The sequence below is a fragment of the Amblyomma mixtum genome, chromosome 2, assembly GCF_055824585.1.
Source record: "Amblyomma mixtum isolate Tamu chromosome 2, ASM5582458v1, whole genome shotgun sequence".
In the NCBI taxonomy this organism is placed as follows: domain Eukaryota; kingdom Metazoa; phylum Arthropoda; class Arachnida; order Ixodida; family Ixodidae; genus Amblyomma; species Amblyomma mixtum.
In genome coordinates this window covers 84,105,921-84,682,636 of record NC_143013.1, presented here as the reverse complement: position 1 = coordinate 84,682,636, position 576,716 = coordinate 84,105,921, and the positions used below count along the sequence as shown (strand labels likewise).

At 47.5% G+C, this 576,716-nt stretch overlaps 9 protein-coding genes and 2 non-coding genes across 19 annotated transcripts; 7 read left to right on the top strand and 4 right to left on the bottom strand.

Moving 5' to 3' along the window:
* Positions 1–7,272: 7,272 nt before the first annotated feature.
* LOC149359973 (solute carrier family 41 member 1-like) lies at positions 7,273–32,556 on the top strand. The gene is made up of 6 exons (XM_089572078.1): positions 7,273–7,429; positions 14,526–14,862; positions 15,957–16,465; positions 17,462–17,535; positions 18,740–19,023; positions 31,163–32,556. The coding sequence occupies exons 1-6, from the start codon at positions 7,398–7,400 to the stop codon at positions 31,409–31,411; spliced, it is 1,485 nt and encodes a 494-aa protein (XP_089428204.1). The 5' UTR covers positions 7,273–7,397; the 3' UTR covers positions 31,412–32,556.
* Positions 32,557–35,896: 3,340 nt separating this feature from the next.
* LOC149359972 (uncharacterized) lies at positions 35,897–39,392 on the bottom strand. The gene is made up of 2 exons (XM_089569169.1): positions 38,780–39,392; positions 35,897–36,438 (listed from the first exon to the last, which is right to left on the bottom strand). The coding sequence occupies exons 1-2, from the start codon at positions 39,376–39,378 to the stop codon at positions 36,138–36,140; spliced, it is 900 nt and encodes a 299-aa protein (XP_089425295.1). The 5' UTR covers positions 39,379–39,392; the 3' UTR covers positions 35,897–36,137.
* A 32,121-nt stretch (positions 39,393–71,513) lies between these two features.
* Positions 71,514–80,059, top strand: LOC149359971 (MKRN2 opposite strand protein). The gene is made up of 4 exons (XM_089572077.1): positions 71,514–71,980; positions 74,180–74,229; positions 76,239–76,404; positions 77,258–80,059. The coding sequence occupies exons 1-4, from the start codon at positions 71,763–71,765 to the stop codon at positions 77,478–77,480; spliced, it is 657 nt and encodes a 218-aa protein (XP_089428203.1). The 5' UTR covers positions 71,514–71,762; the 3' UTR covers positions 77,481–80,059.
* A 3,995-nt stretch (positions 80,060–84,054) lies between these two features.
* LOC149359970 (diacylglycerol kinase theta) lies at positions 84,055–163,188 on the top strand. 2 transcript variants are annotated; one of them, XM_089572075.1, is made up of 19 exons: positions 84,055–85,657; positions 115,372–115,451; positions 116,654–116,756; positions 118,129–118,217; positions 119,831–119,962; positions 124,378–124,555; positions 125,551–125,646; positions 126,515–126,609; positions 127,471–127,537; positions 128,124–128,265; positions 133,113–133,255; positions 133,347–133,411; positions 135,268–135,418; positions 136,196–136,380; positions 137,780–138,357; positions 139,394–139,549; positions 140,822–140,987; positions 145,313–145,411; positions 159,801–163,188. In XM_089572075.1, the coding sequence occupies exons 1-19, from the start codon at positions 85,393–85,395 to the stop codon at positions 159,933–159,935; spliced, it is 2,925 nt and encodes a 974-aa protein (XP_089428201.1). In that variant the 5' UTR covers positions 84,055–85,392; the 3' UTR covers positions 159,936–163,188. The 2 variants fall into 2 exon arrangements, with proteins under 2 accessions (XP_089428201.1, XP_089428202.1); XM_089572076.1 differs by lacking the exon at positions 159,801–163,188 and adding an exon at positions 147,877–154,981 and having other exon boundaries at positions 84,056–85,657.
* Positions 163,189–186,316: 23,128 nt separating this feature from the next.
* Positions 186,317–190,282, bottom strand: LOC149359969 (mitochondrial nicotinamide adenine dinucleotide transporter SLC25A51). Its single transcript, XM_089572066.1, has 2 exons — positions 189,807–190,282; positions 186,317–189,071 (listed from the first exon to the last, which is right to left on the bottom strand). The coding sequence occupies exon 2, from the start codon at positions 188,985–188,987 to the stop codon at positions 188,082–188,084; it is 906 nt and encodes a 301-aa protein (XP_089428192.1). The 5' UTR covers positions 188,988–189,071; positions 189,807–190,282; the 3' UTR covers positions 186,317–188,081.
* Positions 190,283–190,326: 44 nt separating this feature from the next.
* On the top strand, positions 190,327–223,039 carry LOC149359968 (52 kDa repressor of the inhibitor of the protein kinase-like). Of its 7 annotated transcripts, XM_089572070.1 has the most exons (9): positions 190,327–191,176; positions 193,850–193,926; positions 195,162–195,339; positions 197,727–197,791; positions 199,333–199,365; positions 203,956–204,049; positions 205,806–206,020; positions 218,055–218,186; positions 219,130–221,643. In XM_089572070.1, exons 2-6 carry the CDS (start codon positions 193,902–193,904, stop codon positions 203,979–203,981), a joined length of 327 nt encoding a protein of 108 aa, XP_089428196.1. In that variant the 5' UTR covers positions 190,327–191,176; positions 193,850–193,901; the 3' UTR covers positions 203,982–204,049; positions 205,806–206,020; positions 218,055–218,186; positions 219,130–221,643. The 7 variants fall into 7 exon arrangements, with proteins under 7 accessions (XP_089428196.1, XP_089428198.1, XP_089428197.1 ...); XM_089572072.1 differs by lacking the exons at positions 203,956–204,049; positions 205,806–206,020; positions 219,130–221,643 and adding exons at positions 221,707–221,836; positions 221,924–223,039; XM_089572071.1 differs by lacking the exons at positions 203,956–204,049; positions 205,806–206,020; positions 219,130–221,643 and adding exons at positions 221,650–221,836; positions 221,924–223,039.
* A 4,980-nt stretch (positions 223,040–228,019) lies between these two features.
* LOC149359967 (putative chitinase 2) lies at positions 228,020–232,088 on the top strand. The gene is made up of 2 exons (XM_089572065.1): positions 228,020–229,067; positions 231,260–232,088. Exons 1-2 carry the CDS (start codon positions 228,189–228,191, stop codon positions 231,593–231,595), a joined length of 1,215 nt encoding a protein of 404 aa, XP_089428191.1. The 5' UTR covers positions 228,020–228,188; the 3' UTR covers positions 231,596–232,088.
* Positions 232,089–235,648: 3,560 nt separating this feature from the next.
* On the bottom strand, positions 235,649–498,029 carry LOC149359963 (uncharacterized). 2 transcript variants are annotated; one of them, XM_089572064.1, is made up of 14 exons: positions 497,835–498,029; positions 289,908–293,297; positions 284,352–284,444; positions 279,713–279,736; positions 276,272–276,466; positions 269,997–270,092; positions 253,951–254,061; positions 249,880–250,067; positions 246,496–246,650; positions 244,735–244,777; positions 242,666–242,852; positions 241,049–241,184; positions 239,074–239,137; positions 235,649–238,572 (listed from the first exon to the last, which is right to left on the bottom strand). In XM_089572064.1, the coding sequence occupies exons 1-13, from the start codon at positions 497,878–497,880 to the stop codon at positions 239,089–239,091; spliced, it is 4,713 nt and encodes a 1,570-aa protein (XP_089428190.1). In that variant the 5' UTR covers positions 497,881–498,029; the 3' UTR covers positions 235,649–238,572; positions 239,074–239,088. The 2 variants fall into 2 exon arrangements, with proteins under 2 accessions (XP_089428190.1, XP_089428189.1); XM_089572063.1 differs by having other exon boundaries at positions 235,649–238,523.
* Positions 284,163–284,234, bottom strand: TRNAS-GCU (transfer RNA serine (anticodon GCU)). The gene has a single exon. It is a non-coding gene; the product is annotated as a tRNA-Ser (tRNA).
* TRNAW-CCA (transfer RNA tryptophan (anticodon CCA)) lies at positions 432,970–433,041 on the top strand. Its single transcript has one exon. It is a non-coding gene; the product is annotated as a tRNA-Trp (tRNA).
* On the top strand, positions 491,787–494,042 carry LOC149359964 (uncharacterized; the record flags this gene model as incomplete). The annotated part of the gene is made up of 1 exon (XM_089575296.1): positions 491,787–494,042. A coding segment is annotated over one exon (2,256 nt), but the record flags the coding sequence as incomplete, so codon positions are not given.
* Positions 498,030–576,716: the final 78,687 nt, after the last annotated feature.

Here is a 576,716-nt window from a genome sequence, read left to right as displayed (position 1 = left end):
CAACACACATGCATACCAGAGGGGACGGAGAACATCCCGGTGCTGTGGCGCCACATGCTCTTGGTCGCTCCGCTCCCGCGTAACATGGACATGGCTTCACATGAAGGCAGACGACAAGCGCGGGTTCGCACGCTTGAGAGGCAATATGGGTATAAAGAGGGCGTCTATTACGTGGACATCACAGGGCCGTCGCCCGCGGGATTCTTCACGGCTGCCGTAGTCCACCGGGGAATGAATGTCGATGGGCTATCTTTTCGGGCCCCAAATTCAACACGAGCGGAGGAAGTCGCAATAGCTCTCGCTGCCGCCGATCCAAAATCGAAAACGGTTATTACAGACTCTCGCCGGGCCTGTGAACATTATCTTGCAGGCGAAATATCACCTCTGGCCTCGCAAATTCTAAGACGCGCTCTCGCCGATCCAACTCGCACAAAAGTGATCTGGGCTCCTGGCCACCAGGGTCTACGAGGCAATGAGGCCGCTGATGCGGCCGCCCGAGCGCTCACACACCGGGCTCCTCATCCTAGCTCTCATGGCTCAGAAGCTCATAAACCGCTTCTGCGGTTCCGCGAAATCCTAATTTATTATTGCGACAGCCACCGTCTCTACCCGGCACCTGCCAAGGGGCTGAGTAAGGCGGAGGAGCGAACTCTGCGGCGCCTGCAGACAGGAACCCTTCTCTGTCCTGCAATAGCAAAACACTTCGATCCGAACACAGATGGGCGCTGCCCGCACTGTGGAGAGATCTGCGATATCTTTCACATGGTGTGGGCATGTACTCAGAATCCTCACCTTCCCCCCTCCCCCACCCCCACCCGAGAGGCATGGGAGACTGCCCTCCTCAACTGCTCCACACTGGAGTCCCAAAGGGCTCTGGTCAAGCGGGCGCGAGACGGGGCCTCGTCATGCGGTGTCCCGGACTAAGGATACCGACCATGCAGCAGGGTTATTTATTTTTTTTTTAACCCTCAAGCTCTCTTTGATTAAAGTTTTTCACCACCACCACCACCTCGCAGCACTACAACACGCTGTCGCGTTCCACTTCTAAAAGCGAAGCTTAAGCGTCATTAATTCGCAGTTAATTAGTATTCAGGCATTAATAAGTAATTAATCATTAATTGGTGATTTGTCATCACTTAGTAATTAGTACTCAATTACATGTGACGCCAGCAGTGCCACAGAAGCAGTCAAAGTGGTGCAGAAAACGCTTTCGCCTCTACGCACTTTACACAGTCAAAGTGCCCCCCTGAATTTTAAGGCGGAAGCCTTTAATGCCTCATCGTTGTAAGCAGAAGTTGTCGACAGAAATGTCACGCTTTTCAAATGGCCGAAACGGTCGTGACGTCACAGTGCGCGAATTTCAAACGGGGCCAATTGTACTTTGGCTACTAAGCATGCAACCAATTAAAGGGATCGTATAGTGATGCTCCAAGTTAGTGGGTGGGACTTACTTAACCAATTAACCTAATTAACCTTTCTAGTCAGACCAGATAAATAAAAAAATTTGCGCCTCTCCCGTAACCGAGAGTAGAGTAAGCATGAAATGTTTACGGGCCTAACACAGGCTCCATTGCTCGACTTAAGCAGCTGTGACGGTGGCGGCATTGAAATCCAGGACGATGCAGAAGCGTACGCGGACACGAGACGCAGGCCTGACAAGAATGTATATGCAGCGCGTTCGAATACTCCGCGAGCGTGTATACATCTGCCTGCCAGAGGGGGAAAGGGCTTGAAGGCCAAGCGACCCGTCTTTTACATGCGTGAGTGTGGGACCGCAGCGCCATCCTTGGGGACGGAGCGAAAGTTTTCCGCCGAAAGCCCTTCTCGCCCTCTTCCTCTAAGCGGCCTTCTCTCAAAGCCCCTAACAGATCACGTATGACAACGAAGTGTATTGTGGCATGTATGTGCTTTTTCCACGCGTTATTAGAAATCGGAAATTATAATTCCGTGCATTATCAAATGCACAGCTCGACTGATATCTTGATAAACATTGAGAAGACACTGGCAGCAGTTATTTTTTGTGACTCGTTTGGAGAGCAACCGGCGCTTGTATGCCGGTCCCGTAGGAGGGCTTAGAGAGTCTCGTTGAATCTCGTGAAGTCTCGTACGGTGCCCGGATGTTCTCGTTTCAGAGCCCGGATGAGTGGAATTCAGTGCCCGGATGAGTGGATTTCAGTGCCCGGATGATGGCTCTCGGTCTCGGCGTGACGTCACCACAATTCCGACAACGGGAGCTAAAAGCATTTCATGCTTAATAAACCCGAGTATAATGATATTGGCCGAGCTCGGGAATCGAACCCCGGTCTCCGGAGTGCGAGACGAGCACGCTACCACTCCGCCATGCCAGCTCGTTGGCTTGGAAAGAACAAAGGCGAGTCTAGTAAATACGGTGTCTTCGTTCACTCCCATCTTCCTCCCTTCCCGTTACGGCGAGTTTTAGGTGTCCACCGAGATATGAGAGACAGATACATTTCCTTTCCTCAAAAACCAATTTACCGACCAGCAAGGCGTAGAACTATAGTGCCTAGTAGGCACTATAGTAGAACCGAACGGGCGATGGCGTTCTATGGACTCCCTGGCAGCGTTACAAGACGCTGTCGCGTTCCGCTCTTAGAGGCGAAGCTTAACATCTTAACCACACATCAGTGACACAAGCAGCAACACCGTGCTTAAGGCTTTCGCCTCGCCGCACTTTAGGTCAACAAAGTGCCCCCCTGAATTTTTCTCACTTGCTGTTGCCTTCCAAGCTCTGAGTCGTCACCACTACCAGAACCCGTGCTGAATGCGCCCCTAGCAGAATCCTGTTGGCTGCGGCAGTGAATTTCAGGTTGCTATGGTAGTTCACGCCAGTAATGACGAAGGGTCGCTTGGATGTATTTTCATAAAGACAAAATATATGCAATATAGTTATAGTTCTTCGGCTAGTTGGTGTACTTGATTTAAACTCATAGTTTTTCAGCGCAACGGCACACTGCCAAAAAAAAGAAGCAGGAAGAGAAGAAGGACGAACACAGCGCTGCAATATGCAATATAATACAGGTATTTACATCTCGCGGGCAAGTGTTTTAGATTTATATCTGGTTTTTTACTCATTTTAAACATCGGGTTTTACGAGCATGATTTTGTAAAACAATTTTTCGTGAGTGTCTTTATCCGCTAACCCTGACGCACGGACTTGCTGAAGGTGGAACAATTCGCGTTTTAGATTTAAATATTGTATTCACTGACAACCGCGTACGCTGGGTATATGAACTCCACTCTGTAAGCCTCAACTACAATTTCATTTGGCGCATTCCAACCTAGTCAAGAGAGGCATTGTCAATTCATGTTTCAAGAAGGCCCTAATGAAATCCTGCGAGCACCTATATTTGACCGCAGTTTCGCTCAACAATCGTCTAGACTATCGGCTGCAGGTTACCCGATCGAGCACATGCAGGCGTCTGTTACAGAGTGAAAACGCGAACGTGGTCGTGACACAGAAAATACACAGAAGCAGAAAAGGACTGCAATCATTCCCTACATTCATACTCTGTCCCACTACCTGAAGGAAATAGAGCAACAGGTTCGTGTAGACTTTTCTCTATCGATGCTTAGCGGTATCGGTAGTACCGCGACGAAGTCAAGCAATGCAAGTAAGACAAAACACCAAGACGGATGTGTAGGAGGCTCTGAATCACTGGTTTACGAGCTTCTATTATCTTGAAGAAAAAACATTCGTGGGACAATTGTGGCGTTGCTTGAATGACATTAAGGAAGCACGAAAATGAATTGGCTAATTCTAAAGACGAAAATCTGCCATTTAATTTCTTCGAATGCACGAGGGAATGCAAGAAAGAGTGGAAAAGGATGTTCCATCAGTGCAGGACTTTAAAACAAGCAAGAACCGCATTACAAGAGAAATAATTGAAGCACAAAGTATCATCGCTCTATATGTGACCTCTGCATTAGCATCCCTTTCCCTGTGTTGTCGGGTAAGCGTACTTGGCAAGACGTGTAGAAGGCGATTAGCATCAGTTTTCTTTTTTCTTGCTCATTGTACCTGTTCTTTTCCATCTGCCACGCGTCAGGCCATGTATATATATACGAGGTCTCTTAGAAAAGTATCAGGCCATGTATATATATACGAGGTCTCTTAGAAAAGTATCCGACTTTATTTTTTTTTGCGAACACCTGATGGATATGAGACAAGCGCGCTTGCATCAGGCGACCTTGAACCTTCATGCGCATGCATGAATTTTTTCACGCCTGCCGATAGCGTCAGTCGCTGGGAAGCAGCGTTTGAGTGAGGCAGTGTGCAGTGCTCTCGTCGGTTTTTTATTGCAAGGAAAATGGCGGAGTGAAAGGAGCAGCGCTACTGCAACAAATTTTGCCATAAGCTTGGCGACAGCTGAGTGGAAACCATTCGAAATATTCAGACGGCTTTCGGTGAAGATGCTATGAGCAGCACACAGTTTAAGCAGTGTTACAAATGTTTTAAAGATGGCCGCACATCGGTGGAGAACGAGCCACGCTCCAATCGGCCATCAACATGCCAAAATGACCAGGTCATTGCCGAACTGAACGCTATGGTGATGCGGGACTGTCGCGTGACTATCCGAGAAATTGAGGAAGAGGTGGACATGAGCAATTTCTCCGCACATTCCATTATCACCGAAGATTTGGCCATGGAGAGAGTTGCGGCAAAATTCGTGCCGAAGCTGCTCACGGTGGAGCAAAAGCAGCTTCGTGTTGAAGTCTCACAGGACATGCTGGATTCCGCAAACAGTGACCCCGACTTCATCAACATCATGATCACTAGTGACGAGTCTTGGGTGTACAGGTACGACCCGGAAACCAGATCCCAGTCGTCAGAGTGGAAGCATTCCACGTCACCAAGACTTAAGAAGGCCCGCCAATTGCGCAGCAATGTGAAAGTGATGCTGACTGCTTTCTTTGACACCCTCTGTGTGGCAGACCACGAGTACGCACTCTACAGGGTCAAACAATGACCAAAGAGTACTGCAGGGATGTCCTCCGTTGCCTACGTGATGCTGTGCGGCGCAAGAACCCGGAGCTGAGGTCAAAAGGAAATTGGCGCACCCATCGCGCCAATGCTCCTGCACATTCCTCGCACTCGAATCAGATTTTTTGGTGAAAAACCAGACTCCTGTAGTTCAACAGACTCCTTACTGTCCTGATATGGCCCCTGCGATTTCTGGCTGGTTCCCAAAATCAAAAGGCCATTGAAAGGAGCGCGATTTCAGACAAGGAAGAACATTATGGCTGCAACGACAGCTGAGCTAAACTCCATTCCGAAAAGGGCCTTTTCAGAATACTTCCCACAATGGCAGCACCGCTGGGAGAAGTGTGTGGAGTCCCAAGTAGACTACTTTAAAGATGACTAGGTTTGCAACGCTCCAGTTTTGCAAGTTTTTTTTCAACGGCCAAAGGTCGGATACTTTTCTAACAGACCTCGTACATGTAAATTCGTACAATAAACGCAGCTGAAAGTCAGCGCCGTGTGTGTCCACTCCTGTCACTGTCCGCGTCCATTGAGCTGTTTTAAGACAACGGAAGATGCCGACCCTTGTGACCACCCTATAAAACTCCCTCCAGAAATCGCAGCATGACGAGGTTAAGGAGCCTATATGGGCCGACGTCATTGATCGTAGGGACCTGTTTGGGGGCCGTTTACCACTTCGTCATCTCTCATATGCCTCACTGATGTTCACCGCAGCTTTGTGGCAGTTCTGTGGTATCAGCGAACGAGGTGCCGAATCAACATTTCACACGAAACTGCGAATGTATCTGAAACGATGTGGCTTATACGTGAAATGCGAATGTACACGGAACAGTGTTCCACATATATTTTAGACGTAACGCCGTTCCAGTTGAGACAGCAGCACATGTTCGAAAAAATGTTCCACTTACGAAGTGAAATATAGTCGTGCCTCGTTAATGCGACCCCCGTTAATATGGACGACTCGAATTAAGGACAATTTTTCTGGGGTGTAAACTTTTCCAATGCATTTATGCGTCGTTAATATGGAAACTCGCTGTGCGGACAATGGACAGAGGGAATGTGCACAGGGCCCATTGGGGCCCATGTATTTTTGTCGTGTTAATATGGACAGCGATGAGAAAAAAATCTCTACTACCTCAAACTGATGTCTCAGTTTCTACATTCTGAGCGCAGAGCACCAAATTAATGCAGTGCAAAATTTCAAATTCACTGCTCGAGTTCGTTCCTTTCCTGGTTTTATGCTTTGCAGTGCAACGTTGCCGAGTCGATACCCCTTACCATTTGCCCCTCATATTGCATGCATTGGTGCGAAGAAAACTCCCGGCGAAAACTCCCGGCGGTGTGTGCTACATAAAAAGCCTGTTTAGCAGCTGCCAGCCGACTGACTTGTGAGGCCGTGGGAAGTCAACAGTTGTATTAGGAGTTAGGTCCTCTGGCCATGATACTATGCCATTAAGCGTATTACACGTAGATCAGTAGGCGCATGAAGCTGCACCTCATTATTTCGAGCATAATGACGACCAGGGTAAAGGCCGGGCTCCCAAATTTGTGTCTACTTTCAACTTCACTGACCACCACTGTGCACAGAAACAGGCCCTAATCATAGCGTGTCTTTTTTTTTTCTTGTTATTACGGATGTCTCGCTTTATGTACAATTTTGCTCAGGAACCAAAGTGTCCATATTAACGAGACACTTCTGTATATGTGGAACTCGGTTCAAGGTTTGGAACGGTTAGCCGCGGATCGTCGGGTTGGAGATATCTGGCTTGTAGGTTTGTAGCGAGTAACCGGCGCAGTTCATGCATGGACCGTTCTTAGTTAGCATGGATTAGGGTTCGCGTATCCGTCTTGACAGCTTTAGCGTACCGTGCACCCGTTACTGTTACCGGAGTACCTGGAGCCCGCCCTCCGCCGGTGAACACGCGCTGATTGGTCCTGATGCTGCAGGCGCGCGCGCAGCTGCCTGGTAACTGGCGCCATCTGGCGCCATTAAGGCGATTTGCGCATGCGCATTGGCTGCACGCGTGCTCCCAGTACTCCGGTAACGGTAGAACGGTACACGGTATGCTAAAGCTGTCTTATTCGGATCTCACTGGCAACGACGTGAAGCACGCCGAGAGAGAAGTTGACTTCTATACGTTCTCATTGCGACTTCGCGCGCCTCATCAGCAGGTGACGATAGGGCTCATCCCGAGGCCGGCGCGTGACCGCGAGCCCTCTCTTGGCCGCTGCCATCTCTGGAGAATTTCCCTTCGCCCTTGACACGGTTACGTAGGTGTATACGCACTCACTTGACGGACAGCAAGGAGCGCGCGGACAGAGAGGCTATCGCTGGCAACGTGGGGCAAATTGCGCGCTTATCTTAATTGGAGCCGAGTGGCATCGCAGTCGGACCATGGCGGAGCGGCAGCCGCGCCATGCATCAACGTGAGTCCTTCTCGGCAGTTGTTCACTCGATCGGATCATGCGAGACGTTACTGGTTCCGTGCGAAAGGATTGAAGGAAGGCTGTGGAGAACGGCGAAGCCGACAGAGCCACAGTCGGCGGAAATTGGCGTATCGAGTCGAGACGAATCGAATCCGCTTGGTCGTTCACGGAGCAACGTGGAGAAAGAATGCTGTGGGCCACATATTTTTCGAATTTCCGTACACTATCACGATAGTGGAAGTAATGGCTTCAGTACTATAGGTTTCATCGTTTTCTGCTGCCAGGTAGAGATCTTTCAATACGTCTTGTGATGTGGTGTCTCTCGGGGATTGTTTGGTGCATTAATTACGGTGAATTGTCGCGTCTTTTGCCGAACGAAGACGTCCTGGCAAGAAAAGTTTAGCTGTGTAATCATGCTGTTCTAGCAGGTTCAAAAAGGGCTCTGCCCACTGAGGTTATTAGGCACTAGCACCCCCTTTACCTCCTCGGCCCTTTCGAGCTAGCCAAATAGGCTCTTCGTTTTCGAGTTAAATCACGTTTTACCAGATTACTGTACCTCGAATAGATTTCTTGAAGATTTGGTTGAACCCGATTTCTACCCGAAAATGCGTCTTCTTTAGAGGTACGCATCTTTTCTGGTGCACAAAGGAAGAGACTCCGCGCGTAAAATTAGGGCGTACTCGATGCTTCTTCGAGAGGTGTCTTTTCGCTAAACTAGTGATCTTAAACCTATTTTAACGCTTGTAATTCATGTTTCGGTTTAATGTAGGGATAAACAAAGTACGTTATGCAAGCGAGAGGCCAGAACACGGGCACAGGACGGATGTCTTGTTGGCATCACAGTATCAAGCTTTATACCACGCTAATTACGTCTTGCTTCATGATTATTGTTTCATTTAAAGCGGCCGATCTGATGCTGAATGTTTTCGCGGTGCACAAACAAAGGCAGGAAGGTATTGCACAGATGCGGAAGTGTTGCGTATACGATATTAGTATGTACGCGACGAAGTAATTTTAATATATGAGAGAAAAAAAGTGTGATTTTGTTGAAAGCTTTTTAGTGCAACCACGATTTTCAAGTTTTTTTACGAAATAATGAGCAAAAGACGAGGTATTTTATACCCCGCTCAAATACAAGCGCTTATATCAAATTGTTGCTACAAAAAAAAAAAAAAATGTCCCGAAAAAGCCCGATTTATTGAACTCTGTTTAACAAACCGATTTGTACCCGAATTTGAGCTACAATATATCGCCCGTTATTCTACGCCGGAATTGAGGAAAAAATAAAACACTCGCGTCTCGCTCGCCGTGACTGACTGGCTGAAGTAACGTGCAATATGAATCGTGGCACGAAATGTATGTCGGCGCCTTGCTCTGATCAGACCGACGCTGCTTTTGCCCGTTAACTATTATCGCCATGTACAGTCTTGATCAAAAGTCTACGGGCCACATGGTGTGTTTTTCAGCCGCATAGCGTAGCAATCGCTGCACCCTTGAAATCAAAAGGACCCCGAAAGGTGAGGGCAGCGATCCTCCACGTTTTAGCGGAGTCTACAGCTTCATGGGTGCCTTGAATTATCCTCTACGTTTGTCTTTATCCTTCCGACTTTGCGTGTGTATGTGCCCTGCTTGTCCAGTAGTTTGCTTCGGCAAGTGACGCCTAGTATACGATCTATTATCGTGTTGCTCACATAGACGGTTGTGAGATCCGTCTTTTTTTACTACATTTTCTTTTTTTTTAGACCTCCGCCATCTTTATTTTAGCGTACCTTCTCTTTGTGTATGAAGGTATAGTTTCTGTGCAAGCAATAAACAAGTATCGTTATTTCATTGATTGGGTTGATGTGGTAAGTGCGACCAACTTCCTATTTTCCCCAGCATGCGTATAGTTATACTTTTCGATGAATTTCGATGAAGGCGAAATTCTAGAGGCCCGTGTGCTGTGCGATGTCAGTGCACGTTAAAGAACCCCAGTTGGTCGAAATTTCCGGAGCCCTCCACTACGGCGTCCCTCATAGCCTGAGTTGTTTCGGGACGTTAAACCCCAATAAACCATAAACCATAAACCACAAACTTTTTTTTCTTGTTTGTTTCCTTCAGTGTACTGTTACTAAGCCCACTCCTCTCTACGGCCGTCTTTGAAGGGCGGCAGCATTTATGAAATAATAATAGTAATAAATGCCACCTGCAAGCGAGTAATAAGAAAAAAGCGACACTTAGAGGTCCTTCTCAGCAAACGTGTGGATAGTGAAAAGAGGACGCCCACAAGGACGTGCTCACCTAAACCTAAAACTCAGTTGTAAAGCGTGAAGCCCTCCACGAAAGGCGCTTTCCTTTACTCTCCCCACCTCCCTTTCCCAATTAAGTACAGCGTTCTAATAAATATTTTCTCCTCCGCCTCCTTTATCTGCCCCGCCGCGGTGGCTCAGTGGTTACGGCGCTCGGCTGCTGACCCGAAAGACGCGGGTTCGATCCCGGCCGCGGCGGCCAAATTTCGATGAAGGAGAAATTCTGGAGGCTCGTGTGCTGTGCGATGTCAGAGCAGGTGAAAGAACCCCAGGTGGTCGAAATTCCCGGAGCCCTTCACTACGGCGTCCCTCATACCCTGAGTTGATTCGGGACGTTAAACCCCAGTAAACCAAACCAAACCAGCCTCCTTTATCTGTGAGGTATCAAGAAGCAGAAGTTTGGACGAGCAAAAGTGGCGGGATTTGCTGTTACCCATTGTGCAAAGCGCTACGAGCCTTTGGGGAATGCTTTAAGTATGCATTAAGTACGACGCTGATGTAATCATCACCATATGACATGAGCTGAGTTCCCCTTGAATCGCCTGAGTCTATATATGAGTGTATCGACAAAAATTCTAAATCCGACACACCAAGCTCGACGCTTCGATTCTTATGCTAGAGAGTCTGAAAATCAATCGTAGCACACATAGCTCAGAATATTTTTCCAACTGATTTTCTGAGGATGATGGCTTCCAAAGATCAACTCCTCGTAGCACAGACATCGCCTCGACAGAAGTGGATTACTCGGTACATATTGGGAGCCTGCAAGCTTTCGTGGTGCTATGCGAGGATAAATGGCGTCAGCGTGTGTTCGGTTGAGGGGGGCTGGCGAAAATTGCGGCGATTAGATTTTACACCAGACGTTTCTGAGCGCAAGATGTCATCGGTGCTGACGTCACGGGCACTTGGCGGCTCCTCGCAATCGGTGCCGAAAAACAGTTGTAAAAGAAATGGCGCCATTTATCTTGAGTTGTAGCAGTTACGCTGCCATGCCATCATTATTGAGCAAATAGCTGTTAAGAGACGTCGTATCAAAAAATTCTTTTAGTGGAATTCTTGTGCTTTTTATGTCGTGTTTGGCCCTGATTCAGTCTTCGGCAGGTATGCCGTGAGGCAGAGTATTAATAATGAAATATTTGGTTTCGATAACGTAATAAAGGCTACATTAATTAAACTTGGCGCAAATACAGAACAGTTTGTTACACAAAGGTCTAAAAGGTTAAAAAACAGCCAAGTTGGAAATTTACTTCTATTTTTATTTATTTTGGTTTACACATTTGTCCATTTTTCTCAGAGATAGTTCGCAACAAAGCGCTCAAATTCGCAGTGCGCGAAGGCACACTTATGTTGCAGAATGGGAACTATAATTATAAGCCTACATAAAAAACTGCATTTTTTAATATCATTTTGTCCTTTGTTTTAAAAGTGTGAAATCACTCAAATTAAAGGAAAAATTCTGGAAAATCAAGTTTTTGCTGTAGGTTAATAACTATATTCCCATTCTAACATAAATGCGCCTTCCCGCACTGCTAATTTCAGCGTTTTTTTTGTGAGCCATTTCTGAGAAAAAGGGACAAATGTGTGTTTCAGACCTTTTTGAATACCTATAGTGCTTCTATGAGAGAAGCCAACAGCCACAGAAACCAAGGGGCACAGGGGATTTTTTTTTCTAATTTATTTATTTTGTGCTGTTGTTTGGTTTAGAATATTACTGCATATGTCATCGCTTAAAGCTAATTGATTAGAAAAGCAGAAGAAAAAACAACCACATGCCGCCGGTGGGATCCGAACCCACGACCTCCGAATTACGCGTCCGGTGCTCTATCGCTGAGCTACGGCGACGGCTGTCAAACCTTCTGCTTTCGGGGGTATTTATGTTTACAAATAACCTAACCTTGGGAGTGTTCACCAGCGCCACCCACGCTCTTAAGCGGCGGACGTAGCACGTCCTGAGTTACCGCTGATGTGACGTAGAACGTCATCGAACGGCGAGGGTGGAAGCTGTCTAAGAACCCTCTTATGCTTCCTAAGGCATCAAGGCTGCCAGAACCGAGGCCCTCGTTAAGAAATTAAGCAGAAGGGAAAAGGGGAATGAGGGGCTCGTTATAAATATGAGGGTTCTTACACAGCTTCCACCCTCGCCGTTCGATGACGTTCTACGTCACTTCAGCGGTAACTCAGGACGTGCTACGTCCGCCGTTTAAGAGCGTGGGTGGCGCTGGTGAACACTCCCGAGGTTAGGTTATTTGTAAACATAAATACCCCCGAAAGCAGAAGGTTTGACAACCGTCGCCGTAGCTCAGCGGTAGAGCACCGGACGCGTAATTCGGAGGTCGTGGGTTCGGATCCCACCGGCGGCATGTGGTTGTTTTTTCTTCTGCTTTTCTAATCAATTAGCTTTAAGCGATGACATATGCAGTAATATTCTAAACCGAACAACAGCACAAAATAAATAAATTAGAAAAAAAATCCCCTGTGCCCCTTGGTTTCTGTGGCCGTTGGCTTTTCTCATATTTATAACGAGCCCATCATTCCCCTTTTCTCGTCTGCTATAGTGCTTCTATGCATTATTTGTGCCGAGTTTTATTATTGTAGCTTTGATTACATCATTGCTAGGGAATATTTTATTACTAACAATTCTGAAGTCTCACCGTTAAAAGCTTGGTACACTCTGAACACGAATACGCTTACATGAGAGTAGGGAGTAAGCTCTCCTCTAGCGCACTCTTTTTTATAAAAATGTAATGAACATATCCTGGGTTTTTACTTCTCCCCGAAAACTCCCATAATTGTGGCGCATGATTGAACCTCTTAGTACAAAGAAAAAAATATAATTTCAGAGGAAGCATGCAAATCTTTTTGTGAAGTGAGCTGCCGGGTTGTTTATCGAACCGGCAAAGTGTACATCGGCCAAACGGGCCCATGCTTTTTAGTGTGGGGTACCACGTCTTATACAAATATTAACCGCTTGTATCTCCTTCAAAAGAAAGCTGTACGAAATGTTATGAATGGTGCTCGGCTATGGGACACACTGAACCTATTTTCGATGAACTTCGAATCACCCGCCTACACAGCTGTATGAAACTTTGCTTCTACGGCACTATAAATCCAGTGTTGATAAAAATAATTGCCCTATGGTAAAGCTGTCAGGTCTACAATGCAAAGAGCCAAAGCACTTTACACGAGCGACACCAAAATGGTATGTACAGAGGGCAAAACGCATGTCTAGAACACGCTCTGAGCGTGTTTCGGGCGTAACACGCGATAACTATCCATAAGATTTCGTTAAATATGGTCTTGATGTAAACATGTGCTGTTAAACTCATAGAATTTCATCGTCATTTTTTGCTTTCTTGGTCGCAGCGGCTTTGGGAGCTCCGGAACACACAGTTTGGTTGTTCTAGGCATGCGTTTTGCCCTCTGTACCTAGGATGGAACAAATTACGGCTATCAAATGCTGAGCTACACCCCCCCCCCCCGCATCAATTAAATAAGGAGTCCGAATTGATGTACAGCTAATGCCAAATGTGTTATTTATTTTGTTTGTTTGTTCGTTTGTTTGTTCTTCGAAAGTGCTCTGATGTTGTGTACCACTGCAATGCCTCTGTGGTGTACGTCGGCCTCGTCAAACCTTTCACTGGCTTTTTGTCGAAGCACCCAACATCGACATGATGTTAAATAAACGTGATTCTGATTCTGATGTATCTGTGGCCGCCTAAGCATAAGCTATCGTTGACAAAAGAAATAGGTTTACATTCGCCGCATCACTGTAAGGACTGCGGGAAGGAAGAACAGAAAATATGTGAAGCAAGCCTTCAAGATGCTGGTATTTTGAGCAGAAGTAAAGGCACGATTGCTCGTGAATTAATAGAAGTGTGCCAGATCCCAATAATTGGGAGTGCCCGTTTTAGCAAACCATCGCTAATAATTCGTAAAAATGAAAGTGAGTTCTTGGGTCTGTTTTAAGAAATAGTTGAGTCAAATGCGTACCTTTCCTTAAGTTATTAGAGTTCTTGCTCGTGCTTATATACTTGTTTTTCCTCCTCTCCTATCCCTCAACCCTCTCCTCACGGCTGCATAACCAGCAGCTTCTGGAGTCAATAAAGTGTTGCAAAGTGCATGTCCCGTCGTTCCTTCTTTTGTGTACCTCTTTTGCTGCACTTCATCTTCTCAAGCCCTGCCCATGCAGGTTGTGCTGATGAAACACTGAAAGCCCCAGCGACACTGAACCTGACCATCATCTGCAGGAGTATGTGAGGGCTCCGCGAGATCAATACGGACGAAACAGAAAAAGTTCGTGTCGATAGCCGTTTTGTTTTTGTGCGCCGAGCCCATACAAAGATATCCTATGGCCGGCTATTGTTAATTGGCGCAAATAGCTATAAACGTTTCTGTCTATAGCTTTAGTTTCAGGCGGGTGTACTTTTCAATAGACAACTAAAAACAGTGGTCCCGAAGCTATAGCTTTAGTGGCATAGATTTTTCAATAGGTGGCAATAAGCACCGCTGTATAGATGATCATAAAAGGCCATAGACGGACATACCTTAACATAAAGTTTTTCCATAGGCGTCCATGGGCCTTTTTTGTATGGGAGGGCATAAAGGAAACAAATAATTGCATAGAAAATGGTTCGATAAATGAACGAAGTCCAGAAGGGAGCGATCATGGGGTCTCCGGATGCTGCGAAGTTTTCCTATACTGGAGACCCATTCCTGCCAGGTGCCGTATGCGCGCGAACGTGTGAATACAATTCCGTGCTACCTGATGCGAAAACTCCGCAACAGTACAAACCATGCGGTGGTTGCAGCGGCGGCGGCGACGACGGCTGCGATGGCGTCCGCATGGAGGTCGTCGAAGTGCAGGTCGACACCAGCGTCGTCCGTATGGACACACGTCTCGGAAGCATCGGCGGCGACGTGGAGGACGACCTGTGGTTCGAGGAGTCGATCCAGGCGACCGCGCTGCAGGTGTTCGTGCCTTTCCTGGCGGCCGGCTTCGGCACGGTCGGGGCGGGGCTGCTGCTCGACATGGTCCAACACTGGCCCGTCTTCCAGAACGTCACCGAGCTGTTCATCCTGGTGCCGGCACTGCTGGGCCTCAAGGGAAACCTCGAGATGACCATGGCGGCCCGCATGTCCACGCAGGTGCACTCAACACTCATACTCAGGCGCCAGCATACCTACGCACACACTGGACGCGACGCTGTTTCGCTCGCTTTCTCATCCGTACCACGCGCTGCAAGTTGTGTACTGCAGTTGATTATTTAATTTATATCGCCATTGACAACATATGGTTACGACGATCTTTTGGTCCTTTTCTGCCTCCTCGAGTTTAGTGATAAAAGGATATGCCACTGTCGAATATACACCTAAACTATATGCGTTAGCTCAACCATGCAATCGCGGTAAGTGCAACCCTAAGACAGCGCTCTTAGGCAAGAATAAGGGTGCTCCTAGACTTAATTATGTGCAGCAGGTATCTATGCAGATATCCAGTGGAAAAGCATTGTAAAGAGCGGTACATACCTCGCTTCCTCGTGCTCACTGCGGAGCAAAGAGATTGTGACTCACTGCATACTTTTATAATCCGGACAGTAAGCGTGCCATCCACGAAGACTGACTTACAGCTATTCTGTGCCCGGTGGCCTCTTGCAAAGACACGGGGCCTCGCCAAGGAGTTATTCCGTGTTTATTTCTTTAGCATTAATACTTAACGCCGCAGTGGCGTGGATAATCAAGTAAGCCTTTGACGAAAGAAAGGAATTGACTGGAAGTTTTGAGGCAGTGCTACTTGGAGCGTTGGGAACAGCAATGGGAACGAGCGAAATGCGCCTTAGTGTTCTTGCCCAAGAGAGTTTAAAAGCGACCTGATTGATTGATTAAAAACATCTTTATTTGTTCACTATTCTCAGAACATGTGGGTGGGCCGCCTAGTCCGGTAGTCCATTGGCTGCTGCTGCTGCGCTGGCCCTCCCCACCAGCCAGTGCTGACGGTCAGGATCATCGCTGAGCAGAATAGCCTCCCACTGCTCCTCCGAGGGGTTGGGAATGGGGTTAACTAAGGGATTAAACTGGCATGCCCACACCATGTGGTAGAGGTTAGCTACCTCTCCACAGTGTGGGCGCTGCGGAGAGTATAGTGTAGGGTACCACTGGTGTAATTTAGCTGGCGTTGGGTATGTGTTGGTTTGTAGTCTCCTAAGGGTGTTCTGACCTGGAACACTTTCTTTGCGACGCAGGCCAACCTGGGCAACATGGACACGCTCCGCGAGCAGTGGAAGATGGCCAGCGGCAACATGGCGCTAGTGCAGTGCCAGGCAACCGTGGTGTCCCTGCTGGCGTCGCTGTTCGCCGTCATGATGGGCTTCATCACGGAGCGCCACTTCGACATGCGCAACGCGCTCATGCTGTGCGCCAGCAGCCTGGTGACGGCCAGCGTGGCCAGCCTGGTGCTCGGCTCGGTGATGATTGGCGTGGTGATCCTGTCGCGCAAGCACCACATCAACCCGGACAACGTGGCCATACCGGTGGCCGCGTCGCTGGGAGACCTGACCACGCTGGCGCTGCTGGCCGGGGCCGGGTCGCTGCTCTTCGGCGGTACCGAGGACGTGCGCCTCTACCTGTGCGTGGTCATCTTCTTCCTGCTCTTCATCCCGCTCTGGGTGCTCATCGCGCGCAGCAACGCCTACACCTCGTCGGTGCTGTGGAGTGGATGGATACCCATCATCTCGGCCATGGCCATCTCCAGGTGCGCTCGACTCCATTCGTTCATTCATTCATTACGCAATAAGACCAGCTCACACCCAAAATTTCTGGACAAGGGAATTTTTTTCAACGGAACGTCGTTTATGAACGTAATTTTCGCGCGTATTGTAATATTGCACCATAACAATATATATATCCGCAGATCCCTCCTCAAGACACTTGTAGCTTACTGCTTTTTATTGCCAGATCAAAACGCACGCCAGCAGTTTTTTTTTTATGGCAGTCATAACTCCTCGATGCCAGCGCAGCACAAATTTTAAAAGCAAGATTTTGCTACGCGTTGGAAAATGAGACCATTCCCATCAATGTGTATAAAATAGTATCTTACAATATTTCACAGTTGCATCACGATTAAAGGAGATGACCAGGAAAGCTGGACTTGTTTGCGCTAGTTGGTTTGATCCAGACATAACTGCAGTACCAAAAAACACGTTCACATTAAGGAAGACTCACAAGGACGTAAGGAGCAGCTTCCGTGCGCATGTGTGTATTTCTTAAACGCGAACGTGATTTTTGAAATGAATGAATGAAACTAAATTCATTCATTCATTAATTCATTCATTCATTCATTCATTCATTCATTCATTCATTCATTCATTCATTCATTCGTTCGTTCGTTCATTCGTTCATTCGTTCATTCAGACTGTATTGTCGACAGGTTAAAAAGGTCTTTTGTACTTGCCAGGTGAGTGAGCCTGAGGAAAGATACGAAATGCGCTTCTTTTGGAACCTGCCTAGCATTAAGTCATGTACAGCATGTACAGAGGAAGCCTTACAGAACCATGCACTCTCTCAAAACATGGGATAACGTGTGCACGCTAGCCCGCAGGATGAGGTGGGTCCTCTCTTCGGAGATAGTGAAGGCTTGTTCAGTTTTACGTTTTCCTGGTGTTAATTTTGGCACTCATCTGTACATTATCACCAATAAGGAGCTTTTGTTTGAGGGTGTATCCCCTAACATGAAGGCCTGTCTGCGCAGCCTCGGTGGTTCCATACTGGACATGACGGTGCCGACTTTCGAGAATCTGGCCGTCTTCCAGCCGGTCATCAGCGGTAAGTCTGTGGGCGTTTGTGCACACCCCCAGAAGTCCTCATACTTCCTTGACTTCAATTGTTTTTTTTCCAATGCCACCCCGCCCCCTTTGTAGCTTTGCAGTTGATTTTATTTGACTCCTGGTTTAACACCGAGGAAAGCACTTTAGGAACTCAGGGCTCCCCTACAAAGAGAGAAAAAAAGTCGAACCGAACTCCTAAACTAACTTCTCATTTGCATCCTGATTCACACGTCTTGAGCATGCGCATGCAGAAATGTCCACATGATAGAAGCGTGTGTTGTCTCTTCGAAGTTTCGGGAGCCCTGTATATGAGGCGTGTACGTTATATTTCTTTATCACTCCCTCTACATTGTTTCCGTAGCAACTGCGCAGCAGATGTTGCACGTGCAACACACAGGAAGAGGAGGGGAGCAGGCTGTTAGCGGCAGGCGATATATACAGCCGCGTGATGTAATGACGCCGGTTGCTTCGCTCGATTAATGCACATAGGTAATGCCGCCTGCCAGTGACACCGCGTACGAGTTGTGCTGTCCTGTTGACTGAATGCTTGTAGGTTTGTGAGCCAGGCAGACTGACACATACATGCATACGCCTTCCAAGCACATAACATTGTTCGCGTTGATTTTTTATATAATTTTAAGTTATTGCAACTAAGTTATCACTAAGTTATTATGTATGTTAGCACGCGTCGTGCTAACATACATACAAGAAGTACTAACTCATTGAACAAACCACGTTTTCGCACCTTTATAAATTACAAATGTTGTCTTATAATCTTCCCCATGTTTTAAACACATATCAACATACAACGGGATATAAAAAAGCTGAGCTGCGGAAATATTTTGTTCATATGTCATTCCATGTCTCCACTTCTTGATTTTTGAACGTTTGATTGAGTGTTAATCTACTTTTCCCCTCACTGGTCACATGTATGACCATTTGCAGTGTTGTCATCTTTTTATTTTTTTTTATTTTTATTATTCGAGTCAGTGTATATATGTGTCGAGTGTTTTCTGTATTTAATCTACTACTTTATGTGTGACTGGTTTTTGTAACTTTCTTGTGCCGCTCGTGTGCTACTGCTTGTAGGGGTTTCCTGGACCCAGTCTAGCTGCCCAGGCAGCATTTAGCCAGGAGACCCTCCAGTTGAAACTGGAAAATAAACTTATTGACTTATTGACACACACCGCGCTCGCGCGCAGGTGTCGCTGGCAACCTGGTGGCTATCCAGACTAGCCGGCTGTCCACGTACCTTCACCAGCGCACCAAGATCGGCGCCCAGCCTCTCGCGGGCGGCGGCATCTGCCTGGACCCGTGTTCGGCCTTCTTCGGCAAGGGCCGCAACGCCCGCGCCGCACGCGTCCTCATGATGATGGTGCTGCCGGGACACCTGGTCTTCACCTACACCATCAGCTTCGTACGACCCAGCCGCATGGCCGTCACGCCCGTCTTCCTGCTTGTCTACTTCTCGTCGGCGCTCATACAGGTGCGTCTTTTCGGAGCATCAAGGTTAAAGAGCGCATGGTGCAGGTCGAAGACCATCAAAACCACTGGAATGTCGCGGTCCTACGGTGATGGCGAGGAGCATTCTACGGACGAGCATAGTCCGCATGAAATTTCTAGACGTTTCCAGAAGCTTCATGATTGGTTTGACTTTCGGCGACTAGGTCAAGGTTTTTCTTATCGGGAGACGTACGGTGGGAAGATGTTGGGCGCCGGCTACTACTTTTCTTGTGACACTGTAACGAACACCACCTTTTACAGAACACGGCCCATTTTGCTGACAAATTTTTTCTTCGCTGAGAAAACAATGAGATGAAATTGTTTAACAAGTGCGCACCTATCTGCAAAGCTGCCTACTCTTCACACTCAAAGTTGGCAGGGGCAATAAGGTTAAGTTTAAGGTTAAGGTTAATAAGGTTAAGGTTAAGGGGCCACGGCACTGCTCACGAAATGCCTCGCCACTCACCGTTCCTGCTGTTCCAGGTGCTGGTGCTCACCGGCTATCACCTGCCTGTTTCACCGACTTGCCGACCGGTTCCGCAATCTTGCGGCGCTAGCTGGTTTCTGGACGACTGCGGCTGCTCATCCGATCATCTGTGCGCACCCCTGCCGATTTTGGACACTTTCCACGGTCGGGCCTGGCAACATGCTACATTATCAGCTGACGAGGACACCTACATAAAGCACTCGGATTTCACCGCCCCCTTGGGCCACGGCACTGCTCACGAAATGCCTCGCCACTCACCGTTCCTGCTGTTCCAGGTGCTGGTGCTCACCGGCTATCACCTGCCTGTTTCACCGACTTGCCGACCGGTTCCGCAATCTTGCGGCGCTAGCTGGTTTCTGGACGACTGCGGCTGCTCATCCGATCATCTGTGCGCACCCCTGCCGATTTTGGACACTTTCCACGGTCGGGCCTGGCAACATGCTACATTATCAGCTGACGAGGACACCTACATAAAGCACTCGGATTTCACCGCCCCCTTGGGCCACGGCACTGCTCACGAAATGCCTCGCCACTCACCGTTCCTGCTGTTCCAGGTGCTGGTGCTCACCGGCTATCACCTGCCTGTTTCACCGACTTGCCGACCGGTTCCGCAATCTTGCGGCGCTAGCTGGTTTCTGGACGACTACGGCTGCTCATCCGATCATCTGTGCGCACCCCTGCCGATTTTGGACACTTTCCACGGTCGGGCCTGGCAACATGCTACATTATCAGCTGACGAGGACACCTACATAAAGCACTCGGATTTCACCGCCCCCTTGGGCCACGGCACTGCTCACGAAATGCCTCGCCACTCACCGTTCCTGCTGTTCCAGGTTGGTTATTACGAGTGTTCTTGTTACCGTGATGATGATGTCTGTCTTGTAGCAGTGTCGTGGCCACCCCATATTCTGAAACCTTTCCGCTCGGCGGCAGTGTACATTTGGCGCATTTTGGTCCTGGGTGGGGACGTTGAAACAAACCCAGGCCCTATGACGAAGGGCCAAGAAGAAAAGCTCGAACTGGTATATGAAACTGTTCAAAGGCTTGAGATGAACCACACGAATATCCTCGAAAGTGTTAACAAGATTCTTACAATTCATATTGGCTTGCAAAATGAAATGAAGACTTTAAACGATCGTGTGCATGAACTTGAACTTAAAATCGAGTCTATTCCAGTTCTTCAAAGTGACTTACTGTCTTTAGCTACCCGTGTGCAGGAACTGGAACTTAAAAAACAGTCAGTGCCTACCACAGTATCTGCCACGAGTTGTACACACGATGTATCCAACATTCAAGTAAAACTTGACGACCTGGAAAATCGTTCCCGCCGGTCTAACATTCTTTTTTATGGTGTTCAGGACACTGATGAGTCTGAAACTTGGGAAGACTCTGAGCGTCTTGTGAACGAATTCTGTTCTAGCAAACTTGGTATCACGTTGTCTTCCTTAGCCCGTGCTCACCGCATAGGCCGTTTTTCTCAGGAAAAAAAGAGACCCATTATTGCAAAGCTGTTCAACGAAAAAGAAGTCGAAACACTTATGAGTAAGGGCTATAAACTCAAAAATACCGATTTCAGCATTTCGCGAGATTACTCGAAAACGGTTCGTGAGAAACGCAGCCAACTGTGGAAGTATGCCAAATCAGTAAAAAAAGAAGGTGACAAGGTCCGTTTGTCTTTTGATAAACTGCTTATCAATGGTGTCTCGTATTTCTGGGATGATCAAACCAGTAGCGCAGTGCGCGTGTCCCTTGCCTGACGCATCCCTTCCAGTTCTCGTAAAGTGGCTGGCAAACCACCCGGGCGGCCAAACGCGCAGCGTTGCTCCAATTACGATGTCAGTTTTCTGTACACTAACATAAGGAGTGTTCTTTCTAAAAACGTAGCTCTTTCTTCTTTAATTGATTCATGCTGCTCCTCGGTCATCGCGCTTACCGAGACTTGGTTAAATGACATGGTTCCTGATGATGTCATTTTCGCCTGTGACTCCGAATTCAACATATTTCGTTGTGACCGCACGGGCCGTAGAGGTGGCGGTGTCCTTCTGGCTGTCAGTAAAGTGCTCACTGCTGTGCCTATCGAGGTCACGTCGTACATAGAATCGGTATGGGTTCGGTTGAGTTGTGGTCCCACGGTCGCCATCATTGGCGTCATTTACCGCCCTCCGGACATGAATTCTTCATTCGCAAGTCAGTTTTCTAATTTACTAAGCGATCTTACTTGTCGTTTTCCGAATTCAAGCTTACTTTTACTTGGTGACTTTAACTTTCCGGCTATTAACTGGTCGTCTTTAACAGCTCCTGCCAATGATCCCGAAGCTCAGGCTTTCCTCCAGTCCTGTCTCGATTTCTCTTTGCAACAACTTATTTCTGAACCTACGCGTCGTTCCGCCACTACAGCCAATATTCTCGATCTTATCTTGACAAGTGATCCTTACCTTTGCTCCAACATTGCGCTCTTAGAAGGCCTTTCCGACCATTCCATAATCACGGGTAACCTGAATTTTGTGCCCCATAAAAAGGTAACTCGTACTAAACAAATAAGGTGCTACAACCGAGCAAACTTCGGCGAAATAAACGCTCAGTTGTCAGTCTTTGCTGATCATTTTCTTCACGATTTTTCGTCACGCTCCGTGGAAGCAAACTGGAACCTGTTCAGCGTGAAACTTGCTACTCTCAGTGACAGATTCATACCCGTCATCAGTATCCCCTGCACTAACACAGCACCTTGGTTTAATAGGCATCTACATCGCCTTAATAACAAGAAAAAGCGTCTTTACAGACAAGCCGACAAGAACAGACACTCCGAATCTTGGCAACGGTACAAATTATGTGATAAGGAATATCAGTCTGAGTTGATATCTGCACGTAGGCACTTCTTCACACATGATCTACCGGCAATGCTAACAAACAATCCACGGAAGTTCTGGCAGATAATAAACCCCGCTAATCATCCTGACATTACTCTTACTAACGCGGAAGGCAGCAGTGTTCCAGTGGCCGAATGCGCCGAACTTTTCAATAACGCATTCACATCCGTTTTTACCCGTGAAGATCTCCCTCTACCTCCTGTTTCTGTCAGCACTTCTAATACATCAATGTCCGAAATATTTATCAGTGAGACCGGTATCTTATCCTTACTAGAGAAGCTTAAAACAACATCAGCATCAGATCACCTTGGCTTTAATAACAAAATACTCAAAAATTCATCTGATGGTATTCATCGCATCTTGTCCGCTATTTTTTCACAATCTCTATCATCAGGCGTGATTCCGCTGGACTGGCGCCTAGCTAAAGTTGTGCCAATTTTCAAGTCTGGCGATCGTTCCTCACCACTAAATTACCGACCCATTTCATTAACTAGCACTGTTTGCAAACTTCTTGAACACGTAATTCACTCGCAGGTAATTAACTATCTTGAAGAACATAACATTATCTTTAAATATCAACATGGGTTCCGTAAAGGCTACTCTTGCGAAACGCAACTTGCCGGATTCATTCAAGACATACATTCATCGATTGATGCTGGCATTCAAGTAGACTCCATATTTCTTGATTTTTCTAAAGCTTTCGACAGAGTACCTCACAACCGGTTATTAATGAAACTAGCACTGCTTAATATTCACCCTCTTGTCATTGCATGGGTTAAAGATTTTCTGTTTTCCAGGTCTCAATTTACAACTGTCAATAACCACAATTCGTCTTTCAGCCAAGTACACTCTGGCGTCCCACAAGGAAGTGTGCTTGGCCCCTTACTTTTCCTAATATTTATCAACGATTTACCGGATTCCATTTCTTCCCATATCAGACTTTTTGCTGATGATTGTGTAATTTATCGCAAAATTTATTCTAACACCGATTGCCAATCCCTTCAATCTGACCTGGATTCAGTAACAGCATGGTGCTCAACCTGGCTTATGCAACTTAATCATTCAAAAACTAAATTGATGTCTTTTACTAACCGAATGTCTCGAATTCAAACAGCATACTCCTTAAATAATAGCTCACTCGAGCTAGTCACCACGTATAAGTACTTAGGACTTCACCTTCATTCAGACTTAGCATGGAACCACCATATTAACCTTATGCTTGCATCTGCTAATCGGTCATTAGGTCTTTTAAAACATAACCTAAAGCATGCTCCTCCTCACCTCCGTGCTCATGCCTATACCACTCTAATTCGACCTAAAATTGAATATGCCTCGGCTATTTGGGACCCTTACCAATCTTACCTAATAAATAACATTGAATCATTGCAGAACCGCGCCGTTCGTTTTATTTACTCCGATTATTCACGTAACACCAGCGTCACAGCCTTAAAGAAACGCGCAGGTCTCCAGGATTTATGTCTCCGCCGTAAAATTGCACGACTGTCACTTTTTCATAAACTTTATCATCATCCATCACTTCATAACGACTTTTTTTCTTTGCCTACTTCGATTTTTGACCGCCGCGATCATCCCTTTAAAGTTAGACGCTTCACGTGCAGGACATTTATCTATGCGCATTCATTCTTACCACGCACAATATCTGACTGGAACACTCTGCCTTCACATATCGCAACCACCACTGATCCTGATAAATATTTTAAACTTATATCTTCAATAACTACTGCTTAACTCTTCGCATACATTGTTATTTTCTTTGTTCATGGCTTCCTTTTTTGCAGGGTTTGTTACTAAAAAGATTCATTGTATTAGTGTTCTGTTTGTATAATTTTAATAATGCAGTAATCTTCGTTCTTTGCCGCGCTGCCATTCTTTTGATTCTTTTGCTTACTTATATGTCATGCAAAGTGTCTTATTTGTGCCTTTGATTGATTCTTTTGCTTACTTATTTCATACAGTGTGTCTTATTTGTGCTTTTGTTGTTTGTTTTATATTTGTGGTTTTTTTTTTATTCTGTTCAATTGCCTGTGCCCCCCCCCCCCCCCCTATGTAATACCCTCTCGAGGGCCTTTAGGGGTATTCTGTATAAATAAATAAATAAATAAATAAAAGTGTGCATACTGTGGGGACGCTTTCGTTTCCTGCGTTCGCTTTCCCTCAACGCGCTAGTTCCCTGTGGTTAGCTCCTCCGCAAAGCACTCCTCTCGGTTCGGTGACTTTCCACTAACAGGGGAGGGCGCTCGCGTCGCAGCGACACCAGCGCCACGGATGGCGTTTTGCTGCGCGCTCGCGGGGAGCTACGGGGTCTCTTCTCCCTCGGCAACGGGAAGCGAACGGACGTTTCGCTCGCGGCTTCGCTCTTCGTCGACGGGCGCCCTCGGTCGGAACTTACTCCCGCCGAGCCCGACCCACTCGACCTCGGAGTTCCCTTTGCCCTACCGTGGGCGGACGTTCGCTCGTAGCCGTGCTGGTGAGTCGGACATCCTAGATTCCTCAGTGTATTTTGTTGCTAGCTGGCGTTATTGTTGCTATAGCAATAAATGCCTTGTTTGTGTCAGCCATTGTGTCGTTCCTTTGTTCCCGCAGAGCATGGCCCGCCGTGGTCGGCGTGCGCTCAGTAGCGTACGCGACCACGGGGTGGGGTCAGCGCGGTTTTGAACTGGCTCAGCCGCGCTTAAACGGGGAGAACGTGTTTATCTCCCCCTTTTTAAACCCCACATCTGGCAGCCCAACGTGGGGCCTGCTCTTGGAACATTGGACGACAGTCTGTTCGGTTCGAGGAACGCTCTTTGTCCGGACTTGACAAGTGCTAGGCCTAGAGTGAATTTTGATCGCTAGGACCTGCGGCATGCTTTCTTGAGTGCGAGGTGTATTGCGCTGCGGCATGTTTGAACTTTTCGACATGCGCAGCATGTTTTTTTTGTGAAGTTTTCTTCCTGGAGTTTCTTCAAGAACCACTTGGTCCGCATCGAGGGAGCGCGAGGCCTAGCGCCCGCGGAGTTGCCGAGCCCGAAGCGAGTGAGTACGGAAGCCGCGTGGGTGGTCCGAGTTTTCTGTATATATTTTCTCGCTGTCTCTTTTTCGACTCTGGGAGTCGCGGCTCTGGGAGCCGGGTGGCCTGGGGCCACGGGTGCAGTTACGAGCTCGCTGGTATTGCAGCTCGGCACCGGGCGTTCCGACACCGTCCGATACGGTGGGCGCCGATCACTCAGCAGCTGCTTCGTGCAGTGAGCGGGGAGGACCACCCCACAACGCTGATGTCTCCTCGCGGCTGCGCGCACGAAACCCGTTTCGGGTCTTTCTTTTGTTGGGGGTCGTTGACCTTCACAGTGGCATTGAGGCCTAAGGCTATTCATAGCCGCCTGCACCTTGTCAAAAGTGACACGACCACCGGACCGTGGTATTGAGAGGGGGCGCACTTTGCTGGCCCACCCGTTTTTTTTTAACCTCGCATGAACCGAGCATTCTCGTTCAACTCAAGAAAGGGCTTTGTTCACTCGAACTTTGCGTTGCACGGCCGCCCGACACGTTTTGCTAGCGAGTTGAGCATTGAGCCACCAGGCCTTTGTGTACGCCGTTTCCCCTCCCGTGACCTACGTTAAAGGCGTGCGGAGTGTGTTTTGGCAATCTTTCAGATCCAGCGGGGCCACTCCGGCTTGCTGTCTGGTGCACATCGTCTCGCTGCCGCCTGCTGCGACGGAGCGGCCTGTATCCTGTTCGCCGCATCCATCCGGGGCAGCCGTGGCGAGACCAGACAGCAGCCACCTCTGGCTGCTGTTGCCCTGGCGACTACTGCGGAATCTTGGACTGCAGTGGTCAACCGGCCCTCCTCTTCGCGGGCCTGCGGGCACATAGCCCGCGGGCCATGCGAGTCGCCCCAGCGGAGACCTTCACGCCGCCTTCGGAATACCGCGGAAGACTGCGTGCACCCTGTCGGCGTGACCTCCGCTGCACGACCTGCCTCAAGTGCATGAAGACCAGGAGACTCCTCCATAGCATGTAACTTGCAGGCGCGTGGGTCTATTTAAGGTTGGGGGGATGTGGGGACGCTTTCGTTTCCTGCGTTCGCTTTCCCTCAACGCGCTAGTTCCCTGTGGTTAGCTCCTCCGCAAAGCACTCCTCTCGGTTCGGTGACTTTCCACTAACAGGGGAGGGCGCTCGCGTCGCAGCGACACCAGCGCCACGGATGGCGTTTTGCTGCGCGCTCGCGGGGAGCTACGGGGTCTCTTCTCCCTCGGCAACGGGAAGCGAACGGACGTTTCGCTCGCGGCTTCGCTCTTCGTCGACGGGCGCCCTCGGTCGGAACTTACTCCCGCCGAGCCCGACCCACTCGACCTCGGAGTTCCCTTTGCCCTACCGTGGGCGGACGTTCGCTCGTAGCCGTGCTGGTGAGTCGGACATCCTAGATTCCTCAGTGTATTTTGTTGCTAGCTGGCGTTATTGTTGCTATAGCAATAAATGCCTTGTTTGTGTCAGCCATTGTGTCGTTCCTTTGTTCCCGCAGAGCATGGCCCGCCGTGGTCGGCGTGCGCTCAGTAGCGTACGCGACCATGGGGTGGGGTCAGCGCGGTTTTGAACTGGCTCAGCCGCGCTTAAACGGGGAGAACGTGTTTATCTCCCCCATTTAAACCCCACATCTCGTTGGGCGCCAGATGTGGGGTTTAAATCGGGGAAGATAAACACGTATTCCCCGTTTAAGCACGGCTGACTCAGTTCAAAACCGCGCTGACCCCACCCCGTGGTCGCGTACGCTACTGAGCGCACGCCGACCACGGCGGGCCGTGCTCTGCGGGAACAAAGGAACGACACACTGGCTGACACAAACAAGGCATTTATTGCTATAGCAACAATAACGCCAGCTAGCAACAAAATACACTGAGGAATCTAGGATGTCCGACTCACCAGCACGGCTACGAGCGAACGTCCGCCCACGGTAGGGCAAAGGGAACTCCGAGGTCGAGCGGGACGGCTCGGCGAGAGTAAGTTCCGACCGAGGGGCGCCCGTCGACGAAGAGCGAAGCTGCGAGCGAAACGTCTGCTCGCTTCCCGAATCCCAGAGAGAAGAGACCCCGTCGCTCCCCGCGAGCGCGCAGCAAAACGCCATCCGTGGCGCTGGTGTCGCTGCGACGCGGGCGCCCTCCCTTGTTAGTTACAGTAACCGAACCGAGAGGAGTGCTTTTCGGGGGGGCAGCTAACAACAGTGGGGTGCGTTGAGGGAAAGCGTACGCAGGGGACGAAGGCGTCCCCACATCTCCCCAACCTTAAATAGACCCACGCGCCTGCAAGTTACATGCTATGGAGGAGTGGGGCGCCAGATGTGGGGTTTAAAATCGGGGAGATAAACACGTTCTCCCCGTTTAAGCGCGGCTGAGCCAGTTCAAAACCGCGCTGACCCCACCCCGTGGTCGCGTACGCTACTGAGCGCACGCCGACCACGGCGGGCCATGCTCTGCGGGAACAAAGGAACGACACAATGGCTGAAACAAACAAGGCATTTATTGCTATAGCAACAATAACGCCAGCTAGCAACAAAATACACTGAGGAATCTAGGATGTCCGACTCACCAGCACGGCTACGAGCGAACGTCCGCCCACGGTAGGGCAAAGGGAACTCCGAGGTCGAGTGGGTCGGGCTCGGCGGGAGTAAGTTCCGACCGAGGGCGCCCGTCGACGAAGAGCGAAGCCGCGAGCGAAACGTCCGTTCGCTTCCCGTTGCCGAGGGAGAAGAGACCCCGTAGCTCCCCGCGAGCGCGCAGCAAAACGCCATCCGTGGCGCTGGTGTCGCTGCGACGCGAGCGCCCTCCCCTGTTAGTGGAAAGTCACCGAACCGAGAGGAGTGCTTTGCGGAGGAGCTAACCACAGGGAACTAGCGCGTTGAGGGAAAGCGAACGCAGGAAACGAAAGCGTCCCCACATCCCCCCAACCTTAAATAGACCCACGCGCCTGCAAGTTACATGCTATGGAGGAGTCTCCTGGTCTTCATGCACTTGAGGCAGGTCGTGCAGCGGAGGTCACGCCGACAGGGTGCACGCAGTCTTCCGCGGTATTCCGAAGGCGGCGTGAAGGTCTCCGCTGGGGCGACTCGCATGGCCCGCGGGCTATGTGCCCGCAGGCCCGCGAAGAGGAGGGCCGGTTGATCACTGCAGTCCAAGATTCCGCAGTAGTCGCCAGGGCAACAGCAGCCAGAGGTGGCTGCTGTCTGGTCTCGCCACGGCTGCCCCGGATGGATGCGGCGAACAGGATACAGGCCGCTCCGTCGCAGCAGGCGGCAGCGAGACGATGTGCACCAGACAGCAAGCTGGAGTGGCCCCGCTGGATCTGAAAGATTGCCAAAACACACTCCGCACGCCTTTAACGTAGGTCACGGGAGGGGAAACGGCGTACACAAAGGCCTGGTGGCTCAATGCTCAACTCGCTAGCAAAACGTGTCGGGCGGCCGTGCAACGCAAAGTTCGAGTGAACAAAGCCCTTTCTTGAGTTGAACGAGAATGCTCGGTTCATGCGAGGTTAAAAAAAAACGGGTGGGCCAGCAAAGTGCGCCCCCTCTCAATACCACGGTCCGGTGGTCGTGTCACTTTTGACAAGGTGCAGGCGGCTATGAATAGCCTTAGGCCTCAATGCCACTGTGAAGGTCAACGACCCCCAACAAAAGAAAGACCCGAAACGGGTTTCGTGCGCGCAGCCGCGAGGAGACATCAGCGTTGTGGGGTGGTCCTCCCCGCTCACTGCACGAAGCAGCTGCTGAGTGATCGGCGCCCACCGTATCGGACGGTGTCGGAACGCCCGGTGCCGAGCTGCAATACCAGCGAGCTCGTAACTGCACCCGTGGCCCCAGGCCACCCGGCTCCCAGAGCCGCGACTCCCAGAGTCGAAAAAGAGACAGCGAGAAAATATATACAGAAAACTCGGACCACCCACGCGGCTTCCGTACTCACTCGCTTCGGGCTCGGCAACTCCGCGGGCGCTAGGCCTCGCGCTCCCTCGATGCGGACCAAGTGGTTCTTGAAGAAACTCCAGGAAGAAAACTTCACAAAAAAAACATGCTGCGCATGTCGAAAAGTTCAAACATGCCGCAGCGCAATACACCTCGCACTCAAGAAAGCATGCCGCAGGTCCTAGCGATCAAAATTCACTCTAGGCCTAGCACTTGTCAAGTCCGGACAAAGAGCGTTCCTCGAACCGAACAGACTGTCGTCCAATGTTCCAAGAGCAGGCCCCACGTTGGGCGCCAGATATGGGGTTTAAATTGGGGGGGATAAATACGTATTCCCCGCTTAAGCGCGGCTGACATAGTTCAAAACCGCACTGACCCCACCCTGTGGTCGCGTACGCTACTGAGCGCACGCCGACCACGGCGGGCCGTGCTCTACGGGAACAAAGGAACGACACACTGGCTGACACAAACAAGGCATTTATTGCTATAGCAACAATAACGCCAGCTAGCAACAAAATACACTGAGGAATCTAGGATGTCCGACTCACCAGCACGGCTACGAGCGAACGTCCGCCCACGCGAGGGCAAAGGGATAAACTCCGAGGTCGAGCGGGACGAGCTCGGCGGGAGTAAGTTCCGACCGAGGCGCCCGTCGACGAAGAGCGAAGCTGCGAGCGAAACGTCCGTTCGCTTCCCGTTGCCGAGGGAGAAGAGACCCCCGTAGCTCCCCGCGAGCGCGCAGCAAAACGCCATCCGTGGCGCTGGTGTCGCTGCGACGCGAGCGCCCTCCCCTGTTAGTGGAAAGTCACCGAACCGAGAGGAGTGCTTTGCGGAGGAGCTAACCACAGGGAACTAGCGCGTTGAGGGAAAGCGAACGCAGGGGACGAAAGCGTCCCCACAATACACAAAGATTACACAGCATGTCATGCAGGTCTGTTCCATCGGTTGTACTATAGGGGACAAAAGTGGTATACTCCACGCGGCACGAGCCGGAGCAACGGCAAACTGCGGTATTTTGGCGAGCTAAAGCACGAAACATTGAAACGAGCCAAGCGACATACAAGCTGATACTAAAGGTCACGCATTGGCTGTCTCGATCCCAGATGCCACCTGTAGATGGCGTTGCAACGCAGTTTTTCATTGCTCCGGCTCCCGCCGCCTGGAGTATTCCACGTTTGTCCCTAACTTTTTTTTCTTTATTGCATTTTCACAACGGGTACAAAGAAGTAAAACATGTCAGCAACACTTGCACTGACACGGCAGGTTAAAATTTTTTCAGTTCAACCAAGTCATCCAACACATTTAACCAAGTTGGCTGATCAGGCAGTGCCTGGCACACTTCCCTCAGACGTATGACACCTTCAATGAAATGCTCGCGTGGAGATCTCACAACTACTTCTGCATTGTTGAATTGTGTCCTGGTTTTCCATAAACTATGGAGGCCAAGGAGCATAATAGTGTCATAAGGGATGTCCTGTTTTCCTACCAGTAAGAACCTGATGCCATGCGGGTGTAGCGGTAAATCTTTTTTTAAGGTTCTTTGAAGCACATCCCAGAAGAAAACCGCATCCCAACAATCTAAAAACACGTGATCTAGTGTTTCAGGTTTTTTACATAGAAAACAATCTGTTGACCAAGGGACGAAGAGTCCTTTATCATGCATCCATGTTTGGACCGACAGTGTTCCGGTGTGAAGTTTGAAGAAGGAAGTTCTAACAGTACATGCTCTGAAACTGGAGTTGTGTTGGGTGTTATGGTGCATAGGCAACTAAGGCCATCATGCGTCCTCCTGAAACTATACACCCCGTGCGCCCAGGTGTTCCTGCTGCTGTACCTGTCACGCTGCATGGTCTACTGGATGTGGGCCCGCCAGATCGACCCGGACAACGCGGCCATCCCCTACCTGACGGCGCTCGGGGACCTGCTGGGCATCGGCCTGCTCGCTCTGTCCTTCCACCTACTGCGCGCCCTGGGAGACGTCAACGCGGCCCCGCAGCAGCTCGCAGACGCTCACTTGCCGGCGGACATCATGGCCGTCACGGCATTGCCCGGCGACGACGGCTGACGCAGGCCGTGACGTCAGCGCTGACGCAGACACGCGAAAGACAGGACAGTGTGACAGAGTCTCCGATGTGTTCTGGCCATTCGGCCCCATCTCAAACATTTAGTGGCGGTTATTCGCCAGGAACTCCTTGTTGGTGAGCACGCGCTGTTGGGAGTACTGCGCACAAAATTATCTTAACGCCCTGCAGACAACGGTAAACGCCGTCACTGCGCGCTGTAGCTGTAAAGTTGGCGTGTTTTGGATACAACTTCTGAGGGCTGTGCCGTCGAAACGGAAAAGCACGGTATTGTCAGAGTTTCAGACGACCAGTGATCAAGATGCGCAGAGGTGCTCGGTTACGGGCTTGAAGTGCTTGCGGCCGTGCAGGGCCAATGCGCAATGGAAATGCATCCGTGGCAGGCGTCATACGTACAAAGGCCGCAGCCACCGGTCAGCTAAAACTCTTTCACCCTACGGTCCTTGATTTGCTGTCGATGCTGAACTGAAACATAAGTCACGCTAGTTGCCCCACGTCGGTACGCGTGCTACAATCGCAAAAAAGTGTGCGTTGTGGCTTTAATTTCCATTTCCAACCTTTGAGTGCGTAGTTAGCAACGTCTTACAGAACAGCGCGAAAACAAATAAAAAATTAGTGGGGGGGGGGGGGGGTAGCGGGGACATCGCGGCGAAGCGCTGCATGGTGTGATTAAAATGACACGGGTATATTTTCTAGTGATAAGGAGTAAGAAATATAACTCACACGCTGCCAAGTAGCAACGCACGCTGAACTCGTCTTTGTTACTTTATTCTATATTCAAGCGAATGCACCTTTCATATAGAATGCTGCCATTCAAACAGCGAGCGCCTTCGGCTCGTGTAGTGCTCTGTATGCGATGCAATGGATACGCTGTCACAGGCCCTGTTATTACGAGGGAGTATAGTAGTACAAACAGAGCAAAAGAAGACGGCAGCTACATTTAAATTACAGTTCAACTACATTCCTCATAGTAGCCTAATGGACCCAGCTATGGGCCTTTATGATACAGCGATTCTCTTTGTTTCTGATCCCATTTGTTTATTGTTGCTCGGCAGTGCTTAAGCCGTTGACAAAGAGCGAAAAGAATCCCATTGAAACATTGAAGCCGAAATAAAATAGAATCTCTATATTTTTCTGACCTCTGTCTGTGTCCCTTGGTTTTCTTAGCTCCTGCGCGCCCATCCTGACCAGCTAGGATAACATATTTCTACACTCTGTTTAATCGCTGATTAATCTTTCTCCTAAGACTCTACTAACCACTTTCTGCTTGTTTTTTTTTGTCTTCCTTGATTTCCAGGCACATTCAGCGGCCCCTTCATTTGCTAATATTTTTTTTTCATAACACATGTGTTAAATATTTCCGCCTTGATAGGTTCTTCCGCTTTGATGACGCACGAAAACATTTTTTAGACAAGATAAATACTCCACCACAAGTCACGTCGCTCAGATCTATTTGTTATTTTTATAATTTTAATATGTCTCGCACTTTCGTCCTTGGCAAAAAAAAGAGAAAAAAAAAAGGTAGGCAGAAAGATTAACAACAAACAAAGCTTCTTGCAGTGCATTCTTGGCAACTTAAAGTCTGAGCCCCTTGGTTTACATTTCTCGGTGTGAATTTGGAAACAATTTTCCAGTGAAATAAAGATAAACTACGCTGTTGGATGTGGCATATATACGTGAAACTTCAATCCTAAGCCGCACTTGGAGTGATATTTTTCACTGATATTATCTAAAACCACATACTGTCCCGAGATATCTAGTTTTGGCATTCATACGCTAGCGTTATAGTCTCGCCTTTGACATCATGCTAGTTTCAAGGGGAATAAATGCGCATTTTTCGTATAGCACGTCTGCATGTCCAACATTCTTGGACAAAAATTTTGAACATTGGAAGACTGTAAGGTACTGATATAGAAATGTAGGTAATGGTCGATTCATTCGATATGTAGCAAAATCCTTCTTTTAAAGTGTTTCCACCGCTCGCATCAAGCAGTTAAGACTGCCATAAAAAATCAGTGAGGAACGCTCTTGACGGTAGCAAAAACGTTAATAGCAAAAAAATCAAGCCTGCCGATCGGAGATCTCCGGAGATATTGATTGTCATAGTGAAATCTTACAATAGATGAAAAAAATTGTTCTCATAAGCTATTTCCCGCATAAAACTGCGTTTGTCCTCAATTGTTGGGTATGAGTGTTGCCAGAGACAAATGTAATTCTTTCCGCTTACCTGCTTACTTTTGTTTCAGTCTCTCAAATGCAGAAGCTGGGGCTGTATGCCACTATAGTAGGATACAACTTAAAAAAACAGCAGTTGCTAACACTGGGCCGCGGTCCGCGGCGTCCTGTATTACTCCGGTGGCCAACCGCAACTGTAAACGAAATCAGCTTTTTAATGCTTCACTGTATCAAACAATCCACGTGTCAAAATCCTAGAGCTCATCATATTTTTCTTGGGATAAGCTTCTTGTTTATAGGTAACAAGAAATGTTTAAGCAGCGAACTACTTTTTTGTCGTGGAGGATTTCTGTGCGCGGAGGCTGAATGTGGGCGGAGCTTCACTGCAGACTTAAGTTGTATCCGACTATAGCTGGATCAAAGGCTCCGGCACTTCACAGATGTTTTTCAGATTGACGAATAGGTTGCAGGAAATAAATGAAAGAGCATGAAATGAATCAAGGAATCAACACCTGGTCCTGCCCCAATGAGATGCGGCACGATGTTTTCGACACTTCGCAAATTTTTTTATTTTTGTGCTGTGTCACCACTGTCTCAAAGCAGACATTTGGGCTATTTGGTGTGAATTCATGGTGGAAAAAACAGCGCAAACTAAGACAGAAAACAAAGAAAGGAAACACACTACAGCGCTTGTAGTGTCTCCCCTCTTTTCTGTGTTTTCTGTCTTAGTTTGCGCTGTTTTTTTCCACCATGAATTCATACTACAGCGCTTGTAGTGTCGTGTCTCCCCTCTTTTCTGTGTTTTCTGTCTTAGTTTGCGCTGTTTTTTTCCACCATGAATTCACCACTGTCTGCCCGGAGACATAATTTCGCTGCCAATATCGGGAATTTGCCTCGTGACAGTATAGGAGGTATTCATGTGACGTCACGGGCACTGTTTTGCGGTACAGCGCGCATCTTCAACAGTACAAACCGGAGGTGGCGATAAGCCGATTATATATGCGGCGGCCTTTCGGCGTGCTACATGCACCGAAAAATGGCGGCCTCTGTGACGTCAGTGCACACTCCTTATAGGCAATACCTGCGTAAACGAGGAAAAACAAAACACTACGGGAAACGGGAACTTTGGCTGCTAGACAGTTTTCAGTACTTCAGAAATGAGAGAATCTTGAGAGCAATCTAGTTGATAAAATGGTTGATAAATCTGAAGGGCAGATAAAAATAGATAACAGGGCATACAGGGCAAACCCATGGTGTACCGTATTTGCCAGGACAGGGTTAACTGGAAAGAGATAGGCGAGGCCTTTGTCCTGCAGTGGGCGTAGTCAAGCTGATGATGATGATGACCGTCTATGCCAAAAGTAACCAATCCGCATGGTTTCCTTTTCAGACGTATAGTGAAGCCTTTATGACACCCTTCAAGATCTAAATCTGTGTAGGTAAAACCCTTGTCCTCACCTATCAAGATATTTTAATCGGTATAAGGAAGCCGTAAGGGCTCCGCAGTACGAGTTAGAAGTAAACCATGCTGTCTGGTTACATTTGGCAAAGACGCTACATAAGCACTCACACAAAAGAAGTGGCCGAAATTCATCGCAGCGCTACTTCTAGGCACGGGGATTCGTTCGTTTGGTGCGACGTTTTACTTCTTGAGAGAACCGGCGCCAAACGCCGTTTCAGCAGCGTTGTGGCGCTTTCGTTTAAATGCTGGCGCCGGTGACACGCCAGGCCAGCAAGCATTCAGCATTCAGGCCACTGAGGCGTACGCGCGCTGGTCTCGACGAGAACCACGCCATGAGACAACACCGGAATGTCTTTCACGGTGACAGGCATTATGGCGTCTGTGTGTATTCTCGTCTTCGAGTCTAGATTTGCATCCATGTTTTTTGCATCCAGTATGAAGCTCCTAAGTTTTCCTGTGTATATGTTTCATCAATGAAGCATGTCATATGTGCTGCAGTTAACGTGCGGTAGCTTTCCAGCTTTGGCTAAGTAAGTGCCCACCTTCCACGAAACTGTGCGATGGCTTTATGCTGAAAGCTTGCTGCGCTGATAAGTAAGTTCGAAGAAGAGCCTGGGACGCTTGTGTTGTATATTACTGTGGCAACCGCTGAAGAAGGAAGAGACAGGTATGAGCACTACGGCATCCCAGACGCTGTGACGAACCAAACCCGACTTTGCGCAGGGTTTGTAAAGGAGCCGTCTTCACTCCGTCTCGCCCGAACCCTGCCTGAAGAATGGAGGACAGACAGTGTGCTGTGAATCCTACAGCACCATTTAATGCAGTCGCTTTGATGTCACAGGAATGGAAGCCGAGTTCGTGCAGGGCGTGAAACGGAAGAGCTTCTAATGCGGACTCGGACAGTTTCCTTGTGGATCGTGATAAGATGGCGGTGTTTGTAGTACCTCTCAACGTGATAATACATCTAGTGCAAGGTGGGTTGCAGCAAGGTAACACGAGGGCGTCTCCTCATATGTGCCCCTTTTCGAACGGTGTTGGTGAGTCCATCATGCCAGATGGCGCACAGTCTACGTTCAAGACCGCGCTGCTGCTGCCGCCGCCGCTGTCGCCGCAGCAGAAGAGACGGGTGGTCTGGTGGGCACCAGCACCTGGTCCTGGTACTCGTGCTGGTGCCTGGCGCGCAGGTGCCGGTCCAGGTCACGGCGGCGCACCAGCCTCTTGGCGCACAGCGCGCAGCGGTAGGGCGAGTCCCTCTGGGCGTGCAGACGTACGTGCTTGTTGAGGTTCGAAGGGTCGCTGAAGGGACGCCGGCAGAAGCGGCACTCGAGAGGCTTGTGGCCCGTGTGCGTGCGCACGTGGATCTTGAGGCCGTACCTGCACCCACATTGTGCGCGCAGCTCAGGCTAGCATTGTCACGAGAAACACGATTAGAATAAATCACTGATAGAGTGCATAGAAGGGTCAGGGTTTGGGCTAGTGGGTAGCCGACATGAGGATCCATAGCGTGTTGTGTCCCTTGAATAATGTGCGCTATGGATCCTCATGATGGAGTGCAGCTGTCACTTCACGTTCCAACTGCACTCGACGTAAGAGCAGCATACGCTGTCGCCAACGTTTTTCAGCTGAGCATGTGGGGACGCACTCGTTCGTCCCCTGTGGTTCGCTTTCCCGCAATGCACTCCAACTGTAGTTAGCTCCCCCGAAACGCACTCTTCTCAGTTTGATTACTTTAACTAACAGGGGAGGGCGCTCGCGTCGCAGCGACGCCAGTGCCACGGATGGCGTTTTGCTGCGCGCTCGCGGGGAGCGACGGGCTCTCTTCTCCTTGGGACCGGCAACGCTCGCGGACGTTTCGCGAGCCGCTCCACTCTTCGCCGCGGGCGCCTAGTGGTCGGAACACGCTCTCGCCACCCCGTCCCGTCACGGCCTCAGAGTTTTCCCTTGCCCTAGCGTGGGCGAACGTTCGCTCGTAACCGTGCTGGTGAGTCGGACATCCTCAATTCCTCGGTGTATTTTGTTGCTAGCTGGCGTTATTGTTGTTATAGCAATAAATGCCTTGTTTGTGTCAGCCAGTGTGTCGTTCCATTGTTCCCGCAGAGCAAGGCCCGCCGTGGTCGGCGAGAGCTCGGTAGCGCTCGCGACCACGGGGTGGGGTCCGCGCGGTTTTGAACCGTGTCAGCCGCGGTTAAGCGGGGAGAACGGATTTATCTCTCCCTTTCAAAACCCCACAAGCATGAAAGAGCTTCGCTGCAAGGTTCGCTCATGTATTGAAGCATTGCTGGTGGTACTATAGCGGGGCTCAACTTCAAAAATGGAAGGTTTACTCATGTACTGTAACTTTGCTGGTGCTACTATAGCAGACATAACTTAAAAAATAAAATAGAAGTTTGCAACAACAGCTCATGGCCAGCAGTGGGCTGTATAACTCCATTAACCAATCACAATGGCAAACGAAATCATAATTTTAGTGATCACTATATTAAACAAGGCGAGGCATAGATATTCCTACAGTATTAGTTATGTCTTGTTACCAGCTTGTTGTTTTGGTAACGAGAAAACATCTGCAACGGACTACTATTTCCTTGTCGTGTAGGGGCGGTGTGTGGCAGTCATGAATGCGATCGGGGCTGCAGTGCAGCCTTATACGGCTATAGCGAGCTCAGAACGTGCGTTTGCTTCTGAGTGGAGTGCAGTCCCAGATCTTGGCACTAAGGAGGAAGCCTGAAATACCAGTTGGACCTCGTTATAACAAAATTGAAAGGGCCCTGCGATTAATACGTTATAGCCGTAGCTTCGTTATAGCCCGTGTTGGCCGAGCTTCCAATGGGAATAGTCGTTACTTCGTTATATTCAATATTTAATTATAAGCCGTTTCGTTATAACGAGGTGCAACTGTATATGCTTCCTACTAGCAGACAGATGTTTCTACCAGGTGGTGATATCGTGCGCCGCAATGCACCTGTTTTCCATGGTTTAGACATAGCTAACGGTGGCACCGCAGGAAAAGTTGGAAGGCCAGATTAACGCCCAATACAAAGCGGTGTCTAATAATTTCGGCAGGCATGTGCGGGGAAGTACACGCTACTGTGTTGAAACAGCTCAGCTCTGGAGGACTCCAGGAGTCCTCTGGACTCTAACGGCCATCCGCTAATCTCGTGCACAAAGGCAGACAAAGGAGAAACACCGATGCGAACGGTACAGGACAGACAATGACAGACGTTGCTCGTACGTTGTCTTCCAGAGTACGAACGGAACTGTGGAACTGTCACATCTCACTTCAGACCCGAAGTCAGTTGGGCAACAAATGGTTCGTTGTAGTCCCCATTTTGTACTCAAATGGTGAATGGTAAGAAACTGTCCTGTTTGTTATTTGCTAAAGGAGCAAGAAGAAAACATGCACTCAGTGAAGAAATACGGTAGAGATGCCACGGCACACCGGTACCGGCGATTGAGACAAGTGGCCTCTTCTTTTCTAATTTACTTTTAATTTAAATCACATTTTGGGTTTTTTTTTTGCCCTCGTTTAAGTTTGTGGCAGCTGTGTTCGGGAAGACATCCAATCACTTTTTTTTCTTCCTTTCTTTTGCCGTCTGCAAAAAGAGGGACAGCAAAATTACAAAATGAGGTGGTCGCGCCTTATCGAACTACACTCGCAGGAGTCGATGCTAGGACGTGCTTTGCCGAATCGCGGCCATGCGCAGTAAGCAGCACTGACCTGCGCGAGTAGAGCTTCCCGCAGAAGGCGCACGCATGCCTGGCCGGCGCTGCCGTCGCCGTCGTCAACCTGGTGGATGCTGCACCTCGGCGTCCGTCCCTGGCGCAGGCGTCGAGCGCCAGGTGCGCCTTGAGCGGGTTGGGCTGCTCGAATGCCGTGCCGCAGTCCGGGCACGCGTAGCACCGGTGTCCGCGGATGTGCGCCGGCGTCAGCGCCACTGGCACACCCAGCTCGGCGAGCAGCGCGGGCGACAGCCACGGCCGCAGTTCCTCGCCCGCGCACAGCGCTCGCGTCGTGCTCAGTGAGAGGCGGCCGCATGCCAGCCGCGTCAGCGCGGCGTTCTGCTCGTGGCAATCGCGGGCCAGACGCGCGCACAGAGGGCCGCAGGCCGCGGCGGCGGCGGGTAGCAGCAGCTCGCCGCCAGAGCACGCCACGGGCAGCGGGAGGGTCACGGGTCGCGAGGCGCTGGTGTCTAGAAGCATGCGACGCAGTGCCTGGCTGCATGATGGCGCCGAGAAAGGCCGCGAGCGGCAGCCGGCGGGGATAGGCTGTGCGGCTACCAGGGCCGTCTCTTCCCCGGTGTGTCCGCTGCTGCTCATCGAGGAGGCCTAGCGGTTCCTCTCTCCTTAACCGCCGTGCTTTTGTCCCTAGAAACAAACAAAACAACGGCGGAGGACGTAGCTCCTGGAACAACTTTCGACCTACACGCTCTCTCCCCCTTTGGTGTACACCTTTCGCGTGTATGAGTAAGGCGGCGAATGCTAAGGCGTGTCTGGGTTTTAGATTGCGTGGGGTCTAGCATGCCCTCAGCTGCTATCTCGCTACTGTGGCACCTCCCCTGCATGCACCCTGTGCGGCGACCCCCACGCCACACTCTCCCACATCCTTTTCGGCTGCCCTGCTGATCCTCCCCCGCAGGGACAGCCCTCGTTATCAAGTAGGGAGGACTGGGAGGTCGTGCTCTCGTCTCTGGACCCGCCATCGAAGCTTGCTGCGGTGCTTCGGGGTGCCGACGTCATGAACAAACACCACATGAACGTTCCGACGTAGAGTGGGACCGTGCGGTGGTCCAGGGACCCAAGGGGGGTCTAAACACACTTGCCATAATAAAGTTTCTCTCTCTCTCTCTCGCGTGTATGGATTCATCTATCCGTGTTACCTGAACCGCGGCATGCGCAGCATGACTTTTGGAAAGCAGTGTAAAGCTTGACGTTGACGAAAAAGAGAAAAAAGTGTTTGTGACATCGGGTTCGCGAGGCTCCTTCGCGACGGAGAAGTCTGAAATTAACCGTCTTCTCAAAAAAGGGAACATTAATTTCTCCATTTGCGGCTTTGCGAGAGAGAAATTTCGCGTTCCTGTTCCAGTTGCTTTGTTGGGATCGACCAGGACGGAACAAATCGAGTTTACTGATTAGAAACTTAAATTTATTCTTGGCTGCGGCAGTGCAAGGTTCGGCGCCGGCTTAGCTTCGTTGTTACGTTAACCGACACGAACATCTAAGTAAGTGCGCTGCATGCTACTGATCGCAGCTATGATGTCAAGTGCCTCCAGACGGGAAGCTGGCTCACTGAGGCCATTTATCGGACTGTGCTTGCGCGCGGGTTGTGATGTGCTATGAAATACTCTGGCAGTCTAGGTAAGGGTGAGCGAAGAACGAGAAAGGCAACGACTTTACGCTTTGAGTGTCTCAGGCTACATGATTTTGCTCTTGGTTTTTACGTGTCACGTCAAAGAGTGACACGCAAATGGAAGGGGTTCTGTATGAACTGACATCGCTGCTCATGTTCATAGCTTAGCTTTATGAGCATACGCTGTGACTCCTAATAATCTATACTGTATAACGTAGTGCCAATAGTAAAGTTTCGCACCTGGGCGAAAATGTTCTTTTTCTCTTCCTGCCTTCTTTTGCACCAGGGGTGCCCCGTCGGAGACGGCTATTGATGTATTGAAGGCTGAAGGTCTGCTAGACAATACTAGGCAACAGCAGAGAACTTCCAGCGGATATAAACTGAAGCTTTATGTACAAGTATTTCTATATATATATACAAGTTGAGCAGTGAGCACAACATGGAACTGGCTAACATTTAGGGGAGGCCCCTACTCGGCATGGCCGAAGATGCGTTACATCTATCTCCGTAGCCCAGAACCCTTTTTCCGGGCTCCGGGACCCAGTTTTAAAGGCACATGGGCCCGGCCCACATTCTTCAGCATCCAATCGTGTCCAACTTTAGATACAATTGGTTATTAGCCGTGTGGCCCGCCCCTAATTTCCGTAAGGCACATAACCCTCTCTCAAATATACATAGTGTAAAAAGGACATCATTTTCACTTAAAACATCGTACATTCCGAGAATGGACACACAAACGGATTGGCTCCCTGGGTTACGTGCCACGCCCCACACTTCTACTGTATCAGACCAGTGCACGTTAAAGAACCCCAGGTGGTCGAAATTTCCGGAGCCCTCCACTACGGCGTCTCTCATAGCCTTAGTCGCTTTGGGACGTTAAACCCCATAAACCAAACCAAACTCTCTCCCCTATGGGCAGAAAAGCAAAATACTTAAAAACAACATATCAAAACGCTTCCACTGTATTAGACCAACTCTCTCCCCTAAGGAAGAAAAAGCAAAACACATAAAAACAACATAGCAAGACACTTCCACGGGCGCTGGTCTCCCCAGAACCCGTGGCCTTGACGGTTCTCGGTACTAGGGCAATTATGGGACCCAAACGCGAGCCACGACTGTCGCGCACAACAACCGAAGACACCGAACCGCGTCCCATGCGAGTCCGATTGCCCTGGACTGCGGACCCAGCAGCCGCCCCCCGGGGTCCGGGCGGCGTCATAACTCAACTGGCCGTCACTGTCCTTAATTAAGCAGGTGGCTGCGTCCGCTCTGTCCGGTGGCGTCTTATGAGCGCGCCCGTTTCTTGAGAACTTTTGATGTTTCCAGTTTACAACTTTGGAGCCATCAACGACCACCAGCCAGCTGCACCGTCGCCGACAACACCCGAGGGCGCCGAGCCACGTTCCTATGCGAGTCGGATCACAATGGACTGCCCACCCAGCAGCCGTCCTCCGGGGTCCGGGCGGCGTCCTAACTCAAGTGGCCGTCACCGTCCTCAATTAAGCAGGTGGCTGTGTTCGTTCTGCCCGGTGGCTTCTTCTGCGCGCTCCCGTTTCTTGAGACCGAGTTGTCGAGCCCCGGGGCCATACCGGACGCCAGCCAGCTGCACTGTCGCCCACAACCCCCATTCATCCGGACGCGCCCGACCCCGCTTCGTCTAGCAGTGTTCTCTTTTCAAAAGAAAAGCTGTCGAACCTCTGACGAAGCGTTCGTATTTAAATTGAGCCTCAACTGGTGTTTGTCAAGACGCTGTGAGCCGTCAGCGTACGATGCAGTAGTGGTGCTGACATTTTTATTGCTCTTTGTCCACTGGCGCGAAGCGGTCCCGGCGAGAAACACGCGTCTTTCCCCGAAAGGGGACAATGGGAGGCTTGGGTGAGCCGGCCGCTCCCTCTCTGGCTGCTGCCCGCCCTGAGCGCTAACTTCCGCCTTCCGCTTTGCGCCCTCCCCGCAGCCCCCCCCCCCCCCCCCCCCCACCCCGCCGGGGGCTCTCCGGAGTCTGCAGCGGCGACACAGGAGACAGAAAGATGGGCGCTCCTAATGAGACTGCGTGCATCCACAGATCTCCTTGGGGCCCGCTCAACGGCGAAGCTCACCTTCCTTAGCCGCGAAGAAAGGAGGAAGGGGGGGGGGGAATAAACACACGCGTCGCATGCTAGCCCTCTACACCAATTAACACTAAACTTCGTTATTAAATAAAGATGATTAAGTAGAACGTGTTGTCGGGCTAGTTGGTTGAATACTTCAGACATGGCAGTTGCGCGAAACACACACACACAAGACAGGTTACGGGACGAGCGCAATCCCGTAACCTGTCTTGTGTGTGTGTGTTTCGCGCAACTGCCATGTCTAAATAAAGATGCCCTCGCGTTAAAGAATAAGCACCCCGATCTCAGTCAATCGCGTGCATCATTGGTTTTGTTTGATGTAATTAGCGGCGGAGGCCAACGGGATCCTGGAATAGGGAAGACCGACCACTGAAGCTCCACATCTATCTATCCCCAACCCCCTACTCCCTAAGTCTTCCTTTTGTGAAAATAAATGTTTTTGCTACTACTACTACAGATTTAACACAACTGGCTGACAAAGGTGATGTTTACAACATTGTTCGAGATGTACTGGGAACATGGTACTAACAGAGGTCCTGCTATAACTAAACAAAGGTTTCAATGGAATCATGGCATTAGTCGTTTTAACGTTAAGTTCTCTTAACGGATCTTAACATTGACGTTAAGGTCAGCCATACCGCTCGCATCAGCAGCAGAAGCTATGGTGGCATTGTGTGATGAGATGAGGGCCGCGGAACGGCTGTCAGTTTCTTGGTTTGCGGAAAATTTTGCTCATCGCCCTGAAGCAGTTCGCGAGACTTGCCCATAGCAAAAAGGCTTTGGGGGTACGTAACATCCGGTCTAGCTATTTTACATGTGAAGTTTGTTTTTTTAGCGCGGTTCCAGCGAAGAAACTGCCGACGCTCGCTACGTCTGAGCCATGTATTGTAATAGTTCACTGAAAGCTTGGTAGAAATAATAGAGCAAGAAAGGGCAAAACATATAAAACATATCTAGACCCCGTTTCTTGCCTTCAAAAACGTGCAGTTCGTATAATAACTTATTCACACAATACGTGCCCCAGTGGGTCACTTTTCAGGAGCTTCAAATACTACCAGTACCAATGGCATATAATCTGAAGGTAACTAAAATAGTAAATACTGCAATAAGATCTAACAACCCTCTGCCCATTAGATTATTTAGATTGCCAGTGAAACGAACAAGAGCTGCAACAAATAATCTATTTAACTTACCGCCTTGTCATAATACTTACGGCCAGAGACTCCTAAAATATAACGGAGCCCATGTTTGAAGTTTGAAGTTTATTTCAGTATTATGAGTACTGACGACACGCAGACAAAAAGCCATGCTTGGCTTGACGAGGTCCGCGCTCCGTTACAGAGCATACAGCATAACAGCTTAACAAATTACATTGCAGCATTACATTGCTGCAAATTATTGCATGTGTGGAATGAAGTCCCAAATGGAGTAAAAGAAAAAATAATTTTTCATCATCTCTGAAACATGTTTTGCGAATTTCCATGGAAATTTAGGAATGAAGAAGTTTGATTTGATTTATAAATTTTGTTTACAGCTGACTGTGTTGTGATCTAATCGACCGTATACCCCATAGTTTTGTAGTTCAGCTCTCCAACTTTTTTCGGGAATTACTGGTGTGTGCTGTGACCCATTACTAGTCCTAAATGCTATCGGCTGTTATTTTGTACTATCATGATAAGGTCTGCAAGTATTATTGTGCTTGAGTAAAACACGTTTTCGGGCAAGTTGGTAACATTCTTGATTCATACCGGCAGCGAAGGAACACAAACACAAATAGAAGGAACATGCAAAAGCACGGGCGAGCGCTGTTAAGGTAGTCTTTTCTGCGCCCACCAAACTGTCGTCGCTTTGTTCACGTATCTCTAAAATTAGCACAAAAAGAAATGTAATGTCAAACACCAGAGCATGTTCACCAAATGCACAACCGATGTTGTTTACTCGCTCCCACTGTCCTGTGGCAAGGCCTACATAGGTCAAACAGGTCAATGCGTCAACGACCGTATGAGGCAGCACCGCACTTCGCTGCAGCGAGGCAACACAGCAAATCTGCCAAGACATTGCAACCACTGCAAAGACTGCACCCCTCTGTTCCATAATGTCAAAATCACCGGCCGCGGCAAAACAGAGATAGAACGAGAAATCTTAGAAGCCTTCAAAATCAAGCAGTTAGGAACTGAATGCGTCAGCGACAGCTGCTAGGTTCACGGCAAAAGAGTAGTTTCATGAATGGGACATAGGTTGCCACATGCAATCTTCGGTCGCTTAATCAATTTTGTGTTTTGATAGCGTTTGTGGTTGCTTTCGCGCATGTGCGCCCTGTTCTGATGTTGGCAATTCACCAAGTAAATAATTTTCAGTTGTGTTTCCAGCGTTGTCCTGTGTACTTCTCCTCCTTGTGAACGCGTCCTTTTCGCTGGTTTTCTACTTACCATGCACCAACTGGCCCAACAAGCTACGCTTCTTCATCATTATCCTACGTCTCATCGCCAGGAACATCGTTTCATGTGGTTACCCCATAACGTTAGCGTAGAGTTCAGAGTGCATGCATTAAACTCCTGGGCTAGGCTAATACGAAACGCCTCGCACCGTCGCCTGTACACGAGACAAAGGTTAAAGGGCAACTGCACCACTTTTTGAGAATTCCACGATATTCAAGGATTTCAATCTATATAGACTGAATTCCACGATATTCAAGGATTTCAATCTATATAGGCTGTAGGTAAAGCATGCCAAGTGTTTTTGCGCTAGCATTTCAAATAGTGACGTAATCGACGATTGAACTTCGCGCTTCTCCTTAATGCACCAAAGGAGTACAGAAAAGTTCAAATAGTGGCGTAATCGACGATTGAATTTCAGTCTTCGCCTCAAAGCAGTCGACAAATGCGGGAAAGTTCGGTGTGACGTCACGGAAGATAAGTTATCAAATTACCGGTGCCTTCAACCAAACCATGTTGTGCCTAGTTTGATGCTGCCAAATAACTCTCGGCTTGCTTTTCCTTCAGTGGCGTTGGTTTTTTTCCTCCAGAGCAAGCGTTTATGCGTTGTACATGTACTGGTGCCTTCGATGACGTCATCGTGCGCTCCCCACTTCGCTCTGTGTGCTGCGGAGAAGCTTGAATGCCATCGCGATTTTAATCGGTGATTACGTCACCATTTAGACTGCTAGCCCAAAAGGACTTCGCATACTTTACCTGCAAGTTTCGCAAATTCGACCCCTTTAAGCTCGTCGATTTCTAAGACCTATGCAATTGTCCTTTAAAAAAAAAATTTCTCTCTATCGATGTGGTAAAACGCGGCTTCAAGGATCAGTTAAAAACTTAGCATTGAAGAGAGTATCGTATAAAGCGGTGATTTCAATAAGCCTTTACCTGTTTTAAGTCTAGTCTCTTCACTTTGAAGGTTGGCTGATGTTTCTATTTTTTTTTTAAACATGTGCATAGCAAAACCTGGAATACCTGCACAGTTTTCGTATAACTATAAATCTTCGGCACAGTGGGACTAACGAAAGCGCTGTTAAGCTTAGAATGCGACGTAGATAAAATTTTAAGAGCAGCTAGGGCATGTTCTAGTCAGTAAGTTTTTGTGGGAATGCCTCCGAGAAAGCTCCCTGATTGTTGTCCTGTGTATTCGCGAATACCGCGTACCTTTTATCTCGCTGTCGCCTGTGGGATCAGGGCGTGTCTGTCGCTTTTGGAAAACAAGGAAGTCATGCTTAAGGCTAACAAGTCATTGCTCAACAAAACTAAATACCGGACGAAATGGTTAATTTTCAGAAGTCAGTGCAAAACGGACCAAGAATAAAGGTGGGACAAGACAAGGGCTGGATAAATTAGCGTAATGCTCACAGCTGAACAGTAACCAGATACCTCACTATCTATCTGTTTAGCTAAAACACGGGTGCTGCGTTTCCGAAAAGAAAAATCGAGATTATTTCTCGTCATGCTTTATACACGGTGTCGCATTGTATTTAACACCGGTAATTAGGTTATAATAATTATAATTACAACACGAATTTATGTTCAATAATATATTTTTGTGCCGCCGCGGTGGCTCAGTGGTTATGGTGCTCGGCTGCTGACCCGAAAGACGCGGGTTCGATCCCGGCCGTGGCGGTTGAATTTATTTGGAGGAGAAATTCTAGAGGCTTGTGTACTGTGCGATGTCAGTGCACGTTAAAGAACCCCAGGTGGTCGAAATTTCCGGAGCCCTCCACTACGGCGTCCGTTATAGCCTTAGTCGCTTTGGGACGTTAAACCCCATAAACCAAACCAAACGAATAATATATTTGAACGTATGGTCCACTATCTCAACTTCAAAAGCGGTGCACAATAGCTATTAGAGTATTATTATATTTAAAAATATATTAAAAATAGAAGAGTATGTATAGGAGAGTACTAAAACAGAGAAATTATGAATATTAACGCTGGTAACTACGCGCGAATTCATACACAACTCATGGATATTAGTACGACAAAAGGAACGCTAAATAACTGCACACTGTGGCAAGTTAGAGACCAGTCGAAAAGTCCCGTACTCACCCAGTTCGTTGCCAGTCGGCGGGCTTGACGGCCAAACTCCGGAGTCCTCCAGGACGGCCGCCTTTACGGGAGGCGGAGCGAGCGGCGTGGGCTGGTCCCAAGCGGGGAACCAACCACCCGGCGCTGTTCGAACCCCGCGGCAGAGCGAACCAGCTGCTGGCTCGGCTTGTTTGCGGTCGCCAGTTGGTTTCGGTTTCAGGCTACGCGGGACGCTCTATTCAAGTAAAAATGAAGCTTCAATCAAGAGCTCTCTTTTCGTAGCGGTATCAGACACGGTCGTCAGCACCAAGCGGTGGTAGGGAGAGTTGCAGGTGCGGACAGGTCCTTCCAAAAGCATCGAAGCCAATAGAAAGGAATATTTTTTTTTGATGTTTGCCATCAAGGGACGGTGGTCTGTTCGTGCTTCGTTTAATGCAAGCAACGCCTGCATTGTAAGAAGTGATGAGAACTTTGCAAGCTGTTCCTGAGCTGACTGATGTTTTGTGCATAAAATGCATTTTCATCATCGCGCTTCGTTAAAAACAAGCAAAACACTGAGGCAGCGTATGAGTATCGAGCGTTAGCAAAATTTTCGCTATATCCGGTACAAATTTTTCGTTATATCCGGATATCTACTTTTTATGACAACGTATTTTACAACGCAAGAAGATAAATCGTTTGATACCACTTTGAATGTCCTACGTAAATTAATTTGGCCGTTATGGAAGTTTGAAGTTTCAAGAAGTCACGGCTTGAGGAACAAAAGGTCGTCGGTGCAAATCCCCATAATGCTCGACGCTTTGATTCGACTAGTAATCTTATAATAAGGGAGTAATTACTCTTATGTTCTTATGTCCCGTTAATCTTATCTTATGTTCCGTAACGAACTGAATAGTTTGATATTACTCCGAACATTCTACACCAATTAGATGGTCCCCAATCAGTGTACCAGTGGTACCACCCACTGGTCCCACTTGAATGACCTTGTGAATACTAACGCGACCTTGAGTAATGCGAGTATAAAAGGTGCACTGAAGAGGAATCTGAACTCGTCTATTTGCCGCGGGAGCTCCATCTACACGTTCCGATCATTTTTAGAAACTTCGACTTATTGCCCTGTGTGGCCGATTTCCCTGATTAAATTGAATTAACGTCCGGCTCCCGCCTTTATTTTTTGAATTCTCCCGTACGGTGGGCGGAGTCGACCAACGCGTGGAGTGCCTTTCAGCCAGCTCCGTGGAGGCTTTGCTTTCGCTTTATTTTGTTTTTTAGGTTTACGTGAAATAAATAGTTTCATTCGGAGATAATATAGCCGCAAAATAAACCTGCAGAAATAAAAATAAGCTCGGACTCTTTGCTTCTACGGACTACTACGTATTACTTCGCCGATTGCAGAGCGGCAAGCCGCCATAGGACTGGGTGAAAGGCACTCCACGCGTTGATCGACTCCGCCCACCGTACGGGGAGAATTAAAAAAAAGGGCGGGAGCTGGACGTTAATTCGATTTAATTAGGGAAATCGGCCACACAGGGCAATAAATTGAAGTTTCTAAGAATGCTCGGAACGTGTAGATTGAGTTCCCGCGGCAAAAAGACGAGTTCAGATTCCTCTTCAGTGCACCTTTAAAGCTAACGCTCTATGATAACTTCGAGTTACTAGTAGCGAGGAAGTAAGACACCTAATTTCCACCAGTGGCGTAGCCAGAAATTTTGCTCGGGGGAGGGTTCATGTTGCAGCGTGGCCTCCTCATAAAAGTTGTGTAGGGATCAAACGTAAGAATAATAACTGCATTGCCACTGACAATGCCATTGTGTATTAAATAACGCTACGCGCTGCCTAGAAAAGTGAAATATGTATATTTTTTTTAAATAAAAGGATGTAGTCGCATGTCTTAAAAATCGTGGCAGACATAGCTGATACCAATGCTTCCATGTTTTTGCGTATTTAATAAATAAAGAAAATATCATACGAAGTCTAGAACTATATCCGTCGAAAACCAGCAAAGCAGTGCATGCCGCTGATATGAAAAACGTAAAAGCCATGAAGTGAGCAAGTAGAGGACAAATATTTTAATGAATATTTGTTGTTCAAGAACCTTTACATTTTTGTACATATGCAACGGCCAGGGAAAAATCTCAGTGACGCTGTCCTTCGTTCCAGTGTACTGCGCAGCAGCAGCTGCCACCGGTCATGTATTGCGAGTAATTTCACCAAAATTTTAGTCGCAACAGCGAGCACATGTACAAACGAGGAGTTCTGCAAAATATGCAAAATGTAAGAATAATAAATTGAAGTTCTCGATTTGAAAATCTAAAGCACGACTTTTGAAATCTCAGTGCCGCTTTCGCGTCAAAACTTAATGAGAACTTCATACCCATTAAGTTCCGGAATTGAAATGCGTGGCTCCGTACTCCGCGGCTGCCGCGAGATGCCCCGGCGAGCCCACTTGCCATCGATAGGCCCCTGAAAGTTTTTGCTAGGATGGGGCTCCTTGCGTTTCGTAACTCCAGGTGTGTGGGCGTTGCCACGAAATCCAACCCGAGTTAGCAATGTTCGCGCCAAAATGTCCTTTCTAATCTGAAAAAGACATTGTAGGTGACAAATTCCAGAATGACTTCCGGCACCTGTGGTTGTTTTGGTGAGCGGTGCGTGACAGTTCGAAAAAATTTCGGGGGGGGGGGGGAGGGGGGGGCACACGCCCCCCCCCCCCCCCCCCCCCCCCCCGGCTACGCCCCTGACTTCTAATAGGGCGCGGTTATAAGCTACAAATGAAAGCTTGTTTTCTGGTACAGCCGCATGATATCGTCCAGGCGAATTTAAACTCAACTCCATTCAAGGTACTGGTTTTGTCTCTTATTGGTCTTTGTCCTGCACTCCTGCGCTGTTGAATAAGCTTGTTGTGGTGGTGTTAAGAGGTACAGTGGTGCGCAATATGTGAGAGGGAACAAAATTTGAGCATTCCTTTATCGATCACTCCTTAGATATGTGTTACAAGCACAGTTCTTTATTTTTTTAAAATACTTTTTCTCTTGCCATATAATACCAAAAAGTCATTATCAAATTTATTGCAGAAATAACCACATAATTTGCAATTCTGGGCAAAAAGTTTGTTCCCTCTTTCATGTGAACAAACTACAGTTAGAAATTTGTTCCACCTTCGGGAATTCATCTGATGCGTTTCTACAATGCCGCGCTCGCTTTGAGTGGTTTATCAATTCGGCTTTATATCCTTTAGTCACCCTGGCTATAGCTGAACTGACTGAGCGACTGCCGAGGTCTTGCAGTTGTCCCATGTTCGATCAGCGGCCGACGAATTTTTTTTTCCTTCGGACATGAATGTTTGAGAAAACTAGGTAGCCTTCTTTAGTAGTCGCCGCACGGCGACTACAAAATTTGGCGACTACAATATTTCACAGTGCCTTGGTGGATTTCGCTGGATATTTCTAAACAACCGGTCTGACCTGGTTGAAAATAGCTACGATAATTCCCCCACAAGCGCCTGTTGTGTTAACCCGGAAAACCGTTTTGTGCCGCAAAAGATGACGCTGCTATTTCGTTCGCAGACTTATAAAGTTTGGTGTCAGCGTCGATGTTATGAGTAGCATCAGCAGCATTGTTGCAGTTAATCCCTAATGTATAAAAATGAAAAATTTTACATTTTCTTTCACGCCCACCTAAATCTGGAGTGGTGTTTTTGTTATGTCATCGTATTCTATAATAATTTTATGCCGAATCGCCCCAGTTAAATCGCAGTTCAGCTCTTTACAGCCAATAGCAAAGAGGACTAGCAGTTAAATCAAGGTTTGCAGGTCTTCACACGCAGCTACACGCAGAAGAGTTGATGTAGTGGTGACGCGGCGTGGTCTTTAGTTGTCATTCATACTAACATTTGAGCCATATGCGCCGAAACTTCAGATATTAAAAGAAATTTAAGTATTTTTTTATATAAAATGTTTATTTCCCGTCACGATTCAGAATAATCCTTTTATTAGTGGAAATATGTTTTTCAACACCAACTTTTGAGCAGTCATGCAATGTAGGACACTACAGGTAAACTCGCTGCTTGTTACGCCTGGTAAAGCTTCAAACATTTGACATCTACTTAAAACTGCATTTCTCATATCACGCGGTCGTTTCTTTGTGAGAATGCGCCAAAATTGTTTGTATTTATTGCAAAATCACAATGTAGCCGATGGGGTCGAGTTTAAAAAATGGCGTCTAAGGAGGGCTGGCAGATCTCTCTGAACGCACAAAATGCACAAAACTGAACGATAACACAGTCCTTGCGCAGAAAAAGGTTAGACCCTCTCGAACCCACACTAGCGGGCTCAAGCTTTTACACGATACATTATTAGAGTTACTGCGCAAAATAAGCGATTTACAAAATATAGGACGTTGGGCATATATGGGTGACACGAAGGCATTACGTAAAATAATGAACGTCGTCATCATCACCATCAGGCGGACTACGCCCACTGCAGGACAAAGGCCTCTCCCATGTCTCTTCAATTGATTCTGTCAATCGCCAGTTGCGGCCACCGTATCCCCGCAAACTTCTTAACCTCAACCACCCGCCTAACTTTCTGTCGCCCCCTGCTACGCTTTGCCTTCTCTTGGAATCCACTCCGTTACCCTTAAGGACCAGCGGTTATATTGCCTTCGCATTACGTGCCCTAATGGACGTAATGGGTGAATAACATTCAGTAACGCTCGAAATATGGTGACGTAATGAAGACAAATAAGAAGAGACATAAATGTTTACCCATCATCATTATCAGCCTGACTACGCCCACTGCAGGGCATAGGCCTCTCCCATGTCTCTCCAATTAACGCTGTCCCCTGTGCCAGCTGCGGCCACCCAATCCCCGCGAACTTCTTAATACGCCCTCCTAACTTTCTGCCGCTTCTGCTACGCTTGCCTTCTCTTGGAATACAGTCTTATTGCGCTGAGTATTAAAATAAAGACTATCTCATACATGTCCGAGGTGCCGCATATTTGTAGCGTGCGTCATAGTGAGTCAAATCAACCGATATTCGAGGTTTGCTGCTCCACTTCATACAATTTAGTGTTATTACTCTCACATTTCACACGCAGCTAAACTTGGTAAGATCCAGCGGTATCCATGCAGTGCGACGAAGTGAACATGATTGATTCCCCAGGTAGTTAACCAACAATTAGGAACCAAGGAGCTGTGAAGTAAAGTTAATAAAATGAAGTTAATGAGTGAACAACTGAGGAAATCAGTGTATTAAATATTTAATAACTTCTCGGAATCTGCAAGAGCTCCTCAGCTGGAGTAGCCAACCAGCTACATCGTCAGGTCTTCTGAGTTTCCTGAAAGTTATCTGCTCCCTCTGGACAAGCTTACGTGCGCACGCACACTCGTGTGACTTTGTGATAATCTACCATTTCACGCTTCACCATCCTCATCTGGAGTAGCCAACCATGTACATCGCCAAGCAAGCACCTCCAGTCATCACTAAAGAGCGTCTCCTTCGACGGAGAAGTAAGCGCTGCAAATCAGTTCATGTCGCAAGACTGCGCCTCTGTTTCATGAATCCAACTTCGTTTGGCATCGACCGTCGCCTTTATCTTGTATCGCCTTCGTTTGTAGGCCCCTGCTTGCATGACTTGAGTGGTCATCTTGTGCAGTGTTGTAGGCGTTACCGAAAAAAAAGTAACTAAATACGTTACTCGTTACGCCAAAAAAAAAAGAACGCGTTAGCGCCCTACGTTACCTACAAAAAAGGTAACCCGTTATCGTTACCGTTGGCGAAAAAAAGTATCGCACGTTACTTTGCCGTTACTCCATGGCCATAAATTTTAATCAGTGCGTGTTTGCTGTAAGAACTCAAGATAACAATTTTATAAAGCTCATATTTCGCATAATTCCAACTTCACAAAGAAAACATAGCTGAACTCAACAAATTTACAGTAATTCTGGTGTGCTTCTGCTTACGAAATTACGCGGAAATTGTGTAGCAATAAAGAAATGCTTGAGTGGCATCGAGAGCACCTGTAGATTCTGTTTATTTGCAACATCATTTTCGGCGTTTTCTTTTCTGAAAAAGAGGCGGAGGGGGACAATTGAAATAAAAAGTGACTAGTGACGTGACACCTCACGTTACCGAAAAATGTTAACGTAAGTACGTTACCCGTTACAGTTCCGAAATGGTAACGAGTACGTTACTAAGTTACCGAAAAAAGTAACGCGTTACCGCTAACGCCGTTACCTGTAACGTGTTACCGACAACACTGACCTTGTGAAGGGTCCTCTACGATCAGGCTGGAACACCCTCTCTCGCTACGCAGGATTTCTGCGAACGCTGTTCTTCACCTCGTGAGTTTCTCATGCTTAAGAACAACATATTACAGGTTCGCTCTCGTCGAAAAAAAGCAGCGGATGGAGTCAGCTAGGAACCAGAAAGAAAGATGTATGCTAGCTTTCTGGTTGTTAGTTCGCATCAGTTTATTAAGGTTGACAGGCATCCCTCACGTGTCGGAGTCAAAATGCAAGATTTACTTGAAAGCGATAGACAAGTACAATAGGGTACGTTCATGACCCCTTATTTTCAAAATTTCAAAACTAGGATCCGGAGCAAGTTTTCCTGCTCCCAGAAACCGAAGAGAGTGTTTCAATGGGCGATTTGGATTCAGATCCTGAGTTCTGATCTGACCGCAAAGGTATGGTCCCTGGACTCCAGACATCTTGCTGCTTCATGATTTCGGAGGGCTGATCCGTTTAGCCGATTAAAATAAGCCATTAGTGATCAGAACGCAGTACTCTATTGATACAGGCAGACTTCTATTTGTCTTCGATGTTCCTTAAAGGCGGAGGAAGTGAAGAATAATTGGCATCAGCCTCACACAATTAACATGCCTACATCGGCAACATGGGGCATGGGGCGGTAGAGCGCTCCCACGGCTTCGGGAAGTGGTGGGTTCGACTCCCGCTGCCGGCCCCGTACCCACCGGCTTTCTCAAAATGGGTACGGCTTCCTTGGGTTGCATGGTTTAGAAAACGAGCCTTTGCCTTCAAATTCCGTCACCATGGGCTTGAATAGGCGCACCGCATCTAATCTGTTAGTTGTCTGGTGCAGTTGTACCAGACAAGTTCTCCCAAGTCCACAGCGTAGTTGCCCTCGTCGTATTCATACTGTCTGTTTAGTTAATGAAGGAAAACTGTCACCCCCGAGCAACAAGCGCTATTCAGGTTCAACAGTCTGTCCGAATGCGACATCTGTGGTCACGTGATCAAGGTGGGCTTGGGCCATTCAGGTCAGGCGAGGAGCGATTGACTTACGGTTTCGCCTACAGGGGAAGAGTGAAATACTTGCTTTCTCTTTTGCTTTCTTGAAAGGACAAAAAGGAACCAGTTCACAAAGTCCGAAAAACAGAGAATTCCCGCAAGTATTATATTGACGTAATTAATTTAACAGTCATTGGTGATATTTTAAGCTTCAAGTAAGCAATTTAGAAAATTCCAACTAACAAAAGAATCAACCTGATACAATGATGTAACAATAAAGAGAATCGCACACTGGTTTTCAGGCATATCCCCTGGCGCTTACCCCAAAGGGAGAGGAGAACCAGAATAGGAAGAGGAAGCCTCAATCGAGCGAGTTAAGCTCTTCGCTTGAATACTTCTTCCTTGGTGCCAGCCGTCTTCATCGAAGCCGTGTTGGCTCCGCCGACATGGCATAAGATATCCGGTAATTTAACATCAATTGCTGAATTAACTGGCTGAATAATAAAGTATTGGGACATGCCTCAGTGACTTTAACGAAAAGGAAACTTGCACGTGTAGCACCATGCGGAGCATGCAAGTGAACACAACTTGGTTGCTTTACTATCCCAATTTTGTTGAATTGTTGAAGCTCCTTTCGTTGCGCATTTTATCGACACACCCAACTATGAGGAGGACGAGGCTTTTGCGGTGCACTTCTCTTGACCATTGTTTCACAGCTGGTATTTTACCTTATTGTTTTAGCAAAAACATACAAAATCGAGAAACGCTCGTCTTTGGACAAAGTACGTCACGATACCTGAACAGCGAAATTTCATTTTATTTATTCGATTTCACCTACTCCTGATTGTGACCGTGAACCGGCGGGTTCGATTTCGACGTTTGCGAAGATGCGACTTCTTCGGCTACCCCCCGCCGCGGTGGCTCAGTGGTTACGGCGCTCGGCTGCTGTCCCGAAAGACGCGGGTTCGATCCCGGCCGCGGCGGTCGAATTTCGATGGAGGTGAAATTCTAGAGGCCCGTGTACTGTGCGATGTCAGTGCACGTTAAAGAACCCCAGGCGGTCGAAATTTCCGGAGCCCTTCACTACGGCGTCCCTCATAGCCTGAGTTGCTTTGGGACGTTAAACCCGAATAAACCAAACCAATAAACCAATCTTCGGCTACGTCCTTTTGGCGTCACCACACTACACTTCGGTATCACAACCCTTTCCTTGCACTGAGACAGCCGTCGCTGAACAACCACAGCTCTCGCCGCGTCTCACTTTAGGCACTGACCCTAGCTGTGGCCTCGGGACGGGCAGCGCAAGCCGGTGTAATGAAAAACTAACCCCCCACAAACGAAGATAGCTTCATCAGAAGGAGGGAGGGAGACCGCATCTAATACGTGCCCTGCGGCGGTGCTGGCGGCGGGGTGGTCGCGGTGCGGTCGGGTCGAGGGGTGGCGGAGTCACTGTGGGTGCCGCTTAGTCACGGCGGCTGCGGGATGGGCTGATCCTGCCACCGCCGCTGCTCCCTTCATCGGCGGCGACGAGGCGCACGTGGGGCAGGTGCTGACACAGTCTTTGTGCTGACACAGCTGCGGTCGGCTTTGGTTGCGCGCTCGATTACGGCCTCGTTAGAGACCGGCCCGGCTGGTCGGCGCTTTTGTGCGCGGCGGCTCAGCCCCCTCCCTCCTTCCACTCCTCCTCTTTTCAACGCGCTCTACAACCCCCCTTTCACCGAAAGAACCCGCGGCCCTTGTCAGCACGACGATCGTGTTGTTACACCGGCGCGGTCCGAACAAGTGGCCCGTCTATCTGTCGGAGGGCTTGCGCGCGCCCGCTGATTTTGAAGAAGGGGGCGGTGCGAAACCACGGGGAGAGCAGTAGCGAGGTTGGGAGGGGAGGAGGAAGGGGGGGGGGGGGGGGAGCACCGCCTCGCTGCCGGCTGCTGCCAATTTAAATCCCCGACCTCTCTCTACTTTTCCCCATCTCCCCCCTTCATCCTATCTTGGGTGGCTGCATTCGCGAAGCTTGGTTGCCTCTAGCTGTACCTTTTAATATAGCCACATGTGGTGATAGAGAAAGCAGGGGGGGAGGGGGGTGGGGGTTATTTCTCTTTCTCTTCTTGTCACCGGACGCGCCTCTATTTGAAAAAAAAAAAAAAAAGAGCATTCAATCTACCCGCACCGTGTAGAATTTCCGCTTCGTACTATGACTCGTGATTCAAAGCTTCATTTGTTAACCAAGAGGACATCTCGTAGCCCTGCAGCGTGTTTTGTCCTCGTAACTGCATTAAGTACCAATTTATTTAGAATCAAATGAGATGGCTATTTCTGTTACCATTTTTTAGAAAAGTTTAAGGCTAAATTTCTTTACTACCGCAATAGATACCAGTTCCATAGTGTACTTAGAAAATTGATCACCATATTAACTTGACTCTTTAGCTTCCGAAAAGGACTAGGAAAGGAAAAGTGACCGAATCTAAGCGCCAGAATTTCTGGTAATGTTTGCCCGTATGACTATAGCTGAATAATTGAGCTGTTAACGCGCAGTTGAATGTTCGGCTACCCTCTCTGCCGGAATAGTAGGGGTTCCTGAAGGAGTATAGACACTAAATTTTTGCTTGCGTTTTTTCTTTCAAACGATGCGTTAGACATTAGCATACGTAGATCACCCCGTGGTATTCTCCTACTGCCGCTATATAATAGATAAATATCTTCTTCATGCTGTTTTGGTCTCATCAGCCGAACGATGGCTTTGACGTGTAGTTGGGTGTTTAGGTCCCATGAGGTATTGCAAAAACGGCAGCATAACTGCTGATACACTGTTGGTTGTCATTCCAGCTTATGAATCAGGCTTGCTGAAGTGTTGCAGCGAAATTAAACTACGTATCAGCGATTATATTTAGTTTTTTTTTCTTACCTCACGCATAGGTCGACGGGTTAACTCATGTGTCGACTGACTCGGGCTCACTCAAGCTCACATTCACATCATGATCTGAATCATGAGTGAGTCCAAACTCATATTAAGATCATACACTGAGACCTGTGTGAGTCCGAACTCACATTCAGATCATTATTTGAGTCGTGAGACCGAGCCTAGGCTCAGATCAAGGCATTTGTTTTCGCGATGATGGTGTGGCTTAGTTTTTTGTTTCCTCATGATTTGCTGAAAGCAGAGGGGAGTAGAGGATGCCGCGGACGCGTGGAATATGGCGTTTGGTGCCTTCCTCCTCGCTAGTTCACGTGCGTGCGGATGCGGTAATGAGCAGCAAGGGGATGTGTCGGAAGCTATGACCGAGTTCCACTATGTTGCTTGAAAGGAGGGGGGGAGGGGGGGGGGGGGGGTCGGTCGTCTTGGGGTTATGCCACTTCCGTGCTTCATTGAGTCCATGTGTAGCCTTCAGTCGAAATGGATGAGTGAGTCCGAATGAGTAGTGAATTGAGATGAGCGAGTGAGCCATGAGTCACGAGTCAAAATGAATGAGTGGGCCCAAATGAGTCATGAGTCGAAGTGAGTGAGTGGGCTCCAATGAGTCATGAGTTGAAATGAGTGAGTGAGCCGGCATGGGTCGTGAGTAGAAGTGAGTCGTGAGTCGTAACGAGTGGCTGACCCCGGATGAGTCGTGAGTCAGAGTCTAAATGAGTGGGTTTGAGTTCAAGTGAGCCCGGGCCTGTGTGAGTTTCAGTTTGAGTGAGCGCGCAGGTTTACCAAAACTTTGTGAGTGAACGAGCACTTGTGATTTTGCCGAGGTATGGCATCACGTGACCTCAACAGCACGTCACAGCCATCGTTATATTGATGAAACAAAAACATCATCGAGAAGGAATTCAATAATAAGTTATTTTCGGTCGTAGGATGGCTGTTTCAAGCACAGCCGCCGGTGGGGCTTATGAGGCCCAAGTTACTCTTTCTGAGGAACCTCAGGCGACCAGTCATCAGACTGCCATCTGCCATAGTGGGCAGTTTGCACACACTGGTCAGGGTCCCACTGTTCACGGTGGGCAGTGACGTTACAAGATCACGTGATCTAGGCGGCAGGTCGGCCACCTGCTTCTCTGATGATTTTTCGCTCACGCCACATTCGCCGACGACGACAACGACATATTTTCCTATGTTAAGCCTGAGGACATCATCATCATCATCCAAATGAGCTAAGTGCAGTAGCTGCTGAGAAAACGGATCTTAAATATGCCACAGGATGGAAGGGGAAGCCTCATTGAAAGGCAAAGAAACAGCACCTCTATTTAAACGGGGAAGCTTACTTTGTTCCACCATCTACCTTTCATGCGAGTCCACGGTACAGATGGGGCAGGCAGATGGGATTCTTGACGACTATCTGTTAAATATAACCTTGATTATTCCAAGGCTGATTTTGCGAGCGTTAACTCGCACCGCGAAGGGTTTTTCCACGGTTTTCAAATTTCCATACATACAAGGTCAGTGAACGAAAACTGGTGTCTTCTTTAAAAAAAAAAATCTTATATCTTATAGACGCTTACGTTCCGCTTATCTGCATCCGAGGGGTTGCCGGTTAACCATGGTACTCAAATTCGCCGAGGAAACTTTCAGGAACGAAAAAGCGCCTTTTCAGTAATGCCAAGAAATCAGCATGCGCAGTAAAGCGCATACGCGAATACACGCAGTTATTACGATGTACATAAAGAAAATTCTACTGTCATGATCTCATACCATTATGCGGGTTAACCCCAAGTAGTAGTAGTAGTGGCTTTTATTTGCATTTAATATGGAAGGTAAAAGAGTTTTTGCTACCCCGGCATCCGCTATCGCTGCTGGAAGCACGTGAGCTGGGGCAGCGGAAATAAGGGATAGCAGGCAGTGTGCAGAAGTGAAAGGAAAGAGGTGAGGGGATAGTAGAAAGGACAGGGGAAGGGATACACTGACAATAAATCTATTTACATATACACATGATAAATATAAATATATATACATGTCGCACGCGCGTGCAGGCCTGGTAGGTCAATTAACCCCAAGAAACTTTGTAATTTACTCCAGCGCAATCAACACCATTCATACAATATTTCCTTGAAGGCCCCAGCCGGCTCCTATGTTTCAATTTCTTAGCGTAATTTCTATTTGCATTTCCGACGTAATAAACTCACACTGCCCTTCTGTTTTCACCCACGAGTCAACAGAAAGCAGCCTTTCCTTGCCTAATTTAAATTATTCACCAATGCCACCTGTTACCATCACATCTGAGAGAATTTCAAATCTCATCCACTTCCCGAGGACTAGACAACATACCTGTACAGATACTCAAAGGAACAAAATATTTCTCAAGCCAAATCCTGCAATTCATTTTCGCTCATTTTATTAATACCAGTCAAATGCCGGATGACTGGAAATTAAGCAGAGTTGTTCCAGTCTTCAAAGCTGGAGATCGTACCGACCGCTCGAATTATCGTCCCATTTTACTGACTCACCTCGATCACAACTCTTTTTTTTTTCCCAAGCAACATGGTTTCAGGGCAGGTTTTTCCGCGCTAAACACAACTCTTCGAGCTTGCAACCAATCTCCACCTAAATCTAGATTCTTGATTTGAAACCGATATCGTTTATTTAGATTTCTCCAAGATATTCGATCGTGTCCCTCACCAATGTCTGATGTCTCAACTCTCAAGTCTGTCACTTCATCCTCTTATCTTATCCTGGATCCACTGCTTCTTCGCTAACCGCTTACAGTTCACCGTCATCGCCAGTCAGGCATCTGAAACTCTACTGTAATGTCCGGGGTCCCCTCGCGATCGGTTCTAACTCCGTTACTTCTTTTAATTTTCTTCAACGATTTGCCAAGTGTTGTTTCATCCTCTGCCGGTATTTTTGCGGACGATTGCGTCATTTATCGCCGCATCAGCAATTTCAGAGAGCAATGAAATATTATAGGACGAGCTGAGTCGAATCCAGAAATGGTGTTCTCACTGGCTAATGCAACTTCCAAATTAAACTTCATCCACATCTCACGTAAACGCCACAGTCTTCATTTTACCGACTCCCTCAACTTCATAGCATTGTCTCAAACTAATTCTTCCAGGTACTTCGGCATCGAGACAACAAGCAACTTAAACTGGGCAGATCGCGTAACGAAACTATGTGCTAGTGCTTCCAGATTACTCGGATTCATCAGGAGATCACTTGTCATGTCCCCACCAGCCATCAAAAAACTAGCATACGGAACATATACATTCGCGCTTAATTAGAATACGCCTCAATAATATGGAACTCCCATGCCTACTTGATCGACTCACTCGAGGCCATCCAGAACTCGGCAGCACGTTTCATCATCTCACAGCATCAATCTCGACTAAGTGTTACTGTCATGAAATCATCTCCAGGCCTCAATTCATTAGCGCTTTTCCAGAAAATCTCTATTCTTTGTCTCTTTCACAAACTGTTCTTAAGCTTTTTCAGCACTTGGGACAACCTTCTACGCACTACAATGCGGTCATCTCGCCGCTTAGTTAGTTCCCTCATTGTACACCGTTTAAACGGTCCAACCAATGCATTTAATAAATATTTTCTTCCTATGTGCAACAGAAGACGGGAATAAACTCTTCGAACACACTGTAACTGAGAATAATCCTCCAAGATTTAGGTAGCTGCTAACTGACCATTTTAACGCAGAATATCTATTTTCCTTTTCCCTACATCCGCTAACATGGGCTGCGATCCGGTCAGCCTAATTTTCTCTACCCCTTGCACTACTATAGTATGTAATTCTGTATGTTTTTTCCCACTTCATGTCCTTACTCGACTATAAGAAATTGTTAGTCTTTATTTTTTATTAGTCTTATCTGACTTTTTGCTATGTTATTATTGTTTTCCCTTTCATATGTATGTATGACTGCTGAACGCCACTGTGTCCCTCCCCCATTCTTATGTAATCTCCCCAACGTGACCTTAAAGGGTTCATAAATGGTGATGATGATGATGATGATGATGATGATGACGATGATGATGATGATGAACGCAAAACAAAGTGAACAAAGGTTGAGAGGGGAGTGGGAGCCAAGTCCGCTACTAAACGTTTCGACAAGAGGATTTTGTCTGGCAAGTCCTCCTGTCGAAGCGTTCGCTAGCGGTGAAGATCCCTTTCAACCACTTGCCCGTTTTGTGGTTTGGTTTGGTTTATGGGGTTTAACGTCCCAAAGCGACTCAGGCTATGAGGGACGCCGTAGTGGAGGGCTCCAGAAATTTCCACCACCTGGGGTTCTTTAACGTGCACTGACATCGCACAGTACACGGGCCTCTAGAATTTCTCCTCCGAAGAAATTCAACCGCCGCGGCCGTGATCGAACCTGCGTCTTTCGGGTCAGCAGCCGAGCACCATAACCACTGAGCCAACGCGGCGGCACTTGCCCGTTTTGTGTTGTGACTTCTGATAAAATGTGGCTAACGGACTCTAAGCCGGTTTGGCAGTTTGTTGAGAGTGACGTTTTGCTATGACCTCTGCAAGGAATGCAGGTTGTCATTATTTTGGTTTGAAATGCGTTGGTAAGACAATACGTCTCATTTTCTGGACATAGAGCATATAGAGAGTCAAATCACGCATTATACGGGCGGGAAAATAAGTTACTACTTGTTAGGTCTTGCACCTACGGCAGGCCACCTCTGATGTGAACCAATAAACCCTTTGATAGCGCCGTGAATATTAATGCGAGAAATCGCGCCGTGCGAGGCTTTGCAGTTTCTGCGGCCCCCATTCGCCACCCGAACAAATTAATACCGCCTTCTGTAACCTTGAAAGTAACAACGCTCCCATAAAATCAGTCCCATTTTGAAACTAAGAGTTCTTTTCGGTGTAACTGGACAACGTTTGAGAAATTCTGTACGCTTGATTGCTTAACATTCATAACGCTCAGCTTTAGTTCAGTCACTTTGAATGACCCATACTTGTTTTCTGTATGGATGATACATCTTATTACAGGTCACCTCCCGACCTTGCCGACCTTGCGACCTTGCCGACTTTCCTGACCGTCCTGAACTTCGTGACCTCCCCAAATTTCCCCGACCTGCCCGGCTTACCAAACTTCGACTTCGACTTGAACCGCTTATTAGGCTCTATTCTGGGGTCTCTCTGCTCTAAAAATCACCTTGGCCGGCCATCATTTGTGCCTTTTTTTCCCGTCTAATTGCTTTTTCTTAAATTTTCTTTTGGGCGTTGGCCCCTTTTCTTTTATTTTCAATTGGTTCGCCTGCGATAACCTCTGGTTTGGTGCAGGCTTCCCGCACATTTTTTTTTGTATTTTTGTACTTCTTGAGCGCTTTACAATAAAGGCTCCCGTCGCGGCTTTATCTGAGGCTACTGCAGAGTCACTTCATATTGTTACGGTGCACAGTTGCTAGGCGAAGACGACGTTGTTTTGGACGTTCGGCAGTGGATGACGACGAGGACGTGGCAATTTGTGCTGGAGTGATTTAGCCCGCGGCGTGCCTTCTGACTGTGGCCTGTCCCGTTTGCTGCTGGGCTAACCCCCCGTAATAATATCCTACAGCACTGTATCCTCGCACAGCCCGCATTGTCATTCGTGCAGTGTAAATAGCTCGCATGTTACGAGCGGCGAGGAAAATTAATGTGCTAATCTGCCTGCGCGCTTTAGATTCGCCGCGGTGGCAAGCGATAGCAAATTATTGAAATTGTTTTGCCGTCACTAAATATTAAAGAAGAGAAGAATAAGACCGTGGAGGTCGCTTGATTTCTTTGTTTATTGATATTACTTCGAGTGGATACCGCAATCTAATATTTACTTCGCATTTCACTTTGCGCACCAAGACAGGACGCGTGCCTTTGTTAGCGTCTAATGAAGGCCTTAGAGGCTTTGTGCGGGGTAACCTATCTAGACATTAAGGCCTCCATTCTTGCTAGCAACGCGGAATACTTAACCGGAATCGTTAAATTTACTATACAAGGCAAAATGACAAGAAACACTCAAAAATCAGTTCGTGTCTACAACATGAAAACGCTCATCATGCTTTTCTTACGCTATAAACGACGTATCATTATGAAGGTTAAACAGCATAAATATCAAGGCATCACGCTCGCTTCTGTCCCGAGGTGGGACTCTCGTTTTGCTGCCATCACATCTGCTTCTTTACGGAAACTTTTCTTCATCACGAGGCGCTTACGGCCCACAGCAGTCTCTACTACTAGCTTACACAATCTCCTTAAGGCCAATATTAAGTATTCAAGAATTCAAATCTATATAGATTGTAGGTAAAGCGTGCCAAGGATTGAATTTTGTGCTTCTCCTCAAAGCACCGGAGGGATGCGGAGAAGTTTAGTGTGACGTCACGGAAGGTATGATTTAAAATTACCGCTGCTGTCAGCCACACCCTGCCGTGCCTGGTTTGAAGCTGCCAAACAAAGTTCGACGGACTTTGGTGTCAGTGGCGTTAGTTTTTTTTTTCCTTCTAAGCAGGTTTTTATGCATTGGATACGTACCGGTACCATCGATGACGTCATCACCCCTCCCCCCCCCCCCCCCCCCCCCAGCCGTTGTGCGCTGCGGAGAGGCTTCAAGGCCGTCGCGATTCTAATCGGCGATTACGTCACCATTTCAAATGCTAGCAATGAGCGAAACCTGCAAGTTTCACACATTCCACCCGTTGAAGCCCGTCGATTTTTAAAACTTATGCAGTTGCCTTGTAAGGCTAATTTTAGAATACGCGAACACAGTCTGGTTCCCCCAGTCAGTAATAGTAATCGTAAAACTAGAGGCTATTCAGGGCAAACCGTTACGATTAATTCATAACAAATAAAAGCGCAGCGATTCCCCGAGTTTGCTTGCAGCTTCATCCAGCCTTACGACGATATCATCAAGATCAAAACAAGCACGCCTTAAGTTTTTGTTCCAATTATTACACACCCAGTAAAAAACAGATCTGCAAAAACGCGTAACCTACTCTCAATCACGACCATCGCGGCACAAACACCCGTGCACTCTAACCGAGTATATGCGTCATAATGCACGTTCAAGCATTCATCTCCTCTACATTTACGAATGTACCATAATTTGGATCTAAACATTACTAGATGTTAATCCCCATCTTTTGTGTCAGATATGGAGCGTTGGATGGATGCAGTTTGGTGGATTCACTGCTAACTCTTAAGAAAACTGTCATTTTCACTACTTTGTCGTGTACGCAATGTGGAGTGAATTGTGTCTGCCATTGTCGGTGACGTGTTTTGATATACTGAAGAAGCGTAGCTTGTTGGGCCAGTTGGTGCATGGTACATAGAAACCAGAGAAAAGGACGCATTCACAAGGAGGAGAAGTACACAGGACAACGCTGGAAACACAACTGAAAATTCTTTACTTGGTGGATCGCCAACATCAGAACAGGGCGCATGCGCGAGAGCACCACAAACGCTATCAAAACAGCAAACACAAAACTGATTAAGTGATAAGTGAGCGAAGATTACATGTGACAACCTATGTCCCATTCATGAAAGTGTACTCTTTTGCCGTGAACCTAACAGAGCTGTCGCTGACGCATTCAGTTCCTAACTGCTTGATTTTAAAAGCTTCTGAGATTTCTCGTTCTATCTGTGTTTTGCCGCGGCCGATGATTTTGACATTATGGAACAGAGGGGTGCAGTCTTTGCAGTGGTTGCAATGTCTTGGAAGATTTGCTGTGTTGCCTGGCAGCAGCGAAGTGCGGTGCTGCCTCATACGGTCGTTGACGCATTGACCCGTTTGACCTATGTAGGCCTTGCCACAGGACAGTGGGAGCGAGTAAACAACGTCGTTTGTGCATTTGGTGAACATGGTCTGGTGTTTAACATTACATTTCTTTTTTGTGCTAATTTTTGAGATACGTGAACAAAGCGACGACAGTGTGGTGGGCGCAGAAAAGACTACCTTAACACCGTATTTCATGGCTACCTTTTTAACGTTATGTGAGACTTTATGCAGGTATGGCATTACAGCAGGTCTGGATTCTTCACTAGGCGTTTCATCGCTTTTGTACTGTGACTTAAATTTACTGGTCAAGGTCTCAGCAATAGAAACGAGGACATCCTCAGGGTAGCCCGCTGACATCAAGCGGTCAAGTTGCGCTAAGAGACTGCAGTGTGAATGTGAGAAACTGCAGTCTTTTCTGCGCCCACCACACTGTCGTCGCTTTGTTCACGTATCTCAAAAATTAGCACAAAAAAGAAATGTAATGTTAAACACCAGACCATGTTCACCAAATGCACAAACGACGTTGTTTACTCGCTCCCACTGTCCTGTGGCAAGGCCTACATAGGTGTGAATGCGTCCTTTTCGCTGGTTTGTATGTTTTGATATACCTTTTTGCCACTGCCAGTCTGTCTCTTTTTGTCTAACTGCACTTTTATATTATGCTTGCTGGCTATGAATAATACGTATGTAGTTGTTTTCTGTTTGCAATGCACTAACTGCACCTGCTATGGCCTTGAAACAAGATCGGCAGTATTGTAAATAAATCAGTAAATATTGAACAGCCACGTAGCAAGGATTTTTTGATTCCAGGGGAGGGGGCAACTGAAGGTCACTTCTTTTCAAGTTAGGAGAGCTGGAGGGGGGGGGGGGGGGGGGGGGGGGGGGGTGGCTTTCTATTAGTACAAGCGTGAACAATGCACAAGTTTTGCCATATATAGGCGCGTAAACCTGCAGTGTATTTCACAGGTGCGCCAGTGAGGTACAGCTCTCTATCATTTAACAAAAAAATGAACCAGATCACATGGACTCGTCAAGGAAAGAACCGCAGGAAATTAACCGCCAAGAAGAAGCCTGGACAGCACAAGCGAAAACGTAATTTTTTCCAACGTTTCATGGAATAACCTTTGAAACAAATGAACAGAAAGCCCTAATTGCGGAACGATCATAGTTATTTCTTCTTTTACAAAAATTTCGCGTCCATTGCTCTATGCACTGTCATGCGAAAGGTGTGAGGAAAATCAGCGGAGTGCACAGATCACGGAGCAGTGTCGTGTGCACAACGCCTCAAATCTTTGACTGGGACGGACAACAAGATAGACAAGAGCCTGCTAACAGTCTAAACAAAAATGAAACGCATGACACGCGCAATTATGAATGTTTCCCACTCAAAAGAGACTCCTTTAACAGTCTACTCATTACAATAGACAAGGTTTAGCATCATCACTACCACGGCGTCATAAAAATCGGTCAACGCCAATTGCTGGATGGCCTCCTTTGAGGAGCATTTGCCGCTTCGTTCTCGAGTTTTATCCGGCTATATAGTCCTCTCCTGTTGTTGATAAGTCACTTGTACACTGAATGACCACGCAGACCTACAGCGGGCTCCCATTCAGCCACATTCTGCGGCAACTGTGACGTCAGCGATAGGTGCTGGCAGGAACACCAAACAAACAAACAAACAAACAAACAAACAAACAAACAAACAAACAAACAAACAAACAAACAAACAAACAAACAAACAAACAAACAAACGAACGAACGAACGAACGAACGAACGAACGAACCAACCAACAAACAAACAAACAAACAAACAAACAAACAAACAAACAAACAAACTGAAACGGTTCGCGACTTTAGTGTGCTACTATTCTGTTTTCGAAACGGAGTAACGGACTTTTTAGGCGGGCTGAAATAAGCTGTCTTAGCACTTTTCTAAGTTCCAACTTCAAATAGTTTATGTACTTCGGATGGACTAAGTGTAATGAATAATTCCTTTGCTGACGGGCTAGCGCGTGCGAATTCTTTTTATCCCTTTTGTACTCCTTTTTATGAATGTCTGTGACGGATGTTACACTAGGCACGCACGATGCTTTGATCCCCCCCCCCCTTTTTTTTTCCGCGTCGATGTGGACAATACAGATGAACAGACTCAAAAATTGGCAGTGGTTTAGCTCTGGTTAAACCTGGAGGATTGCGAAAGCAACGAGGAGAGAGAGAGAGGCGAAAGAGAGCGCGTGGCAGCGCCGGCGGCCCCGGCACGCTAGCTATGCGCCGCTACTGCGCATGCGCAACTGGCGAGCGCGGCGGCGGCTGTGCGCCGTCCTCGCGCATGCGCAGTACGGCCTTGCGTCAGCTCCGCGAAATGGCTCGGCGACTCGCGCAGTGTTGTTTTCGCAACGAAAACAGCAAAATCAGAAAACAAGATACAGGACGTTGGATGATAAATCAGAACAAAAACACAGATACTATTTACAACATGAATGTCATTTTGATGGGGTGAGGCACATGCCATTTAGGATTCATGCGCAAGTACGCAGAGGAATGACGAAACCGTTGTGCAGTCAACCGTGTCGGCGGATAACGCATTCCAATAGCAAATAGTGGCCAGAAAAAAAGGAACTTTTAAATGCGTTAGTCCTGCACGAAAAATCTAGGACTTTTTTGGCGTGATACGAGCGCGCAGAGCGGCGGTTAGCTGGCCGAATGTATAAACTTTTGTCTATTCTCAATTGGTTATTATAGAGTAAATAGAAAAATTTCACGTCTCGATGGGAGACTTTCGAGTTCTGCAGCTTCTAGAAGTAATGATGGGGACGTGCGCCAGCTGTATGAGTTAAAGATGAACCGAGCTGGTCTTCTTTGAACTTTTTCAAGTTTTGTAATACTATATTGCGTATGTGGATCCCAGAGAATCGCGGCATACCCGAGGACGGGTCGGATAAATGTTTTGTAGGCCAAACTTTTAATTTCAGGTGAAGCGTTCCCTAACGTACTCCTTAAAAAGCGGAGATTCTTCATTGCTTTCTTGTAGGTGTGTGTTACATTTTCATTCCACCTAAGATCTCATGAAATTATTACTTCCAAGTATTTGTAGCTGGAAACGAAGGGATAAGCACTGGTTGTTAATATTATATGCAAATGTTAAAGGTTTTTTTTTTGCGTGTAACGGTCATCGCAACGGTCTTTTTAAGATTAATAGTCATCTGCCATTTCGAGCACCAAGTTTGTATTTTAGATAGGGAGGTGTTTAAAAGTGCCTGGTCGTTCTCATTACGTATGTCATGATACCGGACGCAGTCGTCTGCGTAAAGGCTGTTCTTGACGCGTATGTCACTGACGGTATCATTTATGAAAATCAGAAAGATGGTTTGGTTTGGTTTATGGGGTTTAACGTCCCAAAGCGACTAAGGCTATGAGAGACGCCGTAGTGGAGGGCTCTGGAAATTTCGACCACCTGGGGTTCTTTAACGTGCACTGACATCGCACAGTACACGGGCCTATAGAATTTCTCGTCCAAAGAAATTCAACCGCCGCGGCCGGGATCGAACCCGCGTCTTTCGGGTCAGAAGCCGAGCACCATAACCACTGAGCCACCGCGAAAATCAGAAAGAATAGCGTACCTAAAACTGAGCCTTGTGGAATGCCTGAGTGTACGTTTGCGGAAGAAGAAGCTGCATCACTGACTTGAACACATTGCTTCCGTAAGGACCTTCTTGAATCCAGTTAATTAAGGTGTTGTTCTTTAGTATGGGTCTTAGTTTCAGCAGCAGTTTGGAGTGAGAGACGCGGTCAAATGCTTCTTTCGAAATCGAGGAATATTATGTCAACTTGGCTTTGCTTAACTAAAGCTGCTGCTAAATTATCAACTGTTTCTATGAGCTGAGTTACGGTGGAAAACCCTCCCCTAAACCCATGTTGTCTGGTATCAGTTAAGTTTGATTCAGAAGGGCGGATATGTGTTCGAATATTATGTGTTCGAGCAATTTAGCACATGTGCAAAGTAAAGAAATTGGCCTGTATGACGTCAGGAGGGACGGATTTTCTGTTTTGGGTATGGGAACGATGTTGGCGTATTTCCATTCGGTTTGGAGTTCTGCGCTTGACAATGACTTCTTGAATATTGAAGTTAGATATCTTGAACACCCCTCGGCGTACCGGAAAAGAATTGCGTTCGGAATTCCATCAGCTCCGGGTGACTTTTTGGCGTCTAGATTGAGTAAAAGCGCGAACACCCCTTCCTGAGTAATCGTGACATCACCAATTGGCAGAATGTGTTCATAGACTGGGAAGTGTGGGCTGATACCGTCATCATGCGTAAACTCCGAGCAGAAGTACTGGTTGAGCGCATCTGCGATATTTTCATTGTCAGCGATAAAAGTATCACCGATACAGAGTTAAGGTGCAACTTTTGCTTTCGGCGATAAGTGCTGCCAGAACTTCTCCGGGGAAGAGATCAGGAAGTTTTTTAGCGTTGTTCTCTGCAAATGTTCTTTTGCGTTTTATGTTTCTTCAGCTAATAATACACGGAAGCCAAGCAACCTTTACACGTGGAAATAGTGGGGCGTTTCTTGTGTTGTTTTCTTGCTTTTTAGCTTACTTTCTAACCGAATAATGTCTTTTGGTACCCAGGGATTGCGTTTCCGCAGCACTTTTCGCTTCACCGGAACAAACTTTTGCACGCATTCTAAGATAAGGCATTTGAAGGAGCACCACAGGTCATCAATTGAATGTTCATTTCATTCACACATAACTTGAAATGTAATAACGGAGTAATTACTCATTGACGTCCACCCGAGCGCAGTCATACGGCTGCGCTCGGGGAAAGCTGCTTCAATGAGTAATTACTTCCTTATTACAAATCGACTCCACCTTGGGGGATTCCCCTAAACGTTTGACCAACTTGAAATGCAGAAAACGAGCTCTCCAGTGCATCAAGTACATCAATATCATTGGCACACGAGAAAATAGGGACGGTTCTTTTTTGTTTTTCAATCTGAAGATCGAAGTTTACTTCCAAAGTTAGGTAGACAGTTTTGTGGTCTGATATGCCTTCGAACACCTGAACTTGTGGGTTTCTGCGAATAACAGCGGTAGTTGCAAGAAAAAGGTTCAGAATTGACAGTGTGTTATTGTGAACACGGGTAGGTTCTTTGACAAGCTGAGTAAGGTTGTGGAGAACTACTGTATCAACGAAATGCTCAGAAACACTTGAAAGGGGCCCAGGAAAATCATTCCAATTGACAGACGGAACATTAAAGTCTCCCGTAAGGAGCACAGCACAGCGTTTTGTCCTGCAGGCGCACAAGAACTCATTAAGGTTTTCGAAGAAGGCGCTGTCGCAGTTTGGTGGACGATAGAATCCTCTGAAATTAAATTGCATACATTCAAGCCTAGTAGCCTTCAACATTTCTTTGAGAAGAATAGCAACGCCACCGCCACGGGAGTCTCTGCCGTGTCTGTAAATTTTGTACCCAGTGGGTGTTATTTCCGAGTCGGTGACGCCACTATGTAACCAGGTTTCAGTTATTGCTATAATATGGGGTTTGTGTGCGGTTACAATGCATTCTAATTCGATGTTTTATTTAGTATGCTCCGGGCGTCAATATTTAGACACCGAAGTTCAGATTTTTCTTTAACACAGTTATTAAGTCAATGCTGTTTAGGGCTTTCAGGACGTGGACTGACTGAAACTTTTGCCATCTGAGCGCTGTCCCACTGATATATTCGTTTCTCAACCATAGTTTTGTCGAACTGAAGCCTTACTTATATACCTGCTTTCCTTTCTTCAGCCGTGCTGTCCCAACGGTTTTTCCTAACCTGCCCAGTCACTGCTGAAAAAATCTTCTGAAACTGAAATAATTTGCCCCTTGAGCTTGTGGCAGTTACGCAGCACGTTCGTTTTTTCTCAGTGGTCTATCAACCTCATAATGGTAGGCCGGTGCTTGTTTGCCTGCATGCTTACGGCCCATCCTAGGAAGTCTCTCAACGGAAGATACTTGAACACCTAGGTATTTAGAAAACACTTTATCATTTAGGGTAGTCATCAACGACTCCCTGCTTTTCGCTACGTGCCTGTCGAAGATATAGGAAGTCACAAACGGTTTCGCCCCCAGTGTTGGCAAAGGGAGTCCCAGATAGTAGAAAATCTTTAGTTGCATCGGAGCCGCTTTGCGGTTAGGCTTAAATGGGATAGTTGACACACCGGTCTGATAGCAAGGCGGGCAAGCTTAACGTGTGCGACAGTCAAAAGGGCAGCGCTGGCTAGAAACGGGTCGCGCTCGCGGTACTATAGCGGTACTCCTGCATTTCCTACTTATTTGAACATCCCGCGCTGGCGCGTGTAATTTTGGTGCTGCTTTTTTAAACAAATATGTTCAAAAAAATTATCAAATGTTTCACTGAAAACAGGTATTTGAAAAGTTAAAACAATGTTTATAAGTAGAGCGACAGCAGGAAGTTTGTTGGGCTCAATTCGGCGTGTAGTGTTTCACCGCGCTACCGTTAGTTGGCCTCAGATGGCAGCACCGTATGCGACGGCCAACTTCAACAACTTGCTTGGTCGGCGCGGCGGCGCTGATTACGGTTGCAACCTTGCAACAGGATAAACTGGCTCCCGTTACCGCATCTTCCTGTGCCAGTTTTCCGATGGCGGAAAGTGAGCTGACGCGTATTTGCCTGCGACCCAGAACTTGGCCCAGCAGCCGACTGCTGTGCTCTTAACCCACTTGAGGCGTCGCATGGAGGTGACATCGTGACGGATTGCAGTGCCACGGACGCGCTGCGCGAAGGTGAAACCATGGGGGACCAGGATCTGGCGATCTTGTGTTTCCAACACTGCGAGAAGCGCGCAAACGTTCTGTGTCTTCGGCTGCCCAAGAGCTGTCCAATATGTGGCCTCGAACTTGAAGACGCCGAGCTCCGAGTGCCTCCGTTCAGGATACCTTATCCATTCAAGAACTCGCAGAAGTCTCCGTGCTGCGTCGTGATCAAGCCATCGAAGGGCGACTTTCTACAGTAAGTGTCGTGTCCTAGTTTATGCCTTCAGCGCGCTCTCGATCACTGCGTAGAGAACGTCGGAATGCAGGGTGACGTGGGGAGCCCAACTTTCACGAACTAGGCGGTCGCAGTGAAATGCGCTAGAGCTTTGCAATGTTAAAGGGTCATTCTGCCCGCTCTTCAGCTGAAATTGCGGTAATGAAAATTTATGGTGGCGCGAAAAAATGATGAGGAAACAAAAACGACGGGACCAGTGCTGACTGCCGACGGTTTTTATGAAACAAACAAGTGATATGTATGCGGGGCAGAAGCATCGCATGACCATATCATGAGAAACCATGCCCCTGCAGCAAAACAAAAGCTTCTGCAGTCATGGGAACCAGGTGACAGATATGCGGACAAACTTGTTCCAACATTCGCTTAAGGAGCCTAGGGTGCATCGCCAAGTTATGGATGAATTCGAAAAAAAAAAAAAAATGGATTGGACGTGTCGTAGCAGAAGCTGCGCGTCAGGGCGCAAAAAGGAAACTTCCGATAAAACACTAAAAACGGAAAAGAAACGGTAGCAAGCAGCGACAAGCCAGTAACAGCAGAAAAGTGGCCAGTCTTTAAAATGAAAGAGGTGGAGTGAAAAAAAAGTTGGAAACGAAGCAGAAAGGGAATCAATTACTAAGAACTTCATTAAAAGCAGTTTACTTACCAAATAATGAAATAATGCTGTTTTCAGACCGGTCACTGGCTTAGATATAAGCGGCTTCAATAATTTCTCTTTGGCGCCTATCTTTTGTGCATGATTTTATCTTTGATTTGAGAAGTTGCGGCTCAAATTCAAATTCACATCTCTCACAATAGTCTGCAAGGCCACCTGCGTTATTACTTACACACTAGCTGTAGTCTCGACCTGTCATTAAAGCGTCATCCAGTTTGGCCAGTATTGTTACCGTCACATGACAGTGGAATTTCCTAAACACAGATTTCACACCTCGTGAACGGCATGGCATGTCTTTGTGTGCCGTCTTACGCAGCATTTTCTTGGACATCAGTGAGCAGACTTTTGATAGTCTACACAGAGCAAAAGAGATTGCATTCACACTGTATTGCTCTAACAACCTTTTTTAAATTATGTGAAAGTTTGTGGTGGTAGGGAGTCACATGCACAGATTGCTGTTTTGCTCTGCGGTTGTGCTGTTTCTTTTCTGCCTTGACTTTGTACAGGATATGCTCAGAAGCACTGGAGCTCACATTTGCTGGATGGCCCAATTTCTTGAAAAAAATTTGTTTTTGAGGAAATGAAATGACGCAGATACTCTCACATATCTCGGTGGACACCTGAACCGCGCCGTGGGGGAAGGGATAAAGGAGGCAGTGAAAGAAAAAAGGAAGAAAGAGGTGCTATTTCGAGCACCTGGGATCTTTAATGTGCACTGACATCGCACAGCATAGGGCGCCTTTTGGGTTTCTTCAATCGCCCCACTTGTTCCTCATAGGTTTCTCACATAGTGTTCACAGCCTTTTGTTACACCACTTTAAGGCTGTTGGATGCTATAGGAGGGAAGCCTTTGTTGTGTGTGAAATGTGGCATTCAAAAAAAGAAATGTGCTAATCTAAGAGCCAAATATTACTGTCTTGTGGTACTTCCCACATGAAAGGCTGGCCGGCATACTTGAAACCTTAAAGGTTCACAGTTGCAGGAATTGTGCCTTCTGTTTAAATGTTCTGTAAGCTCTCAACAATATCGAGAAAGTCATCCACATACCGAAACACCCTTAGCACATTTATTTCTCGAAAGACTCCATCTCCATTGCCTCTGGATAAATGTTGCACATAACGGGAGCAATTGAAGGCTATGTGTTTGTCATAATGTGGTCATCTGATGCTTCTGGTATGTTTAAATATATGGCTTGCTTGTTCTAATAAAGCAGTCAGCAGTCAACACTTGTCCTGTCATTCCTCTATTTCGTGATTGTCCTTGTTTCTTTGCCCTGGATTGAATTTCCTAATCAGTAGTTGACTAGCCCCACTATTTTATTTGGATGAAGTTGCAAAACCGCACTGCATGACATCAGCGTTGGGGTGATTCATTCTCTCTTTCCCTTTATGCCACTAGTACTGGATGGGCTTTCAGTTCATGTTATTGTCAAGCAGAGTAATTTTTTATTTGCCTTATGTTGTGATGAAAATGCTCATTTTTAAATGGTAACTTGTCCTTTACTGCAGTCTCTATTCGAGTTCCCTGGACCTGCACACTGGAGTGACAGATTCCAAAGGTAACTGCTCAATGCATGGTTTATTTAAGACCTTGCCAACTCTGTATATGGCTGTGACATCAATGACCAGTCAGTGTGTTTTGGTGCTGTTTGAGCTGTGTTTACTTTTCTTGCAAGACAGGTGTTAGAGTGTTGTCTATTGCTTGTCTTCTCCATGTTTCACTTAACGGTCACTTAAAAAAATGTCAGCAAGCGTTAGACCTAGTGGTAATGTGAAACCTGTTGAAAATAGTGCAGACAGGGGGACAGTGACATGTACAAGGTGACAGCCACCTGTTAGGTTTAATGTCTCTTAAAGGGACACTGAGGAGAAATTGAAGTTGGCTTGTATCGACAGAATACCAGCTCCTGATTACAAAAACGCCACTCATACTGACAACAAAGCTCTTGTAACGTAGAAAAGAGCAAGAACCAAAATACAGGTATCGCCGTCACAGGCCAAACTCGCAAGTACAAGCGTGGTGACGTCAAAGGACAAAACAGTGTTGCTAGAACCAATGGTTCTAGCAACACTAGGATACTAGAAGCCACGAATCACTGAGGCGCAACCAATGCATGCGCAAATCTCCTTGACATCGCCAGATGGCGCCACATACCCGGCAGCTACGCGCGCGCCTGCAGCATCGGAACCAATCAGCGCCTGCTGACCGGCGGACCGGCGGTAGGCGGGCTCCCGGTATTCCGCTAACGGTAACAAGGTACACGGTATGCTGAAGGTGTCTATTTGCGAGAACTTCTTTGACTACTTCGAAAGCGGGATCCATCGTAACGCTGGCAAAACGCCGGTGCAAACATAAACGAAGCAACGGTAGTGACGGCTGCAATAGCCGATAGATGCCTTCAACGTGCGGCCGGCTGTAGCTTTCTTTTTGGCTGCTGCTAGGCCGCAGTGCTGGCAGCCAGAAATCGCGGAGTCTGCGTTACGTCATGTGCACGTCATGTTTCACGTCACTTAGTCCTGTGTCGTCATAGGAGAATTCCAAGTTTGAATCAGAGCGGCGGGAAAAACTTTTTCAACTTCGAATCCAAATTTCTTAGAAATAAATGCATCTTTCGCTGCCGGCCGAGTGGCAACAAAGCAATGACATGCCGAACTATCGGATTTTGCTATAAAAAAAAATATTAATAGAGCTCTCCTCACTGTCCCTTTAACGTGTGCCACATCTTCACAGGCATGAGTATATGAGTCAGGTGGCTATTTGGTGCTAAATGCTGGGTGTCATAATGTTTTGCTGCCTTACATTTTCACATATAATTGTTGACTGGCACATGTAGGTGTTATTGTTGCTGACCTGCATATGTTTTTGGGTGACTTTCCTCATGCTGTTGCTTGTGCTGTTTTTGACTTTGTTCAAGCTTGCAGAAACTGGCCTAAAACCAACGTTGTTTTGAGGGGTAGTAACTCATCTTAACTATGGTGGTAAGGTACGAACTGTAGATTTAAATACAATGTGTTAGTTTAAGAGCTATGCCTTGTGCATACAGTAAACAGGCCAGAAATTCCTAGATGCAGGGATACAAAAAGGAATACTGGTTACTGTTTTTTGAGTTGTGCGAAACCAGGCGTTATGGTTTTTTACATTATAGGCACATTGGCTGTCAGAAGTAGCACATAAGCCTAGCAGCTACTGGAGGTGAACTTACGACCTTCACTTCTCACTTATATCAGGATATCGTAGGATATGCATTTGATAACTAAGAGACGGGCTCCAAGAGTAATGGAAAATTTAGTGAGAAAGTAAAGTCATTGAGTGCTGTATTCACTAGTCTCTCTTCCAGTTAGGATGCTTGGCTACTGAGCCAGAGTATCCGGGTTCAGTCCTGGCTGCGGCAGCCATGTTTTAGTGGAGGTGAAACTCAAAAGGGGCCCGTGTGCTCTGCAGTATCAGTGCATGTTAAAGAACCTCAGGTTGCCTAAATTAATCCTGAGTCCTCCATTATGGCGTCCCTTGTAGCCCTTACGTCGCTTCAGGGCGTGAAACCACACAATTTTTTTTGTTTTTCCTTAGGCCAGATACATGAGTTTGACAAGGAAGGCCTGAAAGTTGATAAGCAGCCTGCCTGGTCACAGTGCATTGCTGTGCCAGTAATTACGGATGAAGGAACCGCATGGCACGAATTCTGGGATTACACATTATCCGTCACAGAAAGCCAGGATGTGTGGGACAGCAAACGGTGAGTCGCCTTTCTCGGCACTAGAACCTCCCCAACAAGTGCGGTTCACTCAGCAGTTGGGGTTACTGCTTGTTCACTTGTTTTTTAATGCACTTTATGTGCAACATAGCTGTGGGCACCAGAAAGTCAGGTGGGCAAATGAGACGTAGTTTGTGTTAACCTAGTGGCTCCACTTAGTTTGGGACAGAGTTTATTGGAGATCAGGGGGAGAGATCTGTGTCCTGCAGAGGGCATAGCTTGGCTGCTGCTGCTGATGATGATGCTGTAAGAGGTGCTAAATAATGCTTGACTTAGTGTGCCTGCTTTAAGCAAGCAAATCTTGCAAGGTTCATCATGAGTTGAGTTCATCGAAGAATTAGGGGCTTGTCATGAGACTTCGGTAGGACACACTGTGGACCACACATTACTCTAGGACAGGGGTTCTCAAACTGGGTTCCGCGGAACACAGGGGTTCCGCGGGCTGTCTTCTTGTGTTCCGCGAGAACCCTCACTGGCCCTGACCTGGCAGCTGATATGAGACTGGCTCTGAGTGCTGCTGAGCCACGCTTTGACTTGAACTCAAAAGGGAAGCAGTACCACCCGTCACATTAGTATTTGTATTAATCTGTGCAATAAACATTTAACTTTTGCAACTCTCTTTTTGCAAAAATACACTCGACAACATTGCTGGTAAGTGAAAGCGGGTGTGGGAGGGGGGGGGGGGGAGGGGGTTCCCTGGAACTTATTGAAGGCTTTTGGGGTTCCTCCAAGCAAAAAAGTTTGAGAACCCCTGCTCTAGGACATGACAGGCACTATTTCTTTTTAATCAGCTCAGTGCCTGACTTTTGATTTTTCTCTTTTTTTCTTCTTCCAGGTATGACGAAAAGGAGCATAATTGCTACTCCTTTGTGATAGCTTTCCTGCGGAACCTACAGATACCGCAGCTGCGGCCGTCACTGAAAGACAAACTCACTTTCTCTTCCGACTTCCTGATCCCGCAAACGAGGAATGTTGCCCGGTACATTGCACTCTACAGAAAGCTTCTGCAAGAACACACTTATGTGAAAAGATGCGAGCCTCATCGAACGCAGACGTAATAAGTTGCGCTAATCACTTGTTTAACCTGATTGTTGTGCAGACCTCTGGTGGTGACTAATGTGATAAGAGTGAAAAAAATGACAGGAGCAAAACTCTTTACCATTGTTAGCTGAACATGATGGCTAAACTATTTTTGTTTAGCCTACAGATAGCAAACAACTGTTAGCTAAACATAAGAGTTAGAGGTGCATAAATACTACTTCTGAGAACTAACTCCGAACCCAAATTATGCATTTATAGCACATTTCTATTAAAATGCACTGCCTTCATGTGTTCTGTGAATACTGAGACTTAACGAAAAGTCAAAGTTGATTTTATGGGCATTTCATTGTTGTTTCATCCTGGAAAAGTGAAATAATGGTGAAAATTTTGCAGGCAGCCGTTATCTCTTACGCGCTCATTCAGCATTTCAGGTGGTGCAACCAGTGCAGTGTTCAGATGAATTACTGTTCAGCTTAAAGCCAAGTGGCTTTGACACCCCATTTCTGTTTACTGTTTAATATGCTGAAGTAAGGGCTCGTTTTCAGTAATTATCAAAATAATTGTTTTTTTTTTCACCTGATTTCTTGTACTTGTGAAAATTCGTATGGCTTTGTCGGAGGTTGTCGTTGACTACGGTGCATACAGGCATTGTTCTTGAGATTTATGAGCTTGCTTTTCTCTCCCGAGGAGCTTCCTTAGCCTGACAGTGTTATTTCAAATGCTGTTTTTAGTTTTCAACATGCATTCTTATCTTCTCGGTGAAAACAAATATTTACAATGACAATGAATAAACATAAAGGATGAGTCATAATGCTGCCATGTACACAGGATGTGAACTTATGATGTATATAATCACTAACCTAGCCTTGATGTCTTTATATAGCATTCTACTTTGTCTCGGAGCAAGGCACAACGTGACTAACGCCTATGCTGAAAGGTCACAAAATACTAGGGGCTATAAGTTTTAATGCCATTTGTGTTTACATTATATCTCACTGGTTATTTCCCTTGGAGTGGGATACTTTTCAGCGTTAATTTGTAAGGATTGGTGTAGTTGATAAGAAACAGACTGGCCATGTGCCAAGCTGAATTCATTTAACACACTTTTCAGCATAAGCCTGCATATTTTATCTTCAAAAACTGAATCTTTATGTGATTTAATGTTTACAAGGATGTGATGTTGCCATTCTTACTCTGAATTGGATGTGGTTTGTGTGCTTTATGTGATTCGTGAAACTGTGAGCATTAGTCACCCTTGAGATGGTGATGTGAGATGTATAACATTACGTTTCTTTTTACATGCTATGCTGAAAAATGTTTGTTTTTAGCCTGAAGTTTTGTGCATACCGGCAGCACTTGTTTTGAAAATGATGGCAGTATCGACTTTAATGTCCGAAGCTTTTCATGCCATTGTCTTTACCCTCATAACTTGAGTCGTCATCATTATCTTCAACAGCAGCAGCCTGACTACGCCCACTGCAGGGCAAAGGCCTCTCCCATGTCTCTCCAATTAACCCTGTCCTTTGCCAGTTGTGGCCACCATATCCCCGCGAACTTCTTGATCTCATCCGCCCACCTAACTTTCTGCCGCCCCCTGCTACACTTGCCTTCTCTTATAATCCACTCCATTACACTTAAGGACCAGTGGTTGTCTTGCCTTCGCATTACATGCCTTGCCCAAGCCCATTTCTTCTACTTGATTTCAACTAGGATGTCATGAACCCGCGTTTGTTCCCTCACCCACTCTGCCCGCTTCCTATCTCATAACGTTACGCCTGTCATTTTTCTTTTCATAGCTCACTGCGTTGTCCTTAACTTAAGCCGAACCCTCTTTGTTAGCCGCCACGTTTCTGCCCTATAGGTGAGTACCGGTAAGATACAGCTGTTGTATACTTTTGTATACAACAGCTGTATACTCGTACTCTGGTTCCTTTTAAGTTGTGGTGCATTGCTACTATCATACTGCTGCTGAGCGCTATGTCTTCTGAACCCATCTTTGGCCCCGGTGACTAGCAGTATTGATTTCCCGTGCCTCTGTTACGTATTTGTGTCTAGAATGACTACTCATTTGGCTGTCTTTTAAAATTCACGTTAAATGAGCAGGTGAATGATGTTTTCCTTTTTTTGACAAGGAAAACCTTCGTGGATTTTCTGTTTTAGCATTTTTTTAAAAGAACAGTATGGATCTAGCTTTAATGACAGACTGTGGACACTGCTTCTCTTGTTGTACTTATCTTGTGTCTGAACTAGAGACGAATGGGGTGCCTGTGTCGATGTTCCTATTGTGTATGCTCTCTAGATTGGACAAAGGGAAATATAGAAAGAAAAGCGTGAGTGTTCTGACTTGTAATGCTTGCAATATCTATGCTTTCTCATGTCTCATCCTGAGTGCACTTGCAATTTGCCTTTCTGCCACAGTGCTTGTGTCTAACTAATATGTGATCTAAGTGCAACAGGCTGCTGTACTTTTGTATGGGCCCGTGTGATCTTGTACATAAATATCTTATATTTTTTTTTACATTTGAAACAGTTTGTTCCGGTGGTTTGTATGTATGCATATTTACAGTAAATAAATTCCTATTTTTGTAATGCAGCACTAGCGGTCCATTTTTCTCCCTCCGACTCTGCATTGAGTAAGTATGAATCTGCCGCACTAAATGCTAAAACAATATGAAATTATTCAAGCTACATCATTCAGGTCTAAGAGTTGTGCTGGCTACCTGATGAAAGCTTGTAACTTACAAGTATCTTTTGCATGCCATGATGACAGTGATTAATTGTCTGATCTAGCAGGACTTCCATACTCTATAGCTATGTTGTCGCCTTTGTTGCAGTGTAAAGGCCTCTTCCATGTCTCTCCAATTAACCCTATCATCTAAGTAATGTGCCCTACTGGAAGGTAGGCACAATTGCTTTATTTCGACAAAAATTGGAACCGCATCCTCTCATATCGAGATTAGGTTCCAAAAGAGGGAGAGGGTATGGCAGCACCGCTGTGATAAACTGTGCGAGAGAGGGAAGTAGCTTAAATGTCTTCGGCTGCTACGCAATGGCAGAAGTTTGGAGTCGAGCTTTAGAATAGGGATACCCTATTGGTTATAGGGGCGCCACTGCGCACGCGCAGAACTATAACCCACGTGCATGCGCACTGGCACCCCCCCATTTCCCTATCCCCTAACCGATAGGGCTTTCCTATTCCAAAACACCCCTATATCGTCCAAGTGAATCGAAGTGTTTCACATACGTCGGCATTCCGTGGAGGATTGTGCGCTTTTCTGAATAAGCTTTTTCTTTTCTGTGCGCTTCCGTAAAGAAGCCGTGTGTTTGAAATTTCCGGGAAGGTATTCCGTGTGATTTATATCCAGGCGGTGTCTCCTCAGGTTCTGGCAATCGTCTTCAGAAGAAACGAGCTTCCGATGCTACTGCTTGGGCTTGGACGTCGTGCGAAACTGCTTTCCAGACACGCGCACTTGTAGCCTATTCCTCACGTGCGCACGCAAACGAGTTATATTTAGTTTTCGTCGCGTGAGTGTACACAGGTGTGAGCGTACGCGTGCATGATGTCGTGTGCGTGTGTATCATTGAGTGTTAAGGCGGAAGCCTTTAATGCCTCATAGTTGTAAGCACAAGTTGTCGACAGAAATGTCACGCTTTTCAGTTGGTCGAAACGGTCGTGACGTCACAGTGCGCGGATTTCAAACTGGGCCAATTGTACTTTGGCTAGTAACCAATGCAACCACTTAAAGGGATCGTATAGTGATGCTCCAAGTTAGTGGCACTTACTTAACCAATTAGCCTAATTTACCTTAGCCTACCTTAGCCTATTTACCTTAGCCTAATTAACCAATTAGCCTAAGGCGTAGAACCTTTCCTCAAAAAGCGTTGCAATCAAAGGGCAGCGCATCGCGCCGAACGGGTGGTGGCGCTCCGTGGACTGCCTGGCAGCGCTACAACACGCTGTCGCGTTCCACTCCTAAAGGCAAAGGTTAAGCGTCATTAATTGGCAGTTAATTTATGCACCAACAGAATGTAAAGTGAACAATCGCGTAGCCTAATGCAGCACTCAGGCTTTCGCCTTTCACAACTTTAGCCGCTAAAGTTCCTCGTAATTTTTTTGATCGTTGTCATGCTGAGTAACTTTTAAGACGTTTGGCTAGGCTAACCTCCTTAGTAAACATTGCGGAGTGCGTCTCTCCAAGCCAGGTTCCACCTCATTTGTAATGTTCTGAACCGACACTTTTTACGGAACACCCCAGCCGCGGTGGCTCAGTGGTTACGGCACTCGGCTGCTGACCCGAAAGACGCGGGTTCGATCCCGGCCGCGGCGGCTGGATTTTCTTTGGAGGAGAAATTCTAGAGGCCCGTGTACTGTGCGATGTCAGTGCACGTTAAAGAACCCCAGGTGGTCGAAATTTCCGGAGCCCTCCACTACGGCGTCTCTCATAGCCTTAGTCGCTTTGGGACGTTAAACCCCATAAACCAAACCACTTTTTACGGAACACCCTAATTCATTCGGACACCTTCGAACGTGTTGATGTGTGAAACTCCCTACGATTACACCTCGCAAATTTAATAGCAAACCAGTGAGAAAATTAACGAGGAGCAGATTCAAAAGCCTTTTCGTGGTGTGTGTGTGTGTGTGCGTGTGTGTGTGTTGTCTAACAAGCCTCAATACTCAGCCGACTTTATGAAATCTTAGCAAAACCTAAGACATAAATATTGAGACTTTTTGAGTAGCGATTGCATAATGTTATGTGTTAGGTTTTGCTAAGATTTGATAAAGTCGGCTGAGTATCGAGGCTTGTAAGACAACGCAATGTTTCGTTACAACGGTAGTGTTTAGAAGTGTGTGTGCAAAGGAAGTGTTTTAGGGAAGAAATTTGGTGAATTTTCTAGCTTCCTTGAAGAGGCAGATTCACACACGGGTATTTATGGTGGGAAATAGCACTTCAAATGAGCACATATGTAACACCGTCTATTACTGACTGCAGCTCATGAATATATATATTACCTGCCAGCAAGCATGCATAAAACTAGTGGAACTTAAGACTTAAAAAAAATTATTACAAAAAGGATGTGTTATCACAAGCACGGGAACCTTCTGTGAAGAAAGTACTTTATCTCGAGATAGAATAGCATATGTGCATCACGATGCCCTTTTGCATCAAGCATGAAGTTAGCGATGTTTGGTAGATGTTTTTCTTGGATGCGCACTCACATTTTCGGACTAAGAAACTGAGGAAGATAAGTTATCATTTTTAAACAATATTCACGTTAGACTATGAGCACAGTATCAGCGCAACATTTTTCTCGTAATTTTCATGCTACTTTAATGGTTAAAAAGTTCTTGGGTTGCGCTACGTTGTTCCTCGAGCCCTGTGGGCGTCGTTAAAAGTCGCAGGAATGCGCTAAGGTTTAACTACGTACGTCGCGATTCGTTCGGAGGGATATTCATGTTGCCGATAAAGACGCTACATGTTTCAAACAATTCCTCAGCATTTAGAGCACACTGAGCTATATGCGATACTGAAAAACGTCGAAGTTGTTGGGGAAAATACGCAGTCGTACCTCAGTCGATGCCACACCAACGCACGACGATCGCGGTGTCAACGCCCTGAAAAGTTGGCTTCAGCTGATGACATGGTGTTTAAGCGGGAAAGTACCATTGCAGTTGTGAAGCAGTACTTATGTTGTTTTCGGAGATAAGTCTTCTCTGTTTTTCTCTTTACATTTTGTTTTGTTTTTCATTATTTTGATCAATAATAAGTGGCTTTATAAGGAACGCTTAACATTTAACATTTTTTACACGAGAGGGGAGTGTAAAAATTGTTTTCTTTGTTACAACGTTATCCTGGCGCAGTTTCTCTTTTTCATGTGAACAGGCTGGTTGTAATATTGAGGTTTGTAAGCGTTCCAGTATAGCCAGCGCAGACTCTTGGAAGATATGCGCTATTGATTTTTACTTAGCTATAAGTAGGTCACAGTAGAAAGCAACTTCCGGAGCAGGATAGCGTCTGTTAGATTCAAATTCATGGTTGTCGAGCTAATATTTCTAGTTTCCTTAGCGGGACCTGAATCTAAACCTATAGTAAACGTCCGGTGTTCAAACAAATTAACAAACGGAACTGAGATAAAATGTAGAAGGATTGACAGCGTAGCTGAATCGTAGTGCATAAGTAACTTTTTTTCGCAGACTATGGATGCTAAGCTTACAGTTCCCAAAATAACAAAACAATATTAATCTCAAGCACTTCCGCAATTGTGCTGGTGAAACGGGGGCGTGGTGAAACTGGACCTCTAAGAGCGCAGACCTCTAAGAGCGCAGAAGAGAGCGTTTTGTGAGGTTCTGTGCCAACCTCATTTGTATGGTCCATGCTGCGACCAAGTACACTTTTGGATTGCACGCAAAATAAACGATTCGACGCTTGGCGTGCCAAAAACAGACCGGCAGGAACGAAACTACTTCTTGCGCCCGCATCGCCGGCGGTCTCCGCGTTTACCGCTAACGCGTAGAGAGAGAGAGAGAGTGAAGAGCGCGGAGGGATGATCACCGCCTCTCTCTTCCTCCCCCACCGCGCGTCGCCCGCAGCGCCCCCCGCCGCGTTCCTCCCTCGGCTCTGCTCCGCGGATCAGGCCCGACAGGCTCGCCGCGCACCGGTGTCGCCGCCGCCGTTGGGTGTTTTGGGGATGCGACCCGGCCGCCCGTCCTCATCGGTCAAGAGTTGCGACTGGCGCCGAGTGTGACGGTTTCAGCGAGCCGCGGCGGCCGACCCTCGCGAGGGACTCCGATGAGAAGAAGAGCGCAGCGGGAGCGCCGAGCACCGCCGAGCGCCGCCGCCGCCGCCGCCGTGGTGGGCCTCTTCGATCCCGCGGCTGCTCCTCCGCCGACCGTCTGCTCGATGCGCGCCGGCCTCGGCCCGTCCTGCTGTGCGCGACCGAATCGACGCCGCCGGCCGCCCCCGGCGCTGCCGCAGCGCCGGCTCTGACTCCGCGCAAGGAGGGAAAACTGTGCCCGACGACGTGATTGTACGTGCCTGTTTCGCGAGACCGAGGCTCCCCTTTCGCTACACACAACACAGCCTCGGCGCTGCTTCCTCGACACACCTCCCCCCCACCCGCTCCTCTGCTGGCCGCCTCCCCCCTCCCCAACTTCCCCGCTGTGTGTGCGGTGAATGGCGATGGCCCGTCTTCGAGATCGGCCGGCAAGAGCGGCTCGCCAGGACGCGACCCGGATGCCGGGACAGCAGCATCCCGCCGGCGTTGCGCCCAGCCCCGCGTCGTTCGCCCGTGGAGCGGCCTCTGCAGCGGCGGCCTCCGGCGGCCTGCCTCAAGGCGCTAACCCTCGTCCCAAGCTCCAGCGCCGCTAAGCCTGCGCGCCTCTCCGCCGGACCCCCGCCCGCACAGTCAGCGGTCGCTGCCCGGCGGGACTCGGGGCCAACGCGGACGGCCCCATTTCGAGCGGACCCCTGCGCGACCCCCCAAGACTCGAGGGAGGGATCCGCCGTAGAAGTGTACGCTTTTAGGCCTGACTGAGAGGAGGAGGAGGGGGAGTTTTGTGTTGTTTTTTTTTTCCTCCGGTCGGCTCGTGTCTCGCCGAGACCGTCGGTGGCCGCGGCGGTGACGACGCGAGGGGACCCCCAGCCGGCGGCCGGAGCCCGCGGTCCTCGCGTCTTCGTGTCCGCAGTCCCCGCGGCGTGTCCAAGGCGCCCGGCCGGCGCGCGGGCGCTGCGGTGACATGGCAAGCTGGCGGCATCGCGCCGGGCCGGAGTGACGCGTCGCGCCGACGACCGCAGCATCGCGTCGTCGCCGGAGGCGTCGGCGTCCGTCTCCCGCGGGGCTCCAAGACGCCGCTGCGACGCGGCCCCACTGCTACCGCCACCGGCTCGCTGAGTGCAAGCGGTGGCGAGCTGTTTTCGGTGGTGCAGAAACATGGCTTCGTCGGCAGCCAGGCCTAACATGGGCGTCGGTTCGAGCGAGCCGCAGCAATGCTCGGAACCCGAAGAGGAAGCCAGTCCGACGTCGGCGGCCGGCGCTGAGGGCTCCTCGCAACAGGACGAGCAGCAGCAGCAGCAGCCCGAGTACGAGACGGGCCACGGCCACTACTTCACCAAGCGGACTTTCCACAAGCCCACCTACTGCCATCACTGCACCGATATGCTCTGGGGACTCATAGGTCAAGGGTACATTTGCGAAGGTAGGTTACCTCTACGACGCTATCTGTTCGAACTTCACTATACACCGCTGGCCACCCCGTTATTGGGCACCGCTGACCGAGGTCAGGCAAGCGGTTATTCTGCAAGACCGGCTGGTACCACTCATGTGGCGCGTGAAACATTAGCGCTGACATTTGATAATATCTGACGTTCTTGAGATAACCGGTCGCACGTTGTTTAGTGCTGCAGTAAACAGAGCAGCAGGCTTGTTGAATTGGCCTCCAGTAAAAGGAGTAACCTTGGAAAAAAGCGAACGTGCTTTTGCACAGGTTAGGCCTAGCCGTCATGTTCACCCGATACATTCCATTGAAAACACTTGTCAGAGAAAGGATCATGAATATTGCTCTCAGTGTTCAAAGTTTTCTTCTTATATGTCCACTTCACGCATGAGCAGTAACCTCTGAATCCGTTTTTGTGAAGAGGAGGTTCCTGACAAGACCGATACTCTGCTGGAAGTTGTCACGTTGGGCGCTGAGAACTGGGCTGTGCGATTTACGATTACGATGTGTGCTGGCTACCAGATCATCAGGGGCGGGGGCACATTGGGTGAATGGCTTTAATAACGTAGTCATTTGATCGTAACCTTGAGGAAAACTCACCCGCAGTCGCTGCATAGTTTCGTGTTTACGTTTCAGTGTGGGGATTTTTTGCCGCCATATTGCTTTCTGGACATCTCTCATTGCAAGCGCTAAGCACGCGGAAATAAAAGCGTTGCGCACGCAATCTTCTAGAGCATAAACTATTGCTTATCATGTGATGAGCTTAGGCCTAAAGCAAATTCCTGGACCAATTCGCCGGCATCATCATTCCACGACCGCTGTGTTTAGAAGGCTCAGTTACCTGGAAGTTTAGACCAGGCATTACTCTCCACGTTACGTTTTTGTGGACTTTCTGACAGAGTTGACGCTTCACTGAGCTCACGGAGTGGTTCCACTTCGAGCTCTCCGCTGACGCTGCAGAGGCGTAAAAACAAAACGTGCGATTGTTTACCAGTTGTAAACCCTTTTGAGTATCCATGCACGTCCATTTAAAAAAAAATAAGTACGCATAAACGCTGTTTTTACAGAGAAAGAGCGGCTCGTTTGTGATCGTGTAAATTGATGGCCTCGAACTACGCTGTTTATTTATAAACATGAAGGGGCGCCTAGTTAAACTTGGGAAAGTTTAGCCACTGCACCCCTCGCGGTAGAGACTGGGCGGTAGCGACTACTTTCGATCCCACTTTTAACAGCCGCGCTGTTAAGAAAACGCAGTGGAATGCTCACATACGCAAGCGTCTTTTTTCGTCCAGAGAGCCCGGGCACTTCTGGCAACTCGCATCTTTCGCCGTGACCTACGGTGCTATTATGCAAATTAGTCGAGTGCCTTCTACTCTGGACAGCGGCAGAGCTCCCCCGGACTATAAATTTGACGTCCAGTGCTTTCACTACGAGTGAAATACAATGTCTTCTCTTCGCATCACAACTCCTGAAGTCCCGTATGCAAATGGGTCGCACTATTACTTCCTGTTTTTGTTGTTATTTTTTCATTTTCTTTTAGCCTTTATCTTCAAAACTCCCATAAACTACTACTTTCGTCTTTTTTTGAGCGTGTTCGATTTCCAAAATGCGTACCACATCGGAAGTTATATTCTCTTCTCAGATAGTGTGGTATATACGGTTGACACTTTTATAGAGCTGGCACAGTGTTAATGGAGCAACTGTGTATGTGTTCATCGCGTGCTGCTTTTGATAGTAACCTGCTCCTGCCTAGATTTGTCATGTTAGGAAAAACATTCTTACGTCGAAACTTTGTCTCTAGTTGTTTGCGGTACCCAGTGGCTTTGCGAAAACGCCCTATTTCATCCACACTTGAGCTTATTTCCTTTCTCTATATCTTGTGCTTACGATGATTTCTCTTTTGTACTTTTCTACCCTTGGAGGTATAAGCTCAGCACGTCCGCAGGACAAGAGCTTTCTGAGTAGATGAGGCCTCGGACATCGCTTCTTGAAATGCCACCTACTCAATAAAGGCTGATATTTCCTTTCTCTGGGCTCATTAAAACCATATTTGGCCTCTCAGTTGATAAAGAATTTTGATTAGTTTACCGAAAATAAAACACCTTGTCAACTTGTCCCGGCCATCCTCGCCGGTGTGGCTGTTTGGCTTAAAATTAGTCCATTCCGGCCAAGTTTCAGTCTTAGCGTTAGATAGCATACATCAAAAGCCAGCTGTAAAGGCGTTCTTGGTTTAATGAAAATCGGTCATCATTGATCGTGAGTCTTCGCGAGAATAAGAGAAAGGGGTGTAGAAAAATTATCAATGGAACGATATCGCTAATTTCCCCTTAAAAAGTTGGGAAAGAAATAAATGAAATGCAGAATGGCAGATGTGATACTGCAGACACAAGGAAACGTCAGGATTGCAGCTGTGGTGTCCATAGGGATGGCTTTAGGGAAAGCTAGTAATGTCTAGGAATGACTAACCTATTCTTATAACTCCATCGTCTCGAGGGGCGCGCGAAAAGCTTTGAAGGTTTTCGTTGGCTCTCGATTTTCAACCGCATGGTGAATAGTTGGAGGATACATGGTTATAGAGATTAGTTTTGAGGATTTTATTTATTTTATTTAGTATTTACAGTACGTTACATGGTTACATGGTATAATTACAGCAGGACTCCCCAAAAGTCGAAGTTGCAAATAAATACCAGCATTCTGCTTTTCAGAGAGCACCAGCGGCTGTCTCGAGAGTGGAGAAAAGAGGTATCACTGAGGGAAGAGCCTTCGTTCTTTATAGGGTTTGGTTAGCAGTTAGCGTGATGACAATGATGGTATTGGTGGTGGTGGCGTAGGCAGTGATGATGATGATGATAAGCGTCCAGCTCCCCCTCTCTTCTGAAATATTTTAAGTTTTCTATAGTTAAATTTACGACACATTTCTCAAACTATCCCTGCATATTCTATTTCAAGCTGAATTTCGATGGAGGCGAAATTCTAGAAGCCCGTGTACTGTGCGATGTCAGTGCACGGTAAAGAACCCCAGGTGGTTAAAATTTCCGGAGCTCTTCACTACGGCGTCCCTCATAGCCTCAGTCGCTTTGGGACGTTATGCCCCCAAAAATGAAATCTATTTCAAGCCGGGTAGCCAAATGTTTGAAGCGGAATGCGGTTTTCAGCGCATGACGAACAAAACTTGGAAGCAATCGAATGATCAAACTTATCGTATCGAAACGCCGAGATAAATTATCAATTAAGGTTGCGCAAAATTACCTGGATGTTGCCTTATATCTTGCAGATGTAGTTAATTGAGCTTGATTTATTTTTTGTTTTGTTTTCTCAAGAGATTGAGGAAACCTCCTTTGCGTTAGTCATAAGCTTCCATGTACACTACTGAATGTAATATTCACTCTGATCGTTATTTCTTGTGATTGCTCTAAAAGCGGTCAGGAAACTACCAAATTCACAGGAACAGGATAACCGCATTCGCAATATCGTTTAAGGTTACTGTAGAAAGATTCGTGGTTTAAAACGCAGTAAGTGGTTTTCACGAGACAAAACGCTGTCACTAGGATGGCACTGACGTTATGTGGGACCGCTACTTCAGCCTTTGATATCGATTGCTTTGTAGTATATATATCAAGCTTTAGTCATATAGATAGCACTGCTCTCCTCACTTTTAAATATTAAGATAATAGAGTGGCATATGGTATTCGCTTCCTTCCAGTTTATTACCAGAGGATCCCCTTTCAGATAGTCATACTAAGGTTGCTCCAAGTCAGTTACACGGTGTTCTCACACGAAGTGCAGCCGTGCATGAATTACTTACGTGATCCTCTCCTGTACTCGAATCTTGCCCGCCTTTTTTTTTTTGCTGCGAGAGGCTCGGGGGTGATCGCGAATTCGCATTTTTTTGGACACACTTTCCCTGAGAGCATCACTGGCAACCGATGATATTTTTGTAGAGCATTTTTTTGCAGACGCAGTGAAAAGGTTCGTGCTGAAATTAAATCAAAAGTACTGGCATGTCGTTCAAAAAGGAGGTAAACCAAGAAAGTAAATTTCTGATGAAGGCAGAAGGAATTATGCAGCTTTCCATAATTAGCAGTTATAAAAGCTTTTTTTTTCCCCGGGAACTTTGCCAAAAAAAGAAATGACAACTGGTTCGTAGCATGGTGACAGTCCAAAGCAATTCAGATAAATGTAGCAGAGATATTCGCTCTGGCTACTTGTGCGGACCTCACGCGATGGGCATTTTTGGTTATATCTGAATTACTTCGTGCCTATTTCTTGGTTCATTGCTCTTTTTCCATTTATTTTTTTTCCTGCTATGCTTCTTCACATTGACTTTGCTTGGGCAAGAGCGTTTAGCACTTTTCTTTCTGTAATTTTTAAACAAATTTGTTTTGCATATGCCTATTTCTTGGTTCATTGCTCTTTTTCCATTTATTTTTTTCCTGCTCTGCTTCTTCTCACTGACTTTGCTTGGGTAAGAGCGTTTAGCACTTTTTTTTCTGTAATTTTTTAAACAAATTTGTTTTGCATGCTCTACCCGAAAAATTTCCATAGTATAAAAAAAGTCGTTTTTTTGTTATTGTTAAAAAACTATTAAATGAGGCCAAACACGTTCATCACAGCTGTCATTTGCTTTCTGCAAAAAAAAAAAAAGCACGCTGCGATATACCTTGAACGGGAGCGACATCTCTGAGCGGAGTAGGCTAACGGAGCAGTTCGGATGTCTGTTCTATACGGTCGAAACAGTGTGCGTCACTATGCGTCATCGATCTGTTACGCGGAATACAGTTCCACAAGGAGAGCAACTTGAGAACGACTAGCTTTAGCTGCGAAAGGTGTCAGGAGTGATTGTTTTATTTATTTATTTTTTTGCGACAAAGTGTCGTAGGTACAAGGTTTCAAGACTCCGCTTTCTTATTTTTTTTTGTCTTCTGCCAGGCGCTATTCCGGTTTCTTAGGGTGTCATGCTAACGCTGTAGGTTGCGACGCAAGTCCGTACTGACATCCCCGATCCTTACGTCGACCCCCTCTTTCCCTTGCACATCCTTCCCTTCTTTCCTCTTCCCTCTCTTTCGGTTAATGCCTCCGCTTTTCATGTTTCCTTCTCTCTTTAACTCTTTTACTAAACTAATTCGGAGAGGACGAATAGGGGCGCGGAGGTTCGTTCTATGGAATAGGGGATATTCAAAATTCCGCAAGTGCGCTTTCCCGCATAACAATGTTTCCCCAAACAACATGGCTGACCATGCGTTTCCAGCTGAAACAAAGCAAGAAGACTGTTTTTTGTTTGATTCTTCCAAAATACGTTTCTTACATTCTATCCACACCTTTAGCGCCTGTTCTGTAGCCCACGTAGTTCCATGGGCGTCCGGAGGGGGGGGCAAGGGGGGGCGGCTGCACCCCCCTGGAAAATCACTCACTCTAACCGTGAGTGATGGCCGCACACCAGGGGCGGCGGTGCGCTCAGCAAAAAGAGTAAAAGCGGCCCCGCTTCCAGCTTTGGGTCACATCTGCGAAGTGCCGCGTCCGGGGACGCGTCGTTGCAGACATACAGCGGCACCGGCGAGCATGTGTTTCGAGGCGTCTTGAGATGGGTGCCTGTTTCTTTGATCTCTAGAGAGATAGCCACACGGAGGCAGACAGTGCACATTCCGGCCACCGATGAATTCTTCAGGAGGGAGGGACAAATCAGCCGTGTCCACCCCCGCTTTGTCGGGCTGCTCAAGGGCAAGCAGGCGATGAGTTGGCGCCGCCGCCGCTCGCTGTCTCCTCCGATCCACGGGAGAGCGCAGTTCGGTAGAGCGCCGCTTTCAGAATCTTCGGCAAAGGGGATTAGCAGCTGCTTTTGTTCACGGCGACGCAGTCTCCAGAGGCGCCCCCACACCAGCGTTCCTTGCATCTTCTCCGGAAACCAGCGCCTTTGGTCAAGGCAGCCCGATGGCGCCTGCCTGGCTCGCCTGGCTCGCCTGTCACCTCTGGCTGGGCCTCAAATCCCAACAGCGCCCATGTACTGTGCGATGTCAGTGCATGGTAAAGAGACCCAGGTGGTCGACATTATCCGGAACTCTGTACTACTCCGTCCCTCATAGCCTGAGTCGTTTTGGGGCTGTGAACCCCATAAAAACACACAAAACAAATTTTCTGACCGGAGTGGCGAGTGTCCCTTCCCCTCGGAAGTCACGAGGCGTTCCTTTCACCCCCAAAGTGCGTATTCGGGGATAGTGCGGCAAGTAGGCCCTTGCATGTGTGCGCGCCTCTGTGTTTGTGCTTCGGTATTTTTAGTGGCCGGTTGTCAACGAAGCTGAGAACAATCAAGACAGCGGACGAGAAAACGACGAGCGGCGAGTAGTGTGTGTGCAAATACTCGACTGTGCGGTTGCGCGAGCAAGATGGAGCGAGGTGTATGAAGCTGCGAGCGTGCATTTATCTTGTAAATAAGTTTTCGTTGTATATGTAGTCATTTTTTGTTTTCAACGTACGCATTCAACCGTTTTTTCAATCAATGTGTATATATTTTTAACACTACCAACCCCGAAGAACTCCATAGCCAGCTTTGTCTCGCGCGGTTCCGAATGATGGACATTCGGCGCTTCTTCAAGCGTCAGCGGTTGTCTGACGAAGCGTTATCCAAATGCGCCCCTGCAGATTCTGGTGTGATATGTGACAACGGTGTAGCATTTGAACAGAGTGATGCAAGCTTTTATCACCGGACAGTAGCTGATGTCGTCGACTCCATGGAAGGGACTCTGTCAACAGTGAGTTCAGGTAATGCAGCAGGCCGAGATGATTCCATTTCTCCTTTCTTGGGATTTAAGTCCGGATTTGACCAGAGCGATGCAACCTTTCATCACCGGACAGTAGCCGACGTCGTCGTCTCCATGGAAGGAACTTCACCAGCGAGCTCCGGTCACGCAGTAAGCCGACACGATTCCCTTTCTCCTTGCTTGGGATCGAAGTCCGGAGACAACATCAAGAAAACAAATAACTTGCCTCAAGAATATGACTTAGGAGAGTTTCTAGGCAAAGCTAAACTCACTGGCATACCGGACTTTTTGAAGTTACGTCTTCTTACTAAGCCATGGTCGCCAAATGTTACATACGATTTTAAGAAGTATGTAACACCTGGAAAGAGGCCTTTTCGACATCAATGGCTGGGAGATTACGCCCCCTGGCTTGCGTACTCAGCGACAGCGAAAGGCGCTATTTGTCGTTTTTGCGTCATTTTTCCTCCACGTGTTCACCGGGGTACTCAAGGAAGTTTTATCGTGCGCGCTTTCAGTAACTACAGAAAAATGCACGAGGCGTGCAGGGATCACGTAAAATCCCAATGGCACCAGGAGGCAATGACGGCCTCACAGAACTTTATGGATGTGATGAAAGGCAAGCAGCTACCCGTTATAGAGCAGCTGAACAGAGCACTGCACGCACAAGTTGAAAGGAACCGTGAGAAACTATTTCCAATAGTTTCCACCATTGTGTTTTGCGCGACGCATGACTTGCCAATTCGCGGCAAGCAGTCCGATAGTGGAGTCTTCAATGATCTGCTTGACTTTCGTGTAGAAGCTGGAGATACTCTACTTCAGGAGCACTTCGCTTCTTCTGCTGGCAATGCCAAGTACACTTCTGTCCGCGTCCAGAACGAGATCATCACAATCTGTGGCGACACCCTGAAAGAGCAGATAGTTACCGAAGCTAACAAAGCGTTTGCTTTTTCCGTTCTTGCTGACGAAACTGCAGATATTTCAGGAAAAGAGCAGATGTCTATAGGCGTTCGCTTTATTGACAAGGCGGGAGCCGAAGTGTGCGTTCGAGAGCAGTTTTTGGGATTTGTAGAGCTGGAGCAATTAAACTCTGCTTGCATCGCCGCGGCAATCTTGAAGTTTTTACGAATGTCGGGCTGATTCTTTCGAACCTCGTTGGACAGGGGTACGATGGATGCTCTACAATGGCTGGAAAAGAAGCTGGAGTGAACAAAATTATACAAAAACAGTTCCCGAAGGCACTATTTCTCCACTGTGCAAGTCACAAACTAAATCTCGTCATCAACGATCTGAACGACGTCTCTGAAATTCGAAACACAATTGGCATAATCAAACAAACCATAAACTTCTTCCGCGAGAGCGTACTCCGGAGAAAATTGGTGCCGAACATTCCGATGCTGTGTGAGACAAGATGGTCTGCAAAATATAAGTCTATTAGGATCTTCTCTTAGCATTACGTGGCCATAGTCGAAGCACTCGAGGAGCTCGCGTCCACGGAATCATGCTCGAACGCTGCAACTAGACAACGAGCTCACATCCTCTACTGCGCAACAACAAGCTCATCTTTCATCGTCTGCTTGCATATTGTAGCGAAGTACAGCGCTCGGCTCGAACCAGTTACGAACATTCTGCAAGGTGTATCCATGGACTTCCATTCTGTGCATGACCACATCACTGAGCTGCAACGTATTTTTCGCGGCCACCGGACGAACTCTGTAGAGGAGTTCTCTAACATCATGAATGCAGCAAGGGAGGCAGCCAATCACTTAAATGTGGTGATATCTGTGCCAAGACAAGTCTCTCGTCAGGCCCACCGAGACAACTACGGGATTCAGTCGCCGGAGGAATACTACCGTGTGGCAATATATGTGCCGTACTTGGACTCCCTCACTGCTTCTTTAGCTCGGCGCTTTTCTGAAAGCAATGAGAGGAGCTTCAAACTTCTCCAGCTGCATCCATCAAAAATGAAGCACTTGAGCCGTGTTGAGTTCGCTGTTCTCGCCGAAGAACTCCAGTGCTTTTACGGCATCGACAACTTCAAGGAAGAGGCCATCTCTTGGTACGAGATGTGGTGCAACAAAACTGGGGACCCATCAGAAATAACTTACTGCGAGCTTCTACATCAGGCCAAGACATTCTTCCCTGGTGTTGCAAAAGCCATTGAGGTGGCTCTGGCTTTGCCAGTTACTACCTGTACGGTCGAACGCTCCTTCAGTACAATGAGGAGAGTGAAAACGTGGCTACGCTCAACGATGACAAACGACAGACTGGACGGCCTTTGTATGATGAGTGTGCACCGAGAGCGTGTAATGAAGCACAGGAATGAATTTATCACCCGTGTCATCACGCAATTCGCCCAGAAAAATCCGAGGCGTCTACAGTTGCTGTTTACTGACTGACTGTCGTTGCGTGTTTGTGAACATATTGTGCTGTGTGCTGGTCATCAATCCGGGTGTGTCGAGAACCCGTATGCAGCAAGACTGAGCACTCTTCTCCACGAAGTGATAGTATCTTTTTGCATTTTTATTAATTTTAATTGTTTCTTCGTTGATAAACTCCAATGTATCTCTCCTAGCCACGCTTTAATTTGCTGTTTGTAATTTTTCTTTCATGTGTGTATTTTACTTATTTATTTTATTTATTTATAAATAAATAAATTTACTCCGCAAATAGTGCCTTTCTGCTACGAACATACCCCCCCCCCCCTCCGGCGCCAACAGCCAATGGGGCCCCCCCCTGCAAAAAATTCTGCGGACGCCCTTGCGTAGTTCCTTTATAGCGAAGTCCGCCATCTTGTTTGGGCCAACATTGTTATGCGGGAAAGCGCGCTTGCGGAATTTTGAATATCCCGTTTCTAGGGCTATAGATTCCCTGGGACCAGTTGTGCTCGCATCACTCCCAGTTATTCTCGTTGCGAACAAAACCGCTGGTCACGATTCGAGGGCTATCTGTTGCTCTCGCAGCCATTCCCGTTATCGCCCTGTTTTGGCCGGCTGTGCAGTGGGCATAAACAGAGGCAGCAATAAACAGAGGGCGCAATAAACGCAGATAGACGAAGAATTTATACCGCCGAGTGTCTCAGTGTCTCGCGCTGAACTCTTTCGCGACTCATTTGACTCGCTTTTATAACTGCAGAAGCCCTGTTGCGTCGTCATTCACGGAACGCGAATGTCTCGCTGAATGGGCCGGCCGGTAGGCAACAGCGCTGATTTCGCAAGTAATGAGCTATTCGCGGCGCTATCCATGCTCAAAAAAAAATTAAAAGTAAGAAGAAAAGTGTTCTCATCTAAAGAAGGGAGGCAAGTACGTCCACGGATTTTCATTAAAAATAGTGTAGGTTGTTCTTTCTGTAATCGATCATTTTTAGCCAGTATGTAGCAAGTTCTTCGGAATATAACATGCGTGAAAAGCTGACAGACAGCCTAGCTCTCGTGACGTTCAAGCGTTCTTGCGTAACATCGCACGCCTAGTCAGATCAACAGCTGTGCTCGATTAGGGGTTTCCTCGGGCAAATGCACTTTAAAAGAACCGAATAAATCAGTTTATGCGCAGGCTGGTTAAGCAAGCTGTTTCGTAGAGACGACAGCTTGTGAGAGCCTTAAAATAGAATGCGTATTAAAAGCATGCACGGGGAAGGAATGTTGAATGCGCTCCATAAGGATACTGATTATTTTAAAGGTGGAGAGAGAGAGAAGGAGCAATGGGATTAAAAAGGAATGGGGCAAATAGTGCCATTGGACACTGCAAAAAAATCGGAATGCCGCAGTCTCCCATTAAGGGCCGAGTGCTGCACTAAAAAGTAGATGAAGCCACGGTCGCCTTTACTTGCATCCTGGCAACTCACATGGCTAGATGAAGCGGAGTCTCAAAGCACAAGCGTGCCACAAAAGTTAATTTGCTGTCAGTCCCCATGAAAAAAAAAAATGAACGAGTACCACTACTCCCATCGCTTTCTCAGGAAACGAAGGATGTTTGCCGTATACGCGCAACACATACGTTTAGATTTTCCCCCAGATTTGCAATGATTGGTATTAGTCTCCACATACGTGAGATTTTGTTATCAAATCTTCGCACACCGGACTTCTTTTATAATCGTTTTATCTCTCATCTATCCACAGCGAGTTGAAAGGTGGTGGTGGTTTATGGGGTTTGACGTCCCAAAGCGACTAAGGCTATGAGAGACGCCGTAGTGGAGGGCTCCGGAAATTTCGACCACCTGGGGTTCTTTAACGTGCACTGACACCGCACAGTACACGGGCCTCTAGAATTTCTCCTCCAAAGAAAATCAACCGCCGCGGCCGGGATCGAACTCGCGTCTTTTCGGTCAGCAGCCGAGCACCATAACCACTGAGCCACCGCGGCGGCCTGAGTCGAAAGGTGTTGATTCCTAACTGGGCTGGTAATCCCACCTCTCGCCGACCTTTCTCACGTCTCTTTCCCTGTCGCTATCATTACAAGAACGAAAAAGCGGTCAGATCACAAACTGATGACGCGCTCAGTGACACCTGAGACAACCGGCTACGCACCCCGGGTATTACGAGGAAATGAGACGGAAAGCGGGCTTCGAGTGCGCTTCTGCGGATGTGTGCAGCGTTTAAGCCTTTTAATGGCCTCAGGCTAGGCAGCTATACATAGACGCCACCCACCGCCTTCCAGCAGGAGCTCTTGGCTCTTCCACGGGCAATGCGCCAGTCTAATGGCTGGAACGAGGCATGCGCACACTGATGGGCTGCTTTGTGTATATAGTTGAAGAACTCACCGCTCTAAGACGCGCTGGGGAGAAATGGCCGGTGCTTTTTTAGTCCAATAGCATTTGAAGCCTCATCGGAGGAAATAAATATCTGGTCGGTCATAAAATTCGCTGATTGGCTGGACCAATGTGACGTCGCCGGACCGAATAAATCCTATTGGCTCGAGGAGAGCGACGTCACCAGACCGGATTATTCCCATTGGCTGAACGGCTATGACCTCACCAGACTGTAAGTGACGTCACTTCCTAGCTGGTGAGGCCACTCCCCTTCAGTCAATGGGAATTATCTGATCTTCTGACTCCGGCAAAGGCATCAGCACATTCTAATGCTATCGCACTGCCAACACATAATGTAATTAGGTGTCTCTGAATTTTTTCCCCCAAATTTTATCCAGAAGCCCCATCAGTTGAGATGTGGAAGTTGGTATGTAGCTGACCAACAAGTAAACGAAAGGTTGTTGCCGCAGACTCAGGAAGGCGTGCCGCCCTAGCTCCTTCGATGGATTACGTCAAACAGAAAGTGCTGCTATTAATTACCTTTTTTCCAGCATTGTAATGCTGGATGATGATGAATGCGTAACTTCTGCGTAACTCCTGCGTAACTCCAGCTGATGACTGCGTAACTTCAGCAGATTCAAGGATGATTAGCGTGTTTGGCGACGACGAAGATGAAGCAAACACACACATGCATACACGCACGCACACACACGCAGCTTTATGAGACACGGTACGGGAAGTGCTACGTTGGGGAAAGTTGGAACAATAAAACTGTTTTGAGGCTTCGTTTAAGAAATCCTCACACTTCTATCTGCTGGCATCTGCCATCCGACTCATTTGGGTATCGCGCGTGTAAATGTGGAACGAAGGCGTAGGCGGTACAGTTATTGAGGCGTCTGCTCCTACGAGACCCCTACAGGTCAAGCTCAATAGCTCCAGGTGTCAAGTGCTCTGATAGATATCTTTTAGTGCACTAAAGGGACACCACAGGAACCTTGGAAAGCCTTAGTGGAGAGCTCGGGAACTCTACCTGGAATCAGGGGGCTGGGGGGGGGGGGGGGGGGGAGGTCACACTTCGCCACAATCAAAATATGGCTGGTGACGAATCGGTGAGAAGCCGAACTTTATATCTGCTGAGCCACCATGGATGGTCTGTGAAGTGTTTTAAGTTAAAATGTGTACGGCCATGGAGAAAAGTCTTCAGTAGACATGTTTTGTTTTTTAGCCATGTAGTGGAAAGCACTTAAATTATTTTTTATAGGAAAAGTAAAGACGCAGTAACTGTCTAATTTCTCCGTGGACACCTCAATCACGCCGTGAGGGAAGGGATGAACGAGTGCTAAGTTCTAGTCGCTGCATGCAGGTTGAGGGAAACCTTCGTTCTCACTTTTCAAGATTATTTGACCATCAGTGGTACTTTAAGTGTTGCACTACACGGCTGAAAACGAAACCATGTGTCCCGAAGACCCCTGACCAAGGCTGTACATGCTAAGTATGCACGTAGCAGAGTAAGCGGCAGATTTTTTCTTCGTTAAATTAGTGACGAAATCCGCAGTAATGTCACCGAAAGCGCGCACATTAACACTGCTGCCTTTTGCCTGTCGAAGCGAAGCACTCATTTGAGTTCGCACTGGTTTTGAACTCTGTGCTTAGTCTTACTTTAGCGGTAGCTCGCAACAGTTACTTTGAAGGCGGACGGCAAATTGTCTTGCGTCAGGACTCGCTGTACGTTGGCGGTCAAAAAGATGTTAGAATTCTTCGTACTGAGTGCATCGAGTCACATAGCGTGGTTTTGTGTGCTCACGTTCAGCCGTTGAGCCAACGACAGCCTTTCTCGAGTCGTGAGCAAGGAACAGGTTGATTTGTAAAGTGACGAGATCCGCTTGTGCGGGGCTGTTTACGTGTTCACAAAACGACCTTGCAGTGTTCACGAGAAGGGTGCATTACCAAGAAGCCGGCTCGCTGGATCGTTTTTCGTAGGACGATGCTCATGTCTTCTCTTTCAGATGCTCGATAATAATCGAATAAATGCTGACCGAACACGTTATTTCACATTAGCACATGTTTATCTACTCCGACTTGGCCTCTGCTGATGGCTGACCTGCCTATAGAACTGGAGAGCTCCAGCTGGTAGGAACCATCTGGTGACCTCCACTATGGACGTGATTAGTAGGTCACAGTGTTGCCTTGACAGTGCCTTGACGCAGTGTTGCCATTCCGCATTAACCCGCCATTTGAACGATTTTTGTCCTGGAACTCAAAGCGATGTTGTCGGGCGAAAGAATTATTCTATATCAACTAATACACTGATGTATACACGTCCAAACCACTCAGGTCAGTCGATAAACACGCGATGCGTTTACAGTCGTCCTCACATCTCTTTTGAGCGCTGGAACGGCGCGCTCCGTTGTGAATTTATGTCAGCCGCTGCTGCCTGATGGGCCCAATATAGCTTTTAAGGACACGAGTGGTTCTACACGATCGATGGAAATGTGCATGCATGATAAGGCCTTGTTTCTAGACCTAGGCCACTCGTAAATGACGCAAATGCACTCCCCAATGCATCGTTCGAAAGCTCTAGACAGGTGTGGGGACGAATGTACCATGCGTAGCCGGAATGAATGCTGTGTGTACAGGGACGCATCGAAACGGCGTGAGGTCAGGGCGGAAGTGTCATGCGCGACCACAGCTGCGTGGGGACGTGCCGACTATTACATGGATACACAGCAGCAGTTGTTGGCGTCGTTCCCGGACTACTGGTTCTCTCCGGCCCCCTTCCTACTACATCTCGTAAGAAGTGGCGGTATAATTCGGGTAGCAGCGTTCAACGGCAGATGAGCGCCGGCAGGCGCGGGAGCCGGGCCGCGCCACCGCCTCCTCTTATTGAACATGGCGTCGGCGGCCGCCATTTTAACTCCGGCGTCGTACACACGCACTCACTTACGCTCACGCACACACCGAGCTTCCCTCTGCAGCTGGCTGCGGCGGCGAGGAGGAGCGTGTGGGAAAGAGTGTGGGGAAAAGAGGGGAGCGCGGGGATGGTGGTGAGGGCAACTCGAGGGTCGATGAGGAGAAAAGGGGGGAAGCCGCCGTGCGCGCGCGCGCGCTCTTGGGCCGCGTACGCGAGGCGACGCCAGCGGGCAATCGACGTGCTGCTGCCGCTGGCGGCGGCGCGGGTTTCACGTACATTACGCGAAGGAGAAGGACGGGGCTGTGCACGCCAGTGGAGCCCGTATGTGCGGTGGCTCGCGGGAGTGAATTCGGCCGACACTTCTTTGCGGCCGGAGTCGTTGTAGACCAAGCACTGAATGAGTTTGGCGAATCATCGAATTCCGGGTGCCCCAGGGCATCGCTCGTTGCTACTTACCCAGCCAGGCATCCGAGTACGAGCGCTTAGCGCGTTCGTCTTGAAGATGTAAGAAATACTCATACATCCTAGTAAAAATAAAAACAAAAGACGACAGAATCGTGTCAAAAATACAGCAAAATGTTTTGTACTTTTGTCGTAACCACATATTTTTCTGTAGTACTATGGTTATTTCTTTAGTACTTTTCTGTAGTAACTATTCAAAATTCAGTTACTACAAAAATTTATGTTGTTACTACAAGGTTTTGGTCAAAAACATTACAGAAAGACTGTTGTGGAGACAGAAGAATTCCTGTTTTGTTTTTCGACTCGGATACATACATACATACATACATACATACATACATACATACATACATACATACATACATACATACATACATACGTACATACATACGTACGTACGTACGAATAGACGGACAGGCAGGCAGACAGACGCACATAAAGAAAGGAAAGCGCCCTACGAGGCTTGTTGTAAATCCTGGACTACAGGTTCGAGAAAATCTTGTGCAGTTCTGCAGGATTCAAGCTAGACTGATACGAAAAAACGGAGGAGCGACGCAGGCAGTGGAGGTGAAATAAAGGCCATAATCATTATAATCATCTTCAGTCTAACTACGCCCACTGCAGGACAAAGGTCTCTCCCACAAAGGTCTCTCCCATTATGGAATACAAGCGATGGCAGGTTGCTGTCACGATGATGTGAAAACCATGCACCCGTGCAAGAAAGAGCAGGTGTTTCGGGAGCTGTGCAGTAAGAGCGAGGAGCAAAAACACAAACCAAACATTTTGCAGTCGTTTTTACTAAGCTAACTAAATACATGTGAAACTTTGCACCTCCACTTACATCTTCTCATGTGTCAGTACTCCTTCAGTTACGGTACGGTCTATTAGCCAGAATCCCGGACTACCTCTGCGTCTTAGTCACTGTGCGTCCATGGTTAAAAAAATTGGCCTGGCTTAGCTTGTGGTTAAGCCTAGGATGCGAAGCATAGGCCGCCGGCGGAGGCTGCGCGTCCGCAAGCGAGCGCACGAGTTGAGCCCCAGCTTTCACAGCTGTTGTGACGTCATATCACGTGGTGCGCCGATGTAGGTCAAGGGGTAGCTACGCGGCCGCGCGCGGCGCAGCAAGGAAGAGCTCGGTTGTGCGGCTAGTATGCTTCGCATAAAAAGGAATAGAAGCAAACATTTTGTGCTTTGAGTCCTGTGCTTTGAGACCCAAAGCGCATTTCTCTTCTTTTCCGTGTCAAGGGAGACAAGAGGGCTTTACTAATGGCATTTTCCCCGCACACGCGATCGCAGAGCCCGCAATAAACGGCTGTTGATACGCACAACTGGTTCTTACGTCACGAGGCCGCGATATTGCGTGCCGTTTCCGCCTCTTCGAACAAGCACCGTCTGTTGCCCCTCCCGAGGCAGCGTGAACAGCAAGCGGCCCGCCGGTTTATTTTGGGAGGCCGACACCGCGTCATGGCTCATTTCCCGATCCATCAGCGTAGTTTAGCGTGCCTTTGACGAGAGGCGGGGAGGGGGGATCTGGATTCAGCATGTCGTTTCTCCCGTCTTTCTACAAGTCGTAACGGCCGCGTAAAACAGGTTCACGAGCAAGGGAAGTTCAGCATGCGTAAGCGTCCGTGCTGGCGACGGGGCCGGCCGTCGATAAATCGAGCAGCGAGATCGTTTTCTCCTTCTCCGTCTTTCGTTCTTTCTTTTGTCCGTTAACCAGGAGAGAGGGGAGAGGGTGAGAGGCGTACGAAGGAGAAGGGGCGCACGTGTAGGCCACCACTACACACGACAAACAGAGGCGTCTCCTTGAAACTTCGAGTATATACGTCATTTACCGTAGCGTGTCCTTCGCTCTATAGACTGCCCGGTTAGGGGGCGCTGATTGATTTTCCTTTTGCTTTGTTCGGTTTACCATCCAGAAGTTTGCCTCTTACGTACAAAAAAGGTTGTTTTTGTTTTGTTTAGTTGCCACCGTGAGTACTTGTTACTTGTCGTCTCTTCCCAACCGTTTGTTTGGTGACAAGGAACGAGAACCAAAATGTGCGCGAGGGGTATAGGTAGAAAGGATACGCATAAAAAAACAAAACAGGGCCGGGTATAGTGATGTTGCTGTCGCATAGCAGAATTGAATGACGTGTACTTTTTTGCATGTATATAGTGATGTTGCTGCCGCATAGCAGGTTTGAGTGACGTGCACTTTTTTGTATGCGTATGTCGTGACCGATAGAAACAGCGTGTGTATTCTCTTTCGCAGCTTCGTAGCTCTGAAGTGGAAGCTATATAGGGAAACCTGCGCCGCCGCTGCACCGCTGCGATAGTTCCCTCAGCAACCACTCTGGTCGCGATAAAAAGGGAGACCACGTTCTTAACTATGACAGACGCGTGCCCGACAGCTTTCCCGTTTTTTTTTTTTGAGTGTGTGTCTGTGCTCGTTGCGCGGACCAGTCACGCAATCAAACTGCGCGTGGAATCGACGGAACGCGTACGCTCGTGCATCGAGATACGCGAGGGCAGGTGGCGTCGTGATGGCGTCCTGGTCAAAGCTTCTGCCACCGCTCACTAGGCTGTAATGGCGCTGCGATCGGCACGTGAAGCTCCAGTTCATGTTCTGTATAGCTCACGCCGCGGATCAGAAGGCGAACCGTTGAAGCACCTCCGTTTCGTGAGAGTGATAGCTCGGCACACTACAGCGAAATTTTGAAGCGCGTTGAGTTCTAACAAGTGCCGCAACGCAGTGGAGTAATTTGGCACGCAGTCCCTTCTTGCACTGCTGGAAGGGACGTTGAGCGAAGTTTTAGCATGGGTGTACTAGCATAGCTGGTGACCTGACGACGTTGGCTTGAAACATTTACATTGTGTTGTTTTTCGATTAGCGTACAAAGTTTGGTATGTTTGGATACTACGCTGTCCTTTCTGTGAACATCTAATTATTGAAGTATCGAATTTCATGCCAAGAAAGGCTTATTGTCAAGATAAGAGAGGTATGGGGATATTGGCTCAAAGGAGATGTTGGCTATGTGGAAAAGGACGAAGCTTAACGACATTGACACGCTCCTCTAAGATAACCAGCAGCGGAACACAGATATGTGCATAATGGAACGGCATAGAACATGCTGTTTGAGTTCCGCGGGCTTTTCAGACCTGTTTGATTAGGACTTACTGTTCACCGCTAGCCGGAACGGTTTCAAACTGCTAACTGCGGTACGCCAGGAGACAATATCTAATCAGAAAATAACTGAATAATGTGAGTGTTCTCGTTTAAAATTTACCTTCCACTTTAGCGCGGCAGGGGAAACGTCTATGGCGAGTGATAAACAAGACTGCGAGCGAATGAATGTAGTTCTGGCTTCATTTTCAGGGCACATTGTTTGGAGGTGTCTGCTTCATTGTGCGCACCAAGTAGAACTTGAACTAAACGTTAAGCCCGCTATACTACACCTTCTGCGGCGTTGCACCTCGCACACCCTGCAACTGACCAATCATTCGATCAGTGGTTGGCGGATAGCTGACTGTCATCATCATCATCATCAGCCTGACTACACCCACTGCAGGGCAAAGGCCTCTCCCATGTCTATCCAATTAACCCTGTCCTTTGCCAGTTTCGGCCATTGTATCCCCGCAAACTTCTTAATCTCATCCGCCCACCTAACTTTCTGCCGTCCCCTGCTACGTTTGCCATCTCTTGGAATCCACTCCGTTACCCTTAAGGACCAGCGGCTATCTTGCCTTCGCATTACATGCCCTGCCCAAGCCCATTTCTTCCTCTTGATTTCAACTAGGATATCATTAACTCGCGTTTGTTCCCTCACCCACTCCGTCCTCTTCCGATCTCTTAACGTTACACCTATCATTTTTCTGGCTGACTGTAGTCGGATACAACTCGAGAAAGAACCGGCTTTTCCCCATCAAAGGACCCGCTTCCAGCCAATGGCGTTGGCCGATCCTGGGAGAAGCCGCTTCGGTTTTGAGTTGTATCCGTCTATAGAAGGATAAGAATGGGGTGGAGCGCGTATGGCAGGTTCTCTCAGATCATGAATGGCAGTTTGCCAATATCCCTCAAGAGACAAGTACACAACAGCTGTACCATACCGGTACTCACCTATGGGGCAGAAACGTGTAGGTTAACAACAAGGGTTCAGCTTAAGTTAAAGACAACGCAGCGAGCTATGCAAAGAAAAATTATAGGTGTAACGTTAAGGGACCGGAAACGGGCAGAGTTGGGGAGGGAACAAACGCGGGTTAATGACATTCTAGTCGAAATAAAGAGGAAGAAATGGGTTTGGGCAGGGCATGTAATGCGAAGGCAAGATAACCGCTGGTTCTTAAGGACAACGGAGTGGATTCCAAGAGAAGGCAAGCGTAGAAGGGGGTGGTAGAAAGTTAGGTGGACGGATGAGATTTAGAAGTTTGTAGGGATACGGTGGCCGCAACTGGCGATTGACAGGATCGATAGGAGAGACATGGGAGAGGCCGTCGGCCTGCAGTGGGCGTAGTCAGGCTGATGATGATGATGTTAGCTGTATCAGTCATCGACAGGTCAGTTTATTTTTAGCTTTCTAGGTTGACTGTCCATTTGGACATTTTGAAAATTTCCCGTTCGATAACTCATGTACCAAGGGGACATGACTTCGCCTTCATCTGAGACTTGGAGAACAGTGGCATGCAGGGGCACTGTGTACGTCGTGCTGCAGAGGAGGCACAAGCTGCGTGTGGTGCTGTTTTGCGCACTGCGGGGGGGTGCAGCTCAAGTTTAGCTCGGCGAGCGGCCACGGGAACGCAGTGACCCTCGCGCTGATCGATACGGCCGCCCGTAGTCTGCTGAGGCTGCCGGGTCCTGTCGGTGCCGATCTGGTTCCAGAAGCTGGAAGAAGGGCGGTCGCAGTGTAGCGCTCTTGTTTTTCCTTCGTTCAGACTCGGCGCTTGGTAGTCGCTCACATCAGACTATACGAGATTCATCCTGAATATCTGACTTGCGCTTACCCGGTAACACACGGTACATGAGGCACAGCTTCTTCAAGGTTCCCGCTTTGAGAACAACTTACTGTACCCAAACAACAATGTACCTAATACCTAACTTTCTGAACACCAACCCATCTTTCCTAGATATCATACAGGAATATAGATCGCCTGGAAGCTTTAAAAAAGCCTTAAAAATCTGACACGTTGTCTTATTCACTGTCATGAGTATTTTCTGCCTTCTTGCTAGCCCAAAATGTATACATGTTCAAAACATGCGTCTTGTGTTTGTTGTTCGTGTTTTTTCGAAGCTGTTTATTGACATTACCATTTGTATAACGATTTAATCTATCACTTCCACTTGCCGACCAGTGTATGGGTGACAGGGCCCTCGTCAGGCAGAGATCATTTTGCCCTGTTATCCAAGGTCAGCTGTGTCTGAAATAAGGTTACAAATAAATAAAAAAATATCTGGTGTGGGCGATTTGAGCGCTAGTGAACAAAAAAGATTTGTAGTAGGAGTGGAGCCAGACTGTTGTTTACAAGAGTGTTTTGAACTGAAAGATTGGCTGATGTTTCCAAGCATTTCGCTTCAAGAGAAGACAAGGACTAGGCCGGGGGATGCTGGCGACCATTGACCTGTGGGCTGCTGGAGGCATCATGATTCGAACCCACTGCCTCCTCAGAGGATGCGTATGCTACCCTCTTCCAACGAGGAAAGTCAAGCATGCGCGTCGAGTTTTCCTCTTCCTGTAGAGAAACTTCGTAAAAAAAATAAAGGAAGACGACAAAAAAAGAACAAACACAGGGGTACGACTACAGTGCGTGGGTGTTGTTCGGTAGTGCGTGCCTGCCACTTACTCCTCATTACGCCGTCGTGTAAGCTGCATTAGCGCAGCGGCGTATTGTTCAGTCACTTCCTACGACGCGTAATGACAAGTTAAGGGAGACGTGAAGTTTCTGTACTATCCGTCAGGCGAAAGCAGGAGCAGGCGCTGACGCTGACGCTATATCCATAAATTTGCTTTAAGGAGAGATGGCGGGGCTAATGCGAGTCCTAGCTGCGGAAGAATAAGAGAGAGAGAGAAGAGGAGAGTGTGCTGTTTATATACGTACTAAGCTGACGCCAGGTTACTAAAGGGGGGAAGACAAGTTTGCCTCGTGATCTAGCTTTTTTCTACAGCTTTTACAGGCGCCATCTGGTGACTCGCATTGAAACTAAATCCACGCGCATGTCTTCTTTTAGTCCGAAGAGAACTTTTCTCTTCCTTCCGCTTCTCTTCACTTCCTACTTAAAGCAACATACGAGGCGGTACTATTAAACAATAAGGTCTGTTCCAAGAGGTCACACACAAGTTTGCCGAACACAACCAACAGAAACATAAAGTGCGCAGTGTTTAAGGCTTAGTGGTTGCCATAAGCACGGCGCATTAGACGGGCGCATATAATTGTTCCTTTCTCCAGCGGTCATCGTGGGCAACGCGTCAGGTTAAGCACCCGAGGGACGGCCGGGACCCCTGCAATATTGAGAGTCACTCTCACTAATGGACGCCACGTCCCGTTCACAGCTGGGAGGCCGCACGAGGACGCTACGGGTCCTTGTGGTGCGGGAGAACCCGAAGAGCGCACGATGAAAACATGGGAGGTGAGGTCCCAACGTGCGTGCCAGAATAAATATTGCGCCTTTTTCGCAGCCTTTTTTTTTTTTTTCGGAAGAGAGAGTCCGCTGAGTACTCTGCGTGACACTACCTCACTTTCAAGAAGCTTCACGCAACAACAGCGTTTCCTGAGCGTGCTCTTATGCTAAAAACTATTCGTGCAGCAGAGAACGGCAACACAGGTGGAGGGCAAAAATGTGCTGAAGAAAAAAGAGAGCGAAATGCAAGTATATAGCGTGCTCTATTAATAACTTCCCAGGGCTCAGCCACAGCGCGAAACCAAAAGCGGTGGTACTTGTGGAGGCGCTGCTATGAACAGGCATGATCCTTAGAACCACATAGTTACTACGTAACACGCAGTATATTTGCATACCGCGGATACCAGACACACTCTTCTTTCCAACCCTTCTTCTCTAGCGTTATATTATGGCAGTCTACGGCCAAGCTTCACCTGCACTATTAAAAAGAAATCATCATCGTGATCAGCTCCAGCGTTATCTCCTTCCAATGCATTCGGAAGCTGCTTCTTACTGAAATATTAACGGGAAACTATAAGTTAAGTGTGGCTTTCAAACGGGAGGTGAAAGAAAATCTCAATTTTTTTCATGAATTATCAGATCTAGATAAAAACACACATTCCTACGCCACCCGTCACACAGAACCGTGGAGGGTGGTCACTGCGCGGACAAATTATTCCAGGCAAAAAGTGTCATACACACTGCCAACCCTTTTAAATTCATTCCACAAATCAGGTATAGATTTGCATACAATTTCTGTACGAACCCTACGCAAACATTTCATTAACAATCCTTGCTTACAATAACAACTAAAAGTGTTATCTTGCCTTTTGTTATTCACCTCTTGTGACTGTCAAGTGTGCGTGCATTATTTTTGAATATTGTGCTTTCTGCAAGTTTTTTTTTTGTTGTTGTTCTATCGCTGCCTGCTTTGTAGTGAAGCTGCGGGCTTCAGTCTAGTCGCTTGTTGTCAAGCGGCTTTTATCCGCAGTTTCCCCATCACTGATGGAAATAAACAAGTTATTATTATTATTGTTGTTATTATTATTATTATTATTATTATTATTATTATTATTATTATTATTATTATTATTATTATTATTATTATTATTATTATTATTATTATTAGAGTGTTAAAGGCCCCGTTTCCCAGAAATTCCGGTTTTGGCGTTGTGAGAGAAAGATCACGAGCAGGACTCTGGCAGGTGGTCGCCAGAGAGCAACCTAGGAGGCAGGTGGGCCACCTATAGGTCACGTGACCTTGCGACGTCATCACAACCTGCTTACCGGATAGTGAGCTAACTGCGCACTGTAGTATGTCGCAGTTAAATTAATGATCGGTCACTCGGGAAGAGCAACCTGGGCGCCACGAGACTCACCGCTGGGAGCACCTGCCATCGCAGGGTAGTGACGCATCGCTTGACTGCTGCGCCACTGCTTCAGAAGGGGTATGGGGACTCCCAGGGATCTATGAATGTAAAGCAGAGAATGGCCTTCTGCATCTATGGGAGTTAACCCATTACGCTATCGAGTCGTGCCCTTAAGGCGGACCTTAAGTGTCCCGTCCAGTTTTGATGACGCGCGACACACTGTGTCATTTGTTATGGTGGTTTAAATGTAGATGCTGGCATGAAATTCTGGAAGCTGGGGAAACTACCTGGCCGCTACAGGTTACCCATTTCGACAGGGTTCGACACGTTGTGAAAGGTACCACCCGTGAAACTTACCCTTAAATAAGCCGGTCCCAGTTACCGGTGTCGTGTCTATCCTAGTGAAATTCTGGAAGCTGGGGAAACTGCCTGGCCACTACAGGTTACCCATTTCGACAGGGTTTGACACGTTGTGAAAGGTACCACCCGTGAAACTTACCCTTAAATAAGCCGGTCCCAGTTACCGGTGTCGTGTCTATCCTAGTGAAATTCTGGAAGCTGGGGAAACTGCCTGGCCACTACAGGTTACCCATTTCGACAGGGTTTGACACGTTGTGAAAGGTACCACCCGTGAAACTTACCCTTAAATAAGCCGGTCCCAGTTACCGGTGTCGTGTCTATCCTAGTGAAATTCTGGAAGCTGGGGAAACTGCCTGACCACTACAGGTTACCCATTTCGACAGGGTTTGACACGTTGTGAAAGGTACCACCCGTGAAACTTACCCTTAAATAAGCCGGTCCCAGTTACCGGTGTCGTGTCTATCCTAGTGAAATTCTGGAAGCTGGGGAAACTGCCTGGCCACTACAGGTTACCCATTTCGACAGGGTTTGACACGTTGTGAAAGGTACCACCCGTGAAACTTACCCTTAAATAAGCCGGTCCCAGTTACCGGTGTCGTGTCTATCCTAGTGAAATTCTGGAAGCTGGGGAAACTGCCTGACCACTACAGGTTACCCATTTCGACAGGGTTTGACACGTTGTGAAAGGTACCACCCGTGAAACTTACCCTTAAATAAGCCGGTCCCAGTTACCGGTGTCGTGTCTATCCTAGTGAAATTCTGGAAGCTGGGGAAACTGCCTGGCCACTACAGGTTACCCATTTCGACAGGGTTTGACACGTTGTGAAAGGTACCACCCGTGAAACTTACCCTTAAATAAGCCGGTCCCAGTTACCGGTGTCGTGTCTATCCTAGTGAAGTGGGCCACTGCTTGGCGGAACCAAACATACTCTGTGCTGACTGACCAATGCTTTAGGTAGGAGGAAATTGCGTGCGCTGGCGCTCAGTGCGAACTTCTGGAGACTACGGTGCCCTGCGATGGGGTTCACGAACGCTCGTACAACCATGATTAGATCCAAGAAACAAGGACACCAGACAGCATTGCGCGGATGCTTTTGCAGCTGCAGTTTTCAGTGTTATTGTTATAGTTTGATCAAGCCCCGAAGTGGCTTACACTAACAGCGTTAAAAGTACACAACCGTACGCGCTGCTACCGAAGATTTTTGTATAGAGCCCGTTGTGTGTTTCGCCGCAAGCACAACACTCACTCGATAGTTAGTTTCTTTTCCCCCATTTTTGTATGTAAGCATTAGTCAATACCGCCGCCGATTTTTCTGCTGAAGGATCACACTTACACTTCTCCAATGTCGCTTTTATTGTAAGTGTGCCTTGTTGTGGTTTCGCTGCAACATCAGCAACGAAAAACGATGTCAAATTCGATGCGCGATGTGTTTCACGTTCGAACTTACAGAGAAGAGTGTTTTTTTTTTTTTTTTGCTTATGCCCTGAATTCTTACCACGATCTTTGATTAAGAATCTATAGTAGTTGCTGCATGCTGTCGATATGATTCACATGCTTTATATTGGATTTAATTAGGAGACACGTACCCAGCAAGGAGAGAAAATGGGACTGCTAGACTACGCAGGGTGCGGAGGGCAACCTAAAAAAAACAACTAAATGGACACATTGGTGATAATATAAAAAAGTTTGGTTTGGTTTGGTTTATGGGGTTTAACGTCCCAAAGCGACTAAGACTATGAGAGACGCCGTTGTGGAGGGCTCCGTAAATTTCGACCACCTGGGGTTCTTTAACGTGCACTGACATCGCACAGTACACCGTTGCAACTATGGCATATATTTAACTCGCACGTGGGCAAGGCTCAAAAAGCAGTGAAATGACGCATGTTTTGATTTTCCTCTTTACCGCGTTATGAACTCTCGTAGTTCTTCCTTCTTTTCATGTAAATGTCATGCTTTATCGTGTTCTAAGTATGCCTCGTTACGGCCGTCGTCGCTTGATCTCTTTCTATGTTACTGTTCTTTCGCGTTCGCGATTTCTCCTTGTCTCGAACGGTTCGCCCACCTCGTCGATTTCGGGCGCAGTCAATGTTGACGCGAAATACTGAGAGAAAGCAAGCCGCCGTGCCGAGCTATTGTTCTTGTTTTGTTTTTTTCTCTACACGAGGCTAAGTTCATCGCATTTATTTTATTGTTTCCTTTGACGACGAGGAAATGAAAGGAGCCGATTCAGTGCGAGACTGAGGAGACGCAGACACGTTCCTTGAGCGCCTAGTCTTAGCGTTGCCGCGTTGCGCGGCCGACGGGCGAGTACGCGGACGTATTTTTAGTACGGCCATCTGTCCGGCTGCGGTGGATAGGGCGTCGCGTGCTCAACCTGCCGCGCGGAATATACACCGGCCGGCTGAGCGGCCTTGAACGATTATTGGACGCGGGGCGGGGATCAGGTTATCTTTAGGATCCTCGTTAGGTTGGCTTCCTCCATCGGATTGAAGTACTCCGCAGTGCACGCTTTACAGCGGAAGCTTACGTGGGGTAACTTTTTGCACAGAGCTTGAACGAATGTTGGGTGGGCGTAGAAGGAAGGTTCCTGTTTAAATTGTCGTTGCTTTAATTTTTTGTGCGTTTCTTTGTGTGTGAGGGGGGAGAGAGAGAGACTGTGTGTGTGTGTGTGTGTGCGTGTGCGTGCGTGCGTGCGTGTGAGTGAGTGTGTGTGTGTGTGTGTGTGTGTGTGTGTGTGTGTGTGTGTGTGTGTGTGTGTGTGTGTGTGTGTGTGTGTGTGTGTGCCGTGTTGCGAACAACGAAATCTTTCTTTTTTCTAGAGCAGCAAAACAAAAGAAACACTCGTGAAACTGTCAGTGAATTGACATAACAACTCTGCACAGACAATGTGGCAAATATCGCTTGCCTGTATCTTCTGCCTGCGATCGCCTGAGAAGCTCTTTCCATTCAGTTTACGATGATGAACCAACTCGTTCAAAAACTAGTCCCGTTAACTCTCAGTGAAACTTGAGGAGAGAATGGCAGGTTAAAGGAACGCACTTGGCTGTAACCTGGGCAATGTCTAAAGACTGGCTGTTGTTTTTTTGGCAGTTTTCAACACAACGTAGCTATATAAGTTAAGAAAATGAGTGGATGTGGTCAAAGTGAAACTTTAAACATTAAGCAGATTAGATGCTTGTTTTGAGAGTGATTAGTTTTTTTCTCTTTTTTTTTCTTTCGTAAAAGAAGGCACGATCGATGCTGGAAGTGGAATGTACGGGTCCATTTGAAGGCTGCTGTCTGGTCGAAGATGGGGGATAGAAACTTGCAGTCATTTCAACCCTCCGCGTTGTAAAGAAATGTCAGCTGCTGAATTCAGCGTCGCCTATGGCAGGGGAAAAAAAGGCGGCCTGTTCAGTCACTGAGAACGCAACTTTGTAGCAGCGCTTGCACGGCACAAGACTGGCAGAAAAGCGCAGTCTCCCACCGAACCCGCAGGAGGGGGGAGGGGGGGGGGGGGGGGACACTGCGGCGGAGCAGGGACAACGCGCACAGCTTCGAACGTAACGCTAGCTCTCGTGCATGTTTTCTTTTGGTTAACTTCTTTTGGCGCGCTCGCTGTTGCCAGACTGCGGATCAATATTTCGCCCTTCTCCGCTCGCCCTACGCCCTCGTCTCTGCGTTGGAGGCAGGTTCGCGACCGCTGTTCGAGCGCCCCTTTGCTTTCGAGTGGCGCATGTGGTGCCTGCAGTCGAGACTTGCGATGCGCACAGCGCGAGATCTGGTCTTCGGAGAATCGTACCTGTTTTCTTTTTTCCTGCTGATATTGGCGAATAACTGTTCAAGAAACTCGTGAGGGACTTCATAGCGATTTCAGCTGATGCTTCACTCCGAGCGATATGTGACTGCGCCGGTGGAGACAGCAGGGCACGCCAACTGCTACCGGCGTTCAGGCGTTTGCTGTCGGCCATTTGTGGACTTATGCATTGGGGCTCAAAGTGTGCTGGCATAATCATAGACGCCGATGAATAAACTGGCATAAGAAGAGTTTCGAAGAAAAGAGAATTAAGTTTAAAATACACGGTAGAAAAACTGAGCGGAGTTTGGCCCCGAAGCAGTTTATAACGCTAGACTCTGCGTTGTTTTTACTCTGGGCACATATGACGTCCTGCATTAAAGATAGTGAACTGGCCTGATGCTTTCAAGGAGTTTTATCATCATCGCCATTTAGCCGTCATCAAAGAGTGTAAACAGGTATAAATTGTCACGGGAGCACCATGTACTATCTGCCAAAAGGCACAAAGCAGGATTGGGTGCAAGCCGACAGATCGCAGGCAGAGTGGAAAGAGGAAACTAGGGCAAGAAATCAGAAGAAATAAACAAAGGATGATCTTAGCAAATTATGGACGCGCTTGGGCTTGCCAAAAATAGGCGTACTGGTAATGACAAAAAGGTGAAACATACCACGTGGCGCGCTGTAAACCTCGCCTGTGACGTCACCGAAGAGTAAATGTTACACCAACCCACCTCCAACGCTGGCATTAAAGTTGTTTTAGATTCTCCATTAAAGGACGTTCTACTCTGAATACAAAGCTTTTCGTGGGCGACGCTTTAATTAGCTTGCAATATTTCCTTGTTGCTGTTGGGGGTAACCTTTACTGCGGATTACTCACTGGAGTCAGCGGGATGAGACGGGTATTAAATGCGCTCGTGCCAGCAGCCGGGAAATTCCGCAGCATATGCGACGCAAATAGGACAAGCCCACGCGCTTTCGGTCCTTCGTTGGTGTGGGTGGATGACGTTTCCGTGCCTTATTTCGTCAACACGAGTTGCGCGGCTTCTCTCGCTCGCTGAATGCTCGGAAAAACAAGCCCTGGACACGTGACTGTCTCTTCGACGATACTGCTGTTGCTGAACAGTAATGCGAGCTGTTTTCTTTTTTAATGAAGAGGGCTCTACAGAAGACAGCCACTGTGTCTTAAGAGGTAAAATAGCCCCATTGTTCATTTAAAGGGACGGGTTTATACGAATGACGGTGAGAAAGAAAACGGTCAATAGTTGTTTGGTTCATCTTGAAAGGAACGAAAATTGCGTCATCCTACTCACGCTCTAAGCAGAGAGGAGTGAAAAAAAGAGGAAGCTGTCCTCTACCACGCTTATAAAAATGGTCTATAGACAGTCTATAGACTTCTTATTGACTCTATTGACTTCCTATAGATATTGCTTTTTGTCTATTCATAGTCTATAGACTGTCTATAGACAGAAGTCTACTAAAAGTGTGTGGCCATAAATCTATAGATTGTCTATAGACTGTCTATGGCTTTTGTATTGCCTATAAAGTATTGTCTATAGAAAGTCTATAGACTTTATAAACAGAAGTCTATAGACACTCTATAGACTATCTAAAACTTTTTTTGTAAGGGCACACTCCCTTTTATAAAATGAAGGGCGCTAGAGAACAGCTGACTCCCTTTTTTACTCCCATATAGGTGTATTCGTATTTATAGTGCAGGGTAGAAACAGGAGCGAGAAAATATAGCTGGAGAAAAATTGATGGCGGAGGCCTGAAAAGAACTTAAACAATTCATGCCTCTAATGTAAGTCCAGAAGGTTGTAACAGTGAAGTCGACAGTGGCGCCTGGTTGCTTAAGCGGCGTTTGCGAGCTGCTCCAGTTGTACTTTTTCTTTCAATTTGCGCAAACTAATGATTGATTGTTGCTGCTGTTCATGACGAGCTTTTTGCCGGGCTGATGCCACACAAAGAGCAGTCAGCTATCAACAACGCTAGCTAAGAGCATCTTTCGGGTTTATCATCTCTGCTCCAAGAAATGCATTCTTGTGCGCTAAACGCAGCCGAACGATTTCTGGGAAAGATTAGCAGGCCATAATGGCTCGACTTTAAGCAGGCTCGGTGCTTTCGATAGCAGCCTCTCGCAACACATGGCTGTCAGGTACAGTTTTCTGCGTGTGCCAGCTGCTCTGGGATATGGCTGTGCGGAGGATGACCATTTGATGCGGAACGTGCGGGAACTACGCGTGACTCAAGTCGTCACGCATCCGCATTACATGCATTGCATCTGCATTACCTGCATCAGTATATTAGCGCTCCCGACTTCGTCGACGGTAGGCAGAAATGAAGGAACATGAAAGTCTTTACAGCGCAAAGTTCAACAATCAGTAAGGCGCAAAGGCAGGTCATCTTGATGAAACGTTATTCAGAAGACTTAAGCCTTTCCTTCCACCTCTTGTTTTAAAGTTATGCAGCAACCTTTACCGACTGTAGTTACATTATGCGCACATAGGGATGGCCAATGTAAAAGTACAGAAACCGATGGAAACAATTCATAATAAGGGTTTAAAGCGACCCAATGGACATTAGTCGCCCACTTAGCTGCACAAGTGTGCTCCGAATTTTGTGACAGATTTCTGCTCTGCAGTGTACTATACAGTGGCATTTTGTTCTCTTTTTTTCTCTCTTTGCAGTTTGTAATTTTGTAGTTCACGACAGATGCCTCAAGACTGTGGTTTCTCCTTGTTCAACTATTGCAATCAATGTAATCAAAGTAAGTACCACACATTTCTACTTCATTAAATTTGCCTAAATTAGCAGAAAAAAATAATGCGAAAAGCTTTCTTTTTTTTTTTCAGTTCTGTTGTCTATTTTCCTTTAATATATAGTATCTATGACGTGGAATTTTTTTTTTCTTGGTAGGCTGTCAGTATGTGTCTGAATACGAGATTAGACCAAGGTTATAATATTCTTAGCACTGAAAACACAAAGCGTGTCAGTAGATGTGTACAACACCGTAACTTACGCATCTATTCTGGGCTTCAGCAAAACGCTTGTTGCAGCTTCTTTTGTTCTTACTGTAATTTTCAACGGAAATTTTTTGTGTGCAACGTCCCTATTTGGATTGGAAAACGTTTATTGTCAGCACTGAGCCCTAGTGGGCATTATACTAGGTGGCTTCGAGCCCATGGCTCTTGGCGACCTTGTGAGCCCAGATGTCTAGCAGCACGTTTATTTGACGAATAAATGCAAATAGGTAGAACCGCCATTCTCAGTGAAGTTTACACAAGCATAAAGCTTGCATTCATTGCTGAGCGCATTTAATAAGAAGCGAGATTATACAGCGAATTTTTTTCGCTTTAAGAGTTTGGCATATATGGAAAACTTCAAATTTGCGAAGCGCATCGCTAAATCAGGGTATTAATTTTCAGGTGATGTAAAGCGTAGAAGTAACGGAAGTGACAGAGAGAAATCCTCAAGCATTATTTACCCCAGCCGCAGGAGAGAAAGTGCAACCTCTCTTTTAATACGAGCGTATTAGAATCCCCATGGGGCCAGAATGCATCGTCTTTCATAAAAACTCGCTCACTGGCTGAAGGGAACCGACGTCACCACACTGGAGCATTCCCATTGGCTGGATGGAAGTGACGTCAACATGCTGAAGCACTCCCATTGGCTGAATGGAAGCGACGTCATCAGACCGGAGCATTCCCATTGGCTAGAGTGAAGTGACGTCATTAGACCGAACGTGACGTCACTTCCGGTAAAGGCGTCAACAGTTGCTAATGCTATCGCCTTGGCAACACATAATTAAATTGGGTGTGTCTGTGAATTTTTGTATCCACTTTTTGTCCAGTCGCATTTCAGTTATATAGACGCTTTACTTCTTTTTTTTTTGTAGCCGGAGTTCAGTGCCGCACTCACATAGCCATGTTTGCTTTTTCTCATACGTTGATGCCCGTAATCTGTGCGCAGAACCCAGTGCCCCACTGCTGGACGGAAGCAGGTCACCTCAAAAGAAAGTTTTGCAACGTCTGCAGGAAACGAATCGAAGACAACTGTGCAGTTAGGTGTGAAGGTGAGCGACCGACTTTCGTCCCCTCTGTAGATTACTTCCTCCTTTAACTTTCGTCCAATTTTGATCACGGTCTTCCAAAGAATAACTCGTAGCTCTAAACTCACGTAGTTACAGAAGTGAACTGTATAAAGAAAACGAAGCTATCAGGCGGCCACTGGTAGGATACTCGAATGTAAAAGAGCTATGCGTCTTATGCTGCCGGTAAGCTTCATCACAAAACGTGGTAACACACGCTTATAGGCCGCAACAAACTTCCCCGTCAACACCGCCTACAGCGCTTGTCGAGAAATGCTTCATATCAGGCTGTTGTGTTCTAAGCATATTACTGGACCGTTGATATAACATGTCAGCTACACTTAATTACTGCTGTCTGCTGTCTACTACACGAGCACAGAGCGCAAGCGCCGACCAGATGCGGACCTAAGATATGTTCGGAAATCTTAGCGGCTCTGACTCACAAGGTTTCCTGGGGAATAAAGAAGGTCAGGCCAGAAGGTCGAAATTTCCGGAGCCCTTCACTACGGCGTCCCTCATAGCCTGAATCGCTTTGGGACGTTAAGCCCCAATAAACCAAAACCAAACCAGAAGATACGTGCTGGCGTTTTGTGGTTCTCAAGCCGCCTGGATCAACAAGCGAGGGGTACATGCACGGAAAATACGAATCGGAAGGCTACAATCGGCACAGAAGCTATAATAGTAAAATTGCGATACTTAACTGATTGAACCTAGAATGCGAGACGCCATCCCCAATTTGCTCACAATTTTGTGGTAGGGCTCTGTTGTTTGTAATTCGGCTTGGAAGTTTTATATCTACTTCACCAATCCTCTTTGTGACACAACCTTTATAAACAAATACACAGCCTACCGAATTTGCTTCTCAGATATGCAGTGTGACTCTTTTTGCATCACAAGCGTCCCACACTTCCCGAAGATGAGATAATCTCGCGTCCTCACCTTTCTGGAACTGAGGATATCCACGGGTTCTGCAAGAGCCTCACCACGCGGCTTAGAAGCAAAGCACATTCGCTGTATATTTTTGACAAAGTACTACGCGGAAAACGACTCGGTAATGCTAGCGAACATTTACAGGACAGAAAAAACGACGAGAGACATTTATTGAGGCTTTTAAAAAAGGCTTTGAAGCTCATAACTCAGCATGCCGTTTTTACAGTCCTTGCGCTCGATTTACACTTGGATATTTATTTATTTTTGTTTTTTTTTTTGGGGGGGGGGGGGAGGGGAGGGGGGGAAATTACGTCGGCGCCACTTTTCTTACACTTTCAGTGCTTTCTTGCAGCTGAGTCGAAAAGTGAACGCGGCGACATTGCTTACTGACGTCTATTTTGGTTTTTATTTCCTTTCCTCCACGCAGTTTGTGAATACTGTGTGCATTTGGAGTGCCAAGACTTCAGCGTTGCAGACTGCAAGCAGTGTGCTACCTATGCTCCAAGTAGAAATAAAGTGAGTATCACGGGGTGTACAGGGTGTCTACTCTTTATTTTCTTATGAACAGTGCGTGAGTGTGATCTCGCGTAGCATACCATTTCTTTGTGTTACGAAAGCTATAAAGCGCAGTTAAAAGCAATGCACGAAGAGCCCAGGACCCGCGAAAGATAAACTTTGTTTTTCTTTTGCTTCCCCCCTGCTGAAAAAAAGTTCTATGATGCAATAACCTCATAGATCATTCATCATAGAATATCATACAATCTGTATGACATATCATACAATCTGTATGATATATCACACAATTCGTATGATATATCATACAGATTGTATGATATGTCATACACATTGTATGATATTCTATGATGAATGATCTATGAGGTTATTGAATCATAGAACTTTTTTTCAGCAGGGCCGTGTGAATACGAGGCGATATAAGGTGAGGATTCTTTCCCTTCGATCTAATTATATTGCTATGATCCGCCTCACCGAATGGTGCATTCTAAGGACAGCGAGGGCTTGCCTTCTCCCTATTCCAAGGTGAGTGACGCAAAGAAAAAAAAGCTAAAAGCATTTGGAATGCAATCTTTATGTTATCCGAGGCCTGAAGAGTGCAGAGCCTCATTTTGCTGCAGTGTGTGTGTAGACTCATCCGATTCCTAATGAACCAACTAGCCCAAATTGCCACTCTTCATCATTGCCACTCTTCTTCAACATTACATGAACGTTCCGACGTAGAGTGGGACCGTGCGGTGGTCCAGGGACCCAAGGGGGGTCTAAACACACTTGCCATAATAAAGTTTTTCTCTCTCTCTCTCTTCATCATGCGGATCGGGCTTGATTCTGAGCCCAGCAAGCGTTAATCGCGGCGCACAAGATTTGAAATGGGTTATACATTAAGCGAGTAGGCTTAGCACTGGGTGTCTCTTTGCCTCTAGCTACGGAAGTGATAGGAAACGAAGCAAGCAGCTGTTTTCCAACTGCTGCAGGAGCGAATGTAATGGAAGAATATGGGCAGGCGGTGTATGTACTGCGTTTACTAACTTCAGTGCATCTAGAACACCACCATTACTGACGCTACAACGAATCATATACCTCACTTTGCTCCGGGCTGAGCCTCAGACGAGCGTCCTGCAGTCGCATGTTATGTTGTTGAATTTGAGAGTGTGCCGAGAAGGCTGACTGTGCACATGCACAAACACTTCCCTTTGTAAAACAATTGCCATTTCCATTGCAAGCAGATGAAATTGCCGTTCTTAGGCTTCGGCCTAATCAAATTAATCTTGCTTATCGACCGCCTGCAAATGTCCATGGAGCCTGTCACTGGATTGACCAGCGAGTGTAATAAAGAGGCGACCTTTTTAACATGACCCATCATAATGACCTCAACCTCTGATTGCGAGTACTCGATCTTTCCTCCCCATATGAACATTAAACACGACTTCGAGGTTCGTTGCTCGGTACCATTTTCATTCCCCAATGACTCCTGCTGAATGACGTTCCCTACTTTGCGCGTGCTTGTTTGCTCTCGGATTTCCTTATAGGTACATCCAACGTGGGTCTCCTCTCCTATGCACTGAGATGGCGAGTGAGGGTGTGTAGTTCTGATAATGGGCGTCGCTTTTCCGCAGCCGTCGGTGATGCAGTTCCACCACTGGCGGGAAGGCAACTTACCCGCCAACTCCAAGTGCCAGCTGTGTAAGAAGACCTGCTGGTCGGCCGAGTGCCTGGCGGGCATGCGATGCGAATGGTGCGGCATCACGGTGCGTACTCCCTGCTTTCATACTTCCTTCATTTAGAGCACAGCTCTTAGGTGCCCGTTTCTGCGTTTCGAGGCGTCGCCGTTGTCCGTTGTAACCAGCAGTGGACAGACACCCTTTAAGCTGCGAAAGCAAAGGAGCGGGAGCTTGGAAAGGAGAAAGTAAAAGAGCAACCTCCTCCCCTCCTTAGCAACCGACGCGCCAGTGGGAGGCGCAGTTGTGCAGAGCAACCGTGACGTCACACAGTAGCGGTAGAACGAGCGCGCGCGCGTCGGCGGTGGCAGCTACACCGCCGCTCCTTCGCCAGACTTCTCGTCGCAGTCGAGTGAGTGAGACGCATAGCTCCGAAGCGGCCCCATGATTTCGCGCCTAGCGATTCGGGGAAGCGGCAGTGGGTTGGCCACAAGGCTTTTGCCAAGCACACTTTAGAATTTCCAAAGTGTTTTCAGTATTTTTTTTAGGAAAGGAAATGCGCAGTATCTGTCTCCCACAGCTGCGAAACCAATAGAGCGGGGGCACGGAAAGCAGAGGGTAAAATTTGTACACCGGTTTTTGAGGAAGGGAAATGGCGCACTACCTGTCTCACACATCTCGGTGGACACCTGAACCAGAGGGAAGGCGCATAACTGCCCTCTTGGAACAGTGTACACCTCAATCGGGCCTTAAGCTACGTGGCGGTAGTGACAGATGTGCGCTGCATGCTTTGGCATTGACAACGTTGTGCCAGAAACGCTGCCACCTACCAGGGTGGCAGGGTGGGTGGGGACTTTAATGTAGATATAAAGACAGGCGGGAATTTCTTACCACTTATGTGAGAGTCCTCTCGCTCGTAACGGTTCCCACAGCTGTGACAACCTCGCGAAATACATGCGCAGACCTCGTCTTTGAGAACCAGGCATTGGTGCAGCAAGTCGAGCATATATATCCATCTATTTCTCCGTCCACAAAGCTTCCTTCGTGACAATCAAGAACTGTTTGTGGAGTGTTTCTTGAAGAGGGAATATGTGTGAAAAATTACAAGGTGTCTGTAATTGTACAGGCATATGTCTTGCTCGAATTCTTTGCCTCAATATATCGAAAAGCTGAAACAGCTGATCAGCTGCGCTCAAATTTCGCATTAGGAAGTAACGTAATCGTCGGCAATTTTTTCTTGTATTTCTCTCTCTCTTATCTATCCCAGTGCCATGTAACGTTTATTTCCTTTCAATTCACGTCTTCACCCAAACTGTACAGCTAGGCGTCGTCCAACGCATTACACTGATTAGGTTTGGTGCCAGTTGTTACACGTGGCAGCTTCTTCTTTTAAGCCGGGTAGTTTTGTAACGAGATGCATAGAGTGCTGGCCACGTTGGCATCCTATGCTTTAAGATGGAAAACTGAGCGATTTGAAGCTCAGAGTTATGAAGTATGCGAAGGAAGTTAGCTTTAGAAGCCAAAATAGGATGCTGATAAGACGCGAGCCCTCCAGCCTACATCTACGCCTCTGGTCTTTTGCGTTCACTTTTCCCACCACATTTCACATCTGTTACAACCTTGTTAAAACTGCGCGCCGAGGAATTTAAAACGGGCTTCACTCATTTACGGGATCATTTCAGAAAGCTGTTAACACGAGGACTCGGTTTTATTAGTACGTGAATTGACCATAGAAGCGATGGCCGCCTATAGCCTTGTATGCGTGAGGTACTGGGTTCGAATCTCGGCACCGCTGGGGACCCGCTGGTTTCGTAACGGGTACACGCCTCTCCCACTAGACGCTCAGGGTTGAAACGCTTGGAAACCAACAAGCCATTCAGTCTCCTACTAAACTGTATTCATTAACTGGAGTTGGCTATGGCAATTAACCAGTATTCAAGCGCAGCCAATTGTGAGCAGTTTGTGGCGGCTCTGATGAGAAAATGATATTGAGGCTAATTATTTTTTCCTTGAAGTGGGCAGCGTTAAGGTACAAGCGGAAGGGTGTTTGTAAGGACGAGTCATCGCTCCAGCACCCGTGAGAGTTCGTTCTTGCTTTCTTTCGCCGTGCTCTAAACGCTTCAAGCAGCGTCTATATCGGTGCAACAGTTGCTGAAAAGAGCGGTCTTTGTGCAACACGATGTGCTTAGGCGGGAGCGCGCAGCAAAAATATTCACAAAGGTTTGCAGCTATCGAGGAGCTCTGCGCTTCTTCCGCTCTCTCACGGCGCCCCTTCGGTCGGGAAGCGGGTGCATTATTTATTTGTCGCTTTAGCCTCGAGATGCAAGAGAAAGAGCATGCCTTATGTCTCGCCATCCACTCCGCTCTCTGGGCGTTGACGTAGCAAAAACAAACACGCGTCAATCGGCGCGTTCTTGAGACTACGGGAAGAAAAGAGCAGCCGCGCTACACTGGAGCGGACGTGTTACTGTGTTCACACTGAGAATAAGCGCGCTAGCGAGGATGATGAATTATCACGACTTCCCAGTGCATTTTTTCCCGCAAACAGAATACGATTAGGTCATGCTTTTTTTATTTTAGGCGCGGCATTGAATTGTTCACTGTGTAGCCAATCAATTTCGTGGTTATGTGCCAGTGTTTTTGATGCTTCAGTTACAGCAGGGACTAGAATGTGGAAAATAACGGACAACTAATAAAATGATAAACACCCGAAATGAAGAACTTAAATATCAATATTTCTTGGCTTTTTTTGTGATACTTTTTTTTCATTTAGCGTGGTTCGACGAAAAGCAAGAGCTGACGCTTCTTATATTAGCCATCTTGAATAAGCTATTCATCTGTTGGGCATCAAAATTAGTCCTTGCTTTAACGTATAAAGTAAATTTTGTGGATATGGTCTTCGATTAAAGTAAAAAAGGAGCTACTTAGGTAGCTTTTGAAGCTGTATTTCTTCTGTAGTACTTGATCTTATTCGGTGGTTGATCCACCGTGATCGTCATATGAAACGCGAACAGTATAAGTGCAACGTAAACGCACGAGAACAAAGATATTAGCTGCCGAGGAAGAAATACTGGAAGGCCCCAGTAACACTCAGCGGTCTTTGCTGCATCTAACTGAATTAAGTGCATTGATATTCAATATTGCTGAAGTAATATATTGTCGTTTCACTGTTCACTTCTCAGTTTCATTGTTCGCATTTCACTTGGCGCTGACAGTATCATGTCCCGGCGTAAAATGCAGCTCAAGTTTCCACCAGCGAATGTCACGCGCCATAGTGCACAGCGACATGTCATGGTTCTTCAGACCCCCCCCCCCCCCCCCCCCCCCGCCCCAAATAAAAAAAAAAACGACTTCACTCCATTCGATTTCCTTCCACTCCAGGACGGCTACTATGTCCGTATATCCTGCTCAGTCTGTTGAGATCACCGTCATTCTTGGAGCCTACTGGTGATCCTCATTTAGTGTTGAAACACGGCGGGAACTAAGAAGGGTAACGCCAGAAAGCGAAGCACCACATCGTTCCAGATTATCGGAACTCTTAAGGGTTTTGAAAATAAACAGGTCAACCTCCGCGAGCGGCGTTGCTACATGAGTTCCGGCGGGCACTGCCAGCTCGAAGCACTCAAGGCTCTCGCCACTTGAGCCCCGTTGAGAGGTGAAAATTGTTGGTTCGGCCCTGGACGGATAGTCTGTTGAAACAATAACGGAACTTGGCCTTGTCTTCTTTTTTTTTGTTTTTGCGCCACCGGCTTGAAAGAACGCTAAAGCTTCTTATTTCTTGCTTTGAAATAAAAAATAAAGCGCTATTTTGGGCTTCGGGGGTTAACAAGTTGGGCTTGCAATTTCTATCTCGACAAATAATCTGGTGAATGAGCTTTACTTGCACTCGTGCCATCTGCCGTGAACTCAGTCAGTTTGCACCTGGTTGCAACTCAAACCGCAGCCGTTCGTATTTAGTGCCTGTTACTGGTTTTTCTCGTTACTGACGCATGTATGGCATGCCATATACACACTTAAAAAAAAAAAAAAACGTCCTTTGTTCCTTTCTTGAAGTTCGTGGTAGATTTTATCTCATGTTTCGGAAGTACTAAGGCTCGAAAGATCCCGATGTTCTTATCGCCACACTGATTAGTCTCATTTTCCTATTCGTTCCCTACCTCGTTTTCTCTAAATGTTATTTGACTTACTCATTACTCACTACTCACTGGTTTCCTAGGGCATTGAATAGGTCATTCACACTATAAACCTCGCAGGATTACTTTTCTTAAGGCTGATTTGTTTTCTGGCTTCTTCCTGCCGGTGGCTTATTATTGCTGCTTTTGCTGTTTAGCTTATTTATTCGCCAACCTGCACGCTCTCCCACTTATTCACTCATTAACTCACTTACTCTTCTTACTGAAAACCGCTCCTGGCCGAAGATGTGTGCCTTGGAGCTGCTGCGTTTCTCGTAGTACAAGGGGCGTCGCTCACAGTCCCCCCGTCGTCTCGGTCACGTGTCTGCGCAGGCGCACGCCACGTGTTACCGGACCCTGTCCCAGGAGTGCAACTTCGGTGTCCTGGAGAGCATCATGCTTCCGCCGGCGGCCGTCAGCATTCCGCGCACGGACGTTCCCTTGGAAACCATCATCGGTGTGGAGATGCGTAGGAGGGAGACACTAGCAAGGGCCACTTACCCCAGCATAGGCAAGCCTTTAACCCCTTACTTCCCGTCGCTCCTCTTAGATTCGTTTGAAAAGGGACCAGCCATGTCATGTTGCCAGGCCTGCAGTCTTGACAACGCAAACTTGAACAAAGGAAGAAATAGAGGCTTCGCTTCGCTGGTCGATGTTTGGATAAGAGGAGACGTCGGTCGGAGCACTGAGACTTCATTCTGTGCTTAATGTTCAAGTTAGAGATGTAAACAGATATCTGGAGTCGTATCACTTCATTCCGGTGAGCGCACTGTGTCGCGGAAAATAAGCGGAGATTAATGGTGATGTGCACAAGAGCTTCATCTGCGCGGAAGAACGAAGTCAGCGCAGCCGAGATAAGCGCTGAGATAATTGTCGCACTAGTGAACCAGCGCTTTAAACAAGGGTTTTGAGCCCATAAATTCCGAACTAGAATGTTTTTTGGGCTTGCACTGAGTTCACACAGTACGATCAATCTGCCTCACTACCCGTCAAAACGAGAAGTCTAATCAGGAGCTCAGGCGAATGGTGATTGGCTGACGCTGTGGCCGCTTTCACGTTTCCCACCGTAATCCACCGTCACGTAGATGCGTTCCGACTGCCACTAATCCTCAAGTGGAAACAGAGCGGAACGCGTGTATCTGCAGTACAGTGGTTTTATGCGAGCGTATAAAAGGTCTCGTGCGAGAATTTTTAATGTGATCGCATTTGCAAGGCAGTTGAAAAACCTTAGCGATAACTGTGCTTATTAGAGCAACGCTGTAAGTACTATGACCGCGCATTTATACGGCGCCTTGATTAAGCCATGCGCATTTCGATTCCATGGCGTCAAGAAGAAATGCGTGTTATAAGAAGTTATGCGTGGTATGTCATTGCTTGCTGTTATTGGGAGTTAACATAGGAAGAAAAAAGGATTTTGACCGGTACAGTTTTGATTTGGGTGCATATGAATCGCGCGCATGCTATAACTACCGCTAAACTGCTTCTACTTTCACATTCGCCTTTCAGCAAGAAGCATATCGGAGGAATTCTCATCGACAGGGGACCTCAAAAGCAAAGAATTTGATGATTATCCGTCACCAAAGGAAAAAGATAAAGATGAAGGTATGCTGTAACCGAGATGATTATTTTCTTTATTTTAATTTAGGCACATCACCGAAGAGCGTTTACAAAGACGCTGGCTTCTATGTCCGGCACTTTTCCCGAAACAAAATTAACCTTTTTGTCAGTGCAATAAAGGACGGAAACATCTTACTAACACTGTTTGTACCTTTCATCCCGTGTGCATTTTTGTTTCCGAAATAAATTTTAAATATCCGATTCCTTCAGCAAATGCCCTTCCCGGTTCGTATAAGCTCTTCAAGGGATAGCGGCGGGATATGAAGATGCCAAATAATAACGCGAAGTAAATTTATTAAAAAATCCTGATACCATTGGCGACTTTAAGTGAAATTATTTTTACAAGGAGAGGAAATGTTCACTGCTCTTTGGATAAAAGCGGTTGACTTTGATTCACACTTCCTAATTGTGCATCAGTTGTAGCATTTTTCATCCATAATACCCCTTCATTACAAAAATTAGAGCTCTTTATTAATACTTACTGAGTAATGATAACCTGTATCGCGAACATTTTTTATGGTCATTGTTATTTTTGTGGATGCATCTAATATATAAAATGTGTTTGTTGTATATGTCATATTGCAGGGACATGTATTGAATCTCAAACGGAATGATTGGCCCTCTTGTTGTAGTACTTGAGGGCCACGTTCTGTTAGAGGTCGATTGATTTAATTGACCTACGCGTCATTAGTGACAGGCTAGTTTTCTAGGGTATGTTGTCTAGACCGCCTGGACTGGTTTACTTGTTCGCTACTACTTCTAACCATCAGCTGATGATGGGCTTAGTCTTTCCATTATAATAACTGAAAAGAAAGTGATCACATGCGTGCCTGCTTATCCATCTGTTTCCCAGAAATAATCAAAGTATACGACGGCAATGCCTCGATGAAGAGAAGAATGTTCAGGACAATCACCGTATCACGCAATGCAACTAGGGAACAAATCATCGTAAGTACATCCGTGCATGTGACAGGGCTTCGTCATCACTCTTAATCCGAGGCGCGTGCGATCAGCGTTTACAAGTACTTTATCATTACAAAAGCTCCGTAGCTTCTGGTGCTTACATTACTAGTCTTGTTCGAAGGCACTGAAACAGACCCTTCCCTGTTTCTTGAAAATTTTTGCTCACGGATTCGTTAAGAGATAAGATCGTCGTTCATTTCGTATCAGCTATATAGTCTGCCATCGTATGCGTGTGTAGTGAAGCTTAAACTTTTTTTTTCTAAATACCTCTGCTGAAAAAAAGTTGTAGGATGCAATAAACACATACAATTTGACATACAAATGTCATACAATATCATCGAATTGTACGAGATTTGTGTGACGAAGGCTTTCTGAGGTTATTGTAAAATTTTTTTCAGTAGGGACGCGCAGTAGGTTTGCCGGTTATAATACATAATGAAGCCAAAGAATATCGGAACACTTTGACAAAACCGAAAAAATAATGACGTTCGGAATAACGATAAGCGCGGCAACCGTGAAAAAAAAAAATGAATGCAAACATTCAAGGCAGTAATAACATAATTCACCAAACATACATCCTGAAATGTAAACGAAAAGCAATTGATGCATGAAAAAAAAAACGTGTGAATAAGCAACACAGTTAAAATGGTAGGATATTACGGTATAGAAATAAACACATAAGCAGAGAATAGAACACGCTCAACTCAGTTTTATGTTGGTGGCCTGCACTTTCTGTGCTCGTTGTCATTGTAGATTGCAATTAAAAAAACTTTCTCCGCCTTCACGTTTTTGCGATTGCGTAGCAACTGCAGTGCTTTTGATTTTGCATTGTTTCTACCCTTTCAGGGTGCTGCATTGCGAGCATTCCATATATCTGGAGATCCAAAGCACTACTACATAACCGATGTATACGGTATGTGACAATTTTCAAGAATTAGGAATCAATTCGAAAGGCAGCGTATTACGTGGCATATTAAATAAATCACGAACAGCTTCCCACTTAAGGTGCAGTAATTTCACTGCGTACGCGGGTTTTAGAACGGCATTTTTTGCTGTGACTGCGATGTAACTCCAAAGCTACAACTGGGTCTTTACCTTAGATTTAAACCATTGCGTGTACATGCACACAAGGCACGCACATGCAGACTACTTCATGTCGGAGGGGATCAAACGCGGATTAATGACATCCTCGTCGAAATCAAGAAGAAGAAATGGGCGAAATGGAAGGAAAAAAATGGCCTGGCTTAGCTTATGGTTAAGCCTAGGATGCGCATACCGCCGGCGGAGGCTGCGCGTCCGCAAGCGAGCGCACGAGTTGAGCCCCAGCTTTCACAGCTGTTGTGACGTCATATCACGTGGTGCGCCGATGTAGATCAAGTGGTAGCCACGCGGCCGCGCGCGGCGCAGCAAGGAAGAGCTCGGTTGTGCGGCTAATATGCTTCGCATAAAATGCGCCCTGACGTGCATACACGCCTTGCTGAGAAGTTGTCATCTTCCAGACCCCAACGAGAAAGAACTGGGCGACTTCATGCCGGTGCAAAGCCTGACTCGGAGGGAAGGGAAGCGACCTGCCATTTTCCTCAGGTATCGACCTCCCAACCCGGACCAGGGATACGTCAAGGTCTTCCCCGGAAAGCTCAGGTGAGCCCCGCGGTGGCGTCAGCTGCTCGCGGAACTCCGGGAAACATTGGCGAAACAACGCAAGGACACTGAAGCTAGTCGCCACGTATGTGTGATTTTTATGTCGTCCATCGCCCTGCACTATTCGTTGATGTTTAATTGCTCAAGCGGCCACTCTGTCGAGGAAAACGGAAGCGAAATACGCTTGCGAACGGAGCACGACGCCCGTAGCGAAGGACGGCTGGTTAGTTTAGGTGCTTAGGCTGAACGATATGAGGTTGAGTAAAGATAGGTAAGGTAGGAAGGAAAGGCGCGGTAGCTGTATCACTCTGAGCGGACAACTGATCCACGCAATCAGGGAAGGGATAAAAGCGCAGTAAAAAAGCGAAGAAGTAAGTACAGGTGCATATTGCACTCTGCTTAGTGCGTGCGTGAGCGGATCCAATCCACCTGTGTTAGGAACCATGGTGCCGCAACTCATCACATGCAGGTAGAATGGTTAGACAACATTCCGTTCGCACTAGGACTCCTGGAGCATTCAGTGTGTTTTTTCGCTAGCCTCGAAATTTCAGCAGTACATAAACCATCGTCATTCCATCTAGGGCTCTGTGTGATCAAGGAGCCCGTAAGAGCCCCGAAACGTCGTGTGTTTCTTTCCTCAAATGTGGGCGAGTGTAGGTTTATTATTCCCGCAATTTCAGCTCCTCGCCAGATGGTATTCCTTGAAACCATTGATTTGTAGCTCGCAAGATAGCAGCACTGCATATATCTTGGTTTCTTTACGTATGAAATAAGTGATCCTTGCCCGATGGATATCATTTTTTTTTCACGTTTCTTGAACCAAACAAAATTAGAAAACATTCTCGGACTTCGTGCTCTTCGAAAGCGCCACATTTTCTTGTGGATCCTTAAAATGTGTTTCTGTGGGGATGTAGTCGTTGTTAAAACCTGCTTTCCTGTGTGGCAGCAGTTATAAAGGGTGAAATATTGTTCGTTTGTTCTTTGTACGTAAAAAAGTTAGGTGCAAAAAGATCACGCAGAGCGGCACGTCGTGGCGTGTAGACAAGTTGGTTTTCTAACATGTGCAGCGATACTGGTGAAGTGATAGCTGATGTTTATTTCAACAGGTACTGCAACAATTCAGATTGTTCTGCAGAATTGTAGAATGCAGCAATAAATATGCGCTGCAGTTTTTTGCCCGAAGCTAACAGTGCGGTCGCGCAATAAACTGTAGCTCAAAATGAAAGGTTGCTTCACTCCACCCTAGTTTAGCAGACGAGGGTGAGGGAATGATAGGTTTCTTTTGTACTGAAGTAGTATAGTAGTGGTTCACAGCAGTGGGTGGATAGGGAAACAAAGCTCAGAACTGTAACTCACGTCTCGTTATTACGAATACTTGGTTCTCGAGCAAAACTGCCCATCAAGTGATTCGGCCATTATAACAAACTGCTAGAATAGGAAGAAACAAACATTTATTTCGAAAAAGAACAATTTCTCATAAAAGAACGATTAGACGACAAATGCGCAAATAGGCGGGGACTCAGGAAGAACAGACTACAAGGATGGATGGGGAGGACGATTTCTTCTACACTGTCCTTTTCTGTGTGTCACCTCCCAGTTGTGTCTTTTTCCCCGTCTAACTGCGCATATGTCGCCTAAATATAAATCTCACCCCGCCGCGGTGGCTGAGTGGTTATGGTGCTCGGCTGCCGCCCTGAAAGACGCGGGTTCGATCCCGGCCGCGGCGGCTGAATTACGATGGAAGCGGAATTCTTGAGGCCCGTGTTCTGTGCGATGTCAGTGCACGTTAAAGAACCCCAGGTGGTCGAAATTTCCGGAGCCCTTCACTACGGCGTCCTTCATACCCTGAGTCGCTTTCGGACGTTAAACCCCAATAAACCACCAAAGCACCCGAATATGAATCTCAAACTAGTCTCGAAACCAACGCTTTTAATTCTGTGATTAAAGTGTGCCTAAGCAGAAATCTGTGCGCAATGAATTAAAGAGCAGCCTCACAAGCCATGAGATGCGTGACGGCGTTGTCATTGCATCGCTCACATTTTAGGAACCGATAGCACACATCTGCATCGATGGTGCTGAGCTGACACATGCTGAATTCGATCGTCACAAGGGCAGAAGTTGTTGAGTCAGTTTTCTTCGTATGAATTCATGTAATTGGCGAATGGAAAGACAAGCCGACCGGGCACCTTGCGAGTGTAAAGCAGGAAACCGCATAACAAAATAAAAATAAAAAATAAACGCTACTCTTGATACATTTGAACTTTGGCAGCGACTTTCGCTGGTACCCTATACACAGATTACGTGAAAGGAAGTATGGAAGGAAGGTCAGACCAGTCAAGGTTTTGTTCTAATCTCTGTCTTTACTAACGAGGCACAAGTATATGGATCCCAACGAAGCATGTATTTTAACGCAATTGCGTTAAGACTCCCGTTCTCCAGAGAATCCCGCGTTGTCGGTGTCGTCGCCGGTGCTCCGAACACAAAGACAGGTGGCCCGCCTGTCACCTAGGTCACGTGACCATCTGACGCCGTCACAACCTGACCACCAGATTGTGAGCAAGGTGGCCACCGTGACAGGTGGCAGCTAAATTAATGATTCGTCGCGAGCTTGGGAAGAGAAACTTTAGTCTAACGAGCCCTACAGGCGGCAGTGTCTGAAACATAGGTTATATTGGGACTGAAAAAAAATTCAAGAAAAATGTGTCCCAGCACGAGTGTTTGAGACAACCAGCACCACTCCGCCAGGAGTGGTACGACGAATCCCCGCAATCTATGAATGTAAAGTAGAGAATGACCGTTTTCGCATGCATGGCTGTGTAGGCGGAACCTAGACGACAGAGTGCAGTGCTGTGGCATTGTATACTTATGGGCAGGCTAAGCGTTATGTGATGGTGAAAGAAATAACATTGTCTGTGTCTGCGAAGTGATACTCAAAGTGGACCCCAGACCGCTGAAGGGAGCTGTTAACGCTATGGCGTTTTTTAGAAAATTTTTGCGTGTTTTGCGACTTCGATATTAACAGGGATCGTAATAATGGAGCACGACTTGCATGCTAATGAATACTTTACGGATGCCTGCCGCATACAGAAAACTGGGAACCTCGTGACCAGCCAGTATTATCCGAATGGATACAGTTGCGTCCATTTTTTTTCGGCTTCCACATTTTATTGCGAAAGCAATATTACGACCGGTTTCAGCCCTTCGCGTTGGGGCGGCCGCGAGGCACGTTTGACCTTGAAGGGCGGCGCGAGGCGCTGCCCTCGCCGCGCTCTCGCCAGCTGCGGAGTGTGGAGAGGAGGCTGGAGAACGAGGGGGGGGGGGGGTATAAGATGTGTTCGCTCGCTTGCCGGCTCCATCATTATGCCGCCTGAAAAACAGAAAGGGAGGCTACGTCGGCTTGCCGAAGCCAGGAAACGACAACGGGCTTCGGAGACAGATGAAGAACGCGAACAGCGCCTTGATAAGCGGCGCGCTCAAGACGCTGCTAGACGGGCGCACCGCGCCTCTATCGAAACCGAATCGTCTACAACCGGTGATGATCCCGAATGGAACGCTATGGATGCTTACGCAAGCTACCAGGTTTAGCCAAAGCTAAACCTTAGCAACTTTTTTTTTTGAACTTCGTCACCAATAACATACTCATAAAGAGCTGCATGACTGCTACCACAAAGCTGCATCAGATGGCGGTACTGGCACAGTTGTCCAGAATAGGTTGGTTATGACGTGTCAACATAGCCTTTTGAATGCAGCGGCACTGTTTATTAGCATGAAATGCTTTCAGCTTCCATTCTCGGCAGATTCGGCCGAACATGGTCCAGGAACCACGCGCAATACAAAGCCGAACATGACGCCGAACGTGAGCCCGAGCATTCCGAAACTTTACATCCAATCCGGGTTACCGGCTGCGAGAGCGCGTTAGCACCGTCTAGGTTGTGTTTATGTGAGCCCAAGCTTGGGGCTAAACAACGGACGCAGCCCGTCCGTAAAAGAAGAGTGCCTGGTTTATGTCGTAAATCCAACAAAGAATGCTACCGCGCGGCTATCGTGTCAACGCCACTCTCGCCCAGCGCGTCGAGCCAGTGGAGGAACGCGCGCTACTCTGGAAGCCGTCTTCAGGTGGGAGCCGTCCTAGAGTATACTACGCCTTTCCGGCAATGCATTTCATGCTTGACCTTACTCTCGACCATACAGGCTACAGTTTCTTTAAGCATGAAATGCTTTTAGCTCCCGTTGTCGGCAGTGTGGTGACGTCACGTCGAGACCGAGAGCCAACATCCGGGCACTGAATTCCACTCATCCGGACACTGAAACGAGAGCATCCGGGCACCGTACGAGATTTAACGAGACTCATACGTGATGTGTTAGGGGCTTTAAGAGAGAGCCGCTTAGAGCAAGAGGGGAGCTCCAGGGCGAGATGGGCCTTGGGGCTGAAAAACTGCTTCCGCGCCGTCCCCAAGGATGGCGCTGCGGTCTCACACTCACACGTCTTGCGGAAAGCGATTGCTTTGGGAGTGATACGCCGCAGCAGAAGACTGCTCGCCCCTGCCGACAACGCCATGATTATGCGGCCGCTTCCGAAAGCGACAAGGCCGCCACGGTTCGCGGCTGCCTACCTAAGCCCGCACTATTGCAGGCGATCGCTTCGACGCAACAAAAGGGTGTGGTGTGGTGTGTTGAACACTAGACCCATTTCAAGATTTTGACTAGTACCATCTACAATTCAATAGCTGCGAGAGTTCAATAAGAATGCATAAACAATATGTGCAGAAAGAACGGGATAAATTTTGAGGACGCAACCGTCTCTTCGATGAAGTGCAGCTGAACAATGATGCTATTTTTTTTCCCAGGTCTGCAGACATTTACCGTGTGATTCCAGTGACAAGCGACACAAGTGTAGAAGAAATTATGATCCAGGCCCTCGAAAAATTCGGACTGGACTCTTCAGACATCAACAAGTTCAGGCTCTCTGAAGTCACGCTAGACAAAGGATGTACGTAAAGTTTGCGGCCTTGGTTGCGCTTTCCGCCAGTTGTTCACGCTGAAGGTTGCACTGTTTCATTGCCCACTTTTTCCCCTTGCAGCTGTTCATGAGAGAGTGATGGACAATCAAGAAGGTCCTTGGGTGTTACTTAGGAACATTGCCAGAGTAAGTACAAGGAGCAAGCTGACGCAGCTTCGCTGTAGAACCTTTATCAAAACTGGCCCTCGAGGTCTATAGTTCATGTTTCCCACTAGCCAACAATTCTGGACAAAAAAACAATTTTTGAGCGGGAAGCCTTTTATAAACGCAGTTTTACTGCTTAAGCAATACTACGACAGGTTTCAGCCGTTCGCGTCGGGGCGGCCGCGAGGCACGTTTCACCTTGAAGGGCGACGCGAGGCGCGGTGCACTACAGCTGTAGCCGCGCCGCTGCCCAGTGGAGGCGCTGCCCTCGCCGCGCTCTCGCCAGCTGCGGAGTGTGGAGAGGAGGCTGGAGAACGGGGGTTAGTTCGCTCCCTTGCCGGCTCCGTCGTTATGCCGCCTGAAAAACAGAAAGGGAGGCTACGTCGGCCTGACGAAGCCAGGAAACGACATCGGGCTTCGGAGACAGATGAAGAACGCGAACAGCGCCTTGCTAAGCGGCGCGCTCAAGACGCTGCTAGACGGGCGCACCGCGCCTCTATCGAAACCGAATCGTCTACAACCGGTGATGATCCCGAATGGAACGCTATGGATGCTTACGCAACCTACCAGGTTTAACCAAAGCTAAACTCCAGCAATTTTTTTTTATATAATGTAGGATTTCAGTCTAACTGTCATTGTATCCGCAGGTCACCCAACGGCAATCTTGCAATTTTTTTATATTAACGTTTTTGCTATCGTCATAAGTGTTCACCATTGGTTTTCTATGGCAGTCTGAACTGTTCAATGCGATGGACGGAAACACTTTAAAAGAAAGATTTTGCTACATAACAGAAGAATGGACCAATGGACCTTCAACACATCCATAACAGTGTCTTACAATTTTCAAATTTTTTGTCCGATAATGTTGGACATGGCCCCGCAGTACACTAGCTAACAATGCTCTATTTCAATGCTTGTTAAACTCTACCGTGACCACAGACTTATACCGAACCTTTCTCACAAGGTTGCTTAGAACAAATTTCGAGTTGGAAATTAGAAATACGTCTGCGGAGAAAAAATATGATCGTGTTCTCAAACTAGCCCTGCATTACCGGAGCGTAGCTGGTGTCCCAAAAATGACTGATGGATTTTGAACATCAATAAAAAAAAAGACGGAATAAGATAGAATTGTATTGTTTGCGGCCTTACGCTTAGGAAATCACGGAATTTTATCCCTTCAAAATTCAAATTTAGTTTAAATTTCCACCAACAGTTGGCGGGTATTTTCTTTGGAAACTGCGCCTCGTTTCAACAAAACTGTGTTCCAGGCGGTGGAACTCTAACACAATAAACACCCGCTGTTTATGACCAGCTGTACGGAATGACCAGCTCAAATATGCTCCGTTTTAGCTATGCCTGTTCCAGATCGCCTGCAGCGCCACCTGTTTGTGTGAATGTTAACTAAATTTGAATTTTGAAGGAATAAAATTACATCATTTCCTAAGCGTAAGGCCCAAACAATGCAATTCTATCTCATTCCGTTTTTTTTTTATTGATGTTCAAAATCCGTCAGTCATTTCTGGGACACCCGGTAACTTCGCGTATAAGATTTAACGGCTTAATTTGCTACCCAGAGCAAGCCGCATATAATTGAAAGGATGATTAGTAGTAGTTCAGAAAAGAAAAAAATGCTTAAGAGCCTCATACCCAGTCGTGTCTCTTTTACGCAGGGCCTACTCTTTGTCAAAGCCTAAGTGGAGACGATTCCCGATAAAGAACTTTTCACGTTATTTCTTCTTTCCATCTTTCTAAATTTTACGAGGATACCTCTCGCGCTGCCTCGTGCTAACACTGCGTGCTTTCGTCGCCTCTTCTCTCTTTCTCTCCTTCGTCTTCAGGAGTCCATACGGCAGAAAGACCTGACCAGGTTCTACCTCCAGCAAAAGGAGGACTGTTATAGCTCCAGCGTTGCCCTTTTCGTTGGAAACCTTCCGCCGAATTTATCCCAGAGACAGTACGAAAAAATCCTAGTAGACCTTTTAGGAAAACGTGAGTACAATGCACCCTCTATACACATTTTCCCAGTTCGTTACCCGTCGTCACGGTTATAATTTATATTATCTTTAGAGGCCCCTATATCGCATTACGTAAGAAAGAGAGCGGAGAGGGGGGGGGGGGGAGAGGGCAAGATTACCGAAGGAAGGGGCACAACATAATGTAGTTAGTACAGTGCAGAAAGCTACTAATACAAAGCGATACAATACGATGCCATGCAATTCATTGCAATGCAAAATAATGGTGCGAAAAGTTGACCAGTGCAAACTGGTCTGACGACGGGAGTTGATGCAAAAAAATACTGAGCAACGGTAATTTACTTTAGTGCTCATCAGAGAAAGAGAAATGAACTAGTGCCTTCATTGTGCAGTATGTGGTTCATGAAGCGTTCATGTAGATTTGCCGGATTTTATTATTGCTTGAGGCACTTTTTAGTGAGTTCTCATTTTAGGATTTTGCGATACCTTTAACTGCTGGTCACTCTGGCTACGTGAAAGCAGAACTGCGTATTTTTTTCTGTATTTTTATTGTTTTGCTTAACGTTTGTTTACTTGAGGAAAAAAATTATAACCTGTTTCAGGAATCATTTTTTTTTTGCAGAACTTATCGCAACAAAAGTAATCTCCAGCAACAAATTTATTACAAATCAGTTTTTTAACACCTTTCTAAGGATTAAGGTTTTTGAATAACCGTTGTACAAATAAAATAGCCGAAGACGAGGGTCTGAACCTGACAATTTCGTGTTGCTTCGTTCTTTCTCTTCCTCAACAGCTTACAAATTCAAGCAAATAGGTCCAATTTACTATGAATACGGTTCCCTGATCATCACCTACGACAATGCAGACATAGCAGTGAAGGCTTTTTACATGCTGAGGGAGTCGAGCTTCGAAGACAAAAACCTCCTCGTCCTTCTCCTGCCCAACACCATCCCCGAAATGATCCCCGAAGGTGTCAGGGTGAGTGTGCTTCCCATCATCGCGGCGCCATCGGGTGAGGAAAAATGTCACTAATTGGAGCACCAAACTCGGGGTTATCAAGTCAGGACAGGCGGTGAGAGCTCCGTGGCATACGTAGGAGAGCTGTGGCAATGGAGCGAGCCGGTTTCTTAATGCGAAAGCCCCATTAGACGAACTTCGCCGGCGACCGTCTTTATTGTTGAGGCCCAGAGATGGTCCCAAAAAGATGACGTCATCGAGCCGTCTTTAAGCGAGGCGCACGTGTTACGTCACGGCCAAGGGCGCTACAGGAGGAGCAGGTGGCGTCGCGTCTGGGGATAGACGTTTCAAGACCAAGTGAGAGTGTGTCGCCGCCAAGGCAGTGTGTAGCTGGAAGTTCCGAACGTGTGCCTGTCTTCGTGCACAACAAACCACAAAGACGAACCATCTCGCAGAAATAACTTTAATGAAAGAAACTCGACCGGGCAGTAAACTATATGATTTCGCATTCCACGCGTAAGCAGTCTTAAGTGCATCCACCGAATTGTTTGTTCCGAGAAGTGTGCCATAAATCAAGGGTGGAAGGGAATGTAGGAGAAAGAATCAGAAATAAAGGCCAGTTTTACTCAGCCAGTCGAAAAGGTTGCCGGTGGTGTAACGAGACATTTCACTCACGAAGCAGCGCCGTTACTAGCCGTTATGGAAGAGGGTAATCTGAGTGCGTGGGCAGTCCCAGATCACGTGAGTGTCATCACGGTATCCACCGAAGGTCTGCAGAAGTTCCAATTTTATCGTTACGAGGCACCGTGGGCGAGCTTCGGTGTCTAAAGTAGGGGTGCCGCTGAATACATAGTCTTTAGCAGGCGTTTGAAGCTTCTATAAAGTTTTGAAAACATTTAAGGTGAAACAGCTGCTTGTTTTAGCTGTTTTATCACTCAAAGAAGATATCATTTCCAGACAGCGTGCGTCTAGTTGATTAAGATGCTCCCTGAAGGAGTGTAACGGTATTTCCGACATTATTTATTCATTTATTTATTTATTTTATTTTACCATCAGGGCCTTGCAGGCATTGCAGAGGGGAGTAGGCAGAAAATATAGAACAAACAATGGAAAAAAAGGAAACGGGTACATAAAAGATTAATCCTGTGTATGCAATGTTAGCTAAGAGAAAAATACATTAGTGCAGAACAAAATCGTCAGAGTTTATACAACACCAGCCAAAGCGTTGCGAAAGTTATTTACGTTAGTAATAGATACAATTATGTCGACTATGAGGCATTCGGAGCAGTGCAAAGTTCTAGACTGATTTCGACCATTCTTATGGGAAATCGCATGAATTCGAAAGACACGAGATCTAGTTAGTCAATGCGGATCTTTGAATCGCTGCTGATGGAGAGCGCGTTTGTGCTTGCTCTTGCAGCCATTACTGGTATTCGTGAACGTGAAGAGCGGAGGCTGCCAGGGCCTCGAGCTGATCACCTCATTCCGGAAGATGCTAAACCCGTACCAGGTGTACGACCTGGAGAACAGCGGACCCTTACCCGGGCTGTACGTGTTTCGGCACGTGCGCGACTACAAGATCCTGGTGTGCGGCGGCGACGGCACCGTCGGCTGGGTCCTCCAGTGCCTGGACAACGTGGGCCAGGACTCGGAGTGCCAGTCCCCGCCGTGCGCCATCGTGCCCCTGGGCACGGGCAACGACCTGGCGCGCGTGCTGCGCTGGGGCCCCGGCTACACTGGTGGCGAGGACCCCCTCACTCTGCTCAAGGACGTCATCGACGCCGAGGAGATTCGCCTGGACAGGTGGACGGTGGTCTTCCACTCGGATGAAAAGCCGGAGGAGAAGCCCGGATCACTCACCAACAGCTCGGGTTCCACGTCCGAGGACAACACGGCCATATTCGTCATGAACAACTACTTCGGAATCGGCATCGACGCGGACCTTTGCCTCGACTTCCACAACGCTCGCGAGGAGAACCCAAACAAGTTCAACAGCAGGTGCGCCTCTTCTCCTCCAGCTTCACTGGTTGAATACATAGGGTTAATATGTTGAATACGAAAACGGCCAGCTCCTGCTGCGCATGCGCGGCTAATGTTAGTGACGGGCGCATGCGACAGATAGCGGCAGCTGGCTCCTCGTAAAACCAGATGACGCCTGCGTCTCCCACGAGCGTTTGCTTTCAACCAGTAGCAGACGAATTTTCGCCGCTCCCCAGAGGGCGCAAATCTTGTGAAAAGGGCGGGTTTCTGCTGTTTACTTCACTGCTATCAACCTTAAACCTATGAGGATATTGTGTACGAATTTGATGTGAAGTCGCGCTCAGTATTAGCTGCAACACGCCGGCAGTGACCGCATTGTGGTCTGCGTTTTGCAAGTAAGGAAATCGCCGGCCGTGATAAATAGAGCCAAATGGTCGGGAACACTGCAGAAATGCCACTTTTTCTATTAGCAGCTCCTACGACTGCCAGTTGTGGGTTGCAGATAGTACTCAGCGCGATAGTAGTTGTTCGTTACTGATCTATACGTGTCGAATTGCACTTGTGTAAAACGGAAGTTTCGAAGGTAAAATTAATTTTTCCTTCACTTCCTCAGAGTTGATTTAATTTTTTTAAATACCCCAGCAATGTCAATTCGTTCAGTGATTCTAGCCAGCGATCTGCTATTGAACTCTTTTGCTTCAGATTGTTTGTACCTTAATAAACAACATAGCTGCGGTGTCCTTTGCTCTACTGTCAACAGCGTCGACTGTTATAGCCCACCCCTCTCCCCTTGAGACCTCGTGGTCGTCGTCCTTGAAATGGTGTCATCACATAGCAAGGTCACATGGCCAATTAGTGGTCGCATTAATGGATCACATGTGGCCTGACCACTGTCTTGTGACCCATTAATTGTCAATGGGTGATGTGTCCCGTAACCTCTTCACACACACATGACTTCCATGAACACCTTGACAGCTGACATTAAAGCTCATCACTTATGGTATTGTGAACATTCCTTCAATGATTTTTTCCACATTTTATCTCGTACGCGCAGACTTCACAACAAAGGCGTGTACGTGAAGATGGGTCTGCGCAAGATGGTGAGCCGGAAGACCTGGAAGGATCTGCACAAAGAAATCCGTCTCGAAGTGGACGGCAAAGTGATCGACCTGCCCCCCGTAGAGGGTATCATAATTCTCAACATTCTCAGGTGAGAACTCACACGCGACACCCCAGCTGCCTTTCTCTCCTCTATACTGTGCGCAGCGGCGTTGATTGCTTTGCGCGGGGCTGACGCAGCGCTGAGCATGTTGAAGTCGTTTTCAGGGTATTTCTGCGTAGGGTGCAATACGAAAGAAATAACTATTTTTATCTGTATCTTAGTGAGCTGAAATCGGATACACCTAACTCAAAAAATAGGGGGCGAATACACCTCTAACGGAACTTTCCAAACAATTATGTCTAGCTAGCGCCATTACGTCATAGTCAACCATGTTGCACCTGCTAGCTTGGTGCAAGACAGTTGATCGTGACTTCTTGAAAGTAGGCCGATTCCGTTGACTGGAGGGCCTCCTTTGATGGGACTCTGCGTTGTGTCTGACGGCGACACTGCGATTCTGTGCGAGCAGTACGTTCATATTGATGGAAAACATACGGAAGTGAACACATTAGCCTAGATAACGTGCCGTTGCCAATAAGGGCGTTTGCAGCTGAGAAACGTACAAGAAACGGCGAGCAATGAGCAGAAGGTGCGAGATTCTGATTCACGTGGTTAGACCATGTAAAACGCGTGACCTTCGAATTACCTGGTACTAATTAATACTCTCCAGATCTCGAGCCACTCACTGACAGCTGTAAACAAGTCTGTAGCAATTCAATTCCTTCTAACGGCTTATAAGCGGAAATCTCGTTGTCGAAATCGGTCGGTAACCGTAGCAGAGCCACGTTGGTTTGTTTTATTAAAGGGAGAGGGGGGGAGGCGGTAGCACTGAGGACAACTCGGTAGAATTTTCGTTCTTAGTAAAATGCGATACAGTTGGTCTTTTTGTGGCTCCGCTGACGTTTGCTCGACAGCAAAAGATGTATTTTTAACTCAGAGTATCGTTCGTTACAGTTAAAACATTTCTTTCCTGCAACTAGATTCAAACTCGTGACGTTAGTGATGACGTCGAATGCACAGGGTATTCCATGTTCACCGCCGGGAACTGGCTGTCGGTGCGGTCTATCCACAGAGATCAGCCTGCCAAAAATTTCACTTGACGTCATTGCAGTTGGTTTCTAAAAACTGCCGGTGGCGGCGACACCTACCTTCCATTTGCTTTTTTTCTCTATACGTTATGAAAGCTCTGTTCTCAGTTAAAGCAGCATTTTTGTTTTGTCCTTATAAAGAGGTAATCAATCGATATAAGCCACATTCAGTTCCTCTAGCTGCCTCGAATATGCGGACAGGTAAAGGCTTAGGCACCCAATGCTTGCGTCGCAGTTGGGGTTCCGGTGCTAACCCCTGGGGGCCCGAGAAGGAGGACATGTTCTCGAAGCCGACACACTACGACGGCATGCTCGAGATCGTGGGCGTCACGGGCGTCGTCCACATGGGACAGATCCAGAGTGGCCTGCGAAGCGCCATCCGCATCGCACAAGGAGGACACGTGAGTACAGTAATAGGCTTGCCTTGCGCGCTATATTCTTGGTGTGCTGTTGATGCACGGCTACTCTCTCTAATCTTTCACAGTATTAATTCTTCAAAGAGAACTGGATAGCGAAAATGTCAGGCATCCTGCTGCTGACTACGAAGGGACTACGTGTGTGCTCCTGCTGGAACGTGAGGTCTTGAGCTTTTAGATCGCGACGTGGCCTGCATGCTTGCTGAGCGTTCCTTCAAGGGTGCTGAACACAGAGCACCTGTGAAATGTTCTCTAGGACCATGGCTTTTGGATCGCGACGTCAAGCCTTCTTGCTGCGCGTTCCTCCAAGGATGCTGAACACAGAGCACCTATGAAATGTTCTCTAGGACCATGGCTTTTGAGATCGCGACGTCAAGCCTTCTTGCTGCGCGTTCCTTCAAGGGTGCTGAACACAGAGCACCTATGAAATGTTCTCTAGGACCATGGCTTTTTAGATCGCGACGTCAAGCCTTCTTGCTGAGCTTTCCCTCAAGGGTGCTGAACACAGAGCACCTATGAAACGTTCTCTAGGCCTATGCCTTTTCAGATCGCGACGTCAAGCCTTCTTGCTGAGCGTTCCTTCAAGGGTGCTGAGCACAGAGCACCTATGAAATGTTCTTTAAGCCCATGGCTTTTGGATCGCGACGTCAAGCCTGCTTGCTGAGCGTTCCTTCAAGGGTGCTGAGCACAGAGCACCTATGAAATGTTCTTTAAGCCCATGGCTTTTGGATCGCGACGTCAAGCCTGCTTGCTGAGCGTTCCTTCAAGGTTGCTGAACACAGAGCACCTATGAAACGTTCTCTAGGCCTATGGCTTTTGAGATCGCGACGTCAAGCCTTCTTGCTGAGCGGGCCCTCAAGGGTGCTGAACACAGAGCATCCATGAAGTGTCCTCTAGGCCCATGGCTTTTGGATCGCGACATCAAGCCTTCTTGCTGAGCGTTCCTTCAAGGGTGCTGAACACAGAGCACCTATGAAATGTTCTCTAGGCCTATGCCTTTTGAGATCGCGACGTCAAGCCTTCTTGCTGAGCGTTCCTTCAAGGGTGCTGAGCACAGAGCACCTATGAAATGTTCTTTAAGCCCATGGCTTTTGGATCGCGACGTCAAGCCTTCTTGCTGCGCGTTTCTTCAAGGGTGCTGAACACAGAGCACCTATGAAACGTTCTCTAGGCCTATGGCTTTTGAGATCGCGACGTCAAGCCTTCTTGCTGAGCGGGCCCTCAAGGGTTCTTGAGCACAGAGCACCTATGAAATGGTCTTTAAGCCCATGGCTTTTGGATCGCGACGTCAAGCCTTCTTGCTGCGCGTTCCTTCAAGGGTGCTGAGCACAGAGCACCTATGAAATGTTCTTTAAGCCCATGGCTTTTGGATCGCGACGTCAAGCCTTCTTGCTGCGCGTTTCTTCAAGGGTGCTGAACACAGAGCACCTGTGAAATGTTCTCTAGGACCATGGCTTTTGAGATCGCGACGTCAAGCCTTCTTGCTGAGCGTTCCTTCAAGGGTGCTGAGCACAGAGCACCTATGAAATGTTCTTTAAGCCCATGGCTTCTGGATCGCGACGTCAAGCCTTCTTGCTGAGCGTTCCTTCAAGGTTGCTGAACACAGAGCACCTATGAAACGTTCTCTAGGCCTATGGCTTTTGAGATCGCGACGTCAAGCCTTCTTGCTGAGCGGGCCCTCAAGTGTGCTGAACACAGAGCATCCATGAAGTGTCCTCTAGGCCCATGGCTTTTGGATCGCGACATCAAGCCTTCTTGCTGAGCGTTCCTTCGAGGGTGCTGAACACAGAGCACCTATGAAATGTTCTCTAGGCCTATGCCTTTTGAGATTGCGACGTCAAGCCTTCTTGCTGAGCGTTCCTTCAAGGGTGCTGAGCACAGAGCACCTATGAAATGTTCTTTAAGCCCATGGCTTCTGGATCGCGACGTCAAGCCTTCTTGCTGAGCGTTCCTTCAAGGGTGCTGAGCACAGAGCACCTATGAAATGTTCTTTAAGCCCATGGCTTTTGGATCGCGACGTCAAGCCTTCTTGCTGAGTTTTCCCTCAAGGTTGCTGAACACAGAGCACCTATGAAACTTTCTCTAGGCCTATGGCTTTTGAGATCGCGACGTCAAGCCTTCTTGCTGAGCGGGCCCTCAAGGGTGCTGAACACAGAGCATCCATGAAGTGTCCTCTAGGCCCATGGCTTTTAATCGCGACATCAAGCCTTCTTGCTGAGCGTTCCTTCAAGGGTGCTGAACACAGAGCACCTATGAAATGTTCTCTAGGCCCATGGCTTTTGAGATCGCGACGTCAAGCCTTCTTGCTGAGCGTTCCTTCAAGGGTGTTGAACACAGAGCACCTATGAAATGTTCTTTAGGCCCATGGCTTTTGGATCGCGACGTCAAGCCTTCTTGCTGAGCTTTCCCTCAAGGGTGCTGAACACAGAGCGCCTATGAAACGTTCTCTAGGCCTATGGCTTTTGAGATCGCGACGTCAAGCCTTCTTGCTGAGTTTTCCCTCAAGGTTGCTGAACACAGAGAACCTATGAAGCTTTCTCTAGGCTTATGGCTTTTGAGATCGCGACGTCAAGCCTTCTTGCTGAGCGGGTCCTCAAGGGTGCTGAACACAGAGCATCCATGAAGTGTCCTCTAGGCCCATGGCTTTTGGATCGCGACATCAAGCCTTCTTGCTGAGCGTTCCTTCAAGGGTGCTGAACACAGAGCACCTATGAAATGTTCTTTAGGCCCATGGCTTTTGGATCGCGACGTCAAGCCTTCTTGCTGAGCTTTCCCTCAAGGGTGCTGAACACAGAGCGCCTATGAAACGTTCTCTAGGCCTATGGCTTTTGAGATCGCGACGTCAAGCCTTCTTGCTGAGTTTTCCCTCAAGGTTGCTGAACACAGAGCACCTATGAAACTTTCTCTAGGCCTATGGCTTTTGAGATCGCGACGTCAAGCCTTCTTGCTGAGCGGGCCCTCAAGGGTGCTGAACACAGAGCATCCATGAAGTGTCCTCTAGGCCCATGGCTTTTGGATCGCGACATCAAGCCTTCTTGCTGAGCGTTCCTTCAAGGGTGCTTAACACAGAGCACCTATGAAATGTTCTCTAGGCCCATGGCTTTTGAGATCGCGACGTCAAGCCTTCTTGCTGAGCGTTCCTTCAAGGGTGCTGAACACAGAGCACCTATGAAATGTTCTTTAGGCCCATGGCTTTTGGATCGCGACGTCAAGCCTTCTTGCTGAACTTTCCCTCAAGGGTGCTGAACACAGAGCACCTATGAAACGTTCTCTAGGCCTATGGCTTTTGAGATCGCGACGTCAAGCCTTCTTGCTGAGCGTTCCTTCAAGGGTGCTGAACACAGAGCACCTATGAAATGTTCTTTAGGCCCATGGCTTTTGGATCGCGACGTCAAGCCTTCTTGTTGGGCGTTCCCTCAAGGGTGTTGAACACAGAGCACCTATGAAATGTTCTCTAGGCCCATGGCTTTTGGATCGCGACGTCAAGCCTTCTTGGGTAGCGTTCCTTCAAGGGTGCTGAACACAGAGCACCTATGAAACGTATTCTAGGCCTATGGCTTTTGAGATCGCGACTTCAAGCCTTCTTGCTGAGCGTTCCTTCAAGGGTGCTGAACACAGAACACCAATGAAATGTCCTCTAGGCCCATGGCTTTTGAGATCGCGATGTCAAGCCTTCTTGCTGAGCGTTCCTTCAAGGGTGCTGAACACAGAGCACCTATGAAATGTTCTCTAGGCCCATGGCTTTTGAGATCGCGACGTCAAGCCTTCTTGCTGAGCGTTCCTTCAAGGGCGCTGAACACAGAGCATCCGTGAAATGTTTCTAGGCCAATGGCACGGTGGCGCTAAGCTCTCACTAAGAATATTGCAAAACATTGGTGGCTGAATTTCACGTATAAAGGTTCTGGAAATGAGCTTTTCAGTGTCTGGTGTTTGTTTACAGCGCGTCATCACTGCCTGGCTATTCCACTAGAGGGTACGTGCAGGTTGGTTTGGAGGTGCTGCCATTGAAGCAATCTGTCTGGGACTGTGGAGTAAGGAATGAACGGGTTCTTGTATCGTTCGACGGGGACCTCATTGGCGCTGGTTGGGGGATTGTAATGGGCATATTGTATAGTCCTATTGTTGTTTGAGCTAGGAATTGCCTTAGGTCTACTGTTAGTGATTGTAGCGTCACTTAACTACTATGCGGGTCTGGAAGAGGCAAATCTGTTGAATATTGAAGCATATTCATCGTTTTCGCTGGGGCAGTGATTGATACTTCAACGATTCCATTGACGCTTCTGTTTCCGGGTGCTCGTCGCCTCTTTCAGTTGCGGATACGGCTAAACACGGAGATGCCCGTTCAAGTGGACGGCGAGCCATGGATCCAAGGACCCGGTGAGGTTGTTGTGCTCAGGTCGGCACTCAAGGTGAGCATCCCCGCTTTTACCGATCTTAAATACCACTGCTCTGAAGCGAGGGTGTCCCACGGGTGCGCAGCTCGCAGGATATGTGCCGTATCCTAAACGCCTAGGCAATGAACAAGCACGACTACATGTCTCGGGGAGTATAGTGTCCCACAACGGTTTGAGTGCTATTCATGCTTTCAGTTCTTTTTTTTATTTTGAGCGTGCATGTTCCGAAAGAAACGTCAGAGCTACGCCAGAGGCCCATGCCTGCAATGTTCTGCCCAGTTCCAACATTTGCAATCAGGCAACATGCGCAGAGCGAGCAGTACTACATGCAAACGATTTACGTTCAGTGGCAAACTATTAGAAAATGTTAAAAGACGCCATTTCCAAAGCTGAGTTCGGCAGCCGTGGGACACTTTCGTCGATTATTTTAGCACCCTAACGCAGGTCACCAACATCCTTTCTGGTTTGTAAACGGTTACTGCAAAGGTTAAGTGTTTATGCACAAGTTTGTAAACGTACTTACAATATCTTATGTACACGTTCCTGTGCATATAACAGTGTATTTTGTTGCCAAATGCACGCATTGGCAGATCAGTCCTAAATAGATAGCTGCTCGCTTCATGACTCATTGCGTTCCTATGGGTTTAAAACTCGGTAGCATTAAAAACAAATGCTTGTGCTAATGTGTGACAGCTTCGGCAGAGGAACCGCCCCTTTACTTGTGTTGGTTTGGTCGGTGCGTACTCAGAATGGTCCATGAAACCCTTGCCTGCCTTGCACATCCTCTGTATGCTTCCCCGGGAAACATATAACGCATGTGTCGTGAATGCTCCCTAAGACAACTTGACCCCTCTCATTTTGATTGTTTTTTTCTCCTGATTTTAAGCCATGTTTTTTACACGTCCTTACAAGTTAACTTTGAGGTACTTAGACATTTTTGTCTTGATCGAATAGTTTCTAATATTCTGTGACACATAGAAAAGTAAGTTGTTTCATTCGCGGGAGGTTCACTGTCGTTATAGGCTGAGACAGGACTGGTTTTGTACACCGGGGAGCTCTTTTGCATTGTTCTTATGGCAATTTAAATAAAAAAAGGCTTGTAGAACTAGAAAAGGTAAAAACGAAGGCTGGTGGTTAAGAAGTTGAGTTCAAGTTTCGGCTATTGGGCTGTCAAAGATGCCAGAAAATTACAGTGTAACATGACTGAAACAACAGCTGACAAGTCGTTTTGCTGGTTTTAGTTTTTATTGGTCAGTATAGTGACTGCTGCGAGTTAAGACCTTTTACCGCTGAGATATTTGCAACACAATGCAAGATCTATTGTCCTGAAAGCTCTTTTTTCCCTTGCTTGCTATGAGCTGCGATGCAATACGTACTACTGTTTGGCGTTAGGAGTCAAGGGGGCGTTCTTCGTTAAAGGGCTTCGTTAAACGGCGTTGAGATATATTGGGTTATGATGAAAATAAAAGCACGCGGGATAATGACTGAAAGTATTCAGCTGTGTCCTGTATCAGCCTCGCACGCTGATACAGGATAAGTCGTTATTTGTTGATGTTTTGCATTAAGCACTGACATACCGTAACTATTAAAGCCACGCTGATTCGTCAACACTTTTATCAGGGTGCACACTACTTAAAGAGGCGTTTGTATGCGTTCAAATGAGGTGCCACTCATGGTGCCATAGGGTTTTATAGAAAGGCGTTACCTAAGTATTGTACTATTCTATCGAATCTGTGTAATGACGCCGTAAAGCAGTTGACGCGGTAACTTCTTATATGTAACTTCTTAAATATGCGCCCATAATTTCGCTTTCATTTCAATATCATACGAAACGAATTAGTCTCATACATTATCTCGCAGCAAAAAAAATTGCGAGAAGCGAACGTTCTGCGTTCAGTTTGTGTCGTGTCAAGTTAGACGGACCTAATATTCGCAGTGCAATGCAATCCACCGGAACTGCATAAGGCAGACCTAAGTGCCAAAAGCAGGACCAGCCATATGTAAGGCACGGGGCCTAGATATCGTACATTGGTTTTTCTGCTTGGTTTCGCGTCACCGCCAGCCAAAGCACTTGCACATTTTGCTTGCCGCCTTGACGAAGGGCCGTTCTCAGGACCCTCTCACTCACTGTTCTCTCCTTTCCCTTTCTCCTCCCACCCGCTTCTTCTCCTACACCTCCTTGTTTCACCACGTTGTGTCACCGTTCTGCCCACCTTTCTTTTCCCTTTCTCTTCTCCGTTTTTTTCTTTCTCCCTTCACTGTTCACGCTGCGTCGGATTCGAACCTGCGAAAACCTTCGTGCGATCTTTGTCGCTCGCAAAATGGGACATCAACAACAACAACAAAACAATTGTAAACGCACCCGCGCTCACAACGCACACGCCATGAACAAAAATAAAAACACCCACACGAACGCAAAACACGAACACCCCAACCGCAACGCGGCGCCCCCGTCGCGCGGTCGTGTTTTGCGCCGCCAGGCCACCATGCTCAGGAAAAGCAAGATGAAGCGGCGCAACACGGAGCCCATGCTGGCCTCGTCGAGCGGCGAAAAGTCGTCCGAAGACTGACGAGGCGGGCAGCGGCCCCGGCACAAGACGACGACGACGTCAACGACGACGGCGACCAGCAACGCTGGAGCGACCGCTGCAGTGTCGCCCTCTGTGGGGCGATCGCGAGGCGGCGAAGCCAGCGGCCGGAGGCACCGGCGGGATGGCACCCCGGTTGCCCACGGGGTGGCGCTGGCTTTCCTCCACGCCTGCTGTTGCGGTGCAGCCTACCTGCTCGGGCCGGGCGAGCCTCCAAGCGACGACGGCTGAACTGTTGTTTCTGACTCCGCGCCCGCCCGAACTGTTTCTCTCTGAGTGCCGCTGCTGTAGTGCGGGGTATGCTGGGGGGAGCGGGAGGCCGAGGTTGTGAAGGGCTGGGGGCGATGCAGACAACGCCCGGCAGAGAAAAAAACAAAAGAAACACTATGGCCGCCGACCGAATAACGCCCGCCTTTCGTCAGCTGCTGCTCCACTACTCGCTCCCAGGGGACAACGAGCTCTACACCAGGGGGCGCACCGTGTAGAGGCGGACAAAGGGACACCGCCGCTCACTTCTCACTCTTCTCTATTCTCGCTCTGTTGCTCTCGGTCTATCTGTCTCTCTCTATCTCGCCTTGTTTGTACGAAAAAAAAAAATGCAGAGTCTTCTCGGACACCACCGCTATACCCCACCCAGACCTCCGATGACAACGCTAGGCTTGCTCGAACCCCCCTTCACTCAGTTCTTGTACAGGCGGCTGCGCGCGCCTTCTTCTCGGCTACTCCCCGAACCAAAGCCTCCTACGGTTTTACATTGATGATCAAGCACGTTTCCGGACGACCGCCTTCTTCCGCACCGGGAAAGGCACACGCACTCCGCTGTTCTCTTGGCGTGGCGCAATATGTGTGCATGTGTGTGTGAGTGCGCGCGTGCATGTGTGTGCTATGACGCAGCTAGCGTAGCGTTGGCGTTGAGACTTCTGAGCCTGCCGACGCGCTCAGTGCCGTTCCTAATGCCTCCGGGTCGCTTGTAGGTCCCTATTGCCTAACTCCTGTGCCGCTCGACTCTACTGAAGAATGAATTCAGCGACCTACACAGCAATTCGCTGCGTATACCACAGTTAGGATTAAAGAATAGGCTTTGCTAGCCGACGTTGCCAGTTGAGAACCTGCTTGAGCCTGGTATACCCGACACATTCGGTCTAAGGTGGTGGCCACTGGTCACGCGAGAGAGGATTACGTAAATATTCTGGCACCAGCAATTCACCCTTTGTTTTTGATTTCCTTATTTCATTCTGGCCAATATAGAGTGCGCAAGGATCACTGCTAAGCGCCGACGAATCACTGCACGGTGCAGGACTCGTTTGAAACTGGGCTTTTTCCCGCCATTCGGATGTCCGCTTACCGGGCCTTTCAGGCGAACGCATACAGATCAGTTCAGATCCTCGAAAAACTGTGTAAGACTTGCCGCCAAAAGGAGCATCGTTAGATGTCTTCATGTGCTAAACTCTCTCTTGACGTCGCGTGCGTCTATATGGACGATGTGCTTGTAGGCAGGTGGCTGTCCCGCCTTGTTTCCGGTTGTGCGAGTGGTCACGTCGTGACATTATCTGCAGTTGTCAGCACTAATATCCTTTAGGGTACCATTTTGTTTTATTTTTATTATTTTTTCGGCTGTAGAAAGCGCGACGAGCCGATCCTAAGCGCGGATTTCTCAGCCTGCCTCTTCGTTTTACCGTCGCCTGTAGTCCAGGGCGGCGATTCTTTTCATTCGCGTTTTATTTCTTCTTACTTTTTTTACAAGGGTGTAAACCAACTTTCTTGCCACGAAGTGACAATTTACCGCAAAACTTATCCCCCCGCAGACATAAAAATAAGTACGAACTTCCAATATTTTCCAGCATGTTGCGCAAATAACACAAAATGTTTTGGATAGGCTACCTGGCCGCAGGTAGCGTTTGGCGATTGAATGCTTCGTGCATTTAAATTTGTGTTTTAAATAACGCATGGTGCTCAATATCTGACTTTGCGTTTATCTTCTTCCCAGTTTCATTTTCTTTTCCTTTCTTTTCTATTCTTTTCGACATTCCTTTGATCCCGTTCGATTAAGCCAAGCGAGCGTCCGGAGGCCAGTTTTTGTGGATTAGGAGTCGGCGACAGCGAGACATTGGCGATCGCCCAATCTAGACAACCGGGTTCGACCTTCCCGAATCCCTTTCTTTCTTCCCGAATTCCCTTTCTTTCTAACGACTCGTGTCTCTCTCACTGGCTCTGTACTTAATATCTTAGTAACGCTAGTACTAGCCACATATCTAGTACAGCAGTAGTGATATACAGGGTGTGTTCTCTAGTCGCGCCGAATAAAATTAACATTGGGTCAGGTTATGTTCTTGACTTAATAATCGTTTTAAGTGGCAACTGTATATAAGAAGATGGGACAGAACCAAATTAGTGATCTAGTTCGTCTAGTTTTCGGAGGTGGCTTTTGTGTCGCCCATTTCAAGCCACGTGCATCAACTACAAATAGAATTTGTTCAACTCATTTAACAAACGCGTCTTCGTGAAAACAGGTAAAACAGCTGAAGTAATTTTCTCAAGTTCGTCGTCCTCTAGGAAGCTGCTTGTCAAATTTTATAGACTAAGGATCCCGTTGTAATCCTCTACATCTTCTCTAATTGTGACGGCTCTCACAGAACAGCGTTGTAATCCACCTCAACCAGACACAATTTTTCGTATAACTGCAAATTTTGGCGCGACTGAAGAATCGGCCTGTATAGAGCTTAGCAAACCGAAGTGTATGAAAGGCATGGTGTATAAAAAAATGTACATGTGGAAGAAAAAAAATATATCGAGACGAACAAGAACAGCGATGTTTTTCAAATATATTTTTCACACATACGCTTGCGCTTTCTGTTTTCTCTATACGCTGAGAGTATATGCGCGTGACCATAGTCTGCTCGTTTTCTTCCCGTCTAAGCTCGAGCTTGTACATTGCGGTCGCGTAGTGCACTACCGCTTCCGCGTCCCTTTTTTTGTTTTTGTTTTAACAGCGATGCTGTTTAAGCCGGAGGTTGTACCGTTAGTCGTGCGCAGCGGTGGCTATGTTCGCAGTAATGAAGCCACCCACGGACGCCTGACGCCCCCTGTCGGAGCAGACGATAACTATTGCATTAGTTGTCGTCCGCTCCGACAGGGGGCGTAAACTTAGTTGAACCAAATTCAAACAGCATCGGTGTGTCATCAGTCTTACACGAGAGTGTAATCTGCCCTACAATTTTTAAAAGTTTCTTGGCATACACGCAGCGCTGTGCTTTGAACGGTCGTACATAAACAAGAGTTACTGGTTGGTGAATCTGACAGGTGAGGCGGAATTTGAGACAATAGCGCACATAACAGAAACAAGGCATTGGTATATGCGTACACTTAGACGTGCGATGACCTCCTGCGCAGTTTCTTTTCTTTTTTTTCTAATCGGAAAACGTTATAATGCAACCATAAGAGTGCTAATCTTGTTCGCGTACGCGGCCCGGATTGGATGCCAGGAAGAAAATAAAAATATGGGCTTGCGTGGAGCAGTCTTTCGAGTAGTTTCGAATGGTCCACCCTCACCGCCCCCGACCGCTGTACGTACACAATGCGATGAGGAATGCTGCGCGAGGAACGGACTGTCGGCGATTCTCCTTCGTATGGTTAGTTGCTCGCACACACAACCTTAATTTGCTCTCAGATATCCTTACTGATTTGATTTTTCAACTTGAATGTACTTGTTTTTGTCGCTGAGTGTACGTTTGGTATCTTAGGATAGGTTCTGGCTGGAGTTTTGGGCGAAAGTAACAGCAATGGGCAGATTCGCGTACTCTGACAAATTGATGCTTCGCAAGCTCTTTTTTTTTGTTCGCTCTTGACTTCGAAAACGATACGGCTATGGTACAGCCAGGTTCTGTTAATTTATCTGGAACGGCCTAAGAGACTCTATTCCTACTGAAATTCATAGCTAAGTGTCGTTGCCGAGTTGGTTCAGCGTATATCTTCCTCAGTACATGCTCCTACCACAACGACCACGTTCGTGGATTACTCGCAGTCGGCCCAAAACCTAAGCCTTTCAGCTTGACGATAAGTGCAACCGGGGAAAATTCCTCTCGCGACTTATCAGAAACACATTCGCCAAGCATACCAGTGATCGAACCATGACATAGTACGTCTCTTAGGTCGCGATGAGCGAACTGTTTCTCAGTTTCAGTGGGCGCTCTCCCCTAGCACTGTTTTACCGCATAGCCGCTGACTAGCGATCAAAGCCCGTCTTTCTTTTCGCGCTATAGTGAAGTGATGGCTTTTCTTTTCCCCGCTATAATGAAGTGACGGCTTGTTTGCTGATAGAATGAGGGTAGCTTCGTCGTTCTGCGATGTTGAAAAATATTGACTGTTTGTTCATCGAGCCGTTCAGTTTGCAACTTTTCACTTGTTTTGAATCACAGACAGTTATGCGCAAGAGTCATTCCACCGAGTACAAAATAAAGACGGCTATGTAAGTGATATTGAAAAACAGAACCTATTCATATATTGTTATTGAAGGTCTGCACACCTCTTCGTGTTTTGTAGGCATGCTTTCTCGAAGCAGGGGACTTCTCGCGAGAACGTCTCAGTGCCATGCTGCGACTTGCTACTTTTGGCCCTACAAAAAATCTGTATCAAGGAATGTATTTGAAACACTGAACCTGCTTGATTTTACTCTAGGTGGACGTAATAAAGACGTAATAGAGATGGCTTAGCCTAATTCTGCCGAAAGAATAAATGCACGCTTATTATAGCGCTCGCGTGATTCTCATGCTGATTTCGCACCCCCTATGGCGTCAGAAAGGCAGCGCCTTCCGAATCATTTGGACTAGAGGAATACAGGATTACGCCCACTGCATCGAAAATACGGCAAACAAGTTTCTTCCAGAAACCTGCGCGTCAAAACTGCATTTCATTTCGTCCCCATCATTTTCATTTTTTCACTATAGATTATATGTCCAAGGAACGTTGTCATGGTTGCTAGGGTAAACGGTGCTATGCTTGTTCGTTCTCCGTGGCGTCAAAATATCATCTTATTCAAGCAAGGTCTGCAAATTGTCGGCCATGCGTCGTTACACGTCACAAGTGACGTGTAATGACGTAATTCGGAGGTGCAGCGAGTCTCATTTCGAAAAAAGTGAAGAAAACGAAAACTTTTGCGATAGTGGGTTCGAGTGCTACTATCGGTGCAATACCGAATGTTGTACAGCCATGGGAAGTAGCCTTGTGTGATACAAACACTTGGGTTTAAAGAACATGCGCCTTGCGCTGGACTCGTAGAACCTTAAGTTTCGCTTTCCACCTTGACCTTCCCCCTTCTTTCATCCCTTCCCTGAAAATTGAAAATTGGGTTTTGAGGAAAGGAAATGACGCAGTAACTGTCACACATATCTCCGTGGACACCCGAACCGCAACGTAAGGGAGGGGATAAAAAAGGGAGTGGAAGAAGAAAGGAAGAAAGAGGTGCCGTAGTAGACTTCATGCAGTGTTTCAGGCCTCAACTGAAAGTGAACTGAGACAGTTACCGCGCCTTTCCTCTCCTCACAACCTCCTTCCCTACTCTTATCCACGTCTCGTTTTCTATGCGCCGCTTCGAGAGATATTTAGGGGCCTTTAACCTTTCACGAACGGTTATCCACTTTTTTTTTTAATTCCTCTTATCTGGAGCGCGATCGCCGTAAAATCGCTCTCAGGCAACTACATAAACTCACCAGCCTCGAAAGATGAGCAAACGAGGGACGCGCGTACGCCGGAGTCGGGACACTCGATGTGGTGTGCGTTGAAACACAGACCCACTGGTTTCTTTTATTTAATTTTGTACAGACGTCTCGAATGCAGATATCTCCGTTCGCAGCGCTCTCTTCAGTCCTGCTCTTTGAGTTACAGACACGTGTGAATGCCTTCGAGAAGCGCGAGCCGCAATAGTCGCGGTGACAGTTTTTTTGCAGTGCGTGGCCGCCATCTTCTCCTTTCTTTCACTCCCACTGTCTCTCTATCTATCTCTCTTTCTCTTTCTGCGAGGAGTGTATGCGTGTGTGCGTGCGTGCGTGTGTGAGTGAGCGTGTTCTCGTGCGTTGAAAGCTGTAAACGGGTGGCGCGTGAGTATGTATATCACCCGAAGGTGGAGGGGCTTGTATATAGCGGTCTATACATAACAACAACAACACTACTTATTTGTATAGCTAGGGTGTTTTCTTATCTATCGGAGTTTGGATCTTGTGCACCTGACACGACGCTGCGGTGGCGAACGACGCGGGAAGAAGAGAGGGAAAAAAAGAAAGAGAGAAAGGAGGTGAAGGAAGAGGTTACATACCGCCGCCACACACCATTCCTTCGGCTCTCTAGGTTTATATGCTTTGTAGAGTCTCTTTCCTAGTCTCGCCAGGCGTCACGTTTAGGCAGTCATGTGCAATGCACACAATGTGAATATATATAACTTGATAATTGATGTTCTACACGGCGACAGTGAACATGTTCGGGTGCGACGTTAGCAGGTGGTGGTGATGTGTGCCACGCGCGGAGGCGGTGACGGTCGCCTGAGTCTTTGTGGTCTTCTAATCACGCTCTCTCAACGACGGCGCGGTTGCATTTTCACGCTACGTAGGGTCGAGTGACCCTGGGGCGCGGAGGGTTTCGGGAGGAAGTGTGTACGAAGTAGAGCTCTCTTCAATGCCGTAGGTATGTTAATTAAACTGCAGTTTTAAACACGAGTCAGTGTGTGGCAATGTAGGTTATGTTTCAAAAGCGACGCCTGCCCCTGTATAGCGCCGGTCGATCGCGATCGTGGACACACACTTACAAGCGAGAATTCCGGCAAGATAAACAAAGAAACAAGCGAGCGAGAAAAAAAAAAACTATGTTTCGGTGCAAATTGTATAGTATGTGTTCTGATTTCCGTTATGTTTTTGATGCCTCGAGTGTCCATACGAAGGTTCTACCTGTAGTGTGCGTAAGAGAGGTTTGGTTGCTATCTTCTCGAATAAAAAAAAAAGTTTAAGCACTGCGCTGTAAGTTGTGTGTGTTTGTGTCTTGTGTTATTTGCTCACGACGTACTTTCTACTGTGAAAGTATCCGATGTGCTGCTCTCAGTTCGCTGCACTTGTTGCACTTTGCGTTAGTATACTACAAATATAACCACAAATTAGGTGTCACCTCGGCGGTCCAACTAAACGTACGTAACATGGATTAGGCCTCTGTGATGAGTAGGCCGTCGAGGCTATTACGCTGGTCACTCTGCTGGCTAGTTATAGTTTCACGTTTCATTTGATTACTAGGCGTAGGGGCCACGTGTGTATTCCGTGTACTGTAGCGCAATTCAGAGCTGATGAGAACGCTAAGAAAACAAGAAACAGAGCCCTAAAATACGAATACAAAGGACAGGGAACGGCACTCCTTTCAACTAACTCAACCACACATATAATCTCTATGAAAGCAAAATTATACGTGAAGAAAAAAAAAGAGAAGGAAATACCACAATACACCACGATCAAATAACACGACAACACGGTGACAATGAAAACTTCTGTCATGCCAAAAAAAAAGTAGACTCTTGCAAGTCTGGTCAGTGAAGAAGTGATCTGTCCTGTCGTTTGTGTTGGCTTTCGGTGCTCCTGTTTTTCGCTTATATGAAACATGAAAAAAAAAAAAATGTTTTCCAACAAGCTCTGCGAAATTTTAATCTCGGTGCAACACGTTTCAATTTCATCGGTTACCGAGTAGAAAAGCTCATTGGACACTGCTCGTAAATAAACAAACAGCAATAACATTATGTTCTTATCTTATGCCAGGACTGCAGCGTAACCAGTATAACCACTGAAAGGTGCAACACTGTCATGTTTGGTAGGGCGTTCACAAGAGTATAGACAGTATGGACTGTCTATAGACTGTCCATAGACGGCCTTTTGAAATTATTCCAAAGGGAAGCTGAGTATATACACATTTCCTTCTTAGAAATGGTAAAGAACAAAATTCGATCACATAGTTCGACTACTTATTCCGATGCGCCCTTACAAAAATTTTTCTAGACAGTCCAGATACCTTCCACAGACTTCTGTCTATAAAGTGTATAGAATCTCTGTAGACAAATCGTAGTGAACAGTCTACAGGCAATACAAATGCTATAGACAGTCTACAGACAATCTATAGATTTATGACCATACACTTTTAGTAGACTTTTTTGTCGATAGACTATGAATCGACAGAAAGAAATATCTATAGGAAGGCAATAGACTCTATAAGATGTCTATAGACTGTCTATAGACTGTCTATAGGCCATCTCTATAAGGGCGCGGACTGTCGCAAACCCCGAAAACGAGCTTCTGGTGGTCTTAGCTTTCAGTGAACGATGGAATTTACTCCGTTATCGAACCCACGGGTTTCTTCCGTCGAAATGCTGGTGCAACCACGTTCTCCTCACATGTAATCTCGTTGGAAACCATTACATGCTACGAAGCTGGGCCACTTGGTAAACTTGATCCATTGTAGACAGGCGGACGAAGGGGTATGTTCTGTTCACTTGATCTGCCTCTTCTCGGAGCTTGCGTCTCCAATGAAAACTTTTGGTGCCAGTAACTCTTGGTCATATTACTGGCTACCATGGCATCAAATGACAGAAAAGAGAGGCAGCCTAAGATGAGGTTTTTGATACTACAGAAGCTCATTATGTCAAAAGAAAATGAAACCAGGAACGCCGATCAAAAGCTTGGGCTAAAATGCAAAAAAAAAAAACAGCAAGAACACCGGCCGGCTAAAGGTTAGGGTTAAAATGAAAAAAAAAAAAAAAAAACGTTTCGGCTTCTAAACCGAGGCCTTATCCACTGGACGTTCACGCTTCCACAAGGAAGCCCCGTTCTCTGTAATGAGCAAAGGTCTTTTCCTTATAGTAGAGGCAAAAAGTCTTTTGCTCTGTCCATTTTAACAACTCTGTTCCCTTTCCTTTTGACGTGAACTGACCGTCCGACGAGGCTAGATGTCGTCAAACCTTTAATATCGGAAGTATATCATTCGTTTCATTACTCGTGTTGCTAATTTCATTCCGGACTCTTAACTCTTCGCGTACAATTCACACCTGTGGCCATGCTTTGGGACGATTCATTTCCCGATCCATTATTTTGGCTTCTTTGTCAGCTGTCTCTCGTTGCTTCAACGTTAACATCAATAAAACTTTGGTTGGGCCTAGTTGGTACATGTTGTTGTGAAGGTGTAGGTTGCGCAAACACGGGACGAACCACAAAGAAAATACACAGAGACACACACAAGCGCTTGCACACAGGCACACGCTTGTGTGTGCCTCTGTGTTTTCTTTGTGGTTCGTCCCGTGTTTGCGCAACCTATACCTTCACACCAAGGTTAACAGCCAGCAAACAACGTCGTTCGGCGCCTCTGTTATCAAATGCGTAGGGCTGACCAATGGAGAAGAGGGAACCTAAAGTAATAGGAAAATAGGTAACCTTGCAAAATATCGCCCCTGATTTCCCTCCCTCACACGTGGCCACTCTCGTTCTGAGAAGGACGCTCTCAATCAGCCTTTCGTACAAGGCCGCTCTGCGCATTGGCGTCTCGTCTTCTCCGGCTCCACTGGTTGAAAACACCGTGGTTGAAAATGAACCCGCCTGCTCCTACTGCGCATGCGCAGTTCATGTTAGTGACAGGCGTATGCGACAGGTGGCGCCAGCTGTCAAGCACACACACACACACACACACACACACACACACACACACACACACACACACACACACACACACACACACACACTTGCCACTTCGCAGGCGCAGCTGGCTCTCGAGGAACCAGATCGAGCCTGCGTCTTCCACATACGTTAGTTTTCAGTAATTTTCGCCAATCCTAGAGGGCGCCACATCTTGTGAAAAAAAATTGATTGACATGAAGAGTGTGCCGTGCCGCACACGTCGTGCGGCAAAACAGTGTCTACAGCGGCATTGAATACAACAGAAAAAAAAAAACTCATAGAGACGCACCCAGACCGGTTGCATACTTCCCCGCCATTACACGAATACTTTGCCTCTTCACTCATAAAGGAACCGAACATTTGAACCTACACACGAAGTAGAGAAAAGAGCGCAGCTGGAGCCGGAATCGCAAGGCTGTTCATGTGTCTCCTCACCGTAAGATCAGTTGGAGTCCTGCAGTCCGGGTAAAAACGGCGAGGCTTTAGATAAGGCAGGTATCGTGACTGGAATATGCGCTGACTAATCACGACAGCCGATGAGACCATAGCCACGGTCGTGGCTTCTGCCGCTCACAAACAGGTCTTACACAAAACAAGACACACGGACTGCGTTCCGAATGCGGATCTCCGATTTTCGACCGAGACGGTGTTATCAGCTAACTACATACCGTTGTTTAGCACTCTGCGTAGAAATAAAGCACATTGAAAGCAAAGTTGGAAACACAATACTTTATTCTTATTTTTTTGTTATCTTCCAACGGAATGGCACGCACGTCGGCTCATCTGCACCAAACACGCCTGCATGACCCGCTGCTCCGCCTGATACCGTACTTTCAACCACGTAATTGGCTGTAACCGGCTGTTGCACAGCTTGCACCTGCAACGTGTACGAGTCCTCGCCTGTGTTTCGTTCCGTTCTTTCTCACACGAGTCTTGCGTTGGCCCTGCATCTCGCACCCTCATCTTGCAACGCTCCTCGTCTCAGTTGTCTTTGCCCTGACGTTACCTTTACCACTCCGTTTCCGTTATGCGATGCTATCCCAACGTCAGACAAGGGCACACGTTTGTCCTTTTCATCGGTGCTATGCATCGGTTCCCACTTGGTTTCGGCGGGCTCTGCCTCGTTCGCGTCATCCAGTGAATGACTCGAGAAGGTTGTAGCCCCAGAGGCCGACTAGGACTCTCTTTTGCCTTCACACAAACGGTTTGTGTCTTCTGCAACAATAAACTACAAGAGGTTAACAGTCGATGGAAAAAAATGACCACACGGGGGTGTTAGCCGAACAGTTATCGAATAAATACTGGTGACTATCATGCAGACGTCATATCGACAACACCTAGGTTCTTCTAACGACAATGTAGAACCCTATCGGGCTTAACGAGGCTTAACGCTCTAGTGCATCAGAAAACGGAAGGGACTCAGCAGTGCTTCCTATGCTAGTCTGCCTTACACTTTGTGCTAGGCACGTGATCCACCAGTTGCTAGCACTTCATCCCTGGAAGAAAAGAAAAAAAAAACACGAAGAACGACGAAGACCAAGAAGCACTCAGATGCGCTGTGTCTACAGTCGTGTTCAATATAACTTGCAACGCGATGGCGGTGACCGCTTTGTTTTTCATGACATCAAACACGTGGGGCCGCCACAGGGAATGGTCACGCTTGAGGCCGACTTATCTTTTCTGTTTTTCTCGTCCAGACTTTTAATACTGTCACGTGACCCTCCTTCCTTGCTTATTGGGTGGATCGCGTCGGACCATCTTTCACACAGATCTGCTCGTCTTACATCACACCTACCGTCACACCTACCTACTCCGCACCCGAGCGGATATAACGAAACACAGCGCGGCCTCGACTGTAACGACGCCTTGCGGCCAACTAACAAACACACGCATACACGCGCGCGAGTCGCCCACGCTCTTCTTCTTCCCTCCCTCTTTCACCCTCTCTGCGCACTCTCTTCTCTCGCTACTCTCTCTCTTTAGCGTCGAGAAGACCGGCGCCCTTTCTTTAACGTCTTCTCTCTCGCCCTCCTCCTGTCTCTTTTCTTTTTCTTCTTTCTTTTCCTGTCCGCTCTTTTCCTCCCGCTTCTCTCTCCCCCCCCGCCACTCCCTGGCTTCCCTTTCCCCCCGCAGGCCACGATGCTCAAGAAGAGCAAGAGCAAGATTAAGCGGCGCAACACAGAACCCACCATGGTTCTGGCAAGCCTGGAAGGCCCTCAGCAGCCTCCTCCGACGACTAGCACTAGCCACACCATGGGGCCCTTCTGAGGAGGTCCCTCGGTCTCTTCGTGGGACGCTTTCAGCCAGGACAGCTAAATCTCTCCACTTTGCAGTGCGTGTGCATCTTCGTGGGGGGGCCCCCTCCTCCCTGTGCGTGCTGGACGTTGCTACGGTGACGGACCGAGAACCGCAGGTTCTACGTGCTCGGGAGCCGTGTCTAGAACGTTGGCTCTTCTCATCACTGTTCCGTGTTTTGCGGTCGTCGAGCAGTGTGTGTGCCCCGACTTTCCGTTCAGGTGCAGAGGCACCGTTCGCTTTGGCGCAGGGCAAAACGTTGCTGATGATGACAGCCTTTGAAAGAAAGCTGCTCCCTGTAGCAGCACGCGATGCCGAACTGAACAGGTGACCCTTAGGGACGCTGCACTGTGCTTCGAAGCGGACTGCTAAAACTGCACGTTTACGCCTCTCGGGCAAAGCGTGCTCGTCAGGATCGAAGGGGTGTTCCGACGAAGCGCTTCGTGCTGGCTTCCTGGCTAGACACAGTCAGCCCGGACGCTATGCTTGTTCGGCCACCGCTTGCAGCATGTATTAGCCGGTGATCTGTCGCCATCCTGGCCTATAGCTTGTCACACTATGCAAGTGCGTCGTAAGATCCCATGCTCACTTTCGCAGTAGCAAGGAACAGACAGACGAGGACTCAGCATGTGCGGACAGACGCTTACGCTTGCTTTAGTGGCTGTACACACATTCTTTAGAAGTCAGGCACTAAGCAGAAAGCCAGCCGATTTTGGCGCGCCCGTGGCGATAAGATCTTATTATTTTTCGAAGCCAGGTGCAACTAGGCGTCGGGATGCACTTCACGACCCTGAGCAGAATTGCTCGCGGAGGATAGATGATTACGAAGCGCCGACGACGAAGCTTTTCGTGTCCTGTGGCCCGCAGCCCAGCGCAACAGTTGTTGCGTGCTCTGCTTTTCGTGAATTCCGAGAGCGTTCTCCGGTTCTGTTCAATCCTGTCTCAACGCGGATAGCCCGCGTATTCGCGCGATTGTGCTCGTAAATATTATCATCTAACGTTCCCTTAACGTGTCTTGTCGTGTTAGTGCGTATTTCGTGGGGGAAAAAAAAATATGCTATAGAGGCTCTGCGACTTGCATCTCTCTTGCTTTCTCTCATTTCAACGTGAAGTGTGCCGTTCCTCAACGTCTTTGTCCGGCTGAGGTAATACAGCGGATTATGTATTGCGCAAAAGAAGGCTGACCCTCGCATGATGTACAGAGGCCTGTGGAGGAAAGCCCGTCACGTGTCTCAGCTCTGCACTCTTCTTCTCGGTCTTTTAACTCAACCATATCCGAGTCATTCCAGCCTTTGGATGCGTACAAACAGACAGAGAGAGTACACCTAAACTATATAAATATATATACATACTTTCGCTCCAATGTGGTTTGTTGGTCGTGTTCGATGGCATTCTGTGGGCTTGAGCGTCGAGTGGGCTCACCTGCGTTTCAGCACTTGCTTTTTGTAGGCTCTATACATATATATACATATATCCGTATCTGTAATATGTAAATACGGTAGCTGTTACTACAAGGCTTTGTCCCTGAGTTCGCGATAAGACAAGTGATCGTAGCTCCAAGTATACATGGTCAGACATTTCATTATTCGAGGTGTAGTTACAAAGTTTTCTATAGAGCACTCGTTCGTACACCCTGTACCTTTCAGCAGGCTATTCTCAAATTTAGGCAACTATAGGGAAACACCCACTTTTAGTAAAAATGTATATATAGACGTGTCTAACTTCTCAGCTGGTGTTGTGATGGGAAAAATCAGCAGACGCGCCAAAGTGGTGGGGCAGTGCTCGTCAGCAAGCCAATTGTTTAATGGCGGCCGTCGGGACAGGCGAAATGTGTGCGGCTTTGAGAAGAAGAACATTCTGCACAAATGTTTTGATATGCAATACTGAAATGCATTTGTTTGCAATGACTTACTAAAGGGGGATTTAAAAGTGACGTTGATGAGGCGAGCGAGCCCTTGTTCGCACCTATTATACAGAGCCGCCAGAGTATTTTGGTTAGAGGGCGCAAGCGCAGGCTGTTTTCTAGAACGGCATGCACTGTTTTTTTTCTTCGCTGCGCTGAAGTGTAGAAGCTGAAATCTTTCCTGTTCAGCTGAAAGTATATCTCGTGGAGATAACTTATATGGTTTTATCAAGGACCGATTCCTAGACGTCTGTGTGTAGGCTGTCAGTATAGTGACTCAAGATTGCGTTCTTGTACAGCTGGTCGCAGAGTGTATACAGCGCCCCGTTCACGTCATCGGGAGGTCTTGACATTGCAACGCAGGAACATTCGATGCGTGGGAAAAATTGTCGGACAAACTGATGATGGAGCAAACGTCAGACGAATCCATTCAGAGAGATGGACTAGGGGTCGGAATGCTGAATGACCGCTATATCTGAGAACTGGGCATAAATAAACTATAAAAGTCGTGACAACTTCAAGATGGTGTAATTATGCCGTAAATGCCAAAACCAGCTTTAACTTACTATAACGCGTTATGGTTGTGGAATGTTGGTAGTCGCTATACCAGTAATATATGAAGGAAAAAAAAAGCTTGGCTATGTTACTGACATGTCGATTGTGCACATGAAGCATTGAAGTGGATCAGAGTCAACATTACCAGCCTTGTCATATGCTTCGAATTAACACACATTTTCACGCGTATTCGCCCGCCATTACTATAGTCTAATAGCTGATAGCGTCGACCCCTGGCGGCGCCCGAGAGAAACAGATAACTCACCCTGTCTCTCCTTATTGGGCAGCTGTGAAAACAAGCGACTCGTTTTGCGTTCCCCATCTAGATGCCGCCGTGTACTGCAAACCAGTCGAACCCCCTTCCCTTCTGAGAACTGGGCCCCGCACTCGTGTTGTATCCCACGCAGTTAGCCGATGCACTGTCCTCGCTCACCTCTTGCATGGGCACCGTTGAATGAGCGCGCTTGTGCCAGGAGCAATCCTCGCTTCAGTTCAGGCGTAGTGTAACGTAGGAAGACGCAGATGGCGACTCTATTAGATAGACACACACACACAGCCGTGGTGAAACACACTGCTTCGTAGGAGTGCTAACAAAAAGAGGTTTGCAAGGCGCAGTTAACCACAACACACTTTCCTGACGCGACACACGAATAAGGTTTGCAACACGTCGGCTACTATATAGAGTATAATGTAAAAGCGAAAGACTTGTCCACGAGCTGTACACATGTTGATAGGCATGACGCTAATAAAAGATTTATGTCACATAAGCGCGCCGTCTTCCTTTCTCTATGCGATCGGTTGGGTGCCTCAGGCCAGAGGCATACTTGACCGCCACTTGACCGTGGTGAGCACCGTGGAGGCCTGAACGGGTGTTTTTCGGGCACGCTTCATTCAAGGTACAGTGCACTTTGGTTCAACATCTCATCGAAACTCATTTTCGTTGTTGTTGTATAAGAACAATGGATAAAATACAGTACTGAATAGCTTTACCTTGAGACTGTCATCCGAGAGTGTGATCGTGCGGCAAAATTTTAAAAAATTTGCTACTCCTCTAGGACAGACTGAAGAAGGCCAGCTTAAAGGGTTACTGAGGCGGTTTTCGAATCAGCTAATTTTTTAGGGTTTTGAAGTAGTGTCATTGCTGATCACGTCTGTGAAATTATTTTTTCGATTTTGGCTAAAACAGTGGCGCAATCACCAATTAAAAACGCGATGTTCAAATCTCCCGCGCCCCGCGCGATCGTAGGAGAGGAGGACAGCGGAGAGGGAAACCTCGTCCATGTCGGCCAACGTGACGTCACGTTGAGGAGCCGGGGATACTTCGGCGCACCCGAGCGAGCTTTCAGCGCGCGTTGTTTCTCGTGCTGCGTGCGTTGTGACGTACAAAGTGTGTCAGCGGACCTTGAGAATCAGATTCAACACGAAGTGCTACTCTGTGTTCGTGTCCATGAACAAGTACGGCCGAGGCTGTGTCGTCTTCCACTGTTTCTAGCAAGATCAAAAGCTCGCAGCGCGAGCGCTCGCTGCTGTGACAAAGAATTCAAGCTGACCAAAGCAAGCCTACTACTCTGCTCGAAGCACTTTCGTAAGAGCGGCTACATGCAGAGCTTGTCCCTAATGTGACCTCTGGAGATTTCTGTCGAAAAGGCGCGGCTGAAGCATGACACAGTTCCTTCGATTTTCTCGCGCATGAGAGGCGTGTCACCATTCCGAAGAAGCGCCTCTTTTAAAAGTAGAAACATGCTCACTTAGCCCCTGAAGAAACCTTATAGACGCTTAAGCATGTGTCGCTCTCCTCAGCTTAGGTGCGGCCAGACCACCTGAGACGTGCTCAGCAAGGCTCGGTTAGTGATTTTATACTCGGTTCGACGTGTCCAAGCAAGCAAGCAAGCAAGCAAGCAAGCAAGCAAGAGGGCAAGCAAGCAAGCAAGCAAGCAAGCAAGCAAGCAAGCAAGCAAGCAAGCAAGCAAGCAAGCAAGCAAGCAAGCAGAGCAAAGCACAATAAAGCAAAGCAAGCAAGCATCGAAGCTCTTCATATGCGGCATCTCGTTTAATCGTAGCTAAGCAATTAAAATGGAAGCGTTCGACGTTGATTTCGGATGCAAATTTATGAGAGAAATGAATGCCAACCGAGTTTTTGCAAAAAAACACCGCAACCTTACTCGGTTTCTTCATCAAGTTGTGGCAGCGGGCGAGTTGCAGCTACCCAGACAACACAAGTATATCCTCAGGACGTCCTGAGGATTAATTTTTGAGGACATTGTGTTGTCCTGAGGACGTCCTATTCTAATCCTCAAAAGGTCCTTATTTAGTCCTGTTGTCCGGCCTCAGTATGTCCTCAGGACATCCTCAGATTCCCTCTGGAGGACTTTCTCAGTCTGTTTTCAGGACATCAGATGATGATGTAGCCCAGGGAATGTGGGTCACTGTTTTCTTAATTATTGTAGGCAGTGTGCACAGGGGCTGTGAAGTAGCTTTCTTCGTGCTTCTTTTGTCTTGCATTTTAGCAAACAAATTTTGTAAAATTTTCGCATACTCTACAAGTGACTGGTTCGTTCACCATATCTGTTGGCAGTTACAGGTTATTCTCCATGCAATATTTTCCTACAGCAATGACTATATAACTCTCTCAGGAGTTGAACTCTGTCGCCTCAGTGGAATAGCCAATCCGACAAATTGCCCAGAAATTTGCACACACCAACCCCATCAGAAGCATGCAGTACATATGACCAGGTTTGCAAACCAAAATAACTTAAGATATCTCCTGAAGGCACATAATATTTTCAGTCGCAATGGTTTCCTACATTACATCTCTATTGTACACAAGTATCTTTTAATAAACCTGAAGTTTTTACGAAATGAAAGCCGAGTGCGAGAGATAAAGCTGGTTTCATCTCAGTTCAATGCCACAATATTGTCCTGTGATAGGACGTTTGTAGGACATTTGAGAAATTTTCGTCCTGGAGTTGTTCCGCGAAGTACAAACTGAAGACATCCTCATGAGGACATTTTGCTGTGATGCACTCAAAAAGTACTCAGAATGTCCTGTTCGGGATGAGGACATTTTGACCATTTGAGGACGTCCTCAGGACGTTTGGTGTTGTCTGGGTAGCTTGGCTTTTAAACACACGTATAGTTGACAACTACTTCACTGAACCTAAATTGCAAATCTAGGAAGGGCGAACGGTTCCGAGGCAGCGATTAATATTTTCTGGCATCTGCTGAACGCGCCATGAGTGAAGCAGCAGCCTTGTGCGCGTATTTGGCTTGGTTTCCAGCGCACAATGATTGCGTCACTATCCTCTGGTCACATGCCTCAGAGTGCTAGGCCACTGCGCTTCGCTAATTTTGACACCAACTTTGTGCTCCTTCATCGTTTCCTTGAAATACTTTCTTGCCCCAACCTGCAACGCCGGGTACTGAGAACAGGATTTTTTGTACACAGTGCTTTGGGCCTTTTCTTTAGGATGACGCTCTTCCGGGCGAGCCAGGAGGCGTCCGGTGGTGGTAATTGACTTGAGTATTGTTTGCACCCCTTCCTTTCCGAGAATGCAAGCCGAGGTTGTGCTGGCACCTTTTACGCATGGTCTGCATCGAGTCTTTGACGCTGGGGTATGCTTGTGCTAGGCGTAGAATGTTTTGCTTGTGTCTTTTTTGGTTTCAGGCGATACGTGGAATGAGCAAACTGTAGTACCCTTTTCTTCGGAGGTCAGTAAAAAAAAATAGTCGCCGTATTCGCTTTTACAACGACACGGAAAGCTGCGATCTGCACTCAACGCAGCGCCGGATCCGCATCGGCAGCTTCTCCAGTCCTCAAAGTGACGTCACGACCACTCTTGACCAATCACGGGCGGCGGCGCGCCGCGCGGCGTGCCCCGCGGCACAAGCCGCATATTTCGGCTAAAAAAGGCAATTCGCGCTTGTTTTTGCCTCATTTGGATGCGATATTCCAGTATACAGCATGAAAAACTATAGGATGCCGCTGCCAGCCCGATTTTCAAAAAAAGTGCTTCAGTCTCCCTTTAAGGGCAACATTGCCGCATGTATAACGCCGATATATCACGGTGTAAGAGCCAATGTTAAAAAGGCCACTAGTGAAAGGGATGCAGATAAAATATAAACATCCTTTCCTCGGAGAAATATCATTTTGGTGCAAGCAGGTTGGCTGCATGGGCCTGCAGCTTGGAGGGTTCAAAACTTCTGGCTGAATCAAGAGTAAGGTGCTGGCAACAGTGCTGTCTTTAATCTTTGACCTGCGATGCAATGAAACGATGCGCAACTAAACGAAAGTGCAGCAACGCGCAGCCAATTCAAACCAACATGGCGGCGTCGTCAACAAGCGGAACGGCAGCGCTGGGACGTTCTGTGCGGTACACATCACTACCACGCAAATCCCTCTTGCACCAACTGTCCGTTCCCGTAAGCGAACCTCGAGCACCTTCTCTTTCAGCTCCCCATCCAAAAGGCGTTCATGTGCTGTGCGATGTAAGCGCTCGTTAAAAAATCTCAGGTCGTCTAAATTAATCTGGAGTCCTTCACTATACGGCGCCCTTAATTCATAGCCCGTGTGTCGCTTCAGGACGGTAAGCCCCGCAATTGACAGTTCACAAATTCATCCCCCACTTACCCACCGCTCGCATGGAGGCACGCAGCCAGAATTTTGTAGCGAAAGCAACATTAGCCACGAACTTGCGATTTCGCTTTGGCGGTGCTCCGAGGAGTTGTTAGCAAGAAAATATAAAAATGAAGGAACAGATGTTGCTAGCCGCGGCATTTGCCATCGAAGCCTGAAGCACCTGAGCTAAGGCCAGCGGGAATAAAATAAGACGGAGAGGACAGGGAGAAGGAAAGAAAGGGGGGAGTGATAGAAGAAAGGATAGGGGTAGGGCGGAATATACACTATGTACAGTCTTTGTCAAAAGTAACCATGCTCTATGGGTTGCTTCTCATTCGTATAACAGAGCCCTCACGGCTTCCATAAAGACCAAAAAGTTCTTTGAAAGTGTGAACGGGGGTTTTTCTTACCATACAGAGATTTAGAGCTTGAGGGCTCTCATAATAGCTTTAATACACGACTGAAAAGAAAAACGTGCAGCCTGGTTACTTTTGACAAAGACTGTACAAATACATGGTACTGAAATAAAAATAAATGTTGGTGCTGCCCGCGCAAGGTTGTTGAGAGTATGCGGTGCGCGAGACTGACCTTGAGCCGTTGCCTAGCAACCGCCGCGCGCTCACCGCGCCATCTGGCATGACGTCACACCACGCGCCTCGCCGCCGTTTGGTATGACGTCACACCGCTTGCCTAGTCGCGGAGGAGAGCTGACTGAGCCTGGTGGTGGGAGCGGACGCATGTCGGACCGCCTCCCGCATTGTGGGCTAATTTTACCAGGTTAAAACGGACGTGGCCCAACCATTTTTGGTGTGCGAGGAAAGCAAGATATCCGACGCATCTGGATACCAACTTCAAAACGGTAGGCCAATTTTGCGACTTTTTATCGAGTTGTAAAGTTCGCCAGCGAACCGCCGCAGCTAAGCCTAACGAGACGAAGGCCTCCGCTAGACCTCGGCGCTTGCGCCGAGACAGACGCCGACGGAGAGATGCTCGCTAGCCCCAGCGGGAGCGGAAACGCTCCCAAGGGCGTGCAAAGCGAGGATTCACAGTGCGAGGATTCTCACATGGAAGACGAAGTTTCTGAGGACGAAAGTTCTACCGAAACGTGCCGGGAACGCGCGAGCGACGCTAACACGGACGCGGAGGAAAACGACAACGATGGCGCGGATAACTGGACGCCAGTTATGCGGGCCAGGGCGCGACGACGAGAAAAGCTCAAACAAGCAAAAGAAGAAAAGAAAGCCAGAGCGGAAGCCAGGAGGCTACAGACGCCAGTCGGACGGGACGCAGCGACCAATTTGGAGAAGACAGGCGGCAAGGCGCCATCGCGGAGGATACCACCGCTACCTAAGACCGACGTGAAAGTCATTATAAGACCTAAGCAAGGGCTGCAACTGAAAGAGTTTCCACAGTTTCTCATCTCGAAAGCAATCCAGGCGGCTACCGGCCACCACTCAGCATGCGGAGGAGAGAACTTCATTACCAGAATCCGACCTGGGTCCAACATAATCATCACAAGCACGCCATCTGAAGAGACGGCAAGACAAATCAAGCAAATAAGACAACTCAACATCAAGGGCGTCAACTACGAAGTCAACACGTACATTGCGGCGCCGGATGATGTGATCCGAGGAGTCATCCACGGAGTCGAGCCGGGCCTCAAGACCGAAGACCTACTGGCGGAACTTAGAGTCCGAACGCATGGAGTCGAAATCGTCGGGGCGAGAATGCTGGGTAAATCCTCCTCAGCAATGCTACTCTTCGACGGCAAATTCCTTCCCAAGCAAGTGATTTTTGCAGGGGCTGAGTACCAATGCTACCCGTACCGAGTTGTAAGGAGATAGCGCCACCCAGCGGCGTTGGTGAGGAGAAGAAGACAAAGCACGAGGAGCGCGTGCGGAGGGGAACGCGGGGCAGGTCGAAGAGGATTACGTGGCAGAGAAGAGAAGAGCGCGGTGGACGACGGACGTGGACGAGTTCTGCTGGCTCCCCGAGTTCCGGGCTTGGGCCTTAGCCGCAGACGTCCGGGCCACCAGGCCTGGACATCCATCGTCGAGAGCCTCAACCACCAGGCCCAGGCGCCACTCTTCTCCGTCCATCCGTCAGCTGCTCCACACAGGCCGCCTCTGGCGCCTACGTGACCTTTTTCCGGGATACCAGACCTGGGAACCGTGCCGGGAGCCCACGAACGCTGACGCTGCGGTAGCGTTTCATCGACGTTGGAACGCCAAGAGACTCCTTGACTGCCCGACACCCAGCCAGTCCTCCCCGCTCGTTGCTCGAATAAGACAAGTAGTGTGAACTTTCCTCTTTGACTCTTTTTCCTGCATTTATCATAAGCACTTTGTTCTGTTCCCCCGTGTGTTTTTCCCGTGTTTTGTTGCGTTGTTCTCTTGTTCCTTTCCTTTCTTCTCGCTCATATTGTAATTGGTTTCCTTTCCGTTAAAAGCCGCCTCGTTTATTGTTTGTACTTTGGGGTTTGTTGAAAATAAGACCTGTAATCATCTCACAGAGTCCTCACAAATTTGGCGTCCACTACGACAGGACAAGGTCGGTTTTTATTTATTTGCCTGTTGTGTTAATTTAGGAACAATATGAGCGCTTCAGATTTGGTTACTTTAGGCGAGCGCATGGGCTTGTGCGGCGCGGAGTTACGAGCGTGGGTGGAGGACGAGCTTCGTAAGGCACGGGAAGAGAGAGCCGCTGAGCGTGAAGCTGCGAAGCAGAAATTGGAATTAGAGGCACGGAATTTAGAGGCTGAGCGTGAAGCTGCGAAGCAGAAATTGGAATTAGAGGCACGGAATTTAGAGGCTGAGCGAGAGGCTGCGAAGGAACGCTTGGAATTAGAGGCGCGGAACTTGCAGCTACAAATAAGGCTCATGGAGGGTGGCGCAAATCCTCCGAGTGACCGTGGAGAGCGTAGCGTCTCATCGACCAGCTCCATTAACCCGCACAGCCTCATACCACAGTTCAATGAAGCGCGGGATGACCTCGATGCCTACTTAAAGAGGTTTGAGCATGTGGCCACGGGGCAGGGTTGGCCAAAAGAAAAGTGGGCAACGGCGTTGAGCTTGTGCCTTGGTGGCGAAGCACTTAGGGTCTTCGGTCGGCTCTCGCCTGAGGATTCCGTGGATTATGACAAAGCGAAGCTTGCCTTGCTTCAGAGGTTTAGGTTCACCGCGGAAGGTTACCGAGAGAAGTTTCGCCAGAGCAAGCCCCAGGATGGAGAAACGGCCTCGCAATATGCTGCCAGGTTGTTTAGCTTCTTTGACCGTTGGGTCGAGATGCGGGGTGAAGGCCGCACTTTTGAGGTGGTTCGCGAGATGGTCGTGAGCGAACAATTTCTGAACAACTGTCATTCTCGTTTAGCCCTTTTCTTACGTGAGCGGGAGGGCAAGACAGTTTCTAAGCTGGCGGAGGCTGCCGATCATTTTCTCGAGGCACAGCGGCAAAATAACTTGTTGTTCTTTAAAGAGGAGGGTGAGCACACGATAGTTAAAGCCAAGGACGAGGTTTCACGTTCACAATCCCGCCTTCGATGTTTTCTTTGCGAGAAGACTGGGCACAAGGCGTCGGATTGTCGGACAAAGCCGAAGCAATTGTATTGCACCTGGTGCCGCGAGGTAGGACATGATGCCCAGTCATGCAAAGCTAAGAGGCCAGGAGACCGTGAGGAGTCCGCCTGTTGCATGACACCTCGATATTCACATCCCGATAGCACTGCAGTGGTAACGCGCGTAGAGGGCCAGTTGGGGGAGATGGTCTGTCCTTCCAACCCGGTGGAAACTGCTATGCCCGTGGCGCACGGTGAGGTGTTCGGCCAGCATGGTTCGGTATTACGGGATACGGGCAGCACCGGTATTGTTGTGCGTGAGTCTCTTGTACCGCCAGCGGCACTAACAGGGAAAAAGGCTACATTATTCTTGGCCAATGGGACCCGTGTAGAAGTTCCGGAAGCGGAGGTGGTGATTTCTTCTCCATACTTCTCGGGTAAGGCCATCGCGCGCTGCTTGTCTACACCCTTATACGACATTATAATAGGCAATGTCCCCGGGGCTAAACCTCCATTCCCGGTTGACCCGCCAGTTCTCACTGATCAGGCAGTTTCCCTTGCCATGACGGGTGCGGTCGATGTTCCTTCCCTTATGGTGACAGCAAAGGTTTCAGAGAGTAGTAAAAGCCCCACTCTGAACACACTCCACTTGTCACGGCCGGAGTTTCGCCTCAAACAGGAAGAAGACCCGACCTTAGAGGTGTGTCGCAGGAAGTTGGGGCAAATATTTCATGGCAAGGGACAGACCGCCCACTCCTTTGATACAGATGACGGTGTTCTTTTCCGGTCGTACCAAGTGTGTCCCGGCCAAGTCGTTGAGCAAGCGGTGGTACCGAAGGGCTTACGCACGCAAGTTCTTAAGTTGGCACATAAGAGTGCATTATCCGGCCATCAAGGAATACGGAAAACAATAGCAAGGGTGCTCAGTGAGTTTTACTGGCCCGGTGTACAGGCTGACATTAAGAGTTATGTCAGATCGTGTGCTAAGTGTCAACCGACTGTGTCAAAGGAAAGGGAGAACAAAGTAAATGACGCCGTTGTTCCATCGGTGCCGGCGGACAACGGCCGGCACAGAGTGTTTAACATCGTAGGACGGGGACATTTAAAACCATGGTGGAGAACGAGGTCGGTTTGGAGAAACCGGTTTCACAAAGGAAAACGGAAGTACTAGTTGAAAGAGTTCTCGCGACGGTGAAGTGGTTTGATGTGAAGAATGGAATACGGAAGAATATAGCCCACACCTGTTCTTGTTGGCATTATCTGTGTTCATGTTTGTTTTTGAGTGTCGGCTACCTAATTTGTATGGCTTCCGTGTTTCTTCGCCCTCTATGGACGCTTTACGTTGACTTTCCATGTGCTCTCTGTGCTGTGTGTGCGAAGGTCTGTGAACGCTTCGAACATTGACGACCGTCGTATTGTGTGTGGTGTGTAGTGTGCGCGCTGTGGTGCGGTGTTCTGTGTTGCGATCGTCGAACGCGTCTGGTGTCGCTCTCCTGAAGTTGAGTTCTTTCCCTTGGAAAAAACTTCCGAAGAGGGGGCCTTCTGTAAGGAGATAGCGCCACCCAGCGGCGTTCGTGAGGAGAAGAAGACAAAGCACGAGGAGCGCGTGCGGAGGGGAACGCGGGGCAGGTCGAAGAGGATTACGTGGCAGAGAAGAGAAGAGCGCGGTGGACGACGGACGTGGACGAGTTCTGCTGGCTCCCCGAGTTCCGGGCTTGGGCCTTAGCCGCAGACGTCCGGGCCACCAGACCTGGACATCCATCGTCGAGAGCCTCAACCACCAGGCCCAGGCGCCACTCTTCTCCGTCCATCCGTCAGCTGCTCCACACAGGCCGCCTCTGGCGCCTACGTGACCTTTTTCCGGGATACCAGACCTGGGAACCGTGCCGGGAGCCCACGAACGCTGACGCTGCGGTAGCGTTTCATCGACGTTGGAACGCCAAGAGACTCCTTGACTGCCCGACACCCAGCCAGTCCTCCCCGCTCGTTGCTCGAATAAGACAAGTAGTGTGAACTTTCCTCTTTGACTCTTTTTCCTGCATTTATCATAAGCACTTTGTTCTGTTCCCCCGTGTGTTTTTCCCGTGTTTTGTTGCGTTGTTCTCTTGTTCCTTTCCTTTCTTCTCGCTCATATTGTAATTGGTTTCCTTTCCGTTAAAAGCCGCCTCGTTTATTGTTTGTACTTTGGGGTTTGTTGAAAATAAGACCTGCAATCATCTCACAGAGTCCTCACACGAGTCCGAAGGCAGGTGTGCCACACATGCATGCAGCCTGGACACAGAACAGACGTGTGCCCCACCCCACAGGTGAAGGTATGCAAGTCATGTGGAACCCGGGACCCCCAGGAAAACCATCAATGCGAAGAAAGAAAATGTGCGCTCTGCGGTGGTGACCACGCTACTGGAGACAAGGACTGCGAGATGCGGTATAAAAAAGCCAAGTACCAAACGGGGCAACCGAAAGGCAAGACCCCGCCAGGTCAACGACCGCAAGACAACGGGGACGCTGGATCGCCGGGACAGCGAACGCAAGACACCGGGGACGCTGCTACACGAACGAGCAGATCCAGAGAAAAACAAGGGGCAGACGCAACGAAGCAACTGCTTCGTTCAGACAACAACGCAACACTCAGCAGCAACGCCGACAAGCGCACGAGATCGAGGTCAAGATCAGCGATGCGATCCAGATCCAGGTCGACAGCGAGCAAAGAAAACAGCGGGTTCCAGGAACGCAAAGGGGACTTCCCAGGCCTGGCGAGCGAAAACAAGAAGCAAGATCTCAACCAGCCACAGCAGAGACCGGAGAAGAAGGTGAGCTGGCCAATTGGACATAACTGTGCAACCACTGTGTCACACTCTAAGACAATGCAACTTGAGGACAGAATAGTAAAACTAGAACAGCGACTTGCTCAAAGCGGTCAAAGGGTCAAAGAGTTAGAAGAACAAAACACGCATCTTAAAATAGAACTCCAAAGACAAAAAACACAATACATGAACGCACTAAAAAACCTCGAACACGCCAGACAACCCATGTCCATCACGGAGGCCGATCAAGTAGAAACGTACCAACGTAGGACAGAATCCGCAGAGGTGGCCGCCATAAAGGCGGCACAACACCAACTACAAGAAATACAAGAACTCGATCAGGAGATGGTAAGAGCAACTTTGCTAGCAATAATGAAACACCATGTCAAAGTCAGTGAAGACCTGGAGAAAATGGACGGAAAATACAACTACATTAAAGGGAAAGTAGCGACTACAACGAAGGAAGCACACAGCAAACGCATGAGAGAACACATGAGCAATAGGCCCATCCATTCCGACGAGCAGGAAGCAAGAATACAAAATGTCTAACGACAAACACACAAAGCTAAACAAGAAAGGAAGCTTGAAAATTTGGCAATGGAACTGTAGAGGAATAAAAGGAAAACAAACTCAGTTAATCCATCTCATAAAGAACCAAGAAAAACTGCCGGACATCATTGCCATCCAAGAATACGGGGCCAGGACTAAAACAAGCATAACAGGATACGAGATGTATGACGGAGACGGTTCCGGCAAGGCCGTCACCTTAGTACATAAGTCAATTACGGCAATCTGCAAAACCAACATACCGGATACGGACGTACACCACACTGTACTAGAAATTGTACCAGAAAAACCAGCCGATGACAGCGCTTTCATCATAAACGTATACAGCCCCCCAAAACAAAAGAACCCCAGAATACACGAACTGTTCAAAAAAGCCAGCGATATGGCAGGCCAGAAGCCACTGTTGATCCTAGGAGACTTTAATGCGGCAAACCCCATTTGGGGGTACCAAAAACTCAATGCCAAAGGTAAAAGCATAGCAGAAAGCGCAGAAAAATACTGCATGGAGCTAGCTAACGACCCCACAACTACGACGAGGATAGGAAACAGCGTCTGCAAAGACACCACGCCTGACCTAGCCTTCTCAAAAAACAACGAGAATATCCAATGGGAAAATACAATGGAAACCTTAGGGAGCGACCACTTCATCCTTAACTTAGAAATAGCCGCCGGAGAAATGAAGAGATGCCTAGGGACTGCCAAAATCACAGACTGGGAAGCCTTCAGAAACCACAGCGACGAAATAATAAAACCGATAACCAACATAGAAGAGTGGTGCACGGAGCTTATGAAGGTCAGACAAAAATACACGAAGATGATCGTTCGCACGGAACAACACCCAGACGTAGACAGCCACCTACTTCACCTATGGGAAGCACGAAGAAGCCTTATCAGGAGATGGAGGCAGCAAAAACACAACAGGAAACTCAAGCTGAAGATCGCAGAACTGACTAAGAAGGCATCAGAACACGCAGACAACATCGCCACGCAAAACTGGCAACAGTTCACGGAAACACTTAGAGGAACACTAGGCACGGCCCGAACTTGGAATATACTAAGAGCTTTGATAGACCCCACAAAAACCAAAACGGAAAGCGGCAAGTCCATGAAAAAACTACTCCACACCTTCCCTGGAACGGAAGACCAACTAACACAAGCACTGAGGGAAAAATGCTACGGCACAATCATGCAACCAAAGCAAGACCAAGTATACACCGGCGAAAACAACCCCGAGATGGATAGGCCAATCACCGAGGAGGAAGTAAGGGCAGCCATAGGGGAAGCAAAAAAGAATACGGCAGCTGGAAAGGACAAAATAAATAACGCTACCATTAGAAACATGGGAGACACGGCCATCGCCGAGCTTACGAAGTACCTAAACGCTACCTGGGAAAAAGGAATCGTGCCGGCGGAATGGAAACATGCAGAGGTAATTATGATACCCAAGCCGGGTAAAAGACTCCAAATTGAAAACCTAAGACCAATCTCCCTAACCTCCTGTCTAGGGAAGATATACGAGAGGGTGATTAATGAAAGGATCACAAACTACATGGAGGACAAGGGATATTACCCTGATGCCATGTTTGGCTTCAGAAGGGGACTGTCCACGCAAGACGTACTCCTACAATTAAAGGAGGATGTCCTCACTGAAATACCAAGAAGCGGCGAACACATAGTGCTAGCACTCGACATAAAGGGAGCCTTCGATAACGTGGGACATGCGGCCATCATGGAAGGTCTCAATAACATAAACTGTGGAAGCAGAGCCTTCCATTATGTCAAAGCCTTTCTCACAGAACGAACAGCTACGATAGGCATCGGAGATACAAGATCGGAGAGCTTCACGGTGCCAAACAAGGGTACCCCGCAAGGCTCAGTAATATCACCGCTACTATTCAACATAGCGATGATAGGACTCACGAAAGTACTGGACGAAATAGAAAACATCAGCTACGCAATGTATGCCGATGACATAACAATATGGACAACCACAGGCTCCCTAGCAGCTAAACAAGAGCGGCTACAAAAAGCGATCGACCATACTGAACAATACGCCAGGGCCAGAGGATTATCGTGCTCTGCAGAAAAATCAGAATACGTAAGAATCAAAAAAAGGTACACGAAAATACGACTCCCAAATCACCCTGAAACTCGGAAACGATACAATACCTGAGAAAACGGAAGTCAGGGTACTTGGAATGTGGCTGCAAAACACAGGCCGATGTAGCAAAACCATTGCCTCTGTTAAGAATACAACAGAGCAAGTCGCCAGAATCGTGCGAAGAATCAGCAGTAGAAAGAAGGGGATGAGAGAGCAGGACACCCTAAGACTCATTGACAGCCTCGTCACGAGCAGGGTTACGTACAGCCTCCCCTACCACGAACTAAACAAGCAAGAGACTCTACAAATCGACACCATACTACGCAAAGCGTACAAAACGGCGCTCAAACTTCCAATGTCCACACCAACCGAAAAACTAATGGCCCTGGGAGTATCAAACACTTTCGACGAACTACGAGAAGCGCAACGTAGTGCGCAATTAGACAGACTCACTCAAACCAGAACGGGAAGACACCCACTGGAGAAATTACGGCTACCTCTAGGTACACAAAGAGACAAGGAACAGATTAATAATGAAGACAGAAACAACATCCGGGTAAGACCAATACCACGACACATGGATCCGAATTTACATCATGAAAGACGACAAGCCAGAGTCCGAGCACTCACCAGGGAACTCAGCGACAATCCCAACGTAGTCTACACGGACGCAGCAAAGTACCGATACCAACGCAAAACAATCGCCGTTGTAGCAGACGAAGGAGGGCAAGAAATAACCAGCGCAACGATAAACAACCCAAACATAGAAGCAGCTGAAGAAGCCGCCATTGCTCTCGCAATATCGCACGGGAACGCAACAGGACACAACCTCACTATAGTGACGGACTCCAAACAAGCATGTAGAAACTACACAAGAGGCAGGATCGACAGCATCGCCAATCATATTCTACACACGACGAGAAGACACAAAAACACTAAACATAGTATAGTGTGGGTACCGGGACATGAGGGGATGAGGGGCAACGTGGCAGCAGACGAGTTAGCTCGAGGATACGTCAACCGAGCAGACTCAGCACTTTGCACCACAGGCACCTTTGACCCAGTTACCCCCACGTACTCAGATATACTCGATCATTACAAGGGTCAGCGGAAACGCTACCCAGCCCCACACAAAAGGCTCACCAAAGAGGAGGCGGTAGACTGGCGCAGACTACAAACCGGTACCTACCCACACCTTCACAAACTACACAAGATTTTCCCTACACAATATGCAGACGAATGTCCGTGGTGTCAGGGTAAACCTACACTAGAACATATCACATGGACCTGCCCTAAGGCAGACTTAGAGCCAAGAATAAACCCGAGTGTGATGCAGTGGGAGCACTTGCTGGCCAGCGAGGACGAGGAAGCGCAACGATTCCTTGTGCGCCGAGCCACGATGGCAGCAGTCAAGTGCGGCATCCTGGACCAAGGATCGACCACGGCGCCCAGTGACCCGTAAGGGTCAAGAACACCAATTAATTGACAATAAAGTTTTTTCCATCCATCCATCCATCCAGTCGCGGAGGGCCCGTCCTCCGTCCCCTAGGCCTGCGTGCCAGGGACGGGGAGTAGGGGGCCTCCTACATCGGTGGAAATAAAAGTTGTTATCAATCAATCAATCAATCAATCAATCAATCAATCAATCAATCAATCAATCAATCAATCGTCGTTGCGCTCGCCTCCGCTCGCTTCGCCAGCTGTGTCGTATGCCTGATAAGCGTTCGCTACATATATTCTGGCACAGCCGAGCTAAGCTACTGCCAGTTTTTTCGGGAGGGGCCCAAGGTAGTTTCTGCCGAAAGAATTAGAGGAGTGGAAGGATGAGTTTTCACTTCGGGGGAATACGTGTCTGCATGGAACGCTTGGTTTGAGACAAATCCTTTTGTGTATTTGACGATTTTAAGAAGATAACTTGATTTCGGCGACGATACCACGCACAGTGGCATCACTTTACAAATATGCAATGCAGAGAAGCCACCTTAAGCAAGCTTTCAAATGCGTGTTTTCGACGTTCGATATTTCGAACCACATCACTGGTTAAGAAAATTTGAAAACGGATCGCATTTGATGTTGACAGCCTTCAATTTTTGAATATAATCTTGCCGCCTAAAATCTTTAAAAAAGTTGATTAGTGAATTTTAGTTAATTAACCTTCTAAGTACTGAACTCTATCACGTACATAATGTCCGTCTTGCTGTACAATCAACTGCAGTCGGATACAACTCAAGGACGAAGCGACTTTTTCCCGTCAAAGGACTTCCTTCCAGGTAATGGCGCCAGCCGATCGATCCTCATGAGCCTGGCATTGAGGAGAAAGTGAAGTTCGCTTGTATTGATAGAATACCAGCTCTTAAACACAAAAACGCCACTCTTTCTGAAAACAGTTATCGCTCCCGTAAGGTGGAAAAGAGCAAGAACTAAAATATAGGTATCGCACCACAGGCCAATCTCGCAAGTACAAGCGTGATGATGAAATAGGAGAAAAGATACCCGACAAACGTGCATAAAGGTTACGTGTTTGATCGATATTGAAGTATGTAAGTTTTGTTTCGAAATCACCAGTGCATTTTTATCAGGCGAGAAAGACGGAAAAAAAAAGACAACCTGAATGTTGGGAGTAAAAAATGGCTGTGGCTTAGCTTGGTTAAGCCCGGTAATTGCGAAAGCAATATCCGTAGCTACGCCATGGTTCAGCTGGTAGTGTAGCTGGTGGTGGTGCTTGTGGTTAGACTTGTGGTGATGCAGCGATTATACAATCCAATCCAATCCAATCCAATCCAAAATGCTAATATGGTAGCTACCAGCCTCGCTACGGGATGGGCTGAAAGTGCAACTAGTATTGCTTTCGCAATAAAAAAAAGAACAACCTGCAATTGGCGGCGCAACAGGCGGCCAGCTGAGTTTCGGTATGTTTTGAGGTGCCTCGCGGCTATGCGTTCTGCGTGCCCGCATGGTTTCGTTATGCGCCTCGATTTACAACGGCGGAGCAGCAGAGGACCTCCAAGTGCCCCTCTAAGTGCTCCTCGAACGAAGTTCGTACAACGGCACGCAACTGCGAATAGGAAATAGAGCTGTGTATACCAATGTTCAACGCGCCTTCACATTAGCAAACGCACCGCTCGGCGTGTTCGCTTCGTCACTTACCAAGACGCTGGGCTGCATAACCAGCCCCGTGATGACTATTCTTACAGAATTTAAGCATGCCCGCACGTACCAGTCGCTACTCATCAGTCGTGACGGTGACAGCGACGCTGACGACTCCTCGGCGCTAGGATGTGACCCGCCCCGTCAGCCCTCAAAAGCATCGCACGCTGTGAGGGGTTCAGGTCGCTGAATGCAGGCCGCAGTCCCTTTGCGAGATCATCTTTGTCGGAATCGCGATCCATCGTAACGTTGGTGCAAACGTGAACGAAGCGACGACGGCTAATACACGCCTTCGACGTCCGGCCGGCAGTAGTTTTCATTTTGGCTGCTGCTAGGCGGTAGCGCAGCGCTCGCAGCCAGCAATCACGGAGTCCTCGTTTCAGTTTCCGCCGCTTTACGTCACTCCTGTCCTATTTCGTCATCATAGAATCCCGAGTTTTAATCGTAGCGGCGGGAAGAAGTTTTTCAACTTCGAATCCAAAATCTCTTAGCAATAAATGCACCTCTCGCTCCCGGACAAGCAGCAACAAGCAACGAAATGCCGAACAGATTTTACAAAAAAAAAAATTAAAAAATTATAGCGTTGTCCTCAGAGTCCGCTTAAGGTCTGGCAATCATCGAAACGGGGAAGGGGGGGGCTCTATTTAGAGAGTGGTGCGAGCGCAGCTGGAAAGGGGAATAAAGAGGGAGACAGAAAGCGGCTGGCGGCCTGTTTTAAACATCGTTTTATACGAAGGTGGGAAACCATTTTTAAAGGTCACTGTTTGCCCAGTTTATGTCACAGACCTTGAACAATTGATCCTCAGGCTCTTGCAATGTGCTCACTGTTGTTGTGTAGCCATGAAGCTGAGCGACCAGCTCTAGACTGATTCGTGGAGTGAGTACGCGAGCTTCCCTTTTAAGGCGAAAGACTTTAATGCCTCATCGCTGTCGACAGAAGGTTGTCCGCAGATGGTTGTCAGCAGAGGTGTCATGCTTTTTCTAGTCAGACCAAAAAAAAAAATGCCAATGAATATATGTAGTTCTCCTTTTCTAGGACGCTGGACAGTGTTTGCAGAAAGGCGTAGAATCAGACGGATGCCTCCCGTACGCCCTCCAGTGTATCCAGCATTTCAGATTCACAAACAATTGCGTACTTAATTAACGTCTTAACCACACATCAGTGACACAAGCAGCAACACCGTGCTTAAGGATTTCGCCTCACAGCACTTTAGGTCAACAAAGTGCCCCCCCCCCCCCCCCCTGAATTTTTTTTCTTCCACTCTTTATGTAGTGTTGCATACTTTGTAAATTCTCCGTCTCGGGGCTTTAGAAGGCATGTTAATGATTCTTACTAAAAATTACATCAAATTTTTCAAACCGATTGAGAAGATATGTTAGGCCACCACTGAAAAAAATAAAAATGGGTGCTTGCTTCGGATTCACACAGTCTCTCCACTCTAGCACGGGGGGTCTCAGATCCTTTGCTAATATCGGTGGGAGGGTCCGAGACCCCTCGAGAGCTCCCAACTTTAAGCACTGCTCAGCACGTACGCCGAGATCGGCATCGCAATGTTGTGTTGTGCCAGACTGCCGCATAGATGTCAGCCATGGAGGTGATCAGCTATCTAGATCCTGACTCAGCCATATGCTTGCTCATTGCTAACTTTAAATAGGGACTTGCACGTCTTTAACGTCCAGCTCCACGTGATGCTAATACCGAAATGATCTTAGAGTAATCTCTGAAGATGCCAAGGAAGTAACTGAAACAGAATACGACAGGCACCGAACAAATCTAGGAGTGATTAAGATAAAAAAAAAAAGGCTCACAAGCGTGATATCTAGTGTTTTGCTCATTGAGCTAACTTCGCGGTCACTTGGGCAGACTCACGATTGCTTAACTAATAGTGTCATCAGCGAATATTGTCTTGCTCAGTCACTCAGGAGATGAACTCCAAAGCATGATAATTGATGTTTGGTTTGAGGGGGTTTAACGCCCCAAAGCGACTCAGGCTATGAGGGACGCCGTAGTGAAGGGCTCCGGAAATTTCGACTACCTGGGGTTCTTCAACGTGCACTGATATCGCACAGTACACGGGCCTCTAGAATTTCGCCTCCATCGAAATTCGACCGCCGCGGCAGGGATCGAACCCGCGTCTTTCGGGTCAGCAGCCGAGTGCCATAACCACTGCGCCACCGCGGCGGCTTGCATGATCAATGAGTTAGACAGGCAGATCAGAATGGTGGATCAGAATGCAGAAAACCAAGGTAATGTTCAACAGTCTAGCAAGGAAACTGCAGTTCGCAATTGGTAGCGAGTTGCTGCGAGTGGTAAGGGAATACGTCTACTTAGAGCAGGTAGTGACCGCTGATCCGGATCTTGAGAAGGAAATAACTAGAATAAAAATGGGGTGGAGAGCATATGGCAGGTTCTCTCAGATCATAAATGGCAGTTTAATCCCTCAAAATAAAAACATACAACAGCTGTATCTTACCGGTACTCACCTACGGTGCAGAAACTTGGAGGCTAACGAAAACGCAGCGAGCTATAGGGAACAAATGCGGGTTAATGACATCCTATTCGAAATCAAGTGGAAGAAATGGGCTTGGGCAAGGCATGTAATGCGAAGGCGAGACAACCACTGGTCCTTAAAGGTAACAGAGTGGATTCCAAGAGAAGGCAAGCGTAGAAGGGGGCGGTAGAAAGTTAGGTGGGCGGATGAGATAAAGTTTGCGGGGATACGGTGGCCACAACTGGCAAAGGACAGGGTTAACTGGAGAGACATGGGAGAGGCCTTTGCCCTGCAGTGGGAGTAGTCAGGCTGATGATGATGAGTGCCAAGCTCCAAACCACAAGTCAGGCCGGTATGCCAGTTGCACGCGTAACTACTTATGACAGTTTGAGCATAATCTGCGTCTTGTCTGTACGTATGTGTCCTGTTACCCTCCGCGCTGTTTTGCCAATAATTACGTACCAACTGGCCTGGCTATACTTCCGTGATGCATAATGTAGTTTTCAGACATTTAGGCGTGGTCTGCATTGAATCTATACTTCATGCTACGTCAAACGCATGCATCCAGCCTTTGGCGGGAACGTAAGGGGCCTCACTGAACAATGTAGCAGAGGACAATATATTAACTCTATTGAGGATAGTAAGAGACCTATTCCGAATTTTCGGCATCGTTTTCTTGGTGTTCCAGCCTATGCGAGGCACGGAAGGACCTGGGGAGGCAGACTAAGCGTCATGCTTGGTTGGCTTAACCGCAGGATCTGTGTTACGTGGAGAATGCGCACGCCAGAGCAAAGGCTAGCCGAAAATCCGTACTTTTCCGTATGGATTTATGTGCACTGTGTACAGCGCGGTCCTTTGTTTTGCTGCGGTCCTGGTATCCTCAAGATGGTTGCCGTCGTGTAGACCGATGTAGACGCACAGCTCGTGCGTTTGCTGCACGGTTTTACTGACCTGACTGTTTGTGAAAAAAGGTAAGAAAATCCGTACTTCGAAAACGGTATTGTCAGAAGCCCCTTAGCAATGAAATGTGCTAAGTCTGCGGAAAATCAGCGCACGTTACTGTCAACACGGTGCGTTTTTTGTTTGGCACAGCAGAAAGCTTACCGTATGAGGTGCTCGATTATGGAACGGTTTTGTTAGAAACGCTGTAGAAGTTTTTGTCGAGAATTTTTCGAACAGTGGATGCGTCCGCTTTTAGGTATCCCAATGTTGGAAGCCACGATCAGCGAACACGATGTGGATTGTAAGCCAGCGAAAATGAACTAAAAACTGAAATAGTTCAAGCCGTCAGACAATAGAGAGATTGAGCACAGCGCGATCCGCCTCCGCGCGCCGCTAGTGTGCACGCGCGCAGTTGGCTGGTACCTGGCGCCATCTAGTGGCTTCATGGCGGTTAGCGTATACGCAGTGTTTCCCTGCCTGTTGTGCTTCTGCTTCAGCCATCTCTTGAGGAGACCTTTAAGCGCTTCCCAGAGGTGCAACAGGTGGGAGTCCGGCTTGGGCTTGCCATCCTCTTGCTCCACCTCCTTCGTAGTGCAGTTTGAGTCCACGCGTAGCTCCTTGGACCACTCCTCAATGTTTGTAATTTCGCTCAAGCCCCTGAGGGAACCTGACAAGAACACAGCCAAGCTTGCGGACTGGGTGGGAAAGGTCGACCTCCGTTAGGGGGCCATTAATCCCATCCCATTGATCTTTTAGAACAATAAAGTTTCTCCAATCCAATCCATGTTTCCCTGCGGAAGGCGATAGTGCTATGTTAAATCTCTCTATTCATTAGGCAGTTTTAGTACAGCGTAAAGTCTATTAGTGTTTCCACACTCAAAGCTGTAAAGGCACTGCGACGTTGCGGCACTGCAATTTGGTGGACCATGGTTACCACGTCAACCAAGAAATGTGAAACACGTTTAGTAACAAAAGTTTGAAGCTCTGCATTGGCGATGTGAAGGTAGCATTGCTTTTTGTCGAAGGGTGCGCTGTAGCAAGCGTAAACTGCAATAGAATATGATGAACACTCTTGAAAGAAACACTATGCACTTAACCCTTTCAGGCGCTATATACACAATTGTGTAGACATCGAACTCGCAGCTTTTGAAGTGATTTCATTGTTTCAGGTGAATTGAGCTCCCTTCTTGTTGTGATTAAAATGGCTTTTTACGCCATACAGTGAACGCAGTAAAAACCAGTGAGTGAGGTAGCATGTCATCCGCCATTTCTATGCAGACAGATCTTGCCGCCAGTGATAACATCAATTTTTTTCATGATTCCATGTGTGACATACATCTTGAAAACAGAAATTGATTTGGCAATTCTTCGGATGTTTACAAGACAATTCCTGGCATTTCGACGCTGCTATTTGCATCAAATGCGACATTTTGTATGCAATTCTGCACATCATTGTAAATTAATAACCTTTGAGATTATGCACTGGAAAACTAACAAACTATCTTTATTGAGGGCTCAATGTAATATTTAGGCACAAAATCATTTGATTCCGATGGAAACAAAAAATTCCACCTGAAAGGTTTAATATCAAACAACTAATATTTTACTGTAATGTGGTCATGCGGTGGGATACACCGATAATGGTAACATTTCACTGCAATATGGCACTTCAGTTTGTTATGCAATTTTCAATGCCAAATTAAAATTAAATATCCGCTTTTACTTGATATTGCAGTGCTCAATTCGTACAAGAGGCAAGACCTTTTCATTTCCATCATACTCTCGCGACACATTTTGGCCAGTTGTCGATCCCTTTCAGGTGAGCGGTGCTCAGATTTGCATTTTTTTCGCAACCGAAAGTTGCCCACTGGCACCCACTGGCGTTCTGGAGAATGAAGGATGAGGCTAACTGCAGCAAACATAAGCAACTCTAATGCAACATTCAACAAGTGGTGTAGAAGCTCCCTAAGAGCACTAAAATGTCGATAGAGTGGTCGAAACAGTATAGGTGATGTGTGCTTCTCCACTTTTTCACTGTGCATTGTGAAACAGAGCAGTGGACTAACTGGTTTGCTCTTGCAAGACGAAATGAAACGTTGATCATGAAGCAACAGGCATATAATGCTCGTTTTTCTGATATTTGAAATATGGCTAAATAGTAGGGGTGTGCGAATATTTTAGAAATTTTCGAATATATTTCGAATATTATATTTTTAGTATTCGTATTCGATTCGAAATCCAAGTATTCGTGTTCTTTCGAATATTTATTGTGAGCACCGGCGTTCATTTCGGTCCGCAAGCCCTATCGACAAAGACATAACAACATGGCGGCGCCCAGAGCAATGCGCATGGATGAAGGAAAATATTTCCTTCGAATTTTTCCTTCCTCCTAGGGCCATGCCTTAGCTGACTGCGCCGGTGAGCTTTTTTGTGGCTATACCTGCGAAGCTGCTGTAGTCAGAGCTGTGCACGAAGTACCTCGCAATACGTGCTAGGTCAGTGCCAAGTGAGAGGGCATTTTCTGTGGCTGGAGGAGTCGTTCCAACTAGAAGGGAACTACTTCTGCCTGACCATGTGGAGCAGCTAGTTTTCCTTCACGACAACCTTTTATGTTCATCCGAGCAACACGTTTTTGTGCTGATGGCAAACTAGCCTTAATCAATGCTGTGTACTAGCCATCCTCTCTCATATTTCCACTCTTCTGAGAATAATGTTCGAGACTTTGATACTTTTTGTGCAGCCACACACACCTTTTGTGTTCATTTAATGATCGATAGTTGAACTGTGATGTTCTTGGGTGCTCAAATAAATATTTTGTAGTGGTTAAATGTGTCTGTCCTTGATTATTCGATATTCGATTCGATATTCGGAATCAAGTATTCATATTCAATTTGTATTCGAAAAATTTGATATTCGCACACCCCTACTAAATAGCGATGCAGGAGGGTTATGACCTTGTGCCCTATGAACGTGAAAAGGGGGACGTGGGGTAGGAGCTGATGGGATGCTCAGCCTTCTCTGAAAGACAGACCTGAGCATGTTTACATGAGTCTCCAGAATTCCGCCAAAATAGAGCAGGTTGACCACCTTAAGAATTGTTTTAACGACAATAATCCAACATGGTGCAGGAAACTTCTTAACCGCCTTGTTTGCTGCCAATATTTTCTTGTATCAGTTAACGACACACTCATAATCTACTGAACTGCCATGTATCTAAACATTTTCTTTTGGAGTTGACATACTTCCGATCCATTTAATACAAGACACAGCACGTGACCACCTCACAGTACTTTCCAAGGGAGCTTTTTTGTCCCCACACTTGCTATTGTCAAGAAATGGTCACAACCTTGGAAAAAGTCTATGCTTGAAGCACGCAGATGGGCATAATGCAAAATGATTATGGTAAAGTGCTTGTTTTGGTACTGTATCCACAAGTAAGGCCCGAAGGCTTTGAGAGCAGTTGATGTATGAGGCACTAAAGATTAAAGCAAGTGAAACAGCTGTATACGATTACTTAGCACAGTGCACTATTATAGGAGAGCATATGGATGCTAAAGACTCTAAAGCTTAAGCAGTTATGGTTTGGGCAAACACAGCCAGAAACAGGCGATTAGCAATACTAAAATACTGCTTGCTGAGTTCTCTGCAGTTTTCAGTTGAGTAATGAGATACCAGTAGTGCAAAATTCCCAACTCTCAGACGGATGAGTTTATTTATGTGCAACATACAATTTGCTGCTCACAGCTTAAGTAAGAAAGATGTGTAGAAGACATTAAACAGATATTACACTGAACATCGTTAAAAAGCATTCATCAGTAACATGTGTAAATAGTATTGCTTCTTACAGTAAAAACAAGTTTGTACATACTCAAATGAAGCATTATGACTTGCTTAAGCTAGACAAATCAAAGATTCACCTAGCCACCTCAAATAAAGACAGTACTTTAGCCAGTGTAAATATCTCCTGCTGTGCTAAAATTAAAATTTACACAACTACTCCCAATGAACAGCATGACAATATTACAAAAATGAAAGATACATGTGTAAAAACATAATGTACCTAGATTTGGAAATTCCACCCAAGATAAAAAAATAAAAACAAAAGAGAATAAAACTGACGGCATTAAGATGCTAATATCTCAACACTGCATTGGTTAAAGCACCATGGCTAAAAACTGCAACGAAGTAAGTTGTGAAAGACCAAGCAGTCAGTAGCCTTCAGATTTTCACACCATCTTTGCAAGGCTCACTTAGTTTAAAGCTTTCCACAGTTATTTAGACTTACACTGACATCTCAGTGAGCAACTATTTGATCACGCAGCACAGAGAAATATGAGGAGCTAGCATTCACAGCTGCATTTCTCAAGCATTATGTTTTATGTGCTTCTCATAGCACATTAGGCAAAAATTCATACATACTATGCCCTTCTAACAAGAAATCCAGTTTGATACAGAAAGCTGGAACCACCTAAGATCACATATGATTGGTAATTAAGAGTTCACTACTAATTTTCACACATTTCTGCCTCCTGGGGCAAGAACTCGTCAAATGCCCAGTACACTCAACTTTCATATTTACTCAGTTCTACCTTCCATGACAGTTGTGCTAAGCGTTTCCAGCAATAGGGAAGTCAACTTCCACAATGCAATTTCGTTCAAGGGCATGATGTTTCGCATCAGTTGCTGAAGCGATTACGGTAAACACTCAGAAACGTGCACAAGCCTACACTTTTGTGACAGAGGAATATAAGTGAGTGCTCCCATGAGTGTACGACATTAGGTGAATGAAAGAATGAAAAATGCAAGGCCAAATAGCAATTTAATAAACGGTCTTGTATTCATGTAAATACGATGCTTTAACTAACGTGGCCAGATACAGTAAAGGACAGCAAACAAACTAGAACAATAATTCGTAATAACGAAACTAAAGAATGAAAAGTATAGCTTGAAAAAAATGAACTATAATTTCAACAAAAAATCCTTTTTCCATAACAGCGAAATTAAATAACACATTTCTGGTGCAAAGTAGTGTATCTTGAGTAGGCATCAATGAGTGTGATGCCGAGTTTTCAAATATTCAAGCTTCTCGAACAACCTGACATCATTTACGTGGAACTGACGTATTGTGTAGAGTTTTAGCTGCATTAAATTGCTAAAACAAAGATAGTTTGAAAATTAGAAAGCAGGTAACGCAACATATGCCTAGGCACAATACAAGTCGTGCATTAATGATGATAGTCGCCGTGACTATTCGAACAAAACCTTTTTTCTTCCGACAAACACACATATAATTAAAAGAAACCAATAACATAAACCTATCTATAACTTAAACATAACTATTAACCAAACGCTTCTCTGGACATCTTTAGCATATGACTTCACAGAAGCAAGGCAGTCAAAACAGATTGCCACTTTACAACAAGACATGACTTACAAAAGCTCACCAACTGCCATGAGGGCTCTTAACATGCTGCATATACTGCGTCCTTAAAAACTCGTATGTTGCATTGATGATGCCCCAAGACACCAGAGCACGAGTGTAGTTTAGGTGTACGCCATAGAACATTTTACGCAAGGTCTTGCGCTCTGCATATGTCTCCTTGAAAACGGTTAACATGCTAGGGCGTGGAGGACCATACTGCACTTGGATGATCGTCTTAATAACATTAATAGGGTAGAAAACTGTGCTCACAAATGCACCCACCATGGCACCGCTAATGAAGTCACTCAGCGTCCGCTGCCAGAAAACAGCCTTGTCCATCGGCACAAGGCGTCCCATTTCGTCTCTCAGCGTGAAGAACATGAACGTGCTCGGGCCGTTTCGAAGAAGAATGGGCACCAGGCCCCTGTAGTACTCTCTGATGCCGTATGGGGACAGGAATTTAAAAGCCTCAATGGTGTTCTTGAAACGGTGGTGGTGTTCCTTGTCTTGAAGCAGGGCCTGGACCCTTTCCAGAGGAGTGAGTATGGCCTCCGTAGAGCCAGCCATCAGGCCAGCGAGGAACTTCACGGTGAGATCACTCGCCTCGGGCAGATGATGAATCGTAAAACGGCTGTAACCGCTGAACGTGCCAAACATGATGGACACGGAGATGGTCTTTTGCACAAGTGGCGGCAAGCAGCCACGGTAGAGGTGGCGGAAACCTTCACTGCGTAGCTGGTCTAAGGCGTGGTTGGAACGAACACCGTGCAACATCTGTCTAAACATCACTTTGTTCATAGGGAAAGTGCAGATGATGTTGACGAAGGCCGCACCCCAGCCACAGACAAAGGCACACATATCATCATCAGTTGTAGTGATGTGGTGCGTGCCATGACCTTGGTTTTGGAGAGTAACAGACGCCATCTTGGCGCAGATGTCCCAAACGCACACACAGCTTCAAAGCAGGAGGCTGCTATTTTTACACCACAGCAGCTGTAAACGGTCAGCCTGAAAAGAGACACTTGCATCACTGGCCTGCCCTATTGCGAGCAGTGTCCGTCTTCAAGAAACCGCCCGGCAAACGAAACTTTTAAATTGGTTCCACTGCGTTTCAAAGCGCTTTCAGGTACCTTGTGGAGGCCAGCCACTAAAAAAAAATATTAGCAGTGCCACGGTTACGACAACCTTGACCTTCTTCATCAAGGTTAAACAGTAATATCCCACAAGCCACACAAACACAGTGGTTTAATCGCTAACTTACACGTCCAACGTGCTTTTCCTTCGTAAGAAATAGCAGCGGCAGCAAACTCCTTCATGGGTGACAGGTGAGAACGTGTTCAGATAAAATCCGTGCCTCTGCTCTCAAACAGGTTAAACCTCGCGCGATAGCAACATTCTTGGCCCGCTGTAATTAGAAAAACACGAGAAGAAGCTGTTTACACTACGAGCCGCGTCCTTGGCGCAATAACAGCTGCAGGCCACGAGTTTCCCTCCCAAAGCCGCGTCTCACGAGTAGCTTCTGCATTATCTGTGCAGACAGCTCTTCGGTTTCTTGATAGAGATAAAATTAGTGACGCCGCTCAATAAAGCAGAGTAGGCAATGCAACAGCAGGGGCATTACAGCATTGGAGTAATCTAACATAACAGAGCAAAATAAAAAGAGAAGAAAAAAAATCTACAACATGAACGCGCTTTCGATTCAAAACCGCTAATGAACGAAGTATGGATCGGCAGTTGATTTACCATTTGTGCCGGAAGCAGAAGGTGTCTCACGGCGCTGAAATGGCTCACTTCGATGCTGTCGCTTCGTAAACCAACGGCAGCGTTTACTATTAAGAAAACCATCACCTGATTTCAATCACACCACCGTAAAAATACCAGGCGGCAGTCGACGAGCCGCTCCGGCGACCACTGTTGTCTACACGGTGGCAGAAGGAAGAAAACAGCTGCAATAACTCCGTAGTTCAGTCGGTTCTGTACGCACATCTATTTACACAGGAAAACAGCAACAAAAGGCTTTGGGTAAGCTTAACCGAGCACATGCTCTTATGACGATTACACAGAGTTTATATCTGTGAAATTTTTAGGAAGTGCCAGAAGATTGCAGCAACGATATAACAGAACGTCCTTGACATTCTGTGACCTTTTCCGTCGTGATCGCGTAAAGCAACTCCTTTGCTATGCCAAATCTTGCAGGAAACCTCTTTGTCGTGTGCAACTTTGTGCGCATCGCCGCTACAACCGCACACAAAGTCAATCCAGCTCAATCCAATCCACATTAAGTCAAAATTGTCAAAGCGCCAAACATGGAGGAAGGACAACTTTTCCTTCCTCCATGGCGCCAAAGGAATAGTTTTTTGCGGCAGAGTAGCTGCAGGTTAGTAGTAATAATTGTGCCGCAAAGCGTTGTAATGTTTGTTTGTTCATGCTAAAGCCGCCTGCACTTGACTTAACACTTTGTGGCTGGATATGCTACCAGATTTCTCTGAAATGGTTGTAGTCGCGCGCAACTGCTACTAGAGTGATTCTGCCTGCCATTGCCACTACGTGACATCATGTGGAGATCATGAGCCTCGTTTACATGAACCCGACAGCGGCGGGTCGAGTCGGGACCGAGGTGAGCAAGGTCAGCCCAACTCGACGACTACGTGTTTATATGAATTCGATTTTAGCGAGTCGAGACCGGTTCAACAGAAGCGACACGAAGTGTAGAGCCGCAGCAGGAAAGAGCAGTGTCAGCCTCCGATATTGCGACACGACACCGGTGTCTCGCAGGCGCGGCAGCGCAAGCGAAAAACAGTTTCGCATTTATCCTCTCCCCTCCCGCTAACCCGACTCTTCGACTTGACGTTTTTAGAAAAACAGGTCAAGCGAGTTAACCTAGCCCCTGCAGGTTAACTTGACTCGCTCTGCCGCTTATTTACTCGACTCGACAGCGTTTACATGAACCCGACAACTGTTTTTTTTACCCGACAAGCAAACTTGACTCGACTCTATTGAGTTCATGTAAACAGGGCTATGGAGGTGCTAGACCATGGACCTGTTATGCCCCGAAGAAGGACTCTTCGCCGCTAGTCTTCCAATAGCCTGAAAGCCGGACAGCGGTGTTGCAGGTGAAGGCGACGTAAGGCAGGATGGGGTCCCGCATCTTGTGTTCGGTGTCGAAATATATGTCAAGCATGTCTGCGATAGCCTTGTTCAAGCGCTCCGTAAGGCCGTTGGTCTGCAGAGAGAGGGTAGCGTACATGCACAGTCGGCCACCAGTGGCTTGTCTGTTTGTAGTTCAGGATGGCTTCAATCAGTTCTGCCGTGAGCATGGCACCCCTGTCTTTGATGAGCATATCGGGGGCGCCGTGCTGCTGGAGGATGTATTTTGTGTAAAATTTAGTGATCTAAGCTGCTGTACCGTTCGGCAGAGGGCTTTTGCTTTGGCGTATCGAGCCAGATAGTCTGTCGTCACCATTATCCACTTGTTTCCGGACATGGACTTTGGGAAGGGGCCGGGTAGATCCATGCCGATTTGTCGGAAAGGTCTGGTTGGCAGCTGAACTGGTTGTAGATATCCTGCTGGTTTCTTTGGATGTGTGAGGGAGGTGTGGTTCACTTTTCTGATGAGCTCGGGTAAGGCCTGCTACCCAGCTGTACTTTTGATGCTGCTTGCTGCTACACCTCTTCCTGCTTTAAAAGCTGAGGCAAACACGAATGCGTTTTGAAGTGCAGAGGAAAAAGAACTCTTCCTCATTGGAAAGAGGTAATGCTGATATCCGTGCATTGACAGTGCATGTTTTCAATTCCTGCTGTTTGGAGCATCGCCAAAATCACTGTCTAGTAATACACTTCCATGGTTGATGCAGCTTAATTTTTTTAACATGGGGCTTGGGAAATGCATTTGCAGACTAATGATATTACATGTACTTTCAGTTTGCTTTTTGGTAACCACTGTATGAACGAAAAGAGGCTCAAGGTAATCATGTGGATGTCAACTAGGCTCATCATTCAAAATGAGAAACTGATGGGTGCAACATGGCGGTCCATATGCTGTCTAGTTTTCTGCTTTGCTTTCTTCCACGGAAGCACATCTATATAATCAAGCCGCCGCGGTGGCTCAGTGGTTATGGTGCTCGGCTGCTGGCCCGAAAGACGCGGGTTCGATCCCGGCCGCGGCGGTTGAGTTTCTTTGGAGGAGAAATTCGAGGCCTGTGTACTGTGCGATGTCAGTGCACGTTAAAAAACCCCAGGTGTCCTAAATTTCCGGAGCCCTCCACTACGGCGTCTCTCATAGCCTTAGTCGCTTTGGGACGTTAAACCCCATAAACCAAACCAAACCAAACATCTATATAATCTCATAGCTGCAAAGGGCAGAGCCGTTATGTTCAAGGAGCATAGACATCTAACTTTTGGGTGCATGTTTTCTTCTTTGTAATGAGGTGTAAGGCATTATTATACATGGATTGCCATGTGGTACTTTCCTACGGCCTCCAAGTAATTTAGAATCGTATTTCTTTCTTGTGCTGCTTTGGTTTTGGTTTCAACAGCCGACCGATTACTGTGACATCAGTGTGTGGTTAGAGGTCACGTGAGGCATGAAAAACTGCAATATAATCGGTGCTTCTGCATTCTTTGTCATTCTGGCTATTGAGGAAGGCTGGCTTGAGCACTGTAGTGAATTAAAACGATGAAGCAGTGATTATATCGCAGTTTTTCGATGATTCACGTGATTTAAAACCTCTCTTTGACGTCACAGCCATCGTTCAGCTATTGAAACCGAAACAGTATGGCAGAAAAATTCGATTACAAATTACTTAGCGGCCGTAGGCAAGTACCACATGGTGATTGATGCATAGTTGTGTCTTCCGCATCAATGTAGAGGAGAAAACATGCCACCAAAATTTAAGGAACATGAATGTCTCAGGAATCGCTTTGATATATGCTTGGCGAAGGACTGCAAAATGACTGGAACTGTTGCTGTGTTGATAGCTGCCTGTCAGAACTTTCAGTGATAATGGCAGTGCTGGAACTAAGGAAGCATAATCTGTCGACATGTTGACTCGAGCCACCTTGATGCATTCTGGAGCTGATGCATGAAAGTGCTTCATTAAGCCGCCACGGTGGCTCAGTGGTTATGGTTCTCGGGTGCTGACCCGAAAGACGCGGGTTCGATCCTGGCCGCAGTTGCCGAATTTCGATGGAGGCGAAATTTTAGAGGCCGTGCACTGTGCGATGTCAGTGCATGTTAAAGAACCCCAGGTAGTCGAAATTTCTGGAGACCTTCACTACGGCGTCTCTCATAGCCTGAGCCGCTTTGGGACGTTAAACCCCATAAAACCAAACCAAACCAAACCAAACATTGCTGTTAAAATAGAGCTTCAGTCGTGTAATTGCATTTTTGGTCTGGTGCTTCGCTTCTCTTGGATGAAATACTTGGAAAACAGGTCTTTGACCCCACCATCTGTAGAGCAAAATACCTTGTGCCATGGCGCTCTTTTGACAAGCTGCCCTTGTGCCATAAAAATCATCTTACTGCTTTATTTTGACCTTGCAGGAGAGCCATGCTAAAAGTAAGGCCCTCATCATTCCTTTGTTCTTGGGGATCTTCAGAAAACTTATCGCTGAGGCCACTTGACAATTCTTGGGCACCGTTTGAGTTTGTTTTGTTGTTGGAGCTAGAATAGCTGTTTGGTGCTGTCTGAATGAGGCTGTCTTTGGCATTGACATGCGTTATGCAATTTAACCAGCAGAGTCGGCAATGTTTTGTCGTTTCAGAACCTGGTTGCTTTGCTTTGTAGTTGCTGAATGTAGTTCCCGGACATCAATGAGCGTATGAGATGCTGACTCCTGATGGTGTGTCCTAGAAATTTGCAGTGTAAGTATCTTTTTACTGTTCTTGGGACCGAGTGTTTTGAATTATGCACTACTTGTCTTGCACTATGTTAACGGTGCCTTTCGTTGCGAACATATTAATGTGCGTTAGCAGTGGTCCACATGTAGTTCTTTAACCTTTGTGGGGTTTAATGTCCCAAACAACTCTGGGCACCGTAGTGAAGGGCTCCGGAAATTTCGACCGCTTGGGGTTCTTTAACCCCAAGAAATTTCCGGTGCCCTTCACTACGGCGCATCTCATAGCCTGAGTCGCTTTGGGATGTTAAACCCCACAAATCATCATCACCATTCATTTATTCTCTAAACAAGACGAACAACAGCTGTGTTGACTCATCTTGTGCTCAACACTTCTTAACTGGAGACCTGAATCAACAGTCATGGACGGAAATTCTGACAAAGTGTGTTTTTGGATTTAATTCCATAACAGGAAATGGTGCCTGATATGGGGGAGGTCGCTGAACTGCATGATGCATTCTTGGCTGCTGGATTACAATGTATTATAGTCTGTAATATCACTGACTGCAGAGTTGCTGATTGCGTGAGGATTTGTAAGAGCCCATTGCTTTTAAATTGTGTTGTGTGTCATGCAGTCACCATATAAGCTCCTGTGATTCATCTACATGAGGATTTGGGTGAATGGGTTATGTTGTTCCCTTTGTTCATCTTGACAGCTTGTTTGCACTTCTATAATAGTATTGTGAAAAAGAACACAGAAACGGGTGCTTTCTTTACTTTCTTTTCTCCAACCACAACATCCTTCTGAGCTGTATGCTTCCTTGGGTTATATGATGTAAGCGATGACACTTCATGTCATCCTGGGAGGCTGCGTTTTGACGAAATTTAGCGAAACATCTGCAATATGTGGCCATGCTTTGCTTAGCTTCTTGTCTGAGCATTTGCCCACCTTCATAACATTATTACTGTTATCTTTGCCAGCTTTCAGCCAAGACATTGCATTACATTTAGTAGAAACAGTGGGTAGACATATCTGCCTATGCTTTGTTTCAACAGCATTATGGCAGCAGCATTATGATTCGTTAAGAAGATGCACATTTGTGCGAAAGACAAAGATAAACCTGCGCTTATGTGGCATTGCCATCGTTGCATGTCTCTATGCTCAATCTGGCTGACCTCGGACTGTTTTGGCCGCTGCTTGCGTCATCCCAGCTCCTTTAAATAAGCCCCCGTCTTACATTTGGTGGATGTGTCGGATAACAGCCCTGGAACTCCGCAGCCATACTCTACGGGCACATCCGATGCCTGAGGACGTTCAACATCAAGCTGTGCAAGTGGGCCCTGCTGTTGTCTGTGCCGCTTTCTTCACCAACGGGACCTGGTCATCTTCAGTGGGACCGATGAGCATGGTGGGGAAGACTGGCTCGCATCTTATGAACGGGTGAGCCTCTATAACAAGTGGGATGATGCGACCAGATTCAATAACGTTACCTTTTATCTTACCAGCGTTGCTAACGTGTGGTATCGGAACCACGAGGTGACATCCGTACTTGGTCTGCCTTCAAGACAAATTTCTCAAAAGTCTTTGGTCGTCGGGCACTCGGGAAGCTCCGCGCCGAACAACGGTTACGCTTGCAGCATGTAGGCGAAAGCTTTAAAAGCTACATTGAGGAGGTCATCAACTTATGCAAACGTGTAAACCTCCACATGTTGGAAACTGACAAGATAAAACACATCTTTAAGGGCGCTGACGATGACGCCTTTCGGATGCTGTTGGCACAGGAGTTGTGCACAGTTGCTGAAGAGCAACTGTGCAGAGCTTTGAGGAGCTTTGAGGAGCCGCAAGCAGTGGATGTTGAGAGAGAGAGAGAAAGGAATTTTAATGAGAGGAAAAGGTGGAGAGGTCAGTGGTGGATGTTGACTCGTCAGCACCCTAGGAAGGTTGAGTTGCTTGCTGGGCTTATGCCTGCAGCTGACACTTCCTCGCTGCTGCAAGAGATAAAAGACTTTGTTCACAAAGAATGAACTCTGTGTGTTTATATTCCACAAACTTTCTATCATAATGGCCCCAACCTTGTTTGGTAAATTGTGCAAGCACGTCGCAAAACTACTGGAAAATAGCATGTTCATCATTCCAAAAGTGCGTCAGCTTGTTTTCTTTGCAGGGTATTTTCATTTTGAAGCATACAATGGGCAAAAGAATGAGGAAAGGAAAAGAATGTGCCACTGTGTCCAGTTTTCCTAACTTTCTTCCACTTCTTGTCTGTTTTTGCTTCAACAGCTCTGCAAACAATGATTGTCTGCTGGTATGTTCTGATCAGATGTGTTCCTGACTTGCTCAATGAATCAAATAGTGCAGGCTAAAAATTATTCAATGCAATTAGAATATATTCTCATGTTCATTTTAGCAGAAAAAAGGAAATGAAGAATAATGGTTTGGGTTAAAAGAAGACTGAAATTTCGGTTTCTACACGGAACCCTTGTTCACTGCTGTTTTTTACTGATGTCTTTGAACTGTTTTCAAAGGATTGGTTTGAAGAAACATAGTTTCCTTCAATAAGTGTTCCAAAAACAATGTCCACTTTGACTCCACACAGCATGCTGCTGCAATGGTTTGTAGTACACGTAGTAGTACGTTTGTGTGGTGTTACCATAAATGCTCCTACATGACCTTTAAGATCTGATAATGAGGCTTGGCCAAGTCAGCTTTAGAAAACCCTGCTGCAGCACCTGATCTCACATGTCTGATATGACGCTTGAGCCTCTCATCTGCCAAGATGTTGTGCTAGGTTATTCTCCGGAATCATTGATGGCGAGTTAATTTTTCTGTACAAATGACATGACAGAGCTAAATGACAATAGTGGAGGTCATCTCTGTGTCTTTTCACATAATAGCTATAACTCTGTGAGTTGTAGTGCTGTACCACAGTGCTGCTGCTAGCACTTCACTGTTTTCGTTTGCATACCTAAGGTAGTGAATGTTACCTATTAGCAAGAAGTATTTGTATGCATATTTGGCCAGTACTTGTTTCGATGCTTTCATTATTCGATGCGAATTTGATTTGGTTATCAATGATGCCATTCGTATTTGATTAAGCTTTGAAAACGTGTTATTTGCACACCTGTATTGGAAGCTGTTCGCTGTTTCTGCGTTGCTTGAAAAAGGATAGAAATGTAGATTTAATTTGTTTACAGTTTCATAGGAAAGCAGTATTAAGGCAAAAGCCTTTAATGCCTCATTGTTGTCCACAGAAGGTTGTCTACAGAAGGTTGTCAGCTGAGGTGTCACGCTTTTCTAGTCTGACCAGAACAAAAATCTTTGTGTACGATGGGATTCGAACCACGATCCTTCCATTCCGGAGCGGAGCATGCTAATGGCTACGCTACTTCCTGGCAACGCATATATAGTTCTTGTCTAGGACAGTGTTTGTAGAAAGGCGTCGAATCAGACGGATGCCTCCCAAATGCCCTCCAGCATCTCCAGCATTTAAGATTCACAAACAATTGTGTACTACTTAATTAACATCATAACCGCACATCAGTGACACAAGCAGCAACGCCGCGCTAAACGCTTTTGCCTCACCACACTTTAGGTCAACAAAGTGGCCGCCGGAATTTTTGGTTTAGTATCTTTGGCTTTTTCTCTACTTGTGCTTTCTGCTCTGCTTCTCTGGTGTGTCCTGAAGAAACATGGATTTGACACTGGCTGTGTCTAAATAGAAGCAGAGTGTTGAAGGACTCTGATGGAAGTAACAAAATGTGAAGTATATGCACTGTGTTTCATTGAGTGATCAACTGACTTTGGTCTTGGTGATCACTTTTTCTCAGGTGGCCAGCAAGCATACATCCACCCGCTGACCATGGTGTGTACATCTCTATTCCCTCTACATCAGGCAAGTAGCGTTGCTGAACATGCTTATTTGCTTTGAGCTCCACCACTGGAGCGAATGGCATTAGTGGCGACCTTGCACCACCAGGGTTGTCATTTGACTCCTCTTGCTGCTGAATTTCTGAATTTTAAAAGACAGATCACGTTATTCTATGTATTTTTCCGTCACGAGTTCCTGCTTTGCCCATTATATAATCATTTGTCGTCTAGTGGCAGTGACAAATCAATTATGCTTGTCGGGGTGTTTTATTAGTGCCTCAATGCTGGACGTATGCAGCTGAGCTCAGTGCAAGCTCCGATTTCAATCCGAAAGATGGGAACCTGCAAGAAACATGGCTCTTTATGCTGAGGATGGGCAAAAAAGTGAGTTCGTTCTGTCGTGTGTGCAGCAGTCATTTCAGGGAGGTAGATTACGTTCATGTAATTGCTGTTAGACTGCTTACAAAGTAGCAGCCAATGCCGGAAGGGTAGACTGAGACATACCTCCACAGTTTAAGCATTTAAAGATTGCTCTGTGTAGTCCAAAACCTGGTACCATTCCAGGTGTACTACTTGCCTACTCAAAAATGGTTCAAGTGAGAAGTTGAATGGTGCCGCGTCTGCGGGCACAAACTGAAATCAGCTGGCCCGCATTTGATTTATGCTGCATTGGTGTGCTGGCTCAGTGGTTATGGTGCTCGGCTGCTGGCCCGAAAGACGCAGGTTCGATTCCGGCCGCGGCGGCCGAATTTCGATGGAGGCGAAGTTCTAGAGGCCCGTGTACTGTGCGATGTCAGTGCACGTTAAAGAACTCCAGGTGGTCGAAATTTCCGGAGCCCTTCACTACGGCATCCCTCATAGCCTGTGTCCTTTGGGACGTTAAACCCCAACAAACCAAAGAAACCAAGCATTGATGTGCTGACCTGGTGTTCTTCACAGGTCCGCACTTGCCAAGTATAAATTCTCTTTTCAGCGGGATTTAGTGACCTAGTGACCACTCCCCTCTGACTATTGGCATAGCAGCTTGAATGTTGTCCAGAAAAAATGAAAATACAAGCATTTGACGTTCACTTCAACCAACATTTTTCAATAAATCATGGACCTGGAGTAGCTCTTTTTTTAAATGCTTATGTGGTTTCGTTTTGCAGAATTTTTGTCATATAATAGATATGTCTTGGAGTTTTGCTAATCTGCAAGGCTGTAGTAACTAGTAAAGTTGAATTGCATGAAACAAACTCATCGTGTTCGTTTTTTGTGTCCTAGAAAATCTTTTAGGGAGAACTTGCTATCTAGGATTAACCCAAGTGCAACGATACGGCTAGAAATAAACGCCATACAGCTGTCTGAGAAACTTTGCGTTTGAAGAAAAAATCTTCCTGGTATAGCTGCCTATAATCAAATCTACTTCACCTTGGTTTGAATCTCTTAAACTGATTGGATTTGATGAGCATTAAGCAGTAATAGAGATTTTTGGTGGCTTCTTTTCTGTACGAATTTTGAAATTGTGTTGCTTGATGCTATTATACATAAGTAAGTTACTTATAAAAGTTTTGTTTCTCTCTGCAGGAAGCATTGTGCTGGGTCCGTGGAAACCACTTGGTATGTATTCCATTCAGTTACTCTGGGCCTTTAAATTAAAGGTGCACTGAAGAGGAACCTGAACTTGTCTTTTTGCCACGGGAACTCGACCTACACGTTCCGAGCTTTCTTAGAAACTTCGATTTATTGTCCTGTGTGTCCGATTTCCCTAATTAAATCGAATTAACAACCGGCTCCCGCCTTTTTTTTTTTAATTCTCCCCCGTACAGTGGGCGGAGTCAACCAACGCGTAGAGTGCCTTTCACCCAGTCCCGTGGTGGCTTGCCGCTCTGCCATCGGCGGAGTAATACGTAGTAATCCGTAGAAGCAAATAGTCCGCGCGTATTTTTATTTCTTCGGGCTTATTTTGCAGCTATATTATCTGCAAATGAAACTATTTATTCATGGAAACCTAGAAAACAAAATAAAGCGAAAGCAAAGCCTCCGCGGAGCTGGCTGAAAGGCACTTCACGCGTTGGTCAACTCTGCCCACTGTACGGGGAGAATTAAAAAAATAAAGGAGGGAGCCGGACGTTAATTCGATTTAATTAGGGAAATCGGCCACACAGGGCAATAAGTCACGGTTTCTAAGAATGCTAGGAACGTGTAGATCGAGTTCCCGCGGCAAAAAGACAAGTTCAGAATCCTCTTCAGTGCACCTTTAAGTGTGGCAGGGCTGTTTGCATGTGAGCGCAAACATGAGTCGTCAAATTGGCTACTTTAGCTCCTCAGGAATTTACTTGAGCACTTCGGAAGCCGCAAACTTGCTTAAGGACCCACTGTTTTTTTGTGTTGCCTTTTTCAAGGCTGCAGGTTTTATTTCCGTTCATTATGGGTGCATAACATTAGTTGCGAATTCAGAACTGCTGTCATAAAACTATTTCTGCTTGTCCAGGAAACTTGGGCAATGGATATGTGTTACTTAAGTCTCCACCATAGTGGTTGTAGCCTACTGTGTTGCTGTGAAATGTAGACAACATGCAATAAAATATTTCATTAGGTGTAATGCCACCACGGTGCCTCAGTGGTTACGGCGCTCAGCTGCTGACCTGAGAGATGCCGGCCGCGGCGGTCGAATTTCGATGCAGGAGAAATTCTAGAGGCCTGTGTACTGTGCGATGTGAGTGCTTGCTAAAGAACCCCAGGTGGTCGAAATTATCTGGAGCCCTTCACTACGGCGTCCCTCATAACCCGAGTCGCTTTGGCATATTAGACCCCCATAAACCGTAAACCATTAAATGCAAAAAACTGTGTTGGAAGAAGTCTGAATTTAAGTGAAATATTAAATTGGACTTTCTTTGGGAAGATGGACTTTCTTTGTTCTTTGGTCACGGTTATAAGTTGACCCTGTGCGGTCATGATTATAAACTTTGTGAGTTGCCTCCCCCCCCCGCTTCCTATAAATAGTTTCAGACAGTACTATTTCCGGAAAAGGTTGATGTAGTTTCAATAACCATGGCACATGCCCAGATTTCTCCACAAGCAAGCTTTGCCAATTGTGTCACAGCTCACTTCACTGCTGACCCTTTTGTAATCAGACTTGTGCAGGTCATTATTGAGGACCAGTAGTATGTAGTTTTTAATGCTGAAAATCTGTGAGATATCAAGGAAAGATGATCTTTAGGTTGATTCAGTGTGATCATCATTCTGCTGTGTTTAAATATTTCTAAATGCTTGTTGATATCCACGGTGCAAGAATACTGAGGTGTTGACACTGCGCCCGCTCGAGCGTCCAGATTATGTTCGGCCTCGGCGGGGCGGGCCTTGCAGTTCGGCTGCAAGCCGACAGATGGCGCCGATGTCAGCGGGCCCAGTTGAGCGCTGCTGGCGCCTTGAGGTTCCGCTGCTCCAGCTCGATTCTCGCTATGGTGGCGTGAACTGAATTCAAAAGTGTAAGGAAATTCCTTGCTTGAAATTAAAATCAGTAGTGTGCCAGTCTCAAAACTTTGTATGAAATTATCTTGGGTAAAGCAGTTAATGACATGGACTCAGTCGAGCAGCACTCGAAGCCCATTCATGTTTCGCTTCCTCGCTCAGTTGGTGTTTCATTTGATCTACTCATAGATCTAAGCATAATAAATGTAAGTCGGGGTCCTGGTACCATTTTCCACTCGCAATGGTAGAAAATTGCCGCACCGGAAATTTTTTTTGCTTCACTCTTATCGGCCGCCGCGGTGGCTCAGTAATTATGGTGCTCGGCTGCTGACCGGAAAGACACGGGTTCGATCCCGGCCGCGGCAGTCGAATTTCTGTGGAGGCGAAATTCTAGAGGCTCGTGTACTGTGCGATGTCAGTGCACGTTAGAACGATCATAATTTTTATTAAGCTCCTTTCTACAGGAGGCTAAATGGCTCTTGGAGGACTCAAGTGTGCAGGGGTCAGCGTTCAGCTAAGTACGCTTTCGAAACTCACAATGAGGTGAAAAAATATGAGGAAATCACCATCTTAGGTGTTTGGACTGTCCTGTACTCCCACAATTTAAAAACAATAAAAAATTTCAGAACTTTATTAGACACCATATGCCCAGTGCAAACAAAAAATGCAGTAACTGGGTGAATGTTCAAGATATAATCAGTGTCACTGCGCTATAACAGCAGTTTTAGATGTAACCTAAACAGCAAATGTAGCAAAAAAATGGGGCATATTGGAACATATTAATGACAATTCTAGATGAAAGGAATTTTCTGGGTGGCTTCTGAGGTGGCTTTCTAGGTCCCTCTGACAGCGTGAGATATTTGGGACAGTTCAGAAATAAGGCAGGAATTGCATCTGTGGAAAGCACGGGCCTCTTTTCCGTGTCAAGTAGCACTCTTCCATCGAGCTCCGCGTAATATGCCCGGGATATCGCGTCCTCTGCAAAATGCTTGGCGCACACATGGTCAGTGGGCATTAATGTCCGATCTGTCCTAGGAATCGCACGGCGCCGCTTCTCCGAACGAACATTGTCGGAAGGATCTTTGAATAATGGCACACGCTACGCACAAGTCCGGTAGCCCGAATTGCTGTTGGGCACGAAGCACTTTCTTCCCATTGCACAGCACTCGCCAGATGTGGGCTACTCTGCCGACGATAGCCAAACATATGGTCTTGTTGAAAAATAAAAGAACGCGTTTAAAACAGCACAGCAGTGCAGCCGCACCCTCAGAAATGTGGCAGAAACACTTGCGCAGCGCCGCGTCACCCCTCCCCATAGAGTTTCTTACTATTACCTAGAGGGAAAGCTGGCAGCCCGTCTATGGGAGTTTGCATGGCGACCCCTCGAGACCACTTCAGCCACCATGGGCGCTCAAAGCTTCATGGGGCGGTGAGCTACTTGTTGCGGAACTGCAACTTTTGGCCAAAAAATAATCAAGAAATAAAGCTGTTTGATAACTACAAACGTCCTAACATTGAAAATCTTGTCTAATGATTGCAACAAACGAGCATAAAAGCGTTTAAATGCAAAGTTTGCGCAAAATAAGAGACGACTCGCTCTCCTATTGGCCTAGTATTGAACACTACAAAAACTAATATTTCGTAATTAACAAGCACTTTTTTAAAAGAAAATATGTTTTCAAAAAAAATGTTGTTGCTTAGTTACTTCAAGAAGTTTTTTAATGGCATTTCGGAAAAATGAAACCTTTTATTGGCGTCGTGTGTTGTCGCGTTTTCACTACTATGGGTTTTGCACACTGCGTTCGCTCGAAAGTCGTCTGCGCACACACGAACAGCGTTTTCGGAATGAAACGTCTTAGTAGTGCCACTCCGTGCTCCCCAAAAACTACGACTGTCTCGCAACAAGTAGCTCACCGCCCCATGATGCTTTGAGCGTCCATGGTGGCTGAAGTGCAGCGCCGCCAGCTTTCCCTCTAGGTAATAGTAAGAAACTCTATGCTCTGGACCAAGCCGCCAAGCGTGGGCCCGTAGGGTGCCTCGATGCCAGCGCCGCTTTTCAGGGTGGGGACAGCCTTTGTACCACCCTGCGCCGCCTCTCGGCGCCATGTTGGTTCTTTCCCGCCGGCCGTCGACCTGAGCAGACGTGCGTGCGTGCGGTCCGTTTCACTGTCCTCGTGGCGTTGTGGGGCGATAGCTCGCGTTTTGTGTAGCGCCTTGTGAAGTGCGTGCTTGTTAACAAAACATGATTGGCTGTTGTGTCCCTCTGTGCACTGCATCGAGCGCGAAAGGGCAACAGGTATTTCGTTTCCCCCGCGACTCTGAACGAAGGAAGAAATGGGCAGCGCAAGTAAAACGTGACAACTGGGCACCGACGGACACAACGAAAATATGCGAGGTAAGGTAGATGATTTTGTGACACAGCGTTAAGATTGCGTCCCTTTCTATTCATTTTCATAAAGAAGCAGAATGTAATCTTGGCGTGCCTTTTGTAGTAATAAGGCGGCAGTATGGTGTGATCGGTTTGACTTGTTACAACGGCGAGCTTTTTTTTTCTAGCTAGAAGTGTCGGGGAACTTGAGAGCTTGTTTCTTTGATGAGTTTGTTTGTTGGTTTGTAAAGGCATTAGTAGTTTATTTGTTCGACACGGGTGTGCGTGAAGCAAGTGCATTACGATTCTATTCTGCTTGCCGGCTCGTCGTTCAGTGATATACTGTGGTTGGTTTTTCATTGTTACAGCTCCACTTCGATCAGGATCAATTTGAATTGAATCGTCAGGATGGACGACGGCTGCTCAAGTGGAATGCCTTGCCTACTCTCTTCGATTTCAGGCGTACGTAAATCTGAATATTTTTTAAACTTTTGACGTGTGAAATTTCTAAACGGTGCAGTCATATTTCATGTGCTTGTTCCTTTCTTCTCTTATCAATTCTTGAATGCAGTACATGGCTCGTGTGCAAATTTATTGCTTTTGTTTTCCCCCGACTGCACTCGTTTAAGGCTTCTTTGAGCATGTAATGTGCATATTTAACAAGCAAAAGACGTTTAACCCTTTCGCTGTCGGGTGTTTCTGCCCGTGACGCACCCCCAGTGTCGCACACTTCCGGGATGATGGTCCCGCCGTTTCAACGTCAGAATCTGAAGATGCGGCACTCGCCTCTTCCTCGGATGAGACGCTGTCAGAGTCCGAATCCGAGCTCGGCTCGTATTTAGAATCTGAAGAGCCACCGTTCCAATGCGCAGAGGAAGGTCCCGCGCGGTCAGCTATATCCGAAAGTAACTGCGCGCAGCGGGGGTGTGCTTTCAGTGGCCCGCTAAACGGAGAGAAATGGGACGCTGTGTAATAAAGATGACAGAGGGAGATGGAAAAAGGCTAAAACAAAGTTGAGGGGCTTTGCTTTTGCTGCTGCCAGCCTCAAGCGAGGGTGCGACCAGAGAGCGAAAGCAGCGATCGAGTCATGTGTCAGTCTCTTTGACTCTGGGAGTGGCAACGGCGCGCGCCCTTGAACTTGAAGCGCCTAGCTCACACGAAGACAGAAGAAAAATAAAAACCTGCAAAACAGCGGCAGATGGCAGAACAACCCTTGGACCCATAACCACACGCGCGCGTCATGACAGCAAAGAGGGAGGGGTGGGATGGCAGTCGCTCCGTACTCTTCAATACACGTACCAAAACAGTAAGGGGCGAAAATACGAACTTGAAGAAAGATTCAACAGATGGCGCAGCTAGTCCAAGAGCGTCAGCTTTGCGCTCAAGCGCGAAATTTTGAACGCACGATAGAGAACGTACCGGTACGTCAGTGACACTGTGGGGGGGAAGCGCGAAAACGTACCGGTACGTCCGTGACAGTGAAAGGGTTAAGAAGACTTACAAGCTAGTTGAGCAGTGCAAACGTATATTCATTTTGTTTTTAAGTATTTGTTGCTCTAATTGTTAGCAGGCTTTTTTCTCAAAGTTGCTGTCTTTTTTTTTCACCATGAATTTATATGTCCTGAGACTGCACAAACTGCGTACAAGCTTTGAAGCTTGGGCTAGGTTGTTTTTAGACATGTTTGATAATGCATAGGTGGTTTGGTTTGGTAATGGGCTTTAACATTCCAAAGTGACTCTGGCTGTAAGAGACATAGATACTTATGATCAGTATATTATGTTTTGTCAGCTTCCCCAGGAGCAAAACCATATCGAGGCAAAATGAAATGCCCTGCGTTGTATTGCATGCTTTGAGAGATGAAACTTCATTGCAGAGATCTGATACATCTTTGCGGAAAGAAATGTTTCTTCGTAGCATGCTAATGCAGAAGTCTGCTCAAGCATTTGCTGCATAGCAGCTTGAAAGCAACTTTGTTAAGCAACAAAAAGCAATAAAGCGCTGGTGTTTGTCCTTCTCTTGTGTCGTCTTTCATTGCGCTGTTTTTCCAATTCGTAAAACTTTATATGGACATTAAAAATAACATTTTCTTTGTGCGCGGACAAATGGTTAGCGACATCGCCATTTGTATACCTAATATTTACATTTCAGAGAAGTTTCCAGCTCACTCTAATATTTTTGTCGCATTTTCATGATTTTTATTATTTTTAATTTTTCCAGCTCGGCCCAGCCATAGAAAGCCTCCATGTCCACGGACACTGCCAACAGCCCCTGTCATCGAACAGAGTCCACCTCTTCCACAAGGGGATTGTGAGGAAAGTAATGACTCCTCCGACATTACTGAGCACAACAAGAATGTGAAACAATCCAGTGATATCTTTTCTCTGCAACCAAGCGGATTCTTACGATGTCATCTTCGCCACGCCCCACAACAGGTAAAATTACTAGCATATAAATCTCTTGTCAGGTCAAAGTTAGATTACGCATCACCAGTTTGGAACCCTCATCAAGTTTACCTTATCAATGCGCTCGAGTCACTTCAAAACAGAGCAGCCAGATTCATTCATTCCTCCTATTCGTACGATATCAGTGTAACATCTTTAAAAGCGGAATCCAGTTTAGCGCCCCTTTCACTTCGTCGTCGTATTTCTAGCCTCTGCCTTTACCATAAATTTTTTCATAGTTCGCTGCGCTGCGCTCCCTACATTGCCCCGCCAGCCGGCATATCCCACCACATTCGTCATCCTTTCCAAGTGTTTCGCCCCCGTGCCCGTACTGTTACCTGTGCCGCTTCTTTTTTTCACCATGTTTCTGTAGACTGGAACGACCTCTCCAATGACATCGCTACCATCTCATGCCCATCCACATTCGCCGAAGCTGTTACCAACCATATTTCAACATAACACTTGTTCATTTGACTGTTTGTACCCACCCCTTATGTAATACCCCCAGTGGGTCTTTAAGGTATTAAAATGAAATGAAATGAAATGAAATGAAAGTTGATTAAGAAGTTGCAGGACTTGCAAAAAAAGAATACTGCACTCAGTGAGCGGCTGTTACGTTCCAGAAAGAAACTAAAGAAAGAGGCAAAACAAAAAAAGCGTCTTCAAGATAACATGTCTGCTTTGACTTCCAATCTGAAGTTTCTCAATGAAGACCAGAAGTCTGCCTTGCACAAAAGAAACAGAAAGGGATGCGTGTGGAGTGCCGAGACTGTGAAAAAGGCTCTCCAGCTTAAGTTTGCCTGCGGCTCAACGGGCTGTGATGTGTTGTTAGAGCAGGGAAACCCTTTGCCCTCTAGAAGAACTCTTTGTAGGCGTCTTCAACATCTCTCATTCCAGCCTAGTGTCCTTAACCCTTTGAGGGTCGAATTATTTTGAAGAAAACTTTCCCAGGTGGTCAAATTACTTTATTGCGGATCTTGAATCTACAAAATGTATATAATCGAGAATAAACAGTAAAAAAAAAAAATTAGGAACAGTACTTTGGTGACAGCATCACTCACAACTGGAAAATGTTCATTAGAATAGAATAGCAACGGTGATAAGCAAGCTAAGAGCAGCAGCAATAAAGATAGAAATCAACTTTCGCCGCCTCTGCAAAACAGTGCCCACAAAGAGAAAACACGTTTCGTGCGACTCCGTTGCGATCCCGCGGCGAATCAAAACCGCGTAGGCGCGTTGCCACAGAGGGCGAGAATACCTCGCGAGCAACGGTGATAAGCAAGCTAAGAGTAGCGCCAATAAAGATAGAAATCAACTTCGGCAGCCCCTGCAAGATAGTGCTGACAAAAAGAAAACTCAAATTTCGCGCGACTCCGTTGCGATCACACGGCGAAACCAAAACTACAAAAGGGGTGTTGCCGCAGTCTGTGCCGCCGCGCTAAAGCTAGACATAAGTTCTGCTTATCTCCGTAAGAAGGCAGCACAAAATTCAAACACTTCTTGTAAGTCCTAAGAGGTGGCAGCACCCCCCAGTGAGCACGCATTGTTCTTTTGGCGCAAAATTTCAAACGGAAGATCGAAACCGTACCCGTACGGCAAAGACCTTGCGGGACAGAAAACCACCGCCGTACATATACGGCAAACACCTTCAAAGGGTTAAAGAGATATTCGACATCATGGAAACAAAGGTTGCGGCTATGGCAGACATTGAAAAAGACTGTGTTCTTTTTATGGACGAAATGGAAATAAGAGAGGGACTAGAACTCGACCGTGGCAGTGACACATTTCTTGGAACAACGACGCTTCCAGAGAGTGACCAACCTGCTAACCATGCACTTGTGTTTATGGTGGGTGGGATGAACACCCGATGGAAGCAAGTGATCGCCTACCACTTTACTGGGGCATATGTTTCCGGAGACACACTGAAAGACTTCGTGTTCCACTTGATTCATCTGTGCACACAAATATCGCTGCGTGTGTTGTGTGTAACCTGTGATATGGGTTCGTCTAACCGTGCCATGTGGCGGGCTTTGAATCTCTCCAGGTCACGACATTCAGTGACTGTGTGCAGTGTACCACACCCATGTAATGAACAAAAGGAACTTCACTTCATTCCAGACCCTGTGCATGTTCTAAAAAACATAAGGGGACACCTTGTGCGTAAAGATGTCATGCGCCTCAGTGATGACATTGTATCCGAACATGGATTACCAAGTGCCGATGTTTCCGTACAGCATGTTGAACGTGTAATTGATCTGCAGCGAGATTCCCAGCTACAGGTGGTCTCGAACCTTACTGATGTTCACATATCAAATGGCTACTTCACGAAAATGAAAGTTGGCATTGCCGTGCAGTTTTTTCGAGAAGTACCACCAGCTATTCGGTTCTGGATTGAAAAAAAAGATCTTCCTCCTGAAGCAGAAACAACAGCATGGTTTTTCGACCTTATCTTCAAATGGTACACGCTCATGACAGCGCGCCATCCTGTAGTTGCTTTGAGCCATCTCCATGAAGCAAAATATAAGCAAGCCATTTCAACTCTGACTCTTGCTTCTGATGTGATCAGGGGTCTCCACATTGGCGTCAAGGGTGTATGGAAGCCATGTCAGACCGGCGTCGTGATGTCAACGGATGTGATAATGAAACTGCATGCTGTTCTGATCAACGAGCATAGGTACACATTCGTGCTGACTGGAAGGCTTGCTCAAGACTGCCTTGAGAACCTGTTCTCAGTTGTACGAATGATGAGTCCCGTACCGAGTGCATATGATCTGAAAAACGCACTGAGAATAGTGTCGGTGAGTCAATTCCTCAAGGTACCAAAGACGTCAGGATATGAAATCGATGATAGTACCTACCTTGTCGATTTGCTTTCAGCAGAAATTAAGCAAGTGCAAAGCATCACCCAGTCGGAAGAGAGTGATGAGAGAACAGACTTCAATCTCGACTTAGAGGAAGTATCTTCTCTTGAGGAAGATGTGCTTGCCCACTTGGCAGGCTTCTTGTTAATGCCAATTGTCCGTAGTGTGGAACACTGCTCTGTGTGCATGTTCATGCTAGTGGCTACAGAACCTGGACAGGAACATCACCTTACTCAACTATAAATGAATATGTCCAAGGTGGCAGAAATTTAATTTATGCCAGCAGACAAGTGCTGGACTTTGTCTTTCAGTGTGGTAGTGCTTTCAAGTCCTTCGCTGAAGCCTAACCTGCCTGAGAACGCCTTTGAAAACACTGAAAGAAATTATTGCATAACATCTAACCTTTCCAGAAAACCCATGTTGTCTCCACAAAGATGTGATTAGAAAACTTCTGGAGCGCTTTGTCTCCACTCGGCTTCGCATATATCTACGATGGCTTAACACTCCTGAGAAACCAGCCGAGTGTTACGCTAGCAAGACTGTGGCAGGTACGAGCCTACAATAAGGCAAGCAATTAATATTGTAAATAAATTGTGTTTGATTGCTGGAAAATGTTCTTAGTCATTTTTCCTCTTCAAGAGGCACTTAAACTGCTGTCGGTCTACTCATACAACATTTTATTTTTCTTCTATACTCCGTTTCATACATAGCAGTCAACGCAGCCAAGGCTGCGGCGCCTGTTCGCGCTCCTCGTCCGCATCGTAATGTAGTGCGTCGAAAGTAAAAATCGTAATGAACTCAACATTAAAGTAAATGTTGGTTGATATTGCAGTATAATGATAACGGTGTTTTATTTTGCAAAAAGATTGCTTTTTCTTTTATGTTCTACAGAACAGAGTGCCTTAGTTTTTTGGGTTTTTTTTTTCGTTCCCTCCTGTATCAGGTTTTCGCTGCTAGGCCAGCCGCGCAGGCCGGCCGGTCATGTTGTCTGCTTGAGTTGTTCACCTGAAGCATTTCCTTCATCCGAAACCTGGTGCGCTGTTCTCTTTTCTGTAAAAATCACCGACCGTACAACCGCTGTAGGCCACTCACATGATACGCGTAGCAAATGTTATATATACCATTCCATAACCTACAGCATCAGTTTCTACACTCTTGTGAGTTGTGGCAGCAGTGAAAAACAACGATAGTAGATTACGATCGAGCAAATGGACAACTTCAGTTACAAAGATGATATTTATAAAGATTAAAAACATGAGAGCGGATGTCAACAATTAAATACCAGCCACAACGTTCACTCAAGCTACGCTTTCATCTCATTGGTGTGTAAGAAGCTAGAATTTTTACTCGTTTATATTGTTACCACGAGAGGACGATGACGAACTACTGTGTGGAGAACGAACAGCGAGCTTCGTCAACCTCTTTGTGCGCCCTATTCAGGAACCACGGAACCTCGTCCTCGGCTTCTCACAATAACAATGTCAACTGCAGCGGCAAGTGCGCTAATATACGACACCACTTGTTGCGTTCGATGACCTGCGCAGCGGAATCTCTGCTCACTGCCCAAATACACAGTTTTCAACAATCCCCATCTCACCGCACTAGCTCACACCCATAACACACCGAATCCGACATCTAATACAAAACATTACTACGAACGGAAGCAGTTCAAAGAATTTTCCTTGTGACAACAGCTCAAAAGTGGAGACTTCCCGAATCAGACGCCGCTCACTTTAAAGCCGCTGAGTACGCCGATCAATGCCGGGTTGCCGCTAGCCAAGGCTGCTCGGAATAATCGACGCCGCACTGAATTCTATCACCACACAATTAATGATTCATTGTGTGCAGCATGCAAAAGAGTCACTGAACGTCCGAGAACAGCACTTCGCAATCACGTCCGTCGCCAATACACTACACTGCTTTTTCCCTTCGAAACAAGTAAGCAGCGCAAGTAAATAGCGCGGTGTTTTTCAAAGTAGGCATTAGAGTTTGGCAGTTTTGACTTTCTACCTAATGATAATTATAAGAAAAATAAAAAAGAAATGAAAAAAGAAACAGCCAAGCTGGGAGTCGAACCTAGGCCCTTTGTAAAATGAACACACAGGCGCGCGCTTCGTACCACTCAGCCACGACGCGAGGCGGCTGGATACATTTTGCTTGTTTTTTGCAGCGGACTACTTTTGTACCTTTGGCAGCATTGACAGCTATGTATGAAACGGAGTATAGTTACACAAATATGATTAGAAATCTATAATAACAAACAAAATTATTATTACAAGTGCTGCGAACTCAAAACTCCATCCAAGTGTAATAAAAATTGTAATAATTCCAGTGATGTTTGTGGGAAGCGTACGAGTGAAAAAAGTGTATAAAAAAAGGGGTAACCTCGCAAGAAAATATTGCCACCTTCAGGTTGCGATACGTTGCACACCCTCTTTGGAAACGAACTGTTTATGTAAGCAGACTGCTAACCAGACGACAGAGAAGAAAATTTACATTTACATCACGGTGCTATTGGCTTTACACGCCCACCTCCTGCTCTCTGACCGATAGCTAACCTGCCGCCGCAACACACCCAGCGCATTCGAAAGAACCAAGATGGCGCCGAAAGGAGTGGGTGTCCCCACCCTGAAAAGCAGCGCTGGCATCGAGGCACCCTATGGGCCTGCCTTTCGCAGCGCCCTCTAGGTTAGCGACCGGTTGCCATGGCAACACCCCCTCCCTCCCCCGAGCAGGCGGCACGCTCTCGTGCGGCAGGAGGAGAGTGTCAACACCTCAGTACATTATTCTTATACCGTGTTGATATCGATTCCTGTTAGCTGCCAAAAGAGGATGTTTTTAACTAATTTCTTGTGATGAGTGAACGGACTAACAGATATCCTAGGTAGTTCATTTAAATCCGTACGAACAGCTGTAAGTTTAGATAGGTAAGGCTCATCACTGGCGATATTCGCACAAACCTCAAAGATTAGCTCAGCTGCGGCTGCAAGTTTACACTGGTGGTGCACCGAATTTTTGAAAGACTGGTCTCTGCAAGCAACGCCTCCCAAAGGAGAAGGCAGTGTGCCATCATTAGTTCAAAGAAGTGGAAGCAGCTGTACCAAATTGCTGTTTCCACGAAGAGTGGCCATTGGCCTGTATGGGTACCGCTAATTTCTGGCTCACTTCGATAAGTAGTGTCCTCATTGGCTCGGAAGCTTTTTAATATTGATATACGACAGTGACGTCATTCACCTGCAGAAGGTGAATGGTTAATGGAGCTCGCTTATTCTCACAAGTCTGCAATGGGCCGTCAAGGGCCCTGAACCAGATAGCGTCCCGACATTTGCACTGTGCGCCCTTAGCCGATTATTTGTATGTAAACCAAACTTTTGCCACTTGATAGCGCAATTTTGTAAACCACATTGTTCCTGCATTGTGTGCAAACCATTTCTTTCTTTCTTTCTTTCTTTCTTTCTTTCTTTCTTTCTTTCTTTCTTTCTTTCTTTCTTTCTTTCTTTCTTTCTTTCTTTCTTTCTTTCTTCCTTTCTTTCTCTTTCTTTCTTTCTTTCTTTCTTTCTTTCTTTCTTTCTTTCTTTCTTTCTTTCTTTTATTGATGTCCATTTTTACAAAATGGAGTAGGCCGAGGTAAAAGCTGCGACAGTGCAGCTTGAGAGGCTCTCGACCCCCTGTACATGTGGCAGCGCGGAGAAGCACAACATACAAAACACAACACACACAGGTCACCTGTCCGGGAAAAACAATCACCCAGATATACATAGAAGATAAGATGAAAAAGAACTCTTACAACACACTACATAATCGGTCAAAACCACATGAACTCAAGAAAGTCTTGAAATTTGAGGGGCTCATTTTTTGGACACTGATGCCATTTTCATTAAGGGAATTTAATAGGCGCGCTAAATTGTTCTCAAGCTTTTGTTTACTATAAGTTGTCTGGTGTGTTTTAACCTCCCAATTTTCAGAGTGACGCGTACTGTAAGCGGGCACGTTTAAATGCAAATTAGCGATGTCAAGTAATATACAATTATGTTTCTTTGTACCAGAATAGAATTCACGCAGGAGTCGATATGTGTAAATATCTCGAATTTTTTTATGTTATACCTCCGGGAGAGAGGGTCACTATGTTCAGTGTAGGATGCATTGGCAATGCGTAAAGCCCTTTTCTGCATGGTGAATATATTGTTAAGATTTGATTGGGTCGTTGTACCCCATAATGGTTTGTCATGTCTCACTAGGTGAGGCAACTTTTTGTCTGTGGTGCCAATCACAAATCTGCACAGTTTTCCAGGCTTGCCCGGTGCAGTAAGAACCACCCTGACAGTGACTGTCTCCTTCACCTTTTTAAAACAGTCGGTCAGCATGTGAACATAGGGCAGGGCCATGCATCTAGCCCACTGCTGATCATGTGCACTGGGTTTCTTTGGGCAGCTTTTATATGCTTTTAAGGGGGGACCTGGTCTTGAAAACAAAATTTTGATAATCTAGATATAGTAATGAAATTTTCAGGCCATATGTATTTTTGTGTGCTGATTTTAGATATGTCATTTAATTTTGTGTAAAACAATTCCTTGAGCACTTATGCAGCTTTTTATGTAAGTATTTTGGGAAAAGTTTTGAAGAAAAGTTGCTGCATGAAACTTGCTGAAATGCATGCCATTGGGTTCTGTTGACACCAAGGAATGCAATAAGGGTAAAATTATCATCCTGGCTATCATAGAACTTGAGTAATAGGGTACTAAAGCTGCCACTTCAGAAACAGGAATACACACTTTTCTTCTCATTTCTGAAGTGGCACCTTCAGTACCTTATAACTCAAGTTCTATGATAGCCAGGATGATAATTTTACCCTTATTGCATTCCTTGGTCCCAAGAGAAGCCAATGGCATGCATTTCAGCGAGTTTCCTGCAGCAAATTTTCTGCAAAACTTTTCCCAAAATACTTGCATTTAAACTGCACAAGTGCTCAAGGAATTGTTTTACACGAAATTAAATGACATACCTAGAATCAGCGCACAAAAATACATGTGGCCTGAAAATTTTATAACTGTTACTTCAATTATTAAAATTTTTTTTTTCAAGACCAGGGTCCCCCTTAAAGCTTTATCTTTTGAATACCTTTATAAATTTTGAGGAGTCTGCTTTGGCTCATGCATCGCCCCCTTTTTCAATTTATTGGCCTCCTTCAGCCAGTTTGAACGTGTGCATGGCAGCATGTCTTGATAATGGCAAAATTTTAAACATTTTTAGATATTTAATTTAAGTTGAAAAAGAACACCAACCAAAAATGACAAGACGAAAAAACACGACATTTCAGAACCTACTTGGTTCCTTCATCAGGTGTGACTGTGGGCGAGTTGCAGCTTGCCTGTTTACAGTCTCTTACTTGAGTCATGGCATAATTAGCAGACGTAAGGGTATGTTAAAGGTGTACTGAAGAGGATTCTGAACATGTCTTTTTGCCGCGGGAACTCGATTCACACGTTCCTAGCATTCTTAGAAACTGCGACTTATTGCCCTATGTGGCCGATTTCCCCAATTAAAACGAATTAATGTCCAGCTCCCGCCTTTTTTTTTTTAATTCTGCCTCGTACGGTGGGCGGAGTCGACCAACGCGGAGCGCCTTTCACCCAGTCCCGTGGAGGCTTTGCTTTCGCTTTATTTTGTTTTTTAGGTTTCCATGAATACATAGTTTCATTCGCAGATAATATAGCCGCAAAATAAGCCCGAAGAAATAAAAATACGTGCGGACTATTTGCTACTACGGACTACTACGTATTACTCCGCCGATGGCAGAGCGGCAAGCCGCCACGGGACTGGGTGAAAGGCGCTCCACGTGTTGGTCGACTCCGCCCACCGTATGAGGCAGAATTAAAAAAAAAAAGGCGGGAGCCGGACGTTAATTCGATTTAATTGGGGAAATCGGCCACACAGGGCAGTAAATCGCAGTTTCTAAGAAAGCTCGGAACGTGTAGATCGAGTTCCCGGGGCAAAAAGACAAGTTCGGATTCCTCTTCAGTGCACCTTTAACCGCTCCCTCAGAACCCTTCCCCCTCCTCTTGCATCCATGATCTACGGTCAGTGATCCGGCGGCTGACTAAACGAGGGCTTAAAATGGTATGCTGCAACTCATCCACAGTCACACCTGATGAAGGAACTAAGTGGGTTCTGAAATGTTACGTTTTTCGTTTTTTATTTTTTGGTTGGCATTCTTCTCTGAGTTAAGTTTCTTTCCCAACCAGACAGACCTCTGTCGAATGTATTTTTTTCCCAATTTTTTAGTATGTCGACAACTTTTCTGTTGTCGTTTATTGTTGTTAACGCATCTCAGAATCATGACCAAGAGATTTTGGTCTAACAAACTTTAGATTTATTGAAGTCCTCTGCTTGCGTTGTTAATTTTACTCATCAACTTTCTAGCTGCCGTGGTTGCTCAGTGGTTGTGGTGCTCAGCTACTGACTCAAAAGACCTGCCACCGAGTCCACGGCAGTCGCATTTTGATCGAGGTGAAATGCCAAAGGCCCACGTACTGTGTGATGTCAGTGCACGTTAAAGAACCATTGCAATTATCCGAAGCCCTCTACTACGGCGTCCCACATAGCCCGAGTCGCTTTGGGACGTTAAACCCCACAAAAACCTTAAAAAACCAATTCATTCGTCACCTTGCTAAAGAAAGAAGTCTGCAGTTTCTGGATGTTCGTCTTTTCATTTATGACTCACGCATTTGTTGCATTACCAGCCAAGTAGCAAAAAGATAATTTGAATTTTGATTCAGCCCACTCTAAATCAGTAAAAAGAAGACGCCTTCATGTAGCCCTTAAAAAGTCCTGCACACACAAGGCCTTTGAAAGTGTCCAAATGCAGGCAGTGGGCCTGACATAGCCAGGTTTCCCCTTGGGAAGTCTGGCATCCATGGCTAAAAGTCTGATCAAAACTACAAGAGCAGGTTAAAGGATGGTGACTGCTGAGCAACATTGTCACTAATGGGCTAGACGCGTGGCACTATCCTATGTTCCCCAGCTGACCCACTACCTTTAAAAAGCGATAGAAAGAGGCAATGCTCTGGTGGTGCTTACTGCATCAGGCGAGCTTCAAAAACTGTGCAGAGTTGTTAATAGTGCCACAAACAAAATGTTCCCTTGCCTAATAAAGCATGACGAGCCGTTTATGAAATGCCAGACCAGTGTGGTTTGCACAATTGCACTGTCCTGTGGCAAATGTTACATTGGTCAGTTTAATCAATGTGTAAATTATTGGCTAGAGGAGCACATTGTGACTGTTGAGACACTATCCGCTTCAGGGCACTTGGTGGCACATTACAGACATTGTGAGCATAAGTGTACTCCAGTGTTCAAGCAGACATGTGGGATTGCACTGACTGATAATAAAAAGGAGCACGAAATTCTGGAAGCATTCCTTATCAAAAGCAGAAAAAGATTTGTGTATGAGTGCACCCTTGCTCTCTAGCGCAGGGTGCTGGTGTGAATGCATTATTGTTACCTGGGGGATTTAGCCATGTATGCTTTGCCTTTAAATAAGTCTGTGTTTCTTGCAGTAAAGATAGGTACTGTCTAGTGTTTGTCTAGTAGTTTACTCGGTCATTGTGTATGTATGTTGTTGTTAGCTATTATGTTATCCTATTTGAAATACCAACTAGTTCGGCAGTGCACTTTTATTGCTGTGTAGTGTCTTGCTTCGAAAGCAAGCTGTGAACAGGTCATCACTTATTGGCTATATTTTTAATGATGAAAGCAGTGCCAAAAGTTAATTTAGTTGTTAATGACAATTGTTTTTTACGGTTAGCTCGTTATTAATAATAATGTCACATTTCTTTCCTACTTCCTTGAATTTCTGCATCATAACTCGCTTGGATTATGTTTTTGGTTTTATGGGGTTTAATGTCCGAAAGCGACTTGGGCCATGAGTGACACCGTAATGAGGGCTCCAGATCATTCTTACCATCTGGTGTTCTTTAACGCTCACCGACATTGCACAATGCATGGGCCTCAAGCATTTCGCCTCCACTTAGCAAAATGCAGATGCTATTGCTGGGACCTGTGTCTTTCAGGTCAGCGGCTGGGCACCATAAATCATTGAGTCATCATGGCGGCTGTAAGTCATTTAGGGGAAAAGTGTGAATTTCAATTTAAGTTCAAGAGGAACCGCTGGCACTTATGTTGCTATGAAAAGTATGGGAGCTGAGTACTGTCATGTGCTCCACTCTGGATTTCCTGTGACTTGATGTAGGGGCAGTAGGAGGCATACATTAATGGAAACTGGACATGTTAGCCTGGTGGTATACCTGGTATACCTAGTATGGTAAGAATGAAGTAATACACAAATAAGTCATATGCTGAGCATATATTAGCAGCATTTTTAAAGAGTGCTTGAGTTGTCTGCCCCTTGGCCTTTGAAAAATCTTCGGTGGATTCATTGTGCACAGTCCTGTAACTTGGCTGGAGGAGTTATCACACGGGTCATTCCTTTTTTTGCAGATAATTTTATTTGAATAGGCTGTGTATCACTGAAAACCATCATCACCATTTAAGGTACCTAGAATAGAAGTATTGGTTCTAGTTCACATTACGTGCAGTTTACTTGCTCTGGCTATACTTTATAATCCTTTGAAGGATCATTGTTTCATACTCTCACTAAGATTAACTAATCATAGGTAATATGTAATGGTGCTATGTTTCATTAATAAATGAATCAGTAACAGGCAAGTGCAATAATAGAGGGCACTTTACTACATGCCAAAAGTCTAGTTTGTGCATATGGACTCTGCCTTGAGGCAGTGTTTCGGCGTTGGTGATCATGGTGCGTCAAGAGTTCCCAGTCCACAGGGTCTGCTTTTAAACTATATGGTGTGCATTTATGACAGCCCTCAACCTCAAAATTTCTGTAGAGTTTTAGGAAAAGTGTCATTATCACTTCTGAGGTATATGGTAGCTCCATGGGTGTCTTAAGGGCCAGAACATACAGCCGAAAAGCAGACCCTGTGGCTTGGGAACTTTTGACGTACCCTGTACACGTGCATTGTCTACCACGAATTCACCCTTTATGCCTAGGACGTTCATCGACAGAACAGTGACCTGCACTGCATTAGCTACTGATGAATGTGGTTTATCACCAAGCATTGGCGCCAACTTTGACATTTGTCCAGGTGGTAGATGGACACTGGTGCACTGATCGTCTTGTTGTCAGCTACCAATATTGAGACCTGTCAGCAGTCGAAAGGAGCATGGATCCAGCATGGCAGTGGCTGCTTCTGGCTTGCTTCTTACTGCTTTCGTAGGTTAGTAACTCACCTTGCATTGTTACCACTTGTCTTTTGTTTTGCTGGTCCTACACCAAGTATTTTTTGCCTCTCTTAGTAGTCAGTCACAACTTGGATGGGTTGTACGTGTTGTGGCTTTTGTCTACTGCGTCATATTTCGTTTTATTTGTTACTCCTACACCCATGTGGTGCCATCGAGACTAACCCAAGGCCGTCAACCGAGAGACTTCGCTAGTTGGACAGAGAATGAAACAGAACTGGCTTAAGTTGAAAGTAAATGTGAGAAAAGTATACAACAGCTGTATCTTACCGGTACTCACCTATGGGGCAGAAACATGGAGGCTAGCAAAGAGGGTTCAGCTTAAGTTAAGGACAACTCAGCGAGCTATATGGAAAGAAAAATGATAGGTGTAATGCTAAGAGATAATAAATAGAGATAAAGTAAATGTGTTGTAGACGAACACAGCAGCTGTAGTGCGCAACTATGGAGTCAAGAATATCAAGTTTTGACCAAATGAAATGTGTAGTTGAAGAATGCAAGAAACAATGCAAATAGCAGTAGTGGATGCTGTGTGAAGTGCTGGCAAAGGGTGTCGCCCATCTGAACAACCACAGGAGGCGTTGCAATTTGGATTTCTTCGGTATAACAGATACGAAAGCCAATGAGATAAGTAACGAATCGGGAAACCTTGATATGTGTAAATAGAACTTAAGTGTTCAGTTGATAAAAACAGAAAGTAGGCAAGTTCAGATCTGGCAGGGATTGTCCTTAGATAGCGAGTTTCGCTTTATACACTGGTAAGCAGATTTTAAGGATTGCTTGCTAGCTCGAAGGTGATTGTGTGGGCCAAACGTTTGCACTGCTTGGCCAGGGTAATTCATTTGGTGGTCATTTTCCAGATGTTGTTTTTGTGTTGTTATGAGTCTCTTGCCCAAATTCTTTGTGTCGTTGATGGTGCAGGGGTCGGTCTCATGGACCACACCTTGCTGCTTCTCATTGGTGACACGGTCTTCGGTCGGGTACCAGGCGAATTGGGCGCCGTAGAAACGTGATGTCACGGCTGTCCAGAAGCTGTTAAGCCCCCTAATGAATTCGTGCAGGTCTTGGCTGTACGCAAGCGCAGCTTTGAATCAGTGAAGGCGTAGGAAATGTTCTGCTAGTAGCTGTCAATGAAGCTTTGCGCGGCAGACCTCACCGCTGCTGAGGACCTGCACACGGTGAGAACATCGCTCATTTCGGCGCGTGCAAGAATGCAACAAGTGTCAGCTAAATTGTGTGTAGAAGCAGAACTGTGGAAAGCGAACTCTTCTTGGATGACTAGAGTATGTGCACTCCCCATACTGTCACAGTTGTGTTGTGGCCATAATGTTCATGAATTATCACAGGGCAACTACTTTTAATGTATGGACGGACTAATCATGTTCATCAGTGTGAATTCCAAACTGTGGCAGTCTTGGCTGGTGAAATATGAGTATATTATGGAAATTTGCAATGCCACGATGTGACGAGATATGAAGAGGAACAATATTTTGAGCGTGATCGTGCCTCAACAATCAATTTTACAATATGCAATGAACCTCATAATTACAGAAGAAGGAAAGGATCGTAAATTTTGCGTTGATTACCGATGATATGTACAGGCTTTGAATTGGCTCATGCCAGCACATGGTGGATGGAATTTCGCAACTGCTACTAATCTGACTGCCCTTCATGCTATGTACTGTACACTCTAAGAGGGCAGTTGCAGCAACTGTTTTGTCCAATGCGAAGCCTGAGATTCATCAGTTCAGCTGCTTGTTTTATCATCTACAGTTGATATTGATAGCTGGTATTAAGCCCTGACTTTTTTGTTTTGATAACTTGGGTGTATAGGTTGATGTTGCAGCAATTTGCCTGCAGACATTGAATGCCCCATGAGAACGTTTTTCCTAGTAATCAGGCCCATTTGCGTTCTCGGGTTATTTCAGGGAGAAAGAATCCGTTGTTCATGGAGACTAAAAAAAATAATAAATAAGTCGCCTAGCACAGGCCGGTTACCCTTCCGACGCTCTGTTCTCCGTGGCAGAAAAGTATAGAAGCAAGTAAAATCTGAGATGAAAGGCAAGGAAAAAACCAGAGAAAAAGAAGAGGAAGGTTGCTGTTGTGCCATATATACATCGGTATCCCATAACCTAAGAAGAATTGGCAAATGTGCCGGCGACAATGTTGTCTTTTCAGCTCCTAACCGTCTGTCCAACCTGGTCAGGAAAGTTATTTCGGCAAACAAAAAAAACCCGCAGCTGCAAAAAAAGACACGTCAAACGATTTGTAAAGTGCTGGGAAGGGGTAATTTACTCCCCGCTGCTATCATGTGGGAAGCAACACATCGTCCAGACTGGCCGATGTCTCAGCAAAAGATTAAAGGGGCATGAGTATAAGGTCACGCATGTCCCTATTATCGGCCATGTAGCCAAGCACTGCAGCAGCTGCAAAAAAGATGACGAGCATGATGACAGAGATGCATATCAACCTTTGTACAAAAAATGTATAATTATAGGCAGTCATCGCGACCAGCTGACAAGAGAGGTGGTGGAAGCCCAAATGATAGCGAGGCTCTCGGAAGGTTGTAGTAGTGCACTGTGTGTGACAGTGTCAAAAAAAGAAAGAGCTTATCTCAAATGCGAGTGTTGATCCTTCTGTCTTCTCATGTTGCGTGCACCTTGATTTCCTTTCTGCCCTCCAGTGGGGGGTATATATACCAGCTGGAGAAGCAATAAAAAATCAGTTGTCAGTCAGCGCTGTGTTTGTCTTTACATGTTTGTTCTCATCGTGTCCCGTTAATTGCACTGTAGGTATTGAAAAAAAAAGTGTTGGTAATTGCTTACAATGTGTAGGGACATACTGTAATTTAATTTGCTACCAAGAAGGAAGCGTCAATTAACGTAACACCCAGCGTATGTACCAAATGGGGTACAAAGTGTTGAAATGTGAACAATTGGAAATTGTGCTCCCGTAACTGTGTGAATTGCTAGCGTATTTAAAGCAACGGTTTCCTCTAATGTATCTATGAACACAAGACCAACGTGTAAGCTGCCAGAAATGCAGAGCGTGTGCTGAAACATACATTCGAGCAAAAGCGTACCGTAATGGCAGAACAGCCGAAAATTTGTCGTCGTAATGTTGCATTCACAGATTATGGAGATATTTCACATTTTGCACTTCATTTACAGTATGGGCCTGTCTATTTGTGTAAAGTTGTGTGGTCCTTTGACATTTTAGAAATTCTTAAAATTAGCTTAATTCAATTATGGTGTATTTCTTTATTAAACAAGCTAGCTTTAAGCAGTTCTACCTTCGAGGGGCCGTTACTAATGAAATCGGGACAGTTCAAGATTTCTATCCGACATTTTCAATGCCTGGGCATTACAGGGATAAAAGGAGCTCTCTTTGTTGAAGCGAAGTTCGCTTCTTCATAAACAGGTCTTTTGCATGTCACTGCAGAACACATAACCTACGCTTGGAACACCACAATGAAAGCCCCCCCCCCCCCCCCCCCAGTAACACTGATCACTGTGGAAGTCGCAAGGTTACTGATGCAAGAACAGCCAGCGTGCAGGCACATCAACCGCACATCAGTCCAAGGCATGCTAAACTTCGCGCACACTTCTTCTGTCCATGCTGCACTTAGGTGTGTGTCTCGTGAATTACTTTTTCAGCATTATGTGAGCGGAAAAGACACATGCACAAGTCTGATTCATGTCGTGTATCTTTGCAGACACGCTGTGCGGCAGTCACCATTGAATGGAGCGGAAACTACAGATCGTGGCTGAGGACTGTTATGTATGACATTTTTAAACCAGTAGCTAGCGCTCCCTACGTGTGCTGTGCAGTATCTGTGTGGGTGTCCAGTCCAGGGCTTGGACACTGGGGGAACCGGGCAGAGACAAAGAGCGCGGGAACTCGCCATGGCCGCTCTGGCTGCGTACAAGAGTACCTATACATCCTGTCCAGCTCCAACCGCAGTACAACTGTGCCGACGCAAGAAGCCGCCTTCGTGTTCACCAAAAACGACAGCATCGCCACGGTGACAGAAGAACAAAGCCGTTGTCTGTGTTGAAGGAAAAACAGAAGGTGTGGTTCAGACGCCAAGGTCAGTGGATGCGTGGAAGTATACACAGAGTTGGCCCACAGCACCGATCATATCTGATCGTCACACCAGAAGGTGCCATATATCGTCGGAACCGTTACCACATTAGACCTTTATTTGGCATTGCACCGGTGCCACTGGCTTCTCCAGAGAACTATGACATAACTCCATCCTCTGACCATCCATGGCCTCAGCCTGCATCACCTCAGCCTCCACCTGCTCAGCTGGCTTCACCAACATCCCCCACACCAGCAGCATCATCACCTCCACGAGCAGTTTCTTCTAGCGTGTACCATACTCGCACAGGTTGGCGGGTAGTTAAGCCAGCAAGATTTCGTGAATGACAAAACCCAGAAAGCCTGAACACCGCCTTGTGTTGTGAACTTTTTGTTTTTTTAAAAAGGGGCGTGTTATGTATGACATTTTTAAACCAGTAGCTAGCGCCCCCTACGTGTGCTGTGCAGTATCTGTGTGGGTGTCCAGTCCAGGGCTTGGACACTGGGGGAACCGGGCAGAGACAAAGGGCGCGGGAACTCGCCATGGCCGCTCTGGCTTGTAGTACGTAACGTCAATAAACTTTTACTGAAACATAACAAGGACGACAACATGTTTTTGCAGATCTGCCTTACTGAACCATGGCCTCCAGCAGCGAGCAGCTCCTGCAGACCTATACTGCATCTAGCCCTGCACTGCGCGTTATCGCCATTGCATTATTATGGCACAAATAAATTCCGTCAAAAAGAACAGTTCCATTGTTTTCCTGGACAGTACATAGAGTGGCAGCTACACTGCCTGTGGAATCCTCTCTGCTATGCTCCTCACATCGTTTCCACTCTCCGCGGAGGCCTAGTGGCTGAAGCATTCTGCTGCCCAGCCAGAGGCCACAGGATCACATCCCGGCCGCTGCGACCAATTTCTATGGAGGCAAAATAATAGATACTGTCACTTACTTAATCAGCGTACCTGGTTTTTGAAACCACTGATACAACGATAATGCCACGAAAGACTGCCAGCACCACGGAATTGCCAACAACTGAGGTGAAATACATGTACACTGTAAATAATAGCCCTAGTCAAAAACTCCTGGTCGAATTTCATTACCGAGAATGGACTTCGCCCGAAGCCAGAGACGAGTGGTTCTGTTCATCAGTAGGCTCGCTGTCCACACATCGAAGTTCACCGTCGTCTCGCCAGGGAATGGGGACACGGACGGTGCGACACATGAGTCCCGCAAACGAGGAAAGTGGGGCTTTTGCGGAGAGTGTTGTCATGGCCGCGTATCTACGTCTTGCGGTTTCCTCTCTTCTTTTACGGCGCGGTGTTCTTACGCAATTCTCTGTCCCCCCAAAACCGCGATTTTCGATCTTTCGGCCGCGGTGTTGCGTTTCCCGGGGGAATCACGCTATTCCGGGTTTCGCGATAATGACCACTGCCCTTCCCTGCCGTCTTCATTGAACCTGTTTCGATGCACACCGCCACTCCTCACACATTTCCAGCCGTTCACGTCGCGTCCATTCGGGACCGTGACATGTATACCTATGCTGCTTCCTGCGAATTCTCAAACACAACCACTAGAACACTCCGCTTCGCCTACGCCTGTAGTCCCGGCCTGTACTACATCGCTTACGACGCCGTTCGCGTCCGAGATCTGCGGTGTCAGCTCTCCTGCCATCGGAACCCGGTCGCGCTTCACCCTCCCGCACCCTTCCCTTCTGCGATGGCTATGAGCGGTAACTGCGCTCGCGCCTGACCCCTGTGCCTGAGACACTGTGGTACGGCTTGTATCCAGTTGCGCTTATTGCCGTCCGCTACAGCTCCGCCTCACCTGCCGTGATCGCTGACAGCACCCGCGCCTCTGCGCCAGCCGCTGTCGGACGGCCTGTACCCGGCTGCGCTCGCTGACGTCCGCTACAGCTCCACCTCACCTGCCGTCATCGGTGACAGCACCCGCGCCTCCCTGCCTCTGCCCCAGCCGTTGTCGGACGGCCTGTACCCGGCTGCGCTCGCTGACGTCCGCTACAGCTCCACCTCACCTGCCGTCATCGGTGACAGCACCCGCGCCTCTCCCCCTCTGCCCCAGCCGCTGTCGGACGGCCTGTACCCGGCTGCGCTTGCCGACGTCCGCTACAGCTGCACCTCACCTGCCGTCATCGGTGACAGCACCCTCGCCTCTCCCCCTCTGCTCCAGCCGCTGTCGGACGGCCTGTACCCGGCGGCGCTCGCTGACGTCCGCTACAGCTCCACCTCACCTGCCGTCATCGGTGACAGCACCCGCGCCTCCCTGCCTCAGCCGCTGTCGGACGGCCTGTACCCGGCTGCGCTCGCTGACGTCCGCTACAGCTCCACCTCACGTGCCGTCATCGGTGACAGCACCCGCGCCTCTCCCCCTCTGCCCCAGCCGCTGTCGGACGGCCTGTACCCGGCTGCGCTTGCTGACGTCCGCTACAGCTCCACCTCACCTGCCGTCATCGGTGACAGCACCCGCGCCTCCCTGCCTCTGCCCCAGCCGCTGTCGGACGGCCTGTACCCGGCTGCGCTCGCTGACGTCCGCAACAGCTCCACCTCACCTGCTGTCATCGGTGACAGCACCCGCGCCTCTCCACCTCTGCCCCAGCCGCTGTCGGACGGCCTGTACCCGGCTGCGCTCGCTGAAGTCCGCTACAGCTCCACCTCACCTGCCGTCATCGGTGACAGCGCCCGCGCCTCTCCTCCTTGTTCCAGCCGCTGTCGGACGGCCTGTATCCGGCTGCGCTCGCTGACGTCCGCAACAGCTCCACCTCACCTGCCGTCATCGGTGACAGCACCCGCGCCTCTCCCCCTCTGCCCCAGCCGCTGTCGGACGACCTGTACCCGGCTGCGCTCGCTGAAGTCCGCTACAGCTCCACCTCACCTGCCGTCATCGGTGACAGCACCTGCGCCTCTCCCCCTCTGCCCCAGCCGCTGTCGGACGGCCTGCACCCGGCTGCGCTCGCTGAAGTCCGCTACAGCTCCACCTCACCTGCCGTCATCGGTAACAGCACCTGCGCCTCTCCACCTCTGCCCCAGCCACTGTCGGACGGCCTGTACCCGGCTGCGCTCGCTGAAGTCCGCTACAGCTCCGCCTCACCTGCCGTCATCGGTGACAGCGCCCGCGCCTCTCCCCCTCTGCTCCAGCCGCTGTCGGACGGCCTGTATCCGGCGGCGCTCGCTGAAGTCCGCTACAGCTCCACCTCACCTGCCGTCATCGGTGACAGCACCTGCGCCTCTCCACCTCTGCGCGAGCTTCTCTCCTACGGCCTGCGTCTGGTCGCGCTTGCTGCCGTCAGCGACCTGCACTTCTACCACCTCAGCAACTCACACTATGAGGGACGCCATAGTGAAGGGCTCCGGAAATTTCGACCACCTGGAGTTCTTTAACGTGCACTGACATCGCAAAGTACACGGGCCTCTAGAATTTCGCCTTTATCGAAATTCGGCCGCCGTGGCCGGGATCGAACCCGCGTCTTTCGGGTCAGCAGCCGAGCGCTGTAACCACTGAAAAGTAATAATGTATGCAGCCGATACCAATACCTTCTTCTCTGCACATGCCTACTCAAACTAGAATCTTCTGTAAACAATCAGCTTCTACACCTTTCAACACGGTTAAGAAGAAATAGATTGAGAGTACGGGACCTTGTTACTTTTCTCTTGAGGGATATTGGCAAACTGCCATTCATGATCTGAGAGAACCTGCCATATGCGCTCCTCCCCATTCTTATTCTTCTTGTTATTTGCCTCTCGTGATCCGGATCAGCTGTCACTACCTGCCCTAAATAGACATATTTTCTTACTACTTCCAGCACCTCGCCACCAATTGCGAACTGCTGTTCTCTTGCTGGACTGTTGAATATTGGTTTTCCGCATGTTAATATTTAGCCCCACCGTTCTGTTCTGCCTGTCTAACTCATTGATCATGCTTTGCAGTTCATGTCCTGAGTGACTTAGCAAGGCAATGTCATCAGCGAATTGCAGATTACTTTGGTATTCTCCATTAACTCCTATCCCCAACTGTTCCCATTTCAGGCCCCGGAATACTTCCTGCAAACAGGCAGTGAATAGCATAGGCGAGATCGTGTCTCCCTGCCTGACACCTTTCCTTATTGGAATTTTATTGCTGACTTTATGGAGAACTATGGTAGCTGTGCAATGATTATAAATATCTTACAATATTTTCACATAACACTCTTCTACTCCCTGATTCCGCAATGCCTGCATGACTGCTGAGGTTTATACAGAGTGGAATGCTTTCTCGTAATCAAAGAACGCTGTATATAGGGGCTTGTTATATTGTGCGCATTTCTCTATCACCTGATTGATAGCGTGAGTATGGTCTATTGTCGAGTATCCTTTACGAAAGCCTGCCTGACCATTTGGTTGATTAAAGCCTAAGGTTGTCCTGACCCTATTAGCGATTACCTTAGTAAATACCTTGTAGGCAACAGACATTAAGCTGATCGGTCTGTAATCCTTCAAGTCCTTGACGTCTCCTTTATTATGAATAAAGATAACATTACCATTTTTCCAAGCTCTAGGTACGCTCGAGGTCACAAGGCATTGCGTATACAGGGTGGCTAGTTTTTAGAGCACAATCTCTCCTCCATCCTTCAACAAATCTGCTGTTATCTGATCCTAACCAGCTGCTTTCCCCCTTTGCATTGCTTCTAAGGCTCTCTTTACTTCCTCCTTCGTTACTGACGGGACGTCCCATTGCTGTGCTCTACTGCCTCTCTCAGTAACATTCTGATTGCAATCACTACCGCATAGATTTGTGTAAAACGCTTCGGCTACTTTAACCATCTTATCCATATTGCTAATGACATTGCCCTCTTTGTCTCGTATCGCATACATCTAGTTTTTACCTATGCCTAGTTTTCTCTTCCCTGCTTTTAGGCTACCTCCGTTCTATAGAGCATGCTCGATTTTCTCCACGTTAATCTTCCTGATGTCGGCTACCTTGCGCTTTTCGACAGCTCTACTAGTTCTATTTCGTCTATGGAGTTAGACGTACTCATGCTTTGGCGCTTCTTAATCAGATCTTTAGTCTCTTGAGACAGCTTCCCGGTATGCTGTCGACCCATCCTATCGCCTACTTCTACGGCGCACTCCGTAATGATATCTGTGAGATGATCGTTCATTGTTTCAGCATTACGGTCGTCATCTTCAGTTAAAGCGGAAAATCTGTTCTTCAGCGAAATCTTGAATTCCTCTCTTTCCCTCTTAATGCTAACTCGTTAATAGACTTCCGTTTCACTAATTTCCTCCGTTTCCTTTTCAAATCTAAGCTAATACGAGACCTTACCTTCGAAGTCAAAAATCAGAAAAAAGTGATATATGCGAATGACGGCATCGTCACAGCATAGCAGATACTCAGTAGCTGTTATACAACTAGCAGTTCGAATATGGGGGTTCGTGGACCGTTAATTGCAAAGAAACTGACGCAAACACACGCAGAATTTGCAATACAATCTGTGACAAATATGAAATCGAATGCTATTGTATTACTCTCTTAAAGTGACTTAACCGTCTTCACAAATTTTTTCTCGCATGATGTTATCCTCGGCACGTTTCTTGCATCTGCACCTGCTGATTAGATGTGGACTTGCATCTCTAGCCTCGGCCCTAATCAACTGCGTACTGAGCGTAGACTTCCACGCACAGGACTCAAAGCAGAAGAAGAGGAAGAAGAAGGAGCTCAATGTCGGTCTCTCCGCTTTCTCTGCTCCCTTCCGCGGGAAACCTCGACGACACCGGGCGCCCGCTATCTCCCCATGGACGCTGCTCATGCCACTGTGCGTGTCGCCCGCATCAGCCCGCGTCTAGCCGTGTAGTGCGCCCACGCGGTTGCCCGCTATGGGTCCCGGTCCTATCGACGTTCATGCTGGCCGGCCAGTTCGCTCTGCTCGCCGCTTTCTTCCTGGTCCCCTGGGGCAAAACCGCGACGTTGCCGCCGCCCTCGAGCGAACGCAGCAGTCGCAGGATCGCCAACTGCTACCGGCCGGAAGAGAAGAACCGGCTCAGGTACGTTCCCTACCACCTTCTCCACTCGAACCGGAGCCGAGACGTGGACCCGAGCAGGGTGCCCATCTTCTGCGTATTCCGCAACACCGCCTACCGGGACTTCAAGAACGTCCTCTACCGGCTCGGCACGGTCCCGCACTCGCTCTGCACGCACCTCTTGTACCACTCGGCGAGGTACTCGGCCGGTGCAATCGCGAGCCGAGACAAGCTGTTCGACGAGGTGTACCAGGGTTTCACCATCGCCGCCAACATGAGGCGTGTCTGGTCGCACCTCAGGGTCATGCTGAGTGTGTCCGTGAGTGAAGCGGAGACGGCCGAGTTTTCGGACAGCATCCAAAGCGGCGTCAAGATCACCGTGTTCAGGGAGGCCGCGTACACGTGGCTCACGAGGCACAAGTTCGACGGCCTCAACCTGGACTGGCCGTACGCTGGAGGACCTTGCGGCGCCGATTCGGACGTGGCCAGTTACGCTGCGCTGATGAGGTCTCTGAAGGCCCGCTTCGAGTCACGCTTCTTGCTCACGGTGACGGTGCCGGGGGAGCTGAGTGACGTGAGCAAGAGCCTCGACCTGCAGGCGGCGAGCGAGGTTGCCGACTTCCTGCTCCTCAGGTCCGAGAGGCGGAAAAACTGGAAGCCTTACAAGTACGACTGTCCTGGACACGCGGTCGCGCCCGTCTTCTTCGCCCTCAAGGCGCTCGCTCCGACAGCCAAGATTTGCTTCTCGATCTCCTTCGAGGTTGGCAGATTTTTTTTACGCCTTGTCCGTGATAGCGCTGCGTAATTGTTGTCATGGCGAAATTTATTTATTTGATTTATTGATTCATATATTTTTTTACATTCCAGAGCTAGAGTGGGCTGTGAGACGCATTTTAGTGGAGGGCTCCGGAGATTCATATCGACCAGCTTTGGCTATGCATTTAACGTGACCCGAAATCCCGGAACGCGGTCACTTGGCAATTTTCGCCTGCGCTGAAATGCGGCCGCCGCGGCCGGGGTCGCGCCTTCGAATCCGGGCTAGGCAGTCGAAAGCTATAGCTACTACGCCAACGTCACAAATGCCGTTAATAGAGACAGCTCGTTAAAATGCAGGAACCATCAGCCACTTTGGCCTATGGCTGTGGCTTTTGAGAGCTGAGTCTAAGTTCGCGATACCAAATACCAACTGCTGCGGCGCCGTTGTGGCAAAAACACCCGTGTTGACAAAGGCGCAGAGGAAAACAAAAACACAAAGGCAAAAACACCCCTGCGCGGTTCGATGCCAGTAGGTGATGGAAATTACCATTATGGCGCGTCTTAGAATTTATGTGCAGCTTCGGGACGTTATAAACCGCGCACACAATTGCTAAATGCAAGAGGCGTATGTTGAAGACAGAATGCGTCGTGTTCTTGTGTTTGATGAGCGTATATACTTACTAGCACGTGCCGTATGACGTTGTTCACAGCGATGTGTCACATACTGAGTCTACCCTTCTAGATTTTCTTCATGGAATGGGATCATGTTGCAAGGGCGTAGTGCTGACATAAGCTTCGCGCGTGCTCGATCGCCAACCTTGAGGATTGCGTGGTGGCCCTCTATTTGCCTAGGGGCCTGTGCCTAGGGGCAAATAGATGGGCAGAGTTATTGAGTTTTGTGTTTTGACGGGTGCTTGGGAGCGCTGAACGGCCCGAAATAGTTCCACACCCGTTGCAGAATCACGCCACTGACGCGCCAGGGTGGAGCAACACCACGCAGTTTGGGAGAGGTCCCCTTAGACACATTAAAGTAACTGTCCTACTGAGTGGTGTAGGGTTAACTCTACTCGAGTGGGTCAGCGGCTCCGTAATTTCTAAGTGGTCGCAGAGCGCTTGATTAGAATTGCCGAAATAGGATACGCAGGTCACGTGGGAGCTGTTGGGAGGACGATGCATGTACACAGGGGGTAGCGTTTCTTACTCGCCTGTTCGTCGACTAGGAGCGAGAGGAATCGATCTTCTGCGGCTATCAGAGCTCCAGGCCGTAGAAAGACGTCAGTGATCCAGTGCGACCCGATACGACACCGTTTGGTCCACTCAATGAAGACAAACAGTTCCGCCCTCCACCGTCGTGGGGTGTTTGCAGGAGTTTCCGAACGGTTTTCTTTTGGGCATCGTGGAGCACGTGCCGGTGTAGCCACAGCTTTCCACAAGATGCGCCACGACCTCACCCGGAGTAGAGTCACTGGACAAATTTGTCCAGTGACTCTAACCCGGAGTTAGACGGTACACTGCTGAACGGTGTGGCTTTAGCGATATAGATTTAGTACTAAAAGCAAGCGCATGCGCACCCCGACCGCATAGCTTTCAGTTTTGCCTTTTCCGAGTCTGTCTGTCTGTCTGTCTGTCTGTCTGTCTGTCTGTCTGTCTGTCTGTCTGTCTGTCTTTCTTTCTTTCTTTCTTTCTTTCTTTCTTTCTTTCTTTCTTTCTTTCTTTCTTTCTTTCTTTCTTTCTTTCTTTCTTTCTTTCTTTCTTTCTTTCTTTCTTTCTTTCTTTCTTTCTTTCTTTCTTTCTTTCCTTTCTTTCTTTCTTTCTTTCTTTCTTTCTTTCTTTCTTTCTTTCTTTCTTTCTTTCTTTCTTGCTTCATTCCTTGCTTCCTTCCTTCCTTTCTTTCTCTCTGTCTATATATCTTTCTTTCTTTCTTTCTGGAAGAGGGAGAGAGAGAAAGTGGAGGGCACCAAATAAATTCGACCAGCTTCGCTGGGCGGCTTTTGCGTTTCGCCTCCATCGAAACGCGGCCGCCGCGGCCGGACTCGCATCCCGGGTACTCCGGCTCAGCAGCCGAGAACCATAACCACTGATCCAGCGCGGAAGGTCCATCTTTACTCCCTTTCAACACGGCGCAGTGTTCTCGTTCACCGAACGTGAGACTGCAACTTTCACTTAATCGTTGCTGCTTCCATTTTGGCGAAACAGGTGCTCGCTTTCAAGACTTCCTGGAACCGCTCTGTGGTGATGCCCGCTGACCCAACCCCGTACACTGGCACTGCGGGACTGAGGGCGTTCTCGGAGGTGTGCGAAGCGTATGACGTCAGGGTGGACCCCGTCAAGTACTGCACGCTCGCCTCGGCGTCCCGGAAGGTGAAGCTCGCGCTGGAGACGCCCCGCTCCATCAGCCAGAAGCTGCGCGTGCTCTCCAGACCGTGCGTCGTGCTCTGGGGCATGGAGTTCGACGACTTCGATGGTTACTGTTCGCCGGGATCCCGAGACCCTTGGCCGTTGACTGCCGCAGTGTACAACGCCCTCAACTGACCTTGGCCATCGACAGAGAGCTCAGTTAGAGACGCCGAGAATAGATCATACGTGTATATAGCACCGTGCATTTGAGGCTCTTCGACAAAGCTCCCAGACACCCGATTATAATTAGATTATACGTATGTACGAGGCGTATGCTTCTTTTCAGTTTTGAATAAGTTCACAGCCTGCTCTGAGAACCACATGTGAGTAACATGATCGCCACCTGCTGGTCTGAATCAGAAAACTTGATAGCCGCAATTTCAAAAGTTCAACCGGGTGAGAAGAGTGCCCATAGCGAGGCCCGAAAAAAATTGCCTGTGATCTTTACGCTGCGACAAACGAGCTTGGTTGACCCCACACGTCGTGTAGATTGTACGATTTGCTAAATCGATCTAATGAACTGTCGTTTTTTTTTGAAATATAAATATTTCCAGCTGGCGCCATCGATCACTCCACCCAAATCTCTCTTCTTGCACACCATGCACGTTTTATAGACAGGACACGAACGTAGCGATTCCATTTGCACATTAACTAAGTGGTACGGACCCCTATTAAAAATAAAGTGCGTGTCTTCAAGTGCTGCCTTGTCTCCATGTCTGCTAAATAAACCACGTTACGCGCGCAGCATGTTCCAGGGGTCTTTTCGAATCGCAAATACTTTGCGATGAGACGCTGCGCGACACTGGCGACACAAAATCAGACATACGTCACATAATGAAGCCACTTTCTCGGTAAGATTTCTTGAAAGCTGATCCGGTCTGAAAGGTGCGGCTTGCGAAGCGCATACACAGCACCTTCCCAGTGTTTCTGCTATCGGCATGAAGACGTATACTCTGAGAACTTAAATCTGAATTTGAGCTCAGGAAAGTTAATAATAAAGGAATAAACATATATCCGACCTGTAGCTCAAAGTATACGAGGTCTGTTAGAAAAGTATCCGACTTTATTTTTTTTTTACGAACACCTGATGGATTTTAAACAAGCATGCTTGCACCAGCCTACCTTGAACCTTCGTGCGCATGCACAAATTTTTTCTCGCCTGCCGATAGCGTCAGTCACTGGCACGCTGCGTTTGAGTGAGGCAGTGCGCAGTGCTCTCCTCGGTTTTTTGTTGCAAGGAAAATGGCGGAGCGACAGGACCAGCGCTACTGCATCAAATTTTGGCAGAAACTAGGCGACAGCCAAGTGGAAACCATTCGAAATGTTCAGACGGCTTTCGGTGAAGATGCTATGAGCAGCACACAGTTTAAGCAGTGTTACAATTGGTTTAAAGACGGCAGCACATCGGTGCAGAGAGAGCCACGCTCCGGTCGGCCATCAAAATGCCGAAATGACCAGGTCATTGCCGAAGTGAACGCTGTGGTGACGTGGGACCATCGTGTGACTATCCGAGAAATTGTGGAAGAGGTGGACATCACCAATTTTTCTGCACATTCCATTATCACCGAAAATTTGGTCATGGAGAAAGCTGCGGCGAAATTCGCGCCAAAGCTACTCACGGTGTAGTAAAAGCAGCTTCGTGTTGAAGTCTCACAGGATATGCTGGATTCCACAAACAGTGACCCCGACTTCATCAACACCATAATCGCTGGTGACGAGTCTTGGGTGTACAGGTACGACCCGGAGACCAAATCCTAGTCGTCACAATGGCAGCATTCCAGGTCACCAAGACCAAAGAAGGCCCGCCAAGTGCGCAGCAATGTCAGAGTGATGCTGACTGCTTTCCTTGACTTCCTCTGTGTGACACTCCACGCGTACGCACCCCAAAAAGTAAACATTGACCAAAAGAATACTACAGGGATGTCCTCCGTCGCCTGCGTGGTGCTGTGCGGCGCAAGAGGCCGAAGTTGTCAATAGGAAATTGGCGCATCCATCATGACAATGCTCCTGCACCTTCCTCGCACTAAATTTACACTTTCTTCGCGAAAAACCAGACTGCTGTAGTTCAACAGACTCCTTACTCTCTTGATATGGCCTCCTGTGACTTCTGGATGTTTCCCAAAATCAAGAGGCCATTGAAAGGAGCGCGATTTCAGACAAGAGAGGACATTATGGCTGCAACGACAGCTGAGCTAAACTCCATTCCGAAAGGGGCCTTTTCGGAATACTTCCAACAATGGCAGCACCACTGGGAGAAGTATGTGGAGTCCCAAGGAGACTACTTTGAAGGTGATTAGGTTTCCAACGCTCCAGTTATGCCAGTTTTTTTCTTCGGCAAAAGGTCGGATACTTTTCTAACAGACCTTGTATATCGTAGGCAACCCTTCGAAGTGAAGGGATACCCGCGGTGTTCTCGAAATGGAGCTGGCTTACTTGTAACTGATGGTGGTGATGATTTGATTTTAACAGCTAATAGCTAAACGGTAACTTTGGATAAAGGGAGCCCTGGCTAACGTGTTTGGCCTGCACAAGGTGGGGTCAACGACCCATTTGCCCGAGAATTTCACCCCGGTAATGCCGAGCACCAAGCCAGGGAAAAGCGTGTATACCCCTCTGAAAAATCGATGGGTACCGGCTAGCATTGGGGATCAAGCCCCAAACCCCCAGTGTTTTATTTGGAACTGTCGAAATGAAGCTGCCAGCTGTTGTTTTAAGTCTGCTGCTTACCTTTTAATAGAGGCCTGCTTGAAGAGTGCGCAGCATAAGGCATGTCTACATGAACTCGATAGAGTCGAGTCGAGTTTGCTTGTCGGGTAAAAAACCAGTTGTCGAGTTCATGTAAACGCTGTCGGGTCGAGTAAAATAAGCGGGAGAGCGAGTCGAGTTAACACGCCGGCAGGGGGTAGGTCGGGTTATTGGGAGGGGAGAGGGTAAATGCGAACCTGTTTTTCGCCTGCGCCGTCGAGCCTCCGAGACAGCGGTGCCGTCCCGCCATCTTGGAGGCTGTCACTGCCCTCTCCCGCTTGCACTGTTTGGCTCTCGGTGTCGCTGGAGTTGAAGCAGTCTCGACTCGCTGAAACCGAGTTCATGTAAACACGCAGTCGTCGAGTTCGGCTGACCTTGCTCAACTCGATACCCTGACTCGGCCCGCTGCTGTCGGGTTCATGTAAACGCCGCTATAGACGATTGATTACCGCGCTATATTTGTAACATTCAGGTCTTCAGCGTAGACTTTTAAGCGTCAGTGTATCCAATAGCATAAAAGTGGTAACAGGACATAAATAATAGAATACGATTCTAAGACGAAATGTCTTTTGTGGTGCATAAAACAACACGGTTAAGACGGCCTAGGGCGGTTGACGCCTAGGGCGTCGTGCGTGCGTGCGTGCGTGTGTGCGAGATGTGTGTGTGTGTTTTCAAATTGTTAGCACCATGGGAAATACAGGAGGTCGGTAAATTTTGGTCCGGTTCAAGTTAACTGATCCTTTTTCCTTGGTTTTGTTAGAGTAATGAACAGTTTTGGTGGCATAGAATTATATAACGGGCTCTCGCTCAATTCGAACGTCCGGTTTATTCGAATTGAAGTCATAGTCACGCCAGCATCAAATGTATTTAGGCTCTCGTTAATTCGAACTCCACATTTTCATTCTCCTTCAAATTCGAATTCTCGGAGTGGACCGTATTACGAACGTGTCAAAGCTTTTCGTTGTTTTACGCCTGATCGCCACCTCGTATCTCTTTTCAGCGACGTTCTTTCAGCGAGCCTGTGCAAAAAGGATAAAGTAAAAGCATTAAGGAAGGTGCATGAAACGTTTCGCAAACTTCATTTTTTCGCGCGAACGTTGCAACGTACCTTGAAGTGCTAAATCATGCAAATATAAGTGGAGAGCTGTTCCTCTGTGAAAGTTGTACGTAATGACTGGCAGCATACACGCGTGTCTTGAGACGTTGTTTTAGTGCGGAAGTTGTACTGTAGGTAGCGCCATGGGCACAGTGAGGATCAAAGTCGAAGCATTCAAGTCGCTGACGGTAGGTATGCAGGGAGGACCAAGTTTGAACTAAAAAGCTCACATGATCCACGCCATACAAAAAGACTGGTGCGTCAATGGTAGAGTGACGAGGTTGTGCAATGCAGTTATGAACTGGTGTCACCCCGTTGCTGAATAAAGTGAGCCGTGGAATCGCGAATTTCACTATGTCGTTTATTCAACAACTTTTTATCGGAAAATGGTGTTACTTATGAAATTAATAAGAAATTGTGACTCGGAAGTTATCTATAAGTATATAATTATGTCTTGTACAGCGGACCTTGGTTATTAATAATAGAGTATATCTGAATTGGCGTTTCACTCATCCATGCAGGGAGCGTTTAACTCGCGGCTCCAGCGCGGTTGAAGCCCACGCTTACGCAACATTTAGTACGATCGGCAGTAAAACTAGCATTGGCTAATATGTGTGTACTTTATTAGATAATTGAACGGTAAGAAAACTCGAGAAGATTCCGGTACTAAAATTACGTGGGCAAGAAAATCCGTACGCAGATTGTTTGATGCCGGAAACTCGATCGCGGCAGGTTTCATATTCCCTTGACGTTTCTGAACGCTGGGCACCCCAGGTTCAATGCAGTTTTGGGAACATAAACAGTTCTATTTGAACACAGCTGTGCCGCTCAAATTTAACACAGAATTTACTGAGGCGCCACTATCAGCGCAACGACTAAGAGTTGAGTCAGTGTTAAGTTGTGCTGAAAGTAGCTGTACTCGTTTTGTTCACGTTTCAAGAAGCGTTGTTCGTCATGTTTCTTTGGCACTCAATAAATGTTGTTCGTATGATGCTTTTTACAGTTTGGCGTCAGCTGCGGTATTACTTTTAAGATTTTGCCTGCGTTTGCTTCTCTGAGACGTTGTGTAGCTGCAAAGCCACAGCTGTTCACAGTCTACAGCTTGCAGAAAGCTTGGAGAGACGATGTTGTTGCAGGTAGGATGGTTTGTGTCGGGCGGGAAGTACTGAACGAGAACGGCATTTTCTGCTACCTCTAAAGTTCTCGTTTGCAAGCTGCATTTCAAAGCGTTTATTTCTGATCTTATCATGGATACGTGCGTCTGGTTGTATTGTTAGGATGACGTACGAATCAGAGACTGAAGTGCCCTCGCAATTCGAGCTCACCTGAAACAGCGACCTACAAAACAAGAAGGGAGCTTATTTAGTACCTAAGTGTTTTACGAAGATCAGTCGGTTCGCCTTTGCAGAGTGGGGGAGAGGAGGGTTGGAGGTCGCGTGGTATGCGTCGTAATGTGTACTACGTGGCCCTTGGCCTAAACCTTCTCTGCTTTTAATCCTTGCTCATATGCCGATGCAAACCAAGCGCATTCTACATGAACCCAACATTAACGAGTTGTGTCTGTTTGCTGAGCGCGTCGAGTCCACGTAAGCGCGGTCAGGTCGGGCCAATCTGGTTTCAAGGCGAGTACAGGTCAAGTCGTCTGCGTGGAAAAAGTTAAAGTACTTGACACACCGGCTAAAATACACGTAAACGCCATCGGGTCGGGCTGGGCTTACCCGCCATTCAACACGACGCACTGAAGTCAAGTTCATGTTAACGAGGCCTAGACATCTCAATACTTTTCTCTGTTAAGGCCTCTCCTTTTATTTGCTCGGCCGACAGATCAATAGTACTCAGTGAAGTCTTTCTGTGCGACCGTTAGCTGTCTCGCACTCTTCCTTTTTGTGTCATCGTTGCCTCTATCTTCGGGAACAGATGTCCGCGAAGCTTACTGACAAAACATACCAAGCACGGCCGCTAGCCTCACAGCTCAAACTTCCCTTATGACTTTCGATCTCAAGTATCACGAAAACTAACCTAGAGGATGTCATGCAGACACTGATAAGTGTGCAAGTAAGTATAAATGTACCAATCCTTGGTAGTAATACTCGAAAAGAAGGGCCATGTTGTACCGGAGAGGATGACAAACACAACTCAAAAAGGCTGGGAACGAAACGGAATAACTAAACGCTTGAAGGCGGCAGCTATTCCAATGCATCACAGAATCGAAGAGTGGTTTTGCTTATAACAAGCTTGAGTAGTACGGTCCTCTTGGACCTGCTCGTTGCCTCTGGATGGCGTTGCTACACTCGGAACACGAACACGCCTGTATGGAAGTCGAAAGGGGAGTAAACTGTCTTTTAGCACACAACCTTTTATAAATGGTATGCTATACAGGAAAGCTTATTCCCTTTTGCTGCTTTCTGTTTAGAGTGTATCGCTGCCTGTGCTTGAGTTTATTGGTAATCGCTTCTCCGGGGGCGCAGTATATCTGATTCATGATGTGCTCTTACGCGTACCCTGAAGCAAGATATCCCTGTCTCACGATCATCTCTCCCTCGATAAAGGGAGTAACGAAGGCTAATCTACCTTGGGCACGCGCGCGGAGGCTTCAAGTGCGCTGGAGCAGCCGTCATTCGGTCAAGTGGAGAGAGATAGGGGCCATCGAAGTCTATGGACACGCCGAACTGTGAGCGCGTGAGGCGGCGACGCGCGTCTGCTACCCTTTGGCACGCGTCGCTGGTCGAGCCAACGGCAGAGGAGAGACGACGACGACGACAACGACGCACAACTGTCAAAACGAGAGCGCGCTCTCGCGGGCGCTCAATTTCAAGATGCCTAAGTAGTAGTAGTAGTGGTAGTAGTAATGTCTTATAGCTTGTAACGACGGCGACGTCTCAACACAACACTGCGTCGCACTGCGCACAACACAACAAACTGCGCTAAATCTTCTTCGCCGAGGCTTGTAGCGTGTCTGGTTGCGGGGAACATGCCCTGTGTGAGGGTCTCCCCTTAGTGTCCTTGTTCTTAAGTCCAGATGCTGATTTCCAATCGAGATATGTGCATCACTTCTTTGCTTTTTTTCTTCTCTGTCTTTTTCTTCTTGTTGGTCTTTCGTTCTCTCTTCGACCAACGTGACTGTCGACGCTACAGACGTCGTGCGTACTGTCTCCCGTCCTCGTGTCCTGAGTCGTGGATTGGAGTAGTCCAGTCTTGAAGCTGCTTTGGCACAATTCAGCTCTGCAAGGTCAGCAACAAACATCTGCATCCATGATTGGCCCCACTAGGCCTGCTAGAACAGATACACCAGTTAAGCACCAGAACTTCACGTGAACCATACTTTTCAATGACGTTGCTTGCAAGATATTGCTGTCAGAGAACTAGTCATGAATGTGTACTTGCGACAATTAACTCTGTATGGCAAGTAACGCTTCGATGACTGAACCTGTCGCACTATTATCCAATCAGCGAGTTAAAGCATGCTCATCCTAGCAACAGCACATCAGTTAACTGCCATGTCAAGCATAGTTGAGCGTCACAGAGTGGTGTCTCAGCCTGGGTACATACGCCTAAGCATTCCTGCTGCATCATACATCGGCCACTCATCGATTAACATTCATTTAAAACGGCGGCATCTTTAACCAGCAAAACTAGAACTGGCGAAGTGTTTATGTATGCACAAACGCTGTTAGCTGATGCTGTTGAAACAAATAAATTAATACTGGAACAGCTTGCATGAAATGATTATCATATCAAATCAAAGCCCCGGCGAGAGAGGGCTAATGCTTACATGTTTAAGCTACCATCAAACTTTTATCCACCGGTCGATCGAGTACTCCATCGATGCCAGCCACCTGAAAAAAAAAAAGCGATAAATCGTAAGTTCAGCACCACTACATACCCTCGATGTTATGCCAACGGTGCGATCAAGGATCGCGAAGCACTTAATCTCGCGAAACACGTTCGTGTTTCGCCGATATGATTGAGAAGGATAGGTAGGGGAAATGCGAAAACTTCGGAATGAAGGCCTGTTTAAATTTAAACGAGAAATTTCTCGTTCCCTTCGAGCGCAAAAGAAAGCTAAGAAAAGTCAGAGGAGTACACGGCGGGAGCGCTTCTTGGTTTCGTATTGAAAAAGCAAGAGACCTCGTCTTAATCATTGTCGGTGCTCCTCAAGAAAGCAATTTATCACTGACCTCAGCTGGGCGTAGCGGCGTCTTATTTTTGGCTCGCTTCTTCAGGTGATTAGTTTCGCACTGATGAGAAATGAACGCGTTTTTTACGACGCGATCCGTGCTGAAAAACGTCAAGGTCTTGTTGGCTATAGCCCGCAGTCCTGTCTTCTCCTCGAGGCCTGAGCCAAGCGGCCTTACAAAAAAGCACTTTCTGGATCTAAGAAGCTCTTTTTTCTTTCATTTCCGAGTGCACAAATTATAAGAAAGAGAAGTGACGTTGTGTGGAACCATTGATGGTCGAAATGAGTATTTTGCATATATGCTATCGTGAAGCCGCACAGCTTTGGAGTACAAGTTTAATTCGGATAGGTGCCAAGAACATTATGAGGATAGGGTAGTTGAAAGAAAACAAAAGAGCGGCAAGAACCTTGCGGCTTCCTTCAATGGCGTTATGCACGTACTGGGAATCTTACTACGACGTGACCAGGATATAACCATGCTGCCCATAGACAGCCTGAACATCTGCCCTCACAGGTATATATGACGCCTTTTCGAACCACTGACCTCTCTGCGGTCGTAACTGGGGTACTGGGTAACCAAGCTGAGGAGCTCTACAGATGCTAAGAATATTTAGAGATCTCCTCCTCCTCCTTCTCCCAGTTCTTTTCCTGAAGCTTGGAAAGTTTTCACGTGTAACCGCTAGACTGCGCCGTCATCAAACACGCCAGGGAAGAGTCCTACGCGGCGTACTGCCCTCATAAAATCTACTTAAGCAACCTATAAACTGTCCGCAGAATGCATATGGATTGTCTGAATATAACTCCGCAAGGGGTTCGCAAAAGAAGCGAAAAGTAAGGTCGTCTTTCTCTACGCCTTCTAGTATATCACGTCATCATGACTGAATATTGCGGCTTTCTTTGAAAAGGTTGGGCGCGGAAGGGAGAACTCGCAAGGTAGAAGTGGGAGTCGGGTCACCATGAGTAGTGCCGCTGGCCTCTGTATCCCTCGGTAAGCGGAGCGGTGCAGCCTGAGTTGGAACTCGCCGGAAAACGAAATATTGAATTATGTAATGCCCCCCTTATGTAATGCCCTAAGCCAAGGGCCCTTAAGGGTAAATAAATGATGATGATGATGAATTCTCAAGGAGAAAAAAAGCAACTAACCTAATCTAGACAATTTAGTTTAATTCTGCTCCTCATAAAGCCAGCTGAGGAAAATATTGTTGCGAAAGCAACACTACGCGAGTCGCCGAGCCATTTCGCGGAGCTGAGGAAAGGCCATACTGCGCATGCGCGAGGAGCAGTGACGTCATACAGCGCACAACTGGCGCTCCGCCGCCGTCGGTGCGCGGGTGACTCAAAGGTACCACCGCCGCGCTAGCGTGCCGGGGCCGCCGCCGCCGCTGCCGTGCGCTCTCCGTCGCCTCTCTCTCTCTCCTCGTTGCTTCCGCAATCCTCCAGGTTTAACCAGAGCTAAACCACTACCAGTGACAATTTTCCTTCGAGATTACATTTATCTTGATTGATGATAAGGTATGCGGCACAGGGCCCCCTTGAATAATCGGGCGACGCAGTGTCGCAGAATGCTCACCTTTTCTTCTCGGTTTCGGTGTCGGCCAGAAATCGCAGGTGCCGCATCAGAGGCTCGGGGGGTATCGCTTCGAAAGTGTTCTTCTTGCCGGTCATGGAGCAGCTTTGCACGCGATACCCGTGGAGAAGAAATGCGCCTGCAAGGGAAAAGAAAACGCGCTACGCTCAAACGGCAAGCTTCTTAGTACTGGCACGCATCAGAGTGGTGGGTGAATTTAGGGCTCTGTTAGTATGCCCAGTGCTCCTAACAATGGACAAAGTTTTAGGTCCCTTAGCCTGCCTTAGGCAACAGAGACTTGCAATGAACTTTCTATTTACATATTTAAAAGACATTGGACATCTCGATAAGCTTTAAATTCACTTGCTCGTTACCTTCATGCATTCTTCATGCAGTGAACTTCGTCAGCCCATTTGTCGGACTATGCACTCCAACATACCATAGGTTACATCAATACTCGCCATTGCATCCTTAGTAACCTTTTCATGGCCGCATTTTATCTTCGTTTTTTTTTTTACCTCTTCCACACTGCTCTCCTTCTGTCTTTATCTCCCAAATTCCCCTCCCTACGCAGAGTAGCATGCCAGCGATTTTTTAGCGCCGGCTAAATTCTCTGTATTTCATTAAAGAGTCTCTCTCTCTCATCACTTAGCCGAGTGACTTTCTCATTTTCCACTCAATGGATTGAATGACATGAACGGGGACCTTAATGGCTGTAGAATTCAGTGATTTCCTGAGCGGGTTTTACGAGTGGATCGGGGATGATTCGTTTGCTGCGTGCAGGACTATTGTTCGGTTGTTCGGTCGCTCACCCATTACTCGTTTTCCGGTTACCTTCTTTCTAACTCAGTCGGCTTTTCTCACACGTTCACTGACACTTCTAAAATGCCTGACTAGGACTTTCTTCCCACTTCGCTCGTTCGCGCACGAGCAAAACCACTTACTCAGTACCAATCGCCCTTTCCTTTGATCATTAATCTCTCTCACGTGTGTACATGCACATACACGCATACGTGCGTGCGTGATTTCTGGGTCATAGCATAGTTTCTCTCTCTCTCTATCTCTCTCTTTCTCTGGGAGAAAGAGAGAGATAGAGACACACACTCATACACACGCACACACGTGCACGCGCACACGCACACACGCGCACACACACACACACACACACACACACACACACACACACACACACACACACACACACACACACACACACACACACACACACACACACACACACACACACACACACACACACACACACACACACACACACACACACACGCACGCACACGCACGTACGCGCACACACATACACACACACATGCACGCGCACGCACGCACGTACGCGCACGCACACACACGCTGCACACGGCGCGCATGCACCCACACTTACACACAAATGCACGCACGCACACTGTTACTGGTGCCATTAAGGGCATTGCTGAATCGCGAATTTGCATAGAAAAGGAAAGCTGTGTGCCCAAGTTGACATTCGCCTCTGGTGATTGAAAGCGTAAAGCTGAACCAAGCAGCACATATGCTGCCGTCCCCCCGGACGGGACTGAATTCCCTTCTCTGCCCAGGGTTGACGACATCCGGTTCCCATATCTCACTCACCGACGGCGACTGGTGCGTTCCGGTCCTTGTAGAAGTAGAGGCAGGCATCCTTGAGCACGAGGAACCTCTTCCTCCACGATTTCCACTGCTGGCTGAGCTTGCATAGGTAGCCCTGACAGTCGGGGTCCACCAGGGAGCCGCACGGGGCGTGCATGTTGCTCACCACCGTGTCCATGTACGAAGCACCCTGCACACGCCCCGCTCCATCAAGCCCCTACGCTTCTTTCACGGAGGGATTGTCTGTTTGTTTAGATGGAATAGGGTACAAGCCATATGGGGCATTCTGTAGTGTGTTGAGGGGAGTCAAAATAAACTCAGAACAATAGAAAACTATTAGTTACGCAAACAACAAGAAAATATATAATGCGGGAGACAATAATACTCAAAACGTGAGAATAGATAACAATAGAATACTTTAAATAGATGAAACTGCTAAACTAGCCGCCGCGGTGGCTCAGTGGTTATGGTGCTCGGCTGCTGACCCGAAAGACGCGGGTTCGATCCCGGCTGCGGCGGTTGAATTTCTTTGGAGGAGAAATTCCAGAGGCCCGTGTACTGCGCGATGTCAGTGCACGTTAAAGAACCCCAGGTGGTCGAAATTTCCGGAGCCTTTCACTACGGCGTCTCTCATAGCGTTAGTCGCTTTGGGACGTTAAACCCCATAAACCAAACCAAACCAACCAAACCGAAACTGCTAAACTAAATAAATGATTATAGACTGCTTCAACTGGACAGCCACACTTTTACGCAGCATCTGAAGGAGTTAACATTAAAACCGACTCATAGTAAACTCTGTGCTTGTTCTACTTGCCGACGGGTTCCTTTCACTGAACTAAGAAAAATCGTTTTTATTTTTTTGGTGTTTATGTCGTCGGCCAAGTGGCAAGGACATTACAACACGAGTGGCCCGATATCTCGTTGTTTTAAATCACCCTCGCTTCTTTTGACTACTCAAATGATCACCCTTGATCAAATGACCTCAAATGATCCTCAAATGAACACTGTTTCGTGTTATTTTTCTTATTTGTTTCATGACATGTTTCTTTTGTTATTTATGGTTGTTTCCGGCTTCAGTGACGCTTACCGCCATTGCCCACACATTTACCGAGTATTGGCGTCACCTCCCAAATCATCAACAACACGGCACCAATATGCACTGTGGCCAGTCAGTCCATTGTCACCATCGCTATAACGGTCGTCGTCGTCATTATCATCATCATCAATAAACGCCATCCCGCACCAGCCACTGTCATCTTATCCCGGAAAATGTACATATTTCGTCTCTCCACCAGTCTTTTAGCCGTCCTTTGCTACAACGTGACCAGTAATCAGAGTTACTTCATGCTTCGTCGGTCTCATGTCAGGAGACTGAAAGCTAGCAGGAGTTCGGGTGGGGATTCTCGCTAGAACAGATATCGATACGAGAAAGAGTATGACCTCTAATACTTTTACTAAAATGCTGTGGCTACAAAACGGTCAAGGATAAAATCTGTGACCAAAGCATAAAAAAATTACCATTATGTGAGAAAATGAATTATAGGATGGTATGTGTACGGACAAGAATTCAGTTTTTCAACTGCCGAAGCAATGTTTTTTTTAGCACAGTGAGCGGCTTCAGATAATAAATTAGAGGCTACAAAACTAAGCTAAATTCAGTACTTCGAAGAACTAAAAAAAAAAGCACGCGTATTCTCGGAAATTGCTCTTTTTCTGCGGATTATATTCTGAAATTCTTTTACACGTGGCCCCTAACGAGAGTACCTACCTTCATTTGGCGGAGTGTTTTCAAGATCTAATCGATCTGATGTGAGAGACGGCAAAGAAGAAACTCGGTAATTTTTGTAATGAACGCGGAACACCTCCCCGTTTAATTAGAACACTAAACGTAACTGCTACATAGATATACTGTCTTAAGTTTGTTTTGAAACAGTTCATTCAGGGAAATGATAACAACTTACAATTTCTGCTTTCAAGCGTCGTACCGTCGCATGGAGCGAGTTTTCATTTCTCGACAGGTGAGACATGGCCAGCGAGTAATCGTCCTCTTCCTAAGCTATCCTATAACTCACCCTTGATGCGATGCAGGCGACTTGGTTCAAGGCACTGATCCATCTGCGGAATGAAAAAAGATGGCATAGTGATTTTTTTTTGTATATTTCACTTCAGACAAGGGCAAAAGAAAAGAGATTTGCTAAAAATATTCAAAGATGAAGGATATACTGTATAAACTCTCCTAAGAGTCGCGCTCGTGTATGGGCGTCTTGCCCTAGCTTGGGAGCCATGCATTAGAAAAAAAGAAAAATCCACAAAAAGGAGCTGCGTTTCGTGTGTGTATAAGTTTCTTTGCGGGGCACGCTTCAGGGGGAGTGGTGTATACGGAGTAATGTATGGAAGTGTGGATCATGCTAAACAAGGACAGTATCGGATTGTACAACAATAACTGATGGGCACGTTGGTCAGACATGATTTCTTGTGAAACAGCGCAACGGCACAAGGCCAGCGGACAAGAAAGGACGATACACAGCGCTGACTAACAACAGAATGTTTATTCAGTAAGCCATGCTTATAAAGGCGCCAACGACACTGAAAAACAGAAAAAAAAGAAAAAAGGAAAAAACAACAGAAAAAAAGAAAAAAGAAAAATACAGAGAACCATGACAGATATCCCTCCGACCAGGCACGTATTTGATAACACAAGGCTAACACGTGTGCAAAAATTCATGTTCTTTCTGCAAGATAGCTACAGAAGGGGTGCTTACACACCTCTGACCCAGCTTCAAGATCTCAGACGCTTCGATAACTTCTCTAGTCAGCTGATCTTTATGTCAGCTGATCTTTTGTCATACAGAGGCTGGCACGAACAATCACGACAGTGAACACCGATGCGGCGGGCAGCATTCTTGACATCATTTTTGTTGTCCCTCAGCCTATCGTTCAAACAACGACCAGTTTGTCCAACATAGGAACCACCACAACTAAAAGGGATCGAATAAACCAGATTCTGTACGCACTTCACAAATTTAACCTCATGCTTTTTTGTGCTTTTTTGTGTTTTTCAGTGTCGCTGGCGCCTTTATAAGCATGGCTTACTGAATAAACATTCTGTTGTTAGTCAGCGCTGTGTATCGTCCTTTCTTGTCCTCTGGCCTTGTGCCGTTGCGCTGTTTGACAAGCGTATCGGATTGGGCAGCCATTGCGCGGTTTATAGATGGTTGGGGAGCTATTAACAATGCTTTGGGTCGCAGGTGTTCAGATATACTTTTAGGAGAAGTAAGTTTTTGAGGGAATAAGACGGTTTCTTCGTGGTTTTCTTTCTACCGAAAAAGACTAAAAGGAACCGAGAGGATGAAAGGGTGATTAAAAGAAAAGGGAGAAAACTACAGCCTAGATTCTAAAGTGAGGAAATATAACAATGATGGGCAAGATTAGAGGGAATGTGTGGTTAGCAACTGTCAACGAGCACGAAAAGGAAATATAACAATGATGGGCAAGATTAGAGGGAATGTGTGGTTAGCAACTGTCAACGAGCACGAAAAGAACAAAGAAAAGCATTACGATGCCGGTTCCTGAATACATTATTTTCTCTTTCCACCCCAGAAAACCGGAAGGAACCGCAAGAAGAGGAAAAGAAAACGGAAGCAGCAAAACCGGAAGTAGGAAGCACGAAAAACACAGGCAATGAAGGGCACGCCGTTAACAGTTAATGAAGATGAACAGAACGGCAAAGGGGCAATGCGATTCGTGCTGGGACGAGATGACACCGTTTCGAGTGTCAGCCTAGCGAAGAGGGTAAGAGGAGACTGGGGATGAGGGATTGAGGCAGCACGTGCCTTCCGGCAGCCTCTTCGTCGTCGGCCGCGAAGTAGATGGCGTTGGATGTGGTCCCCGGCGATTTGACGACCTTGAATGCGTGCTCAGCCCCGGCCTCGACGACGCGGCTCACCGACACGGCCTCCAGCATCACGGCGCCAACCAGCTCGCAGGCCTGAGCGCCATGCACGGAGAAGAACAGGTCACGCAGTGCGTGAGGCTTTTACTGACCTCTAGGTGATAGTGAAAGTTATTGACCCACAGTGGTCTATGTACACACCGCCTTTCTGTCAAGCAACGCGAAGCTGGATATCTACACGTGTAGGAATTTTTCTTTCTCTCTATTTCTTTACTAATGCTCCTCACCCCAAACGATCTACGCGAGCTGTTGCCCGGGATCGAGCCTCGGATTTCTAGACCATTAGCCTAGCCCACAAATGAGCTCGTTAGTGACCACTAAGAAAGCCGGCCTATTAAACAGCAGAAATTGCCGTGCTGGAAGTGGAAGGAAGATGGGGGTGAGTTTGGGCGAAACAGAGGAAGATAAACGAAACAAGGAGTGCTAAAGCAGCAAGCAAACCAACACAAGTACGCAAATGAAGCTTTTATTCATACCTATAAACTAAACGACTGCTTTCGTGAGTGCGCGGGTCATAAAAAAATATTTTAGCACCGCTTATCAACCGGATGAGCCCATTGAGGCAAAGAAAGGATGCTGTGGCTTAGCTGAATGTTTCCGACATATTTTGGGAGCCACATAAATATTCGCCCTCCCACTTCCTTTATCCACAAAACTCTCCCTTCACTTGCATTGCTGTTTCTCCTCTATGGCGATTTCTTGGCTCTAAATATTTTAGTAAACACCACAAGTTTGTGAGATTGTGGCAATTACAAACTAAAAAGAAAGGAATTGGCATGACCGCAGTGAGTAGGTGATGAACTGTGAATAAGACTTTCTCTACAGGCTGACGTTGTCACAACCGCGAAGTTTTATGTAGTTTGCGCTTTACCTTGTCGGTAAGTGCTTGACACTAGCGGCTTTGCCTTTTACGTAAAGAGACATGCCTCACAGCGCACCAGGGCAGCATTTTTTATTTAAAAAAAAACCGGGAAATTACCACAAATGCGCCAGATATCAATTACGAAAATAATTGCTTTCCATCACTAAAAGTAAATTCAAATACTGTTAGCCTAAAATGAAACGCGAACAAAACATTTGAACTTGACACAGCTACCCGAGATTTTGTTTGAAAAGGACTGAATAGTAACACACCTAATTTTCACTTTGATGTCGCGAAGACCTCTGCGTGAAAACATTGATCTGCCTCGCCTGTATTTTTTCTCTAACAACTTTTTCATGTTCTTGCGCTGGCGTAACAGTTCGCCTGTTCGCGTTTCAGTTGACGCTAATGGTGCAATAAAGCTGGCATGGTCGACTGGTTCGGTGAACATACCGTTTTAGTTTTGTCTTGTTTCTGTGAATTCCTCGACTATTCGTAAACTATTAGAGCATCTCTTGGTTTGTATCCGTAATTTGGAGACAAATTATGCATTCGCGTTCTTACTCAGAGCGTTTGATGGCGTTTTGCGTCTATGGGCAAGTTAGTATAATTTTGCTCTAATTTTCCCGGTACTAGTACAAGTCAAAATTTTCTATTTTTTTTTGTAATTTAAGTGGCGAGCTACTAAGTTTTTTTTCCCCGTTCGTATTGTTCTTTTCCCTTTCGTCATCTCATCTTCCATACTAAAACGCGAAGCAATCGTGTGCATCTGCCTGTAAAGAGTGCTTTGTTGCGTATATATCATTGCTGCGGAGAAGCTCTATTACAGTGCGAATGATATGTTTTTTTTTTTAAGCGTGTAAATAAGGATAACAATATTCCAGGTTAAGGAGCAGCAGGATAGGCTGCCCAATTTAAGTGCTTCTGTCTGCACTCTCCAGCATTTTCGAAGCGAAAATTTCACCTCCTGGCCGCATAAATTCTAGGGTGTCGCGGTGTGTTTCAGTTAAGCGTCTCTGCAATAAATCTTAATAAGGCGTGGGTTCGGGCTTTATAATAATTCATGCTTGTCACAAATCGCACAGCAAACACAACGGCGACTGCAGACAAGTGACAAGCGCTGTCGTCTGCACTTGTCATCGTATTTTCTGCGCGTTTTGTGTTTGCACTAAATAGTCGCCCCGTCAAACCCCCCTTTGAAAGCAGAAAGCGAAATCTAAAATAGCTGTATTTCAAGGAGTAGCACGGTGTTGTGCCTGAACCCTCATTCCGCTGGCCTGTCTGGGAACCAGAGCCGTGCGCCCGCCGTCGCGCAAAGCAAGCCCGGACTCGCCGCCATGGCATGGCTTACAACGAGTCATCCTGGCTCACCGGCGCAGACCCTTCTTCTTCCTCCTCCTCATTATCGTCGGATCGAGCCAATCCGAACGTGTCCTGTGGCGTGACCTTATTTAAGCAGAGGAACGCCGGGCTACCGCAACGGTCACCGGCAGCTATAAGAAGTAAGCCGCGCTGTGACGAATCGTGGCTACGGCCGATTATCTGTTTTTTATGCGAAGCATACTAGCCGCACAACCGAGCTCTTCCTTGCTGCGCAGCGCGCGGCCGCGTAGCTACCATTTGACCTACATCGGCGCATCACGTGATATGACGTCATAACAGCTGCGAAAGCTGGGGCTCAACTCGTGCGCTCGCTTGCGGACGCGCAGCCTCCACCGGCGGCCTAACTCCCGCTCCTTCCGCTAGGGGCGCTGACGTCACAACAGCTGTGAAAGCTGGGGCTCAACTCGCGCGCTCGCTTGCGGACGCGCAGCCTCCGCCGGCGGTATGCTTCGCATCCTAGGCTTAACCATAAGCTAAGCCAGGCCATTTTTTCAGCCAGCGTCCGCTCTGGCGGACGCGGTTGTTGCTGCGACACGCGTCTTTTCTTTCTTTCGCTCTTTCCTCTTATCTTTTAACTCTCCTCTATCTGCACGTGGCAGCGGTGGTGGCTCGGCTGGAGCCAGTTGGCAGGCCGTGCAATTTCCTTTTTCATTCTTCTCTCAGTCGCAACAACAACAACGACGCGCAGCAGCAGACGGGCAGCAGACGCGCCATCGTGCCAGAGAGGCGTTCTCCGCAGGGCCTAGTCCTAGCCCGTTGTGCTCACGGCTCTTGTACATATCTTGTAAAAAGCCTTGTAAATACTGTATATAAACGTCCGTTCACTCACCGTCGCATGGACCGTTCTTCGCTCAGCTCTGCTCAACAGAGGCAGCAGGCTGAGACGCTCAAGTCACAACAGTGGTGGCAGCGGTGTTGTGCCGCGTCTCAAAGTCACAACAGTGGTGGCAGCGGTGGGATTGGTCACGAGGGAGGGCAGTGGACAAAGAAAGAAAGAAAGGAGGAGGAGGCGGTTCTTACGCGCTCGTTCTTGTACCAGTAGAGGCGGTTGTCGGGTTTGAGCACGAACCAGCGTCGGCACCAGCGCTTGGTGCGGCCCCCGCAGCTGAGGCGCTGCAGGTAGCCCCACATGATGGGCGGGTGCTCCTTCACCTTGGGCGTCAGCACGTGGCACGTGCGCGCCAGCTCCATCACCAGCACCTCCGTGCCTGCGCGCGGGTCGTGTGAGTTGTACTGCCCGAGGGGGCTGGCCGCAGGGTGGGTGCACATTCTAAACATTAATACACCTATATGGGAGTAAAAAAGGGAGTAATTTGCCTTCTAGTGTACTCCATTTCATAAAAGGGTGTACGCTAGAGAACAGCTTACTACATTTTTACTACTTTCTGCTTAGAGTGCACAGTGAGTTACGAGACCACGGTTCACAGGAAAAGCGAGTCAGACTCACCCATTATGCGGACTTCTACCTCTCTCCCCCTTTTCACTCTCGTCATCTCTTCTCCCACGATGCGGTTAAGGTGTGCATTTGTAGTGAGAAAGCTCTCGCGCCTATCCACTCTTCATAACTTCTTTCCCCTCGTCTTCCGAGCGCATGCTTCTAACATACCTGTGCGCGCAACGCGGCGCCCCCCAACGCGGCAACGGCCCCCCTTTTACCCTACCTTTATGCACGAGCTAGCTGCCCCTGAACCTCCGCGTTGCGCGGAGGTTCAAGGGTAGCTAGCTAGCAAGGGTAGCAAGGGTAGCTAGCTAGCCACCATAATTTTTTCGAAAAGGTGCGATTCGTGTCCAGTTGCGGCTGGACCGAAACTTCTTTTCTGGAGTAGCATGCAGTTTGCATAATAAAAAAAATGAATTAATTCGATTTAGTTTTATTCTGTCTGCGCGAATTCTTTTGAACAGAATCTCTTTAGGTGCAGGTGTTTCATATCACATCAATTTAAGCATCAAAGCTTACATTTATACGCAAAGAAGATTTGCGAAATTGGCACAATGTGAAGTTGCCTTTTTAACCGGTAGTGACTGGCCAATAATGGTGCAGTACTAGAGTAATGAGTACTCCAAACAGAGGAGGCATACTCCAAAACCGTGCGGATAAATGTCTTGTATGCATTTAACTCCAAATTTTTTGGTGCATGCTGTAATTTTTTTCTCAAATACCATAGTTTTCGATAGGCTTTAGAGCAGACCTCCTCTACATGGATGCGCCAGAACAGATCGTCCTGAATAATTACTCCTAAATACTTAAAGCTACGTGCATTGGACAAGGAGTTTTCACCAATTTTGTAATCAAAGGAAAGCTTGGTTTTCTTTCTTGTGATATGAGCAAACGTCGACTTAGAGTAATTAATTTCCATTCCCTATTTTACGCACCAGTCATATAAACATTGCAGGCATCGGTTGATTTTAATTTGATCAGTTGAATCGGTCCCTCTAGAGTAAATTAGGCAATCGTCAGCAAAAAGTTTGATTTTTACAGGTGATTCAACAACACTAGGAATGTCATTTATATAGACCAAAAACAATAACGGCCCCGATACTGACCCTTGTGGAACCCCAGACAGAACTTCCAGTGAACTACACATGTGGTTTCCAATGCGGACGGACTGTACACGGTCACTCAGGTAAGCTGCAATCCAGTTCACAATATCTGAATCAATACCTGCATTCCGAAGTTTAAACCGCAGTTTACTATGCGGAACCTTATCAAATGCCTTGACAAAGTCTATGCAGATGACGTCAGTTTGTTCGCGGGCATCTAAAGCTGCACAGAAATCGTGAATCGTTTCAATGAGTTGTGAAACAGTGGATAAACCACTTCGGAATCCATGTTGTGACGAACAGAAGAAGTTATTCGCCTCGAGAAAGAGAATGATGTGCTTTGCTATAGCGTGTTCAATAACCTTGCAAGTCACCGAAGTGAGCGATATTGGACGATAGTTGGTAACTTGACTTCGACTGCCAGATTTGAAAACAGGAATCACAACAGCGCTGCGCCAGTCTTGAGGTAGTGAACAGGTTGCCAAGGACTTTCGAAAGATTATTGTTAGGTAAAATGATACCCATTCAGCATATCGTTGCAAGAATTCACTACGGATCCCGTCTGGTCCGCTTGCTTTTTTCGTATCAAGCGCAAGAAGTTGCTGGAATATGCCCGGTTGGTTGATGTCTAGAGGGCCCATTGCGCAAGCGCCAAAATCATCAGACTGATGGTTTCCATGATCTGTTGTTTTTTTTCGTGAATACTGACTGGAAGAACACATTGAAACAGTCTTCTATCTGCGTCTTTTCTGGGATCATTTCAGATCCATTTTTTGTCTGGTCTATTTCTTCCTTTTTATCGCTGAAGTGCCTCCAGAATTTTTGCGGCGATGACTTGAGGAAGCCCGGGAGCGTTTCGCTAAAATAATTTTTCTTGGATTCCTCTAAAGATTTTTTCAGTTCAGCACGCAAAATAGACCCTTCGGCTGAGTTTTGTTTCTTTTTGCGTAACCGTTTTATTCTGCGTTTCTTATGGATAATTTCTCGAGTTACTCAAGGGCTGTGTTGCCTCGTCTTTTTCATGCGGGTGTGTTAGCCGTGTGTGTTAGCCTGATTGGCTCATGGCTTTGCTTTTCTGGGTCGTCGGCGCGTCTGGCGACGATATTAGACTCAGGTCAAGCTCTGATCGAGGTTAACCTGACCTGATCTGTTCGAGCTGCACACTGAAGTTGATGAAGACGACGATATGTAGTGCACAGCGCGATAGTGTGTTGCAGTTTAACACAATATTTATAATTATTTCTGCACCCTTAAGGTCAGGGACGCCACAATATTCTTGGCTGAATTTGACCCAGTGAAGTTGTCATTTCGCGCTAAAATCAAATGGTGATTCACCCCTGGTTGTGCAGATGATCAGAGCTAGCTGGCCCACATTATCTTTTGTTAATGTCCTATAGCTGTGAATGAATGCTGCTGCCACGGATGAGTGCGTGATGATTGTGTTTCATTACAGGTGGGTTGAAACGAGTGCTTGATGGTGTGAAAAGTGTGTTAGAACAGACTTGAGCATCTTGTCGTGCAGGGTGTTTGCGGGCAACGCCCCGAGAGTGTTCGTCTTTTACCCTGTCATAACTGCGCCATGCAGTCATCTCAGGTTTTAACCTTGAGTGTTTCTCGAGCTCATTGCTAGAGGACAGCCGTTCTTGCTCCCATATAGGCGTATTCCTGTTTAGAGTGTACAACCGCGCGCCCCATCTGATAACAGTCAGTGCGAGGCGCGTGGCATGTGCTATGCGCACGGGATGGTCAGTGATCGCGGACGCTTTTCGACTACGACGATGACCACTCACGTGCTGGCCGGAAACCACCAAGGCAAACAGCTCACCGCATAAATTATACTCCGTTTCATACATAGCAGGCAACGCTGCGGAGGTTGCTGAAGTAGCGCGTCCGCGAAACTATGTTACTCCGCCACGTATCATTCGTTCTCCTCGAAACTCTGGTCATTGTTTGGACGAATAGAAACAGCGGTATAAGACGATGTAGTAGCTTTGAAAATCACGGTCGGAGCTTTGAGGCGCTCAGTGTTCGGGCTCTCTGGCCATAGTTTCCACAGTGTGAGCTACTTTTTGGGCGCGGATTTAGTAGAAGCGATTCGCCTTACCAACCGTGTATCATACCGCCACGTGCGAAATCTCGACGAGTCGCAGGACGAAAATGTGGCATGAGGTAAAAGGTAAGTCCAGGAGGTGCCAGTCACGGCACTTGAGATTTGTCGCTACGAAATATGTTTGTGTTTGCTTTGGTTTTATGGCGAACTACTTTTTGCGTGCAGACTTAGCCTGCGCGAACAGGCGCACTAGCTTTGTCAGCGTTGCCTGCTATGTATGAAACAGAGTTTACGTTGAAAAATAGATTGGTACTCAGGAATCTACACTGTATAGAAAATTTTCAGTCAAGGAAGGCACTGCGCGAACCGTTGTCGTTCGCGACTGATATTCTCCTACACTGTGCATAAGCAAACCAGACTTCCTTGCTGTATCAAAAAAAAAAAAAAAGCTCCAAGCGATTTTAGCCTGAGGGACAGAAGCATTTCTCGGTGGCCTTTACCTGCGTGGGCTATCCGAACTACCTCCGAGTGAGAGGCCTCCAGCACGCTGATACCGTTTATGGTGATGATGATGTCTCCTACCTCCAGGCCACATGTCTCGGCTGGAGTTCCTGCGAGGAAAAACGGTAAATATGCAGGTTAAGCACACGAGGCTGCGGATACTGCGTCGCGCACTAGGCCTATTTCAGAGTGACTTTACTACTCTTTCGGAAGCCGCCGCGGTGGCTCAGTGGTTATGGTGCTCGGCTGCTGACCCAAAAGACGCGGGTTCGATCCTGGCCACGGCGGTCGAATTTAGATGGAGGCGAAATTCTAGGGGCCCGTGTACTGTGCGATGCCAGTGCACGTTAAGGAACCCCAGGTGGCCGAAACTTCAGGGGCCCTTCACTACGGCATCGCTCGAAGCCTCAGTCGCTTTGGGACGTCAAACTCCATAAACCATAAACCAACCACTCTTTCGGCAGGCTCGCAGGGGACCTCTCTTTTCGCCTGAACACAGCGAACCCCTTCTGTTCCCTTTCTGGACACCTGTAATCTGCCACACTTGAAAACTGTAGTGTTCGAGAAGCTTCGACTGCTTTTGTGTGACCAGTAGTACTCAAGCGTAAGAACAATCCGCAGTTAAACGGTGCGATTGACTGCGCTGACCAATCAAGATGACCAAGCGCATAATAATGCTTAAATTCAAAGCGGTTGTCGACCATGTTGCGTTTTCCCGTGCGAACTGCGTAGCGAATCGGGTCCCTGTTGAGTTCACGCCTGCTGTGGCTTTCAATGCACTGCATAGTTTTGGAGGGATGAAATGGAGAATCATTCTGACGTATTAAGACGATCATCAGTTTGGTTTGGTTTTTGGGGTTTTTGGTGAGCCCAAAGCGACGCAGGCTATTAGGGACGCTGTACTGGAGGGCTCCGGATAATTTCGACCACCTGGGGTTCTTTAACGTGCACTGACGTCGCGCACTACACGGGCCTCTAAAAATGATCATTGAGAAGGACAAGGCGGAAATATATTGCTGAGAGTTGGGTTTTCAATATCGGAACACAAATGCCTCCATATCATTGACAATAGCGTTTGACTTGCCAGCCACTAAATACGCGTTCCATTTTAATTTCTGCTATGTCCCGTCGCTCAGCGGCCAGTACCTCCACCAATATCCAATTCCTTTCAAAGGCTGGCATCACATTTACCTCATGGTCGGATGCACTTGATCGAAACAGCTGATTACGTTGAAATCAACGGCGGCGCAACAAGGACACTAACAAGAGAGGGGACACCACATGCACCTCTTGTTAGTGTCCTTGTTGCGCCGCCGTTGATTTCATCATGCACCAACTCGCCCCTCAGGCCATTCTTCTGAAGCTGATTACGTCAAGCCTTGCAAAATCATGCTTACTTTCCCCCTTACCTCCCTGTTCTCTGTTAGCTTCCGAATCGCCTTGATGTGACAAACAGTGAAGTGAAAACTGTGGCACCTCTTTTCCTGCCTCTCGGCCCCATTCACGGCCATACTCGCTCCTCGCACAACATGAGTGCGCTGGAGGGGGTCCTTACTTCCTTTATTTCGCCGTACATCGCTTCCGCTTCCCTCATCTCCTTTCGAGGAGCGCCGGCTGCAGCGATGAGCAATACATTATCTCGAGAGCCGCCACTAAGCATCCCTTTGATCTCGTCTCGCCAGGGCTGGAGCAGCCCAGGCGGCAATTAGTGATCGGGCAGCAGTTCAAAAGTCAGCTTGTTTCGGCTTTGGCAGATGTACGGCGCGGCCATGCATCGTGCCAGGCTGGCTAGTAGACGAACGGTGGAAGAGAAGAGTTGCCCGGGCGACGTAATGGGCGGCTCTTCTTATGGGCGAGACCTCAGCTCATAAGAAGCGGCGACGACGGCGCTGAGCCACGATCGATGGGCTCGTTTTGTTGGGCCGCTGAGCGAACCGAAATTGGCCTGGCGGATCCCGCTTTCACCGTAGTCTCCTCCCTGCACAGTTGTCCTGACCGGCGCTGCCGCAGACCGATCAGAAATCGATTCCCAGACTTCACGTTTGGCGAACATTTCTCCCTCTTTGCACCTTTTGATTCCGCTTAAACTCAAAACACAAACGCAGAAGGACGTTAAGGAATTCTCTCTCTCTCTCTTTCACTCTCTCAATCTCTGTCTTTGATTGACTTCCGTACTCAGCACCCTCGCTGGCTCACTCACTCACCTGCTCACTCTTTTATATATCCGTTTGCTCGCTTGCTCTTCTACTTCCACGCTCATTCGTCCGCCAGCTTTCTCGCTGACTCATGCGCTCGCTCCACTCACTCACTCGCTCCGCTCGCTCGCTCGCTCACTCACTCACTCACTCACTCACTCACTCACTCACTCACTCACTCACTCACTCACTCACTCACTCACTCACTCACTCACTCACTCACTCACTCACTCACTCACTCACTCACTCACTCACTCACTCACTCACTCGCTCCGCTCACTCGCTCACTCGCTCACTCACTCGCTCACTCACTCACTCACTCACTCACTCGCTCACTCACTCACTCACTCACTCGCTCACTCGCTCACTCACTCGCTAACTCACTCGCTAACTCACTCACTCACCCACTCACTCACTCACTCACTCACTCGCTCACTCACTCACTCACTCACTCACTCACTCACTCACTCACTCACTCACTCACTCACTCACTCACTCACTCACTCACTCACTCACTCACTCACTCACTCACTCACTCACTCACTCGCTCCGCTCACTCGCTCACTCGCTCACTCACTCGCTCACTCACTCACTCGCTCCGCTCACTCACTCGCTCACTCACTCGCTCACTCACTCGCTCACTCACTCGCTAACTCACTCGCTCCACTCACTCACTCACTCACTCACTCACTCACTCACTCACTCACTCACTCACTCACTCACTCACTCACTCACTCACTCACTCACTCACTCACTCACTCACTCACTAACTCACTCACTCACTCACTCACTCTCACTCTCACTCACTCTCACTCACTCTCACTCACTCTCACTCACTCACTCATCACTCACTCACGCACGGCTGCTACTGTCTAATGATAATAGACGTGACGGTTGTTTTGTGCAAACAATTATCAATTTTACACAGAAAGGATATATAACAGAGGTGCAATAAAATGAGTGAGAATAAGGCAAAGGAACGGAACAATCGCGCATGCTAACAGGATTTTCTCTATTCATGCAAGCGCACCAGTTCCCAGCATGCATATAAGTAGTTCACAAACACAAATGGAAGCCCGCAAGCGCTCACCTATAGGGATTGCTGAGAGACGCTCGAGTGGACGTAGGAATGCTAGCGCAGATCTCCTCGCCAACTCATGGCAACACAAAACGTTCGCCGCTCGAAATGTGGAATAGTCAATTATTTTAATAAAGAATGGACTCATTTAATAGCGACTGAACAAAATACACAAATCCGCTTCAACATAGACGTCCGTAGTCACTCACTACAGCTTGATGGAAGCAATATATAAAAAAAAGAAACCATTGGAAACGCATATTTATAGCGGTCTCCGAAAAACCTTCATTGGCTTTCCAAATCAGCTCGTGGACTGGCGTTGCGGCATTTCATTTGTCGTCACAGCCTTAGGGTGTTTTCATTCCGAACGACAAGGTTTCTTGAAAAATGAATTCGACAAAAAAAAAAATAAAAAGGGCTTCCCGTCTACCAATCTGGTTTTCCAAGTGGAACCAGTGCATGCGATTTATTCCTGCTTACAATCGTTTGACGCCGAAAGACGCAACGGCAACGACATGAAAGCAGAAACGCGTAGTCGGCGCAGTTCCTGCCTTATGCATCAAGCGAGAGACTCACGCTCCAACGACCTTTGCGGCCGAAAGTGGGGCATAACGATTGCGTTGTTTCAGGAGACCGCCAGGGGCTACGGCTCTGAAAGAAAATGCAAGGAGAGACGACAAACGGGAACGGAAGAGCCGCCGATGGGTACTTTGTGTTCTACGTCTATTGTGCCGGGAGAAATCTTTTGTCATCAGGCCTTTTTTGTGCTCAACAAAACGTCCGCGCCGTTTGCCACCATTGAAAGCTTCTCTCTTTCTTCCTGTCTCTTCTCCGCTGCTCTTAGTTAAAACCGTGCAGAATTGGCGAAGCCAGAGCTGGCCTCAGATAATCACGGATTACATTTGAAAAGCTGTTCTAGCATGTGAGAACGGCTAGTGATAGGCCACAGTTCTAGCAGTTGTATTGTCAGAGATTTCATGATTGGACTGTGCACCTGCGCCGGTCACGTGAAAAATGATTGGCCGGCGTCCTGACTATCGAATCGTCACATCCGTTGTGACTGGACAGGACATGTGCGCCGGTCACTTGAAAACGGCTTATGATTGACCTGTGATTTGGCTATTGTATTATCACAGATGTCGTGATTGGACGGGGCACCCGGGTAGATGACGTGAAATAGGCTAATGATTAATTAGCCGGCGTCCTGACTATCGAATCGTCACATCCGTTATGACTGACAGAACATGTGAGCCGGCCACGTAAAAACGGCTTATTGACCTGTGATTTAGATATCATATTATCACAGATGTCATGATTGGACGGGGCACCCGGGTAGGTTATGTGAAAGAGGCTAACGATTAGCCGGCGTCCTGACTATCGAATTGTCACATCCGTTATGACTGAACAGGACAAGTGCACCGGTCACGTGAGAACGGCTCATGATTTACCTGCGATTTGGCCATCCTATTGTCACAGATGTGACTGGATGGCGAACCTGCTCCGGTCACGTGATAATTTATTTATTTATTTATTTATTTATTTATTTATTTATTGTACCCTCAGTGCGAAAGGCATTATAGAGGGGAGTGGGTTAATTAGGATAAAGAACAATGAATATAATACAGTGAAAACAGGTAGTACAGAATAAATTTTCTCCAGATTAAAACAAACAACATTCATAAAGCGTCAATAACATAAAATCAATGTACATAACACAGTGGAAACAGATAAAACACATGATCAACTTCTTTCAGAATAAACAATGTTAGCTATTGCGTCGTTAAAGGTTTTGTTATCTGCAAGGCTGCAATATCGGGGGGAAGGCGGTTCCATTGCACAGATGTGCGAGGAAGATATGATTGAAAAGAAGATTTGGTGTGGCATGTTGGGATGCCAACCTTGTGGCGGTGATCGATGCGACGTGAAATGTATTCTGCGGGTGATATGAAATACTCGTGAGGCGTAACGTGATGATATAGCTTGTGAAATGGTGTTAGGCGACCAATTTTACGGCGAGATTGTAACGGTGGGAGTGAATTGCTGGTGATTAACTGCTGTCCTGACTACCAAATCGCCACGGCGGTTGTGACTGGACAAGACTTGTGGACCAACCACTTGAGAACGGGTTGGGACTGACCCGGCGTCCATGTTATCACGTAGTTACTTCGTGATTTGGCGAGACACCCGATGTCGAACCGCCCTTACGCGCGCAAAACTTTGTGAGCTCGACGTTTGATCAGTTTATCGAGCTACAGCTTGCATATCACTGCATGGTTTTAAGCGAGGAGAGTACAGCGCCCCTGACGCGCTAATGGAAGACTCTGTGGTGAAATGGCGCACACGAAGTTCTCGCTACGTGCTTCGCTTGCTCTCTTCTCTTTTCTATTTCAGCAGTCTTTTCTCCAGTGCACATATCGATAAACCAAGGAGGGCATTAGAGCGACCATCATGGCCGCAGCGACAATCAATGCTGCGTCCGGCCGACGAGGGAAATCCGTTTGCCACAACTGAAAGAATCGTGAACCGCCGGAGCGGTCAGAGGAGGCAGAAGGCCGTCGTTCGTAGAGGATGAAACGGAGGATGGAGAAGAGGCGAGGCTGCCCGCTTACCCTTCTCCTCATCGTGTCTCACTCTTTATTTCGAAAGGGAAGCCACAGTTTTCGACCCATTCAGTAAAAAAGAGGAATTTTGCGCGGAAATATCGCCAGAACACATGACGCCGGAACAGCGTATAGGACGGATGGACACTGCAAACAGACTCGCACGATGAAAAGCGGAAATTCAATATTGCGAAGCTCCCGTAACGTTGCTTATGGGCAGCAGGAAAAGGAAAAGTTAAAGTTGCTAACGACCACTCGATATGCATCTTCGATCACACTATGTGAAAAAAGTTTTCTTGAAGAAGAAATCGGAAAGAAAGGAAACGAAGATAGAGAGAAAAATGAATGAACAACAAAACAGAACAAAAGAAAAAAAACATGGCGTTCGGCGCTTATTTGGAAAGCTTCTATGAATTAGTTCACGTCCAACCTTTTTCTTGCGTTTGCTTAGTGCCCGGAACGCCAGTGCAGCGCGCTAAAAGTATTAATAAGGAGGCGAAGATTGTTCGTGCAAGGGATTCATTATGCGCTGCATAATGAATCGGCTGCCCGTCCTTCGTTTTAGTCTCGCGGGAAATGTTATAGCAAAAGCCTTGCTGCGCGAAGAAAAAAAAAAGAAACAGCAAAAATCATAAAAGCCTGCACAGAGAAGCTGGACCGAGGCTGTTCTCGTTAAACTCTGAGCAAACATAGCGACCGCGTAGGAAGCCCGCGGACTGTGAAAGAAATAAATCTGATCCGAAGGAAACAGGGAGAAACAAACGTGTTTGATTGGATCGCGTATTATAATGACCCAACGCGCGTAGTTGAATACCATTGCGGAAGCGACGCGTGTAGGCGTTTTGAGCCTTTTTGTTCCCTTCGCGTGTTGTCTTTGGATTAGCGTTTCAGCTTCCGCTGGGATTTAGAATGTGCAGTGAACAGCGTTTGTTTGGCTCGCTCGACGTAGAGCGCACGACTTCCACGCGTACGTTCTGTTTGCGAACTCTTCTAAAAGCTATTGGCGTTCTGTTCTGATAGTCGTTCGGACGCGTAGTAATCTGCGCACTTCTCTCGGCATGAAACCTGCGCGTTGTTTACAATGAGGCAAACGCGGTTTTTGCGAAAGATCACGCAGCTGTCGCGAAACAGAATGCTTTTACTATTCATGCGAGTCACGTGATAATCATTCTACACGGTCGATATTTTGCTTCCGCGGCTGAGAAAATTTTAAAAAATGCGGCCTTGTGCCCTCATCACGCCCGTTGTTTTAGAGATAGCAAACTGGTATTTTGGGTAGAGTAGTGGAAAGATCTGTGTGCTGAACGTTAGTACGTACAGTCACGAGCAAAAAATATTAGCACAGATCACTGGTGATCAGAATTGGTATATCTCACCACGCGACGCCGCGGTTCGCAGACCTGCCTATCGGGCCGTTTCCATGTTTGCAGCCTAAGGGGGGACGGCATGCTTTATCAAGCGTGTACCGCCCGAGCGTTGAGGTGCCGACCCTACGTGACTGTGCATGCGGCATTTAGTTTGGCTCGGTTATCATGAGCAAAGATGGATTCTTTTTATTACTGTTTTTTTTTTATGTCCGCGATGGTTTGTCAAAAGGAACTCGCGGGAACAATAGACGATAGCGCTGCTTTTAGCCAGTAATTTTGCTGGTCCGTGACAGTCGGCTGAACCCCCCTAATACTGTAGAATGGGAACGGCCCGGCACTCTCGTTATCAGCCTCATCGCCACCCGCAGCGCCACGCGTTGTCATTCCGGTGCTCCGGTGTTCCGTCATGTGTGCTAATCTTTTTTGCTCGCGACTGTACACGTGTCGGCAATTCCATTCAACGAGATACTTGCCCGGACCTCACATTTACACGCAACATACGACATGCCGACTGGCTGAATACAGAGGACACTCTAGGTAGTGATCACTGTATAATCAACACAACCATTTACATGCGTCCCCTGAAAGGCCCACTAAAACAAGCTCGTATCCCTGACTGGACGACTTTCCGCACCTCTCTACCTATTGTAGACCCCCTCCAGTCGGGATACGACGTCTGGTCCAGATCGCTCACGTCTACACTCACACAACACGAACAGCAGATACAGCTCACAGAAACACAAACAGACGTGGACAACCACCTTCTTCACCTTTGGGAGGCCCGTCGCAGCCTCACGAAGCGATGGAAGAAACAGAAACATAACAGACGCCTAAAGAACCGCATCCTCGAACTCACACAACAGGCAGCGGAATATGCTACTCAGCTAGCCGACACTAACTGGGTGGACCGGTGCAACGCGGCTGCTCGCCAGATGTCTGGCCGCAACACGTGGCGCCTGTTCCGCGCTCTCATCGATCCAATACAAACACGCACGGAAACCCAACGCCAATTACATAGGGCCTTGCACAACTTTACAGGAACGACAAAACAGCTAGCGCACACGCTCAGGGATCGCTACCTGTGCACCACTAAGGACCCCCGGCAGGCGGCGTACTCGTATGCAGGCGAAGAGAACACGGAGCTGGACAAGCCTTTCCAACTCCACGACCTCCGGGCAGCCTTAAGCAAAATGAAGCGGAGCACTGCACCCGGGCGCGACAAGGTTACGGTCAAGCTCTTGGCCAACCTTTCCGACGCAGCCTACGCCGCGCTCCTCAAATACATCAATAGCATTTGGGACGGAGAGACTCCTCTCCCTCTCGATTGGAAATCGGCTCTCGTGACCTTTATTCCGAAGGCCGGCAAACCTATTGATGTGGAGAACCTTCGCCCCATCTCCCTCACGTCTTGTGTCGGCAAGCTGATGGAGACGATGGTGCGCGACAGACTCTCCGGTTTTCTCGAAACACAGCACACTTTCGCGGACACCATGTTCGGTTTTCGCCCTCACAAGTCTGCACAGGATATACTTCTGCAGCTTCACCACGACATCTTAGATCCTGTCGAATGTCCCCACAATGACAAGGTGGTCCTGGCCTTGGATCTTAAAGGCGCATTCGACAACGTCAAACACGAAGTAATCCTGGACCACCTCAGTAACACCAACTGTGGCCACAAAACATTCAACTACATAAAACAATTTCTTACAGACCGTCAAGCCTACATACGCATACAAGATGCGGAACACGGGCCATACACCATCGGCTCGAGGGGAACACCTCAAGGCGCGGTCCTGTCTCCCCTCCTCTTCAATTTGGCAATGCTTCATCTTCCCTCCAAATTGTCCTCTTTGCCCGGGATACATCACGCTCTTTATGCGGATGACATTACAATCTGGGCCACGCAAGGTAACCTGGGTCACATGGAATCCTGCCTGCAAGCAGCGGCGACCCTAGTCGACGACTACGCGGCCTACTGCGGACTCCAGTGCGCCCCATCTAAATCAGAATTTGTGCACATACGTCCCTCCCCTCGGGACACAACTCCGCATTGCATCAGTCTCCCCTCGGGACCGATCCGGGAGTCCAAGGAGATCCGCGTCCTTGGTCTCTTCATACACCACCAACGCAGAGTCGACACCACCCTAGCCAAACTTCGCACGGTGGGAGACCAGGTGGGCCGCATGGTCCGCCGGGTCTCCAACAAGCGGGGTGGATTACGAAGCAAGGATGCACTGCGGCTTGCCCATGCTTTCGTAACGAGTAGAATCCTCTACTCAACCCCCTACTTGCACCTGCGCAAACATGATGATGACCAACTGGAGGTCATCCACCGGAAAGTCATCAAGCGGGCTCTCGACCTCCCGGTCACCACGTCCAACCAGCGACTTCTGGCCTTGGGCGTGGTAAACACATTCCGGGAGCTTCGAGAAGCCCACTTAGTCAACCAATACACGCGTCTTGCACAGACCACGTCCGGTCGCCGCCTCTTGGACCGGCTACACATCAAACATGACTACCATATTGAGGAAAGGGAGAGAGTGCCAGAACCCTGGAGACGCGCCCTCCGGGTCCGACCCCTTCCCCGCAACATGTCCAGAGAAGACCATAGCGGTCGTCGCCAGGCGCGCGCGGAAGCGTTGGCGCGATACTATGGTAACCAACAACATGTGTATTACGTGGACGTTGCCGGCCCACACCACGGGGTGTGGTACACGGCCGCAGTCGTACACAACACAAACACAGTCAACGGGCTCACTTTCAAAGCCTACAGCGCAACACACGCGGAGGAGATTGCCATTGCTCTTGCTCTCACTACTCCCAAGTCGAAACACATCATCACCGACTCGCGAGGGGCCTGTCGGAACTATGAGTTGGGCTGGGCTTCCCCGCTTGCCTGGCGCATATTGGAATATAGCTGCCGATGCGAAGATCCAACTCCACGCAACCTGATTTGGGCCCCCGGTCACCAGGGCCTCCAGGGAAACGAACAGGCCGATCAGGCCGCCCGCGCACTCTCTCCCCGGGCTATCTCCCTGTCCTTGGGCGCCTACTCCCAATCAGACAATCTGGCCCTTACATTCAAACACATCACCGATTACTACAAGGAGGAGCACCGGTGCTACCCGGCCCCTTATAAGGAACTGGATCGCGCTGACGAGCGCCTCCTCATCAAAATTCTTACTAACACTGTACTGTGCCCGGCGGTGCTTAAACATTTCAATACATCCTTTGATGGCGCGTGCCAGTTCTGTGGGGAGGTGGCTGACACCTTCCACATGGTTTGGGCGTGTCAGTCAAACCCATCTATCCCCCCCAACCCCAACCCCACCAGAGAGGACTGGGAGGCGGCCCTGCTCGGCTGTCAGGACCTAAAGACCCAAAAGGCCTTGGTTCACCGGACGCGGGCGGCGTTGCTTGCCAATGGGGCCCCGGAATAGGGGCTCCACCTAGTATTGTTAGGGGAAAGGGCCAATAGGGCCTACCCCAATCACCTCTCTGTAAATATTTATTGCATTATAAATGTTTTTCACCACCACCTACCAACGTGCAAGATATGCGGTAAAGAGGATGTTTTGGAGTTGAACAGAGACACGCGCCGAGAATCCGCGCAACTAGTGAGTGGCTCTAAATCGCAATTTTCCGAGACAAGATTAGCGGCTGCAGACGTAGGATACTGAGGAACCGAAGTGTATCACTGGAGAAGAACTTCAGAACGACGTTGAGTATACAGCTTGATGCGAAAAGCGTAAACGCGAATGCGATGGCACAACACAAAAAAGATTGTTGTCGTGGAATGTTATGCTAGAATTGGGCACTTGGAATAGCCGGGAGTTTAATCGGAGAAAAAGGTGGTATGTGAAATAGAAATGTTAGCAACAATTAGCAGGAACAAGAACTTCACTGCATGCAGCCTTACGCCAGAGTCGGTGTCCGTACTGGTTTGTTACTAAACTGCGTTAAAAACTACTTCTTGGGCTGGTGCCGATCGTTGAAATCCAAGGCTCTCCTGCGTGGACAAAACTGACATTTCGCCTTTAATGACAGCCGCCCGTAAAAACCGAACGAAAGAGCTCTTGCTGACGTAATGCGCGTTTTTAGTTTCTTCATGAAAAAACAAAAATGTTCCAAATTGTGTTTTTATGAGACAACGTAGCGGCTGCACGCTTGACTATTAACTATAAACTTTAGCGACGTTCTCAACATAGTTACTGTTAACGTTGTTACAGCGCCAGCTGTTATTAGCTTCTTGCTCAGATTTTGCGCTGTTGGCGTCGGCGTCCTGATGCCTACCGTTGGTAAAAAGCCCAGTGGTGCATTTCCGTTCCAAAACTTCCTGCACCTCCCGCACAGGAAGCAGATGAACCAATAGTTCGCCACTGAAGTGGCCGGGGAGTTGCTGGTTAGAGCATTCAATCTAATATATGTTAACTCTGAGACGCCTCATTATGCTCGCGACCACCTCCCGCATACAAGCCGGGTGGGCTAACCATGATAACAAGTCAGCTCTAATATGGCTCAATTTCTCTGCGATAAGAAGCCAGCTGACTCTGTATTATTCACATTACAAACCCGTAACCGACCTGCGATTTTTTGTTACATTGTTCGTATGCTTATCTTGGTATAATCTTCGTTGTGATTTCAGGTTAAATGCTTATGTATTAATACTATACAAGCTCACTAAGTGAAAATTATTATAAATTATGCTTTCAGTTACGCTTGTTTGATCCTTGCTTGTTATTAGACTGCACTTTGATTCTTCTCATGGTTATCATGCACAAGAGATCTCATTTCAGTCGCTGACTATGGTACTTCCTCTGGTATATCGCTTTTTGTGATCGGCCTGAAAAATCACTGACAAAATTATGATTATGATTTTGATTCTCCGCAGACAGAAAATGAGATTTACATGCGAATTTTCGCCAAGATTTGTGGCAGCAAGAACCGCGTAAAGTTGCCACAATACGTTCATTAGAAACCCTGCCTAATACTCAGAGCGAGCGGTCTTGTTAATGAGCTGTTTATACGTTTTTTTACGATGTGCAATGGTAAACAGTTTAGAAGAAAGAGAAGGGACCTTATAACGAGTCAACCACGGAATCACGAAAACTGGAAACATTTAAATTGGTAGACTGGACTCGATACACCCGCTCAAGCGTTGCCACCGTTAACATCTTTCCCCAAGTGCTTTCCATCCTTCCTTCGCTCTACGCGGCTGACTCGTCTTCTTCGGTCGAAATTTCTCCGGGGCCGTGACGACAGTGAACTTCATACGTAAAGTGCGCAAGAAAGTTCACACGCGAACGACAAAAACGAAAAAACCTTAGCACGAACCCTGCCTACATTACTCTTCAGAAGCAATTATTTTATTTATTTATTTATTTCAAATACCCTCATGGCCCTGCGGGCGGTATTGAGGGGAGCGGAACAAGCACAGATAACAAAAAATGAATACAATCACGGGTTACAGGACTACATATTGTTCACTGCACTGAATTATTACAAATTTCAACAATTCATGGAAGCCTAGACGAAGAAGAAAAAAAAACGAGAAAAGAACAAAAACCAACAAAAACAAGACTAAAAATCAGAAACACAGAGTTCATGTCGCACTACTAACCGAAGGGCACACATGTCATGAGCAAGAAAAGCAGGCACTCAACTTTTTCTTAAAATGCTCGAGATCGTCGGTGATTGCCACATCTGCTGGCAAGTGATTCCACTCGGACGATGTAGTCGGAATGAAAGAATTTTGGCGAGCAGTAGTGTGACAAGGTGTTCGTCTTTCATCTGACGCTGATTGCGTTTCGGCATTGTCCGGCCATATAGTCCTAGCAGTAATTGGTAAGTTACCAGCCAATAAGAAAACGACCGCATACCGTATTTTCCGGTGTATAAGACGCGGCTTTTTTACGAAAATCTTGCTGGCGCGTCCTATACAAGGGTGCGTCTTATATGCGAATTTTTCATCTTTTTTTTTGCGAGTTCATCGATTACTCCGGTTCATGCTCAAGCTTTTTTCACCTGAAAAATATCACTACCAATAACGCGGTTGTAACACGGTTAATACTTCAATACCGGGACCGCAGTGCGCGACATTCTAGGTGATCTTTATCATGAAACGGCGGGGATGACGACTTCCGGGATCACAAACGCGCGGCTGTTTCGGAGGCCCCAAGCAAAAGTAATGAGAAGCGCCAAATGATGGTGACAATCGCGCTTCTCGCCATTGTCAAGACAAGCCAGCGTTCTTTTTTAGTCACCCTTTGCAACTTATTTTGCTCCGTGTACGTAGTGCATGTTTCAGCCGAGTTGCTTCCAGAAATGGGTGAACCTTTTGATAGCGCCTCTGAAGATGAAGACTTCGAAGGTTTCAAGTAGAAATAAAATGTTGTTATGGACATATGGGGAGCTGTATTGTTTTTTCTTTCTTTTTTCCTAAAACGTGGACGGGTATGGCGTGTGTGTTGCCTTTTTCGATCACTTAGCGTTGCTTAAGAATTGCTCACAGGTACGGTGCATTGCGCAATAGTCGCGCAAGCGTGTTTAATTAAGCCTCACTAGCCTAACTGGGTAAACTGGGGTGCGTCTTATACACGGGTGCGTCTTATATACGAACTTTTTCAGTGACAGCTTGCATATATGGCTGGTGCGTCTTATACAAGGGTGCGTCTTATACACCGGAAAATACGGTACTTACACCTCCTCCGCGAAGACGGATCCCGCTGAAAAGATGAGCGCAGTCTCGTTCTAGTCGCGTGTAGGATACGAAAATCGAAGCCCAGAAATGCATGTGTGCTCGCAGAACGAATTCTCGGCCCCTTCTCATTTGATATTTACGTTGCTCTTTTGATTTATCGTGTGTGACTGCGGAGTCAAAACCGCATCCAGCGCAGTGCTTAACTCGGATGAAGATACGCGGGACTCCGTCGATAGCCGCGGCGCAGCCACGCCCCCATCTCCCCCCGCCGCTCGCTCCATTCGCTCGCAAAGATTAATGGTGGCGGGATGGGTGCGAACATGGAGGAAAAAAAGAAAGTTTTTTTCTCCATGGGTGCGAAGAAGGCGGGCCGTTAAAACTCAACAGAGCACCCATGCGCCTATGTAATGGCAAGAGCGCCCCCTCCCCGTCCCCCTCTTCTCTTTATCTCTCTTTTTTTTTTTACTCTCGTGCCACCGCAGCTGTTCATGGTTTATCGTGCGTTTCATTTTAGTGACAACGATATGCGGTACTGTGTAAGCTGCCCAAGCAAGTATATTGAGAGACGCCCGAGCGAATGCATTCGCGTTTCGGACGCGCGGGTTTTAATTTAGTCTTTTGGGCTTCGCGATCTTTCATGAAGCGTGCCCTGAAATGATGATGCAGCTCGCCACCAATATCGCTCAAGCGCCGCAGCGTGCACAGGACACGGAATTTCTGAAAACGATGTTTCCCAATGTTGCATAATGCCAGTGCTGGAATACGTTGTCTATAAACAGCGTACTTACGCACTAATGCATAAAGTTTGTGGACTTGGTGCATGCACCGAACATCTAAATAATGGCTATGGGGAATATGAAAGTACCGCAGAATAGCATTATGGAGTAACCGCGGCTCAGCCAGTTTTTGTCTATTTTAAGCGCAACAAATGGGGTTCGCGTACCTCGCAACGTAGATCGAGCCCGTGAAAGCAGAAAATTTTTAGTCTGCCTTTGTTTCTATTGAAACGTTTGGCATTTCACCTGACTACCCTAATCGCATGTACAATATCACAAGCACAGCCTGCATTATTTCTTCGAACTTTATGTTCCAGTGAAGCCATTGCGCGTGCCATACTTTAAAATAATGGCCTGCCATCTACTATACTTGCCTCACTTGCCTCGTGCTTAAACTCCGTCAAAAAAACAAAACAAAGTACAACAGGAAGAAAGTAAAAAAAATTGGCAGTGGTTTAGCTCTGGTTAAACCTGGAGGATTGCGAAAGCAACGAGGAGAGAGAGAGAGGCGATGGAGAGCGCGCGGCAGCGGCGGCGGCCCCGGCACGCTAGCTATGCGCCGCTACTGCGCATGCCCAACTGGCAAGCGCGGGGGCGGCACCTCTGAGTCACCCGCTCAGCGACGGCGGCGGCGCGCCAGCTGTGCGCCGTGTGACGTCACTGCTCCTTGCGCATGCACAGTATGGCCTTGACTCGGCTCCGCGAAATGGCTCGGTGACTCGCGTAGTGTTGCTTTCTCAACAACAAAAAAAAAAAAAGGAACCGTGCGTGCATATTGCAGACTGGCACGCGAAGTGCTGGGTGCCGTTTGTGCAGAAATGCACTCCCTGGATTGTCCACAGAAGCGCCTCTTTGCTGGTCTCCTTGAAAGTGCCGCTCGATAAAATGGATAACAAAGCCCACTACCTGCGTGTGCAATGTACGCTGTATACGCTTATCAAGACATACATGGTCTTCTCTGATATCCAACTCTGCAGAGGGACGCAAAAGTGTTGCCGCGGAAATCCGGCTTGCTAGGATTAGAATTCATATCTGCATTAAAAAGGTGTCACTAAGCGAAATTTCTGTTTAAAGTTCTACAGTGAATCAGGAAGAAAGAAGAGGATGCCGCACGCGTATAGCGCCAGCCGAAATCGCCGCCAGATCCCCAGGTGGTCGAAATTATTCCGGAGACCTCCACTACGGCACCTCTTTTCTTCTTCCTTCTTTCACTCCTACCTTCCTCCCTTCCCTTGCAGCGTGGTTCAGGTGTCCGCCGAGATGTGTGAGGCAGATACTGCGCCATTTCCTTTCCTCAAAAACCAATTTACCAATTTACTTTATGCCCACCTTTCTCGATGGCTGAGACGACGACCGGGTGGCTTCCGTGGATGCGGAACCCGAACTCTCCGTTGCTCTTCTCTATCCGCACGGTCTTGGTGGCCTCTAGATGGGAAAAAAGGAAAGAAAAAAAAGAACAAGAAGCCAGCTGCATCCACACAGCTTCTCTCGACTTTGGCGCGGATCTAGAGCGCCATAACTCTGTGCACCTATGTGCGCACGAAGTTGAACTTAGTTGCACAGGACCTCAGAAATTGGATTAGCACGAAGAGAACCCGAGAAGTATTTTTCCCTAGAAATATATGGAGTGCGACCCCTCTTCCCACCTCGATATGGTCCTCCAAGACCGCCCACTCCAGAGCCAGGCTTAGTCAAGTGACGCGATTGCGCACTCTTGATGAGCGCCTGTATGACACCCTTAAGGCCCGATGGATGAACTTTACGCACAAGTCGAAAATACAAATATCGCTGTAAGGTAGGTATGCCATTGTCTGGTACGGTATGGTATGGTATGATTTTTCTTATCTCTCTCCAAGTTGTTCTTGAGCTGCTGTGTCTTTCTTATGTTAATACTTTTGATAATGTTGATAATGTTAATGCTGACCATGAACCCTGTACTTTGTATTTCTTGTTGACGTTACCGACCACTGTATTATGAAACGACTACTCCCCCCTTTATGCAATGCCCTAAGCCAAGGGCCATTAATGGTAAATAAATGATGATGATGATGATGGTATGGTATTGTCACGTAGTGGTCTGGTCGCGTCTTGCATCCCAAACAGAACGATAAAACCACGTGCCGGCAGCTTTTAAGAAAGGACAAACAACCATTAGAAAGCTTTGCGTCGGTGTGGTATGGAACGATATGCTATGGTATGGTATGGTATGGTATGGTATGGTATGGTATGGTATGGTATGGTATGGTATGGTATGGTATGATGTAATGTAAGATATGATGGTATGATGTATGGTATGATGGTAAGGTATGGTATGCTAAGCGTATCGTCCCGGAGCTGCACGTGGGCTATGAGACATCCTTGGGGAGGGCTCCGTGTTAAATTCCACCATCTGGGGTTCTCTAACGCACACTCACACCGCTTTAGCAGCTGAACGCAAGCCACTGAGCCAACACGGTGGGTATACAGTTTTGCAACTGAATTCCTGCTCTACCATCCGCTGACATTCCCGTCTATCGTTCGACTTCCGTATTTGTTTCCAACCACTAATTCCAACCCACGTATAACTTTAATTCCGAATGTGCAGCGCGGCAACCATAAACTTCATTCTATTATCCAGTGTTCCTTATCCTCTGCACGCTTCTTTATCTCAACCCAAAACTAAAAAACATGACTCTGGCACATGCCCAACAATTCTGGACAAAAGCATTTTTGAACGGGAGATAGCTTATTAACGCAGTTTTTTTTTTCATATATTATAAGATTTCACTACAACCATCAATATGTTCGCAGATATCCCGTCAACAAGGTTGCAGTTTTTTGCTATTAACGTTTCTCCAATCGTCAAAAGCGTTCCCCATTTGTTTTCTTTAAAGGGTCAGTCTACTGAATTTTATCGACCATATTTTCTTTGCGGCAACCGATAGCTCTTTACTCAAATTACCGTTTAGCCAGCTGTGTTGCCAAGGAGTGCGGTAGAACATTTTAAAATAGAATTTATTAATGTGGGAACACATCTGTATGAGATGGTAGTCTCATCTGGCAACCATCTGGATTTCCGCCGCGCGGCGACAAACATGGCGGCGCCCGTCGAAACCGGGCCTCTCGCTTCGGACTGAATTCTCGTTGTTGCTGCCTTTTTCAGTGCGTTCACTGGCCATAAATTGGGCGCCGGTCTTTCGCTTCGTTTCATCTCGCCTATAAGAAAACATATAAGAGATAAATTTGCTTTATTTTAATAATTATAGTGACGATTCTGCCGCTCCTAGGCTTAAGTGGAGAGTCGGTTTGTTTACAGCAAAGGTTCCCGTCCTGACAACCAGATGGCGCCACTATAGGCTGAGTTTATTTTTGCGTCTGTGCTAGCATACGCTGTACTAAAAGTGGGAATGTGCCTGCGTTTTGCGTACGTGTAACTATAAATATTCATGTGATTTACAGAAAAAGCGAGCGGTACGCTTTCTACAGTTTACTAGAACAAAACGTGCGTTTCTCTGACATTAGGGCATGCAAATGGTACATAGTATATTCACTTATGCTTCTACAAAAAAAGACTACCACCTCTTGAACAAAATGAACGTTTGGGGTCGCCACCATGCATTTTTACGCGACTTTTAACACCGAAATAAAATATAAATTTCTGCCTAAACCAGGAGCAGTTGCCTCGTTATTGATGTTATAGGGCGCCAACTACCAGCATATGCCATTATTTATACACTCATCTCGATGAGTAGACTGACCCTTTAAGGCAGTCTTAGCTGCTCGATATGAGCGATGGAACAAACTTCAAAATAAAAGATTTTGCTAGACAGCGGAAGAGTGGACCATTACCTTCAATGTTTCCATAACAGTATCCCACAGTTTTTTCAACATTCAAAACTTCTCTTCAGGAATTTTTGAGATGTAGTTGGGCCCTTGGCTTAGAACTGCATAAGACGACAACCAAGAAACATAGAGGGCGCCACGCGCACACGTCCCGACCTCTTTACTGAGTGGATGTCGTCTTACGCTAGCCTTTATGAAGCTGTTTCTTTCTTCATTTCTCTATCTCTCGCCTTTATGTATTGGAAGATAGGCAAGAGTATCAGTTAACACGACATCCCTGCGCCTGTGAGTGAGTGTTAGAGAGCCGCGCAAGCAAAGTGCCGAAACGGGAGAAGTGCGCCGCAAGGGGAGGCAGATGGAGAGATGTACGGAGCGGAGCGGAAAACGTCTCTTGCGGAACAGTAATCTACTTTCAGAGCGCGCGTTAGATTCCCATGCGTCTCTCTATCTCTTTATTATAGAAAATAGGTGCTGGTACGCGCGTGCACTGAATCGCTAAAAGCGTGCAGTGACAGGGTAGCTATACACTCCCTCAGTCGATCAGGAGCTGAAATCTCAAAAAAATTTGCGCTCCTGTAAGAACGAAATCACTTTTTAATGAAGCGCGTAGCACTGACCGCTTGTGATAACTATAGGTAATATGATCTCAATCACCAGCCAATCGCAGTTTTTTGAGATAAGACTGTACAATTACTATCGCACTCAGTATAAGCTGCAGCGCGCAAGACATAGTAGGGGCCCAGTTTATGCAGCAGGCCTGGCCCAGAAACGCTGGAAAATTATACTTTCAGTGGATGATGGAAAAGAAACAGATCAACTTGAATTTTTCTCTATGTTCGGCGCTCTTGTGAAAGCTCATTAATTTGTTATCATGCGGTAATATCAGTCGGTTCACTTCTGACACGTTGCAGGCATTATTGAACGCAGATCATATTGAGCGCGTCTGAAGTGATGCAGTGCAACAATTCTTTTCCCCAACAATTTCTTCAGTCCTTTTTCATTGATCTGTGATGTCATAACTGATGTCTATCAATGTAATTCACTGGCTGTTATCAAAGCCTAAGCTGGCCAGTGTCAAAGATGCAAAAGAATGGATCGCGAAAAGAATCGTTAAAAAATAGACGGTTTTATCCTGGTAGACAGACGCTCCGTCAGCCAATCGCGAGACTATTAGCGTAAAAATCGGCCATGAGCAGAGCCCGTAGCATTATAGTCATTCATAATAGCCTAAGAAAAGTGTAGTCAGTCGGCAGCCAATCGGGATCTGTTCTGATAAGGCACTACACGTAGTACGCTGAACCCTTAAGTCCTTGCCGACCACGTGAAAGCTAGACGTTCTGTCCGCTAATCACGAAAATTCACGAAGCTTTTAGCGCTCATTTAACAACGCCGCATGACCGAACAAAGTTCGTAGTTCTGGTGAACCGATCTAGTTAAGACAAGCTAAGTCGCTAGCTGATCAGCCTCGTCCTGCTAAGGCAGTACAAACGCTCTGAGTTTCTGAAAGTATGCAGCCTATTAGAAGCTCCATAAGCTCTGTCATCCACTCACGACCATTCACAAAGCTTTCCGATTGCGTGCGCGAGAATAGCTTCGGAGCGAACACCGTCTCTCGTGGGATTAATCCCGATGCGTGAACATAGCTATCAGTTCTGTCCCAAGCCGTACCGTGATTGGCTGAAAGCAGTCTAGCTACAGCATCTCTAACACTGTGCGGTTCTAAGCGAGGCACGATATCGGCGATATCGACGCCGAACGAAGATTGGGAGACGTGCATGTAATGGGCGGCGGCCCAAAGTCTGGCCCTCGCAGCAACGGATGAAACTAGCTGTAGGAGCATCAGAAGAGAGCGTCGCTTTCCCATAAGCAGAAGCGACGTGTCTCTGCTGCTGCTACGCTAGATCTCGACTTCGCACCCCCCCTCCTCACGCCCCACGTGCGCTCAGTAGCGCCGGCACCTCGATAATTCTTGCTGACAGCTTCAACGCTGTCATCTGCGCGCGACGCGTATGGGGGCGGCCAACAAATTAGATTGGTCGCCGCGGCCTAAATCGATAACGAGTGCGGCGAGTTCTCGTTCCGTCGCCCCTTCCCCCCCCCCCCCCCCCCCCCCCCCCCTTCCGCTTCACCCTCACTGGCTCCCTCTTTGAGTCACTTTAGTCTTTATTCGGTCGTTGTCGTTCGCAGATCGTTCGCTGCCCACCGTCTGCTTCTTTCTCCTCGTACCTCTCACCCGCGCGGCCCCCGTCTCGAGTGAGTTAGAGCCCATGCGACGCACGTCGAATGTATCTAGCGTAATGAGCGCCCTCGTAATGGGTACGCCGAAGGCTTGCCTTGCGATCGCGCGTTGTACCCAAAGTTCGCCTCCCTATTTAATGCTTATCTCGTTCGGCAAGGAAGTAAGGCTTGGAGTGTGTTTCTAGTCTTAGTTATTAACCGAAAGGTTACTCGTCTCTGAAAAAAAAAAAAAAAAAACTGACTGAGGATGTACGAGAACGTTTTATTTATTTATTTGTGACGCTGAGTGTGCCGCGCGGCATAAAACGTGGTGTTAGTGACGAACGGTATAATACGTTACAAAAACGCATGAAGCCCGGTTGCGTGTAAAAAGTCGCCTAAGCTTCGGGCGTAAATGTTTTTCGTTAGCCACACGTGCAAACTAAAGTCATTGTTTGAATACAGGCCTGCCTCTTGAAGAACTCGAGCGTGCACCAGCGAGGTTCCTGGGCATGTCCACAGTAGGTGGTGGACATTGGTGTCGGAAGCGGCTGCTTCGCAGTGAGGGCATTTTTACGGCGCAGGAATCTTGTCACTTTGCCACAAGACGTCTTCACAAAACGTTTTCAAGAGCCCAGTTTCAAACAAATATTACAGCACAAGGGGTAACGACAGCCAACGTGACTAATTCAACTCTGCTTTCATTATCGTACGAGATGCCTTAAGTCCATCTGAGCGAAAGGACATTCAATTAGAGCGCGTGTTCGCCTTTAGAGCTGCGAATGAGCAGCTGTAAAATTCCAGAGTGGAGCCCTGTCAAGCTGATTTGCCAGCAGCTTCAGTTACTATATTATTTTATAGCGACAGCTACATAAGGTGCTGTACAGATGTCGCTATAAGTTCTAAAGTAACTACGAAAAAAAAAAAAGAAATGCCCAGACGTCTCGCCTTCGTCCGTGCCGAACGGGTGACTGCGATATCAACATTGCCCATTTTTTGTTTACAAAAAAAAGCGCCTGAAATACCAAGGACAATAAAAAAAATTGGCAGTGGTTTAGCTCTGGTTAAACCTGGATGATTGCGAAAGCAACGAGGAGAGAGAGAGAGGCGATGGAGAGCGCGCGGATGGAGAGCTAGCGTGCCGGCGGCCCCGGCACGCTAGCTATGCGCCGCTACTGCGCATGCGCGACTGGCGAGTGCGGCAGCGGCACCTCTGAGTCACCCGCGCAGCGACGGCGACGGCCGGCCAGCTGTGCGCCGTGTGACGTCACTGATCCTCACGCATGCGCAGTATGGCCTTTCGTCAGCTCCGCGAAATGGCTGGGCGACTCGTGTAGTGTTGCTTTCGCAACAAACACTTTACTTCGATCTGATTTGTATATTAGCCATAGAAATAGCGAGTGGCGTTGGGGTGGTTTAAAGTGGAGTTAACCCACCACAGTCGACTCGCGATGCTGATTATCTGCATCGCACCTTATCTCTCCCGCTTACCACCAATCGCCGAGCAACTTGACCAGCGCAGTGAGAAAAGAAAGAAATCAGTGTTTCGTGGTCGGCCCACTCACCGAAGCAGCGGTGCGCTATCCGGCGGTACATCTCGACGCTGGCCTTGCGGTGGATCATGCGGTGCGTCATGGTCACGTACTGGCGTCGGAACTCGCGCTCGGACTCGGTCGAGTCCGGCGAGCTCGGGCGACTCGGCGACGATGAGGACGAGGAAGAAGGCGACGAGTCCGACAGCACGCTGCTGCTGCTACTCTCTGCGCGGACAGCGGGGCTGAGCACTTGACCCCATTGCACGTATACCTCATAAGCTATACGAAATCACATACAAGTGGCGTCATACATTTCACCTAATAAGTGACCCCACATAAGTGACCTCATACGTGTAGCCTAATATGAGGCTCCATACAAGCGGATTCGTACAAATACCCATATATGTACTGTCCAGTCTCAATGCGGGAACTGCTGGCCGACTTAAAGGGGAACCTAAATCAGCGAGCAGCGAATGTGTGAAACTTGCAGGTAAAGTATGCGAAGCCTTTTTGGGCTAGCACTTGAAATAGTGAAGTAAGCGCTGATTAAAACTCGGACGCCCTTCAACCTTCTCCGCAGCGCACAGCGCCAAGTGGGGGGCGCATGATGACGTCATCGAAGGTATCGGTACATTTCTAACGCACAAACGCCTGCTTTGAAGGAAAAAAACAACGCCACCGAAGGCGAATCCTGCCGAGAGTTGTTTGGCAGCGTCTTATGCGTCAGAGGATAGTGTGGCTGACGACAGCTGTAATTTGAAATCATAACTTCCGTGACATCACGCTGAGTTTCTCTGCACTCCTTAGGTGCATTGAGAAGAAGCGCAAAATTCAATCGTTGATTACGTCACTATTTTAAATACTAGTGAAAAAACACTTGGCGTGCTTTACCTACAGCCTACATAGATTTAAGTACTTGAATATCTCGAAATTCTCAAAAACGTGCTGCAGTTGCCCTTTAAGTGCCCAAACACCTGGCGATCGACTTCAACTTAATTAGCTCAAACAAAAATCGGCCGGTACCATCATACGTGAAAAACACAGAACCAGGTCGCATGGGGAATCACTGAAGTGACCCTTTGCAAGCATTTATTACAAACAGTATTTACTGTAGTCAGATACAACTCAAGAACGTAGCGGCAAAGGTCGTTCAAGAGAGGCACTGCAGCAATTGGCGTCGACTGATTCTCTTGACGTTGTAGTTAATCCCCTTAGACCTGCTAGCGTGACATCGCGGGGGTGGCGGATATTAACAAATTAATTCCTATAAGATTAACCGCAAGGTCCTGAAGATAGGTCGCCGCCATTGACTAGACGGCCTCCTTCGTGGAGCGACTGTCGCTTAGTTCTTGAGTTGTACTCGACTATGGACCAAAACCATGAAAGTGGTAAAAACTGATTTACATTCGGAGAGTAATATAAAACACAGAAAATTCTTCACCGGCCAATCAACTCTCTTTCAAATATTAACTAATTTCTTGCAATGAGCAGACGGGCGTTCCTACTACTATTCCTTCTGTATTCACATTCCCTGACGTAATTACACTTGAGTACGGCTCTTCAAGGCACTAAAATGATGTGAAGTAGAGCAGATTGAAGTGAAATGGATAGAAATGACCTTGTACTGTAGCCCAAGTGGCCCCGTCTATTGCTACCGCAAGAAGTAAAGCTCCCTCTCCCGTTCTGTCCGTCTCTCTCTCCATAAAAACCCACCACCATTTGGCTGGTCGAAAGCGATTGGAATCGCACTTTTACAAAGCATCTACTCAGTTACAAAGCTAGCTAGTACTGTCACTTAGCGTAACTAGCGTTAGTATTTTTATAAACTCTATTTCACTTACTCTTCGAACAGGTAAACACCGCAGATACGACGACGATATTAGAGCGAGCGCAATGTTAAATGCAGTCGACTTGATGGGGACTGAGAATTCGTTCGGATAACGTGCAGTTCAAACGCAGTGCAGGCACTTTAATACACCTGACGCTGACGTTTTCACATGTTAGTTGGAATAAACGCTAGGTTCGAATTAAGCGAGTTCAATTTAACTAGAGCCCACTGTACTCGTTCCTGAGTGAGCTCGGCATCTGTAGGCCTCATGTCATGTAGAGAAGCCATCGACTGTTAAAGGTGCACTGAAGAGGAATCTGAACTCGTCTTTTTGCCGCGGGAACTCAATCTACACGTTCCGAGCATTCTTAGAAACCTCGATTTATTGCCCTGTGTGGCCGATTTCCCTAATAAAATCGAATTAACGTCCGGCTCCCGCCTTTTTTTTCGAATTCTCCCTCGTATGGTGGGCGGAGTCGACCAACGCGGGGAGTGCCTTTCACCCAGTCCCGTGGCGGTTTGCCGCCCTGCCATCGGCGGAGTAATACGTAGTAGTCCGTAGAAGCAAATAGTCCGCGTGTATTTTTATTTCTGCGGGCTTATTTTGCGGTTATATTATCTGCGAATGAAACTATTTATTCACGGAAACCTAAAAAACAAAATGAAGCGAAAGCAAAGCCTCCACGGAGCTGGCTGAAGGGCACTTCACGCTTTGGTCGACTCCGCCCACCGTACGAGGGAGAATAAAAAAAAAGGCGGGAGCCGGACGTTAATTCGATTTAATTAGGGAAATCGGCCACGCAGGGCAATAAGTCGCAGTTTCTAAGAATGCCAGGAACGTGTAGATCGAGTTCCCGCGGCAAAAAGAGGAGTTCAGATTCCTCTTCAGTGCACCTTTAAATGCTTCCATTAAACGATAAGAAAAAGCGTCTCTCCCGTTCGTGATAAGCGCAGTATGCTTGAACGTTGAAGCCAAGAGCTGATAAACGCCGATCCACTCGCATCACCATCAGTAAGAACGCAAAGCACATTTCACATGCTTCGAGAGCATGTCCAAGAATGCTTGACCGTTTTTATTTCACTTTTTTATCATTACGTTAATGCGATAGCCTTACAAGACTCATCGGGGGGGGGGGGGATGTGTCGTTGTTCATGAAATTCGCGCACTGCATGGAGGGAAGTGACGTCATCAGACCGGATGATTCTCATTGGCTGGAGGAAACTGACGTCACCAGAGGTGATAATTACAACAGAAATGAATGAGGTGATGCCACCATACCGGAAATGACATCACTTCCGGTAAAGACGTCAACAGCTTCTAATGCTATTGCACTCAACATTAAGGCAATTAGGTATCTCTGTGTGAATTTTTTGTTATCATTATTCTTAAAGCACGAGAGTAACCATCACCCATAGTGGAGCGCTGAATTCACTAGCCAGGCTTCACAGCAGTAAGAATCAATAACAGCTTTACGAAATGTGCACGGACAACCAGCCGTCCTTGAAGGGAATTTACAAATATGTCCACGATCTGAAGTATTTCTGTTCACATTTCTGCACCTTTGGTCCACATAGCAAGCGCAGAAGTATGAAATTAACAAGATTTAATACGCTGACATTCCTAGCGGCAATCAGATACTCACCTTTTCTAGCTCTTCTCCTGGATGCTTGAAATAGAAAGCAAACAAATCTTAGTAATAGATACACAATTCGTGAAAGTGATTGCAATTTAATGACAATAATTTTATTTAATCCAACATTCAGGTACCACTGGAATTCGTTGCTAGGACGGTGTTTGGAAGTAAATGGTTGCTTGTATGCGAAAGGTTAAGCCGTATTTCAGTGTGAAATATTTGACACTGATCTGAGCGGGAACTATAGTGCCAGATGTCGGTGAAAACATTTTACTCTATCCAGACATCGATAACTGTTCTTTGCTTTACAGCAATTTAGTGTAATGAAGGAGGACATTGCAATTTCCATGCCAAGCCACGTGCTGTGATGTAGCTAACTTTGTTCTTCGTGCAATGCCTGTCGAAACGTTTCCGGGAAATAGTAACACGCTCACTCTCTGACTGACCGACCGACCGACTCACTCACTCACTCACTCACTCACTCACTCACTCACTCACTCACTCACTCACTCACTCACTCACTCACTCACTCACTCACTCACTCACTCACTCACTCACTCACTCACTCACTCACTCACTCACTCACTCACTCACTCACTCACTCACTCACTCACTCACTCACTCACTCACTCACTCACTCACTCACTCACTCACTCACTCACTCACTCACTCACTCACTCACTCACTCACTCACTCACTCACTCACTCACTCACTCACTCACTCACTCACTCACTCACTCACTCACTCACTCACTCACTCACTCACTCACTCACTCACTCACTCACTCACTCACTCACTCACTCACTCACTCACTCACTCACTCACTCACTCACTCACTCACTCACTCACTCACTCACTCACTCACTCACTCACTCACTCACTCACTCACTCACTCACTCACTCACTCACTCACTCACTCACTCACTCACTCACTGAGTGAGTGAGAACGCGAAGGTTCTCATTAAGTCACTGAGCTCAATGTCTCCCACCCACTGCTTTGCAAAACTCCAGTATTTCATTTCGTATACGTGCCTCTAAGAAGTGCTCGATTTTTTTTTACAGCGCAGATAAATGACTTCTTCGCTCGGAAACGACTGACTGGCGTCATGACGAGGAGCATTCTCTTGAGAATGTCAGAATCGCAATTGCGACGCTAGCAAAAATTCCTCATCCCGCTGTTGTGGAGCCGCATAACGCCTGGCAAGCTCGCTGCGCAGAGAGCGCTGCGCGGAATACGACGTCCTGCTCCCTAATTAGAGCCGAGCTACTCCACTCGCAGCGAGACAGAGATCGTTGTGCGGGGCCCGCTGAGACGTGAAATTCCGTGCGTTACTCGTCCCTTTTCTGAGTTAAGCCGACCATTATCTTGCGAGGCTGCAGAATTTCTAGAAATTGGAATTGTATGTAAAACGAGAGGCCGTTCCAAACAACTGGATCTCACTTCAAAGCACAGTCCAACCTTTTTTTGCTTTCATTTTTTTTTCAATTCGTAAAAACCTCGTTTTTGTTGCTGTGCAGGTAGCTCACGCCACACACAGTCATGCGCTGTCTGATTGTAGCTCGCATTTCCTAATTAAACTGTACCGCGCAGTACTTACTCTTTTTTTTTCTTTTTGCTTTCAGCCATTCTATCCCTGTGCGCCCGATCTGCAGGGCGGTAGTATTGTTTCCTCATTTATAGTGCGGGACTACCATAGCATGTATTCACATACTTTTCGAGCTTGCACTGCAGGCCTTTGTACTGCATCTGGCAGCATATTCTTTCTTCCAACAGTTGGTGTAGGTATACATGAAACATGTGATATCCGCATACTGATTTCGAAATACGCAGTGAAGCACTTCATACCAAAAATTACGATTGGGCGTAAGTCTGCTTAAGAGCGGTAATGCCAAAGCCTTTCCCTTTCATCTCTTTCTCCCTCCCTTTTTTCATGCTCGAACCCGCGATCTTTACGGAACTCTAACCCCGCGACCTTCACGTGACTCAAACCCATGACTTTGCGGGACTCGAACCCACGACCTTTGCTGGACTACAACTTATCATTTACAGTTCGTGAGGACACTTTTGCGGACAGCCTCTACTGCAACTTCCGTCCATGCCACTCATAAGCCAAGAAAGGCTTTAGCCTTAAAAATTTAAACAGGCAGGTGAAACCTGCCAGTTCTGGGCGCACAATGGAAAATTAGCGTAACTGCTATGGTAAATAAGTGTCACGTGTCAAGTCCGATTAAATTCGTTAACATATGGTCTGGCGTTGTTACAGAACGTTAAAAGCGAAGTAGAATTTGCTTGACGGCGTCACTACCCTCGACGACTTGCTGCAAATCAGAACCTTGTCGCAGGCAGGTGTCGCAAGGCGATGTGTTTTTGAGGCACAGGCGATGATCTAAAAATACCCGGTGTAATTTCAAACTGGGTGTTAAAGCGTTCACGGTATCCCTGCTTCTGGAAATGTACCAGAAAATGCGGCATGTCCTGAAGCGGAGAGTCTGTTCGTTCTTAATAGAGGCTACTGGGCGCTATGAATATCTATTGTTATTTGAGATATGAAATGCACTCGTCACTGACAGGATTTAAATATAGAGATTGACTACCAGCAGCAGACCCTTAGAGTGTCTACAGTGTTACTCTCATTGCATCAGCCGCCGCGATCGCCCGTTTTTGTCTTTCGTACTAACGATTTACAAAAACCAAGGTGTGACATGAGAGAAAATACTGACGACATGACGAACGCTTTTAGCGAAGATCTTGTCACTACTACAGTGGTCGTTAGCAATATTTTAGTGTAGATTAATCAGCATTAATTTATTCATACACATAAAGCTCAATGTAGGACAACATTATTGGCACCGAATTCTGTGAATGCTTTGCTCAAAAAAGTGTGACTAATTCAGTTGCTCTATACTGGGAGTAGTTGACATCCTTATTCTTTTCTTCTTATTTATTTATTCTTTTCGTTTTTGTAATCAATTTAAAGCAGTTGAACACATTCTAAGGCGATTGCAAGTTCAACTGCACAGAACCCACCATACTACAATTAAGCTGACTTCATAGCGAAAATATGCTCTTGGAGGTACCAAGAGGAAAAAAGTTCAATTGACATTGTAATAATGACGTGTTTGTTGCTCAAGCCAATGCCTAGAGAAAGGCATAGAAAGCATTCCATTGCGTTTGGAATCCCTTTCGGATCTCGCAGGTTATAACACAGCTTTTCGTTCGTCTTGCTCCAATGCGCATATAAAGGCGTTATGCCCCCGCGATCTTCGTCCATTAGATGTGTCTTGTTTACGAGATAGGCTTCATTTCGTATTTTTTTTCTGGTTAATCGCTGTGGTAATTGAGTTTCTCATAATGCGCCACAGTTTCTAATTACCCTTTTTGCGCAGTTCGTAGAGCGAAAGTGCTTTCTTTATACAATCCCGACATTCCTCCTCCTCCGCTGATCTTTTGTTCGTTTTTATGCGTCCTTCATGTAGCGCCAAAGCGGGCTGCACTGCACTGGGGGAGGACGTTTATCAGCTTGGAAAGAGGCCATCGCTGGCATGCCGCAAATGCATCGACGATGGCCGCCATTATTTCCGCTGCGGCCTTGTTCGTGGCCGGAATGACCGCATCAACGCAACCGCCCATTCTCTCTCGGTGGCTAGCGGCCGGCGTCTCGGTGGTGAGCGCCGTCGGGAGCTCGAAACCGCCGATGAAAAGGCAGAAAAAGAAACAACAGCTCCTTTGCTTCGATCAACTTTTTTTTTCTTTCAAAATTGTTGCTTGTAGAGCTTCTGCGCGGAAAGTTAGGCATAATGATCCACTCTGCGCAGATAGGGAAGACGGTGTAATTAAATTTGATAGCCGCACAAAATGTGGGGAATGAGTAAGAGCGATTAACGATATAATTTTCGGGAGGTTTTTTTTAGTTTGGTTGACTCAGAGAACCTCGCTCGCAAGCGCTACTCTGCGCGCAGAACCGCGCGTCTTGAGCCAACTACTAAGTCGACGCCTGGCTCGCTCGGCAAACTACTTCGAATCCTGACTCGCTCAGCATTGGCTAACACGCTCGTTCACTCAATCACCAACCCGCTCATTGCAATCAATCAATAAATCAATCAATCAATCAATCAATCAATCAATCAATCAATCAATCAATCAATCAATCAATCAATCAATCAATCAATCAATCAATGAAAAATGACGTGCTGTCAGCGGCGAATAATTGCCTTCTCGATGGAAATGACTGAACAGCGAATACAGACGGGACGGAAGAGCACAGAAATGTATTGTGTTCTCTTCCGTCCCTTTTGTGGTTCATGGTTTATCGGGGTTTAACGTCCCAAAGCGACTCAGACTATGAGGGACGCCGTAGTGGAGGGCTCCGGATATTGCGACCACCTGGGGTTCTCTAACGTGCGCTGACATCGCACAGCACACGGGCCTCTAGAATTTCGCCTCCATCGAAATTCGGACGCCGCGGCCGGGATCGAACCCGCGTCTTTCGGGTCAGCAGCCGAACGCTGTAACCACTGAGCCACCGCGGCGGGGCACTCTCCCGTCCCGTCTGTTAACACTGTCCAGTCGTTTCCAACATGCACCAATCAGCCCGACTAAGCCCTGTTCTTGAATTACCTTCTCACGCGAACACTCTAAACACTTACAGTTAGTCCTAAGATGCTGTCTCCAGGCTTGCAGCTCGTGTTCGCTGCTAATGTAGAGCCAGTTTGTTTGCCTGTAACTTCTTGTGTGTATACCTGTAAGGACAAAAAGTAAGACGCAGAGCTCCGGCTGGTCACTCTAACACGAAAAAAAAAAAATGTTCTCATGCGACGAGAGTTGGAATCGAGGCCGAAACTTTGTGACTAAGATATTATAATACATGACAAAGGTGACCACATCCACTTATCTTTTGTTTTCTGTTCAGCGCTCAATACTCGTCAACTCGTAGTCATTAGTTTTAAGCGCACGCTCATGCTACGCTGCCGTCATAGAGTATATCGATATTACCCATAGGGAAAATGCGTGCTGCGTTCGTTCGCGTGCCGTATACAGGTGCAGGAATGCCGGGAAGCGCGCACTTCTTATCTGGGTTGGCTGGTGTTTGACAAAAAATGTGGATAAAGTCATAACAACACGACTTTTCTCTAGAAATGCTTTGCTAATTGTACACGCCTCTAATGTGAAGCATCCAGTTGTCTAAATTTATTAAATAAGCGAAAAAAGCCCCATTAAAAGAATTTAACCGTCTTACAGTGGAGAGTACAGCGACCTAGCTATGATTCTACAGCACGATCCATGTTTCCAGTCAAGTATTAGCTAAGACAAATAGGAAACATCCTCTTTGTGTCAATCTCGCGATGGGTGAAGATATGTTATAAGAAACTCTCACAGACGGTGGCGCCTGTTTTTCCTCCAGGTAATTTTGAGGAACTCGATGTCTGTCATGCCATCATGTACAATAATGAAGTGGCGTCACTTATCCCTTCTATATTTCTTGCCTTGTTTCACGCAGGGATTGCGACCTCACCCAGATGTTGCGCAACTTTTACGTACGTAGCAATCACGTGACTTCGTTGCTTTCACACTCTCCAATCGCACATGAACTGTATAGGTGCTGAGGATGGGCCATGGGCAGAAAGCGAAAGGCTAAGGCCTAGCAGGGTTTGTAGAAAAGGGAGTTTTACAACTGCGTTGTTTTGTTAATGTTTTGATCGCGTGGTCTCTTTTGCCGTAGTTTTGGAGCCACATTCCTAGGACCCTCAAAACATTAACCAAAACAACGAACCAAATATGCGGAATGATCCGTAGGATAACGAATAAAAGAAACGGGCTAAAGGAGGCCGACGCAATCAGGATAGTCACTAGCTTGGTGATACCACGATTGACGTACAGCATGCCGTACCACAAGCTAAACCGGGAGGAAATCAATCAAATTGAAGCCCAAATTAGGAAAGCATATGAGATCGCGCTAGGACTTCACCCCAGAGCGTCGACACAAGAGCTCATGGAACTAGGAGTATTCAACACCTATAACGAACACAACGAAGCGGTCACATTCTTTCAGAAAGTCAGGCTAGCACAATCCAAGGTAGGAAGGCACCTACTAACGAGACTTGGCCACCGAGACGCAATAAGGGAGATCGAGAATTAGACTGACATACCACAAAAGATTAGGGAAACGTTCGTGGTCAGCCCTATACCAAAAAACATGAGCCCCCTGCGCAACACAGGGAGGAGAGAGGCTAGGGCAAGAGCTCTAGGCCGAAGCCTGGCAAGGAAATCGAACGTCCTCTACGTAGATGCTTCCACGTACAGAGACAGAAAAGAGGCGGTCGTAGCCGTCGTTAACAACCAGGGAAAAGAAATATCCAGCATGTCAGTTAGGACTGGGGATATAGACACGGCGGAGGAGGTGGCAATAGCTTTAGCCATCACGGAATTGCAAACAGAAACAACAAGAGCTACACAATAGTAACAGACTCACAGGTCGCATGCAGAGGCTTCCTAACGGGAAGAATAAGCAAGCAGGCCGGCACCCTCCTCAGGGAGGCGACAAAACTCAAAAACGAGCAGAATGTGGTATGGGCACCTGGGCACAGAGGAGTGGAGGGAAACCTTAAAGTCGACGCGATAGTTCGAGGTTACACAAACCAAGCGAGCGACGACAAGGGGGAAACCAACACTATACTCTGAACAGCTACGGAGAGCTCACCATGTTTTGGAAGTGAGGACGCCGTAAATACCCGCTTCCCCACAAGACACTCACAAGACATCAGGCAACTACATGGAGACGGCTACAAACAAACTCATACCCAAGTCGCTACATATACAATAAGATTTGGCCTACGCAATACTCTCCAGAATGCGTGTGGTGCGGAGAGATAGCCACCCTTTACCACTTCACATGGTGCTGTCGGGCAAGGCCGATAGAGCCCAAAATTACAAACCCGTCAGTCGAGCAGTGGGAGGAGCTTCTGTCCAACTCCGACCCGCAAGACCAGCTTGTGCTGGCTGAGTGGGCCGAAGAGGCAGCAAGAACCAAAGGCATCCTGTACCTAGGATTACCACCTGCAGCTCAAGACTCCAACCCCTAAACCCTGTCCCATTTTTCAGAATAAAGTTTTTACTACTACTACTACAACTGCGTGCAAATTAGGCAAAGACGGCGTTCAGAACGTTCGAACGGGCGTGCTCGCAGTTCTCTGTCAGCGGTCTTCTTCCTCTTTGCTGGAGCGGTAATAGAGGCGGTGCGGAAGATTTGAGTATAGGCATCCTAATCAGTACGATGAACGCCTACGCTAGCGATGCAACAGTAACAAGCATTTCAGTAACAAGTTCACCTAAACGGCTTTAGTGATCACGATCTACTTCAGGTTACAATTAGTGTTCCACTACCCTTTTCAGGGATCTCAAAGAAAATAATACGTGATTATAACAAAGCAAACTACTCTAAAATAAACAATGAACTTGAAGTATTTCTCAACCGCACGCTACTTCCTTCTTTTTATAATCGCTCGGTGGAAGATAACTGGGTATGTTTCAAGAATAAAATGTCTGCTCTAATTAACAAATATATCCCGTTGATCTCGATAGCAAATGACAAAACAAATCCTTGGTTTACTAATGCACTACGTAAGCTCAGGAATAAAAAGAAACGTCGGTACAATACCGCTAAACGCGTCAATAATGCTCCTTCGTGGGAAAGGTACAGCCTTTGCTTAAAAACGTACTGTTCTGCCTTAGCTGCAGCCAAAAATAAATATTTCTCCACAGATTTACCTTCTCTCTTAAATTCGAATCCGAAAAAGTTTTGGCGAGTTATATCACCTGACCGTGACTCTAACAAGATAGCCTTGCATAGCGATACAAATACTCCCCTCCCTGACAATGAGTGCCCCTCTGCGTTTAATACGTTTTTTTCATCGATTTTCAGCCGCGAGGATCATACCAATGTACCTGATGTTGCTGACTATGACTGGCCATTCATGGAAAGTATTGAAATCTCGGTGAAGGGAATTGCATGTCTTATTAATAATTTGAAGATTTCTACTTCATCTGGTATTGACAATATTAGTTCCAAGATATTAAAAAATACCATTTCTATATCCAGTAACATTCTGTACCATATATTCAAGCAGTCTTTGTCATCGGGACAGCTGCCTAATGACTGGAAAATGGCAAAAATCATACCCATATTTAAAACTGGGAATAAACACTCCCCGGAAAATTACCGTCCAATTTCATTGACCTGCATTTGCTGCAAGATGCTGGAACATATAATTGCTTCTCATATTTATAATCACCTAGAGTCCAATAAATTCTTTTTTCGCCATCAACATGGTTTCAGGAAAGGATTATCATGTGAGACACAGTTACTCGAATTCACGACTGACCTGCACCTTAACATGAACAATAACCAGCAGACCGATTGCATTTTCCTTGACTTTTCCAAAGCCTTTGATCGTGTAGCTCATTGTCGCCTTATTGCTAAATTAACGGCACTTCGATTTGACTCCTTCACCCTAACATGGCTTCGAAATTTTCTTTCGAATCGTCAACAGTTCACAGTAGTTAATAATATTGCTTCGTCTCCTACTTACGTTACTTCTGGTGTGCCTCAGGGCAGCGTTTTGGGCCCTTTACTCTTCCTAATTTACATAAATGATTTGCCACTTAATGTTTCTTCTCGCTTGCGTATTTTCGCTGATGACTGCATTATTTACAGATCAATTAACAGTACTGACGACCACCTGGCCCTTCAAAATGACCTTAGCCTAATTCATAGTTGGTGTAACACCTGGTTAATGGCTTTAAATGTGTCAAAATGTCAGGTAATTTCTTTTAGTCGTAAGCGTGATAACTCACATTTTTATACAACGTCAATAATAAAGAATTGTTACATACAGTATCGTATAAATATTTGGGTGTTCAACTAACCGAAAACCTCTCCTGGACAGACCATATTGCAACCGTTTGCGCAAAAGCTTCAAGGACATTAGGTTACCTACGTCGTAATCTGGGTAATTCACCTTCCAACATCCGAAAATTGGCCTATCAGACATTTGTTCGTCCACAGCTCGAATATGCATCATCCATTTGGTCCCCACATCCTACATACTTAACCGACATGCTTGAATCAGTCCAGAACCGAGCTGCCCGTTTCATTTCACGTAATTATAGCCATCACTCCAGCGTAACGCAAATGAAACTCGATCATTCCATACAGCCTTTAGTTCTTCGCCGTTATATCGCTCTGTTATCCTTGTTTCACAAATATGTTTATAATGCCACACAATCCACACTTCATACCCAGACCGCCTCGAACACGTCTCGTCGATTAAATAACCACTTAAGTTTTGCGCGCATGTACGGTACGACACATGCTTTTAACTTTTCCGCACTCCCTACCGCCATTCGCTTGTGGAACAATCTTCCTGATCACATTGCTTCCGAGTCAGATCAAGCAAAATTTCGTCATCTCCTACACGAGCATTTTTCACGATAGCACTTACAAATCACTTTATCTTGTCTCTTACACTTGGCAATCTGCTTTGAACTTCTTGTGATTTTCTTTTTTCATTGCTACCTCGCTCTTGTGAATTGCTATTTTATGCTGCGTCGTGTGTTCACTTGTATGCCTTGTATATATTATTGCTTTTTTGCGTCTTTTTCCCTGAATATCACTTCACGAATTGTACTCCCTGATATGGTCATTTTTTTGTGTTTTTTGCGTTTTTCTTCTTTTTTTTACTTTCTAGTATTAATGCCTTACGTTAAGTTTTACTCATGTTATTTCCTTAAGTGTACCTTGGTGGCCTTTCATTACTACAGTTGTTCCTGTTTCATGTTTTGCTGCTTACTCTGTAACCCCCCTTACACAATGCCCCTATGGGGCCTGTAAGGTATTTTAAATAAATAAATAAATAAATTTAGATATACTTTTAGAGGCATATCGCCAACAAAGCGGCACGGAACCTGAAAGCCGCTATGGAACTTGAAGTGCTTGTCCCGAATTTCCGATAATGGGTATGGGACACGTGACAGAACCGATACAACTGAGCTTGCGCCTGCTGTCCTCAGATTATATTAGGGCGCAGTGGGGGCAGGCAAGGGAGTGCCGGAAATAATTGTTTGATCCCTCCTTCCGCTGCGGGACTCCATCCGCCCACACTGCCCAGTTAAGGGTGACGTGCAATCAATCTAACCGGATCTCTTACCGGCGTCTTCGTCATCGTCGTCGTCGTCGAACATGTCGGCCGAAGCGAAGGGCATCGGCAGCCGCGGGCGGCCGTAGTCGGGGCAGGGCGCCGAGCGGCGCCCGTCCGGACAGTGCCCGCGGCTCAGCGGCCGCTCCCAAGAGTAGGCCCCGGGAACGTGGTGCTCGCGCACTTTCTCGCCGCACTGGCTGCACACGGCCGCGTCCAGGGCCCTGCTCTCGGGGCTGCGCGGCAGGGACCGCGAGCGGCGTCCCTGCTGCAGCTGCCGCCAGTGTTCCTCGGCGGCCACCGCGTGGGCGCACGAGGCGTCCATCGTCTCCCAGCGGACGCGGGCTGCGCGCTCGCGTCGGCGCCGGTGCTCGACGCTGACTCCTCCTTGCTGCTTGGGGATGGCGCCGCCGCCGTCAGGCTGCTGCCTCTGCGTCTCGGGTGGCCGCCAGCGGCTCGTCGTCGACGTGGAACTGTCCGTCACGTCGGTGCTGTCGCCGTTGCGCGTCGAATCACCCTCGGCGGCCACCACGCTCTTTCCATCCGAGTCGGTCGTGGTCGTGGACAGGTTGGACCCGTGGCTCGTCTGGTCGGCGGCGGCCGGAGGCAGGTCCATGTTGAAGCTCCCCGAAGTCGTGGCGCTGTCGAAGCTCGGAGTGGGCACCTCCGAGTCGAGGTATTCGGAAGACGAGTAGTGGAAGGGCTCCTTGGGCTGGTCGGGGGAAAGCGGTGGTGGTCTCTGTGTTGCCGCTGGCCGCTCTGCTGGTGGCTCCGTGGGTGTGTGTCGCTCCGGAGGTGGCGGTCCCTGTTCCGGTAGCGGGTGCTCTGGTGGCCGCTCTTCCGATGGCGGCCGTTCTTCTGCAGGTGGTGACGTGTTTAATGAAATAGGTGGCGGAGGCAACGGAGGAGGCGGTGTGTCCGGCTTGCTGACAACGTCCGGCACCGGCGGCTGGTAGCGTTCGGTGATCTGCTGGTCCGAGTTGCTGTTCTCCTCAGACACCTCGGAAACTGTGGAGAGCTCGTCGTATTGTCGAATCTCGGAGCGGCTGATCGCATTCTGGACGTCGCGGAACGTCATCAAGGGCATCATGATGGGTTCCATGTCGTCTGAGTCATCGTCGTTGCGGGATGAGCACGGTCCTCCCTGGTCGAAGAACGTCGTGCGCGTCAGATCGGGTGGCTGGTGGGGTGCTGCGCATTCGGAAAACTCGTCGGCTTGGGACGTGGGCCTGCTCTCGGCGTCTCTTTCCAGGGCACCATCCTCGTCGTCGGACTTGTCAGTCCTGTCTTCATCTTCATCATCGACTCCTTCGGCGCGTCCCAGCGAGTACTCGCCGGACTCCGAGGACAGCAATTGCTCTTCCTTCTTGGTCGATTCGTCTGACGAGTCGTTGTGGCTCTTTTCCGTCTCCTCAGAGGACAGGGCCGCTTCGTCCGGATCCCGAAACACGTCCTTCGAGGAGGCCTCGTGCGCCTTCGGAGAAGGGGTCTTCGTACGCGCACCGTTTCTCGATGACGGCGAGCTGAAGAGGCTGGCCGATGACGCTGTCTCGAAGGACGTGTCGGTGCCGTCGCGACGTGGCTGGCTGCCACTGCTCGTTTCTGCAGACTCCCTGACCTTGGCAGAGTGTTCGGTAGCCGTGACGTATTCGGAGGTGGTGCTCTCGCTGGTCGTGTCCTGCCGGCCGGCGTCTGCGTTTGCCTCTCGCAGTTTGGCCGCCACGGCAGGTCCAGAACTGCTGGTGGAACGTTCGCTCCGCGAGGATTCGCGCTCCGTGAACTGGCTGCTAGACGACTCGCTTTCCGGGGACGTGAGTCCCTCAGCCTGCGCGGGGTGGGTGCTTCGCTTGTCTTCTCTCCTGTGGGACTCCTTGGAGGGGTATTGCTTGACAGACGACGGGTGTTCCACTTGCGGTCCTGAATAATGGGTGCCGCTCACGTCTCGCCTGCTCTCTCTGCTTAGCGCGGCGTCTTCGTGGTTATGGTTGCTGGGAGCAGTCCTCGAACTGCTCCTGGCTTCCCTGAGCGGGTCGATTTTAGATAGAGCCCTGCTTAGCTCCTCCATGTGACCCTTGGTGCGGGGGCTTTTCAACTCCAGGCCACCGTCTTCGAACCTGACGGGCATCAAAGATGACCCGTCTTGCTTCACCTTTACCTGCTTGTGCGGCTTAGGAGACGGGAGCAGCCTCTGCTGCTTGCTCACGAGGTCTACCTCCATCACGTCTTCGTCGCTGTCGTCGCTAACGGACGTGCCGGCTCGGCGCGCATCCTTGGCCTTGCGCCGCCGGGCGGCCTTGTGCTTGGCCCCTCGCGCGGCGCGCGGCGACAGCGTCAGGTAGGCCGGCAGCGACGCCTTCGTCCGGTAGACAGTCTCGGTCTGCGTGGCCTGCGTCTTGACCAGAGCCCGTCGGCGTCCGAACGAGGATCTCTCGAAAGAATCTTGGTAATAGCGAGCGTCCAAGAGCCTTTCTTGGGAACCGTCCGGCGTGGATACGGCGCGGCGCCCCAGCGGCGTGGACGTGGCGGCGGGGCCCCCGAGGCTCAGCTCGACGTCCTCAAGACCGCCGGCGACCGTGTTGCTGCGCACGAGCGCGTTCGAGTCGAAGCTGACGTGCTTGGCCCGGCGGTCGTCGAGCAGGCCGTCGGGCACTGCGACGCCGCCGTCACTGCGACGCCTCCACGAGGCGTCGTTAAGGGCGTCCACGCTGTGACACTGGCCCAGCGTGACCCGCTCGTACTGGAAGCTCAGGTTGGACGGTCGGGAAGCGCAACGCGACGCGTAGCTCAGGTTGCTGCTGCTGGCCAGGCTGCCTTGGCTCGTGCTGCCGTAGCTGTTGCAGCTCTGGAGCCTCGGACGCGCCGAGAAGGACCTCGAGTGTACCACGACTCGCACCGAGTCGCTGTCGGTGGCGTCGAGGTTGCCAAATCGTAGCTTCGGGTCCTGCAGGCAGAACGGCTTGGGCCGCCGACGGAAGCCCGAGCTGGCGAAGTCGTCATCGTCGTCCTTGCCTCCGGACGGCGGCGGAGGCGGCGGCGGGATGTTCTCATCGCTGGAGGCGCGCTGGACGCACGAGAAGAGGGCCGCGTTGCAGGGGCTTCCTCCTCCGGTGGCGCTGCTTCCGCCCTGCGCGGCCAGGCAGCCGAAGAGGCTCCTGGCAGCGCCTTTGTCGTCGAGGACGGCGATCTCCTTGCGCGTGATGCAGTACTGCTCACGGATGTCCTCTCGCGAGTAGATGGGGTGCCCCTTGCGGCTGCGCAGTGCGCTGATCTTGCGCTTCATCATGTCATCGTCGGAGTCGTAGGCGATCGTGTCGGCCGAGAGGTCTACCTGCGTGCCGGCGTCCACCAGGTCTAGCGGCGCGGCAGGGCGCAGTGTCAGCCGGGACGCGTCCAAGGAGTTCCCTGCGTGACAACGAAACGCGGTCATGAGCAACGCACACGTCCTTCTTTCGTATTCGAGGCAGAAAATGCACACCCTGTGTGGGGCAAGTTGGAAGCTATTGCTTCATAAACGAACACTGACAGTGTATAAAACAACCAGTTGTGAAGAATGGTGGGTATACTAACGTTGAACCTGTTGAATCATAACTGGTCATGGTGGTAACGACGCTGCTGAACTCACTCGGACGAAATAACAAATTCGAGTGCGGCAGAATCCGAAGAAGACTAGCTCCAGTAAAACTTCAGGAATAGTGCTTGCTAAAACCTGCTGAAGCCTGTGTATACATCGACCCGTAACATAGGTATATGTGCCGTGCGTACAAAACACAAATGTGCTGGAAACATCACAAAGAAGCCTCGCCTTGAATTTAAGGAGAAAATTTGCTCCCATTGGAGCGATGTATTCTCGAAAGGCAGTTCATGGCAACGTTTCTTTTTAACCCTACACGCGGCAGGGAACTCGGAGCGTGATGTGCTTGCTTAAAAGGAACACCAGCAAGCGGGACCCCTCGTCGTTGCCGCCACTATGACGGCGTCTCTTCCACGTGCAAGACCTTGGCAGTTTAAAAGCCAAAGTTAAGGGCGCAAACATCGACAAACGCGAGCGAGAACGTGACCCGGTGTCAAAGAGCCGTCTTTCAGAAACTGTCGTTCGTTTCTTCCTTTGCTGCGCGAGAGCCACCGCGGTAAACGAACGGGAACACAACACTACATTTGTTCCCCTACTCGAGAGAGAGTTATTCGACCACCAAGGCCCCACGCGCGCCCCGAATGTGAAATGCAATTCATTTCTGACTGTCCGTAAATCGAATTCTATTTCGGTGGGGCCGTTTTCACGGCGTGATGAATCCCGGTCGACCGCGCGTCGGCCGGTCGGAGGAAGCACTCAGGTTTATCAGCGTTTACGATGGTCTTTGTTTGGAACGGACGCCTGCAAGGAAAAGAATTCAGTAGAAAGAGAGAGCAAGAAGGATGGAAAAAGAAAGTAGCTGGAGTCAGTGGTCGTCTTCCAGAGTCCAAAAGCTAAAGACATAGACAGAGCGACGGCAATGTGTTTGGCGGCGACATCTCCCTTTGCGCACCTCTCTGGGGCATTCCACACGCTTCCATCGGTTTCGCCGCCGTCTAGTTAAATGGCTTGCACAAACACCATCCCAGGGAAGACCCGCTCCTTACCATTAACTGTTTCCCACAATCCGTCAATGCTTGCCTGTTGCCCTGCCGTCAAAGTGGCGAGACAACGCTTTGAGCTTCGACCGCCTCTTTCGAAGCTCGCCTAGAGGGCACGCTGTTGGACGGAACAAGAAAACTAAAAGGTGAGGGAATGAGTTAGGGACGATAATTCGATTGGGTTTCCCTGCGACTTCGTTACGGCGGCGTCGTTTGCGCAGTTCCTGTTTTAGCCTCTAGGTGGCGGAAGTAGTAAGGCGAAAGGCAGTCACGTTTTCTTTCGCTCTCGTATTTTCAGTGAATTTGCCGAACGTTGTGATCTCAGCGCGGAAGTTTCTTCCGCATAACGCGTTGCTTTAAAAGCAAAACACTGCCTGCGGCGCTTCGAAGCGAAGTCGACCTTTGAACTTACAAGCAACGAACAAGCAGAAGCAAGGGTGCGCATAGAATGTCTTCACAATGCCTTCACACAGGAAGCTAAACTTGGAAGTCATGCGCTCGACAAAAAAAAAAGAGAGAGAGAGAAAAATTTTGATTCTGAACCTTTTAAGTATTCTTTATCAAAAGCTCTAAGTCCGACATTTTAAGCATTCTGTACTTGTTAAGGGCCGAGAGGGGAACATATAATCTTGCAAAGAAAACAAGTTGCCGAATCGTTTTTAAGAGCATTTGAAATTGTTGCACAGCTATCTTTTGCGGCAGTATGGCTGTATCAGCTGAATGGTGACCACCATCATCTGTAGTGAAGCAGCAGTTTGGGCTAATTAGTGAATGGTCACGACTAGAGGAACACTAATGCCCCCCCCCCCCAAAAAAAAAAAGCACAAAAAAAAGACATTTAAAATGCGCATGTCCTGTTGTTTACGTGGTGTCTGCGACCTTCTTCAAGTCGATACCAACGTCTATTAATTACAGAATTTGAGAAAAAAGTTACCAGTAAAAAAAAAGACAACTCTCGTCATGTACGATGTATTCTTAATTATGTACCGGCTTTGCTAAAAGTATCCAGGCGACAGGGTTTTGTTTCTTAACCGTGTAGTGTAGTACTTATGGCACCCGTTAAGCTCTAAATCTGTGTCAGGTAAAGACAAACATTGTTCTGGCATTTCTAAACATCTGGGTCTCTACGAGTACCGTAAGGGCTCCTCTACACTGTTGAGAAGCAAGCCCCATTGCTTAGATACTTTTGGCATACCATGCCGACCAGACGAAACACTTAACTCAAAACAAACGAAGAAAGCCAACAGCCATCGAAACCAAAGAAAGCATCGGGGAACGGTTATATTTTTCGAATATATTCGCCAGGATTACTGCGAACTTATCACCACTGAGAAATGCCGGTTAGTTTCACTGGTGACCAGACTGCTACGTTCAAGAGACACTTCTAGTTAAACCTCCCCTGCAACACTTAAGGCTTGATTCCCCGCTCTTTAGTGCTCAACCGGCCTGTTTTTTCGAAGTTTGGATTAAGTGTAGTCTCGGATGCTGAATGATTGGTACTCCAGGTCAGGATCCTTGAGTAGAAAGACAAAGTTACGAGGCTTGAAAACGGTAACTTTTTCGCTAGACAGCGGTAAAATTCAACTGCTGTGCAGATTTCATTCGCATCCAACTGGACGAAACCTTTCAGCCTGGCCACCGATCGCGTGAAGATCAATGGTTTCACAACAAACTGGAAAAGATGGCGTCATGCCGTAAGGACAGGTCTCCGGATGCTCCGAGAGTGTGGCACACAATCTGTCGTCTTACAAGCAAGACAAGGAAAATTTAACAAGCCTCGGCCTAAATTTTGACACTGGTCTCGCGCCTGACGAAAGTAAATTTGTTCGCACTGAGGAATAGGTAGCGCACTTTGTCCGCCGAAATGAAGCCTGCAAACGCCTTGTCAGTGTCTTTTCCTAGCTACGCACTCAGACATCGGTTACCTCCCGTGTCGAGCCTGGAAAAAAAAGATGCTATTAGAGGTCTCCGTACTAATCCTGTTATTGTAATACTCACGGCCGATAAGAATAACTCCACCGTACTGTTCGATAAGCGCGATGGCAGAAAGAAGATGATGTTATCGGAAGACGCTGGCACCAGGAATCGAACCCCGCACCTCCAGCATGTGAGGTGGATGCTCAAACGACTAGGTCACCGCTACGGTTATGAACACTACAAGTGCACTAGCCTCGAGTTCTTCCGCTGTCATATTGGCGAGCATGACGGAAATTGATGCGCCCACAGCTTCTACATGATTATGTTAGAGCAGAACTGGATGAAGATAAGGCGGCAAAAGTTCGAAGAGGGTTGCAGAAGCTGCTGGCTAACGCCTTCGGAACGGTACTCCCACAGCACAAAGCTCTGTGTTACCACTTGGGCCGCAGTGGTTCAGCCCTGCAATCTGTGGACTACGGAAGATACACAGGCTTTGAAGTCGCGTTGCGTCTTATAGAGTTTTTCACGCGCTTCCCCGTCCAAATCGTGTCCGGGTTTTCTAAAGCGAGTTATCTCGCCACTCGTCGGCGGGAGCCCTAGACACATACGCGACGCCTACGACTTCATGGAAAATGTTCCGGACCTGGAAATCGACGCCGGGGAAATTATGGTCTCGTTCGATGTGAAGTGGCTCTTTTAAAGCATGAGCCCGAACCTTGACGTGGTTGTCGGCACCGCCTCCCTTAAAACTAGCCCCATGTTTCTAGAAAGGTCACCAACCGATGTACATGATCTGGCTCGAGTTCTTAGTTTCGGCTTCTTAAACACTTATTTCACTTATCATCCAGTTCTGCTCTAACATAATCATGGAGAAGCTATGGGCGCATCAATTTCCGCCATGCTCGCCAGTATGACAGCGGAAGAATTCGAGGCTGGTGCACTTGTAGTGTTCATAACCGCAGCGGTGACCTAGTCGTTTGAGCATCCGCCTCGCAAGCCGGAGGTGCGGGGTTCAGAGTTGCCAGATGGCTCCGACCTCAGGTAGCCAAATTGGCCTCTGTAGTAGCCCAAACGTAGCCAAAAGCGAAATTTTTGTGTAGCCCAAAAGTAGCCAAAAATATTTGTTTTTGTGACGACATTTCTTAAGGATATTAAATTAATTTTCGGCAGGAATATTTACATATTAGATTTCCTTCCCACACATGACGTCTGAGGGGGTGCGAACGGCGTGTTCTTTCCGTTGTTACGTTTCGCATCCGTCATGCGCGCTAACCAGTGCGGCTAACCAGGTGCGCTAACCAGGTCCTAAAGATGGGGCCGCAGTTCCACTTTGCAGGCGCGGCAGTAGGCCATATCACCTGAGGCGGGTTACGACAGATTCTGCACGCGGAAAAGAACGGAAATGTTCGCGCGCAGATTAGACACATCGACAGTGAAAATACCTTACTGTATACTTACGCAGCCTCACATTTCAATTTTATGCTTTAAGAGAAAGGTTCTCACTGAGAGCGTCACCTCAAAGCATCTAGCATGCGCCTTCTTGAAGCTACATTCTACGATATGCATGAGCTCAGAATAAATCAAGGATATATGTCATTAGATGATAAGCTATGTCGATTTTATCTTCAGTCTAACAGCACATTCAGAATAATGAGAAAAACATATTACCCTTGAATTCCAGCTCATTTTTTCATTTATTTTTGTAGTTCCGGATGTACATCGCCCACTTGCCCATTCTGAAAGTTCTCATAGCGATGGATCTAATCCCATGTCATGCCACTAACTTCCACCGCCTTCGTTAGTTACAGTGGGTTCCTCGCCGCGCCGAAGGATGGCTCCATGGCTCCGCTTGAGTGCACGCACATTACGCAACGGACACGGCGCTCTCGCGTCGCTCGCAATGAACCTCGAGGGCTGCACGTGTGCCGCTTGAGGCTGCAGAAAAAGCGTAGGCTCTTGCGAGTGGCGCGCTTGCTGTGTCCACCACGAGAATAGGAGGGAACAGAAAAAGAAGTTATTAATGCGTAATCATTACTTGCCTCATGCGTATCTTGAGCAGAATGTGTCCACAGAACCAGAATAAACAATACAAGAAAAGGAGAAACCTGGCGGTGAATTTCCAACCAGCCACCTACCGCAGCCGAAGCGAACGCCCAAACCACTAGGCCACGTCTACGGTTAACATGTGAGGATCACGAAACCACTCAACAGAAGCGAAACAGCAGCATTTAATGCTTACGCATTCGCACCACGTAGGGAGACTTAAGTTTTCTTAGTGTTTTCCCTCTATTCTGGTACCATGGTCACCCGTGGTGCACCGTCAATGGGAGAACGCTCTCATGTGCAGATGGCAACAGTCTATGTTCGGTGGCGTTAGTTCGCGGATTAAGTGGAATCCGTGAAGTGTTTCCGGGGGGCAATTTTCACTTAGTGTCCACTCTTTATAAAAGAAATCCAAAGGCCATGATGCTTGACCACCTGAAAAACATAAGTTTTCTCGAACACAGCGTTTACAAATTGTCATTTTGTAGCAGACGCGCTCAATTTCTTTAACCTGCTATAGCCTGCATTTTGATTCCAGCATGCCTTTTATTTATGTCACTGTATAATTGTAACAGAGCACATTATAACTACTTTAACTTTTTTTTTTCACGCATGAAAAAGATGTAGCCCAAAAGTAGCCACATAGCCAAAACGAAATTTCTGACGCCAACTCGGACAAAAAGTAGCCCAATTTGGCTATTAATAGCCCAATCTGGCAACCCTGGCGGGGTTCGATCCCTGGTGCCACCGGGTACCCACCGGCGATACAATGCTCGGCTGCTTTGGGGTGAAATGCTTGGGAAATGGGTCTTTAACCCCATTTTGAGAAGAAGAAACCTTGTGCCATGGCGCTGAGCCGCTTGAGATAAACCTGGATGAGTTTGTAGGCTTATGTCTAAGGAGCGAAAGAACGAGCAGCTGACTCGGAACTCGGCAAGAATAGCACTGCTTGCCATGGCATCACATGTCACAGCCCCGCGCCGTCTTTATTTTATTTCTCGAGCACAGCCAAAGGAGGGCGCTACAGGTTTTTTCCTGTTTGGATTTGCACCCAAACCCTGGCCAATCTCCCATCGTGGGTACGTGGCATCGTTTTTGAGGCAACAACAGCTCTTTGACCACAGATGCTCTTGCGCCAAAAAACTAATCATCATCACAATCACCATCATCATCAGCAGCAGCACTTGTACCGTTCACGCCTGCCCCCAAAGTCTTTCTTTTCTGAGGAGTTTGTGCCCCGAGGAAAAAAAAACAACATCGGATGCTTTTACTGTGCACTTGATTGGTTTATTGGGGTTTAACGTCCCGAAGCGACTCAGGCTATGAGGGATGCTGTAGTGAAGGGCTCCGGAAATTTTGACCAACTGGAGTTCTTTAACGTGCACTGACATCGCACAGTACACGGGCCTCTGGAATTTCGCCTTCATCAAAATTCAGCCGCCGCGGCCGGGATCGAAACCGCGTCTTTCGGGCCAGCAGCCGGGCGCCGTAACCACTGAGCCACCGCGGTGGGGCTACTGTGCACTTGAACAACACGGAACCAGCAATACAGTTTACCGTTCAAGTTCATGACCGCCTTCCTTTCCTGAACGTACTTGTCTCCCCGAGAATCTTCACGACAAACATTTAACGTGATCAGAAAACCAACTCAAACTAGCCGCTATTTTCATTTCATTTGAGTTCCCCCTATTTCCCAAAGGCGTTCCGCGGCTGCCTCGCTCCTTCACCGAAAGGAAAGAACCTGTACCAAACAAGACGATTAGGCTACTGACTCGGAGCACATCGTCCGCCATTTCTCCGATTGCGGCCACCCTGGACACTTTATTGATTCCGAGGAAGGCCAACTCTCCCGCCCAGCTCTCATTCGTTAAACACCGGAGCGTGTGCGCTGCTATGAGTTCTAGTCTGCGCATGTGACAACGCGCAAGCTCACGAGTGAATCAGTGCAGGTAAATGCAAACTGATAAAGAAAAATTGTCAGGCGTTGTATGTTCATTCCTATGCGCGGACTTCGCAGTTGTGCATCGCCTTATCTATTTGTTCACTTCCAGCTAGCTGCGGGTCATCAGACCGATCCAGGCTCTCTCCTATACCATCCTTTCTTACTCTTTCCCGTCGGCCAGCCTTCGAACCTGCTCCATGTCCTTGTGGGAGAGAACTGTCTTGACGGCTTCTTACGACAGAACGGGGATGGACGAAAATAGCCACAAGCGATAGCCGCATGAAGCCTCAAAGATCAGTGCAAGCAGCCGCTCCTAGAGTTGCTGCACATGGCTTACCACCGCGTCACGTGAGCTTATTGAATTAAGCCGTCAAAAGGGCTTTCATTTCGAAGCGAGCAATGCGGCTGGCATTGGAAAAGTAGAGGAGGCGCTGAACGAGATAAGGAGCTCTGAAAGAAGTTTCCGGGGACACTAGAACGACGTGAAAAATGGGCGTGGGGCTTGGAATGCGCTTTCCGAGCCTTAGATGTCTGCCAGCCACAATATCGAATGAGCACAACCACGTGTGCTTGCAAATGAAGAAAACACAACATCATGGTTTTATCTGAAGGCGTTGATAATTAGTTCGACAGTGCCAGAAAGACATGGAAATCTGCAGCTAGCATATGCAATGTCTAGGCCGTCACGCGCTGCATTTAAAGCGACCCTGCTAGTCTTCTCCTTCATTGTGAACAAAGTTTGGTTTGGTTTATGGTGTTTTAACGTCCCAAAGCGACTCAGGGTGTGAGAGACGCCGTAGTGAAGGGCTCCGGAAATTTCGACCACCTGGGGTTCTTTAACTTGCACTGACATCGCACAGTACACGGGCCTCTAGAATTTCTCCTCCAAAGAAATTCAACCGCCGCGGCCGGGATCGAACCCGCGTCTTTCGGGTCAGCAGCCGAGCATCATAACTACTGAGCCACCGCGGCGGCTTGTGAACAAAGTCCTATGTGGGAGCCGAAATGTCATTTCACCTTCATTTTCGTCGCCGTTCATACTTCGTTAATGCTCTGAAGCCTCTAGAACATTTATTCTCAGAGCATACGCGCGCTGAGGGGCTGACAAAAGCCACGCGGGCTTAGCGGAGACGAAATAGCTAACACGTTGATCTTCAGGTCTTTTCATCTGCGTCTGCCTAATGCAAACCCGTACACTCTTTACACAACTTGCTGAGAGTCGTCCGGAATGCGTTTTGCAGCGTCATTCTTCAGCGAGCCGCCTCAGCTCTTACCATTCGCAGGCCGCTTCGAGCTCGCGAGCGATGCTAACGTAATGAATTTCGCGCGCGTTCCTAGGTGGCGCCTGTCGCCCCTTGTGTCACGCTAGCCGCTCGCTGGCTGCGTTCCTCAAGTGTTTCTGGATGACCTAGCGTGTCCCGTGTCTTGAAGCACGAACAGCGGTGGCGGTCGGCGAGCAAGTTTGCAGGGAAGGAGCGTTCTCCGAAAGGCCGCTGTCCCGGCTGCTCTAATTACCGTCTGACGTGCCTTGTCGCGGTCTTCGTGGGCGCGCTGTTGGAATAAATTACCTCGTTACTCTCTACGTCCCGCTGAAAACGGAGTGGTCGGCTAGCAGCAGCACGCCTGTATAATACAAATTGCACTCCTCGTGCGAAGAATTTTTATACAGGGGTTTATACTTTTTACACATCAATTACGTCGCTCGCAAATTAGCTCCTTGAGTATGCAATTTTTTTTTTCAGGCGCCAGAAACCTCGCAGAAGCAGCTCTAAGCAAAGAAGGTTGTTTGAAAGTAGCAGCAGCCTTCACGAAGCAGGCTGTATGCGTGCAGCTCTGAAGGGTCAAGGCTTATTACTATGCAGGAGAATCTCGCGATAAAACCCACCGAGAAATACATTGTGGGAAAGTGAATCTAGAATTAAAAAAAAAATTTGCAAAAAGTGTCTGTAGTGAAGCGGGTAACTTTAAACTGAAGTGGAGCGGCCAAGGCAAGAAATAGAGGTGATTTTTTTTTCTCCTGCGTACGGCACCTGGTTACGTATACTACCTAACAGCTTAACCCCAGAAGCACAGCTAATCGGCCCAATTTTGGAAATGCATTGGAAAATGCCGGCCCTATAAAGAACCAGAGTGAAGCCACCCATTTCCAATACCATGGCCGATTACCTGTTCTGCTTGGGTAAGCTAATGGCGTACACATCCTCTCTATTCCGACATCAAATGTGTAGTATAGACGCTTTTAGAGCTATGCACGAATCCGTGCGTACATTCCTTCGTCCTCCTGTGAATGCGCCTTGAAGTTCGTACTGCCACCTCGAGAATTGCGACTCTTGCACATGAGCCAGCGAAAATTGTGAAATCATGCTTAATTTGTCGCCTATGGGCATTTCACTTTATTTTGTAACGGATCCCTTAACTCCGATACGTCGAATGTTCGGATCAGAAGAAACTAAACAGGCTGAACAAATGAAATTGTTTCAACTGTCTGAAGTTGTATATTATGTAGTGACAAGTGGGCGCAACAGCTGCTACGCCATTAGCTCTAGTGACTGGGCGACTTCACACATCGGCCAACCAATATTAAAACTAATATATTTATTTATTTATTCAATACTGCAGGCCTTTACGGCCCAAGCAGGAGGGGCATACAAATAACATCAGCGTACAGAACGAAGATAGCAAATAATAATTTCAAAACACTTGTTCTTTGGGCAATAGAATATGAGCAAAACAAGGACTAAACGAAATGCAAACCGAGCTCTTCATTTGGGAAGGTCATAAACAAACAGAAGTAAGCCAATTAATGAAATATCCAAAAATAGAATGTCAAACATGCAGCAAGGAAAAAACACGATCAGTTTGGGCAACCAAAAAACAGACAAGAAAAACATTTGAGATCAGCAATTCAAGGTTTCAATTGAATCAATGCTGGTTAGAAGAGGCAGAGGCAAGTTGTTCCAATCTGTTATCGTGCGAGGAAAAAAATAATATTTAAAAACATTAGTTCTGGTGCTGTATGGCGTCAGAGAGTCATCGTGTCGATGTCGTGTTCGGCGTGCCGTAAGTGGTGTTATGTACGGATCAGGAGTTAGGGCAAGAAGGTTATTTTTAAGAAGGAACATGAATTTTAAGCGCTGTATCTACTAACAAAGGCGTACAAATAGCTTTACGAAGATAGCTCTAGATTGTTTTGCTTTAGGAAGCACTAGATGGCGCCACGTTTTCTAGAGCCTTTCTTCTGGGATTGCTACGCTCAAGCACGTATATGAGCAACAACAACACCAACAAAAATAAACGTCATCCCCCATAACTGCCGTTCACGCATATTTGTGGACATGGTAGTAGATAAATGCTTGCTGCAGGGACTGGAAGTATAGTTGCACTCTAGTTGTTAAAATCTATACAATGTATGTTTGGTTTGGTTTACGGGGGTTTAATGTCCCAAAGCGACTCAGGCTATAGGGACGCCGTAGTGAAGGACTCCTGAAATTCCGACCACCCGGGGTTCTTTAACATGCACTGACATCGAACAGGACACAGGCTTCTAGAATTTCGCCTCCATCGGAATTCGACCGCCCCGGCCGGGATCGAACCGCGTCTTTCGGGTCAGCAGCCGAGCGCTATAACCACCGAGCCACCGCGGCAGCTTTACAGTGTATGTACTGTTTTGCATACAGACGACATGAAACCCTGTAAGGCTGTCGGTCGGTGCTGCCGTGTTTACTTTGTGAATGGCCATAAGAGCCAGCGATCCCAACATGACCGTTAATTACACGTTTGCCTGTTGCGCAGCTGATTCTCTTTCTCTTTTTTTCCCCTGCCTCCTCTTATATCGCCACGCGTTATTCCTCTGTGGTTCTTACCGGTACTCGCAAGATGTTGTGTAACAGGCTACAGCATGCGATGAAAAGAAAGCAAATATCGCCATAACACTGCTTATATCTGGACATTTGGCGAGCACGCTAAATGAACTTGTCTGTACAGGGGAATCAAACTTCCAAGACATAAAAACGACTGCCATCACACTTTCATATTCGTCAAGGTCGCCCTGTCTATGTCCACGGCTCTGTCGTTCGTTTTCTGTTCGTCCCTGCATATTATGACTTCGTACTTAAAATAGTGAATTGGGAAGGAAGAGTTACAAAATCCATGCCCTGGCTTCCAAGTTTTAGGTAGTTACGTGCAGTGACCTGAACGCTCCGCGTGTGCTACCTCGGACGATGAACAGCTGGACGCCCCCACTCCAGCTGCTTTGTGCTTTGTGTCGTGCGCGTGTGATTGAACAGTGATCTCCCAGATGTTCACGCGCGTGCGACCTGTATATATGTATATGTTTACCACGTAGATATGTAAATAGATTCATTGAAAGTGTACCCCTCCCCCTGTCCTTTCTACTGTGCCCCCACCCCTTTTCTTTCACTTCTACTCTCTGCCTGCTATCCTTTATTTCGCTGTGCCAGCTCAGGTGCTTCCAGTCGCGATAGCAGATGCCGGGGCAGCAAACATTCTTTTACCTTCCATATCAAATGTTCAATAAATAACCACTACTACTACTACTTCAAGTTTTCGCGTAAGACACCAAACTCGTGTAAGGGGGCAGCTTGGAATCGTTTCCTTCGCTCTAACTCTGAGGGTTAAACGCTCCGGTGTCACTGATCTGAGCCGTAAAAAGCTCTTGCACTAAGCTGTCCTATTTGTCGACCCCCCCCCCCCCCCCCCCCCTCCTTATTTTTTTGAAGGAACTTCCATTTATTTGCTTCAACCTGCAGCAAAGAGAAAGAAACGGCTTTCAGAACTTTTTGTATTGAAAAGTATAGCGTGAAAGAAAACAAAACTAGAGGCAGACCGTTGCGTCAAAAGTGGATGCTCGGCTTGAACGCGAACGAATCTGTCCTCAGGGTGGTTTAGGAAATCGGATGAACGGCCCGACTACAAACGCTCCCGGTGCTGCCCGAACAAAGTAATCTCGGTGAGTGCAACGGACGAGGGCTCAGAAATGTCAAAATAAATTACCTCGCTTCTTTCGGTGGTTTCGTGCGCAACATTTCGCAATGTTGGGTAACGCCGAAATGTGCGGCCCCTTTTCGGGTGTCATGTCACGGGGCCGGGCGTTGCGTTACGAAAGTGACACGCTGTCATTTCGGGGCGGGGGCGGCCCCGATTGTAACGCAAACCCTGTACAACGCGTCTTGTAACAAGGTATAAAGGACGACGTCATCCTAGTTCTAGCTAAGATTTCGTTCTTGTCTTGCAGGACAGCCGCTGTGTAAGAGAACGCAATGAATTAAATGCTCAGTGTCTCACCCCGCAAATGAGATGGTTGTTGTTGTGTGTTGTTGTTGTTGTGGAAAACTTTTATTGTGAGATGGACAGGTGATAGCGTTACATGCAAGCTTCCTCTGGCGGTTTGTTTTGCGAGCATCCCCGGTCGGAATTGTTTACTGGCTTATTGGTTTATTGGAGTTCAGTAGGACAGGCCTTTGCCTAGAGTGGCTGTAGTTGGACTCATGGTGATGATGATGATGATGTCTGAGATGACGCGCACAGCTGCCGTTACCACGATGCCTGTGAGGCGTAGTTGATGAGCGGACAGACAGCATTCACCGCTATGACAGACGAAATACCTAATATGCTAGCGAGCGTAGGTAAAGAACTTTGACAAAAGAATCTCTAACGAAGATCGGCATGTAAAGGGGGGCTGAGAAGAAATAGCGGCGTTTACTTTCTTTTTATGACACCACGCAATATTTTCTTCGCAGTTTTCTTTGACCTCGCACCGTTCCAAATTATTTACATCATTTCGCACTGTTTGTTTTTCTGCATTTGATTCGTGATTGAATTGGTTCTTCATTTGTATGTTTTCCGCATTTTTTTTGGGTGAAATATAGGAACTATAGAACCGGCAAATTATCGTGACATAAAAGGCTTCCTTAAGTTCACAAACTCTTGGGCTCTTATTCGCCAATCTTGTTATCACGATGAACCCCAATCGCCACTACTATGACAATCCCTTCACTTGTAAGGCTAGCCCCGGTAATAAACTCTCGCAGCGTGTGAGGTAATACAAACGCTGGACTGTTCGCTTGCGCAAAATATTTAGGTGTTTTCGCATTCTTACGGGGCTGTAGTACAGCGGCACTTCCAAATGATGCTCGGGCATCATATACAATTCTAGAAGCTGCGTAGGCAGAGCAGTTTATAAGAACAATAAAAAAAAAACAGTTTATTGAAGCAAAACAATGTAGAAGAGCGAGAAGCCTATTATCATTTAAGAAATATTTTTTTCTACATAAGAACGTCAGGGTCGTGAAACGTATTCGCATAACCTTTAGAAAACGTCGCAAACGCGCGGTGTTCTGAAAATTTTTATCTTTCGCACGAAGCATGCCCGAATATCTGGAACATTCCTGCGTTTTCATCTCCCTTTCGCGTGGGTGTAAAGCGAACATTGGTTCCTTGTTCCTGCTCTGATAGCAGCCTACGGTACGACGGCACTGTCATTGCGCACTACACGCTAAGTATACAGGCACTGGATCCACTTTTAGGGGAAGCTCGTAAAAGTAATATCGCGAGCGGTATAGAGGGGCAATGCAGAGCGAATACGATTGCTCGTGGCCGGGTCGCATTTATGGCTGAACCCGACGGGTAATGGTTGCATACATGGGCCGAGAGGAAGCGTAATACTAGGATCAAACGCATGCGAAACAACGAAAAAGAAAATAAGACGACGACCTCATTTTTTTCTTCTTCCGTTTTCTTAGTGGCCGGGTCCCAACGTTCGCCGATAGCGACTACACATTCGGGGCGATGTAACCCGGAATGGCTGAGCGGTCTGTCTCTAGAAAGCACGATGCGCAGAATGAGAGAATGCAGTGAGCACAGGAACGCAACTAGATGCTTTATGAGCGATTGGAGGAACCAGAAAAGAGACCCGGAAACATTATGACTGACCCATGACTACAAAGAAAAGCGATAAGAAGAAAAAAGCAGTTGAGATGGGCAGGAATGAGAGAGCCTGCTTTAGAGCCAATAAAGTTTAAGTTCAACAGCCACAGCCCTGGTGCGCAAAGGGACTAGCCGCGCTTGTGTTCTGTTCTTCTTGCTTTGTCATCTTTCTCATTGCCTCCTTTTTTATAAATTCTTTAAATACAACGTTCAGGAACATCATAATAACCCGCTCTTTTTCGTTTGCTGTAAACAATACTATATTGCCTGCTTAGATTCTTCAGGCCCGCTTACCGTTTCTTATCAAGACATTCCGTTCAAGTTGCGTTTGTTCAACAGGGAATCTAAGTGGGTATGGCTGTTTTTTGCAGCTGTTTTAAACTCTTTGGTATAGCATGATGTGGTAAGGTACGGTAAAGTATGTTGTTGTGTGGTATAGCATGGTATAGGACGGTATGGTATGGTGTTTTTGCTGTGGTATGGTGTGGTATGGTAGGGTATGATGTTGTTCTTGAACATGCTCAGAACTACACTGATATGAATAGTAAACATTTCTGGGGAAAGGTGAGGGCTTTATATCTTAAATAATACTGTAAAAACAAACGAAAGGTATACAAGGACCAGCTCTTAACCCAAGCCATGCTCTTGGATGACCCTAAATATGCTAGACAGCTGCAGTGGATAGCCTAATGTAATCTGCTGGACAAACTCTGCGACCAGCTTTCCATACCTTTGTGAAGCTTGTGGAGGTACCTGCGGCTCAGATTTCTTTTTTACTTTTTCAGTTTCAAACTTCAAATTTTCGTTCTCTTTTGCGATTCTACCTGCACTCGAAGTGCGTCACATAAAACATGCGTCACGGTGCCGACCGGCGCAATAATCACTTTATTCATTTATAAAATGCCCCCGGATAGAGCTTTTGAATGAGTGGTGGGATGCTTTAGTGAAAAAGGATTCGTTGGAGAGGGTGGGGAGATACGGGCATATTGATGGCATGTGGAGGGTTTATTAATTTTTGGTGACACTGCGGCAATAGTGGAGGAAAGTGGACGACATGATAGCGTTATCACTTGAACTGCGATAAAACATGTGACAGAGATTAAACAAGTGATCGTTGTGTGGCACCTCGTACAATGTTCGTATTCGAATTAATCAGAATAAATGTTCTCTCACAGCTTCGACGTTCTTTTCTTATGTCAGCTGCATTGTCATTTAGCGACCACACAGTGCATGAAAAACTGTCGGCTTCATACTTGTTCTTCCATGACGTAAACCTTAGCAGAGCCAAGCTGCACGACAGCATATTCAAGAGGCGATAATCTACGCACCTCGAAGGGTAGAAGAAAAGAACAGGCGGTCATTATTGAACGCTCGAGCCGCGCTGTAACCCCTGGTGCTCCGACGACATTCTTTTATAAGCGCCCTGTATTGACACGCTCAAGCTGCAAAAAAGGTGCGACGCCTCAGGATGAATAGGCTTGTCTTACACAAGTCGGCTTTCGCACTTAGGAGGCCATCGGAAGAGGGACGTCGGCTTTTGTCCAGACAATGGGTGCGCGCGCGAAAATTCCTTGCCTTCAAAAGAGCAAGCCTTCCCTGAACGCCTTTTGTGACGCCAGATACTTGGGGTAGCTTTCGCAACGGAGGCGTCGGTGCTCTCCTTTGTGGGTGACCTATCCGTGAAAACAGAGGCGTCCTTTAGTGGCGCGTCTTATAAAAGGGAGCCCAAGGTGAAATCACAATGTCTATGGATCCAAATGATAATGGTAGCTTGAAATACTGACACCTCCGTATTCGCATGCTGGCATCAAACTGAGATTATCAGAAATCAATCAATCAATCGATCAGTCAGTCAGTCAGTCAGTCAGTCAGTCAGTCAGTCAGTCAGTCAGTCAGTCAGTCAGTCAGTCAGTCAGTCAGTCAGTCAGTCAGTCAGTCAGTCAGTCAGTCAGTCAGTCAGTCAGTCAGTCAGTCAGTCAGTCAGTCAGTCAGTCAGTCAGTCAGTCAGTCAGTCAGTCAGTCAGTCAGTCAGTCAGTCAGTCAGTCAGTCAGTCAGTCAGTCAGTCAGTCAGTCAGTCAGTCAGTCAGTCAGTCAGTCAGTCAGTCAGTCAGTCAGTCAGTCAGTCAGTCAGTCAGTCAGTCAGTCAGTCAGTCAGTCAGTCAGTCAGTCAGTCAGTCAGTCAGTCAGTCAGTCAGTCAGTCAGTCAGTCAGTCAGTCAGTCAGTCAGTCAGTCAGTCAGTCAGTCAGTCAGTCAGTCAGTCAGTCAGTCAGTCAGTCAGTCAGTCAGTCAGTCAGTCAGTCAGTCAGTCAGTCAGTCAGTCAGTCAGTCAGTCAGTCAGTCAGTCAGTCAGTCAGTCAGTCAGTCAGTCAGTCAGTCAGTCAGTCAGTCAGTCAGTCAGTCAGTCAGTCAGTCAGTCAGTCAGTCAGTCAGTCAGTCAGTCAGTCAGTCAGTCAGTCAGTCAGTCAGTCAGTCAGTCAGTCAGTCAGTCAGTCAGTCAGTCAGTCAGTCAGTCAGTCAGTCAGTCAGTCAGTCAGTCAGTCAGTCAGTCAGTCAGTCAGTCAGTCAGTCAGTCAGTCAGTCAGTCAGTCAGTCAGTCAGTCAGTCAGTCAGTCAGTCAGTCAGTCAGTCAGTCAGTCAGTCAGTCAGTCAGTCAGTCAGTCAGTCAGTCAGTCAGTCAGTCAGTCAGTCAGTCAGTCAGTCAGTCAGTCAGTCAGTCAGTCAGTCAGTCAGTCAGTCAGTCAGTCAGTCAGTCAGTCAGTCAGTCAGTCAGTCAGTCAGTCAGTCAGTCAGTCAGTCAGTCAGTCAGTCAGTCAGTCAGTCAGTCAGTCAGTCAGTCAGTCAGTCAGTCAGTCAGTCAGTCAGTCAGTCAGTCAGTCAGTCAGTCAGTCAGTCAGTCAGTCAGTCAGTCAGTCAGTCAGTCAGTCAGTCAGTCAGTCAGTCAGTCAGTCAGTCAGTCAGTCAGTCAGTCAGTCAGTCAGTCAGTCAGTCAGTCAGTCAGTCAGTCAGTCAGTCAGTCAGTCAGTCAGTCAGTCAGTCAGTCAGTCAGTCAGTCAGTCAGTCAGTCAGTCAGTCAGTCAGTCAGTCAGTCAGTCAGTCAGTCAGTCAGTCAGTCAGTCAGTCAGTCAGTCAGTCAGTCAGTCAGTCAGTCAGTCAGTCAGTCAGTCAGTCAGTCAGTCAGTCAGTCAGTCAGTCAGTCAGTCAGTCAGTCAGTCAGTCAGTCAGTCAGTCAGTCAGTCAGTCAGTCAGTCAGTCAGTCAGTCAGTCAGTCAGTCAGTCAGTCAGTCAGTCAGTCAGTCAGTCAGTCAGTCAGTCAGTCAGTCAGTCAGTCAGTCAGTCAGTCAGTCAGTCAGTCAGTCAGTCAGTCAGTCAGTCAGTCAGTCAGTCAGTCAGTCAGTCAGTCAGTCAGTCAGTCAGTCAGTCAGTCAGTCAGTCAGTCAGTCAGTCAGTCAGTCAGTCAGTCAGTCAGTCAGTCAGTCAGTCAGTCAGTCAGTCAGTCAGTCAGTCAGTCAGTCAGTCAGTCAGTCAGTCAGTCAGTCAGTCAGTCAGTCAGTCAGTCAGTCAGTCAGTCAGTCAGTCAGTCAGTCAGTCAGTCAGTCAGTCAGTCAGTCAGTCAGTCAGTCAGTCAGTCAGTCAGTCAGTCAGTCAGTCAGTCAGTCAGTCAGTCAGTCAGTCAGTCAGTCAGTCAGTCAGTCAGTCAGTCAGTCAGTCAGTCAGTCAGTCAGTTAGTCAGTCAGTTGGTTGGTCATTCAATTAATACACTAATCAATCAATTAATCTACCAATCAGTCAGTCACTTAATGAATGAGTGAAATAATTATTCATTTAAAATAATCAATCAATCAACCAATCAATAACTCAGTCAATAATTCAATAAATGACTGAATGACTCAATGAACTAATTTTTCAGTCAGTCAGTCAGTCGGTCGTTCGGTCGGTCGGTCGGTCGGTCGGTCGGTCGGTCGGTCGGTCGTTCAGTTAGTCGAACGGACGGACAGATGGACAGTTTGGCGATTGCTCGGTCGGTCGGTCGGTGGGTCGGTCGGTCGGTCGGTCGGTCGGTCAGTCAGTCAGTCAAATTATTGAAGCGGGACTCTGAGATAACGCAAGCCCATGCACCCATGCAATGGTGGGCAAAAATTTTCCATATCTTCCACACGGGGTTAGGCGCACACTAGAGGAGCCCCAGTGGCGTTCCTCGGAGTGCGCTCTCGTATAAAATATTGCGAGAATGTGCCTCGCCGCCGCGTGCAGCGTTTGTGAATATTTACCATCTTGGGCAGCGGCGTGTCTCGGGCGGCGCTAAATCGAGATCCACGTGGAGCGCAACAGGCAGTGGCCCTTTCCTTTCTCGCACCTGCTGGGCCGTTGGCGGTCGCTTCACGATGAGCGGCGAGTAATTGCGCGGAAGCGCGCGTTCTGCATAATGCAGCAGCCAGAGCTGGGCCGCACTTTCCGCGCTGCCTCGTCCGAGCGTTACGTTTCTGTCTCTCTTGCAGGTATTTTCATCCCCGAGTCCGTGCATTTATTCCTTTGCTTATGTTTTAGTGCATTGGTGTGCATTATAGAACGGGCACTGCCCATGGGTTTTATTGTGCTAACATTGGGTGCTTTAGGTATTCACGTTTACGATAACACCTTTCCTCCCCAAGGAACAAAGCCTACCTGTGCAAGCCAAGAAACACAAGGCGAGGGGAGAGCCACGAATGTGTTTTTTCCCGTTAGTTGTAGAGATCACTTAGTGATATACTGCACGGTATTCTTGTGAAGCTTTACTGTTACTGCGTGATCATTTCGCCCCACCATACTTACTGTCCCTATTGATACCGTGTGATGTTTACTGCACGATGAAGACGCTACTGCATATCACGTTAAGTGAATGATAACAAACCGCATAACTGAATGTCTTAATGTTTTCCTTTCACATGTCTGCTTAATAGTTTAACGAGGGCCTCAAGTCTTTCAGTATTTATGCCATAGGTAGCATTAGATGGTTCTCGCACAGCTTCCGCCCTCACCGTTCGATGACGTTCCTACGTGGCACCCGCGGTAATACAAGATGTACTACGTCCGCCGTTATAGTCGAGGGTGGCGCTGGTGAACACTCTGATGGATCGGTTACGCCATAGAGTTTCTTAGTAAGAAACTCTATGGGTTACGCTATACATACGCGTAAATACCCCTAAAAGCAGAAGACTAGACTTCCGTCACCGTAGCTCAGTTGATAGAGTACCGGACGCGAAATACGGAGGTCGTGGTTTCGGATCCCACCGGCGGCATGTGGGTGTCTTTTTCTTCTGCTTTCTTATCAATTATCTTTAAGCGATAACACCGCAAATTAAAAAAGAAAGCCTTATGCTCCTTGGTTTCGGTCTCTGTTCGCTTCCGTTACGTATCTCATAACGAGCCTCTGTTTTCCCTTCACTTGTCTGCTGAATGTCTTTGGTCATTTATTTGTTTCTTTTTATCACGTTAAGCCGAGGCACCGTAGAATTGATTTCTCATCCACATATGTCGGTTTGTGTTCGGATTGTGCTACGTGGCTGGAAGAAGTAACTAAAAACAAACGAATGCACTGTGAGACTGCGTCATTAACAGTCTCGAAACTCAGAACGTGCTTAAGTTGTTATAATGCAGGCACTACCTTAAATTAACAGGCCTGGCTGCCTGTCTGGAAGTGGTAACAAAAAATATCAGGCGAGTATCTTTGTTTATGATGTTTTAATGACGGCACTAATGAAGATTCCCTCTTAAGTGGCGACCAGGAACTCATTGGTAATTAACTGACTTTGGCGAGCTGTGTCGAGGCAACGCTAACCAAGACAAGACAGGACAAAAATACGCAGACGACTTGAAGCTAACATGGCTCGAAAGTCAAGACACATGAGAAGACACATGAGACGCTGTTCTCTTGGTATATATTGGGCTAGGTGAGGTAGTATTGGCAAGTATTATGGTGATTTTAGTGTCATTAGAACGGCTATGGGGGCCACCGCCGCGGTGGCTTAGTGGTTATGGCACTCGACTGCTGACCCGAAAAACGAGGGTTTGATCCTGGCCGCGGCGGTCGAATTTCGGTCAAGGCGAAATTCTAGACGCCCGTGTACTGTGCGATGTCAGTGCACGTTAAAGAACCCCAGGTGGTCGAAATTTCTGGAGCCCTTCACTACGGCATCTCTCATAGCCTGAGTCACTTTGGGTCGTTAAACCCCATAAACCAAACCAAACCAAACCAGATCGGCTTTGGGGCATGTATAACAGCAACTTATACTGTGCGTGTCTTGTACAAGGTCGTGGTTCTGAAACATCAAGTCTATTCCCTTTAGTCGTGACGTGGAAACGGACCCGGTAGGCGCAGGTAGATACGGAACTGGTGACTCATTTAGGTCTGTTGTGAAGAAGGTGGATTTCACGTCGATACCAAAATTTCCTACCAGTAAAATCGGTGACGATCTATGGATGGCAGGTGCGTTTCTGAGAAAAGACACGTCTATCGCAGCTGCGGGACAGTGACTAGTCCGCTGTCCAGCTGCGATGCGTACACCTCAGGCATCGATAGTGCACAAGTAGGTGAGGGAAGTTGATCTTGAAGGTTTTATGCCGGGCATAAAAATTCTGTCGGAGCTAAAGCGAAATGAACCAGTCCCGATAGTGTGAGTTTTCTTTATTGCGCCGCTCGCTCTTGTCGTCATTTCATTGTCGTCAATGAGCGCCGCAAGCAGCGGTTACGCCGGGCGACGCCGCGATCTCTGGAAATGAGGCATTAAGAGATGATAAGACAGCGCGAAGGTGTCCATCTAACTGAGGTGGACCAATGCACTGTAAACACGAATAAGCCCATATGGGATCAAAAAGCGATTAAGCTGCTCTATAGCGCACTGCAGTTCGCTAGAATGCAGCTTACTCGCTTTTTACGCCTTTCGTGTTCAGAGTGTGGACTCCGCAATCATTGTTCAGGCGTGGTTTTCTCTAATATCACGGCTAAGCGGCCACGCTTATTTTCATCGAATACCGAGTATCTACGGTTTCCTTCAGCTATTAGTTGCACACGTTTTCATTTTGTATCCGCGCCTTTTTGTGCCGTTTGGTCGGGCGCAGTTTTTGGAGATTAACTGCCAACCGGACCACAGTCAGCTGCTCATCCACGGCATCCTCATTCGTTCGGCAGCCGCAGGTCTGCGTACCGGCTTTACCACATCAAACATGCTGGCTCAGTGTCCCGTAATTGTTCCGGCAACTCCTTATTTATTCACGACAGCCGGTGGACCAATCCGCGAGGAAGGAAAAAGTAGAAACAGGAGAGAGGTCACGTGATTCGAGCGAGGTGAGGAGAAGTGGCGAAGAGAAATGGCGAGGAGAATTGGCGAGGTGACCACGGACACCGCTGAGACTCAGGGGAGGAGGGACATGTACGGAGCCGTCAGCTGCGGGTATGCAAACGCAAGGAGAGTTCGAAAAGTTTTGACAGAGTTGAGGCAGCGAATTCACGCAGCGAGTTCACTAAGAGAGACCACAATGAGGCACCGATTAAGAGGCTGCGAAACGTCAACTAGATAAGCCATGTACTCAACATGAAATAGCAGGGACATGAAATAGCAGGCGTAGAGAAGTACAAATATCAGAAAGTGTAGATTGATGATTAATAATAATATTTAAAAAAGACCCATGAAGGACATTTTTAGGACCGAATGAAAGAGGAACGTGGCCATTACGAAGCATTGAGCACTAAGGGGCTGCAAAAGATAGGTAGTAATGCGAGGACTTTAGAAGGGTGTAATGACTCCGGGGATGATTTTTGCGAACGCAGTATTGTGCTTAAAAGTAGATGTGGTACAAAGACTAAAGGTCAACAAAAAAACGGTGGGGAGGATTAACTCTATGGGCGCATGGAAAGGCAAGCGTTCCGTGGAAAATGGTTTGGTCGTGCTTTGAGGAACGGGAAGCACAGAGCAGAAAATTGTTTGAGGAGAAACTGCGAGATAAGGGCGAGAAGAAGGGGGTAGCCATTATCTTCATTTTTTTGCACAATAAAAATTCGGTAATGAGACGGTGGAAAAGGACTAGAAAGCTTACGACAGCTAACCAGATAACAACAGGGAGAAACAATTATCACAAACATCAAAAAGAAAGCCCACAAAACTGAGATGGCTAAGAGGTTACCAAAAATGTGAAAAAAAAAATTACTGCGTGAATTGAAAGTTGGAAAAAGCAAAATCCGGGAGAAACCTTTGTAAGATAATTCAAGGGGCAGTACCCTTCTTCGTATTTAAGTCTAGATCAGGTTGACTTGGATGCAGACACTATTGAATTATGAACAGCGAGAGGACATTAGTACAGCATGGGAGAAGTGTAGAAAACATTAAACACGTTCTGGAAGGCTTTGAAGCTATACGTCTAGATATCAAATAGGACAGGGTGAGCCTTCTATTAGTTTTGGATTTCATAAATACTGAAAGCAAAATTAACACATTATCAGAAGGGACGAGTGGAATAAGGCTAGGAAGAATTGGACGAAGCGTCACTGAAATCAAAATAATACAGTTTAGAACATGAACACAGGATTAAAATTAAAATAAATGAAAAAAAGTACAAAATCGAAGATGGTTTGGTTGGTTTGGTTTATGGGGTTTAACGTCCCAAAGCGACTAAGGCTATGAGAGACGCCGTAGTCGAGGGCTCCGGAAATTTCGACCACCTGGGGTTCTTTAACGTGCACTGACATCGCACAGTACACGGGCCTCAAATTTCTCCTCCAAAGAAATTCAACCGCCGCGGCCGGGATCGAACCCGCGTCTTTCGGGCCAGCAGCCGAGCACCATAGCCACTGAGCCACCGCGGCGGCTATCGAAGAAACAAAATCGAAGAAACAATCACTTTAATTTACTAGGCAAGGTGGCGCTCAGCACAGCTCTGATTCAAAGGGGATGCCAATAGTTATCTATCTAAGCGTCAGGCGTAAGCAATGCAAAAAACATACTCAGAAAACGACCAGGCCACGCTTTCTACGCTTGGCCTTCCCCCCTTTTTTCTTTAAATTATCTTTTACGCTTTTAACCATGTTTCGTCCCGCTCGACTTATAACAAAGTAGATCGTCAATAAGTGGAAAACTGCAGCAGCAACTGCCCTTTTGCATTCGCAGGAGAGGTGGAGAAAAGACGCCTTGCAGTGATCGCGCGATAAAAAATACGATAAAAAATAAGGCCGATGAAGGATGGTCGCATTATCGGGACAAAAAACTCTTGCGCAAGTGTCGGCGATGCTTTCCTCATTTCTCATAAGGATGCGAACAAGAGTTACGCCGATTGCCGAGAGATTTCGCCATTGTACAGGCCCAAGGACATCTCCGTTCTTTTTTATTTTTTTATCTTGACTGTTCGCATTCCCCTGCACCACCGTGGTGAACTTCGCTATCGCAAACACATAGAAAAGAACGACGGCAGACATCTTTGGAGAAACAGACGAGTTGCGTGTTCCCTCCGGTCCAATGTTCCTTGCCCCTGATAGCGTCATATTTTGAAATCGAGAGATTAATGGCTTCAAATGTTGCAGGTTGCGCCCGGGCAAATAATGTTTGATGCGCCTCGTCCGTATGAACGGCGCAAGAACCATGTGGCACTGCGCCTCGAGCTAAGTCAGTGGAGGCCGCTTTCGAGTCGCACTATACATTCTGGTGTCTCCGGCAGTTCCTATACGGAGGCCGTGTTTGCTTGCTTGGTGCCTCGCTTTCTGGAGCAGAAGTAACTATGAATAATCGATTCGAAAGCAGGTTTTCCTTTCCCCTCGCAGGCGCCATGAAAGTCTCGAGCAAGTAGCGCGCGGAGCGCACTGCGAAGCAACTCCGTACCTTGTATACCTCGTTTTGTTTGCTTTCTACCTTTTGTTTTAAAAGAGGGAGCGGGCGAGTTCACAACTTGCTGCACATTTTTCACTACAGCGCAGTTCCAGTCTCCTAGAAATTTCCGCTCCATGTTTCCCCCTTTCCCCTTTCTTTGTGCGCGCGACTTACATTCCCCGAATGCAGTGAACCAGCGTCGCTCGTAGCTTTCTGCGATTTCATTTCTCTTTTCTTACAGACCGGAGGCACAGCCTTATTTTCACCACTTGCACTTTCTCCTCTGAAGCGGATGGCATTAACATTTTTCATCTATTTTTTTTTTCGAATTAAGGAGTTCTGTCACGCTTCAGAACGAAGTGTCCAAGAAAACCACGCTAGCGTAGCGTCGAGTCTACGCAACGAAGAAAATAGTCACTAGCAGCAAAATAGCTCAAACACATCAGCGCGGATTCGGTCAGAAGTGAGTTGGGCGTGGTTTCTTTCCAATCTCTCTTTTTTTTTTTATGAAGGAGGAAAATGTGATCGGCGACAGGACGTGGAAGAGAGAAGTGATGAATGGGTCCAGCCGAGGCAACGATGAAGCGGCTTTCGCCACCAACTGCTTCTCTTGCAGGGCCTCGCTTCCCATGGCGATAGATGGGCCTTTCTAGTGAATACATTAACGCGTACTCTATAGAAGGCACCGTTTGTGTTATCTTGTGGGCGTGTTTATAAACCACGTAGTTACATCGCTGCTCATGATGCAAGGTCCGCCCTGACGTGGTGGGTTGTCGGCGCAAATGAATGATTGCAGAGTCGTTCGTTATTCGTGTCATTCGCCACAGTTCTCGCATCAGGCGTATCTCTTTCATGTGGCCCTTTTTTAAAGCCAATCCCCCGTTAAGGCCCCGTTTTCGCCTGTCGACAACAGTCCAAGACACCGCACCACACTGCTGTGGCTCAGTAGTTACGCCAATCGGCCGCCGAGCACAAGGTCACGGGCTTGATTCAGTGAAAGAAGTAAATAAAAACTAACTAACCGACCAACCGACCGACCAGTCAGTGAGTCAGTCAGTCAGTCAGTCGGTCGGTCGGTCGGTCGGTCGGTCGGTCGGTCGGTCGGTCGGTCGGTCGGTCGGTCGGTCGGTCGGTCGGTCGGTCGGTCGGTCGTTCATTCATTCATTCATTCATTCATTCATTCATTCATTCATTCATTCATTCATTCATTCATTCATTCATTCAGTCAGTCAGTCAGTCAGTCAGTCAGTCAGTCAGTCAGTCAGTAGAACCAAAGCAGTAGGTAAGCTGGGTCCCGCTGCCCCACGACATTTAAAATCCTTTTGCTGTTTTCTATATAGAAAACTATTCAGACCTAATTTTGTTTTGACACACTGTATCATGTCCACGCATGTATAATGAATAAATTTAACGTCTGGCTTTCATCTTCGCCTCTTTCTTTGAAATTTATTGAATAGACAGCCTTCAACGCTGTCACTAAATCCAACCATAATGCACCACGCTGCTGAATCTTTTTTTTGCCCTCTCTTCAACGTCACTCTGTGAATGAAGCCGGATGCTGTTATGTATACCGGCTGTTTCAGCGAACACGTTCAAAAAAATTCAGAAATAGGCTTTTTGGGGAAAGAATATGGCTTTTGCGGTATAGTATTACCAGTGTTGGCTGACACCAGAAAACCGGTGAATCATCTTAGATAGCAAGCTGATTTTCAATAATTTTAATAATTTTAATTAATTTTTTAATAATTTTAAGTTTTAATAATTTTTAATAATTGACTTTCTAACTAGTAGAGTTAGGCGCCTAGTTGTAACTATAGATTTTTAGCCAGTCGTCAGTAACAGCCATACCAGTTTTTAGAATTTCGGAAACGCAATTACCCTCGCCGCTGTGGCTACACAAAATTCGGCTGCATCGTGCGAAAATACCTGCGCTTTTGAAAGCATCCAGGAAAAGCAACCCCCCAGGCTTGGGAATACCATGCCGCAAAAGCCATAATTTTATCCTAAAAAGGCTATTTTTGATAATTTTTGAAAGTGTTCACTGAAAAACACACACACACACACACACACACACACACACACACACACACACACACACACACACACACACACACACACACACACACACACACACACACACACACACACACGCACACACACACACACACACGCACGCACACGCACGCACGCGCACGCACGCGCACACACACACACACACACACACACACAAACACACACGCGCGCACGCACGCACACACACACACACACACACACACACACACACACACACACACACACACACACACACACACACACACACACACACACATACACACACGCACACACGCACGCACACATATAGCCTGTCCTTGAAAAAGGACAGGCTCTGTCCGAAACGGGGACTCCCAATGTTTACCTAAACGAAGCGTTTCTCAATTTCACATTTTACCTCTAGCAACCAAGTACATTTACCTTATATTAGCATTTCGACTTCACTCACAGAGCGACGTTAAAACAAAATAAAAAAAAGGATGAAAATGAACTATTTCCGCTCGAACTTTCTCCGCTCCTCGGCACAATGCCGCGAGCTGCACTGCACCACTGCCTCCAGCGTGATGCGAAGCACGTTCAAGCTCTGCATCCTTGGCGCGAGCCCTGCCTGCGCCCCGCCGTTCACGGCGCAGACGCACTCACGCGCGCGGAAACCTGATGCGGACTCTTCCGAATTTTATTGACTCCCTCACCCGTCGTGGCTGATCCATTCCCGTTTCCTCCTAGCAAGTTCAGCGACTCGGAGCATGCTCGGAGTAACTACAGTGTGACTCGCTTAGGGTTGAAATCAATCGAAGAAAGTTCCGCCTGTTATTATTTCTTTCCCCGTTAAATTTTGCATTCATGGCATCGGAGAAATAGTCGAATGTTTCTCTAGGCTCTCCATTGCAGCTCATAAAAAGGCGCTGTAGAGTCTGTCTTTCGACGCATACAATTGGACAAACCGCGAGCTAAACGGAAATGATATACATTATTAGGCTTGTACGCTGGAAGCTTCGTTGATGCCTAAGTGCTCGTAAGCTGACAAGTTGCACGAAAAATTCAGAGAGACACTTAATTACATTCATAATCATCATCATCGTCATCGTCATCAGCCTTACTATGCCCACTGCAGGACAAAGGCATCTGGCATATCTTTGCAATTAACCCGGTCCTGTGGCAGGTGCGGTCATCCTATCTTAAACCTCTTAATCTCATCCCCCCACCTAATCTTCCGCAGACCCCTTCTAAGATTGCTTTCTTTTGGAATCCACTCCGTTGCCCTTAAGGACCATCGGTTATCTTGCCTTCGCATTACATTCTCTGCCCGAGCCTACTTCTTCCTCTTGATTTCGACTTGGATGTCATTAAGTCTCCGTTGTTTCCTGACGTACTCTTCTTTCTTTCTGTCCGTTAGCGTTGCACCTACCATTTCCCTTTCCATAGCTCGCTGCATTGCCCTGAATTTAAGCTGCACCCTTTTTTTCAGCCGCCACGTTTCTGTCCCGTATATGAGTACCGGTAATATGCAGCTGTTGTATATTTTTCTAATGGGGGATAGACTCGGCAAAACAAGTCTAGCTAAAAAACAGGTAAAGTTGCAAAGAGCCTCTGAGCCTCACTGCGACTAGCACGCTGCATTCTTTGCGCAGAAGTAAACACGCCGACAGTGTCAAAAAAATTTAATTCCCACTTTATTAAATGTCGAACCCGTAAGTAAATTTACATACGACTGGCGGCAAATTAAAACGCCAAGTCGTGTTTGTTGCTGCTCGTTTAGAAGGTAGCAACACAGCGCGAAAGACAGGGGCAAGGACCGGAGCAAACACGAACATCAAAAGCAGGAGCTGATGTTTGCAGCTATAAAATGATTAATGAAGTAAGAACATTAACAACACTGAATGTTGATCATTGAAAGAGAGAGCCGTGTAAAGAATTACTCGCCGCCACTTAGAAGACGACATCGGCTTCATAGGCGTTGTAATACCGCATTTCGAGGGCAAGAACAGGCATCTCGGTAAGTGAACTGCGTTCGTACCTGCGTTTACCGGGAAATTTATGAAGCAACGCCTTTATTAAAGTTTTCGCAACTGGCCATGGTCTGACGAGTTCAGTAGTGTCGACGATCCGGCGCCGAGCGTTTTAAGGTTTTATTTTGTTTAGCGTTTTATTTTTGCATGTTTACTTAGGTTATTTGAGTAATAACGCTCGCGACGTACTTTCTCCGAGTTCCCATGGCGACCGGAAGCATGCGCAAATTTGTCTGGAAACAGAAAGCATATCGTGTAAACAGCCCCGGGCGAAATATGGCGGGATTAATACTAGGCACTCCAGTGCGGTACCGGCTGCTCAAGTGACGGCCTTGAACTTTCGCGCCAGCGTCAAGGACGGAACCGTTGCGTAGTATTGTTTGAATGATGCATTTAATGTTGGCAGCAGGCATTAGGCCGTTTCATTAAGCCTAATACAAATTCTTATTTCGATGACCTTAAAGGTTGCCTAAGCAGTTGATTCTCACATACTCCAATGCAACCATTGGCGGCTCCCGAAAGAGGTGATACTGCTTTCTGGGAAGCCATGCAACAAATGCTGTAGACTATCTTTTGAACTTTGCTGTTGATATTCTGGAAGAAAATTCGGAGAATAGTACTTCTGATGAATTCGAAGCTTCCCTTTAGAGGTGGCTATTGCTTTCACTGAAAAGAATTTTGCGTGGTTAAAGGGCTTTAGCCAGAGTGGCCTTAGCTGCACGGAAATTTCGTGAGCTTAGAATCAATCAATCAATCAATCAATCAATCAATCAATCAATCAATCAATCAATCAATCAATCAATCAATCAATCAATCAATCAATCAATCAATCATAACGGAGTGAAAAAATGAGGTGTGTGGACCACACATGAAGGAGGTGGGACAGTGAGATACTGAAAAAGACGGCTTCCTATTTAAAGTGAGTCGATTGAATGAAACCTAACTACCAGTTAGTCTTGCAATCGCAGTGAAACATAACGTTTAAAAGCGACAATAAGGACAACCAAACAATTTGCAGAGAGCGAAGAAAAGTTCGCACAGACCCTCAACCAGTGGAGAGGGTAACTAAACCATGAGATGTAAGATTCTGCTCCAAGCATACGCAGTGAGCTGTGAACAAAGTTTATGCACGCATGAGCATGCATATTGGCGAGCTACCTAGGCGCGCCGTGCTTCACAGACCCAACAAGCTGGCCCCGGAGCGCAAAAGAAATAAAGAAAGTAAAAAAAAAGTGACCAGCCACGGGTGTGGAAGCAGAGACTGCGAGAGACTGAGCGAGGGAGAGGACGGTGCGGCGCACGAGCGTCAGGCAGTCAGCCAGGCGCAGTCGAGCCACGTTCGCTCATAAATCGATGCGGCGCGGCTGAGGAAACGCCGGGCCCACGGCAGCCGCCTTGCCCCGACTGCCTCCCTTCTGGCGTCCCCTTTTTTTCCTACTTCGATGCTGCTCCTGCTGTACCGTTCAGGCTGGCGTTGCGGCCGAGCTGCAAAGTAAAAGATCGCCCAACACGCGGCGGAACGAAACGACGCCTCTTTGGCCGCGGCGCTGACGGAGTTGTGTTTCGTCTGCGGCGTCGGTAGCGCGCTGAGAGGGTATGCCGCGAATGTCAGGGTTCCCCGAAAGCGGCCTCTCCTTCCAAAACGTAAACAGTGCTGAGCGTCGTGCGTGCGGGGAAGAGTTTTCGGGGACGAATAAACAAATAGGTAGAAATCTGGAGCACCTGCGGTAAGGGGGCAAATGATATACAGGGACCACCGAGGCAGCGGGTTGGCAGCGCTATGAGTTTTCGGCGTCTTGCAACGCTTCGCTGAGCGGGAAAGGCTGGGACGGGGAAATGCAAACGCTTTGGTTTGATGCTCGTGTTTCGTGGTCGTTGGCACGAGTGATTTCCGAAAAAAACAAGCATCGAAATATACGCAAGGCTTGAAGAAAGAAGGCAAGATCGGAAGCCCACGAAAGAAGTTTCGCGGGGGAAAACAGGTATTATACGCCGACGCGACCACATACAGAGAACAGTACGGCGCGGTAGCCAGCGTGGTTGACGACCAGTTTAGGGAAATCAACTGCACAACGATCAAAAGCAACAACATGCTCGAGGATCAGGGCGGAGACCATCACACAAGTAGTTACGGACTCGCAAGAAGCGTGCAGAAGGTACAGCAGCGGACGCATATCTACTGCGGTCATCCGCATACTTAAGGCGTGAAAAAATCACCTTATTCTTAAGGCGCGAAAAAAATAACCATTACGAGATGCTTCATCACGCGAACACCCGGCCATGAGGCTGTCAGAGGGAACCAACGTGCCGACGCCAACGCCCTAGCATACGCCAACCAGGTGGTGCATAATGATTAGGAACTGGTCGCAGTTACTAGACGATATGAAGCGATCTCGGAGCACCAAAGACTCCTTAGGAGGACCTACCCCCTTCCCCACAAAGACCTCAGTGGTAGTCGGTTGTCTGGAGACAACTGTAGACTAACACATGTCCCAATATTAGTCTACTCTGCAAAGTCTACCTGGCAACGTACCAGAACAAATTCCCGATAAGCAGGGAGCATCCAACGCATTACTACGTTACATGAGCCTGTCAAAACACACAGGCAGCGCCAATAAACAACACACCAACGCTGGAACAGTGGGAGGCTGCCCTGTCACGAAGCCAAAAAGAACAGCTCAAGCTGATTGGCAGAGCTCGCAAGACGGCGAAGGCCACTGAAACCCTGAACTGAGGGCTCAGCCTTCGCCGGGAGAATCCCTTTGAGACAATAAAGTTTTTCACTCACTCGGCGCTGGTCAGAATTTTGCCGCAAAAGGGTAAAAAAAAAAAAACTACAACCTATTCATCATAGGTGGAGCCTAGCGGAGATTATGTGAGAAATCGTGTCGAAACTTAAAAACCAAATATTTGCGCTCGTGTTAACCAGCCGCGGTTTATCACTGACTAAGGTGTTCAGCTGCCGAGCCCAAGGTTGCGTCATCGAGTCCAGGCCGCGGTGAAAAATGGAAATTTAAAATTGGTTTTGGGGAAATTAAAGACGCAGTAACTGTCCCTCATCTTGGTGGACACCTCAATCCCGCCGTGAGAAACGAGAGGAAGATGGAAGTGAATGAAGAAAAAATAGGTGCCATAGTGGACGGCTGCGGAACAATTTCGACCACCTGAGGATCTTTCACGTGCACTGACAACGCACAGTCCGCGGGCGCCTTTCAGTTTCGCCTCCATCGAAACGCGGCCTCCGCTGACGGGTTCGAACTGAGGTATTTCGGCACCCGGGGCGACATCACTGCGATGTCGGAAAAACTCAGTGGCTCAGTGGTTATGGTGCTCGGCTGCTGACCCGAGAGACGCGGGTTCGATCCCGGCCGCGGCGGTTGAATTTCATTGGAGGAGAAATTCTAGAGGCCCGTGTACTGTGCGATGTCAGTCCACGTTAAAGAACCCCAGGTGGTCGAAATTTCCGAAGCCCTCCACTACGGCGTCTTTCATAGCCTTAGTCGCTTTCGGACGTTAAACCCCATAAACCAAACCAAACTAAACCAGAAGCTCCTGTGTGCTGCGCGATATAAATGCACGTCAAAAGAACCCGAGGTTACTAAAACAAACCCGTAGCCCTTCACTACAGTGACTTTCTCTATCTCCCTCCACCTTATAGTGCCATCATCAACTAGTCGAGCAACAGGTCCTTCTGTAGGATTCCGGTCGTCTACCCTGCACTGGGGAAGGGAATGACGGAATGCAAGGTAAAGGAGAGACAAAGAGAGCGAGACGGTAGATAAGGAGGCAACAACTAAACGGCGTACCAGAGAACACGGTGCTACCGTCACAGCGTGACGCTCACTCACCCGAAACGGAGCAGTGCACCACAAGCTGGCGCACCTGCATTATATTCGTACCCAACCAGAACGGATAAATAACAACAAAGGTAGCCATGTACGGACGAAAGCGACGGCCCCACATTTCACAGTGTTCAGTGAGGCTATTATTAGATGGTGGACCTCATCCGGAATAGATGGCGTCCACGGCTCGCCGGAGGTCAGTGCAATTGGGCTGATGACGCCTAGAAACAGGCGCGGGAGTTAGTCGTGTGCGCGGGGCGTAACCGCCTCGCCCAACCACGCAGCCTGCAGCTGCTGACCAGCGCTGAAAGCAGCGCGCGAGGGGGGCCTCGCGACAACACGTCGTCGACCTTGGCTGCCTGGTCGTTCCGGCAGCATTGGCGCCTGCCTGACAGAGCAGCTCATAAAACTAGCAGCCGCTGCATGAATGAGGTAATGGGGCTCACGCAGTAGTACGTGAAAGCAGCGCTTGGCGGCGTCACTCCCCAGGGTGCCTACAGGGTCAGGTCGCGGCGTGACCTGCAGCATTTCACGGCGGGAAAGAAACCAACTCGACAGCAACAAGTTCGCGAAAGCTGGACGCTCCTCATTACTCGCGCGTTGTCTCTGTTTCGTTCGCGCCCTCAAAGTGATGGCACGTTCGGCGGTCAGCTAGGTGCATACAAATCATACTGTGGGATGTGGGATATTCATGCTGTGTGCTCTTACGGAGAGCCCCATGCACCTTAATATTCAGAACAGAGTGCCCCAGGAGCCCATGTAAGCTATAGCTCCCAATGCTTCTACACACGAGCACACTGCTGCGAACGCTGGTGCTGTCTATTTTGGAGGTAAAGTAGTGAAAAGCAATGGGTGCGAACCAGATCGCACTCCCAAAGGGGACGCTTGTGGCGTCGGCATCTGACTATACCCTCTCCACTAAAGCTCCGGACCAGGGCATGCATCTGGCCACCGAGAACCTATAACGAAGTGTGGCTACAGATATTTCGTTGATGATGATGATGATGATGTCCTCAGGCTTAATGCAGATACCCACGGCGGGGGATTGGCCAGGGAGCACAGCGGATACTTCGTTGCATGATGGAAGAAAGAAAAGGAGAACTTCTTCATTATCTTCCCCTTCACTGTTGTGGTCCTACCACTAGGAGGACACACTATTCAAAGTAGCGCTTATACAAAATGTCAGGTGAGTGATTTGTCGCTACGTAGCGACCAAGAGGTATAATGCTCCTAAGCTCAGAAAAAGTAGAAAAGAAAAAGAAGAGTGTCCAACCGATCAGACGAGCCACTCCACGCGGTGGCCGAACTAGTCCCGCCACATAAGTGCGTGTGTGTCCGCTATGCTTCCTGGCCAATACCCCGCCGAGGGTATGTTGTTGTTGTTGTTGTTCACCTTCTAGAATGGCGCATACCCACACAGGGGGATCGGCCAAGAAGAGGGGTGCATAGAGGGTTTTTGTGATGTTTTTTGTTTTCTTTTCTTGGGAAAATAAATAAATAAATTAAGTAATGCCATTAAGCCTGAGGATATCTTCATCATCTTCATTACGCCACACGCCATCATCTCGCAGACGCCATGTTTCATGTCAGCATGTAGCCACGCCGACCCGGAGCCCGGTGCCGCGATGACGCATACCATGCGGCACTGTACATGGTTATGTAGCCAGAGTCGTCCTCTCAAGTCCGCTGCCTGATGACCTGGCGCCCATCTTCCAAACGGAAAGGAAAAAGCGGCCCGAAGGATGGTACCGTAGCGACTGCACACTACCTCAGGGCGGAAACGTAAGAGGGCCCGGGGCCGTGGTCATCTGAGCGGAAAGCTTTGGAAGCGGCTTATCTCCTATCCGGCGCTCGAGCAACGTGCATGATGACAAGCAAGTCACCAGGCAGCTCCAAGATCTTATGCCACCATCGGGTGCAGGAGCGCCTCGTGAACTGTCTCAAATCGTCACGCTGACCTCAACTGTCACCACAGCAACGCTTCAAGCCAGCCCACCGGCTATGGCGTCGATTGATTTTGGAACCTGGGCGGAGCCGTAACCAGTTCTCAGTGAGCAAAGCCCACCGCTCGCCATCACCGAGTACACGTCTCATGAAGTTTCCGTGTCGGCTGCAGTTTGGCATAAAACCAACACGTCTACCTTTAGCGCATGGAGACTCACTTCCTCTCCCGAGAAGATGATACATCGACAGTCGATGAATTCCACATAGAGAGAAGCTATACCAGCGAAAACACGGCGGATCAAGCGTGGCCTCGGACGACTCACGACTCACCGGTTCCTTTGGCGACGGCAGATCAAGGCTCAACCTACCGAAAGTAGCTAGAGTTTCAAGCTTGGGTTCGAGGTTTGACTATACGACGAAAACGAAAAGGGCATTGAACTCCGGAACTGCTAAGAGGAGGCGATGTAGGAGAATGACCTTTGAAGTATGGGTAGAGGAAATGAGCTCGCGTAACAACATTTATGGCAGACTCACGCCTAGCTTCCACGAAGAGCCGCCAACAAACTTCCCTCCTGTTTTCGACAGTGAACCGGCAACGCGCTACACGGCAGAGCTTTGGCGGGGGTCTCTAGAGACATTTGGCAGGAATGGGCTTTAACGTGACTTTCGATCCGCGGCCACTACCTTTTTTCCGCTCTCTCAGCCCGCCTTTTAACTATGCCTTCAACGAAACTGTGCCGTTGTCTTCAGAAAAACTGCTCAAACCAGCATTTAGCTGACGCCGAAATATGTGACCAGCACTCGCCCATAGGGCATAGACGGGGAGGCTATCGAGAAGGGTTCAGCTTAAGATGAGGACAACGCAGCGAGCTATGTGAAGAAAAATTATAGATAACGCTAAGAGACCGGAAGCGGGCAGAGTGTATGAGAGAACAAACGAGGGTTAATGGCACCCTAGTCGAAATCGAGAATAAATGGGCTTTGAGAGGACATGCAATGCGAAGGCAAGATAACAGTTGGTCCTTAAAGGGCCACTGACCAGGGTCCGGACATTTTTGAAAAACAAGCCCACTGCATAGATGAGGCATCGAAGATAACCTCTGCAAAATACTAGAGCCATGCGCGCCCCGAAAAGCTGCGAAAATTCAAATCAAAGCCCGTTCGTTCTTTCCTTCCTTCAAAAACGGGCCCGGCCCACTACTCTGCACCCCGCTGACGTCAAGGGGGGCTACTTTCGCTAAAGGCACTCCATTGGTGCATCGTTCTGACTGACGGGAGAAGGTTGGGCGTAGCCTTGGCGTCGCGTCGTCTGCACAACGCTTTCCGCAGCGCCTTCTGTTCTGGCTCATGCCTACAAACCCGCATGAAGGAACAAAAAAAAAAAACTGCGGAGGGAGCGTGCGGCGACAGCCTTGAACCCTAGCCATAAAAAGTAAAAAAACAGTAAAACTGAGGGAGTTGGCTCGCCCCCCCCCTCCCTCCCCCCCGCCGTGATCCCGTCACGAGACGCTCTGCGTGCGCGCTCCCTTCTCAGTTTCTTTTCTTCTATGCGAGCCCCCCAAAACAAGGTTTTAATTAGTAGTGCAGCAGAGCATTTCCCTCGCTCGCCCACTTTACCGCTCCGCACACATACCGCTTATCTTTCGTGCATCTTGCGTACGCCTTGACTCCAATGAATGACATATGCTTTGGAGCGGAGAAAAGACACAAACACACAGAACACAAACACGCATGGAGAAAAGCAAACGGGCGGTTGCCGGGTCCGCGCTTCGCCGTGTGTTTCGAACACAACCGACTTCCGCCCCTCCGCTCGTGAAACGGTGGGGAGGCCTAAAAGAAAATGAAAAGGTGGCTCGTTAACTGGGAATGACAAACAGATGTATGAAAGGATGCGCTCGCTAACAAGTCTAGGTGGTCGAGCCGATCGCGCCTCTCGATCGTTCAGTGTGCGGAGAAAATGCAAAAACCAAGAAAAGAATTCTATTGAAGGCGGGGCCATGACGTCGCCCTGTGACGCACTCCACAGACACCACGCCTCCGGCTTACACCGGAGAAGGAAGGGGTGATTTTGCCTTGCCGAGCCTACTCGACGAGGAGCGGGAGAGAAAAATTTCGAGGAGGGAATGGAAGGAGAGGAGGCTCGCTCAAAGTGAGGTAGAGAGTGTCTGCTGGCCGCGGGTGGGCAGGGGGCCTTTAAGGGTAAAGAGTGGATGCCAAGAGAAGGCAAGCTTAGCAGAGGGCGGCAGAAAGTTAGGTGGTCGGATGAGATTACAAAGTTTTGCGGGGATACGGAGGCCGCAGCTCACAATGGAGTGAGTTAAATGCAGAGACATGGGAGAGTCCTTTTCCCTGCAGTGGGCGTAGTCAGGCTGGTGACGATGACGATGATGATGAAAATATGTTACGTGGAGTGAACGAAGCCACCGCGATTGAACCAGTCCCACCCTTCTCAACAAACATTAGTTAGTTAGTTAGTTTATGGGGTTTAACGTCCCAAAGCGACTAAGGCTATGAGAGACGCCGTAGTGGAGGCTCCGGAAATTTCGACCACCTGGGGTTCTTTAACGTGCACTGACATCGCACAGTACACGGACCTCTAGAATTTCTCCTCCAAAGAAATTCTAGCCGCCGCGGCCGGGATCGAACCCGCGTCTTTTGGGTCAGCAGCCGAGCACCATAAACGCTGAGGCCCGCGGTGGCCTCAACAACAACAAACATTCCGTCCCATGTTGTGGTGGTTTTTTAGTCGTAGCTAACAGTCGCGCATCGTATTTCAGTCCACTAAGCCTGCAGGTTCTGCCAGTCTTCGTATGTTTTAACTGTAACGTTGGCTAAGAGTGTAAACTAATTCGTTCTGGCACTTCGTTGAGAGAAGTTCTTCGAATTTACAACGGCGGGACCCGCCAGGCCTTTACCAGACTTCGACTGCAATACGATTACGCTGTAAATATTAACTGATTTTTTCCGGTTTTTATGCCTACTCGTATTTAGTGGACATACATTTTTATGACTGAATACGACAATAACAAGTGGTTTCACTTTGCCTCCGCGTACTTGAACGCACCTTGAAACGTCCCATCGATGATGATTGTTCATCATTTAGTTTAGCTTTGGCATTGAATATTTGTCACAGTACTAGGAATACCCGGCCTTTAATAGCAGTTTTTCAGATTCTTTACTTCGTTCAGTGGCAACGTAGTTTTCTCTGTACCTAGTCAATTGCCAGCTGGTTGATGAAGTAAACTTTCGCGCTTTCTTTTGACCAAGTAATTTTGGTACGCTGAGCCCGAGTAACCTGATACAAGCTAAAGGAAGCTAAGAAAAGCTAACCAACGCCAAAGCAAGGCTATGCGTCATCCTCCGGCTAGCGGTGTTTGTCGGCTCCTCGGCTATTTACTGCCACGCTTTTGTTGGTTCACGCCCGCTGGCCGTCACACCTTCACCGTATTGACTATCGGGCTTCGCCGCGAAAGGCGATCTCTCGCGGCTCGTGGCGTCGTCGCTTCAATTAAAACTCTGACGGTTGATACGAAGCCCCACGTGCTGATGCACTCCTCTCTAGGAAACGAAATATTAAATACAAAAAAGGGAAGCGAAAAACGGGCGATTCAAACATCGGAGCTTCCGCGACGAAAGCATCACCCAGAAAAAGCCCAGCGGCGCTTTTTGAAGCGGCTTCTCAAAGAGCTCCTCGACATGCTGAAGGCTGGGACATCTAAGCCCTCCAGTGGCCGGCTCAAAGAGGGGGTGTCGCGGTAAACAAACATGCAGAGGAGTGCGGTTTAATCAGCCCCCCGAGAATTCTCGCCTCGGCATTTGATGAAGTGCAGCGACTGACGGCCTTTACCGAAGCCAAGCTCATAAAAGGTTGCGCCTGGCTTATATTTACAAAAGCCAGACAGCGCTGTTTTCCGCGCATCGACTATAACACGGGAGAGTTGTTTCATTATTTCTTTGTTTCTTTTTTACTGCTTACGTGGCAGCCTTAGTACAGCGCAGTTAGGAAAAATAAAAAAGAAAACATTGCCGTAGAAACGTCTTTACCAGGTGATTCTGGTTTTAATGATATGAGACCAAAACCAATGTCGAGGCCGTGTACTGTGCGATGTCAGTGCACGTTAAAGAACCCCAGGTGGTCGAAATTTCCGGAGCCCTCCACTACGGCGTCTCTCATAGCCTTAGTCGCTTTGGGACGTTAAACCCCATAAACCAACCAACCAACCAAAACCAATGACTGCAACAGGTAACGAAAGGAAGAAAACAACCTGCTATTATGGCAGCACAAACCATTGGCAGGTTAGTGTGTGCGTGCGTGCGTGTGCGCGTGTGCGCGTGTGCGCGTGTGCGCGTGTGCGCGTGTGCGCGTGTGCGCGTGTGCGCGTGTGCGCGTGTGCGCGTGCGTGTGCATGTACGCGCGCGCACGCGCGCGTGTGTATTTGTGTTTGTGAGTGCGTGTGTGTGTGTGTGCGTGCGTGCGTGCGTGCGTGCGTGTGTGTGTGTGTGTGTGTGTGTGTGTGTGTGTGTGTGTGTGTGTGTGTGTGTGCGTGCGTGCGTGCGTGCGAGAGGGTCGGGCACAAAGAGACCCGCAACTATTCGCAGTGTCGGTCAGTTACGACTTCTAGCCGCCGTGGTGGTTCCTTCGTTATGGAGCTCGCCTGCTCACCCGAAAGACGAGGTTTCGATTCCGACCGCAGAGCTCGTATTTAGAGGGAGGCAAAATGCTAGAGGCCCGTGTACTGTGCGATGTAAATGCGCGTTAAAGAACCCCAGGTGGTCGAAATTATACGGAGCCCTTTACTACGGCGTACCTCATAGCGTAAGTCACTTTGGGACAGTAAACACCCCAAAATCAAGACCTAACACCAAGTTATACCTTCACTACTTTGCGGATTACGGCTTATGGGGGTTTAATGTCCCAAAGCCACTCAGGCTATGAGGGACGCCGTAGTGAAGGGCTCCGGAAATTTCGACCACGTGGAGTTCTTTAACTTGCACTGACATCGCACAGTACACGGGCCTCTAGAATCTCGCCTCTATCGAAATTCGACCGCCGCGGCCGGGTTCGAACCCTCGTCGTTCGGGTCAGCAGCCGAGCGCCGTAACCACTGAGCCACCGCGGGTGCTCTACTTTACAAAATAGGTACACTGCAAATCGATTATGTGATCTTCTATTTGCAGCGTACTACTTTATGCAAAAACATGAACTGTCGGCAGTTTCCAAGTAATTGCTGCCACACCCAACGTTTGATACAAAATGCCCGCACAGGAGCTCATGTCACTTGTCGCCTTTAAGTATGATATAGCGCAAGAATATCGGTTCTCGTGTGAAAGGATCCGAGTAAAATATTCAGCAGGCGGATATCTAAGTCTCCCGGCTGGATCATGAGCAACAAAACAATCGCGCCCCCAGGCCTGCATTTGCCGCCTCGATCTCTCGAGTTGTGAATTCAACGCACGCTGAACGAATGGCGCTGTTTGGATGGCACCTCTTCCTATCTCTGACTACGCATTCTTGAAGGCAATGCTATCAAAACCAAAGTCAAAATACACAAGGCTAGCAGCTTGTGCTATTTGGTGACAATTGTTTTTTGACCAGTGTGACGGAGACGACACAGAAAAACGAGACACGTCGGGCAAGCGCCCATTCTTCGGCCTTTGTTGTAGCTCACCGTCTCAACTGTTTTTTTTCTTTCACAGAGATGAAATAAATGTAATGAAAATGACAATATGGACAGACTATGAAAAATAAGAATGACAGTTACTGACGACGTCAGAAATAGTAGATCAAGGAGCCACGTACCCATGCGGGTTCCTTGATCACAGAGAGGTGCGCAAAACGACCAGGCGAAAATTTAAGGGCGAAGTCTGTGACGTCATAGTAAAGTTCAGGTTCTTCTTCTTCCTTGCACCAGAGGTGCCCCGCCAGAGATGGTTTGTAGACTAGAAGACTGAATCGTTATCTTCGCACCAGGGGTGCCCCGTCAGAGACGGTCTTCCGATGAGTTGGGACGCAGAGATAAAAAGGGAATAATTGAAGATTTATATGCAGATATTTACATCACATACAAATTTAGGCACTGGAGACAAATTTAGTGGCAAAAAGAGAAATTAAGCAACAAAGATACAAGACAACCAAAAATGGATCTGGCTAACACTATGGGAGGCCCCTACTCGGCATAGCCGAAGATGCATAGCACCTGACCTTAGCTCAGAACCATTATTCCGTCTCCGGGGCCCAGTTTTAAAGACCTAGAGGCCCGGCCCACCTTTGGTAGCACCCAATCATGTTATACTCCTAACCTGATTGGTTCATCGAGAGCATGGCCAGCCCTCCAGCTCCCGTAGGGTAAAACACCTTCTCCACCACCAAATACCAGTAAAAACAAACACATACGCACAGATGTGCCAGCACGTGCGAGGTAAAACATTCTGTTCCTCGCAAAAAATAAATAAAGGAAAAGCAAGTGCAAACACCCGGTCGTGCCCACACGTGCGAGGTAAAACATCCTTTCCTTCGCACAAAAATACACGCGGGGCGAGGGACACCCGTACTTCCCGGCGCATTCGCGAGCGGCCGCGTTCCGAGAAAGGAGACGCTTCGCTTTGAGCGCCCCCAGCCGCCCCCCTCACGCCGGTGACGTCCATTGAAGACGGCAGCTCGTGGGGTTGTGAGGGAGACCTACCGGTCCCGATGACCCCGCGTACACTACTGATCCCTTACAGTCATGGCCGTGTGTCTGTTGACTAGTGGCATGATTCCTTGCATGCGATTTGTGGTAACAGTCGTCGATTGGGTCAAGGGTAATTCAAGGCCACATTGTCAGATTTCGTTCTTTGGCTAAAATTGCCATGCTATCCCCGTCAGTCTGATGTCCTGGCTTGGGCACATGCTCGGCAGTCGCACTTCATACACTTAAGAACGAAATAAACAAAACACTGTTACAAATGCAAGTACGTAAAGTTTATAACTATGACGAATTAACACCCGTATGAAAAGGGAGTATTTAGAAAAGAGCGTGGAGAATAAATGATTGGTAACAAAACGCACGCACGCACGCACATGCAGATACGTACGCGCACGCAGAGAGTGTGTACAAGGGCTGCGCATAATCTAGTAGCAGCCGCAACGCTATGAACTAAGTCGCCAGCGCGTCCACTTCATCGCGCGCGAGGCCGTGCTTCACGCCGGACCCAGTTCGTACCAGAGACCAAACCAGCGTTTTCCACCGCGCTAAGCTCTCCCGCGCAACCTTTTATGACAAAGGACGCTGTGCCAAGCTTTCCCCGACGCCCTCCTACACTCCTGGCCCAATTTCCACGCGGCCGCGGTTCTTGCGAAAATCCACCGCCACGCGCGCTCCGTGCGAGTAGCGCGCCACGAACTCCGCATCGCTCGGAAGTTTTGAGTGCAGGAGCTCAGCGTGCGCCCATCCTGCTCCCTCACTCCTTTGAGCCCTTCGCGCCTTCCGCTGCTCCTGGGAGAGAAGAACTCAGGCAATAGTGCAGGAGAAAGAGGAGGAGAAGGACGCTGCGAAATCATTGTCTTGCGCCACAAATCTCGCGGGAGTAGAAGGCGTCTCCTTACGAAGTGAGGCGAGGCAGGGAAACGCTATCGCGCGGTCGTGCAATTTGCAGCAGCTTTTGGGGTGAGCCTAACGAGATTCAAGACTTTCCCCGAGCTGCATGCAAACTCGCTGTCCTCGAAACGGTCGAGTGGGCTGAATAATCACGGCAACTCGGTGCAACTGTTGCGTGCTTGAGGACTTTTGGCGTGCATGCGGGCAGTGCAAGATTGAAGGCTCGAGCAGGGACTATTACCTAATGGACATTAAAACTCCCATGGACGTACTAAGGACGTTCAGGACACCTGAAGGATGTCAGACGGAGTTCTAGTGCCTATTGGGTACCTAGTGGAAAGAAACGCACATATGTACATGTGACAAGTTGGATGTGGTTGAACGCCCCGTTAGTTTTATTGCTTTGTGCTTAGGGAGATTAAATAGAACCGAATAGTGAGAGATAAACAGAAATAGCGGATGCATAGATGTTATAGAGAAAGGTGTTCTGATCGGCTACGCCACACCGAGGAAAAGGGATGATCAGGTCAGAAATAGACACCAATCGTGGGTGCCCGAAACAATCACCCATCAAGCTTCAAAAAATTTAGACGGAAACATTTAGCAAAAAATGTTCCGTTGTTTATTGATGGCTTTTACAGCACTGAAGAAAGCCTGTCGAACTTTGCTGTCGTTCACGATATGGCTGGGGCGAAAATCTTTCGTACCGCTTACTGATGAACATTTGTCTACAAAGGAATGCATTCTTCACATTTCCATACTCAGCAACAAGTTTCAGTAGTTTCTTAGGCCTGCAAGGACGTCGCTCAATAATTCAATTTCTCACAACTTCAGAGCAAGTTGCTTAACAGGCCAACGATTACTGGATCGATTGGTCTTTTCACCAGGAAAAAACGGCGTCGGTTCTATCCTCTTACAATCAGCTCTTTCATTCTTAAAGCCAGTTTCACGTCACGGTCATACGACGCGGGTATACGCTCGAAGACGCGCTGTTGCAAATACGGCGTTTCTTAAGCAACACCCGCGCATCTTACCCAGAAGATAAAGCAGATAGATACGATCAAAACGAAGACGAAGGACGCGACGAAAGCGATAAGCACAACAACGGGGTGCGAGCAATGGACGACCACGGGGGCAGCGGGCACAAAGCTGCTCTCTCTATTATCGGCTGAAAAATGGTTTCGGCTCCGCGCTTTCCGCTCTGGACATTGTCCCCCAACATGCTAGTCTCAGCGCTGCCTTCTTGGCGTAGCGCGCTCTTTGTCCGCAACGGCACCAGCGGTGGCAGCGAGAGGACGTTCTTTCTTATTTTATGTGCTCTTTTCAAAGGTGTTGTTTTCTATCCTCCCGTTCCGCTTCAGTTCCCTTGCCGGCGCAGCATCATTTCTTTGCGGCCGCGCCGTATTGGCGACGGCGATGCTTTCATCCTCCACGACCGCTGCCGACGCTGCCGACGCAATGCTTGCATATACACGTTCGTGTCCCGCACAATGAACTTCGTCGCCCACACTGCACCGAGTCCGAGCCGAGGGAGGACTCAACTTAGCTCCCTCCCTGAATTCCTCCTCTTTCTCTTCTCTTGATTCTCTCCCGAGCGTCCTTTCTTTCCATCCTTATTCGCTTCTTTCTTTCCTTCTTCGTTATTTCCTCCGTGGTCGCCTCAGATGGACAGGCGCCTTGCGGAATGGGGAAACTTGGGGAAAATTATTGCCATATGGAGCTGACGCTATAGCGCCGTCAGCTTCGCTCCCAGGGCCCGCCTTTCTCCTTCTCCCTTTCTTTTCTTTCCCTCCTCCCACGTTATTTCCCGCTCGCTCTCGTGGAAGCAATAGCGCGACGCGTGCAGCTTCATGAAAGAAGAGCGTGGCGTGAGAAAGCTTGTCGCGAGAAGTGTTGCAGCGATTCACTTTTTCTTTCTGCTTTTCCCTACTCCACGTTGCTTGCACTTTTGCGAGGAGAGCTGTATATGGGACGCATATTCGGCAGCTGCTGAAGCGTAACTCTGTCCGCGCAACCACGTGACCCCACTCTGCACGCAGCTCGCGTCGCTCCTTTGCACACTGCGTCTGATAGATGGCGCTGGACCCGCTCGCGGTGAGATGATCTCGTGCCGGTGTGGGTTACGTAACCGCCTGTACACTAAAAATTGTCAACGTTTGCGCCGTTCTGAAAAATGCGCGAGACGCAGAGAGTAGCATCGCGCGTCCGCTGTGGTGACGCTTCGCGCTTCATTCATAGCATAGTTCGAAGCACAAGGGTGTTCTCTCCCTCTCCCTCTGAGGGGTTATATGCTGTACGCATAGACCGCAAAGAGATGGAAGGGATTAAAGAATGGGTGAAAGGGGCGGAAATAAAAAAAAATTCTGACAACGTTTTCGCGGGATGTCTCTCTTTTTCACGATATCCGGGAGAAGTCTAAAAGTTATCAATTCTGTTTTTTATGTCATCGCTTGACGTAATGAGATTCTGGACATCCCATGTTGCGATTTCAAAACGGCATAACAGTGCTATCAATTTGTAGTTTAATCTTGAAAACGTTATTCAGGCCGCACACTGAGTAACAAGCTGTGGGTGTGGTGACGATTTTCAAGAAATCGACGCCACGCAGCGACGAAGCCGCGAACTAGCCCAAGAAGGATCGGAGAACGCGGAAACGTGTCTATTGCTGCGCTGCCTGCGGCGTTCGCCTGCATATTAAAACGTTGTTTTCAGAGTTTTGATGCAAAACTATGTCTTAGGCGTGCTGTCGGTATTTGCACGCTAATGAGGTAAAAAGAGACGGTTAGCGTGACTGCGTTGGCTTCCTGGTGCCTATGTAATGCGAGATGCTATTAGTAAAACTTCGCTCAGCACATAGGAATAAAGGACACAACCGATGCGAACAGGTTTGTGCGTGGTTGTCTCTATAATCGCGTGCGTTATTGCGACATGCTTGTACGGTGATAGGATATGAAATGAAATGAAATGAAATGTTTGAAATGAAATGTTTATTCGGCCATATTTACAATATGCCCCAGGGGAGAGGCAAAAGGAGGCAGACAAAGCATGCCTCCTGACGAGGCCAACACCCCGGCTAACGCCTCAGGACAGAGGTGACAAGATGGCAAATCACATATGCAAAAAAAAAAAAAACTTTACAACAAAAGTATAGAATACCTTAAGGTAACCTGCCTAATCTCAAAGAGAAACAAAGAAAGACACTCCTGATATCTTAAAAAAACAAACATGACACCGTTACGCGCGCACTAACTGCTTCGTTATCCACGTATAAGGGATGATATAATGCTTTCCTCCGAATTACATTACGTAGTGATTCTTTTTGCACATCGATTGCGTCATGCGTTCGTTGATGATGGAATCAGTCAGATAGACGCGCTATCGCTAGAATCGAAAAGAGTTAGGAGAAAACAATTCTATGATGGCAGTATTACATTCTTCATACCTTTCCGCCACTTCTTACACTCTAAACAGAAACGCGTAAAAAGAGAGTAAAGTGTCCTCTATCGCACTACCTTTTATAGAAGAGAGTGCAATAGAGGAGCACATGCTCCCTTTTTACTCTCATATAGGCCTATTCGTGTTAGAGAGCACGGACGAATTGAAAGCACAAAGCAGCCGTAAATCGCTCCGCGAAGACCGTGCGCGAAAAAAGGCGACCTAGTTTTACTCGCTTAGAACGTAAACACATACTTAGAAATGTATATCACTATAGATAGTAGGATTGCTTATCACAATTCATAACCAAGAAGAAAAAAAACACGAAATGGGGTGGCCTTATCTGTCAAAGCGCAAGGTATACAGTGACTGGCAAACTTTTCTGACTTTATTTTTGCGAAGTAGCTATAAATTCGCAGGATCATGCTTACTTGACTGTCTGGCTTTGTCATTCACCCATCGTACAAGCGACTTCAAAGATGATGGTATTGATATTAAACTCTGTCCAAAATGCGATGATCGTCTGCCGCGCTGTTCTCACGCCGGCCGTTTTCAAAAGCGACACATCGATTTCTTTCTTGCCTCTTGTTTACTCTTTACACACTCGATAAGTGTGACCTTTCTAGCTTACAGGAGGTTGCCATCATTGCTAAGCAAACGCGAATTCATCACAGAATTTTAAAACAAGTGCCATTCTGTACAGGCTGACCCCAGAAACAATCTCCATGTCGCAGCCATATTTGATCATTTGAGGCGCATCCTCTAGGGCGGTAAAATACCCATTATGGACTGTAGCTGCAGTGATTGCGTTTGTCGCATGTACCTTTCTGAAGAAAACTGAAATTGTGGTGTGTTACTAAGATCACGATGTTGGTTCGTGTTTGTACGTGTCACAAAGATGAGTCCAGGACGACGGCTGTGAAAAAGAATTGATTTAGTTCCTACATCTTTAAATTTGAAGAGCACCGCTAGTCTCTTCATTTATATGGACGTGTGTAGTATTTTGTATTCATATCTTATTTTAGCCACCGCGGTGGCTCTGTGGTTATGGTGCTCGGCTGCTGACCCGAAAGACGCGGGTTCGATCCCGGCCAAGGCGGTTGAATTTCTTTGGAGGAGAAATTCTAGAGGCCCGTGTACTGTGCGATGTCAGTACACGTTAAAGAACCCCAGGTGGTCGAAATTTCAGGAGCCCTCCACTACGGCGTCTCTCATAGCCTTAGTCGCTTTGGGATGTTAAACCCCATAAACTAAACTAAACTAATCTTATGTGATTTTGTTGCTGCGCTTACAATTTATACAGTTTTGTGATCAGGACCAGACGCATATTATTTGCAAATCGCCGCGGTGGCTCAGTGGTTATGGTGCTCGGCTGCTGACCCAAAAGACGCGGGTTCGATCCCGGCCGCGGCAGTCGCAGTTCAATCGAAGCAAAATGCCAGGGGCATTTATTCGCGCACGCACATGAACGCACGCGCACGCGCACGCGCACATGCACACGCGCGCACACGCGCACACGCACGCACGCTCACACACGCGCACACGCGCGCACACACGCGCACACACACGCACGCACACACGCGCACACGCGCGCGCACACACACACACGCACACACACGAGAAGTCGATGAGGCAGGCGATTAGGACGCCAGCCTGCCCTCATAATCATGTACTACCAAGTGTTTCCTTGCAATGTCTCATTTATTATTTTTTGCGATGCCAAAAAGAGCTGCACATGGAGAAAAACGTGTCAGTCATGTGACAACCACTTCCATTTCATAAAAATTAAATTTGAGTCCTCAATGCAGTAAGCTGTTACGAACCTGATCACCATGATAATCGAACTGAGCTTTCGTAATATTGCATCACTAGTTAATTTTGCTGCTGAAACTAAACAAATAAATCGCAGAAAGCTGGTCTAGCGAGGAATATAATCTTGCCGTCAACAAAGCGGAAAACTATGCACTCATAACAATGACATTAACTTGTTAGTCGAGATGTTAGTGGCAAGGAAAACCCCTTACAGGCAGCTATGCTGACATTAATCTTGGTTATCAACGCTTTGTATCGCACATCTTCAAACAGGCATTAAAGACGGCGGAGCTACCGGCACCTTTGTTCAGCCGCCTTCACGATGGAGAAGTTCATTTCTTGAATCAGAAAAGAAGAGGAGAAAGAAAGAAGAGTAGAAAGGCACAAAAGATTGCTCCGCTCCGATGCCACATAGAAAGAATCTCTCTAAAGCACCCCTCCCCCTAATCTCCCTCCACTTTTTCTTTATCAGTGTCCTTAAAAGAGGCAGAAGAATGAAAGGAGGGCCTGAGATCGCAAACAGAGCTCTCGACACAATGAACAGGGGGTGGGATGGAAGGACATTAAAGGCGATCGCCACCATCAGAGCAACAGGGACCCCTGCGTCTCACTCTGTTTTCAAACTCGTCCAACCTCCTCGCTTTTGTGTTCCTTTGTTTCATGCCCCATCTATTCGCGCGAAACGCTGAGCAGGATCAAGACCGATCCGACAATACAAATAAAAAAAAATTGGGTAGAAGGTACCCCCCAGTAAAAGCGAGGCCTCGATACATTTAGAAGCTGTCGACACTGGCTATTCTACAACCTTGTCAAGCGAGAAGTGCCAAGAAAAGAAGCTCGGCTTTCCCGTCACCACAAGGTGCAAAAATAATGAAAAAAGAAAAAAAAAGAGCGCTCTTGTTTCGGTTCTCGTTTCAACAGGCATCGTGAGTCACTGCCCGCTTGATCGATGCCGCGAAGTTCTGGTGTGACAGGGTGAAAATTCGGCATTGGAAGGAAGTGAGATAAAGGAACTGTCGCTCCTTAGAAAGACAAACGGGCTTCGGAGTGAATTTCAAGGTTCGCCACTCCTGCCCGCCGCGATTGCTTGGTTTAGCCCTTGCACGCGCAGCCATTGCACCGAGCCGCAATGAAATGGGGGAAGTTTCGTGACATTGCTTTAGACTGCTTTTCTTCGATGGCAAATACTGTCCATTGATAGAGACTGGTTATAAACGCAACAAGACATCTTCGAGAAGCAAGTGTGATCGATCAGCGAGTAAGCAGTCTGATCCAATGCTGTTTAACTGCGCGCTCCGCGCTACGTGGCTACCCAAATCGGTTTCCTTGCGTATTTAGAATTTGAATTCTGCTTTCGGGAATTTTCGTCTTTTATCGAAAACAAACAAAAAAAAAATTCTGCAAACACCAGGCTTCCCAGCTTTTGTTGCGTGCTGTTTTTATCGTTGACTCGAGATACTCAGAGTTCCAGAACACTCGAGTTATCTATCAACACTCGAGACGGAGACGCGTTCTCAAACTTCTCAGCGCTGGCAACACTCAACTGTTCGGACTGTGTGGTTGGGACGGCCAGACGGGGTTGAGTGGTCATTTCCTTTTCCGGTTTTCGCAAGTCGCTCAGTTGAGTGGGCTTCTCTTGAGTAATAACAATGCCACGAAGCAAGAGAAACACTCCATTTAGGAGAAACTCACGCCGAACTCGTAGCACGGCCTTACTACATGAGCTGCTGTATGTTTTTGTGTATGCAGTAAACGTTTCGGAATAATATGGCTGCTGAGCGGCTTCGGTGACTTCACGAAGAGTCCTTCGTTGTATTTTATTTATAGTAGATGAAAAAAATGCAAAAACAAACAAATTCGGTAGCGAGCAGTGTGCACTAACAGAACCACGCACGGATTATGACGGCACGTGGGCACACTTGACCACGCAGGGCTTACTGAGACGGTGAAATAATAAATTAAAGATAAACAGTCTGCACAATGGGACACTGTAAAGTCACTGGAATTGAAAGAAACAGAACCCCGTGCGATGGGACGCAAAAAAACAAAAACAACAGCAAGGATGTTCGAACACCGTTCCCAATCATTTTGCTCAGCAACCGTGAAGTACACCGCTGACACAACAATTTCCTTGACATACGTACGAACGAGTACGCTGTCCAACCACGATAGGAAAGCAGTGAGACGTGTCGAGTCCGTGCTGCCCTCTTCAAAAAGCCCGGCTTGGAGGGAAATCCTCAAACTCTTATTTGTTCTCGTCCCCAGAGGGTTGGGTGAAGGATAATGCGTTTTCTTCAATTTGTGGAAGGTGTATTGACTCTGTTCCTGGAGCTCTTGCCTGCTGGGTATTTCGACCGTGTCCTTTTTTTATGGTCCGTGCTCGCAAGCCGTGGAAGCAGAGTCGAGCGGTTGTGGAGAGCACTGGAGGCTTCTGTCTGCCTTTGATATATTTTACTCAATTGTGCAGTGTAATTGTGCACAATTGAGTCATCATCTGATGATGATGATGATGATGATGACTCAATTGTGCAGTGGTTAGGCACTTCCTTAAGCTATCAACTCTGGGTAACATTGGATTATCTCTCAGTGGAGTGGCTGGGAGAACGAAGTTTTCGGAATTAAATCACAGAAGGTCCTTCACGATACTGTCTGGTTTCTTCAGAAAATTGAGTAGGCTGCGAGACAAAAACCGGCCTTTCAATTCAAGCTGACGTGCAGTTAGTAAACTGAACAATTGCATTCCATTATGTGCACCACTGGTCATGTAAAATTTCAAGTGAACGTTGAGTGACACGTGGTTATGAAGAGCAAAGTGGTAAATGTTGCATTAGTATCCTTTTAGGAGCAATCACTGGAGAAAAGGCCAAGGCTTTCTCTTGAACCCATTGCGCTGGCTCAGTGGGTATGGCGCTCGGCCGCCGGTTCGAAAGACACGGGTTCGATCCCGGCCGCGGTGGTTGAATTTCGGTGGGGGCGAAATTCTAGAGGCCCGTGTACCGTGCGATGTACATACAGCTTTTGCCAAAAGTAACCAGGCTGCATGATTTGCTTCTCATTCGCCCAGTAAAGCCCTCACGGCTTTCTTTAAGACCAAAAAGTTAAGTGAGGACAGGGGTTCTCCTTACCATAGAGAGATTTAGAGCTTGAGGGCTGGCAGAATAGCTTCAATGTACGACTGAGAAGCAAACCGTGCAGCCTGGTTACTTTTGGCAAAGTCTGTACGTGCACGTCAAAGAACCTCTGGTGGTCTAAATTTCCGCAGCCCTTCACTACGGCATCCCGCTTAGCCTCAGTCGCTTTGGGCCGTTAAACCCTCATAAACCATGAATCTTTCTCTTGAACTTGGAGATGATGTTGGCTGTGATGGGCCTGATAACAGCTTTTAAGCGATTATATGTCTTGAGTTTACAACTTGTGGTCAGTCTGCTTCGGAGGTGTGAGCAACATATTAAGCCGCAAAGTAATAATAAAATTCAGAAAAAGTTATTATGGGCCACAAAATTGTGAGTGAACTGAATCTAAATAATTTCAGCGTTTCAAAGATTAAAGAGAGAACGAATGAAGATACTAAGCTTAGTTTAAAGGTGACTGAAATGAGCCTCGCAGGCTTATGGAGTAGGTACTTGAGGTCATGTGAGGCATGACAGAGCGGTAGCATAATGGCTTCCTGTTCACTAATTTCATTATTCCAGCCTTCGAGGCTGGCTGGTGCAATAATTGAAGCGAATTAAAACGCCAAAACTGTGATCATAATGCAGGCTTAACGCGACAGTGTTAAAGGCCCCGTACTGCAGAAAATCCGGTGTCATCGTGGTCGGCGTTGGGAGCGAAAAATCTCCACAGAAGCCATATAAGTGGGTCACCTAGGTCACGTGACCTTGTGACGTCATCGAAACCTACCAACCGGATAGTGAGCAAACTGTTCACCGTGCCAGGCGGCAGGTAAATTAATGATTGACCTCGATAGGTTGCTCGGGAAGAGCAACCTGGGTCACACAAGCCCCACTGGGGACAACAACTGCCACCGCAGTACAGTGGCGCATCGCTCAGCCCCTGCACCATTGCACCATGGCGCCAGGACTGGTGACGACTCCCAGTTATCTATGAATGTAAAGTAGGAAACGACGCTTTGAATATACGGGAATTAACCAATTGCGCTATCGCGTCTTGTCCTTAAGCAGGAGTTTAAGTGTCCCTCCAATTTTTTTTTCTTGTATGCTTCACGTGATGTTAAGTTCACTTGCATGTAGTAACCACGGTTGAGCTGATGAAGCTAAGGCTCAAGCAACATAAGATAAGAAATTGAATTATACATTATTTACTTGCCGTATGTAAATCTCATGTGGCGATTAAAGTTTACGAATGTCTTGCGCATCTTTCGAAACGAGGCACACGTTACTACAATTTGGTGTCCCTACTCTTAAGGCCAAAAATAGGCCCTGAAAGGAAGTAAAATATTTGTGAAGAATGAACTAAAAAATAAAACACAGGGTATGGTTGAAGTGAACCGTGGTTTATGGTTCATGGTGTATGGGCGTTTAACGCCCCAAAGCAACTCAGGCTAGAGGGACGTCGTAGCGAAGGGCTCCGGAAATTTCGACCACCTAACGTGTACTGACATCGCACAGTGCACGGGCCTTTGGAATTTTGCCTCCATCTAAATTCGACAGCTGCGTTTGGAATCGAACCCGCGTCTTTCTGGTCAGCAGCCGAGCACCGTAACCACTGAGCCGCCGTGCCGGCCCTGAAGTGAACTGTGTTAAATAAATTATTTCTTGGCATTTATTCCGGATATCTAAAATCACCAATACAGGCAGAGGGAAAGAAAAATGCAATTTATATTGTAACGCGACAATGTAGAAAACTTGTGCGGAGCCTTGCGTAGTGCTGCTTAAAGAAAGGCACATACCCCCACAAATGAAGTGCAGACTTTCTTTAAAGGGAAGATGAAATGGTTTTTTGAGAATTTGAGGTTATTCAAGAATTCGAATCTATGAAGCTTCTTGGTGAAGCAGGCAAAGTAGTTTTTTGCTAGCAGTAAAAATGGTGACGTAATCACCGAATGAAAACGCGCAATGTTCAGGCTTTTTCTCACTGCGCTGGAGGAGTGCGGGGAAACTCGTAGTGACGTCATTGTTGCCGGAATTTGAGATGCCCGTGGACTTCGTCAACATGCTGCCGTGCGTCAAGCTATGCCGGCAAACATGCTTCGTGAGCTTCACTTTCGATGGCATTCGTTTTCTTCCTTGAAACTACCACTTTTTCGCTGGAAACTTAGCGCCGCCGTACGCGACGTCATCACTGCGGCCTGTGCACTTCACTGTGAGCTGCAGAAAAGCTTGTATGCCGACGCCGCTTCAGTCGGCGATTGCGTCACCATTTCAAATGCTAGCCCAAAAAGATTTCACTTACTTTAGCCCCAAGTTTTACACATTCGACTCGTTTAAACTCATGGAATTCTAAAACCTCTCCAGCTACCATTTAAGAACTTAAAATGCAGGTCGACCGTCCGCGGTAGCTTAGTGATTCGGATGCTGAGCCTAAGGACGCGGGTTCGAATCCCGACCATGACAGCCGCAATTGGATGAAGGCAAAATACAAAAATGCTGTTGTTCTATGCGACTTCAGTGCAGGTTTGAAAACCCCAGGTTGTCGAAATTAATGTAGATTTCTCCGTTACTCCGCTTCTCGTAGCCCAGTAACTATTATTGTAGTTTGAACTAGTAAACGACGAAATCGACCCTACGTGAGGCTTAAGCTGTGCAGAAAGAGCAGTTTAGCTCGGTGTGGGAGGAGTGGGCACAATATAGAGAGTCTTGCATTGCATGAAGGCCGCTTCTCACGTCTTTACACGAAGCCGCAAAAAGAAAACAAAAAACAAAACAACAACAGCGGAAACAAGTAGTACGGAGTACTCTAAGAGGCGGAGCGGGGCAGCCTAGTCTCTATATTTGTCCGCATAATTTATTCACTCAGCCAGAAGCTAATGCTCCTAATGTCTAAGCGCAGCGTATTGGCCCGTCTTCAAACGCATTTTAACGAGATCTTTGTGTTCGCGCGGCGTTCTCTTCTTCGGTTCATCACGTTCCTTCTCGCGCCATCGATATCTCTCAAAATTTTTGCGTTGTTTAGTGCGTCAGGCGTTAGCTGGGGGAGCTATCGAGACTAGTAAGAACAAAATACCCACTCATCGTTTACCGAGCTACGCCGGCTCACTCTTAGGAACTTCTAACAAAAGCTCTAAAGAATGAACTGAATGCTCTAGGTAGTTTAGTAGCCCCAGCTTAACGTAGCGGCGTCCACCTGAACTGCACTGCCGTTTGCTCGCTAAGAAAGCGAGCATTTGCGCCCACTAGAGCTTTTCATTGTACTTCAGAATACACTTTGCTCTAGGGGTAGCTCCCATTGTTTGCCGAAGTGGAAAAGCTTTTTTTTTTTTTACTCCTAATGAGCCGCCTTTGCAGTATTATTATCACCGCCAGGAAGTAAGTACGCTTTGTCCTTTCTTTACGATGGAATTCAGGTTCGTTTCAAATCTAGAGACGGGGCTCAGACGGCTCGTGCCTGCCATTCCAGCCCAGCTTCAAAACAATTGAAACTTTTCAGAGCTGTCAGTTTCTAGCGTTTCTTCTTTTTTTTGTTTTTATCTTTGCTCCCCGACACAATCGTTGGAATACCTTCGTCTTTCAAAGCAATCCGCGTAGGCGGCACATTAAGAAGCGTCAGCACAAAACGGGCTCCTGGCTGAGCGGTGCCAGAAATTAAACGCCGGCGAGGTTCAGCTTCGAAGACCTTCTCCTCCTTCGGCGAGAAAACGACACGAAATGACGGCAGAGTTTACTTATGCAAAATAGACTCAGCGGGGCTGGCCTCGGTACTCGGTAGGCTCGTTAAAGTCCGAAGTGACCGGAAGTTTAAGGTCCGTGAGTGCTTTCGAATGAACTCCACTTTTTTTCTTGTATTTTTGTTGAGCTATACGGGGGCACCTCGATATCTTGAACGCGGAAATTTAAGCTGAATGGGCGGCTGTATTTCTAGTGTGCACGAAGTATTAAAATAACAGTAGCTGATTTCACTGCCGGTACCGCTTAGCACAGATATTTTATCCATCGAAGTAACTTTAATGGCGGTAAAACTTCGTCTTGGAGAAAAAAGACGTCTGCACAATTTTTGAGCATTCCATTAAGAATGCTCATCGTTATTTTTCGATATTTACGCGTACCATAGTTCTTGATGGCGGCATGCTAAGTGGCCATTACGGACTGTTGAGAAGACATAACAGTTTCCATTATCCGCGCCAGACACAGGATAACCGTCATATCTGACGCCTCCTAGATCTCCACTATGGCGTCTGGCTCAGTCCAGCCTGCTCTCTTAGTGCTAAGACGGTGTAAAGAAATCAGGTGGATCACAAAGAGGTCGATAATGTCAGATATTATGAACCCGCTTTATGAAGCCCCTCTCAAAGGACTGGCTGCAATACTTCGAAGTTTCGTGTTTTCTTAAGAATGCCTTCACTTTTTATGGACATCCGAGCCAACGCCATTGCCTTGGCCAATGACGTTTAATTACGTCTCACGATGGCACTTCAGTGAAGCCTGCTGACACAGCATCTGACACAATCAAGAATTGATGAACTGTTTTGTTCATGCACATCAGTTGCTCAGCCTGACGCCAACTCTGAGCAGAACTTTTTCATGCGGGATAACCAGGAGAATTGCAATAATATGCAAATGCTCTCACCGTATGTTGTTAGGACCAAATATTGATTTGTTACGCAATTGAGACGGACGTTCTTTTACTGCAGACTAAGTTTTGAATTGGGCTCTCTCTTACGACATTGGAGCGCTTGCTGTGACAGCAGGTTATTGGTATTCCAATGCGATTGGCACAGGCGGTCGCGTTCAGTCACCTTTCACAAATGGTATCGAACTTCATGCGATGCTTGCGAAGTGCAAGTATTTTAAAGGTATCTGTCAGAAGCAATAGGGATGGCACATTAAGTAACCGTTAGATTTTTTTGATATTATGCGCAAAATCTGAAAGCGGGACACGGTATGATAATTGACGTCATAATTTGGCACATATATTCTTGACAAGTGCAAAAGAAGGACAATCTCCGATACGAGATAGGAGGAAAATATAAACCTAAACCTCCATAGTTGATGGTGTTTACGGTGCATAACGTCCTTTCGGGTCACAGGCGCTGACAGCATCCAAAGGACGGCGAAACCAAGACAAAACAAAATGTCTTTCTACAGTACTGTAGGAAGGCGCAGAAGACTGGATGGCTGACGCGAAATTCTGTATCAAGGCCATTTATTTGTGAGAATTCAATTTAAGTCAACCCATATAAAACGAAATAAAATCAAATGAAATCACTGTCCCTGTGTCTAGTAACTATGTATGCACTTTTTGTTTGCGCCTCTAATTTTATTCTTAATTGTGTTTTACTTGAACGCTTAGGTTTTCACTGATGGACACTACAACTAACGGTTACTATTGACGGCCGTACCCCGGTAGATGTCTGAGCAAACGTGCCTTTATAATCTTCTTGTCTTCTTTCTATATATTTTTGGAACCGTCTGTTAGCAAAAGATTACGCTTTGTCCATCACAAACTATCATGGAGATGCTGAATTGGTTCTTTCCTGTTTATATCCTTGAAACCAACTTCTCTTTCAAAAGAAGAAAAAATACGTAATGGCATTTCCCGTGCGAAATTTCCTCTTTTCAGAAGAACAAGACAAAAAGAAAAGAAACGAGAGCTTGCCAAAGAACCGCCATTTTTCGAAACGCTGGCCTCCCATCGTTCCCGCAAGGCAAAGCCGACCGCAGAGACTGCCATCAAAATCACGCTGCTCAGCAACGGAGAGGGATTGCCCGCCAGGATTCTCGGACAGAGAAAGAAGCAACACGTCGCATCAAGGTGAGAGCGGTCGAGTGTTTTTTTTTTTTGGCTCTTCTTGAGCCTGTTTTTGAACACACCTGGTCGACTCGCGTTTCCGCTCCGGGGGCTGGCAAAATAAGGGGCCAGCGCTTTGCCGTCCCTTCTCCGCGCGGCACGTCGATTCTGGGAGGTCTGTTGCGGACTTAGCCCGGGCCTAAGGGATTAGGCGGGAATAGGAGCTCGGCTTTTGTGGTCGAGGTGCCGTCTGGCAGGGACAGGGGATGCGAGCGAATAAGGAAAGAAAGAAAGAGAGAGAGAGACAAAGAAAGAAAGAAAGAAAGAAGGATAGAGAGAAAGAAAGAGAGAGTGAAGGAAAGAATCAAAGAAAGAAAGAAAGGAAGAAAGGAAGAAAGAAAGAAATGAAGAAAGAAAGGAAGTGAGAAAGAAAGAAAGAAAGAGAGAGAGAGACAAAGAAAGAAAGAAAGAAAGAAGGATAGAGAGAAAGAAAGAGAGAGTGAAGGAAAGAATCAAAGAAAGAAAGAAAGGAAGAAAGAAAGAAATGAAGAAAGAAAGGAAGTGAGAAAGAAAGAAAGAAAGAAAGAAAGAAAGAAAGAAAGAAAGAAAGAAAGAAAGAAAGAAAGAAAGAAAGAAAGAAAGACGCCGGGGCGAGGCTTCCGGGGCTGTGGAGGTGGCGGTTAGAAAATAGGGTGAGAGGGGGAGGGGGGGGGGGGGGCAGAATGCGTCTCTGCATTCGACTCTAGCTAGCTATGCCGGGCGCTGCTTCTTGCTTTGGCGCAAGGTAATGGAGACGTACGATCGGTCGGTCCTGTGTGGCGGCAAGCTACCGCCGCCGTCTGGAAGGGGTCGCCGTCGTCGAGGCTATCCGTTGTTATTGTTATTAGTTGCCGCTCTCTTGCGCTTTTTCGCCTCTCTGCATTTTCTTTTGCCTTTTCGCGCCACGTTTGACTCGACCTCTTCGAAGTGTCTGATTGTTATTTTTGATACTAGTTGAGGCGAATTTGAGTTAGCATTCCATAAAAGTTCTCTCCGGACACAGGAGGTGTATTTCCTTCTCGAAGCTACGACGAAAAAACAAACAACGCGTATTAGGAATATAAACAAAGCAAGAGGCCAGACCATATAAACATCGCTGTATCGATCATCGGTTTCTCTGCAATCGAGCCACGGGAGGCGGTGACGTTGTTCCTTCCATCAGATGCTCGGCTGTTCTCTTTCTTCGTCCTCGGCCCCGGTAATGTCACGTCGTTGATGTCCGTCAAGGCGACCAAGAAAGGAACCAGAAAGTGAGAGATAAAAGAAAAAAGGAGACTCGAAATAAGACTGCACGGACGAAGGCTACGCTGATGACACGACTTCCATCGGGATGGAAGCAGACCGGTACAGCATCGGAGAGCTTCCCGAAGAACGCCGTGACAGAAAGCAATGTAAATGTCAGAAGGGAGGGAAGACGTATAATGAGACAAAGAAACGACGGCGCTGCAGTTGCGTGCAGCACGTTGTAAGTTGACGACGGTGCGCGGAGGCAGCTTTGATGCTTTTTGCGAGCACCGACATGGTTGCAGTCGCAGGAGTGCTAACTAACCGTCGGGAACAATCCGACAGACCGAAACGGCACTGATGACAGACGGCTGGTAATAGTTTGCCGCTGCCTAACCCCTTCGAATTGAATGGCTAGAGGAAAAATGAGGAAGCGCTGAGAATAAATAGAAGTGGGATCGACGGCTTTATTTGCTGCATTCGTTGTACATAGCGTGGCATACAGGCTTCAGCCGAAGCCTGCACGTAGCACTGCGCTTAATTTCTAGAGCGGGGGCCTAGTTTGGTGACGGTTTGTTTGCCGCGGACTCTTTCCCTTTTTCTTTTCATCTTTGGCGCGCCGAGTCTTTTAAAACTTCTCGGCTGTCATTCGGGATACCGGCCGTATGGAAGACGCGGACGCTGCCGACAGATGACCGATGTCCGAGTTGTCAACCGAGGCACGTCCGGGAAGCTTGGCCTTATTTCTGGGTTTGCGCGTACTTGACTTTCTGGCTGGCGCTCCAACTCAAATTTCCCCCCTTTCACGCACAGAGAAATTCGTGTTTTTGTAGTTGTGCATGCAAGCAGAAAAAAGTAGAGTGTGTGTGAAGTGGGCTGCTTTGCACGCTTTGTGCTTCTTGTCAGAGCAGCGGCATCGGAGCCAAACATGGATTTTGCTTTTTCGCAGGCCCGTGAATCGCCAACACATTTGCTCAGACGTTGATGGAAGTTTGATTTTTTGTGCGAAGCGAAGAAGCGTGTTTAAAGGCATTTAAAGTCAGACACGAAGTCGTGTGTTGCTGTGATCGCGTTTTACTTACTTTGCTGTGGTGGTAAACTGAAAGCTTTGAGAAATCGCGTCTTTAGCGTTCAAAGCCAAAGAATGAACGGCTCCTCGAATGCGATTTTAACATTTTAACATGCAGGCAGCATCCCGCTCTTTTTCATTCCTCTCTCTCTCTCTCACACGCACGCACGCACGCACGCACACGCGCACACGCACGCACGCACGCACGCGCACGCACGCACGCACGCACGCACGCGCACGCCCGCACGCACGCACGCACGCGCACGCACGCACGCACACACACACACACACACACACACACACGCACGCACGCACGCACGCGCACGCGCACGCGCACGCACACACACACACACACACACACACACGCACACACACACGCACGCACGCACGCACGCACGCACACACACACACACACACACACACACACACACACACACACACACACACACACACACACAGGTGTTTGTGCAACACAGAGCAACAAAAGTGCAACAGAGAGCAACACAAGCTACAGAACAACAGTTATTTCGTTCATACAGTACGCCGTGTGGCCTAAACTAATTTTTTGCTATAACTCTCCGCATTTTGTACATAGTCTGCACCCTGTGTATATATATGACACGTTCCGGTGATGGGTGATATTGAGAAAAAAACCGCATGTCGCTTTAAAAAGGCCACTTTGCGACGGCGGCTGCTTGTTGTGCTCGTAAACTGGGCTCGCTCTTACTTCACAACGAGGGAGAGAGTAATGCTCGGGACGTTTAAGCGGAGATTAAAGGCGTCTGCATGTCTGTGTGTATTGCAGCATAAATGCTGAGGAAAACCCGCCCGGCTGTGCAGCAGCACGCGTCAGCGAATAATTCGATAGCAACGGATGCTAGCCAGAGCATAACGTTAGCGATCCTTACAGAGAGGAATTACCCAGCACGACATCGAAACATGGTGCAGGGATTAGTGTTTGCAGTGACCAGAACTATACGATGGCGCTACATCCTCAGATGTATGATTATTGTGGGATCAAAATCACTCCTCAGATTAACCTTCGTAGGTGGAGTGGTTCACGCTTCTGTTTATCGGATTATAAGGTGCGGTGCAATGTAGGCGCTTTGTACAAATCAAGCGTACAATGGCCGAATCACAAGAGGCAGAAAAATTTGTGATTTGAGAGAAAAAGTTTAACTACACTGCAAAGCGATATTAACCGAGTGTTAAAGCCAAATTATGAACATGGCGTGACTCAATCTCGTGAGTTATCTCTACTGAGGGCTGATCAGTGGTAGACAACGTGGGCCGGAGAAGTTTTTTTTATATTTATTCAATAGGTCAAAACAAACTACCAAACAAAATCAAACTAACCAACTCACTCACTCACTCACTCACTCACTCACTCACTCACTCACTCACTCACTCACTCACTCACTCACTCACTCACTCACTCACTCACTCACTCACTCACTCACTCACTCACTCACTCACTCACTCACTCACTCACTCACTCACTCACTCACTCACTCACTCACTCACTCACTCACTCACTCACTCACTCACTCACTCACTCACTCACTCACTCACTCACTCACTCACTCACTCACTCACTCACTCACTCACTCACTCACTCACTCACTCACTCACTCACTCACTCAATCAATCAATCAATCAATCAATCAATCAATCAATCAATCAATCAATCAATCAATCAATCAATCAATCAATCAATCAATCAAATACCACGCTCTAAATACCACGCGCCATAATTCTAGAGGCCCGTGTACTGTGCGATGTCAGTGCACGTTAAGGAACCCCAGTTGGTCAAAATTTCCGGAGCCCTCCACTACGGCGTCTCTCATAGCCTGAGTTGCTTTGGGACGTTAAACTCCATGAACCAAACCAAACCATATTTGTTTTGTTCGTTTCGCGAAGTGCCTCTTTTTATTTTAGTTTTTTTCTGTCTTTGGATAAGAAGAGAAACGATTAAAATCAGGGCCCTGAACAGACTTAAATATACACCGACGACACAGCAACCGACCGTCGTAAGGGTTGCTGCAATGCTAGTAAGAAAAAATGCATTGCCACCTTGATTACGGCGCTCACAAATGCTAGAGTGGCCCACTGTAGCAATTAGTAAGCCCTTTCGCGCGGGGAGCACGTTTTACTCCGGCCTTTCGAGACGTTCCCCCATCTCGTTTATGCTTTGCGCTCAGCGAACCGGAAGTTCGTTGCCGGAGTTCGGCGAGAGCTCACGGGAGTGGCCTTTCGTGTTTCTTCCACGCCCTCGAGCCAGCTAATGAACGCCCAGACTAATTCGTTTTTTTTTGTTTCTTGTTCTTAAACACAGGGCACTCGGGTTGTTTTAGTTTCTGCAGTGATGCCTTCGTTTTCCTTTGACATGACAGCTAGAGTGTTAAAACTGCTTTGCACAACCTCGAAGGCGTTTATCTTAATACGTTTTTCTCCAGCTTTCACTCGTGGAAGGACCTGGGAGCGCTTAGCTGCGTGATTAGCTTCTTGGTGGCGCGAAAACATGGGAAAGTTCTCGCCTCCTCCCTGTGCCTTTCCCTTGCCCTATCCCCTCCACTCCCCAAACCCGCACACTTTTTTTTTGCAACCGTTTTTGAAACTCTTTGTCGCGAGATTATGTCTGAATCACGCGTGCGGAAAGAAAAAGCTAAACACAAAAACTGCACGACACACTTAAGCTCCGCCTTAAAAGTATGATGCAGTACCGTAATTGGTCAATTTCCATACATGCAGAAGTGGGCATTCTCTACATTCATAGATCCTTCGAAGTCCTCACACCAATCCTGGTGCAGTGGTGCGGCGGTTAAGCGGTGCGCTACTGCCCTGGGATGGCAGGTGCTGTCACCGGTGGGCCTTGTGCGGCCTAGGTTGGTCTTCTCGAGAGAGCGATCATTAATTTAACTGCCACCTGTCACTGTGGGCAGTTTGTTCACAATCCGCTGGACAGGTTGCGATGACGCCACAAGGTCACGTGACCAAGAAGCCCCACCTGCCTCCTAGGTTGTTTCTCTGGGGATTTTTCGTGGATTTTTCGCTCACGGTCAATGGCATCGAAGACGCAGACGGCGACGCCGGATTTTCTGCGACACGATCGCCTTAACGTTATCGCGTTAAAACTAGCACTACTTTTCGAATTTCATGCCGGACATCAATTACTTTTTCACGGCGTTGCAGCATTTAGCTCTTTCGATCAGTTGCGTTTTCAAGCCTGAAATACTCTAAGGTAGAAATTAGAATGTCTTCCTTCTCCCCTGTGAACTGCTGGCGTCCAGTTTCTTGATTTAGGTTCCTTTGTCTAACACACTCTGTTAAAATTACTGACGAGTTCCGTGGTGAAATGTATCGTGCGTTGCGTGTTGTAGCGAAGTAAGGTTGTCTACTATCTCGTTAACCGTTGTGGTTTGTTATCTACCTCCACGAAAAGGAGTGATCGGCGACGTATGTCAGTCACCACCCTCTATTTATATACGCATGTAAAAGAAACGTTTAACGAAGGTCGCGCGGTTTGTCACCGTAACGAAGGTTATCCGTCGGTCATTAGTCAGCTAACAAAAAAGGGAAAAATACACCCAGTATCAAACGAAACTGAAAAGTGCAACTCTCAGGCTTACCTTATCAGTGGCACCGTACTGTTGCAAGATCCATGATATCGTTGACGCCGCGGGTGCCGCATATCGAAGAAATAAGAAAATGCTGCACTCCTGACCTAGAAGACCACTGCGATGATTGATATAAGCATCCTATTTGGTTGGACGAATGGGCTCCGAGATCCGTGACATATTTTATCAAGACTATTTCTAATACCCGCTATAAAAAAAAAAAGGCTATTTTCTTTTTTAGAGTCATTCCTGATCGTGGCTAATTTTTGTGAAACGGTGAACTACAGCTAATTTCAAGCACTAGTTACTGAGCCGGCTTTACAAGTCTGAATGCAAATGCGCTGCGTGTTAGGTTGAAATACACGTTCAAATTTAGACTCCATTGACGCCTACGTGGAACTGAAAAGCGAAAAGATCTGACTTCTTCTTCGCAATGCTTGTATGCTTAATTCTTCATATATGTAGACGTGCGTTTGCGTTCTACACACTTAGACTGCCTAGCGCTCTCAACTAGAATGGGAGTGGATCGTTGCACTCGGTGATGATGACTAAACTTCAATGAGGAAGAGCAGCTGGATCTAAGTGCACAGTAGCAAACGTTCATGGGGTGCCGGAACGTGACTCAGTGGCTTGTTTTCACGGGCACTTCGTCCCGGAGAAGTCAGGCACCAGGCTAGGAAAAAATAGCACCCACTGGAAAACTGGTCGGCATCCGGCAGCACTGGAGGTCGAACCCCGAACCTTGCTCATACTAGTCGATGCTCAAGCCACGAGCCCATCGATGGCTGTAATCAATCGCTCTTTTCGTCTCTCCCATTAACGTTACTAGAGGGTAGATGCGAACACCGAAACACGGTGTAGTACGCCCCACTGCTGCGGACAATCTCATTATTTATTCCGCCTTTATTGCGACTCCGTACGAAAAAGGGGGGAAAAAACATGTTCCGTGCTGACCTGGGTGACTGCTCTCCCTGTTCGTTCTGTTTTCAGCCCAAATTACCTGATGTAGCGTGCGCTACTCAATTATTCCGGGTGAGAAATTGCGACGTCGATTCCACTAAAGAGGAAACCGCTTTTTTCGCGCGCTGATCCTTAATCAAGGGAAGGGGAAGAATAGATGCAGGGAAGAGAAAATAAACTACAGAGGAGGAAAGAAAGAAGCATGAGAAATGCCCTGTTGGCTGACTCGAGACATGCCAAGCTGATACAGGGATTGAGGGAACAAAACTTGCGCATATATCTCCCTGTTTGATAACGTTATTAAGCCTCGGCTGCAAATATGAAAACTAGGGGCCCGGAGCTAAATTCTCGAAGGCTGCTCAAGTTAAAACTTTTAGTGCGAAAGGGACGGGGACCACGAGCAAGATCTTGACATCTTTTTTGGTTTGCGCAAAGTGAAATAAATAAATAAATAAATATAGATCAAATAAATATCAGCGACTCATTCGAACCCGTGGCGGAGCGAACAGAGAGCTTCGCTAGGCCACTGCACGAGAGCACTGGGCTATCACTGCATTTTTTTTCTTTGGCATTTATTTACATGGTTTTGTACAGAAAGGATATATATACATAAGTGTATGTAAATACACACACACACACACACACACACACACACACACACACACACACGCACACACACACACACACACACACACACACACACACGCACACACAAAGACAACTATTACAGAGCTCCTTGGTAGGCGCCACAAGGCAGGAACATAATATTAAACATGTAACTAAAAGGCCGGCAAGGATATACAGCGCATCAGGAGAGGAAACCAATCCGGTAAAAAGTCCAATTCTTCGTAAATGTCCGTTACCTGCCGCAACATTCAGCTAAAGTGAATTCTGGGTGAAACAAGATGTTCAACGTTGCGGTCTTGCATGCGCATTTTCCAAAGGCTATAAAGTCCAATCAGAATAATCATATCATAGGGGCTCGAGCCAGGTCAGGAAACAACAAGGTAGCACACACTGTAAGAATGTAGGAGAAAATTTTTCTGTAGCGTTCTCTGCAACACATCCCAAAACAAAATCGCGTCTTTGCAGTCTATAAAACAATGTTCAATTGTTTCAGACACATTGCACAAGCGACAGTTTACAGAAGACACAAAAATGTTTTTCCTATCGAGCCACGTGTTGACAGGTAGAGTTTCGGTGTGTGATTTATAGAAAAATGTTTTGGTGCAAGGAGAAATTGGCATTTTACGCACTCGCTCTAACACATCATGATCCATGAGCCCAAAGTAGACGGGACGATACAGTGGGGGCGGGAAGAGCATCGATATAAAATCCCTGTACAGATTTTGCGCGAAACATATCATAAGTACTCATTTGAAAACCGAACTGTCAAAAAACGCACGGAGGCATAAACATCCTGCATAAAGCGCAACCGAACAAGCTTCGTGTTCAACTGTAACGCACTCTCGCGCTGTACGTGCACACATTCTTCTCCATCAACTAATACTAGTATCAAACTAATATGAGCGCTTTGAGCTATGTGGTGGTAGCGATAGAGGAATGTGCGCTGCATGCGTTGGCATGGACAACGCTGTGGCAGAAACACGGCACTAGAGCAAGACGCGTTGGCGTTGACAACATTGCTGCAGACACGCGGAACTGTTGCATACGCCGCCCGCGTACATTGGGTAAATTGGCACTGACGATGAAAAAGTTGAAGGCACGCACAACTCGCTCCCTGGGTCAGCGGGCACCTCAATCGCGCTTTCAAGAACGTGGAGGAGGTGTACACCTGCAAGAAACTGTCTTTTCGCACAGTATTTCGTGCTTAGCAATGCTAAACCGCCAGCTATGTTTCTCTTTTTTTTTTCTTTTTTAGCTGGGCTAGCTGGTGCTTCATTCTCTTGAGCAAAAACTAGCGCAGCACAGAAAAGTTCACAAGCAGACAACATCCAAAAGTGAGACAAACAGGACATTTGTAGACGTTCACAAAAAGACAGCTTTCAAAATTGTTGCCCTGTCTATCTCACAAGTGAGCGCCTTTATGTTGCGCTAATTTTTACCTCCAGAAAATATGAAGAGCTGAACCGTGTCGATGCTGCATCGACCGGGCTTTGCCTGCAAGATGAGATACGAAATATCCTTAATTTCGTCTCCTCAAGAAATAGCTGTGAGTTGTAGAAGGTCGAAGCAATGTGCAGTGCTCAGAGTTAGCTTTGACCTCGTGTTGGTTTTTAACGTGCTTCAAAATCGCAGTACATTTAAATTATTTTACACTTTTCCGCCTTCAAGACGCATTTAATGCAACCAAGTTTCGTACCAGCTAGTACCACGTTTTCGGCAGCGAAACATCACAAGTACAGACGCACTGCAAATGGTGAAGCTTGGGCAGAAACGTGAGAATCGGCCATTGAAGTTCCCCGGAAGAAGTGGTAACGGATTCAGCGACATGAACTGCCTTTAGCCATGAGGAAAAACTACTCGTCGTGTCCTTCAGTCTTGTGCTTTGTCAGAGGGATGTCGTTCTACGCCCTAAACACAAATACGCCTTTCTGGGAATGAAAAGAAATCGCGCTCTCATATAGCGCACTCCATTTTATGAAAAGAAAAAAGAGTGTGCTAAAGGACAACTTACTCCTTTTTTGCGTCTTTCTTTTTAGAGTGCAGCGTTCACTGCTGCCTGTTTCCAACACGATTATCGCCCATCTCTCTCGCGACCTTCGTTCTCATGTCACGCCACCTACTTTCGTATCTCGACGAATTCTTACACTTTATTTTGGTGCAGTTTTTTCCCTTCTGCTATGCATAACAGCACTCCTTTCATCGATGATAAACGGCCTACAGCATAATCGTTCGAGCCAGAGAGGCCACGACGCCGTATCTCCAGTATCCCGGCGCAAATCCTAGGTCACCCTTCATATGCACATATACGGAGTGTGGTATCGGAATTCGTTAATCCGGCCGGGCAGCTCTCTGCTTCTCGGACGGACACTGCCGCCGCCGCGAAGCCCCAGGAGTCGTTTACGTAGCGTTTTTGCCCGCTCTCTTCTCCGTTTCTTGCTTCTGCTCCTTCGTAACGTCCCTGCCCCTCACCCTCTTCATCCTTTCCGAACTTCAGTCACCGGTACATCGCGGCCTGCTCCTTCCTCCCAGCCGACGAGCCATTCTCGGGCCGGTCGATAATGGCTTCGAGTGCTGTATCGGAATGACTCACAAAAAATGGGAAATCGCCACGACGTATGGCGGTATCGACGCAAGCGGGCCCTCCTCACTCGGCCTCTCTTTCCTGAACTGCCTCACATCGATCTGCGCTGTCCTGCGGGACGTTCGTTATTAACAGGACGAGTGGGCTGTTAGCCTCGGGTTAGTTCTGCGCCAGCTGCTGTCACGTGGGTATTGCAGGCTGGCGAGCGTAATTGTATGCGCACTCCGCCTGGAGTCCGCTTGGAGTATGAGGTGAGTGAAAGATACTGTTTTTCAGATTATTAAATGTGAGTTCTGAGTCTTGAATTCTGATCTTTGCTGGATTTTTTTTACGTTTATTTCCTTGCTTTTTTCGCGGAGTGTGCACAAGATGTAGTACTCAAAACCGGCTGAGTGGTTGACATTTGATCGCTCGCTGACTTGGATCACTCACTCACTCACTCACTCACTCACTCACTCACTCACTCACTCACTCACTCACTCACTCACTCACTCACTCACTCACTCACTCACTCACTCACTCACTCACTCACTCACTCACTCACTCACTCACTCACTCACTCACTCACTCACTCACTCACTCACTCACTCACTCACTCACTCACTCACTCACTCACTCACTCACTCACTCACTCACTCACTCACTCACTCACTCACTCACTCACTCACTTACCTCTCTCTCTCGCTCATTCACTCACCTCTCTCACTTGCTTCACTCACATCTCACGCATTCACTCACTCAGTCACTCACATCTCTCACATATCTCACTCACTCACCTCTCTAACTCACCCACTCACTAGACGTCACGGTCACCGCTGCCCATTCCTCAACACGACAACCCCTACTAGATGCAACTAAGCGTACAACAAAAAGAAGGGATATATTTCGTCATTTTCAACCTCCCTGCCTAGGAGAGGGAAATAAAAGGGAAACTGGAGCAGACACAATGGCAGGCCGCCGAGCTTGATGCTCCTCGCGCACACACCGGCGCTCCTTCAGTCCACTCTCCCCTGCAGCGCCTGTGCAAATCACCGACCGGTCGCAGCCGCTCGTCCGCTTCGTAGGAGACTGCGGCTCAGGGACGCGTCGCCTCCTCCGTCTCCTCGGTGCCCCGTCGCCAAATGTGGAGCAGCGGCGCCTACACGAAACTCACTTGCGCGCTGCTTTCTCTCTCGCGCTGCTCTTGCTGTCCCGCCATTCTTTCGTCGCGGCCTCCCCCGCTATCAGGAACGTAACAATCTGCTCGCGCTCAGCTTCCGAAAGGAGATCGCTACACCCGCCTACCACGAAAACACAAAGCGATGCCAGCTTTGTGCTAGCTTGCTCTGGCATACCACGCACTGGTCCGCGCGCAACCTACCTCTTTCTTTTCTCTTCAGTAGCGGGCTTCTTCTCCCCACTTCTCTTTTATCCCGTTTTCACTTCCCTTTTTCGGACCGACGTTATTTTTTATTTTATGTTTGTTCCTTCGTGCGCAGTACACAGGGAGTCCGGCGTTCCTGGCACCACCCGCTCGGCGTGTTCGTATTGATTTTTCCCGTTAGTGCTCGCTTGCAGAGTTTCCGGAGAAAAAGAAGAAAATAAACAAGAAGAGAAAGAAGTGGAAGGCGTTGCAGTAGTTGTTAGCGTTGCGATGGAGCCGTGCTTGCTCTTCCCTTTTATCCCTACTTTTCTTTTTCCGGCTTTCCCATCTGCTGCATAAGGAAGGTTCCCATGCATGCCCGGGAAAGAATAAAAGGGTTTGGTGGGGAGGACGGGCCCGTGTTTCTTGGTCGAGGACACACACACACACACACTGCACTCATGCCCCACTGGAGACCCGCTGTATCGGCCACATCCACCGCAGCCTGAACGGCTACGCCAAGAAGCATCCCTCCCATTTCCGCCCCACAGGCTCCATCAAGGCCTTCCGGTCCTACCGACCGCCTTTCCGTATCTCTCCGGTTTTGTTTTTCAGTTTTTTTCTTTGTTTCGAGAATTTTTATGCACTAGGCTACTCATTTTCAGGCAAGAAGCAAATGTGAACAACTAAGAAAACGAGAAAAAAAAAAACAGGGAGTGGGATTTGTCAACTCGGGGATAGGAACAGGAGAATGTGCGTTTCTATTAAGGCGCTCACCGCCGCCTTAATCTTTGCGCTGTCACGTCAAGCGTGTTTCTTTACAAGATACTCGGTAATAGGATCGGCTTCCTGTGTTTCGAGCTGCTCGCGCGCCGAGACTGTGCCTCTGGCATTGGGTAACTCCGGCTTCCGCAGGAAACGAGATGGCCTGCTTTTATTCTTCGGCGCGCATTCCTTCTTTGTTTTATCTGTGTCTGCGGTACGCCGCAGGTTTCCCCGGATGCTTTATCTGTTGCTGCGTCCGGACTCTACACGTGGCATTCGCCTTCCGATGAATCGGCTTGAGCGGTGAGTTTCAGAGAAAAATTCGTAGACTAAATATGCTTGTGTCGCAGGAGCTAAGGATATTGATGATATGTTTACGCGATAGCGTTAAAAGCCCCGTTACGCAGAAAATCCGGTGTCAGAGTTGTCGGCGTCCTGAGCTATGAACTGTCTGAGCCACCCCCGGAGATGCAACCTGGGTGGCAAAGCTAGGTCACGTGACCTTGTGGTGGCATCACAACCTACCCATCGGATTGTGAGCAAACTGACCACCCTAGCATGCGGAATTACAGCAGGTGGCAGTTAATTTTTTTTTATTTATTTATTTATTTATTTATTTATTTATTTATTTATTTATGGCATACTGCAGGCCGTGAGGCCCAAGCAGGAGTGGCTACAGAACAGAACACAAATTGAGCAATAATACCAAAGTGCAAGCAGAAAACGAGCAGCGCGAAATGACATGGAAAAGAAAAAGAAACTAACAAAACAAACTAACAAAACAAACTAACAGTGGTCACTTATCAGGTCAAGAGACCGTACACACGAAGCTGGTAAGCTGTTCCAGTCACTGATGGTTTGTGGAAAGAAAGAGTGCTGAAATAAGTTAGTCTTTGCAAAGTACGGGCTGAGAGAAAGGGGGTGGGAGTGTCGGGTTAGTCTGGTGTTCTGTAGATTAAGATAGGGCGAAGAATTAATTCCAAGTTTATGGTTAAATAACAAAAATAAGAATTTCAACCGAAGAAACTTGCGCCGGGACTGAAGGGTTGGTATGGAATTCGACTGCATTAATGCAGAGACGGAAGCAGTTCTATTGCATTGCGAAAACATGAATCGCACAGCTTTCCTTTGGATCCGCTCAAGTGCTTTTATGTTAGTGAGAGTATACGGGTCCCATACAATGCACGCATATTCCATTTTAGTCCTTATAAAGGTTTCATATGCTAGTCTCTTAACCTGAAGTGGTGAATCTTTTAGTTTATGGCGCAACAAGCAAAGCTTTCGTAAGGCAGACGAGCAAGTGTTTGAAATGTGAGTGTTCCAGCTTAAGTTGTTTGTTAATGTAACACAGAGATATTTATATTCAGTTACTTCGTTGATCGTACTGAAAATTACTGGTTGATTGTGAGAGATTGCTCGGGAAGAGCAACTTGGGCCGCACATGACCCACAGGTGGCAGCACCTGCAATTGTAGTCGCCCACATTTGACGGGAATTTTGCGGCGCAGGCTGTCCTCCCCACGCGGTGCACCCCTGAAGAGCCGAGCGCTAGGCCGGGGGACCGCCTGTTCCCATTGGATTGACCAGCCGGGTAGACCGGCGGCCGGGGGAATCGAACCCCCGACCTCCCGTAGCCGAGGCGAGCACTCAAGCACCACGCTTTTTTTTTTTTTTCGAACTAGTCGCGTGCCCGCCCAGGCCCGCCTCCCTCTTTTACCTCTTTCACGCGGCGCCTTTGCTGCTGCATCTTTTATCTTGTTGTTTCCTGATATTTTTCTTTTTCAAGCCCTCTGTGTGCCAAGTTCTCTTCTATAAGAAGACGCGTCCATGCACTGTATGATCATGCTTGAAAAAGACCAGTCCCTGGTCGAAACGTTGAATAAATCTGTTACGTTTTTCAGTGTGACTTCCCCAACTTACTACATATTTAATCATTTGCCTTGAAGAACTTGATATCCCTTATATATATATACATAAACAGCACACATTCACGTGTTATCTTTTAAATTTATCTCACGTTAAAAACGGCGTTCCATACTTTTCAGTTATCCTCTAAAAAGTACTCGCCAACTGTCAACGAACGGCCGCATTCAAAGGCAGCCAGCCAAATGAGACAATCATTTTGAAAAATTTTGTTAACATATATTTCTATGGGCAGCGCTCACGCCTGGTGCCCCAGTCGGGGATAACTCTGAATCGCGTATATTGGAATGCTTTTAAAATACCTCCGCTTTGGACTGGCGTTCTATACACGGTTACATTGTTCTAGGATATACAATTCGTCAGCGAAAGGACGACCTCATAGGTTCACTCTGAAATCAGCTGAAACCTTGCCCCCCCCCCCCCCCCCCTCGGCGTTAGTAGCGCCACCGCATCTTGTTGTATCACAGACTGGTGTTTGTCTATCGTGAAGAGTTTTATAAGCATATAATGTCTATAAAGATAACTTCCTCATCACGTTTAATGTCGCGTGAAAAAAGTTGTTTCACAGGCTACCACCACAACCGCGAATGTTAGACTAGGACCTGTGTTTTTGCGACAGAAAGACAAATAAAGCGTTAATAAAAAGTGAACTGTCCACTGTTACATATGCAGTGAATGCTGCAACCTGCCTTGTTAAGTGGTTAACACCAAGGGGTCAAGTGGATATGCACCAACGAGTTGTTTATTATGTCAAGTGAAGTGCAATGTTAACGGGAACAACAAGCCCATGATTCTTAGACATCAATCTTAATTGAGGGAACTGTGGAATAATGTAAGGTAATATCATGTTCAAAGTAACAGTCCAGTCTTCCGATGCATTGCAAAATCTGTTTTATTTCTTTAAGTTTGCAAATCGGTCTCATTGAGTAGTTAATACTGCCATACAAAACCAATGGGCAACTTTTTTGACTGTAGAGAAAACAATAATGGCAGAAACATGCAATCCTGCCTAGCGGGGATCTGCGGATGTATTGATTGGTACAGCGCAATCCTACGATACGTGAACAATATCGTTTATAAACAAATTCGCGTCGTAAAGCACGCTTGTCGAGAATTTTTGGCTATATTTTAAAGGACCACTTGGTTAGGTACCGAGTAAAACAAGAAAAATATCTAAAAGCACGTGCTTTTATGGTTAGCTCCATGAACAGTGCTGTCATTTGAAATTGCTAATGCATCATGCGAAGACCAAGTCAGCTCGTTTTCATTAGATAATTGGGCAAGAAATGGCTGCGTTAGTCCTCACTTATTCCCTCCACAACGTACAAAGTTTTTGCCCTAGCAATTATGTGTTAAATACAGCTCCAGCCGCGTACTCGTCCAAGCTGTGAACTTATAGTTGACAAACCAACAACAAATGGCCTCCTTGCTATTCGCTTAAGTGCCGCACTCGTTCCTGCACGAGTGCACTTGAGGCATTGCGCGTCCGTTTATAGAAGAAACGGTACTACTAAAGTTCCCTCAAGGATATGCTTCTTCGAGACGCCTGGTTTTTCGAATGAATGGTAAATGCTCACCGGTCCACTTTGTAGTGAATTCCACCATACACTCATCGCACCGAGTTAGGAACACTCCTCGTCGATGCCTTCAAACTGTACTATGACTACTCGTGCCTAACCTATGACTAAATGAATCATCGTTGGCAATAATCCTTGCGTCTGCGGCTACTGCACTTTGGTCCTGAAAGTGCCCACTAGGAGTACCACACACGAGCACTAGATACAACGCAGATTCAAGCAGCAATATTAAACTTTCATAAGGCACTCAATACTCCACAAATAATGCTCGTCAGGCACTTACTGCCCGCACACTTTCCTCAGTGTGCGCGATATATTTTCTGCGTTCTCATTCCCCACAATTCTCTGCCTCGATCAACTCCAAACACGCTACTTCGGGAAGCAGGTAGCGTTCTACGTTATCCGCTTCGAATAAACACCTCCCTTCACGCCCGACAACAACTATAAACAGAGCAATGCAAACACGGATCGACCAATCGACAACAGTAGCACCAGCAGCGGTTTCTTCCGCTGGTAAACAACAGCAGAAACAGACAAAATAATGCAGCGAACAAACCACAGAGCACTCACTACCTTCGGCAAGGGCGACTAACTTTGCCTCGCTAAGTACTGTGCAGCGTTTTGGAAATTACAGAGCTAGCGTCAACCATCCGTGAACCGGTACGACAGCGCAGTAGGCGTTCGAAAAACGTCCGTCATTGTTGGGCGAGCCAGGTCAGACACCGTCGCCGCCCAACCACGACAGATAGTGGCAGGACAGCCGGTAGCCAGTATCTGATTACCCAGTTCGCCGGCTTAGACAACGCTGCACTGATATAGAGAGCCGGATTATAAGACGAAGAGCCTGTAGCCGCCGCAGATTTTGGGAACACCACATCGGGGAGGACCCTCGAGGCACTAACGGGGAAATGCCTCGCCCCTGATGGGTGCTGGGGGGGAGGCGGAGCGGATTTATTTACGGCGAGGTCCCAGTCGGCCGTGTTGTGCTCAGGGCCGGTGATGGCCGCCTACGTCGACGAAGGAGTCGGTGCGAGCCTTCGCGAACAGCTCGGCATGACGCCGTTTGCCGACGTGATTAACAAGCCCGGGTACCACGGCGCGGGTGAGCGGGGGTATGGGGCAAAGAAGAGGCGGCCCGCGGTGGCAGGTATATGGGAGTCGGGTCTTCAGTGGCAGCAGGGATTTGTCGCGGGAGACGAGCAGTGTGGGAGGAAGTGCCACGACAGCTGCTGCTTCTGCAGCACACCAGGAGGATCTTTCTCCCTCTCTCTCTCTCTCTCTCTCTCTCTCTCTCTCCCCCCCTCCCCTCCTCATCCCAATCCACTTCTTCCTGACTCTTTCGCTTTCTTTTTTCTCTTCCCGATTCTTTCTGCTTCCTTCCGTCCATCCTTCCGATTTCCTCCCGCCAAACCTCCTCTTCGGGACGACTGCTTCCCAACAGCCCCAACTCTTCTCTACTGTGCCGACTCGGGGAGGGTTATAACGCCTGTCTTTGTGTCGTGGCACTTTTCGCTTGCGACCGAATGAGTAACGTTTTTTTTTTGTTTAGGAAGAAATGGTTTTATTGCCTCCATCGATAATAACCAGCATGTTTTATCACAAAGCTTACCGAGGAGGGGGGGGGGGGGGGTGCAGGGAGAATCGTCACAAGGAAGCATAGCTGTACACAAGAGGACTGTCTCGGGCGATGTGGCGGTTTCCTCGTTACGAATCAAAGCAGACAAAACAGTCCCAGTTTTCTCCAAGAAAGCTCGCGTTTTAAAGCGTTAACTTGTCATGTTATGTGTTAAGATCACGTTGAGCTTTTCTGCAGTCATTAGCAGCCAAAAGGAGTCCCTGCCAGCTGTGTTTCTCTTGCGATTAGAAGACGCTATAGAAAATCCCAAATGATGTCGCCTAACAACTTTCTGATTGCTCTTAAATATTCGAACTGAGGGTATAAAGGATAGTGCCGTTAAGAAACAAGAAAAAACACATTCGACTGTGGAACTCCTAATAAAAAGCACAAAAAGAAAGATGAGCGCACCAAAGGCGAACAGCTGGAGAACGCGGAGACTAAATCAGGTATGCAGATTGAGAAGCGGCTTCGCAGCTTTCGATGATTAATAGCAGCAAGCTCCTTACTCGGCGGAGACGGAGCGACCGGCCTCCAGAACACGCGACGTTTGCAGAAACAGCGTTCTCAATTTACCTCTCCACTCGCCTTATTCCTTGCTTTTTTTATTATTCATTCCCCATTTTTTTCCCCGACCATCGGTCTCGTCTTCCCCGCCAGGTCCTGTTCAGGCACAGGAGCGAATTTCTCGTTCGTTTCAGGGAATTAGCCACGTGTCTCTATCTCTCCCTTTTTTCCCCAAGGAAGAAAATTGGTTTCTGAAGCTACTTGGCTTGTTCGCTTTTCTTCTTTTTTTTTTTCCCCTAGGAGGATGCAGCATTTGGGAAGCTGGAAAGTACATCCGCCAGTTCCGCTGTTAATTCGTCACCTGAGAGTGGTTCGTGCTGTTGTGCTGTGCATCTGTGCTGTGCTGACCACCTTGACAACACAACGTACAAGAGTATGAAGACGCAAGGCGACGAAAGAAACGACATCTTCTCTCAGCGAATACCCGTGCTGATGAAGTTATTGATTAAGTCACTGATGAAGTCATTGACCTGAAAGACGCGGGTTCGATCCCGGCCGCGGCTGTTGAATTTCCTCGGAGGAGAAATTCTAGAGGCCCGTGTACTGTGCGATGTCAGTGCACGTTAAAGAACCCCAGGTGGTCGAAATTTCCGGAGCCCTCCACTACGGCGTCTCTCATAGCCTTAGTCGCTTTGGGACGTTAAACCCCATAAACCAAACCTAAACCAACCGAAGTCATTGATTATAAGTGACGCCGGATCTGCCTCCGCCAATGCTGCAACTGTTCCTCGATACAGTGCACGGAACTGACACCTGGTGCGAGTGTGAAGAAGAAAATAAAAGCGTAACACACCGAGGTGGCTGTGTCGTATCCACATGACGCATGCATTGTGCGAATACGTCGTGCTGTGGCTAAGTGGCTGCTCTGGTCGAGAGCTTTCAGAGATGGAAGAAAGACACGGAGTACACGAGGAAACGAGCGCTGAGCAGCGGGATGCCAACCGCGCGAAGACCGCGACAAGAAAGATGAGAACGGCGAAACACTGCGAAACAATAAAGAAAAAGCGATAGACGAATGAATAACCTACTTCGCGTTGCTGCGAGTCTTACAGGCTCCTCTCAGAAGCGGGCCATTTGTTCTGCGTGGATTCGTGCAGGGCACAGCAGAAAACGGGGAGTGAAGAAGGTAGGGAAGTGAAGGAGGGTGGGGGAGGGGGGATGTTCTTAGGTGAATATGCGTCTTTTCTCTGTCATGTGTGTGACGCTGTGCGAGAAGCAAGCGCTCACGTTTTCGCTGTTTTCGTCAGAGAGATATATGAACGCCATCGCTCTGCTAGCGGCAGTAATGAGAACTGTTAGGCGGTCGCGCCGCCGAAGCCATCGAGGGGCGAATTATAAGCAGGTTAAGGAAATGAAAATGTGCGGGATATCAAAGCGGCTTCGCGATAAATCAAATTCAAATTCAAATTCTTTATTTCTGCCTTGTAAAGATACAGACAGCGGAGGCGCAGAAAAAGCTGAGAGACAGCTTGACTAAGCCGCAGCCCCCTTTCGCTTGGCAGCAGCTTGACAGCAAGGCTTTTAATACAAAAGGCAGTTGCAAAGCGTGATAACAAGTATACAATAATGAGCAGGTACAAGAGAAAACGAAAGAACATTATACAATATTGGCACAATATTCACATTGGGCAGACACAGGTAATGGCAGCAAAGAAAAAAAAAGAGAAAGAAGAAGAAAAAAAAAGCACAAGAGAAAAAAATCCTACATGCTAGCATACAAAGCACGCAAAGACCTGTTTGACGAACTGAAAAGGTCAAAATTATTATATATATACGCGTTTAGCAGGGACGGAAGAGTGAACTGCAGGCGTTCTCTACCCGAGTTTAACCGTGGGGTCGGGACTATCCATTTCTCCGCATACCTTGTTGTGTAGCTTGCATCTCGGGTACGTAGTTCAGCAAGTTTACGTATGTGGTTTACATTTCTACGTGTTTCCAGTTTAAACCGGACACTCAAGCGATATTTATACAAGTTGTGTATTTTTGGCACACCACTTTGTAGAAAGAGATCTTTGCTTGGCGAGTCCCAGGGGACATTGTAAACATGACGAAGAAACTTTTTCTGAAAAATGTAGATACGCTGAAGACAGCTAACCGTAGCTGTGCCCCACACTAGATGGCAGTAGTTTAAATAGGAGTAGAAAAGTGAATTATAGAGGAGTAACTTTACTGTTTTTGGAATGACGTATCTGAGCCGACTTATGACTCCGGTTATTTGAGCCAGTTTCGTGACAATATGGTCCGTGTGGTGTTCCCAAGACATGCTGGAAGAAAAAAACTACTCCAAGGCATTTAAATTGTTCAACTATGTCTATACGTCGCGAGTTTAGTTTAATCTCGGTGGGGGAAGGAAGTACTTTGTTTTTAGGACGAAATATGACAGCTTTTGTTTTCTTCTCATTTATACGCATGTATCTGGATTCGGACCACTTTTGTAATTCACTCAAGGTGTCATTGCATTCCCGAACAAGGAGATCAAGATCATTTCCAGTAAAAAAGATGCTAGTGTCGTCAGCGTAGATAATAAATTTAGCGGCGGAGTTAATGTTGGAGATATCATTTAGGTACATATTAAAAAGTAATGGTCCCAATATACTACCCTGGGGAACGCCAGAAGTAACAAGTTTTAGTTCAGATGTCACATTGTCTATGCTTACAGCCTGTTTTCTATGCGAAAGATGTGATTTCAGGATCATTTGAGCCAGTCCACGAATACCACAACGCTCCAAGTTTTTCAGGAGTACACTGTGGTTTACTAAATCGAATGCCTTCGAGAAGTCCACGAAAACACCAATAACAAAGGCCTTATTTTCAAACTGTGTTAGTATATATTCCTTTTGTTCGAGTAGTGCTAACTCGGCAGATTTATTTTTACAAAACCCAAATTGATTAGGTGACAAAAGGTCATGTTTATCAATAAAATCAGACAACCGTGTATACAGAACTTTTTCAAAGGCTTTCGAGAAGATTGGGAGTATCGATACTGGTCTATAATTTCCTAAATCATTGCGGTCTCCTTTCTTATACAAAACCGTTACTTTGGCTATTTGCATTTTTTTAGGAAATGTGCCCGTAGTAAAGCATAAGTTAAATATATCTGCAAGAACAGGGGCAATAACTCTTATAACATGCTTGACAGGCCTCACTTGAATGCCGTCAATGTCACAGCTATGGCTGTTATTTAGGCTTTGTACAACTGATATAACCTCCTCTGTCGTAACTGGGTTCAGAAATATTGTGTCCCTATTGTAAGAGCTAAAATAAGTGTTGAAATCACTTGACGGGGTGTTATGGGCAAGGGTGGTAAAAAAGTTGTTGAAGGCATCTGCCAACTCTCTAGTCAGGAAATCCTAGTCAGGAAACGCGACGAAGTATTTTGAGAGCTGCAGAATATACGAAAATAATTTTTTTTTGCCGTTTCTTTTCATCCGCATGGGGCGACTCAAGCGCGTTTATTGTATAAGCATTTTGAGCTTAAGTGCTTGTGAAATAATGATGACCACATGCGAGTGATTGAGCGATGGCAGAGAAAGGGTTTTAATATACGCAATGAAAGGCCGCCCAAAACGGCCGTCCACTGCGCCCCTCATATTCGCTATGCTTCAGGCCTCATTTAAAGAGGCGATGGGTTGGATCAATAGATAAAACGCGGAAAGAAAAAATCAGGGACACATAATTACACCAAATTCACAATTATATGTGTTGGTAATGTGATATATTTATAATTTGTTGCTGTTTTCATCGGAGCTGACATCTCTTCTTTTTTGGTGACGTCACTACCGGCATGGTTACATCACTGTGACGTCACACATCCTCGTCACGTGGCCTCAAGACGTCATTGTCACGCTAGATTTCCTCCACCGATGTGCGATTTTAATGACACACAAAGCCGCTTTCTTCCTTCCGATGGCGCTTCTGATGCTATCGTTTTAAAAGATAAATAATCGGTACTTCTAAATTCGCGCTACTTCCAAGTGACAAGTACGTACAGCCGCTCTACGCACCGATAAAATCTGCGAGTAAAGTATTTAGCAATATTGAAGTCCGCGTTGCCTGAAAACTTAGCTGGTGCTCGTCCACAATGTCTTTTCTTTTGTAAACCTTGTTTTCTTTCACTGTTCTAAAGCGTTAAACAGAGTGATGGACGATCTCCAACAACTAAACAAAATAAATTCTCCTTGATCATAGCAGTTACGAGACTCACCACAGGCCTCATGTATCGAAATTCTCCACGCTGTTCTGAATAAAACTCGCCGGTTAGTTGACCATAACGCCAGTAGAATTACTCCGACAAGCTTTTGTGCGTTGTTCAAAACAGGGTTACCATGAAGGAAGAACATTTTTTCCCGGGCGCTACCGATAGATGACCGCCCAGTTCTTCACTGACGTGTTAGTCTGTAACCCTCTGAAGTCTCTCTCCTCCTGCGAAGTGCAGCCACCGGTCATATCAGGGTTTAGATTGGGAGTTTCGGTACTGGTGTAATTAGAGAGATGCGGCCCACACGTGCGCCCCATGCGTAGGGCTGTCTGCGAAAACAGGGCTCGCTATATAGGTTGGAATACCCGACATCCGACCAGGTAAACACACAGTGATGAAGGATGTGACGCTGCGCTAACGAACGACTTGCTGATACTGTAACCACGCGCGAAATGGCGGGGCTTGTTGGCCCAAGAGAACGAACCGTGAGCGTTCCAAATAGGCGTACGCCGAATAAATGCGCCCTCCACCGTCCCAAACCTTCTCTTTTCTTCCCTCGCACAACACGACAAAGCATTATTTGATTCCGCTAGCTGAACACCGCGCGGGAGCCTGGCTGGCGTCGCGCGCTTTTCCACTGTCTGGCTACGCAGTGTAGCGGCCTGACGAACGACGCCGCGCACGTCATGCAGGGGTGGAGGAAAATTGTTTTCTCATTACGCTCGCTCCTCGCGCGATGCCATTAGCGCAGCGCTGCGGCTGCTCGCTTATGCAACCCCCAATGTGCCCCGGTGCTCTGTCTTCCATCCTCTAGTGCCTTGTCCACTCTCCCCTTTTCCTATCCCCTCCCCTGAGCAGCACGATCTCATGACGTCGCTTCGTGGGCTGTTTCTCGTTCACTTTGTGTGTTTCTGCGGCGAGGAGGAAAAAGCCGTGCCTCTTTCAACTCCCTCCATTGCTGACCTCTATTCTGTTTTATCCAACTCTAATGCTCTGTTTCTGGCCTTCTATATATATATATACGCATATATATTTTTCAGGCTAAACGTGATTTCTGCCCCCCCCCCCCCCCCCCCCCGGTCCTCTTTTCTTTTTCCGCTTACCACCTTCCCTCAGCCCTAGATCCCGCGACTTCCTCGGCTTCTTGCGGGGTTCACGTTCGAGCACCACTTTTTTCCTTAATCGCCTTTCTGTCTCCCCAGGCGCGAACGCGGCGTCCCTCCCTAATATTCCTCAGCCTACCCGCCATCACACCTTCATTTCCGTGCTCGCCTTTTTTTTTATTTACCACCGTGTAGTTTTGTTCAGCGCACTTGTTCTTTCTCGAGAGCCAAAAAAAATATTTCTTTCATCTATTCTTCTTGCTCTCGGGCGATGGGTCAACACTCGCTTCCCCGTCTTCGCGTCCCTACATCCCCATTTCCTCCCTAAACATCGTACCCCCGGGCGCCCTGCGAGCGCGCAGACTGCTCCGCAGGGGGTCGACAGCGATGCATCCTCCGAGCCACACTCTTTCTTCCTTCTATCCTTCTCCTCCCCTATGCGCGTCTAGCACATCTCTTCCAAATGCACTCGATGGCAGAATCGCCGGCCGCGATAAAGCGTGCCTGGGAATGCGCGTAGAAGAGAGTTTAAAAAAAAGGACCTTAAGTGAATGAAGAAGGGATTGGAACGAAATACCTAAACAAAGAAATAAGGAAACATTGAAGGAATAAAGAAAAAACATAAAAGAGATTGTCAGGCCGGTTTTGTGCTAGGGCCAGAGGCATGCGATGTTCGGGAGTTGTGTGGAAGACAGGGAGGGGGGTCTTGCTCGAGAAGACGTCACCGCCTCGAGACGGGAGCGAGCAGAGGGAGATTGGGGAAAAAGAAGGAAAGGAGAGAGGAGGAAGAAGTGGCGCTCCTTCTGTCACGCTTCGCACGCCACGTGATTGACGAGGTCGCCAGAGGACGTGAGAGACAGCAGAGAAAAAAAGGGGAGTGAAGGCGAATGGGTGTCCCTTCGAGGAGGGGAAATGGGGAAGGCAATAGCACGGTATTCTTGGCATCTCTTCGCAGTCACTTAATTTGTGCGATGCCGCGCTTCCTTCCCTCTTCGCTTTCGTTAATTGCTTTACGATCATCTTTGCTTTTCTCTTCTTTTACTCTCAGAAACTCGCCCTTGTGGCCGCCGCTGAACTCGCCCTTCATCTTACCGCTCCCCAATTTCAGAGCAGCTGCCCTGTTGCGCGGTGATCCGAACGAAAAGTCGAGTTAAACCATTTGCGTAACGTGAAAGTTGAAGATCGATAAAAAAGTAAAGAGATTAATAACAACAATTTGAACAACAACAACAAAAAAGAAATTGCTTTCAACAAACGAAGGGGCCGGGGCCATTTACCACTCCACTGGAGGCTTTCGCGCCAATGTCAAGTTGTTGACTGCACTAAGTGAAAGCCCGTGTAGTAGAGCGATCGGTAGAAGCACTTTCCGGATAAAGCTAAAAGGCTACAAATCAGAACCGAGGAAGTACTCAAGTGCCTGACAAAAAAAAATTGTGTGGGGGGGGGGGGGGGGGGGGGGGCGGAGATGCCCTTGACGTCCTTAATGCCCAATGTCCTCAAGGTTTGTTGATGCGATGGCCTGTTATATGCCCTCTGTGTAGCGAATGTCAAGAGGGACTCCAATGTCGCCAGCTGAACAGTAAAGGTCTTGTCTTAAAAAAAAAAAACATATAAACACAACAATGAGAGGAATGTGCATTAGCAGTTTTTCTTGGGAAGAAAGCAAGAAGGAAAGCACGGAATCTGCAGATGAGGGTTTCAGAATGACGCAAAATTCCACTTATTCCCGCTCATAGTTTTTGCTGTGTTTCCCAACTAATAATTCTGTTATTTATATATGCTGGCAGTGTTTTGTTTACGCGCTTCCTGTGCGCTGAAGGAAGTCAATGGCACCGTAGGACCAAACAACGTAGCATTAAAGGGAAACTGCATAGGTTTTACAAATCAACGAGCTTGAGAGGATCGAATGTGTGAAATTTGCAGGTAAAGCATGCGAAGTCTTTTTGGGCTAGCACTTCAAATAGTGAAGTAATCGCTGATTAAAATCCGGACACCGTTCAAGCTTCTCCGCAGCGCACAGCGCCAAGTGGGGGGCGCATGATGACGTTATCGAAGGTATCGATGCAATTACAAAGCACAAACGCCTGCTTTGAAGGAAGAAAACCAACGGCACCGAAGGCAAACTCTGCCGAGAGTTTTTTGGCAGCGTCTAGCGAGTCAGGGCAGGGTGTGGCTTACGACAGCAGTAATTTAAAATCATACCTTCCGTGACGTCACGCTGAATTTCTCTGCACTCTTCCGGTGCATTGAGAAAAAGCGCAAAATTCAGTCGTCGATTACGTCGCTATTTTAAATGCTACTGCAAAACACTTGGCATGATTTACCTACAGTCTACATAGATTTGAATCCTTGAATGTCGCGAAATTCTCAAAAAAGTTCTGCAGTTGTCCCTTAAGGGCATCGCGGATGCGAAAATGATGTTTACGGAGAATAGGCTGCAATTTAACTCCTTACAAAGTTCGCCTCTAACAACAGTCGCTTTTCAGTGCAGACGGGATGTAATTCTCAGCGTCAAGACCATTCGGCCTTAAAAGTAAATAAGACTACTGCGCGAAGGGGCACGGTCAGAACATTAGAATATAAGAGGAAATTAGAAAAAATTACGACAAACTTTTCTCTACATGAACAAAAAAGGAGAAAAAAGAGCGCAACGTCTCACGATTACTTTCTTCAGGTTTTTTTTTCTAACGCAGCCTGATTCTTGCATTCACGAGTTCACCAAGTCACACGCTTTCCTCAACGGCGCGTCGTCCCGGCTCTCTCAGGGGCGGACTCGTCAGGTTGTTTAGCTCCGTGACCATTAGATAACCATCAAGGAAGACCATTAAGGCCGGCTGGTTGGATGGCACACTGAAATAGCGAGCATCCTTGCATACAATGCTCTGTGTGAGTTGCAAGGAGACGATTGTAATTTGCGTGCCAAAGAACTATTAGGTCTGCATTTGTACAGGAATATTTACCGTCACATTTGTATTGCGTTATATACCTGCATCTAGACGATGGTGCTAAATGTTTCATCTTCGTTGGCTCTTAGATTGCGTGCATGTGGCGTAAATTTTCTTCCACATTTTAATGAGCTCGCTCCTTCTTTGTCCTCTATCAGTGCTCACTATTGTGTTTTGGTCAAAGCAGAGTTATGGTTGTTTAAGATACTAGTGTTTATTATAGTTAATTTAGTAATTTACGTGATCGAAATCTTATGAAGCAAATCCACTAAAGAAACTAGAAAAAAAAGAAAACTAGCAACAATCGCTTACTAAACACCGGGGGAGAAGAGCTTTTGCACCACACATTAAGCAAAGCGTGTTCGGTCTTTCAGGTGAACGGAATATTTTCCTGAAGTCTTTGTCAATTTAGACGGAAATGTTAAAAACAAACTCGAATAGATTTGTATATACGTGGCTGGCACATTCTTACGAATTTGGCATAAGCTGGGGTTAATACTAATAAGTGTGTTAAGCGCTTCACGGTGCTGTTGCCGACGTAGATTTGCATAAAAAATGTTTTCTAAAGAGCTTTCGTTAACTAAGGCAGTTTACTTTGTTCATATTTAATACAGGAAAGTAGGAAATTGTAGAAAGAGAGTAAAGGGTAACCATGATCAGCAAAAACCAGTTTTTGATAATATATACTCTCTTTATTTTCTCCTCTTTTCTACTCACAGTTCGTTCAACAGGAAAAAAAAATGAAACAAAAACTGTCGCACGAAACGGCGTCCGTAGTGTCAGCCAGGCATATAAAATGGTAGCGGTGACAGCGAAGAAAAATTTCCGCATAATTAGCGCTTGAATTATGGAGGCCGGAGTTATCGCTAATGCTGATAATGTTTCGCTCGCTTGTCGGTGGGAATGAAATATGTACGCTGGGACAACAAAGGAATGTTACGGACTCCACATTTATTCAGAGGCAGCGGCGGTTTCTCCTAATGGCAGGTCTCAACAGAGTGCGCGAGAGATGAAAGAAAGAAAAAAAAGGTGACGTCGATTGCGCCTATCTCTCCCGTACAATGCTTCTGGTCGGGGCCCTTTTGCTTTCTTTTGAACGTCTGAGCGCACTTTTCAGCTTTGCGAAAAAGCAAGGTACCATTTTTTTATATTTTATTAGCTTATCGCCACAACTCCTGTGCCAGGGAGTACTTGGGGCAATGTTGGTGCATTATTTTGCTCCTAGAATACTGCGTCAAGAAGAGTGCGTGAAACGCACGGTGCCAAAAATGTTGTTCATTACCAGAAAGTTTGTTCGCGTAACAAAAATATTAGACAGAAATGCATATGCGTTCTAGCAGAAATTGTGAATAAATTTAGGGTAACGAAAATCTCACAATATATGCCTGCTGTCCGGCTTAAAGAGCAACTGCACCACTTTTTGAGAAATCGGCGCTATTCAAGGATTCAAATCTGTGTAGGCTGCAGGTTCATCATCCTAAGTATTTTTGCGCTAGCATTTAAGATATTGACGTAATCGATGATTAAATTTTAGGCTTCTTCTCACAGCACCGGAGGAGTTCGGAGAAGTTCGTTGTGACGTTACGGAAGGTAAGATTTTAAATTTGGGCTGCCGCTAACCGCAGCCTGCCATGCCTAGTTGGATGCTGCCAAACAACGCTTGATGGCCTTTTCCTTCGGTGTCATTATTTTCCTTGAAAGCAAGCGTTTATGCTCTGTAAATGTAGTGGTACCTTCGATGACGCCATGGTTCGGCAACCACTTGGAGCTGTGCGCGGCGGAGAAGCTTGAAGGCCGTCTCGATTTCAATCGACGATTACGTCACCATTTCAAATGCTAGTCCAATAAGACTTGGCATGTTTTACCTGCAAGTTTCACACGTTCGACCCCTTTAAGCTCGTAGATTTCTAAAACATATACAGTTGCCCTTTAAGTGTTGCAGATTTGCTAATAGGGGAAGCCGATGGTGGTTTGGAGAAACACACATAATGAAAATCTTCCAGTGGGGTGTGTATAGTGCAATAAAAAAAGTACAATGATCCCTGCTTTTACGAAGTGAATCCGCAGCAGTTGAGCTTGTGTTTGTCGCATAGGAGCCGTCCTTATCTAGAACAGCAGTCGTAAGCCAAGGAAAGATTAGAATCCAAAGAAGGGTATCGCACGACTTTCTACTTTGTCAGAATAGTCTGTATTTGTGTAAGCCCATATAGCGAAACGACATAAAAGTCAGAATTTCAGGAACTTTGTTCAAAATAGCGGTCCTCTCCATTAATCCACCGAAAAGGCTGCTGAATGATGATAAACAAGTTTTGAAAGCTACCAGTGGGCATTTAGAGAACAGCCTCTCACTGGAAGGCAGCCCTTTGTGCTGAACACTCTACGAGTCTTTAGAAACTCTTTCCAACAAAGAACTATAAAAAGCAAATGAAGGCAAAATAATAAAAAGGAAACCACCACACCGATGTTGACAAATTCTATTCCAGCAGATCGCATTCATTCCCGGTTTAAGCGCGAGGCAGCGCCACTCAGACTGTATGTGCGCATCGTCCGGCCCATTTGCACAGCATTTGAATCCATCTGCATTTCTCGAGGGACATTTTCAAAGCAAACAGGCTGGAACGCGTTTTGACTCGAGGCAAATGTCCCGCGATGCTCACTTCGCTGCTGTCGTGCCGTAAGGAACAGAAAGCCCGATGCGCGTCTACACGCGTTGCTGTCGATGTCGCTTCCCCTTCCATTGTTCGTATCGAGAACGCCGCTCTGGCGTCCAAGGGTCTCCTCTTCGGCGTTGCAGCACCAGCTTCTCCTTCGATTTCCGCGAAGAAAATACATCATCCCCATGTAACGGCGGCAACAGCCAGTGACGCAAAGAAAAAATATATAAATAGAATAAACGCTCTTTCCGACGGCGCGTTGAAGTGCATAAAACTTTGACACCCAGCAGGAGCTGAGAGCGAACGTGTGCAACGTCGAATAGAAAGCATTTCGGATGTTTTCGCAGCTGATGTAGAAGAAAGAGCAGTGTGTGTAAAAATAAAAACAAAAAAGGGAACAACGAAGAGAACAAACTGCACAAAAGGAATCGGCGCGATTCGGAGGAATAAAAGGAACGGGATGCATTACTGGTCTTAAGATCAGAAGCCCAAGGGGGCTTACGGCTTGCGCACTGACATCTCGGGCCTAGAGATGACAGAAACGCGTGCGTTTCTATATGCGTAAATATCTCTTTTTTCATCTTTGTTTGAAACCAGCATGCACCCCCCCCCCCCCCCCCCCACCCCACACACACACACCACTCACCCCCCTCTTCGCTTTTCATGCCACATTTTAGTCCTTTCGTAACTCCTACCCTATTCAACAGCATCGACAACCGAAGAACGGAAAGCACTTTAGGCAGTCGAAACGGCCTAGAATTAGGCAGACTTGCAAAGACTTAGCAGCAACAATCAATACTAAATTATAAAGGAACGCTAAAGAAAAGAACTCGAGAATGATCTTGGTAACAAAGAATCTAGAATTACGGCTCCTTCAAGGAGATCTATAGACAAGAAGTGAGTGGCTTTTAGTTGAGTGTAACACTAAACTTTACACTACTGTGCCAATTCCTTCATTAGTTTAGTTAGGTGCGAATTCGTTTTTTTGTTTGGTGTCTAGAAATCATCCACGGCAGAATAAATTATCATGCGCAGAAGTGCTACAGGTATATATCAAACATTAGTGCTCTCAGTGACATCGTCACCGCCTGACAATCATAATCCTGTCACTCGAATCCAGTTCTTTTTACATTCCTGGCCTGAGCTAATATTCTTAAAGTTGGCTTTGTTACGTGAATATCATGCGTGCAAGAAAGCACGCTTTTCAAAAAAAAAAAAAAAGTTGGAAGGCGTTAAGAACAGATTTTTCTTTTGAAGACAGGCCACAGGGCTCAGTCTGCTCTCTCGCCCCTTGCGCTGATTTAAAATGACTCCGAACTAGCCGAGCACAAATTAGCACGCCTAAGACTTTAGAAATAAATGCCTACTTACTTCCGAAGGTTAGAAGTAAGTAGGCATTTATTTCTAAAGTCTCAGGTGTGCGAATTTGTGCTCGGCTAGTTCGGAGTAATTTTAAATCAGCGCAAGGGGCGAGACAGCAGACTGAGCCATGTGACCAGTCTTCAAAACAAAAATCTGTTCTTAACGCCTTCCAACTTTTTTTTTCTGAAGAGCGTGCTTTCTTGCACGCATGACACTTACGTAACAAAGCCAACTTTAAGAATATCAGCTCAGGCCAGGCAATGGGCTAACTGTGGCTGCCTGAAACTGCTTATCACCGTCGAAGAACTAAGTGCCTGACTGTAATCGCATCTAGTGGACCTTTGAAACACGGCTGTTGCTACAGCGTGGACTCAAAGCCGCGTCCTCTCGTGTTCAGTGGCGGAAATAGCTCCCGAGTCACCGCCTTTGGCGCTGGGAGAAGCAGCTTTTCGCCTCGCTTGCTGTTTCCAGCGAAGGTTCCGGAGCGGCTCGCCAAAGTGCCTGCTCCGGCTCGGACACTCCGCTTGGCCTCGCCGGCGACACCTCCCTGGCGGCATTTCATCTCGCGAGAGGCCGGGTCGTAATTAGGTTAGCCGCGCTTGCGGACTGGGCTTCTGGATAGCGGCGCGACCGCTCGAGGCACAAACTCAATTGCTGGTGTCCGCGTTTCGCGGATTGCAGCAGGCCGCAGAATAGCGCTGTCTGGGCAGGAAGGGAAATAAAGGGGAAAGGAGGGGAGGAGGGGAACGCTGTCGTGCAGGAAAGTATCCAGCGCGGTCGACCACGCAAGCAAGCGGAGAGGTCTTGTGTTTCCGCGAGGCGTTGCAGAGAGAGGCAGCGAGAACTGCCTTCATCTGCTGGAGCGAGTTTAGGGTTGGGGGTGTTTGTTTGGTCGTCCCTGACTCCGGCTGTACGGGCGAGGTGGCGCTGATGAGATCGAGAGGCGCTATCCTAATGTGTTTCGTAAATCTGATGTTTTTTTTCTAGAGAGCTGGCACTTATAGTGGCCAGTCGACGCATTTAGCCGTTGTGTGTTTTTCTGTGTGCTTGGCTGAAGCCTGAGTTGTGGCAGGCTACCAACCTGCTCACTGGGTGGTGGGAATGTAGTACATACCAGGTGTTTCAGAGAAGATGATCACTAATTTCAGAAATATGCATTTCGAGATAAAAAGAACCTTTTTACGGCATAGTAACACCGGTGTTGGCGGACGTCAAAAACATGTGAATCATGTGAATCCCTCCAGTGCACGTAACCAGTCAAAAGAGCGAAATTTTGTCCAGCCACAGCGCCGAAGGCAATCGCGTTTTCGAAATTCCAAGAACTGATATGGCTGTTATTAACGGCTCGCTACAAATCTCTAATTGCAATCAGCTGCGTATCGGTAGTAGTCAAAAATTTCATCACTATGATGTATTTAATCACGTTACTAGCTAACATGAGTAGTCTGTTTTCTGACGTCCGCCAGTACTGGTATTACTATGCGATAAAAAGTTTCTACTCACCTCAAAATCCTATTTTGAAAAATTAGTGATCACCTTCCCTGAAAGACCAATTATACATATACAGGGTGTTTGACCTAAGACTTTACACAATTTTTAAAAACAGGCTTTTTGTGTTACAAGAACGCTTTTTTCAGCACAGCATTGTGAGCGGTATAGTAGATAAGAGTACAGCTAAGACGTGCTAACTAGCAGGCTGCTTAACTATAATTAAATTGTTAACTTTTTGACTATTACTGTTAGGCTGCTTAATTATTGAGAGGCATGTAGTCCACCTTAGTAATATCCATATCAGTTTTTAGATTTTCTAAAACGCGCTTACCCTCGGCGCGGCGGCCCAAAAAATTTTGTCTATTTCGACGAATTCTGGAAAGATTGCTTCGCCTGCAAGCTTCTCAAAAGCTCATGCATTTTAGAACGATGGTGCCGAAATTTGTTGGGCCACTGCGCCGCAGTTGATCGCGTTTTAGAGACTCTAAAAACTGATATAGATATCATTTACGGTGGGCTGCAAGCCCGTCACTAATTATGCAGAAAAACAGTAATACTTAAAAGGTAACTATTAAATATTAGTTAATCAGCTTCCTAGTTAGCACGCCTGTGCTGTATTCTGTTGAAATGCAAAAATTCCGGGAAAATGATGCCGGAAAAAGCGGTCTTATTAATTATTTCAAAGAGGCTATTTCTAAAAATTATGCAAAGTCTTAAAGGTGCACTGAAGAGGATTCTGAACTTGTCTTTTTGCCGCGGGAGCTCGATCTACACGTTCCTAGCATTCTTAGGAACTGCGACTTATTGCCCTGTGTGGCCGATTTCCCTAATTAAATCGAATTAACATCCGGCTCCCGCCTTTATTTTTTGAATTCTCCCCGTACGGTGGGCGGAGTCGACCAACGCGTGAAGTGCCTTTCAGCCAGCTCCGCGGAGGTTTTGCTTTCGCTTTATTTTGTTTTTAGGTTTCCATGAATAAATAGTTTCATTCGCAGATAATATAGCCTCAAAATAAGCCCGAAGAAATAAGTATACGCGCGGACTATTTGCTACTACGTAATACTACGTATTACTCCGCCGATGGCAGAGCGGCAAGCGGCCACGGGACTGGGTGAAAGGCACTCCACGCGTTGGTCGGCTCTGCCCACCGTACGGGGGAGAATTCAAAAAAAAAAAAAAAGAGAGGCGGGAGCCGGATGTTAATTCGATTTAATTAGGGAAATCGGCCACACAGGGCAATAAGTCGCAGTTTCTAAGAATGCTCGGAACGTGTAGATCGAGTTCAGCGGCAAAAAGACGAGTTCAGATTCCTCTTCAGTGCACCTTTAAGTGAAACATCCTCTACGCACACCTGGAAACCTTCCCACCGGAATGTGAGCAAACTGATAACTGTGACAGGTGGCAGTTCAATTCATGATTGATCGCGAGAGATTGCTCCGGAAGAGCAACCTGTGTCGCACTTGCTTCACCGCTGGCAACCACTGCCATCGCAGGGCAGTGGCGCATCACTTAACCGCTGCACCGTGGCGCCAGAAGCGGTATAAGGACTGCCAGGGATCTACGAATGTAGAGTAGCGAATGACCAATTCCACATATACTGGTATTAAACTATTATCTCTATCCGAACAACTTCCATTCGTGAACAGTGGATGCCAACACTGCGATAGAAGTGAAAACCGTAGTGCAAGCGCACCTAATTAAAATTTGGGCTAACTAAACCGACTGTCAATTTCTTTCAGCAGTAGTGCCATCTGATGAGGATTTCTTGCTGTGGAATTGACAAATCGCTTTAGCGCACGTGGTGCTGGTTTAACATCGGAATGCTATTTAGATTTTTTTTTACGCAGCAATCACGGATCGTTGACGGGGTCGTAACGCAGAAACTAGAGCCCGCTTTGTTAAAAGCGTTTTATCAGTCACCAGAAGAGAGCAGCACGAACACATGCACACACACAGGCGCACAACCAGCTACTAGAGACATGCACCCTATCACTGGGTGTTAGGGGATGCTAAGCTCTTCAAAATTACTCAAAAAAAAAACACGAAACAAAGTGCACAAAATTTCTGCTGAAATTTTATATTATACTGCTCGTCCTGCGTAGAACTTATTTTGTACCATAATGACAGCCGTGGGCGGCTGCAGATTGTCTGGTAAGTAAATAAAAAGGTTGTTAGCGAAACGAAATTTTTACGCGGCAAAAGTAAAAATTATTTTCGGCTTGCGCTATCAACGTCCGTTACGCGGTCAAAGGCGCATTAAATGATAAATACCATAATTTTTCTCCGGGCCCAACAAAGGCCACCCAGCGAGGGAATAGAAACGCCCACGCAGCCTCCGGGAAAGTCGATACCAGATGACGAATCGTATCTCTGAAAAGTGGGCGGTGTCATTATTCGGTCGATCATATCCTTATACTGCTGTTATGAGAAGTATTTTGGCTAGTGCTTGCCGGCTCTTGTATCGGCTCGAATATCCCATCGCAGATGATTACTTGAACAGTTCTAACTTTTTAGGAATACATGTAATCAAGAATGACCCGTTACCGAGTGCGCACTGTTATCTTCATTTTTTTTTTATAACGAAAACCCTATAAGAGGCGTTGCACGGTGTGAAAAAGAATTCAGGGGGAACTTTGGTTCTCTAAAGTGCTGCAAGGCGAAAGCGTTTCCTGGCGCACTGTTTGTTTTTATTTATTTATTATTTTTCATATTTTGTGTTTTTTTGCTCTTGTTCTTATTTTTATTTTTTATTTTATTTTATTTTCATTTCTTATTATTATTTGGTTTTTATTTTTGTTTATTTCTTATTTTTATTTTTCCTTTCCTTCACTTTATTCATTTTATTTTATTTATGAAACCCATGCATTCACTAGATGCGCCTTTATTCATGCTCTAACCTTGAGTCTTCGTGGCGGAGTGGTAGCGTCTCCGCTTCAAATGCCAAAGGCTCTGGTTCGATTCCCACCCTCGACGCAGTTTCTTTTTAAGCAGTGACGCCGAAAGGCGGACAAATCTGCCGACGCGTCTGTCGACACGGCTGCCGACAGCGTCTGCTAACGTCAGTATGAGGCATTGAAGGCTTTCGCCTTAATACGGAAACTACGGTGTGGTCATCGTAGGCGCAATATGTTGGGAAGGGAAAAATTTAGCATTTATCTCCTGGCGGATGCGAATCTTACTTTATCGAGCCAGGGTTTCAGGGTTGAAAATGGCAAGCGTGGGCACTTGAGCCATGTGGGAGACCATGTGGATGCTTTCATCGAAAAAGAAGGAGCGCATTTGGTGGAAGGGAAGGGGGCGGAGGGGGCGGAAGCTAGCGTCGCCCTTCTCGCTATTATTTTTTTGCCCTAAATGAGAGTGAAATGTCCGAGTTCTCTTCTTTTCAACTTCTGTTAGAGGAAGCAACAAAAGCTTACAGAAGGTTTCGAGGAAGTTTTCGTAGGGGCCCAGTACGAAGGAATGCTGCAAGCTACCGCTAAAAGTGCTTGCTACTGCTGGATTAGTCAGAGTTGAAATAACTTGGTTTGCACTAATCAGACAAGACTTTATTTATCAATTTCTTTGGAGGCCCGTCTACTGTGCGATGTCAGTGCACGTTCAAGAACCCCAGGTGGTTGAAATTTCCGGAGCCCTTCACTACGGCGTCTCTCATAGCCTCAGTCGCTTTGGGACGTTAAATCTCATAAACTAAACCAAACCATTTACTTCGGCAGGTCGCCACTTCAGTGGCTCTGGCTGAAAATGTGTTCAGGTTTGAGGTTCCATTTTGTCAGGAATGGTGTTTTCAGCACATATTTCTTTAAATAACACAAAACATTTTATGATTTATGTGCGGCATCTTCAGCGCCATCGCCAGTGAACAGCCTACGATCAGGATGGAGAGCTTTCGCAGCAGCTTATTGCTTCAATCGTAGATACAGAACGGTGCAGCAAACATTTTACGCATTATCAGTGCGTTTTAATCACATCTTCGTCTTTGCATCCCATATAACTTGAATTTTTGAAACGCACCGGCAACCAAACATGGCGCTTCGTTACTTACTACTTGCCTGCAACGTAATGCTTTGGATATTCCGAGAGTCTAACTAACGGTGACTTTTCGCGGCAGCAAGTCAATAAAATTTTTTCCGGGGTCATTTAAAGGACAAGATCAATGACCTTAATGATAAGGTAACAGCGTGCGTTCGGACAAAAACACGAGGTAATTATATCTTAAAGGTGCACTCAAGAAGAATCTGAACTCGTCTTTTTACCGCGGAAACTCGATCTACACGTTCCAAGCATTCTTAGAAACTAAACTATTGTCCTGTGCGGCCGATTTCCATAATTTAAATCGGATTAAACGACCCGGCTCCCGCGTTTTTTTGAACTCACCGCAGACGGTGGGAGGCGTCAACCAATGCATGGAGTGCCTTTCGGGCAGTCGCGTGGAGACTTTGCTTTCGCCTTTATTTTGTTTCTTCTAGGTTTCCGTGAATAAATACATCCAATCAGAGGCTACATAACCGCAAATTAGGCTCATGAAAATAAAAATACTCGTGGACTCTTTGCTTTCGGCGATCGCTACGTATCACTCCGCCGATGGCAGAGCGGCAAGCCGCCACGGGACCGGCTGAAAGGTTGGTTGACTCCTCCTACCGTCTGCGGTGAGTTAAAAAACAAGGCGGGAGCCAGGACGTTTAACCTGATTTAACTTATGTAAATCGGCCGCACAGGACAATAATTCGAGGTTTCTAAGAATGCTGGGAACGCGTAGATAGAGTTCCCGCGGTAAAAAGAATAGTTTATATTCCTCTTTAGTGCACCTTTAACAATGTCATAAGGGCTATCCTTATTATGTCGCTAAGTCGTGTTTCTTCCCTAACCAATGCTGCTACCTTCCTGTCTCTTAACGTTACCCCTGTCATTTTGCTTTCTTAATTGTGTTCTTTTGTGTTCTTCATTTGAAGGCTTTTCATTGGACTCCAAGTTTCAGCCCAATGGGTGAGCACTGGCATGATAAAGATTTTTTCATACTTTCCTCTTGAGCGATGCTGGTAAGATGATATTCATAAGCTGCGAGTGCCTGTGAAATGCACTGCACACCAAACGCGTAATGATGCACCCCGAACCAAGAAATTCTTTTTTGAGCGCCAAAATTAGAACGCCTACGAGGAGGTAAAGACTATTTAAGTTCCTAATAAGCTCGAAGTATAAAAAGAAATGCTTGTAATTCGGTTTCTAACAACCACTGTGACCTGTTTTAAAATATGCAGTTCCGAAATGAACCAAAGTGTTTTTAAGCGAAGTATTTCTTTCAGGTTTTTGCAGCTTGAATGGTCTGTTCTTTTGGTTATCCCGAGTTAGCTTCTGTCTGCGTGATTCGACACTGCGGAAGTTTCGACTGCTTAACTTCTTTTTTTTTCGCTCCTGTCCTTAATGCAGCTATTAAATTAACCCCAATTTGGTACGATGCACCAAAGAAAAAATAGGAAATATATTTAGAAATGGCACACGCCTAGTCGCCATGACCCAAATCACGTACACCAAATCACAGCGTTACCAAGGAGAAAATTTTGAGGTCGACACGTGCCCGCTGGGAGGCGGAAGTTTGGGCACGCGTCACATCCGCTCCCTCGGGAGCCAGTACATCGACTCTGGGGCCGCGACCCTCTGCTCTGCTTATTAGGCCCAGGTTGGACCATTCGGCCTCCCTCGCGGTGACACTACGCTGTTGTGCCGCCTGTGGCTGGGAGTGGCGTTCACAAACGCCTATTCCCATCTCATCGCAATGGCAGACTCTCCAGCGTGTGAGCAGTGCTGTTGCGATGAAACGATCGGACACCTTCTCTGTGACTGCCCTCGTTTTGAGCGAGAGCGCGCTTTCGTAATTGCTACTCTGTACCGCTTGGACTCGCGTCTTTTAACAGAGTCCAACGTTCTGGGGCCTTGGACACAACATTCCTCACAAAGCAAAGCGGTGAAACGCTCCTGAGATTCTTAAGGGACTCAGGGTTGTTTTCCCGTCTATAATCTTTAAGTTTTCAGTGCGCGCCCTTTGTCCCCGTGACATAGCGGTCGCTGGACACTTAAAAAACTCATTTCACTGCCGCTCTTTTTCCTTTTTTCCCCTTTGTTCCCCTCCCCAAGTGTAGGGTAGCCAACTGGGCATCGCCTGGTTAACCTCCCTGCCTTTCCGTCCTTTTCTATGTCTCTTTCTCTATGAAAAGAAAAAATGGAAATAAGAGCACCGAAATAACGGAGAGAAAAAAGGCACGAGCAAGCAGTAACGATCACTGGCCTAATCTATCAACAGCTTGGCTTTTTTTTCTCAAGAGTAATAAGTGTTACAACAACCTGCTGGTGTCGCAAAGAACGAGGCAGTATAAGAAAGACAGCGCATGTCCCTTTTAACTACCAGAGTGAAGCCAAGTGTAAGAGACACCGAGATACTGAGATCAGAGTTACTTTTCTTCCCCATGTGGCTACGACAGCTTCTGAGCGAGGCCGGAAGCCGTGTAAGAAGGTTTCGTGGTGCTGCAGCTAATTACACTCATCTCGGTAAAAACATTCGCTTTGAGGAAACTTCGGAGAGCACTTTAAAATCAAGAGCGCATCGTAATGGCCTAAAATTTTCTACTACTGCGCTGCACGGTGCACTACATAAAAAGGAGGCCGCTCTGGCTAAAAAATTAGAGCATTAATAAAGTGCAGGTGTCCAATTTTATTCAGTCTCTGTCATCAGCGAAAGTGTAGGGCCACAGAAACGAATTAAAAAGTTAGATGAAGTGCTACAATCAACAGGGACAGGAGAACACACTGCTTAACTTATGTTAGAGGTCAGTGCATAAGGTCAACATCGCCAGAATTTATTAGGAGAGAGCAAAGTCAACAGAGCTTAAAATTAATGGATGCTTGAGAGTTTCAGAAAATCAATATTATAAGAGGGAGAAGAAGTGGTGAGCACTTGAAGCAAACTTATGCGTCACGTGTTTATTATATGATTAAAAACTGTAGTAAAAGAGTTCCGGTGAGAGTTTACGGCACGTGTCGTTTTCCAAGCAAAAAAAACAGTAATAAAGAATCTGGAAAGGAAGAAATGTTTATCGTATAGTAGATGGCTGCCAAATCAGAGAAAACGGCAAAGCTTATACATTCGCCAACGGGGGGATTAAACGGCGGATCAAAAACGCTGACGCGTTTCCCACCACCCTCACTCGAGCTGCCATCCTTTCGACTGGATTATGATGATTACCGCTTCATCTGGCTTATGCACCGGCCGAAAAAAAAAAAGAAGAAAGAGGGGCCCATTAGTCAAGAGCCGAGAATCAGCCATTTCATATGCGCGGAATCTGCCATGCACATCCATTGAAAAGTTTTCAGCCTAAATCCCTGTATCTAAAGGCACATCTCGCCTGTTGATGACTTCGTTTTAAGAAGCGAAGAATAAAAAGATAATAATCAAGGATAAGGAAACGCGAAAAGCCTTCCAGCATCCGCCCGTCACTGAGAGCGGCCGGGGCCTTCGCTCGAGACTTAAAGCGAGGCTTTTGTTTTCCTGACGCGTAGGAATCGCTTCTTGCTTTTTTTTTTTTTTATCTGACGTCCCTGCCGGGTTTTTCGCTCATTCTGAGCGCGGGCGAAGCAGTCGAGGTGGCTTAATTAGTATGCGCCTCTCCGGAATAGAGACGCCCGGCCGCTTCTTTATGTAAAGCACTGATTCGAAATGCAAACGCCTGTATTTTGTGATCTTGCCATAGTTATTAAGTTGCTTTTTTTCAGCCATGATATACTTAGATGCATATTATGCAGCAGTGAGGTACTTGTTATGCGCGCAACGTCCTCAACCTTAGCTGGTAACTTGTTCTTTGTCGTGATTTCCGCTCGCACAACAACAAGGAAGTATGGATTAGTATTCATCCGTCGGTCTTTAATTTTCTTTCACCGACCTGACATGCTCAAGGATAAACTCAAATTACTGCCTTAAGTTGTCTTATTCAATCACACAAGATTTCAGCGGATGATCCTACTAGTATAAAAATTTAGATCACGTCGACCAACTGAGACAGCGGCAACAATGAAATCTCAGCGCTGTTATTCAAACAACGGGTATTGATAACCAAGAAAAGGAAAAAAAGTTACGATCTACATGGAGTAAAGGAAGGCAGTGGAAAAGATCAAGAGATGATATGTGTCAGATAAACGGCTAAGTTTTAGAACTAATATCAAGAAAGTAACTGATATCAAGGATAGAAGCCTTTATTTACCGAAAAATATCTGAATCAAAAAAGAGCGATCAAAAGAGTACTCTAAAAAGTTTGGTCAGCGAAGCTGACCTGCTCTCCCCGCTGCGGGTTCGAACCCCAGTCGCGGGAGTTTTTATTTTATTTATTTACGGTTTGGCTAAGGTCATCTTCAAGGTCAAGTTTCACACAAACCCTGTGATCCGGTTAGGCTTCGTGAAGTAGTACTTTCCCATTAAAAAGGAACAGACATAAGAGACCTGGTAGGCAGGGCCCTTGATTAATGTCGACCATCTGGAGTTCTTTAATACTCAAAGTGAGAAAGTGGGGTCAAGAGAAAGGAAGAGAGGGGAGAGAACACAGAAAGGAAAGTCAGGAAGGGCAACTAAATGATCTTGTTGGAAAGATGTGTAAAAGGGGTAAAAGAAAGCGCGACCCCCCACCATCCAAGGGAGCCGTTTCCTTTCAGCAGATTAGGTTACGCATTGAAGGACTATGCTAATACTGACGAAACTTGGCCTAATAGCCTACCTTTTGGCTTGATCAGCTGCCAGTTATAAAACCGCATAGATTGCCGCGTTCTCTACCTTCATATGCTATTAATTATGCTCGTGATAATTACGGTGCTTTCTCGCCTGCAGGAAGATTCGTGAAATGAAGGAGGGAATTGCAAAACATGCCTTGCGCGTTGATTATCGACGTCACTGGGGAGCCACAAAGAAAAGGCGACTGCCAAATCCCCGCAGCCAGCGAGAAATGCGCTGACCACTCATAAACCATAGTCGCGTAGATCGTCCTCTGATTGGTTCGTCCCTTAGCCAGTCACATCACGCTAGACAGTGTCATCTTCGCTTTTATGACATATGATACCGCAGTCGTCAATGTAGCAATGCATTCTGCTTAAGAGTGCGTGCCACTCATAAATCGATGGTATACACGAAAAGATTGGCAAACTGCTTCGCGCATGCCGCGTTCGTATCGCGGGGCAACTCACGCGACATCGGATTACGGGAGATCTATACAAGCGATGCTCAGAAACGCTTTTTATTGCGAAAGCAATACTGCGCTAGGTTTTGAGCCTTCAGCGTCGTCCCGGCGGATCCACGTTTGACCTTTAGCTTGACCTCTGCTGTGGCGTTCATTGATGCGCTCTGACATAGACAGCGTTGTAGACTGCGTTGATTTGGAGGAAAGGAAAGGCGCCTTACCAACTCTGTGGTTTAGTGGACACCTCAATAGCACTTTAAGCTAATTCCGGCGTTCATTGATGCGCTCTGACATAGACAGCGTTGTAGACTGCGTTGATTTGGAGGAAAGGAAAGGCGCCTTACCAACTCTGTGGTTTAGTGGACACCTCAATAGCACTTTAAGCTAATTCCGGCGTTCATTGATGCGCTCTGACATAGACAGCGTTGTAGACTGCGTTGATTTGAAGGAAAGGAAAGGCGCCTTACCAATTCTGTGGTGTAGTGGACACCTCAATAGCACTTAAAGCTAATTCCGGCGTTCGTTGATGCGCTCTGACATAGACAGCGTTGTAGACTGCGTTGATTTGGAGGAAAGGAAAGGCGCCTTACCAATTCTGTGGTGTAGTGGACACCTCAATAGCACTTTAAGCTAATTCCGGCGTTCATTGATGCACTCTGACATAGACAGCGTTGTAGACTGCGTTGATTTGGAGGAAAGGAAAGGCGCCTTACCAATTATGTGGTGTAGTGGACACCTCAATAGCACTTAAAGCTAATTCCGGCATTCATTGATGCGCTCTGACGTAGACAGCGTTGTAGACTGCGTTGATTTGGAGGAAAGGAAAGGCGCCTTACCAATTCTGTGGTTTAGTGGACACCTCAATAGCACTTTAAGCTAATTCCGGCGTTCACTGATGCGCTCTGACATAGACAGTGTTGTACACTGCGTTGATTTGGAGGAAAGGAAAGACGCCTTACCAACTCTGTGGTTTAGTGGACACCTCAATAGCACTTTAAGCTAATTCCGGCGTTCATTGATGCGCTCTGACATAGACAGCGTTGTAGACTGCGTTGATTTGGAGGAAAGGAAAGGCGCCTTACCAATTATGTGGTGTAGTGGACACCTCAATAGCACTTAAAGCTAATTCCGGCATTCATTGATGCGCTCTGACGTAGACAGCGTTGTAGACTGCGTTGATTTGGAGGAAAGGAAAGGCGCCTTACCAATTCTGTGGTTTAGTGGACACCTCAATAGCACTTTAAGCTAATTCCGGCGTTCCGTGCAGCACTCAGGCTTTCGGCTTTCACTACTGCAGTCACTAAACTTGCTCGTAATTTGCTTTCGGATCCTTCCGGGCTTAACCAAGATAAGCCTCTGCCAATTTTCTCTCTCCTTTCATCGCCGTGCGAAATTCCCCTCGAGTCTACGGAGCACGCCAGAAAAACGCGACCGTCGACTAAACGACGACACGCGCGGCAGGCGGGCCGAGTGCGCTAAATGCGCCGGCGTCGCTCCATTAATCGTTGCGTCAGCCCCACGCCGAGACGACATCGGGACCGAGTGGACCGCGAGAAAGAGAAACCAGAACAGCGTTCACGCACGGTCAAGCCAAGCCAAGACCGACTCCTTTCTCACTTATTCTCTGCATCGTAAAGATCACAGCCCTGTTTCGTCCACCAGCGCCGTTCGTTCTGGCAGGCTTATTTTCTCTTTCCTGAATCAAAGTGCCTGTTTACTTATTTGCTTGCTTGTGCGTGTGGCTACATTTTGTCGCGTCGGGAGTCACACACGCTTGATTGCGGATTGATTTGATAAAGTGCCCTGACGAACGTGTCCCGAGTCAACAGGGGGATACGCGTCGATTCCACGCCGCCGCGGTGGCTGGGCCGCTCTTTAATCAAGCGTAGAACCACCGCGGTGCGCTGCGTCGGCTCCCTCCCGTCTGGGGAGCGTCTCCGGGGCTAGCGTGGCGGCGCCTCGATTCCCCGCGACTGGAACATCTGACGACGACGGCGTGTACAGTATGCGGCCGCTTCGATTGGTGAGAGAGCGCGCGAAGGCGCTCTCCTGCGTATGGTGCAGTATAGGCGAATCGTGGAACGCAATTACAGGATAACCCTTTCCGATGAAAGGGCTGCATCGGCAGTTTTCCGTTCCGCCTCCCTCCCTTTTTTTTCTCGTCTCCGGCGCTTGGCCAGCTTGTCACCTTGTATACTGCAGTGTATATAAAAGGGCAAGGGAAAGCGCTTTCTTACTTTTGCTTAACGTCAGCGGATATTTTTAATCGCTTAACGCAGGAAAGACACGAAATGGGCGATTTCAGAGTGACGGAGATTTTTTTGTTCGAGACCACGTGTGTGGAGAGGGTAGGCTACGAAGTTCAGAGAACGCGTGAAGGGAAGAAAGCCTGTTTCAAATGCTTGAAAATCTTAGTTTACCTTCACTTTCATCCGATACCTTTTTGTTTCTCAGCTGACTTTAAACAACTTGATTTCTAATTTTCTCTACCTAACTTAACGCAAGGACATGCACCCGTGTCCGCGCACTGTATATCCTTGAATTTTCACTACATTCTTTTTGGTGGGAAATCACTACTTAACTGGGTCAAACCCAACAAAGAATTTCGTGTTAAACCTCGGAGTAACTCGGTTAAGCTCAGGTTAGCGCCAGCTGTAGCCAATGGGAGGAGGGTGCCGCGCCAGCTGCAGCCTAGTGGGGAGAGGTTGCGAAGATGCAGAGCGAGGAATGCGGTTGCGTACACATGCAGATTGCCAGAAAGAAGAGGCGAATAATTAACAGATGCTTTTGCATGTGCAGTCGTTTTAACTACTTCAACAACGTTAAAACCCTACCACTTTTTAAAGCGAAAGCTTTACTACTTGCACTTTCAAGCCTTTGCCGTGCGACGGCGGTGGACATGAAATGACCTTTCGCATGACCTCTGTGTGACGTCACGCCGAAGAGCTGGGCGACCATCTCGCGCCGTCTGCGAGTAGTGGCGGTGCCACCACCGGCGGCCTTAGATTAAATTGGATTAGATTAGATTAGATTACATTAGATTACATTACATTATAATAGATTGGATTGGATTGGATTAGATTTGATTGGATTAGATTAGATTAAATTAGATTGCATTACATTACATTAGACTAGATTATATTAGATTACATTACATTACATTACATTGGATTGGATTGGATTGGAATGTATAACCGATGCATCGCCACAAATCTAACCACAAGCACCACCACCAGCTACACTACCAGCTGTACCATGGCGTAGGTACGGATATTGCTTTCGCAATTACCGGGCTTAACCAAGCTAAGCAACAGCGAATTTTTTTTTCTCCTGCCCCTTTATATCGTCTATTTTTCACTCAGTGGAGAGTAGCAATCCGCTACCTTCTAGCTACCCTGCATGTCTTTTCTTCTCTACCCTTCTTACTCTAAAGTTGAAGGCAGAGGAGGACTAGGAGGCGGAAACTTTGTTCGAGGCCAGCATACTAAGACCCAGTGAAGGAGAGTGTTTGCTCCACTAAGGGCCTTTGATCACCCGCCGAGCCCGAGTGAAGCCAAGTACTCCAGGAAGGAAGGGAGATGAGTACTCGTGGTCAAAAGCACGCCACGTGATCGAAACTCATCGAAGTTCAGCCATGGAAACTAAATAAGAGTGAATATTAATATTCCTCACGACGCACCACAGACGAATTCTCCTCTGGCATGCTTATTCATTTCTTTCTTCCTAAGAGCGACCCTGAAGGCACAGCATGTCACCAGTTCTTGAAATGAGCTCCCTACCGGGATATTACGGCCGTCCGGTGCCACGGTCGCGCCGCATATCACCTCATCCGGCTCCCCGTATAACGGGCATGGCCCGTGCTCAAGAGGGACCCATAAAGTCCAGGCGGCAACCTGTGACGCGCTCCGGTAGTTTGAGAAGGCCATATGCCCGCTTCCCGGACCACTCGCCACGTAGCGTTAGTGCCCGCGTAACTCGCTCAACCGGAAGGACTGGACGCAACAAACATCGGCCCTGCCTCGAGAAAGGTCGAACTCGAAACTCTCGTGCATGCCCTATTTTGTCTCACACTGCATGCCCTCTACGATATATGTGTTTGGAGAGATAGCTTTGTGGGCGGGAAGTTTGGGAATGGCGAGCAGAATGGGTAGAAAAGGGGAGGGGTGGCTCCAGAAGCAAGCGCTTTGCAAAACCAGTGGCTGTGAGATTGGTGGCGGAGGACTGGAGAGCGAGAAATGCGACAGCTGCGGGGCTTCGCAGGCGGATCGCTTTGACCTTCTTCGCAACTCTAGAAATGGAAGATGCTGCGGGGATAATGCAGCGGACCATATGTTCCCCGCGGGAGTAGTGCAGTAACTCGCCATCCTGCGGATGTGGGGTAGCAGTTTCACCCGATACTTTCCGGGAAGCTCCCCTTTGTGCGACGCTGGCGAAACTAAGAAACATCGTGAGTGACAGCGCTTGAAGGAAGGAAGTTTCAAAGTGAGGGATCGGTGAAGAAACGAGACAGTAGAGGCTATACATTTCACGCTGAGCGATTCTGACGCACGGAGGATGACGGACGAGGCTTTAGAGAAGCTTGCGTCAGTATGACGAGGAGTATACTGCCAGATTTAGAGTATAGACGTTGGGGGGCTCGTCAAATTCTGCGCAACGTATGAAGAAGAATGGGTGGTTTTGTTACTAGGTGTTGTGCCGGCGGCGTCTACTCAGCAGATCACGTAGCTGAAATACTAGTGCCAAAGTTTTCAAAGCAGATTTTTCGGCCATGTCTGGAAAACAACATAAAAAAGATGCGAGTTATTTGAAACCAGCGCAGCAGTAAGGAACGCATTTTTTCGTCATTTCATTCCATGCTGTCTAAGGAACGGCAACCCAGGGAACATGTCGAATCTTACTTGAGTGCTCTAAGCAGCCAAGAAAAGAGTGGCGCTTTCACGTAAGGTGACACGAGTTTAAGCGTGAAGTGTATGTATAAGGGGGATGAATAAGAAAGAATGGGAGAACATTGTGTGCGTTTCGGGTTGCGTTTCATTTTTTTTTATTGGGGGAGGAAAAACGCTTTAACGATCAGCGTCAAATGGGTGCGAAGTCACGTGACCTTGATATGCGATTGCATCATTTCCTGCGCACGATGAGCGCACTAGGTCGATTTGAACAAAGCTTCACAATCGGTGCTTAGAAGGCCATTACGCCCGACCGGTCGGAGTTTGTAAAGTGGGCTTCACCTCATTGTTCACTTATAATCAATAAAATCGCCGATTATTCCACAGGACCTAAAGTAAGGTTTAATACCAGCGCAGGTAGGAAATTCATCAGATGGCGGTTTCTGTGACGCCCATTGGTTGCGTGCTGAAAGTCATTACTGCCGTCTTTGTTAGTATGAAAGACGAAATTGTGTATTTTTTAATGGGCCCTTCCCCACAATTTTCCTGATGTGTGTTCGCGATCGTAGCATACCCAACAATTCTGAACAAAAGCATTTTTGATCGGGAAACAGTTTATGAATGGAATTTTTTTATATAATGTAAGATTTCAATACATCAGTCAACATATCCGCAGACCAGTCGACGGCAGTCTTGATTTTTTTTTTGCTATTAAGGTTTTGCTATCGCCAAAAGCGTTCCTGCCTGGTTTTCTATGGCAGTCTTAACTGCTCGGTAGGATCGATTTAAACACTTTAAATGAAATATCTTGTTGCAGATCACAAGAACGGACCTTTACCTTCAATATTTCCGTACGAGCATCTTACAATTTTTCAGTATTCAAAATTTTTGCTCGAGAATGTTTGACATGTACACCTGAAAGGTATGTCTTGAAAAAGAAATGGCGTCCTGGAAGGGAACCGAACCGCAGAGCCCCTGCCATGGATTCGGGAGGGTTACTTTGAGACTCTTGCTGGAACACGTCACGTGCGTCTTGGACCAGCACCTGGCCAAGGCAGTGCGTTGCTTTACTTCATTGAACTTCAGTCACCAGTTATGTTACTCTATGTATACGTTTGTAGAGATAGTTTTTCCCCCTTTTCTTGTCAGACTATTGTATCACAAATGTGTGTGTAAACACTGTATTGACTGTACATATCCATTACTTCATTTTTATTATGTTGCTGAATTTTGATTTCTCTCCCGTGACACGAGCTGTGTATATCGGTGAGCGTTTTTGAGCACGCTCCACATAAAATCTTACGTTAAATTTGCTTGTTGTACTGTTTTCTTTGTAATTATTGCATGCTTATCCGACTGCTCTGTCCCACACACAAGCGATAGATCGCATGCGGGTTAGCCCTGCAACAGTTCTCAAATGGTAAAATATGGCAAAATATTTTATATTATGATTGAAAAAACTAGGCAATGGTTTTAAAAACGGCAATGGTTTTAAAAACGAAAATATGCATAGAAGTATTTATGAAAACAAAGACAGATTAGTAGGCCTAATGGCTTGAATAACCTTCACTTGGCCTGCTGCTTAGTGCGAAAAAAGTGGGAGCCCAAGGGACCCTTTTATGTGACGGTGAGCAATAAGATAGGATGGATGCATATCTTTAAACGACCTGGCGAAATAGCGGCTGATTCATAGCCGGTAGTCAAGTCCTGGGCTGCGTAAAAGGATGAGGAAAGACTGTATATCTGGGCAGTTATATCTATTTGATGTGTACCTAAATGTTGTAGCCTGTATCAGCCTGCGTCACTTACATCCTGTGTAGCGAACCTGATAGAAAACCTGGAATGTTTTCGCTGAACAATGCTGTCTAGAAGAAAGAAAAAAACTTTCATATTGCATGACTGGAATCCGTTCAGGGTCGAGTGCGCAAAAGAGCAGTTTGTACCTGGTAAGCCGCATGAAACATCGAGTGCTTTTGCTGTTCCATCTCTAGCCATATTTCTTGACGTCCCTAAAGCTTACGCAAGCGTCCGTTCTGAATTGTTTCCAGGGAATCAGAGTAAAAAGCCATCTTCTTCACTTCACTTCACTTTATTACCTTAAAGGCCCCCAGGATTGGGGGTACTACATAAGGGGTGGGTTACATTGAAACATCAGATTGAATAAACAAAGAAAAAACGTAAGATACAAATATTATTCGCTGTTAAAGGTAGAAGCTAAACAGTTCGCAAATGTTGATGGGCAGGTGATTGCGGCGATGTCGTGTGGAAGGCTGTTCCAGTCCTTGGCTGAGCGTGGAAAGAATGACGATGCAAATGTAGTTGTACGCGTACATGGCCGGGCTACTTGAAGGGGATGACCAATGCGGAGGGAAATGAGTGCCGGCGGATTGATGTAGGGAGGACGACGAAGTGAGCTGAAATAAAATGTGTGAAACAAGCACATACTAGTAATACGACGCCTACAAGCCAGGGATGTTAAGCCTGCCTCTGCTTTTAGTGCTGATATACTGATATTATATGAATAGCACGAATGTATGAATCTTGTGGCTCGATTTTGTACTGATTCTAGGGAATTTATTAGATAATTTTGGTTAGGGCTCCAAATAGCAGAGGCATATTCTAAATTAGAACGGACAAGTGATTTGTAGGCAAGTAATTTTAGGTTTTGTGGCGCATGACGTAGATGTCGTTTTAAGAATCCAAGGCTTCTGTTAGCGGATGATATGATTTTAGTGACATGCGCGTTCCAGGTTAGATCATTGGACAATGTTACTCCGAGGTATTTGTAAGTCTGAGCTAATTCTACCATGACGTGCGAGATTTTATAGGAGAAGAGGACAGGATTACGTTTTCGGTGAAATGACACGAGTTTGCATTTATTGGGGTTTAGTTCCATGAGCCAGTTGTTACACCAGTCCTGTACGCTGATTAAGTCATTCTGGAGGGCGAACTGATCAGAGGCGTTGTTGATAGTGCGATAGATGACACAGTCATCGGCAAAAATACGGACGTTACAAGAGACATGCGTTGGAAGGTCATTAATGTATATTAAAAATAATCACGGACCAAGGACTGATCCTTGCGGGACACCTGATGTTACCGGAACAGTGCTGGAGGCTTGATTATTAACGTTAACAAACTGGGTGCGGTTAGCCAGGAATTCGCTTATCCACTGTAATATGTTAGGATGAAGGTTTAAACAGGACAGTTTTAGTAGTAAGCGTTTGTGGGGTACTTTGTCAAATGCTTTCGCGAAGTCCAGGAATATTGCGTCAGTTTGTAGGTTACAGCCAAGGTTCACATGTAGGTCATGGATGAAAATAGCCAACTGTGTATCGCACGATAGGTTCTTACGGAAGCCGTGTTGAGCAGGATGAAAAAAATTTATAGAATCAAGAAAGTTCATTATATGAGAATAAATGACATGTTCCATGATTTTGCATGGCACACTTGTTAAAGAGATGGGACGGTAATTAAGGGGTGATTCTTTGTTACCTGATTTGAAGACCGGAAAAACCTTCCCCACCTTCCAATCACTGGGTATGCTACCCGTGGAAAGTGATTGTGCAAACAGTTTTGACACTCGTTTATGTGCGATCGTTTGATTTGAGTACAGATTAGGGAGCACTTCAAGTTCGTAGAGGACTCTATAGCGAAATGTGTTTAAGGGAAGTCTTCTCTCTACCATTTTTTTAAAAGCGGCAATGGCTGGTCTTCACGAGGCACTAAAGAAAAATCGCAGGGGAGACCGCATGTTAATATATGCAGACTACATTTTCATTTGGTTCACCGCCTATTTGCACAAGCGACGGGCATTGAAAACTTGACATTCCGTTATTACGGTACAAACTTATCTTCAATGTGTAGGAATGACTATATCGGCGAGAAATATCGGCTTTTTCTTCCCTGGTAAACGAAGGCGCTATGCGTGATTGAAGATTGAATTCGACAGCTCATACAGTGGGCAATTTATCCACATGCGCTTTCTTGGCGTCCTTATTGACTGCCGTCGCCGACGGCAACAAGCTTTAGACCTAATTATCTGATCTTTATTGCAGCGCCTAAATTCTACCTGGAGAATCACAGGCGAATAATGGTGAGATCATCCGTCCGTAAGGATCAAACTCTATCAGGCCGTAGTAGTGAGCTTATAATGTACCAGTTGCATTTAATTTCCCTGTCAGATCCACGGTTTGAACTTTTACAAGTTTTCCCCCGAAAAAGTCTAAGAGAGCATCTGATGTTCCACAAGCCGCCGCGAATTGTCTAGCTCCTTTTTTTAAGACACTATCACCACCCCTTCGCTCTATGGTTTCACAAGGGCTATTAATTCAACTTGTCCGTTTGGGAGAGACAGTAACCGCGCAAGCTCTTCTCCTGAACCGTCAAAAGCGTTCTTGATTCTAGGCTTACACGGTGCTAGACACTCTTAGTGCACTAGGTCTTGATTGTCGGAGACGAAGGCAGCGATTAAATCCGCCATTGGTCAGCTGAGAGTCTTGACTGTACATTGACTGATCATCGTGTTCGTGCTAAGCACAGCGCTATTTTGGCGGAAAAACGTTCGTTGGTGCTCGAAAATTTTGAAATAAAATTTGAAAGTTATTTGAAACATTTTGCTGGTGGTTCCGTGTGCAAGGTTAAAGGAGCTGGCGCAGCGTTGTTTCACAGTCATATTTGAATGCTGCCTGGCCTTCCCGCCTTACCCGTGCTGCGTCGTCCAAAACGGTGATAGCTTTGCTAATGAGATGTACTTATGAAAACTTAGATCTTTCTCGCCTTAACCTGTGGCAGTCCTGAAGGATCAGAGACGAGCGCTTCAAAAGTTAGATTGCGGTATGCCCTCTGCAAGGTTACGCCTTATAGTTCACTGGGCTCGATGCGGCAACAGCACAGCAGGAGATTTTCTGTGCGCTTCCAGTCGGTTCTTTCGCAACTGGACTTCCATGGAAACGAGGTGGCTGACAGCTTTGCCCATTTAGCCCTGTCTGCTGAACCACCCGGAAAGTACCCCAAGGTTCTGAACAATTCTTAAAAAACAATAGTAAACCAATTCAGATCCACGTGGAGTCTGCAGAGTCAACTGCGTGTAACCAGGGAGTTGAAAAAGATAAAACCGCTCTTCTAAACCTCATTTGGACGGTTTCCGCTCGTGTACGACACAGCCTGAAAGCATGAGAGAGTACTGACATCGTCTCCACTGAATTCTTCATGTGCTACTTGCGAGGATTTACATCATCGCATGTGTTGCCCTGATTACCAAGCGGGGAGGCGAGTACTGTTCTCTTTGTTTAAGAGGACAGTGGTGACACGGTTCTCTGCAAGACGCCGATTACCTGAGTAGGAACCGAAAAATTAGCGAGGAGGCTTACCGTCTTCTCTTACAATTCCTTCAGGACCAGTCACTGGACTTCAGATAGCGACAGAAGCAGTTGACGACAATTGCGGGTGCTTTTTTTCTTGGTTAGGTCATAGAACTGTGCTGAAACTGTTGTCCTTAATTGCTGTGCTGTTATTTAATGCATCGCTATGTTGAAGAAATTCCCGGTAGAATTAACGCAAGGCTAGTCCAACCTGCAGCCACAACAACCTCAACCTCGACTTCTTAAATTACTTGTGCCCCAGCACAATTGCAACGTCATCGAAGTGCATATTTTCCTTTGCGTCCCAGTGTAACGATTTTGTAGCCCTTTAAGTTAGTTTAAAATCAAACGCGGACAGGCAGCAAACTGCAGCTATGACCATGCTATACGAATCAGGCAATCTGTTTCTGATATTTTCGCTTGGTATGACGTTGTCCTTATAGTTCTCAGCATTTTGTGTGGAGTTTCGTTCGATTTCACGTGAAATTCGTACGTGAAATTAGCAACTGCTGTTAATCAATAAAATAAAGAAAGAAAAGCGGTAAGTATTAGGCGGAAGACAAAGCCCCTAAAAAATAAGTACCTTTTATAGTTGTGACTGAGGCAGGCGATTTGTATACAAGCGGTTACACACACTGGGCGCTTCAACATAGAAGTAGTCTTTGTCAAAAATATACAGCCCAAGGGGTTTACTTCTAAGCTGTTTAGCTGGGCTCTTAAGCGCATGTGACAGTGCTAAGCTTGGGAGTGCTGAGGACTTCAGTTCGTCGAGGCTTCGTGAGATTATGGTCCCCCAGTACGCAAGAAGAGCCGCGCTGAAGTGCTCAGAAGAAGACTCCTTGGGCTGTATACTTTTGACAAAGACTGTACATGTGAGCAGCAGCGAGCGATTTCCTATAGCACATTTTTGGAAGAGCAAGTGACCATGGCATGCTGAAGTAGGTCACTTGCTAGCGTGGAAAGTGCCTGGGCGACCATAAACGGGGGATGCAGTTGATACAGCGCGCACGCGCAAAGAAAGAAGATGCAACAGGGTGAACGTGACTGCCTTTCTCGCTTTCTGGCTTGGCGCGGCCGAGGAGGACACGGGAAGGCTGCTCGTACACATCGCATCGGCGCCTCGTAAAACCGGTCGCCGTAAAACCCGCAGCCGATCACCCGGGGTAGAATAGCGACGCACTCGCAACTTATAGGCACCCAAGCGGCACGTATGTGGAGTCACACGAGATATAAAGTCTCGTTGGTACGAGCCCATTTTATGCTAAGACCGAGCGCACTGCAACTGAACGTCATGAATTCCTTCGCGGGTTGTGTACTTGGGTATTTTTGGGAGACTTGCAGTGACTCGTGTATAACATGATCTGTACCCCCGTTGTTAAATGGGCTCACAGGGTGTTCCATTTTATTCAATAAAGACATTTTGACAGCGCAGCTATTAAGCTTCCCGTTCGCGGACTTATCCGCGTCGCCACCGTCGGTGTAACCCAGCCAAATCATAAATAAGTGAACATAAACATTGCCGCGACTGGTATTCGAACCCGCGGCGCCGCAAACACATCAGCTTCGCCGGCCACTGCAAGAGAGCACTAGGGTATCGCCACAGCCGAACACGCCTCGTGTTTAAACTGCAAAACACTCTCGCGCTGTGCACTGCACGTCGCCGTCTCCTTCAACTAATGCTGTTATCGGGCTAATATACACATTTTCGCGCGTTGTGCATTGCATATCCTTGTCTTCGTTAACTAATACTATTATCGAACTGATATCGTTGCCAGACGTGCCGACGACCCAGCAAAGCAACACAGTGAGCTTACAGAGGCTGAGACGCCTACAGAGATGCGGTCAAATTTTGCTTTAGCGAGTATCCTATTCATCCTTAGAATTTTTTATTTTTGTACTGATGCTGTAATATTTGAATAATATCACTTTATTCTATTTATTTATTCTCCACATGCTACTAACCCTTAGAAGGGTTACTACAGGAGTGGATGAACAGACACTGAAACTTATTTGCAATTTTATTACTGGCTACTGTGTAGAGTCAGAACAAAAAAAAAAAAAGAGTAGCTTGGAACATATACAGAGATGCAAGCATCATCAACACTAAGTAAAACAAAGGACTGACTTCTCGGCAAGTTCAAGAAATTTGTCAATGCTTGTCCTTGCAATTACTTCACGACTGCGGTTCATTCCATTTGCGCAAAGACTGCGGAAAATTTGTTTACTCCATGAAATTGTTTCGGTTTCGGGTTTCGGTTAGCTTGTTAGTTCCTATGAGCAGACAAGGGTAGAATGACGTGGGTATCTTTAAAAAAACATGTACAAAAGAAGCTAGCAATGTGTGTTGGCTTCTGTTGATGTCTTCCTTACACCTTTCTAATTGTTATGTTCTGATTGGCCTGTGTTAGATAACATCAAACGCCATGCATACCCTGCGTCGCAAATCGACCGCTTATAGATCATATTTTTTTTATTGCAGCAAATTTTGGCGGCCACATGGAATAATCGAATGCAGACAAATTCACGAATAGAGAGCATTCGTAAAATTCTGCGATAGGTCCCTCGTGCCTGCACACTGAAATCAAAAGATTAGAAAATAAATCAGTACATTTAGTTCATGAAACATTCAGTCGAGTTAAAATTAATACATTTCAATCAAGACACTGAATTAGTCTCAAAACTTATCCGCGACGGGCTGCATCTAAAGGCATCCCGAACACGCGATTAGCCACGCACTTTCCAAAGCGACCGAATAAGTCACTTTCAAACTCTTACCTTAGGACAGGTGTTTTGTTGCGCCTAGCCTTGGACTTCTTGCAGCACTTCAATTATCTTTTCATTACCTCTAAAGCAACGCCCTGAGATCCATTCTGTGCGAAGGAAAGGGGCCCCATGCCTTCACCTCAGAGGACAGGCTTTCGCAATTAACGAGGGTCGCTACCTCATGCAGCAGCTCGGCCTCGCGAAACTGTACGCTTCCTTAAATACGTGCAGTGCCACCGAAGCGAACAGAATGCGGAGACCTCAAGCAGAGCATCATTTAGAGCAATTCTATTGGCAACTCCTTGAGTTTGGACAGCTTTTTTGTTGCGTAAGTTGTTTCTTGACTGGCAAAACATTGTCGAAGTGTGGAGAGCAGAAAGAACACAATGAAAGCCGTTATTTGCAAGCTTACAATGTGCAGTGAGTTTTATTCATGACTTTGTTTAGCTTTTCATCTTTCTGACAAGGAAGGAAGATTGAAATAGGGAGCTTGCTGGTTTTCTTTTAACTCGCGTCCTTTAACAGAGTCTAACGCTCTGGGGCCTTGGACACAACCTTCCAGACAACAGAAAGCGGTGAAAGCGCTCCTGACTTTCTTAAGGGACTCGGGGTTGCATTCCCGCCTATAATGTTTAAGTTTTCAGTGCGCGCCCTCTGTCTCTGTGACATAGTGGTCGCTGGACACTTAGACAACTCATTTCCTTGCCGCTCTTTTTCATTTTTTCCCCTTTGTTCCCCTCCCCAAGTGTAGGGTAGCCAACTGGGCATCGCCTGGTTAACCTCCCTGCCTCTCCGTCCTTTTCTCTCTCTCTCTCTACCCTGTTCTACGTCCTTGGATTCAGCGTTTTTCACCTTGGAACGCTTTTATATAGTTTGGCCATTTAAATCTTTGAGTTTATTTCCTTGCATACTTTTTTTTTCTTGGTGCGTGCTTGTGTCTTTTCTTGCCTCTACGTCACAGCTGCATGATTTTAACGACATAAACACTTCAAGAGAAATGACGTATGATGCTTACGTAAACGGCACCGTGCCGCTCACACACACACAAAAAAAGAAGAACGTGAAGGGATGAAACTCAGGTCGCACGAGGTGCTGGAGTAACGATACCCCTGCTGTGATAGTGTTGTGATTCCTGGCTGTATAATATATCCAGCTGGAGGCAGCAAGACAGCCTCTGCAGCGCTGAACGGAATTAACGAGACGGGGTCTGTAGTAGCTGGCCGCAGAAGGCGAGTTCAATTTGTGGGCTCGGCCAGGCCCGGGTCTGACACGAACAGGCACCGTGTTCTAGCCCCTTCTTCTCTACGTTCGTACAGCGTACCGCGTAGCACGGTTGAGCCGAACTTAAGGCACTTAATGGCGTCCGAGCGGAAACGAGCCGTGCCTTGGTAGCGGCCTACAAGTTAGAAAACACGCTGTAATCTCACTGGCTGTTTTTCAATGGCGTTTCTCACTGAACGCACATGCAGAGAAAGCAAAGAACAAGAAATAAATAAAACACGATCAATTTCACTGCGTATCCTGTAAGACGAAAGAAGACGCTGTGTGAGATAGCTTATGCTGTGCTTCGAAAGTGAGCGAGTTAATAGTTTCCAAAATTTGTGTCCGTTGAAACTTACTACAAAACACCCGAACATTGAGGAAGAAACTAATTCATCAGCGAATTTCTTGGCTTCGCCGTGCTTTGTTCATAGCCAGAACGGTCTGTTGCAAAACGTGAGATTGTGTTCTCAGTTTCAAATCGAAGCTGTTGTGTTTTGAGTGAGATGAAACGGGAACGCGAAGGAGTACGGAGATTATAACGCGATAGCCGTAAAGCTACCGCTCAGTGGAAATAGCGGCGTCGTCTCGTCTGCGGCGTTGTGCTGCGGAACTCGTCTTCCACAAGCGAGGGTTTATAAGTACGTCTTTGCTCGTCTACGCGCCGTTTTTCGCCTCAAGATCGTGGATCAGTGAGCTCCACTTTTCACCTTGGTACATGTGTGTCATGTGGTCGTTCACGCAAATTTTTATATTACGACAGTATGCTACAGAGTGTGCGTGTAATTAGAGGGGTTCTAATCACGGAAGTTGTAATGAAGCGAGTAGCGAAGTGCATGTCGACGTTTCATCTCTTCTTTGTTGGACGTGGCATATAGGCGCCGGCAAGCAGAGGCCATCGGAGGAAAACCCCTCAATGTGATGCACGCCGCTGCCCCAACAGGTGGCGCGCGAGCAGTATAAAGTGTAGTGTAGAACTATATCGATACTGGAAAAGGCAGATCAGGAAAGAATGTTCTATGATAACTCAAGAGGCAGTGCCCTACTTTTTGAAGCTAGGTCAGGGTGTCTTAGAACGCGCAGCTACAAAAAGAAATTTAACGAAGAAGATGACACATGTGCAGTGTGTGGTAGATCTGTGGAAACAATTGAACCCCTCACACTCAAATGTGATGGTATCCATACGGATGTCGATGCAGGCACAGTCACTCTTCCGGAGGCCCTAGGGTTTAAAGATAACAATGGTCATGTAAATAAATCTGCAGTGGAAGTTAGCAAAAAGCGATTGGAGGCTGAAAAGCAGAGATGTGGCTTAAGGTTAGAAGTGTAGGAAGGCGTAGCTAAAGATGATGGCGAATCTTAATGAGAATTGCCAACACAGTAAACAGAAAATAATAAAGAAAGAAAAGCTGAGCATGGTGGCAATGGCCACCACCCCGTTTCAAAGGGGGCGCTCATATCCATCCATCTATCCATCCATCGTACGCGTCGTCTTCCTTTGGTTTCACAGTGTGCGTGTCTGTGCGTGAAAAAAGCCTGCTGAGGGGACCCATTGACGCTACTGCATCGCACCCTTAGGGCGGAGCTTAGGGCGTAGCTTAAGTGTTCCCCTAGTACTGCGGGCACGTGGATGAGCCGAGGGTAGAGAAAAACTATGCTTAAGTGGAATGCTCCTTACAGCCTGCGGTATTGCCTAGTGACATTTGTGTTTTCAAAAAATAAAAAATAAAAGTGGAGATTTAAGCTCGCGCAGCGCCACGGGCTTGCCCGTTTGAATATCAGTTTGAAATGACTCCGCTGGCCTAGTGACATTCGTGTTTTAAAAAAATAAAAAATAAAAGCGGAAATTTAAGCTCGCGCAGCGCCACTGGCTTGCCCGTCTTAATAGTATCAGTTTGAAATGACTCCGCTGCCTTGCTTCCTGCCTTCACGATCCCACTTCTGCCGGACCGTTACATCTAGAAAGGATTTTGCCAAAATTATGTCCTGTATTACGTGCGTCGTTTCCTGCTAACATCAAGTTGCTTATTTCAACGCGATAGCGTGAAAGGCCACGTTTGCCGGAAAATCCGGTGTTGGCGTTGTCGGCGTCGGCGTTGTGAGCGAGAAATCACGGACATGGCTCTGGCAGGTGGTCCGCAGAGAGCAATCAAGGAGGCAGGTGGGTCACTTAGGTAAGGTGACTTTGCGGCGTCGTCACAACCTGCCCACCGGATAGGGATCAAACTGCCCACAGTGGCAGGTGGCAGTTAAATTAATGATGGGTCGCGAGCGGAAGAGCAACCTGTGTCGCAGGTTGGCGCACCTTCGAACACCTGCCATCACAGAGCAGTGGCGCATCACTTTACCGCATTACCACTGAGCCAAGAGCGTTATGAAACTCAGGGATCTATGGATTTGGTTTGGTTTGGTTTATTGGGGTTTAACGTCCCGAAGCAACTCAGGCTATGAGGAACGCCGTAGTGGAGGGCTCCGGAAATTTCGACCACCTGGGGTTCTTTAACGTGCACTGACATCGCACAGTACACGGGCCTCTAGAATTTCTCCTTCATCGAAATTCAGCCGCCGCGGCCGGGATCAAACCCGCGTCTTTCGGGTTAGCAGACGAGCGCCGTAACCACGCAGCCACCGCGGCGGGGCTGGATCTATGGATTTAAAGCAGAGGAGTGAACTTCTGCATATGTGAGAATTAAGCCCTTACGCTATCGCGTCATACTCTCAAGACGGAGCTTAAGGAAGTGTTACTTCCAATTTTTTTTAAGCTTAGCCCACGACACAGCCATGTTTTAAAATAAAAGAGAACTGACCGCTAAACACAAGTGGCGCTCTATCTGAGCGAGATGAGCACTATATTGAAACATTAGGAACACATCTGTGGCGTTTACATAGTCAGTGTGAAACGCCAAATGTGCGTCCTGTGCATGCGTTAATTTGAATCTCAATAGCTGGAGGTTGCGTAGAACTTCAATCCCACCTTCCTGGCTGGTTTGTGTCCCGAGACATACGCATAGCTTATCGTCCTTTTTTTCCCCAAATGAGCGTCTAATTCCTCTTTGTGTACGCGATCACAAGCATGCACGCTAAAAGGTGCCCAATGAGCAGATCTGGTGGTTGACGAAACGCCGGGAGGTGTGCCGATGATAAGCGAAGGAAAAACAAGAGTGACATGCCTTAAATATTGTAACTAAGTCATTTCTTAAGGTTGAACGTTGAGGCACAGTATCGTCTTGAGCATTTTATTTTTTCGTTTCGGTCATGTAGTATCAGAGGCAAAACTCATTCATCATCAGAGTTTTCATTCATTGAAAATTTTACAACAAGCATAATGGTCTAAAGGCCCCCTCCAAGGTATTTACTTCCACCTGCACACATGAATTGAGCATTGGGATTACATTCTCGCTGTTAAATAAGAACAGCGAATCTATATGTAGCGAATACCATGCTTGAGCATTTCTACACGTTTAAGTAGTGTGGAAGTAGTCTTTTAGACGAATCTCACCTATTCGGGTTAGAGCATACATAATCCCCATCCAATCCTCGAAATCCACGCTTTCCGTCTCCACACACAGCAACGGGAAAAACTGCCGCGAATGGTTTCGACGTGTGGAGGTAATACGAGAGCCAACATGATTGTACGGATTTGTTTTGGCTATTGTAATCAAGCTAAAGCGCCGTTAGCCACTTATGTCTACGACAGTCACCGAAGCAGTCGGAAGGCTCTTTGCGACAGAAAAAGATAAAAATCGGCTCCGGTGTTGCGTCAACACAGTAGTTTAAGAGCAATACAATAACTGGGACGGATTTTTCAAGCGGCCCACCAGTACCTATCCTTGCTATTCCTCTGCTGGGTGCCAGTCTCAGGAGCCTGCGAACGATTCTGTTAATGCCTGGAAACCACCATGACACAAGCACGATTTACCTGGTTGTCCAGGTGAAAGCAGCAAGTTTTGACAATGGAGTGAATTAGAGAAAACGTCTATAGTTGTTATGATGTTTCTAGCGCGAACATGTTCAACATTATTTGACAAAAAATTTGAAAATGAGAAAATTGTATAAAAATATTGTAGGTAATGGTCCATTCTTCTGATATGTGAAAAAATCCTTCTTTTAAAGTGTTTCTATCGATCACATCCAACAGTTAAGCCTGCCGTAAATAATCAATGGGGAACGGTTGGTTGGTTTATGGGGTTTAACGTCCCAAAGCGACTAAGGCTATGAGAGACGCCGTAGTGGAGGGCTCCGGAAATTTCGACCACCTCGGGTTCTTTAAGCTGCACTGACATCGCACAGTACACGGGCCTCTAGAATTTCTCCTCCAAAGAAATACAACCGCCACGGCCGGGATCGAACCCGCGTCTTTCGGGTCAGCAGACGAGCACCATAACCACTGAGCCACCGCGGCGGCTCGAATGGGGAACGTTTTTGACATTAGCAAAAACGTTAATGGAAAAAAAGCAAGACTGTCGTCGGGTGATCCGCGGATGTATTGATTGTTACATTGGAATCTGATATTATATGAAAAAAATTGCGTACATAAACTGTTTTCCGTTCAAAAATGCTTTTGTCCAGAATTGCTGGGCTCTTGCTCAAGCACTTCGGCTTCGAAAGCGATTTCTTTAACGCCTTCAACAGCAGCGTGAGCATAACAGCGATGCAGCAGTGGGAGCGAGCAGTAGGCCATAGTACGCTTACCTTCGTGTAAAGTTTGCAATGCTAGATTTTTATGGAGCAACTAAACGCTCCGTGATTGCCTAAAGGGTCGTGATCACTCAAGAACGATCGTAGACCAATGCGTGAACCGAGTAGGCATGCCAAAATGCTCAAGGAAAGATATTTTATTAACGCCACGAAGGCTAAAGATCGGGCTTCCGCCAAAGCAAATCCCGCTTCAAACGGGAAATCTAAACAACCATTGCGTAAAGTAGTCTCGGTTCTTGTTTTCATTGTCATCACCCTCATCAGCCTGATTACGCCCACTGCAGGGCAAAGGCCTCTCCCATGTCTCTCCAATTAACGCTGTCCTTTGCAAGTTGCGGCCACCCTATCGCCGCAAACTTCTTAATCTCATCCGCCCACCTAACTTTCTGCCGTTCCCTGCTAGTCTTGACTTCTCTTGGAATCCGCTTCGTTTCTCTTAAGGACCGGCGGTTATCTTGCCTTCGTATTACATGCCCTGCTTAAGCCTGTTTCTTCCTCTTGAATTCGACTAGGATAAATATGAAATGGCAAAAGTTTTCGAAAGTACGAGTGTTTATCTAACGCTTCTGGTGCGGCCCCTTTCTGATCTTTTATCTGATCAAGCCAGAACCGAAGACAAAGAAAAAGTTAGAACCTTGCCCCGAGCATTGATGCGCAGTTCTTCTCGTATGCTAGTGATTGTGTACAAGCCGTCACATGCCGTTTTCAACTGAGTGGAATAATCTGGTTGCATGCTCAGACTCAAGTGAGCTAATTTTACCAGAACTGATGCATAATTTAGCAAACCGACTGGAGGAAAAGTGCTGCCTTTCCCATCTGACAGGCAGTCGGTGAGCTCGGAATTCCTACCAGCAGCTCGGAGCATGTCTCTATTGCCTTCGCGGGGTCGTGCTTCTAACTGCGATGCGGGGCGTCTACCAGAACCAGCTCGTATGCATTGATCGTATTGGGCGACCACGCAGCGTCTAACGGGCTCGGAAACCACGGGGTGTGGGGCGACGTCAGGCCGCGCTTGCGTATCGACGTCTCGTTCAGCTTTTGCCTCATCCCCGGCTCTAGCGCGCGCTGGGTGGTCGATGTGTTGGAGGACCATCGGAAAGTGCTCCATGTAAATTGAGGGTCTTCACGCTCGCGAACGCGGTTATAGGAACCGCGCGCAGGCCACGATGGATTGATTCATCGAGACTGGGCTCAAAGCCAGCTACCGTATCGATTCGAGTGCGAGTAGCTGCTCCGCGGTGATTAAGGGGTGAGCTGGGGTGCAAGCGGCAGTGATTTCGCGAGCTGTTGCCGAACGTTCGAAAGCTGAAAACGCACCAAGTTCGCAGCCATAGCCATAAGTTGCGTGAACGTCTGTCTGTGTGCTTCGAAAAGTCAATAATGGTTTCTCCCGAAAAAGATAGAAGTAGAACAGCATCTTCACATGAACGTTTCGTGAATTATGGCTTTTCTTTAGCCTACTACCCGCTCTTCTTTCTTTCCGGCTTCGCTTTCTAGAAAGAAAATTGCCTGCAGGAACATTAACACAAGAGCAAGTATTACGGCCACCTGTGCGCCTGACAAATAGACAGGGTGTATCGTGGAATCCACGACTTGATGCAAATTAGGCCAAAGAACCCGATAGCCGCGTTAAGTCGCAATTTGTCCTCAATAACGGAACCTCGATTATGTCACACGACGACGGTCGGCAGCGCGCGCAAATGGGACTATTTTTAACACCTCAAAACACAAAGGTGACAAAGCGTAAGGACAACAGAAAACGAGAGCCGCTGGAAGAGAGGCTCTTTCAGTGAAGAAAGCGTTTAGCAAAGGCTCGAATTCGAGATAACGCGAAGTGCCGCGCTTTAACTGAAGAAGCAGACATCCTAACAGAGTTAAACAATGCAGAGCCTTGTCTCCTTCAAGCTTGCTTTGTGTCGCCGCCAGAAGCACTTGGCCTTAAAGACAGAAAAAAAAAAGCAGGGACCGAATAATAGGACGAAGAAAGGGCACTGCGTCCGTCGAAGACTATTACTTTCTAACCAGTTGCCGGGCTAGGCAGGAATCGCCGCTGACGTGACCCGGAACCCCGGAGAGCAGTGAGCACGTGCCTGCTTAACGAGCGATGCGCAGCGCCGAGCCCAGGGACGGCCGTTCACTGCCCGCTTCTCTTTCGGGAGCTTTTTTAGGCGCCGCCGAAAGGCGGCGTCTAGAGCGCTTTGTTTGGATTGCGGAGGGAGCGAAAATTTTGCGCGCGCACGCAAAGCAATGCACAGAAAGGAAGATGGAGAGCAAAGGATGCATTCAGCAGAGACGTAGACGGAAGAGCCGGAAGAGCGCGCTTCTGGCCTGCGCAGTCTAAATCTGATAAGCCTCGGGAAAGTAGAGATGCGCCGAGAGGGTGAGGGAGAAAGAAAGGAAGGAAAGGGGAGCCTTGCTATTGATCCCCAGTGCCTAATACTGGGCACACAACAGCCACTGCATGACGGGGCAGTCGCCTCCAGACCGGGGCGTATCTAGTGACTGGTTTATTCCCCCTACTGATATTCCGCTTTTTTTTCTTCATGACTGCGAATAGTGCGGATAATTTTGCCGCGTGATCAAGCTACCAGTCCAGCCGCCGACAGGGTGTTTACTGTGAAACGCTATGCCGGCCAGAGTTCGGGAGGAACGTTTATATTTGGAAAAAGAAATGCAAGAAGGACAGAGGGAGTGAGAGAGCAACGAGGACCGCTGCGCACGTGTCTGCTGGGAAGGAACTGTAACCCTACTTTGCCCCGTCTCTTTCTTTCTGTGTGCATAAAAAGTTGCTGTCGCGTCGGTCCCCCCCCCATTACTTTCCTGCACTTCGTGTACCAGCACAGCGCAGTGTCAAATAACTTTTGTAGTCTCGGAGCTTGAGGTTGATTTAAACATCCCGTATTTGTATCGAAGCTTTCTTTCGAAGCTCCGCCAGCGCACAGAATTTATGGGGGACATTCCGAATTCCGTCGTGGAGTTGTACAAGTTGGTAGTATCCTTCTTTCTTGATTGGTGGCTTCGCTAAAGCCGATAAAGTGATTCTCTGTTCAACCCATGTAAGTAAAAAGATAACTGAATAAAAAATTTACACCCTTGTGCGGTTCGTTTACGTCTTTAAGTAGGAATTAGAGCTTTCGAACTCGCCAAATCTCGGAATGTTTGTGTACTTCGCGTAGAATTTCTTTAGGGGCGCTTTTAGATATGATGTTAGAGTTCGAACCTCTCACAACATACCAGAAGAAAAAACAATATAAGCTTCCAGACACTTATTCAACGCTTGAAGTCGGCGACAAAGTATGTTAATTGATTAATCAATGTGGCGCAACCATAGTGATCAAAGAAGCAGAGGCTTTTGACCGATCCCTCTAAGGGCAATAGATATCACAGCAACAGTAGACTGTGTGTTGCAGGCAGAATCTGCACAGGCTCTCATACACCCAAGGTTGCGCTTATAACAATTAGAGAGTTAAAATGAGTCGCGGCTGTTTCAGCGATATTGAGGCAGCGTGAACCTTGGCTTCAATTTGCTTGTTTGCATATTTATGCGCTAACGCCTCGTCAAGAGCTATATGACGTGAATGACTTTGTTCATGGCCATGAAACAAATTTACTTCTACTCCTACATCGAACTCCAAAATGCTTTAAGGGAACCTCACTTCATTAGAGAAAAAATAAGAAAAGTAGTCTAAAAATATACTTTTAAAGCTATCATCATCATAACGCAGGTTACTTTACTGGCGAGGAAAACAATTAGGCCTGTTGTGCGCCAGCGGCGGCCGGCATTTCCAAGTAACTTTTTTTAAAATCATGGCGCTCCACCTGAGACCCTTCCGAACACGATCGACAGAATGTGAATCAGACGTGATCTAAAAATGAACAAACTGATGAAGCAAGGTTGCGGTAACACGCGCGTTTTCACGAAAAAAACTCTGACAGTTAGGGCATGCCTTAAACATATATAAATTGCAAGATAAATGAAAAAAAGATAAAGAGATAAAGCAAGAGAGACGTCTCTAATAAGAACTGAGTTCGCTCTTCGTGCGTGCAAGTCAGCTGTTTGTCGCGTCCTTGTATGTCTGAGGAGTATGCAGAAGGCAAGAATGCAGAACTAACTGGCCCCTGTCTCAGCACTGCTCCCTACCTGACTTTGCTGCTGCCGGCTACGTTCAGCTTTCCAAGGCAGGGACACCGGAACAGGAGGGGCAAAGGGGGCGATCGTCCCTGCTGCATTTCTACAGAGTAGAGCTTGGCGCATGATGGCTTTAGATGCTTATGAGTAACTAAACCCAACACACAGCACACGACATTCCTCCAGATGGGGTAGCACCCCACTAGTCTCCAACTTCGCCAAGTACTTCCACTCAGATAATACCTCTGACAAACACTTCCATTTCAGGACGCTGTTAATGTTCAGCACAGTAGGGCTGAGTTTGATTGGCCCCTGTTCGTGAGCATGATTAGTGTACCTGAAACGGAGTACGTCCTTACTTTTCTAATGCAGTCGATCGCTCCTCGTGTCTGCATCTGTATAAACCTGTCCGTTTAAATTTAAGCTTTATATGCATTTATGAATGCACTTTTCAACAGCGGAATAGGAAAAATAAACAAACAGGCAAATAAAATTGAATAAGTATTTCAATTCAACATTCACCCATATCACACACGACACACAGAACTCTGGGAAGTTCCGTCATCACGAACAAACTGTGGAATGCGAATGTTGTGTAATATAATTCCAAGACTGTTAAATAATCTTGTGACGTTCCCGCCTGTCGGGGGTCAGTCACAATGCAACATAGTTGTTTGTTGCTATCTACGGGTTCTGCTGAAGCGAGGAGAAATGAGCCAACACACAACGCCTCCGAGTAAACCTAATTTATTTACACTCTGCCTGAAGGTGAAACTGGGAGTTCCGCTCACCGATGTCTTCCGCTCATCGCTGTCACCGCTGCCTCGCTCTCGGCTGCTCTGGCGAGGGTGGCGCTCTGCCTGGTGGCGGTCCCACGTTTCGGTGACTGTGACGGGCTGTGGCGTCAGGCTTCTTGGGCGTCTCGGCTGGCGGTCCTCTGACGGGTTGTGGCGTCCGGCTTCTTGGGCGTCTCGGCTGGCGGTACCCTGACGGGTTGTGGCGTCCGGCTTCTTGGGCGTCTCGGCTGGCGGTCAGTTTGCAGCGGATGCCCTCGGGTCCGGCCTCACCGACTCCAGACCAGCGCGATCTGCTTCCGTCCACCTCGCCCGTCTCTGCCCGTTCTCTCGTTCTGTCCTTTCTCTCTGTCCCCAACGCGTCTCTCTGAGGACTCCCTTTCTATCCTTCGGTGTCCTCCTCGCCTCCTCTGCTGGGAGCCCTCTTGGTGCTAACTTGCCGGCCTCTCCCGCCACCTCGAGCCATTAGTAAGGCCGTCGCGCTGCAAGACAATGCAGGCCAGTGGGCCCGCGAATTCCGGGAAACTGTTTTTGCCGCGAGCGTCCCGGCCTACCCTCGGCGCCGCAGGGTGCCGGCCTCTTCGCGAACGCGGGGCTCATTGCTCAGCCGAAGACGCACTCCTCTCGAAGTTGACATATTTATGAGGGTCACGGCTGTCCTCTCTCTTCTCGCATCGGAACCCGGGGTGGTCTCTTCCAAGAACCGCGGCTTGGACACGCGACCACGGCATTCGAAAACTTGGCCGTCAACGGACAAAGAGATTCCTCCTCTAGCAGCGGAAGAGAGCAGCTGCTCGGGGAGCCAGTCTGTACTTTCCAAGGAACTGGGGCCCTCTTTTCTTTTTGGTTAACTTCCCTTAATAAAGACCCAACTCCCAGCCTCCTCCGAGTCCACAGACCGTCCCTCGCAACAAGGCCGTCTGCAGGTGTGCATGCGCGCACACACAAACGCACAAACGTGCCTGTCTCTGTGCCAAAGGGGGGGGGGAGTTGGGGACGCGCTGCAAAACGGGCCGCAGGGATGCGTGTGGTCGCGCAGGGCTCCGCGCGCGGCCTCTCCTCTTTTGCCCTCTGGCTATTTCGCACGTCTTTGTGTTGCGCCCGCTGCATTCTACACAACCGCCTTCGCTGACGGAGCAGGGCGATAATTTTGAGAAAGACACAGTGTCTCTGGTGTTCGTCGATGGAGGGTTCTTTTGGGCCATGCCTAGGCCTCCCGTACGCAGTCCTTCACAACCCCCTCTTCTTATAAAGAAATTTTCTATGAAAATTTTGTGGTCACCGCACTTTCACAACCAACAGTACGTCGCAAAGTTCGCAACTCAATCTTATGGCAGCAGTCATATTTCGAGCACGACAAAGCTGCCAAACATCGTCGTCGCGCACAAGCACTGGTTTCACAACACGGCACAATGTGGGCGGACCCTCAGTCCCCCCAGGCAGAGGAGTAAATTTCACACGGCGGACAATTCCGCACTCTATATGTAAAACACGCAACCGCAGAAAACTCATGAGTACAGGTAAAAGTGGGCGCTTCTCGCCATTCTCTCTTTTTTTTTCTCTCTCTCTAAGACCAGGCTATTAGCATACGAAACAAATGATCGCAGCAGCTCGTAGGATCATCGTAGATTCCGAAATGTATTACAAAGGTTATATGTGATTATGGAGGGTATATACGCGGCCCGCGGCTTCTTAGAGCGTAGTTATGTGTTGGCAGGGGTATCCCCGAAGCGCGAGTCTCATCTTGATTGGCGAGCTCAAACAATACCTCCGGTGGGACGCTCTGCAAGCCATTTTCGGCGACATCGGTCGGGGGAGACCCGGAACTCTCCGTCAGGCGTGGTCGCGCCGAACTTCCTAGAGTGCTGGAGAAGGCCTCGGCACCTCTGGCATGACGCAGCCTATTAACATGGACTATCTTTTCTTGTGCAGACTGCGTGTGGCGGATGCGAACGGTCACGTTAGACAGGCCCTCCACTATTCGATACGGGCCGACCCACTGTGGCGACAGCTTTCTCGCAAGTCCCTTTGATGGGACCTCAGCGTGCAGGTACACTCTATCGTCTACCTTGAAATCTGCCTCCCTGCTAGCATTTTCTAGACGCCTTACTCGTGACTCTGCGGCCGACCGGAGGGCCTCTCTTGCCGTCTCGTGCGCGTCACTCAGCCTTTGCGCAAGCTCAGCCTGGTAGTTGTCTAGGGTGCCATAGTGGCCTTTCGGTTCTTCATATGCTGCCCCGGGGAGCACTTGTTGCCTCCCGTAAAGTAGAAAGAAGGGGCTTTCCTGAGTTCCTTCGTGGACGGCAGAATTGTACGCTGACGTAGCGAACGGCAGCCAAAGATCCCAATCGCGCTGATCTTTGTGTACATAATGCGAAAGGATCTTAATCAGCGTTTGGTTCAACCTCTCCACGGCCCCATTGCATTCAGGGTGGTAGGCTGTTGTCTGGAGCTTTTTGACACCCAGCAAGCGGTAAACACTCTGCATCAGCTTTCCGGTGAAATTAGCTCCTTGGTCGGTGAGTAGCTGTGAAGGAACTCCGTGACGCAATACAACCCCTTCGACGAATGCCCTCGCAACAGTCTCAGCCTTTTGGTTTTCCAGAGCGAACGTTTCGGCATACCGCGTCAGGTGATCCACAAACACGAGAATGTAGCGCTTGCCGGACGTCGTACTCGGCAAAGGCCCTACGATATCCATGGCAGTCCTCTCGAACGGTCCGTTTACGTCCTGGAAAACCTGCAGTGGAGCGGGCTTCCTTCCTTTCGGGGTTTTTCGAAGCATGCAGGATTCGCAGTTCCTACAGTACTGAGCGATGTCCCTCCTCATGCCAGGCCAGAAGTACCCTTTGCTGACCCTCTGACGGGTTTTTCGGAAACCTAGGTGGCCCGCGCTCGGTATGTCGTGATGCAGCCGCAGGATTTCCCCTCTCATAGACGATGGAACAACGCTCCGACCTGTGTCATGCTCCTTCTCCCTGAACTTTAGAATACCTTGCCGATCCAAAAAATATCGGCCAGCTTCCTTTCCCTCCGCGTTCTCACACTTGTTTACAATTTTTCTAATTGATGGGTCCCTCCTCTGCTCGTCGTGTAGATGGGACCACTCCACAGAGGGCAAAAACTGGGTTACGCGGGTTACGACAGAGCGACTGAGCGCATCAGCGTTCTGATTTGTCTTCCCCGGGCGATGAAGGACCTCAAAACTATATTCCTGTATCGCCGGCCTATCGCGCGCCCAGTTATCAATCGGGATATAAGCTCCGCCTACCCGAATCATGCCCTGGCTGAACAACATGTCTATCCGTTGGTCTCTTAATATGTCTTGTCCGATGATGCCGGCTACAGGAAGCATGACACTGTCGTCGCACACATAAAATTTACTAATGAACGTGTGGCTGCCAAGTGCCAAAGGTATGCGATAGACGCCGAACGTGCCTATGCGGTCTCCAGTGATGCCGATAAGAGTTATCTGGCTCTCGCACCTTTCGAACACATTCTCCCAGTTCGAGTCTATACCTGTCAGTGCGCTGCGTTTTAATAGGCTGACCTTGGAACCTGTGTCCACGAGACACTTCACGGGTCTGCCTGCCACCTTGCACTCGATTATCGGGCTCGTCTCCCGGCATAGGTTCACTACTGCCTCGCACTGCCCCCGTTCATCCCGGTTGACGACGGAGGCCGTACTCAGTTTCCCTGCACCTTTGCTGTGGTCTGGTCCTCGTCGCGACGGTTATTAAAGTGGGTTCCTGACCCTGGCCTGGACCAGCGGGGCGTCTGACGCGCCCGACAGAAGCGAGCGAAATGTCCCGGCCTGCCGCATGAAAAGCAAACGCCCAAGTTACCGCGCTGGCGGGGCTCCCCATTCGGTTCAGTCTGGTTGCGCATTCGGAGGCTTTCCTCTAGGAGTCTCTCTAGGCGTTCCAACCGCATTCCGAGTGCGTCCTTCTCCTCAAAGTTTTCAAGCTGCCTGACAGTCGCAGCGCGTGTACGCAAAGTCTTCTCAATTTCCTCCTCCCTGGCTGCCACTTCCACAGCGTCGGAAAAGGTTTTGGGGTCCCGCGACAAAGCGAACCGCCGGACTGGGTCACGAAGGCCGTTAAGAAACTGGGAGAGAAGCTGCTCATTTAGTATCTCATGTCTTACACTTTTCTTCGACGTGTCCTCGCCATCAATGTCCCTCAAGGTCTCCGCCCCGAGTCTCTTCAAACGGCTCGCGAAAGAGCGTGCATCCTCACTAACGTTTTGGCGCGCATTTAAGAATTTTTCAACTTTTGTGCTCGCCGGTTCGTTGTCGAAACGCTTTAATGCGAGCGCTTTGAAAGATTTGTATGTGGCAGCGCTAGCCACCTCTTCATCTCTCCAGGCGAAATCCTGAGCCGCCGCGACCATTTTGCACCGCGCCATCCCAATCGTTTGTTTTTCCTGCCATCCTCCCATGTTGGCCACCTGTTCTAAAATTTGCAGGAAGTCCCTGATTTTGGGACCCGTGTCGTCCCCCGTGAACGTCGGAATCATACCGCCCAACATTAGTGCACTAGCTCCCAACGTTCCGTCGTGAGAATTCTGCGATTGCGCTAGCGACATGTTGGCCCCTTTCTCCTCGGGTACGAGGGTTAATGGTCTCGCACCAAAACTTCAGCAAGATCCCACCGCTGCCACCACTTGTGACGTTCCCGCCTGTCGGGGGTCAGTCACAATGCAACATAGTTGTTTGTTGCTATCTACGGGTTCTGCTGAAGCGAGGAGAAATGAGCCAACACACAACGCCTCCGAGTAAACCTAATTTATTTACACTCTGCCTGAAGGTGAAACTGGGAGTTCCGCTCACCGATGTCTTCCGCTCATCGCTGTCACCGCTGCCTCGCTCTCGGCTGCTCTGGCGAGGGTGGCGCTCTGCCTGGTGGCGGTCCCACGTTTCGGTGACTGTGACGGGCTGTGGCGTCAGGCTTCTTGGGCGTCTCGGCTGGCGGTCCTCTGACGGGTTGTGGCGTCCGGCTTCTTGGGCGTCTCGGCTGGCGGTACCCTGACGGGTTGTGGCGTCCGGCTTCTTGGGCGTCTCGGCTGGCGGTCAGTTTGCAGCGGATGCCCTCGGGTCCGGCCTCACCGACTCCAGACCAGCGCGATCTGCTTCCGTCCACCTCGCCCGTCTCTGCCCGTTCTCTCGTTCTGTCCTTTCTCTCTGTCCCCAACGCGTCTCTCTGAGGACTCCCTTTCTATCCTTCGGTGTCCTCCTCGCCTCCTCTGCTGGGAGCCCTCTTGGTGCTAACTTGCCGGCCTCTCCCGCCACCTCGAGCCATTAGTAAGGCCGTCGCGCTGCAAGACAATGCAGGCCAGTGGGCCCGCGAATTCCGGGAAACTGTTTTTGCCGCGAGCGTCCCGGCCTACCCTCGGCGCCGCAGGGTGCCGGCCTCTTCGCGAACGCGGGGCTCATTGCTCAGCCGAAGACGCACTCCTCTCGAAGTTGACATATTTATGAGGGTCACGGCTGTCCTCTCTCTTCTCGCATCGGAACCCGGGGTGGTCTCTTCCAAGAACCGCGGCTTGGACACGCGACCACGGCATTCGAAAACTTGGCCGTCAACGGACAAAGAGATTCCTCCTCTAGCAGCGGAAGAGAGCAGCTGCTCGGGGAGCCAGTCTGTACTTTCCAAGGAACTGGGGCCCTCTTTTCTTTTTGGTTAACTTCCCTTAATAAAGACCCAACTCCCAGCCTCCTCCGAGTCCACAGACCGTCCCTCGCAACAAGGCCGTCTGCAGGTGTGCATGCGCGCACACACAAACGCACAAACGTGCCTGTCTCTGTGCCAAAGGGGGGGGGGAGTTGGGGACGCGCTGCAAAACGGGCCGCAGGGATGCGTGTGGTCGCGCAGGGCTCCGCGCGCGGCCTCTCCTCTTTTGCCCTCTGGCTATTTCGCACGTCTTTGTGTTGCGCCCGCTGCATTCTACACAACCGCCTTCGCTGACGGAGCAGGGCGATAATTTTGAGAAAGACACAGTGTCTCTGGTGTTCGTCGATGGAGGGTTCTTTTGGGCCATGCCTAGGCCTCCCGTACGCAGTCCTTCACAATCTTAATAAAGACCATACAATGCATGAACATATTAGAAACCTTGACGTCTTGTACAGTTGATTTTATTGATGGTATATGAATTCTGATGAATGCAGTTAATGTGTATATGTGTGTGTGAAAGTGGTGTGTACTATGCCGCCATTTTTTTACACGGCAATGGAAAATTGCCACTCTATGGTTTGTAAAATTTGCATGTTATATTACAGTATTTATAGAGTTGTCACGTGTTCTGATAATAATTGTTATCTAATTACTCTAATGACTTTACAAAATATGTAATTCCTAATGTTTCACGCATTTACTGTGTCTGCCCTTGTCCATATGTAATAGGGGGTGCGAGCTTGTGAAGCTGCCCGTAAGGCAGCTTTTTTCTCTGACCCCTCATGCCCTTTCAGTACATGAAATAAATGAAATGAAATGAAATAAAACACTGCATAAAGATACAAATAACTATCAAACTCCAGTCGAAAATAGTTCCATAGTACCCGGATCCACTCCTTTTTCTGCAATAGTTGATCGTTGCTTCTCACTTGTATTTGGTTTGGTTTAGTTTGGTTTGGTTTATGGGGTTTAACGCCCCAAAGCGACTAAGGCTATGAGAGACGCCGTAGTGAAAGGCTCCGGAAATTTCGACCACCTGGGGTTCTTTAACGTGCACTGACATCGCACAGTACACGGGCCTCTAGAATTTCTCCTCCAAAGAAATTCTAGCCGCCGCGGCCGGGATCGAACCCGCGTCTTTCGGGTCAGCAGTCGAGCACCATAGCCACTGAGCCACCGCGGCGGCACTTGTATTTGGAAGTGATTGTTAGTTTAGGTGCTAACTATGCACACATGGTGCATACTAGTTGCCAAGCAGCCGCGTACCGAAATGATGAAGTCAGATGTGAGAACAGCTTCAAGGGAACATTGAATACACCTTGCTGATATGGGAAAGGATACAGGGAGATTGAAACTGGTGACCTTTTCGGAGGTTGATGGACAATGACACAAAGACACGATCGACACATAGTACGCTGGACCTGACTGGATAACGATTGAGCATGAAAGTATGCTTGACAGGAGCATAGGCCAATGAAAAAATCCCTGTCCCCTCCTTCTTTTTTTTTTTTTAGTAAACAGATGAGGTAAAATGACACCTATCAGTGTAACCAGTAATGATAACAAGAAGTTTGATTAACGCACTGCCACTCATGTGTGTGTGTTTTGGCTGTTGGCCAGATAGCGTTTGTGTAGTCTCTTTCTGTTCTTGTAAAGCTGGCGCTGGAAATTGCTAAGAATTTTAGCCTGAAAGCAATTCGCCCAGTTTTATCATCAAGGGGGGTGCCAATATTAGCAGTAAGCCTCAGACGCTGAACTTATCATTGGCTTTGATACTCCATGGTTGACGCGTTAAAATCACTTCCTACAGAAGCATTGTTCTGGGCCTAACAACTATGCTGCGGTGGCTAAGTGGTTACGGTGCTCGGCTGCTGACCCGAAAGACGCGGGTTCGATCCCGGCCGCGGCGGTTGAATTTCTTTGGAGAAGAAATTCTAGAGGCCCGTGTACTGTGCGATGTCAGTGCACGTTAAAGAACCCCAGGTGGTCGAAATTTCCGGAGCCCTCCACTACGGCGTCTCTCATAGCCTTAGTCGCTTTGGGACGTTAAACCCCATAAACCTAAACCTATGACATTCAACGCTAGCGTTGAACCATTAGCGTTTCGCGCTGATAAAGAGCAAGTTCGAATCCCAGCGTGCTTCCTTCTCCCAGAGTAAGTTGTTCAGCGACTTTTCTTCATTGATTAAGGCACGTACCGAGTCAATAAACCAAACTTTGGCTCGATCAATCACAGCCCACTTCTATGAGAACGAGGGCTTTTAAAGCTGCCGGGGACACTACGCACTTAAGCAAGCCGTTGCCAGACGCATTAAACATGCGTGGCGCCTCCATGATCCTAATTCTCCGCTCCAAAAGTGCCCTCGTGTGAGAAAATTTAGTGCAAGATTTATGAACACTTAACCGCGTCTTGCACTGCATAGGCTACGCGTCATTTTTTACGCGCGAATTTGACGCTTTGTTTGAATTTTAAATTCCTATAATCCATTCTACTAGTATAACCCAAATTTTTTTTTTACTAAAGTGTTACGAGAAAGCTGATAGTGATAACTGGTCTAACCTGCGTGTATATGAACAACAATAAACACGATTAAATGACAGCGTAATGATGGGATTTATGTCTTGATAATCCTTATGAACGCACGTGGGTTGGGACTCAGTGTACTGTGAAGACTCGCGAGCACTAAAGAAGCAATGAAGATTGAATACAACGACGAAGGAAATAAATTTTAACACAGGTGACAGTGCACCACGTTGAATTATGGAAATATAAAGCTGAGGATGACTAGATTAAATGCAAGAGAGAAGCAGAAAAAAACCTTATGAAAACTGGATATAAATAATAAAGGGCAGCACCTTGAGCGGTTTATTACTATAAGACGCGCCGAGAGATAACGCATCAGACGCCTCAAGCTTCATCCAAAGCACATCGTAATTAACTTTTATCGCTGTTCCTTATAGCCTTCTTCAAAATTCAAGTGCCCTTCGATCGAAGTTGACGCTGCGCCGTGTAGTTGATTTTATGCGAAACTTCGACGCTCATGATCTCCTGAGGCTGGTGAACTCGTTTATCTCCGCCAACCAGCGCTCGCTTCGGAGTGACATAAGCTGTAAAAACACGCAAAGTGCCTTCTCTACTGACCATGGATGGTATAAGACCTTAACGTTCTAGAAGCACTCCAGGCGTGAGGCCAACGCTTGAAGAGCACGGGAACGTCCACTATCGGTAGACGTGCTTCTCATGAACGCCAGTTAGGGACGAGGCAAATTTATTCAGGAGTCTGTAAACTGTATACCTTTCCTAGAATTATTTGACGCCTGCATTTTATCACGGTAGATTAAGGTTTAATGCCATCATAATACCCCATAGCTTAATCAAGGAAACACCATCAGCAAAAAGGAATTCTGCAGAACAATCCAGCATGATCGAAGAGAATGCGTAGGGATTTGCAGGTGCATTAGATCGTATGTACATAGCGGGGTTTAATAAGCACGCTTGACATTTGTCTCAAATGACGTATGTCACCGGCCTTGCGTAATAGATGAATCGATGCTTGCCTTATATAGATTAAGAAGTGACTTTTCAAGCAGCTCTAATGGAAATGCAGGATAAAATATCAGCTCGAGAGGTGTGGGCGAGTAACGTTAAGCCTTGTGTAGTAGAGGCTGTCTTACGCTTTTAGCACGTGGGTGCTTCCAGCCAGATTTAATCGAACGACGAGAACAGATTGAGGAGAACTCAGTAAGCGCCTACCCCTTTTTTTTTCTTTTGCGGACTGGTTATTTTGTGAGACCATTTGACATTTCCAAGTTAGAACCGTAAGGATCACTGCCGTGCTCGTTTTTATTTTCGTTTTCTGTCTCTCCCCCTCTTTTTTTTCTGTTCGTCACTGAGACCATAGGAAAGGTCGTCGGTGAACACATTCAGGGAAATCGTTAATATGTGCTGTTAGAACCGAACTCCGTTGCGTCCTGACCCTAAGCTGTAATTGTTTTTTCGAGGTGGTGAACTTCCACTGAGTGAAACCTGAAACCTGGAAAATTAACACCGGTTTATTTTAGGATGCTGAGCTGTAGGTGTGTTCGGCGCGCTCTTAAAGCTTTACAGGCGTCATTACTCAGCAGACAGCGCACTATTAATATGGCGTTTCGAAGAAATAACGCCATTTGAATTTCGTTATAACGTGGAAGAACGTGGAAATGCCACTTTATTCTTGGCCTCCGTGGTGGTTATGGTGTTTGGCTGCCAAACCGAAAGAGGCGGGTTCGATTCCATCCGGCAGTCGAATTTCGATGAAGGCGGAATGCTAGAGGTCCGTGTACTGCGCGATGTCAGTGCACATTAAGGGACCCCAGGCGATCGAAACTATACGGAGCCCTCCAATACGGCGTCCCTGACAGCCTAAGTCGTTTTTTAGACGTTAAACTCCATAAAACCAAACCAAACCATTTTTTTAGTACAGGCTGATGTCAGGGGGAGCCTTCGTCTAGTATAGCACATATTCAGTTGCGTTCTTCCGGTACCGTCGAGAATGACCGTTAATATTTTGAGTACGTCATTTTGAGTCATTGTACCAGCCTTTCCATTAGGCTTGGATGGTCGATGCTGCGTAATGCAAGTGCACGCTAATGAACCCTGAGTGGAAGAAATTAATTTGGAGCCCAGAACTACGACGTCTATCATAGCCATGTGGAGTGTTGAGTCGTTGTGCACCATGTATCATACCGTACTTATTTGGCGCAATCAGCTACGAGTTAGCGATTTTTTTTTTTTGGTGAGCATCCCCCATTCGTGCGGAGTCGCACCAAATCATCAACCTCAATTTCTCCAGTCCGAATATTGTGCGAACAAAATCATGCAAAGCTGGTTGAACCAGGAGTCAAACCTTCGACCTCTCGCGTCCCACACCCGAGCGGTGACGAATAAGCCGCGAGGATTCTTTTTTTTCTGCAGAAATATTTACAATGCGTGCACGAAACGCACCAGTTTGCTAATTGTAGCAATGTTTATGAGGAGCTACTTAATGATTTTTAGTGATAACTCAGAATGCCTCCCTCGGTTAAATAAATTCGCAAAAGGCTTCAATGTTGCGTACTAGCCTATTACCAGTAAAAGTAAATGCTATAATTATTCTTTTAAATACAAAAAATTATAGTAGATTGACAGTTATATACAATATTATAAAGTAGTACAAAATTATAGTAAATTAATTATGGTAAAAGTAAACGTTTAAATTCAAACCGGATGATCTCTTAGCCGCTGTACGTATTGGACTGGCTCCTCCATTGGACTAGCTCCACCGGAGGACCATGTCACCTGCGGCCGACCTCCCCTGCTCTTCCTCTAATTAAAATTCCTTTCTCTCTCTCGGACTGGCTCCTAGCTACCAAGCGTCTTGGTAGAAATATTTCTGTATTTCTGGAAGATGCGTTATAAAGTTACTTGGATTGATTGATAGAATAAATGACTGATAATTTAGTGAATGAAGTGCATGCTAGAGGCTGTCCTCTTCGCGACGCATGTCTGTAAAGGGTCAAAATTCTCGGACCCAGAAGGCGTCAACGTTCATGGCTATGACACTTGATGGATGACAACGATGCATGTCGATCACCTCAGGATGGTTATAGTGAGGCCGTTGTTTAAGATATTGAGTGGTTGCTTGTGCACTCTTAATGATTTAACGCTGCGTTATTTCTTCGAGAGCAAAATAGGAGTCAGAGCCAGCGGTCATGATACGGAAGATACATGAATACAATAATAATTTCCACAACGGCGTTCACGTCAGAGGAGTGCGTCCACGCAGCACAACAAATTTTAAAAACGACTAATTGCACAGTGAACAGCTGACACCGGAAACCTGGACATCAGTAGCCAGTTTCCAGCAAAAGCTTATCCATACACACATCTGAATCATGGCCAATAACATGACAAGACGCTCTTGTAAGTACAATACAAGAACATCACAACAAGAAACACTTCACTGAAAAAGTAGCGGGAGACATTTGCGACAGGTTTTTCTTTCATTTATCTTCCGATGCACTCAACCTCAGTGAGCATAAGTATAAAAGTGGAAAAAGCTATTCTAGACCTTGCTCGGAAAGCGAATCAAAAATGAAAGTGAATCAAGGATGAAAGCAGAGATGAAGCAACTTATGGTGCATCATAATGAACATTGAACTCTAGGTAAAATATAGTAGATTTCCGAGGCTTCCTCATTTACGAAATTGCGGCGAACTTGCAGCGCGTATGGTAGGGAGCTAACACATGTTAATTCAAGAACACAAACTGATGATCGACTTTGACCACGTAGGTTTCAAAATCGGATATTTTTACAAGCAAACAGACATACGTGCAGTCAACGTGTGAGCATAATAAACAAGCAGAAAACATATGGAAGTTCTAAATATTTCATGACCCAGTAGTTCACATGGATTGCCTAGATAGCAGCCTCTCCAGTATGAAGAATTGGATAAAGCAGCGCAACGAAAGACGAGGCAAGAGAAGGAGAATGACGTTGCGCTGTTTTATCCAATTCTTCAAACATGTACCAACCAGCCCGTATTTCGCCTCTTCTGGCTCTCCAGTATAAGCGCCGTGAAGTTAAACGTGGTGCTAATGCTGCATTGATGAATATTATTTCAAAATTGCGTTGTAACGCATAGCCCAGAATGTGTCAGTGCCGAAAAATGGTATCGAGAATGACCGAAGAAAGCCTATCGGTTTGTACAACGCACCCCCTTGCGTAGATCACGTGATTAGCGATTATGCTTACTGAAGGGAGACATTAATGGGCCGTCAATCCGGACACAGTACTACTACTCACCCCTGCATGCGCAGCTTAATGTGTTTATGCTGGTTGCACACAGATGCTCATATGAGCTTAAGGAAGGTGATTGGTTTGGTTTATGGGGTTTAACGTCCCAAAGCGACTAAGGCTATGAGAGACGCCGTAGTGGAGGGCTCCGGAAATTTCGACCACCTGGGGTTCTTTTACGTGCACTGACATCGCACAGTACACGGGCCTCTAGAATTTCTCCTCCAAATAAATTCTAGCCGCCGCAGCCGGGATCGAACCCGCGTCTTTTGGGACAGCAGCCGAGCACCATAACTGCTGAGCCACCGCGGCGGCTTTAAGGAAGGTGACACACACTGCTTTTCTGCATTCAGGGCTTGCATGCTTTGACTTCGGTTAAGTAACTAATGTCCGTTTTCAAATTGTTAAGGGAACGGAAACCCTAGTTAAGGCACAGCGTTGCATAAATGCCGGTCACTCGAGCTAGGTTGCTGTGCTAAAAGAGATGAGGGAAGATAAAATAGAGCGCGCTTAAGGTAAATGAAAGTGAGAACTGAATGAAACTGCGAGGAAATACGAGTACGAAAGCAGCATCACGATGCCGAGAGAATGTTAATGTCATGAAGTGCATTTTACAACCGTTGAGTGACCACGACAAGAAATGTTGCGAATGAATCCTTCAATAGTATTTGCAGCGACCTAATCACTGTCAAGACCATAGCTTAGACATTCAATGAGATCTTGACAGTAACAACGTTTTATATAAACCCAAGTTTGAAAAAAAGGCAATGAAATCGAAAGACCCGTTCATGGTCCCTTGGGGTCACAAGACATGATGCAGCTTTATGTCAACGTGCAAGGCCTACTAGACGGCGTGATGGCCTGATACGAGTTCAGCTGATTGGCGCTTTTCGAAAAGCAATCTTTTATTTACTATACGGGGTGGCACAAACCGTAATTTAACTACGCCTCCATCCTCCCCCCCCCCCCCCAAAAAAAAAAAAAGAAAGTAGCTTCCGATGTGATCGCCCGCTGATAGAGCGGCCATACAGTTAATCAAGAGACTCGGATCACGACGACGACGATAAGACGCGATGTTCTGCTCCCGAATCATAACGGCAATGAAGCCATTCCGGAGGGCTGTCATTTCTCCCCTCCCGTCTTCCTTCCTTTTCAACCAACACCACCGCGGCATCATTCCGTTGACGACGTCGTCTCCGGCGTGCCGGTGCGGCTTGCCCCGAAAACGAGACCCACGCACATCACGCGCAAAGGAATGACGCCTCCAACCAGCGTCGGGCTCGCGAAGCACACATAGCCGCCGTGACTTTCACGGCTTGGAGGCAGCGCTCCAGAGAATAGGAGAGATGAAAAATGGGAGATCGACGAAAGAAAGAAAGCAGTGAGCCGTAGTGGTGGTGGCGTACAGCTCTCTCACCATGGCTAGTGTGACAGCAGCAGAACGCGGCGGCGCAGAGGGCGAAGCCGGAGGTCGAAAACTTGTTCACCACTGCACGCCCGCTGGCGACGCTGGCACTAGGGGCGAAATCCAGTGCTGGATCAGTGTGCCGGCGGCAGCGCGCTGGAAGCAGCGGCAGCAGCAGCAGCAGCAGCGGCGGCGGAGGCGCGCCGGGCGACCACACGCGCCATGCGCACTTGGCCTCGGATGTCGGCGCCGGTGGACGGACCGCCGCCGCGTTCCCGGCATCCCCCACCCCGTGCCTCTGCTCCGGCCACTCTCCGCTCTTTCCCCTCCTCTACTAACGGCGGTTCCCGAGCATCCTCCCTCCTCCCCAAACGGGAGAGCCTCTCCGCTCTTTTCTCCCCGGGCAGTTCCTCCCTCACCCTAGCGCCCTCTCGCCCTAGAGCCGTCCTCCTCCTCTCCTTCCATTTCTTTCCAGCGCGCGCGCCACGAGGGATGGCCTCGTCCGGCGTCTCCTTTATTTACGTCCCGAGAAAACCCATCTGCTCCGGGCGCGCCACCTCGCGGCACGCTTTGCCGCCACGGCTTACCATTGGCGGTCGCCAAGGTAACCAGGCGCCACGGCGTCCGCGGTGATGGCGCTGCTGGTCCGGCCGCCTCGTGGAACCCTTAGAACCAGAATAATAGAGTAGGGCACTAGCACGGATACTTACGTCGCCATTTTGTTCCTGTCCTAACCTAAGTTGAGCAGCCTTTGGTCAGAGTTCGCCCACCGAAGAGGCACCTCCACCAACGCGATTTGCCGACGTGGTGGAGAGACACTATTCACATTGCCTCAGTGTGCATGCTTTTTGGACACTTCCCATATAACCACTAAAAGAATATGGCATTGCAAAGCATAGCTGACCTCAAAAGTTGTACGGTATTGTTCTGTCACTGCCTGCGCAGAACGCACCGGAAATAACTCAGGGCCGGCTCGATGTATGCAGGGTCGCCTGACTTTTCTCAGCTTCCGCAGGCAGGTTCCACTTTTCATTAGATAAGCCGCCACTTTGGGTATTTTTTCCCCTTTATGTATCTCGCGTCAGCCCCTGACCCAGATCATCGCAGCAACAGCAAACTCGGCCGTCGAGAAACGCGCAAAAAATAACTAAGCCGCACGTTTTGGCGGTTGGGCGCGCTTTTTCCGATTCCATTTCACCGCTCCCCTCCCAACCCCATGCCACCTTTTTTTCTGAACCCGTGTTTTGTTGGTGGTATTATAGGTGGGCGCCCGTGTTTCCACCTTCGCTCTAATTCCCCCTCTTTCATTAGCCTGATCTCGTCTTCATTTGTTCGTATTTTTATCTTCGCAAGGCGGGCCGGGGTCAAGCGCTATAAATAGCGCGCTGCTGCTTTTGGAAGGAGGCGCGACCTCGCGTGACTTTGGAGCAAGAATCAATTACTTCTCGCAATAAAAGCGTCGCGTGCGTGCACAGGTCTCTTCTACTGAAAAAGCTGCGATTGCTCAAGGGACGAGCGCTATCGGCGAACACTCTCGGAATGCGCTTATACAAGCTTTACGAAAGCGGTCGCTGCTATAGCCGAACTGCGCAATTAAAACGGCGATTTAATCCCATCTAAAGGCCGCTCTGCTTCTGGACAGCCCTTCTCTGAAGTTAGGCACCGCGCGTACCTTTCATATTGCTGTGTAAAGGAAAAGGGGAACGGCGGGTTGAAAGATAAGCCTTCCCTAAATGAGACCTTAACAGTGTATCGATTGGAGAACACGTGCGTTTAGTTATGCAAGGAAAAAAGAAGACGTTTATGGCCCAGAAGGGAATACGTATGAAGGGATACCCTCGTACCCCCTGGGGCTTCGTTTCTTTGCTCGTTCACACGAGGGCGATCGTACAGCCTTTTCCTTGCTCAGCCTTGAGCGAGGAAACCTCCAATTAGTTCTCTTTATTTTGAGAGTGGACGCAGGGAAGGAAAATCCTTTCTTTTCTCCGTAAATCTGCAGCGATTAGGAATGAAAAAGAAACAAAAACCATGAAAAGCAAGATGCCATGTTATAATCCGGCAGAACTAAGACAAGAAGAGATAAAGGAGACTTCGAAGACTTCGCCGTCGAGTGTACTTCCTGAGTGAGGAAAAGAGCCCTTCGATAAGGAAAAAATGGAGCCTCAATATCAGGCAATGGCGCCCCTTGCGCCCATAGCCACACCTCAGGCGCACCCACAAACTGGTTGGGGCCCATGGATCCAGCCGATGGTTCCCGGCGTCCTTCTATAGTTCGTGCCCAGAGTTCGGCGGCGGCAAAAAGAAGCAGTCAGGCCGCCTTGCCTCACAAGATGCGAGGGGAAAAGTGCGTGCCATACGCACAGCCCCCTTCCAGTTCTTCGAGACAAATTGCGAAACCCTCGAAGGAGCGATCCGCGGCCGAGGTGGTGGCGCTAACAGCGATGCCAGCAGCCTAGAGAGAGAGAAGCGCAGAAGAAGGAGGGGAAAGGGAGAGCGCTACTTTGGGAGTCGTAAAAGAAGGATGAAGAAAACGGCGAATGGGAAGATAGAAAAGGTGTGGATGGATACCGGCACCTAGGGGAAGAGGAAGGAGAGGAGGCGAGCTTCATCTCGTCCGCTTGGCATGCACGCATGCATACGAGTGAGCTATCTCATCCGTTTTGGTCTCCCCTAGGAGGAAGCTCCCGCGCCTGCACGAAAAAGAAACCACCCATGCCGCAGTCGCTGGCGTCGGATTACTGCGCGTCACTCGGCGCTTTCTTCGCTCCCCCGTGTGCCGGCTAGGCAACCGAGGCGCCCCCAGGAGCGCTGCCTTCCTCTTTCCTATCTAGCTTATTCCCTGTCTCGACGCCGCGCCCGACGTCGCACCCGTCGTCCCCCATCGCTCCTCCCTCATCCCCTTTTCCCTCACCTCGCATTTCCCTCTCAACGCGTCGAGTCTACCTTTGCGCAGCTCAGTCGGGCCTCTACCCCTTAGAGACAGCGGGGAGTGTAGGCTTTCCATATTTACGATAAGACAAAGAAAGAAGACCGACGACCCAGGCAAGGGGATTAAACTCGCGCCATCGCTTACGGGAGATAAGTATGCGTGGTACGTCGCCAAGCATTTGAGTCCTCTCGTGACCCGTCTCTTTATGGTTTAGGCTGAGTGTAGACTGACGTCGACCCAGTCGCTTTCGGTTTGTGCTGTTCAAGCGCCACTGCGCGATAGGTTTAGTAACTCGACCCACTTTCGTCGTACGTCACTCGAGGCACTGAATGAACGCTCCAAGACGGGCTGGCATCATTTCACAAACTCAAATTTTCGACAAGCTTCCTTGGCCAACTCGATGCCTCTGAAAAGGCTCCATTTTTTTTTCAGGCAGCAGTGCAAACAGAAGTATCAATAAAAAAAAGGGGAAGTATAAGAGCGGCGTAAGTGCGCGGCCTATTTCATAACACCACTTATCGGCAGGCTCCCACGCACCCGCTTCCAACGACTGAAACGCCTGTACGTCAAAAGCGAAGTCGTAACTCCACTGCCTCCCTGCCCCTCGCCCTTTTCCTTACGCGCGCTGTCGCCGCTCTCATAAGCAAACATTTGGCGATACAACGAATTCTCCCGGTTCCAGGTCGATGTTATGGCGGGAAGTAGGGGAGGGGGAGGGAGGGGGGGAGGGGGGACGGTTTTTAATGCACAGATCGAGAAGGAAATCTGCATGTCCTCGGCGACGACACCAGCCGTTGCCAACGGACTCGTAAGACGCTCGGCGCGACCTCGGCGGCAAAGCTGAACAGAAAGAGACGCTAGATGGCGCTGCGCGCGTTATCCCGAAGCGTGCCCATCCCCCATTCCCGTGTCGGACAACGCACAAAGCGACGGTTGTGCAAGCGACGGCCTATATACAGCCAAACGGGTTCGGATCGGGAAGATCGGGATGAGGCGAGAGGGATGTAGGGTAGGAGAGCGAGAGATAGTGGAGCGGAGCCGATCGGGCTGCTCTAATGGAATTGCCCCATTCTGTAATTTACTGGCGCCACTCCATCTCCGTGCGTGCCCTCTCGCTTTCTCTCCCTCCCGCCGGAGCGCGATAAAGGCGTTTGATCAACCACCACCAGCACCACTGATGCCGTCGCTGCGCCAGTGATCGGCGAGCGGCCCGGGCAGAGACGCATTGTTGCGTTGGACCAGTTTCGAAATTTGCTGCGTTTGCCGGCTACAACGAGCAGGGGAGTATAGCGAACCGCTGGCGGGGGCAGTGTGGTATGGTGGAATTCCCGCTGGAAGTCACGAGGATGAGAAGGAAGAGATTTAGGGAAGCAAGAAACGTAGGGGAAACGGAGGAAGGGCCCGGGGAGAGGGGAAGGGAGTTTGTCTCTTTAATACGAACGCAGTGATCAACGAGCTGGGAAAGCGTTTCGCTTCAGTTGTTGCGCGGAGGTTGTTACTAGACGAGAGGAGATTGCCGTTGAGAGAGAAAGGGAGTTGTTTGTGATGGCGGGGGATGGCGTCTCGTTGTATACGGTGCCCGGCAGCGTTTAGGGCTAACTTGTCTCGCGATCGATAGACCGAGAACGAAGAAATTACTAAAGGAACCAAAAAAAAAAGACACGGGAAGTAGAAACAACTCGTGCTCCCTCTCTCTCGAACCTTTTGAGAAAGCTTCTCTAAGAGGCACCCTGTTCGTTTTGTGCTTGCTTAAGCAGGGTATACGCCGGCGGAACATGCTTGGGAAGAAGCCGAAGGGGGACAACCGCGGGAACAAGATTTAGAACCCCATTGGGAGAGGGCGGAAAAAAAGGAAGCGAGGGCTGACTCGGAAGGAAGAAAGAGTTTTGTGCTCAAGCCGAGCTGCTAGTAGACGTCCTTGTAAGAGAGAAAGAGAGAGCGGTGGGGGAGTTATTGTGTATTGGTGTTGCCGTTTATTCAAATTTGACTTCGCGTAAAGGGCGTCACAGAGCCTCGGAGGTGATCTCCGCAGAGTTGGAAGTGGATTTTCCCGCCTTCGTATGAAGAAGTCGAGGAAGTGGAAAGAGGGAAAGAAAACTGCTCGGAGCCCGTGCGAGTGGTGGCTTTGGCGCTGTTTTTTTTTCTTTGTATTTATGAAAGAGGCGACTCGCGAGTGTTTAGGACGGAGATAAATTGCCCAGCTTCGAGAAGTGAGGCGGGATCTGTTATGCCTTGTCCGAGCTTCCGCTAGATGAGCTTGAGTTTTATGGCGGTGGTGTGTTGTGTAAGCGCAAGCGTCCCTTGTTTTTCTTGCATCTCTGGAACGTTTTTCGGTCTTGCTTTTGCGGTAAACTAGCGCCACGCTGTAGCAGGGAAAAATTGGCGTTGCGGAAAAATGCCTGTGGTACGAGACAAGAGTGAGTGAGAAGAGGGAGGCAGGGAGTTGGAAAGGAGATAGCGCAGTGCCTGTCTTTGTTCTGTTTTTCAGAGAATGAGTTTTGGTGTTTCATCCTCTGAAAGTGAGAAAGCAAACTCCGGAGCTCTGCGTGCAGGTAAGGGAGTATTTGCCTTTTGTCGTATTCATTTTATCGAATTCTGCGGAGACAGAAAGTCGTAATGCCGCTTGTCGACTCGGTGGCGCAACGGTAGCGCGTTTGACTCCAGATCAGAAGGTTGCGTGTTCGAATCACGTCCGGGTTAAACTCTTTTTACCCGCCGCGGTGGCTCAGTGGTAAGGCGCCGTCTACCGAGCCGGAGTACCCGGGTTCGAACCCGACCGCGGAGGCCGCGTTTCGATGGAGGCGAAACGCAAGAGGCGCCCGTGTGCTGTGCGTTGTCAGTGCACGTTGAAGATCCCCAGGTGGTCGAAATTATTCCGGAGACTTCCACTACGGCACCTCTTTCTCTCTTTCATCTTTCACTCCCAATTTCCTTCCTTCCCTTACGGCGCAGTTCAGGTGTACGCCGAGATATGCGAGACAGATACTGAGCCATTTCCTTTCCTCAAAAACCAATTTACCAATTTACCGCTTCAGATATGCGATAGTATGCAGGACCTACGCATAATCAGTATGGCTGTTCGTTCGTCATGAGGAAACTTCTAGCGCTTGGAAGACACTGGCAAAGAGGAAGTAGGCGGTATGTGCACGAAATTTCAACTGACTTTACTTCATTGTAAGTACCGGCTTCAGCTCCTGTGTTGTAGCTTATATTATGCGCCACAATACCCGGTTTTATACACTATGGGAGCATGAACGCAACAGAATTACAACAATTTACAGCACCGCAAGTTACTATATATTAACTTTTGTTTCCATTTTCAAGAAAAGCGATCTCTTTCTTTGAGAGTGATACAGATGGAGGACTCACACATTCATCCTACAGTTTCTTTTTGCATTCCTTGAAAACCCGACATCAACCATCCAGTTTGCGCTCCAAACAGTGTTTAGCAGTGTTCCCTTTATCGTTTGCGACGTTTTTCTTAGGTTCTATAAGCCTCTCATTGAGACACCTCCAGGTCTGACCTATATAGAATTTTCGACATGACAATGGGATCGAATATAAAACCCCTTCCGCATATTTCACAGGTTTCCTTTGGCGCTACACGTGTTTTTGTTCCCCAGCTACCCTTTAGGCTTGTCGCCTACTTGATGCCATTTCTGCCTTGTAAGGTTAATGGCATGGTCTCCAATTGCCTTCTAAAGACGTGCAATGCATAGTTAGAGCTTTCCGTTGATTCTCTGTTTCTTCCATTTTTTTTATGCGAGCATGTCGGGCTTCCCACATGTGGGCTAGCCTGCAGTCTGCGATGATTTGCTCCCCGCCCGTTTCCATGATACTCAGTCCAAGATAGCCAACAGAAATGCCACTGTACAGGTCATCCACGCCTATGAGGGAAGCGGGGAAGAACTGATTACGTCGCTACAAGGCAAATACGTCAACTCTCATGAAGATGCCGAATTGTATTCCTACTACACTGGACGCGATAACCCAACTCTGGACGTTATCCTTTCACAGACCTAGAGATCTGGGCCGCCCACTTAGCTCAAGTTGAAATGTGCGCCTGGACCAGATAAAAGCAATAATAAGATGCTGCGGAATCTAGATCTGCAATCGGTCACCGCGCTCACGGACCATTTGAATGAGTGTTGGGCGACAGGTAGTATACCCCAAGCCTGGAAGCACGCAAATATGATTTTAACAGTGATGCTATTTAAGCCACAGGTTGTTCCGTTAGTCGTGCAAAGCGGTGGTTGTGTTCGCAGTAATGAGGTCCCCTAGGACGCCTGACGCCCCCTGCTGGAGCGGACGACAGCTATTGTATGAGTAGTTGTCCGCTCCGACAGGGGCTGTCAGGCGTCCGTGGGTGACCTTATTACTGCGAACACAGCTGAAGTTCAGGATTTTCTTGGACATCAATTTTAAATGTGAGACAACTGTCTTTTAAGGTACTGCTGCAGAAACATTGAATGTAATGGTCGATTCTTCCAATGCGTAGCAAAATCGTTCTTAAAAAGTTTGCCCATCGCTTGCATCAAATAGTTAAGGCTGCCATAGAAAACCAACGAAGAACGTTTTCGACGAAAGCAAAAGCGCTAATAGCAAACTTAGTCGAACCAAAACTCAAACAGCATCGCTGTGACATCAGTCTTACTCGAGAGTGTAATCTGCCCTCCATTTTTTTTATACCCAAGCCCAAAAAGAAGATAAACCTCGATAACCTTTGGAAAAGCTACTTCAACTTCAGCTCGCTGCCTGAATTTTTTTACATAATGTGAAATCATGTGAAGATATGACACCACTACTATCTTTGCATACCTCTCGGGTGGGCTTTGTTCTATAGAATCGTGTTTACAGATCAGACTTTCGGCTGCCGGCACCTAGAGCCCATTAGGATAGCCGACTCCCCTAATTGCTCGACCTGCTCCTAGAAACTATTTTTCGTCGTGTGCTCGCATGATTTATCCAGCACATTGTCATCACTGTCAAAGCTCATTTTGATAATGCTGCGCTTAACTAGTTTAAAATGAGCTAGATTACACGGAAGCAATAATTCATTCGGACAAGGTGCATAGCTGCACCATCCGGAGTCTTCTTCGAAAGTTAGCCAAAGTAATTCGCTTCTTAGACATGAGGTTAACTCGTGAGATTGTGGAAGTCAGAAACGTAAAAAAAAAAAACAACTGAAAAACGAGTGTGCGAGTGTCCCATCTATATCGCTCTCAAAGAAAGGTATTGCTTTTCTTGTAAATATAAATAAAATGTTGTGAGGCTTGAACGCAGTTAAACCGAGTAGACGTGTGAACACATGTGTTCATTCCCCGCCGCGGTGGCTCAGTGGTTATGAAGCTCGGCTGCTGACCCGAAAGACGCGGGTTCGATCCCGGCCGCGGCGGCTGATTTTCGATGACGGCGAAATTCTAGAGGCCCGTGTACTGTGCGATGTCAGTGCACGTTAAAGAACCCCAGGTGGCCGAAATTTCCGGAGCCCTTCACTACGGCCTCCCTCATAGCCTAAGTTGCTTCGGGACGTTAAACCCCAATAAACCAAACCAAAGCAAACATGTGTTCATTCATCGCCTCTCTTCCTCTTCTCCTCCCATTGGCTACAGCTGGTACGACGTTCCTCCGAACTCTCCCGAGCTTTTTCCCATTGGCTACAGCTGGCGCAACACACCTCCGAACTTTCCCGAGTTTCTTGCCATTGGCTGCAGGTGGCGCGACGCTCCTCCGAACTAACCCGAGGTTACCCGACAAGACAAGGTTCTCGTTCGAAGTTGGTTCGTCTGGAGTAGTGCTTTCGCAATAAAAGTTAAGCTGTCTGATATGAAGTGACTTGTGATGCGATAAAGTGGAAAAATTTTGTTATGTTCATTCTATCAGTGTGTAAAACCAGGTGCTTGCAAAGAATGAGGGTCAGTTGACAGCTCACGCACGTGTTGTATACTTCGCATCTGTCCTTGTCCTTTAAGCGCTACGAATTTCCTCTTAAGCATTTCCACTTTTCCTTTCATTAAATTACTTCCTCTCTCTCCTCTTACCCACGAATTCGAACAATGATCAGCAAAAATCGAAGTATAGAACTGGTTTATGGTTTATGGGGGTTTAGCGTCCCAAAGCGACTGACGATACGAGGGACGCCGTAGTGAAGGACTCCGGAAATTTCGACCACCTGGGGTTCTAACGTGCACTGATATCGCACAGCCTGCGGGCCTCTAGAATTTCTCCTCCATCTAAATTAGACAACCCACTAAGATTTAACGCGTGTTTAATATAGTTGGTACGCATTATAAGACGTGCCGAAGTTCCCTAATTCGCGGCAGATTTCCGATGTCCATCCTTCGCTCTACTGTGCTCAATTGGCCGCCCTCTACTGCATTTATAAACCAGGATGTCACTCTTGCACGGACGCTCTCACAGCGAAAAGACTGCTAAATTAAATCGATTGCGTACGTTGGTAGAATTCAGGCTGAACCTGTCAGCGACCGCACTGTCTAGTACGAAGACGCAGCCGGAATTAGACTTGCAAGTTTTAGGCTTCTGTACATTCCGGACGCCACGTCTCTCGCGCTAGTTAAATCGTTAAATAAAGTCGCCTGTGCCGCACTTAAATAAAGCGATGAAGGTTCGCAGCTGCAGAGAGACAGACGCAGCGAGAAGAGGCGCTCGGTCCGTTCCGCGCCATGTAGGGAAGCTCACGTCGCAGGCTTCCGACGACGTCAGAGACGGCGCTCGTGCCAGGCGTTTATCCCGCTCATTAAAGCAGCACGCCGCTAGACTGGATTATCTCTCGCGCCGCGACGACTGCGGTTGGTCGGTGGAGAGGACGGGCGCCTCGCGAGCGACCCGGCCAGAATTGAGTCGCTCGCTCCCGGGAGCATTCGGCCAGTTTTGGAAGCGCATCTTGATTAGCTCGGTTTTTTTAGGGAAATTCGCGGCCGAAGCGCCAAGTGGCTCGGGGACATGAGAGCGAGTCAAGGGGAACGTATTTCCTTTCTTTATTTTTTCTTCGTGGTAAAAAAGATAGGGGTAGAGAGGGAAAAGGAAAGGAGGGCAGGTTAACCAAAAGAAGGCCCGGTTTGCTACCCCGCACTAGGGGACGGGAAGTACGGACGCAGAAGGAAAAGAGAAAACTGATCTGAGTTTAAAATGAAGACTGCGAAGTAATGAAGTAAGAACTATGTTACTACGAAGTCGTAGCCCATCAAGCAGGCACGAAGTTCTCAGGAAACATAGCAGTGCACTGCCTGGAAGGCATTCAGAGCGGAAGATATGGATGCGGCCACCGTCTAAGAACTTTCAACTCTGTCAGAGGGTGAGAATGAAGACGGTCCAGTGCACGGCAAACTGGTTGTCTCTCGGCCTAAATGCAAGGCATGTTCTATCATCTCGTCACACTTGCAGTCAACGCAGGCAAGACTGCCAGCCATATCCATGCAAGCAGACAGAGAACCTCAGGCGACGAAAAGGCATGTAAGGAGGTATTTGATTCCCACTGCCTGCTTTTCTGTTTGTTTATTTAAAAAGAATGAAAAAGTGTGCATTCACTGTGATTATTAGACAAACGTGAGGGAATGTGACATGCAAGAAAGACGTTCACGTCGATGTCGATGATGCTGACCTGGTGATGTCACGTAAAACTCATACGACTTATTCCTATTTTCAAAGAAAGTAAAGAGAACAGTACCTAACGTGCCGTATTATTCCCGCACAGTTTTTAATGTTTTGCAGTTATTAAGGTTGGTCTTTATTACAACTACTGACTTACTCTGTCGTACTGCACAGATCTAAAAAAACATTAATCGTTTATAACACAGCATCTACTCATTAGAGAAAATTGTTCTCATATATAACACAAATATATAATTCAGATGTGTGGTGCATACCACTCCCCCTTAAAAACTATGCCTTTCAATCATTTCAGCTTTCCTTAGGAATTATACCCACCAGTCTGTTGATATTACTGAATCGTCTAAAAAACTGTCTTTATCACCCGCCGCGGTGGCTGAGTGGTTATGGCGCTCGGCTGCTGACCGAAAATACATAGGTTCGATCCCGACCCGGCGGTCGAATTTCGATGCCGGCAAATTTATAGAGGCCCGTGCACTGTACGAAGTGCACGCTAAAGAGCCCCAGGTGGTCGATCATAGCCTGAATCAATTTGGGACGTTAAACCCCAATAAACCTAAAAACTGTTAGATGTCTGTGTTCTTGTGATGTCTCTACAATAACAGTGTAAATTTAATGAGTAATCACCTTGTACCCAGCGTGGTGCTTTTCCTTTTGTTCAAGTCAAGCTGTCAATGCTATATTTCTTTCTTGTGATGCCTATTATTTGTGCTCTCTTGGTTATTTTTTATAAATGAGACTTTTCACATTCTGTCTTATGTTTTTGTCATGTGGTGGGGCAGACGTCTCGTCTAGCTGCTGGTAGCAGTAATGTTGCGGCTGCTTCATCCTTGCACCTTGTACAGAAAAAAATAAAGTATGATTTGATGCGCATGGTTATGTTCTTGCAGCAGCGCCTTGCTTACGCGTTCAGTGCAAGCAGAGCATATGTATTTTACTTGTCCCTACGGAGCAGCGCTAGTTTTACAGACGAGCTGACCATATCCCTGGCCGTCTAGAGAAGGGCGGTATTTTTAGAGGTTAGAGTACACAGATTACGATTCAACGTCTATGTTCTTAAACATCAATGGTTTTGACCAAGTGTATCTGCTTACGGTAGCACTGGCGGAGGTTACCATTTTTTGAGAACTCTAATTTGAGATTAAAATTTTGATCTTGGAACAACTCTAGCGCATTCCCTTTCATCAGGAGCAGGAGGTGCATGGGTTAAACTCTTGAGCCAACTCTTGGTGTATTAATCTGTATTATGTTGTACTACCATCGTGCACTATAGGTCATATTCCATTACTTATGTACACTGGATTGCATTTCACATTACCAATTTTTATTTGGTGAAACATTTTTGTTGACTGATAAACTTGATGCAGTGCGTAAGATTATGTTTTCGTATTATTACAGTTCAAATAAGTTATTTTCCTTTTCTTTCCACAGAGAGATTAGAGTACAATCTAAGACGGTGTGTGTCTTTCTGTATTCTGTATTGATGTGTTGTACTTCGGTCTGCTTATGATGTATAATCATATGTACACTTGTGCTGCCTGTGCTGTCAGGGGGGCATAGCCTAGTCAGGCCCCATCCGGGCCTTTTGCTATAGCCTCCTGAGCCAATTTGTAACAAATTGTCTCAAATGAATAAAGAAAGGAAGAAAGAAAGAAAGAAAGAAAGAAGGAAAGAAAGAAAGGAAGAAAGAAAGGAAGAAAGAAAGAAAGAAAGAAAGAGAGAAAGAGAGAAAGAGAGAAAGAGAGAAATAAAGAAAGAAGGAAAGAAAGAAAGAAGGAAGGAAAGAAATAAAGAAAGAAAGAAGGAAGGAAAGAAAGAAAGAAGGAAAGAAAGAAGGAAAGAAAGAAAGAAAGAAAGAAAGGGAGAAAGAGAGAAAGAAAGAAAGAAGGAAAGAAGGAAAGAAAGAAAGAAAGAAAGAAAGAAAGAAAGAAAGAAAGAAAGAAAGAAAGAAAGAAAGGAAGAAAGAAAGAAAGAAAGAAAGAAAAGGGTGTGAGCTAGAGGACAGCTTACTCCCTTTTTACGCCTTTCTTTTTAGAGTGCACCGGATGATGAAAGTTGAACAAAAGAGAGGAATTAGCATGTGTCCTCCAAGACGGGACGTTCGTAAGGGCGAAAATAGGATTCGTATAAGAAATAAAATTTGAGGGACACACTTACGCTTGCTTAGCGAGACAGCAGTCCATCTGACTAAAACAGTGCGGGACTGTGGAATGTAGGGCAAGTATTGGCTAATCACAAGCCTAATCCCCAAGGGGGGAAGGACATGATCACGGTACGAAGCGATTACGATACGATACGAATCCGAGATGATATAAAACTTTTCTTGATACATTATCAGCAGCCATTCTATGGTATCCAAGACATCAGACAATCATGAATCATTCTTGCACTGCGAATGGCTTTCTAAAACACGCCCGTGATTTGCTGACAGCAGGCCTAGCTTCGAAAAAACCGCAATGCTCTGAGCGTGAGAAAGCTTAGCCAGAAATTTTGGTTTTGGTTTATTGGGGTTTAACGTCCCAAAGCGACTCAAGCTATAGGGGACGCCGTAGTGAAGGGCTCCCGATATTGCGACCGCCTGGGGTTCTTTAAACTGCACTGACGTCGCAGAGCACACGGGCCTCTAGAATTTCTCCTCGAAAAAGAAATTCAGCCGCCGCGGCCGGGATCGAACCCGCGCCTTTCGGGTCAGCATGCGAGCGCCGTAACCACTGAGCCACCGCGGCGGGGCTAGCCAGAAAGAAGTAAATATATTCTTGCTACTCGTAACAGTTTTGCTTTCCGATAATCCCCAAAGCGGCAGTAATAGGGGGCGCTGCACTTCGTTGAATGCTGCTGCTGCTGGAGAGCCAGAGCAAAGGCCCTTGAAGCCAAGCTCGAAAGCCCGGAATACACAGCCTATGTAGACGCGGCGGAATACGAAGGAGTCGACTCCTTTGTGGTCGTGGCCGTGAACGACTCGGGTGAAACATTAACGGCCGGTTCGGTCAAAACAAAAAACTCAGGAACAGCGGAGGAGGCGGCTATCGCCATGGCAATGGCCAGCACCGAAACAATTAGCGACTCCAAGGTGGCTATCAACAATTTTGCGCGGGGTATGATCTCCCAGGAGGCAGAACGAATATTAAGACATCAAGACTGGGACCAAAGAGAGGTGGAACTAATATGGGTGCCGGCACACTCGGGGAACAGGGGAAACGAGTTGGCTCACAGTATAGCTCGAGGTTATGTCAGGCGAGCAGTGAGCCGGGTTGAGTCCCCAAATTTCACGAGAGATGCATTCATATCATTTCACGAATACACCAATCAGTTTAAACTGGAAAGGAGGATCTATCCGCCACCAGACAAAAAGCTCGACAAAAGCAAGGAGCTAACGTGGCGTCGGCTCCAGACGCGAGCCTTCTTTAGCCCGTCGAGACTAGCACACATGTATCCAACACAATACAACGGTACTTGCAAACAGTGCGGCGAGATAGCCGGATATGACCACATTTTATGGAGATGCAAAAAGGCGCCGCCACCGGCGGACCTACTAATAGTCCCTTCTCTAGAGCGGTGGGAGGCTATACTGGCCAGCTCTGACCCGAAAGACGCGGGTTCGATCCCGGCTGCGGCGGCTGAATTTCGATGGAGGCAGAATTATAGAGGCCCGTGTACTGTGCGATGTCAGTGCACGTTAAAGAACCCCAGGTGGTCGAAATTTCCGGAGCCCTTCACTACGGCGTCTCTCATAGCCTCAGTCGCTTTGGGACGTTAAACCCCAACAAACCAAACCAATCAGACCCGTTGACGGAAGTCCGGGCAACTGAGTGGGATCACAAGGTCGCCAAGAGCCATGGGCTCGAAGCCACCTAGTATAATGCTCACTAGGGCTCAGTGCTGACAATAAACGTTTTCCAATCCAAATTGCCCTGCTGTTGTTGTGACTGAGAGAAGGATGAAAAGGAAATTGCACGGGCCTGCTACTGGCTCGAGCCAAAGCCACCACCGCTGCCACGTGCAGATAGAGGAGAGTTAAAAGATCAGAGGAAGGAGAGAGAGGATAGGAAAGACGCGCGTCGCAGCAACAACTGCGTCCGCCGGAGCGGACGCTGCTCAAAAAACAGATAAGCGGCCGAAGCCGCGCTCGCCGAAGCGAGAACAGATACACAATCCAAATTGCCCTAGGCGAACGTGCGTATTTATTCCCCGTTTCCCTCCCGCTTCCTCTCTCCCCTCTCCACATTCCGACACATGCGTCGAGAGCGCGCGAGTAGGCGCGCGGCAGCGGCTGCGGCGCAGCGACGGTCCTGCCGCCAGGTGAAGCACGGCTGTAACGGTTGCTATGGCAACGGCGCTCCATCTGTTTGACCTCGGCCACCACCGGGAGCTACGTGACGGCTCGAAACGTGGCGTAGTATTGCTTACGCAATAAAATAGGCGCTATTAAGAATTTCCTGCTACATAATTTTCGCTTTGTAGTTTCTCATTCGTCATTTCTTTCTCTTTTTTTGTTACAGGCTGCCGAAACGCACAAGGTGACAGGAAGCAACAAGGTGGACGAGGCGCAAGCATATTGCTGTTTTCCGTAAGATTCATTAAAAGTAAGGAACTAATAGCAAAACAAAGAACCTGAGAACTCGAGCACCAGCCACATGCCAAGCCACCAAATAGAATCAAGTTATCCACAATTATTTATTGTGAAGTACTACCGAGGAGGCGGCAAACGCACATGCGTCCCAGGTTCTCGCTGTTAAATGTTAGGGATCTCTCTCACTCCAAAGTTCTTTGTTCGCTATGACCCGTATAAGTGCAATCATTTAATAAAATTTTGAGGCGGAAGACTACAATACCTCATCGTTGTAAGCAGGAGTTGTCGACAGAAGTGCCACGCTTTTCAATTGGTCGAAATGGTCGTGACGTTGCAGAGCGCGAATTTCAAACGGGGCCAATTGTACTTCGGCTAGTAACCATGCAGCCGATTAAATGGATGGTATAGTGATGCTCCGAGTTAGCGGGACTGAGTTTAGTCAATTAGTTAATTAACCAAATAGCATAGTTTAACCTAAATCCTTAGTCAGACCAGAATAATAAACAAAACCGAAGGGAAGGGAAGGGAAAACTTTATATACACTTTTTAGCCGCCGCGGTGGCTCAGCGGTTATAGTGCTCGGCTGCTGACCCGAAAGACGCGGGTTCGATCCCGGCCGCGGCGGTTGAATTTCTTTGGAGGAGAAATTCTAGAGGCCCGTGTACTGTGCGATGTCAGTGCACGTTAAAGAACCCCAGGTGGTCGAAATTTCCGGAGCCCTCCACTACGGCGTCTCTCATAGCCTTAGTCGCTTTGGGACGTTAAACCCCATAAACCATAAACCAAACTAATGGTTTTTCCTGCGGTTTGGGGGCATCTTCAGAGACGTCTTGGTTCTACCCCCAGGAGCCTTCTCTGTCGAAGTCGTCCGCCTCTAATCAGTGGTCGGTTGCCCTCAGTCCAGGGCTCCGCTGGCCACTGCCGCCCGTTGAGCTCGCTGTACCAGACCTTGTTGGTCTTCGCAGCGGTCGCTGGACAGCAGAGTCTCCCACTGCTCCGCACTCGGGTTTTGTATTTTGGGGACCACGTCTAGTTTTGGCAGGCCCATGTGATGTGGTATAGTGTAGGTTTTTCGTCGCACCAGGGACATTTGTTCGTGTATATCGTATGGTGCATTTTGTTTAGTATATGTAGGTTTGGGAAAGAGCCTGTTTGTAATTGTCTCCAAGTGACAGCTTCCTCTCTGCTGAGAGATTTGTGCGGTGGGGGATATCGCATTCTTCTGCCTCTATAGTTAACAAAACCGAGTAGGAAATTGCTCGAGTTGGGGAATCGAACCAGGGTCTCCGGAGTGCGAGACGAGCACGGTAACCACTACGCCATGCCAGCTCGATGGTTTGGAATGAACAAAGGCGCGTCTAGTGAATACGGTGTCTTCGTTCACTACCATCTTCCTCCGCGGTGGCTCAGGGGTTACGGCGCTCGGCTGCTAGCCCGAAAGATGCGAGTTCGATCCCGGCCGTGGGGGCTGAATTTCGATGGAGGCGAAATTCTAGAGGACCGTGTACTATGCGATGTCAGTGCACGTTAAAGAAGCCCAAGTGGTCGAAATTTCCGGAGCCATTCACTACGGCGCCCCTCATAACCTGAGTTGCTTTGGGGCGTTAAACCCTAATAAACCAAACCAAACCATCTCCCTACCTTCCCGTCACGGCGAGGCTCAGGTGTCCACCAAGAAATGCGAGATACATTTCCTTTCCTCAAAAACCAGTTTACCGACGAGCAAGGCGTAGAGCCGAACGGGCGATGTCGTTCTGTGGACTCCCTGGCAGCGTTGCAAGACGCTGCCGCGTTCCACTCTAAGAGGCGAAGCATATCTCAACCACACATCAGTGACACAAGCAGCAACACCACGCTTAAGGCTTTCACCTCACCGCACTTTACGTCAACAAAGTGCCCCCCTGAATTTTATTGCGAAAGCAATACTACTCCCACTTTCAAGCCTTCGCGTGACCCGGCCGCAGTTACGTTTGACCTTTAGCGGAGTGAATATGGGCGACCAACTCGCTCCTTCAGATAGCCCGGCTGCAGTTATGCCGCGCCGCACACCTGTGCTGCTGTGACGTCATACCATCTGTAGATTATGGGTGACCAACTCGCTCTTTCAAAGAGCCCGGCTGCAGTTACGGTGTGTGTTTGCCGCGCTGCGCACCTGTGGCGCTACTGCCGCTTTGACGTCATACCAGCTGTAGCTTATGTTTTCTTTCTCTCAGTCGCAACAACAACAAAAACAAAATATGAAAAAATTACCGAAGACGCTGTGAGTCATCGCGCAGCGGTGGCCGGTAGCCACGCGTGGCCTATAGACGCAGCGCACTGCGTTCCTTCGGTTGGAGGCGCTGCGCTTTTGCTTTCGCAACCTACCAGGCTTAACCAAAGCTAAGCCCCCGCCAATTTCTTATTGACATAACATAAACACTTAGGTTAAACCTAACTGTGCGCGAACCGGCATGGAAACGCAGTATCTTTCGTTGTGAGCCAGTAGCATTATTCTTAGCGTGCCGCTGACACATTTCCTCCAATTCCTCAATTTCCTCAATTTCATTTCCTCAAATTCATTTTCTTCATTACGGCCCCTCGTTCTGTTTTTTCTTTCAATCCCACTTCTTCCCTTCCTCTACAAATGGTTGACGGGTGTCCACTGCAGCCACGGGCATACGGCCGAGGTGCGACCACACTCGACAATGCGAAGTGGCTGGCGTAGTCTCCAAAACAGTAGGGTGCGATCTCGGATCTTACGGTGGCGAAGATAGGGAAGTTCCATTGAAGGTGAGATATGCCGTCACGGGTAAGCATCGCACGTGAGTGGACGCAATAACTCCTTTCATGCGTTTTAGTTGGGCCGCAACCCAGCCGGGCTAAGTGAGTGATCACATGAGTACAGAAACACAAGATGTAAGTTTTCAGCACCTTGCCAAGAATGCGTACAATACACAGAAAGCCTATAGGACGCTTATCGGAACCTGGTACTGGATAGCTTTGGATCGCTAATACATCCGAAGAGAACAACGCGAGAACAATTTTCTGCCTTACTACAAAGACACTAGCAAGTGCACCGAGTACTTTAGGCACTAAACGAAAAATATTTGGTTCTTCACCTGCGAGCCTTTAGTTTAATGTAGGTTGTTATTAAGTCTCAAAGTTTGCATAGGTCATTTAATCCCTTTTCTACGTACTTTCCTAAAGTAATGTTGGGCGGGTGTGCTTGGACCGTGACGATTACCGCTCTCGCACTCCTGCTGTCACTGGCACCTTATTCGTTTCGCGCCCATCGAAACGCGGCCACCCGGTGGCTCTAGCTTTGGCGTTGGGACCTCAACGTTGTGGCTGTGATGGCGGCCGTGGCGGCCATATTTCTCGAAATAACTTTCTTTATGGACCCGCCGCGGTGGCTCAGTGGTAAGGCTCGTCTACCCAGCCGGAGTACCCGGGTTCGAACCCGACCGCGGCGGCGGCGTTTCAATGGAGACGAAACGCAAGAGGCCCCCATGTGCTGTGCGACGTCAGTGCACGTTAAAGATCCCCAGGTGGTCGAAATTATGCCGGAGACCTCCACTACGGTACCTTTCTCTCTCTTTCTTCTTTCACTACCAGAGAGAGAGAAAACAACTTTATTGTAAGAGGAATTCGGGTCACCTCCAGGGTCCCCGCACGACCCCACTGCACTGAAGTGTTTATGTTCCTAAGGTCCATAACACTGGCAGCCCGGCCGGTGGCGATGGTCTGCACAGCCGGGTCCTCCGAGCGCACTAGAGTCTCCAGTCCTCCCAGGTCTTGAGGTTCTCTAGGTCCCGCGGGGGAGGGTCCGCCGGGCAGAGAGAAACTATGCCAGAACCCCTCGCCTCTGCCCTCCACATCCTTTCACTACCACCTTCCTCCCTTCCCTAACGGCGCGGTTCAGGTGTCCGCCGAGATATGTGAGACAGATACTGCGCCATTTCCTTTCCTCAAAAACCAATTTAACCAATTTATTTCCTTTATGGCGCGGCTCAGGTGTCCACCGAGATGTGTGAGTGTTGCTGCGCCATTTCATTTGCTCAAAACCAATTTTGTTGCGGAAGCAACACTACGCTAGGTGTGAGCCATTTCGTGGAGCCCCGGAGAGCCCCAACTGCGCAGGCGCGAAGAGCGAGTGACGTCACATGGCACACATCTGGTGAGCAGCGCGCAGCCTACATCTCTCTCTCATCACTCCACGTACCTACAAACACGATTCAGGCGTCCACAGACCCAGGGAGCCATTATGCGCACTTCCTTCCCTTAAAATGATCGGAGTGCAAAACATTGTCAACGTCAACGCCAATGAACACAACGAATGCCGACTGCCTATCCAACGCAAGCAGCACACATGTGTCACTACCGTCACGTAGCTTAAAGCACGATTGAGGTGTCCACTGTTCCATGAGGGCAGTTATGCGCCTTTCCTTTGCTTTGGGTCAGTTTACGCCCGAATCGCGCTATGGCATTGAGAGAGAGATGTGGTTTGCAGGCATTGACAACGTTTGCCGCCAGAAACGCGGCGCGGAAGCAATAGGCCGTCGGCGCTCATTACGTTATTGGCGTTTGTGTTGACAACGCGATTGCCGTGCCGTTGCTTCCGCAATTCTACACGGGATGGCCATTGGTCAAAGCACAGCCAATTTTTTTCTTCAAAAACGCCTCTTTGGCGCGTGTGGTCAATGCTCGTTAAAAAAAAAGAGCGTTTAAATAACGTGGAGCCCACCACTACGGCGCCCCTCATCGTTCACATAATATTCGGGTTGATAACTAACAGACACGTACAAGCGCTAAAAAACACGGACAGAGAAGAGACTTGGACAACACGAGCGCTTACTTTCAACTGAAGGTTTATTGATACACAAGCACAATTTTATACACCTTGCTGCATGACGTCAAACTGATAGCCCTGCCGACATCACGTGGCTGCTCCCAAAAACATTATTTCCTTTTTAGTCAGTGTGACAGATGGTGCGCTGACGCAGGATGGACCGGCTTTTCTAATCAAATCTGCCTCTATTATCTCTCTCACATCATGACAACTATGTTTGGCCACAATCTTGCATGCGCTGAAGACAGGTTTACATGGTTTCTTATTCTTTACAGCACAATCATGACAATGTTCAGAAAGATTACCGTCTCTATAATTGCCTACCTTCCTCCTGTGTTCCAGTAATCTTTCGTTCGGACATCGGCCAATTTGACCGATGTACCTAGAGCCACACGATAGAGCCGGTCCATCCTGCGTCAGCGCACCATCTGTCACACTGACTAAAAAGGAAATAATGTTTTTGGGAGCAGCCACGTGATGTCGGCAGGGTTATCAGTTTGACGTCATGCAGCAAGGTGTATAAAATTGTGCTTGTGTATCAATAAACCTTCAGTTGAAAGTAAGCGCTCGTGTTGTCCAAGTCTCTTCTCTGTCCGTGTTTTTTAGCGCTTGTACGTGTCTGCTATGAACCAACTAGCCCAAAGGTCTGTGCTCCTGATAACTAACCTTGTTGTAATTAACCCCAGGTGGTCGAAATTTCCGCAGCCCTCTACTACGGCGTCTCTCATAGCCTTAGTCGCTTTGGGACGTTAAACCCCATAAACCAAACCAAACCAAACCTTTTTGTATTAGTGCGAAAACACTATCAGCCTCATACCCTCCAAAATCCGCATGTGGACACGTTTTGACGGAGGCGAAACGATAAGAAATGGCTGAGGCTTAACTTGGTTAAGCCTGGAGAATGCGAAGCATCATCGTGTCGCGTAATTTGGAGGCGCACAACCACAGCGACGGCGCGAGGTGGGCCCCCGTTTCTCCACTGTCGTGACGTCATCGTGTCACGTGGTGTGACGTCATGTATCACGTGATTTGGAGGCGCACAACCACAGCGACGGCGCGAGGTGGGCCCCCGTTTCTCCACTGTCGTGACGTCATCGTGTCACGTGGTGTGACGTCATGTATCACGTGATTTGGAGGCGCACAACCACAGCGACGGCGCGAGGTGGGCCCCCGTTTCTCCACTGTCGTGACGTCATCGTGTCACGTGGTGTGACGTCATGTATCACGTGATTTGGAGGCGCACAACCACAGCGACGGCGCGAGGTGGGCCCCCGTTTCTCTACTGTCGTGACGTCATCGTGTCACGTGGTGTGACGTCATGTATCACGTGATTTGGAGGCGCATAACCACGGTGAAGGGCTGAAGTGATAGCTAAAGTAGTATGCTTCGCATAAAATTAGGCAGTAGCTTAGCTCTGGTTAAGCCTGGATATACAAGCGAAAAGCTGCAGTTACGCTGACGCCATGGCTGTCGCATTTGGTGCACAATGCACTGGAAGCACCACGACAACGGTGGAGGCGTTCGGCCGTCCACACACTCTCTGTACGGAGGCGGAGGAGGAAACGCGCGTGTAGTGAATACGGTGCTGTCTTAGGAGGTTGCTTTACAGACATGTACTGTGGTGTGCATTCCTTTCGTGTGTACACCAAAATATGAGAGAGGCATTTCCTTTCCTTAAAACCAATTTTCATTTCATTTCATATTCCTTCCCTTACGGCGTGGTTCGGATACGTACCGAGATATGAGAGAGAGACAGGCTTCGTTTCCTTTCCTTAAAACCAATTTTCTTTCCATTTTCCTTCCCTTACGGCGCGGTTCGGGTGTCCACCGAGATATGAGAGTTTCCTGGCGCACTGTTTGTCCTTTATTTATTTTTTATTTGTGCCGCGTGTGACGTCACTCCTTTCGAGTGTACACAAGATATGAGAGAAAGGCAATTCCTTTCCTTAAAACCAATTTTCATTTCATTTTCCTTCCCTTACAGCGCGGTTCGGATATGTACCGAAATATGACTGAGACAGGCTTTGTTCTCTTTCCTTAAAACCAATTTTATTTTCATTTTCCTTCCCTTATGGTGCGGTTCGGGTGTCCACCGAGATTTATTTATTTATCTTTTATTTATTTTTTATTTGTGCCGCGTGTGACGTCACGCGGTTTCGCGCATCCGCAGCTGTGGCAAATCTTGGCTCGGACGGCTCACGCGAAGCGCGGCTGTGGTGCGGGTAAAGAAGCTTTTCGCTTGTTGTTGTGACTGAGAGAAGGATGAAAAGGAAATTGCACGGGCCTGCCAACTGGCTCCAGCCTAGCCACCACCGCTGCCACGTGCAGACAGAGTAGAGATAAAAGATCAGAGGAAAGAGAAAAAGGAAAGAAAAGAGGCGCGTCGCAGGAACAACTGCGTCCGCCGGAGCGGACGCTGCTGAAAAATCAGATAAGCGGCCGAAGCCGCGCTCGCCGAAGCTTTTGCGCTTCAAAGCCTGCCCCGGTGGCACAGTGGTTAAGGCGCTCGTCTACTGAGCCGGAGTACCCGGGTTCGAATCCAACCACGCCGGCCGCGTTTCGATGGTGACGAAACGCAAAAATTCAGGGGAGCACTTTGCTGACCTAAGTGCGATGAGGCGAAAGCCTTAAGCGCGGTGTTGCTGCTTGTGTCATTGATGTGTGCTTAACCCTTTCGGCCCTGGTGTCCTATAAAAAGGACACGAAGCAAAACGGCTATAAGTCATGATTAAAATGCTGTGTTAAAGCGGTGTTGCTGCTTGTGTCATTGATGTGTGCTTAACCCTTTCGGCCCTGGTGTCCTATAAAAAGGACACGAAGCAAAACGGCTATAAGTCATGATTAAAATGCCCAATAATCTAGAACAAGAACTCAGCCGACTCCCAAGGCATCCCTATAAGCATAGACAGCACTTTCTCCGTCTTCCTCATCGTAGCGCCGAGAGTAAACAAACAAAATGGCGGAAGATGGGAACGGCGGCTGCAATGGTAAGTGCTATTTTGCCATTTTTTTACTCCATACCTAAGAGCGTGTTCGCGATTAGAATTTTGCAGGTTGTTTTAAAGACACTAAAGGCTTTAACAGTTGCAGAACGTTTTCTGTGCGGTTAGTACATTTGTCGCAGCACGCCGCGATATGTCTGTCCTATATATAGGACACCAGGCTTCAGTGGGTGTAAACCACCGGCGCGTGTTGCATGCAGTGCGCAACATTTTTTTTTTGGTAATGCCTAATTTTTGTTTTTGTTTTATTGCAGAGGCAAAAACTGTGACCTTACTCAACGGCAAAGCGGCCTCGATTAAGACATCTGCGTCTCGAGGATCCAGATGTCATTTTTGCTGCACTGAAGGAGCGAGATGCGTTACGGATCACTTCTGCGCTCATCATACCGAGGATGACGTACGCGCTTCCGTACCTACAACCTAACAAAGGGGAAAAGAACAAAATGAAAACATGCATCAGAAGGGCGTATAAGCAAGCCTTAGGCGTCATGACCTGCGCCTCGACAGAGAAGCTGATGAACATGGGGGTGTACGGCACCTATGAGTAGCACAGCGAAACCATGCTCAGATTTCAAATGGAAAGACTTAAAAGAACAGCCGCTGGCTTTACTACCAAAGGTAAATAGCCCTAGTCTAGAGCAGTGGGAGGCCCTCCTGGCTGACTCCGACCCGAGCACTCAGCTTATGCTGGTGACGAGGGCCAAGGCAGCGGCGGAGGCCAACGGTATCCTGGACTAGGGAAGACCGACCACTGTAGCTCCACATCTATCTATCCCCATCCCCCTACTCCCTAACTCTTCCTTTTGAAAAAATAAATAAATAAATAAATGTTTTTACTACTACTACTGGAGGATGGTTACGTGTAGGAGGTTGAAGACGCTGAGGACGACGTGGATTTGAGCTCTCGGCTGCCTCCAGCGGTGATGAAGTTGACAAAGCAACACCGGAAGACAGGTCGTGGTGCAGGAGAGCTTTCAATAAGCTAGCAGCCACGTATCACCCTCAATAATCTGGTGACGAGAATGAGAATGATCTTGATGGTCTACCGACCCCGTTCCTGTATCCGTATTTTTCTCGGTACGTGCCGAATAGTGTTTTTTGCTGTTCTTGCCGAGGAAACAAACATGTATTCTATTTTTCAAGAAGGAAAATCCGTTGAGATGAGGAAGAAGAAATCAGAAAGCTGATTTCACAGCATTTAGCGATGGGTGTCTTTCGCTAGCCACGGCTAGAATCTGCTTGCACATTGTAGACGTGAACGGAGACCTGTTGTGAACGCCCTGCCTTCACTACGGCGAACGCTATGCTTTCAATACGGCGAACGCTATGCCTTCACTACTGCGAACGCTATGCCTCACAACGGCGAACGCCAAGCGCATGCTCCTCACGGTTTCCCTCGTCCCTTCCTCCCCTTACCCTCGCCCGGTCACCCTATGTAAGCTGGCTGATCGGGATGAATAAACGCTCTTTCTATCCCGAGCGTCCGTTTGTGTTCCATGGAAGCACGGCGCGCGCAATGCGCGTACAAGCTTTGTAACAAGACCACACCACCAATTATCCTTTCTGGAAGGTCACAACAGATATGGACACATTTCATGAAAGATGCCTGCCTAAACCTCTCTTTCGAGGAGCATCTCTGCAGCGATGAGCAAATTATTCCGTTCAAAGGACAGCGAGACATAAAACAATACATCAAAGGGAAACCAAATACGTGGGAAGTGAAAGTTTTCATGCTGTGCGCCGCCTCGGGGATTACCTACGACTTCGTCGTTTATCAAGGTTCATCCACTGAACTCATTCCAGCTGTTTCAAAACTTTTAACACGGATTAATCGACGTCCAGTATTAGCTGCACCTCAAGGCAACCAGCATGTTTGTTCTCAATATTTGAATTTTTGTGAAAGTCTTGAAATAAAGAGCAACGTCAAACTTTGCTTTTTTTGTTCTTGCAACCACTAAGCCCTGGTGTCCTATATATAGGACACGGTGCCATCTTTAAAACCAAGGTAGTTCTAGAGAAATGTTTTGCACTAGTGTGTTCCTTGGGTGGCAGTGAAGCAAAATAACAGTTTAGAAAAATTCCCGAAGTAGCAAAAAAAAAATATCAGGGCTGAAAGGGTTAAGATGTTAAGCTTCGCATCTGAGTGGAACGCGTCTTTCAGCGGTGCCAGGGAGTCCACAGAACGCCATTGCCCGTTCGGCTCTACGCCTTGCTCATCGGTAAATTGGTTTTTGAGGAAAGGAAATGTATCTGTCTCGCATATCTTGGGGCACACCTGAACCTCGTCGTCAAGGAAGGGAGGAAGATGGGAGTGAACGAAGGTACCGTATTCAATAGACGCGCCTTCATTCGAAACCATCGAGCTGGCATGGCGGAGTGTTTAGCGTGCTCGTCTAGCGCTCCGGAGACCCTGGTTCGATTCCCTAACTCGACCAATTTCTTACTAGGTTTTATTACAAAGGAAAATTGGCCCCGTTTGAAATTCGCGTCACGACCATTTCGACCAATTGAAAAGCGTGGCATTTCTGTCGACAGCTCCTGCTTACAACGATGAGGCATTAAAGGCTTCCGCCTTAAGATCACCCGTGTACTGAGCGATGTCAGTGCTCGTTAAAGGTCCCCAGGTGGTCTGAATTTAACCGGATACCTCCACTACGGCTCTTATTTCTTCCTGTCTTCTTTCACTCCCTCCGTTATCTCTCCTTTCGGCGTGGTTCGGGCATCCACCGAGATATGTGAGATAGTTACTGCGCCACTTCCAACCCTCAAAAACCAATTTTCGTTTCATTTTCAAACGCAAAAAAGGCGCCCTTGTGCTGCGTGCTTTTTTTCCCTTTCTTCTGTGTGTATTGGTTCGTCGTGTGTATTATGTGGTCAAGTGGGTTTTCCCGAGCTCCTGAAATGTGTTCACCATGTCCAGCCCCCGAAGGCGCTTGTTGGAGGTATTCGCGGGGAGGTCCAGAGCCCGCATAATAATTTTGCGGAGGATGACTTCGAGCGCGTCCTCGTCTTGCCTCCGCAGGTGGAGGTACGGAGTGGAATATAGAATTCTACTCGTTACAAATGCATGCGCCAGCCTTAAGGCGTCCTTACATCGTAACCCCACCGCGCTTACATCGTAACCCCCCGCGGCGGACCAAGCGGCCCACCTGGTCCCCCACCTGACGCCGGTGTTGTTGTTGACCATCTTCCTTGATGTATAAAGAGCCCCAGTACCCAGACTTCGTTATTTTCAAGGATTGGACCTGTCTCAAGAGACAATAAAATTTTGGCTGTGCACTTTGGTGAGGGGCGTATGTGCACACAAATTCATACTTTTGGGTGCAGCATTGGAGGCTGCAGCGGCGAGCATAACGGCCCACTATGGTCGCCGCCTCCTGCAGGTTGTCCTGTCTCCGAGGGAACCCTGTGTGGCCCACAGGGTGATGTCATCGGCGTACAGCGCATGCTGCACACCGGCGACAGCGGCCAGCTGGGCCGGTAGGTGCATCATAGCGAGATTGGCCGCGGTGGCTCAGTGATTATAGTGCTCGGCTGCTGACCCGAAAGACGCGGGTTCGATCCCGGCCGTGGCGGTTGAATTTTTTATGCGAAGCATTTTACTAGAGCTACACTACAGCCCGTCGAGCGCGGCGGTGGAGCTACCATTGACCTTTAGCGTGACCACGTGACACCACGTGACACCACGTGACAACATGACGTCGCAGCAAAGGAGAGATGGGCTGCCGGCTCTCGCGGTCGGCCGCGGCGGTGGAGGCTCCACATCAGAGGCGCGGCGGCTGACCACGTGACAACATGACGTCACAGCAGAGGAGAGATGGGCTGCCGGCTCGCGCGGTCGGCCGCGGCGGTGGAGGCTCCACATCAGAGGCGCTGCAGCTGACCACGTGACGCTACAGCAGCGGTATAAAGCAGCCTAGCCATCAATATGCTTCGCATCTGACTAGGCTTAACCTTAGCTAAGCCTGAGCCATTTTTTTTTTGGAGGAGAAATTCTAGAGGCCCGTGTACTGTGCGATGTCAGTGCACGTTAAAGAACCCCAGGTGGTTGAAATTTCCGCAGCCCTCCACTACGGCGTCTCTCATAGCCTGAGTCGCTTTGGGACGTTAAACCCCATGAACCTAAAAAAAAAGCCTACAATAACAGGGGATAGAGCACCGCGCCCTGTGGTGTACCCCTGGTTCTTAAATGAAAAGGGTCATGTTCCTTATCCTGGATTCGAATGTAAGGTTGTCTGTCGGTCAAAAATTGCCGAATGTATTGAAAGGTGTTTCTGCCGCAGTTAGTTTGAGAGAGGTAGGTGAGAATGATCTCGAGGGTAACGTTGTCGAATGCTCCCTTCAAATCCAAGGCGAGTACGACCTTGTCATTGTGGGGGCATTCTCTCTCGACGGGGGCTGTATTGGAGGTCTCTTAAATAGCAAAACCGTGATCTGAGCTAGTTTGTACATCTTCGTAACCTCACCAGCGCTGCGACGAGGAACAAAGACAGAGAAGGAAGAACAGGGAGAAGCGCTACTTACAACTGAAAGTTTAGTTGAAAGAACCATACAGGTTATACACTCTCAAATGACAACCCGAAGCGCCTGCGCTCCCGCGAAAAAAAAAACAACACAAAAAAAGTTAAGAATCCAGATACAAAATTTCACACTCATGAATGGTTACAGAACGTCTGCTAAAGCACGTGTCGCTATTCTTGTAAATGTGATAGGCTTCACACAACTCCATGGTCAACTGATCTTGATGTCTAAACTTAATCTTAGCCCTGTTAAGAAGAGGAAAGCATGCTTTTTTATTAGGCACCTTGTACACACCGGGTTTGTTCAGATGACAATCTCTGTAATGAAGGGCCAGATTTGATGAAGGAGCGTCATTCAAAGATGTTTTATGCTAGCGTAAGCTCGTGTTAATGCATTTCCCGGTTTGCCCGATGTAATTCTTGCCGCAAACCGAGAAGTGCATTAAGGTATAGGTAAGTGCATCAACTGGCATAGCTGAAGCGTTGGAAACCTAATCACCTTCAAAGTAGTCTCCTTGGGACTCCACATACTTCTCCCAGTGGTGCTGCCATTGTTGGAAGTATTCCGAAAAGGCCCCTTTCGGAATAAAGTTTAGCTCCGCTGTCGTTGCAGCCTTAATGTCCTCGCTTTTCTGAAATCGCGCTCCTTTCAATAGCCTCTTGATTTTTGGAACCAGCCAGAAGTCACAGGAGGCCATATCAGGAGAGTAAGGAGTCTGTTAAACTACAGCAGTCTGGTTTTCCGCGCAAAAAGTGTGAATTTAGTGCGAGGAATGTGCAGGAGCATTGTCATGATGGATGCGCCAATTTCCTGTTGACCTCAACTTCGGCCTCATGCGTCGCACAGCACCACGCAGGCGACGGAGGTCATCCCTGTAGTATTCTTTTGGTCAATGTTTACTTTGTGGGGTGCGTACGCGTGGTGTGCCACACAGAGGGAGTCAAAGAAAGCAGTCAGCATCACTCTGACATTGCTGCGCACTTGGCGGGCCTTCTTTTGTCTTGGTGACGTGAAATGCTGCCATTGTGACGACTGGGATTTGGTTTCCGGGTCGTAACTGTACACCCAAAACTCGTCACCAGCGATTATGGTGTTGATGAAGCCGGGGTGACTGTTTGTGAAATCCAGCATATCCTGTGAGACTTCAACACGAAGATGCTTTTGCTCCACCGTGAGCAGCTTCGGCGCGAATTTCGCCGCATCTTTCTCCATGGCCAAATTTTCGGTGATAATTAAATGTGCAGAAAAATTGGTGATGTCCACCTCTTCCGCAGTTTCTCCGATATTCACACGTTGGTCCCGCGTCACCACAGCGTTCACTTCAGCAATGACCTGGTCTTTTCGGCATGTTGATGGCCGACCGGAGCGTGGCTCTCTCTGCACCGATGTGCGGCCGCCTTTAAACCAATTGTACCACTGCTTAATCTGTGTGCTGCTCATAGCATTGTCCCCGAAAGCCGTCTGAATATTCCGAATGGTTTCCACTTGGCTGTCGCCTAGTTTCTGGCAAAAGTTGATGCAGTAGCGCTGCTCCTGTCGCTCCGCCGTTTTCCTTGCAATAAAAAACCGACGAGAGCACTGCGCAATGCCTCACTCAAACACTGCGTGCCAGTGACTGAAGCTATCGGCAGGCGAGAGAAAATTTGCGCATGCGCACGAAGGTTCAAGGTAGGCTGGTGCAAGCGTGCTTGTTTGAAATCCATCAGGTGTTCGTAAAAAAAATAAATAAAGTCGGATACTTTTCTAACAGACCTCGTATACGTATACACGAAATCGGAAAATGCGCTTAGCGGTGCTAGTGCAGTAAAAAAAGATCTCTGCCTCTCCCGTAACCGAGAGTAGAGTAAGCATGAAATGTTTACGGCCATAACACATTGGTTGTAGATGGTACTAGTAAAAATCTTGAAATGGGTGCAGTGTTAAACACACCACACATGCTGTGCACGGGTCCACGTGGACGCAATCGTTTCCTATGAGTGTCAGGGGAATCTCTTCCGCCCTGCCTCGTCAGCTGTATCCTGTTTCTGTTTGCCTTTCATCTTTGTAATCGTTGTTTTCATTCCTCGGTTATTTGTACCACTTTGCCTATGTGATACTGGTGACGTCACCACTGGTTGCGTCACACATAATTGATGACGAAGTAATGATAAATTACTAATTAGAGACTAATTACTGGTTAATGACTAAATGCTAATTAACTGCTAATTAATGACGCTTAAGCTTCGCCTTTAGGAGTGGAACGCGGCAGCGTGTTGTAGCGCTGGCAGGCAGTCCACGGCACGCCACCCGTTCGGCGCGATGCCTTGCCATTTGAACGCGACGCTCGTTGAGGAAAGGAAGTTAGGCAGCAATTCTCTCTCATCTCGGTGAACACCCGAACCGCACCGTAAAGGAAGGGAGGAACGCCACCACCCGTTCGGCGCGATGCCTTGTTCTTTTGCACGCAAGGCTTTTTGAGGAAAGGAAATGGCGCAGTAATTCTCTGTCATCTCGGTGTACACCCGAACCGCACCGTAAAGGAAGGGAGAAACACCACCACCCGTTCGGCGCGAAGCTACCGGCGCTTGTATACCGGTCCTGTAGGAGGGCTTAGAGAGTCGTTAAATCTCGTACGGTGCCCGGATGCTCTCGTTTCAGTGCCCGGATGAGTGGAATTCAGTGCCCGGATGTTGGCTCTCGGTCTCGGCGTGACGTCACCACACTGCCGACAACGGGAGCTAAAAGCATTTCATGCTTATAAATACCAGAGGGTCAGGCTGGGGCGCTTTAAGTAGATGTTTCTTACTCTTTCTTACAAGTGTCACCCGGTTCTGCTGCTGTAGTTGAGGCACTAGGGTACTCAACCCGGATGAGGTGGCAAAAGGCGCCCGTTTGCTGTACTATGCCAGCGAACATAAAATTTCCCCAGGTGGTCGAAATGATTCAGGAGCCTTCCACTACGGCACCTCTGCCTCTCTGTATCCTTCACCCCCTCCATGATACCCTCCTTCAGGGCGTGGATCAGTGTCCACGGAGATGTGAGGGAGTTGCTTCAAATTTCTTTTTCCCCGAAATCTACTTTTTACTGGTCCTCACAGGCAGCCGCGATGTTTACGGCTGGTGAGGAGGCACTCTATTTGTCTCAAGACTCGCTGCGCGCCCTGTCGGAGGCAGGAGGAGCTTGAGTTGTGCAGCCTTGGGAGCCTGCTGAAAGAGGGCGCTGGCTGCCCGTCTCGCTACTGCAGCTAGCGTAAAGGCTGGACACATCTGAGGCGTACGAGCGCAGCGCCGCGCCGCGACAAGCGTAGGAAAACAAAAGCAACTCGATGGCCTGTCGCCCCCTGTCGCTGGCACTTGCGCGCAGTTCAGCTCAGCGAAGAAAACGGCGCGAAGGGCCGTACCGGATGCCGAGGAAACTGCGTTGTCTGGTTGGTTATACCGACTGCAAACCCGTGCTACTTCCGGCACCTGCGCGAGCGGGGCGCGAGCAAGGAGCAAAAAATTCGGGGGGGGGGGGGGGGGGCACTTTGTTGACCTAAAGTGCGGTGAGGCGAAAGCCTTAAGCGCACTGTTGCTGCTTGGGTCACTTAAGTGTGGTTAAGATGTTAAGCTTCGCCTCTAAGAGCGTAACGAGACAGCGTGTTGCAACGCTGTCAGGGAGTCCACAGAACGTCATCACCCGTTCGGCTACCCGCCGCGGTGGCTCAGTGGTAAGGCGCTCGTCTACCGAGCCGGAGTACCGGGGTTCGAACCCGACCGCGGCGGCGGCGTTTCAATGGAGGCGAAACGCAAGAGGCGCCCGTGCGCTGTGCAATGTCAGTGCACGTTAAAGATCCCCAGGTGGTCGAAATTATTCCGGAGCCCTCCACTACAGCACCTCTTTCTCTCTCTCTTCTTTCACTCCTAACTTTCTCTCTTCCCTTACGGCGCGGTTCAGGTGTCCGCCGGTGTATGTGAGACAGATATTGCTCCATTTCCTTTCCTCAAAAACTAATTTACCAATTTTAATTTACCCGTTCGGCTCTACGCCTTGCTCAACGCTAAATTGGTTTTTGGGGAAAGAAAATGTATCTGTCTCGCATATCTCGGTGGACACCTGAACCTCGCCGTAACGGGAAGGGAGGAAGATTGGAGGGAACGAAGGCACCGTATTCACTAGACGCGCCTTTTATTCATTCCAAACAATCGAGCTTGCATGGCGGAGAGGTTAGCGTGCTCGTCTTGCACTCCGGAGACCCTGGTTCGATTGCCGAACTCGACCAATCTCCTACTCGGTTTTAAGCATGAAATGCTTTTAGCTCCCGTTGTCGGCAGTGTGGTGACGTCACGCCGAGACCGAGAGCCAACATCCGGGCACTGAATTCCACACACCCGGAAGCTGAAACGAGAGCATCCGGGCATCGTACGAGAGTTAACGAGACTCTATAAGCCCTCCTACATGACCGGCATACAAGCGCCGGTAGCTTCGCGCCGAACGGGTGGTGGCGTTCCTCCCTTCCTTTACCGTGCGGTTCGGGTGTCCACCGAGATGACAGAAAATTACTGCGCTATTTCCTTTCCTCAAAAAGCCTTGCGTTCAAAGGGCAAGGCATCGCGCCGAACGGGTGGTGGCTTTCCGTGGACTGCCTGGCAGCGCTACAACACGCGGACGCGTTCCACTCCTAAAGGCGAAGCTTAAGCGTCATTAATTAGCAGTTAGTTAGTATTTAGTCATTAATCAGTAATTAATCACTAATTAGTAATTTGTCATTACTTCGTTATCAGTTATATGTGACGTAATCCAGTGCTGACGTCACCAGTGTCACATAGGCAAAGTGGTGCTGAAAACGCTTTCGCCTCTACGCACCTTAGACAGTTTCGAACGCGCTGCACATACACTCTTGTCAGGCCTGCGTCTCGTCGTGTCCGCGTACGCTTGTGCATCGTCCTGCATTTCAATGCCGCCACCGTCACAGCTGCTTAAGCCGAGCAATGGAGCCTGATGAAAGGAGAGGTAGGAAGCGTCTTATACTCGTAAACATTTCATGCTTACTCTCGGTTACGGGAGAGGCAGATAATTTTTTATTTATTTATCTGGTCTGACTAGAAAGGTTAATTAGGCTAATTGGTCTTTACCATTGTTATATTGCCATCCATTATGTGGTGTCACTCACCTGTCAAGTGATGGAACTCTCTAGAGTGCTCGGCACTATGTCAATGAAACGCCTGACCATTAATGATGGTTAACGACAGTTAAGCATGACGTGCACATTTCGTGATACTAGTTAATGTATGCTTAGCGATACTTAACGTGACCTAACTAGTACAGTGATTAATTAGTGTTAGTTGAGGTACAGGCGCAGACCTCAGTCCCACATGCCACTTCTTAACTACTACTAATTAACAATTAGTCATTTACTCATATCATGTTCCGATGTCTTTCGATTGCACCCGATTAAGTATTGATTGGCTATTGATTTGCATATGCCCATATAAGGCATTCATCCGAAACGTGGACACATTTGCTAACACGTCTTGGTCACGACAGGTGGTGGTGGTGAAAACATTTATTAAAAAGGGACAGGGGGTATGTTTGGATCAGCCCTTAAGGGACTGATCCTTACAAACCCTAGGTGGAGGTCCCTAGTATGGGACACCAGTGGCGGTGGCCGCCGCCCGGGCGCGCCCGACTAAGGCTTGTTGAGCCTGTAAGTCGTGGCAGCCGAGCAGGGTCGCCTCCCAGTCCTCCCGGGTTGGGTTGGGGATGGGGGGAATAGCCGGTTTGGAGGGGAGGCCCACACCATGTGATAGGTGTCCGAAGACACCGCACTACAGTGCGGGCAGTTGTCGCTAAAGGAGGGATCGAAATGTTTTAGTGCTGCCGGGCACAGCAATGTATTGGTGAAGAGGCGGAGGAGCCGCTCATCCGCCTTCTTGAGGCCTTTACAGGGGCTAGGGTAAAGGCGATGGCTATCCTGATAGTAGGTTGTGATATCTTTGAACATATAGACCGGATTAAAATCGGGTTCCTGATCAGGTGGGGAGGAGAAAACAGCCCGGTGAGAGAGCGCGCGGGCGGCTGAGACTGCTGCCTCGTTTACTGCCAACCCCTGATGAGCAGGGGCCCATATAAGGTAACGGTCGGCGGGGTCCGTATCCCGTATGCAATTTTGGTATATTCGATAGGCTAGGAAGGAAGTGCAGCCTTGTTCGACGTTCCGACAGGCCCCTCGCGAGTCGGTGATTATGTATTTTGAATCGGAATGTGAGGCCGCGAGAGCAATCGCGACCTCTTCTGCTTGTGTTGCACTGCGGGCTCTGAAAGTGAGGCCGTTAACTGTGTTGCTGTTGTGTATGAGGCATTAAAGGCTTTCGCCTTAATATCTGGCATCAACAGATTATTAACGCGAAAGCCTTTAAAGGTTCATTCTCCCGTCCGTCTGGTGTTACATCCAGCGCCTGGGGATGGATGGATGGATGGATGGAAACAACTTTATTACAAAAAAAAATCTTCCAGGGTGGTCCCCTACTGGTCCAGGAGTCCACGGGCTTGGCCTTGACGTAAAGCCCGATCCACCAGCCATTTCTGGCCGTTGGGCTGAGCGGTCCGTAAAGCAGCCTCCCAGGGAGAATGAGTGGGATTTGGGATGGGGGGGTATTTCCTTTGGGGAAGGACATTCCCAAAGGTAGTGGAAAAGTGTGGATCTGGGCACGCCACAGGTTGCACAATCAGGAGAAAAGTTGGGGTGAAAGCATGAGAGACGGTGGGGGGAAATAAAACAGCCTGTCTGTAATTGTCGCCATGTGGCGCTGGATGAGGGCGACAAGGTACTGTGGGGTGGTGGAATTCGAAGTGTCATGCAGCTGAGTTTGTAGAATGTTGTGATTTGATGATAGGTAGAGAGGACCGATGGGGCCTCTTTCGCGGGGTTCGGAGACTCATCGACGAGCGCAGCTGTCAAAAGGTGACGTCATCAAACGGATGACGGGTGTCCAGGATTCCGTCGAGGCAGCGGTAGGGAGCGGACGTATGGTCGATGGGCTCCGTCGACCAAGGCCACTTCGTACGAAAATCTTGCTGTGCGGAAACCGAAATCCTTCCGAATCGACAGAAGACGACGAGCGTCCACTGCGGATATCAAATTTTCCGAGGTGGGAGCCTTTTTTGTTTTGTCTGTCATTTCTGGGACTTTTCCGCGGAGAGCGTCCGAGCCGAACGCTAGGCCTAGTGAGGTGCAGCCACCGACGGCGGCCCAGTCCCGCCCAACGGCTGAGGCATGATGATGGAGACCGTCGAAGGGACGGACATTGATCCGAGCGAGCTAAATGTGCCCGGGCAGTGGTACACTAGCAAGAAAAAAGGCAAAGCGGCTCCGAAGGAGGCTAATCCTAACCTTAGCCCCAACCAAGAGACGCGCATCGTGGAGCGGCAGCGGGCTGCCGAGAAGCTCGCGAGAAGGAAAATGGCGGCGAAGTCGGTGGAAAGGCAAAACATCAGGCTCCCCAGCGACGCCGAAAAGATAATCATGAGACCCAGCGGCGGCGTCATGCGGCTGACGAAACACGGGAACGCGCACTTGGCGAACGCTATAATCCAGGCTGCCGGAGTCGACCAAGACGCAGCGGGAGAGGACATCGTCTCCATAAATACACGTCAACAGTCCATTCTCGTGGCGACGAGAGACGCCGGGCGAAAAAGAAAATACGTAGAGCTGAAGCACCTCACTTTCGAAGGGGAGCGAATAGATATGACCACCTACGTCGCCATGCCGGACGACTGCGGAAAGGGCGTAATCCACGACGTTCCCCTCTACTTCTCGGAGGCGGACATATTGCACCGTCTCAAGACGCACGGCAATCCCCCGGTGCTGGGGGTTCGAAGATTAGGCAAGGAATCGAAGACAGTCCTGATACTGTTTGAAGATAGCAAAGTCCCGAGGTGGGTGCGCATCACGCCATTGGCTCAACGGTGCGCGCTCTACCGGAAAAAATACGAAGTGTGCTACGCATGCGGAAGAATGGGCCACCGAGCCGACGTCTGCCCGGACCCTAAAAACGTAAAGTGCCGCGGTTGTGGGGCAGAAAACCCGTCCGAAAACCATCAATGCGAGACCAAGTGTCAGCTGTGCGGCAAAGGACACCTGCTCGGCGATAAGAAATGCAAGGAGCTCTTCCGCACGCCCTACGAGGTGAAGAAGAGGCGGTGGGAGAAAAGCGTCGGCAGTTCGCCAAAACCCGGGACCCAGCAAACATTGGAGGGGAATTCCACCCTCCAAGATCGCCCCAGAGACAAGCGCGGCAACAACTACGAGGGTTTCCGTGCCGAAGATTTCCCGAGCCTGCAAGAGACCATGGGCAGGCACCCCGGAAAGCACCATCGTCGGGGCAGCTCGCGCTCCAACAGCAGAGGGCGCTCCGGATCCAGAGGGCCTACGCCACCTCCTAGAGGCCGTTCGAGCTCCCGTGGCAGAAGGCGATCCGCATCCAGGTCCGGAGCCAGGGCCAGTTCCAGTTCGAGCTCCCGTGGCAGAGGACGATCCGGATCCAGGTCCGGAGCCAGGGCCAGTTCCAGCTCCAGGGACGCGAGGAACCCGTGGGCCTCCCGGAAGAGAAGCCCGAGCGGGGACCGTAAAATCGTAAGTTTCAGCAGCGCGGCCTCCCAGGCGAAAGATGAGAAAGATAGAGAAATAGAAAATTTGAAAAAGGAAGTCGGTGAACTTAAGAAGATCATTAAAAAACTCACTCAGGACCTTCACCGACCTCAACCACAAACATGCGCGGGGTCCTTCCCGTCTCAGCAAGCGTTCCCTTCAGGACAAGTCGCTAAATCCGCTCCCCCACCTCCGGCGTCAAACGTACTCACACCAAACGCGCCGCCGGCGACGGAGGAGGAAAAGATGGTCACTGAGCCGATTAGACCTCCCCCGCAGAAACGGAGGGGTGGGGAGACAGATCCGATTGTCGCATTAGAACAAAGGTTAGACGCGAAGTACCAGGCGAGATTCGAGAGGATCGAGACTGGCATGATCGAAATTATGGGTCTCCTAAATAAGATTCAGGAACAACTTACAGTTGCTGCCGGGAACGCAGCCTCTGGCGCTCTCACGGGGACGCAGCCAGTACTTCACCAATCCGAATATGGCCAGAACTGTATCAAAGAATGATTCGACTCTGTGGCAGTGGAACTGCCGAGGGTTCCCGCGTAAGCGAGCGCTCGTGCAACAGTACCTCGAGCAGGAAAATGAGAAACCTTTAGCCATAGCGCTGCAAGAAACGGGCAAGGGCGCGGTTAAACTTACCGGATATCAAGCGTTTGCTAGCGACCGCGGGGAAAAATCTCGAGTTACTACATTCGTCAAAAGGAACGTAGCGGCAATCGCACACGAAGTCAGTTCTCGTGACATTGAGGCGGTTCTCGTTGAAATTCTCACGGGTAGGAAGGTGGAGCCCAGTATTTTCCTCTTAAACATTTACAGCACCCCCAAGCAGCGTAAAGTTAGGTTCAGGGCCCTCTTTCGCAAAGCCATCAAGGCGGCAGGAACAAACCCGCTGATAATTGTAGGGGACTTTAACGCGGCCCATCAAGAGTGGGGATACAATAGGCACGACCCGAAGGGAAGGCAGCTGTGGGAAGACTTTCACGAATTGGGCCTCACACTGCAGACGGACCCGGGTTGTCCGACCCGGGTGGGAAACAGCGTGAGCGTCGACACTACCCCAGATCTAACCTTCACCAGAAACGTTGCAGAGATTACCTGGAGAAACACCGACATCAACTTTGGGAGCGATCACTACGTCCTCGCAGTAACCCTTAAACGGGGAGCCAAAGTAAGAAACAGCAGAAAACCCAGTGTAACTCAATGGGATAAATTCAGACAACTCAGAGAAAGCTCCGACGTAGAGCAGAACATCCAGGATATCGACGAATGGGTGGAAGTCCTCATGCGCCAAGTTAAGGCCGCTACCACGACCCTACAGGAGGAAGACGCACCGACAACCGCCGACAGCAAACTCTTGCACATGTGGGAAGCTAAACGAGGCATGGAAAAGCGTCTCCGCACACAGAGATGGAACAGAAATTTGAGGCGAAGAATAGCCAGGCATAATAAGGAAATTGAGGAATACGCAATTAAACTTTCTGAGCAAAACTGGTGTAGTAGATGTGATGAAATGGAAGGCAATATGAGCCTTTCCAAGACGTGGGGTCTGCTGCGACATCTCCTTGACCCTGATAGGTCAAAAACACAATCGGGCACTAGATTGGCGAAGGCCAGGCACGCGTTCGAGGGGGCGGACGCGGAGCTCGTGGCAAAATTAGTAAACACCTACATCGGCGACACAGAATCCCTCCCCCTCCCGCAGTACAAGGGCCCTCCTAACGAGACTCTCGATGCGTCCATAACAGAGGCGGAGGTTAGGGCCGAAATTTTGACTTTAAAGACGCGATCGGCCCCCGGCCCAGACGGGGTTACGAACAAGTTATTAAGGAATCTGGACGACATGTCCATAACGGCGCTCACGAAATACATGCAGGAGGTATGGAGTAGCGGCCGTCTCCCTCAGCAATGGAAAACTGCAAACGTGGTGCTAATCCCTAAGCCGGGTAAACCGCCCGGATTAGAAAATCTCAGACCAATTTCCCTAACCTCGTGCGTAGGAAAGCTTATGGAACGCGTCATCCAGGCTAGACTGACACGCTTCATGGAGCAGAACGACCTGTGGCCGCACGAGATGGTCGGGTTCCGGCCGGGCTTGTGTACGCAGGACGTGATGCTTCGCTTGCAACATGACATTATAAATTCGAGATCCAAAGACGCGAAGGTGATTTTAGGTTTAGATCTAACCAAAGCCTTCGACAATGTTAAGCATGCGGCCGTCCTTGCGGGGCTTCAGGACATAGGTGTCGGCGAAAGGACGTATAATTACATGAAGGATTTCCTGTCGCACAGGACGATAAAACTAAAATTTCAGGACTTAGAATTCCCCAAGGTTTACCTGGGAAGTAAGGGAACGCCACAGGGATCGGTGCTCTCCCCCTTCCTTTTTAACGTGGCAATGAGGGGCCTTCCCGCCGCACTCAGGAACATAGACGGCATAAAATTTAGCTTGTACGCAGATGACATCAACATATGGTTGAACAGTGGTAGTGACGGTAGCATAGAAGAGCGGCTGCAGGCAGCGGCAGACACTGTAGTGTCCTACGCGGCCGAAAGGGGCCTTGTGTGTTCGCCGCAGAAATCAGAACTTTTTGTTTACAATCCGAAAGCGCTCCGGTGCAAGCGCGACTGGAATTTTGAAATTAAGGTAGAGGGCAAAGCTGTACCGAAAGTTAATCACATCAGGATCCTCGGACTTTTTATCCAAGAGGACGGTTACAATGAAGGAACGATCAAGAAGCTCAGCAACTACGCTGCGCAAGTAACAGGGATCTTCAGGAGGGTCGCGCTGAAGGGCAGGGGCCTCAAAGAAAGCAGCCTCTTGAAACTGACGCAGGCCTATATTATTAGCCGAATATGCTATGCCACGCCATTCCTCGATATTAGGGTAAACGAGAGAGAGAAGATCGACGCAATTATTCGGCGTTGCGTCAAGAGGGCGCTGGGCCTACCTATCTCCACCTCTACAGACCGCCTGTTGGAAATGGGGGTGCATAATACGTGGATTGAACTCGCCGAGGCGGTGCGAATCGCCCAGCTCGAAAGACTGAGTACAACAAATACGGGCCGGACCATCTTAGAGTGGGTCGGCCGAAAAGTAGATAGGGGCATATGCGACAAGGTCGCCCTACCGCCACAATGTCGCGAGAATATCATCGTTCCCCCCCTCCCCCGCAACATGCACCCAGAACATCACCGGGAAAGACGGGAGAAGAGGGCGGAGGCGCTGGTTAAAAGGGCCGGAAATATCAGGGCAAATGAGGTTGCCTACGTGGACGCAGCGAGTGGCAGGTCGGGGGCGGCGGTCGCCTCAGTAGTCGACGGCCGAGGTGCACCAGTCGCTGCCGCCTCCATTAGGAGTAGAAACATAGATACGGCCGAGGAGGTCGCAATAGCGCTTGCTTGCGCCGGAACCAAGGCTAGTTTGATTCTTAGTGACAGCAAAACAGCAATCTGCAACATCAGAAAGGGCAGGGTCTCGCCAGAAACGGCTCGAATTCTGTCCGCAGCCAAAATTGATCGCAAGATCACCTTAATTTGGGTCCCAGCACACACATCCGTCCCCGGTAACGAGGCGGCCCACATGTTAGCCCGAGATCTCTACTTCCGGGTAACTGTAGAGCCGCCCGACCCCCAGGGGATGGACGAACGTTTGCAAACGTACGCGGAAATCGCCGTGCACTACAGGTTAGGCAGGCGTCTAATGCCACCACCAGATCCAAACTTAACCAATACAGAGGCCATCGCCTGGCGACGATTACAGGCCGGAAATTTCGTTAACCCTGTCTGGTTATTTCAAACCACGTTAGACGATAAAAAAGGTGACAAATGTAAGACCTGCGGAGCGAGAGGGACCCTCGATCATATAATTTGGCAATGCCCTGGATCCCCGGGTGCTGAGGACAACATTAAAAGTAGAGAAGCCTGGGAGGCCCTTCTGCGAAGCGAGGTCCCCGCCGACCAGAAACGAGCTGTCCGCCTGGCGGCTGAAGCCGCGAAGAGACAATGTATCTTCGCCAGTCTTTAGTCGCGGAGGTCCCGTCCCCCGTCCCCTAGGCCTGCGTGCCAGGGACGGGGAGTAGGGGGCCTCCTAAATCGGTGGAAATAAAAGTTGTTATCAGTCAATCAATCAACCAATCAATCAATCAATCAATCAATCAATCAATCAATCAATCAATCAATCAATCAATCAATCAATCAATCACGGGTGTCCAACGAGATATTGATCTGTTAAAGCCTGAGAGAGCATCTGCACAAAACTACCTAAATGCCCTTGCGGATCATGGTATAGAAACACTACTTTCAGATCCTACTAGAGAAGAGATCGTAAACAACAGTTTGTGTAAAACTTGCATAGACCACGTTAACGTACGCGCGTCGGACTTGTCTTATGTTATGGCAGCTGTCATTCGAAAGAAATTAGCGGATCATTACTTTACACTATGCCACTTTGGTAAGGTCGATTCTGCACAGAAACCTAATGATAGCAGGTGTGTTATGACTATACTAGATCGAAAACTATTTGACAGTAAGGTGTCATCCTTCGACTGGAACTCATTTATATCACGAAATAACAAAGATACCGCCTACGATAACTTTGTTTTGGTTTTTAAAAATTTAAAAGAATCCTCCAAAAAAAGTATCATTGTCAAAAAACGAAATAATAATTGCTTCTGGCTTACAGCTGACATTCTCGCAGCCATTAGATGCAAAGAAGCGCTGTGGTCAAAATGTCGCGCTTCACCAAAAAATGCAAACTTACGAATGAATTTCGGGCTGCTAGGAACAAAGTAACCGCTCTTCTTCGGTCCTCTAAAAGGCGTTACTATGCTAGCCAGTTTCGCAATTGCCACCATGACGTGGCCAAAACTTGGGCTATCGTGAACGAACTGCGTGGGCGTCAGCGTAGACCGGTCAAGGACGCAATAGAGCATAGTTTTGGTCACTTGACATCTTCTTTGGCAAATGATTTCAATAACTTTTTTTCTAAAGAACAGCGCATTGCCCGTGCTACATCACGTTCGCCGTTACTTCCTTCTTCTGTGATTGACTCAGCATTTCTTCCACACATAACAGAGCCAGATCTTTTCAGCATAATCTCCAGTCTACGGCATAACAAATCGGCTGGAATTGATGGAATATTTATAAGCGACCTTTCCAGAAACTTCCAAAGCTTGAAGTGTGTCCTTCTTTTTATGCTAAATGATATGATTGAAAGTGGCTTCTTACCATGCTCTCTTAAACAAGCGCGTGTTATACCACTTTACAAGGGTGGCAAAAGAAATGATATCTCGAATTATCGCCAAATATCTATCGTGTCGTGTATATCACAAATTTTAGAAAAACACGTCTTATGTACAATGTCAGCATTTTTGCTGAGGCATAACGTGCTTAGCCCACATCAATACGGATTTGTTGCTGGTTCTGGTACCCAAACGTTATTAGAAAAGATGTCGGATTCCGTTCATTCTAGTTTTGATCAAAATGAAGTGGCATTTGGTCTCTTTCTTGATGTCAGGAAGGCATTTAATACTGTTAACCATGATATTCTCTGTGAAAAGTTGTTTTGCTATGATTTTCGTGGTCCTTTTCAAATGTTACTAAGAAATTATGTGTCTCAGCGATCTCAAATGGTGGAACTTGGACCAGTGCAAAGCAGAATTATAGACTTATATAGTGGTGTTCCCCAGGGATCCATCTTATCACCCCTCTTATTTAATCTCTATGTTAATGACCTCCCCAGCATTATAACTTCATCACAGATTTATCAATATGCAGATGACACCCTCCTCATCTCATTTAATACAGATTTTTCTTGCGCACTCCGTCAACTTCAACAGGACGCTACTAATCTATGTGATTGGTTTCAATGTAACCTGATTGATATAAACCCCCAAAACACTCATCTAGTGTGCTTTAGAAATGCACACAAGCCAATCCCGAAAAACGCTGCGGTTTTTTTGCACAGCTCCAGTTGCACTGCATGTTCTTGCTACCCCATTACATGTGTTCCGTCCGTGAAATACCTTGGCATTTACTTTGACAGTGATTTATCCTGGAACACGCACATGGCACACCTCAGTAAGAAGCTTAGAGGCGTCGCATGCTTGCTATATGCTCTAAGGGCCTACCTGCCATTTGCCATAAGACGTCTAATTGCACAGTCTTTGGGGTATTCTCTGCTGAGATATGGCATGTGCTGTTTCTTCAAATGTTCTGCAACATGAAAAAATAGGATAAACCGTATTCTCAAGAATATGGCTAAGAGTGTCATCTATTCAATACCCCATAAACAGCAAAGTGTATTCCTTTCTTCAGGTCTGCCTTCCTTTGACATTGTGTTCAAACAAATCACTGTACTCAGATATTTCTGGAACTCTGAATTTCGGTTCCACAACGTTAAACCAATCGCATTAAGAAAAGTTTCTCGATATATTGTCCCTGCAGTGCGAACTCATCTTGGTATGTCTATGAGTTCATATTATATCCCAATCCCATGTATATTCAATGAGATACCTGATAATGTTTTCAACTTGAACACTCGCAGACAGTTACGTGATGCTATTGCCGAGCTTGAACAGCTCTAGTGCATATGTTTTAATGTACACAAAACAAAGAATTGATTTGGTTACAGAGGTTGTTGCTGCTGCCGGACGCGCCCTACAAGCCCAATTGAGGCTTTGGCGCGTCCGCGTCTTGTATTGTTTCTTTGGTGTGAATAAAGTTTTTATTATTTTATTATTATTATTATATATAAGACAGTTATCGCGTAATTTCCTTTCCTTAAATACAATTTTCATTTTCTTCATTTGGGCCACTCTTTCTCTTTCTTCTTTCACTCCCACTTGCTCTCTTCCTCTACGGTGTGGTTCGGATGTCCACCGATATGACGGAGAATTACTGCACCATTCCCTTTCCTCAAAAAATGTTGCGTTCAAAGGTGTTTCCAACGGGCAAGGCATCGCGCCGAACGGGTGGTGGCGTTCCGTGTACTCCCTAGCAGCGCTACAACACGCTGTCGCGTTCCACTACTAAAGGCGAAGCTTAAGCACCATTAATTAGCAGTTAATTTGTATTTAGTCATTTATCAGTAAGCAGCCATTAATTAGTAATTTGGCGCTACTTAGTAATTAGTTATTAATTAACTGTGACGTCATCCAGTCGTGACGTCACCAGTGCCACAGAGGCAAAGTGGTGAGGAAAACGCTTTCACTTCTACGCACTTTAGGCAGTCCAAGTGCCCCTGAATTCTCAAGGCGAAATCCTCTAATGCCTCGTCGTTGTCGAGAGAATGCTGTCAGCAGAAGCTTATCAGCAGATAAATACAAGCGTGCCACCTCTGCTGATAAGCAGAGGTGTCACGCTTTCGACGGGTGTCCACCGCGATATGTGAGACAGTTACTGCGTAATTTCCTTTCCTCAAATACAATTTTAATTTTCTTCATTACGGCCCCTCTTTCTTTTTTCCCTCCCACTTGCTCCCTTCCTGTACTGTGCGGTTCAGGTATCCACCGAGATGACGGAGAATTACTGCGCCATTTCCTTTCCTCAAAAAGCGTTGCGTTCAAGGCAACGCATCGCGCCGAACGGGTGGTGGCGTTCCGTGGACTCCCTGGCAGCCCTACAACGCGCTGTCGCGTTCCACTCCTAAAGCCGAAGCTTAAGCGTCTTTAATTAGCAGGTAATTAGTACTTAGTAATTAATTAGTACTTGGTCATAATTAGTAATTTGTCCTTACTTATTAATTTGTCATCAATTTTGTGTGCCGTCATCCAGTGGCGACGTCACCAGTGCGACAGAGGCAGTCAAAGTGGTGAGGAAAACGCTTTCGCCTCTACGCACTTTAGACAGTCAAAGTGCCCCTGAATTTTAAGGCTAAAGCCTTTAATGCCTCATACTGTCGTTAGCAGCCGTGTCGGCAGATGTGTCCGCGTTTCGGTTACCTGCCTTATATGGGCATATGCCAATCATTAGTTAATCGATTGCATTCCAATTATATCTGTACGTGATTTAAGGCAGTCTATGGTAATTGCATGATAATCAATGGCTAATTGAGTAAGAATAGTTAAACAATTAGCCCAATTACCCTTTCTAGTCAGACCAGATAAAAATGAAACCGAGTGAGAAATCGGTCGAGTTGGGAAATCGAGCCAGGGTCTCCGGAGTATGAGACGAGCACGCTAACCACTATGCCATGCTAGCTCGATGGTTTGGAATGAACAAAGGCGCGTCTAGTGAATACGGTGTCTTCGTTCACTCCCATCCTCCTCCCTTCACGTTACGGCGAGGTTAAGGTGTCCACAGATACATGCGAGATACATTTCCTTTCCTCGATCAAAAACCAATTTACCGACGAGCAAGGCGTATAGCCGAATGGGCAATGGCGTTCTGTGGACTCCCTAGCAGCGTTGCAAGACGCTGTCGCGTTCCACCCTTAGAGGCGAAGCTTAACATCTTAACCACACACCAGTGACACTTTTGTGCGACCAGGGTCTACGAGGCAATGAGGCCGCTGATGCGGCCGCCCGAGCGCTCACACACCGGGCTCCTCATCCTAGCTCTCCTGGCTCAGAAGCTCATAAACCGCTTCTGCGGTTCCTCGAAATCCTAATTCATTATTGCGACAGCCACCGTCTCTACCCGGCACCTGCCAAGGGGCTGAGTAAGGCGGAGGAGCGAACTCTTCGGCGCCTGCAGACAGGAACCCTTCTCTGTCCTGCCATAGCAAAACACTTCGATCCGAACACAGGTGGGCGCTGCCCGCACTATGGAGAGATCTGCGATATCTTTCACATGGTGTGGGCATGTACTCAGAATCCTCACCTTCCCCCAACCCCACCCGAGAGGCATGGGAGACTGCCCTCCTCAACTGCTCCACGCTGGAGTCCCAAAGGGCTCTGGTCAAGCGGGCGCGAGACGGGGCCTCGTCGTGCGGTGTCCCGGACTAAGGATACCGACCATGCAGCAGGGTTTTTTAACCCTCAAGCTCTCTGAATAATAAAGTTTTTCACCACCACCACCAGTGACACAAGCAGCAACCCCGCTCTTAATGCTTTCGCCTCACCACACTTAAGGTCAGGAAAGTGTCCCCATAAATTTTTTATTGCGAAAGCAATACTACGCTCACTAACGGCCTTTCGCGTAGCGGCGGTCGGTAGCCACGTTTGACCTTTAGAAGGAAGGGAAAACTTTACACTAATGGTTTTTCCTGCGGTTTGGGGGCATTTCAGAGACGTCTTGGTTCTACCCCCAGGAGCCTTCTCTGTCGAAGTCGTCCGCCTCTAATCAGTGGTCGGTTGCCCTCAATCCAGGGCTCCGCTGGCCACTGCCGCCCGTTGAGCTCGCTGTACCAGACCTTGTTGGTCTTCGCAGCGGTCGCTGGACAGCAGAGTCTCCCACTGCTCCGCACTCGGGTTTTGTATTTTGGGGACCACGTCTATGTTTTGGCAGGCCCATGTGATGTGGTATAGTGTAGGTTTTTCGTCGCACCAGGGACATTTGTTCGTGTATATCGTAGGGTGCATTTTGTTTAGTATATGTAGGTTTGGGAAAGAGCCTGTTTGTAATTGTCTCCAAGTGACAGCTTCCTCTCTGCTGAGAGATTTGTGCGGTGGGGGATATCGCATTTTTCTGCCTCTATAGTTTTGTAGTATGGCCGAGTATTCCCTGGGTGCTGGCGCGAGTTCCGCGGTCTCGTCGGAAGCTCGGAAAGTAATGTATCCTCGGGCTATGCTGTCGGCCTCTCGGTTCCCTGCCACCCCCGTGTGCCCCAGTACCCACACAATTTTGAGTCGGATCTTGTCGTTTTGTTCTTCCCGGTTTTTAATTCTGTCACTCGCTGCGAGGAGTATACGGAGCGCGTGACGACCTATCCTGCCATACATGTAATTTCGGCAGGCTGTTTGAGAGTCCGTAAGTATTGTTAGTGACCGCCCGGTTCTATAGCCCTCCGCCACCGCTAGAGCAACGGCTACTTCCTCGGACTCTGCAGCTGTGCAGCCTCGGAGAGACGCGCTGGTCATTTCGCGTAAAGGCGAATCTACCACCGCCGCTACAGCGATTTTGGTATCTCCTCCTCTCCAAGACGCGTCTGTATACACGGTCGTGGCTTGAGGAGCGTATGTTTTCTCGATGAATTCGGCCCTCGCTTCTCTTCTGCCTCGATGGAGGTTGGGATCTATGTTTTTTGGTATTGGCGCTACCTTGAGGGTCTTGCGAAGCTCGTCGGGGATCGTTGCCGTCCTCGACATTTCTCGCATCTGCTCGCGGTATCCGAGCCTCTGCAGGAGCGCTCTTCCTGTCGTTGTTTGCAACAGCCTGAGTTTTTGCGACTCAAGCTGCGCCTCTCGTAGCTCCTCAAAGGTGTTGTGTAATCCCAGGGCCATGAGTTTTTCTGTAGACGTGTTGCGTGGTAGTCGGAGCGCTGTCTTATACGCTTTGCGTAGCAGGGCATCCGCTTGTTGTATTTAATTTTTGTTGAGGCACTGGTAGGGTAGGCTGTATGTAATTCGACTAACTACTAGGCTTCTGACTAGTTTTAGTGTGTCTTCTTCACGCATGCCATGTCGCCTGTTGGTGATGCGGGTGATCATGCGTGCGACTTGTAGCGTTGTTGCTTTCAGTAGGGTAAAAGTGTGAGTACTGCGCTGGTTGGATTGAACCCACATGCCCAAAATTCTTATTGTTGTCTTTTCGGGTATGGGCGTCCCTTCTATGTAGACGTTGAGTTTTAGGTCCTCGTTGGTTGGGACGGTCCGGTTTTGCTTGCCTCTCCAGACACTCAGCAGTTCCGATTTCTCGGTCGAGCATGATAGTCCTCTTTCTGCGAGGTATTGCTCTACACAAGAGGCCGCTTGCTGTAGCCTTTCTTCCTTCTCTCCAATGCTACCAATTGGAGAGATTGGGTCGTGCGGGGACCCTGTGGCGTGCCCCGAATTCCTTTGTAAATAAAGTTTTCTCTCTCTCTCTCTCTTCCTTCTCTCCGAGACAGCCCGTGTTTGTCCAGACTGTTATATCGTCAGCATACATTGCATGCCTGATGCCTTCGATGTTCTCTAGTTTTCGAGCTAGGCCTATCATAGCTATGTTGAAGAGTAGGGGTGAGATAACTGATCCTTGGGGTGTTCCTTTGTTTGGAGTGCGAATTTTTTCCGATCGAAGGTCTCCTATGCCGATGGTGGCAGTTCTATCGGACAGGAAGGCTTTGACGAAGCCGTGGATTCTGCGCCCGCAATCCAGGTTGTCTAGGCCCGTAAGGATCGCTTCATGGCTGACGTTATCGAATGCCCCCTTGATGTCCAGGGTCATTATGACATTTTCTCCCGTCCGAGGTACGTTTCGCAGGACATCTTCTTGTATTTGGAGGAGAACGTCCTGCGTCGAGAGCTTCGCTCTGAAGCCGAACATGGTATGTGGTACACAGTCGTTGTCATCCATATAATTTTGCAGTCTGAAAGTCACAACCCGTTCATAAAGCTTGCCAAGGCACGACGTGAGTGATATAGGCCTGAGGTTTTCAATTTGTAGCTTTTTACCAGGTTTAGGTATCATTATTACTTCGGCGTGTTTCCAATCTTCGGGAACCGTCTCCACCTCCCAATGTTTGTTAAGAAAGGTGACGAGCTCTTGTATGAGGTCGTCGCTCAGGTTGCGGATTAGGGCGTTGTCAATTCTGTCCGCTCCGGCTGCCGTGTTTCTGGTGGTGTTTCTTATGGCCGCGTAAACCTCTTCCACAGTTATGGGGCGGTCGAGTTTCTCGTTTTCGGCTCCTCGATACGTTCCTTGGTATCGCGGGTGGTTGTGATCGCCGACACCGCTCCGACGTCTGCCCCAAACCGAACATTATTGACCTTTAGAATAACCTCCGACGTAGCAACCGCCGCGGTAGACACCTGAACCGCACTGTACAAGGAGGGAGGCAGTGGGAGTGAAAGAAGAAAGACGAAGAGGAGCCGTAGTGAAGAAAATGAAAATTCTGAGGAAAGGAAATTACGCAGTAACTGTCTCGCATCTCTCGGTGGACACCCGTCATCCGTTTGCAGAGGAAGGGAGGAAGTGGGAGTGAAAGAAGGAACACAAAAAGGGCCCGTGGTGAAGATAAATGAATTAGCGGAAAGGAAATTACGCAGTAGGTTGCGCCGCTGCGCGGAGGAGAGGCCACAGTTGGCACGATTCCAGCGCAAGGACGGACACCGCGAGCATGGACGGACAGCGCGAGCATGAACGGACGCCGCGAGCACGGACGGACACCGCGAGCATGAGCTATTAAAGGCTTTCGCCTTAAAATGAATTAGAGGAAAAGAAATTACGTACAGGCGCTAGTGATCATCATCATCATCAAAACGTTTATTTCTACCGAAATGAGACTCCTTTTTGGACCCCCCGGCACGCAGGCCTAAGGGAGCCCTACTTAGGAGCCTCGCAAACTAAGGTCTGGTGAAGACACATTGTCTCTTCACGGCCTCAGCCGCCAGGCGGATGGCTTGTTGCTGCTTAGCGGGGTCCTCGCTCCGCAGCAAGGTCTTCCAGGCTTCTCTATCTTCTATCTTTTGCTCGGCGCCCGGGCTTCCAGCACATTCCCATATGACATGGTCGAGAGTGCCCCTCTCCCCGCACGTTATGCAATATTGGTCGTTCTCCTCTTTGGAGATTGTTATGTATACCCAGAAGGGGCTTATATGATTCCCCCCTTGCAATCTTCTCCACGCAATTGCCTCCTCTTTTGCGAGGGAACGGTCGGGCGGCGGATAGACCCTCCTGCTCAGCTTATAATGTTCCGTGATCTCGTGGTATGAAATTAGGCTATCTTTCATGGCTATGCGGGAGGGCTGCTCTGCGGCCGCCCGGTGATAGAGAGCTAGTGACGTTGTAGCGTGAGTGACGCTATACCAGGAGCGAGAGACGGGCTACCAACTCGGCTCGTCGGGTAACGGCGGCCGCTTGCCGCTGTGCGCCGCGCTCCTCCCGCTAGAGGCACTAGTGAAGTTATGGCGTGACGCCATACCAGGAGCGAGAGACGGGCTACCCACTCGGCTCGTCGGGTAACGGCGGCCGCTTGCCGCTGTGCGCCGCGCTCCTCCCACTAGAGGCACTAGTGAAGTTATGGCGTGACGCCATACCAGGAGCGAGAGACGGGCTACCCACTCGGCTCGTCGGGTAACGGCGGCCGCTTGCCGCTGTGCGCCGCGCTCCTCCCACTAGAGGCACTAGTGAAGTTATGGCGTGACGCCATACCAGGAGCGAGAGACGGGCTACCAACTCGGCTCGTCGGGTAACGGCGGCCGCTTGCCGCTGTGCGCCGCGCTCCTCCCACTAGAGGCACTAGTGAAGTTATGGCGTGACGCCATACCAGGAGCGAGAGACGGGCTACCCACTCGGCTCGTCGGGTAACGGCGGCCGCTTGCCGCTGTGCGCCGCGCTCCTCCCACTAGAGGCACTAGTGAAGTTATGGCGTGACGCCATACCAGGAGCGAGAGACGGGCTACCAACTCGGCTCGTCGGGTAACGGCGGCCGCTTGCCGCTGTGCGCCGCGCTCCTCCCACTAGAGGCACTAGTGAAGTTATGGCGTGACGCCATACCAGGAGCGAGAGACGGGCTACCCACTCGGCTCGTCGGGTAACGGCGGCCGCTTGCCGCTGTGCGCCGCGCTCCTCCCACTAGAGGCACTAGTGAAGTTATGGCGTGACGCCATACCAGGAGCGAGAGACGGGCTACCAACTCGGCTCGTCGGGTAACGGCGGCCGCTTGCCGCTGTGCGCCGCGCTCCTCCCACTAGAGGCACTAGTGAAGTTATGGCGTGACGCCATACCAGGAGCGAGAGACGGGCTACCCACTCGGCTCGTCGGGTAACGGCGGCCGCTTGCCGCTGTGCGCCGCGCTCCTCCCACTAGAGGCACTAGTGAAGTTATGGCGTGACGCCATACCAGGAGCGAGAGACGGGCTACCCACTCGGCTCGTCGGGTAACGGCGGCCGCTTGCCGCTGTGCGCCGCGCTCCTCCCACTAGAGGCACTAGTGAAGTTATGGCGTGACGCCATACCAGGAGCGAGAGACGGGCTACCAACTCGGCTCGTCGGGTAACGGCGGCCGCTTGCCGCTGTGCGCCGCGCTCCTCCCACTAGAGGCACTAGTGAAGTTATGGCGTGACGCCATACCAGGAGCGAGAGACGGGCTACCCACTCGGCTCGTCGGGTAACGGCGGCCGCTTGCCGCTGTGCGCCGCGCTCCTCCCACTAGAGGCACTAGTGAAGTTATGGCGTGACGCCATACCAGGAGCGAGAGACGGGCTACCCACTCGGCTCGTCGGGTAACGGCGGCCCATGGAGGAAGGAAAACTAAGGAGAGGCCCTTCGTATTCCCAATGCATTGGCAAGAATGTGGCGGAAGTGACGTCAAAATTTAGACTGAAAAAGTCGGGCCACTAGCAACGTTGTCGTTGTTGCTAAGAAAACTCGGGCCACTAGCAACGGCGTACGGCGTCGTTAGCGTCGTTGTTGCTAGGGGCCCGAGTGTTTCTCGGTGGCGGTGGACGGGCTTTCGGCACGGTGTGTTCGGCCTTGCGTGTTAAAGTCTACATGCCTGGCGTCGTGACGTTACGCACGCATCTAGGATTGCTTTTAAATGCGGCAAATGACCGCTCATTTGATATTTTGTTCGTCAAACTTGGTGTCGTTACGCGGAGCGATCGAAGCATTGAAATGAATCTCGCGAAAAGGTGGCACTCCGGAACCGCGCTTCGACACGCGAAGAAGCGTTGATTGTTTTGATCAGCGAACTTTCGCACCTCACCAAACAGCACAGAAACATGAAGCCGCTCTCGGCGATGCTGAGCTGCGTTTCGAAGGCCACACGGCGGGCGTACGGTAGTCCGAGGAGGGTGGTGAGCTGACCTATAAGCGGCGCGCAATGTCGTCTTTCTTCGCCTGGCGTCGGAAAAGGTTCACCGCACCTGTGCGCCGGTCTGTGTCTAGGTGCGTGTTTGCTGGGAGGGAGGTGTAGGAGTGTAGCGGCGAGCGGCGCGGTTTTTTTTATAGCTTTCTTTTACGAAGCGCTTGCGAGCCGCGCGCGACACCCGCCCCGTAGCTCGGTGGGGAAAGAAGATAGTGAGGAAAGCCGAGCCAACTTCCGGTTGCGGGGCGGCTTCACAAAAAGTGACGTCAGGGCCTCTCCTTAGTTCTTTCCTTCCTCCATGCGGCGGCCGCTTGCCACTGCGCGCCGCGCTCCTCCCGCTAGAGGCACTTGTGAAGTTATGGCGTGACGCCATACCAGGAGCGAGAGACGGGCTACCCACTCGGCTCGTCGGGTAACGGCGGCCGCTTGCCACTGCGCTCCGCGCTCCTCCCGCTAGAGGCACTAGTGATGTTATGACGTGACGCCATACCAGGAGCGAGAGACGGGCTACCCACTCGGCTCGTCGGGTAAAGGCGGCCGCTTGCCACTGCGCGCCGCGCTCCTCCCGCTAGAGGCGCTGCATATGCAGTATAAAACACCTGCTTTCGCATTCGGCGAGCGCGGCCCTTTCTCTCGCTTCGGCGAGCGCGGCTTCGGCCGCTTATCTGTTTTTTGAGCAGCGTCCGCTCTGACGGACGCAGTTGTTGCTTCGACGCGCGTCTTTTCCTCTCTCTCCTTCCTCTGATCTTTGAACTCTCCTCTATCTGCACGTGGCAGCGGTGGTGGCTTGGCAGGTGGCTTTGGCTTGGCTCGAGCCAGTAGCAGGCCCGTGCAATTTCCTTTTCATCCTTCTCTCAGTCACAACAACAACAACAACAGCGCGGCTTCGGCCGCTTATCTGTTTATTGAGCAGCGTCCGCTCCGGCGGATGCAGTTGTTGCTGCGACGCGCGTCTTTCCTTTCCACTCTCTCCTTCCTCTGATCTTTTAACTCTCCTCTATCTGCACGTGGCAGCGGTGGTGGCTTGGCTCGAGCCAGTAGCAAGCCCGTGCAATTTCCTTTTCATCCTTCTCTCAGTCACAACAACAACAACAACAACAACATCTACCAGGCGGGGTCTGCAGCCTTCTGGCTGCGGTCCGTGTATCTGTTTTTTCAGCCAGTGTCCGTTCCGGCGGATGCGGTTGTTACGACGCGCGTCTTTACTCTCTCTTCTACTCTGTCCTCTTATCTTTCAACTCTCTTCTATCTGCACGTGGCAGCGGTGGTGGGTCTGCTTGAGCCAGTTGGCAGGCCCGTGCACTTTTCCTTTTCAACCTTCTTTCAGTCGCAACCAACCAACCAACCTACCAGGCTTAACCAAAGCAGCCCCCGCCAAATTTGTTTTGAGACGCGCAAGCGCCAGCTCGCGTCTGCACCTCGCGCATGCGCAGACCGGCTCCGGCGTACGCCGGTACGCATAGGCGCAGAGCACGTGCTCCTCGGATGGACCCATGGAGATACGCTTTAAAGTGGACATCGAGGTACGCAAGTATTCCTTGGATTGATCGAAGCCGTCTTGAAAACTTTGACGTATAAAGGCGAGATAGCGCTTTCGTATCTTGTGGTTTAGAGTGATGGAAGCTTTCGTGGCTGATACAGTGCGCGCCTTATCGGTGGAGGACGAGGTACTGTACCGGTCAGCTCTTGGGCGCCGTATAGAAAGAAGGTGCTGGCTACGTGCTTTGGTGGGCGCACACACAACCTTTGATGAAATCAGTGTGAGTAGGTAGAGTTATTTTCAACTCCCGCCTCTGGGATATGCGAATTCCTGGCCATCAAAGAAGCCCCACAGGAGAAATTGGCGATAAGCAGAGAGGTGCGATGGCGGGACCTGACATCTTCATCTCTTCCCGCAGACGTGCGAGACTTCGGCTGGCTGTGGCGCTGGCGGGCCCTGCCTACGAAAGAGCGCCTGGCGGCTTGGGGCGCGGCCCCCTCCTCCCGATGTCCACAGTGCGGACTTGTAGAGACCTTGCCACACGCGATCTTTGAGTGTTCGGTAGCTAGGACATTTTGGGTCCTTATGTCGCGAATGTTCGGAGCGACCCTTGGCCCCAATTCACGGTTCCGCGACCCTTTTGTGCGTATGCTTCTTTGTGTCGGGGCGTTCGTACTGTGGCGCCAGAGAGGTGCAGCGGCTTTACAAGGACGGCCGCAGAGGGCCATGTACCCCATGTTGCGGCGGGTGCGTGCGCGCATGTTCGCCCAGGCGTGCGTGGACCTCGTGTCACTGGAGGAGCACCAGTTCCTTCGGCGCTGGTCTACCCGCTTCATCGTCGTAGGCAGGGGCCGTGTTACGGTGCGGTCCCTGCCGTATTAAGTGTTCAGTAAGGCATGTTGACGGGCTAGTTTGTTATTCATCTTGAAATTTGGGAAGAAACCCACCTAGGCGCAAGTGATTTCACGACACAAAAAGACACGAGGAGACAACGGACCTGTCTGTTGTCTCCTCGTCTCTTTTGTGTCGTGAAATCATTTGCGCCTAGGTGGTTTTTTTCCCAAATTTCAAGTATTAAGTGTGGCGCGCGTGTGTGGCGCGCGTGTGTGGCGCGCGTGTGCGGTGCGCGTTGTTGGTGCGCGGGTTTTTGCGAGCGGGTTTTTGTGCGCGGTTTTCAACCCGGCGTGCTTCCCCCGCGTATGGACCCACTAGATCTTTCTTGGGCACTTTTTGTTTCTGGACACTTACGTTCCCTGTGAGTGTGTGTGCATAGGGCGACATCAGTTGCCGCAATGTATCTTTGTTTTTGTAGAAAGACAGATGTCCCTTTTTGATCGTGAGTTCAAATAAACTTCTCTTTTACCTGCTCTGTCACACTCCTGTGTTCAGCTTACGAAGCGTTGCTAAAATTGCTCGCTCGCAGGTCGTGATACTTTTTCTTCCGTAACACGCTATGCTAGAGTATACTTTACGGTGGCGTGCACAGGGTCATGTCATTTGTTGTTGTTTTTTTTAACCTTAACTCCTGAATAAAATGGTTGGTTGGTTGGTTTATGGGGTTTAACGTCCCAAAGCGACTAAGGCTATGAGAGACGCTGTAGTGGAGGGCTCCGGAAATTTCGACTACCTGGGGTGCTTTAACGTGCACTGACATCGCACAGTACACGGGCCTCTAGAATTTCTCCTCCAAAAAAATTCAACCGCCACGGCCGGGATCGAACCCGCGTCTTTCGGGTCAGCAGCCGAGCACCATATCCACTGAGCCACCGCGGCGGCCCCCTGAATAAGAGATATGCGAGTTGTGAGCCACCGCACGCGAGCGTGGAGTGCTAGCCTTCGGTCCCAAGGGCGGAGATGAGCAGTGGAAGTAGAAATTAAAACATGGCCGGGCCACTCACGCGTGCTTTACATCATGGCGCAGGGGCGCGAGTGTGTGTGTAAAGTTCGTTAGGCTGTGTCGTGCGTATGGACCCACTAGAACTTTCTTGGACACTCTTTGTTTTAAGGCGAAAGACTTTAATGCGTCATACTGTCGTTAGCAGACGCGTCGGAAGATTCGTCCGCCTTTCGGCGTCACTGCTTAAAAGGCTCAATGTTCCAGCATGAAAAATTACGAGGAACTTTAGCGGCTAAAGTGGTGAAAAGCGAAAGCCTGAGGGCTGCATTCTGCTACGCGATTGTTCACTTTACATTTTGTTGGTGCATTAATTAACTGCCAATTAATGACGCTTAAGCTTCGCCTTTAGGAGTGGAACGCGACAGCGTGTTGTAGCGCTGCCACGGAGTGTTTGTATGGATCGGTTCCTTACGGGCTGATCCAAACATACCTCCTGTTCATTCGTAATAAATGTTTTCACCACCACCACCACCCACGGAGTCCATTGAACGCCACCACCCGTTCGGCGCCAACCCTTGCCCTTTGAACTCAACGCATTTTAAGGAAAGTAAATGGCGCAGTAATTCTCTGTCGTCTCAGTGGACACCTGAGCCGCACTGTACAGGAAGGGAGGAAGTGGAGTGAAAGAAGAAAGAGGGGCCGTAATGAAGAAAATGAAAATTGTATTTGAGGAAAGGAAATTACGCATTAACTGTCTCACATATCTCGGTAGACACTAGTCGAAAATTGTATTTGAAGAAAGAAAGTTGCGCAGTAACTGTCTCACATATTTCGGTGGACACCCGTCAAAATTCGCGCGTGGTGACATCACGACAATTTGGAGCAATCTGAAACGCGGACAAATACGCCTTGCTCGTCAGTAAATTGGTTTTTGAGGAAAGGAAATGTATCTGTCTCGCATATCTCGGTGCACACCTGAACCTCGCCGTAACGGGAAGGGAGGAAGATGGGAGTGAACGAAGACACCGTATTCACTAGACGCACCTTTGTTTATTCCAAACCATCGAGCTGGCATAGCGGAGTGGTAGCGTGCTCGACTCGCACTCCGGAGACCGGGGTTCGATTCCGAAGCTCGGCCAATTTCTTACTCAGTTTTATTTATTTATCTGGTCTGACTAGAAAGGTTAAGTGGACTTATTGGTTAAGTAAGCAATTAACTATACTCTAACTTACTTGGAGCATCACTATACGATCCCTTTAATTAGTTGCATGGTTAGTAGCCAAAGTACAATTGGCCCCGTTTGAAATTCGCGCACTGTGACGTTACGACCGTTTCGACCAACTGAAAAGCGTGACATTTCTTGTCGACAGCTCCTGCTTACAACGATGAGGCATTAAAGGCTTCCGCCTTAATAAAGGCGCATCTAGTGAATGCATGGGCTTCATAAATAAAATAAAAGGAGTAAAGTGAAGAAAAGGAAAATAAAAATAAGAAAATAAACAAAAATAAAAAATGAAAATAAGATGTAAAAATAAAAAACAATAAAACTAAGAAAAGGAGCAAAAAATAAATAAAGAACAAGATATGAAAAATAAAAAAGTAAATAATAGCAAACAGTGGCCAGGAAACGCTTTCGCCTTGCAGCACTTTAGAGAGCCAAAGTGCCCCCTGATTTTTTTGGACGTTCCCTGTGAGTGTGTGTGCATAGGGCGACATCAGTTGCCGCAATGTATCTTTGTTTTTGTAGAGGGACGGATGTCCCTTTTTGATCGAGAGTCCAAATAAACTTCTCTTATGTGTGCTGACATCCCCGTTATGCTTATAAACTTGTAGAGGCACCCGGTGAACGAAAGCCTGCATGACAAGTTTTGTATACCACACGACGTTCTGTACACTAGATCAGGTTTGGTTTGGTTTGGTTGATGGGGTTTAACGTCCCAAAGCGACTAAGGCTATGAGAGACGCCGTAGTGGAGGGCTCCTGAAATTTCGACCACCTGCGGTTCTTTAACGTGCACTGACATCGCACAGTACACGGGCCTCTAGAATTTCTCCTCCAAAGAAATTCCAGCCACCGCGGCCGGGATCGAACCCGCGTCTTTTGGGTCAGCAGCCGAGCACCATAACCACTGAGCCACCGCGGCGGCTGTACACTAGATCAGTTAAAACATTGTAGACTAATCCAAGCCACGACCTGAATGACTTTTATTTATTAATGCTTCTGGTATTGTTCGCCCACGGCCAACGCCGGCGACGACGACACCGGCTTCTATGCGACACGGGGCCCCTCACGCTATCGCGTTAATACGGATTACAAAAATCGAGGGGTGTACTGGGACAGCATATGAAGTACAGCCTTTGTCAGAAGTTTAGAGCCCAGGGGGTTTGCTTCTGGGCCACACTGCTTTGCCCGTAATGCGTCCTCAGCGTCACAAATCTCCTGAAGGCAAGAAGATTTTTGGTCCCCCTCCCTCCGATGCCTAGGACTTCCACGACTGCTACAGGAGCGCCACAATAATGCTTAGAAGCAAACCCCCTGGGCTCTAAACTTTTGACAAAGGCTGTACGTATACAACGCTGTCGTCTTCTGTCTGGAGCGCGTAGCCAGTAGAAGGACGAACACGGCGTACTGACTAGTCCCAGTTCTAAATTCAGTGTTTCTAATCCTAAATCATTACTAGTCCCACTACGATAAAAGCCAGTGGCCTGTTTGTGTGTGTGTCTACTCACAGATGACATTAAAAACCCCATTGATGGCAAAAATAGGGTGACGTCATCCAGCGGCCGTATGACGCACACAGCGAGCTGAGCATCGCCACTTCAGGCAATACTATACATGCCGTTTGCCTACATATACTCGCCACTGGCCGACCTCCATTCGGAACCAGTTTTCCCGACATCCGTACCAAATTTGGGACGACATATGCACCTTCAATTGTGTGCCTTCCCAGGCTTTCGTATCAAAGTTGTTATGCCGCCGTTCGTCGTTTATAGCATCCCAGGTTGTGTCGTTCGCGCATGGTGTCGAACAACTCATCGCCTGAAATAAACTCGGCTCGCAAACGTTTTGCGATGCGTAATAACTTTTTACTACCTAAGGTCAGAACTAACTACGGCAAACAATGCCTTCATTTTTCATCCGTATCATTTTGGAATTCTTTGAACATAGACGTCAAACAAACTAATACGCTTTCTTTATTCAAGGTCAAACTAAAGCTTTTCCTTCTTAATTTGTGATATTTTTGTTATGTTATTGATTCTATGTATCGCGGCATCTGTGTTTTATTTTTACATTATCGTGCATTACATTGTTTGTATTTAAATATTTCAGTAACTAATATTACATTATGTGCCCATATTTATTCTGTTTCGTCGCTAATTAATGTGTTGTGTATTTTATATTATGTTGCATATTGAAATTTATTTTCATGGGAGGTCCCACCCGCGGTCTTGTACCATGGGACCTCTCGCTGTATACAATTGTAACATTTATTGTACTACTCAATAAACTTTCAACTTTCAACTTTCAACTTTCAACCAAGCGTCTACGTCTTGCTGGTATAGTTCGGTTGACTACGGTTTAACGTCCCAAAGCAACTCAGGCTATGAGGGACGCCGTAGTGAAGGGCTCCGGAAATTTCGACCACCTGGGGTTCTTTAACGTGCACTGGCATCGCACAGCACACGGGCCTCTAGAATTTCGCCTTCATCGAAATTCGACCGCCGCGGCCGGGATCGATCCCGCGTCTTTCGGGTCAGCAGCCGAGCGCCGTAACCACTGAGCCACCGCGGCGGGACTTGCGTCCACGACATGCAAACTGGGCCGACCTCGTCGCAGTGCAGCGAGAGGGTTAGAATTTTTCGGTCTGGTGCGCAATCAATACGCGAACAAATAAACACGTAGAGAAGAACTTCAGCGAATGTATAAAAATTACGCGTAAAAAATGCAGCCAGGAACAGCAACGCAGCCGCATTCGCACACGCAAGCAGTCTTAAGTGGCGCTGCCAAATTTTTCTTCAAGTAACCTATTCTTGCTTCTCTCTCTTTTTTTTCAGTTCATCTTCTTTTTCTATTTTCGCAAAATCACTTACAATATTTAATGCCTTTGAAGTTTCCCTGTGGGCCTAACTGCCTTCTTGGGTATGCGCCATTCTCTGAAGGCACAATACAACGACAACAAATGTCGCGCTTTTGTAATGTTTTTCGACAAGGATCTAATGATACGGCTTCGGCCATCAGCAGTTGCTACCATACTGTGCTTCCCCGTCGACTTGCCTGTTTTTTTTTTTTTCCCCGTGTGGACCTCGGTCCATACTTCCGGGATGCTTTCCGTGGTGTCGTTGAGTTAAGAGACATTGGCTCTAACGGACAGTTTCAGGTGCCGCATGTTTGGATGGCGACATGCAGGACAGCCGTAACAAAGGCCAAGGTAGTCACCTCCGTAGAATTGAAATTAAACAAACCGCTGTTGGCGCGCCATTGCCGCGTCTCGAAGAAGCTAAAATTTCTAAGACTTCCTGAACATCTGGATTATGTATAGAAATGAGACGCCCTCTGATCTCTCGGTAATATAACGTGAGTCACGGCCGAGAACTGTAGGGTCTCCTAAATGGAACGGATGCGGGCTTTGAACCGTTATGTGCTGCTGACACTTGCTAAAGGCGGCACTGTTAGAGATGGTTAGAGATGGTTATGGCCCCCTCGAGGAGTCAGAGGGAGGGAGAGACAGCTTGACGCGAGTAGCGGCGCCTACTGCCTTTCTCAGCGCCGCCAACCGCTTAAAGAAATTTCGTGCTTGCTTTTTCGACAAGATCGTACTCACGCGTCGACAGCTTGATTAATCTGCTACTGCCTTCGGTCTGCCGTGATCGCCTGTCCCCTCTTCCCCCCAATCTGTCTGAATGGACTCCTTATCGCAATGGTCATCGTGAAGGGAGCTGGGTCGGGCGTTGGCAGTGGCACTATGCCACGCCGTTTTCATTACCCTGTGCGGTATCGACCTTCTCCCTTTCTTTGGCGTTTTTGCTCAAACAGTGGTGTATGACGTTCTGTGTTAGATGGTGTAGCCCAGGAGCAAATAGTGTATAATATGGTGTGTTCCGTGAGCAGCTATGCGCGCTATTGGTGATCAGTCCCTCGAAAGTAAAGGAATCTAGAGAAGAGGGGAGATGGCGAATAAGTCACTGAATTGCGCTATAGAACCCACTGAAGTCCAAGAAAAAGCAATAGCACCCTGTAAGGCGGAGAATTTATGTCGTTTGTGATGAGTGACATTAGCCTGAGTTGACATCCTTGCCTGCGTCGTTGTCACATGAATAAAGCTAGAGTGGCATCTCTAAACGTTTCTAGTGAGGATTCAGCTGTAAGCTCAGCGGCGGCGGATCGCTGTGCGCGCTGCCTAAGTCTAAACCCATGTCCTCTTCCGTTCGGCACTGCGTGTTCCGTCTGCGGTCGCCTATGGTTGAAACAACGCAGCAACTGCGCGCAAAAATTGCATCAGCGAAAAGCTGAAACGTGGGCCAATTTTTCCTATTCTATTTGAAAGGAATTCATAGTGCACTCGCCCAAAGGCTCTTACCAGGCTAATTTGCCCAATTGTTAATCACTCTTGAGAGTGAGTCATATCAGTTAAACTGCGCACGCAATATCGAGGCTTGACCGTATTGATTGACCTTTCAAGCTGCACGTTCGGTGAGGTAAAAAAAAATTAAAATTGGTTTGATGAAAGGAATTGGCGCAAAATCTGCCACACATATCTCTAGGGACACCTGAACCGTGCCGTAAGGGAAGGGAGGAAGGTGGGAGTGAAAGTAGAAAGAGAGAAAGAGGGGCCGTAGTGGAGGGCTTCGGAATAATTTCGATCTCCTGGGGCTTTAACGTAAATACGAGGTCTGTTAGAAAAGTATCCGACCTTTAGCCGAAGAAAAAAAACTGGCATAACTGGAGCGTTGGAAACCTAATCACCTTCAAAGTAGTCTCCTTGGGACTCCACATACTTCTGCCAGAGGTGCTGCCATTGTTGGAAGTATTGCGAAAAGGCCCCTTTCGGAATGGAGTTTAGCTCAGCTGTCGTTGCAGCCATAATGGCCTCTCTTGTCTGAAATCGCACTCCTTTCAATGGCCTCTTGATTTTGGGAAACAGCCAGAAGTCACAGGAGGCCATATCAGGAGAGTAAGGAGTCTGCTGAACTACAGCAGTCTGGTTTTTAGCGAAAAAGTGTGAATTTAGTGCGAGGAATGTGCAAGAGCATTGCCATGATGGATGCGCCAATTTCCTGTTGACCTCAACCTCGGCCTCTTGCGCCGCACAGCATCACGCAGGCGACGGAGGACATCCCTGTAGTATTCTTTTGGTCAATGTTTACTTTGTGGGGTGCGTACGCGTGGTGTGCCACACAGAGGGAGTCAAAGAAAGCAGTCAGCATCACTCTGACATTGCTGCGCACTTGGCGGGCCTTCTTTGGCCTTGGCGACATGGAATGCTTCCACTGTGACGACCGGGATTTGGTTTCCGGGTCGTACCTGTACACCCAAGACTCGTCACCAGCGATTACGGTGTTGATGAAGTCGGGGTCACTGTTTGTGGAATCCAGCATATCCTGTGAGACTTCAACACGAAGCTGCTTTTGCTCCATCGTGAGCAGCTTCGGCGCGAATTTCGCCGCATTCTTCTCCATGGCCAAATCTTCGGTGGTAATGGAATGTGCAGAAAAATTGATGGTGTCTACCTCTTCCACAATTTCTCGGGTAGTCACACGACGGTCCCGCATCACCACAGCGTTCACTTCGGCAATGACCTGGTCATTTCGGCAAGTTGATGGCCGACCGGAGCGTGGCTCTCTCTGCACCGATGTGCGGCCGTCTTTAAACCAATTGTACGACTGCTTAATCTGTGTGCTGCTCATAGCATTGTCACTGAAAGCCGCCTGAATATTCCGAATGGTTTCCACTTGGCTGTCGCCTTGTTTCTGGCAAAATTTGATGCAGTAGCGCTGCTCCTGTCGCTCCGCCATTTTCCTTGCAATAAAAAACCGACAAGAGCACTGCGCACTGCCTCACTCAAACGCTGCGTGCCAGTGACTGACGCTATCGGCAGGCGAGAAAAAGTTCGTGCATGCGCGCGAAGGTTCAAGGTAGGCTGGTGCAAGCGTGTTTCTTTCAAATCCATCAGGTGTTCGTAAAAAAAAAAATAAAGTCGGATACTTTTCTAACAGACCTCGTATATTGATGTCGCACAGCACACTGTGGGCAGCTAAAGTAAACAGTACAAACTGTAGCCGATTAAATAGGAATTTTTCGAAAATCTTATAGTCTACATTAGAAACCGTGATAGGTCTGTTGCCACGCACAAATAGAAGTTTTTTTTAACATCGCTTTTTGCAGTTAAAATTGCGGCTTTTCTGAAATGAATGTGGTAGAATTCCAACATTAGTACTGGTGGTGGAAACCTGGAGTAGAGCAGCGGATAAGACAGATTTAAATGCCTTGTAAAATTGGCCCGAAAGGTCGTGCAGGCCTAGGAATTTCGAAAACCGACAGGGGATGGTGGCATCATCAAAGGCTCCTAAGGTTAAATGGTCACTATTGCAATGAACTCATGCCGTGAAAGAAGCTTTACAAGCGCTGTTGCCATCTTTCGTCGTCCTGTGTAATCTGCGTTCTCTCTCTTGTATATTCCGATGCGCTCGTTCGCTCTGTTACGCAGAGGCCGGCGCCGAGGTACGCCGCTAAACGGAGGAACAGGCACCTAAAAGCTGTGCTCTAAAAAAATATCGAGCATCATGCAGGAACCCTCCCTCCCACCCATTTCGAAGGGGGGCCTCTAACCGTCCGTTCATAGGTCGATCCATCCGTCCGTTCGTTCGTCCGTGCATCCGTCCGTCCGTGTCCCATCCATCCATCCATCCATCCATCCATCCATCCATCCATCCATCCATCCATCCATCCATCCATCCATCCATCCATCCATCCATCCATCCATCCATCCATCCATCCATCCATCCATCCATCCATCCATCCATCCATCCATCCATCCATCCATCCATCCATCCATCCATCCATCCATCCATCCATCCATCCATCCATCCATCCATCCATCCATCCATCCATCCATCCATCCATCCATCCATCCATCCATCCATCCATCCATCCATCCATCCATCCATCCATCCATCCATCCATCCATCCATCCATCCATCCATCCATCCATCCATCCATCCATCCATCCATCCATCCATCCATCCATCCATCCATCCATCCATCCATCCATCCATCCATCCATCCATCCATCCATCCATCCATCCATCCATCCATCCATCCATCCATCCATCCATCCATCCATCCATCCATCCATCCATCCATCCATCCATCCATCCATCCATCCATCCATCCATCCATCCATCCATCCATCCATCCATCCATCCATCCATCCATCCATCCATCCATCCATCCATCCATCCATCCATCCATCCATCCATCCATCCATCCATCCATCCATCCATCCATCCATCCATCCATCCATCCATCCATCCATCCATCCATCCATCCATCCATCCATCCATCCATCCATCCATCCATCCATCCATCCATCCATCCATCCATCCATCCATCCATCCATCCATCCATCCATCCATCCATCCATCCATCCATCCATCCATCCATCCATCCATCCATCCATCCATCCATCCATCCATCCATCCATCCATCCATCCATCCATCCATCCATCCATCCATCCATCCATCCATCCATCCATCCATCCATCCATCCATCCATCCATCCATCCATCCATCCATCCATCCATCCATCCATCCATCCATCCATCCATCCATCCATCCATCCATCCATCCATCCATCCATCCATCCATCCATCCATCCATCCATCCATCCATCCATCCATCCATCCATCCATCCATCCATCCATCCATCCATCCATCCATCCATCCATCCATCCATCCATCCATCCATCCATCCATCCATCCATCCATCCATCCATCCATCCATCCATCCATCCATCCATCCATCCATCCATCCATCCATCCATCCATCCATCCATCCATCCATCCATCCATCCATCCATCCATCCATCCATCCATCCATCCATCCATCCATCCATCCATCCATCCATCCATCCATCCATCCATCCATCCATCCATCCATCCATCCATCCATCCATCCATCCATCCATCCATCCATCCATCCATCCATCCATCCATCCATCCATCCATCCATCCATCCATCCATCCATCCATCCATCCATCCATCCATCCATCCATCCATCCATCCATCCATCCATCCATCCATCCATCCATCCATCCATCCATCCATCCATCCATCCATCCATCCATCCATCCATCCATCCATCCATCCATCCATCCATCCATCCATCCATCCATCCATCCATCCATCCATCCATCCATCCATCCATCCATCCATCCATCCATCCATCCATCCATCCATCCATCCATCCATCCATCCATCCATCCATCCATCCATCCATCCATCCATCCATCCATCCATCCATCCATCCATCCATCCATCCATCCATCCATCCATCCATCCATCCATCCATCCATCCATCCATCCATCCATCCATCCATCCATCCATCCATCCATCCATCCATCCATCCATCCATCCATCCATCCATCCATCCATCCATCCATCCATCCATCCATCCATCCATCCATCCATCCATCCATCCATCCATCCATCCATCCATCCATCCATCCATCCATCCATCCATCCATCCATCCATCCATCCATCCATCCATCCATCCATCCATCCATCCATCCATCCATCCATCCATCCATCCATCCATCCATCCATCCATCCATCCATCCATCCATCCATCCATCCATCCATCCATCCATCCATCCATCCATCCATCCATCCATCCATCCATCCATCCATCCATCCATCCATCCATCCATCCATCCATCCATCCATCCATCCATCCATCCATCCATCCATCCATCCATCCATCCATCCATCCATCCATCCATCCATCCATCCATCCATCCATCCATCCATCCATCCATCCATCCATCCATCCATCCATCCATCCATCCATCCATCCATCCATCCATCCATCCATCCATCCATCCATCCATCCATCCATCCATCCATCCATCCATCCATCCATCCATCCATCCATCCATCCATCCATCCATCCATCCATCCATCCATCCATCCATCCATCCATCCATCCATCCATCCATCCATCCATCCATCCATCCATCCATCCATCCATCCATCCATCCATCCATCCATCCATCCATCCATCCATCCATCCATCCATCCATCCATCCATCCATCCATCCATCCATCCATCCATCCATCCATCCATCCATCCATCCATCCATCCATCCATCCATCCATCCATCCATCCATCCATCCATCCATCCATCCATCCATCCATCCATCCATCCATCCATCCATCCATCCATCCATCCATCCATCCATCCATCCATCCATCCATCCATCCATCCATCCATCCATCCATCCATCCATCCATCCATCCATCCATCCATCCATCCATCCATCCATCCATCCATCCATCCATCCATCCATCCATCCATCCATCCATCCATCCATCCATCCATCCATCCATCCATCCATCCATCCATCCATCCATCCATCCATCCATCCATCCATCCATCCATCCATCCATCCATCCATCCATCCATCCATCCATCCATCCATCCATCCATCCATCCATCCATCCATCCATCCATCCATCCATCCATCCATCCATCCATCCATCCATCCATCCATCCATCCATCCATCCATCCATCCATCCATCCATCCATCCATCCATCCATCCATCCATCCATCCATCCATCCATCCATCCATCCATCCATCCATCCATCCATCCATCCATCCATCCATCCATCCATCCATCCATCCATCCATCCATCCATCCATCCATCCATCCATCCATCCATCCATCCATCCATCCATCCATCCATCCATCCATCCATCCATCCATCCATCCATCCATCCATCCATCCATCCATCCATCCATCCATCCATCCATCCATCCATCCATCCATCCATCCATCCATCCATCCATCCATCCATCCATCCATCCATCCATCCATCCATCCATCCATCCATCCATCCATCCATCCATCCATCCATCCATCCATCCATCCATCCATCCATCCATCCATCCATCCATCCATCCATCCATCCATCCATCCATCCATCCATCCATCCATCCATCCATCCATCCATCCATCCATCCATCCATCCATCCATCCATCCATCCATCCATCCATCCATCCATCCATCCATCCATCCATCCATCCATCCATCCATCCATCCATCCATCCATCCATCCATCCATCCATCCATCCATCCATCCATCCATCCATCCATCCATCCATCCATCCATCCATCCATCCATCCATCCATCCATCCATCCATCCATCCATCCATCCATCCATCCATCCATCCATCCATCCATCCATCCATCCATCCATCCATCCATCCATCCATCCATCCATCCATCCATCCATCCATCCATCCATCCATCCATCCATCCATCCATCCATCCATCCATCCATCCATCCATCCATCCATCCATCCATCCATCCATCCATCCATCCATCCATCCATCCATCCATCCATCCATCCATCCATCCATCCATCCATCCATCCATCCATCCATCCATCCATCCATCCATCCATCCATCCATCCATCCATCCATCCATCCATCCATCCATCCATCCATCCATCCATCCATCCATCCATCCATCCATCCATCCATCCATCCATCCATCCATCCATCCATCCATCCATCCATCCATCCATCCATCCATCCATCCATCCATCCATCCATCCATCCATCCATCCATCCATCCATCCATCCATCCATCCATCCATCCATCCATCCATCCATCCATCCATCCATCCATCCATCCATCCATCCATCCATCCATCCATCCATCCATCCATCCATCCATCCATCCATCCATCCATCCATCCATCCATCCATCCATCCATCCATCCATCCATCCATCCATCCATCCATCCATCCATCCATCCATCCATCCATCCATCCATCCATCCATCCATCCATCCATCCATCCATCCATCCATCCATCCATCCATCCATCCATCCATCCATCCATCCATCCATCCATCCATCCATCCATCCATCCATCCATCCATCCATCCATCCATCCATCCATCCATCCATCCATCCATCCATCCATCCATCCATCCATCCATCCATCCATCCATCCATCCATCCATCCATCCATCCATCCATCCATCCATCCATCCATCCATCCATCCATCCATCCATCCATCCATCCATCCATCCATCCATCCATCCATCCATCCATCCATCCATCCATCCATCCATCCATCCATCCATCCATCCATCCATCCATCCATCCATCCATCCATCCATCCATCCATCCATCCATCCATCCATCCATCCATCCATCCATCCATCCATCCATCCATCCATCCATCCATCCATCCATCCATCCATCCATCCATCCATCCATCCATCCATCCATCCATCCATCCATCCATCCATCCATCCATCCATCCATCCATCCATCCATCCATCCATCCATCCATCCATCCATCCATCCATCCATCCATCCATCCATCCATCCATCCATCCATCCATCCATCCATCCATCCATCCATCCATGGTTTGGTTTATGGGGTTTAACGTCCCAAAGCGACTGAGGCTATGAGAGACGCCGTAGTGAAGGGCTCCGGAAATTTCGACCACCTGGGGTTCTTTATCGTGCACTGACATCGCACAGTACACGGGCCTCTAGAATTTCTCCTCCAAAGAAATTCCAGCCGCCGCGGCCGGGATCGAACCCGCGTCTTTTGGGACAGCAGCCGAGCACCATAGCCACTGAGCCACCGCGGCGGCCCATCCATCCATCCATCCATCCATCCATCCATCCATCCATCCATCCATCCATCCATCCATCCATCCATCCATCCATCCATCCATCCGTCCGTCCGTCCGTCCGTCCGTCCGTCCGTTCGCCTATCCGTCCAACGTCCATGAGCCCGCCCTCTCGGAGGTAGAACGAGCTAGAACTCTCAGTGGTTGGGCGTCATATTGAAAGAGGGCGCTGGGTGTATGTTCTCGCTAGGCTCCCTAAGCCAAGCGACATGTAGGCTCCCTAGTTCTCGCTCATGTTCTCGCTAGTCCTCGTGGGTGGATCAATACGCTTTCAGAAAGATTTGCCGCAAAAAGGCCAGATGGCGCTTCAAAACAATGGCTAATAAAGCCGCTCAATGAAGGGGCTTTAATGGCTAGGAGGGTTTTTAGGTCAGCGAAGATCAAAATAAAATAAACTTTGAGGATGGTAAAAGAAATAGACGCATTGGATGGGGTGACAGAATGAAATGAAAACAATCGCCAGTAGTCTACCAAGCGGGCAAAGAAATCAGAAATGAAAGCCCGCGAGCAGACTGTATCCCGTTTTATTCATTCTCTGAGGCATTTGACACCCAATAGGTTATGCATACTTCCAAGTCAATTTAGTTACTCTTTTTACTATCTGCTCTTAATGGGTCTCTAATGTCTGCAATCGTCCTAATGCATGAGATGTATTAATGGTGTAGCTCCGTCTTGACCTGGGGCACGAAAGAAACGCAAAAAGAAACTTGGCAGCCGTGGAAATCAGCAAAAGAAGACTGAAATGTTCATAAAAATAAGTCAAGAGACACTAGATAAACGCGGAAGTGATAAGAAAAATTCTGGTTAAAGAATTACCCTTAAAATAAACCAAAGCAAAACCGTAGTAAAACATAACTGTCTCAGGAAAGGTGACGGCTGCCATCACACCGACGCAAAGGGAAGCCTACATACACCCATATGATATAACGGAAACGGAGTATATAGAGTCACTGCCATATACGACTCTACCATATACAGGGACACAGCGAGCCCTGTCGGTGGCAGGACGGGCTAGCGCTGTCAGTACTTGAGCGCCATAATGAAAGGGGGCGCTGTCTTCGAGTTTTCGCCTGTGGATCGATACTTTTTCGAGAAAGCTTTGCCGAAAGAAGGCCAGATGGCGCTTTCGCCTCGCGTTTAATAGAGATTTTGACGCCAAAGCGGCATATTTGAACTCGGATATCCAGCTGGCGCTATCGTGCATACCACAGCAGACGGACGCACGCCCTCACACAAACAAAAACGCAAGCTCAAATGTACACTGACATCAAAATACATGGGCATACTCCTTAAAGTTAAGTGCATAAAAGTGCACGCATCCGCTGGAACGGAACCGCGAGCTGCTTTGCAAACCAGAGCACAAATGCTTTTTCTTTTTAACGTGTCAGCTGCAGCAGCAAGAATTTCCAGGAATCTCGTGGTCGGTTCCCGCACGAAATGACGTCAGAACGCAGCAAGTTCACAAGACTCAGTGCTATGGGTGGAGTGGGGGATTCTAATGAGTAGCAGCACCAATGGGTGATAAGGTCCTTTAGTCATATTTTTCATTTTGGTGACGGGACCCATTGCTCATGTCAGCGGACGATGTGATCCATTTACCCATAATCGTTACAGTTAAGTGAAATTGCAACTGCACCGCGGAACACGTTATGTAATCACATGTTTTTTTATACATCCCTGTCACACATTCAACTGACACTGGTACTTGGGCCACAAAACGCGAGTGCCCCTCCAATTCTTCTGTGTTCACCTACGGGCCTAACGATGTTAGTAATTTTTTGACAAGGATACCCATGCTTATTGCGCAACGAACCGGTCGGGCGCCGATATATTGCGAGGAACGCGAAGTGATAGCCCCTAAGAAATGAAATCATTAATTATTACCTATTACGCTTTAGTGTATGCTGGTGAAACATACCGAATGCAGCAACGGATGCTGATTCCTAATTTCGCAAGCAACGTTTGTAGCTTCCATTCAGAACACGAAGTAGACCATGTGTATGCATCAGCCCTTACCGGCCACCTCCGGGTTCAGTCAGAACGAGTAGCATTAGGCGCACATCGGCAAGATTTGGCAGCACTGAAGATTCGCGGGTAATTGTTGATTGAAGGTATATCTGATACTCCGTGTCATATTGAATTGCACGGAACGAACCGATGTAAAGTGATTTTCGGACCCGCGGTCAGACAAACAATTGCAAATGCACACGAGAAAAGCTGGGTGCAAATTGCGCAGAAATGCATTGATATCGATTGCCCATAAAAGCCGGTGTATTCAGTGAAGGCTCTTTTCCTCTTTGTCTACTGCTGCTTCCCCTAGGACCTCCTGTTCTTCCATGCTCCCCGGAATAACATATGAATAATCTATAAAAGATATGTGTGCTGGTAATTGTTATCCAGGTAATCTAGAGTCTGGAAGGACTCAAAAGTGTAGCCCCGAAATCGGACCTGCGACAATTATCCAAGCTTTAGAATTGTCCGCGTACTAATGCTGTATAACGCACTTTTTTCTTCTGTTGTTGATTACTGTTTACTGGTCTGGGGTAACTAGTACATCTTTCACTAACATCTACCGCTTGCATCGTTTACAAAAGAAAGCTGTTAGAAATATTGTGAACGCTCCTCGACTCGAACATTCTGCACCAATTTTTGAAGAACTAGGCATCATCCCACTTCCTCAGTTATACAAAACGTTACTTCGCAAACGATACAAGGCAATCGTCATTAAAAACAACTGTTTTATGTTACAGCTGTCAAGATTACAGTGTAAACATTCTATGCATTCAACTAGAACAAGTTTGAAATGGTTGTTACCTAGGACGCGCACAAATTATGGCTGTCAAATGTTGCGCTTCACTCTCCCACATTTATTAAATGATGAATCGGAGTTGACGAAGAACTGATTGATAACTGTACTACCTCATGCCCTCAATGTTCGAATGTTAATCCATGTTTTTCCTTGTATCAACTTGGTTTTTGTTTTCCTTATGTGTGCCACTACCAAACTGCCTCTGTAGGGCGCGCCGGCCTCGTCAGGCCTCATCACTGGCTTTTTGCCGGTGCACTCAACATCCTGATGATGTTGAATAAAGTATTGATTGATTGATTGGGATTGTGAACTTCGATTTGCCAGTTTTTATGCATTCGGTGCGTATTGGGAAGTCAGTTCACTCACCCCCTTGGGCGTCCAGGCTGAGCTCCTTCCTGGCGTGTGTGAGCATGTTGGGTGGGCGGTTAATCCTCAGAGATTGCGTTCACCACGTCCACTTCCTAGGCGAGAAGGAGGTGAGCTACGGGTCTTCCACGCACCGCGCCGCGGCTCGCATCATGCGCGGCCGCCGCACAGCCGCCACTCGGCCGCTCCCAAGCACAGCGCTGCGAGAAACAAACGAACAAAGAAAAAAAATATTAGAGACATTTGTTGAGGCATTAGTTCCGAAGAATGTTCATCAGCACAAAAAGACTCTTAAAGGTTAATAAAATCGTAAGTCATGGAGCCGAATGTTAGCACCTGACCTACGGTTCCTTGATGTTTCATGTGGGCGTGATAAAAAAAATATCAGTAGTCAACCGCTAACTTTGGTCCTCAAAGTGATGTTGATTAAGTTTCCATGATCCCGCTCCCAGCACAGACAAAGTTTATTGGTTCCGAAAGAGCTAGGGTGCACTCGGATAAAATTCAACATTCTGACAGTTTTCACTGAGATTATAGGACTCTGCGCTTTAGAAGCAAACGTATTGGCTACAAGGATTAGGAATACGCGGGGTCAGCATTTTCATGCTTTACAGGAAAAACTTAGCCAGCTTGCAATGACCAAATAAGACAGTCTAGTTCTCTATCTAATCCCATTCGGGATCTAAACACTCTCTGAGTTTTGAGCAAGGGAAAGCCGCATCACATCCTCATTTTGTAGGTGGACACCATCTCCATTTCAAAGTGCGGCTGAGGTGTCCACGGAAAAGTGAGCCAGTTATGCACTTTTTATTTCCTGAAGAGGACGTGATAGTCAGCGATTCAAAATTGGCAGTGGCTTAGCTTGGCTATGCCAGGATGTACGTAGCGAAAGCAGGCATGCGACACAGCTGGCGAAGCGAGCAGAGGCGAGCAGAACGACGATGGATGGATGGATGGAAAAAACTTTATTGTCAATAAATTGGTGTTCTTGACCCTTACGGGTCACTGGGCGCCGTGGCCGATCCTTGGTCCAGGATGCCGCACTTGACTGCTGCCATCGTGGCTCGGCGCACAAGGAATCGTTGCGCTTCCTCGTCCTCGCTGGCCAGCAAGTGCTCCCACTGCATCACACTCGGGTTTATTCTTGGCTCTAAGTCTGCCTTAGGGCAGGTCCATGTGATATGTTCTAGTGTAGGTTTACCCTGACACCACGGACATTCGTCTGCATATTGTGTAGGGAAAATCTTGTGTAGTTTGTGAAGGTGTGGGTAGGTACCGGTTTGTAGTCTGCGCCAGTCTACCGCCTCCTCTTTGGTGAGCCTTTTGTGTGGGGCTGGGTAGCGTTTCCGCTGACCCTTGTAATGATCGAGTATATCTGAGTACGTGGGGGTAACTGGGTCAAAGGTGCCTGTGGTGCAAAGTGCTGAGTCTGCTCGGTTGACGTATCCTCGAGCTAACTCGTCTGCTGCCACGTTGCCCCTCATCCCCTCATGTCCCGGAACCCACACTATACTATGTTTAGTGTTTTTGTGTCTTCTCGTCGTGTGTAGAATATGATTGGCGATGCTGTCGATCCTGCCTCTTGTGTAGTTTCTACATGCTTGTTTGGAGTCCGTCACTATAGTGAGGTTGTGTCCTGTTGCGTTCCCGTGCGATATTGCGAGAGCAATGGCGGCTTCTTCAGCTGCTTCTATGTTTGGGTTGTTTATCGTTGCGCTGGTTATTTCTTGCCCTCCTTCGTCTGCTACAACGGCGATTGTTTTGCGTTGGTATCGGTACTTTGCTGCGTCCGTGTAGACTACGTTGGGATTGTCGCTGAGTTCCCTGGTGAGTGCTCGGACTCTGGCTTGTCGTCTTTCATGATGTAAATTCGGATCCATGTGTCGTGGTACGAGGCAAGCGGCGTGACGTCATGCCAAACGGCGGCGGCGTCTCCGCGGCGAGGCGCGCGGTGTGACGTCATGACAGATGGCGTGGCGAGCGCGCGGCGTCCGCCAGCTGTGCGGTTGCTAGGCAACGGCTCAAGGTCGGTCTCCGTGCTTCCTCGGAGCACCGCCACAGCGAAATCGCAAGTTCGTGGTCCATGTAGGTTTCGCTACAAAAGCGGCCATTGGAAATTTCGCCAAGATCAGACTATCTCCCACCTACTTTGGAATGCTCAAGAATTACCCGAGAGAATGGAAAGACGCAGAATTGGTGTGGGTAGCGGCTCACTCGTCAAACCCGGGGAACGAGGCAGCCTACGATAAAGCTCGAGGATCCATCAGCTGAGCTGCGGCTGCTAACTTGGACGATGGAATGACAAGAGACGGCCTTAATACCTGTAGCGATATCAGCATTACAGGTTACACAGGCGAATCTTCCCACCTACGCATAAAAACCTAACCAAGGAACAGGAGGTACTGTTAAGTCAACAACAAACTAAAACTCTCCCTAACCCCGCTGTCTTAAGCCATGTTTGCCTGAATAGATTTAAACCGAAGTGCAGCAAAAACGGCGGCTATGCCATCGTAGTCCACATCTCCTGTAACTGTCCGACAGGTCACCCACAAATATTGCTGCAGAGCCTTGCGTGCCCGGTCTCGTGGGAGACTTGCTGCTCATCTGCGACCTGGAAACCCAAAATACAGATCGTGACATGACCCCGAGAGGTCGCCGCTAGTCTCCACTGACGGCCCCCTCGCAAGATCAACAAACCCACTTGTAACTCAAGCCGATAGTAAAAGTTTTCCAATCCAATTTGCTCAAAACCAATAGAGGTTCTAGAATGCGGGTACGATTAGAGTGGGAATTAGGCTGTTTTAATTGTTTCGTGAAAGTCTGCCCTACTGAAGAGCGATTAATAAAGCCCTTCGAGAATTCTACTCGTGGCGTGAAACTTTTGACCTCATTTTTTATACTTGTGTTTTGATGCGTTCTAAGCAGGTTATCTTAAAGACCGATGCTATGTCATGTTCTGTGACATATAAAACGCGAGAAATATGCCAACTGAAGCTCTGGCACTAATACAGAAACTGATACAACCAAGTACGGAGAAGAGTAAGAGGGTATTGGAATGGCTTATTTGAGATATGCGCTCCCTTGGTAGTTGGAGGCGCCGCCTAGTTGCCGGAATTACTAATCTTTTACTAACTCGAAACGCTGCGCAATGTAAAAACCAACCCGTCATGTTCTTGCAAAATTCGGAACAAACTTTTCTTGTTGTGTTTTTGTGTATGCATAATTGCTAATTAGTTCTTGCTCTGCTCCAAAGATGAACTGCTACAAATGTTATGTAACCCACTGCCTTTAAGAAAGTTTCATCCCTTAGCCGTATGGATTTGGGAAATGAAGTGAAATGGGATATTGAAACGACATACGCTGCACCACATTTTACTATATTCACTCCGCGAAGTAATGCTGAATGCGAAAGAATGTGGCGTAAAGTTTTGTTGAAATTTCATTTCGTCTGCTAGAAAAATAAATCTGAATAGCTTAGTGCGTGTGAAGCACAGTCACCTAAGCCACCACATAGCGGCCCCCTAAGCTTTCTTTAAGATAGACTTTAATCGGAAACGTGACAAAACTGCCAAATAAGTCGATATTTTGAAAAGAAAGTGTGGCCCAAGAAGTTCTGGAAATCCAGAAAAGCGCTAGGTGCTATTAAGCAGGGCAAAAAACGAAAAAAAAGTGACAAAAACTGCAAAAACAGAAAAAGAACGTAAGAGCAAAAGCTAAATGAACTCTCCTGATGGTGGAGGCAGAGACACATCTTGGAGACCTTGTGTTTTTTGCGCAGATTACTTCGTGTCGTGTTTTCGTGAAGTGGCCTCGTTTAAAAAGCGGCTCTAAATTATGATGCAAAAAGGAGCGCACTACAACGCATATCGAATTTGAACGCTGCAGCCGCTTTTCTGAAAAACAATCACAGGTAGGGAGGAGGTATACAATAAATGCACACATTTGCACCTTTCGTCGCCCGAAGCATTTCCTTGGGTACCATAAGGTTGTTCTTCAACACAGCAAAGCATATTTCTGCTCGCTGAAAAGAATACCCACTTGGTGGTTTAGTTCAAATACTGATGGGCAGTTATTGACCTAAATAAATTTCACCCTGTTTGCAGTTATATGGGGTTTAAAACCAACGTCACCGTTCCGTTTCAGCACCGGCATCTTGCATGTGCAGCTGATAAAGGGTATGTTAAGGGTACGAATGCGATGGCTAGGAGAATCAGTTAAAAAGATTACCTTGTACGGTTTCGTAAGGTAGCAGGGCGTTTACGTTCAGTTTGTTTTATTTGCTGCTGGTTGGTTGGTTGGTTATTGGGGTTTAACGTCCCAAAGCAACTCAGGCTATGAGAGACGCCGTAGGGGAGGGCTCCGGAAATTTCGACCACCTGGGGTTCTTTAACGTGCACTGACATCGCACAGTACACGGGCCTCTAGAATTTCGCCTTCATTGAAATTCGGCCGCCGCGGTCGGGATCGAACCCGCGTCTTTTGGTTCAGCAGCCGAGCACCATAAAAACTGAGCTACCGCGGCGGGGCTTATTTGCGGCTCCGTTTGGATTCTTTCAGTTTATGGCGCGAATGGGAGAATATGAGCTTACCCTCAGTGAAAACTAATACGTTTGGAATATCCAGTGAGATGTTTATATTGTATTTTAGACATATTTTGCAGTCATGAATGCACTAAAAACATATAGGAAATACGTTCCTGAAGTTTCATGCTTGGTATTCGAAATATATTCTTAACATTTGCCAAGAATACCTCACCTAAAGCATGCTTCGATCCCGTTTCAAATACATGGAAAAATATGTATGCGATTTTAGCACCTTGTCATTGTATTCAAAGTGTACTTTCGTAAATATGAACTTAATTCGTCCGAAGTATGCTTCAATTCTAACAAACGGGGAAGTTCTTTAAAACGTATTTGCAGCACACTTCTAGCTGCCGTACCGAAATCTAGTGCTAGAAACCGGAATTCGAGAAATGGCATTTGCATGTTGCCAATGTATTTAAAGTGCATTTTTGTAAGTGCAGAATTAACTCCTCTAAAGTATACTGCAGTTCTAACAAATGGGCAGTCCGCGTAAGCATATTTACAGCACACTTCAAGCTGCCGTGGATCAATCTAGGGCTCGAAATCACGTTTCGGGGGAGAGTTAAAGCTCTCCCTTTTCTTTCGTCCTTTCGTGTATGGTAACTTCTGCCAGGAAGGCAATCACCACTGGTTTACGTTACGTGTGGAGAACGGGATAGCAATATATCGGTATGGGTGCCTTGGGCACCTCCGGGCCCGAACATTCCAGCGAAAAAGACCCCGACTGGCAAGGTCGACCGGCTCCCTTAGACGCCCGTGTATCTGTTGGTTGACAGTTCGACTCCTAGCCGATGCCTGACGCAAGTTTCGACTAGCAGTTTGGTTCTAGATCACCGCCAGATTCGAACGCGACCAGTACGACACTTAGAAGTACTTGTTGTTGGGCTAGTTGGTAGTTATTCATAATTAAATTCAAAGGCGCCAAACCATACACACACACACACACAGGAGAAGAAAGAAAGACGAGACAGAGCGCCTGTCTCGTCTTTCTTTCTTCTCCTCTGTGTGTGTGTGCATGGTTTGGCGCCTTTGAATTTAATTATGAGTACGACACTTGTGCGACAATTTGAGGGCTCACAGTCTTTGCGCAAAGTACGCCTCACCGGGCAAGATATTGTGTCCCCTCTCGCCATGTTTTTTTTTGTTGTACGCTCCTGTTCAAAACTACTTTCCATAATTTCAGATTCAATGTTGGCATGCATGATTCAAAATTTTTCTTATGCGAAGTTTCGCGGTAATGGAGGCATTTTTGAATGGTGATATCGCTTGTTCGGGTGATATTCAAAAGCATTGCCTATAATCAGTGGTCTGGTAAATATTGTAGCGCTAAAATTTTCGTCGGTGTCAGAATAGCTGAGTTCTCTGTTTAGTGCATCCACGTTAAGCAGCACTAACTATTTTTTTGGCGCAGGAAAAAATGAAAGACATGAATACGAAAGGTTACTGAAAAGAAAAAGGTTTCAAAAGCTTTTTTCTGTAGTGTCGCCTTACAAGAAATCGAAGAATATAACAGCGGAAGCGAACAACGAGCACATTCGCCTCGCTTTATAGCACATGACAATGCTATTTATAGCACCCAGAACAATGAAGCGTTCGTGTTCCGGGGTGATAAAGATGCATAGTATTGTCGTCGCTCGGATGAATGCATTCTGCGCGAAATATGCGAGACTTAACACCCGAAGCACCGATTTTATCGCCATCCATGGCTTGCCCTTTTATTTAAGTACATAATTTTGTTTTCTGTATGTTGCTGTTGCTGACTTTAACACGTATTCAAAAGATTAGGTCGTTCCAGCGTCCAGTAAGTTCGGCAAGTTAGCTCTTTTTTCTGTGAGGCATAAATTGCTTTGCATGTCGATTCGAACGTGCCACGAGATGGCGACTTCAAGCGATGGTGCTGAGGTTATCGGCTTAGGAAAGTTGCATGAAACTAAAAAAAACAAACAAGTAATTACTGTCTTACTACAAATATATTCCACCTTGGAGAATTCCCCTAACCTTTGATTCCGCATTTGTGTGATGTTCGAAAAAAAGATAGTCGTAATAATAAAGCAGACCTTTTTCGCCACTTATGGCATCACATAACTCACAGCACTTACATAACCCTGTTTTAGGTTGTTTTCACCTCTTCTTTCCGCCCTATGTTTCAAGTACTCGATACATAACACGGATAATTATAATCACGATGTCGAATTAGGGCCACGACGAGAAGCGGCCCTTTATACTTCAATCTTTTCTAACCTGGTGGCGACCCGCGAATTCAAATTAGGATGCTCAAAATTAGATCTATTTATAGCTCCCGCTGAAGTCTGCACGCTGACGGCAGCTTTGCGTATTCATTGCTTCACGCCGGACTTGCTCTTAAAACCTAATTTAGCCAAAGGCGACGCTTGACGGCCCCGTGGGGCTTCTGCAGGCGAGCATATAACGAACCGTTGAGGAGAGAGGCTGGTTATTTGAGCTTGTTGTGCATACTGCCTTTTATATTAAAAGTTCTTCCTATATATTTTTTTAGCAATGGTGACGCTTTGGCAAAACAGTCTTTTCTCCTGCGAACCGCATGCTACCTATGCTGTGGTGTATCACTGCAACATGCGCTCAGCTTTTTTCTGTATCATCATGTATTACAAGAGAGATGGGTAGAGGTGAGCTACCGTGAGCGGAATATAAAAGACTGCTGACACCCGTTTTTTTTTTTTTTTGAATTGCGACTGTTAAGAATCGGACGACGTGCTTGAAATGCCTGAGCAATGCGAATTTGAGTCTTGCATGTGACGTGCACGGTTTTTATTGTGTTATCAACAAAGAAGTGTTCATCAGAAACCAGAGCTGCTGGAGCGCATCTCAAGTTTTTTTTTTTTTACCAGGAATGGCATAGCACAGAAAAGTAAATTTAATCAGTCAAAGGATAAACTCCATGGAGTCCGATATTGAGGAAGTAGGTTATAGACGAGGAAGAAAGATACTTGGAGTAATATAAAACAAAATACGTAGTCTAGAATCGATAGCACCGCAACAGTTGTAAGACCCAGAATTCGAACTGCCGCTTTTGGTGTCTGGCGGTAGTACAAAGGAATAGGCCCTCAAGATTCCCACTTCGCCCTCGGTTGTTTTGTTCCGTAAGAGTTCGTCTGCTTTTAGAGTATTAGAGCACCTAATATATACAAGTGTAACGTTTGTAGGCCGACAAGAGGTGCAGATAAACCACACGTGAAGACAATACTGCATATCCGCAGCACACTGCTACAGCAGTGCGCCACTAGGGTGTAGTGAACGGCCGCTGTTACTGCCCAAGCATACTGCGATGCTTTTCTTTTTAAACTCGCCCTTGCCCAACACATCAAAGTTCCCGAGAAGATCTGTTTTTCTTTGTGGTCATTCTTACTATGCGGGCTTGCTTCTCCACTGCGGCTCATCTTGGTTAACGGAGTCTTTCAACAGCGGCGTGTTATCTTGCTGCCAGCTTTCGCAGCGAACAAGATGTGCGGCTTCGAAGCGATACACACCATTCTGAGCCGATGCGAAACAAACTCATACTTGGCATCTTTTTGCTACAAGAAGCTGCTTCCGCTAGAGGAATTCGTGACAGGCATGAGTGAACACATTGCCACCGGCAACGTTGTGTTACCGATTCCTTTACCTATAGGGAACGAACAACCCGAGTTTTGATGGCATTTGCTCGACGACGGCCATCATACGAGGGCTCGCACTAAGGCAAGCCCGACATCGACGCGAAGGCGTAAACGTGTCAGTCGACTCCCCACCCCCACACTTATTTCGGCCTGAGAACCATGTACTTTAGATAGACTTGAAAATAAACTATATATCTCCGGTAGGAAGTGCTTTCAGAGTTACAAGTTGCAGTCGTTTTTGGTAGCACCGTTTTACTATCTAGACGCCGGGCCAAATGACGCTGACGTGAACCACAGGTTTTGAAAATCGCGCCCATTCGCAACTCGCATAGCGATTTAGCGGGGAGCTAGCAGCGGCAACGTTAGGAAATGAAGTCTGACTGAAACGTAACGGTTTCTAGAAAGTGTTAGGTCGCGTTTTTCGTTTGTGTGAGTGTCAGTATCGCTTCGGGCAAAAAAAGGTTTGAAACATGCGGAACTTGTTGATGTGGTTCTGGCGGTGTGATGAGATCCCTGATCGATACAAATGTTCCTTTCTTTTTTTTTTTGACTGGCATACCAATAAAAGGACAGAGCAGGCTATTGGGATCTCTTTGTTCAAGTTTTCTCACCCACGACTCCGAATGAGACCGCGACAACATTTTAGATATAGGATCTTTCTGGAAATTTTACAAAGTGCATGCACCGATTCAATCTAGCCAGAATGTAAGGAGGGCAAAGGAGGCGGGCAACGGGAAATTGAGGGCTTACAAAAAGACGTGATACGAAAATCGACAGAGCGAAAGCTGGAAGCAATGCATGTCTCCAGCTGAGGCTGCAATGGCATAGTAAGTGCTCAGTTGGAGATAAGCGGCCATCAGTGTGCGTCTGCAAAGAAACAGCCACTAAGAGCCATCACGTGGACGACATAAATTGCAATTTTCTAAAGCCAATACTTATGTAGCTACTAACTGTTTGTTGCTAGGCCGTGCTCTGACCAATTTCGATTCCCAAAAAGACGATGGCCAAGTGCTAAGGCGGGGGCTAGCTGGTTGTGCGTCTCTGATTATTTTGCATTACTCAGACAAACAGGAAGAAAGAGTAAAGAAAAAAACTGACATACACACAAAGCTTGGAATCACGCTTAGTTCGTTTTTTTCTTTTTTGTCGTCCATCGCGTGCTTTTGATTAGCGTGCATTAAGCAAAAATGGCTAAGGCACGGGCTAACCACACAAGTCAAAGCTCTGTAGAGAGAAGATCTAACAGTTTTGCATGTATCGTTATCAATACCGAGTATTTAGTGTGGACAGGATCATTTGTAATCCAAGCCTACTCTTTTACATGATGAAAGAGCAGAAATTGAGAATAACATCGTAAAGCAGGGGTGACATAGGCCCAGCTATTCATTGCAGAACAAGTCATCTGAACTTAAAGTCTTATTTACATGCTTTATTTGCCATATAAGAAATGTTTCCTGGTGGACAGGCTGCTCGACTTACGCTCAAGTTTTGTGCCTTTTTCATATCCCCTTACATCGCAAATCATCCGCCAGTGAGGCTACAGCCTCTTCGAATGAAGAATATGAAACGCAAATGCGACCTCAAGGCGAAACAGTACGCGCTATTTTTAAGGTGCCCCGTGGCTTCGATAACACCATAAAGCGCTCTTTGCTGGACTAGCGGTAGTATCCAGACAATGGGAAAAAAAGAAATAAAAACAATAAGTTCAGAGCAGAGATTCTTTCTCGAAGGGTTTGCAAGAAGCTCTTGAAAGGAGACTATTAAGTTGATGGAAGGCATTTATATGAATTTAAAACGACACTTGTTCTTTTTCACTCGCTCATGTTATCCGGAGGAACTGACTTGAAGAACATGGCTCACACATTATATTCCCCAAATCCAGTCCTTCTTGCTTTTCATGAGTTCCAAATAAATGGGCCACTGCGAATTTTCGTTCCACTACTGCGCGACCTGTTTTGATTCGCGAAAGGTCAGAGCGGGTCTTCTTTAGTGCGTTTCTATATAGGATAAGAAGGAACCATTAATTCCGATTTTACAAGACGCACTTTTAACAACACAATATATTTAATGTTTTTTCTATGATTACCTTTAGTGATGTACAGTATGAAAGCTGAAGTGCATAAATAGGGAAGAGAAGATAGCAGAACATTTTTTTCTTCTATTAGATATGCTCACTGTTTAGAAAACGACGTTAGGAATGGTTCTGCGACTACAGGTGCCGCTATATTTCTAGCGCAAAACTGCAAAAAGTGAAAATTGGTTTTTGAGGAGAGAAAATGACGCAGTGTCTCACATATCTCGGTGGACACCCGAACCGCGCCTGTAAGGGAAGGAGGGAGTGGTGGTGGTGGTGAAAAACATTTATCTTATATTAAATTGTAACAGAGAGGTGACTGGGGTAGGCCCATATTGGCCCTTTCCCCTCACAATAGTACATGGAGCCCCTATTCCGGGGCCCCATTGGCAAGCAACGCCTCCCGCATCCTTTGAACCAAGGCCTTTTGGCTCTTTAGGTCTTGACAGCCGAGCAGGGCCGCCTCCCAGTCCTTTCTGGTGGGGTTAGGGGGTATGGATGGGTTTGATTGGCACGCCCAAACCATGAGGAAGGTGTCATCCACCTCCCCCCAGAACTATCACACGCCATCAAAGGATGCGTTGAAATGTTTAAGTACCGCCGGGCACAGTACAGTGTTTGTGAGAATTTTGATGAGGAGGCGCTCGTCAGCGCGGTCCAGTCCCTTTGGGGCTCCGGGCTCCACCTATTCTTGTGAGGGAAAAGGGCCAATAGGGCCCTACCCCAATAACCTGTCTGTAAAAATTTAATAGCAGATAAATGTTTTCACAACCACCACCTCCAATCCCTTATAAGGGGCCAGGTAACGCTGGTGCTCCTCCTTGTAGTAATCGATGATGTGTTGAATGTAAGGACCAGATTGTTGTTTTGGGAGTAGGCGTCCAAGGACAGGGAGATAGCCTACGGAGAGAGTGCGCGGACGGCCTGATCGGTCTGTTCGTTTCCCTGGAGTCCCTGGTGGCCGGGGGCCCAAATCAGGTTACGTCGAGTTGGATCTTCTTAAGGGCAGCTAGACTGCAGTATGCGCCAGGCGAGCGGGGGAGCCCGTCCCAGCTCATAGTTCCGGCAGGCCTCTCGCGAGTCGGTGATGATATGTGTTTCGACTTGGGATTAGTAAGAGCCAGAGCAGTGAAAATCTCCTCAGCGTGTGTTGCGCTGTAGGCTTTGAAAGTGAGCCCGTTAACTGTGTGTTGCGTTCGACTGCGGCCGTGTACGACCCCTCGTGGTGTGGGCTGATAACGTGCACAGATCTAATTGGCAGATCTAATCAAGTCGAGGAGTGAGCGATGATGCGGTCAGTCCGTCTAAGCAATATGTGATGAAGGATTCGTCAGGGAGAGACCCTCATCTTCTATTCAGTACTTCCTTTACACTTTAAATAATACATTTGCTGGAATTGCGATTCACGCCTATGTCAAAACAGTTGCTCTTTAAATGTCAGGAACAAATGCAGAGAGCTCTCGCTGCTTCGTCTACCGTTATGATCCTGGTCCCTCGGAGCCCATGGTAGCGTAATGTTACCGCAAAGTTGTGACATGTTCCTAAATCGGGGGGGGGGGGGGGGGGGGGGGGGGGGGGGGTCATTTTTATAAACTTCTGTCAACAGAAATTTCTGGTTTCTAGGTGCGAATTTCAATTCAGGAGATCACGGAGTACTCCATGGTGCTAGTATGTTCGGTAACTAGACGCTGCGGCGTTGGGGCTTAATTGTATTCGGGTACACTGAAGAAAACGCCGTGGAGTCCGCGCCTGTGGCTAAACTATAGTGAAGTGAATTACACTGCTCTCGCACCACCTTCAACCTGCTAAAGAAATTAACATTTAAGAAGGTCCACATAGTTTCTGTGGTGCGGGAGAAATTTAAATATGTGTATTGTACGGGTATTTTGTCTGTGCGAGCTGCATTCCTTCAAACTGATTGCCGACAACTTAGTCTCAACGTTGCCGGAAACTGCACTTTTTTTTTTTCTGTCGCCGCCTTGCGAAATTCGTCGATTCATTCTGTTACAGGACGGATGCAGTGCATGTAAAGCTGAAAGGAGAAAGCAAGAAAAAAAAGAAGACTGTGGACCCCTGGGAAATGAAAAAAAAAAAAAAAACGAAGAGAAACGAAACGGAATAGGAGCACTTACAGGAACTTAGAGGAGATCCTGGAAGTAGTTAAATGCAGGTCGTTTGGAGCAGTGGTTTACGAGCTGCCATCAACAGCTGCTGGGGCCTTGCTAGCATCTGTTCGCAAGAGATTTCCTGGCTATCGGTTTCGTCTGCTTGCTCGGCTTCTTCGCTTGCTCATCCATTTGTCTCGCGAAGGTCTTTTGTGTTGCCTCTTTATTTATTCTTTGGCTGCTTAGGTGAGTTTTCCAGACTTACTTCTTCGTTTGGGAGGCAAAGGAAAGTACCAGAAGTGTGCCAGGTTGGAGAGGGCAAATGTTGTTGTTGGCCTCAACTGAAATGGCGCATACTCTAGGCGGTGAACTGGGCACATGAGGTGGGTTGCGCTCTTGGAGAACTCTGACGGCCACACATCTTCCTCGTTTATTTCACTCGGTTATTCTGTTTAGCTGAAGCTGTTATACATTAAAGAAAATAATAAAACTGAATGATTTTTGGAGTCCTGGTGAAAATGCCGCCCAATTATGCCCCTGTGCCAGTTTCCCTCGATTTCCCGGCATGCTTTTGAGTTATCAGATGCCTTGCATCCCCTTTGTAGTACGACGACCTTCTACCACAGTACGTGCCTTCTTGCAGAGATTCATCTTTACCAGCGCAAGGGAAACTGACAGGAAAGACGGATACAAGCGCACGAGCCTGGCACAAGCGTATAACTTGTCGTAAACAGGAAGGTAAGTTCTCCCTGCTCACAGTGTTTTTTCTCACTAGTTTCTCTGATACGGCAGCAGAAGAACACAGGGGCTATGCGGGCTGCTGCAGCTTTCATCTTGAGTTATTTATTTATTTATTTATTTATTTATACAAATACCTCACAGGTTCCACACTTGGAACATTGTGTGAGGGGAGGGGTTACAATATTTAGCAGACAAAACATGGTACAAAGTGGAAAGAACAAAAATAAACAATATTAAATGCATTGGACTGCAAACAATTATTACACCGCACTTGAAGAAAACCGTAGTATATTGACCCAGAGGAAAAACACAGCAAACAAATAGCGGCACTGCATGGATTTGACTACACCTACGAACACAAGTTATACCCGTACACATATTGATTTTCCTTGCTAGAAATTCGGGGAAACTTAAGCACCGCTTTAAGAGTGTGGTGCGATAGTGTTCATGGGTCACTTCAGCAGCCTAAGATCCTATTTCTCTATCGCTTCGCAGACAAGGAGACTTCTTTTCCTTCGGCATCACATAATGTGTTATCACTCATCCCATCTCAGTACACTCATTTCAAGTATTCTTCTGCTTAACATCCTTCGTAATGGAAGTGCATGAGTCCGGTGACTGTGCAATGAATGGATGGATGATAGGAGCGTTCCTTTTGGAACGGAGTGATGGTAGTTGCTCCCATCCTCAAATTTCTTCTTTATATTTTTTTCATTGTATTATCGGTGTAATAAATGGGTCTATGGGTTCGCTATTTTCTTAAAATGAATTTTTAATCCTACACTTCTAACTTTATATCTCCTCTCTGCTTTTGAGCCATTAATCTTCCAATCGCTTTTAGCTAACTACCGCAGATTCATTCAGAAGAAACTGCTGTGCTGCTATAAGTAGCAGAAAAAGATATTTCACTCCATGCCAATATGCCAAATCTGTACCCGCTATAGCCTTTCCCAGAGGTGTAGGACACATGGTAATGAAGATAATTTTCTAGAACTGCCAGTCGTAAGAGCCCATCGTCTTGATCAGTACTCTCACGGTTTCCATGCATTCTTACACAGGTATATTGAATGTAGGCAGAGGGGATAGAAAGTTAGTCACTTTTTCCTGTTTCTACGTGTTGCGTATTGTGCACTGAGCATGTGAAGCAAAATGAGGACTTGCCAAAATAGTGCCAAACTACAGAGAAAACAAAAAATAAACGCCAACAAAACTGTATTTGCTCGATTTAGCCTGCGCTTACATATTCTCTCGGCATTTGATAGCGCCGCATTTTCTAGGATATACACTGGCTCCGCTGACACATAAAATTATGATTTTTCTGTTGCCCTGCGCTACAGAGCTTTATTTTGAATTACTGCTTTTCCGTCTTTAAGACATTTATCATTAAAGCTTTGTGTACTGCGTTAAAACCCCTCATTATTAGGCCCAAATGTCGCACGCGCCCTTTTTATAGTTTTCATTCATATTGGCCTGTTTTTCTTTAATGCTTTTTTTGCCCTTTAAGCATTTCTCTCCCCCCACCAGTATCCGTCAGGAGTATTGTATGTAGGGAGTTTTAAAGACATCAGCGAAAAATGTCTTCTTTTTCGATCGCGAGCTTTTTCAATTCCCTTTCTCCATCTCTCTCCAAGTGGTTCACCATCCGGCTAATATCGACCGGTTGGTTCAGCGAATGAGAATTTCATCCCATTCATGCCGAAGCCAGATGCTGTGTAGGCCGGTTCTGAATGCTGATACCGGAAGTGTAAAGCGACCAACAATATACAACAACATGAATAGTTTCCAAGCTACCATAATTGCGGTAGACGCCTGAAAAAGATGCTTCCTGCTTTGAAAGATACAGCGGAACGCATTGAATCGTCATAAATTACGCGGCGATACTGCTTTCATTATCCTTTCATTATCAGGCTGGCCACGAAACTTTGCCTTCAGTATTTTTTGCGAACTATTGAGGGCTTGGCAATCAATCTTGCTCGCCGCCATCTGCCATCAACAGTTTATGCCTGCAAGTTTCAAATTGTGATGTTTCTCTGAAATAAGCTTTGATGGTTTTGAGCAGAAGTTTTTGAAATGTTAGGAAACCACAGAGCGGGCAAAGAAAGTGCTTAGGCCTCCATCGCAATGCGCTTTGTATGAAAACGAACACGAATGTTTTTTATTCAGTGCAGAGCAGGAACTGGAAAAACTAGGGAAGCAATCAATTTCTGTCCCGGTAACTTTATGACGTTGCGCAAGCCTTCTTTCTCTGCTGTGCTATCCCACAGTTAGCGTCAGGCGTCCACTCGTTTAGGCCGGGTGCCTCTTGTTAATCGCATGAACAAGCATTACTCCTCGTAGGCGAGTGGCTAGCCCTAACCTCCAAGTTGGGGTTACTTGTGTATTTTGTTATTGGGACGCAGGTAGGAAACGTGCACGAAAGGGAAATGCTTCAATAACAAAAGCGGTGCTGCAAACAGGAAACAGGGTTGAAGGAAACCTACTTAATTTTCTCGGTAAGTGCCCTGATGGTCCTAATGATACGTTTTTTATTTCAGTATTTTCTGATATAGCAGCATAAAGCAGATCATGGTGGTTAAGGTTAAAGGAGCACTTATATCGAACTCCATTTCTTCTGACGTGGATTCTTTAGTGATCTCGCCAACGGTGTTATCAATGACGTTCATTAAGGGGGGCTCTGAAACACCTCCTAAGGAGAGTGATAGATTCGCTCAATCACTCCATTCTGTCGTCATGAACATCTGAGCCAGAAAGCACACTGCTACACGCCGCGAAGAACCCGCAATCGCGCGCGAAAGTTGGCGAGTCCTTTCCGGACATCTTTTCATGCTTGCGCCTTCCTTTGTCACAAGCTCCTGCGTAAATCTGTTCATACATAGCAGTTGGTTAGATTCTTTCAGGCGTCACGCAGCTGCCGTGGCCGCGGCCAGCCAGCACCGTCACTCCGGCGTGTCAGAAAGCTCCGCCTTCGGAGGATTTCCGCGCGCGTCGGCGGTGGGGTCGGCGGAGGAGCGCCAATCTTTAGGCGTGCAAAAAAGTGACGAGTGCAGATGAAAAGGCGCCAAGATTCTGAAATTTAAACTTTGGCTATAGATAACTTAGCAGTTACAAAATGCATTAAATATTTCTTGCTGGGAGATATTCGTGAAGGGGGGCCCTTTAACACTCCAGGAATTCTGTACCTTTCTTGAGAGCCCCTTTCAGAGCCCCTTATGCGCAGAAATGCTAGTTGTGGATCTTTGTTCTTGCGTGACAATAACACGGCCTATATACAAATGAAAGATGCGAAAATACATTACAGCTCCTTTCAGCTGCTTGGAAAAGAGCGGCAGCTTTCTTACCCTTGCCACTAATTAGTCAATTACTCTCTGGTCAAGTAAGCAAAATGCCCCAATGTAATATGAAAATGGAAATATTTAGGTATATGCGGACTTTGCCCCGCGTCTTCCCTTTTGGTTTGCTTTTCCATCATGCACCCTCCTATGGCCGGTCTCGAGGAGGGGCGCGCCCGTTACTCTCCCTAGTTAGTTGCCTTAACTAACAGGAGATGGCGTCTGGAGCAAGGCCCGCCGAGGTCGGTGTTCGCTCCCTAGCGTACGTGATCACGGTGTGGGCTGCGGCGGCTTTGAACGTTGTAAACCGTGATTTACAGGGGGAAAACGTATTTTATCTCCCCCTATTAAAACCCCACAGGTGAGTTGAGAAGTTAAGAGCGTCGTCTCAGCCACGTAATTATTGAGGACTTTGTTGCACGCAGACATTGAGCATGTAATGGTGTTTGCGTTTCTTTACTAATAAAACGACAAGTCTGTAAATTCATGAGAGCTTGGCGTCGGAGCAGACTGAACTAATTCTTGAATACTCCCTGTGCACCATGCAACTTGACTCGTCCTTAGAGAAATGCCCTTCTTGTCATTCACGACTGCCTGTAAAGCGTGCACTACGCGGTACCTTAGTGCGTGCAACAGAAACAACTATACGAGTTCTTTTCACATGCATAACGTGTCAACGCATTTCGAGGCTGCAAAATATTCATGCAATATGCAATACACTATAATTCTGAATCAGCCGACGCCATTGGGTGGAAGGAGAGTCCTTTGAAGAGGAAAAATCGCTTTGTTCTTGAGTTGTGCCGACTACAGAACCCTTCATTCATCAAATCATGAGGCTCTAACAGGATTTTTCCGCCCTTTGTATTTTCTTGGTCATGCCTGATTGTAACCGGATTTTCTCAGATTTTTTTCTTGCCCTATTTAGATATGACGACGTCATCTGTGACGTCACACTCCTTTAACCAATCAACGAATTTCATGTCGAATGTGACTGCGCTTTTTGTTCCTGGTGGGGCTTCTAATCGAATTAACAGTACAGAATAGCTGTCTCCCTGCCATGACGTACTGTTGTGAGCGATGGGTCTTAAATCAGCTTCCCGTTGATAAACTTGGATGCTATTCTGAGATGAAGTGCAGCTATCGCGCGTCGCGAACATTTTTGCCCGCCCGCATTAGCCAAAGTCAATAACGGTCTGCATTTATTCGTGGAAAGAGGAAACCCCGCTAAGAACATAGTTTTTGCTTATCGAAGGTTTTAGTAGTCGATGCAGAAAAAACGCACGGATCAGGTATTTATTCAGATTTGGGCGTGAACCCGGCATTTGCCAAATAAAGAAAAACTCTAGAATCAATGAACAGACCGAAGTTTCTGCAGATTTCACTTGTGTCATTAAATACCTTTAACTGTGCCAAATAAAACCTTGTCAGTGGGTTGCTGTGATGCCTTGCTCATTATTGCTGTTTTGTTGCTTTTCTGCTTTTTTTGCTTGCGATTTTACGCAAGCACGAGCTTGCGCAACGACCGACCATGATCAGGGATAACTTCTTTTGTTTTTCTACTCCCACTTAAACTCTGAGGAAAGTTCATAGTAAGCGTTTACGAAGAAGGCCCCAACTCAAAAAGTAACTTGAATTGCATATCATAACACTTTAATAGAAAACTTTCGCATTGTCATGTAATGCGTCGTTGGATATCGTGTGTTCCTTTTAGGGATAAGGAAAGGTAAAGGAAAAGAGAAAAATGCCGAAGCGCGGTAGGAAGCGCTAAAAGGTAATAAATGCGAAAAAAAAAATACCTCAGTGCTAAAAGAAAACGCGGGCAAGAGATTTGACCAACATCGCGCCAAAACACATGCGCTTTCAAGAAGTTCGCAGGCAAAGCAACCTCTCCAGTGGACTTAACTTCTCGAAATAGCAAAACGTGGTTTGGCAACAGCACCGAGAGTAACCGCGTTTTGGAAATTTTAAATACTGATATAAATATCACTTTCGGTGGGTAAAACAGCTGTCAGTAATTAAGGAGCCTAACAGTAATAGTTAAAAAGTTAACTAATCAAAATTAGTTAACCAGACTGCTAGTTAGCACGTCCTAGCTGCATTCTGGTGTACGACACCGCTGGCAATGCTGTGCCGATAAAAGCCCTCTTCTAACTCAATAAGCTTATTTTGAAAAATTGTGTAATGTCTTAGATGAAACACCCTGTATATGCCTACTGGAGGGTTATGGTATCACTTCTGTCTTATTGCTTTAGCGCCCAGGATGCAATATGTACACAAATCTGAAGGTCGCAATCTGAGTCCTGTCGTCTTCCAAGCCTCTTCATCCTGTTTGCATCTACTCATGTCTCCCACCCTAGCGCCTGCCCTGCGCACCAATTAGCCCTCAGCACGTTGCGATCCCATGCTCACTGCGCCGTAAGCCTTGCTCTTTCGGCCGAGTCTTGTTCGCTGTCCATGCTTGTTAGCGAAACGCGACGAGCGTGCTGCCTAGTCTTATTTAGGTGGACGTACAATCAGTGGTAGCTCTGCTTTTCCCCGGTATTGTCTGCCCGCTTCCCCCCTTGCATCCCTAGAGTTTCCCATGGGGACCTAACATCACGCCTTCGCTCCTTTCCCGCATTGTACTCGGCCATAGTCTGCTCGCTCGCCTTCTGGCTTTGATCTGGAGCTCCTTCCTTGTTTCTTTCATTATTATTTTTTAAGCCATAGTAGTGACGAATGAAAAGCTATAATGCTAACGCGTGACATCCGTTAAATGCTTCACCGCGGTGAATCAAGCCATCGTACAAGAGATGACCAGATAGATGCTGGTAGCTTATTCAAACACACACGTCACTCTTGAAACCCCGCATGTTGAGAGCAGGGTATCGTGTCGGGCATAAATAAAGGAAAAGAACACACTTGATTTGAGGTGTTTCATTCGCTGACGATGCATGCAAAGACGTGTTTTTCAACCTCGCCTCGCCTTTCCGGTCGCATAACCCCGCTGCTCGTATTGTATTGATCGTAAAGGCTTAAAACGATGCTCAGACATACAGCTTACAAAGCTGCGGGCGCACAGGCTTGAGCATTTCTTGAAGACGAAATCGTAACAGCGTGAAATTGACGTGCAGAGCTGCGAGGCATAAGTAATGCAGTCTTCGTTGTATACCACTTTAGAGCACTCTTTTTTCCAAGCTATTTACATTTTTTGTCCAACGTGCTCATTCATGCCAAAACATAAGAAGTACTTTCAAAGCAATTTTTTTTAATGTCTGTACGCTGCCTCAGGGGGAAAACAACTTTCAAATATAAAGCCGAAAAAAAAAGAAAGGAACGACGTGCCAGTGTCATCTAATGCAGAAAGCGAACTTTTTTTTTTCTGATGGCATCGGTTGGGGTGCCAACATCTTTGACATGCTTTGAAAATCAAACAAAAATGTTGTCCAGTTCACAGGAAAGAGAATCACGTTGTTGATGCCCCGAAGGAGTTATATTCAGAGTCACAGTGAAGCTTCAACTGAAGAAGTACGGGGACAACCTTTTGAGTAAACAAATACCTTAAGCCCTGAAGAACTGGAAACAGCAGATGGCTCCAAGGCAGATGTCTTGATTTCTAAGGGCACAACAACGGAAATACGAGGAAGCAGTGCTTTTAGTGATCTTGAAGAAACGAAAAGCAGGTTGCTGCCGCCATTTTACTACTTTTGTTCCATCGCTAGTTCGTTTTAAAGTCAGAAGAAGGCAACGGCGTTGGGACGTCGTTTTTCGGATGATTCGATAGCTTGCCGAGAATTTTGGAAAAGTAGTGCCGGTGACATAATGAAAAGAGATTTTCAAAATATGCACGTGTCATGATGTTGATGCAGCCTGGTTTGACAATGCTGCTTTCGAGCATAAGACATTCCTTGTCTTGGTGTTAACATGGACAGCGTAGAGACATCCGCTAGAGACAATAAGGCGACACCAGTATTGTTCCCCGATGATCTCATCGAAATGTGCTCGTGAAGAGTTTATAAGCCTGATTCTAACAAGCAGTTCAAGAGAGTGAGTGAGTGAGCGAGTGAGTGAGTGAGTGAGTGAGTGAGTGAGTGAGTGTGTGTGTGTGTGTGAGTGAGTGTGTGAGTGAGTGAGTGTGTGTGTGTGAGTGAGTGAGTGAGTGAGTGAGTGAATGAGGGAGTGAATGAGTGTGTGTGTGAGTCAGTGTGGGTGAGTGAGTGAGTGAGTGAGTGAGTGCTAGTGAGTGAGTGAGTGAGTGAGTGAGTGAGTGAGTGAGTGAGTGAGTGAGTGAGTGAGTGAGTGAGTGAGTGAGTGAGTGAGTGAGTGAGTGATCCTTTTTGAAAAGGATGGTGGCTTGAGCGCATGTGGGTGGGCCCTCTGTCGGGGGCTCCGCAGGCTTCTGCGGACCTTCTGGCGATGAGAAGGAGCGCTGCCTGATAGTCGAGTCGTACGTTGTTCAGCTTCACTTCCCGCAGCTCCAGGGCCGCATTACACGGATTTAGATTGTGGGGTTTTAGGGGACATGTCTAGAGAGTTTTAGTAAAATTACCTAACGTTCAATTTTCACATTATGCTATAAATTTGTGCCCCCATGCGGATAGCAGCGAATAATAAATTTAATGTGATATGGGTAGATTCAGCGTCGTGAACTATAAACAAATGTAGTGTAGAGGCTTACCGGTGCAAGTAGCTTTCAGTAAATTAGTGCTGCGAGGTTCCAGGAGAATTTAAAACTTCGCGACCAGAAAGATAACAACAGCGAGAAAACGAAAACGACACGACGGACGCAGTTGGTTTTCGACAGGACTTTTAGTAACATGAAAGAACTTGCCCGCAACCAAGTTCTTATAAACCAGTTGCAGGCTTTGACGCATAAACTACACCACTCGGAAATAACTGGTCGTTGTTTTGTATAAAGAATAAAATGGCCGAGAAGCAGTTTTTTGAGCTGCAGGTGTTCGGGCTCGACGGAAGTTATTCAAAGTACAACAACCTGCCATGGTGGCTCAGTGGTTACGGCGCTCGGCTGCTGACCCGAAAGACGCGGATTCGATCCCGGCCGCGGCGGCCCAATTTCGATGGAGGCAAACTTCTAGAGGCCCGTGTACTGTGCGATGTCAGTGCATGTCAAAGAACCCCAGAAGGTCGAAACTTCCGGAGCCCTCCACTACGGTGTCCCTCATAGCCTGAGTTGCTTTGGGACGTTAAACCCTAATAAACCAAGCCAATCAAAGTGCAACAAGTAATCAGAGGAAAGTGAAAGGCTCTCCAAGAAGCGGAAGGGTAGGAACCAAAAGCAGAGCCTGAAAATAGTAGGCATGCACGAGGCTGTCTTTGCTTTGCTCATATCGAGAGTACGGACAGGACTGAACGGAAACTTGTAACCTCGTTGTGGAATAATTTGCACTTGGGCTGTAAGGTGAAGCGAAAGCACCGAAAAAATAAAGTGTAGGGAATGTTTAAGCTCTACTTTAAGGGTATGACGCGACAGCATTAATGAGTTAAAGGGAAACTGCATAGGTTTTAGAAATCAACGAGCTTAAAAGGGGCGAACGTGTGAAACTTGGGAGATAAAGCATGTGAAGTCTTTTTGGGCTAGCACTTGAAATAGTGAAGTAATCGCCGATTAAAATCAGGACACCCTTCAAGCTTCTCCGCAGTGCACAACGCCAAGTGGGGGGGGGGGGGGGGGGGGGGGGCGCATGATGACGTCATCGAAGGTATCGGTACATTTCCAACGCACAAACGCCTCCTTTGAAGGAAAAAAAACCAACGCCACCAAAGGCGAACCCTGCCGAGAGTTGTTTGGCAGCGTCTAACGCGTAAGGGCAGGGTGTGGCTGATGACAGCGGTAATTTGAAATTATACCTTCTGTGACGTCACTCTGAGGTTTCCTGCACTCCTCCGGTGCATTGAGAAGAAGCGCAAATTTCAGTAGTCGATTACGTCACTATTTGAAACGCTAGTGCAAACACACTTGGCATGATTTACTGACAGTCTACATAGATTGGAATCCTTGAATATCGCGAAACTCTCAAAAAAGTGTTGCAGCTGCCCTTTAATGCCCATCCATGAGGAATTCATGATTCTACATTACATTCATAGGTAGGTCGCTGGGAGTCCTCACACCACTTCCTGGCGCAGTGATGCAGCGGTTTGAGCGATGCTCCACTGCCCAGGCAGGTGGCTGTTTCAAACACAGCCACCAGGGGGGGCTTGCGAGACACAGGTTACACTTCGCGAGCAGCCTTTTGTGACCGATAATTTATTTAACTTCCACATGCTACCGTGGGCAGTTTGCTCACAATACGGAGGGCACGCTGTGATGACGTCACAAGGTCATGCAACCTAGGTGGCCGACGACGACGCCGGCTTTTTTGCTGCACTATTGCGTTAAAAAGAAATAATGATGTTAATTCCTGTTTCTAATAAAAAAAAATGTTTGGTGTTTGTTTCTTGAGAGTAATGTAATCTGATTGGTTATCGCCGCTATACATCGCACAAATCGGGACGTGGTATCTTGCTTTTGGCTCAACGGGCAACTGAGCCAAAACCACCAGCAACAAGGCCGCTTTTGTGATGCCCTTGGAAAAATGGACTCGTTTAACGGAGTGACTTGTTTTCATCTAGAACGCAGCTATGCCGTTAGCCACGTTCTGTGTCCCTTATCTCTAGCTCCCCTCACCCATAATAAAGCCGACACGTCATGGTCACCTCTTCTTTCCTTATCAACAGGAGGACGTGGACACTTTCCATCACCGCTGCCACGTAGCTGCCTGTAGTGACGTGTCTGACACTTTGTATTGATAGCCGTCGAGCTTGTCTATTCAGCAGCGTCAACCTTTTCCAAACTTCCCGGCGCGTCGGGCCAAGGGACAAAGCCCCGCAAACGTCGGATAGCGTCGTGGTTATTTCTTGTAAAACCAGCGTCAAGCACGAGACACGCGTTCTTCCCGGTGTGGCGCATCAAGCCTCATAGAAGACCCGAACATGTTCCGTGAATATTTTGGGTGTCTTCCGCCGAGGCGAGGCTTCAGTTTTCAGATGACAGCCCCGCTCGTATTTTGATAAATTTGTTCAGAATTTCTATGCTTCATATTTCTGTTGACGATGGGGTCACGGAGGCCAATTTTTAATGCCAATTGTTGCTTTGAGGGTAGGCGAGATTAGGCCGACGACGCTACAGGAGAGCAGGCTTTTCGTTCAAAACAGCGAAGCTTACTTTTCGATTACTGCATTATAACTTTCTGAGATGTACGTATATGCCTCCTTGCTGTTTCTGTGATAATTAATTAAGACCACTAGATTTGTTTCTTCTGCTTGTCAAGGGGCCACTGAGTGTGTGCTTGTATATTTCATATATGTGTTGAGAAGTTCGTGCTCCTAACAAAATACTTGCATTGTAATGGCATAACATATGATTCGTTGTTAGACTTACTTGAAACACACATTTTGAGACATATTAATTTGAAACATGGATACCTAATAGACTGCTTGTCTTCCTTTTACCAGCTATGAGTGATATTTATTTTGCTGTCGCATTTTTTTTTGCCGTTTCTCTGACAACAGAAAACGCGGCATACTTGGTGTTTGTTCATAGCAATGCTTAGCCTTCATTTTCTCTCGAGCAGCATGATTTGCAGTGGTATTTTTCTTGTCATTGCCCTTTAACGTGTCGTTTGCGTTCTGAACTTCTTATCTTCGAAATCTTGTCGCATTACCTCTAGCCGCCTTCCATTATGACAACTCGCCCTGTTATTAATCCTTCCGCACGTCTTGCTCTTGCAGTTCCAGTTTCTACTCATGACATGGCAAAGTCATCTTGCCACTTACTTTTGAAATCTGGCTTGAATTTACGTTAGAGATTCACTTTGCATTCTGAACAGATCTGTTGTTTCATGATCATCATTATCATCACTAGACACTAACTACGCCTACTGCGGGACAATGACCTCTTGCATATCTCTCCGGTCCTGTGCCATCTTATCCCAGCAAACTTCCTAATCTCATCAGCCAATGTGACTGTTGTTTATAACTGTACAAATTAGTCGCAGCGTATTTGTTCACGGTACGTAAGACTATTGCTGTAAACTGATACGCGTAAGTATTGATTCCCATACTGCTCTCATGACACCCTTTCTTTGAGTTTGGCAGATATGTTACCTCAGAAAGCCTTTGAAATCTCACTGCGTTTATTCTTTAGTGGCGTCACATGGGTACCATTGAATGCGCGAGACGATTTTCGCGCCTTTCTCTGCGCTGCTAAAATAAGGACGCTATAGTGATCACAAACTGAAAGCAGCAATAGAACTTAAGCGTTGAGTGAAGGGAGCGGAAGAAAAGATTAAAAGTAAACACATCGCATCCGTAATGTATTGCACGCAGTAGCAATGGTTCGCTTCGTAAGCGAAGGCTGCGTGCAATTCTTTCTTCAGCCAGAAATATAAGCAGCCGTTCACACCTGATGCACTGTGATGCAATTACAAGCTTCGGAGTTTTTGCGCCAAACAGATAAGCCTCTATCACTTCTGAACAAGCTCAACGAAGTAATGGAACGCGTCACCCGCGAGTGCGTATTAGTGAACAGTAAAAAAAAAATGGTTAGTCTTAAATTCTAAAACCATGTGAATGCTAATAAGCTTTTTTTTTCCATTTCTGTCCAAACGGTCCAAAAGTGCTGCTGATGTTTGCGCAACTTGCTCTAATGCTATTGTCTGCTGATATGAATTAAGGTTTCTTAGACAGGTTTCGGAGTGTTCCGCTGCCCCAGTTTCTTTACACTCGCGTTCACGGATTGCGTCGCTTCGTCATTCTTTGCCAGCTGCGCACAGGGAACCAGGAAGAGACTGGAAGAAAACAGTGAGGAGCCTCAATTTCGTCAACCTGTTTCTGTTTCCGGAAGCAGTGTGGCGCGCGCCTCTGCAGCCCCTATACGCACCGAATCGCTTGGAACAATTTCGAGACGGAAAGTTAGCGCTCAGGGAATGGCAACGAATCCTAAATAGATGCAGTGTGGGCTGTGTACGATTCGCACTCCGTCTTTCAATGCCGTGCAGCCTTGTCGATGCTAGGAGTGCCGTGAACTAAGTTCGCTTCTAGAATTAGTTCGCTGGTAGAACAGATAGTGCCTGGCTGAGGCAAGCCCCCCCCCCCCCCCCCCCCCCCCCCCCCCCCCCCCACACACACACACACACACTTGTCACGACAGATACCGAAAAGTGAAGCACAGCATTAACAAACTCTGTTATCATCTAAATGCCGGTTTAGATGCAGTCAAGGCTGAACTGACGCTAGCGTCAGGTCTGATAGGACTGCACAATAGTGGCGCGACAAATGTATTGCTGAGAGAAACTTGTGAAGTCGAGGACTCCGCTGGCTTGTACGTTAGACTGGAGTTTGTATTGTCTTTCTTTCAATTTCCTCACGTCCAGACCCAATGTGCCTGCCTAGTTTTGATGTACTAAAAAAAAAAATCAGCGAGTCAACACTGCGTTTACTTCACGAGACGTGTCGCAACTGTATCACGGACATGAGCGCCGACATTGCTTTCAGCTCAGAGACAAACCTTACGTTTCGCAACAAATTTCGCAAATAAATAAGGAAACCAGAGCTACAGCTGCTGAAGTGACATATAAAAACACAGCCTGCTTCCAGGAAAACATACCATTCAGTTATCACTTGCAGGACATTTTCGAAACGTGTCAGATTTGTCTTGCACGGACAGGTTTGCAAAATGGATTTACAGTTTATGTCGGGCATTGTAGCAAAAACGGTTATAGGTTTATGGGGTATTAACGTCCCAAAGCACTTAAGCTATGAGGTACGCCCTAGTGAAGGACTCCGGAAATTTCGCCCACCTGGGGTTCTCTAACGTGCACTGACATCGCCAGTACAGGGGCCTCCGTCGAATTTTGCCTCCGTCGATATTCGGCCACCGCGGCCGGGATCGAACCCGCGTCTTTCCGGTCTGCAGCCGAGTGCCACAATCGCTGAACCACAGTGGAAAGACGTAATTAACCGTTCTTACAAAGATCTGCTATCAGCTTCACTGGGCGGGTGCACCAATTTGAAAGACGGTAATTGGTTATGCAATAGCTCAGTTAGCGAGCGCAAGACGAACGTAAAAGGCCTGGGCATATCTTCGTGAATGCAATTTTTAAGATTAATACCTTGATCACGAAATTATTAAAGCAGAACAAAACCTCGTGTCATAAGCAATTGTAGATAAAAGATAAAAACAAAATATTTGCGAGCTGAGAGAAATAGTTTACATGGCAAAACATTTCTAATCAACCCAAAGGCTGAAGTCATCAAGCCTGCCAGCAGTCTGAGGCACATACCGCAGAACAGAAAAACGGTGAAAGGTTTACCTAATGACCAAAAAGCTGTGCCGCTAGCAAACATCGCTAGCAAGCATGCTGCCGAGCGCCGGCGTTGTTATTGGCGGCACTTGCTGGTAACAGGCTGCGATGGGCGACGCTACGTGTTGGTCTTTCTCTCGTGCTCCTCTTGATAATGAGGTCTTGCGACAGCGAGAGGATTACGCCTCCTCGCATGGCTGCCTCAGTACCGACAAGCTGTGCCGATAACAGCACCCTTACATGACAGCACTCCCGCTCCGGCCATGATCGCTGAGGGCTGTAAACTTTTGATAGAGACTGTACATCAGCTTGTGACCAACAAACTTTAATAATCACAAAAGCGGACATTCGTTGGCGGAGTCGTCATAAAGCTCTGTCTTTCACTTTCAGGAAATTATTTAGCTGTTCGGGGTTAAGAGATTTACGCCGCGCCTGTCGTGATTGGCCAATTCCAAACGTTTCTAATGGCGCAAGCAATTTAATGAGCCCGCCTTTCGACTAGCTGACGTGTATAGCTTCCAGAGCTAAGCCATCTGGTAGTGAGGCGCAGCAAGTACTTACAAGTGCAAAGCCGTAATGGTGATCACTTTGCCGGTGATTTTGAGACAACGCGTGCCAACGTAGACGTATAGTGAGACGTGCTATTTTCGCGGAAAAGGCGAGTTTCGTCGCCTACAGCAAATTAGGCGTTGTGTACCGCAAAGTGCTCAACGGTACGTGCAATGCTCGATGTTTAATGACCGCATTATGCGATGCTGGAGTGTGTGGCCACAATTGAATTTTGCTAATAAAGTTAGCGGTTGGGATCGCTTCTAACTCGGCGTCACTTTAAAGCACGGTCTCTGTGTCTTACCATCATTTGCAGTTAGTCTGGGCCAATGAGGTTTGAAGGCCCTTTCAGCGCTTAGTAGGTCTATCGCGTAGCGGAACAAATTCAATACGAGGTAAGATTGATGCTGGCACATTACTTTTACTGCTATGTGAGATAAGAAAAAAAAAAACACTGCAGGCACGGTAATCTGCAGAGCAAACACGAGTATAAAATAGTTTGCGATTTTCACTTCGCGAAGTTCACTTCTGTTGTCTGTCCTTCGCTTCCGTTATTTTATTTATTAGTCAGGCTCGGTGAAGGCCTCTTAGAGTGGAACACGCCCGTTTCATGCAGTTCAGGTAAACTGCTGAACACCTGCTTCTTCCTGTTATTTGTGGAATTTACAAGAGGACGTGAACCAAGTGGCGATGACAGGATGAGAAGTCTTAGCTATGTAGAATCCGGAGCTGCCTCTGAAGCAAAGGGTATTCGGGTTCGGCGTCGCTGCACCTGAGACCGTACAGACTAGAAGTCTAACAGTAGCTTAGGGAAATAATCCCGAAAGGAGCGAAATCGTCAACGAGGCGACCCAAGTGCGAAAAGCTTTGGCGTAAAATATGGCAAGTTAGTGAGAAAAACCGCTGGCAGTGGTGGCGGAATACTCTGAATATGTACTCATTCCAGAGTATTGGCGTCAAGGCAACCATCAAACTTCTCGCAGGTTCTTGTCTACCTCGTATTCTTTGCCGTTATGTGCATAAATGTAAGTGGTGCAGATAGTTTTCTAGTGCATGCGTCCGATCGTCCACGAATAGGAGCAAAGATATGAAGCATCTCTGATGAATTAAGCTCTCTCTCTCTTTGTTTGATGCGTTTTATAGAGCGCTAGATGTTGTAGATCACCCAATCGCCCCCTCCACTTTATATTTCTTGGTGGTGGTCCTCATGAAATGACATCATTCAACTAAACTCGTGCCAGACCACGTGAAAGTTGAACTTCGTCGCCACATGAACACCCCCTTAAATCCTTTTGACCTCTCTATTAGGCCCCGAATTACAATCAAACAGGGTAGCGCCTTGCTGCTTTCTATGTAAAAAAATATCATGAAATAGCGTTTTCTTTAACCGGCAGTGGTTTCGAAAGGACTTCACGTTGAAATAGTCTGTCCTAGCTCATGGTAGCCCTCTCAAAAGCGATGGTGATGTGGCCGCAAGGACAATGCAGTAGAGTTGAAATGTGGGTCAGTTGGTACATATTCATTCGTGTGTGTGCCGCGTCTCTTCGATGTGTTCTGTCTTTTGACTGTTTTTTTTTCATGACACAAGGACAAGTTAGGCGAATTTCTCACGATGAGCAGTCGCATTGTAGAAACCATAGGAAGTTTCCGGAAACAGATTCGCAGCGAAAACTTACAGCCGCATCAGTCACTCCAGTTTTGCATAGAAATACGTTTCTGGTCCTACGGCACCTGCGAAGATCCTGAAAAAAAAGAAAAAAGAAACACAAGCCTGTGTTTTCCCTGGAACTTCGTGCCGTAATGGCTCCCTTGGGTAAACTTACTGACAAATGGTGAATGACTTTGGAGTAAGAAGAGTGGCAAGAAATAAATGAGTGTGCCTATTTTATTCATAGAGGTTCGTGGGGGGGGGGGGGGGGGGGGGGGGGGTATGAGTTGCCTTGATCTCAGAGATGAAGAAAGGGGGAGGAAAACTCGTGAAGTTTCCACCTGAGAGCAATGTTTCGTGCATGCTTCTGCTTGAAAGCTTACGTCGTTATCTGACTAAAAAAAAAAAAAATAGATTCGTGCTTTATTCTATGGTAGTTCCGCATCGTGAAAAGCAAACACGGAGCCCCTAGTATAAAACATCTTTGTTTAAACCGGATATACTTCGCCGCTCAGAAGTATATGCCGCTGCATCGGAAAGGAGTGTTAGGTGGTGAATAATAAATGACGAAGAGGTAATTAACAGGAGGGTAGAAGTCAAGAAAACCGAAAAAAAATATCGCTAAAGACTGCCTTATGTAAATTTGTGGTTCAGTTACTTCACCTAAATGACATAGTAATTTCGCACCCAAACCTCAACAAAGGGTCGTTCTCGAAATGCAAAAAAAAAAAAAAGTTCGTTTTAAGGCATGCGTATTTACTTGGTTGCTGAGTGAACGCTTATTGATGACATACGAGAAGCAAAGATGCTCGCAGAGGAGGAAGAGTTGGATGCAGTGCATGCATTCGGGTTGGATTTAATTTTCGTTTAAAAAGCTTGTGACCCATTTTCTAACATTCAAGTCCTGACACTGAGAGGAAAAAACGTGCACTACGCGACGATATAAGCTTGACCCTTGGTGTTAGCACTAAAGCATTAGAGCATGCGCTTAGGAACAGTGGGAGTTTAATTTGATGAGTTCATGGCATGAAAAAGTGACGTTGATGAGATATCAGCTAAACTGGCGCACGTAATTGGACACACACTAAAATTTCAGTATGCGTCCTAACTAAACACATACTGTGTTTAGTTAGGGCACAACACAACACAACTAACTAAAACAAAAAATTAGATATACCGTGTCTTCTTCGCTTCTATTATTAACACGGTATTTGATTGTATAGAAGCACTACCATTGCTTGCAAAAAGTACGCTTCGCGGATTGCAGCAAGCTGTGCTGGTAGTCACAATGAATTTTTCTCCTGAATGACACACAAGCTGCATTTCTCAATATTATTTTAGGGATGTGCATAAAATATATGGATTTCGTACTCTGAAGTCACATAAATCACTGGTAACGCAGAACAATACACTGCTAACAGGAAATGCTAACACAGATGAAAACCCTGCAAATTACGAGACATGATTCAGAGAACGCTGGTACGTTCCACATCAGCGCAGAAACCGTGCCTTTTAAGTGCATTTTCTGCTTTTCAGTCTGGACTAAATTAGCCTGAAATAAGGCAACGAGATATAACTGCCTGTTCTTTAAAAGCATTCGAGATATTTTTTTCTGCTGCACCCGAAGTATTCCTTTCATAAAGTGTTGATCGACTAAAACTAAGAATGCCGTGTTCAAGAAATGCCATGTATTATTGTATTAACACTTTCGTTACCGCACAGAAGTAGTTTTCTGTTTTTGTCTCGGCAGTAACTATTTTTAACATCACAAATAGTGTACACACTGTGCTTCATGCTCTGCTGTGCCGGTTATAGCGAGAAACTGGAAGTCTTGACAAGTCGCTCAAGAGCGAACTTTTTTACACATTCTTTTACGCTTGCTTGAAATAAATTCAAATTCAGAATTATGTGCAAAGATTTTATAACTATAATTATCCTCGTTGTCGTCATTACGATCGTCAAAAATCATCCCCATTGCGAACATACCATTTACATGCGCTGCATAACATAGGCTTCGCCTAATGATCCCCAGTTAGCCCTGTCCTTCGCTGTGCGTGGCTACTTCAGCCTCGCGAAATTCCTAACCCCATTTCGCCATCTCAGCCGACTTATGGTGTGTTTTTCTTTCTATGAAATTCACTCATTTATCGAAACGAACATTCAGCCATGTCTACAGTGCAGTATATACTCCGGCCACGCCTCTGGTGCAACACAGCCATATTTTGTTAGCCCACTCACCCACAAAACACGCGTATAATCTCAGGCAGAACATCTCAGCCAGACCGGCTGCTTTGAAAAGAAAAACAAAGAAATGAACGCCGATCGAGCCCAGATATAACAAACGTGTTCACATTGTTTGTTGTTTATTATCGTTTATATTGGTTTATCGGGACAGCCCCTGAAAGTCTCATCCAAAAGTAAAGCACTATTGTTTGCGTTTATCGAACTCGCCTACAGCGGCACATTCGATATATCGAACCATGCCCCTGCAAGTGGCGCTTCTCCGAAAGGCGCTCTTCGATCCCTTTCCGCGCAAAGCCAGGTCGGTTGCGCGGCTCTGTTACTGCTTGCAGTGTTAGCGCTGAGAAACCGCTTGTCGACGTGAACGTATGCTGTTCTTGAGGGTGGCCTTCGGCCACTTGCTCTCATTTTGCATGCCACATCGTTGGCATGTGGTAAAGAAAACGTAATTAACAAAAGCCTTGCGGCGGGGCCTGCCTGGCATTCTTGGTAGTCGAATGCATTGCTAAAATCAAAGGTAGCTTAACTTTATTAAGATTATTCTGTATATAGTGTACTGGTGATATTATTAGACATCTCGGGATAGACACTGACTAGTTACAAGGCACTGACCGCTACGGCTTTGACAAGAATTAGGTTAGGCCTAGAAATGCGTAGTGAGTGCGACTCGTGTAATTTCTTCTTGCTTCCGGTCTAAAGATAAGCTTATTTATTGCCATTTTTGATATATCGAATTATCGATACATCGAACTATTTTGCGGACACTTCGAGTTCCACATATCCGGGTTCTTATAACGTACACAGAGTAAAATCATGTGAATTTGGTCTAGCCGAGTAAAAGAATCTATTTTTTCATTCCGTAGGTTTAGTTGATAAGGGTAACCAACTCAGATAGTTCATACTATCTCAGACTGAGATGGAGAAAGCAAAGTACAACTAGAGGAGAGGTGGAGAGGTCGGCCAGCCGTAGAGTGCCCCAAGAATACTACTTCACTGCCTAGCCCACGTGATCCTGTACAACAATAACTGCAGACCACTTTTTCTCGTCTGGAACTTAGAAGTCATTGAAGAGGGCGTTGCGTATGCTGCTTTGGAAGTAATGATAATATTCGAATAATGATAATCGTGAGAATACCTCCGTACTTCAATTTACCCCCTCTGTGCAGGCAATCTACCATGAGAGTTCACGGCGTGGAGCGGTCCTAGATTGGAGACAGAAAAAAAAGCCCGAATCTAAAAGAGGGTAGCGGTACATTTTGCGGTGACTACCGGCATTCATTAACGGGGCGGTCTCTCAACCTTGCTTGGTAGAGATGCGGGGGAAACGAGGAGCGGAATGCGGGGCTGTCGTGCTATGCAAATTAGTCCGATAAGTAATTTCCTGCCAGGGTTCTCGAAAGGCGGTGAAGCTGGCGTGCGACACGACTTCCGAGAGCCGCCTCATTTCCCACACTTCATTATGGGAAGAGACACCAGCGCACGCTACCGACTTTTTTCTGTGTTAGAAGGATTTCGAGGAGTTTTCCTTATTTTCGTGTTGGTTAGAGATTAAATTTAACGTTCCTCAGCGAATAAAAAGTAGAAGCTTGAAAGCGGAAGTACAAGTTAGAAACCTCTATTGGGTGTAAAGATTCAGTCTTGCAGTGCAGGAGAGTGCAATGAAGAGAGAAAGAAGCGACAGAAACTGAAAGTGGCCTGACAATGACTGCGAGGTATTTTGTCGTGTGAGTAAGAAAAATGGAGTGAATAGGAATTATTTTAATTTCGCTAGCACTAGATGCCTTGCTAGGGAAAAAGCCACCCTGTCTGTGGGTGAAGCCACCATTTGCCAGCTGCCACTTTCCGTCTGGCAGGTGTCAGCTGGCAGGTGCCAGCTGGCAGGTGGCTGGGGGCTAACGAAAAGAGTTCAGCTTAAGTTAAGGACAACGCAGTCAGCAATGGAAAGAAAAATGATCGGTGTAACGTTGAGAGATCGGAAACGAGCGGAGTGGGTGAGGGAGCAAAGGCGGGTTAATGACATCCTAGTCGAAATCAAGAGGAAGAAGTGGGCTTGGAGAGGGCATGTAATGCGAAGGCAAGATAACCGTTGGTCCTTAAGGGTAACGGAGTGCATTCCAAGGGAAGGCAAGCGTAGCAGGGGTGACAGAAGTTAGCTGAACAGATGAAATTAAGAAGTTTGCGGGGACACGATGGCCTCAGCTGAGACAGGGCAAGGTAAATTGAACAGGTATGGGAGAGGTCTTTTGTCCTGCAATGAGAGTAGTCAGGCTGATGCTGATGATGAAGTGCAGTTAACTCTCCGCCTTTTTTACCGTTTACTCTGACGATCACGGTAATTTTGATTCACTATGTATTCTTCCTCGCATGTGTTCAAAACATTGGCAACACAAGACGTCGTGGGGGCCTCGAACGCTCTGTGGGTCGTTGAGCCCACTAGGTATTTTAATGCCCTGGGAACTGATAACTTCTCTTGAAGACCGTTTTAAATTATGTTCACACGCTATATAGATTATCCTCCGACTACTCACCTAACTATCCTAGTTTATATCTAAGGATAAATAAATTATAGAAAAAATTACAGAGAAAATTTGTTAGGCAAGATAGAGCCGAAACTCGCCAACATTCAGGAAAGCATTCAAACTTTGATCAGTTTTCATTGATGTGAGAAAATATGGTTAGAAAGACGAATCTTTATGCCTTATTTATTTTTGTTTGCACTTCGCAGAAGCTGAAAATAAGCAGGTTTCGATGTTGGGACGCGAAATAGTAGGAAAGAGGTTGACCGGAAGAGCGCTGCTGTCAGATTCCTCAGCAGGCGAGGACCGTAGCGAAATGGCGGGGTGGATTAGGGCAGAGAATATGAATAACCGTGAGCTGTGTCTTGTGTAAAGCACTTGCACGGGGAAGTCAGTTGCACACTGAACCGCAAGGCCGCATAGGCCTCCTCAGTGCATCTTTTTCGCAGAAACAGTAAAAGGCACACAATGACAGAGAAACACCTGCAAAAAGTCATGTACGCCATCGCGTTGTTCCGCCATGTTTTGCGAGGCGTCCTCATTTCCACTCTTGTTTTAACGCATTTCCTGGAATGCAATGTTATGCCTTCCTTTCCTTTCTTTTTCTCATTCTCCATCAGAGGTTAGGAAGCAGCCGGGAGGGGGCGGGGGGCAGGGGGGGGGGGGGGGGGGAAGGGGCGGAATCATGCTCTCTTTTACTCTGTCGTGACCCATCATGATTGCTCCCAGTTGTTACCACTTGTGTGCTGGCATGCGTGTTTTCTCAGTGCACGCAATACCGCAGGGCGCGCTCTCGAACAGCGAGAACCTCCGGTAAAACTGTGTTCCTCATTTGCCTGCCCGGACGTGCCTAGCCTCCACATGTGCCACTTTCGTCCAGCCAGTCCTTTACGCCCTTGTTCCTTCCTTCTCTTGACTTTCGGCGTGTTCGTCGCTGTTGGAAGTGATAAACAACTTTCCTCCAGCGATGTTTGCCTGCCGTTTTTGTACGCTTTTGCTGAGTTTTGTCGGAGCGAATCCTAACCAAATATGCCCGAGGCTCTCTGCTTCTAAGACTTGTTTGCAAACGCAACTTGGTCAGACCCGGTTTTGCTGATACTTGGGCAGAAATAGGATAATGTTATACTTTAATTGATTAAGTGCGGTAATGCAGCGCTGAGTCTAGCGGCAAAGCTATTCTTTTGTATAGCAGCGGAAAATAAAGACATATGGGGAATTGAAGGAACGCAGCTGGTTATGATCGAGGGCCATTTTCTGGATTCAAGGAAGAATGAGTGAATGAATTTAAGGTTACAGGACGACCATTTGTGCCACGACTAATTTGATGGGAATTAGTCCTTCGGCTGACACTGTACATTATAAACGCTGAAGAAAAATAGAAGTGGTAAAAAGAACAGTAATTAAATTCTGAAGATATGTTGCCAGTAACTACTTTGCCGGGAGTAACAGTAAGAATAGGTGAAAAAACTTTTGGATATATCAATATTACAGCAATAGGAACAATGGTAGACCACTAGCCTGTGAAACTTTCACACCTATTTGGGCGATTTGGTGCAAAATTTGCGGCTCCTATAGACTGATAGCACCGGTTGCGTGAGCGTCGTTATGCGAATGTAAAATGCATTTCAGTACTGAGTCATCGACGCCTCTTCATTTCGCTAGCACAAGCATGTCTCCTTTTCAGGATGACATCATAAAAGAGGTTATGTCATGATTCATCATGCCCATACCATGAAATAACGTGCCATGACTGCGCAATCGCCATTAACTGGTCCAGTGAATCTCAGCGGGCGATGTTAGATGTCGTCCGAACTCACTTACAAACAAGAAAAACAAAACAGAACTTTCAGAGCAAGCTCGAAGCTTGTGTCCTCGCATTTAAGCTGCATTGAAGTCGTATAACAAAAACACAAAAAACTAATATATAAATGAAAAGAAAATCGCAAACACCTGCGCAAAGCCGGTGCTTCCTGTCCTGCTTGTTTCGTCGTATTGCGTATCGTGGAGGCAAAGTTTAGCCTAAGGCGTGGGAGTAAAACATTTCCGGTCTCCAGACCTTCGCACTTGTTCTACATACCCCCCCAGGCAAGAAGTGATATCGTGGCCATGCTGAACTGAATATAAGCCTAGATTTTATTTTTTCCGAAAAAGGGGAGGGGGGAGGTGCCACTAAGCTATGGTACGCGTTCGCTTTAAGGTTTGTGACAATCTCAAACTCTGTTCCAGGCGGCAGAAGTCTTGCTGGTCGTATATTAACGGCGTAAAGCACGGATGTTCTTAGCGCAGGCTCATTGCCATGCTCACATGTGTGCACGTTTAAACCTCATAAGTGCAGGTGAATTTCACCTAAGTTGGGTCACGCACATGGGCGTCCGGAGGGGGGGGGGCAAGGGGGGGCGGCTGCACCCCCCTGGAAAATCACTCACTCTAACCGTGAGTGATGGCCGCACACCAGGGGCGGCGGTGCGCTCAGCAAAAAGAGTAAAAGCGGCCCCGCTTCCAGCTTTGGGTCACATCTGCGAAGTGCCGCGTCCGGGGACGCGTCGTTGCAGACATACAGCGGCACCGGCGAGCATGTGTTTCGAGGCGTCTTGAGATGGGTGCCTGTTTCTTTGATCTCTAGAGAGATAGCCACACGGAGGCAGACAGTGCACAATCCGGCCACCGATGAATTCTTCAGGAGGGAGGGACAAATCAGCCGTGTCCACCCCCGCTTTGTCGGGCTGCTCAAGGGCAAGCAGGCGATGAGTTGGCGCCGCCGCCGCTCGCTGTCTCCTCCGATCCACGGGAGAGCGCAGTTCGGTAGAAGCGCCACTTTCAGAATCTTCGGCAAAGGGGATTAGCAGTTGCTTTTGTTCACGGCGACGCAGTCTCCAGAGGCGCCCCCACACCAGCGTTCCTTGCATCTTCTCCGGAAGCCAGCGCCTTTGGTCAAGGCAGCCCGATGGCGCCTGCCTGGCTCGCCTGGCTCGCCTGTCACCTCTGGCTGGGCCTCAAATCCCAACAGCGCCCATGTACTGTGCGATGTCAGTGCATGGTAAAGAGACCCAGGTGGTCGACATTATCCGGAACTCTGTACTACTCCGTCCCTCATAGCCTGAGTCGTTTTGGGGCTCTGAACCCCATAAAAACACACAAAACAAATTTTCCGACCGGAGTGGCGAGTGTCCCTTCCCCTCGGAAGTCGCGAGGCGTTCCTTTCACCCCCAAAGTGCTATTAGGAACGACGACAACAAGTCTCGCCGGGTGGCCGCCAGCACGCCTGTTTCTACTGTGTATGGCTGCTAGCGACTTGAGGGTGATTGCTTTCGGGCCTGCCGCCATGGACCACAAGCACCGAGAGGACCCAGGTGCCAGCTGACTTCAATTACGGAGTTTGCCCGGTTGGAGTGCAGGAACAAAACCAGACCCCCTTCACAAAGTGCCTGCACGTGTAGAACGCCGCCGCCGCCTCGGGGAGACGAACGTTATCTTCCCCATTTGCCGTGACCGTGCCAGGGAACAAAGGGCCTCGTCTCCGGTTGCTCTTTGGCGTGCCCAAGCACCGCGAGAAGCTGGCGGGCCTCATCTCCGACCCAAGCACGAGGAACCACTTTCGGCGTTTTCGTGACCTCGCGTCTGGCCTCGAGCGGCGGGTGGCATTTGATGATCAACAGATGTCGGTGACCCGCAGAAACCTTCGGCTGGCCGGAGGCCATCACCTACCGCCGTCAACGCTACCTCGACGACAACCTTCTTTCCCTCAGACTCCACATGTGAAGGGGGCGTGACCATGAGTGCAGTGTCGTGTGTGTGCGCACAGGTGAAAGCTCTAGGCCCCTCCCACTCCGGCAAGGGCGTCCTCAACCTAGGGACTTTAGGGAACAAGAAGGATATAAAACTCGACAACGGATGCGGCAGAATCGTCTCACTTCTAACCACCAATGTAAATTGTAAATAAACCTATTCTCCTTTCGCCATCTACCTCTTCGCTCAGCGGCACTCCTGTCCTGAACCCTCAACTCCAACAGTGCGTATTCGGGGATACTGCGGCAAGTAGGCCCTTGCATGTGTGCGCGCCTCTGTGTTTGTGCTTCGGTATTTTTAGTGGCCGGTTGTCAACGAAGCTGAGAACAATCAAGACAGCGGACGAGAAAACGACGAGCGGCGAGTAGTGTGTGTGCAAATACTCGACTGTGCGGTTGCGCGAGCAAGATGGAGCGAGGTGTATGAAGCTGCGAGCGTGCATTTATCTTGTAAATAAGTTTTCGTTGTATATATAGTCATTTTTTGTTTTCAACGTACGCATTCAACCGTTTTTTCAATCAATGTGTATATATTTTTAACACTACCAACCCCGAAGAACTCCATAGCCAGCTTTGTCTCGCGCGGTTCCGAATGATGGACATTCGGCGCTTCTTCAAGCGTCAGCGGTTGTCTGACGAAGCGTTATCCAAATGCGCCCCTGCAGATTCTGGTGTGATATGTGACAACGGTGTAGCATTTGAACAGAGTGATGCAAGCTTTTATCACCGGACAGTAGCTGATGTCGTCGACTCCATGGAAGGGACTCTGTCAACAGTGAGTTCAGGTAATGCAGCAGGCCGAGATGATTCCATTTCTCCTTTCTTGGGATTTAAGTCCGGATTTGACCAGAGCGATGCAACCTTTCATCACCGGACAGTAGCCGACGTCGTCGTCTCCATGGAAGGAACTTCACCAGCGAGCTCCGGTCACGCAGTAAGCCGAGACGATTCCCTTTCTCCTTGCTTGGGATCGAAGTCCGGAGACAACATCAAGAAAACAAATAACTTGCCTCAAGAATATGACTTAGGAGAGTTTCTAGGCAAAGCTAAACTCACTGGCATACCGGACTTTTTGAAGTTACGTCTTCTTACTAAGCCATGGTCACCAAATGTTACATACGATTTTAAGAAGGATGTAACACCTGGAAAGAGGCCTTTTCGACATCAATGGCTGGGAGATTACGCCCCCTGGCTTGCGTACTCAGCGACAGCGAAAGGCACTATTTGTCGTTTTTGCGTCATTTTTCCTCCACGTGTTCACCGGGGTACTCAAGGAAGTTTTATCGTGCGCGCTTTCAGTAACTACAGAAAAATGCACGAGGCGTGCAGGGATCACGTAAAATCCCAATGGCACCAGGAGGCAATGACGGCCTCACAGAACTTTATGGATGTGATGAAAGGCAAGCAGCTACCCGTTGTAGAGCAGCTGAACAGAGCACTCCACGCGCAAGTTGAAAGGAACCGTGAGAAACTATTTCCAATAGTTTCCACCATTGTCTTTTGCGCGACGCATGACTTGCCAATTCGCGGCAAGCAGTCCGATAGTGGAGTCTTCAATGATCTGCTTGACTTTCGTGTAGAAGCTGGAGATACTCTACTTCAGGAGCACTTCGCTTCTTCTGCTGGCAATGCCAAGTACACTTCTGTCCGCGTCCAGAACGAGATCATCACAATCTGTGGCGACATCCTGAAAGAGCAGATAGTTACCGAAGCTAACAAAGCGTTTGCTTTTTCCGTTCTTGCTGACGAAACTGCAGATATTTCAGGAAAAGAGCAGATGTCTATAGGCGTTCGCTTTATTGACAAGGCGGGAGCCGAAGTGTGCGTTCGAGAGCAGTTTTTGGGATTTGTAGAGCTGGAGCAATTAAACTCCGCTTGCATCGCCGCGGCAATCTTGAAGTTTTTCACGAATGTCGGGCTGATTCTTTCGAACCTCGTTGGACAGGGGTACGATGGATGCTCTACAATGGCTGGAAAAGAAGCTGGAGTGAACAAAATTATACAAAAACAGTTCCCGAAGGCACTATTTTTCCACTGTGCAAGTAACAAACTAAATCTCGTCATCAACGATCTGAACGACGTCTCTGAAATTCGAAACACAATTGGCATAATCAAACAAACCATAAACTTCTTCTGCGAGAGCGTACTCCGGAGAAAATTGGTGCCGAACATTCCGATGCTGTGTGAGACAAGATGGTCTGCAAAATATAAGTCTATTAGGATCTTCTCTCAGCATTACGTGGCCATAGTCGAAGCACTCGAGGAGCTCGCGTCCACGGAATCATGCTCGAACGCTGCAACTAGACAACGAGCTCACATCCTCTACTGCGCAACAACAAGCTCATCTTTCATCGTCTGCTTGCATATTGTAGCGAAGTACAGCGCTCGGCTCGAACCAGTTACGAACATTCTGCAAGGTGTATCCATGGACTTCCATTCTGTGCATGACGACATCACTGAGCTGCAACGTATTTTTCGCGGCCACCGGACGAACGCTGTAGAGGAGTTCTCTAACATCATGAATGCAGCAAGGGAGGCAGCCAATCACTTAAATGTGGTGATATCTGTGCCAAGACAAGTCTCTCGTCAGGCCCACCGAGACAACTACGGGATTCAGTCGCCGGAGGAATACTACCGTGTGGCAATATATGTGCCGTACTTGGACTCCCTCACTGCTTCTTTAGCTCGGCGCTTTTCTGAAAGCAATGAGAGGAGCTTCAAACTTCTCCAGCTGCATCCATCAAAAATGAAGCACTTGAGCCGTGTTGAGTTCGCTGTTCTCGCCGAAGAACTCCAGTGCTTTTACGGCATCGACAACTTCAAGGAAGAGGCCATCTCTTGGTACGAGATGTGGTGCAACAAAACTGGGGACCCATCAGAAATAACTTACTGCGAGCTTCTACATCAGGCCAAGACATTCTTCCCTGGTGTTGCAAAAGCCATTGAGGTGGCTCTGGCTTTGCCAGTTACTACCTGTACGGTCGAACGCTCCTTCAGTACAATGAGGAGAGTGAAAACGTGGCTACGCTCAACGATGACAAACGACAGACTGGACGGCCTTTGTATGATGAGTCTGCACCGAGAGCGTGTAATGAAGCACAGGAATGAATTTATCACCCGTGTCATCACGCAATTCGCCCAGAAAAATCCGAGGCGTCTACAGTTGCTGTTTACTGACTGACTGTCGTTGCGTGTTTGTGAACATATTGTGCTGTGTGCTGGTCATCAATCCGGGTGTGTCGAGAACCCGTATGCAGCAAGACTGAGCACTCTTCTCCACGAAGTGATAGTATCTTTTTGCATTTTTATTAATTTTAATTGTTTCTTCGTTGATAAACTCCAATGTATCTCTCCTAGCCACGCTTTAATTTGCTGTTTGTAATTTTTCTTTCATGTGTGTATTTTATTTATTTATTTTATTTATTTATAAATAAATAAATTTACTCCGCAAATAGTGCCTTTTTGCTACGAACATAACCCCCCCCCCCCTCCGGCGCCAACAGCCAATGGGCCCCCCCCCCCCTGCAAAAAATTCTGCGGACGCCCTTGGTCACGCATGATGATTCACGTTATGATTCACGCAATCACTTTCTATTCTGTAAAGTTTGTGTGAAATAACGCAACCACTGAACAGTTAACTAAAGACTACCGTGAATTGAGGGAAATAGCGAGGCTTAGTAATGAGATATTTATCGGAGAGACGAGGCAATCGGAGATAAAACAGATTCCTAGGTTCATTTTACGTCTTTGGAGTCATCTCGATCTTTCAGGAAACGTTTTGTCCTTGTAATTCTGCGTCGGGCGATGCGACCCGCCTCGGTGGCTCAGTGGTTAAAGCGCTCGTCTACCGAGCCGGAGCGCCCGGGCTCGAACCCTACCGCGGCGGCCGGGTTACGATCGAGGCGGAACGCTAAAGGCGCCGTGTGCTGTGCGATGTCAGTGCACGATAAAGAACCCCAGCAGGCCGAAACTATTCCGGAGACCTCCACTAGGGCACCTCTTTCTCTCTTTCTTTCTTTCTTTCTTTCTTTCTTTCTTTCTTTCTTTCTTTCTTTCTTTCTTTCTTTCTTTCTTTCTTTCTTTCTTTCTTTCTTTCTTTCTTTCTTTCTTTCTTTCTTTCTTTCTTTCTTTCTCTCTCTCTTTCTTTCTTTCTTTCCTTCTTTCCTTCTTTCTCTCTTTCTTTCTTTCCGTCTTTCTTTCCGTCTTTCTTTCTTTCTTTCTTCCTTTCTTTGTTTCCTTCTTTCTTTCTTTCTTTCTTTCTTTCTTTCTTTCTTTCTTTCTTTCTTTCTTTCTTTCTTTCTTTCTTCCTTTCTTTCTTTCTTTCTTTCTTTCTCTCTCTCTTTCTTTCTTTCTTTCCTTCTTTCCTTCTTTCTCTCTTTCTTTCTTTCCGTCTTTCTTTCCGTCTTTCTTTCTTTCTTTCTTCCTTTCTTTGTTTCCTTCTTTCTTTCTTTCTTTCTTTCTTTCTTTCTTTCTTTCTTTCTTTCTTTCTTTCTTTCTTTCTTTCTTTCTTTCTTTCTTCCTTTCTTTCTCTGTTTCTTTCTTTCTTCCTTTGTTTCTTTCTTTCTTTCTCTCTTTCTTTCCTCCTTTCTTTCTTCCTTTCTTTCTCTCTTTCTTTCTTTCTTTCTTTCTTTCCTCCCTTCTCTTACGGCGCGGTTCAGGTGTCCGCCGAGATATGTGAGACAGATACTGCGCCATTTCCTTTCGTAAAAAAATAAACGATTTATTTTTTCGATGCATAATCCTGTTTTTCTTTGGCGCCACTAGCTCAAGTCCAGCGGTGGCTGGATGGCAGCAAAGGGGAAGGGGGGCTGAGCCAATCACGGAGAGCTAAAAAGTGAAATGGGAATCAAAAAGAGAATAACTATTGATCCAATTGGGAATAACTATACTATACCAGCCCAGGTAGGTCGTGATGCGCACCCTCATCTTTCTAACGCCGCCGCGGTGGCTCAGTGGTTATGGTGCTCGGCTGCTGACCCGAAAGACGCGGGTTCAATTCCGGCCGCGGCGGTTGAACTTCTTTGGAGGAGACATTCTAGAGGCCCGTGCACTGTGCGATGTCATTGCACGTTAAAGAACCCCAGGTGGTCGAAATTTCCGGAGCCCTCCACTACGGCGTCTCCATAGCCTTAGTCGCTGTGCGACGTTAAACCTCATAAAACCAAACTAATCATCTTTCTAACGTACTATCTCCGAAGAGACTGCATATGCGCCCACTAGAGGTGAAAGTGTTTTGCCCCACTCAGAATCGGATTTATTGTTTTGTACGCTCGGGAGAGTTGGTCGCTTTATCCAAACAACAGACATCAACCGAACCACTTTCATGAATGCTTCTCGCGAAATGCTTCTCGCTGTAATTCCTGCTAAGAACCTAACGTGACTGGAACCACCTCCCCGCAGAATTTGTTGGCATCTAAAATTATTAGCAGTCCCGTGTAGCACTAGCTAACATTGTATATTCAGGTGCCATTTAACATTCATATAACCATGCATTTTTCTCTCCGTTTTTGCATATTTACTTCTCCCCCTCTCTAATGCCTCTGACCCTGACGGCTAATGTAAATAAATGTAAATAATAAATAAAAACTGACTTTAAACTAAAAATAAGTAATTGGGAGAAGCATCTAAGAAAAAGTCACACCTTTTCCGGCTCTCAGCACTTTGATTATTGTCATGAAAGTCAAGCAACATCGGGTTCGGTTAGATCTCAGTTCCTTTTTACGTAGGGTATTGTCGACGCATGTCGCTGGTAATGATACAAAAGATCTGCGTTTTGCGAACACTTCGTCAGGATTTCGAATGTTAGTCTTCAAAAGTTTCGTCAGACGCACTGCCATGCTGCACATCGACTGGTGCTGAAGTGAGCGCAGGGAGAGGCATTGTGTCGCTTTTGCAATGTCAACGTGGAGTTTTCGAATGTAGGGCTGTGTAAAACGCCCAGCCGTGCCGGTCGCTTTTCCCTAATGATGAGTTAGGCCACCAGACTGTTTGCTTGAAAGTTACGCAAACGTTCCACAGACAGTAGCGAGGGGAAACTCAAAGGCTTGCTAAGTGTACCGAGATGAATGCGAGGTAAAAAGAAAAGAAAAAGCAAACTCACCATTTCGACTACAGTAGCGAGTGACACAAGTTAAGTGTCACGGAGTGGGCGTTGAGTCGAGGAAGATTTCGTGAGAGCAATGGGGAGGATGAGGTGGAATCGCGGGGCGGAACGGGAGGATTCCAAGCGTGGGGTGGGGGGGGGGGGGGGGGGGGGTGCTTGTGACGTAACAACGTTGGAAAATGTCGCGTTTCCCAAGGACCCATGCTGACGAGTTTTGAGGTCGGGATAATTCTAGGGGCCCTCGCAGATGAGCGCAATCCTTTTTCTTTCAGCCGGCTTGATATGATGCATGGTAGCGGTGGGGAGCAAGATTGCAGCAAGTTGGATACTTTTGCATTAGAAAAAGGAATCATTTATTTCGAAACGTAATCACCGATAAAACAAAAAAAAGCCATCTGTTGCGACGGCCAACACACTTTTTTTCTTCAGTGCGTATAACACGAAAAATGTTATTCAGCTTCTTTATATTTTATAACGTTAAACTATGTAATCTCTGCAATCCGTACTCGTTGAAATTTATAGGGAAACCTTAGTCAAGTATTAGTTGCCCCTGCCGATCCACTGATATTATGTGAACCTACAACCTGTGAACCTTATGCCCAGCTGGCAACAAGCTTACAAAGAACTGAATTTAGAAAGTTCACGAATTGGAGAAGACACTCACAGAGCAATGTGCACGCGCATGACAGCACATTAGCCCTGGCATTTATAGAGTGTCAAGAATTAATGTTTGTAGCACACGGTTGATGAGGCTGTTGTATCAGGGCTATTGATAAGGCGAGACGGTGGATAAGGATGAGAGCATGGATGAGGTCACGGTTCAGGCATCCAGTTTGCATGACTGTCGAGACAGGTGCTGTCTTCCTTTGTTGTACGGTTTCCAGTGGCGGTCAAAGCGAATCTTTCGCTCTCTTTTCGGTGTAGTGCTGTGACCTGAAGAATGTCTTAAGTACAGAGTACTCCAAACGGTCAACACCTGGCGCTTTCGTTTCGGACATGTGTTCCTCGCACATTTTCTTTTCTCTTCTCCGATGAAAAAGAAAAAGGCTAAGCCTTTTAATCCCCCTCTGCCGCAATAAATAAGAATACGAAAACTATTCTACGCCTTCCTGGAGACCACGGTCCTACCTGGAGGGCCTTCCGGTGTTTTTTTTTTTTTGGCTTAATGAGATACTCACTTTCTTTTGCGACATTTCACGCTCGGCATCATTTAATAGTATTCGCAACGCATTCATTATAGGGCTTACTTTGGCTTTGCAACTCGCACAATAACTGTCTGCTGTCTGACTTCTTATTTTGTGGTTAGTGTTAGTCCTTCAGCACCCGAAAAAAATAAAAACTCTATTCTGTATTCTATTTTAAACTTTGAACGCTCTGAAATTTGTTTCTCTCTCTCTCTCTCTCTCTCTCTATATATATATATATATATATATATATATATATATATATATATATATATATATATATATATATATATATATATATATATATATATATTTCGCTTGTGGATAGATGAATTTCGGCTCACGGAAATCCTCTCATGCAGTCAATTATCTGAGCTGACAAGGTCGACATGTGGGGTAGTTGGTGGGCGATAAGCATCAAGCCAGACAAAGTGGAAAGGGAGAGACAGAACTGGAAAGTTCGCTCAGTTGTGTGCAGGTTACAGCTAAATAAAGGCCATTTGTAGCGAAAAACTTTACTTCCATGAAGTAATGCCTGCATTCCGTGGCAATAGCGACAGGTAGTAAAATGGAATAAATAACGCGAAAGAAATCATCGCGCTTTTTCGCCACGAGATTTACACATTTTTGCTTTTGCCGCTTCCGCATCACGGAAATGCAATCCTCCTACAATAACGCACTTGTTCCATTCTTCCTTTGCTCTGTATTTCTTATTACCGACAACGGAGGTGAGTGCGTCTGGCAAATGGTACTGCTATTGAAAAATAAATTTAATTGCTGAATTAATTTTTAATCTCATCTGATAGCGGTGCAGTAATATAGCGATGCTAAGAATGGTCATATAAGTCAAAGAAAGAAGAATGCATTCGATTTGCTTGAGCAGTATCAAGACGCAAACTCCTGTTATCGCAGCTAACTGAGAATTGAATTAAAATGCAAGAGAAAAATTTAAGTACAGTTTTCTCCTGTTAATTTAACCTCGCATAACTGAAACTTTTGGTTTATTTAGATTAACGTCTAGGTCCCTTTGACATCAAATGTATTAAAACAGTCACCTTAGGAATGAAAACCACATACTTCGAGCGAATTTCTCTCCTCCTTATGTTCGACTTATCGAGCGTCAGCTGTGTGTGTACAGTTTCATACGAGCTTATTTACGTCCTTCTGAACGCTGTCGCTACTTTTCCAACTCCGTACTACTGCGCTGCACTCTGCGGTATTAAATGGCGCTGCTTGCTCAAATCCAGTTCGGATGCTTCGTACAGTGGAGCTCCGATTTCGGCCCCGCTTAACACGAAGCGCCTCCGCTAAACCGCTGCGACTGATGCAGTGATTACAGGACTGCGAGAACAAATCGCTCTCTCGGCAATCTGGCTATAATGGCGGTTTCGAAATCACGTGTTTCGAGTGAGACCCCTAGTTAGCAGTGTGTAACGGGCGTACTTGCTAAAGTGGCCAATAGGAATTTCGCGCTGTAGGTTCATTTTTTTCTTCTATTGGTGCGCTGGTTATATGAAAAGAAGGCAAGAAACTTCTTGAAGCATACCAATTTAGTCTAAAAAAGGTTGGGGGGCACTTAAGCTTGGTCTTTCATCGTAGGAAGCGATAGCTTTAATGGGTCCCTTCAGAGGCCTGGGATCTCTTCCGTATTACCTCGCAGTCATGCATGCTGTTCGTCCTTTCATCATCAAATAAGGCTTATCCTACCGCTAAGACAAAAATGCTATAGCATTCGAGATGCCTCCTGCACAAGTTAGTCCTTTTCTGTCAGGTATTTTCTGTCTACAGTCCCACATATACGGAATTTGTCATTCTATACTTTGTATTCATAGATCGCTGGGAGTCCTCAAACCAATCCTCACGCAATGGTGCAGCGGTTAAGCGATATTCACCACTGCCCCGGAAGGTGACTGTTTCAAGCACAGCCACTGGTGAGGCTTGTGAGACTCAGACAACCTCTCGCAACCAATCAATAATTTAACTGCCGCCTGCCCTGATGGACAGTTCGCTCATAATCTGGTGGGAAGGTTGCCATCTGCCGTGGTGAACAGGTTTTGATGTGTGTTACATGGTCACGTGACCTGGGTGGCAGGTGGGCCACGAGCTTCTCCACCCACAACGCCGACGGCAACGACGCCATCGACGACGCCAGATTTTGTGCAGAACGGCAGCGTTTACGCTACCGCGTCAGCAACGTGCAGGAAAATAGCGATTCGTTTTTAATTACAGCCGTTATCTGGATCTCTTCAGAGTCGAGAACTAAAAGCTTCCTTGGGTTGTTGCGAGCCCACTACATAAGTGCTGTTCAGGATTTGCTCGGGAATCCATTTATGGGTTCGTTTGGTTACTCGGCTGCGCTGACCATTTAGTCCTTCTCTAGAGTAGTATTATAATTACACATACAGGTTCATTGTGTGAGAACCTGTGATTTTGTATGCAGTGAAGATCACTTTAACGCAACCGCTTATAGTGCGGGATCGGATATAATGCGATTTGTGCCAGCCACTGTAAAGTCATACCGCTTAATGTGTGTTTAATAAACAGATTCACAACAGCGCTACGGAACAAGGACAGAAGGAACACGAAAAACACAGGACGGGCGCTGACTACCAACTCTTTATTGCGTGAAAAACCAGCACAGATTTATACTTTCCTGGACCACGTGATGCACTGTCAGCCACGGGACACAGCGAAGGAACGCTTCACACGTTTGGGGAGTCATCACACAACTCGACAGAACTCATAAAACGTGCATGCACTATCAAAAAATATAGCATTACCAAGCTAATGATAAAGGGACTAACAGATACAAAGATGTGCATGGACCAGCTACAGCCAATGACAACTGCAGCTCAGATAGGCAAGAAAATGAGTACTTCAAAGCAAAGCGGAATCTTTGGGCTACGTAAAAAACATTCAAGAGAGCGAGAAGGCGTAAAAGCATGAGAAAAGCATGAGCAAAATGGCGATGAAAAAAGTAAAAGTTGCTAGGCAATAGGCACAGTCAGCAGGCTAAAAGCGAAAACAAGAAACCGACACCAACAAATAACACGGTAAAAGTAACAATCGTTAAAAAGGGAAACTAAAAGAAAGAACAGAAACATGAACCACCACCGGCCAAGCAATGAAGACGGTAAAACAACTAAAAGTCTTTAAAAGACAGAGAAGCAAAGTTCCGCATAAGGTCAACAAACAAAACAACGCAAAATAAAACACTATAAGGTGAGATGCAGGAAAAACCGTTTGTCAGGATGTCTAGCAGTTAAAACGCAAGAATCGCGTCCGTTCACGCACGACGCGTCGGCAAGGTGCTGAAGTCTGAGTACTGGCGACAAGTTAGGTTATACCAGGACTGCCTCAGATGTGTCATCCAGGACGAGTGTGGAAGCCGTGGCGAAGCCAGGAAATTGCAGGAATACAAGAGGCTCGCAGCCCAAAGCACAGGTTTCTGTGGCAGCGAGCACGCCTCAGCCTCCCTGCTCGGCGCAAAGAGAAGATCGTCCAACCAAACCAAGTCACCGTTCTCGGAGACGCCAGACTTCCAGAGGACATCAGGAATATTCTACAGAAAGGGCCTAAGTACTCCTATGAACCTACTGCAACTCCTTCCCGGTTGTTGGCAATGGTCAGGGAGGTGGCAGACCGAACGCACACCCAGGACAAGGAACGGCTCATCGGAGACGGTGTGGATTGCGTCATCAAAAACGTGAGTCACGGCCGGAAGCTACGTCCGCCCCTCGTGAAAGTCACGAAATTTATGGAAGACAACAACCTAAATGTGATGCAGGCAGACAAAGAAGGCGGATTTGTTGTAATGCCGAGTGGTGTTTTTAATGACAAGGCACTGGCTGCCATAGCAAAGAATTTTAAGAACGTAAAGTCTCGAGAGGCAAGGAAGAAATCAGCCGCGATCCGTCTTTTAAAAGAATGTCATTTGGAAACAGTAGCGAAAAAAGTGGAAAAAGCAAAAAGTGGATGCCTTGAAATGTTCTTCTCAGGCAAGACCCACAAGCCTGATTGTCCGCTACGAAGTATAGTTTCGGAAAAAGGCACCTGGCAGGAACACCTTGGACATTTCCTTCGTGACAGCTTGAACCTTTTGACTGGAGCTGACCCATTTCAAGTACGCAGCTCTTTGGAACTTGTCGAGGACCTACGCCAAGGAATGCAAGATGCTGCTACGGCCTTTTCAATTGACGTAGAAGACCTTTTTTACTCCATTCCCCATGAAGGACTTTTCACAGCTGTTATCCAAAGGATAGACGAGATCGGAGCCATCAGCTTTCAGAATGCAACCGGAATAGGTCAAGACAGGTTCATCACCCTACTTCAGTTTTACCTGCAATCCACAGTAGTGTCGTACAAAGACCAGCTCCTGATACAAAAATCGGGAATCTGTATTGGTTCCTCCGTTGCCCCGGTGCTCTCGGATATTTTCTTGTCCACCATGGACCGGGCAGTTCAAGAACGTCTACATGACAAGCACATCGTCAAGATCTATCGGTACGTGGACGATTTCCTCATCGTGCTAGACAGTGCTGCTGCTATTGACATGCCACAAGCCGTCAGGGACATCGTCGGAGTGTTCAAGGACTATTCTGGTGGAATGAACTTCACGTGGGAAATGCCAAAAGAGAACAGGATCCAGTTTTTAGATCTGTTGCTGGTTTTTAGTGGTAAGCGAGTGTGTTGGTCGTACAACGTTAGATCGAAGAAAGGTTTACTCCCCTTCGACAGTGCGCATTCCAAACTTGTCAAGCGGGCAGTCGCAACTAGCGCACTTCATGCGTCACTAACAAAAAGTTGCGAGCACATGGCTGATTACAGCTTTGATAACCAGGTTGAACGCCTTCTTTTAGCTGGCTACTCACCTTTCCTCATAGCAGGCCTGTGCGAAGCCTTACGACAGAAAATGAAGCTAGGAGAGGGAAGGAGAGAGCCCAGGGAAAGGAAACGTGTTGCCGTAATTCCTTATATCCATAAGCTATCGCACAATGTTAAGAAGGTTGCAGCCAGGTACGATGTGAACGTTGTGTTTTCTGCCCCATGTAAGTTGGCAAGAGTGTATCCGATGGTAAACCAGAAGAAGCGGGCGACCTGCTCAGTAAAACATTCCCGTCAGTACACCGAATGTCGATCCGCAGTTGTCTACCAGATTCCCCTCACTTGTGGAAAAGTATACATCGGCCAGACCGGACGCTGCTTCAATGACAGAGCAAGCGAACACTTCCTGAACGTAAAAAACAAGTCTGGGAGCCACATGGCACTACATTGTAACCAACCCCGTCACGATTGTCGACCTATGTTTTCAGACACCAAGTTTCTGGCGACCGCAAGGAGTAGAATAGAAAGGGAGATTATTGAAGGTTTTTTGATTGAAAAGGCTGGGGACGAGTGCATCAGCAGCTCATCTGTCTGTTTACAGGAGAAAGAAAGGTCCTTTCTTGAACGGACGCGATTCTTGCGTTTTAACTGCTAGACATCCTGACAAACGGTTTTTCCTGCATCTCACCTTATAGTGTTTTATTTTGCGTTGTTTTGTTTGTTGACCTTATGCGGAACTTTGCTTCTCTGTCTTTTAAAGACTTTTAGTTGTTTTACCGTCTTCATTGCTTGGCCGGTGGGGGTTCATGTTTTGTTCTTTCTTTTAGTTTCCCTTTTTAACGATTGTTACTTTTACCGTGTTATTTGTTGGTGTCGGTTTCTTGTTTTCGCTTTTAGCCTGCTGACTGTGCCTATTGCCTAGCAACTTTTACTTTTTTCATCGCCATTTTGCTCATGCTTTTCTCATGCTTTTACGCCTTCTCGCTCTCTTGAATGTTTTTTACGTAGCCCAAAGATTCCGCTTTGCTTTGAAGTACTCATTTTCTTGCCTATCTGAGCTGCAGTTGTCATTGGCTGTAGCTGGTCCATGCACATCTTTGTATCTGTTAGTCCCTTTATCATTAGCTTGGTAATGCTATATTTTTTGATAGTGCATGCACGTTTTATGAGTTCTGTCGAGTTGTGTGATGACTCCCCAAACGTGTGAAGCGTTCCTTCGCTGTGTCCCATGGCTGACAGTGCATCACGTGGTCCAGGAAATAGTATAAATCTGTGCTGGTTTTTACTCAATAAAGAGTTGGTAGTCAGCGCCCGTCCTGTGTTTTTCGTGTTCCTTCTGTCCTTGTTCCGTAGCGCTGTTGTGAATCTGTTTATTAAGCATGAACCAACTAGCCCACACCAGAATCCTCTTAATATGTGGTCGCGCGAAGCGAAATGGCGCTTACTGTAGGGTTTTCAAATCCGCTCGGCGACGACGCGGAACAGTAAGCGAGCTTCCTTGCGGGGCACTGGGTTGCTTCTGAGGGTCGCTGCCACTTAACTGCGCAAAACAAACAAACAAACAAACAAACAAACAAACAAACAAACAAACAAACAAACAAACAAACAAACAAACAAACAAACAAACAAGCAAGCAAGCAAGCAAGCAAACAAACAAACCAAATTTACGTGGCTTTTGATGGTAGATCCTACGGGAATACGAGAGCATGGATTGTTTCCATGATCTCTGACACTCTATTGCATAGGTTACGCTTTTTCGATTTCGTTTTGTACTTCACACACAGATTCTGCTTTCGCCGGTCAAAGGCACTGTTTCAAGAATGTTCTCTTCCATAATTACTCAACTGGTTACGCTGTCAATTCTTCAAGGAATGGCAGCCATCACATTGTTGGCATAACGCTTCCGTCTACCTCTCACCTCACTAGACTGCTGGAAAGCTTATCGCCATTCTCAAGGATTCACCCTATCCAAGCTGGCACCGGGTTGTATATAATATCACGCATAACTATCATGGCTTTACCGAAGCGGCGTTTAACGATGTTTGGATTGGAAAAGAAGATATACTGAATTCCTAATTCTTCATTCCGCTATTTCGAGGATGCTTGACATGCACCCGCCTTCCCTAATTTTCTTTAACGGTTTCTCAAGAGGAAGGTGCGCTTAGTTTGTGACGGATTGGTTTGTGACGGATTAGTTAGTTTGCATAGCAGGGTTGGTATAATTTCAGCATTGTGTTTTCTCGGGCACCATCAACTGTGCGCTGCTTTTTTTTCCTTTTTTTTTTTGCCTTGTGCGGCTAGTGTCGCAAGCGGGCAGCTCTCTGCCGCGAATATGCTACTTGATGTATACAGGCGGCGTTGTTTGATATGTGTCATCCCAGAATTCCGTGAGCACGCATTTCACGTAGCAATCTTGAAGAAATATTTTCGCAATGATAGTTATGTAGTGGACTTTGGCCACTGCTGTTGGCACCTGCAGCGTTTCAAAAACTTAGCAAAATCACATGTCTTCAGTAGAACATGTGCACCTCCCTACTCTTTCCCGTTTACACCGTTCTTCGTATACTCGTCCTCCCCTGCGTCGCTCATCGTTGGACTGAGGAGGCTATATAATCACCTGAAATAATGACCGCAGCTGCCCCTGTTGAAAAAAAAAAATGTCTTACTGTCGTCGTCTTGCAAGCAGACTTAGGCTTTCCACGCTCTGCTTGCTTGGGGTCTTAAGAGTCATCCTCCCCATGCCTTTCTTCTACCAGGGGTTCGCATTTTTTTATTGTTGTTGATGTATTGTAAGCAAGTGCATTACCCAAGGTGTGGCTTAAAAGCTCCTGGCTGGCGTTCGGAAACTCCGGCATTTCAAATTTCAACGAGCGTTCTCCAAGGAACCTTTGATATAACACAGAATCAAGGGGCTGGTCTTGTTACGTAGAGTGTGTACCATTGAGGGCTCATCACCATGTCGTAGAATGTCAGAAATCGCAATTTAATTTGAAGAAATGACAAGGTATAGGAAATCGGACTTGTCACTACTTTGTTAGATTTCATGGCTTTCACATATGCTTGTTCGAACAGCCACGATAACGCGCACAGCTGAACTATACATGGATCACATCTGGTTAATAACAAGTGCCTTTCAGAACTGACTTGTACTTCCCAAGTGGTAAATTGGTTTTTAGTTGGTTTTTGAGCAAAGGAAATGGCGCAGTAGCTGTCTTACATATCTTGGTGGACGCCTGAACCGCGCCGTAAGGAAGGGAGACAGGTGGAATTTTATAACAGCGTGTGAAATTCCTTTATGTACTGCAACTTCCTCGCTTCTCGCAAAGTGTCTGAATTTAAAGCAGCGGTATGGAGCGCAACAGCAAAGTTTCAGCACTCCAGCAGTTTTACTTTCCTCGAGGCTTCTCATTTGTAATTACGAAGCTTCATGCGCAGTCACGGACCGATCGTTATCAGCTGCAAGTTCGCTCTGCAAAATTCTAGTGTGCTTTGATGCTCACGTACTGGTTGTTGTTTGTTTTCATGATTTAGTGCCACTGTTGTCGGCAAGACAAGAGAGAGTGCTGCTTTGTAGAAGTTTTGGAAATGTTTGGAGTGCTCTTAGCTAACTATCACATTATTTTGCAACTACAAAAGCACCGACAGCTAAGCCGTAAAGCTCTGCAAGCCACAACTGAAAGTAGAAATAACACTCACTTAAAGCATACCCTTAATATTACCGTTTTCTCTTCTCCCCTGTTGAAAGGGCAGTTCTGAAAGTATTAAAACAAAGATCTTCGAAAATGGTACAGGCCACCCCTCCCTCCACGAAGAAACTGAAAATTAAAGAAAACATCAATGTTATCCTTACTGCACATTATTAAAAGTTACTGAATATATCTGACTACACACACAGAAAGTGCCCTCAGCTACTTGTGATTACGACCACTCTTAAAACGAGTGTGGGTGGTTTCAAAATGAGTATGGGTGATGAAAGTACACCGGTTTCTTCGAAGTGTACTGTCTTGATCCTCGTAATACGATATAGGTGTTACTCTACTAGATACACTGCGCAGACCAGCGCGGTAGGCTTGCTCACCTATGGTAATTTGGAGGCGGACGCGTGAATCGCGAAGGTTAGAGTATCACTCGGATTCACAATGCTCTCTTCAAAAAGATTAAAGGGCAACTGCAGCACTTTTTTGAGAATTTCGCGATATTCAAGGATTCACATCTATATGGGCTGTAGGTAAAGCATGCCAAGTGTTTTATGCGTTAGCATTTAAAATAGTGCCGTAATCAACGATTGAATTTGGCGCTTCTCCTCAGTGCACAAGAGGAGTGCAGGAAAATTCAGCGTGACGTCATGGAAGGTATGATTTCAAATTACCACTGTAGTCAGCGGCACCCTGCCCTGACTCTTTAGATGCTGTCAAACAACTCTCGGCAGGATTTGCCTTCGGTGGCGTTGTTTTTTTCCTTCAAAGCAGGCGTCTGCGCGTTGGAAATGTACCGATACCTTCGATGACGTCATCATGCGCCCTCCACTTGGCGTTGTGCGCTGCGGAGAAGCTTGAACGGCGCCCGGATTTTAATCGGCGATTACTTCACTGTTTCAAGTGCTATCCCAAAAAGACTTCGCATGCTTTACCTGCAGTTTTCACACATTCGACCCTCTTAAGCTCGTTGATTTCTCAAACTTACGCAGTTTAACTTTAAGTATGGACGAAAAACATTTCTTAAAGAGGCGCTTGGTGTTCTCTGCCTTTCCACAGCCTTTAGTTCGCATGGAAGGCAAAGGCTGGCCGTTTTCTTGCCCTGTTATTGGGAACCGCGTTGCAAGCCAGAAAGGACTAAATGGCGTACAGCGATTAGTCCGCTAAGGACTGCGTTGTCACGACTATTAGTCCATTAAAAAGGCAACTATTATTCTCTCATAACTACGAAGCGACCGCCAGACAGCGGCAGTCCCGTGAAGCACTAACCGTTCATCGCAAAGAATAATCAGCGGAGTTACATTTTACACATTGTTAACCCTTAGTGATGCAGTAACGGCTTTTACGGTTCACAGTAAAGGGTGCCATTAGGGTTCCCTAGCTTGAATAAATCACCCCTTCCCGCATCTATTTTCTTCGCCTTCAGATTTTTCTCTAACAAGAGTCGGAGTAGTTTGGATAGAAAGCGAGAATGAGGGGGGGGGGGAGTATATACCGGAGACTTTCATTGCTTTTCGGCTGTTGGTCTGGAAGCAGTGGCGGGCTACCAGCGCCCGCTCATTAGCCGCTTGTCGCGTGTTCAGAGATGGCCGTTTCAGGAAGGCGGGATGGCGTACCGGCACAGAGAAGGGCCATGCCTTTCTGCCTCTAATGTAGGAGAACAGTATAAAGCGCCAATCACCCGTTAGAACAAAAAAAGAATAATTTAATGTGAACTGTCCTGTTTTGTCATGGGCTCGCTAATGGTGCGCTTTCTCCAGCCAAGGTACTTGCGGCATAGGACCCCGTTTGTTAAAAAAGGGAGCCTATAGCCTAACTCCTGTCAAGGCTTCATGGGGGCGAAATTCAAGCGACCGATCGAGACAGTAGGTGTGCCCATACTTCAAAATGAACAAAAAGCGTGTTGTAATCAGGAATCTAGAGTGCAAATTTGTTTGAAAAAATAAAGAAATGAACGTGTGAGGATTCGCTTGGTTGCTTGCATTCCCAAGCGCACATGAATGCACATGGCTGAAGATGAGATATTGCGTGGAGTGAAATTCTTGGAAAATACGCCGTCGTATACAACCGTATACCTCTAAATAAATAGACACAGCATTACCTGCTGAATTCTCCTTTTTCTTTCACCTAGCAGAAAGTTTTCGTAACTACACCGACGATAACACGCTCGCGAAAATTCCTTCTCATGCAGATTCCGCGTCTCCTTTGTTGGTAATGAGACACGTTAATTTTTGTTTTGTTTTATAAAAGGCGCAATGTTGTCCTCAGGGTACAAAAATATTGCGCAAAATATTGGTGATATTTGTGTTACACAATCCACTTGGACACAATTTCTTCAGAAGAAGTGGTTTTCATCTCCTTATGACATACTCTAACATTACCAGGAAGAATGTCGCAGGCTAGAGATTACTGCTAAAAGTGAACTCTACTGTTCACTACAGTATGCCTGGACATAAAAGGAGAATTATTTAATAAATTACACGCAATTAACTATTATTTTGAGGCAACTACACATTAAATTATAGTAACGGCTAATGCTGAAAGCGAAACAAAAATAGAGCACAACAAAATTATGCGCATAAACAGAAAGGTGCTTGGTGGCGCCTGTAAGAAACATTCATGGGGGATCAAAAGACAACCTCCAGTCTCAAAGCGCTGCTCATTTTCCACTGTCGGAGCAAGTGCCCTCTAGCTTTGCTTGGTCTGCCTGAAATAGCGCTAGAAAATGAAATCATCATAATCAGACTGACTGCTCCCACTGCAGGGCAAAGGCCTCTCCTATGTCTCTCGAATTAACCCTGTCCCTTGCCAGTTACGGCCATCGTATCCCCGCAAACTTCTTAATCTCATCCACCCACCTAACTTTCTGCGACTAAGGGCCAGACTAAGAGCCGATCAAGGTCACTGTGCAACCCTTTTCTTACAAGCGGGTGTCCTCCAACTCTGTTCCACCGACCTTGCTGTGCGTCGCCCTCTTTTCAAAGCACTACTCTTCCATGTGCCCATTTACTCTCGCGGTAGTGTTGGTTCCAGCTTTTCTTTCTGTCTTTATTTCGTCTGACGAGGACGACGAAGATGAAGTGGCCACAACTACGCACAAGGTCTTGTGTGTTTTGACATAGCAGGAACAGAGAGCAGGATGCGAAGTAAGAGGATGTGAGGAGTGGGGAAGAGATGAAAGAGGAAGCGTGTTTGTTATGCATCTAAATATTTTTTTGCAACTACGTCCATTTGTGGAGGATGCTTCGCGGTGGTCCACACTGTTTACACTCGCTTTTCGCGCAGGACAGGCTATAGCATCTCCTTTCTCTGCGAGCGCTTTCCTGCCTGGCCTAGCTGTCATCGTTATCGATGAGCTTGGTTGTGCCGAGCGATGCGGTTGTATCCTTGCGGTGCGTCTCCTGAGGAAACTTGGGAGAAAAATTTTGGTTGATACTTGGTACTCACGTAAACAACGAGTGATTCTGATATCTTCCGACACGTGCTCAACGTCTTCGTTTCAAAACGAGTTCATCTCCATCAATCATTTTTGAACGTTGTGGCGCATAGTATTGTGGCCACTTGCAGCAAGATCATGGTGACAGGTGAAGCGTCCGGCAGGAAAGACAGTAAGCTGCATCGACAGGTGAAGCCTTTCATTTTTCTTCTGATATAGCGCCTTCAGTGTTCAGTGTGAGCTTCACCCTTGTCAGTTCACGCTTTGCTTGCATATGTGCTATGTTAGGCGTATCTATGATAAATATTGTATTTACCACATTTTCGATATGCAGTCTGCCCCGGGTTAAAGTCTACCTACCTTAATTGCAGCTAAAAATTTCTTTTTACTAGGTTGTCCTTACATGGTGCAAGTAAGCAGGAGCCATATGTTTACACTGCGCTGAAGAATGTATGTGTGCACGCTGATTTGCATGATTCCAGCCGCCAGAGCAAAGAAAAACCTAAAACAAAAACACTGCCGTCCCTGTATAGAACGAAAAACTAGTTAATGTTATTGGTACCTTCGCAATTATTCCGTTTATCGGACACAGACATCCTGAAGCAGGCCAGCTTTAACAAAACCATCAATGATGATATGACAAGGAATTGCTTTGCATGATTTCGCCCCCCACTTGAACATTTCTGCTTTCGTTGAGCTACGTTTTTCGTAACCGAGATTGCAACTAGTTCCATTAGTATTCCAGCAATCAGCCAGTCATGAGACGGCGACAACGAAAGCACAGCACAAGTGCCTCTAAACTTCGTGAAAGAATAGTATAGGGCATCTACAGCTATATTGGGCGTTATTGAAAATAAAAGATTCTATATAATACGCATCTACAGAGGTGGTCCTCAAAATGAAATGTTGACAACTTTTAAATACGTACAACCACGGAATGTATACTGAAAAGTGCAGTTTACTGCCTCTTGAGCTAGTACACGATAAATTAATTATATATTGAAAATATTCCCCACGTGAGGTCACGTTTTCTGTCATATTGTGTCCCGCATCAATATTCTGCCAATTAGTAGGAAAATATGGTATCAGCAATGGTTTTTGTTTTACTATACAATTAACAGAGTTCTTATAATGTTCTTATCCGAGCTAAATCGGTTAATAACGCCACGTGTGTTAGCGATGAAGGTTTCATAAAGTAAAAAAAAGGAAACAAGGAAACTTCAATCCGAATAAGTCCGCAAATAAGAACGTATAGATAGCAGAAAATTGAGTCAATGCGTGTTGATGTGCAAGGCTTTGATAGGAAGAAATAGAAAGGGGCTTACGAAGGGTACGACACTGTGTCAGACGTGGGAGAGGAAAAACGCATGTTCGCTGGAGCACAGCTCTACGGCAAGACTGTGCACAGGTTTTTTTTTTGTTTTCAAGGGCGGAAAGCAAGAAGTCATGAAAAGAATGCGTGAACTTTGACACGCTGCTCCGTATCGAGGAAAAAAGCACTTGTAAAAATCTTGCAAGCGCTCAGACTTACTAGTCACGCACGTCAAAGCTTCACGCTCCACGGAACTTTCATCTCCGCTCTGGAAAGCAGTCGACTTTGCAGTTAGGTGCAAGGTATTGCTCGAGGACTGAATGTGCCGCATCAGTAGATACGTTCCAGCAATATCGGAGAACAAAGCGGCTGCGTTGCGAGGCCACCTAGGGGCGAGGCTGGCGATGATGGAAATATCTCGACGCCTGGTTTTCACTTCTTTCGTCACCCTGAAGCACAAGGGCTGCGAGACGATATTTGAACGCGGTTCTCTTCCCAGGAATACAAGAAACAACGAGGCTTTGCAGCTTAACAACTGTTTTGCCAACATGGTGGCTGTTATGAACGCGACATTTCCAAAACCGGGACGCTCCCAAGGATGGCGTCCAGGCCTGCGTCTCTCCGAGCCCGCGCGTCGTCATCGTGGAGCGCGTTGTGCGTTCTGGCCGGACAGCTACCGGGACGCTACCAGGGATGTCGTTCAAGCCCGCCAGGCCAATCAGCCACCAGTACGCTCCTGATTGGTAAAAAAGGGGCGGGAGTCTGTGCCGGCTTTATTTAAGGGCTCCCGTCTCCTTTGTTCTTGTCTTTTCTTGTTGTGATACATCGTAGCACATAGCGTGCTTCTCGCTGCTGCTTGTAAATATGTGAGTACATTTATCTTTTTCATGTTGCTCCAAGTCAGTTCCCCATCTCATCATTGCTCCGGCCGGTCGGCGAGAGCGGACCCGCGTCCCGACGACAACTGAAGACCCGCGTCTCAACATGGCTCAGTGTCTATGCTGCTCGGCTGCTGACCCGAAAGGCGAGGGTTCGATCCCGGCCGCGGTGGTCGAATTTCGATGGTGGTCGAAAACTCCAGAGCCCTTTACTACGGCGTCTCTCATAGCCTGAATCGCTTTAGCACGTTAAACCCTCATAAATCACAAAACCATAACAACGTTTTAAAAGGAAAAACAAAAAGAAACGAGCAACGGGGAGGGGCATAAGTTGTTACGCAAGACTAATGCTGCAGTATCCGTAGAAATGGTGCGCTGTTCTTGGCGGATGCGCTGAATCTCGCTCAAATCGTCTCAAGTCCCAGTTTCGCTCACGTCCCAATAAGGCGTGGCTAAAATTTGCTTCTTTCCTGGCACGGTTAGAGTTATTACCGATACATGCTCTTTCTCAGCAACAAATGAGAAGAGAAGCAAAAATTTCTTTGTCTTTAGCTCTTTTAAATTCTGCTGTATAAATCTTGCTGTTACGTGAACCTTTTGTTCCGACTCAATCTTTGCCTTCCGACTGCTCAACTTGGTCATCAAACGGCCACCAGCCTTTGTCACTTGGTAAGTTGTGTTGGTTAGTTGGTTAGCTGTGTTCAGGGTTAGCTTTCTCGTTAAACTGAGGACATATCCAGTGAGAGGAGCAGAACTTCCCTCACGCGCTCTTAGGGTGTCTGTGTACGGGCACTATCGGGCACTATCTGTGTGGACGTTAAGATACAGGAACATTAAAAAAAAAAACGTGCTTCCTGCCTAATAATCTATTCCTGCTATATCTGCCTGTATGTATGTATACATCCTTATTCTTTGTTATCAGGGGTCGCGACGAAAGCTATTAGTTAGATGAATACTGTATTTTCTGGCGCATAACCCGCAATGAAAATGAAAAAAAAAGTGATAGAAAATGCATCTGTGTGTTTTAAGCTTATTATTCTGCAGCGGGATGCACTGGCTTCGCGGCAGTGCGGTGCCGCATACAGCGTGCGTTATCTTATCGTCATGGACGCATATCAGGCCAGCGAGAGAACAACAAAAGGCTGTTTTCTTTACAAAGTACATTAGCGTTTTTTAGATTCTTTTACGCCTGCAAATAATATGAGAGGACAGTTTAGGCAGACACGGAATTTGATAGTTAACGAGAATGCAAGCAAAACTTGTAGCAATTCGCTGACGTCTTGTTTCCGCGGGGCGTCATCGCTGATGGCACATTTGCCCCAGGAACTTTCGACGGCTCTTCATCCGCTCACTGTACGCTCATTACACCTCGCCGCCGGAGGGCGACAGGGTTCTGGACCGACGTCATGCCACATCCGAGCACCTGTCCGGCGACCCGTACGCCCTATAGCACTCCGTGGGCTCACGGCCCGGGGGCGGACCTCGCATTCCCTTCTCACGAAGGCGAGCAAGCGCGAAAAACCCTCAGGACCTGCCGTATGCGACCCCGAGTCCACCCTGCCTTCCTCGTAACTCTCCCCCACTCTTCCTCTCTTCCACCCTACGCTGCTCCCCATTTTCCCTGCTGCCTCTCTGCTGCTTCCCTAGCCGTATATATAGAAAGGGCACGCTGGTAATATACGGAAAGCGCCAGTCTTCCTCTTCCTCTTCCGCTGTCGCAAAATTCCTTCGCGCTTGATTGTGTTGCCGGCGACCTTCATCTCTTTCCCTCCCTGGTCTTCGGCCAGCTCCGCTTGTTTCTATTGGATAGGAAGGAAGGGCCTCGGGCGACCGCTCCTAGTCGCGACACGCCCCGAATAAAGTCGGTCGGCCAGAAGCGTTGACTGGCCTGCGATGCGGGTTACAAAAAGAGCAAGAAAAAAAAAAAACAGAAGCGGCATCTCTACATAATGGGGGAGGGTTGTGTTTCGCGTGTACAGCATCGATTCATTATCGATCGTTGGCAACTGTCCATCAAGACCCCGCACGATCTAAGCCCAATGCAAAGGCGCGGTTCGTTGGATGCGCGGTTCGTTGCATTTAGCTGTAAACAGAGGCGCGAAATCTCACATTACTAACAAAGTCACTGAAGCCGACTATTCGTTTATGCTATTAACGAGTAATTAGGTGCCCCTTTACTCAAACTTATATATCATGACACGTGGTGTTAGAAGCATGTAAAGACTAAGTATGCAGATGCATCTCGCTCTAAATGCGGATAAATGTCAATACACCTTTTAGTGGAATGTGCTGGAGGGAAACAGTTAGCGGTGAAGCGAAACCTGTGGTTGGGTGAGTTAGTCCACTGTTGCATATTAATGAAACTGAGCAAAGTAAACAGGCAAAAAAGCGAGAGGCAAGTAGGGGCAGCTTTTACAGGTTCGAGGTATGAGGTTCCGGTGTTAAATTCCGACTTTTTATCGAGCCCTTAACGGACGATTAGAGAGATTCTTTCATGAAACAGCCACGTTTGTAAAAAACGTGGATCGTCACCACTAAACCCTCCAAGCGGAACCCTCACAGTTTTCCTTTGCACATTTTAATCGAATTTTCGAGCCAAAATGAGCCACCGCATTTATAATCGTTAGTTTATTAGTTCTTTTTTTTTGTGAAACTGAGGCCAGTGTTCTATATAAATACCCACGCTTCAGGGAAAATCAGTATTGCTTCTTCGAGCTTGATTCATTCGTTTTCCACCTAAGCTCACTAGTGTTCGGCTCCTACGCTGTAACTTTCATATTACAGAGAAAGAAAAAATAGAGGGAGACCAAGCTGTCATTAGGATGAAGTGAAACACGTGACGAATGAAGGCTAATTTTGACTTCTTTTTACACTCACAAGCGATTACAGTTCGATCAGCCCACGTATATTCGCGCAGCACCTCTGGACACCCTTTTTGTCCTGTTAAGATTTTTATTGGCGCTTTCGACGAGCTTTCAAAACTTCCCTGACGTGGAAAAATCTACTACAAGGGCCGTTTTTCGCATTTTTTTTAGTTAAAAGGAGCCGTAAGTTAGCGGAGTAACTCACAAGCCGCTGAGTGCAGAGGCACGCTTACAAAGGGCCATGTTTTTCCGCCGTAATGGCTTGTGGGTAATCAGACCGACCGCAGAGCCCTTGTGCCACGTTCAGCTTTCACCGGCTATTAGTGGTCGGGGCACAGAATCACTTACCAGACTAATTTGCATAGCCGAAACCATGAAGCTGCTGTTTCTCGTTTCCGAGGCTTCGAACGAGAGCCAAGGGGTAGCCCGCTTGTCTACCAACTTACTCTAATGGATTCTGGCACTCACCGCAAATGCCCCGAGACATTTTCCTCTTACTACTGTTCTGTCCGGCCCCCTTCAGATTAGGCAGTCGAGCGTGCGTACCCGAGGATGTCGTAAGAGGTCTGAAATAGCAAGAGAGTAAACCCGTCTAACGTAGCAACAAGGACCCGACACGTCACTACATTTTATTAATTTGCAAAACGCAGTACTCAATAAAGCAGCAATGTTAAGGTTTCCTTATAGACGGTTAATACCGCGTAGCTGTGCACTTCTCCAAAAACGTGTTTAGGAAGATTAGGATCTACACTGAATTTCGTTCTTACGTTTTAACTATGGGTTTTTTGAAGATGACACTTCAGGCTCCAGAATGTTTTTACATCGACGTGATTGGGGACATACCGGGTGGTTTCAGCGAACACTGTCAAAAATAAAAAAAAAGTAATATGGCTTTTGCGGCGCAGTGCTATTAATGTTGGTGGACATCTGAAAACCGGTCAATCGGCTTATGTAGTAAGCTTGTTGACTAATTTTTAATAATAAACTTTTTAACTAGTAGAGCTAAGCGCCTAGTTGCAATTAGGTACCTGTAGCCGGTCGTTAGTAATAGTCATATCAATTTCTCTAAATTTCAATAACGCGATTACCCGTGGCGCTGTGGACCACAAAATATGGCTTTTCGACTAGTTACATGCACTGGAGGGGTTGCTTTGCCGGCATGCTTTCGAAAGCGCAATATATTTCGCACGATTCGCACGATGCAGCCAAAAGGGCTTTCCGCGGACATAAGCGTGGTCCAGTAACACGATTCACGGGCGCAATACCAGGTGGCGCCACCGACCCAATTTCGCCGCGCCACCATGGAAGGAAACTTTTGGCCGCAACCATCGGAGACCGCGAAGCGCGCATGGGGCGAACGCTAGAATGATGAGGAACGTATGGGCGAGCTTTCGCTGATTGTTACATTTGACGCAGCGATCTGTAAACATTCAGTGGCGGATGACAGAGTCAAGAGAGAGGGTGAGCAGGTGGAGGCGCAGAGGCAAGGGAACGATGCGTTTGTGAAGGGAAGATGCGGGGCAAAGGCGTACGAGCTACAGCGCTCTCAGTACCAACAGCCGCGTTTACATGAATGCGACATAAGTAGACTCCAGTCTACCTTTTGAGGGAAAGAGCAGGTTTTGAGAAGGAAAGACGTCACTCGTCCTCTACTCTCTTCCTCGACGTTGTGGCACTTCCGCTCAAAAAACGGACTGGAGTCGACTTCTGTCGCATTCATGTAAACACGGCTAATTAGCGTGCACACAGGTGGCCTCAACGCCGTACCAAGATCATCATACCTTTTAACGGAAGGCGCGATAGAGCTTCTGTAGACGTGTGTAAAGACGCTGGTGTACAGTCTTGCGCGCGCCTATGCATAGATTTCGAACAGCGCCCCGCAGAATACACTTTTGGTTTCATGGTTTTATGGGTGTTTAACGTCCCAAAGTGACTCAGGCTAAGAGGGACGCCGTAGTGGAGGACTGCGCATAATTTGGACCACCTGTGGATCTTTAATGTGCACTGACATCGCACAGCACACGGGCCTCTAGAATCTCGTTTCCATCGAAGTCAGACCGCTGCGGCCGGGATCGAACCCGCGTCGGTCGGGTCGGCAGCCGAGTACCATAACCACTGAGCTTCCGCGGCGGCAGAATACAGTTCTGTCATAAATAAGTGGCCTAGCGCTCTAAAACTGACGCCATAACGCATAAAGATTCCCATGGATCACTTTTAACTCCCCATGCCTTTAAAAGCTGTATAGGCCCCGTAAGGCAGCGGCGATTGTCATAAATGCACAGCAAAGCGCAGCGCTCGAGTGCTCTGGACAGTTGTGTGTACGACTGTAGGCTGCATGAACCAAGCGGTGTCGATATGGCAGGTTACTAGTGACGTCACGACACGGGTAGAGGAATTCGAGGGAGACGTAGTGGGTGCCAGGGGGCGCTGAGGGCTAATGCCCTCTGTATCAAGCTTTCACCGCGTTTAACAGTTTTACAATTTACGCAGGGGTAGCTTGGAGATTGCTTGATTTTCGCCTTCTTTTCCTGTGTAAACCTCTCCCCTTCCCCCCATCATCATTATCATCATCATCATCATAAGCCTGACTACGCGCACTGCAGGGCAAAGGCCTCTCCCATGTCTCTCCAATTAACCCTGTCCTTCGCCAGTTGCGGCCACCGTTTTCCCCAAATTTCTTAACCTCATCCGCCCACCTAACTTTCTGCCGCTCCCTGCTACGCTTGCATTCTCTTGGAATCCGCTCCGTTACCCTTAAAGACAAGCGGTTATCTTGCCTTCGCATTACATGCCCTGCTCAAGTCCACTTCTTCCTCCTGATTTCGACTAGGATATCATTAACACGCGTTTGTTCCCTCACCCACTCTGCCCGCTTCCGATCTCTTAACATTACACCTATAATTTTTCTTTTATAGCTCGCTGCGTTGTCCTTAACTTAAGCTCCCACCCTTCTAAAAAAAAAAAAGAAAACCGAGACGGCAGTCTTCCGCACAGCCATGCATTTTCCCCCGACCGCGTATGTAAAAAATTCGAACCTGGCGCAGAGCTACGTTCAACTCCGTGTTAATGCACTAACTATCAGACTTTTAAAAATCGCAACATCAAGAATAACCCAATAAAAGAAAAGAGTATGATCATAAGTTGCCAAAAGTTTGACAATACTGCAGAACACGTTAAGCGAACACTACGCAACGCAGAGAATTTTAACAGATGATACCAGAACACGCCAAGCTCTTGCAAAACGGCAGTTATTACTAGCCTAATTTTTTTATTCATTTAGAAGGGGGAGGTTGCTGGACTCACCGTTATATTTCAAGCTTAGAAAATCAAGAAACAGTGCTCTGCTAATGCGTGTATCTGATTCTGTGTTGCCATTCGCAGTAACTTACCACTGATATCTGATGAGGCGCAAAATAAAAATATCGTATGCACAAGCAATTTAATTTGCGAACCGTTTCGAAAGATAAGATTAATGGTCGCTGCAAATCAACTCTTAGATACTTCGTATTGAAAATATTCTATATATTCCAGCTGTGCTCAGAAGTGCGATCATTCATCGTGAAAAATGTTGAGGCATTTTGCTTAGCGTCAAGTCAGAAGATACATTAATGTCCCAAATGAGTATGAAAAGAAAAGCTCATTAATTATTGATGCAGTTTCGCTTTGTCTCGATCTTCTTATTTTCTTTTACCTCGTCGCTAATTACCCGGATGTTGTTTGCTTTCGCTAATCGGCTCCTCGCTTCCCGCGCAGAGCCTTTCTCCCATACGCAATAATTCTGCACAAAAGCTCTCGCTCACTTTTGGTCCCTGAAGCTCCATCGGCAAAAGTATGCAAGTGTAAACAGCACCGCAACTAGTTTTTCTTTTTTTTTTGCCCAAGTTTTCAAATTGAGACCACGTGTTAATGGTTTCGCTCTCGGAATCTTATTAACGCAAACCTAATATCACCACTTTCTAATATCTCGTGGATTCTTTGTACTCTTCTCTATGCCGCGTGGCTACGTCTTAGCGAGTCGCACTGGATAGCAATCCGTCATCTCACGAATAGAGTTTTGCAGAAGTTTACACCTTAGTAAGAAGAGAGTTGCCTCATGGGCCAGTGACAGGAAAATCTTATCAATCTATTGAGTGGCACGGGTGCAGCAACTCCCGACTAAACATTTTAAGACTAATCCCGCTGTTACATGAAATTCACTACCACCACTAACACCACCATCAGAGAATGGCTTTGGCAATGAAATGAAACAATGAAACGGTTCTTTTGAATCGTCCTAGACGGGACGGCGAAGTCACTGAAGGGGAGGAGCTCAAAAAAAAAAAAAATTTTCGAATAACGCGGCTCTAGATTGCGCGAGATTCAATATGTTAAGGTTTGCGAAGGGACTCTCATCTTCTAGTGGTATCAAAACAAACTTGCAAGCGAGGGCAAAATAACGAAATTGCCGCCACGCTTGCGCTCGTCGTGCGACTTCTCATCGTTGTCGAATGCCGCGGTTTCACGGAAGTCATAACAGAGGTTGTATTAACGCTAATAATTGGTCAAGTTGTTGAAGTTTCATGCTTAACGACAATGCAGTTAGGGCAGACACGACACAAACGAAAATTGGAGGGGCCACTTAAGCGTTAATGGACGTGATAGCCTTAATGGAGCAATGCCCATATATGCAGAATTGTCATTCCCCTTCACCAACCTCCTTTCACTGAGCAGCGTTGTGACAATACGAAGAACGGTGTTTATTTCCGGTTATATCGCGTTTCACACGGAAGCAGCACCGTAGTTCCAAGCCAGCGATGTCATGGCTTTAAGTTTCCAGAGCTCTATTAGAATAAAATCAAATCTAGCTTTCAATAAAAACTTTGCACAATGTACCGCCTTTTGGTCCATTGAATAGCAAATAAAACTTAACTTTAGGCACCTATTTTTATTAGCCAGCTTACTCTTTTTCCACTTATCGAAGTGACACTGGCGCCTTTGCGGCTTCTGTTTTTGCATGCCACTTTTTTTTTTTTTTGACAGCAGAGATACTTCGTGGTAAATAAAAGGGGCTACTGCGCACAAAAAGACACGGACAAGAAGGTAACACAACAAGCGCAGACTCGCGACTAACTTTATTTGAAAAACGACACTCCTTTTATAGTTTCAAACTGTCACATCACACACATGCGGAAACCAAAAACCTGTCTTCATTCTGGTAAAGTTTGATAGAAGGGTCACTTACACAATCTTTACCCTTCTGTTTGATGCAAAACGCCTCCGCCAACTCACGCGCCACCTGGTCACGGCTCCTCCTCAAAACTTTGGTATCTGTCAGCAAAGGCAGGCAGGGCTTATTGCGCGTAGCATCCGGGCACGCGCCACAATGCAGGGGTAAATTCGACCCTGTGCCTGATTTGACCCTGTGCCTGCGCCTGTAGCTCGGGTAGTGGTTTAAAAAGATATTTTAGGAGGATGCAGATGGTTTATCTAAGATAAATTTCTTAGAGCTGCCATAAACTGGAATAAATATTGCCCTGTCAAAAGCAGCTTCTTCCCTACAGCTGTGGATCTGTGCCTATGGCTATCGGCTGTTGGGCACAGAGTCATGGGCTCAATCCTGGTCGCCGCAACCCTATTTCTATGAGGAAAAATGCAAAAAAGCCTCTGTGTTGTGCGAGGTTAGCGCACGTTAAAGAAACCCAAGTGCCCTAATTAATCTGAAGCCTCCCCCCCCCCCCCTTTCCCCTACAGCGACCCTCATAGCCTATGTGTCGCTTCGGGATGCTGAAATCTACAATTTAATTTATTTAAAGTACCTCATGATCCTTCTCAAATATTATTTCCGTCCATCGTTACTGCCGTTAGACAGTGCTCTTTACCAATTGGCTGCCTTGCTTGGCATCGCTTTTGTGCCGCTTAAAATTTAGTGTTTTGAAAGACAACGGTGGAAATACCCCCGAAAATAGGAGACTCGATAGGCGCCGCCATAGTTCAGCACCGTACGCGGCGCACGAAAGTCGTGTTCTTCCCTCTTTTCATAGTTGTTACTACGTTCTACATTTTCGCCTGCCACCTTGCGTCGGGGAGACCATGTCTCATGCTCATTTGCTCCCAAAGACAAGCCCGGGCCTCCCTTCTATAAGCTGCTTTTTTTTCTGGGGTCTGCCTTAAAGGTGCAGTGAAGAGGAATCTGAACTCGTCTTTTTGCCGCGGAAACTCGATATACACGTTCCCAGCATTCTTATAAACTTCGACTTATTGCCCTGTGTGACCGATTTCCCTGATTAAATCGAATTAACGTCCGGCTCCCACCTTTACTTTTTTTAATTCTCCCCCGTGCGGTGGGCGGAGTAGGCCAACACGCGGAGTGCCTTTCACCCAGTCCCGCGGCGGCTTGCCACTCTACCATCGGCGGAGTAATACGTAGTAATCCGTAGAAGCAAATAGATCGCGCGTATTTTGTTTCTTCGGGCTTATTTTGCGGCTATATTATCTGCGAATGAAACTATTTATCCACGGAAACCTAAAAAAACAACATAAAGCGAAAGCAAAGCCTCCACGGAGCTGGCTGAAAGGCACTCCACGCGTTGGTCGACTCCACCCACCGTACGGGGAGAATTCAAAAAATAAAGGCGGGAGCCGGACGGTAATTCGATTTAATTAGGGAAATCGGCCACACAGGGCAATAAGTCGAAGTTGCTAAGAATGCTCGGAACGTGTAGATCGAGTTCCCGCAGCAAAAAGGCGAGTTCAGATTCCTCTTCAGTGCACCTTTAAGCCGCGTAGAAATAAACAGTGGATGTGGGTTCAGAAAGAGCCAAATATACGAGTAGATGGCAACCTTAAGAGGAGGCTAAAAGAGCGCAGACACACACCGGCAATGGGAACGTATCTTTCTGTATACACCGCAATCGCTACTTGCGGCTCAGGACACGGAAAATATACGAGTAGATGGCAACCTTAAGATGAGGCTAAAAGAGCGCAGACACACACCGGTAATGGGAACGTATCTTTCTGTATACACCGCAATCGCTACTTGCGGCTCAGGACACGGAGAAACGACCACGTTGGCATGAAAGGCGTCCTACGTCTAATGTGGGCGTGGTTGATTGCCGACGGGCGAAATAGATATCGTGCCCGCGATGTGCAGCAGACATGGGCGTCCTGTTGTATAACTCTGTGGCGCTGGAAAGGAGAGAGCACCGTTAATGACACCGGAGTAGTGAGGATGATTGCCGCCGTATCGTGGTGATTCACACGCAACGGGGTCTCCCGCTACCCGTCACTTAGAAGAGATCCGTGTACAGCACCCGTGTAGAATGAAGGTTGTGTACAAGCTCTGAGTGGTGTTACTTATTCCTACGGTTAAGGCGGTAGCTCATATTTCTCTTAATTTACGGCGTAAACTTCGCAAACACACATGCATTTAAAGCAGAAGCGTGTTACCCTCTTGACGAAAACAGGAATACGTTGCATTTCAACAGCATCGTAATAAATGTAGTGTTACATTACAGAAAGGAGTGCATTCCCTATATACAAATTCCCCCTCAGAAAAGCATGCGTGAACATTCAAATTGATGTGCATTTTGAAGGAGTAATCTCTTCTCAATACAGGTGATAAATCTCACCGGCACTGACATTCATTGTGAGATGAGAGTGAGACTTTCTAAAGTTCAGATTAGATTTATTTTATTTTCACCTGGGAAGATTACGCACAAGGCGACCCACACACACGGCATGATGCAAAAAATGAATCTAGAAAAAACTGCTGGCCGTAAAGGGAACAGGGCACGCATATTGTTGTTGTTATTTACCTCATTAAACAGCGCGTATTGCCTGGATATACCTCTTTTTCATTGTTTGCAATGAATGATAATAATCATCATCATCCTTACTACGCCCACGGCAGGACAAAGGCCTCTGCTATGAACTGCCATTAATCCTGCCCTGTGCCACCTGTGGCCACCCTATCCTGGCGAACTTTATAATCGCATCCGCCCATCTAATTTTATGCCGGCTCCTGCTACGCTTGGCTTGCTTGTACCAACGAGTCATATACGTCAATGAAAATATCAAATCTTAGTTCCTGTAGAGCCTCCCACAATCTAGAGCTAAATTTGTCTACTACATTGGGCCTGAACGCCTATTTTGCTAACCTATCTGAACGGAGCGAAGCAGGGAGATCACCGGACCTCTTTGCTTCAAGCTACACTGGGCCATTGCTTGTGCTTGGCATGAAGGACCCTCTGCGGGCGTAGTAATCAGCTGTTGCTTGAGGAGAGTTTACAGTGAGTAAAGTCTTCTGAATGGCGGCCAGCTTAATGAAGTCTACTGTTTGGGCCGGGAAAAACTAACCGGTGTCACTGTCGACATCTTGTTTTAATGAGAAGCATGAAAGAGGATGTTGAAGCCTCTAGCCCAAATGATATATCCACTTTGATTTTACGTTTTAAGAAACAGCCTTAAGTGAAATAGAAACGTGAAACTAAACTAGAAGTGAAGAAACAACAAGAGAGCTCCCATCTTCAGTGAACATAAGATGGACCTCTTAAAATAGAACTAAAAGTTGCTTCGTAAGAGTGGAAGCACTCTACCTAGAAGTTGCGCATCTTAACATGCTTGCAGTGGCATATTTTGTAAAAGGGTCACCGGTTGAAGGTTCATCGCAAATAAAAATGCTAATAACATGGTTCAAACGTAAACTGCACTGCTCTCTGCGCTTGAACGCTGCTTGGTTCGTAAAACAAATGTGACATTTCTGTGCGCATAGGCACGTACGACACGGTTATAATCAAGATATTTGGTTTAGCACACAGTGATAGTGGAGGTTTTAAGTTTCCCTCTTCTGGTTATGGGGTGAATTTTAAATTCCGGGCTCGTTGCTCCAGAAATCTACATTATGTTTTCTACTAGAGAAAAAAAAATCCAGTTACCGTTTCGTAGATCAGTTATGCACGATAAATACATAGCGATAAAAAGGCGAGATGCTCTACACGCAAGAAAAACAGAATATTACTTCCTCGAGTTAGGACATTTGTGCTAGCAGAATGAGTTCGTGACCACGCATGAGATCTATAAATTTGGCGGCGAGCTATAAGCCCGCCTTAAAAGAGCTTTTTTTTTTTTAACGGGACCGAAAATATGTCCGTCCACAAAAAGTCTGTAGCGTTATCTCTGCTTCTGCTGCACGTATTCCTCGCCTTACAGCGTCCTTTTTAGTAAGCCTTTTATTCTCGCTTTTATTCGATCTACAGGTCCTCGGTAAAGAATTCAACTATAGTTGGCGTTTTCGCAGCAGCGAACAGGCCTTAAACTGGAGAGCTGGTGCACTGAGGCTCATGTCTGAACATACTGGGTTATTATACTCCGTTTCATACATAGCAGTCAACGCAGCGAAGGCTGCGGCGCCTGTTCGCGCTCCTCGTCCGCATCGTAATGTAGTGCGTCGAAAGTGAAAAGAGTAATGAACTTGAAATTAAAGTAAATGTTGGTCGATATTGTAGTATAATAATAAAAGTGTTTTATTTTGCAAAAAGATTGCTTTTTATTTTATGTTCTTTAAAACAGAGTGGCTTAGTTTTCTGTTTTTTTTTTCCGGCTCCTTCCGTATTAGGTTTTCGCAGCTGGGCCGGCCGGTGAAGTCGTCGGCTTTCGTCTTTCGGTTTCTGAGTCTGCGAAAATGCCACCGCTATCTCCTACTCGCTTGTTTTCTTCGCCCACTGCGGCTTCAAAAACATCTCCTGCTCGCCTATTCTCCAAGCTGAAGTCTCCGAAAATTTCGAAAGACTGCAAGCAGGTGATTGTCAACGTTTACTCTAGCGTAAGGAAGCGCTTCCCGGAGAAGACTGTGCGGGAAATTCTCGAAACTGTGGGCAAGATGACCGGGGTGAGCCCTCGGACAGTTGCCAGGTTCAAGAAAGAAGTTCTCTCTACTGGAATAAGATCACCGCAAGAACGACCTAGCAAGGTGACGATATCTAGCTCTAGCAGTGTTAAATATGACAGCTTTGCACTCAACGCCATCCGACTCAAGTTACATCGTATGTATGCCGTACACTACACCTTCTTTTCCCTTCGAAACAAGTAAACAGTGCTGTGTTTTTCAAAGTACGTATTAGAGTTTGACAGTTTCGAGTTTCTACCTAATGAATCTTTTAAGAAAAAATAAGAAGATAAATAAAAAAACCAGCCAAGCCGGGAGTCGAACCTTGACCCCTTATAAAATGAACAGACAGGCGCACGCTTCGTACCACTCAGCCACGACGCGAAGCGGACGGATACATTTCGCTTGTTTTTTGCAGCGCACTACTTTCGTACCTTTGGCAGCGTTGACTGCTGTGTATGAAACGGAGTATAAATGCGACGGGGATTCTGGGCAAATTCTGGACACCTTTGCCGAGGTCGTACTATCGCGCTCAATATGAGTTGCAACGCGCGGTCATCGACCGGGGCTCGTTCCGTGGTGTGTCTCCTCCAAACAGTCGCTCGGAATTCTGGGAGAAACTTTTTCCTGAGCGGGGGTGCTGTTGTTTCCAGGAACAGCAGTTTCTCCCAGAATTCCGAGCGACTGTTTGGAGGAGGCACACTACGGAACGAGCCCCGGTCGATGACCGCGCGTTGCAAGTCATATTGAGCGCGATAGTACGTGTGGCATAACAACTCTCGCCAGTCTCTGGAAGAGGCAGATATGCTATGGTCATTAAAATGCGTCTGTCTTAATTCTGTAGACTATGAGGTCACAGAGGCACTTGCACTGTGAAAGGGGTAGGTTATGGAAGCATTCGAAGACGCTTATTAGAACAACCGAGGATAATGAAAGAAGGGAGAGAGAGGAAAGGAGTGGCATTCGAGGCATTAACTTAACTACCCTGAACTACCAGATGAAACTGTCGTTACAAGTGCCTACAAATCGTGAGGCATTATTTACTGCTTGATTGTTGAGAACGATGGAGGAAGCGAACCCTGCCGTAAATATTTCCGGTTTTTCTACCATTCTTCATTTACAGTTTTTAATGCTCGCATATTGAATAAAGCGAAGGTATATATCTAAGAGGCCCTGCTGTAAACTTCTATGGTGTGTATTAGTTCTTTCCATCAAACACAGAAGTTGATTGGGGCGTACAGAATGTAAGATTATTTTCTGTCTTCGGGAAGCCGGATCTGCACACCGGAGATATATTGTTTTCCCATTTAGACTGGCCGAACGTTAAAAAGCCGAAGGTAGTCTAGGATCTCCCTTTTCCTGTAACCAATCACATTAAGAGGCAAGGGTCCACGCGCTCGGCAGTTCGCTCCTTGATGCAAGCAAACTTAAATGCTCCTTCTCCAGCTTCCTCCTTGCTAGCCTTCAAAATGGTCGCATATGCTATTTTCCATTACATAGTGAATCGTATATAACGGCGCTGAAGATCGCATGCCCGGTTTCTTCGATTTGCACATGTATCGACCTCACACTTCAACGTTCTACCCGAAATGATTGTTCCTAACGCTATATCGAGCTCCTCGTACGTACGTGTAGCCAAGACCAAAACAGAAGAGTGCTTTGACGACCTGTGTACTAGAGTAGATCGTTTCTGTCGAAGCGTGGCAAGCAGACATTAACTAGGAACACAAAAAAAAAAAAGTTTTGTGAAAACAGGACGAATACACGGCATCAACCTACCTCCGGCGTAAACGATGGAAGTTATGCTAGAAACCAGCCGAGCATCCTGTTTACTACCGGCGTGTGACATGGAGCTGAAAACGTTGGCTTTACGAGCCTTTCACCGGCGTGCAGTTTGCGCGCCGTATCAACTCAACGGGATGTGTACAGTCAAGCTATGAACGAGGCCTTTCAATACGCAAGGCAACGCATGCACAGAGGGGTAATGAAGTCTGTGTTGAGCCTGTCAGGAGCAACTGCGCAGGTACACTGGCTAACTGGCAGCGTAAATATTGGCTCGTAAACAGGTGCTAGGACAGGAACTCACTTTTGGTGATGATGTTTGGATGCGTGTTAAATTAACTTAGTTTATGCAGAGTTTACGTTCTTTTTCACCGGTAGAGTTTCTATATTAGGTCCACGACAGGACACCTGCTTGATATATACGGCAGGAAAAAAAAATGATTACCACCCTAAAGCTAGCACTAAGTAAAACTAAGGGTCTATTAGCACTTGAAAGAAATCAAGTAATTGATGACATTGGAGGGTAGCATTTTCCCACAGTGCTGTCATTCTCTTTGCAAAGACCTGAAAGTTTGATAACTTTCTTTTCAACGAATAACAATTAGCGCCTGCAGGCAGGGATTATGCTCCGTCAGTTCATCCGTGATTAGTGTGGTCGGAAAGTGCAGATACAGCGCATCATTTAGCCCCGTTGCCCTACTGCTGATGTGCAAGACATAGCCATGTAGTCGAACTGAAAAATCCCCCCCCCCCCCCCCAAAAAAAAAAAAAAAACAGAACTTGTATGGTCAAGTAATGCTCAAAAAAAGCATTTAACAATACGTCCTTACATGGGCTATTTTTAAGTACTTCGTCCCAACTCATCTGTTCACGTCAGAAACCCTTATCGGATTGCAAACATTTTTGTAGATACGGCAGTTAAAGAACTTTTGGCGATATGAAAGGAGAAGAAAAAACCAGAGTTTAGCTTCAGAAGAGAAAAGAAGTCACGCCCCGCGTTTGCCCTCCCTTAGAAGCAAATATGTGAAGAACAAAATTTTCCTCGCCTGTCTTTGCTTCTTCTATCGTCCGCTTCTTGGTCTATGGGACAACGCCGCTCCGCTGGTAGACATTGAAGCGATTGCAGGCTCTGCCAATTATGAATATCAGTTCGGAACCGGTCAGCAGACATCGCGTGGGACCCCATCGCGAATAAGATCCCTCTACGCATGAGATCCCGTTTTTTTTCCCTCCATCTCTGTTTCTGTGGTTTGGCGTCGCTGGTTTCGTCAAGCTCTTCACCCCTCAGCCGACACTCTTGCCAGCTCCGTCGGCGTTGGAATTGGACAAGCTTTTGGCCAGTTCAAGAAAAACAATGCAGCTGTCCCTCGTCACGTGAACTCTAGAGGTTGCCCCCGACCGACTGGCGGCCACCCAGGACTTGCCCCAGCCGCAACTAATCCCGTCCCTTTTGTGGCTACAAAGTTGTCACCAACAACACCACCTGGCGCCTACGGCGTCTTCGCGCTTTCGGCTCCCTGTATTCAATTGTTGTTATGTATAAATGGCTCAGTAGAAGTAGTTCTTTATCAAGCGACTTTCTGTACGGTAAAAAAAAATATTGAAAGGGTGGCATAGTTACTGTGCTAGTATAGCACGCATACAAAAGTACTGCGTTGATTTGTTGGCTTATCAGGGTTGTTATCAGGGTTATCAGGGTTGGCTTGAGCTATTAGTGGCAGTTTGAGAGGCCAAGGGCGCTCTCTAAGGTGTATCATATTTTGTAAAATGCTCTTGACGGCCTATACAGTGAGCTCATTTGTGAAGAAAACGGGGAGGGGTGTAAGATAGCTACAAGTAGGTATTAGAAAGATGGGATGCGCACATGAGACAATAACAAGAATGAAGATGAGACGGTTTGCGCCCGTCCCATCTTTCTTCTTGTGATTGTTCCATATGTGCATGCCATCTTTCTAATGCAATATGAACCAACTTGCCCAACAACGCATCCTACAAGTAAGTAGGAGCAATTGAGGTATTTTTTCTCGGCCCCATGTAATTGTTTTTCGACAACAGCATAGATCTGCCAGCATTATGCGCTCTGCAGAGGAACGTCTAGGATGGCCATCAAGTTTTGTGACCTTGTGTCGTAGCAGTTTGTTGCAACGCGAAGAATGATTTTATTTTTACATGCTGCAGCTTCGCTGAGGCTGGTGTTGTAGTGGGACACCGGGAAAGAAATCAGTAGATATTGCTGACACAGGTAGAGCACTAAAGAAATTCTAGAATTTTAACCAGAAAAACTAGCTTCTTAAGATGTATTTATGAGTAAGGAACACATGTTTCCACCCAACGGCACATCCAGGAATTTTATGCAGGTATTTTACGCGAACCAAAGATCTGGACAAAACAAACATCACTTTATTCTCCAGTGCAAATATACTTTACTTCCACACATTCCTACCAAATATGGCAAACTAACTGTCAGTTAAACCGTTACTAAAACATGGGAAGAACTCCCCTACTCTATTAAATCATCGCGCTCTCCATCATTCAGGCAGTTTTTTAGGCAATATATTTTCGATCACTCCATAGTGGTTATAGTATTCCATAATATGCATTCTTTAATGCATATTTTTGCGCATAGCCCTCCCGTTAACTCTTACCGCGTTGTCTCCTTTAATCATGTGTGGTGTGTTTGAATCTTTTCTTCAGTATATGCCCCATTTATCTTAATGCACATATGCATTTGTTGCAATACCTGTGCCCCTTCCCTGTACATGCTTTTTTTCTTGTTAACATTTTGAGTGATTGAGTTATTTTGTATCCTTTGTTCCTGAAAAATGATTTTGCTCATTGCCCTAATGCTTCTATTTTACTTTTTCTATGTATTCACGATAAAAAAGTTCTAATACAGTATTTACTTTGGAATCTCTTTCTTTTTAATATCGCTTCATTCTCTGAACTACCATCAGTGATAGTATACTTCAACTTCATAAAGGCCAAAGCTGTCGGGTGGCGTCGTCGTCTATTTGAAGCCTCGGCTTGCCACGTGGTATTAAGGAGATTTATTTCTCTCCACCTGCCACCTGTCAACTGTCTCCCTCTCTCCCTGCTCTTCTCCCTCGCCTCCTCTCCACTTGTAAAGGAGAGGAGGGAGATGCCCCACGAAGAAAGGCTGAGGAAAAAGAAAAATGATTTTGAAGAAAATGAATCAGATAACAACAGGCCACGTTCAAAATATTGTCACGTAGCAGTTTGGGTTTGGGAATCGAGTCCTAGACTGCAGAGGAAAGCCAACACCGAGAAGCACTGAGAAGCGGCAACAGTACTAAGAGGTGATGATGATGATGAGAGGTGACCGGAGCGAAACTTCACTTTCTTCACCGGAGCCAACAGCGTGGCGCACGAGCTTCGTGTGGAGCAGCCACCAAGCGGCTATTGTTGAGGACGCGGTAATATAAAGTGTAAGGGATCGGTAGTGCGTGCGGGGTCATTACTACCGCTAATTCTTTCTCAGCACCCCACCGCTGCCGTCTTCAATGGACGCCAACGGCGTGAGGGGGCGGCCGGGGCGCTCAAAGCGAAGCGTCTCCTTTCTCGCGGCCGCTCGCGAATGCGCCGGGAAGTACGGGTGTCCCCCGCCCCGCGGTACCGATTCGCGGACCTGCTGGCACGAATGTGTATTTGTGTTTGTTTTTACTTTTATTTTGCAATGGAAAGGGCGTTTTGCCCTACGGAAGCTGGAGAGCTGGCCATGCTCTCGGTAAACCAATCATGTGAGCAGTGTAACATGACTGGGTGCTACCAAATGTGGGCCGGGCCTTTAGGTCTTTAAAACCGGGCCCCGGAGCCGGAAAAAGGGTTCTGCGCTAAGGTCAGGTGCTATGCATCTTCGGCTATGCCGAGTAGGGGCCTCCCCTAGTGTTAGCCAGTTCCACCTTTTTGTTGTTTTGCATCTTTTTGCCCTTTAATTTGTCTCGAGTACCTAAACATGTATATGCTGTAAATATCTGTGTATAAATCTTTAAGTTTCCCTTGATCCATGCATGTCAACTCATCGGAACACCGTCTCTGACGGGGCACCCTTGGTGCGAAGATAACGTTGCAGTCTTCTAGTCTACAAACAGTCTCTGGCGGGGCACCTCTGGTGCGAGGAAGGAAGATAGAGAACCTGAACTTTACTTAAAGCCTCCCGAAGAACTATCTGCAACGAAGAAACTTGCAGGAGCTACTCCTTCTAGCATTGCTCGGGAAGAGCAACCTGTGTCTCACAAGCCCCACCGGTGGCTGTGTTTGAAACAACCACCTGTCAGTGCAGTGGCGCATCTCCTAACTGCTGCGCCACTGCGCTGGTAGTGGTATATGAGGACTCGTCGCCATCTATGAATGTTGTGATACATTTCTCCTATTTGCGTAGTCGAAATTCGAATGAAATCAGAATCGCAATACATTGGGGATTGAAAGATAGTGAACTAAGAACTGGAACTGAACGCCTGTTGATTGAAGGGTGCTATCGCATTTCCTCGGATTCAAATTTACTGTCTCTAAATTTTGTTAGTTTCTCATCTATGTACAGCCTTTGTCGAAAGTATACCGCCCAAGGGGTCTGCTTCTGAGCCCTGCAGCGCAGCTCCTCTTGCATATTCAAGGATTCTAAACTCAACACTCTCAAGCTTAGGGCTGTCAAATGTGCTTAAGAGCCCCGCTACAATGCTTGGGGGAAAATCGTTTGGGCTGTATATTTTTGACAAAGACGGTACCTGTCGCGCACGTGAGATAGACACTACTGGCTACTCTTGCGATGAACCTCAGCAAAAAGAGTACACTCAAGGGACCACAAAAACGCCCAAAGCCTTGTGATCACTTGGTCGAGGATAAATCGATTCACTCTCACTGACCGCTGTTTGCCCTCTAAGCTCAAGACTAGCACAAATAAGTACGCACCCCGTCAGGCCCTTTTTCTTTCAAAGAAGGAGGGTGAGACTGTACACACACAAATGAAGGCGAATTGAGTCAGCGCCTTTGTTACTGCTGTCCAGTCTACTTGACCGAACTGGGACCGCCAGTGCACTTAGAAACCAGAGAGACGGAATGAAAGAAACATTGGGAGAGAACGGCAAGAGCCTGCCCTGAAAGCGACATATTAAACAAGAAAGAAACAAAGACACTATTGGAGAGCTCTGTCTGCGGTCTTCTTCAGTCGGCTCCATGTATCATGGGAACTTTAATCGTAGGGTGCCGAGAAATCAAGTTAGAGAGAATAGGTGGGAAAAAAAAGAGACTTTTTGGATTTTAGGAGAAGGAGATGGAAAGGGACCGCGGAATGGACTTGTTCATTTGAGGATGGGCTCTTATTATGCACAGAGAAAGGGCTGCTCTTTCAATGAAAACAACAACAAACAGACAGAGATAATTTA

Excerpts from the sequence above, each read along its gene's own strand:
- LOC149359971 (XM_089572077.1), top strand. The coding sequence starts at position 71,763 with ATGGGGGACCAGGATCTGGCGATCTTGTGTTTCCAACACTGCGAGAAG. Across the intron at positions 71,981-74,179 it reads TCGAAGGGCGACTTTCTACA|TCTCTATTCGAGTTCCCTGG; the intron begins GTAAGTGTCGTG and ends CCTTTACTGCAG. Across the intron at positions 74,230-76,238 it reads TGGAGTGACAGATTCCAAAG|GCCAGATACATGAGTTTGAC; the intron begins GTAACTGCTCAA and ends GTTTTTCCTTAG.
- LOC149359967 (XM_089572065.1), top strand. The coding sequence starts at position 228,189 with ATGCTGGCCGGCCAGTTCGCTCTGCTCGCCGCTTTCTTCCTGGTCCCC. Across the intron at positions 229,068-231,259 it reads GCTTCTCGATCTCCTTCGAG|GTGCTCGCTTTCAAGACTTC; the intron begins GTTGGCAGATTT and ends TTGGCGAAACAG.
- LOC149359970 (XM_089572075.1), top strand. The coding sequence starts at position 85,393 with ATGGCTTCGTCGGCAGCCAGGCCTAACATGGGCGTCGGTTCGAGCGAG. Across the intron at positions 116,757-118,128 it reads CTGTGCAGTTAGGTGTGAAG|TTTGTGAATACTGTGTGCAT; the intron begins GTGAGCGACCGA and ends TCCTCCACGCAG. Across the intron at positions 133,412-135,267 it reads TACTTAGGAACATTGCCAGA|GAGTCCATACGGCAGAAAGA; the intron begins GTAAGTACAAGG and ends CTTCGTCTTCAG.
- LOC149359969 (XM_089572066.1), bottom strand. The coding sequence starts at position 188,987 with ATGGCGTCTGTTACTCTCCAAAACCAAGGTCATGGCACGCACCACATC.
- LOC149359963 (XM_089572064.1), bottom strand. The coding sequence starts at position 497,880 with ATGCTCACACACGCCAGGAAGGAGCTCAGCCTGGACGCCCAAGGGG. Across the intron at positions 293,298-497,834 it reads CAGCCTGGACGCCCAAGGGG|GGAACTCCTTGGACGCGTCC; the intron begins GTGAGTGAACTG and ends GTTGTCACGCAG. Across the intron at positions 244,778-246,495 it reads GACGAAGAGGCTGCCGGAAG|ATGGATCAGTGCCTTGAACC; the intron begins GCACGTGCTGCC and ends TTCATTCCGCAG.
- LOC149359972 (XM_089569169.1), bottom strand. The coding sequence starts at position 39,378 with ATGAGCAGCAGCGGACACACCGGGGAAGAGACGGCCCTGGTAGCCGCA. Across the intron at positions 36,439-38,779 it reads GGGAAGCTCTACTCGCGCAG|GTACGGCCTCAAGATCCACG; the intron begins GTCAGTGCTGCT and ends ATGTGGGTGCAG.
- LOC149359968 (XM_089572068.1), top strand. The coding sequence starts at position 203,462 with ATGATTGGCTGTTGTGTCCCTCTGTGCACTGCATCGAGCGCGAAAGGG. Across the intron at positions 203,615-203,955 it reads ACACAACGAAAATATGCGAG|CTCCACTTCGATCAGGATCA; the intron begins GTAAGGTAGATG and ends TCATTGTTACAG. Across the intron at positions 206,021-218,054 it reads TTCGCCACGCCCCACAACAG|GTGGTAGATGGACACTGGTG; the intron begins GTAAAATTACTA and ends ACATTTGTCCAG.
- LOC149359973 (XM_089572078.1), top strand. The coding sequence starts at position 7,398 with ATGGCGGAGCGGCAGCCGCGCCATGCATCAAC. Across the intron at positions 14,863-15,956 it reads CGGCCCGCATGTCCACGCAG|GCCAACCTGGGCAACATGGA; the intron begins GTGCACTCAACA and ends TTTGCGACGCAG. Across the intron at positions 19,024-31,162 it reads TCTCGTCGGCGCTCATACAG|GTGTTCCTGCTGCTGTACCT; the intron begins GTGCGTCTTTTC and ends CCGTGCGCCCAG.